At 44.1% G+C, this 534,242-nt stretch overlaps 2 protein-coding genes across 2 annotated transcripts; both read left to right on the top strand.

Moving 5' to 3' along the window:
- Positions 1-24,728: 24,728 nt before the first annotated feature.
- Ube2u (ubiquitin conjugating enzyme E2 U) lies at positions 24,729-87,317 on the top strand. Its single transcript, XM_042055303.1, has 10 exons — positions 24,729-24,794; positions 26,950-27,031; positions 28,014-28,106; positions 31,254-31,351; positions 37,541-37,661; positions 51,061-51,109; positions 60,119-60,207; positions 72,829-72,910; positions 85,759-85,859; positions 87,163-87,317. The coding sequence occupies exons 1-10, from the start codon at positions 24,729-24,731 to the stop codon at positions 87,315-87,317; spliced, it is 936 nt and encodes a 311-aa protein (XP_041911237.1).
- Positions 87,318-249,200: 161,883 nt separating this feature from the next.
- On the top strand, positions 249,201-477,830 carry Cachd1 (cache domain containing 1). The gene is made up of 27 exons (XM_038333472.2): positions 249,201-249,870; positions 337,249-337,311; positions 372,903-373,051; positions 391,661-391,767; positions 416,461-416,587; positions 419,285-419,429; positions 420,267-420,483; positions 426,501-426,650; positions 431,232-431,465; positions 437,297-437,446; positions 438,043-438,166; positions 439,192-439,309; positions 443,872-444,040; positions 450,081-450,223; positions 450,859-451,040; positions 452,182-452,292; positions 455,744-455,866; positions 457,228-457,327; positions 457,418-457,534; positions 461,748-461,908; positions 462,206-462,292; positions 463,669-463,785; positions 464,863-465,014; positions 466,590-466,751; positions 467,890-467,967; positions 468,613-468,714; positions 476,161-477,830. Exons 1-27 carry the CDS (start codon positions 249,631-249,633, stop codon positions 476,397-476,399), a joined length of 3,867 nt encoding a protein of 1,288 aa, XP_038189400.1. The 5' UTR covers positions 249,201-249,630; the 3' UTR covers positions 476,400-477,830.
- The last annotated feature ends 56,412 nt before the right edge of the window (positions 477,831-534,242 follow it).

Here is a 534,242-nt window from a genome sequence, read left to right as displayed (position 1 = left end):
CCATACAAACATGAACTTAAAGGTACTGTGAACTCAAAAGAGTTGGCTATATTCAGATTTACCAGGCAATAAATTAAGAACTGTTTTGTGGCGTGAATAAGCTGATTCTGTGTAACATTTCTTGAAGTTGAGTAGAGGAGGAGATTTGTATCCTTTTGTTGCTATGCAACTGTTTAACGATGACGCTTCAAACCACAATTTTGTATATGATATGACAATCAATCCTTTTCCAAGAATATTTATTGTGAGTAAACACAGTCCCAGTGAATCTGTGTTTTCAAGGAGTCCCTTAGAGGGGGGCTAGCATTCCATGAGCCAGTGAGATACCTTCTCTGGAAAGTTATTATTACGGTTAAAAAAATAAATTCAACTTAGTTTTTTATAAAGAACTATAACGTTTATTTTTAAGTCTTTTATAATAACTGAAGCCATGAAGGTGAGCAAGCTAAATTTCAAAACCACTTATTAGAATTATGAAAACAGCACGCAGCCTCTTTTGTATTAAATGGTACTTTTTTCACAAGCTGAAAAATCTTTCACTTTGTTGACCATATTTTGTAAGCTAACTTTATTTTCAGGTGTTTTTTTTTTTAAAAAAAATAATTTCTCTGCACAAAACTGTCTATGGTTTGTATCACAGAAGTGAAAATATATCTGCATTTTTATATCTGGTCTGTTTCCTTCTTTCCTTTGCTTGTGTTTAACTCAATGTAGATTTTCTTCAAATATACAATGGCAGTGTTCAGCTAGCTCTGAACAGTGCCGTATCTTCCCTTATCCTCACTGCATGCATTTAATCACTGTATCAATGTTTGATTTGTTCTTACGGGCATTCCAGATAGGGAAGCATGGACTTGTAATGACAAAAAGACTATTTTATATTGAGGATATATGCATATGTATTTCACCACCGGAGATGATATTAAACACTGATCATTTTATGCTGCTGTTTATTAAAATGTTTACTATGAAAGATGTCCTGAATATTGCTGTCATAGGAGACTCTGGAAGTCGTCACATTGTTTCTAATGACTGACGTTTCTTAGAAGAAGGGATCACAATTCTTGTTTTTGTCTTACTTCAATTAAATGACATTTAAGTATATTTTGAAAATAGACTTGCCGGGCTGGGAATATCACTCAGGTGATGCAGCACTTGCCTGGCATGTGTGACGCCCTTGGTTCAAGCCCCAGCACTACAGACGAGGCCAGGTGTGGGCACTGGTTTGTTAGTGACCATGGGTGGAAAGCAGAATCCTGATGAGTTCATAACCAAGTATAATCTGCCTATAAATGGCAAGCTTTGAACTTTTAAAATCAAAATGACATATTCATAATGGAATCTAAAAAACTTAGAAGTAGGATTGAAGTTGCGTTATTTTCTGCTTTCATGTTTCCATATAAGTTTAGCAGAACTCACACTTGAGGACTCTAAAGATTAGTCTGTGCATATCTTATCACATCCAACTTGGACTGCAACCCTTTGGTAACATAAAAGAGATACAGTCATTTAGTTGACACAATATCACTATCACTTGATTTTTCCAAAAGAAAACACTCCCATCCAACAATTAATACACACTGTCAAGGAAAATGAGTATCGTTATGAAAGTTCAAAGGACCTGCTCATCTCTGCTGTTTAACACAGAAGGAAACACAAGAAAACTTTCAGGGTCTTCTCCATCTGGTTAACGACAGCCTTTGTCACCAGCTCAACCACCAAACTTCATAAAACAACCACAGCCAGCACAGTGAGGTCTGGGCGGGTCTCACCTCACACTTGAATGCCTGGACCTTCCCTTTATTCCTGCTTCCTTTTCCTATCTCTCCAGGCTCCTGTCCCAATCCCCTCAACCCCAAACCCTTGATTCTCCTAGTTCCCTAACCACCAACACCTGCAGGCTCCTGACACCAGAATCCCACATCGCCTCTAATGAGGCACTAGATGTTCACTAAACAAGACTTCTGCTCTCGGCATGCCTTCAAAGATGGTTACCTATTTTAAAATTTCTTCCAGAGCCAGCTACCAAGAGTACCCAGGGACTTGTCAGCAATGTGAATTATCAAGTCCTTCCTTGACTCAAGTACTAAACCTACATTTCTATGGGTAGAACACAGGAATTTGTGTTTTAAGACTCTTCCGCGTGATTCTGACAGACACTGAAGATCAAGAGCTACAGAACTGAAAGGGGTAGGGTAGGGATGGGTAGCCTTTTCACCTTCAGTAATGTAATAGTACACAAGTACTAATGACAGTAGTGTAACGGTACACAATGACTAATAACATGTCAGTCATTTCATTCCTCCGAAGGAAAACCTAGCCACACAAAACCACAGCGCTAAAGTTAAGCCATTTGTTAATCAGTTGTATTTTGCTGGAGCTAGGGCTATAGTTCAGCTGGTGAAGTGAATCTTTAAAGTTAGGAGTAAGATCACCAACAACCCATCCCCAAAAGGATTCTTCACTTAGGTAGAAAATGAATAATGAGGGGGCGGGGCGAGGCGTGGGGGGAGGGGAGGAGAGCTGGCTCAGCAAGTCATGGCCCTTGTCATGCAAGCCTGGCAGTGACCCCTGGGACCAATGCAAAGGTGAATGAAGAGAACAGGCTCAACAGAGCTGCTTTCACCGTCATCACGTGTGCCATGGCATGTGCACCCCTTCACAGTAATAGAAATAAATGTATTTTTAAAAGAAAAAACACAGCACAGGCTGAGGTCGGTAGCTGAGGGCATCCTGACAACTCCAGGAGGCTTTGCATCCTCCCCTGCTCCCTCCCTCCTAAGGGAACCCTCTCCTTGTTGGATCCTGGCTAAATGCTTTTACCTTCATATGGGCAAGCTCAAAGAAGCTATTTTCTTAGTACATTTTTTTTTTTAATTTCTAAACTAATGGTTGAAAAAAGAATAACAAACATTCCCTTTGTGCTTCATCTTATAAAGAAAAAAAGGTCCCTAAACACCAGCAATCTTGTCTGTAGGGTAAGGCCAGCTCCTATAGTCTACATCATACTGGAAGCCACCCAGAGACCCCTCTCTCCTCTGTGCTTCCTGTGACCATTGGCAGAAATGGTCACCTGCAACTTGGTTCTCTAGTCAGCTGCAGTTCATCTGGGCCTGGCAGCCTAGGAACTGTCCTCTGTGTGAGCCTAGCTCTCCAGGGAGCTATGGGGCCTATAGACTAGGGGGAGGATAGCAAAGAGGCCCAGAATGGTAGCAGGGAGAAGTTCACACTCTTCTTAATTTATAGAGCATCCATTTCAGTCTTTAGCTCAAATGCTAAAGAGGAAATACCAAATGAGAGGAGGAAAAGGAGTGAGGAAGCGCACACAAGGGGTTTGCAGCCTGTCAGACTCATACCTGAAGTCCTTACCATAAACACCAAGATCCTGGGTCACTGAAATCTCAGGAGAGTGAGCCTTACAAACCATCAAAGTGTTCAAGTCAAGGAAATCCTCTGGGAAATTAGTATGGGGAGGTTTAAAACCATGGAGATGTAAAGGAAGGCAGACTGATGGCATATTTATCACAAGCCGAGTTCTAATCACCTAAGAGTTTGCTTGTTCACAAATAAGTACCTTAACACTGGCTGATGGGGGAGGGGGAGCTCCAGTCCCTTCCCTAAGTGACTATGGGAATGAGTGTCAGCTACGGAGGAAAACCCTGTCTGAGAGTTATATAGAACATTGCCTAGGACTTTGTAAAAGATAGTACCATTACTAGACATGATTTTCCACTTTTTGAGCAGGTCTTAAGTGTGAGGTTTCATAGAGACAGCAGTCAATCTGAGGATAGAGACAGAATCGCCCCTTCAGTCTGAGCATTGGTAGAAGTGAGAGTTCTCTAGTGGTTGACTACTCTGCTTCTCTGATCTTTTAATGTTAACCCCTAAATCTGACTCTGGGTTTTTATTATTAAGACTAATTAGAATTTGTGCTACACACAGCTTCACTGGTCCTGGGTATTTGCCTAGGTTTCCATTACTAGATGTGATTTTCCACTTGTTGAGCAGGTCTTAAGTTTAATTAGAGAGCTATTGGTTACTGCCATGGTGTGCATGCCACTACTGCACCCTCAGGGGTATGGTGCCATGATGATTGTTGTTCTGGTTCATGGACATCCTAGCAGGGCAGGACTGTTGGTTGGTTCCTCTGTGAAAATCTCTCATGGTGCCTTCTGGTACCAAGAAAGCTAGTCATCAGGGAAGAAACTTTTGGGTCCAGCTCAGTGCCTTCTGGGTCCTGTTTAGGAAGCACATAGTGTATTCAGAAATAGGGACTTCTACCTCAGGTAATGAGAACTATCAAGGAAAATAGCAATGGACTGTAATGTTTTTGGAATCTCTTGAACAACCCCGACCAACAATTCTAATGAGGGCTTCTTATGCTTGGTGTTGGAGTTTCTTAGATGATAATTTGAGGATCAGGAGTGTTAATTCTTCCATAAAAGTTGATAGAATTTACCTGTGAACCCCTCTGGTCCAGGACTTTTATTTATTGGGAGACCTTTTGTTACCACTTCAATCTCATTGCCTGTTAGAGGACTATTAAATTATATCCTCTTGATTTAATTTCGGTAAACCGCAGGTATCTAGGAGTTTTTCCATTTCTTCTAGATTTTTCATTTTTTGGAATATAAGCTTTCAAAGAACTTACTGATAAATCTCTATATTTCATCAGAATCTGTAGTAACAGCCCCCTTTCATTTAATTTTATTTAGTCCTCTTTCTTTTGAGTAATTTAGCAGAGGGCCATTCAATCGTGTCTATTTTTTCAAAGCACTACCTATTTCCTGGATTCTTTGTGTTGCTCTTTTAGTGTACATTCAGTAATTTCTATCCTTATCCATTTTCACCCTGCCTAATATCTTTAGACTTCACTTTTCTTATTTCCCTAAGACCGATAGGCACAAAATGATGATATATGAAATGTCTCTGGTTTCTTAATGTAAAAACTCATGTTATAAACATTCCCTAGACGTGCCTTCCTCACTGCATCCAAGAAGTTCTGATAAGTTGTGCTTTCATTTTCATTTGATTATGGGATTTTTAAAAATGTATTCACTAATTGAAATAGCACCCTGCATCCTACCTGACCACCATGGATTAAAGATGGATAGCAACGACAACAGAGACAGCAGAAGTATACAAACTCATGGAAACCAAAGAACTCACTGCTGAATGGAAAAAAAAAATAAGTCTCAAGATAGGAATTAAGAAGAAAATTATTTAATCCCAGCACTAGGAAGACAGAGGCAGGTGAATCTTTGTGAGTGCCTGTATAAAAAGAAAAGAGATCTCATATTAGCACTTTAAGGGCACATCTGGGAGCTCTAAAGCAGTGGTTCTCAACGTGTGGGTTGTGACTCCTGAGGGAGTTAAAAACCCTTCACAGGAGTCACCAAAGACCACCATAAAGCAGATATTTACAACATAATTCATAACAGTAGCAAAATTACAGTTATGAAGTAGTAACAAAGACAACTTTATGGTTGAGGCTCATCACAACCTGGGGAACTCCATTAATGGGCTGCAGCATTAGGAAGGCTGAGAGCTACTGCTCCAGAACAGAAGAAACAACACACAAAAAGAATAGATGGAAGAAATAAACTCAGGGTTGAAATCAATACATAGAAACAACAACAACAAAAATCAATGAAGCAAAGAGTTGGTTCTTTGAGAAATCAGTAAGATTGACAAAATGTTACCCAAGTTAACTAGAAGACACAGAAAGAAGATCCAAATTAATAAAATTAGAAATGCAAAGGGGGTATCAGAGACAATGAGAATTATAATCAGACAGTCCAGAGAATCATAAGGACATATTATAAAATTCTGTGTTCTATCAAACTGAAAAACCTAAAAGAAATGAATAAATTTCTTCATAACAACATACCAAAGTTAAATAAAAAAGATAAGCAATTTAAGCAGACTTATAACCCCTAGTGAAATAGAAGTAGTAATTAAAATCTCCCAACCAGATAAACCAGGGTAAAATGATTTTAGTGCAGAATTCTTCTAGATCTTCGAAAAAGAATCAACACCAATACTGCTCAAATTATTCTGCAAAATAAAAACTGAAGAAAAATGTCCTAATTCTTTTTATGAGGCCAGAATAGACCTGATACTAAAGTAACATAATGATCAAACAACGAAAAAGAATTACAAACCAATTTTCTTTATGGACATAGATGAAAAAATTCTCAATAAAATACTTGCAAAACTAATCTAAGAATAACACATCAATGAAAAAAATACCATGATCAAGTAGACTTCATCTCAGTGATGCACGATTGGTTCAGTGTACATAAACCAATTAATGTTATCTATCACCTGACCAAAATTCACATGATCTTCTCATTAGATTCAGAAATAGCCTTTGACAAAGTCCAACATCCCTTCATAATGAAACTCCTAGAGAGATTTGGAACACAAGGAACATACCTAAGCATAATAAAGGCAATTAATAACAAGCCTACAGCCAATATCAACTCAAGCATTTCTAATAAAACCAAGACCAAGACAAGGTTGTTCACTCCCTCCATACTTATTGAATTTTCTTAGCTAGAGCATTAAGACAACTGAAGGAGATCAAGGAGATAAAAAAAAAAAGGAAAACATCAAAGTATCTTATTTGCTAATGATAGGATTTTATATATAAAAGACCCTGAAAACTCCACCGGGAAACTTCTGAAGCTGCTAAACACCTTCAGCAAAGTAGCAGGATACAAAATTAACACAGAAAAATCAGCAGCCTTCTGTGATGGTTTGAAAGAAGATGGCCCCCAAAAGGAGTAGCACTATTTGGAGGTGTGGCTTTGTTGAGGTAGGTGTGGCCTGTTGGAGGAAGTGTGTCATTGTGGGGGGCAGGCTTTGAGGTGTCTTTTGTTCCATACAATGTCCAGTGTTTCAGGCCATTTCCTGTTGCTGGACTCTCCAGTACCAAATCTGCCTGCATGCTGCCATGTCCCACCATGATGATAATGGACTGAACCTCTGACCTGTAAGTGAGCCATCCCAATTAAATGTTTTCCATTAAAAGAATTGCTGTGGTCATGCTGTCTCTTCACAGCAATAGAAATGCTAACTAAGACACCTTCCTATATCCAAATGACCATCAGACTGAGAAATAAATCAGGGAAACAATAATTTTCAAAACAGCCTCCGAAAAACAAATATCATGGGATAACTCTAACCAAGCAAGTAAAAGACTTGTTTAACAAGAATTTTAAAACTCTGAAGAAAGAAATTGAAAAAGACATTCAGAAGATGGAAAGATCTTCCAAGACCATGCATTGGTAGGATTAAGACAGTGAGAATGGCCATCTTACCTAAAGCAATCTACAGATTTAATACAATCCCCATCAAAATTTTAACACAAGTCTCCTCCCCACTCTTGGAAGTGCAATTTTCAGTTTCATACAAAAGATCAAAACAAACAAACAAAGAGATAACTAGAGCAATCCTGAATGGTGAAAGAACTGCTAGAATTCTACCATCTCTGGTTTCAAGTTATACTATAGAGCTATAGTTATAAAAACAACATGGTATATAAAATAGACACACTGATGAGTGGAATCAAATTGAATACCCACACATAAGTCTACACATCTATGGACACCTGATTTTTTTTCACAAAGAAGCTAGCAATGTACATTGGTTGGAAAAAATAAAACAAAATGAAAAACAAACAAAAAAAACCAGCATCTTCAACAAACATGGGTCAAACTGAATGACTGAATGTAGAAGAATTCAAAATAGATCCATTAGATTCATGTTTATCATTCTGCACAAAATTCAACATAAAACAAGATATATTGAATTCAAAAGAAAGTTGGAAATAGTCTTGAACTCACTGACACAAGAAATGACCTTCTGAACAGGACACTGATAGCATATGCACTAAAAATGACAATTAATAAATTGGACCTTAGAGATCTGTGTCATGCTCTATCATCACCAGAGAAGTTTCTTCTTCTAGTAGGTAGGAACTAACAGAGAGATCTACAACTGGAGAGTGTACAGAGAATGAGAGATGTTGGAACACTCAATCCTAAATGAGATGTCTTCATCAAACCACTCTCCTCAGAGAGCTATAAAGAAGAGGAGACAGGACCAGAAAAATAGTATCTTTAAGATATAACAGGACAGATGTACATAGGAACTCACAGAGACAAAGGTAGCATACACAGAGCCTATAAAGGTTCAGGTCAGAGATACTTGTAGAATTGGAAGTGGGTGTAAGAGCCAAAGTTAACCTGTAAACTCCACATGCCCAAGGACCAGGTAACTTCCTAGAATGCTGGGAGTTGATCTTGGAGAATAACAAACCCACTGGGGAAATTTGGTGGCCACATGATTTTGTGTTTAAAAAGCCCCATGTATCTCATCACCACTCCCTGGGATTCCAGATAATGTACTCGTCAGTATTTAATTAAAGTTTGCTTCAAATTTGACTCAGAATTGTGGAACTGGTTTTTCCTCTTGAGACTCTCTGGATTAACATTTGGAAGCCCTAGTGAGATGAGAAAGACCATGCCACCACATATTCTTAAGTTAGGATCTTCACTCTGGCTTGGGGAATCCCAGACAATGAATGGTCTTGCTCAAAAAGGAGATATCAAGAACTTTTGGTAAGTCTTGAAGCCATTTTAGCTTCCTATGATACTCTTCTACCTGGTTTCTGGATTCTGGTTCTGGGGTACTATCTTAATTAGGGTTTCTACTATAGCAAAGAGACACCATGACCACAGCAAGAAGAAACATTAAATTGGGGTGACTTACATTTTCATTTCATTTTAGTCCATTATCATTATAGGACAACAAGGTGGTATGCAGGCAGATATGGTACTAAAGAAGTAGCTAAGAGTCCTACATCTTGACTTGCAAACAACAGGAAGTGGTCTGAGACACTGGATGGTATTATATATGAGATGTCAAAGGCCACCTCCCCAGTGATACACTTCCTTCAACAAGAGAATACCTACTCCAATGAGGCCACACCTCCTAAAAGTGCCATTTCCTATGAGCTTATAGAGGCCAATTACATTCAGACTACTACATTCCACTCCCTTATTATTATAAACTTATAATAATACTATAATCCAAAATGCATTTAATAAAATATCAGAAGTCCCCATAGTCTATCACAGTCTTACAAATGTTTAAAAGTCAAAAGTTCAAAGTCCCTTTTGAGATTCATACACTCTCTTAACTATAATCCCCTATAAAATTAAAATCAAAAAGTTATCACATATTTCCAACATATTGCACAAGTTATACATTACCATTCCAAACACAGGGGAGGGAACATAGTGAGGAAATAGTGGACCAAATCAAGACTGAAAACTAGCTGGGCAAACTCTAAACTCTGTATTTCATGTCTGACATCAAAACACTCTTCAGATCTCCAACTCCTTTCAGCTTTGTGGACTGCAACATGCTTTCTTCTCTTAGGCTGGTTCCACTTTCTGTTAGCAGCTCTCCTCAGCAGGCATCCTACAGCTCTGGCATCTCCAACATCTTGGGGTCTCCAAAGCAATATAGGCTTCTCCTTCACCATTTCACGTAATGGCCTCTCTAGGCCTCCATTCAGGGATAGCCCTGACATTTGACTGGCCTCCCCAACTTTTGTAGTTGCATAGGCAAATTCCATAATCCCTTTCTTCTATCCTTATTCCTAAAACCAGAACCACATGACCAAAGCTGTCAAGTTATGTTGTTTACTAGGGCTGGGACATGACCCCGTTATTCAATTATATCTTCACCCATTTTCTGTTTTTGATGCTTATCTTCACTGCCTACGTTAGGCTGTCCTTGAAATTTCTCTGAAGACCAGGCTGGCATCAAACTCAGAGATCTTTCAGTCTCTGCCTCCCAAGGGCTAGGATTAAAGACATGCACCACCACACCCAGCTCTAAGCTTTTCTTTAATTTCTTTTCACAAGTTGGAAATCTAACTGGGTGGGATCTTGTACTGAGGGCATCACTCCCTTTATTCTATTTCTTAATTTGTTTATCTCCTTGAACACAGAACTTAGCTCTTTTCCACTTCCTGGTGCTCCTTTTCTCCTCAAATTGTTCTACACCTTGTACTTTTCCTTGCTTAGCTTGCTCCTTTTCATTATAAATCATTAGGGTTATCACTAATAACCACATGACAGAGTCTATACTAGTCTGTTTTGAGATTTCCTCTGCCGATAGAATTAATCCAAAACTCTTCACTTTAGTTTTAGGCAGACTCTTCAGAAAAGGCCACATACTGAAATTCTTTTCCTCTGAAACCTCTTGAGTCAGGCCCCACGGTTCATCAAATCACGCTTAACACCATTGTCCATTGTCTTCTATGCTCCTACTAGTATGGCCCATTAAGCAGCACTTAAAGCATCCAACTGCTTTTCTAATCCACAGTCTAAAGGTCCCTATACCTTCAAACACAGACATTGTCAGACCTTTCATAGCAACCCCCCACTCCCGGTACCAACTTCTGTCTTAGTTAGGGTTTCTGTGGCCATGATGAGACAGAAGGACCACAGCAACTCTTACAAAGGAAAACATTAATTGGGTTGTTTAGTCCACTATCATCATGGTAGGAAGCAAGGCAGCATGCAGACAGACGAGGTGCTGGAGAAGTAACTGAGAGTTCTTACATCTTGACCCATGGGTAACAAAAAGTGGTCTGAAATACTAGGTGTGACTCAAAATTGTGGGAATGGTTTTTCTCAGGATTAATGATGGGGGAGTGGACATGCGCTCCCATCCCTAACCAAGAAGCTATCTCCAACTGACATCTACTTGCAAAGAAAAATTTAGTTTTCTCCCATGGAGTCTCACTGGGTATATTAATCACACTTTAGGGTAGGTCTCATTCCCAGCAGTAGACAGTCAACACAAAATGCACTTTTTGTCTCATTTAAGCATTTTTGGGGGGATCTTACTGGTCTTTTGTCTGTATAATATGGTTTTTGATTTTGTGTTTTTAAGGATTTTGTTGTTGTGTGTATCTTATTATTTTCTTAAATTCTGATTTGTTCGTTTGTTTTGTTTGCTGTTTGTTTTCTAAATAGAGAAAGAAAGAAAGGGCCTGGAATTTGGTGGGTGAGGAGTTGGGGAGGATCTGGGAGGAGTTGGGGGAGAAAAAAGAATGGTAAGAGTATATTGTATGTTTAAAAGAATTGGCAATACACAAATAATTTTAAAATAAGGAACTTTGCACTCTCGACTAGACAACTTACTTCTCCATCAGGAAGGCCTAATGGTCAGTGGCATGTATCAGGCGTCCTTGGGATGTAGCACCATTGTTCAGTTTGGTGGTTGTCACAATCCTCTAAAAACTGCAATCCATCAAGACCACTGCAGAATGTGTCCAAAAGGGTGCCTGAGGGTAAGTTCATAGACATGGCATGTCACACCATATCCAGGCTTCCTTTTTCTAAAGGAAAGACTAGAAGCCTCTGTTTTCAGCTACATCAGCATAGGAGCTCGCTGGACTTGAGTAAGTAAGGTTCCCTATTCCCTTATCCAGGAAGTGACTGATGCACAGCATCCTGGGTAACAGGATTCTGGGATGCTAGTACAGCTAAGTGGTAAGGTGTGCACTTAGTGAACTTGGGGACCTGGCTCAATCACCCACGCCACAATCAATCAATCAATCAATCAATAAATGGATGCATAAATAAATGGATACATAAATAAATAAATAAATAAATAAATAAATAAATAAATAAATAAGAAATCCAAGGACTTTGGCATAGCCCCATCACCTCTTCACAGACATACAGACATATTAACTTCAGTAACTGAGCCACTATTTTCTCACCTGAACCTTTATCTGCTTTATAGGGTTTTCTTTTAATGAACTAAATCATGGTAATTGTAGAGGAAAAAACTGGCAAAGTTCTCAACAAATTCAGCCTGTACAATTTTACAGCTTTTTTGTAATATCAGTCTTGCAGATGATTTAGTAAAAACACATCTACATATGTACATGTAGATATAGACATAATTATATAAATGAACAAATAAGAATGCACCATGTGGTAGATGCTAAAAAATAATACTATAATTCCTCATGTTTTATACAATTTTTATAAAAGAATATATTATTTTCAAGTGAAGTTAATGGAGTGCAAAATATTCTATTTACTTATTCATGCCTATTGTATAATGTAGAACACCCTGCACTGATGCCGAAAAGCGGGGGTGGGCTTTGCCCACCAACAGTTTCCAGCATCTCCCTTTTAACCAGCCCCCATACGTACACAATAAGTAAGAACAGCTTAAGACGCATCCCTAATGGCCATCCCTAAACCATATGCCACCCCCTACCCTTGCAAGCTGACTGCCACCTCCAAGCCTGTCCCATGTTGAATTTCTGGAACTAGCCCCGGAGGGCGACCGTGGAAAGGCACGTGAACATGACCAGCAGGGAGGCAGCCTGGGATCTTGTGCCGTTTAGACGCCCATCCACAACTGCACTCAGATATTATAAATGCCGTGTCTCCCGACAGATGGCATTTTCCGGTGGGGAAATGAAAGGAGACCCAGTTCTCCTAAAACACTTCAGCACATGTAGCGTTCCAGGCGGACCCCGCATTCCTTCATCACAGACACCTCCAGCATCTTCCCCTAACATGGTTCTGAGCATGACTTTCATAACTTTGATTATGAGGGCTTGAGTGCCAGCCTGTCACAGGAAACAAATTGGGTGCTTTTTAATGGCCACGTTCCAAAACAAGTAAATGGGTTTTATCAAGTTATTACACAATTCTCACTAAAAAAAAGAAGAAGAAGAAGAAGAAGAAGAAGAAGAAGAAGAAGAAGAAGAAGAAGAAGAAGAAGAAGAAGAAGAAGAAGAAGAAGAAGAAGAAAAAGAGAAAAAAAAAGTACCTTGGTACTGAAACTTCCATGACAAAGCAAGCCAGTTTGCAAGGGGCTCTTCTCAGTTATGTCCATTGTCCCAGGCACACTAGGGCTGCTGGTCACCCTAGCCAAAGCCTAGATGGTAAAATCTAGATGGTGTGTATTGGTTCTGAGCTCTGCTGTTGCTCCTGCTTAGCTCTAAACAGAGATTAGGAGGCTTACATCTCAGGTGCCTCGCAGGGAGAGATCATATTATTTTGCTAAATAATTCTGAAATCCGGGGCCTCTGACTTTGAAAAGAGGAGCCAAGCGTGCCTTCAGCTGAGGCTTTTATTAGTGAAAATAAATGTTTTAAATGAGAAATTTCAGGAATCCAAGCCACTGAGCTCGGCTGCCCACCTCTTTCTTCCTGTTTGATCTTTGAAGATTAGCATTCGGTACTTTTCGTGACATTTATATTGAGGAAGGAATATAAGATTATTAAAAGCAGAGAAACTCAATATTGGGAACGCACATCAAAAGGTCCTCATGACAAAGAAGAGATCGTCTGATTTGAAGCCCGTGACTAGAAGCATGTGTGCCGCACTTATTTTCTGGTTAACAGCGTAACGTACGTCAAAATATGATTTAAAACACTTCTTGCAGCTGAGCTGACATTTGGCGCTCCTCCACCTTCTTTTGCTCTTGAGGATGGGGCTTCAAATCCAAACGAGGTTAACACTTTGTACCGGGACATATTCCTGGTGGATGAGGAAAACAGTCTTTTTGTTGAAGTAAAATGAAAACATCTGTGCGGGTCCCTAGGGAAAGAATTATTTTTAAAAAAGAAGGGGTGGGGGAGGGGGAAGGCCTGGTTTCAAAGCTGGAGACAGCTTCAGGAACATTGCATACGTCAAACAATTACACTGTCTGTTGCCTGGCTCACCAAGGATGATGAAAATTTGTATGTGAGCAGCAGTTGATCTTGAATTTTAAAGATGGCTCCTCCATATTTAGCCCCTTGCTTTGTCCCAGAGTCATGTGGGAAGAGCTATTCACTGGTGTTTTAGTTCTTTTCGCAGTAAAACAACATGTCTTGATCAGCAGCTGTGTCCTCCCGATAGATGTTACATTTGTTTGACATGGATGCAATCTGAGATAAAGTCGAGCCTCCCTGTTCTAAAAATCCAAAACGTGAAGGACTTCAAAATCTGAAACTTTTGAGTTGCTGGCCCAAAATCCAGATTCAGATCTTGGTGCATTTTGGACTTCAGATCTGGGGGCTAGAAGTTCTTGTCCAGCAAAGTGTATATTAATGTTCCAAAGTCTGGAAAACATTTCCAGCCCTAAGAATTTCCAATGAAGCACACTCTAACTGCATGTAACAGCATCGCCACACCACAGCCGTTGATCACAATAGTTCCATCAACCTGATCCAGGCAGGGCTTGATATCGTTATCTTGTCAGAGTCTCACAGAGTGTCGGCTGCTGTGATCTGAAATTCGAGTCCCCTTCCAAGCTCATGGAATTGTGGCAGAGCCTCGTGTCTTGCAGTTAGTGGGCGGACACTCTGATTCCCGTGTTGCTCCTTGGCCATCCATGTTTGGATGCTGTCCACGCTAGCACATGGCCTCTTCTATTTTCAAGGCTAAACACAGACAATGAATCTGCCATGTGTGGATTCCCCTGATTTTCTGAATCACTGACTCCCAGAATATCCTAGTTCCTTAGGGCTCACCTGAGTCAATTAGGTCCACACCATGAAATTTCCTCCACTCAAACACGAATGTCCCACCCAACTTAACCATAGAACAAACCCCATTATGTTCACAACCCTGAAGATGACACATGAATTGTGTGTGTATGTGTACGTGTGTTTGTCTATGTCTGTGTGTCTGTGCCTATCATAAAAGTAATATGTGAATCTCACCTTTCAAACCTCTAGGCCCATTTTTAGGAGGAAAAGACAAACGTGGAACTCTGAGAAGGCCTTAAGACTTACTTGAATCTCCTTTCCACCCGATGCCATGAAAATTCTAAAATACAACATATAATTAACTATTTCCCAGTGACTAAGCATTTTGAGAAATATATTTTATATCATATGTATAATCTGTATGCGTTTATAAGTTACAGAAATCAAAGACAGTACAAATGGATAAGAATACTCCTTTAAGCCGGGTGGTGGTGATGCATGCCTTTAATCCCAGAACACGGGAGGCAGAGGCAGGCAGATCTCTGTGAGTTCAAGGCCAGCTGAGTCTACGGAGCACAAGAGCTAGTTCCAGGACAAGCACCAAAGCTACAGAGAAACCCTGTCTCAAAAAAAAAAAAAAAAAAAAAAAAAAACACTCCTTTAATACCAAATTGGAGGTGGGCATTATTTCACAAAGTGATGGTCTGCTGGTCTGCTTTTCCTGGATGGACAATTTAGTGGGAGAGATGCTCAGGAAACTGACAGGCTAGTCCCACCTGCTCTTCCTGCTCCACAGTCTCAGTCCCCTACCTATAACCACCCAAAGGCCACCACTCAACACCAAAATTTTTCACATTCTCAGGGTCTAGCCTGGGGTGGGGGGGTACTCCCCTACCACTCAATACTCGTTTTCCCACAAACCACCAGATTTGACCAGGATCCCACAACCAGTGCCAGTAACTTAATGTGGCCTTTCTACCTTCATTGCAGAGGAATGGGCTGGGCACAGGATGCTCCTTAACTATCTGTCAAACCACAGGACTCTCCCATGTTAGATTCAATCCAAACTTTCCCCTCAGATCTCTCTATCCTGACACTCCCAGCTTGGAGCATCCTATAAGCCAGGCCAGTCCCCTCTGTTCATCTGACTTCATTTCACCAACCTGTTTCCAAACTCTAGACCTCCCAAATATCTTTTCCCACAACATGCTTTATCCATAGCAAACTCAGAACTAACAAAGGAAGCCCACATGCCCAGATCTCATTGCACGAATACCAAAAACATGAAAGATCAAAGCAGTATCTTCTCTCCAAAGCCTGCCAGCCTCATAGAAATGCATCCCAAGGACATAGATGGACTTTAGGACACAGAATTGAAGAGAATCATGATCCTCATCAAAGAATTCAAGGACTTTAAAGAAAACACAAAGAAACTGGCTCAATGAAATCATGGAGAAATGGCTTAAGGAAAGCAAATGGCTGACTGATGCCCAAGAAAACACTGGAAAGGATGAGAACAAGCCAAGATGAGAGCGAATCCAATCAAAAGACTAAAAACACTGAAGAGGACCCAGGCTGAAATGAGATGGAATTGAAACTCCATCGTTCAACTAGATAACTCAAAGGAAAGCTTTATAAGCGAATGAATCACACAGAAGACCGAATGGCAAGTCTCAAGGAGAAAAGGGGGGGGGGGGCGAGTCTAGAGGTTCTCAACCTGTGGGTCACGACCGCTTGGGGCTGAATGGCCTTTTCATGGGGGGCCACTAAAGTCCATCAGAAAACACATATTTCCAATGGTCTTCAGGACTGAGACAGCGCTCCTCTATCCCTCTTCAGGCAGGGCTGCCCACATGCAGATACGTCCACCTGTGAGTACCCAAAGTGATGACATCATGTGTCGAACCCTTCACATCCACCCAGGCAAATGCAGGTGTATGTCACAGGGTTGGCGCCATAATGTTCTCATGCAGAACAGCCACACATGTGTAGAGCGCAGCTACTGTGTCGAAAGTGCCGTACTGGAGGTAAAATAACACTTCGTGGATTATAATTACAAGCTAAATGTAAAATCATGCACTGTGAATATATTCAAATATACAGAGATATAAAACATGCATTTCTGTACCATGGGAACTTAATCTGGATGCTGATCCATCTTTTTACAGTCAGCTGTGGTTGATGTGAATACCGCCCTCTTGTGATAGTAATGGGTATGTAAAAAAATTACAGAATGGTAAACCAGTAATGAACTGCATTGACTGAACTAAGTCAAGTATCATATTTTGTGTTATTAAAGTTATTGTTATATGTTATTTTCACTAGAAAACCATCCCATGACAATGGATCAGGTAGAGAAGAATGTTAAATAAAGAAAATACAGTGAGGGTTTTTGTTTTTTGAGACAAGGTTTCTTCGTGTAGCCTTCACTATATTGGAACTATGTCCGTAGGCCAGGCTGGCCTCGAACTCACAGAGATCCGCCTGCCTCTGCCTCCCAAGTGCTGAGATTAAAGGCATGCACCACCACACCTGGCTACAGTGAAGATTTTTTACGGTATGGTTTTACATTAATAATTACAACAGGATTTGAGAAAGACCAGGGTGTTATTTGTTGTAACGTTCTATCAGCTGAATCTATGAAATCAAACAAATAAAACACCATTTAATGGCAGGCAGTCAAGCTTTGCTGTCAAATATGCATATATATATATACATATATATATATATATATATATATATAACATAGAAACATATACAGAAACAAAGCTGACGGACTCAATGAAGGAATTCTAGCCAATCCAAGCATGGCAAATATGACTCTGGCAGGCTTTGCCCTTTTTCTCCATTCCCTCTGCCTTGCTAAGAACGATTCAATTATAGTCTTAAAGGTCTATTTCCTTATTTGGTCACTTCCTCCCCCTGAGAATGACTACCAAAGTCCACTTATCATCCAGAACTCAAAAGCCCCCTTTGAATCACCTAATTAACATGCCCACTCAAAACAAAATACCTCATCCTAAGGGGATGAGGGCTCCCCTTTTACCTTTATAAACTGACATTTGACTACGGGGTCACACCAGTCTCCTCTCTATCTAGAGGCAGTTCTTTGTCCCTAGGGACAAATACCCCGTCCCCTCTCTCTTGTTCTCTTTCTCTTCTCCCTCATCTTCTATCTCTTGTTTTTGTCTCTTATTCCCTGCCCTTTTTCCCCCTGGGGCAAATAAATCTCCTTTGTGCTAAGAACTTGGTCTTGGGGTGTTACCTACCAAAAACTGGTCCCTTTACTCAAGAAAGCCAGATTTGATACTAGTGACAAGTACCACAAACAGAACATAGCAGCTATTGAAGCTTCATATTTGATGACACTAAGAATCACCAGCGCTATGAAACTTACCATTGCTGGGGATCTGCTGTTGCCAGCAGTCAAAGATATTGTTCAAGTAATGATCAGAGATAAATTTGTGGTGTAGGATGACCTTCTGTATATGTGTTGCTTTTATTAGATAATGACTAAATTAATAAAAGATAAATGTTTAGGCCCAAGGCTTAGCAGAGTGAAAGTCAGATAGGAAATCAGAGAGAGAGAGAAAGAGAGAGAGAGAGAGAGAGAGAGAGAGAGAGAGAGAGAGAGAGAGAGAGAGAGAGTCGGCGGAGTTAAAGAAATGCTTTGTAACTGCCGAAGGAGAAAGATGCCCACCTGAATCTTACTGTGTAAGCCTCGTGGCATTACCTAGATTAACAGAAATGGGTTAATTTAAGATATAAGAGTTAGCCAGGAATATGCATAAGTTATTGACCAAACAGTGTTGTAATTAATATAGTTTCTGTGTGTTTATATGGGTCTCAGTGGCTGGGAAAACAAAAACAAAAAAAAAAAATGCACATTCTCCATTTACAAATATATTACCCAACTGAGTGCAATTTCCTTATTTAAGGGTCCTGTCTAGAGAAAATCAGGTAACATGTCCACTGGATACCGAGTCTGAGCTCCTGATCTAATGTCTAATTATCTGTCCACAGAAGAACAGATGACATTTGGATACCAAGTCTGAGCCCTGATCTGATGTCTTACTCTCTGTCGCCTAATTCTTTGTTCCTTATTAGTTGTTACTTTGCTTGCTACATTGTTTTGTTGTTGGTTTTTTTGGGTTTTGGTTTTTGAGACCGGGCTTCTCTGTGTAGCTCTGGCTGGCCTGGAACTAGACCAGGCTGGCCTGGAACTCAGAGATCCATCTGCCTCTGCCTCCTGAGTGTTGGGATTAAAGGTGTGTACTACCACTGCCCAGTATCTGCTGATATTCTTCATCAGGTAATCCAGGAAATTAAATATGCTCCACTTCCAATATTTAATGTCCAACTTGATGAACCCAGATGTTGCAAACTGTTCAGTTACTGATTTGCATGAGGCATGGTAATGATGGCAACTTTAAAGATGAATTTCTTTTCTACAAATCTCTTTTTTTTCTGAGAAAAATTTTATTGGCTTTTTGGATAAAATTTATTTGCCAGGAAGGATGTAAATCAAAACAACTTTGAGACATCATCTTTACCCCAGTCAGAACAGCAAAGATCAATGGAACAACACATAAGAAATGCTGGAGGGGAGGTGGGCAAAAAACTAACCCTAATCTACTGATGAAGGAATTGCAAACTGATTGCAGCCACTACGGAAATCTGAGTGGTGAATTCCCAAAAACGCTAAAAAGAAATCTACCATGTGACCCACCCATTCCACTCCTCAGCATATGCCCAAGGGACTCCGTATCATACTCTCCAGAACCTTGGTCGGCCATGTTCATTGTTACTCTCTTCACAACAGCTAGGAAATCCAAACATCCTAAATGCCCTGCAACCAACAAATGGACAGTGGGAAATGTGGCTTATACATGCTATAGAATATCATTCAGCTGTAAAGAAAAGTGAAATGATCAATTTTCCATGTCCATGGATGGAACTAGAAAAGATCATATTGACTGAGGTAACCCAAACCCAGAAAGAGAAATGTTCCATTTTATGGGAGGCCCCTAGCTCCAAATCTTCAAATGTGAGTACACAGCCTGAAGTAATCACAAAAAGCAGGAAAGAAAAATGGGATTGTTGCCAGGATATGGGGTTTAGGGAGCAATGCAGAGGGAGATAGCTGGGTACATGTGATCTGATGAGAGAAATGGGAAAGGGAGGGAACTCTCTAGGGAGGGGCAGGAAGGTAAATACAGAGGAAGGTATAAAGAAGGTAAAGGGAAATAGCAGGATATAATGATCTGATGGGGAAATGGCTAGAGGGGCGCCTCTTGGAATAGGGAGAGAGGAAAGTATAGAAGGAGGGAGGCGGGTAACCCAACAACCATGTGGATGTCTGAAAAAGCCACAAGGAATCAAACTATTAACTCTTTACCTCCAAGAAGCTACAATGCACATAGTTCAGTCTTATAAATATACAGATATAGCTTTAATAAATTTCTCTAATCTGGACATATGATGCTCCATCTAAGAGTTTAAGACCACCTAACAAAAACCCAGACATGGCAACCTCTCCTTTGAGTTCTTAGCCAGGGATGTCTAAGAGACTCCCCAAACATATAGTCTATTGCTGTTGCCCTTGGTTGCCCCAGAAGTGGAAGGTAAATCCCTGTCATTGAAGACACAACGCATTTTAGAAACAGAACCCAGAGATCCCCAGCTAGAACTGATCTGAATGCCCCTTACCTGGGCACTAGTTTTTTTTTTTTTGTTTTTTTTTTTTGGTACCAGAAGAAGGGTGGAAACCAATAGTCCTCCCCAGCTTCAATGCCGAAGAACCACATCAACAACCAGCAGAGTACCTTAATCCAAAGGGTGAAGCAGGGACATGAACAGCAGTAACCAATAGCTCTCTAATTGGACTTAAGACCAACTTAACAAGAGATATATCATTCCTGGCATTGGAAACTCAGCTAACTACTCAATGCTAATGATTATTGAAAGGTAATCTACAACTACTAATTTACTAAGCCAGCATAATACTTAACTATTTATAAATATTTGCCCTCATCCCCACAGAGAAGTATAGTCTTCACCTCTCATCAAGGAAACTTCTCTGCAACAGACGGAGACCACAACAGAAAACCACAACCAAAATGCAGAATTATGGAGCCTAGTCCTAGTAAAGACAGTTACAAAACCCTTTCACACCCAAAGCTCCAGGAATGTTGTGGGAGAGGAGGTGGAGAAGGTCAAAGAATTTGCTGTGAAATTGTGTCTCCTAGTAACATCAGAAGGTATACTGACAAGGTCTTGCCAACATAACCACCCAAACATGAGCTTAACAAGGAAGATACCAATGAGCATTCCAAGTTGGGTGGGGAAAAGCCCGAGACACCTCAACTTTTCACAAGAACTATAGGCAAATGTGAAGCTGGGAACGGGAGAGGTGGTCCTCCCTACGAACAAATTAGTTGTCCAGTGCCAAACATTATCCCTAAAAACATACAACCAAGTAACATTACATGGACTCAATAGGCTATATTTAGGAATATATATGTATATACAAATGTACATACATATGCAATAAAAATTAATGAAAAAAAAGACCATGAATTTGAAGAGGAGTGGGGAGAGGTGTGTGGAAAAATTTTGAAGGAGCAGAGGGAAGGGATATATGTTGTGATTAAATTATTACTTCAAAAAGAAAAAGAAAATTTAAGAATATTGACAGGTGAAAATGAAGCCAAAACAGTCAATAGAAACAAAACTGCAGATGCAAACAGATACTGTCACCAACTAATGAGAAGAGAAGGGATCTGTCAAAGCAACACAGAGTGCTTACTTGGTAGAACATGGGCCAGTGGGAGGTAGTGTGCCCAGCAGTTAAAAGCATGGGTGACAGAGCTTGCACCCTGGCTCTGCTGCATTCCAGATGTCAACTGCTTCGTGTCTCTGGGCCTCAGTGCCCCACATTTGTGAATTCAAATGAGTGCCTACTTACTGGACTTGTTTCGGATGGTGAGATTAATTCCCACAAGGCACTTAACACAATGTCCAGCTCATAGAACATGCTAGCTATTCTATGTCAAAGAGAGTTACTTCTCTTACTACCCACAATGTTCTTGTAAGGTGTGAGCATTAACTCATGGAACAGATGAGGAAAAGTAAGTGTCATGGAACTAACTTCTTCAAGGCTACAAACGCTAATAAGACACAGATTTACTTACTGTCCTTCTTGCAAGCACCCGCCTTTTTTTTAACCACCAAATATTAAGGTAAGATAGTAGATGAACTGGGAGTAGGAGCTAATTTTCCTGACTCAGTTAGTTTAGCCCCTGTCCTAGCTTAATTTCTAATGCTGTGATAAATACCATGGCTAAAAGCAACTTGGGATGGGAAGGGTTATTTCCTCTTCCAGCTTACAGTCTGTCACTGAGGGAATTTAGAGAAGGAACTCAAGACAGGAACCTAAGGCAGAAAAGGATGCAGAAGCCATGGAGAGGTGTGTCTTATTGGCTTGCTCTCCATGACTTGCTCAGCCTGCTTTCTTATACAGTTGAAGGCAACCTGCCCAGGGCTGGCATCACCCGTAACAGACTGGGCTTTCCCACATACAGCATTCATCAAGAAAATTCCCTAAAGTTTTATCTACAGGCAATATGATAGAGGCATGGTTTTTCAGATGAGGCTCTCTCTTCTCCACTCTTCTCCAATAGCCCTAACTTGTATCAGGTTGACAGAAACAAAACGAAAAGCAAACCGCCCAACCCAAAACAGCCCCCAAATATAAACACCACAATAAATCTGATGAAGACAGCAGAAAAGTATATAACCTAGGAGATGGGGTACAATCATGACATCAGTGACATGTGAAAAGTTTAAATGTTAAAATTAACATTTGGGAGCTGGAGAGATTGTTCAATGGTTAAAAGCATTGGCTGCTCTTCCAGAGGACCAGGGTTCAATTCGCAGCACCCACATGGCAGCTCCCATGCAACTCAAGCTCCAGTGGATCCAATGCCATCTTCTGACTGTGGGCACTGCACAAATACAGTGCACATACACACATGCAGGCATATACACCCATACACATAAAACAGTAAACATTTCGTGCAATGGCACGCAGACAAGACTGTTTCCAATTGGCCTCTGCTTGTGTGTTTCCAATGGCAAGTGACTCGGGTGTATGAAGAGCTGATGCTAATTATGGTAGCACACCTAGGCAGTGGCTGCATCTGTATCAGATGCTGCACACACAGGCACACATGCACACACGAACTCTTTCGATTGCTTGTTCTCCTCACCAAAGCTGCATTGCCCTTTCAGATCAGAAGCTTCCACAACCAAAACACATCTCCTAGAAGCCAACAATTAATTATAAAGCTTCAAGGTGCTGCTTGGCCAGTTTTAGACCACTGATCAGATTTAGCAGCCCCTCCAACTGCTTAGGGGCTGAACCCACACAGGGGGCCTGGCAGGAAGATCTGTCATCTCCGTTCTCAAAATGGTTCTAGGTCTCCCAAGCTGTGTGGCTCCTCAGCTTCATCAGCTGTGGGCACATTCTAACTGCCCTGGGGTTTCTGCTCATAACCCATGCCCTTTTTGTGTTCTTCTCCTCTGCTCTGTCTGCTCTGGTCCCAGCGGAGGGTCTTCCTGCTCCATGGCTGCCCTCCCATTATCCTCTTCTCGACTTTAACCCCCTATATGCTGGGGACCGACTAAGCTCCCCAGCAACCGCCTGCACATCTCTCCCAAACCCTTGCTTTGCTTGCGGTCTAGGCTCTCACTGTTCTTTCCCTTTACCCCAAACCTTTCATCTTCTTCAGGTCAATTCATTCAGCCATCTCTTGGCGCCTTTTCTGAGCCACGTGCTTCAGGGCTGGGAATGCAGTGAGGAATAAACACGTCAGCATTTATATTCGAGTGGGGAAGAAAACCAGCGGTGGGAACATGGTAATCATATACAACGATGAACCCAGGCTAAATTAGACACAACTCATCCTGGTGCCTCAAAACGGCTTTGATGAGGAATTTAGGCGCTTCCACTTCATACATTGATCATTAGAGACGAGGAATAAAATCCAGATAGAGATGGTGGTTGCTACGCACAGGAAAAGAGGATGCAGTTCGGTACCCAGCGCACCTCAAGTGTGGTTCAGGGTGAGAGAAGCAGAATAGGAGAAGTCAGTTGACCTTTAAAATGCTGAAGACGGAGGCAATATGATCTGGGGAGGTGGCAAGGTCCCATCAGAGCACTTTAATCAGCACACATAAGCTCACGTATTAGTTTCAGTCTACAGTGCTGGTCCTAGGAGAGATTGTTCTGTCTAAGAGAGACAAAGCCGTTAACTTGAATGAAGTTCGGTGAATGCGTGCAAGCTCTAAAGAGGAAGGTTGGGGTTGCTTTCAGTTATCCAGCCTGGAAAAAGAGATGAATAAATTGGGGTAGAAGCCTAGCTGGGAAGCAGGAATGGTTTGGGTTGTAGTTTGGAAGGTTGTCGCAAAGGGCAGCTGAGTGATGAGCTTTGGGTACCAGCCATGTAGTTGACTGTCCCTGACAGTCAAAGAGAAAGGCAAAGAGAAAGTCAAAGAGAAAGAGCAGGCATTCTCGAGAGGCTTCTGCAATTTACAGTTCAAGTCCTGGGACTCAGGGAAGGCCCTCTACACCCGCGGTGTCCCGGTTCACTGAGAGGCGGGGATTGTCGTCTTGAATGCTGACTTCATTGGCCTTCCCCACTGACACTGTTCATCGATTGGCTAAGAGGACTTACAATCCCGTAGCTAAAGCCGACAATTTCAACGCGGCACCTCCTTCAGAGGCCTGTTGCTTAGCAACTAGTTTCCTTAGTCGAGCTGAGCTGACACAGCTTTCTTTAACCTGCGAGGTAAAAGAGAATTTGCCATCGCTGCTTGAGGCTTTCCTTTCCGTCTTCACGTGCCAATACGCGGTCTTCTCTCAAGTGGTTCCCCAAGTTTGTCTTGGGGGTGACGGCTGGCAGTGAGACACCTCAGATAAGAAGGACTCCAGTCTTCCTTCTAGAAGTCCCCACTTGGAGGGGTCAGAGGAGGGAAAGAAAGTCATTGTTAAATTGTAATTTTAGCAGTCATCTAACTGGAGAGCTAGTAACCGTTAACCAGGGGTAAGAGGATGACCTGAGACCCCTGTCAAGAGCCCTGCCCAGAGTAAACCGGATAGTTCAGGGACAGGTGGCAGTCCCTCCGCGGCCTCACCATGTACTCCAGAGCTTACATCTTGCTGGAAAGAGAGTTCAAGGAGTTACAGAACAAGAGAAATGAGGTGAGTACAGGGCGTGGAGGGTTCTGCTTCATCCCGTGGAGACTGTTTAAGAAGCAGGAATAAGAACAGGTTAGTCCGTGCTTACTCTATAAACCATGATTTAGCTACACCAACTTTCCCACTACAGTATTCCGGAATTATAACTACTGTTTCAAAGTCATGATGGGTAAGAATTGTAAGTACATTGTGAGGGGCGATTTCTCTAAGCCGAAACCCTGGTCATCAGAGTGTGTCAAGGAGTGACTGACAGATTCAGTCATATTCATTAATATTGTAAACTAAGTAGCCTTTCTTTTTCCTACGGGCAAGCTAGCACTCAGAAAGATTCAGTGTAGATTTGTACCCCAGGATCCACTCCATCACTTTCTGAGCATTTGTTTTGAGATCTGTGTTCCACTGCAGACTCCCTAGGACTTTTTTCTTTCACCAACACAGGCATAGGTGTCTTTGCCTCCTAATATTAATGCAGCCGAAAAAAATAAATACCCTTTGCCCCAGTGCCCCCGGTAAAGTTATTGGCATTCATTTGTGCCATGGGTTTATATATGGAAAATGAAAACTGAATGAGAGGGAGAAATGGGAAAAGCCTTTTTAAAACAGAAAAAAAGCCATCCTTAGAGAAGTGTGTGTAGTGGTACCAAGAATAGCTCTGTTGGTGATGGTTCAGAATACATGTTCCATTTCACGCAGACTATAACACAATTTTTAAAAAACCCTCTGGAGATGCTTCAGATCAACTATATAAACATTACAGATGCATGGACCTCATGTCGAATAACACTTCTGTTCACTCCAAACGTTATTGTTCTCTGGCATAAAAGAATCAAGTGATCGGTTATATCAGCTCAGATAATGCAGAAAAACAAATTCAGTGTTTGCTTTGATAGTCACCTCATGTACTTATTCACTACACTGGCTCAGAAAGAATTTGCTGAACTTATTCAAGTAGACTCAGCATAGCTGTCACGGTTTTCTGTGAAGCACATTCTTGAATCTCCATAGAAATAATACTTAAATGTAGGAAAACTTTGTTTTGATATACAAGAGTAACCTGGGAATTTGTATTTTATTTTCTTAAATCAGTTTTATAAAATTTAATATAAAAAAATCACACACCAAAATTAACCAAACCGAAAGTACATACATTCCAATGAACTTCCACACAATTAAAATGGCCATTCAGAAAAGAAGCTGAAGAGGTTCACATTGGATTTTACACTTTCACTATTGAACGTAGCTTTATGCATTTATCCATTACCAAAAGCAAACCAAAAAACAAAAAAAGAAAAGAAAAAAACTAGAAAAAATTAGAAGAAAAGAACTCGAAAAACAATTAGCTTTTGTTGCATGTTGTTTTTGCTCTTTTTGCTTTTTGAGAGACCATCACCCAGCTCCCAAATAAATCACCCCGAGTTTTATTATTACTTATAAATGCCTGGCCTTAGCTTGACTTGTTCCTTGCCAGCTTTTCTTACCTTAAATTAACCTGTCTACCCTTTTCCTCTGGTCTTTTATCTTTCTTCCTTCTGTGTATCTTACTCTCCTTCTTACTCCGTGACTGGCTGGGTGATGGCCCCTGACATCCTCCTCCCCTTGTTCTCTCGTCCTTCCTCTCCTCTTTTCTGCTTCTCTTTAGTCTCTCTGCTTGCCAGTCCTGCCTGTCCTTGTTTCTGCCTTACTATTGGCCATTCAGCTCTTTATTAGGACCATCAGGTGTTTTAGACAGGCAAAGAATCACAGCTTCACAGAGTTAAACAAGTGCGGCAAAAACAAAAGTCACACACCTTAAGATAATATTTCCCAATAAGCTTTAAATTCTCTTTTACGCAAAGAAAAACTCCAACTCATAAATACAATGGACTTGAGTTTAGACTTCTTAGTGAAAATGACCCTACGTCTTACCTTCCATATGGCATCCGTCATCTTCAGGAAACACGTGCTTTCCAATCCCCAACCATTTCCTCCTTTTCCCATTGGGATCTTAAATGGCCACGCCCTCCACACATGCGGTCCTTATTTCCCGGTCCCACGAGTGATGCCTGCTCTTAGCATTTGGTTTTTAATTTACTATTTTTTCAAGTGTGTGTGTGTGTGTATATATATATATATATATATATATATATATATATTTTTTTTTTTTTTTTTTTAATGACAGGGCTTCACTGCTTTTCCTACAAGCGAAGACCTGATGCGCTGGGAAGCTCAGATCAAAGGGCTTCAAAATTCCATCTGGGAAGGTTCGTGTTTCCAAATTCAGTCTGTCTCCAGAGGTGGTGGGTGAGTGGGGAGGATCAAGGACAACTCCACAGCCTCACTCTTAGTCCCTCGTGTTACTGTATTGCTTTTCTTTTTTAGAAATTTTATTTATTTATTATTTTTATTTAATAGAATTTGTGATTTGTCTGCCTGTATGTCTGTGTGAATGTGTTGGATCCCCTGAAACTGGAGTTTGCAGGCTTCTATAGCTGCCATGAGAGTGCTAGGAATTGAACCTGGGTCCTCTGGAAGCGCAGCCAGTGCTCTTAACCACTGAGCCATCTCTCCAGTCCCATGTTACTGTATTTTTAAGAAGCAGACACAATAAAGGATATTTATCAAGAATATTTGCCAATAGTCTCCATGAGATCAGAGAATACCTATCAAAATTCCTGTTGGCTTCAGCATTCCACAGTTATTTCTTGGTTTTCCCTTTGTAATTTTCCCCTAAATTTTCAGAAGTCAAATTCTCAAGGAAACTGGCCCACTATAAACTTTAATAACTCTGAGTTATTTCAGTTATTTATTTAAAAGAGATTCTTTGGGCAAAGTGGGTGAGACAAACATATAAAGCAACAACGACAGTAAAATATACTATATACTATACACTCTGTGTGTGTATATGTGTGTGTGTATGTATGTATGTAGTATATAAATATCCTATCTGCTGCTAGGGATCTTGGAGAGAATGCAAAAGAGGGGAGGGGGATTTGCAATTCCACCCGCAGGAGTTGGGAAGGCTTTCTAAGGAAGCAACATTTGAGTTGACACATGAGTACTAGCCAAGCTCTAAAGGAGAAGAAGGACATTCATGTTGCAGGCAGGAAAGGTTGCTGCAGTTTCTGGGAAGGAGGAGATCAGCCAATGAGAGGAGGCAGTGTGCCGGGGATGGAGGGAGAGAGTGTCCAATCAGGCTAAAGCTAACCACAACACTTTAATGGCATCATTATTTCTATATTACAGGATTTGCTTTCCACTTGACAATACATTTTACACCAGAGTACAACCTTGTTCCTCCAGTTGTGAAATTTATAACAATTCCTTTCCATCCAAATGGTAAGAACTAAGTGAGACTCTTATTGTTGTATTATTGTGACTTTGTCTATGCAATTCTTTTTTGGGGGGGGAGGGTAGTGTTTAATAGCCATGGTCCCCTTTAGCAACTTAAAGTTAAAGTCAGAATACTCATTGAAGAAACTTTAAAAGGCAGAAAGAGCTGGGCGGTGGTGGCGCACGCCTTTAATCCCAGAACTTGGGAGGCAGAGGCAGGCGGATCTCTGTGAGTTCGAGGCCAGCCTGGTCTACAAGAGCTAGTTCCAGGACAGGCTCTAAAAAAGCTGCAGAGAAACCCTGTCTTGAAAAACCAAAAAAAAAAAAAAAAGAAAGAAAGAAAGAAAGAAAAGGCAGAAAGATTGGCAATGTCTTTGAATCCGAAGAGTTAGTAAAACATTTTTGATATTTTACCATATCTCCTGATTTTCCTGTGTACAGTTTTCTGCATAGTTGAGTTGTTACATATAGTTTTGAATTTGGCTTTAGTTTAGATAGTGTGTCATTTTCCTACATTTTAAAACTTCTTGTTTTAAATAATGTGTGTGTGTGTGTGTGTGTGTGTGTGTGTGTGTGGTGTGTGTGTGTGAGAGAGAGTGTGTGTGAAGAGGTGGTGGTTGTGCACATAAGTGTGGTGCCAGTGGAGGAGAGAAGAGGGTTTCAGGTCCCCTGGAGATGGCAGCTGAGCCATCCAGCGTGAGTGCTGAGAACCAAACTCAGCACGTCTCTTGAGCCATCTCCCCTGCCCCTTACCTGCATTTTCATACATCTGTCAAAGATCATTTTAAATGGCTGGATAGTCCACATGTTCATGCATCATTTATTATTTTAGTTGAATCTAATTTTTCATTTTATAAAAATAATAAACCAGACACCTTAATCTTTGGGAAAAGAAATATGTTAGATTGTTCTGCTGAGTTCTCCATAAAGGGATTGCCTAAAGCTTTAAATTTTCTTTAGTTGGGTTCTAAGATAGAAGACAGCGTAGAGTAACTGTTTGTGGGCTTGTACAGGGGTCTTTCCCTGAAACTAATGAAAACCATGACATCTAAACATGTAAATGTTTACAAACCTCTATAGCTATGCACATTATAAACAAGCTGAAAAATAACAAAACTGCATTCTGCAAACTCAGGGACCATTTATGGTACAGGACAGAATATCTATACCGCATAAAGAACCCTTGTGAACTAGCAGAAAGCAGTGTGAAATCCATGAACAGACACTGGATAAACAGAACACAACAAGGCTGGAGAGATGGCTCAACGGTTAAGAGCATTGCCTGCTCTTCCAAAGGTCCTGAGTTCAATTCCCAGCAACCACATGGTGGCTCACAACCATCTGTACTGAGGTCTGGTGCCTTCTTCTGGCCTGCAAGGAAAAAAAAAAAAAACCTTGAAAATAAATAAATAAATGAATAAATAAACAGAACACAACAAAATAATCTCATTGTGAAGAAAATAGATACAAGTTAAAATACAACATATCATGATTCGTCACTTCTGCTTACAGAACATTAAAAGACATTAAAATTCAATTCTAGTGGGCTTGGCAGACATTATTCCCTGCCATAAGGGTGACATTTTAGGGAAGTGACTTGACACTTTCTAATCACATATAAAATACACATCTCCTACAGGCCAAAATCCCAGGTTTATAGATTATTCTGTTAGATACAGTAGCACAAAAGTATGCTCTATTGAAGGATGATCATTCACAGTAGATTTAACCATGGCCTTGCGGCAGCCTCTCCCATACATTTCAAATCATCTCTGGATTACTTAACAATGAAAACGCTATGTGCATGGCTGTTCTACTATATTGTTCATAAATAATAACAAGAAAATGTCCACACAAGTTAAATATGAATGCTAATTTTTATGAATATTTCTGATACTCAGTTGAATCCATGGATTCAAAACCAATGCAAACAGGGAACCCATTATAATGACAATATCTGTTGACATAGGAATCTTTTTTATTTTAACCACAGGAAGTTTTTAAGTAAAACTCTAAGACTACATCTTTCCTCTATATAGAAAAGGAAGACTATGAAAGCTGGATTTTCTTGGTCACTGCAGTATCCCTAGACTCATCATTGCTTGGCACATAGTAGGTGCTTACATATCTTATTAATAAGCATATCTCAAGGGCCAGTAAAGCAATCCAGCAGGGAATGGCACTTGCTGAGCAACCTGACAAGCCCCAGACCCCACATGATGGAAGGAGAGAACCAACTCCCACAGGTTGTCCTCTGACCTCTAGAGATATACTGAAGTTCATGTGCATGTGCACACACACACACACGCACACACACACACATGCATGCATGCACACACACACATACATGCACATAACATACACACACAAATGAATGTAAGTAAATTTTAATAAATAAATACAGCTAGAAATACGTTGCAATTTATTTTAAATGAAAAAGAACATCTTGAAAATAAACTATCAAAGTAGCCTCTTGAGCACTTACAGGTATACAGATGGAAATCTGTAGATCAATGTGACATAAGAACAGAATTGATAGGCAGGAAACATTCAGGTTTTACCTTACATTTTCTTGTTTACCCTTTTTCTCCGTAGTCCACTATTATCTTTGTAATTAAAATCTAGTTTTGAAACTGGGCAAATGACTTGTGCAAGCATAAGGACCTGACTTCAAATCCTGAGCAGGCATATAGAAATCCAGCCATGACCACCTATACCTATGACGCCAGCCCTGTGGAGGGAGGGGCTGTGGGCAAGGGGATTGCTGGGCTTGCTGACCACAAACCTACACCAGTTTCAATGAGAGACCCTCTCTCAAAGAAGTAAGACGAAGACTGATAGAGCAGAGTACCTGACCTCCTCCTCTGACTTCTGGGTATTCACAGGCATGCACACCCACACACACATGTACATGTCAATCACACACAAACACACTCACACATGAGCCTCAAAAAATCCTGTATTTGAAATGTATAGTATCAAATTACTGCACCAGGAGCCTATAATCAGCTAAAGCTGGTGGACACCGGAGAGCCACACAGTGATTATCATTATATGAAACAGGAAGAACGGAAGAAGAGTAGATCAATTATTTATAAATTATGATGCTTTATAAGTTTTGAATACTAAAACTAATACACTGTTTTAATACAGTAAACCCACGTACCGGTCATCCCAGTATAGACTTTTTGGACAACCAGGAGAGCTGGAACACAAATTACACAATAACCAGCATCTTACATGCTATACAGGTAAGAATACAGTTACTGTAATGCACACATTCTCTCTCTCTTTTTCTCTGAGATGGGGCCTCACTATGTAGCCCCAGGTTAAACTCAAACTCATGATTCTCCTGCCTCTATCGCCTGGGGACTAGAATTACAAGCATGTACCACCATGCCTAACTTAATCCTTTAACATATTTAATTCTCCCACTTAATTATCACATAAGGGTTAACGTGTACACAGCATATTTAAATGCTTAAAGGATCTGAGCGAGCTGGCTAGTGTTAATCAAAATTTCTTCATTGGAACTGAGGAGTGGATCTTTAGCTGCAAACATATTTTGAAATTGATAGCTAAATTTGCATTTTATAAAAGAAGAAAGGAACCATTGAGATGTTGTGAATTATAGACATACATCCGGGCTTTGTTTCAGCTTCTAACAGTGAACATGTCTCTGGATGTTCCTAATTCCTGGGCCTCACCTGTCTCAGAGAAGTGAGTCACTGGCTAGAATATTCAGTTTTCTTCTGCATTCCAGACAATGTCAGCTGCTCAGCGACTTCTTGCTCTTCTCTTCTTCTTTCTTCTTCTTCTTCTTCTTCTTCTTCTTCTTCTTCTTCTTCTTCTTCTTCCTTCTTTCTTCTTCTTCTCTTCTTCTCTTCTTCTTCTTCTTCTCTTCGTCCTTCTCCTTCTCCTTCCCTTCTCCTTCTCCTTCTCCTTCCTTCTCCTTCTCCTTCTCCTGTCCCTTCTCCTATCTCCTTCTTCTTCCTCTTCTTCTCCTTCTTCTCCTCTTCTCCTTCTCCTTCTTCTCCTTCTCCTCCTCCTTCTCCTTCTCCTCCTCCTTTTCCTCCTCTCTCTCTCTCTCTCTCTCTCTCTCTCTCTCTCTCTTGTTCATATCAAACCTGTTGAATGTTCATATGAAACCTGTTAAATAATGAAACCAAAAAAGATACTCTCTCCTCAGGTCAATGTCTGGTTTTCAAATGCCACATTCACTGTTGGGCTCATGTCCTTAAATGCATAGATCTCCATCTTATGTCCTTTGTCGTTTTCTTTTTTTTTTTTATTTTTTAAACTACCATGGGTGTCGGATCCTGTTATGGTGGTTGGACGCTTAAAAGAAATCCCACACTAGCTCAGAATCAAGAAATAGTCAGTTATTAAGGGGTGAACTCACAAATTAGAATTCTCCACTTGACTGGTTGAATCACACGATCCAAAAGAGCAGCTGGCAGGAATGGAGCGGAGCGAGGGGAACGAGTGAAAAGGGGCACACGCATGCACGCACTTTCGGCTTCCCCATAAATAGTATAAGAGGCCACGCCCCAGTAGGTGGGTAAATACGAGCTATAATACTTTCTACAGTAGGATCCCCTGGAACTATAATTACAGACAGTTTTGGGCTGCCCTGTGGGTGCTGGGAATTGAACTCGGGTCCTCTGGAACAGTAGTCAGGACTCTTAACCACTGAGCCATCTCTCCAGCCCCATGTCCTCCTTTTTCATCTAATGCTAAAATTGAGTATTACAGTAGCATTGCTTTGACTGTTTAGAGAAGCTGAACAGTATCCCCCCAGGACTCTGTTTGTCATCAAGAATATTGGTGATAAATTATTACAGTTTGACCATCTGGAATACCTGGAGGATAATTTTTAAGATAATTTGTTTTTTATAAGATTTTTGTTTTATAAGATAATTATAATATAATTTCTATTTTCTATTCCTGAAAATAAAAGTTAATATTGTGGTGAATCATCTTAGCAGACTGAGTAGTGTTGACCTGTTACAAGATTAAGTTCATTCATTCTCTAAACATGTACTGAACATCTGCCAGTGTGAGTGTGTCTTCTGTTCATGCATTCACTCTATAAACATGTACTGAACATCTGCCAGTGTGAGTGTGTCTTCTGTTCATTCATTCATTCTCTAAACATGTACTGAACATCCGCCAGTGTGAGTGTGTCTTCTGTACATGCATTCATTTTATAAACATGTACTGAACATCCGCCAGTGTGAGTGTGTCTTCTATTCATTCATTCATTCTATAAACATGTACTGAACATCTGCCAGTGATGTGCGAGTCCCCTCTGTGTGTTGCTTGTATTGGTTAATGAATAAAGAAACTGCCTTGGCCTGATAGGGCAGAACTTAGGTAGGCGGAAAAGACAGAACTGAATTCTTAGAGGAAGAAAGCAGAGTTGGAGAGATGCCATGGACCTGCTGCCGGAGATAGTCGTGCTGGAACTTGGCTGGTAGTCCACGACCTCATGGTGGTATACAGATTAACAGAAATGGGTTAAACTAATATGTAAGAGTTAGCCAATAAGAAGTTAGAACTAATGGACCCAGCAGTGATTTAATAAATGCAGTTTCTATGTAGTTATTTCAGGAGTAAGCTAGCCTGGCGGCCGGGACAAACAGCGGTCTCTCCTTGCAACATGCCAGTGTCTTCTGATAGAGACATTTGAGATGCGGAGCTGGAGAGGTGGTGCAATGTTTAAGAGCACCTGCTGCTCTTGCAGAGGACCCAGGTTCAGTTTCTGCCACCCACATGGTGATTCATAGCTGTCTGAATCTCCAGTTCCAGGAGATCCAGCACCTTCTGGTCTCTGCAGACCCCTAGGTATATATGTGGCACACAGACATACACACAATATATAATGTATACAAGTTCAGATACATATCTAGGAAAACTGTAACTCCAACGCTATATATATTTCCTTCTGATCTTTGCTGCTAAGATTCTATTAGAATCATCCATTGCCTCCTACATTCTCCTCGGGGTTCAGTACAAACTCTGCCCCGGAGCAGAGGACCTGCTTTCTGCACTCAGTTCACACTCAGCTACGGGATCCCGCTTCTGTTTGTATCCCCACTCTTTTTTGCACTCACATTGCTTGATGTACTTCTGACCCAAAAGAACTTACAGAGATGTAAACTCTAACAGTACAGACACAAGCAAAGCTTGAACCTCGAGTAACGCTTGGCCAGCTCTCCAGCAGATGGCCACCCACCTCCCTCCCTGCTTTCCAGACTGTCCATCACCAAGGGGCTTGTCACATTCCAGCTAGGTCACGTACCTCTCGCTCTCATATGTCTTTTCTGATTCCTTTTCCTAGGGCAGAATTTAGGGCATTGGTCTGGAGGACACTGGCTTTGCCAGGTACCCGACAGTATTTAGATTTCTGTCCGACTCTATGGCACCTCAATGCACATACTATTTCCTAAACTGTTTTCCGTTGGACCAGCTTGAAGTCTGATTGAAATGTGCCAAGGAACTGAATTCTCACTTACTCTTTAGTAATTTCATTTAAACCACTACCTTTTTTTACCAATGTTTACTAGTAATGGACAGTACAAAAACAAATCACAATTATTGCTTACTTCCTTTTGAATTAAAAAACCATATTTCTAATTACCATGTTGTTGCTTTTCATAGAGATGGTACTTTAAATATTGTTTAAAATATTTTAAAAATAGTCGTCATCCCACCAAAATAAATGCAATCTTAAATAATTAGAAAATTTCACATAAAATAAAAAGATAAATATCAACACTCATCCATAAAATAAATTTCAAAACCATCAGCTGCAATCAAATGGATACTATAAAACCTATCTCTCTACTGTTACAGGCACTTGCTGAAGATCCAGAATTCTCTGTTTATCCCTGGAGTATTTGTTTTTGAAAATCTGTCACCATGAGTCTAATTTAAAGACTGAGCCTTGTTCTCTTTGGCTCCTTTAGCAGTGTGTCTGACTTACACATATGCTAATCTACTAATAACATATAGTAATAGTATATACAAATATGCCAATTTTAAAAAGTCATTAAATACTTGCAATGGCCATGTATATGCCATGTGAATAAGTCTCTCACACACAGCAGTTAAGGAGAAGATATGCAATACAATTTGCCAGATGTGCCTTGCTGAGTAAGATTCTCTCCAGCCAGAGACCAAAGCTGGCTCTCAACGATGAGTTTCTTCTGCTTCCCACCCACTTTGAAAGGCAATTATTATGATCTTGGAAACGTAGGCTGAATGTGTTTCCCAGAGAGAAAACTCCAGTAAATGCAGAGAATTCTTGCTGCTTTTGAAATATCAGATGTCAAAATGATTCCTTTCATTTGAGAAAGTCTGCTATAATTTCCGTATTTTTGTTTTGATTTTGCTTATGGTTTTCTGCATGCATTTATTATTCACTGTGTGCATCCCTGCGGCATGCACATGAGGGTCAAAGGACAACTTGCAGGAGAAGTTTCTCTCCTTCCATCATGTGGGTCCTAGGGCTCAAACTCAGGTAGAGAAATTTAGCCGCAAGAACTAAATTTCACCCATGAACCCACACTTGCCCTATTTTTCTGTTTGTTTTAAGGTAGGGTCTCACTATGAAGTCCTGGTTGACCTCAAATTCACCATCTCCTGCTTCCATCTCCCCAGGTGTGTGCCACCACATAGGACCTTTTCATGATTTTCGTTCATTTATTTATTATTTTACATGTGTTTCTTTATGTGGGGGTGACAGGCTTTGAAACACATGTGGAGGTCAGGATAGCTTATAGGAGTCCACAGAGAAGTGCTCGTTCCTCGTGGCTTGCTTAGCTTGATGCAACCCAGAACCACCTGCCTGGAGGTGGCATGGCCTACAGTAGGCTGGGTCCTCCTACATTAATCATTAATGCAGAAAATGCACCACAGGCTTGTTGACAGGTCACGCAAATGGAGACAATTCTTCAATTAAGGTTCACTCTTCCCAGATGGCCCCAGTTTGGGTCAAATTGGAAAACAAAAACAAACCAGCACAAATAGGAACGCATGCAGTAATTCTGCTAACCCTATTTTATTAGCCTGTGTATTATAACATGCAATGTTCAAAATATTGAATTCATAAACAAACATTTTTAGTTCAGGGTAAAACAATTTTTTGAAGTGACTAATAAGCAAATCATGGTTTAGCACAACAATTTTGGTAACCACTGGTCATCTGTTTGGCCCAAGTATGTGGATTCTGTGGCATGCAGAATTTTAAAAAGGTTCCCTCAAGACACTAACCTCCATACTACTGTGAATGGAATACATACAGAATTTTGGCTATCATTCAACTCACCTAAGACAAGAAGGTTAGTCTACACTTTGCGAGGTGCTAGTGATCTCTTAACATCAGAAGGCAGAAGAGCGAGGACAGCTGAAGAAGGGTGTAACCAAAGGAGAGGTCAGATTCCAAGCTTGGGGAGGTTCTCTTGTACCATGGCTGGCTCTGAGACACTAAACAACAAAGGCAAGGATGGAAGAGATGTCACAGGAGCAGAAGGGGTCCCCCAGCTAACAGTCTGAACAATAATGAGACCCTCAATCCTACAGCTGAAAGGAACTGAATTCAGCCAACCTCATGATTGTAAGAACATGGAAAGTGTTTCATCCAGATTCTTCTGACAAGAGCCCAGCCTGCTGACATTGGGCCTCTGGCCTTGTTAAAGCAGGAAACTAGTCCTACATTCTGGGTATTCTACCTAAAAATGCAGATTATAAGATTCTTCCTTTTAAGATGCTAATTTGTGGTAGTCAAAACAATCACAGAAAACTACTATAGGTACTAAATTAATCATTTCATGACCAAAAGGGATAGTAACATGTGTACAATCTTTGTACCTGTGTGTTTAGCCGTGATCTAACGTAGTCTCCTATTAGTATGTAATGGGAGCTTTTTCATTGTTTTCCCATGCTTATCTTACTTTACATAAGAATCCAATTTAAATTTATATGATAAAATGGATGCTATAGAGGATAAAAGCTTTTGCTTTGACCCCAGTGTTTGACGAATACACACAATAAAACCAAAATAAAGTGAGTTTCCAAGGCATGTTCTGTATCTTCTGTCAGCTCCACAAACCTGTCTCCTAGTATGTCTAGACACCAGCAGTCCCCGGGGAAGCAAGATGTGAGGTAACAAGCCACGAGCCTCATGGTAAAATCTAAAGTAATAGAAATGGATTAATTTAAGCTATAAGAGCCAGTTAATAATAAGCCTGAGCTAATAGGCCAAACAGTTTGTAATTAATATTAAGCCTCTGTGTGGTTATTCAGGAATTGGCAGGCAGGAGAGAAACATCCAGTTACACTCACTAAGTGCTTGTCGGGTTTACATGCATTGACTTGTCTTATTATTCCAAGAAAAGTTTATTTTGAACTTGTTTGTTGTACGTGCTTTCTTTTAGACGCTGCTTTCTAACCCTGTCCTAGAAAAGCCAGTGAATTTGGAAGCAGCCAAGCTGTTGGCTAAAGATGAGTCTATGTACAGAGTAGTAGTTCAGAAACTTTTCCAGCAAGCACCACCAGGTAAGAACTACTTGCCTGGTTTTCCTTGACAATTAGCACCTATACATGAACTATTTAACTGACATGTAAGGGATATTCTCATATTTTCTGTATCCATTTTCAGTAAGGAAACGGCATTACATTTTTCTCTCCTATAGCTATTTGCCAGACCAACCGGTGTGAATCTTTTACATTTTTAAATTTTTCGGTTTTTATTACCGTGTGGTTTGGATGGGTGGGTAGAGACAGTGCGTGTGTGGAGACGAGAGGACCACTTGAAGGCGTTAGTTCTCTCCTCCCACCACGGATCCCCATTACTAACCTCATGTCATCAGGCCTGTGTATCAAGGGATTTTATTTTTTATACCTGCTGAGCCATCTTGCCAGCACAGTATACTCCTCTTTAAAATATCATTAAAGATTTTAATCTCAATGTATTTACACGTTATGGTCATGTAAACGATAGAGATGGGCGCTATCCATTAAATATCCACCCATTATCATATGGCATCTGACTTTTATTCTCACATCTGTAATGAATGTTTCCCAGCCCCCAGATGTTGCTGACCTTTGCCTCCTTTCCTCTTGTTTAAGAAAATATTCAACATTTTCTTCCTGGGCATTTTCTTCCCAGATATTCTTTGCAATGGTCCTGTGGGAACGACACTGGAAACACTCCAGTCTCCTGCTTAGTTATTGATATCCTTGGGCTCCTGCCAGCATCCTCCACTCTGTGCTGGCTCCTTCCACCTCCATTGTTCCCGTTTTGTCTCTCCAGTCAGCGGAGCCCAGAGGGTTTTCCCACAGGCAAGCAATGAGAAGGAGTTCCTTCTTACCTGCCCTGGCCCTCCTAGAAGCGTTTAGCAACCTTGCACACTAGGATGATTGCCTCTCCAGCCTGCAGGCTTCCATCACCTTGCATCCTTTTCTCTCCTGTTTTTATCGACCCCACCCCCGCTTTCTTCTAAGACTCCACATTTCGCAGTCCATTCAGAAAGGCTTGTGGAAGCCTGTACCATGGTGATCAAGTTCAATTCTTCCTCCTCCACAGGCTTTAGGATCTGATACAAATTAAGCAGTATTAATCAGAAGTCCTCGCCAATACCTCCAGACATATTCTTGTTTTTTTCAGAGTTCTTCCAGCTTTTGCTGCCCCCTTTGAGGTTGATGGATGCATAGAGGAATAGCATTGCTTCACACTGGCATCTCTTCTGGACCTAGCAGTATTCCGTACCACCCACAGAAACATTATCTAGAATAGTACTGACTCTCAGTAAATATCTGGAAGATGAATGAAGAGTAATTCATTTAACCTTTCACGGAAACCTACTATATCCTCATTATAAAAAATATTCTGTGTGGTGAAGTTGTGTTCATATGCTGGTGAATAGCAATTTTTTAAAACAGGGTTTAAAAACTTTTCTACAATAAATTACTTTATGCCATGGATTCCTATTTTGCCCTGCTGTGGGACAAACATGAAATCAAAGCTAAATATGGTGGCACACATCTGCCATTTCAGTACTCGGGAAGCAGAGATGATGAGTTCAAGGCTAGACTTCGCTATGCAGCAAGACCTTGACTCAAATAAAAGCAAGCACTGTTTACTTTCCCTGTTTCTGTGACTTAAAAAAAATTTTTTTTTTTTTTTTGCAAATGCAACTTAAGGAAGAAAAGTCTTATTTTGGTTTATAGATAGCAGTCATAGTCCATTGTGGTGGCGAAATCACAGGGAAAGAAGCATAAAGCAGTTGGTGACATTGTACGTACAGTCAAGAGGCAGAGAACAATGCATGCTGGCATTCAGCCAGCTTTCTCCTATTGATGCAGTCTAGAACCCAACCCCAGAAAATGGTGCCACCCACAGTAGATGGCTTTACCCATCTCAATCAGTCTAGTCAAGAGACTCGCACACAGGTAGGCCCAGATGTTCATCTCCCCGGTGATCTCATCAAGACATAGAAATTAACCATTGCAGCTCCAGCCCTTGTCAATGTGACAGCCAATTACATCACTTTCAGCCAGTACCTTCCACCTCCTGTCCCTAAACTCTCATGTTCATCCCATGATGTAAAATAGAACCCAACTTCAAATGTCCCCATAGTCACTAACAGTCCCACCAATGAAAACATCCAAAGTTCTCGCCTCATTCGAGACTTGAGGTGAATCATTTAGTTAACTACCATAAAATAAAAACAAGTTTAATACTTCTAATATACAGTGGCACAGAATAAACATTAATTTTCCAAAAAAGGAAGAATAGGGGTAAAGCAAGGAATGATAAGATCAAAGCAAGACCCAAATCTGGCAGCTCCGTGCCTGGCATCTAGAGCTCATGGTTAGATCATCTGAGGTTCAAAAGCTTTATGTTCCCATACTTCTCCAGCACCGTTGCCTACAATATATATAGAATTTCTCATATCAGCTCTATTCTATGCCTCTAGCTTGCCTTGGTACACATTCCAAGGTTATAACATCCCCAACATCCTGACATCCCTTGTAACTTAAGCTTCACATTAAATGCCCTTAGGGCCTTCTTGCAGGGACTCCAACCCTGCCACACTGTCTTTCCTTTTACACTGCCTGGAACTACGGAGCCGGACTTCATGACTCTCTCATTCTTGTATCTCTCCTGCTTGTAAAACTAGTGCCACGCGCAGGTGATACTGGGAAGTTCCCACGACCCTGGGGAAACACTTCTTCTAATCAGTAGCTTTTGAGGAGCGGAGAACCCCTGCGGTTTAGGTTTTCTTCCTTCAGATAAATTCGGTTTTTCACAAGGTACAGTCTCAGGTGAGGTTTTACCCTGAGGACACCTTGCCCACAGTCCCAATGAAAGCCAAGCTCCTCTGATTTGTGCTCGACTCTGAAACAATTACAGCTGTTTTTCCTCAGGGCCAGCCTAAATGCTCTCCTGTCTTGAAGTTTTCCCCGCCAAACAAATTAGTCTAGCAACTGTAAATTCAGCTTCACTTAAGTTCTCAAAGCACAGGCTCTTGGCGAAAATATCACAGGAATGGCCCATCCCACTTCCTGATGGAGGTCTTGTTCCCTGACTGGGCCTGCACTGCCCATGTGTCTCTGGTCATTCTTGTCTATTAGGTTCCCACCAGAATAGCTCATGTAAGCTCTGTTTGCAGCATTTAAGACTTTCCTGGCCCAACCTCCAAAGTCTTCCACATCCTTCCCTCAAGCCAGTTCTAAAGGCCTAAGAACAATGTGCTCAGGTTTCTCACCACACAGGCCACACTTATCAGTACCAAACCGACGTATTATTTATTTCCCTATTGCTGTCATAGAACACTCTGACAAAGGCAACTTAAGTAAGGAAGGGTTTGTTTTGGCTCACAGTGTGAGGTTGCTAGGATACACACGTTGGAGCCCACAAGACTCTACAGTGACTGCACAGCTGACAGACCAATAGGCAGATCCACGGGAAGTGTATATGTACTCGTCCACATGTAATAATCCATTTTGAAGAGCTGCGGGAACACTTGTCTTTTGGAAAAGTCACTGTCATAACTGTGGAAACCTTGCGAAGCTATGATTCTTCCCTTCAAAACGAGATTCATTCCCAGAACACCTCAGCAGTGTAACCTCTGTATGGGCCGTGGAAAGACCTTGCTCCATTCCCCCACATTGTGAGGCTTTGGAGCAATGACATTCACTCTTTGTTCTAGCAGTCAAATTTACATCGAGTCAATCCCACAAAATGACCTGCTAACAAACCACATAGGAATTTCTATAGAGGACAGGCACTGAGGAGGAAGGCAGCATGCCCCACCTTTGCTATCAAACACATCTGAGCATCCCCAAAGCTGGTTATCACCAAAAAGATTAGATGGCAAGAATGGGTGAATCCAGGATTCAGGGATGTTTAGTAACTTTGTCTAACGGTTTGGAATGTCAGGTACTTCCCCTTGAATCCTGGTTCTTTCCTGGGTTGGGCCACCTGTTCCAGAGTACAGCTTTGTCACATTCTATCTGCCCCTTTTAGTGATTTTGATATGCATATTATCATTGCCCTTGCCTATGGAATTTTCCAACTATGTCTATAAAACCTAGAAACCTGGTAGAGATCAGCCCTTACTCTTCTTCTTCTTTTTACTACTTTTACTTCTTCCCCTTACTCTCATTTCTTCTTCTTCTTCTTCCCCTTACTCTTCTTCTTATTCCTCCTCTCCTCCATGCCCCCTTACACGAAAAATAAAGAAGATGCAGAGGTCATGTACTTGAGTTATTTTTTTACCCTCAGATCCTCACCTGCTGTAGAATCCAATTCTGAGCCCTGAGGGGGTACTGAGGCTGGCACTCAAGGCCCCCAATATACACAGTAAAGAAGCGGAGAGCCATGAATGCCAGTGCTCAGCCAGCTTTCTCAGGTTTATACTACAGGACACAAGTCTGTAGATGGAAGTTTCTGCCCCACTAGGTCCCACAGTCATTCATTCCCAAAGAAACACACAGAGATTTATATTAATTATAAACATTTTGGCCTATTAGCTCAGGCTTATTATTAACTAGCTCTTAAAACTTAAATTAACCCATAATTCTTAGCGATGTTTAGCCACGTGACTTGGTACCTTTTCTCAGTGCAGCTTTTTCATCTTGCTTCCTCTGTGTCTGGGTGGTGACTGCAGACTGAGCCTTTCCTCCTCCCAGAATTCTTCTAGTCTGGTCCCCCCCACCTATACTTCCTGCCTGGCTACTGGTCAATCAGCACTTCATTAAACCAATACAAATGACAAATCGTTACAGGGCACAAGAGCATTATCCCACAGCACAAAGCCGGGAAATAGTGCTAACCATAGTGACTGAATCTTTCCACTTTAGTTACTCCAGTCAAAACAAACCCTCACAGGTATGTGCAGAGGCCCATCTCCTGGGTGGTTCTAAATCTCATCAAGCTGACAACTGATATTGACTATCCCTGAAGTCAGTCTCCTTTTGTTCTCCCTGGTAGACTTCATCCTTATAGGTTTACCATCACAACTTTACCATCACACCAGTCAGAAACCAACAAACACCCAGAAAACCAGGAATGAACCAAATAGCAGTCCTTAGCAGTTGTCACTATTTTATGTGCACATGATAGTGAAATGTGCAGAAATCAGAGCCAGCTGATGTGCCTCAGCTGGCTTACCATCTTGACTGTTCTGGGAGTAAGCTGTAGGACCCCATGACAGGAATGACTTTCCGAGGTTGATGGGGGAAGAGCATACTGATTTGGAGACTGCGGCTGCTTCTGCACACCAGGAGGAGGAAGTGGCTGGAAGCTTCCTCAGCGCTGTATTAGACAGAAGTACGTCTACATGGACTTGCGTGAAAACTACACCCAGCAGGAAGCAACTGCTTGTAAACACTTGTGAAAGGATCTCTGCAAGATTAGAAAAATCCTCACTTTTATATTATACATTTAAAATATTACTACAAAATCCAGGAAATGTATAGGAAGAATTATTGTCACATTATATTAGACAATATGAATTTGAGTTAATATATGAGAACCATGAGGCAACTCATTTTATCATCTCTTTCTTTAGCTTTAGATGAGAGTTATGTCCGCAGTGCCCAGTATAGTAGCAGACAGAGGGATTGAATAAAAATTTGTAGAATGAGCGAATGAAAAAAATAACTTCCTACAAGTTTAGATTTAGATTTTACTTCCTAGTTTACTTAGTACTTGAAAGGGCTTTTAATCAACTTGTCTTCACCTCCTCATCCTTGGGGAGACATTCAAAAATGGATTAGTTGAAGGCCACAGAGCACCAAAGAATCCACACAAACCTTCCCAGTCTCTCCTGCTTCCAAGTTTAATGGGTGAATGCTTTTTTAGGGTCAAATCGTAAGAATTTGCATGTGTAAAATGGAAGCCCAATGTGATAGCCAAATTCAGTGCGATGAATAGGTTTCCCAGGGGAACTCTTTACTTAATGTAAACCAGCAGTAGGAAACGCGCATCTACCAAGCGTGTGTTACATGGCTTTACCCTCCTGTCTGGTGGGCCCTCATCTGAAATACCTGCTTGCTCCACTCGGAACATAACATTTCCTACGGCTGAAGAAACTGCTTTGCTTGTGCAAGATCAAAGGTGGCTCGAAGGTGTTTTGCAGACGTCTGAAGAGCTGTCCTACAAAGGGAAGATTTTGTCTGTGCGGCTCCAGAAAACTGTGGTCCTGACATTTACATGCCAGTCAACCTGTCCTAGGCCTTCCAGACAGTAGCCACTCAAGTCCAGTACTTGCAGGCTTGGCCCCACTTTCTACCAGAGTATATCTTGACTACATTGGAGATGTTTTCCTCAATAGTCCGTGTCATCAATTAGTTTATCCTAAGCCCCAGCCTTGCATGTGATATGTAGACATGCAAATGCCACTTATTCCTCAAGTTCTTCCCAAATAATGTCAGTATTTGCTCCACCTACATAGCGATCCCAGCTCTGAGTTCAAGCTTTTGTGTTCTAATAGGCTCCCATTCTTGTTACTTGGCTATTATCTAGAGTGCTAACACACCCTAGGCTGCCTAGTACCATCCTGATGGAACTGTTTCTAGTGACTCCTTAGCTTGCAGTGTGTTTAGTTCGGGCTATGGAATTGTGAGGTCGCTGACAGGACTCCTAACTACCGTCCTAGAGGCCAAGGAAGCTGTAGCTGCATCCTTTGTGACAGACAGCACCGCTCAAGCCCTAAAGCAGGTTCTCTAGCTCCAGGTGCTTAAAAGAACAAACGACGTCAGTTGGTCAGGTAGTAAGCTCTTCGTCAAAACGGTGTTATTGTATAACCACCAGTATTGATTTAGCAGAGTTAAATGGCCATTTTCAGTGTTATCTAAGAGGCCAGTTGCCTGGTTACGGAGGGAATTGAACAAGAAGCCACTCAGACACCATCCAATGTGCACTTGCTAGTTAGGAAAATTTGAAGAGAGAAAGGTCTGGAAGGAGCCAATGGTAGCTAGCAGCTGTTCGCCATCCAGACTGATTACTGTGACCTTCTAGCTTGTCATGGAAGGGATTTTGTATCGGCTCTGTGTCCTTTGTTGTTTCTCAAGCCATCCTTGTCCCTTTGCTTTCTGGGTGCTTAATACGGTCAAAATAATGTTTATCTTCTGAGGACCATGCTTGCTTTGACATTTGAAACATAAGCTTTATATAATTTTAACATTCTTTGGTTGAAGGAAAATCTTGAGTATATAAAGTCGAAACACTGAGTAAAGGTAAACTAATTCCGGTATAATGATTGTTTTTGTTAGCCAGGTGTCTTCATCTCTCATGTAGCTTTTGATGATGGAAGATTGTTTTAAATTTCAAGCTAGATGTTTTAATAAACTAATTATAATAAACTGGCAGATGAGTCAATAAATTACCATGCATAACTGGCAGATGAATTAATATCTGAATAAAGGGAATTACAGAAGTCGGGAGATGATAATACTTTTTTACATCATTACACCTTTTCAAAATTTGGTTTGAAATGAATTCCTATTAAATAAAGTTTTTTCACAGATGTCCACACAGAAGTACCCTGTCTAATATAGAGTGTGCAAGCTTCCTGCCACTTCCTCCTCAAGGCATATGTATTCAGCTACATTCTGTTCGGTTTATAGCTAGAAAAATGTAAGCATTTGATTCTCCACTTTAAGCTCCAGTTTAAGCTGAGTTTCTAATTTTTATAACATCGAGTAACTTTTAAGACCATTTTTCTCTACACAGAAAGCTGATGAAGTCTCGTAGAATTGCGAGTCTCCATTTTATTTTTGGACTCCATGCGTAGGGTGGCATGCGGGGTGGGGGTGGGAGTGGAAAGTCTCCTTCCTCTGGAAAACGGATTTTCTAGACACCAGGGGAAAGGAAATTTAGTCCGGTGGCACTGCTCACTTCTCACATAACAGAAACTTCAGAAGCATCTCTGAGACCCAGCAACTGCAGCATTCTCTCACACATCCTGTCCCTTAGGGCGGAGAGATGCAGGAGGGGAGTTGAAACTGACCTGGGTGCATTGCCTCTCTGAGATTGCCTCTTGTGTATGAGCGGCTCACAATAGGCCAGGGGACTTCTTAGCGAAGTGTCTAAGTTGTAGTTTTAACGGAACTGTTAGGTTTATATTTTTATCAAAGAAAACGTGTTCATAGCTTTGAAAGACAAAAAGTGAAACTTAGTTTTTGCGTATAGCATTTCAAGACCTTAGAAGCCTGAACCGGTCATCTTGGGTGCTTCCCCCTGGAGGCAGCAACGTTCAGAGCTCTTAGCTGTTTCTTCCTGCATAGACCACCACATTCCAGATCAGCTTCCCTGCTAGTTAGCTGAGATTTTCAGTTATTAATTGTTATTTATAGACTTTATCTTATGCAACAAAAAATATTGGCCTCTTACATTGCTATTCATATCTACTCTTCTTCCACCTCATAGTTTTCATTATATTAATATGTAATTTTTTAATTTGTTAATACTTTGTAATTACTTTGTAAATGCTCTTAACTTACTTTAAAAATGCTTTGTAAGTATTCCTCACAACTCAGACATGGTGGTTATCTTTCTTTTCTTGTCCAGAAAGGCCCGATTTTTTTTCTTTCCCTTGCTTCTATAAACTCCTATCTATTCTTTTGTGGAATTTCCTTGTCAAGCTATGAAATAGCTCCTAGGTATTTGATCAATAGTCTTCCCTTATTTTGTTCCTGTTGTTAATTTCTTAGGTTGGTGTACAAAATAATGTGTTTGGCTTCATCAAGGTGTCCTCATACATGAGCATCCTTAACTTTTTTCAACTGTTCTCTCCCACTACTCTCCCCTATCTCCTACCTTTCCTTTACTCGTATTACATCGCCCTATTTCCCACCTCCTTGTAGAGCATTTCCTCTGCGTATCATGAGCTGCCTGCTAAGTGTGGCCTGTTTCACCTGACGCAATGATTTTCAGTTGTACTCATTGTCCTTTATAATTGCATAAAAATCCATTGTATATGTAGACCACATTTTCTTCATTCATCTGTTGATGGACACATCTCAATGGGCCCATTTCTTGACTATTACAAATAATGCAGCTATATGTGTAACTATGCCAACAATTCCATGGTATGTTGACTGAGAGCTTTGAGAAATGTACTCGGTTTTTTGGTGAGTCGCCATACTAATTTCTATAATGGTCATTTAAGTTTATATTCCTATAGATGGAAGCTTCTGTCCCACCCAGTCCTGCAACCATTCCATCCCAAAGAAACACACAGATGCTTATCTTAATTATAAACTGTTCGGCCTATTAGCTCAGGCTTATCATTAACTAGCTCTTACAACTTAAATTAACCCATAATTCTTGTCTATGCTTAGCCACGTGGCTTGGTACCTTTTCTAAGTGATGTATTCTCATCTTGCCTTCTCTACATCTGGCTGGTGGCTGACTATCTTTCCTCTTCCCAGAACTCTCTTAGTCTAGTAGCTCCACCTATACTTCCTGCCTGGCTACTGGCCAATCAGCATTTTATTAAACTATTATGAGTGGCAAATCTTTACAGTATACAAGAACATTTATCCCATGCATATTCCTACTGGTGATGAATGAATAAGGATTCCTGTGTTTTGCACTGTTTTTATTTTAATTACTACCTAGTTCACTGATTGTTGTATATCTGTTTAAGTGGTTTAAATCTTTTTGACTTAACTTTGGTAGGTCATATGTATCAAGAATTTATATTTCTTCTAGATTTCCCAGATTTTTGGAAGTATAAGTTTCCAAAGCACTCCCTAATGAATCTCTGTTTTTTTCAGTGGAATTTGTCTTAACCTCCTTTTTTACATCTCTCATTCCATTAATTTGGATGTTCTCTTTATTTTGGTTATTTGACTAGGGATCTTTCAATCTTATAGTTATTTTTCAAAGAACCAACTCTTTGGTTGAATCTATACATTATTCCTTTTTTTCCACTAATTTCTTCCATGATCTTTATTATTTCTTGCCATCTGTTGCTTTTTGGTTAGAATTTGTTTTGTTTCTTCCATGACTCATTGGTCCTTTAGAGAATGTATTGTTCAATCTCCATTTATTTGTGTAGTTTCTGAAGTTTTCTTGCTATTGATTTCTGATTTTACTGTACTATAATTTAATAATATATGAGATTATGTTGACTGCTTTGTATTTGGTGAAGCTTGATTTTTCATCCTAGAATATGATCTACATACTTACAGAAAGTTCAATAGGCTGCTGACAAAAAAAAAAAAGATATTGTTTCCATTGGATGCAATATTCTGTAACTGTTAGTCTGTTTGACCTATAGTATAGATTAACTCTGGGCTTTCACTTGTTGATTTTAAGTTGGAATGAATCTAGAGAGAAGAGGTGGGGAAGAAGGGAAGCACCCTTAACTACTGAGCATCTTGTTGGCCTGGTTTTATCTCTGACTGGATCAGTGGATGTCATGGTCATTCCATCACATCCCATTTGATACTTTTCTTGTTGGTATAGTGTTTCATCAACCTGTCTTGACATTCTTTCTTCTGCTTGATGGAGTCTATTGATATTTTCCAGAGAAATGATGTTGATTCATTGATTTTTTTCTACCTTCAAACTCTCTCTTTTTAAAAATCTTAATCTCAAGAAAACATGAAGTTTTCTTCCACATTACTGCCTTTTTCTTCAATCATATGGCTTATTTCTTATCCATATTCCTGACACTCTCTTCTCTGTTGCTGACTTTCTTCTCTATGTCTGGATTGAACTCATTCACTTGTTTGCACCCTCTCTTAGGTCATTGATCATTTTTACGTAAAATCTTTGAAATTTCCCCCTGAAATCTTCCTTACTTCAGCAGGGACCGAGGAGTTAAGGACTTTTGAAGGAGTCAGTTACCATTTCCAGTTTCTCGCATGTCTGGCTCACAGTATATGTATTGGTTGGTTAGTTAAAGCATACTCTTGGGAACTGAATCCCCAATGATGCTCAACCAGGAGGAGATAAACTCCTGCGCCAGCAGCATCAATCAACAAGACATGGAAATACACTGTGGTGACGTATTTATGTGTGTGTGTGCCTATGTGTGCATAAATCTGCATGCGTACACACGTGTCTATGTGTATCTGTGAGGTGTGTGTGTGTGTGTGTGTGTGTGTGTTGTCACCTTGACAGGATCTACAATTACCTCAGAGACAAATCTCTAGGCTTATCTGTGAGAGATTTTGTAGTGTAGGTAAATTGAGGTGGGAAAAACTCCCCTGACTGCTGAACTAAATAAAATGGAGAAGATGAGCTAAGTACCAACGTTCATCACTCACTGCTTAGTGACTATGGATCCAGCGTGAGCTGCTCCTGCTTAGTGACTGTGGATCCAGCATGAGCTGCTCCTGCTTAGTGACTATAGATCCAGCGTGAGCTGCTCCTGCTTAGTGACTGTGGATGCAGCGTGAGCTGCTTCTGTTAGCTGACTGTGGATGTAACACGAGCTGCTTCTGCTAGGTGACTGTGGTTGCAATGTGAACTGCTACCTCCAGCTTCTTCTTTCTTGCCTTCCTTGCCACAGCGGACTGTGTTTTCAAACTGTGAGCCAAACCAAATCATTCCTTTCTCAAGTTGCTTTTGTCAAGTATTTGCCCAGCAAGGAGATAAGCAAATCTATGACACTTAAACTCAATGGCAATTCACTAATATGCACCAATGACGACAAAGTAACAAACTCCTGTAGCGTGTACTGCGACATTAGGGATGAGTTAAGTGTGGGAATAGTGGATGGCTGAGATGCAAGGAGGGGAAGGGGAAAGTGGCTGGGGGCGGGAAGTCAGCACATGAGAGGAGAGAGAATGTGGAGAATGGTAAAGAACATTATGGGGGGGAGAGAAAGAAAATTGTATGGGAGCGGTGGTTTGAATGAGAATGGCCCTCAGAGGCTCCTATGTCTGAATATTTGCTCCCTAGTTGGTAGAAGAACTGTTTGGGAACAATGAGCAGGTTTAGCAGGTGTGGCCTTGCCCTGTGTGACATTTTAGCCGAAGGGTATCTCCCACGGAGTGTAGGAAGTAACAACAGCACTAAGATGTGTAACAGGCCAAGGACCTGCCTTTGTACTTTCAGGGCTCCCTGAGTGTTGGTTTCTCTGCTGGGGAAAGCTGCTGTGGACTGGGACTTCAGAATTCTCAGGCTCCGCCCCATGAGTGACAACTGCATGACTCCAGAATTTGACCCCCTCCTGACCTCAGGCTCAAAGCCACCAAGCTCCAGGCTCAAAGCCTCCAAGCTCCTTCTTAGTTGATGACCTGTGTTCCTAGACTCCAGGGGTCAGGCTCTCGCCCTCCTCCTCTCCTTCTCCACTTCCTTCTCCTCCTCCTCCTCCTCTGCATCCCAGGCTGAGCTCGCCTCCTGCTGCCTGCCCCTGTCCATCCTCAGAGTCTGGCCCTGCTGTTCTCAGCTGCCCCTCTGTGTCTTCCCTCCCCCCACCACAGGGGCCGGGACAGGCCACTAAAAGTCTTTTCAACCTGTGGGCGTTCCCTAATCTCAGGCCCTTGGGTCACTCAGTTGTTAACAATAGAAAGGCCCACTGCTGCGTGACAAAATGGAATCTCCCCTCCACTGATGCTACTCTAAGGAATCACTGTCTCGCCAACACCTGCAACTAGATTTGATGCTTGTGGGAACCATGGGCTTGTTTTGAAGGTAGGCCTGCCTGTCTGTTCTAGGCCTTCAGGCCTTCAGAGTCCCCTCCTCCACCAGGGACCAAAGCCAAGGCAGCTGTAGTGTGTTCTGCTTGTCTCTCGGTGTCATGGTGTGTCTTTCTATCCCCCCTGATCTTTCCCAGTACCCTTCAGTTCCTTCAAGAATTTCTGAAGCTTTTATCTTTGTTTCTCTCACTGGGATAAAGTCTGTTTTGTTTTGGTTTTTTCCTGTGTCTGAACATCTTTTTCGCGGTCCCTCAGAGGAGGAGTCTTTACTTCTTCCCACTGTCTGTCCTCCACACTGCTGTTCAACCCTGAGTCTCCACGACTGTCTCTGCAGAAGGTGAGCATCCTGCCTCTATTCTGGGCGGGGGAATCCATGTGGTTCTCTGGGGTGAGGGGGGGAAGTGCAGGTCTGTGCTCGCCTCCCCCCCTCCGCCCCGCCCTGTGTCTCCTCTCAGAGTTACTTGGCACCTTGGGGCCCTGAGTTCTTTCTGAAGCACAGCTCCCCTTGCCAGCTCCGCTGCTGTCTGTTGGCCTTTCCTGGTCCCCCAGTTAGGTTTCGGCTTCCCAGGACCTGCCAACACGGTTGCCATTTGACATCTGCTTTCCATCTTGACATTCTTTCTTGTCACTTTTCTTCCACTTCCTTGATGTTGTATGTAATACTTTATTTTTTTTTTAAAAAAAAATCCCTATGCCGTGATTTTATAGAGGCTTTGGAAAGAATGCACATAGCACCACCTCTTCCAGTTCCAAGTCACCAGAACCTTTTTCTATTTTCTCTTTGCAGTAAAGGAGGGCAGCCTAGAGCTTTCTGAAAAGCCACAAAGGTCTATCAGGTAAGTGTTTCTCGATTGGCATCTCTGTTGGTTTTTTCAGCCCAAGCCAATATTAAATGATACTGACTTTACGGTTTGTCATGAAGATATTCCAAAAGATTTACGTTTATTTTATTTATGTGTGTGGGTGGGTGTCTTCGGAGGAGAAAAGCGAGCATTGGTTCCCTGAAGTTGTAGTGTGATTGTGAGCCTCCTGATGCGGCTGTTGGGACGTGAACCCAGATCCCCTGGAAGAGCAGCAAGTGCTCTTAAGTGCTGAGCCATCTCTCCGGCCCCACATTGTTACATCATTTAATTTAGAAAGGGAACCATATATTTCCCTCATAATAAATTTATTTTTAGGAAGAATGTGGGAAATTACTAAGTTCTTTCTATTGAATCTACCTTTGATGTATCTATAATGAACTGATCTGTTTCGTTTCTGTTTATATCTGTTGTATTTGCATTTTAAATGGAACAAAAGTGCTGTCGGTGAAATAAGCATAAACCATTGTAGACCACAAAACTCCAAGAATTTTAGAAGAAGATGTGATTAATCCTAACTCAGAAAACAGAGTCAGGGCCAAAGCCACTGTATCTTTCTTTCCTTCCTTCTTTCTTTCTTCCCTCCCTCCCTCCCTCCCTCCCTTCCTTCCTTCCTTCCTTCCTTCCTTCCTTCCTTCCTTCCTTCCTTTATTTCTTTCTTTTTTCTTTCTCTCTCTCTCTCTTTCTTGTTTTCTTTGTAACAAATTTTATATTTTGATTTTTTAATTGTGGGTGGGTGAGGTTCATATGAGCACAGTGCCCAGATTGGCCAGAAGAGAGTGTCAAATTCCTCCAATGGGGAATCCAAGGGACTGTGAACTTTGCAGTGATTACACGTTGGGGATCAAACTGGTCCCCTGTAAGAGCAGCAAATCCCCTTGAGTTTTGGGCCATCTCGCCAGCCCCCACTGTAAATTTTAAGAAAAAAGCCTGGCAATGTAGCATGACTTTGGCCTTGAGCGTCTGAGCAAGGTGCAGTCTGTAGAGTCTCCTAAATTGTAACTACTTGAAAGAAGTGCGCCAGCCTTTGCTTTCTTGAGCTCTAAACTTAAAGCCAATTAGGTAGTATTGAAGTCATGCTTGATTTAGCCCAGGTTTCCTTGACTATAAGGAAAGTAAACTTGGGCCACTTAAGTCCTGAAACTGTGCTGAAAGATCATGGGCCGTCTAGTGAGTGGTCCATTTGGCTGGGGCTCCCTGAAGGTGCTGCTGTCCACTCAGTCTGTGGGCAAGAGCACCTTCCCCATCCTGATCATACTCTGAGCAGCAGTACACGCATGCCTTCTTGTCATCCATGAAACATGGGTAGCCCTGGGACCGCAAACGTTCTTGCTCCCTGGGACTTAACCATTTGCAGCATCCTTCACACAGTGCCAACATTAACCGACAAGTCTAGAGAGCTTGACCAGGAGATTGTCTCTGGTTTGGTTTCAGCAGTTCCTCTGAACCCAGACAAGGATAAATGACCCCGAATCAGGTCTGGTTTATCAGCCTCACTTTGTGAAACCTTGACTTCTCTAGAGAAGTCTTCAGGTAGGACAGAGTAGGGGCTAGAGAGTCAGGACTTGAGTAGGCTTCGTGGTTCTATTTTATATCATGATGAGATTGGTTGTGTGGGTTTCCATGTTGCCCCCTTGATATGTTGTTCACTGCTCAACTGTGTCTTCTCTCTTTGGGTTACTCGTTCTTTGTTTACTGGTGTTTGTGTCTTCATGTTATATGTGTGTGAGAGAGAAACAGAGAGAGATGGAGAGAGAAAAGAGAGATGGAGAGAGGGAAGAGACATGAAAAGAGGAGAGAGAGAGAAAACAGGTATACATGTGCCATGCCTTGCATTTAGAGGCAAGAAGACAGCTTTGGGGAGTCACTTCTCTCCTCCCTTGGTGAGCAGGGTCTCTCTTGACTCCACTGTACTCCAGAAAGCTGACCTTCGGCTTCTAGGTGATTCTCCTGTCTGACTCTCACCTGTCTTTTAAGAGTGCTGGGGTTACAGATGCAACTATCATGGCAGCCTTTTTCAGCAGGGCTCCCAGGGATTGAACTTGCTGGCCCCTGCTTTTTAACTAATGCATTGCAATGAGTTCTTGCAGTGATTACTCAAGGAGAAATACTGCTCTTAGCAATGTGACATCTAGCCTATTGGTTTGGAGCTTTGCATTAACGTCATGAGCAGGAATGAAAGATCTACATCTGGAAATGTGTTCCAGAGGCATGGCCTCTGAATGCAGAAGACAAAACAAAACTCAAGCATACTCAGATCAATTGCATGGAACAGAGGCAGGGAAGCAGAGGGGTTCTGTTGATGTTGAACTAGGGCGTTCTGTTGATGTCAAACTAGAGGGTTCTGTTGATCCTGAGCTAGGGGGTTCTGTTGATGTTGAACTAGGGGGTTCTATTGATGTTGAACTGGGGGTTCTGTTGATGTTGAACTGGGGATTCTGTTGATGTTGAACTGGGGGTTCTATGAATGCAGAAGACAAAACAAAACTCAAGCATACTCAGATCAATTGCATGGAACAGAGGCAGGGAAGCAGAGGGGTTCTGTTGATGTTGAACTAGGGCGTTCTGTTGATGTCAAACTAGAGGGTTCTGTTGATCCTGAGCTAGGGGGTTCTGTTGATGTTGAACTAGGGGGTTCTATTGATGTTGAACTGGGGGTTCTGTTGATGTTGAACTGGGGATTCTGTTGATGTTGAACTGGGGGTTCTATTGATGTTGAACTAGGGGATCTGTTGATGTTGAGCTAGGGGTTCTGTTGATGTTGAGCTAGGGGGTTCTATTGATGTTGAACTTGTGGGTTCTGTTGATGTTGAGCATGGAGTTCTATTAATGTTCAACTGGTGTTCTGTTGATGTTGAACTGGGGGTTCTGTTGATGTTGAACTGGGGTTCTGTTGATGTTGAACTGGGGGTTCTATTGATGTTGAACTAGGGGATCTGTTGATGTTGAGCTAGGGGGTTCTGTTGATGTTGAACTGGGGGTTCTGTTGATGTTGAACTAGGGGGTTCTGTTGATGTTGAGTTTCTGCAGTCAACTGGGATTTCTGCATATACTCTAGAATGTCACATACGAACTGTGCCACAGTCCTTTTCATGGAAGGGCAGGTACTTTATTCCTGTCTTTAAAATTAATTCACAGATCCTGCCATCCTGTAGCAGACACTATACTCCATGTTGGGGACACACCCCTTTAAATTGTGACCCCCTAAATTCACGAGGCTTGTATTCTAAAACGCAGAGCTCTTCTGCAGGAGAGTAAGCAGGGACAAGGACAGTGTAGGAAACATCTTCTGCCAGATACCCAAGGCCACTGGGCAAATTCTGATAGGATAGCAAAGGAGGAACTTGAGGAATGCCAAGGTCAGAATGAGTTCTACTTAAATGAGTCATCTGAGCAGAACACATACACACAAACACACACGCATACATACAACCACACACACACACACACACACGCACACAGGGCCTTTTCTTTTCTTTATAAACTTCTTTTGGAAGTCTGTACTTTTTTTTAAAAGCAAGTCATGATCTTAGTATCCACACTTTGTAGGTGCAGTCTGGTGTTTAATTGAGCCGTGACCATTAGTTGTTGAGTTGCATAGACACAAAAGCAGATGCAAACCCAAGGAGCCTAGGCAATGTTGAGGAGAAACAGCTTCCTTGACAGCACATGGAATGGGGATGTAGAGGCCTGCTCTCAAGAGGAGCCCAGGCTGAGGGTCATTTCTAAAAGCAGGGCACATGTAACCATGTGCACTCACTGGTGGCCAAGGGGCGACACTAGGCCGGCTGAACATTGGATGGATTGCTCTATCCCTCTCTGTCTTACTAACTCAAGACAGGGTCCCTCACTGATCCTGGAACTTGCCACTGGCTGCCCAGCAAGCCTTAGCTACCTTGCTGTCCAAACTGCAACTGTGTTGGCACTGCAGGTGCAAGCAGCCAGTCCAGCTTTTAAGTGGGTTCTGGGGACTGAGCTCGGGTCCTCACGTGTGGCAAACGTCCTTACCCAGATAGCCATCTTTCCAGTCCTGGTTTAATTATCGTCATTTATAATTCCTGTTCCTATCCCTGAACTAAATGTTAATCCTGATCTCATTTCGAGCTGGGTCTCCGCATGATGTGGTAAGAGCACAAGAGACACCAGGGAGACAAACCCAGGCATCCCCTATGGCAGCCTTCACAGACAGTTATTTGACTGGACCCAGACTGTGATGAGGAAGAAGAATAAGGAACGCAAAGGAGAGAAAGTCTGTAACTAACAAATTTTGCACCAAAACAGAAGTATAATATTATAAGAAATTCAAGATTTATAGGAAGTCTTAAGAGATCATGGGGCTCCAGACAGAAGAATGAGAGACTGGAAAACGGAAGGGCATGGCCAGCTGATGAAGAGTCAAGTTTGAGAGTACTGAGACTTCATCCCCCAGAATTAGATGACAAATACCACTTCCCACAGAGGCATCACCCTTCCTGGCATAAAGAGTAGAAAGCAGGGAAACAGCAAGGAGGCTGCCTGGGGTGAGCAGTGGGAAATGGGGAGATACTTTGGGAAGGCAATTAAGGAGGCCGGTGACTCTGAGTGCTGAGAGGTGCTCAACTTGGCTCTTCTCATGCGTGCTTTCACTGAATACTTATGACCCCTTGAGAAAACTTCTTTCTCTTTCAGCAATGAGGAAACAAGTAGAGGAAGGTCACATAGCTCACCCCTTCACACGGTCAATAAGGAAGTGAGTCAGAGAGTTTGCCCTGCTAATTCCAGCCCCTATAGTCTTAACCATGATGCTAAGAACTAGTTGGTGCTGCAGGAGACATTTCCAACCAGTTAAAGTTTGAGGTGCATGCTGCTTCCATAAAACAGCATCACCATTATTCTCTTCTTCTAGGCAGTGAGCCTGCCTTTTCCCCTTGCTGGAAAATTCTAGAAAAAAAAAATTGTATGTTTTAAATTGCTCACAGATTAAACAGCAGGATGAATCTTGTGCCATTTCGCTCTGTCCCCTGGAAGGAGACTTAGATCTTTATCCAATGTATCCACGCTCAGCATACCCCATGCCCATCGGTCACCCAATAGCCATTTAGGCCATCACAGGCTGCTGCCATATTAAACCTATATCACTTCATCTTTTCACATAGGCATCTGTCAACTCACATTATGACAGAAAGAGTGAGTGCAAGGCAATAAAATAGTGTAAGACACAGAGAGACTATTCTCATTCACTGAACTTTATTATAGTATGTTGTCATAATTGTTCTGTTTCTGATTACTTAGTTTTTAGATCTATTTATTAAATTTTATGCATGTAAATGTTTTGCCTGCATTCATGTATGGGTACCATGTGTGTGTGTGGTGTCTCCAGGAGTCAGAAGGCATCGTACCCCCCCTGGAACTGGAGCTAGAGATGGCTGAGAGGCACCGTGTAGGGTTTGGAATGGTACCCAAGTCCTCTCTGAAAGAGCAACAAGTGCTCTAAACTGTTGAGTCATCTCTCTAGCTCCATGTCCCAGAGCATCTTTTAAAAGGAAAAGGAGAGCTAAGCTGCAACATGCAGCTTGACTGCAATGTGACCAACTGCCACCATGACTTCCCACCCGCCAACTGTGAATAAACCCTTGCCTAAGTTGTTTCTGTGAAATATTTGCTACAGCAACAAGACAAATGACTAATACAGATGTATAGGGACACACACACGTCCACACACAGAGTTTGGTACTACCTGTGATTTCAGCATCCACTGGGGGTCTTGGAATTCGCTCACTGCCTGTGATAAGCAGGGGCTGCTGGGTTTAGCAATCTGTAGAACACATGCTTTCCCGCGTCACCCTCTGCAAAGAAAGCCCTGCTCCCTGGTCCACAGGGGAGTTCCTGCCCTGCCTTTAGAAATGACCCCCAGCCTGGGCTCCTCTTGAGAGCAGGCCTCTACATCCCCATTCCATGTGCTGTTAAGGAAGCTGTTTCTCCTCAACATTGCCTAAGTTCCTTGGGTTTGCATCTGCTTTTGAGTCTATGCAACTCAACAACAAATGGTCACGGCTCAATTAAACACCAGACTGTACCCTTACTGGCTCCTTATAAGTTGGTGTCTACTCAGCCTCTTCTAAGCACTGGTTTAGAGATCGTTTTCCTTAATGGCTTCATCTATTAATCTGTCTCTGTCTCTCTCTTTCTTTTTTTCCATTTCCAGTTTCACCCTCAGACCCCTAAAGGTCATTTTGTTTCCTCTGTCACATCATCACCCGAGTCGGCCTCTGAAATTACACTCATATTTTACTTCAGTACCACATAATGCTGTCTGTTACTAAAAACCTAGTCTTCTGGGCTTCAGAAAAGATTTGACCCAACCAGCCTTCATCTCTCATGCATCAGGTGATTGGCTAATCTGATCTTTCTTCAGCATCATCTTGGTTTCCTCTGTACCTTCTCCCAACCTTTGCTCCCACCCCCGTTAAGTCTCAGTTAGCTCATTACCTCTGTCACTTCGTCTCCTAACTGAGCCTACATTTAGTCTTCTGGAATTTTCCCTGTGTGAGACCCCTGAGGAAACTGTCACTCAAGCCCCAGCTCCTTCTTTACTTTCCTGTTTAGGAACCACTGATGGCCCTCAGTCCTGGTGAACCAAGCTGGTCAGCCAGTTCTAAGCCTTCTCTGCCTACATGTGAAGATCCTGCACCACCAAGCTTCACCCATTGGAACGGCCTTTGGCTTCTCTCAATCTGAACTCTCCACTGAGCTCAACTGCCTCAGCCTTGTCTCTTCTTACTCCAAGATCCTCTGTGTGTACATGCAGGCACACCAGATCCAGGTCCCGAACATGGCTGAGTCTGTCCCCTGAGCCTAGGATGCCTCCTCCCTTTCCACAGACATGTGCCTCAAACGACTCCCTGATGACTGTCAAACAAAAGTTTTATCGTCTTCCTCCAAATTCTTTTGTTTATTGCCACTTCTAAAGAAGTACAGTCAATATATCATGCTATCTAAATGCAACACCTTATTATGGGACTAAAGAAAGCTGTTCTCTTCTCTCTGTCAGGATTATGTGTTATAGCAACAGAATAACACAACTTTACTGCCCAGTATAATTTTTAAAATTTATATTTCCTCCTTTTTCATCATCAGAGATGATATTCAGTATGTTGTTGGTATTGATGGGAACTACAAACATATTGTTTATACCATTTTATCTCCTTGCTAGTTTAGTGGTCTAACTAATTAATTTTAAATATAGTGACTATTATTTTAAAGGACTGTTTCCTCTATATAATTGGAAATGCAAACATTTAAGATACTCTGCTTTGTGTATCCAATCTAACCACTGTTATACCTTTTAGGGTAATATTATTAATTATTCTGAGAAAAAGAAAAGCAATCCCAAAAGGGCTAACAGTTTGAAACTGAACAGGACACCCCTACAAAGAGAGAGGGTCATAGGTTATCCTCAAACAGACAAAAGACAATGAGACGATTGTGCCTAAAGATGGTAATTTTTTTTTCATGAGACAGTGTGTTGACAGTTTCCTTCCTCTTGGGTCATTGTCGTCTGTCAAATGATCTGTGACGGCAAATTGATCTCAAGATTTTCATGCAAGAGACACAAGGCAGCCTTTCATTTTGTTACCCTCTCTGCAAAACGCTGAAACATTTCGGGGGGCAAATTCGTGTTACCTTAGCATATTGTTCGGCCGTGTGAAGCTTGGCAGGCTGTGCTGGAAGCAATATGAGCAATGGTTAATTTATCTTCACCCATTTCAGATATCTACTTATGTATGATTGGAAAAGTAATAACACATTTGAAAAATGTTAGTTTTAAAATTAGGTGTCATAAACTGCTAAATTCATGGATGCACTGATCCATTTAAATATTGCCTCATTAATTTCAGAATTGAGTCAAATACTTAACTTAAGGAACTTACAGTTGACCCCTAAAAATTAATACTAATATTTTTTGACTGAAAATGTTTCTCCTTCCAAAGAATTGAAAAATTAAATTGAAGATCAGATATAAGGGATATTATACCTGATGTTTAAGCTTCTACTTGCACTGGTTAGCTGGTGACTTCACATGGCTGGATGTTATCTCGAAGTAATGACTTATTTACAGAGCTATAAATTGCTGAGCTCAACAAGTTCGTAGTAAAAAAAAAATGCATGCAGATGCAGCGACTTAGGAAGTGGTCTTCAGTTGCCACTTACTGCGTTACTAGAATCTTCTCTCTCCTGTAAGGGCACAAAAACACTAATAGATGGGGATGAGGAAAGAGGGGGCTTCCATGTGGCTAAGATTCTGTGTAAAAGTCAATCTACATTCTGATGCCTTTATTCTCCCTATGAAGAAGAAATAAAAACCATCACACTAAATGGCATTGGTACAATGTTTAAGAAAACTTTACTGTAGAGTGAAGAAAATTACAAATATAATGCTTCCCTTAAAGATCCTTTAGATGCTGGCGTTAGTCTTTTTACAGTGCAGATAAATATGCACATAGGTGGGCATTTCTATTCATTACTGAAAAATTAGACAGTTTGTCTTTTCTGTGATTTTACTTGTCAGTGGTGAATGTGTTTTATTCATCTATTCAATGGGTAATTCTTAGAGAGGTATGTCCAAAGCCAGACCTGATGGCACACACCTGTAATCCCAGCACACAGGAGACTGAAGCAGGATGATTGTGAGTTCAGGCCAGTCTGGGGTACATAGAGGGCAAGACTTGCCAGGGACACACATACCTGGTCTCAAAAGAATGAAAAAAAGGAAGGAAGGAAGGAAGGAAGGAAGGAAGGAAGGAAGGAAGGAAGGGGAAGGGAAAGGAAAGGAAACGTAAGGGAAGGAAAGGAAGGGAAGGAAGGAAAGAGAAGAAAAGAGAAGGAAAGGAGAAGAGAGTATCATAATTTTCAAATCAGCCTCGTTTGATATGATTGTTAGCTGAATGGCATGCTCTGATAATTTTAAAAACAACCTTACAAATTATATTTTGTTTGTATTTTCAGATTAATTAAGAAAATCTCATTTAATGATTACTACAAGACATGGTCTACGATAGCCACATCACAAACAGCAGAACACTCCAGAAATCCATGTAAGCAGATCTAACCTTCTTCTGTGTCCTTCTAATATCGATTAACCTGTGGATCGTTCTGATTGTCTTACTTTTAAAGACTAGTTGACACGTCTCGGCTATGCAAGAGCAATAAGCTGTTTGCTGGCTCTCTGTGCTGTACTAGTCACTCAACAACTGTTAATTCAGTGCCTCATTTGTGTAGAGCCCTGGCCTGAGTCCCCTTAAAAGCCAGAAGAAGAGTAGGCAATTGATGGAGTTCTTAATCTTTTGAGGTTTACTTAACTGCCTTCACCCAAGAAAGGAGAGTTCACAGCAGGGTGGACCTTTCCATTTCAAAGATAGTTATCCCTGAAGTCAGAGCCAGCATGGAGAACAAATGCAGGCAGAAGTGAGAACCCAGGGAGGGCAGTTTGGTTACATCCCTGTAAGGAAGCATTGTCTGGGGATCACAAAGACAGAATGTGAGAGCCGGACAACTGGTTCCATTTTACTGGAGTTTTAGAGTATATGTCTTTATTTTCCTCCAAGTAGGCTATCCAGGCCCCACACGCTTCAGTGAAAATGTGGTTCTGCCCCGGCCATCCAAATGTCAAAGTGGCATGGGCCTCGTGAAGTTAGAAGGGGACTGTGGAGCCCAGAGTCTGCAATGATGTTCCGAAGTCCTTTTCTCCCCTAGCTGTTGCTGCCTGTGCTCTCATTCATGTGCATGCTGCCCTGCGTCCACTAGTCTTAGTCTTTTTCCCAAGGTATTCTGCCTCTTTTCCCGGTGATGACCTTGTTCCCACCCTTCTCCCCATCGCCCTGAAAGGCCTCTCTCGCTGCCTTCCCTTTCATTAGTCAGTGATGCCCAAACCACACCTCTAGCCAGACCCACTTCTGTACCCACAGGCACATGGTGAGGGGGCCAGGCCCTGAGACCCCTCACCTACACATGGTACAGGCATGCCATTCAGATATCCTGAGCCCGGTTCTCCCTGGAGCCCCCAAACCTGTCCCTCCGTCCTTCTCTGTCTTAGGTACTGGGAGCTCATTATTTTTTTTTTATTTTCTTCTGGCTAATAATCCTTAGAACAACCTTATGCCTTTTAATTTATTTTTGCCTTCTTGATTTATCTCTTGTAACATTATAATGCTTCTATTCACCTCTGCCCCCATGGTCACTGCTTTAATTTTGAGTCTCATTGGGCATCATCTCATTGCAGTTGTTTCCTAACTATAGCAAAAAAAAAAAGTTGTATTTATCTTTCAGACATAAGATAAGGCAAAGGTACTATTAAGCTTAACAAATATAAAACCAAGTAAGCTAGATAATGTTTATGAAATCACACGCTCTCTCAGGAAGTTGGTTATTGATTATTTTCTGATTATACATTACCATCCCCACTCACACATGAGTGATAGAAAAAAATTATTCGAAGGGTATTATGATACACAGATTTTTAGCAACACTGTTAGTTCAAAAAATTTTATTGCTGATATCAGAGTTTATGGGTGTTTAATTTCAAAGTTTGGTGGCCAGATGCACCTTAGGCAGCCTAGGTATGTTTCAAGTGCCATGAATGGAGTATAGAGGGACACAGATGAATTGGGAGACAATAAACATTTGTTGTGAAAACATGATGTTGAAAGATACTAACTCCAGGGACCAGGGTCTAAGAGGCAAATTCCTCCAAAACCCAAGCACCCAAAAAAAAAGGTTTCTGGATTTTTTTTTTTCAGGACGGTAATATGTAAATGCACAAGGGGGGGGGGGGCTCAGAAACGTAACTCATAGGCAAAAGATACAATAATGTGCCAAAATTTGAGAGAGTTTGAGAACAATTGCCTCTTAATAAAAGGCGATTTTAAAATGGAAGAAAATCATGGTGATTTCCTGATAGCGGTTCCTCTCTCAAAGGCGTTTGAGTACAGCTTGTTGGGTTTTGTTGTTTCTACAACGGTCTGTCACTAACCCAGTCTGTAACTCATCATCTGCAAAAGCAAGGGCCTGGGCCTAGTTCTCCGTAGCCCAGAAGTATTCCTAGGACTTTGAGTCTAACACTGGATGGCAGATTTCACAATTCTACTGCCCCTCCTTCCCCTGGAATCGCTCTCAAAATGTTCCAAGAGCCTGCCTTCAAAAATAGCCAGCACCTAATTTTCAAAAGCAAATGCAAACCTGACAGAATCTTGAAGCGGCGAAGATTGGAAATAACCAAAAATAGTCCTTTTATAATTAGTCAATTTTAATACAAAGGGAGATAAGGGAACTTACAGAACCAAGGGTCCAGCGGAGTGAGCGCGGGGCAAACGAACGGGCTGCCTTCCGGCTCCCCAATCCTATTTAAGGGGCATGGCTACCCCGCTGGAGCAGCCACGCCCCTGAACGCAGGGATTGGGCCAGCTGCCCCAACATCTCCCCTTTTTTGTCTAAATAAGACAGATTCAGAAACCAAATACAACTATATACAATGGGAACTGATCATATAAAATTACAAAAAGTAAACAATATCAGGCGAGAAGTATATAACGAAGAATTTTTCTAATCACTCTACTTTGAGAAGTCTAAATAATCTAGAAGGTAGCTACCATTATCTAATCTTCAACCCCATCAAAGATCTGAGAAGGAGAGTAAAATTACCAAAGCAACCAGGAAGCACAAACGAGAAACTTCCAAAATGTGCAACAGAAGACAGAGACAATTGACTACCTGGGCAACCACACGAAGTCTTGATAGCAATGTTGAGGCAACCAACTTTGGCTGAGGCCTGAAAAAACCTGACATACCATTATACAATGGCAAGGAACCTTTAGTAGAACTATCCTATCCTGTCTTGGCAAGATAAGACAATTCTGTTTTATCCACTTATGGATATTTTGTACTTTAGTCAGTAATGGAGGTATGGGCTTTTCTTTGCCCCAAGGCCAGTTCTGCCAAGTAGAAGACAAACTCCCAGTGGAGTGTCTTTGGTGCTCAACGTTCTCTCGGGAGTAGAGCATTGTTGCCAGGAGTGATTGTGTCTCAAAAATACAAAACTGTAGGTTAGATTAAAGGCCATGTTCTACAGTTCTTCAAAGAGGTTGAAGATTATGCTATCTATACTAAATACAACCTCTATGTGTCTAAAAAACCTGATTGTCCTAAATATAAATATGACCAACATATAATTCTCAACACTTATGTAACTGTATGACTAATAGAATAGACGACTGTGCAAAAAATGAAGACAATGATTTCCAAATGTAAACAGGGTCCTTACATAAATAATATCTGAGGTAGAAATGTACAGTGCAATATGGTAAACAATGTCATTACATAAATAATATCAGAGGTAGAGATGTACATTGCAATATAGTAAACAATGTCAATATAACAATTGTTTCAAACAGAGGTGGTATCATACTCTCATATAATGTTCAATATATCAATATACAAGAATCAACACTCATATAGTTTTTTGGTGCTCCAACGTGGTCACTAAATCCACTTAAAAACCTTGCCCGCTTGGTATCGGAAAGAAAGTACTCTGAGACCATGCCAATGGCTCACTGCTCCCTGCCTGCACCTGGGCAGATGGCGGAATCAGGCTTAGGCGAGCGGGACAGCGTTTGCGGATTCCTGCCGCCATAGAGAGAGAGGTGTTTTCAGTCTGCGCAGTGCTCTGCGCATCTGATTTGGCTGTAACTTGGATTAAAAGAGTTTCTGTGCTGCACGCTCAGTATCAAAATTAAACTGCCGAGTGCAGCTCCAATGTGGACTGCTGTGTACTGAGGCAGTAGCAGCTCTGGCTCTGCTCCGCCATGCTGAATTGTGCTGACCTCAGGCAGGAACTATCGTAATTACCATGATAACAGCGCAGTTAAGGTTTAGACTTGGCTGTAAACAGGCAGTACCGTATTATTTTAAGAAGTGGTTAACCTTTTAAGAAATGCTCCTGGATAGTAAAAAATTACAGATTCACAATAGAAAAGATTCAGACATAAAAGACTTTTAAATGAGTCACAGTGTTGGATGAATGTATGTAGGCTTGAGAGAGAGAGAAGAAAATATAAAAAATAAAGTTAATGCCTAAAAAAAGGCTAAAGTCTTTAAAGAGACAGAATAAAGTAAAGTGATAGAATGAAAATAAGCCGCATAAAAATGGAAAATTCACAGAGAGTCTGGATTATGTATTTTGTTGTGTTTTCTTTGATTTTTTTGACTGTAAAGGAGCTAAATACAGAGAGACATTTCATTATATGGGCTGCCAGGCTAGACCAGAATGGACATCTTAACGGTATGACTTCAGGATTTGGATCTAAGAACATGATGCTTTGGAAAAGAGTTTCTTCTTTTGTTTTCACAGAGGACGAGACTCTGTGGATTGCTTCTATCCCAATATGGTATGATAGACCACGCCCTCCTGAAAGGTTGCTGTGAACATCTTCAAAAAATTACTTCACTCAACTGCCAACTGAGAGGAACCTAGCACACAGGTTATACCATGAAAGACCTAAATAACAGCGCCCCCATTCAGCAGGAAGCAGTTTGGAGAGAAAAAACTGCGCCCACATTCCCAAATATTGTTTATAAATGTTCTTTTACATTTAAAGGGGGATATGATATAGATATGAATAATTTGCATTGGTATGGATTTTAAGGTCAATTTGTTATATGTATATGTATTTCTGATCTTGATTAAGCTATTGTGATTGTAGTTCATTTTAAAAACTGTAATGTATAATTAGGAAATATAGGTTGTTAATGGATAATCATTGATAATAGTTAAGCTTGTAGTCAAGTTATTAGATTTTCTAGATATGTAGAGATATATTTCAGTTAGATAGACATTCTTCATATCTTTCAAAGACTGCAGAATATGGCATTTAATGTTTTAATAACTTAGGGTTTTTCATGACAATGAGACACGTCTGCTCCTGGCAGCACCAATCTACTTCGAGAGGAAGATGGGCATCGAAGAGGCTACTTATGGAGTTTGTTAGCCATTTGGGCAAGAAACTGCTCTTGGCTGGACTGTTCCATAAACTGGACACAAAGAACCCGCAGAGAGAGGACTGCTGAACTTGCCTAAAGGTGAGATGGTCTTTCGGGGTTCCTGATTCATGAAAGAGTCTGCGAGACGTTCTGCAGGACACAGCAGAAAGTAACTGAACTGTCTTTGGAATTTCCTGCTTCATGAAAAAGTCTGCTGGACACTATGGGCCTGAAGGCTGAAGATGGATGCCTCAATGGTACAGAGGAACTTTGGGTGACTGTCCAGGCAGCGAGTTGTCTCTGTCATTTCTAGAGTTTTATAAGTTACTTATTTCTTATTTACTTAGGTAGCATTATATCCTTCTGGAGTCTTTGATGGAGTTGAAGAATAAATAGATAGTTATAGCTTTCCTTAGTTATGATAAAAGATAAAATAGATTTAAATATTGTAACTGTAATACTTGCTTGATGACTGTTTTGTTACATGTAATTTTGCTATGTTAAAGTTGAAGCCTTTCTTTTTTGTTTAAACAGAAAAAGGGGAAATGATGGAGGAGAGTTATCTGTCTATGTTTCTTTCATTGGTTAATTAATAAAGAAAACTGCCTTGGCCCTTTAAGAGACAGAGAGTTAGGTAGGTGGAGTAGACAGAACAGAATTGTGGGAACAAGGAAGTAGAGTTAGGGAGACGCTTCAGGCAGTGACCATAGTGAGTCTCCATGCTGCTCCTCTCCGAGATGGACGCAGGTTAAGATCTCTCCTGGTAAGCCACAACTCGTGGTGCTACCCAGATTACTAAATATGGGTTAAAGGAAGATGTGAGAATTAACTAATAAGAGGCTGAAACTATGGGCCAGGCAGTGTTTTAAAAGAATACAGTTTCCGTGTAATTATTTTGGATAAAGCTAGCCGGCAGCGGCGGGTGGCGGGACGCAGCCCCGCCGCTTCCCACTACAGAATCTGCCGGCCTTGTTGCCTTTTGATAGTTCAGCTGGATGGGAGCCAACGCCGGCTTTTTTTTAATGGCCTAATTTCCTTGCAGTAATGAAGATAAAGCTTTAGATTGTAGACTGCTCCTCTAATGACTCAGAAGCGCAAAGGAAACCTCCTAACTTCAGTTACACGTTTATATTCTTGTCACTGCTGAGGCTATGAATGGCCCGTGCATATTTTAAGAGATTTGTATTTTATGAGTAGGAAGTAGTTGTATTTTGATTTGGCTATTAACACTATTTCATATTTTTGAGCCACAAAGCTATGTCTAGATTTTAATGCCATAATCGTCATGAGTGTATTCTTTCACGATACAGTCTGTAGAGTGTGTCTGTATATGCTATGCTTCTAACCACGCTCATTCATCATCCCCTTATTTATTCAACCAATATTTATTTACGGAACACCTTAATATATGTAACAAATAGCCATATATCTATCTGGCCGAGGGACTAGACATGATTCTAACCCTTTGTTCTTCAGATGAGAAACGAGACTAGGAAACCAGGTAATTTAGCTGGGGTCATCCACATGCGAGAAAATGTCACATATTCGTCAGTCTGTTGCTGTCCTTGGCCCAGGTGCCTTGTTTGCAAAAATGAGAGCAGTCACAACACAATGATGTCATAGGGTGGAAGTGCTTAGAGAACAGCAGTCAGCACACAGGCCCGTCCTCAGTTAGTAGCACTGTAGTCCAAAGACTTGGATTAGACCTCTGGCTCTGTGTTTCCTTCCAATGATATATTCTGCCTTTATAGCATGACAATGTGTTATCCCAGCAGAGTGTGAGATTTACATTCAAATGCTGAAGGATAAACAGCGTTTCTGAAATGCAAGTCATTTCCATTCACAGTCATAGGAAATCATACAGAGAAATGTACCAGCGACCCCGCTGTTCTCTGCCCATCACTATAAAATGTCAAATCAGGGGTTTGGCAGAGAGAAAAGCCATGCATATGGTTGTAGGAACAGCTCTTTAACGACAGAATATGATCCCCATACGGAAATGCTTACGTTCCAGGAAAAGAATTCCTGAGAGCGCCATGCTGTGCGGCGCTGAGTGGAGGCTCCCCGGTGCTTGTTTGCTGTCAGCAGGCGAACCAAACAGCCTCCGGCATCAGGAGGGTGCTTGCTTTCACCCCAGGAGACTCTCAGCCTTTGAGGCTTCCCAAGGCCCTTCCTTCCTGGCGAGAAGCAGCGTGCCTGCTTCCAGAGCCCGGCCGCACAGCCTCAGCTGCTCATTAGAGCCACCTGCGGAGCCTGTAAAAATTCCAACCTAAAGAGCACACCCAGACCAGTTCCACGGGGGCTGGCAGGAGGACTGTGTAGTGGGAGTTTTGAAAGCTCCCTGGGCGACCATAACGCACAGCCACAGGTGGGGACAGCATGACGTCAGAAGTCAGCAACTCCTTAGCCCGATGCTAGTTTTGCAACATATGGGTAAGAAAATTCAAAGGAATGGCTTGCCTAGTTGAACGCCGTCTTTCATTCCTGTTAACGAGCAAAGAATATTCGCCCTGCTTTTAGGTGCTCTGGGGTTGTGTGAGATAATATGTCTGTAAAGGAAACACTAATGCAAGCCGGTGCCATGTTTTCTGGATGTGAGAGTTCCTCCAGAGAAGATGAGCAACTTCGAAGTCACCTTCTGCTTCCGCAGGAAAAGCGGCACATCATTGCCAGTGGCAGAAGAACAACCGGGCACACAACAACCTGGATTCTCCTAGGAATTTAGAGACCTCAACTCAGACCAAGCCAGGATTCCTGGCTTCAATGCCAAAGATGAGGCAAAGTTGGGAAAAAAAAAGGTTAAAAATATTTTGGTAGGGGCTGGAGAGATGGCTCAGTGGTTAAGAGCACTGACTGCTCTTCCAGAGGACCGGAGTTCAATTCCCAGCACCCACATGGCAGCTCACAACTGTCTGAAGATCCAGTTGCAGGGGATCTGACACCTTCACACCAATGCACATAAAATAAAAGTTAAATAAACCATAAAAAAATTGGTATAGATTTAAACATGAAAGTCAAGAGACAGGCACTCGGAAGGAAAGATACACCCAAGGGGATTATATGTTTCTCTAGAGAAAGTAGGGAAAGTAAGGCCTGGGCTTCTCACAGGAGACTGGCAATACATTGTCTCACTGTTATCCATAGGGACCTTTTTGGTGACTCTCAAGTTATCTTTCCAAGGGCTGCTCTGAGATTCCTTCCCTCTTTTGTTCTCATTTGGTAAACGAGATTATAGAGTGGTTCTGGAGGTGCCTTGGATGAAATTATAATCTGATGAGGGGAAACCAGAAGCCTCTAGGGTTGCACAAGGACTTGAGTACGCATGTGTCCTTTCATTGCAAATGGGGTTTCTGGTGAGATTCCTAGAAAATTACAGGCTTACATCTGGGGAGGGAGAAAGGCCGTAAGCGGCTGTTAATTGTGCATTCTTGCTTTCCTGCTTGCTAGGGGCTTCACTGGATTCCGAAGAAAGGAGTATTTCTCTCTTTTCATGCCCCCGCCCCTAAATTTTCCCTGCCTCTTTTTAAAATTATTTTTTTTAAATTTTATTTAAAAAACAAAACAAAAACAGACTATCTTTTTTTATTTTACATACCAATCCCAGGTCCCACTCTCTCCCCTCCTCCCATTCCCTCCACCTTCCCCCCAACTCCAACTGCCAGGCTAAGAAGCCAAAGGGAGCCTACCCTACCTCAGGCATAGCAAGACCAAGAGCTGATTTATGAGCATGGAGGCTTGCTAGAACCCGAAGAGAGCTAGAGAATATTCCTGCCTTTCCCTTGGAGACTTCAAAACAAAACACACACACACACGCATGCACACACACACACACACACACACACACACAACCAAATTACATAGAGAAAGTATTTGTATCAGCAAGATTTGTCCAGACCGTAAGCCAGCTTTTTAGGCCCACACGAACCCACATTGTCCCAACATTGACTATCTAGGTGTGTCTTTGTAAGCCATCCTGTGAGCTTTGGAAGACTTCGTTACACTGTTACTAAAAAATAAGATTGTAAGTTTTTTACATATACATTTCAGAAACCATATAGATGTGTTTTGTGGACAGGCTATATGACTGGCAATAAATTTCTGACTCTTGCTTAATAAAAGTAATGGCTTCGATTATTTTCAAAAGATAGATCCCTGCTTCTTTCTGTCCTGTCTCATTATGGAAAAAAAAAAAAAAAAAAAAAAAGAGTAGGGAGGCACAAGGTCCTGAGTTCTATCCCCACTGCTGCAGAAACAAACAAATTCCAGAGTGGAAGCAACACTGTAATTTTCAAGAGAAAGAATGACATTACGAAAGCTGTGGAAGGAACCCTCTTCTGCCATGGCTTATGAAACCATCCCACAGGCAGGAGATATGAGGGAGGGATTTCACCCTCTAGAACTGGGGCCCGCTCCTCCTCCTTTGTCCTTTTCCTCTAATCAGCACTGTTCCTTGAACATGTACATCCTAACAGTTGACTGTCTTGGAGACAAGAAGATGCATATTGTAGGTAAGCAATGTAAGGAGTTTACAAGCGGATGGTAGAAGACAGATGAGCCGAAAAGAAGTCATAGAGGTCAAATATGAGAAGCCTTCAAGGTCTGTAAGCAGAACTGTGGTGTCTTCACCTCTGAGACGGAAGCAGTGAAGCTGGAGTCGACAGAACATGAATGCACTGCTCGGAGAGGTGCCCTGGCCTCTCTGGGTTTGTAATCCATAAGGTGGGGTCCGCCTACCATACAGCTTCACACCCATAAGGCAGGAAAGGCCTTTCAGAAAAGTAAAGAAAAATATAAATCTTTTAGTAGAAACTCGGCAAAATCTTTAATTTTGTCCATGCAAATGGAAGATTGTTGCTAAGACAACACTGGAGCATTGCTAGTCTGTTGGGTAGAATGGTAAAACGGCTCCCCTCCACACCTGCTCTACATCCCCACCGCTTATAGTAAGAATTCCAGGGGCTGGTAAGATAGCTCAGAGGTTAAGAGCACTGGCCGCTCTTCCAGAGGTCCTAAGTTCAAGTCCCAGTAACTACATGGTTGCTCACAACCATCTATAATTAGATCTGGTACCCTCTTCTGGTCTGCAGGCATACATGCTGGTGAAACGCTGTATATATAATAAATAAATTAATTTTAAAAAAAAGAATTCCAGTTACATATGCTACTCACCTAAAGGAAAGACAGTTCTTCACTAAGAACTCGAGAGAGCTGAGATTTGCTTCTTCAGTGGAACGGACGCTCTACTGAAATGCCAGCATGAAGAGTCTAATAGGGCCTGGAAGGCAGCGTGGCTATGTGTGTTCGTGTGGATCTGAGGAAGAGAAAGGTTAGAGTCTTTCTAGGGATGTTGTTGGTGAAAAATCATCTCATTTAACAGAAGGAAAAAAAATTCTATCTAAAGCAAATGGCATTGCATTACAAAGAAAAAGTAAATCCTTGGCCAGGCATAGTGTTGCACACCTTTAGTGCCAGGCAGATCTACGTGAGTTTGAGGCTGGCCTGGTCTATAGAGCTAGTTCCAGGACAGTCAGGGCTACACAGAGAAACGCTGTCAAAAGAAAGAGTAAACCACTGATATGCTAGAGATTCCAAATAACAGTAAGACTAGTAGACAACATCTGGCCAGTTAGGTGGTTCAACTACAAACTCACAAGAGGGAAGGGGAAGGGAGGGGAGGGGAGAAGAGGTAGGGAGAGGGGAAGAGCCTGTGTGGATCTGTGATGTAGGTTAAGAGTACAGTTTTCAGTACATTTTATGCAAATTTGATTGGCAGCATAAAACTTGTGACTAACCACAAACTTGTGAGCCAGAAAGGTAACATGATTTCAAACTATTCTAATGAAGACATGAGCTAGGTTGACAGAAACGCAGCACACAGCGGGCCCGCAAGTCCACTTGCACCTGTACCAGTCAAACAAAATAAAAATCCTGCTGTTCAGGAATGCCAGGGATGGAAGCCCAGGGCTCTGCCACAGAACTGAATCCTCTATCATGGACAAAAAGGGGTTTTTGGTTTGTTTTAGTTGTGTATAATTGCATGTGTCTGCTAGTAGAAGCCAGAGGTGTTCGATTCCCTGGAGTTGGAACTATAGGTAATTGTGAGCTCCATGTGGTGAGAATTGAACCCGGATCCTCTGGAAGAACAGCAAGTGCTTTTTTTTAACCTCCTGGTTTTTTGAGACAGGGTTTCTTTATGTAGCTTTGGAGCCTGTTCTAGAACTTGTTCTGTAGACCAGGCTGGCCTAGAACCCACAGAGATCCACCTGCCTCTGCCTCCTGAGTGCTGGGATTAAAGGCGTGCGCCACCACTGCCTAGCCAGCAAGTGCTCTTAACCACAAATCCATTTCTCCAGCTTCTGGATATAAATTTTTAATAGGAACACCAACTAAGGTTCTCACAAGAACAGTGAAGATGATTGTCTCTAGAAAAACCAAGTTCTAAGAAAACGTTAAAGGAGCCAAGGCTTCCTTAAGATCTGCCTACCAGCGTTAGAGGCTCACTCCTTGGGAGAAGGATGAACTGGACTGGCACGGATCCAGAAAGATGAACTGGGCCAGAGGCAACTCCCAATGCTCAGATTAGGGGAGGCCACGGTGGACCTTGTCATCAAGCAGGGGAAGGGGCAGTATCGTGGTAACATGGCCCAAGGATTCCCTTGGGGCCAGGAGGACTATCTGTTTGAGACTCTCACTCTGCGAAAGATCCAGATCAGAAATGGCCCTGGAATGGAGGTGTCCAGCAGAATCTTTACTTGGAGTGTATAGCTCCGGAAGCAAAACAAAGTAACAGTTCTCAGAATGGAAATGAAAACATTGTTACTTCCAATCCCAAGATTCAGTTTTTCACTCCAGGCACTGAATTAGAAATTAATTAAGCTATTAAGGTCCATGATTTTCATGAACTATCTTAATACTTTTCTATTACTAAGATACAAAGTTTCTCCAAGTTTGAAGACGAAATTGGCTTTTATTAGTGAATCATGAATTGGGTAGCAATTTAACTACCGGATAGGAGATCTTGGGTCCTCCAGGAACCAGGAAACAACCAGTTCAGTTTTCTCAGGAGGGAACAGCAGAAGGGACTGCCAAGCCTGACTGAGGCCTTCCTGTTGGTTAGTGTAGTCTGCTTTGTTTAGGGACTCTGTTGCTTTCTTGACGCAGCACTGTGAACACACACAAAAAAGGAAACTCCATCTTTTTTTGTTTTTCTTTCCAAGACTGGATTTCTCTGTGTAGCCTTAGCTGTACTAGAACTCACTCTGTAAACCAGGCGGGCCTCAAACTCGGAGACCCATCTGCTTCTGCCTCTCTAGTGCTGGGATTAAAGGCATGTACCACCACCCATCTTGAGGAACTCCATCTTGCAGTGGTATTGGGCCTAGTGCAGGACTTCAGTCCAAAGCAAAGATTTACCATAAATTTTATTTAACTGCATAAATGATATATAAATGAATGTCATTATAATGAAAACAATTTTTAAGTCACAATCTACTTATTTCAAACAATATTGAGTATTACATAGAACCAATAAAAAGAAAACATTTGCAAAGTCTTCAAGCATTGTAACATGAACTACAGTGTGTGCAATTGCAACATATCAACTTAATGAAAAGTGAGGTACTTTCGACTCTGAACTATATTAAAGAGTATATATTAATATTTCTTTTTTAATCATTTTATTTCAGTTGTTGGAGATCCAAAATTCATGGGACAGTATTACAAATGGAAGCAACAAAATCGACAGAATTATATACAATGGAAGCTGAAGTAAGACATTCCAAGTGCTTTGAATGTGTGATGGCATTGACCTTGAGTATTGGCGATTCTGCTCTCTACTATCTACTGAGCCATTGGCAGAAACCCTGGGGATAGCAGCCAATGCCTTTTCTAAGCATGAGAATAATCATAAGAAAGTATAATTTTCTTTCACAGGAACACAGCTAGGAAAGCTAGTAAGTAGAGACTGAACCTTTGTTTCCCAGCCACCCAGACCCAAAATAATCACATAGAAACTATTCATTACAATACTGCTTGGCCAATCACTTAGGCATATTACCAGCTGGCTCCTATGTTTTAAACTCTCCCATTTTCACTATTTTGTATTTTACCATGAGGCTTGTGGTTTACGGGTAAGGTTCGGCCGGTGGGTATATTTCTCCTTTGGCAGCTACATGGCGTCTCCTTGACTCTACCTACTTTCTCCCAGCATTCTGTTTAGTTTTCCCATGTAGCTCCATTGTGCCCTGCCACAGGACCAAAGCAGCTTTATTCATTAACAAAACACATTCACAGCATACAGAGGGGAATGCACATCAAAAGCTGGCATCATGGAGAGAGGACATGAGCAAAGGACATGACCACAGAAGAGCAAGCTGGTCCTCTTCAGAGTTAGTTATCACCAGTTAGTCACCTTTTCATCTTTCTCATAGCTCTGACTTTGTTTTCCCAAAATTTCTCATTCAGGAGCCATGTATATACACACACATACATACCATACATACACACACACACACACACACACACACACACACACACATATATATATATACACACACATACACATATATATACATCAATACATGTATATATACAAATATATATATGAATAAAGATTATGTATACATATGAAATCTTTATTCTTGTATAATTTAAATCATTTTATTGGAGGAGGATCTGGAAATAATGTGCTTGCCATGCATGTATGAAGACCAGAGTCCAGATCCCCAGTACTCATGTAAATGCCAGATAGGCCTGCTGTCCCTCCTGTAATCCCTGTGCTCAGAAGTCAGAGACAGGGGGTCCTGTCAAGCTGGGATACTTTTTACTAACCAAATTAGAGAACTCTAGGTTCAGCAAGGAACCCTACCTTAGTGGAACAATCAAGAAAGACAACAGATGTCAACCACTAGCCTCCATCCACATGTGCACAGCCACACATGTCAACACATAGGTTTACACGCACATACACACACCCACATGTGCACACACCACATACAACAAATAAGGGCATACTCACTGTACAAAGCGATGGGTTTTTAATTTTTTTCCATTCAAATATAACATATACTCAGGACATATTAAACACTCCCTTTCTCTCCCTGCCCATCTCTCTGATAAGGCCCCTTTCTCTTCCCAAACAAGTCTCCCTTCTATTTTCTGTCTCTCTCTCTCTGTCTGTCTCTCTCTCTGTCTCTCTCTCTGTCTCTGTCTCTCTCTCTCTCTCTCTCTCTCTCTCTCTCTCTCTCTCTCTCTCTGTGTGTGTGTGTGTGTGTGTGTATGTCCTGAATCCCACATAGGAGGGAAAGCAGGTAAGCAGTCTGCTTTCTTCATACTGCGTAGCAAATGTGCTACCATGAGGCCTGGGAAGGGAAGACCCTGTAGCACCCAGCTTCTTCATCTCACATTTTAGCTCTTGTTGTCAGCGGCCAGTATTCTGGGTTTTTCAGAGGGGATCACACGACCATTAAACATGCTCTATGTTACGAATTTGAATAAAAGGCAAAGAGGCTTTTCTCTACTTTTTTTTTTCCTACAAACTTTAACAACAACTTTTCTTTGGGCCAAAGCAAAGAAACATTTTTATATCGAGTGCCTGCTTTCAGCATGAATAACAGGCAGGAAAATAATGTATCAAGCTGCATGTGAAGGGGTATGAACATGTTTTCTCTTGATGGCCTGCGTCGAGTTTATTTTGCAGTTGAAAAATTTACTCAGAATCTAAGACGGTCATTGCTTTGACCTGACTCCTTTTCCTGTCTCCTGCAATGGAGCTGTTCTGATTTACTTGTTTGTTCATTGGTTCATTATGTTGGCCAGAGTCTCCCAGAACCCCAAGATTTGGAAAAATGAGGCCCATGTCAATTTCAACTTAGTCACTCATGTCTACATGTGGCTAAAATAGCTGAGCTGTTTGAGTGATAGAACACTTCAAAATACATTATTTTGAGTTTATAGGTCAAGGTTGTGCACAGTGGCCCTGTCAGAGGAAAACGCTCACACCTTGTGCCATCTGGTGGCTGACGAGAATATGTGCAGATCAAAGGCCTTTACTTCTGATAAATTGTGGAATTGAGTAGTCAGGAAAGAAACCACTTCGAATAACGTTTTTAAAAGATGTTTCACTTATGTGCATTTTGTAGTGGCATAAATATTTGTGTATGCAAATGAATGCCAGCATAGAAGAAACCTAAGGAGCAGTGAAGTTCAGCTTCTTTCCAGATAACTACCAACAATTCTTAATGTTTATCAACATGTATGATATGCGATACAGTGCTCAACTGAGAGGCTCGAGTAGAAAATGTGAGGAATTGTGTAGGTACGCCATAATACTTTGATGTACCAGAGTTCGTTGTTTCTTTTTCTTTTTTTCTTTCTTTATTTTTTTTGTTTGTTTGTTTTGGTTTTTGGTTTTTGATTTTTCAAGACAGGGTTTCTCTGAAGCTTTGGAGCCTGTCCTGAAACTAGCTCTTGTAGACCAGGCTAACCTTGAACTCACAGAGATCCGCCTGCCTCTGCCTCCTGAGTGCTGGCATTAAAGGCGTGCGCCACCACCACCCAGCAGAGTTTGTTGTTTCTTTAAAAATATATTGCTTATTTTTACACGAGTGTGTATCTGTGTGTATGTGTGTGTGTGTGCGTGTGTGCATGTGTACATATGTGTAAGTCACATCCCCTGGAGATGGAATTACAGGGAATTGTAAGTTGCCCAATGTGCGTTCTGGTACCTGAACTCTATTTTTCTGAGAGAGCAGAAAGCTTTCTTGACTGCTGAGCCATCTCTCCAGCCTCCCCTGTGGTGTTTTGTTGGGTCTGTATTAGTTACTTTTCTCATTGTTGTGAACAAATGCCCAAGGAAAGAGTGTAAGAAAGGAAGGGTATGTTTTGGCTCACAGTGTGAGGGTATCGGCCACCATGGCAGGGAAGTCATGAAGCAGGAAGGCAAGGTGGTGGTCACATTGTGTCCATAGCTGGGAAGCAAGAGATACGAGCACTGGGGCGTTCTCCTTTTCTCATTTTGCTCAGTCCAGGATCCTCCCCCACGCACGGAGAAGCGCTACTCACAGTCAAGATGGCTCTTCCTTCCTCAGTCAAATATCTCTGGAAATAAGACATGTTCAGAAGTATGTCTCCTTCATGGTGCTAAATTGAGTTAACAATTTAAAGCAGCCATCATGACAGGGTGAGGGGGTTTCAGGACTACTGGAGACTGAATCCAGGGCAGGGCACTACACTGTTAGATAAGCCTTCAACCACTGAGCTAAATACCCATCCCCTGGTTTCTTGAGACAAGGCAGACTTTGAACTAACTTTGTAACCTGGGCTAAATTCAAACTTACTATCCTCCTGCCTCAACCTCTTGGGTGTGGGAATTACAAACATGAACCATCATGCCTATCTTCTCTCTGTTTCTTTTACAATTTTTTAAATATTTATTTATTTATTTATTTATTACATATACACTGTTCTCCCCGCAAAATATTTATTTATTTATTTATTTATTTATTTATTTATTACATATACACTGTTCTGCCCGCATGCCAGAAGAGAGCACCAGACCTCATTATGGATGATGAGTCACCATGTGGGTGCTGAGAATTGAACTCAGGACCTCTGGAAGAGCAGCCAGTGATCTTAACCTCTGAGCCATCTCTCCAGCCCTCATCTCTCTGTTTTAAATAAGTGTTTGAAAACGTCTTCCTTACACTGATATTTCCTGTTTAAAAAAAAAAAAAAAACAAAAAAACAAAACAAAACAGGGGTTGGAGATGTGACTCAGTGGTGGAGCCCCTAGTTTAGCACATCTAGGGACATTAGCGTCATCCTCATTATTCACTCGTTAGTTCATTAGTAAGAAAAATGCAAATTGAAACTTTTATCTGCATCGTGCTTCCCATCTCCGGTTGTTCCTCCTGCTCACTGCCCGCATCCGACAGTACTTGTTTCTTCCTCTTACATGGAGACCTAAGATTTCTTCCCCGTCTGTGCCTTCCACCCAGAGTATCTGTCCCAGCAGAGTCTTTACCGGGACCCTGACTTAAGTCTTGGCCTGAGTCAAAAGGTGGCCTTTGATGTCTGTGGTTAAGTGCAGGAGCCCTGGAACTGTTTGGTTATTGACTCTGGGACCTTGAGCATCATATCTGACTCCTTTGGCTTCATTCGTGTCCCTGCAATAGCACCTGCCTTCCAAAGAGGTCGCGAGGATTCACTAATTCAATATGTGTAAGTGTTTTTAATGCTGCCTAGCACACAGGCCGTAGGACTTGCCATTGTTCATCCTGCCTCTGCTCTGGCCCTTGTTCCCGTCACAGATGGAAAACCTTTCCTTGGAAGTAGCCGGGGAAGAGAAAGGCAGATCTTGGCGGGACTCTTGCCCTCTCAGAACGTGTCACCCTGGTCATAACACAACCGTCCTTGCAAAGCTGTTTTGCATTGAGTTTCTTGAACGATACCACATATTTAAAGTTTAGCACAGGAACATTCAAGAAACATTAGTTCCTGAGGAGTGGGGAATATGGAAGTGTATGCCCCCCAGCTTTCCACAGAATGAAAATAATCTCTGGCAGAAATATGTAAAAAATGTAAATTTATCTCAAGTTAGAAAATAGCATGTAGCTGACCACACGTATCTAGTGCCATTGTGCCTGCTACTTGCCTTCTCTACTCCACCTCTCTTCTGCCTGGCACAGCACTGCACAAGGGTGGCGTGGATCCAGCACATACTTCTCCGTGTGAAACTGTCCACTATGTGCTCTGAGGTTGCAAATCTCCCATCCTCTCTTCTGTAGTATGCAGTTCCTGCCTTTGGGGAAGCATCCAGGAGAGGGCATTGAAATAGTCTTGCATTCTCTATGCTTCATGAAGTGGACAGCACACAGTAGGTACTCAGCTCACTGTTGAAAATATGCATGTGCATCTTGTCTCACCATTTAATATTAGAATTAAAAGAAATCAGTTTTAGAAAAAAACTGAAATTGAAGACCCATGATGTAGAGACCATGGTTCTGTTTGGGGATTCTAGGGTATAGTCCATAAACCGGGATTGAAAACTGGAAATATGAAAGTCATAAATATTTTACGCAAATTCTAAACTCTTTCATGGATTTTGGTTTCTATTAATAGAAACTCATCATAATCAGTACAGAAATATTCACAATTAATCATGTGATTTGGTGTTCATTTCTAAGGCTTCTTTTTTTACACTGCTTTGACTGTCATTTGAATATTCATAAATGCCTTCTTCCTAAGACACGGGAAAGAAAATGGCTCTAACATCTGATGGGTGGTCTGAACTTATTTCCTCAGGAGAAATAGTGGACATATAAAATCAGAACAACATAACGACATAACGAAGGCCATTCTTTAGACACCCTTGCTCATGCCCAGTGGAAAGTGCCATATGCTACAACAAATGATTACTTATCTAGCAACAGAATCAATCTCTATCCCGGGCCTAAGCTCTGAGAGTCAGCAAGGTATCTAAGTTATTAATTCTAGTGGAATTTCATGTTCAGTAGGCAAAGAATCCTTTTTCTTTTTCTTTTCTTTTGGATTTTTGAGACAGGGTTTCTCTAGCTTTGGAGCCTGTCCTGGAACTACCTCTTGACCTCGAACTCACAGAGATCCACCTGGCTCTACCTCCCAAATGCTGGGGTTAAAGGTGTGTGCCCCTGCCACCTAGCTGACAAAGAATTCTTAAAAGAACATCGCTCCTGTGCTCACACAGCAGATCGTCACAGTCTGTGTCACAGTCTTGTGCTCCCCAAAGGTCATGTGTCCCACTTTTCCTGTCAATGTGGCACAAGCTAGACTTTTCTGGGAAGAGAAACATTAACTGGGGAAATGCCTCCATCAGATGGCCTGTAGGTAAGTCTGGAGCATTTTCTTGAGAGTTAACTGCTAGAGGAGAGCCCAGACTATGGTGATCAAGAAAACAGCTTAGCACCCCATGAGGCGCCTGCTGTAAGCAGTGTTTCTCCAAGGCTTCTGTTTCAGTTCCTGTTCCCAGGTTCCTGCCCAGAGTGAGCCAAATCAACCCTCTCCTCCACAGGTTGCTTTGGGCCATGGTGCTTTATCACAGCCATAGAAAAGCAAACCAGTAGAGTTTGCTAAAGGGTTGGTCTGTGGGACTAGCAGGGATTGGTGGGATCTTCAGGAGGTGGGGCCTCGCGGAAGGGAGTCAGACCACTGGAGCATGCTTTTGGGGGGACAATGAGACTAAAACGCCTTCTTCTTTTTGCTTTCTGACCACTATGGAATAAGTAGCTTTGATTCACTATGATGTCCCCCCCTTATCAAAGGATCAAAGTGATAGGACCAAGAAACCATGGACTGAAACCGTGATCTACAAGAAATCTTTGTGGGGGTTTTGTGTGTGTGTGTGTGTGTCTGTGTTTGGGGGGGTCTTTTTTAAGTTGGTGACCTCAGGTATTTTGTTGCAGTGACAGAAGCTAAGAAAGATGTATAAAGGGAACAGGAAGTAGCATGGCAGAATAGAATCTACTCACTAGGCATTTCCCCTCCATCCCTGATGCTCCGCTGGGGCTGACAGGAGGGCTGTAAGTGTAACACACAAAGATATATGTAAACATTCTGCAAAGCCACACCTACCCAACCCCACAGCCCATCACTCAGGCTGGCCCAGTGCACAACACCAAACCTAGGCTCCTCGCCTCCACTTCCAGCTGGGTCACTACCTCTGGCGCTTTTCTCTAACTTACTAGTTTAAAAAGAATGGGGGCCCAAAGACCAACCAGGCTGTGTTGATAAGCACAAATCTCACTGGAAAGTTGCGACAAGTATTTCCAACTTACCTAGTAGCACATACTCCCCGGAGATTTAAAGTCTCAGAAAGTGTCCACACCCTGTCTGCTCCCAGGCAGGAGCAGATCATGCCTGCCTTGAAGGGAGAGGGGTTTGCGTGATTGTGCACCTCGGTGTCAAGGTCGACTCTTACACGGTCTTGATTTGTTCTGTTGGAAAGGGAGATGGATATCCGCGCCATGTTAAATACCAATGTAAAACTTTCTTGTGTTTGTAGAGCACACTCTAGACTCAGTTTGCCCTGTATTTTGACTTAAGAAGTTAGTGTGTATTATGTTTCCATCTGATTTTAACCAGTTGTGGGCTTTTCTGTCTGGTTGTGTGTATTTAAACTCGTAAAACACAAATAATCTTTCTCTTAGAATAGTGACTACCTTTTCTCCCAGTTACATAAACTCATTTAATGCATTTCACATTCTTTGGTGCTGTCCTTTCAGAGTGATTGGATTTAAACACCATTCTTATAGGCTTACATAATTACATAGTGAATGTATTTTTAAGGAAATCCAGCTTTGTTATTCCCCAAAGATTAGACCTTTAGTGCCATCTTGTGTTTAAGGAGAGAATTGGCATCAACGTGGACAATTGTTCATATATTAAAATATAGACAAAAAATATATATAATCAAGAAAGAAAAAAATCCTTTTAAACAATGAGCTCTGCCAGGCATTCTGGCACACACACACAGAGTTCCAGCACTCTGGAAGTGGGAGAGAGGAGGGTCAAGGGTTCGAAGCCAACATCAGCTACGTCATGAATCGGAGTTATCTGCTGTAAGAGACCAAGAGGTCAAGCACTTGTCTAGCCTTCCTGAGGCTCTGGGTTTGACCTGCAGTCCCCCAAACAAAGAACAGCAAAGAGGGTAACAATCCATTCCTGCCAGGCCAGTACTTTCTCCTTAGATGCTGTCAGGAAGACACCCTATTTCACGATGCACCCACTCAGCTCGAATCGTCTTTCCTAGTTTACTTGGAACACCTGATGGCGTTCAACATTCCTAATGCCTTCCACTTGCCCATGAAATTAGAAAGTAGCTGCACGTTACAAAACTGCAAAAAAAGGTGAAAATTAAAGTAAATAAATAAAGTTTAAGCTCTCTAAGGTTACACATTTCCTAACAGCTGAAATTTAGATTCTGGCATGCATTGCCTCAGCCAGGCGCCTGGGCAGGCACTGAGGGCCTAGCCAGGCGCCTGGGCAGGCACTGAGGGCCTAGCCAGGCGCCTGGGCAGGCACTGAGGGCCTGGGGTGGAGCTGGAGCGGGGAGAAGGTGTGATTCCAAGAGGTCAGAGGAGAACCAGATCACAGCTCATTCTGGAACATCTTAGACCGGCTGTGTCTGGCACGTGAAACTGTTATCTCAGAAGAGGGCTGAGGCCCTTTCCTCCTCAGCCGCAAGCTCTCCTTTTGAAAATCCATGCGTCCAGTTCCTTGAACGTCTTTTAATGAATTCTTGGTTCTTTTCTCTTCCTTTTATGGAGGTAATCAAACTCACCAGTTTACTGTGGCTTTGGGACTGTGGCAGAGACTTGGTGGACCCTGACTTAAAGAGCAGGGTTGAGCCTGCTGCCCTCCACTTCTCTAGAGGCGTAGAGGAAATGCAATAAATGCACACGGGACTCTTCTGTTTCTCTTCGCTTCCGCTGGAAGTCTGAAGGGCTCAGGCCTGCTCTAGTCTCTCTCTGCCCCCCCCCCCCCCCCTCCTGGAGATGCAAGGAAAGAGGACTCTGTTCCCTTAAGCATATTAAATTATGTTTCAGTAGGAGAATGAGAAGACAAGAAATCTTATTAAAGCGTGTTCCCTAAAGTTGGCTTGTTTGTGGAAGAACAAACTAATTTCATGATTCCCACTATGTGCATGAATCTACTTTTCAGGAGCTTGCTGCAATTTATAGTACTCTTGACATTATGTAAGAATTTTTAAATTAACAAGCATTAAGGGGTTTTGTTTGACTTTTTCACTAGATAATTGTGGTATTTTACATCATCATAATTTAATTTGCATTTCTCTAGTAACAGCAAACATTTTGTTTTTATAATTTGGTGTGGAAGCACTACCTCATTAGCACAGGCTATCCTTGAGCCATCTGGAGCTAAACTTGCACTCTTGCTTCTCCTGTCTCTTCCCATGTGGCACCTGACCCATGGTAAAGCTAGGTAACTTCAGGTGATCAGAGCAAAGAGCAACGGGAACCCATGGAAAACGCGCAAGCTTGGCAATCCGGGTTCCACCCCAGAGCAGTGCACCTCTGCAATCCCAGGCCTCCTTTGGTGAGCCTGGAGGCAGAGACAGGAGAATGGCCCAGATGCTTCAGGACAGCTAATCTGGATGACACAGCACAGCCGTAAAAACAAGAGGAGGCCTTCCTCATCAAGGAGGAAAGTGAGCACCACCGTCCAGGAGTTGGCCTCTGACCTGTACACACTTACATTACTTACGCACATGCGTGGGTGATACATAGCTTTAAATTAGATGTTCTATGAGACAGAGGCTTTTCAGTGGGAAGTAAAAGGGGTAAATCAATTTTTAGAGTTTTCTGAAGTCATTATTTACCGTAAGGAAAATTAAATCCTAACGCTTTTTTATAACTCTTCTGGAGCTGACACAGACCTGGGAATTCTTTGTGCTTCTGTGGCCTTGAGCAGAGAGCCCTCATGATATTGGAAGACTGGACCTGTTCACACGGGCCTGTAATCCCAGAGCTTGAGAAGTGGAGGCAAGAAGATCAATGAGTTCAAAGTCATTCTCATCTACAGAAATTTTAAAACTAGTCTGGGCTCCACCAACCAGACCCTGTCAGAGAGAGAATGAACATCAGGTGGGCATGAGAGGCATCTAGCCCCCAGTAAAAGACTGTCCTAGAACTGAAAAAAAGAAAGAAAAAAAGAACTGACCAAGGAGGTTTCACGCTGATTCAAGGTACCAACTCACATCTGCACTTACTTAAAGAAAAGATAAGAAAATTCAGAGCCTAACTACTCAAAATTACAGTTTTTATTCTCCCATACAAAACAACTAGTTATGAATATAAGCAGGATTGTGACCTCAGGCCAGAAGTCATTAACATTGATGATAGTATTAGTAGACAAGGACCTTCAGGCAGCAATATCATATCTGATAAGTGATGGCCCACTCAAAACAAACTCAGTACTTTTAAAGATTTTGGTTTTGTCTCCTAATGCTTCGCCTGGGCAATTTTTTTAAACCTTACTGATCTTTTGCTTATATGTTATGGTTTCTGATTTTGTGAGCTTATGGATTTCTGTGCATGTGTATGTGTGTGTGTGTGTGTGTGTGTGTGTGTGTGTGTGTGCGCGCGCGCGCATGCGCGCGTGGATATGTGCTTCTCATGACTTTTCTTTGTTTCTGCTTTTTCCTCTCTTTATTTTGTTGTATTCGGGTTTGTTTTCTTAGTTGCCTGTCTGTTTTCTAAAGAAAGAGGGAAAGGGGCTGGAGAGATGACTCAGTGGTTAAGAGCATTGCCTGCTCTTCCAAAGGTCCTGAATTCAATTCCCAGCAACCACATGGTGGCTCACAACCATCTGCAATGAGGTCTGGTGCCCTCTTCTGGCCTTCAGGCATACACACAGACAAAATATTGTATACATAATAAATAAATAAATATTAAAAAAGAATCCATCCTATCTGCTTGGATTAAAAAAAAAAGAAAGAGGGAAAGAAAAAAAAGTCAGGTGGCGGTGGGGCACACCTTTAATCCCAGCACTCTGGAGGCAGAAGCAGGAGGATCTACATCTGTGAATTCAAGGCCAGCCTGGTCTACTACAAGAGCTAGTTCCAGGACAGGTTTCAAAACTACAGAGAAACCCTATCTCAAAAAACCAAACCAAAAAAGGGGGGGGGGTATGGAGTTGGATGGGTGGGAACGTGGGGAGGAGCCGGGAGGAGATGAGGGAGAGAAACCATGGCTAGAATACATTGTGTGGGAAAAAAAATATTTTCAGTGAAAATAAAACCTTTAAAATGAAGAAGAAATAAATAGAAGACATGCAAAAGAACAAAGATCATCTATAGATTAAAAATAAATCAGTATGGTAAAAATGTATACTGTATGGATACATATATACAATTTTTATATATGCTTATTTATTATATATTAAACTTTATCAATACACTAAGATAATATAAATGTGTATATACAACTTAAAATTCCATTAAAATTAATATTTCCAAACACACTCACACACCCTTTTCTATAGGAAGACCAGAGAATACTCTTCAGTGAACTTGAAAGTGTAGCAGTCAGGCTCACTTCAGCAGGGTGCACAGTAAGCCTGGAGCAATACAGAGACGATTAGCAACGCCTGCACGGGGGTGACATGAGAATCATGTCTCCCATAGTTTCAGCATGGCACCTCCAAAAAGCCATCCGTTCCTCACAACCAATCAAAGACACCGAAATGGGTAAAATACCTGATAAAGGAACCCAGCCATTTGCCAGCAAAATGAGCAGTGACCTGAAGCCAGCAATGTGGATGGAAAAGTCAGGAATGTGAAGGAAAAAATTAAAGTGTTAGGAGGTCCTGTTTCAAAAAGAAAGAAAGAAGGAAGGAAGGAAGGGAGGGAGGGAGGGAGGGAGGGAGGGAGGAAGGGAGGGAGGAAGGAAGGAAGGAAGGAAAAGATAAAGAAAAGAAAGGGAAACATTGAAAATTAAAAACCTCAGCAACCAAGTAAAACCACAGTGTAATACATTACCTGTACACTCAACCAAGAGAAGAAAGACTATCAGAGGTGGAAGACAAGCCCACAACACAACACTATACTCAAACATTCATAAAGGGGAATAAAAAAAGTCATGTCCACAGCACCCGGGAACTCCGGGATATGATCAGAAGACCTTACTAAGAATCCACAGAGCAGGAAAAACTGGAATTAAAAATATTATAATCTACGCTATGAAATTAGAACAGAAAAAATTCTAAATCCAGAAAAATAAGTGGACATTAAGACAGAGGACACCTGAGATCGTCCTCCGGCCTGTGCATACTTGCACGCATTAGAGAAAGGCTAATACATCAGACTCTGTCAGCGCTCTCTTCCGCCACCCGCAGAGCCAGGAAAGCATGGCCGGACGTCTCTCCAGCTCTGGAAATGACTGCTAACCCAAAGCACTATATCCAGCAAAGCGAGCTTCTAAAACTGACGAGGAAAATGACTGTATTATATTACTAAGTGATCTATAGACACAACACAAATGTCATCAAAATTCCAACAACATTCATGCTGAGGTTACTGGGGTTGCATCTTCCGTTTGTGAGACGAGAAAAAGAAATGAGTCTTAGCGTCATTGCCCCTCCCTGCAGGGTGACAAGTTAAGACATAAGAGGCATTAAATGTATGTATGGATGTAGAGAAGCTGTGTGTATGTAGGGCCTGGTTCTAGGCATCCACTGGGAATCCCGGCCACATGCAGGGCAGGGGCAGAGGGGACATTTTAAGGCACCAAGTTTGTGGTCATTTGTCATGGGGGCCCTTGCTATGCAGCAGGCTATTTTTACCTGTGCAATATGACAGCATTTACCATATCAACCCCTAGCACGTTTGTTTCTCTCACTACTGCTCCTTTGGAGAGCACAGACTAAAATAATGTCATTGTCGGTCACCGTGTCCAAGAAGGGCACCGTGTCCAAACCCATGGCTCCTGGCCTGTGTCCTACCTTTCTGTTTCATTCAACCTGTTTGAATGAAATCAAATCTTCCTCAAATTGATATAATATATTAATATACACTTCCCATCGCTTATAGATGCCTTGTTTTTTTTTCTTTTATTTTATAGGTTTGAGCCCACTAAGTATCGGTTTGCTAGAGAAAATAAATCGTCAGGGCGCAGTAGAGATCACTTCGATCAAAGAACGGTTGGCTCATCCTCATCTCCAAGTAAATCGGATTCAGCTTGTTTTTTTCTTTTATATCTAAGCTATTGTTTGTAATAATAAATTATTGCTCAGCTCAAATAAGTTTGAGTGCATGAGGCTTAAAAAGTATGCTTCAACTGTACCAACATCAGTCCAATAAACCAATTACATAGGAATTAAAGATTGTTAAATTGAACAGAGATCCGCCTGCCTCTGCCTCCCAAGTGCTGGGATAAAAAGACATATTTGCCATCACAACCCAGCTATCCTCTCTTCTTAATATTCTAGTACCTAGAAACCCTTTTTCATTCAATTCAAATATACAGTGAGCATCTCTAATGCAAAAATCTGATACCGGAAATGTTCCAAAACTTGAGTGTCAACATATTGTCATGTTGTTCCTTGTGTAAAATTATTTAGCACATCATAGGAAACTATCATCATGTCATGAGGTGTATAGCTCTTTTTAAATTTTTATTAGTTCTTTGTGAATTTCATCCAGTGTGTTCTATATTCACCCTCCCCCAACTACAGATAAATTTTGTAATGAGGCTTGGGCCATCCCAAGATATTTCATTATGTGCAGGCAGATTCCAGAAATCCAAAACACCTCTGGTTTTCTCTATTTCTCATAAGACTTGCTCAGCTCATATCGGCCTCTCTAGAAGCCTCCCAAGGGCTCTAACAGTGCATCTCTCTTGGCCATGCCATCCTCTGTATGAAATTCCTACAGTACACACTTACGAGCTCATAGTTTTTGTGTGTCTGAGCTGACCCTCTGCTCAGACTCTCACAAGGCTTGTGACAACCTTGAAGCTGGAACCGGGGAAGACTACCTTCCATCTCAGCAAGGTTGCTGGCAGAATGCCTTTTCCTACCCGCCAGTGCAGATATTAAACATATAGGTCGGCTAGACCAACCAATGAGTGAGGAAAAGGTTGAGGGGGAAAAGGACAGGATGAAGGCTGAAGAGGGAGGAGAACTGGAGAGATGTCTCAGCAATGAAGAGTTCTTGCTGCTCTTGCAGAGGACAGCAGTTCGGTCCCTGGCACCTGCGTAGGCCAGCTCTCAACCACCTGCAACTCCTGCTCCAGGGGATGCAACCTCCCTCTTCTCCAGCTTCTACGGGCACTGAACACACACACACACACACACATACACACACACACACACACACACACACTTTATATTAAAAGGATGTTATAAAAGGTTGTATGTTGTCAGATGATTGTGGCATTAGGATTTCTTTGTTTATCCCACTAAGTCCAATAAACTTCTGTCTTTCATGTTTCCCACCACAGCTGAGCTTTCTTATGATTATGCAGAAAGTGAATCAAGGTTTTATGAACTAGGACAGAAGTGGAAAAATGAAAATTGGTCAGAAGAAGTTGAGTCAAACGAATCATGGGAAGATGAAGTGGACAACCTGGTCGCCTGGACCAGTGCTCTTGATGTAGACTCTTTGAACTATGGTGATTAACATCCAAGGATTTTCTACACCACCCAGTCATCATGCACCTCACTGGAGCAACCGTGGAAGATGCTGAGAACCTGGGTCCCACTCTCTACCCGTCAGTGCTATCTTTCTGCCAGTATAAAATTCGAGTATAAATCAGTGAACTGCTTGCTCTGGATGTTTCCAAACTTCGTTCTTGCTGGGAACTCAGTCAAAATCAAGTGCTCACTGCAGCATTCTGTCAATGCTGTTTGTCCATTTCCCCCACAACCCACAGGGTACTGGGACTAAATTCATACCAGTAACAGGTGGATTAGGAAAAATGCTGCAGGAGGAAAGGAGGGAAAGGCATAACCCAAGTGGAGGTAACTGTGACTTTCCCTGCCCCTGCCTAGGCTCTCGTGTCTTCTGTAATCAAGGGAGGAGATGCCACCAGCCAGTCTTCAGTGTGCCTAGACCGCCACCAGTCGTCCCCTCCTATCTAGCCATCTCCTGTGTTCCCTGCCTCGGCTTGTACATGTGCCGGGACTCTTGTATGGCAAAATGCATCCCTGCCATGGCCTGCAGCCCTCCTTCCCTCCATACAACGTCTAAGTCAGATTTATCAATGGCAGGTATCACCGCACTCTCGATTCCTCTAGTTGATAACGTCTGATTGTCATCTAAATTTATTAAGATGATCAAAGAATGTAACACAGCATAAGCCCAACCATGCTTACTGGGCCTCTCAGCTACTCCCTTTCTTAAAGAATTGGGTTTTTTCACCTTTAATCATGCGCATATATGTTTGTGTGTGAGTATGTGCATGTATGTGCAATCCCTAAGGAGGCCAGAAGAGAGAGCTCTCCTGGAGCTAGAAGCTGCCCGGTGTGGGTAATAGGAATGATTTTCATGCCCGTTGGAAGGGCAGTATGTTCTCTTAACCTTGGGCTATGCCTTTTAAAACAATCCTTACTGCCATGCAGATCCACACAGGCATGTAAGTCCAACTCTGGGTCCAATTATCAGGCAGTCTTTATTTCTACGAATTATAAAGCCATTCTACAGCATGGCATCTGATCCTGTGGGTACTCCCCAGGTTAGCTAAATGTCCCAAGTCTGTCTGGGATAGTTCAGACAGGAAGGCCTCAACCGATCGCAATCCCTGACACCTGTGCTGCCTAGCTGTTCTCCCTGCCTAACCCCCAAGCAGAGTTACACACTTCTGACAGCTATGCCAGGTTTTTCCTCCTTCAAGAAATGCCATATACAGCCAAGAGCCAAGTCACGATCCACATCTGATTTGGTACAACTAAGAATCTCACACCTGATGAGAACTCTTACAAATGGCTTACTCTGAATTGAGAGGGCAATGCCTTAGGTGGTGGTCACAGCCACAGAGGGAGGTTTCTGAACCACATCTCCAGTGCCGTTAGGATGGCAAATACGTGGAAACAAAGCCCAAATGGACCACGATAGCCAATCAAAAGCATTTCTTTGTCTTCGGCTGCCTTGTATGGTATTTCTTTCCCATGTAATCCCTTCCCTTCAGGAGAAGGGGACACACTTGCTTTCATTTCCTGTAGCCCTGATATTTGATGGTGGAGTAAGGGAAGGGGTGAGGTGGGGATAGAGATACTAGCCAACAGGACAGGGTGGTGTGACTGTCCTTGTGTCCCAGCACTCGCGCTGTCTCCGGTGGAGGCATCCTTTCTACTGACAGCCCAGTTCCAGTCTCTACCCCTTCTCGTGTAGTCTATCAGAGTCTTACCTCCCACCCAGGTTCTGGCTTCTCTGATGTTTCCATGGCCATTAAACAGCATCTTCGCTTGAGAGGACCATGTGCATCTGAGACGCCCCAGTGGGAACTCATTCTCCCTCTTCTCCACCTCCACAGTCATCCTCCTGCCTCGGATTCCTTCTTGCAGTCAGAGGGACAATCTTAAGATAAAGGCTGGAGGTTCCCATCACTTTGGGTCAGTTAATCACCAGGCCTGGAACTGTTTTCCTCTAGAGATAGATGATAAACCCACATCCTTATTCCCACCCTTCTGCCACTTTCTATCATAAGCTCTCAAAAGCAGATAGTTTTAGCATTTTTAATTTTTTTATTTCAACTTAAAACATTTGATATATTATCCCCTTCCCACTCCTTCTAACTCTTCCCATGACCTCTATCTAACTCAAATTTGTGGGTTTTTTTTTCTTATTATTGTGTGTGAGTATGTAAAGCACAACCTGATGAGTCCATTTAGTGTTGCTCACATGTCTGTGTTTTAGGGCTGACCACTTGGGTATTGGGGGACCTATCGGGGTGCCATTTCTGGTAATGACTAGTTCTCCTTCAATCAACAGTGTTTAATTGCCTGTATCTCTTAGTCAAGGACCAGCCTGGAAGAGCTCTCCTTCTCACGCTCATATTTCTATTGGTGTTCTCATTGTTTTCGTCTTGCGTAAGCACCTGTTTTTATTTCCCTATCATTTCTAAGAGACACAGTCTCACAGAAAACTTCCTCATCCCCAGATTCTCAGAACCTTTCCACCCCCTCTTCTGTGATGTTCCCCGAGTCTTAGATGGGGGTTGTAATGTAGATGTAGCCGTTTGGGCTGAACACCCTACTACTATGAGCTATTGCTCACTTCATTTTGACCCCTTGTGGCTTTCTGGACTTGTCTCTGTCAACTTCAAAGAGAAGTTTCTTTGAGGAACGAGGAAAGCCGCAGTCCTCTCTGACAATCAAGAAAGGCGTTTAGTGCGCAGTTGGGAATTACAGTGTTTGGGAAAGTGGCAGTAGTTCCTTCTTCTCCAGGTCCCATGAGCTCACTAGTCAGAGGGAGCGGGCTGCATTTCCAGACCAGGCACGATTGCCTTCCCGTTAAGTGGGCTGGTGTCCCGTGACACAGCTCTTGGTTACTGCCAAGAAAGGAGACTCACTATTACACTTTAAGGACATCCTGCTGTGCTGGCCATTGATGTGGCTCAGAAGCATCAGGTCTGGGTAAGATTGGGTTCTGTCCCTCCCGTGGCAGCTTACGTAGCACCTATGAAAGATATTCCTCAGGGAAGAGGCTTTGAAAGTTATATCTAGCTGGTTAAACTTCCTTTTTTCACAGAACATTTTTAATTGTCTTTATTGTGCTATACATTTTTCTTTGCTCCCCTTTCTTTCTTCCCTCTTTCTTCAACCTTCTCCTGTGACCCCCATGTTCCAAATTTACTCAGGAGATCTTGTCTTTTCTCCTTCCTCTGTAGTTCTGTGTGTGTCTCTTTTAGGGTCCTCTTTGTTGTTGTGGACTGGAGGGCTGGTTTTTCTTTGCTTTATTTCTAAAAGTCACTTATGAGTGAGTACATATTATATTTTGTTTTTCTGGGTTACCTCACTTAATATGGTTTTTCTAGATTCACTCATTTGCCTGAAAATTTCAAGATGTCATTATCTTTTTTCCTCTGAGTAGTACTTCATTGTGTAAATGTACCACGTTTTCCTTATCCATTCTTCAGTCAAGGGGCATCTAGGTTGTTTCCAGGTTCTAGCTGTTATGAACAATGCTGCTATGAACATAGTTGAGCACATGTCCTTGTGGTATGATTGAGCATCCTTTGGGTATATGCCCAAAAGTGGTACTGCTGGGTCTTGAGGTAGATTGTTTCCTAATTTTCTGAGAAATCACCATACTGATTTTCATAGTGGCTGTACAAGTTTGCACTCCCACCAGCAATGGATGAGTGTTCCAGCATAGTTTGTCATCAGTATTTTTTATCTTGGCCATTCTGACAGGTGTAAGATGAAATAACAGAGTTGTTTTGATTTGCATTTCTCTGGTGGCTAAGAATGTTGAGCATTTCCTTAAGTGTCTTTCAACCATTTGAGATTTGTCTGTTGGGAGTTCTCTGTTTAGGTCTGTACCCCATTTTTATTGAATTATTTGTTCTTTTGATGTTAAATTTCTTGAGTTCTTTGTATATTTTGGAGATCAGACCTGTGTCTGATGTGGGGTTAGTGAAGATCTTTTCCCATTCTGTAGGCTGCCATTTTGTCTTGTTGATTGTGTCCTTTGCTTTACAGAAGCTGTTCAGTTTCATGAGGTCCCCTTTATTAATTGTTTCTCTTGGTGTCTGTGCTACTAGGGTTATACTTAAGAAGTGGTCTCCTGTGCCAATGCATTCAGGTGTACTTTCCACTTTGTCTTCTATGAGGTTCAGTGTGGTTGGTTTTTATGTTGAGGTCTTTGATCCATTTGGACTTGAGTTTTGATCTGTTTGCATTCTTCTACATGTTGATATCCAGTTATTCCAGCACCAATTGCTAAATATGCGTTCTTTTTTCAATTTTGTATTTTTAGCTTCTTTGTCATAAAAACCAGGTGTTCATAGGGTATTGGTGGTGCAGGTCTTTAATCCAGCATGGGAGGCAGAGACAATCAGATCTCTGTTTGTTTGAGGCCAGCCTGGTCTACAGAGCGAGTTTCAGGGAAGGCTCCAAAACTACAAAGAACAAAAAAGAACAGAAAAGATACAGAAACTTCCTTTATGCCACCTCTCACCTTCGCAAACCACAATACCTTTATGAATTAGAAGGAATCCCACTCCAGCACAGCTCCCCACTTTTGTGTCTTGGTCTTTTTGGACTGCTGTACTAAATGCCACAAACTTGGTAGCTTAGAAACCACAGAAACTCTTTCATCTCAGCTTCAGAGAGTGGTAACTGCTGAGTTGCTATGCAGCATTCCAGCGCTTACCGGAATGTAGCCACTCAGCCACAGACAGACTTGGTAGTCATTTCCAGCTTGACTGTATGCCTAGAAAAGCTACGGTGGCAAATCCATCCTACGAGCAGTAATTCATTCTCGTCTAATCCCTTCTGTGAGTATAGACTGAGCCTGGGCCTTGCTGATTGCTAGCTAATGCCATATGTATTGCAGATGATGGGATTGTCACGCCCGTCACTATGTTAGGTCGTGAAAGATTCCATCTCAGCCGCCTGAGAGGATCTCCTGAAGGCTTGGAAGACAAGAACTGTGAAAGGCCACAAGGCAAGGAACTACCAGCTGCTTTTAGGAGCTGATGGTAGGGCATAGCTGATCATCAACAAGGTGATGAAAGACCTCAGTCCAACCATCCCCAGAAGAGCTGAGGACAGCAACAAGTGTCGGCTGGAAAAGGCTTATGCCTAGAGGAATGCAACCCGACCAACACCCTGCCTCAGCTCTGTGCAACCCTGAGCCCCACACCAGGCCGCGTTCAGAGTTCTGATCCAGGAAACTAGAAGATAAAAGCAGCTTCTGGCCTGTGCTGCCACGTTTACAGGAGTTTGTCAAACAGAAAATGAATTCAGCCTTTGCAAACCTTTGAAGTTTTTGCATGGAACTATACTTCACTGTGTTGTCAATAAATACGGAGAGCGGAAGTGGTCAGACAGAAGATGGGCGTGTGTTGGCGCCAAACTATGTCTGAGTCATATTATAGTAGAACGGTTCTAGCGTCTCCACCCAGTTCTTGATGTCATTGGTTTTCTCAGTGTCAGCTGCTGTAGAATGTATGTGTCTTCAGTCTCCTTCTCCCTGAAGACCAGCATCCTGCCATCTCTTCATTTGCTTTTGTGCTTCAGGTGCTTTTGTCTTCCAGCACCTTCTGATACTTATTTTCCTACAATATTTTGAGAGTTCTAGATCCTGCCTAGCATCTCCTTATCAGACTGTGACCTGCAGATATGCAATTCTCACAATAGCGGCTGGGCTTTCTCTTTTCATCATCTTAGTAATTATTTTTCAAGAACATTTTTTTTAAAAAAATGATAATTTTTTCTCTTATAAGTTGTGTTTTTGGTGTTGTTTATGATAACTGTTTATTTAATCCTGTCAACAAGACTTCCCTTTGTTTCTTGTAGAAATGTTATAATTGTGGGTTTTATATTACATCTACCATGTATTAAAAGCTAACTTTAGTATATGCTCACAAAGGAAAGGAGCATCTACTTACTTACTTCCTTTCTTCCTCCCTCCTTCCCTCCCTACCTTCCTCCCTCCCTCCCTCCCTCCCTCCCTTCCTCTCTTCCTTCCTTCCTTTCTTCCTCCTTTCCTTCTTTCCTTCCTTTTTCCTTCCCTATCTACTTCCCTCTCTTCCTCCATCCCTTCCTTTCTACCTTTTAAAGGCTATTAGTATCTAGCTGTGCCAGCAATACTTCTTCTACCTTCTAAATGAATTTCTTTAGACCTGTGTTGACAGTCGAGTGTGGTCTATTCCCAGACTCCCTGAGCTGTTCCACCATCTGTCTATCTTGGTACCAATACCATGTTGCCTTGATTAACACTCTACTATGGGACTTAGGATAAGGTTAGCTCTCAGTTTTGTTCTTCTTTTTCAAACTTATTATGGCTATCCTGGGTCCTTTACATTTCCAAATAGGTTGATATCAGCCCATTGTTGTCTAAATACAAACCACAAGAGTTTTGGTTTGGAATATGTTGACTCCATAGGACAGTTGGTGAATGGATGACATCTGAACTTATGTATTGAGTTGTCCCACCTTGAACCTTTCATTTTCCCCCACTGTGACCAAATATCTCTTAACAATACTTTGTAATTTTCTATTGTTTGCTTGTATATTTTTGTCAGATATTTTTTCTGAATGTTTTTGGCTTTGTATTAAATAGTGGGTGTTTTGTTTTGTTTTTAGTTTGCAGTTTTCCTTTACTAGTATTTAGATGCAACTTTATAAAAAGTATATGCTTTAAAGCAATATTTTAAATGAAAATATAACTGTTTTCCTAATTTCCATAATAATTTGTGGTAAAGGCCTTGTTTTGGAATTATTCATCTTTGCTCTCTAGATTATTTTATATTACTATGTGATCCATAGTAAGAATCCAACCAACCTCTTCCGAACCATCATCACTTGTTTTGGTCACATCTTGCTCATATTGAAAAGTTTTGGGCTTGGAGCTCAAGGGAGACACTGAACTAGAATGTGCTTTGGGGTGAAGCATCTATTAGAAGAGTTATCAATGCTGGGGACAGACAGACAACAGCATGGCAGAAGCCGCAGGTGTCACTGCAAGCTGTACCGCTGGCCCAGGAACGATCCACCAGAGGCCAGAAGGAAATACGTTTCAGCGTGACTTAGTTATCTGGGCTGGTTCACACTTCCGGAGTCTGGCCCTAAGTGGTTTCTTTAAGCCCAGTACCACTTTGGGGGAAAGTTCCTTGTGATAATTATCGCAACGAAGCTCAGGGCATGGCCACATAGAAACCCCTTCGCAAAGCACATCTCTTTTGCAAAGCCCCTGTGAGCTCTTTCATAAGAATGGACTCTATTGACTGAGAAGCGGTGCTCAGGAGGAGAGTCTAGGGAGGACGAGTTTGTAGTCAGCATCGTGATAGTAAACTCCTTTGCAAAGTGTGTGGGACTTCTTTCATAAGCATGGATTCTATTGATGAGGAACAATGCTCAAAAGTCTTGGGGATTCTACAGAATAGCAAAGATCACCAGGCTATTGACAACATCCACTCAGAACAGGTGTAAATCCCTTCTGTTGAAGAGAAAAGCCTGTGTGTATCACGTTCCTGGTTTATCTAGTACTATCTGTGAGCACAAGAACCTAGTGCCCTCTACCCAGGGCTCTGAGGCTAGGTCAGGTCCCAATGCCATAGATAAAGAGACAGCATTGACAGGGCTCTGGAGAGACTTTGGGCCCAGGAGACTGTCCACTCTTGCAGAGCTCAGTGGAAGGATGCAGTTTTATGCCACATAGTTCATGAGTAGCCCACAGCATGGGCTGGCTTTCCAGGGAAGGAGTGTGTAGTGAGGCAGAGGGACACATTCTTTCGAATGGCTCCCCTCTATACTGCCTCTGACGTCCCTTAATCTGACAACATGAGCCTGTGAACTTCTCTAGGAGTTGAGAATGGTGCCTGTCTCTTGGACTCTGGATGCCTGCAAGTCTGTTAATGGGTTACAGAGTCACAAGCAGGCTTCCCATTTCCTTACAGCAACTGCAAGTGGGTGTGGCTTGATTAGCCCTGGTCCAAAGCCAGGTAGTATTATGCCAGCATTACATAATATTCTTTCACTTCATTACTTATTTTTTTTGTTTCCCAATTTTCAATTGATTTATTTTGTCCTTGAGCAATATCATGCATTTATATAATGTATCCAGATTGTTCTTACCCTCCCTCCCATCCCTATCAGTCCTATTCTGAAATTAATGACTTTTGGTTTTGCTTTTTAACCCATTTGTTTAACTGAGGCTACCTGTTTGAGTGTTAGGTAGGAAGGAGAGCTTTACAGTCTTGTAGTTTTAACTTTTATGTAACATTTAGATAAAACTTCTGTTTAAGATAAAGAAAGAAAGAAAACAGCTGGGCAGTGGTGGTGCATGCCTTTAATCCTAGCACTCGGGAGTCAGAGGCAAGCAAATCTCTGTGAGTTCAAGGCCAGTCTGGTCTGCAAGAGCTAGTTCCAGGACAGGCTCCACAGCTACAGAGAAACCCTGTCTTGAAAAAACAAAACAAGGGGGCTGGAGAGATGGCTCAGCGGTTAAGAGCATTGCCTGCTCTTCCAAAGGTCCTGAGTTCAATTCCCAGCAACCACATGGTGGCTCACAACCATCTGTAATGAGGTCTGGTGCCCTCTTCTGGCCTTCAGGCATACACACAAAGAATATTGTATACATAATAAATAAATAAATTTAAAAAAAAAAGAAAAAAAAGAAAAAACAAAACAAGTAAAACAAACAAACAAACAAACAAAAAAACCCAGCAAAGCAACAGCAACAACAAAAACTTTAAATAAATTCGGATTTCATTATGACTTAATTTCCCTATGTGGTTAAACACCAACAAAGCAAAATACAAATAATTATTGCGTTAGACATACATTCTTTACTTTTTTGAGTCATCTTATGAATGTTATCAAGCGTGGATCACCATAAATTTAAAAACTGTAGTAACCTTTGACCAGCAAATACACACGCCATTCATATATTCCATCCTCCACAATCCTTAATGACAGAAAACTTGGTGTTGTCTAAGTTTTCTGTCCTGCCCAGTTCCCACAGTCGTTAAGTCCCAAAGAATCACACAGAAGTCTACATTAGTTATAAACTGATTGGCCTAGTAGCTCAGACTTCTTATTAACTCTTATAACTTATATTAGCCCATTATTCTTCTCTATGTTAGCCACATGACTTGGTACCTTATTCAGCTAGGCAGTCACATCTTGCTTCTTCTGTGGCTGGGTCAGGACTGCAGAAGATTGGGCTTCCTTCTTCCCAGAATTCTCCTGTTCTCACTGACCTGCCTCTACTTCCTGTCTGGTTGTCCTGCCTATACTTCCTGCCTGGCTACTGGCCAATCAGCATTTATTAAAAATATAATTGACAGAATACAGACCATTGTCCCACACCACTATGGCGCATTGTAGCAGCTTTTATTTATATCTATCTCTATCTCTCTCTCTCTCTCTCTCTCTCTCTCTATATATATATATATATATATATATAATTATATATATATATATAATTATCAAACTGTTGTTGTTGTTGCAAGCCTTGGGAAAACCTAGGTTTATTATAGGACAAACCTGCAGAAACATATTTGATCATTTTCTGGTTTTCCTTTCCTTTGGGTTGGGAATTATTTTCTCAAAGCTGAAGCATTTTTCTGAATGGACCACCCAGGAGGAGTGTCAGAGGGAAAATCCTCATTTCTCCCTCTCTTGGGCTCTCTGGGCCTAGAATTTTCATGGGTCAACTTTGGCTAGTTCCTGTGTCTGACTTTCCCTCTGCACTCAACCTCCACACACTTTGGAGATTACCTGGGTCCTTGCAGTCCACACACATTGGAGGTTACCTGGATCCTTGTGGTTGCTTCAGCCATCCCCACATGCAGGAACATGAAACCACAGAGAGAAACTCTACACTCACTTCATTTCTAGGATACACAGTTCAGCCATATTTTCTCAACCTTTGAAAATATCCAACCCCCAAAGCAGTATTGTAGTCCAATTTACTTACCTTGGTCTATACAGGATGCTGCTTGGTCACCCCAGTTACAGGGTCCCCTTCTTCTGAAGCACTCCCGAAGTTCCCCCATATCAGTTTTGCAGCTCTCAAAAATTGTCTTGGCTCTTTTCTGAAGTGTTGGAGAGATTCAAAGTTCTGACACAGTGGGCCACCCAAAAGGGAGATGGGATGTGTCCCCCACATTCTTGAGATCCCCGCCCACAAACAGAAACCGTGAGTGACCCCTGTGTTGGCTAATTTTTATGTCAACTTGACACAGGATAGTCATTTTGGAAGAGAGAACCTCAATTAAGAAAATGCCTGTGGGCAAGGCTGTGGTGTGTTTTTGATTAATGATTAATCCTGATTAATGATTAATTATTAATAATTAATGATTAATGATTGACTAATCCTGGGCAGATGGTCCTGGAGGGCATAAGAAAGCAGGCTGAGCAAACCAGTGAACAGCACTGTTCCATGGCCTCTGCATTAGGCCCTGGCCCCGAGTTCTTGCCCTGTGTGAGTTCCTGCCCTGACTTTCCTCAGTGATGGGTGTGGAACTGTAAGATGAAATATACCCTTTTCATCTCAAGTTCAGCAATAAAGACCCCAACTAAGGCAACCCTCCAAAAATATGAGGAACAAAGATATTCCCTTTATAATACTGAACACTGGAGACTCAGAATGGCAAAAACAAGCAGTTTAATTTATAATCTTGCCAGGCCAGATCCAGGCCCAGACCAATAGCAGCACACTGATAGAATGTATAAAAAATAATTTTTATAACCATGGGTGTGGATCTTTCCTCCTGTTCCTCATTGTCTGAGTACTCAGGGGTCACAATCCTATGTCATCCACCACATAAACTTGTCTATTTCTCAACAAAGACCACCTGTGAATTTATCTCTATGTTTTGCATGCCTTTTGTTGTAAAGCTTTTTATATAAACTATTTCATGGCCACAGGTCATTAGGTGATCAAGCTTAGCTGCTAATAATTTTCTATTCTACACTTTCATTGTGTATATTTGAGGAAGTAAAGAAAATTATGCCGTCTTGGGGATTACAAATTGCTCCTGAAAAAATACAAAGAGATTTTATTAACCATTTAGGTTATAAAATAAGGTTATACAAGAGAGGCAGAATGACTTCCAAAGATTTCTAGGAGATATTTTTCATATATAGCCCACTGTTGGGATAGGTGCCGGTTTTATATTGACTCTTTAACAGCTTTTCTTAAGGTATAAATTTTATAAGATTAATACATATATATGCAGCAAGATCAGAAAAGCAAAGCATCTAAACCAGTAGAGAGCTCTTACCTATAAGAAATCCTCAGACTGAAAGAGATCAAGTTCTTGTCTCATCCTGTCTTATAATTCCTCTCTAATGCTCGAATTAAACATGTGAGTCACCACCACCTGGATCTATTTCTGCATTGATCTTGTGAAGCCTAGTGTGGCCTTGAACTCACAGAGACCCATCTGCCTCTGTCTCATAATCCTGAGATTAAAGGTGTGTGACACCTCTGCCTGACCTCTAGTGGTTTAGTTTTACTTTCTGGTCTTCAGGCAACCTTAAAACACAAAATATCACTATGTGTGTGTACATGTATATATACATACATATACACATATATATCCTAAACTTTATGTCATGATATCAATGGTCATATAGAGTATTTGCTAATGCAGAAAAAGTATTTCATCTACCTTCCTGTACATCATTTCAGGTTTGAGTCTCTATCAGTTTTCTGCAGTGAGCCATGAGCACGTCTAATAGTGACTTTTGAAGACTTAATAAGGAGAATGGGGCCCAACAAGGAGGATTCCTCCAAGACTATGATAACACTACTAAGCTGAAAAACACCAGCTAACGATCGGCTTTTGGATTACAAACAGCTCAGTATAATTTCGAGGTGACTAGCTGAGATGATTCAGCCTCACAGACTACTCTAGCCAGGACTTGATAAGCACTATGCTTTCCCATTATGCCTAGACTGAACAATAAATGATGCTGCTACCTCTCCCAGGACTTGACAGTTAATTCAAATTTTCCTTTTTAGCATCCCCTCAAGACAGTGTCAGTCCCAGACACCAGGAAGTAAATTTAAGAATACAATGCCCATATTCCCAAGAGGTGGGGTGGGTGATTTTTGTTTTTTAAATTAGCTATGAATAGAGACGCAATGAAGCTCCAGCCCAAGATGGACATACGCTAGAAACTTCCCGGTAAGGCACCATTTCGTGGTGCTACACAGATTATTAGATATGGGTTAGTCAAGATGTGAGTAAGAGGCTGAAATAATGGGCCAGGCAGTCTTTAAAAGAATACAGTTTCCGTGTAATTATTTTGGGGCATAGGGCGGCGGGAAGCCAGCCCACAGCCCATCACTACAGAATGGCGACCAACGTGGATAACTGAATCCACAGAAAGCTTGAGAAAGCTTGGGAAAGAATAGAGTAAAGCATGGCTTCTTGGTAGCAGCAGTTTCTCGGGTCTGAACATGTGTTTTTCGGTTTTCAGCCGTAGCAGGAAAAAAGCTGTGCTGTTTTAAAATGCCAGCTTTTTGGGCCATCCTGCCAGGGCAAACTCTGACTCTTTCAAGCAGGCGGTCCTGACTATGGAGCTCTTGAGTGTTGTTTAACACTGTTGCAGCTTGCTTGCTGGCAGGGACCTTGAACCGCCATAGAGTTGTGGTGATGAACATGGCTACAGCCAGTACCTCTGCCAGAGGCTGGAAAGCTAAAGAATGGGCTGGATCTAGCTGTCAAAGTCACGGCTTTAGTCCTACCTGTATTGTTTGGTAAATTAAAGACTCATGTAGTCAGAAAAAGAGAGATATACAGTAAAAGAAAAATTCAAAGTCGAAGAAAACGTCAAAATGGTTTACAATGTGTTAAAAATATATGCATGCTAAAGGTTAAAGTTCTTGGGTAAAAAAGGAAGAAAGAAAGTAGTTGGGTGTGATAGTACACACCTTTAATCCCAACACTTGAGAGGCAAAGGTAGATTGACCTCTGTGACTTCAAGGGGTAGAGGTAAATTGACTTCTGTGACTTCAAGGTGTGGCAGGACACACCTTTAATCCCACTGCCTGGGAGGCAGAGACAGACAGATTTCTGAGAGTTCAAGGACAGCCTGGTCTACAGAGTTATTCCAGGACAAAGAATATACAGAGAACCTGTCTCAAAAAGTAAAAGTAAAAATAAATGAAATAGAGGTTAAAGCAAAGCTGCACAAAGATGGAAAATATACGGAGAACCTTGATACTGTATGCTATTATGCTCTCTTTGGATTGTTTGAATGCTGAGGAAGGAGCAACAGATGCTAAAAGATATTTGTTTAAAAATGCTGCCAAACTATTCCAGAATAGATATTTTGAAAATACCTTGACTTTACAATTTGGATCTAAGGACATGATGCTTTGGAAAGGAGTCTTTAAAAGAAAAAAAATTAGTTATGATTATTTGTCACTGTTTATGGGGATTGGTTACAAGTTGTTTCTATTTTGGCCAGGAAGAAAGTTGAACAATGGAAATTAGATTAAAAGCTTTTGTTTTGAAAAGAAAAGGGGGGATATAGGTATGATAGGATAAAATGTAGATTATTGAACCCACTCTAAAAAGAAATAAGGGAGGATAAAGATATAATGTTGATTATATGTTTGTGTGGTGGCTTGAAAGAAAATGGCCCCCAAAGGGAGAGTCACTATTAGGAGGTGTGGCCTTGTTGGAAGAAGTGTGTCACTGTGGGGGTGGGCTTTGAGGTCTCATATATGCTTAAGCCACGCCCAGTGTCTCAGACCACTTCCTGTTCCTTGTGCAAGACGTAGCACTCTCAGCTCTTTCTTCAGCACCATGTCTGCCTGCATGCCCCCATGTCCCACTATGATGATAATGGACTGAACCTCTAAACTCTAAGACACCCCATTAAATGTTTTCCTTTATAAGAGTCGCTGTGGTCATGATGTCTCTTCACAGCAATAGAAACCCAAACTAAAGTTGTCGTACATAGACTTTATTATGTTAAAATATAATCTAGCTATTTCTGTTTTTTTCATGAAGGTATGTTGCACTTTGACAAATGCCTTTTCTGAGTTTGTGGGGAGGATCATGTGATTTCTGTCTTAAGTCATTAATATAGTACAATACATCTATAGATTCACATATCATGAGCCAGTGGTACATCCCTGGGGTGCAACCAACTTGCCATAATGTATGCTCTTCTTAGTATGATTTTGAATTCAGTTTGCAATGTTTAGTTGAGAATTTTGCTTTTATGATCATCAGGAAGATTGCTGTGCAGTCTTTCTTTTTGCTGTGTATTTATTGAGTCTTGGTATCAGACTACATTGGCTGCACAGAATGAATTTGGTAGTGTTCTTTCCTTCACTATATTGTGGAACAGCTTTCGAAATAATGGCATTAGATCTGTGATAGTTTGGTAGAATTTGGTAATAAATGCTTCCAGCCTTGGACTTCTCTTTGGGAGGAGACTTAAAATTACTGCTCCATTTTTCTTGCTTACTATGGGTCTGTTGATGTTTTATATCTCTGTAATTCATTTTGATAAGTCATATGTATTCAGAATTTATTTATGTCTTTGGAATATTCCTTTATATTGTGTGAATATATGTCACTGTAATTGGTTTAATAATAAGAATAATAAGAAGCTGACTGGCCAATAACTGAATGGGATAAAGTTAGGTAGGAGAGTCAGACAGAATTATGGAAAGAAAAAGGGTGGAGCCAGAGGGGTCACCAGCAGATGCAGAGAGAAGCAGGATAGGCATGCTGTCCTGAGAAAAAGCACCAAGCCATGTAGCAAAGCATAGAAAAAAATATTGGTTAATTTAAATGTAAGAGTTAGCTAGTAATAAGTCTGAGCTATTGGGAAAGCATTTATAACTAATATTAAGATTCTGTGTTGATTATTTGGGAATTGGTGGTCTGGAAAGGAAAACTCAGCCTGAAATTTGTTTTAGATTTCCCAATTTCTTAGTTTTAAGTTTTCATTATATTCCCTGATGTGGTGGTTTGAATAAAAATGACCCCATAGGTCCACAGGGAGTGGCATTATTGGACTCGTTGGAGTAGTTGTGGCCTTGTTGGAGGAATGTGTCTACGGGGAGTGGGCTTTGAGGTTTCAGAAGCTCCAGCCAGGTTTGAGTGGCTTGTGGTCTCTTCCTGCTGCCTACAGATCCAGATGTAGAACTCTCAGCTACCTCTTCAGCACCATGTCTGCCTGCATACTATCATTACTTCCCACTAAGACAACAATGGATTAAACCTCTTAACTGTAGGCCAGCCCCAGTTAAATGTTTCCCTATATAAGAGTTGGTATGGTCATGGTGTCTCTTCACAGCAGTAAAACCCAAACTAAGACACCTGCATATCTTCTGAATTTTGCTGAAGTCTGTTCTAACAACTCAGTTATTATTTCTAATTTATTAATTTGAGTCTTCTCTTTATTTTGGTTAGTTTAGCTGAGTCAATCTATCTTGTCAATCACTTAAAAAAATCAACTCCCTTTCTGATTCATTCTATGCAGTGTTTTTCCTTCAGTTTCATTAATTTTGAAGCGATTTTTATTATTTCTTTCCATCGGCTACTTTTGAGTTTGGGTTCTTCTTGATTGTCTAGACTTTTGAGGTATATTATGAGGTCATCTATTTGCAAGTTCACTGATTCTTTTTTAATGTGGACACATATAACTATAAACTTTCCTCTTAGAATTCTCTTGGCCATATCCTAAAATTTCTGGTAGATTTTGGTCTCACTTTTATTTGACTCTAAGAATTTCTTCAAAATAATCCCCGATTTCCTCAACAACTTCTTTTTTGAATGACACTTGTCTTAATTATGGTTTTCTATTGCTGTGAAGAGACACTATGACCACAGCAAATCTTATAATAAAGGAAAACATTTAATTATGGTGACTTGCCTACAGTTTCAGAAGTTCAGTCCATTATCATCATGGCAGGGATCATGGCAGCATGTAGACACACATGGTGCTGGAGCTGAATGATACGTCTTGCAGGCAACAGGAAGTCGAGTGTCACACTTGGCAGTATCTTCAGCATAGGAAACCTAGAAACCTGCCCCCACAGAGACATGCTTCCTTCAACAAGGTCAGGCCCACTCCAGCAAAGTCAGAGCTCCTACTAGTGTCACTCCCTATGAGATTATGGGGCCACTTACATTCAAACTACCACATTCCACTCCCTGACCCCCATAAGCTTGTAATACTATTGTTGTTCTTTAAAAAAAATGCTATAAAGTCCCAGGCAGCAGCTGTAGGCAGGCAGCGGACTCTGGGAGCAGCCAGTCCCAAGGCAGAGAGGACTGTGGGTCCATGCAAGATCCCGGGGGGGGGGGGGGCATGTGAGCAGGAAGCGAGCTCACAGAGCAGCAGGAGCCCAGCAGGTCCCAGTGGGTCGCCCAAGATCCCCGGGCTCATCCCCAGATAGCTGGTCCCACCATGTGGTAAGCAGGGAGAGACAGCTCTCTGTGGGTTTGGGAGAGCCACCCAAGCAGGCAGGTGTGGACATGCAGCAGGTAAAAGGCACATAGACACAGTAGGCAGACGTAGAAGTGGACATTTATTACTTAGAGGAGAGAGAGAGAGAGAGAGAGAGAGAGAGAGAGAGAGAGAGAGAGAGAGAGAGAGAGAGAGAGGAGAAAGGAGAGAGAGAGGAGAAAGGAGAGAGAGAGAGGGACAGAGAGAGAGAGAGACACACGTGCACACGCCAAGAAAGGACAGGAAGAGAGAGGGATCCAAGATGGCGGGGCAGGGGTGGGGGGGTCGCTGGGAGTGGGCATGGCTTGCCCCTTAAAGGGCCAAAAGAATAACAACTATCATAATGCAAAATTCACTTAGTTCAACATCAAACATTGTTATCGTTTGCCACAGTCTTAACAATGTTTCCAAGTTCAAAGTCTCTTCTGAGATTCATGCAATCAATCTCTTAACTGTAATAACCTGTAAAAATGAAAATCAAAAATCAGATCACATGCTTCCAACACATAACGGCACAGGATATACATTGTCATTCCAACATGCAGGAAATGGAGCGTAGTGAAGAAATATTAGACCAAAGCAAGATTAAAAAAACAACATGGGCAAACTCCAAACTCTGCATCTCTATGTCTGATGTCAAAACACTCTTTAGATTTCCAACTATGTTCAGCTTTGTTGACTGCAACACACTTCTTTCTCTTGGGCTGGTTCCACCCCCTGTTAGCAAACTCTCCTCAGCAGGTATCCCAGGATTCTGGCATCTCTAACATCTTGGGGTTTCCAAAGCAATCCGGGCTTTAGCTTCACAGTTTCATGCAATGACCTCTCTACTAGGCCTCCATTCAGGGACATCCCCAACGCATGTGTGGCCTTAGTTGCCTAGGTAAATTCTATAACCCATTTTTTTTTCTATTGTTAATGCTAAAGCCAGAATCATGTGGCCAGAGCTGCCAAGTTTTGCTGCTTGCTGGGGCTGGAACATGGTCCCCTTGTCGAATTACATCTTCACCAGCTTTCTGTTTTTCACTGCCTACCTTGGCTGTCCTGAAACTTGCTCTGTGGGCCAGACTGGCCTTTAACTCAGAGATCTGCCAGCCTCTGCCTTCCCAGTACTGAGATTCAAGGTGTGCCCCCACACCAGGCTCTAAATTTTTCTCTTGTTTCTTTTCACAAATTGGAAACTTAGCTGGGTGGAATCTTGCCCTGAGGTCACCTCTCCTTTTATTCCATTTCTAAACCTGTTTATCTCCTTGAACACAGGATTTAGCTCCAGTCCACTTCCTGGTGCTCTTTTTCTCTTCAAAACACATTTTTGCAATTTACTCTGCTCAGTTTGCTCCTTTTCATTATAAATCTTCATTAGCGTTACCACTAATATCCATATGACAGAATCTACACTAGGCTGTTTTGAGATTTCCTCTGCTAACAGAATTAATTCAAAACACTTCACTTTAGTTTCAGGCGGTCCAAATTAAAAAAAAAAAAAAAGTTGTCTTAGTTAGGGTTTTCTATTGCTGTGAAGAGACACCATGACCATGGCAACTCTTATAAAGTAAAATATTTAATTGGGGTGACTCACTTACTGTTTCAGAGATTCAGTCCATTATTATCATGGTAGGGAGCGTGGCAGCATGCAGGCAGACAAGGTCCTGGAACTGAGAGTACTCTTATAGGCAACAGGAAATTGACTACCATGCCCAACAGTGTCCTGAGCATAGGAAACCTCCAACAAAGACACACCTAATAGTGCCACTTCTTATGAGATTATGGGGGCCAATTATATTCAAACAACCCCAACACTGTTCATTCAACAGTATATTATTATCTGGGTCAACAAATGGCTCAGTGGGCAAACATGCTTGCTGCCTGAGATGATGCATCCCTGACAGCCTGAGTTCAATCCCCAGAACCCAAGAACGACTGGAAGGAGAGAACTGTCTCAACAAACATGTCCTCTGGCCTCCACATTCATGCCATGGTACGTGTACCCACACACACACATTAAAACACACAACAATAATAAATAAAATTTACTTTAAAAAATGTATTGCTGGACTGGGAACATAGCTTTTTGGGTAAAGTGTTTATCATGCATGTGTGAGGAGCAGAGTTCAGATCTCCAGAACCCACATAGAAGCTGGGCAGACGTGGTGGCCACCAGTTACCCCAACACATGGGAGACAAAGACCAGGGATGTCTGACGTAAGCTGACCAGCTAGACTAGCCATCATTGGTGAGCTCCAGATTAAGCAGGACCCCTGTTTCAGTAAATGAAGAGAAATCCAGAAGACACCCTTCATTAACTTCAGGCCTCCGCACACACCAACATCCTTGTGTACATGCCCCTCTACAATATACATGTATTCATAAACATGTAAGTATACATGCCGATACACCACGCATGATACACACATATAGTAAATTCTGTTCTTCGATTTTTCAAGTATCTGTGTATATTCTGAGGTTTGCTAAATTTTTTTTTAATTGGCTTGGGTTTTTTTATTTGCTCAATTTTTTTTCTTTCTTTATTTAAATTATTTCCAAGGGGTTGGTGAGGTGTCTTGAGAAGTCTAGGTGCTGCTGCCAAGCCTGAGTTCCATCCCGAAAGACCCACATGATGCAGGGAGAAAAGGTTCCTAAGAGTGTCTCTGACACCCACACATTCTCTGCGGCGTGTGGGTGTGCGCACACACATACAAATAAGAAAGTGCACATTCTCTGTGGCATGTGGGTGTGTGCACACACATACAAATAAGAAAGTGTAATTTAAATACTATGATAGTCTTTATTTACCTTTCTGCTTGCTTTCTGCCTACTCTTGTTTTAATTTTGTTTTGTGATGATGCTGTTTGGGAGGGGTCTTTGGAGGTAAATTCTCCATGTTTGATCTGCTTGCATAGACTTTACATCAACTTCTTGAGGTTGGGGTGTCAGCTGTGCGCCACTATGCTCAGCTTAGCTTCTCTCCCACCCTTGATTTCGTACATTTGAAGTTGATATCATAAGTTAGATACTTTTTTTTATAAGCCAAGAATTTAATAGAACAGACCGATTATCCTTAATCCAAAAATTTCCCCAAAAGGTATCTGGGAACTAGCGTGCAAAAAGTTCCAGAGTATATTTTGAATTGGGGTGTCCTAGTCAGACCTGTTGAAGTGGTAATGTCTAAGCACGCATTCTGAAACACCGCTGGTTCCCACATCTTTGGGAAAGGAGACCAACTCTGGATAGCGCTCTTCAACACTGCTTGCTTCCCCAGCAGACCAAGGAAGGGTTATGTTTTCTCATTTTCACTCATTGCCTAAAAAGTCCTAATTCTGTTTTTATTCTTTGATCCATGTATTATTTAGAAGTTGTTTTTAGTAAATATTTGGAGATTTCCCAGAGATCTTTCTGGTTTTGATTTCTTAAAAAAAAAAAAAAATTCCATGTGGAAAGAGAACATTTCCTAAAATATCATAGACTTTTTTTTCATTACCAAGCTAGGGTTATATTTGCTATTTTTAGGTGCAAACGGAGAAAATATGCCAAAAATACATGCAAGCTGAAATAGAAACATTTAGAAACAAAACACTTAAGTTCCAGTTTGAGAGCTCTTCTTATTCTTTATCTCACAAGCAGCAGGGGGTGTTGGTTGGGAATTCCAAATTTGGAGCCAGACACCAAAAGTCAGTCACATGCTTGCAAGCTGGGTGCACAGGGGACATGGTGTTCACCCACTTTCATGTGGTTTCTGGAGCCAGGAGAGGCAATAGTGACATCTCAGTTGCTAAGGCTGCTGAGAAGACCACACAAATGCACAAATGCATTATATAATACTAAAAGCTTCCAGAGACCTGAATCCAAACCAATCATTTCCACGGCTGGCTTTGAAGAGCAACCATGCATAGGACTTTGAGATGCAGTTTGATGGGAGATTTTTCTTAAATCTGTCCCTGATGTGCGACAAGTGGCGCAGCTGGGACACCTATTGCTGGAAGGGACAATTCGGCGTCTACTACACAAGGCGAATCCAAAACAGAATCTACGTGGACGTGAGCCAGATTCTTGTGACGCACAGACTTCCGAGAAGAGAGGAGGATAAAAGTTGGAAATTTTAATTTGAAAACATTCTTCAAAATGTTGCTATTGATATCATTACAGCCGGCCTAAGACAGTTTTATAAAATGCGCTTCCTATTCCTCTTTCCCTGCAGGTGGCGCCCGTTAGCCGCTGTGACCAGCGTGAGGCACTGTGGTCCCCTTGAAAGGCTTGCACGGTTCAGCAGCGTTTATGAGAGCGACCACTATACTTCCCTGGGGAAGATGTTTCCTCACAACGAGAGGACTTTCTAAGAGGAAATAACCCCAGCTTTACGATGGCGCTCCGTGGTAAAGTCAGAGTCAATCTGGAGAAGTCAATCCTACCTGTCAGAAGGCAGAGCCCCTGTGCGCCTGCCTGTGCTTGGTGACTTCCAGCGTTTAGTGCCTGCCCTGGGGGTCGGGGAGGGCAGGGTGTGCCCTAGGTAACAACTGACTAGAAAGCTCCAGGACCTGAACTCCACTAAGAGCAACTTTGGCTCCTTCTCATTACAGGTTAGCTTGTCCATACAGAGAAAAAAAAATCAGCGGTGTGTAGGGGCAGGAGGTCATGGGGGATCCTGTGAACACTGACAGCTGATTGAGACATAGAAGGCCCAGTATTTTCCCTTTCTCAACCCCACCCCAATCCTTCTTTTCTCCCTCCGTATCCTCTCTTTCTTTCTTTCTTTCTTTCTTTCACTTCCCCATCCCCTCCCCCTACCTACCTTCTCTTTCTCTCCTTCCCCTCCAGAGAGATAGAGAGAGAGAGAGAGAGAGAGAGAGAGCTCTCATAACTTGTACTAAATAATTCCATTGCTTAACCACCCTCCCAAGCACTGTGTTCTTCTTGGCTAATCTGATTGCCAGATGCAAAAGCTAAGTGCATGTGGCTTGAGGTTTTTATCAGGCACGCAGGCAGAGAAAGGCTGGCTGCACACTTCCCTGCAGGAGATCTGCAGGCCCCTTCTTGCATTACTTATGGCCTTGAAGTCCAGACCCTTCTCCCCTGTTCTTCATCTCATTCTTGAGTTCTGGAGACCACACTGGAATCCAAACGAAAAGCGATCAGCCTAACAACCAAGGATAATTAAATTTACTAGTTGAATTTTGTTTCAACAAATACAATTACAACATCCAGTCTCATCTCCTGGGGCTTTTTGCGTGTCTCTGCAAGGAGCCTTTGGTAACAATGCTCTACTGATAGAGAGAAAATGCTTTCTGCAGAGCAGAAAACCATGCACGCCAGGTGTGTCCACAAGTTGCTAGCCACCTCTAAGGGAAACTGTACACCACCTAAGATGCCATGATTAACTCTACATGTGACGGTTGCGTTACAGCAAGTCAGAAATAAATCCAGTGTCACCAGGGAAGGTTAATAATAAGATAACATTAACGTTCACAAAGTTTTTAATATCTCTAAATCCCCATAAGTGTGAATAGGAACACACACACAGCTGCAAGTAGCAGACAGTGTAATAGAGGCTTAAAGAGACAGGGCCTCTTTAAATTTCCTCTCGAAATAAGAAGCTCTGAGTTAGGAGTGGCTGGCACCGTGCCAGTTAGGTGTGATGGCACTACCAAAGACCAAGCCTCCTTCCTTTCCACACTTCCGGATATGGGGTGCTGGCTTTTGTTCCTGTGCCCTTAAGATCACAATGCTAATACGGCTGCAAGACCTCCAGACTTTACCTCTGTTCAAGCCTGAGAGTCTGGGGAAGGGGAAGGATGATTGACCACGCTGGCTCCTACGTCTGTTTCAAAGCAAAGGGCTACCTTAAGATGGTTTCATTTATTCAACGCCAGAAACCAAAATTTCCAGGAAATGTAAGGACTTCTCTCTTGCTAATATAGATTGTTCGTTCATTCGGTTATTCACTTATTGTGATTCAGTGGGTCGTTTATAGCCTTTGCTACAAAACAAGTTCAAGGCTAGCCTGAGAAAATTAGTGAGACCCTATCTCAAAACAGTAAAGAAGGGGGAAAAGGCTGGGGATATAGTTCAGTGGTAGAGTGCTTACCTAGTATAAGGCAATCCCCAGTATCACCTAAAATAAATAAAATGCCCTGTTGTGTGTGATATTTTCACTTTTTTTTTTAAACTTGCAAAACCTTTCAGACACTTTGAAGAGCAGGGACAATGAGTTCTGAACATTTACACCTCAGCTGGGTGATTGGATATCCTGGATGGCCTAGGTCAGGGGACTTTAACATCTCCCGAGAAACTGATAAGAGTCATCCTAAAGCAAAATCTACAGAGTCAAATCAGAAGAAACTTGGAGGGTGTTCTCAGACTCCCTATCGCTACTGGGGAAGGGAAGGGAACTACTTGGACCAAGAGGCAGAGGGTATGTGGATAAGGAGCAAGCTGCAGGGGTTTGGCAAGAACATTTGCATGGGATCCTTTCTCACTGAGGGGGCAGGGGGCATGATACCCATTAAAGTAAAAGTTCTGAGAACAAAGAGAGAGCGAATTAATTCAAGAACCCTTAGAAACTTAGATCTAAATAGAACAGCCTTCCAAATTCAATTTGCCTTTTGTTGTGAAAAGAGACTGGGTGATTGTGTGTGTGTGTGTGTGTGTGTGTGTGTGTGTGTGTGTATGTGTGTGTGTGTGTGTGTGTGTGTGTTTATATAAAATAAAACCAGTGTGTTGAAAAGACGTCTGCATCCATGTGTTTATTGCAGAACCACTTATAATATCCAATCCAAGGGGCTAGAGAAACGGCTCAGTGATTAAGAGCACTGACTGCTCTTCCAGAGGACCTGGGTTCAATTCCCAGCACCCACATGGCAGCTCGGTGCTGTCTATAGAGTTCAGTTTCCAGCGTCCACACAGCATCTCACTGCTGTCTATGCCTCCAGTTCCAGTTCCTCTCACACAGACAAACATGCAGGCAAAACACTAATGCACATAAAATAAAAATTAAAAAAAAATTATCCAACCCAAGACATGGAATCAACGTAACTGCCCAGGGATCAGTAAAGAAAGCGTGGCAGGTCCACCCTGTGGCCTCCCATCGAATATTACACGGACATAAGGAAGACTGAAATTCTTTCATTTGCAGCTACGTGGACTGAAGGATGGGGTGCGTGAAATAAGCCCGAAACGGACAAATGCTGCATGTTCTTATTGACGCGTGGCTGATAAAGAGTTAATCCCCGAGTAGACAGAACAGTGGTTACCAGGTACCAGGGTGGAGAAGGCGACGGCTGATGGGTGCCAGGTGTAGCTGGATGGGCACACACATCTGTGTTCGGCAATCGCTCAAATACTTAGGTGTTCTCACTACAAAGAATTGATATATCCGAGGTGGTAGACACACAATTACCCTAGCTGACACTCCACAATGTACCGTATTGAAATGCCACACTGTGCCCATGAATACTCACAATTACTGTGTGACTGAAAATGTATTTTAAATGAAGGAAAGGCTTACAAACTCTGAGAAAAATATTAATATCTGCACATTAAGATAGCTTATGATGTCCGCAAAGCTTTTTGTGAATTTGTCTTGAGGTCCAGTCACACTGTGGTCTCCCCGTGGACCAGCTGTGGTGACTAGCCCTAGCTGTCTACTGGACTGGATTGAGAAACACCTAGAAGCTTGGGAAACATGCTTCTGAGCCTGTCTGTGAGGGCATCCCCAGGGGGACTGGCACATGGGTCAATAAGCTGAGTGGGGAAAGACCCCACCCTCTCTGTGGTGCACACCATCCGGTAGGATGGGAGCCTGGATGGAACAAGAAGCAGAAGGGGGAAGCTTGCACCCACCATAGGCTCAGTCCTTCTCAGCTTAGGTGCTCAGACTGCTGCCATTGGCTTATGGACCTCAGAGCCCAGCTTCTTCAGCCTGCAAACCCAAGGTCATACCAGCTGCTCTCCAGGGGCTGGGGCTGCCTCACTGGGTCACGCTCACACTTCTTCTAGTGTCTTGGACCGAGCTGCTGCTGGTTACCCCAGTTCTCCAGCCTGCAGACGGCTCCTGTGGGACTAGCCGCCTCTTATTACATAACAAATTCCCTGATATGTGCACTCTCTTGTTTTTCTCCTTTATAAATTCCTTGATAATATAGCAGGGTTCTCTATTTGGGGGCACAGACCTCCATTGTATCCATCTGAACATCTACAGTGGTATGATGGTAAGCCGCTCTGTTGGTCAGAAAAGTATATCGGCTAACTTTGCTGTGTAACAAATTGACCACTTCAACTTTGTGGTCCAAGCAACAGTTCCTTATTTGTCTCCCAGTTCTTTTTTTAATATTTATTTATTTATTATGTATACAATATTCTGTCTGTGTGTATGTCTGCAGGCCAGAAGAGGGCACCAGACCTCATTACAGATGGTTGTGAGCCACCTTGTGGTTGCTGGGAATTGAACTCAGGACCTTTGGAAGAACAGGCAATGTTCTTAACCACTGAGCCATCTCTCCAGCCCTGTCTCCCAGTTCTTGCTGTGAAGCTGTGTCAGGCTCAGCTTTCCAGCTCCTCTGGGAATGGTAGGCTTGCCTATACTTCTACAGCCAGCACCCAGCTTAGCTGCTGTCTGGTCTGGTGGGCAGCAACTCCGGCAGCTCTTCTCTTTAGTCTTTTATCCTTGAATGGGCCTGCACAGACGTGGTCCTGGGACAACAGACTAGGTTCCCAGAGAAAGAAAATGGAGGGCCCTTGAGGCTCCAGTTCTGACCTGGCACTTCTACTAAAATTCTGTTATGCAAAACAGCTCACAAGCCCGGACCAGACTTGAAGAAGGCACACTGACTATCTCTCGTGGAAGGAGTTGCAAGGGCATATTACAAAGAGATGGGTGCCGGGAGGAGACTTTCGCAGTCTACTACCGACAACAGATCAGTCAATAGTGGCATCTTTCTCCTCTTCCAGGGCAGGCCTCGTCTGTTCTCTGTGCCAGGCACGGTACTAGGGGACAGGATAGTTCAGTGGTTTTGTGCGACATGTGTAAAACTAGGCCTGGGCTGGAGAGAGGGCTCGGTGGTTGAGATCACAGACTACTCCTACAAAGGACTAAAATCTGAGTCCCAGCGCCCACGTTTGTCAGCTCATAATTGCTTGTAAGTCCAGCTCTGGGGATTCAATACCCCCGGCCTCCCTGGGCACTTGTACTCCCGTGCACATACCCACACACAGACGTACACACCAGCCCACACTTTAAATTAATCAAATATTTAAAAATAGGCCTCTCCTAGACCCATGAGAGCAAGTTATTTCAAGTTTTTGGACCCAGAGCCGACTTTTTGTTGTTGTTTAATAAAAACAAAGCTGTTTCCATCTTACAGTGTGGATCCATTTAAAAATCAACCGGAATAATCTAATTTGAAGACCGACCTCCATTCCTCCCGCCCCTAGATGTTATGCTCCACGAGGACCAACGATTTTGCAGATTCTCCTCGCCGCTGTGTCTTTCGTGCCTGGCTGGCAGGTGCTGGGCTCGCAATCCATCCCTGGCTATGAGCCTCGCGGGCAGAAGGCAGATGAGAGTGGCGCTCTGGGCGCTCTCATGCACGCAGCGCAGCTCTGGTCTCCCCCGCCCTCCTGTTTATGTTTTCATTTCTGCTATTACTTAAGGAGAGGACGCATGCGAGAGTGAATGGAGGCCCCGATTTACTGTGCCCAGCCACAGTTGCCAGCAGGTGAGGCTGAGTAGGGAGAGGGATTGCCTCAGATGTCTTGGTGTTTGAAGAAATGAGTCTGTAAATGAGAGAAGCTGGCAGTCACAGCAGGGAACAGACCAAAGCAGCCGCTATGTTTTGTTCTTCCGGAGCTGAAAGCCTAACTTCCTCCTGCTGACCAATGGTAGTGACTCTGGAGTGGCAGAGACCATGAAGACATTGGCTTGTTCTTACATTCGTTCACTATGACCGTGTTGTAGAGTTTATGGGTAAGCGGTAAAGAAAATGAAGGCAGAGAACGAGCCAGGCACCCTGGCCATGAATGAGAGAAGCGCTCAGTCCAAGTGAACCGGGGAACCCGCTGGTGCAGGAGGGAGAAAACCCAGAGTGGATATCCCGGCTGAGGGCTGTGTAGGGATCTGAGTTGGCAAAGTTTGAGGAGGAACTAGACCCAGGACAGCAAGGTCACATCCTCTGCTTAGCGTGCACCACCAACAGGGCTCTTTGTTTAAACGGTGGTATGAGAGAGATCCAGGATGAGAGGCCAGAGGGACGGTTCAGTGGGCAGAGAGAGGGTTTTGCTACCAAGATTAATAATCTGAGTTCAATTCCCAGAACCCAGATAGTGGAAAGAAGGGTGGGGAGAGGAGAGAAATGAGGGGGAGAGGGGGAAAGGAAGAGTGGGAGTGTATGCTGTGTTGGGGGACAGTAGGAAGGATTATGTCAGAACTGGTTGGAAAAAAAGCAAGAAAGTGAAATCCAAAGTCACCCAGAAAACTCAAGAGGAGCAACACAGGAAGTGTGGGGGAAGTGGGGTTACCTCCCCTCTTCGCCCCAATCAGAAACCGATATTGTAGCTCCTCTGAACAGCAGTGTGAGCTGCCCCTCGCCCTCCTGTAATGTCTGCCCTTTGTGTTTCCTGAGTTCCCAGCATGACATTAATACTAGGGTTCGGGGCGAGTACACGGTCAAGCCACAAGGAAAAGTCCGACTCTGTGGTGCTGCACAACAGCCCCCCAACCAGAACTAAGTGCCTAGAATCACATCTGAGCCGGCCCACCATTGGCCTTGGTCTTATCCTGGACCTCTCTCCTCCCCCTGATAGCTGAAAATAGGACCAGTGACAGCTTCAGAGGGCTCTGTGAGAATTAACTAACTTCATCAACAATTCTCCTTTCCAGGGCCAGTGCAGAGTATAGTTCAAGTAGACCCTAGGAGGGGTCTGTGTCACCGTGCAGCTGGAGGAAGCTGTGGGCATTCAGGCCTCTCCTGCACCTGAGTCCTCCTTGAAGCTGCAGCTGGGCAGGGTATCCAGGCATATCCTGGGTGCCCCACGCTGGGTGGGAGGAGGCAGCAATGCCCACACTTGCCATTTGTCAGCTAGGCTTGGTGACTCTTGCCTGTAACTCCAGCATCTAATGGACTGAGTGAGGAGGATCACTATGGGCTACGGAACATCCTGGCCTACATAGTGAGTTCCAGACCAGGCTGGGTTACAGATTAAGACCCTATACTTCAAACAAACAGCCATGAAGAGTTCCGAGTCATCATTCTGGTTCACAACTGACGAGGAAGAGGTCTCTGCTGCAGAGACTGGCTAGTTAACAGGAGACATTAAGACGCTCTGATGAGGCTGGAGCCCACAGCACTGCATAGCTCTTGAAGCTGCCTGGAGATTCACCAACCTGGGAGCTGCCTCCACAGGATCCTATGGTGCCCCACCCCCAAGTCCCAGTCCTGGCTTGGGCTGTGGGACAAGCGCATCTGTTCACCTCCTCCTCTGCCAGCCTGGTGAGCTGGCAGACTGCCAGCCTATCAGCCAGGGCATTTGGGGAGGCCTGATTTTAATCAATTTCTATTTCCTGTAGAAACAGGTTTTTTCAGCGCTTTGTAACGCAAGCGCTTTTGATCACATTAGGGCTCACCGTGGCAGCCAACTTGGCAGCTTGTGTGCAGATTGCCTACAATGGCAGATTGTTTAGACTTTATTGCAATTCAAAGCAACCTAAGGAGGAGGGAGGAGAAGAAAAGGGGGAAAGTGAAAGGGGAGAAATAATGACCCCAGCCCCATGTTATCTAATTACATAATGCAGTGATAATTCTCTTTAAGGAAAATCGATTCACCTCTCTGTATCTCTCATCCTGCCTGTCTCTTTTTGTCTGTCTCTTGAAATGCCATGTCTTTCTCACAAGCACTAGTGTGAACACACACACGCAGACACACACACACACACACACACACACACACCATGGCTCAGTGAATATAGTGGGGAAACGTGCAAGCAATGCGCTCCGACATGCAATCTTTTTTCCTCCTCTTTCCCCCACTGCCATCACATCTTACGTTCAGAGCTGAAGTAGTGAGAAAGCAATAAGAGCCTGAGGGAACATGTAGGTTGAAAGATGGAGGAGACAGGAAGAGAGAGAAGTGACTGTGTTCGAGTAAATGAGAAGATGCAAAATCAAGAGAAGCAATAAGAACTAGTGTACTGGGCTGGCAGATGGCTCAGTGGGTAAAGGTACAGGCTGGGGAGCCTGAGGACCTGAGTTCAATCCCTGGCATCCGCATGTACAAGGAGAAAGCTGACTCCCACATGTTGTTCTCTGACATCTACTGCATAATATGTACACATGCACGCACACACACACACAAATAAACACGTAAGTACACAAATAAATAAGTGGCTTAAAAAAGAATCAGCATATTAAAATATTTGGGTTAAGGAATGGTATGAAATCTGAAATTAAATGAGTTTAATGATCAGACAATATCTAGTTCGGTCATACATTCTTAGAAACGTTTGGTTCTCCATTTCCCAACTTGATCAAACATTTCTGCCCCTGCCAACATTCTCATGCTGTGAACGCATTGATCTCACAGAGTCTTCAGAGAGGCCCTGCAGGCCATCCATTTGGTTCCCAGGATGCCTTCCTAGCTGGCCAAACTTGATTGACACATGTTCTACTCTCAGGGCTAGCTGAGCTAACTGGATAAGCTAGTGTGTGTTTATAGACTGGAATGCCCCTGTATTGTGCTCGCATTGTTCTGGAAGAAAGAAAACATAACCCACTCAAACTAGGAGCTCTGGGTGCCTATGCAAGCATGTTGGGGAGGAGTTCCCTGCAAGCATGGTCCTCCTGTGCTCAGTCACATGAGCTCCAGGACTCACTTGCTGTGGAACTGGTCTTGTCTCTGCATCACTACCAAGGATAAACACAGAAGTTTATGGCACCTTCAGCAAACCTCAGTGTTCTGAACAGCAAAGAACCAGGGGACTGGATTGCTCTGGGATCCCAGTGAGGATGTTATAAAGTCACAGACTGTGGATTCCAGCTGGGAGAGATAGCTGAGAAGGCAAGACACTGGGTCAAACCAGAAGTGTGCACTTGGCTGTGCTGCAGGACCAAAGCTTAGCTGAATGGAAATGGATAAAAGAACAGAACCTTTAACTCAGCCATACAATGACCTCCTGTGCTTCATCACAGTCTCAGCATTGCTTTGCATTTAAACTTATAAGATGGAGGGGGGTGCTGGAGAGATGGCTCAGTGGTTAAGAGCACTGACTGCTCTTCCAGAGGTCCTGAGTTTGATTCCCAGCAGCTGCATGGTAGGTGGCTCACAACCATGTATAGTGGAATCCGATGCCCCTTTCCATCATAAAGGTGCACATACAGTTAGAGCCCTCATATACATAAAACAAATAAATAAAATATTTAAAAATACTTACAAGATGGGCCTCTTGTCATCCACATTTCCATTTTGGGGAGGAGCAAGAGAGGACAGTCAGGGTCCTCAGGAACATTCACTGAGCTGTGAGAAATGGGTCTTCAGCTGAGGCCAAGGAAAGAAAGCAACACTCCTGATGCTTGGGTGTGGAAAAGCTGACTCTGATCTGAGTGAGAATCTAAGAGGTAGAGGAGAAAGCGGCCTTGCCTGGCTCGAAAGCGCCCCCAAGATTCAGGAGTACATGTCAGTCCTTCTCAGCATTGCCGATCACAAGCTTTTGAACCCATAGGATCCCAGCCCCGCCCACCTCCAGAGCTGCTGATTCAGCAGTTAGAAGGCACCAGAATGCATGTTTCATTCATTTCTTTTAATGGACAGAAAGGGTATGCTTGTGTTGTACAACATGATACCCTGCCACATTTCCATCTCCTGAACTATGTGGATCAAGCTCCTTAGCATGCTCACCCCCTCACACACTTGTCACGTTGTGGCGAAAGTGCTCAGACTGTGCTCCCAGGCATTTGAGCATGTGCAGGTCTCGACCAGTCTTAACTCGGGCTATCCAATCTCTCAAGCTTATTTCTACTTGATGGAAAGTTTATGTCCTTTGCCCAACTCCTCCAAAGTTTCCTGACCTCTAGACTGGGCCAATGTCTACTCTACTCTCTACATCTATGAACTGGACTTTTAGATTCTTCATGTGTGAGAGCACATGTTTCTGCCTGTATGATAGCTGACTTCACTCAGCACAATGGCCTCGAAGTTCATCCATGCTGTCACAAATGACAGGACTCGCTTTCACTGCAACAGCATCCCATTGTGTCTGACAACTATACTGTTCATTAGCTGATAGACTCCTGTGTCGCTCCTTGCTGGCTGTTGTGAGAAGCGCCCCAGGGAACATGGCATATAGACTCGCCTTGACACACAGCTTCCCCATACATCGGTTGCTAGATCACATGGCGGTTCTGTTTGGGGTTTTGAGGAAACTCTATACGCCATGCATTGTGGTCCCACTAACTTATGCTCCAATCAACACTGTGCAGAGGGTTCACTTTCTCCCCTTCCTTGCCAAGATTACTTTCCCTCCTGATAACTGCTGTTCTGGTGGGGTAAGGTGGCATCTAGGTGGGATTTTAACTTGTAAGATATGCACACTGCAAGTGATTGCTCCGTATAATGCTTAAATAAGTAAGCTTAAAGTATACTAAATTAGACAATACCCATTTATTCAAAAATATTATTGGGGAGCTGTTGAGAAGGCTCAGCAGTTAAGAACACTTGCTGCTCTTGCAGAGGACCAGGGTTCTATTCTCTGCACCATCATCAGGTGGATCACAACTGCCTGTCACTCCAGTTCTTGGGAACCTGATGCCCCTTTTTCTACCCTCCCCTGGTAGCTGAACACATGTGATACACATACGTGTACACACATATATACATATAAAATAAAATGAATAAATAAAATAATGTTTAAAAAAGAAATGTTACGCTCTTTCCATCAAGATAAACACCGAGGAAAGAGAACTCAGAAGATCCACCTGGCCTGTGGGGTCAGGGCAGAGGGGTGGTTCTCACACCTGGCAGGTGCAGTCGGGGGTAGGGTGGGAACTTAAATTAGATCAAGAACTGTGGTTGAGGGTTATATGTGGTGAGGGTTGGGAGCTGAACAAGGCTGCAAGGACTTAGCTCTGCAGAAAGACTAGAAATACAGGCTATCAGAGCAGGAAGTAATATGCATGGCACAGTCTAAAACACTGAGAGCAGGAAGCCGGGGTGGAAGCCTGAGTGGCTACCTTTTGGTTAGGTTGTGCCACTGTTGTGTCCCCCAGAAAGCTCAGACACTGGGCTCAGGTACCACCCTCCAGGGTTTGGTTCCACCCCAACCATTGTTAGTAAAATGCATAGGTTAAGTCAGCTGTGCCTCTTGTGAAATGAGAAAGGTAACAGGTTTCCTAGGTAACGGTCAGGTTTGCATCCACAGGAGAACTCCATGAATACTTTACGGTGCTGAGTGCTTAGCGAGTTTTCAGAGCACTGAATCATTTGAGTCTCTCAATGACCTTGAAAGGCAGCCATTATGACTAATCCCATTTTACAAAGGAGAAAATTGAAACTGAACGAGATTAAGAAATCCAAACAAAGTAATCACAGTTTAAACTTGAACCCAGGTCTCTTAATACCTAACATAATCTGTCCTTTCTCTTAGCACAAAACAAAGGAATCAGATTATAGAAACCTTGAACATGACATTCACAAGTCATCCTGAATCCTGTGTACCATTACAGGGACTATTGCAATGACATGCTGGAATAAATGTTGCCAAAGGATGAATCTCCTGAGTTAAATGGAAAATAGACACCCCGGATCTTGAGCAGGAGGAAATCAGTTGATAACGGCATTTGGGAGAGTGTCTTGATTAGCTTTCTGTCAACTCGACGCAAACTAGAGTCATTTGGGAAGAGGGACTTCCAGTTGAGAAAATGCCTACAGGCAAGTCTGAGGTGTATTTTCTTGATTAAAGATTGATGTGGATGGTCCCAGCACATGGGAGGTGGTGACACCCCTGAGCAGTCAGTCCTGAGTGGTATAAGAAAAGCAGGCTGAGTAAGTCATGAGGAGCAAGTCAGTAAGCAGCACTCCTCCATGGCTTCTGCTTCAGTTCCTGCCTCCAGGTTCCTGCCCTGAGTTCCAGCCGTCTTCCCTCAGCAATGGAGTGTGCCCTCTCTCCCCGAGCTGCTTTTGGCCATGGCCTTTTGTCACACCAATAGATACCCTAACAAAGATGGGTCAAACAGAGCTGTAGCACAGTGAGGTTGTTGAGTGCAAAGGAAACAGAGGAAGCACGGATGGAAAAGAATAGGGATGAGTCCTCACAACTGAAGAGAGTTGTTTTAGAAAAATCCTTGGAACGGAGTAATCCACACCTGCTGTTTCCACACTAGCTGCTGGGAGCACAGGCAGTAGAATTGCTTTCTGATACTTTCTTGATCCTCCATTGCCCGTTACTCTTTCTGCAACTTTGCATGGAACTTTCTGTTCCACAAGGGCTGTGGTCATTGTTCTTTTCTGTTTGGCGGATCGAGCTCCAAGGTCTTAGCACATAACTCTGAAAAGGGACATGAGAGATCCTGACTTCAGGGACTTGACTGTGGGGGAAAGCTTTCCAGAATGTGAAGCATTAATATGTCTTCAATAAAAGCATTGATTGGGGAGGCTGGGTGGATAAAATTAATTGTGGTGATCTCAGATTTGTCTGGTTTACATCCTGGGTATAAAGAGAAAGATTATTTATGGAATCTGTTAATGTCAATATAGAATGACACGAAACTGCATTCTGGGAGCTTCCTCCCCAGAAGCCCATCAATTCCTTTTAACTGCTACTCTTTGGCAGAAAGGAGGCTGCTAGTTTGTTCCCGGCCACTTAGCCCCAAAATAATCACACAGAAACTGTATTAATTAAATCACTGCTTGGCCCATTAGCTGTAGCTTCTTATTGGCTAACTCTTACATATTAATTTAACCCATTTCTATTAATCTGGGTATCACCAAGTGGCTGTGGCTTACCGGCTAAAGTTCCAGCGTCTGTCTCCAGTGGGGCTACATGACTTCTCTCTGACTCCATCTTCTCTCTCCCAGCATTCAGCTTAGTTTTACCCGCCTAGCTCTGTTCCCCTATAGCTCTACTATAGGCCCAAAGCAGATCCTTTATTTATCAATGGTAATCACAGCATGCAGAGGGAAATCCTACATCATTCTTTTGTGAGCATCAGTGTGAAGATAGGTTCCCATTGTACAGCCAACTGTTGGTTAGATCAGTGATGGATTTGATTTCTACAAAGAAAAAATGTTAAAAGTGTATAGCTAGTAACTCACAAAGCTGATATTCAAACCAAGTCTTTGTATTCATTGCTTCATTGCTTTTAGGCTTGCTGAGAAGAGCAGTCTGTAGGATAATCTTTAGATAATTTTTGACAGAAAGGTTCAAGCAGCACAGAGTAGTTGGGTCAGAAAACAAAGTCACATTCATACCCCATCAGATGTCTTCAGCAAATCAAGTAGCATCTAATAAGTGCAGACATGGGTCCTGTGAACCCTACATGATGCTCTTTTATAAGTCTGAAGGACCATCCCAGTCTCATATCCCTTAACAATCTTTTCCTTCCCCAACAACAGACTGGGCCAACAGAGATCTGCTCTACTGACTGTCAAGGTTCTTTTCCAAGGCATGGAAGTCAACTTAGTCATTTTCCTAATGATGGGTATTAATGTTGTTTTGATTTCTTTTACTCTTAAAAAAAAATACTTTCAGGCCAAAGATGTACCTCAGTTGGTAGAGTGCTTGCTCAGCATGCACAGATCCCTGGATTTTGTCCCAGCTATGCATAAACCATGTAGGGGAGCACACACCTGTAATCCTAGAACTTGGAAGGTGGAAGTAGAGTGATCAGGACTTCAAAACTATCCTTCGCACACAGCAAGCTTGAAGTCAGGCTGAGCTACATGAAATCTTGTCTCAAAAATAAAAATTCATTCATAAGTAGGCATGATTATATGTCCTTGTAGTGTTGCTATGGGAAACAAGAAAATGAGATGCTGAGACCAAAGAGACATTTATCTTTTACTTTAATGGACATTTAAAAGCCCCAGATAGCCCTTTAAAGTGTCATCTCAAGGCCTCCTCCAACAGATTTTGATGTATTTCTCAAATCCTTACCATCACTAAGTATTGCTAATTTTGAATTTTTTTCCACTGAATTCATCCATTCAATGTCAAAGGAAGTTTCTGTCCCACCCGGTCCCACATCCATTCATTCCCAAGGAAACACACAGACGATTATATTCATTGTAAACTGTTTGGCCTGTTTAGTTCAGGCTTATCCTTAACTAGCTTTTACAACTTAAATTAACCCATAATTTTTGTCTATGTTTAGCCACGTGGCTTGGCACCTTTTATCAGTGAGCCATTCTCATCTTGCTTCCTCTGCATTTGGCTGGCGACTGCAGACGGAGCCTTTTTTCTTCCCAGAATTCTCCTAGTCTGGTTACCATGTCTATACTTCCTGCCCAACTCCTGGCCAATTAGCATTTTATTAACCAATACGAGTGGCAAATCTTTACAGTTTGCAAAAGCATTATCCCACAGCAATTCCATACATAGTTGCTATGTGCCTCTCACACGCAGACGCCATTCCAGCTCCCGCAGACTCTTCAATTTAAAAATGCAAGTCTCTATCCATATAAGAAGTAACTTTGGTTTAATGGTGAAAGGTGTACTAATTATAATAATAAAAGCTGGGTAGTGGTGGTGCACACCTTTAATCCCAGCACTTGGCAGGCAGAGACAGGCAGATCTCTGTAAGTTCAAGGCTGTCCTGGTCTACAAAAGCTAGTTCCAAGACAGCCAGGGTTATTACAAAGAGAAACCCTGTCTCGAAAAACCAAAATAATAATAATAATAATAATAATAATAATAATAATAATAATAATAATAAACTACCATGTGTGTAAAAGGAAGACAGTAATATGTATTACTTCATATTATATTAATAATTATTATTACTTCATAATAATAAGTATTATGAAGAAAAAAGTACAACTAGGTAGTAATGTGTCATGTATCTTTCTCTTTCCTCTGTGGTGGGGTAGAACCCAGCTCTTCAAGCATGCTGAGCATGCACTTACCACTGAGCTATGCCCAGTCCTGTTATGTGGCTTTGCCCTGCAGATGAATGATGTTTTCCTATGGCAATCAGAACGTGATGTGTCCTACGCCTTTCCATGAGAATGTCGCATCACACCTTTCGGAGCTCACAGGCAAGGTGCTGATCTCAGCCACTGGACTCCAAACAGCTACAAGAAAAGGCAACAAGCTTGACAGACACCAAGGGTTCAGGCCCCGACAGGTTGAGGATCAGCTCAGCCTGCAACAGGGCCACACCTATTTAGAATTTTTTCTAATTTTTTAGAGTTTTTTAGAAAGTCTTGTCCACCAGCAATGCCTCTGCCCTCGGTCCAGAAAATGTCATGCCTTTGCAGATCTGGTGTCTGTCCCCTCTCCAGGGTAGTGCTCTCTATCTCAAGCTTTTCACAGACTTTTCTTTGCTTTTACCTAACTCTCAGCCAGACTTTAGTAACAGGACCTCAACAAGAGTCTATCTCACTCACCCTGGGTTTGGTGTATGGCATCTATGCGGTATGTTCTCTCTGAGATTTGCTCTAAGGATCCTCCCTGTCTCCCAAATGGGAGACAAAGTAAGGAAACCTCTTTGGGACAATACACCATGTAAATTGTGTAGCCATACTTTATCTCTTCTTTGTAAATATACAAAATGGGGTAGTGAGAGATGTGGGGAGAGACAGAGGTAGAACTGAGTAGTATGTGTATGCATAGAAAAACTTTTTAAAAAATATTTATTTATTTTTATTTTATGGGCATGATTCTCCTGCCTGCATGAAAGCATGTGCATCACATGCATCTCTGATGCCCACAGAGGCCAGAATAGCGCATTGGATCCTCGGGAACTGGAATTTACAAACTGCTGTGAACCACCATGCAGGTGCTGGGAATCAAACCCAGATCCTCTGCAAAAGCAGCCAGTGCCCTAAAGCACTGAGCCATCTCTCCAACCCTATAAGGAAACCTCACATCAACCACAAAGAAAAACCTGAATGCAGGGGACAGGACACATAAATGTTTAAGGGAAGTGCCTCCCTGGGTCAGAGAAAAGAAGGTGATTTCTAAACCTTGGGGAGGGAGTCTACCTCCTGGGTCCAGAACGAAGAGCATGGTGAGGGAAGGATGAACAAAATCGGGTGAGGGGCAATAGGCTTGAGCCAAGGCCTAGAAAAGCCATTTAGAAACTGGTTTTAGAATTAAAAGGATGGCTCAGTAGGTAAGAGCATTTGCCACCCAATAATGCAAGCCTGGAGATCTGAGTTCATAGAACCTAGAACCTGCATAAAGGTAAAAGGAAACAACCAACTCTACAAAGTGGTTCACCAGCCTCCACACGGGCACAGTGGTGTGTGTGCACGCGTGCACACCTAACACTTCTACTAATTTGGTGGGCTGGAGAGATGGCTCAGTGGTTAAGAGCACAGCCTGCTCTTCCGAAGATCCGAAGATCCAGAGTTCAATTCCCAGTAACCACATGGTGGCTCACAACCATCTGTAATGAGATGTGGTGCCCTCTTGAGGAAGAGACCTGGTCAGTCGTCCTCATCAGCTTAGACCATGAAACCCAATATGTGCTGCCCGTGCATGCTTCAGCATTGCCAGGACATAAATTTTATTCATTTCAACACAAGTATTGAGGCCACTCCTATGTTACTTAAGGAAAGCCCACTAATCCTCTGCCCTTTGGCATTATAGAGGAGAAGAAGAATCACTGTCAAGTCCTTTGATTTAGAGCCTGACTCCTGTTATTTGTGGGACAAACTTGTGTTGGTCTACAACACTGAATCACAATTTACTCATTCCTAAAATCGGGATAATAATATCTGCGCACTTCTTGAATTTTTTGTAGGATCCCAATAAACAAATGTACATAAATGTATTTTATAGACCATGAAACATCACTCACATAAAGGTTACGTTTCTTGAATACATCATCACTATAATAGCAATTTTCATGGGACCCCATCGGTGACTATATTTGCATATTTGTTTGTGTTTTCTGTGAGATTCTGGAAGTGGTCATCCAACACTATGCCCTTACAGCCTGGGGCACCTTGTTTTGCGTTGATGACACAGGTGCTTGAATTTATATTTATTGATTTGAACCAATGCTAATGTCCATCAGTCCTGCATATGAGAAAATCACCTCTTGTAGAAAATGCTAAGTCTTTAGTACTGGTGTAGGAAGGTACTCATATTCCCAGGGAAAGCCACGTACGTCAGTTGGTTTGTTTGGCTTTCTGTTTAGAATTTTCTCTCCTCTCAAGACATATGTGGGCATCTTGCATGATTAAACAAGATGTTAAAGGACAATTAACATCAAAACAAAATTAGTCCCATTAAAATGAACAAAGAGCCCACAGAGCAGTGGGGTAGCATTAAGCACCTGGAATGGGTTAGTTACTGCATTTAAGGCAATTAGTGCTGAAAGCATCTATATTCTTCTTTGTTTTATTTCTTCCTTAGTGAACAGTAGTTCTCGGAGAAAGGGGACCGTTGTTCCCGCTCAGATGCCAGCGTGTCAGATTTGTGTTTGTTCTAAGTATGCATCTGACTCCAGCAGCTGTGAAGCCAGTGTTGGGGGAGCATCCTCCGCTCTGAGCGTGCCATCGCTTTCAGTTGCACGCCACACTTATTCTTGAGGCGATCGTGCCTTAAACGCACGGTACATTAATTGTTACAGCATTGTGCAATTCCCTCGGAGAAGCATATTACAGCCTCATTAAAACCGCATTACTTTATCGTGACTCACAGGGAGAAGACTAGGAAATGAATTATTGAGTAACTTCTTATTAACACAAAAGAGGTCTGTCACACTAAATTATATACTATACTTTAAGACATCAATTACAGGCTTCAGAAGCCATGTATACAAAGATATTCTTCAATCCAAATGCCTCTACCCTCCCCCCCCGACTCCACTCATTGCCTTCTCGAACGTCAGTATCTGCAAAAAGATGTGCTGCCTAGGCAGGCTCACACAAATTATTTACAAAGAAATGAGTCTTAGCGGCATAGGTTGTCATAAGAGATAAATAATGTGTGGAGGGCCTGGGATGTTTCTATGGCAGGGAGGTTCCAGCCGGCTTCACATTTCCAAACAGAAAATCTCTTAAAAGAAAAAGAAGTGAGCAGCCGCAGAGCCCCCACTAGCCCAGCAGACTCCCGTAATTGACTCAGTGCTGTGGGCTCTGAGTTCACTTCTGCACTCTGGGAGACCGAGGCCCCAAAGGGTTACGGAATTTGCGTAGGTTGGGGGCTCAGTCAGGATCCAGTGCCCCCTCCCTCTGGTCTTGGTATATACATTGGAATACAGCTTTCCTGCCGCAAGGCTTTCTTTATCCACCAGACCTGAAAGGAGAACAAAAGAGGGCGCCTTCCCTTAGGCACAGAGCCTTAGAAATGACTGCATTGTTCAAATGCATTGCTTTTCTACCTCAGTAAACAAGATCACCTGAACGTAACTCAGCTCAGTGCTGGAACACTTGCCTCGCACACACAGGGCTCTGGGTTTGATCTCCCAGCACCACATACAAAGATTTTTAGTAAATACACCTTACCATAAAAAGGACATTGCGTAATGATAAAGTCAACCCTTCGTGATGATATGCCGAGTCTACATGTTCAGGAACAATTCCATCTGCTAGTATAGCTTAGAGACTGAAGAAACAAAGGGACAAATAAGCAAGGCCATAGTCCCCGGATGGGAGGGCAAGGCTCTGAAATAACACCCAGCAACTGAATACACAGGCAGGAAAAATAAAATAATAACAAGCGGCTGGAAAAATAGCTCTGCCCTTAAAGGCTAAGGCTCGCAGCCAAAACTTCAAGAGTTCAGTTCCCTGCACCCACGTTAAAGCCCATCTCTTCAGCATCTCCTTTCTCCTCTACAACAGCACATAGGAGCACACTCATCAGTTTAAGGAAAGAAAGAAACGCACATCAAAAGTGAGGAGGCTGGAGAGATGGCTCAGCTGTTAAAACACTTGTTGCTCTTGCAGCTCCCAGCACCCACATGGTGGCACACAACCATCTGTAGCTACAACGCCCGGCGACCCAAAGCCTTCTCTCTTCCACAGGCACAACGTGGTGCACAGACATACAGGCAAAACACTCAGCTGTGTAAAATAAAATCAAGAAATAAGTCTATGGATTTCAACGACTTTTAAATTATTCTCTCTTTTGGAGAATGGAGCTGTTGATGACAATTCTCTTAAAGATCATTGTGGAAGCAAAATGACATAATCTTCTGAGGATTTTGCTGGCTACTTCATTTGCCTTATGGATTTCCTCTCGCTGTCCCCCCCCCCCCCCCCGTGGTAGCTATATTATTTCCCCCATTGTAAAGATGGCAAAACTGAGGGGCGAATGTTCACATAACTGCTCAGGTCATGGTCAGGACTTGAACCTGATTTGTTTGGCTTTGCAGCACCGCTTTCTGAGCTCTTAACAGAGACTCTCTTCTGTCAAGGCCATACTCCTCACAGGGACGTTTGTCAACGTCTGGAAAGACTTTGAATTATTGCTGAGGTGAGGGGATACCATCAGCATCTAGTTGGTAGAACCCTGGGATGCCTCCAAAGTCCATACTATACAATTAGTGCTCTCGATAACTCCCTGAGTAACAGGAAAGGACCCAGCTCACATGTCAATCAATACCGCCAAGTGGAGAAGCTGTGCTCATGATTTCTATCCTCCAGTGAGAAAAAGGCCAGATTTGTAAATACAAACTGTTGTTTGAGCCGGGCGGTGGTGGCGCACGCCTTTAATCCCAGCACTCGGAAGGCAGAGGCAGGCGGATCTCTGAGTTAGAGGCAGGCGGATCTCTGAGTTCGAGGCCAGCCTGGCCTACAAGAGCTAGTTCCAGGACAGGCTCTAAAAAAGCTGCAGAGAAACCCTGTCTCCTAAAACCAAAAAAAAAAAAAAAAAACAAAAAAAAACAACCTGTTGTTTGAGTACTAAACATTGGTAAGGGTCCAGGCCCCTGCAGGAGGCACCTTCCAGTGACACAGGCTACCAGTAGCTACTGTCCCTTCTGCCTGAAAGGTCAAGTATCTCCTTTAGCCAGGGCCCTTGGGTCCAAAGCCACATTCACTGTGTTAGTTAGTTAGTTAGTTAGTTAGTTGTTAGTTAGCTTAATGGTGTCTTGTCATGAATACTCTAAACTCCCTTACCAATTGCTTGCCCTGTAGCTTCAGCCAGGTTCTAGGTGCTAGATAATAAGACAGCCCAGGAATCCAGCAAAGAAGAACCCAGATAGGCCAGCCAAGCAACCAAAAGAAATTCCTTCTGGCCCTTCTTCCCAGTGTTTTCCCCATCCCACCTCAGAGGTTCTTTGCAGCGTAGAAGAGAAAAGCTGCCTCTGGTCAGTGGTAGCCACCTTGGCTCAGGCCCTAAAGTGACCCTAGGGTCTTTACCTTCGTTAGTGATACCAGGATGCCAGCGAGGCTAGCCGGGCAAGGTTGCAGGAGAGAGGGTCCCTGAAGTCCTTCTGTGTTTATTGACACAGAAACATGTCCTACAGAAGTGATGAAGTGGAGAAGCAGGTTACGTTCCCCCAGAGATGAGGTCATGGAGTTACAATGTTGAGAGAGGGTCCCCAGGTGCGTCCCCAAAAGTAAACAATGCCTATTTCTGTTGAAAGGATTTTGAGTGGCTTCCATTTTCTTCAGGCTTTTCTGAACTTCATTACTGGTGAGTGACTAGAACCCTGTCCCGAAGCACAGACTCTGTTTGTGATGGGAGAGGGGGAAAGGGGTGGAGCAGGGCGAGGCTGGGCTGTGTAGGTAACAGAAGCTGGGCTCAGGCTTTCTGATAGCTCACTGATAGCCTGATAGCCTGGTGTTCTGGAGGGTCGCCGTGCCTTGTATCATAGAGAGGCCCATAAAGGTGACCAAGTAATGGGGGCATCATGTTCAGGGGAAGGAAAGAACATCATTTGTTTGATGGAGGAATATCTATGTGTTACTTTCATTATTAATAAAGATATTGCCTTGGCCCTTTAATAGGACAGAAAATTAGGTAGGCGGAGTAGACAGAACAGAATTGTGGGAAAGAGAGGGGAGACGCTTCAGGCAGTTGTCATAGTGAGTCTCCATGCTTCTCCTCTTCGAGATGGACGCAGGTTAAGATCTCTCCTGGTAAGCCACACCTCGTGGTGCTACACAGATTACTAAATATGGGTTAAAGAAAGATGTGAGAATTAGCCAATAAGAGGCTGAAACTATGGGCCAGGCAATGTATTAAAAGAATACAGTTTCTGTGTAATTATTTTGGGCAAAGCTAGCCGGGTGGCAGGACACAGCCCGCAGCTCCTTCAACATTTGTTCAGAGAAGGAAGACATATCAACTGCCTTGACACCAACAGCACAGGAAGCCAGCGGCATCTCCCTTCCAGCGGGTGGGACGACTCCATGTCCTATACATACGTTCCTCACCAGAAACAAAGGCCCTCCAAAATCTGCCCACGCACCAAGCCTCGGAGCTACCCTAGAAGATACTGCCTTGCTCCTCTGGAAGCTGGCACCCCTGTCTTGTGGTCATGTGTGTCAGTAAGTCCCCCAATTAGAGTTAAATTTGTTCCGTTCCAAGAGCATGCGTTTAGGAAATTCTTCATTCTTCTAACCTCAGGCTCACCTGAAGAGGTCCAATGCTTGTGTCTTCCATTGCCATGGAGACAAGCTAAGAGGGTGCTATTCTACCTCCAAGCAGAGTTTAAAGAAAACTTAGAGGAACTAGGACTCATTGCATTGAAAAGTAAAATGATTTCCTATTTCCAGTATCTCCAGAGGGCCGACAGGCTCAAGGTAAGATATGGCCGTAGGGGCGGCCAGCACAAAGCATAGGCAAGGTGATAAGATTTGTGTGTTTAAAACCCTGACATAGCAAACTGACGCCTATAAAACTCATGCAGTTAGAAGGATGGCTCAGATCCCTAAGGTGCAGGACCATAGAGACCAATGACAGCATTTCTGTATGTCTGTCAAGAAAAAAGAGGCCAGTGGAGGAAGGATGTCAGGTATGCCTCTTGTCTATTGAAGTAGGAAGTGGCACTAATTGAGAGGGAATAGGAGGTGTGACTTTTCTGGAGGAAATGTATCACCAGGAGTGAGTGGGCTTTAGGGTTCAAGAGACCAAGCCTTGCCTAGTGATTCTCTTCTTGCTGCCTACCGATCTATACATTGAACTCTCAGCTACCATGTCTGCCTGAGTGCTGCCATGCTCCCTGCCATGAGGGTGATGGACTAAACCTCTGAAACTGTAAGCCAACCCCAGTTAAATGCTTTCCTTTGTGAGAGTTGCCGTGGTCATGGTGTCTCTTCTCAGCATTAGAACACTGAGTAAGAGACACTAGGTCAGATTTCCTCTCGTTCATCTCTTCTATCATTTTACGTTTGCCACAAGCAGTTGCTCTGGCTTTAAAGCCCCGTGGCAGCTCATTAGGAAGCCATTTATTTGGTTTCCTATTGATTTTTTTTTCCCTTTTAACTCTGGCTTTACACGAATCTTGCCACATTTGCCTTTAAATGACCGAGACAGACTGAATCTATCCCCCACACACTGGTTGCTGGGATTTCGATATATTCCGTTTGTCTGTGTGGCCCTTCTCTGATCACCTCTTGTTTTATCACTTTATAAGCTCAATTCAAATGTCTTTCTAAATCATTCAGATCTGCCGGAGCCTCTCCTGTCCCACAAAGTTCACAGCCCACCACATGGCTCAACAAAGCCGCTTAAGAACCATGGCGGTCCTGAGGTCCCTGCGGATTTAATTTCTTCCTTAACTCTCCTATGAATAGTACAGTTCTTTCTGAACCAATATACTGGGCATTGAACACTGCCTCTCATATGCCCACTTCTTAATGCCTGTCTTTCTTAAGTTTTTGATATTCGCATAGTGAAAACAAAATGTTCCCAAGGGCTTATGTGAGCCAGTCCATGGGGGATTGATTTCCTTCACATCGCCTCAGTTTACGTGACCTTTGTCTTGAGGGATGGGGGGGCTACACTTCTCAGTTTCTCTGCCTCGCAACCAACACACTGATCCCATCCATCTCACAACCCCCAACCTCACTAGCTAGGCTTTGAGAGCTTCTTTCATGACTTGTTTAAAAGTCTTTCCCAATTCAAGTAGTCCAGATGTTGATTATTTCCTCATTAGCAGAAGTTTTGTGTGCTAGCATTTGTAAGGCTCGTGTCTGCAAGCTGAATCATGGATCCCCCCCCCCCTCTAGTAAAGGTCAGACTGAAAGGGTGTATCTTCTATCACTTCTAACTCACTTTCTCCTTCTTCATTGTCTAAATCTTCCTGCGGGTTCCAAGTTTTTGAACCCCAGGAAGGCTCTTCAGCACGTACCTAGTTTGTTCTCTTTCCCTTCCATGTAGTCAGCTGTGAGAAACTGCAATCCATGGGGCTGGAGAGATGGCTCAGAGGTTAACAGTACTGCCTGCTCTTCCAAAGGTCCTGAGTTCAATTCCCAGCAACAATATGGTGGCTCACAACCATCTGTAATGAGATCTGGTGCCCTCTTCTGGCCTGTAGGCATACATGCAGATAGAACATTGTATACTTAATAAATAAATAGAAAGAGAGAAAGAAAGAAAGAAAGAAAGAAAGAAAGAAAGAAAGAAAGAAAGAAAGAAAGAAAGAAAGAAGAAAGAAAGTGCAATCCATGGGCACCATGTCATCTTCCCCTTTCCCCAGGTTTCCTTCTAAATCAGAAACTGTTACACAGCTTAGTGTTCTCACATTTCTTCTCCCCTGTGATTCTTCCCTGACACAGGCAAATTCATTCTGAACAGATCGCTCTGCTTCGGTTATGTGTTCTGCCCCCAGATGATGCCACCGCTTGCTTATGATTTTGTCCTAATCATATTTGTTGCAGAGCAACTAACTGATGGCAGAGCAAGAGCTGGGAAGCAATTCTACCAAAGTCTGGTGTGGTGGAATAGTATCTTAACTATGTAAAGCTGTGTTACATTTGTGTATGCTGCAAAATGTTACTTTAACTGTGTAAAGGTGTGTTACGTTTGTTTATGCTGTAAAATATTTAACTGTGCAAAGGTGTGTTACATTTGTTTATGCTGTAAAATGTTACTTTAACTGTGCAAAGGTGTGTTACATTTGTTTATGCTGTAAAATGTTACTTTAACTGTGCAAAGGTGTGTTACGTTTCTTTATGCTGTAAAATATTTAACTGTGCAAAGGTGTGTTACATTTGTTTATGCTGTAAAATGTTACTTTAACTGTGCAAAGGTGTGTTACGTTTGTTTATGCTGTAAAATGTTACTTTAACTGTGCAAAGGTGTGTTACGTTTGTTTATGCTGTAAAATATTTAACTGTGCAAAGGTGTGTTACTTTTTTTATGCTGTAAAATGTTACTTTAACTGTGCAAAGGTGTGTTACGTTTGTTTATGCTGTAAAATGTTACTTTAACTGTGCAAAGGTGTGTTACGTTTGTTTATGCTGTAAAATGTTACTTTAACTGTGCAAAGGTGTGTTACGTTTGTTTATGCTGTAAAATATTTAACTGTGCAAAGGTGTGTTACATTTGTTTATGCTGTAAAATGTTACTTTAACTGTGCAAAGCTGTGTTACGTTTGTTTCCATTGCCTTTGTTAATGATGTAAAGCTGTGTTGCTGTTTTACCTTGCCTGGTTAAGGCATCTGATAAGTCTAATAAAAAGCTGAGCGGCCAATAGCTAGGCAGAGGAGGGATAGACAGAGCTGGTAAGCAGAGAGAATAATTAGAGGATTCTGAGAGAGAGAACAAGGAAAGGAGGAGGACGCTAGCGGGCAGCCACCCAGTCAGCCATAGAGTAAGAGCGACAGTAAGATAGACAGAAGTAAGAAAGGGAAAAGAGCCCAGAGGCAAACGGTAGATGGGATAATTTTTTTTTTTTTTTTTTTTTTTTTTGGTTTTTCGAGTCAGGGTTTCTCTGTGGCTTTGGAGCCTCTCCTGGAACTAGCTCTGTAGACCAGGCTGGTCTCGAACTCACAGAGATCCGCCTGCCTCTGCCTCCCGAGTGCTGGGATTAAAGGTGTGCACAACCATCACCCAGCTTTAGATGGGATAATTTAAAGTTAAAAAAAGCTGGCTAGAAACAAGCCACGCTAAGGCTGGGCATTTATAAGTAAGAATAAGCCTCCGTGTGATTTATTTGGGAGCTGGGTGGCGGGGGCCCCCAAAAGAGCAAAAAGTAAAAAGAGCAAAAACAACCAACAACATCTTTGTCTTGATGTGTCCTTACTTCTCTGTCCATTTTTAAAGACATCTATGTGGGACAGCAAGCTTGGTTGGCCCTTTTCACCTTCAGGACTTGGCTTTTAACTCTGTGGATGGGAGAGCAGTTATTTCAGTATGTTTGCTGTTGATGTCAGTTGGTGTTTTTGTCGTATAGCTTTTAATATTGTTTCTTTGCTTAGTGTTTTTGACATCTTGATTATAGCATGGAGAATTTCCTCTCTGGTTATTCATTTGGGGTTCTAAATGCCTCTCGTATTTAGATGTCCATCTCTTCCTCTAGAACATTTTCTGCTGGTTTTGTTGAGTAGATAATTTATGCCTTCAGTTTTGATCTCCGTTCCTTTTATGATTCCCATGGATTCTCAGGTTTTGTCTCTTGATCTTATTTCTGAGTCCTTTGGGCATCATGGTCACATTCACTGATTTTTCTTTTCTTTTCAAAACAGGGTTTTTCCATGTAGCCCTGGCTGTCCTAGAACTCACTCTGTAGACCAAGCTGGCCTCCAATTCAGAGTTCAGCCTGCCCCTGCCTTCTAAGTGCTGGGATTAAAGGCATGAGCTACCACCGCTTGGCTGTCTTTTCTTTACTGATGTTTGAATGTAATATTTTGCCAATTTTATTCTCCTTTTCTGTTTTTTTCCCCTCTGTTTTTTCCCCACTGAGTTGTTTAGCACTGGCATTTTTGTTTGTTGTGGGTTTTCTAAATAAATAAATCTGAATTTCCTTAACACACATCCCCTTTGCTGATTTATTTCACCCATACTGCTGCTTTCCCCTTTATTTTGTTGACTTTGTTCTCGACACTGCTGGCTTTCTTGTCTTGGTTCTGGATTGATTTCTTTACTTTTTTCATCTGCTTTGTTTTTTGGGGTTTTTTGTTATCTTCTTTGTGGTCATTGCTCATCTTCTGGCTTTTCATTCATTTAAGTCTTTGAATTGGACAGTTGAAGCTTTCCCACTACAGCTGTATAGGAGGGCTGGCGTGGGGAGGTGGGCTGGCTGGCTCTAGGGTAAATGCTGGGCATGGAGTTGGCAAGCACATGATCTTGTCAACAATCTCCCTTATGATGGCTCTGTTTAAGCCGGGGACAGGAACTATAAACAAGTGCTGAGAGTCTATGCTTGCTTTACCTTTTTATTTGTCTGTGTCCCTCTGTTATGTTTTATTTGTGGCTCTTCTCAGTGAACTCTCTAAGCTTTGGGGCTCAGTCACTCAGAGACGAGAATACACATATTGTAGCAGCAACAACACAAAACCAAAAAGTAGGGAGTTGGGGAGATGACTCATGGCTAAGAGCACTGGCTGCTCTTCCCGAGGACCTGAGTTCAGATCCTGGCACTCACATGGTGGCTCACAGCCATCCCTAACTCCAGTTCCAGGGGATCTGATGCCCTCTTCTGACCTCTGTGGGCACCAGGCACGCATGTGATGCACATGTACATATATGCCTACAAGGCACCCATACATATAAAGCAAAATAATCTTTAAAATTTTAAACTATATTAAAGTACTAGACTACAGAAATATAACTAAAATTATTGAATGCTCACTAATATATCATCAATTACCACAAAACAAAATGTCAAAATTAATGGAGAGTATCCTATGAAATTAAGAACTATTCAGAGCAGATATGGAAAGAGCTCATGGGGAAGGGAGCAGGAGAGGGGAACTAGGAACAAGGTTATATGAGGAGGCGTTATGAAGAGGAAATGACAAATAAAAATTAGAAAAAACATGAAGCACAAGAGACAATACAAGAAAAGTGACAGCCATGTGCTGGAGTGACCACTGTGTGGACTGAGAAAGCTGAGGCTGTCGCCTATGAGTGAGGTTGGGTCAGCTGAACTGCCTATCCTGTCCTATAGGCTGGGGTCCTGCCCGTGTGGAACAACTGTCTATCCTGCTGTTTGCCCCTTTAGCAACTTTTCCTATTTGCTTACCAGGGACCTCTTCTGACCATATTTAGCTTCGCGATTTATTGGCCAGTCGTAATGTCCCACCCTCCAGAGACTCCCAGTTTCAAACCCTCTGCAGTGACTAATGTTCTAACACAGGGGTCTCTCACTGGGCGCCTGGGCAGCGACTGCAGCATTGGCATTGGTACACAGGGACCCGCCTTCATATTTCCAAAGCCCACAGCCAGACTCGAGTTGCTCTGCGTTGATGAATGTCTCTCCCTGCCACTGAGGGAGGGCAGATATGCTTCAAGGCCTGAGGGGAGCTTCTGCCTACCTGCACTATTTGGGTTCTCAGTGTCTGGCACCCCCCACTCTGTACAACTGTCTCCCAGGGCAGTCTCGCGCGCCCTCAGACTGCGAGGAGTTGAGTTCTGACTTGTGTCCTCCATTCCCTGGCCTCAGGCTCCCAGGGAAGCTCACCGTAGAACAATGCCTGGCCACAGCCCTCTGGGAAGGAACCCCCCACTGCCAACCTGCCACTGTCTCACCAATACAGGCGGCTGGAGTTGAGAATAGTGCGTGCCAAGAGTCTGCCCTGTGGGCAGGACCACCAGTCTCTTTTCACTCAGGCTTCCTCTCTTACCTTTTTTGGTTTTTCGAGACAGGGTTTCTCTGTGTAGCTTTGGAGCCTGTCCTGGGACTTGCTCTGTAGACCAGGCTGGCCTCAAACTCACAGAGAGTCACCTGCCTGCCTCCCGAGGGCTGGGATTAAAGGTGCGCACCACCACCGCCTGGCATCTCTCTTACCTTTTAGATAAGACTTCTGCTTCCCCTCGGCTCAGGCAGCAGTGCTCAGCTTGGCTTTCTTCCTTTGGTCTCAGGCCTTTCTGTCCTCCTTGATTTCTCAGCAGTCCTATCTTTGCTTCTGTGTATTTCTCAGGCTCTTTCTCTCTTTGGGAAAGAGTCTAATTGCTTCTTCTCCTGACAAAATCCTTCTCTAGGTCGCAGAGAGGCAGCTAACTTACCTCCTTCCCTGGAAATGATTTGACTTTTTATTTGCTATGAGACAGGGTAGACATAATAATCACGACTATTTACTGAGCATTTGCTATATGCCAAATCCCACGCCCGTGTTATTTACTTAATATTCTCAACAACCCCGAGAAAGAGAGACAGTTCTGTGTTTACAGAAGCGCCCGTGGTTTCCAGAATTGTAGATAACTCAATTACACTGTTAACGGGAGGCAGGGTACCAATCCTGAGCCTTTTATCCAGGATAAGGAGTGCAGCTAACTGCAAAGGCTTGTATGGAACTTGGCATAAACCCAAGTTTGCAGAACAAACACATTCAGTTACATGTGCAGATTAAGACAACTTAAAAAAAAAAACCTACAAATGCTTTGGTTCTTGCATATGGAGATTGAGAAAAATAATCGTGCCTGTATTAAAAAAAAATAAGATCAAAATGGTGACAATGAAGTGTCACAGGTGTGGCTGTGAATTCCTGACCTCTGTGGGCAGCCAGGTGGCTCTGAGCCTGCCCAAGGTCTATGTGATAAAGCTTCTAGTCCCAGAGAAAATGACAAGAACCAAGACACAGATGATGGTTGAGCATGCCTCCTGAAGAATCGGGAAAAGGAAAAAGTCATAAAGGCAGTTGAAATATTTCATCTGTGATTAATTATCAAAGGATAAAATGCAAATTCCCAGAATGATTTAGACCAAGTTCATAGGCGCGCAAAAGCCACGGTCTCTACTCTTCATCTGTTAGTTATAAACGAAGCCACAGGAGTCTCTGGGGCTGGGGTGAGGGCCTGAGACAAGATGCGGTGTTTACTTGTTCTGTTTTAATATTTGGCAAAAAAAAAAAATACCTAAATCCATGGTCGTCGTGGATCTAGGCACTCAAAGGCTTTATAGACTCTCAGCACTTGTTTATAGTTCCTGTCCCCGGCTTAAACAGAGCCATCATAAGGGAGGCTGTTGACAAGATTGTGTGCTTGCCAACTCCACGTCCAGCATTTACCCTAGAGCCAGCCAGCCCACCTCCCCACGCCAGCCCTCCTATACAGTTTCCTGCATCTCATCCTTCCCCATGTCCCTCCAGGCCCTTTTCTGAATTCATGTCTCCCATTCTTCCTCCTCACGTTTCTCTTCCCAACTGGATTACCCTTATGCAGTCACACACTGAGGATTTCGTAACGTCTAATGTTCTGGGTATTAAATAAAAATAACCCTTATTTCTCAAGAGTTTCCGACCATACGTTCTATATTTTATACCCTTAATTGAATCCTCAAGCTTTTGTGATTCTGTCATCTCCATTCTACAGATGAGAAATTGAGAAGTAGGGAGGTTTAATACCATGACGTCATGTGCTATTCACGCGGAGGTTTTTAGAACTCTGAAATCCTTAACCATAATGATCCATAACTGCTAATAATGATACTGAGGATACACTGGGGAATCCTGTTGAAACCTCAGCTGTTACTTGAATCATTTGACCTCCAAAGGCTATCCTACCAGCCTGAGCAAATGCAAGCTCCGCTGGAGACTCACCTTGGTGTCTCGGTACCACCTGTGCCAGGTAACAACGCTTAAACTTCTGATACCAGTGTACTCTCTCCCTTCCCAAAGTCTCTTTTGTACAGAGAAGCTGTAACTAGAAGTCACATTTCTCAGAATCCCTTGTCAACAGAGCTCTGGTTAGACTCTGCCAAAGGTGTGCGTGCACTTGAGACTTGAGAGGTAAACAGGAGATCATGCTTTCTGGAAGCAGCTTGGGCTCCCCAGGTTGCCCTCCTGGGAATCGTCATCTGAATGTTGGATGCTAAGACTCTGGCAACTATAGTGGGATTCTTGGACTTAAAGATTCCTTATAGTGAGCAGGAACCTTGCCAATCTTTGATCTTGGCTCTTCCAATCATATATGATCCTCTACTGCCTTGTATTAAATTTACTTCTAACCTGAAGTACTTATACAACACATTGCCCACAATAACCCATTAACAAGAGGCATTCTAACATATACATTAGTTGTGTGTGTGTGTGTGTGTGTGTTCAAGACACAGCAGGATAGCACTCTATCCTTTGTATCCCTGGGAACAAATCACCTTTAACCTCCCAACCTGAAGTCAACTTTCTCATCTGCTTCCCCTCCCCCATCACCACAGCTGCCCCCATTTGATATGTCCCTGGTGTGTCTTGTCCTCCACAGCGAACAGTCATCAGGTATTTAACTTCTGCTTTCACCTGAAAATTTGTCTCTGCTATGTTTATGTTTTCTATCTTCACAAGCGAGGCAGAGCATGAAAAGACAAGACAACAGCGGGCGAAAGAAAAGAGACGGCTATAATCTCGTTGCACAACACGCTGGGTTGCTGTCAGAAGTAAACAGTCGGTCTTCATTCTTTCCAGGCCGCTCCGCATTGCTCCTTAACTCACGCAGAACCTCCTGGAGTTCCCCTCCGCCCTTCTCTGCTTTGCATTGTTTTCTGTTTCCTCCATAGAGTAGCACAAACCTTCGTCACTAGTTACTGAGGTCCTCCTCAGCCCACAAAATAAGTTCATATTTTAACTGTTCTAGAAAGCCTTCCCTGCCCTTTCCAGTCCATCAGAACTGTATATTTCTGTGTTTTCCTTCCTCTCTATGGTTAGCACACATTCATGACTGCAATAACTGCTGTCTCGAGTTAGCCTCGTGTCTGTAGCTTTGACTCCTAGCACAAAACTTGTCTCTGAAGACAAGGGGAAGGAAATGATAGAAATCCAGAGAACTGGAGAGAAAAGAAGAGGACGTTGACACTGATTGGTTGTTTCCCTGCGTCTGTGTTCTCCTCCTACCTGATTTCCTATGCTCAGCCCTTGGGGGGGGGGGGGGAATGTGACTGACACACTGTTCAAGCACAGACTCAGATGGACGCAAGAAACAGCAGTGTTCCAAGTCTCTTCCTGCAGAGCAGGTTGGTTCAGAGATGGGTGTCTAACCCTTTGGGGACAGTGTCTAGACTCAGAGAATGATCAACCTCTTTCTTTTCTGAGAGCCACCTGAGATACTTGGCTCTTCTCATTGGACAATAACTAGGAAGAGCATCATCCTGAGATACTTGGCTTTTCTCATTAGATGATAACAAGGAAGAGTGTCATCCTGAGATTGGCTGGCACTGCTTTGAACTTCAAAAGGAAACTTCTCTCAGAACGAAGAAGTATTTGGAAGGAAAACCCAGGAACAGAAGAGAAAAAAATTAAAAAAAAAAAAAAACCTACATTTTGATCACATTCTCTAAACCCATGCTCACTATATATTCAGACATGAACTCATGACTTTTACAGTTTAAAAATTCTCTTTATCAAAAGTTAGATTATTGCATGCTTTTTTCTTATATGTGGACACTAGCTTTGAAGCTTCCGGTGTGTGTGTTTTAGCCTGAAGAACCAGAGAGGTTAAGTATGTACTAAGGGACCAGGAGAGAGAAAGAGATCTTCCAAGGAAGTGGAAATCGAGTACAGTGTTATAAAGCAAAAAGGGGATACTTAGAACGGGAGGGTTAAATGGGGAAGGGGCAGGATAAAGGAAGGAAGGAGAATGTGGTGAGATAGCTAACACTCTGGAAAGCCCCATGGGGATCTGTACTATAGAAATGCCCTAAAATGTGCACATATACGAAAGGAACGTAAATGGAGCTATTGAATGACGGAGGAAACAATACCTCAACCAGATATCATATGCTACCAGAGAAACCTCCACTGCCAGGAATGGGTTACATATTGTTTAATTATTGATCCAAAGACCACATGCCCCACCCCAAACATCACAGGCTACTGCTAAAGCTACTGATTACTCTCCATAACCTGACAGTAAGGCTTCTATTGCAAAAGACACAACTTATGTTATCTAACATGGAGAAATAGAGATAGTGCCCAGCTTGGAGCTTCACCCCTACTGACTAGCATTCACAGTGCTGGAAGGTACTTTTTAGGCTCCTGGAGGAGAAAACTAATCACCAATATGACCCAGCTACAAACCCTGCAACCTACAACAGAAACCTGCTTGCAAGGTATACTGGTACAACCGTGGCACAAACGTTACCAAAGGAACCAATCAGTTTGATTAGATTTAATGCCAATGTCATGTGATGGAACTGACACATCACACTGCTCAAGTGACCAAAAACATGAGAGTAGATAGGTCATGAGCCTGGGGAAAATCTACCGCTATCCTGCTAAAGGAGGCTAGCCTAATAGCATATTGTTAAACCCATAGATCACAGCATCACTCAGCCCTCATCAGAGTAGCTGCTTCTTACAGCAAATGTTAATTAACAAAGAGACCCACAACCCAACATTGTGCAGAGAGTCTTTGGAGCACTCAGTCCTGCCTTTATCAAAAGCCCTCCTCTCAAGGCTTGGAAATCTTTGCAGAAGAGGGGGAAGGAGCCAGAAGTGATTAATGACTCCAAAGAAATAGTGTCTTCCAGACACAACAGGGCTGGCGCATACATGAACTCACAGGGACTGAGATGGCACACACAAGAAAGCGAAGTGGACACAAAATCACTCCTAACCAAGAAGCTATTTGTAATCGATACCTCCCGGGAAAGAAAAAAGTCAGTTTTCTGCAATGGGGTGTCACTGGGAATATCAACTACACTCCGGGGCAGGTCCTGTGTCCAGGAGTAGCTGGCCAACACAAAATGGACTCCATGTTCTCTTGTGTGCTTTTTGTTTTGTTTTGGTCTTATAGTTTTGTTGCTTTTCTTTTTCTTTTTTTATTTGAGTGTGAGAAAAAACCATGAAGTTGCCTGGGTAGGGAGGTGGGAGGATCCAGGGGAGTTGGGTGATGGGAAAGCATATAAACCAAATATACTGTATAAAATATTAATAAAAATTAAAATAGATAAAACTTTATTATTATTGTAAGTTTCAAATGGGCTTTATATCATGTGTAATGTGTTGAATATAGCACCTAAATTTTCTCATCAAGGTATTCAAGAAACACAATTTGGTACTTAAAAGAACAGGTTTCATTCATCCGGGTAATTCACATCCCTGTGACGTTAGATTAGGAAGCCCTTACTGTTGTACCTTTCTGCCTAAGCAGGGGAAGTCAAGAAATAAACACACTCAAGGCAGAAGTATTTCTTCATTCAGTCGTTAGCCTGCACCTTCCAGGGGGTGACTGGCTAACACAAGGAGATGGTGTCTTCGTCAAACGGAGGGGAGGGACAGCGTGTCAAGTCCGGTGTGCCAACGGAGCGGGTACTGAAGACCAATGAGCTCCTGCTGCCGAGAACAGCCTCGCAGCCCCCGAGCATGGCTTCCAGGGAAAGCAGGAGAGATGGAGACAATAGGAAATTGGCAACAGAAAGAATACCGTTGACCCAGGCTAAAGAACTTCTCAAATGGTTTATGAAAGAGAATGTCATTCAAGAGACCACATAAGTTATAAAAAATGAAATCAGGGACCACATGAAAGAAAAATATAGCCTTATGAGCTTGCAGAGACTGGGAAGGGCCTGGAAAGGATGTGCCGTTTCTAGGGTCATGCTAATGTGAATGTGAGCCAGCTATGTTTAGGGTGGGGAGGTCACCCGTGCAACTGTCACCCTCTGGTCATCCTGCAAATGAAGTCCAGTGGCATTAGAGACCTGCCTGCCTTCACTCTTTTCTCCCAGCTCTCCTTGAGTTCCTTTCCATTCACCAGAGCCCTGACATCCAAAATGCTTCTGTGCTCTCCCCCCACCCCCCACTTAGTGCACGGCCCAGGGCGCCTATAGGATCTCAATCTAGCACTTTTGCCCACACCAGTCTCCAGCTAATGACTGGATTTGCTTCTACATTTTACCAGGATGGAATATAACTTCACTACTGTCATATATATATATATATGTGTGTGTGTGTGTGTGTGTGTGTGTGTGTGTGTGTGTGATATATATATATTTGATATATATATGTGTGATATATATATATGTGATATATATATAACACACATCATATATATTATACACACACACACACACACACACACACAACCTCACCTCTCATGCTACCTCCTGGGCAGAGACTGCTTTGTATTCATCCCAGTGGCCCTTGCGTTTAGCTCTTCTCTTGCTTTAGTATGACTAGGCAGTGTAGTCATACTAAAGGGACCCTGGATTGACCATGGCTCCTGCCCTTCCTCACTTGGGATTTGGAACAAGCTATGTGTATACAGAATTCATCATTACTGTATCGGGATTCTCAGACTCATGTGCCCTGGTTGTTATGAGGCTACAGAGGATTATACAAGGAAAGCCAGTGCCTTGCTGTGTCACAAGACAAAAGTTGTTATTGACGGCATTGGAGAAACGCAAAGTTAATCTCAGGCAACTTTTATGTTCCAGTCCAAAGCTTCAAGTCAGGGTATGTTCAATCAGTCCGAATAACAGCTAACAGCGAGATACTTGTGCAGACTACTGTGTGATGGGCAAACTTGGCTTATCCTCGGCCTCTCTCATCCATCCCACAGTAGGTATCGGAGTCTGAAATGTATTACATGTCCTGGGATGCTAGCCCACAGGCCTCTTCTCCAGTGAGTGGAGAACAGGAGTTATTTCCTTAGGGCTAGAGTAAGAAATCCCCTCGAGCTGGGTGGCTCCAAGCAATAGCAACGATGCTCCCATAGCTCTGGAGGCCTGAAGTCCAGCATCAATCAAGCAGCCAGCTGGTATCTGGTTCCTGCAGAAACCAGGAGGAAAGTCATTCCTGGTCTCGTCCAGCTGCTTGAGGCTCCAGGTGTTTGCTGGCTAGTGACAAAATCACCCCAACTCCCCCCATCACCACCATTTTTGTCACATGGCCTTCTCCTCTGTGTGTCCTGGTCTTTTCTCCTTTGACTATTTTAAGGACTTGTTTGGGGGCTTCCTAGGATAGTTTCCCAGATGATTTTCTACCCAAGGTCCCCTAAGTCATTCTATTGGCAGGAACTTTTGTAAAAAAAATTTGTTTTACATTTTACATTCTCTCTCTCTCTCTCTCTCTCTCTCTCTCTCTCTTTCTCTCTCTCTCTCTCTCTGTGTGTGTGTGTGTGTGTGTGTGTATGCCTGAGTATATGTTTGTGCACCATGTGTGTGAAAAAAAAAACTAGAGGTCAAAAGAGGACATCAGATCCCTTGGAGCAAAAGTTACGGGTAACTGTGAGCCACGTTGGGTGCTGAGAACTGAATCCTTGTCTTTTGTCAGAGCAGCAAGTGCTCATAACTGCTCAGCCCTCTCTCCAGCTCCAGGTCCTCATTTTTTAAAAATAAGTTTATATTCAAGTGGGGTTCTTCTAGGTGACCCTCTATTCCACCAACCTCAGTATAGGTGTTCTTGCTCAAGGCAGTGCTGAGTCCTCAAGGTGGACAGAAGTTGGGGAATGGGCTTTCTTTGTCATGGGAAAGTGTGACAAGGTCACTCCTACAGGCAAGACTAGGAGTGTGTGGTCAATTCACTTAAACTGAGACATTCAATGATGCTGAGGAAGAAGCAAGAGCTTCCCATGCCAGACTTCAACTGGGCAAAAGCCTCCGTGGGCCTCCTTGCTACCAGGTCCTTAGCAGTCTCCAGTTCCAGGGGGTAACCAACAACAACATTTTTGAGGTTTGCTCAGCTTTTGAGTCTACCCACGTTCAAACACTTGCTAGGCCTTGGGCCAAGCCCCCGGAAATGCTTCTGGCAGCAGCAGCTGCATCCAGATAATCCAAACAGACACAATTCCTTGTGGCCTTTGAGGCCTTTTCCTTGTGGCCAGATGCCAGGAATGAGAAGAGATGCAGACCCCCAGAACGCTGACAAATCCAAGGCTCAAACATCAGAAAGGGATGCCAGCAGGGGGGCTTACACAGGGGCTGCTGGGTTAGGCAAACTCGACCTCAACTGGAACCACATACAGCAAAACAATAGCCACACACTCCTTAGTCCCTTCATTACCATGTATCCCCTGAGCGTGGAGTGGAATCCAGCCAGCTTCCTGGCCCTTCCTCGTCACCTGCTAAGTGTGCTGATCTGAAGAAAGACGCCTAAGAGTAGAGCAGATTCCCTTGTCATCACCGCTGGATGGCACGCCAGCTCCTATTCGCTCACTCCTCTTGCCCTGCTCACTCACTAGCTGTGTGGCTCTGGCAAGCATACTTGACCGTATGCACAGACTCTGTCCGTCTGTGCCTTGCTAGGGCTAGTAGCTGTACTTCACGGGATTGTAAGAAGATTATACATAAAAAGCTTTATATAATACCTCAGACATAACATACAGCATGTGTTGTTAGCGCCTGCTAATCGACAAAACAGCTCTTGCTGCTTGCCACGCCTATCACTGTAGACTTGGTTCTGCACCCACGGTTCTCAACCTTTGGGTCACAAACCCCTCTGGGGGTCTAATAACCCTTCCACAGGGGTTGCCTAAGACCATCAGAAAACACCTTATATTATGGTTCATAACAGTCGCAAAATCACAGTTAGGAAGTAACACTGAATAATTTTACGGTTGGGGGTCGCCACAGCGTGAGGAACTATATTAACACGTGAAGCATTAGGAAGGTTGACCACCACCGTCCGACACGGGAAGAATGCAAGCATGAGCATCACTTCTATAGCACTTGCAATTCCCATAGTGTAAATACCCGAGCATGGCACCTCCAGGCTAGTAACATCATGTCACTGAAAGAGGAGCTGCACACAGTCAGCTCTCACGAGGCAGAGCTGCACACAGTCAGCTCTCACGAGGCAGAGCTGCACACAGTCAGCTCTCACAAGGCAGTGCAAGCTGGTGTAACTACTCACAGTGGACATCCTGGCTGCATATCCTGAGCCTGGATCTGAGAAACGAAAATTCAAGCTGAGGCATTGCTTCTCCCTGGTGGGATCTAGGAGTCCCTCTCATCTGTACACCCTCTCTAAAGGGAAACTCCTCTTATGCCATGCTTAACTAAGACAGGGGCTAAAGAGGCATATCTCAAGAATCCCTGACGTTTCTTAGTTTAATTAAGTCCCTTGGTGCCTAATTTTGGGGATGTGATCACTCACCTGGTCTTCCAGAGTCAGGCACGTAAATCACTGCATCCTCTCACACTGCTTACACTCTCCATAACTTATGATACGGGCTTGTGACCTGCCTCCACGTGCAAACAGAAACCACTGAAGGGGCAGACACACTGTGTGCCTAGTCCCAGGACAGCGTCTTTTATTTGCTTAAATGGGATGTTGCTTTGGTTTGGTTTGGCTTTTTGTTTTGGGGGAGGTTTTTTTTGTTTGTTGCTTGTTTGTTTTTTGTTGTCAACTTGACATAAGCTAGAGTCATCTTGGAAAAAGAAACCTAAATGTAGAAATTGCCTCCCAGACTGGCCAGTAGACATGTGTGTGGGGTGTTTTCTTGACTAATGATCGATGTGGGAGGTGCAGCCCACCGTAACTGGTGCCACCCCTGGGACTGTGGTCCTGAGTTATATAAATAAGCATGCTATGCAAGCCGTGAGGAGCAAGCCAGTAAGCAGCCTTCCTTCATCACCTCTGCCTTGAGTTCCTGCCCTGATCTCCCTCAGTGATGGACTGTAACCTGTAAGGTGAAATGAACTCTTAATTCCTCAAGTTGCTTTGGTAGTAATGCTTTCTTACAGCTGTAAAGATCCAAGTAGGATATTATAAGTTGAACTGATACACAAGAAACTGACTGCTAAGGCCACTGAGCAGAGAGTAAGGTTGCCCAGTGTCAGTCAGCCCTCTTTCCTCAGTACAGACAAGTTAAAACCAACCAGCCAAACAAAAAAGCCCCTGGAGCTCACAGGGCATCAGCAATAACTTAGGGCAGGTATTCTATCTTCTTGGAAACAATAGGTATCACCAAAAGTTTCCTGAGGAATTTAGATGAACCTGGAATGTAGCCTATAATATTTGAGTGTAATATCTCTCTATTGAGAGCAGCCCTTTCCTGGTTTGAGGAACAAGCTTGAGTGTGATCAATGTAGCTCACTGTTGGTGGATTTACATTCAGGAGAAGACATGGTGGCCTTAGCTGCCTAACATTCCTCTCTTCTAGGAACAGAATTCTCTTCATCAGCATCCTCCCTCCCCAGCTCCATCCCTGCCTTCTGAGCAGTCACCCAGTTCTGGTAAACATTCTGGTAGTCCCCAGTAAGGTTCAGACATTTGAATATTTGGTCTCTGGTTGGTGGCCTTTCTTCTTATCATAGGCTTTGCTGGGGGAGGAGTGTCCTTGGGGTTGGGCTTTGAGATTCAAAAGCTCTGGGCTGTTTTCAAGGTGCTCTCTCAGTTTCCTGCTTGTGGATTAAGAGCCCTTAGCTACCAGGTCTAGTCACCATCCCTGCCCACTGCCATGATGCTGATGAGCTCTTAGCCCTCTGACTGCAAGCCCCAAGCAAACCCTTGCTTCTATGGGTCGCCTTTGTCACGGTGTTATCATAGCAACAGGAAACCAAATAACGCACCCCCTTACAGGTCACAGTTGGCTGGATCTGGGATTAAAAATCCTTTATACTGAGCAAAAATTTACCAAACTTCCTTCTTTTCTTCCTTTTGCTTATTTATTATTTATTTACACTACCAAGAAAAGGTGTCCCAGTCTTTTTCTGATGGAGGAAAACGTCACAGCTCTGAAACCTGGAGACTGACTACTGGGGTCTTGGATTCCCAACAAGCCGAGAAGACTGCTTTGTAGGGAAAAAAAAGTCAGGAGAGAATATAAAGGGTAGGGACCAGCAGCAGGTGTTTGGGACCCAAGCAAACCTATGTCTCATGTTCGTATCTTTTTTCTAAGGCGTCCATCACCGTCTTGGAAGCCCCAGGTTCCCCACTCGACACTTCCTCTCCTGGTCCAGGGGAGTCCCACGGGTGATTCTCTGCTCCTTTGGCTGGGTTTCTGTTGATTTGCATCTCCAGTCCTTCATCCTGCTTTGCTGACTAAGGCTGAACTCTCCTGAGAGCCAACAGAAAGACGGCTTTCTGGGACCTAAGGAGCAGCCTTGCCGCCAGGGTTTGAATAGAGAATGTTGGAGGAAGAGTGCGGTGCTGTCCACAGATCATTTCTTATGGTCTGTAACCCTCCCAGTGACCATTAGAGGAAGCATTATTATCCCCAAATTACAGAATATTAGCCAAGGTTTGGACCGAATAGTAATTTGCTCAAAGCCCACCCAGGGAGAAGATGGGTTGGAGGTGTTTTCCTTGTCCAACTTGTTCCAATTGCTTTCTCCAATCCATCTTCCCCCAGGAATTCAGTGGCGGGGAGGAAACAGTCTTGAAGCCAGAGATACTTCCTCCCCTCTGCCCCTCCTGGCCAGCAATTCCTTCCCAGGGCTGGTGTTTGCCTGAGGAGAGAGGAATGGCCTCTGCTTGTATTTGCTCACCCTCTGAGCCACAGGGCTTCTGTGCCCTGCTCTTGACACTTCCCATGGGTGCCAACCCAGATGTTTTGCCACAAAGTCTCCGAAGAAGGGCGTGGTGAGAACAGCGGGCCCCCACTTGTCCCCCCAGGCCTGCTTCGCCTTTAAGCTCTTTAAGCATGTAAGTGCCCAGCCTATTAATGTGAGATTATTAAAGGAAGTTGGTTATGTAACCAGCTTTGGTACCAGATCCCAGGAGTCTGTAACCTATCGAAATGTGAATAAATCCAAATTCCTCACTTTGCAACAGAAGGCAGAGAGTGAAGACCAAAGGGCTAGAGCCCTGGTGAGAGAGCAAGGCCAGGGCTTGCTGCTTCACGTGGGATCTCAGGCAAGTTCGTCACCTTTCCATGCCTGGATTGCTTCACTCAAAATCAAAACAGTGCAGGGCGTGGTGGTACAAGTCTTTAATCCCTGGGTCTCTGTGAGTTGGACGCAAACCTGGTGTATATAGTGAGTTCAGGCCAGCTAGGGATAGGTGGTGAGGCCCTGTCTCAAAAGAAAAAAAACTTAAAATGATAACACTTTCCTGTGAAGACTGTGTGTCACATGCGTGACACCTGCCAGTATACATCTGTCACAGTGGCTATTTATGTTCTCAACCTTTAATAACTACAGGGTGCTATCATGGAAGGGTCTGAAGACTTCGTTTCTCAAAACTAGATTTTCAAATGACATGAAGAATGCCCACCATCTCTCTGACATCATGTAACTCTCTGTGGTACAGCATAGTCTGGTTGAGCAATAAAAAAAAGTGCATTTTATAGATGGGAAGCCTCTGAAGTTTCCTGTTTATTTGATTTCCGAGTCAAAAGCCCAAGTGCTTTAGAGCCTGAGTGGAGACCCCCCCCCTGCCCAGTGAGCCTTAGAGCTCATCCTTCTCAGATGAGATATGTGTCTCCAGAACATTCTATAGCACTGAAAGAAATCTAATACAGCAAATATTATTATTAATCCTCCACTGTAATGGAGAAAATCAGAATTTACAGAGTGTAAGAAAATTTCCCCACTTCCCTTGCTAGTAAGGGACAAAACGAAAAGTTAAATGACCTGAATTTAACTCCAGAAGCAGGACTCCACCCACCAACACTGCCCAGGATTCCACCCACTAACAAACACTGCCCAGAATTCTGTTCCTGTCTTCCGGCTCAGAGCCATGTCAAAGTTGCGAGTGGGCACCACGGTTGCCTCCAACCCAAATACACTAGCGTAATCCCTCCTGCCAGTGACTGACTTGGGGTCGGGTAAGCCTACTTTGAGTTGGTGAGACAAGCTTATTGGCTACTTGCTGGAGAAAACCGTGTACTACTTGATGTCAGAGGGAAGTCACTGGAAAGCCTCACTTTTTCCTGCTGGACGTTGACAAGGGAACATATTGTGTTGTTGTTGTTGTTGTTTCGTTTTGTTTGTTTGTTTGTTTGTTGAGTCAGGGTTTCTCTGTGTAGCCGTAGCTGTCCTTGAACTCACTCTGTAGATCCAGTTGGCCTCGAACTCACAGAGATCTGCCTTTCCTCTCTCTCTGGGGTGCTGGGATTTAAAGGTGTGCACCACCACCACCTGACCGGGAACATGAATTCTTAACAGCCTTAGGGAAACAGCTTTGGGACGAAACCGACACTGTAGGGCTCACAATAAGAAAGACAAAGGGATGTACGGTACTAGGCAAAGTCTCCAGGTCTTAATCACCCAATCCTAAGGTCTCGCTGCTCAGACATCCTCCTCAACAAATGGATGCTGCGCAAATCCCTTTGATTTGGACTTTACTAGACCTGCGAGCCAAGCATCTGCCTTGAAGCAGATAATGGCAGCATCGCTTTGCACTGGCAACTGATCAGCACTTTTCATTTAAAAAGACTGCTATTCAATCTGGGTCAGGGTGCCCTCAAATATCAACATAATACATCATTAAAATCACTATCCCTAGCATCTGAATTTAAATTCCATCTCTTCGACTAAATAACCAGGAAATTTTGCGTGAGGAAGTTGCTTCGTTTCCATTTTCTTGTCAACAAAATCGACACAAAAACAGTGTTAGCCTCAAAGGAATGCTCTTCAGCTTAAAAGAGATAACGGGCCTGGAACAGTGAAGATAGGACCAACACGGTAAACATAGAAACGTCAGTGACAAATTAAAGTTGGTTCCATCTTCCAGGATGCTTTGCAGCATATAACAGCTCAAGCGACCATGTAATTTATCTCAGAAGCTAGACTGCTTTTTGTCTGAGATAAATGCTAAGCTGAAATACAGGAGCAATTCATCCCAGGGACTTCTGGAAGTTATGACCGCGTTAGAGATACCAAGATTGGATCCGGGAAAGCATCCCTTTCCAAAAATGTTCATGCAGCTAAGATACAGTTATTGAGCTCAGCTGCATCTTCTCCCAGCATCCTGGAACTTCCCATTGTGGTCCATGATGAATGGGAGTTCTTCCCAAGACCATTCCAGAAGAGCTGCGCTGCAACACGAAGCCCATGTCTAGCGGATTTCCTTCCCACACTTATAAAAACGGAAACTTCTTTTACAAGCTCTCTGCAGACAGCACTCAGCCTTCCCTAATCCCATATCTGTAATATATTTCAAGGAGATGTTAAGAAGACAGTGTGGAGGAATCATCTTAATGTAATTATATGAGACGGATTATTATCCCAACTTGAAAAGATGACTCTCTTTTTCTTTATTCCATGCCAAAGGAAATTTCAGAAAATGAGTTCAAGCTGTAATCCTTCCTGCTGTTACCTCAGTGCCAATGTGAGAGTCCAAGACCCGAGAGCACATGGCCCGTGCCAGGAATATTGAACTGAAGGTGAGTTCCATGAAACCTGCAAGAAATCCTTTAGATTTGAGGTGCTTTCATCAGCAAAGCTCCCTGGCTCCAGTGAGGTCCAGAATGGAGTCTGTCTTAGGAAACAGCAAGGCTGTATTCTATTCTTTCTCTTTCCCAACAGACACCTTCATTTCTACAAGTGACTTCAAAAGTTCGCCCTGGAGGTCTTTCCTCGGTCAGAAGGGACTTCGGGGAAAGTGATTCAGCCCCCACAAATACTGGGCAGTTGGTTGTCTCTGCCATGCCATTCCACACATGTGTACACACATGGCACGGCAGGACTGGTGTTTGGATGGACTTGGCATCTTTTAGTTCCTAGGGTCCAAGCGCCTGTGAACCAGCTTGGCCTAAGCAGAGAGAAGTTGGGGCTTTTAAATCCCTAGTTTATGTAAGTAAGTCCCCTTACTTACAATTAAATCCCCAGTTGACCATTGGTAAGTCTATCCCTCTCCACCAACTAAGAACAAGGATACATGTTGCTCCAGAAGATGCTGGCCACATCTCCACACATGAGGGACTCCTACTGAAGCAGCAGCTACCTTGCTGCCGAGACAGTAGTAGAGAGAACGGTGGGGAAAAGAGGAGAAGTCCATAAGCAAACCATACATAAAGCCACCCTGCTCCAGGACACCCTCCCCCCGCCGCCGTTTATGCTCTACAAACACTGTTGGAGCTGTTAAGAAAACTTAGTTGTTTTCTTAATGACTTCGTTCTTGAGGAAGCATAATTGCCACAAAAACTTAGAGAAAATATTAAGTTGAATCATATTCAATTGCCTACATTTGCTTATTTTTGCCATAGAAAACAATTGCATGTTATTCAACCAATTAGTAAGAAAAAAAAACTTGTTTTTCAATACTTTGTGACCAAGGAGCTTTGCCCTACTTACAAAACATCTTCTCAGCCTTCTCTCCAGCCCTGATCCAAAGCAACGCCACCTCTTGCCTGGAAGGCTGCTATAAACCCCAAGGAGCCCCCACTGTCTCTCTGGCCCCCTCCAATCCCATCCACTCTCTATTGCACCAGAGCCACCCTTCATCATCGAAATCTGAGCCTCTCCTTCTTAAATCCTCGAATGATTTTGTGTTCTAAAGTCTGCAAGTAGCTCTGGAGGTTGTCTGCAGTTGGAGCTCCCGGCTCATCCGGTGACTTTCTGAGCTCTCCTCTCACTTGCTCTCTCTCTCTCTCCTTCCCAGCTGGGCTCAAGCTGCTCTGTCTCTAACATTCTGTCATCTGTTCATCAGGCTTGTCTGTCATCAACTTGGTCCAGACCTGCCTGTCTAAGAATAGAGACTGCGTGCAACCAGGCTCCTCCTACGGACAGCAGGGGGATCTATCAGATCGGGAAAGCAGAAAGGAAAATCCTTTATTCATCTAAGGCCATGGTGGCTATTTGACCACCGTTAGAGAGCTGGGTCAGATCTGACAGCATTCCAAACCTTGGCACATTGCACGGGACATGGCGTGGGGTAAGAGGTGGGGAATTGTTAATTTTACTTTCTCGTTCACCTGTCCTATTTTATCTTGTGGGCACATAGTAAACACCTACCACAAAGACTTGTACTAAAATCTGCAGAGGAAAATTCAGCAGCTATTTCTAGCCTTCAAAAAGGTCTCAGTCGGTGTTCTACGCTGTAAAGAAACACTGAGACTTTGACAACCCTTATAGAAGAACGCATTTAAAGGGGACTTACAGTTTCAGAGGTTTTTGTTCATTATGCTCATGGTGGGGAGCATGGTGGCACACAGGCAGACGTGTTAGCTGAGAGTTCTATATCCAAATCTGAAGGGAGACTCTGGGCCTGACTTGGGCTTCTGAAACCTCAAAGTCCACTCCCAGTGACATTCTTCTTCCAGCAAGGCCACATTTACCAATACTTTCAAACAGGGCTACTTTCTAAGCATTCAAATAGAAGAGACTATGGGGGCATTCTTAGTCAAACCACCACACTGGGAAAGGCAAACATGGAGATCAGCTTAAGACAATATGTTGAAATGCCTCTGAGAGCCCACCAGACAGTGGCTTAGGAAACAAAGAAGTATGCTCCTATGTTATGCACTAAATTCTAAGAAGAGAGGTGGGCCCTTTCGCTCCACACATTCAGGGACTTGGCTGGGCTCCTTTCATTCTGCTATCCTTAGACCCTGGTGGCACTGTCTTCATCTTTGTACGTGAAGTTGAGCAACATACCTATGCTTCTACTAGCAGGAAGGGAAAAAGTATGGAAGAGCCAGGAATGAAAGTACAGTGCATGGTATTGCTATTCATTTAGTCCCCTAAACATAGCCACGTGTGGTATAATCAGATCTGGCCATGAGCTCCTAGCTGCCGGTCAGGGAACACATCCGGTACCACTGTTGTCCTAAACGAAGGAGAAAAGACGTTAGGGACAGCCAAACCCAGTTGTCCAGCTGGGGGAGGATGTAACAGTTGAGATGGCAGGGAATTTTCTCATGTGACAGAAACAAGGACGTCGTCATGAAAGAAACAGCTCCTGAGCTATGAATCTTGAAGGGACGCAGGCATTCTAACAAGATTGCAAATTACTCTCAGGGTGCAAAGAACTCGAGAGGCCATAGTCAAATGGATGGATGAAATTGAAGTCGTATTTCGTAGCTTTCTGGTCTTTCTGAGATGATATGAAGTTCAGCCCAGTGTGGGCCAATAGATAATCAAAATGCATCCACACAAACCTCACCCTCCTGCCTCCACCCTCTCATGAACACCTCCGACAGGAGAGGATGGTACAGTTGCTTCTCTCTTTCCCTGCTCTATTTCTCCCTTTAGTTGGCTGCCACTTTGTTGCTTGCACAAACCACCAAGAGAGAAGGGACATAAAAGCCAGGGACAATATTACTTGGTCTTGTCATACACTAGCTTTGTGTTTTCCTAATATGGAAGAGGTATAACTGTTGGCTCTTCCTTGTATTACATTGAGTGTGTGCACACACACGCATGTGTCTGTGTGTGTGTCTCTCCGTGTGTGTGTGTCTGTGTCTCTGCGTGCACTTCTGTGTGTGTCTGTGTTTCTGTGTGTGTCTGTTTCTCTGGATCTCTGTGTGTGTGTGTCTGTGTGTATGCATGTCTGTGTGTCTCTGTGTGTGTGTATTTGTATGTGTATGTCTGGATCTCTGTGTGTTTCTGTGTCTCTCTCTGTTTCTGTATGTGTCTGTATCTCTGTCTCTATGTGTGTGTCTGGGTCTCTGGGTCTCCGTGTGTGTGTGTGTCTGTGTGTCTCTGTGTGTGTATCTGTATGTGTGTGTCGGGTCTCTGTGTGTTTCTGTGTCTCTCTGTGTGTCTGGGTTTTTGTATGGGTTTGAGTCTCTGTGTGCCTGTGCTCTAGGTCTCTATGAAAAAAGCACACGGTGACACTCTCGGGTGTCCATTTCACAGTATATACATGGAGGTTAGGCGACAACTTATAGACAGTTCTCTCCTTCTGGATGTGAGTCCCAGGGAATGAGCTAATATTGTCAAGCTTGGCAAAAAGCACCTTTACCTACACTGACATCTAGCCAGCCCTGGCTCACCCTTTTCTGAGGAACTTTGATGACTCCCTCAGAGATTTCCTGATAAAAGAACCTTTCTGAAGTTTTGGTGGGGCAAGACTGTGGCCTGCAATGAGCCATAGGGTGATCCAACTCTCGGGTGAATCCTGTTTTTCTCCTTAGCTTCTGGGTGTAGCGGAAGAAAACACAGAAAGGGCATTGTAGTTATGAAAAGCCAAGGATAGCACTTCTTAAAGAAAAGATATATGGCCACAGAAAAAGGAGCCTGTTCTAGGAGGACCCCAGGGAGAAAAATGGGTCCTGTGAATTCCTGGGAGCTCACACCAAGTTCTCTGGATGAAGACCAAGATGACCATCGCAGGAGTCGGGAAAGGTGGAAGTCAGCACAGTTAGGAGTCTCCAGTCTCTCCTCTCTTCTACCTGATCTTCTCCAGGCTGGTGGCCGGGGGTGGGGGTGGGGGTGGGGGGTGGGGGTCTGTTGCCTGGAGTTCTTCTTGGCAAGTCAGGCACAGGGGACCTAGCCCTCCTAAGGATGTGGGGATGTTCTTGACCTTTTGATCCACAAGGGACACCCCAAGGGGTGGGGAAATAGGAACACTTTCTTTTAGCATATTATTAGTATACTGGATGCAATTATTTTTTGAAGGATCCTGGATGAAGCTCGGTGGTAGAGTACTTTCCTAGTATGTGTGATGCTAATAAAAGCGGAAATTTTGTTTCGCAATATCACTTGACCATGCATTGGCTCAACAAAATAGTGGGTCATTAAACAAGATGTGGTGGTGTGTGTCTGTAATCCTAGCTCTTGGGGCCAGAAGCAGGATGATTGCAAATTCACAGGCCACATAGCTTAGAACCTTATTCCTCAAGAAAGCCACACCATATCAATGATAAAACCCTGACAGTAGTAGCAGCATATAGGTATCATCCCAGTACTCAGTAAGCTGAAGCAGTTGGATCAGGAGTTCAAGGTCAGCCTGGGCTGTGCACCAAGGTCCTGTCTCAAGGCCAGTGTTTACTGTCTTCTGCCACCGTCACTTAGGAAGCCACCCTTTCCCTGCCATTTTGTTCCTCCCCTACCCAGTCCCGTCTCAGGGACGAGCCTTGATCCTAACACCTGCTCTTCACGGGGCACTGTCCTGGGTGCTGAGATCAAATCTTACCCCTTAAAGAGCTTGCGTTTTAGGGGAAGGGGATAAAAATGGAAGTGACTGTGTGCTATTGCTGTGTGATAAATACTGCTCCAGATGGGAAAATTCCTAATGTCAGACCCAGTGGTCCTGGGAGCCAGTATTGGAGAAAGGAATCGGTATGTAAACACAATTAGAATACAATGCTGCCTCGGGAGGCAGATAGGCAGATATCTGCGCGCGCGTGTGTGCGTGTGTGTGTGTGTGTGTGTGTGTGTGTGTGTGTGTGTACAGAATACTAAGTGACTCACGCTGCTTCAGGGCATAGGGAAGATTTCACTGGCTTTTTGTTTAGAGAGCACACTATTGTATTATAGAGAAGTAGACGATAACTATCTTCAAATGCAGTCTTCTGCCAGCTCTCCTCCCCAAAGCCCCAGGCCGTTCCCACCCAGATGATCGCTCTGGTTCAGAACTGGAGCCAAAAACCTGACTCCACAAGGTACCTTCTCCCACAAAGGCAGCAGTGTGGGACAAAAGACCTAGGGAGAAACTGAAGGAAGGACTTAATGATAAGTCCATGAGACCCAGAGAGAAAGCCAGTTGGCCACACACTCTCTGCGAAGTTGGAGCCTGGCTGGGCCTGGGATCATGGTCTTACTCATCAGCGATGTTTTGTAGACAGGAGCTCTCAGCAAGCTCTAGGTTATGATCTCATCCTATTTTGCGTGAGTTCTAGGTCCATGGTCTCCCACAGCACCTCAATAGGTAAGGCTAATTTGCCAAAAGAGCTGGAGGTATATATAGGTGGCAGTGTTTGCCTTAAAAGTGCAAGGATCTGGGTTCAAATCGGAGCACTAGTGAAGGGCTCCGCTGGACTTTGTGCTGGGACATGTTGCTGATAACCGGAATGATTTCTAAGCCACACCAGAATTCTAATTCAGGTCCCTTTAGTGTCACTTTGAGTAAATTACTCCTCCTCTCTGGGTCCCTTCTTTGCGTATATCAGGAATATTTGCTGGTGAGATAAATGTGTCATGAGGATGAATCAGAGTCCTAGCCCAGGGACAGGCATATCACACTTGCTTAAGGCAGAGCCACTGTCTCGGATGCAAGATGAACTCCGTGGTAGAGGGTAGACTGAGCACAGTAAAGGAGGGATGGGCTATTTCATCTTTACCATGCAGCCATAGTCTAAATGCTTTCTTTAGGAGGTAGTGAGTCCTCCCTCACTAGAGGGATCCAAGTAGGAAGGCTGGAAGACAGCTTCTCCATCAGAAGCTCCTGCGCTCAGTGAGAGGTGGAGCTACGGTGTGCCTCATGTGCCTTGGACAGGCCTAGCCTACCACGATTGGTTCTGCAGGACAAACTGGCCATTAAAAGCCTGGGCTTTGGAGGTAGCCAGACTGCATTCAAATCCCAAATCCCAAATCTCTAATGCTAGGAAAGTCATTGATCTCTTTACGCCTCGGTTTCCTTATTTGTAAACTAGTGATAAGAGCGGAATGGATCATGCAGGACGGGGATTTCCAGAGATGATAGTGTCTTCCATCATCAGCACAGCCAACTGCCCCAGGATCCAGTGAATTGTGACTTGCTTGACATGCCTCGCCTGAACAACGCAAACTTCGACAGAATTGCATTATTAAAGAGGAAGTTAATGCAATAGTTTCTGAGGAAGTAACCAAAATCTGTACTAAAAGTCTTGAACCCTGAAATAGGCTGGAAGTGGGAGCTGCCCAATCTTTTCAAGTTTCCTGGGGATAGAAATGGGTGGATGCAGCTTCTCGGAGCCCTCTTCTGCACACACATGCTCAGCTTGGGAAACTATACTACAAGAGTTAGCACCCTTCAGCCTCTGAGCACCCTTCAGCCTCTGAGCACCTTCAGCCTCTGAGCACCCTTCAGCCTCTGAGCACCTTCAGCCTCTGAGCACCTTCAGCCTCTGAGCACCCTCAGCCTCTGAGTACCTTCAGCCTCTGAGCACCTTCAGCCTGCCCCATCCACTAAAAGAAAACAGACGGCAGCGGCCGAGTCGTTCAAATCTTGACACATGACCTACGCACTCTTGGCATCGTCCTCTGCCCTCCTGACTCCCTGACTCCCTGAACCTTCACACACTTCCTCCATTGTCTTGTACTCTGCAGCCTCTTCTATAAGTGACGAGAGAAAAATGTTCCATTCGACAGCACACTCTGGATCTCCAGCATAGCAGTGTGCTTCTCCGGCAGATCCTGAGCCTACATAAAGGGTTTAACACTCCCGTGTCCTGTGCCCAGTTTTCCATGAGCAGGCTCCCCCTCTTTCAGTAGAGACACTTCTCTCTTCAACCCAGGCCTTGTGTGGAGATGGGGCTATCATCCACACATGACGAGGTGGTTTGAATGAGAATGACCCCCATAGGCTCATAGATTTGGATACTTGGTTTACCAGAGAGTGGCACTATTTGAAAGGATTAAGAGGTGTGGCCTCATTGAAGGAAGTGTGCCACTGGGGATGAAATTTGAGGTTTTTGTTCTAAGCCCTGAGTCTCTCTCTACCTGCTGCCTTCAGATCCAGATGTAGAACTCTCAGCTACGTCTCCAGCACCATGTCTGCCTGTATGCTGCCATGCTTCCCACAATAATCATAATGGGATAAATCTCTGAAGCTGTAAGCAAGCGCCAGTTAAATGCTTTCCTATCCAAGACTTGCTGTGATCATGGTGTCTCTTCACAGCAAGAGAACACTGATGACCAAGACACATGATTAATGAGTTATACGCGCCGCTGCTACAATGACAAGTCAAAGACTGGCCATTGACAACAAACATCAGCCTTGGGATTCTTGCTAAGGATGTCGTTGTGGAACTCCGGGGATAAAAGGGAGGCTCCTCTCAGGTGGAGGTGATGGAGGAGAGTTATCTGTCTATGTTTCTTTCATTGGTTAATTAATAAAGAAAACTGCCTTGGCCCTTTAAGAACAGAAAATTAGGTAGGTGGAGTAGACAGAACAGAATTGTGGGAACAAGGAAGTAGAGTGGGGGAGACGCTTCAGCAATTCGCCATGGTGAGTCTCCATGCTGCTCCTCTCCGAGATGGACACAGGTTAAGATCTCTCCTGGTAAGGCACACCTCGTGGTGCTACCCAGATTACTAAATATGGGTTAAAGGAAGATGTGAGAATTAGCCTATAAGAGGCTACAGATAATGGGCCAGGCAGTGTTTTAAAAGAATACAGTTTCCGTGTAATTATTTCGGGTGTAAAGCTAGCCAGCGGCGGGTGGCGGGACGCAGCCCCGCCGTTTCACACTACATGGAGGGGGTGCTCAACGGAGAATAAAGCCAGCTTAGGAACTAGATATAAGACACATTGTTATCATTTGTAAAGATAAGGTGGTGGGGGACTGGTTCTACAAGGGATCACCTGTGGCCTCGGCAGGAGACAGATAGACAGATACGTCATGCAGAGAGAGTTTGGGCATAGAGTTTATTTAGTGGGTTATGAAGGGGAAAGGGGAGAAGGGGAGGGGAGAAAAGAGAAAGGAGAAGCTGCCTCTCCTGAAGAAGGGCAGACAAAGAAAAAGGGAGGGAAGGAGTGGGGGAGAGAAGAAGAGGGAAAGGAGGAAGGAGAGAAAGAGGAAGAAATAGAGGGAGCTGTAGAGGAGGTGCAAGATCGGCTTGCCTAGGCAGAAGGAGGGGGAGGTTGGAAGTGGGCAGAACGTGTCTCTTAAAAGGACAGGGTACCCAGGTGACAGACCAGGCCAACAGATTACAACACACACAGCAACACAAAGCTGTCCTGGCATGGCTTATGCTCCTGGATTTAAAAACACCTCAAGTGTATTTCCCTTCCATTTTTCATTGCAAGAGTCAATAAATTTCCTTGTTGTAACTGATAGGACAACACACATAGAATAAATAAAAACTTTTCAGGGGTAAAGGGTTTGCTCTCTTTGTCAAACAACTATTAAACTTAGGATTACTGTGGAAGTAATGTTTAAAATGAAAACGCATACTGAGAAGGAAGCCTGTTGATTTCACACTGTCAGAGAAAAAAAACCTATCTCAGTGATGTAGCATGCAAGCAAGACTCAGGGCTGCATAGGAACTATACATGGGCAATGGATGTCCCAGTGGGAAGAGTTCTAGCCTGATAAGAGTCACAGCAAAGGGGCTGGAGAGATGGCTCAGAGGTTAAGAGCATTGCCTGCTCTTCCAAAGGTCCTGAGTTCAATTCCCAGCAACCATATGGTGGCTCACAACCATTTGTAATGGGGTCTGGTGCCCTCTTCTGGCCTGCAGGCATACACACACAGACAGAATATTGTATACGTAATAAATACGTAAATTTTTTTTTTAAAAAAAAGAGTCACAGCGAAACTAGAAAAAGCAAAGGATTGTCTAGGCCCATGGCAGAATCTGGTCAGCCAGAATAACCATTTCACTCTTTATAGACAAGTGCTGAGAAAACATCGGGCACACAGGATCAATGTAGTAGTTCTTATTACCATTGTCACCATGAGTGTCACCGTGTATGGTAATGCCAGGGGAGCGGCCACCCGAAGCAGCCCAGTGTTACTACTCAGGACTCATTTGAGTTCCTTGGTATTCAGGACTAATGGCTCCACTTGTCTCTGCCTCTCTTGGTATGTGTCTTAGTTGGCTTTGTCAACTTGACACAGCAGAGAACAGCCTCAGAAGGGAGTCTCAGTTGAGAAATTGCTTAGACAAGATCGGCCTATGGGCATGACTACCAGGGACTGCCTTGGTTGTTAATTGATATAGGAGGGCCCGGTGGAACTCCCATCACTGGCATAGAAGAAATGACCATTGTCCTGCCTCTTAGTTTCCTAAATTCCAAATGCCATAGAAAGTGTGTTATTGGCCCATTCTGAGGATGTCAAGGAAGGGGTAGATCTTAGCAGCCCAGGATGAACACTGTTAGTGTCTAGTTAGATCCCTCAAACCCTTCAATTTAACCTGCCAGCATCTGGAGGATACGTTATTTCAGGGTCATGGAGGCCTGTTCTGTCCTGGGTGGGTGATAAACAGAGATGATAGGAACTCTGAACCCCTGGGAATAGCTCTCAAGAAAACTGTGTGGGACTGGTGTATCAACACCCCAACTGTATTTCCCCTGGGAGGGGTAACCCTAAGGACCCTGGCCGCACCATTTCCCAGAACAGACACACTCTAGTGGTAAATGGCTTTGGAAGGCTCACAGATATCTATCTTCCTGTTTCTTGGTCTTATGCTCAGGTCTCTAAAATAACTTTGCTCAGTCTCTGCTTCTGGGGAAGCCCAAGTCCAAACACCAACCAGGGAAGGACCAAATGCAGGGCTGGGAAGAGAGCTCAGTTGTAAAGCACTTGCCCTGTGAGCATAAGGATCTGATTCTGATTCCCTGGCCCACGTAAAGAGTTTGGACCCGAGACATGCAACTGTGATCCCAGAGATGGGAGAACGGGGACCAGAGGATCTCTGGGGTTTGCTAACAAAGCCAGCCTAGACAATTGGCAGGCTCCAAGTCTCAGTGAGAAACTGTCTCATACAGCAAGGTGGATGGCTCCTGAGGAGCGATACCCAAGGTTAACCTCTGATTTCCACACCTACATGTGCACACGTGTACATGCGCACATATACACAGAGAGGGCAGGATGGGGAAAGTGTGTGTGTGTGTGTGTGTGTGTGTGTGTGCGCGCGCGCGCGCGCACGCACGCGCAAATGTAAAACTCTAGAAGAATAAGGAAGACAAATGTAATAAGTCAAGAAGTTGGCCTGAGGTGGAATGCCTGAGGCAGGGGGATTTCTCTGTTGGGCTCTGCAGCTCTTTGCAGCAAGGTCTTGGGAAGGAGCAGGACAACTATAAGAACAGCTCTAGAAGCCAGATGAACAGTACAGTGCATGTTGATTTGGGAACTGGGCATTCCCTTTGCCCTAGAGGTGAGGTGGGGGGCAGTCTGAGGAAGGTGCAGGCTGTGGGTTATGCATTTTCTCTCTGCACGCATGGCAGTGACTTTCCATGCCACTCAGTCATTTCATGTGGAAGGGAGAGAGATGAGGCCCCAGAGAGGGAATAGGAGCTTTGAAGGCTGTGGCACTTCATCTACCTGTCAGAAAAAAAACCTTTAATAAATAAAAAGGAAAGGGGGAAGGGAGGGCTGACAGTGACAGGGAGCAAAAGATGAAGTGTGAAAACTTCTGTCCCTGGCTCTGAACCAAAGCATTTCGGCCCTGAGATAAAAGACAGGGAAGACTGACTGAGGCTAGGCCTGCCCTCAGAGGGGCAGTGCTCCAGGCCGGGCCATGAACAACTGGAACACTCCCTTTCGTGCTCAGAGGAGCGGCCGTGACCTATTTCCAGAGAAGGTCTCTTCCCTGGCTGGGGCTGGTGATGTTCAAAACTCCCCCAAGGAGGGAGCCCCCAGGGAAACAGTCCGACCCAGGGTGCACAACATGGCTGGGGGTGGGGGTCCACATGGCTAGGAATGGGGAGACACGCAGCGGTTACGGGCTATATAGCACTGGCTTTAACTTCTTCCCAAAAGTATGGTGCTGTATAGGATTTCCAAAGGCCCAGAATAGTTACCCATCATGAAAAAGCAAGTCGACACATCCTATCTTTGGGATTCTCAAAGAACATTCTGGAGAAGTTCTTTCTTACCACCTCACCTCAGACAATAAAGCAGAATTCCAAACCAGGTGGTGATATGGTCTAAAAAAAACACCCCAGGGGCTCAATGTGACTGGGGGTGGGGGTGGGGAGGAGCGTGGCCTGCAGGAGGTGGCAAGATCCATGCCACCTTCTCATCAGTGCAAGTGTGATCTGATCTGCTTTGCCTGGAGAGCTTTGTGCTCAGCTTTGTTGAAAAGGGGCATTTGCTAACAAAAAAAAAAAAAAAAAAAAAAAAAGAAAGAAAAAGAAACCAAGAAATAGTTATGAATTCACTGGACTCAGTTACTAGCAGTTACCAGTCATTGTCCCAAAGGCTTTCTGTTCACTAATCTTTAATCTGCTTAACTCCCTGAGAGTGACAATCCCCCACCCTACTCTTGTTGAGAAAAAGAAGCTAAGTCACAAGGGAGTGACTCGTCCCTGGGTGAATAGCAAGCAAGGCAATGGGGCCATAAGGGATTATCTAACCAGAGATTCTCCCTTGAGACCTGTGGCTAAAGGTTCCCTGTGAGCCAAAGGCCTACTCTTAGGACTCTCTGAATGTTTCTTTTTCTTTTAGATATTTCACTAGGGTATAGTAATTATGCAAAGTCAAAGGCTGGGTGTCATTTCCTTTTGGTTTGGTCTGGGCTGTTGCCACGCTGAGGATTAAACCCAGAGCTTCCAGCATGCCAGGCAAGCACTGTGCCACTGGGCTGTAACCCTAACCCTTTTCACTTTTGATTCTGACAGTGGATCTCACAAGTTGCCAAGACTGGCCCTGAATTTGTGGTTCTCGTGTCTCAGTCTTCCGGGAAGCCAGGATTTCAGGTGTGCACAGTGAGCCCTAACTAATAAAAGAATGTGTTTGGTTGTGGCATTTTTATGGAAGTGCATGATATTCTTTCAGCGACCTCACATCACCCTCTCCCACCGGTTCCCTACTTCCCAAATAACCTCCCTTTACATTCACGCTCTTGTTTCTTAAACCAGAATCTACATTGAAGAGGAAGAAGGCAGTTGTGTGTGGTGGTGCACACCTCTGATCCCAGCACTCCAGGGGCAGAGGCAGAAGCAGGTAGATCACTGAGTTGGAGGCCAGTGTGGTCTACAGAGTGAGTTTCAGGACCTCCAGGGCTACACAGAGAAAAACCTGTCTCCAAAACCAAAAGCAAACAAAAAGAAAAAGAGGAAGAATGCAAAGTCTGTCTTTCTGAGTCTGGCTTCCTTCACTTCACAAAACCATCCCAGCTCCACCATTTTCCACAAATGGCAAAATTTCATTCTTCTTTATGACTGAGTAAAACTCCATTGTGCACATATACCAGTGCCTGCTCTTATCGGCCAAAAGGACTTGGCAGATGTGATTCAATTACGGGTCTTGAGATGGGTTATCTCAGGCTGCCCAGGCTGGCCCTAAATGTGGGTGAGACACAGAGAGGTTTGACAACATAAGAGAGAATGCAAGGCAATATGAAGCCGAGATTAAAGTGATGTTGGAAACCTCAAAGGCCAAAGCCAATGAGGATATAAGGGCTACAAGAACAGCCGATATTTTTGTCCCTGCCCTGACATCAATCAGACCCCAGGAGATAATGGGACACTTCTCAGAGGGTTCTGAAACTCAAGAAAGTCACCTGTCCTCCTGATCAGAAAAGTCATAGGGACCACAAAGATTGAGTTCTGTGATAAATCTTTCAGTCTCTTTCTTTCTATTAAAAATCTTTTTTGTTGTTGTTGGGTTTTTTTTTTGTTTGTTTGGTTAGTTAGTTTTTGGTTTTATAAGACAGAGTTTCTCTGTATTTAACAGTCTTGGCTATACTGGAACTCACTTTGTAGACCAGGCTGGCCTCAAACTCACAGAGATCTGCTTTCCTCTGCCTCCAGAGTTCTTGGATTAAAGGTGTGTGCCACCACGCCCAACTAAAAAAAATTTAAAAACTCATCCTCCATTGCTCATGAAATACATTCTTTGAGTTTATAAGATGGCCCTCAGCGTCACTGGCTCAATGCAGGCTTTGGTGAACGGTGACTTCTAGCACCTTCCATCCTAGGTTAAGCCTACCTGAGACGAGAACATCTCCTTATTTCTCAAAGACCCCCATTCTCTCTCCTCTCTTTATGAGGCCACAAAACCCCGGATTATTAAGAACCACCAGAAGAGAAAGAGATCGGAATGATTCCCTAACACAGTCTCCAGAGGCCTGGTGAGTCTTCAGACACACTGGTTCTGACCTAGCGAGACCGACTACAGCTGCCGAGCCTCCAGGATGCACGTTGCTTTGAGGTGCGGGAAGTGAAGGTGACCACCAAATGGCACTGCTTCACAGAGTGACAGGGCTGGGTACAGGCCAGAATCTGGTAGGGAGAGAACTCTAGGCTAGGAGGCTGTGGAGCTTTGCTGCTCAGGAGGAGAGCAGGAACCCCCTCCCCCACCACACAGTCAGAAGCATCTATCTGTGCTCAGAGGTTTGTGAGAATTTGAAAGCCGAGTATTTCCCTTCATTCAAGCTCATTTTTCTTGTTTTAAGATTGCTGTGTGACAATGGAGATGGCATCGTGGGGAAGGACACTTGCTATGCAAGCATGGCAACCTGAATGCCAAGAATCTGTGTCCAAAAAAGGCAGGCTTTACCATGCTGACGAGTAATTAGAGACGGGAAAATCACTATTTACTACCCTGGTTGAGGACCACATTCAACAAGAGACCTGTCACCACAAGAGAAAAAGGTGGAGAAAGAGAAAGAGGAAGAGAGCTGATGTCATACTTTGTCTTCTGCATGTGTGCACACACACATATGTCACACACTTAAAATCGTTCTAAGAGTGTCTTTTTGAACTATGAAATCACTCAGCCCTCTCTCTATATGTAGACTTCATTTGAAAACATCCCACCTGCTAGACCGTTATTAAAAAGTAATTTCTTACCAGGTAGTGGTGCACACACCTTTAATCCCAGCACTTGGGAGGCAGAGGCAGACAGGTCTCCAGTGAGCTTGAGGCCAGCCTGGTCTACAGAGAGAGTTTCCAGGACAGCCAAGAACTACACAGAGAAACTCTGTTTCAAAAATCCAAAAGCAAATAAACAAAAACCAGTTTCATTTCCTACTGCTGCCATACGAACACTAAGGACAGTTTTGACCTGACACTGACAGTCACAAGTAACATGAGTATCTATCTAGTGAAGTAAATAAGTAGGGGCTTCTCTCAGGGCAAGATTGAAATCCAAGAGAAGCGCCCGGGAGGAGAGCAAACGGCTGCACAAAGCTGAGCTCTGAAGACACAAAACAAGACCCAGGTTATCCTAAGGAAGACTTGAAGAAAGGGGACACGTGTTGGAAGGATCAATGCCTTGCTCAGCTTTGTTAGAGTGGGGGACCATGGGCAAGGGCTTAAACAAGGGCTTCATGTGCAGACAGGTTCTCTCCCACTGAACTATACGCCCCCAGGGTGGGAGTTGTCCAGCTTTTTAACATTTGTTCATTTCAAGTGTGTCAAAAGGAGTCAGGGCGTTTGAAGCAGGAGAACAATGATGTGATTTTAGGTTTGGAAGACACTGAACAAAATGAAATCACTTCAGGGGTGTTTATAACAACTGCACCCAGCATCCCTGGTCTACAGACCTTGTTAGTCCCCTTTAGTGACATAAAGGATTTGGTGACTTGAAATGATGTCCCAAATTGAGCATCAGGCATGAGACTCACAGGCACAACTGTCACAGACTCCACCGCTGTCCTAGTCACAAGACTCTGATTCTTCACAGACACCTGCTGTAGCCACTTCATTATCCTCGGGCTGCTCATTTCCACTGCCCCCTGCAGCACTCGCCTGCACAATCTTGTCCCTTAAAGCTCAGCTCTCAAAAGATGCCTCTAGGCTAACACCTCCCAGCGCTCCCCTCTCAGGGGCACTCTCTTTCTTCCTCCATACAAAGGGCAGTAGAGCCATAAGTTCATTGGGGCTACTAACCCCACCCCTTCGAGCCCCAAACAAATATTTTTAAAATAATAAGCAGATAAATAAGTAGAACCTCACAGAATCTACTCAACCTTCCCTTCCTTTCCACATGCCTCTCCAGGGATCTTTGAAAGCCAGGCCTCAGTAGGTCATAAATCTGCTTGGTGGCTACAGTTTCACAAGCAGGAGACTTCACGGCTCCTTGCAAGCCAGAGATGTAAGTAGATTCATTGCACCCTGTGTCAGGTCTCCTGAGGGCATCTCAGCTGGCAGGAAAGACAGACCCCATTCTCTGCCAGGACCCCAGGGCCAGACTGTTGGCTAGCTGGACTTGACCACAAGCCCTGACTCCCTAGCCTCAGTTTCCCCAGCAGGACCTTAGCAGGATCTCAGGGCCTCCCACATTGCCCCGCAGAGAAAATGCTTTATAAATATTTATAAAATTAATGACTTTGCTGCCCATGAAAAAGACAATCACAGATAGCCTTCCAGCTGAGCTGATGGGGAGATAGCCCACTGGAGATCCCTAATTCGGGGATCCCTCTCCTTCCCTCACTCTCCCTACCCTCCCTTCCTCTTCTTCTCCATGCATCCTTCTCTGTCCATTGGAGTACCATCTCCTTCAGTCCCTTTTTCTTGTGCTTTGGAATGTCTTCCTTCTGGTTCTATTGTTAGCAAAAGAGGTCTTCTACTTTGAAAGTTACAGGAAAATCAAGAGCCAGAGTTTTCAAAGGCAGTCTCTACCTGGAGCCAGGGATGGCTGAGCAGCCACCCACCCCCACCCCACCACATGTGGGAAGATCTGAGCACTCCGGACAGGCCTGTCCTATGTATCTAGTCTGCCAGGGCTTCTGCTTCCCTGGCCTTTCTTCCTGGAATTATTTCTGGGAGAATGCAAGCACAGTGGGGTTTCTAACTTGGTTTGTCTCTGGGAAAACACAAATCAGAACTTTGCCTGCTCCGTCCAAACAGGACGGCTCATAAACTAAGCCCTATGTGTCCCTGAACTCAGAAGAAGCAGCTGTCTATTGTAGCATTTATGACTAAAATGCACTTTTACTACAGGTTTATAAAAGCTGCTTGTCAGAACCAGGCATGGTGGTGCACACCTTTAAACCAAGCCCTTGAAGACAGAGGCAGACAGATCTCTATGCGTTAGAGGCCAGCTTAGTCCCGTACCAGGAAAATCAGAATTATATAGTGAAATCCCTTTCTCAAAACAACTCAGTGTGCGGGCTAATTTTAGGTCAATTTACACAGACCAGAGTCATCTGAGAGGAGAGAATCCCAACTGAGAAAAATGAGACTGGGCTGCAGACAAACCTGTAGAGCACTTTTTAAGTTAGTGATTGATTGGGGAGGGCCCAGTCCATTTTGAGTGGTTCTATCCCTGGCTGCTGGTCCTGGGTTCTATATGCAAGTTGACTGAGCAAGCCAAGAAGAAGCACCCCTCTATGGCCTCTGCCTCAGCCCCTGCCTCCAGGTTCCCGCACTCTCTGAAGGAGTCCTGACGCCTTCCTTGATAGACTATGGATATAGAAGGGTAAGCCAAACAAACCCTTTCCTCCCTAGCTTGCTTTTGGTCATGGTGTTTCATCATAGCAATCGTAACCCAAACTAAGACACTCAGAGCTTCTCCAAGACAAATATTTGTCTTTTTCATCTCTGTGCTAGTATCTAGTATAGAGGAGGCCTTTAAAGAACATATTGAATAAATAAAGGTGTTTATTTAGTATTTATTATTTGCAAGGCCCTGAAGTACAAAAATGAAGAAAGCGTGGCTCTACATTTAGAAATTCACAACTTTCCAGGAAGACAAGTAGCTATCATCTTGTAGCGGTTTATACTATGCTGTGGAGTCCACAGTATTAATCCATCCACCCCTTAGTACTCACTCTTTAATACATAGCCTGGAGTCATAGCGATGACTGAGTAGCTAAAGGGACTTGTGGCCAATCCTGATGTCTGAGTTAGATCCTCAGGACCCACGTAATGGAAGAAGAGAATCAACTCCCATTAAGTTATTCTCTGACTTACACATATGCCACGGTACAAGTGTATAGAAAAACACAGAACATAAATAAATGGGGAAAAAAGGATTTAACTATTGTCCGTTCTGTACTGAAATCAATTCTGTCAACAGGGATAGAAAGGGTACCACACACGCTGGTCAGTTTGAGGTTTTCATTACCAAACTGAACATCTCGGCACTCCGCAGCTGATTAGCATCTCCTGGGTACCATTTATACCGTGAGTAACAATGTTGTAAGCATGGGAGTTGGCTTTCCATCTACCTGTCTGTTGTATCAGCCTCACAGTCTTCTTAGAATCTGGGTGTGATCATTGCTGTCCCCTCCTCCTCCATCCCACCACCACCATCCTCATGATAATAACTCAGCAGCCCCAGGGTTCTGTCAGAAGCCTGCTGGGGAGCTGTCTGCCTGTCACTTACTTCTTTTCCTCTGAGGCTTCCATGTTCCTCTTTAGTCGTTGTCAGCTCTTCAAGGCAAAAATTTTGACAGCGCATTATGTTAAATTCCACAAGGGACATTTTTCGCTTGCCTCCTTGGAGATCCGGCCTGTGGGTTGGGAATGGACCGTGACACAGTTACACTCTCTGCTTTTCAGCGGGGCCTCATAACTCACGTTGTGATCTGTGATGTGTGCCAGGGGAGCTGTGTTCCAGGGGGCCATGTTAAATGCAAGACATGGAAAGGTGGAGCCCTCTGCAAAACTAATCAGGCATCCCTGAAAGGCTTGGCCGTTCTAACAGTAAAATATCAGGGGAGTTGGGGGCGGGGGGTGGTGGCGGTATGTGAGTATCCAGACATGGAAAGCTTTCCCAGTCTCACTTCCCTCTAGCAGAAGGAAAAGCTGCCTTCCAGAAGAGGACCCACATATAGACAGACACCAATTGCAGTGAATGAGAAGAAAAACGTATGGTTAGAGGACCACCTAAAAGCCCAGCCAGCATCACCAACCCACGTTGCTCCCATCAGCTGCTCACGCTCAGTGTGTGTTCAAGAGGGCTGTCATCTCAAGACGGTGGCTTTTCCTGGACTGTGTAGCTCACATCTGATGCAAGAACCCCGTCCTCCATGTTGGCTGCCCGCTTTTCTTCTCCTGTTTTCCTGGTTTGATCTCCGCAGCTGTCTTCCTCTGCTCTGATTCCAGAACTGACAACACCCTCGGCCTGGTCCAGTCAGACAATTTGAGTTTCTAGGACTCTTTACAGCACTTCCACCCACCCTGAAACTTCAGCTTTCTCATTTGTAATGTGAGGAAGGCAGGGCGCATTTAGTGTGGTCATGGTGAAAATTGCCAGATACTTGCCGCGTGGCAGTGACTCAGTAAAGGATGGTGCTTTCGCAAGGCACTATGGGTAAACAGAGCAGGATTGATTGCTTGTTTCTGCTTCTGAGGAACCCTGATTGTAACGTAATTGTTCAACTATATAAAAAACAGGTCCCCCAAAAGTAAATGTAAGTAGCCACATGATTGATAGTTCCACTTCTGGAATGAACTCAAATGAATGGAAAAGCAGGGATTAAATTTTTATTTGTAAGTGGATGTTTATAGCAGCATTAGTCAGACTATCCATCTGCATAGGAATAGGAGCACACAATTTGGCCTTATAAAGACAGGAAAGTCTGATACCAATGATGACACAGATGAACCTTAAAGACATTTTGAAAGGAGATCATGCAGTCATTACTATACAAATGCTACGTGATTATACATATGAGATACGTAGAGTAGCCAAAATCATGGAGATAGAAAACAGAATTGTGGTTATCAGTAGCTTGAGGGCAATCGGGGATTAATAAAGAATTGTTAATTACCAAATCCAGAATTTCACTGGGAGAAGCTAAGGAGTGGGGAAGCAGATGATGGGGGAGGCTTGAGTCCATGCACAAGTATTTCATGACACCAAACAGCAGACCTAAAAACTGACTAAACTAGACAGCTTACGTTATATATGTCTCCCACACCTTAAAAAGATAACTTGAATACTATCCAGAAAGTAAGAGAAACCTACTGTTGGATAAGGACAGATTCCAAAAGTAATGGGAAACTTGAATTTTCTTTGGGACACACTTTCTCCATGTATGTAAGTTCTACCGCTGCAAAGGACAGCTATATCTCCTGGGTTCTAGCTTGACAGAGGAGTGGGTAGCCCGGTTGAGAACGAGAGAGCATAGCTGCTATTTTAAGTCAATATTTACTACAGAGCACTTGGGAATGAATGACAAGGAAGTCCAGGGTAAGTCAGCCACACTCTTTATAGGAGTGAGGAAAAAAATTTAAAATGATCAAACCAATCACGTATCATCCCAGCGGAACATTCTAGATGACATGTTCTAGATCTCTGTTTATTGGTTTGTTTGTTCTTTTGTGTTCATTTGAGGCAGAATCTCAAGTCCTCCAGGATAGCTTCTAACTCTGTGTAGTCAAGAATGACCTTCACCTCTGGCTCTCTTGCCTTCCCCTCCCAAGTTCTGGGATTACAGGTGTGTTTCACACACCCAGCTCTCTTTATTTATGAAAATAAGACGTCATACAAGGGGCTAGGCAAGCGGCTCCATGTTCAGAGCAGCTGTTGCTCTATCAGAGGACCCGGGTTTGTGTCCCAGTACCAACATGGTGGCTCCCAACCAACCGTAACCACAGCTCCAGGAGATCCAATGCCTTCTTCCAACGTCTTTGGACCCCAGGCATGCATATGGTACACAAACACACATGCAAACAAAGTACTTATAAAATAAACATGTCTAAAGGTTTTTTTTTTTAGAAAAAAAAAAAAACCTTACATAAAGCAACAAAGATAAATCCTGCCATAAGGCTGGGGAAAAAAAAGTAGACCTGCCAGCTCTGTCCGCTCACTCACTCTCTGGAGAATGGGAAGCAATGCATTTCGCATGCATGAACTCGGTGAGACTACCGCTGACCAGACCCTGACTCCAAGCACGCCAGGGAAGGCACCTGAAGTGTCCCCACTTTGGGAGAGGATATGGTTTAGTTATTTGGGACAGGTTTCATTATAGAGCACAGGTCAGCCTTGAACTCACTATCCTCTGGCCCAGTCTTCCAAGTTCTAGGACTGTAAGCACGTGCACCACACAGTGCTTCACAGTGTTATGCTGCTACCACGCTATACGCCAACTTCCTAGGGTTCCTATTGTTTTTATTCCTGTGTGTGTATGTGGCGTGTGTGTTGTGTGTATATACATGTTTGTTTATGTGTTAGTTTAAGTGTGTGTGTGTGCATACATGTGGGCATCAGAGGTCAGCATTGGGTATTTTTCCTCAAGTGCTATCTATTCTTTTTATTTTTTTAAAATACGGTCTCCACATGTCCTGGAACTCACTAAGTGGGCTAAACAGCCTGGCCAGTAAGCCACAAGGATCCCTTTGTCTCCGTTCCCCCAGCACTAGGGTTACAAATAGACACGGTGATACCTGTCCTTTGTTTCTGTGCTTGTTTTGGTTTGTTTTTAATTGTGGGTTCTAAGCATTAGGGCTCAAGTTTTCATGCTCTCGGGGCATACATGACTGAGCTGTCTCCCCAGCCCTTATTCTCTCTTTTCTAAAGGTTAAAAATACGTTTTATTACTCTTTTTTAGTTCTTGCACTGTCTTAAGCTCAGAACACAAAGTCTTACAATTGTCTTTTCATATAAACTCTCCACACATGGTACTTGCAGGTCTCTGCATCAGTGTGACTGTTGTCGGTAACGGCCTGGAGAAGGACATAGACTCGTACTTCTCCATTTTAGGACAAGAAAAACAAGCGCTGTGTTTTCACGAAAGAATCCAACTTCTTCAGTTTCTGCAGCTAATTAAAATGTTTTGGTTCAAAGAGAAGGAACAGACCAGATTTCGGGATCTACATTATCCAAAGGGCGGTGTCAACTTAGAAGATCAATCATTTCTGCTCATTCTCCCCATTCCCATTGGCACAAAAGCAAGTATCTAAAACTGTGAGTGTAAATTAAGATGGATCTCAACAGTCGCTATATGAGGTTATAGGTTCAAACATATAGAAATGGGAACAGCTAGCCAAGCTTTCCTCTTGGAGGTGCAGACCAGAAGTGGCAATGTGGCTCTCATCCTCAGTTATGGCACGCATCACTCATCACTGAGCCCAAATGTGGCCTAAGGTACATTTCCTACACAATCACCCTATCAGCTACGACCATGTAATTAGAGTTTCAAATGAAAGCCTGTTGTAATCTAATCATTTTACATTAGGAGAATATTGAGACCCATAAAGATTAACTGACCTGCCCGAGACCACTAGTGACTGACTGAGCTTGGACTCGAATCCTTATTTTGTATGGTATAAAACTCCATCCTATTAGCAATTCTGGGTCTTGATTGATAATAGCCCACAATCTAGAAGGGCACAGAAGAGTCTGCACAAGAAGTATCCTGCCTGGTTTCTATGGCTCAGTGGAGCCCAAGGAAACAGGCGGGGACAAATAGCAGAGCCGTACACTCCTTCACGTATGGGCATATGGGGGAGAGACAAGAAAATGAAAATATTTTCACAGACCTTGTGGGATTTTCCTAGCTGAGCACCGAGGTCAAAAAGACTTCCCTACTAGCAACAGCTCCCAGCAGGACCACCCAACTGTCTTGGGACTTACTCAGGTTCCCACAGTCCGGGCTTAGAAGTCACTCACAGAGGTCATGTCCTCAAACCTTTTCTCTCTGGGTGCTGGTACTGGGGTGGTGACACGGTTGCCCATAGGGAAACTTTGATGGAACCTGAGAAACAAAAAGCCACCAAATGAGGGCCATCCCTGCTTGTGGTTTCTAAGGAAACAGAAACTATAGCTGTCACCACTGTGGTTCCAAGTCCCAGGGTGGATGTGAGACTCTGAGGGGAGGCCATGAAGGAGGCTGGACGGCCAGTGAATTCCTGCTGTGGGACTTTGTCTAGGTCCTGTGTATGGTTCAGAGTGAAAATTGGTGGGCAGCCTTAAGCTGCTTCAGAGCCTACAGAGACTTAAAGCCAAGGCCTTAGAGCCTTTCGAAAGGGGAAAAAAAAAGCCAAAAGTAGGGTTTGAACATCATTAATTTGTAATATGAGAATACTCCACACTTCATAAAGTGCCACTAAACCATTTTCTTGAACAGAAATGGACTTCAAGATGCAAACAGCAGCCATGTGAGGCTCAGAGGGAACTGAAGCATGTAGGGAGAAAAATTTCAAAACCGGAGACGCTAAGACCAAATTATCCTTTCTCTAAGAGGGACCGATGTGGGGAGCTATTGTTTCCAGAGGGCTGGTTTAAGTCAATTACACTCTCTTCCTCTCTGGAATTCGGTTGGGAAATGCAACGGCTGAAGGCACAGACAGAGTGTCCTCATGCTGGCTTTCAAAGGAAGCCTGCTTGCAGGCCAAAGGGCATCCTGTGTCAGCTTGTACACAGCCCTTTGCTTTGCCAGTGTATTTGAGTCTCAGGAAGTGATCAGTGAGCTCTCAGGCTCCGTGAGTGCTCTTGGCCAGCAGTCCTTCTGGAGATGTCTGTCACTCCAGTCAGAAGGACCAGACATTACTTTAGCCGGCAGCTGGGACGATGGGATGAGAGCACCATTTGTATGCTCCTCGTGCCATCATTCCACACACCTTCCTCTTGGCATTTTCACACCCTTTGTCTCATTCATCCTCACAGTACATCCTTACTGTGACATGTAACATTTCTACTTGCCAATAGAAAGCTGAGACTCAGAGAATTTGGAACCCTGACTCAAGATCCTGAGCTGGCGAAAGTCTAAGGCACGATCAGAAACCAGGCCTGCATGATTCCACACTCAGGCTCTGATCAGGGCTGCTTACCCCGCAGTCATGAGTACCCAGTATGAGGGATCAAGATAGCCAGAGGTATCAGCACTTTCTGTTTGGTTACATTTCTTTTTATGATACAGAGTTACCTAAGGTCATTTTTGTACTATGAATAATAAAAACACAGAGACAGATATTGGGGTTCAGCCTGAAGATCAGAAAAGCAAAGCAGCCAGCCATTGGCTCTTACCTCTACCTTAGCCCAAAATGGCTATCCTGCCTCCAGGAATCCTCAGAATAAATACTAAGCTCCTTCTGTCTTATATTCCCCTCTAGTGCTGGGATTAAAGGCATGCACCACTACCTCCTGGCTTCTATGGAGAACTAGTGGTATTAAAGGTGTGTGCCACTACTGCCTGGTCTGTACGGTTGACCACTACTGCCTGGTCTGTGTGGTTGACCAGTGTGGCTGTTTTACTCTCTGATCTTTAGGCAAGCTTCATTTATTAAAATACAAATGAAATATCACTGCACATTTTCAAACATATAAGAGACCTGGAGCACCTATAACCCCTCCCCAAGATCCCTGCTCCCAAATACCCTGTTATCTTCTCCCTTCTATAACCCACCCTGCTCTCTAGACAGTTTCTCATTTCATGTCTATAATATTGTGTATCTATAACATCTGAGGACCATAAATAATAGAAAACATGATCTCTCTCAGAGATAGTTTGAATAGGGAGGGGCACTATCAGGAGGTGTGACTTTGTTGGAGGAAGTATGCCATTGTAGGGGGTGGGCTTTGAGGTCTCCTATGTTCAAGCTACACTCAGTGTAGACTCAGTTCCTTTCCTGTTGCCTGCGGATCAAGATATAGAACTCTCTCAGTTCCTTCTCCAGCACCGTGTCTGCCTGCACACCGTGGCTCACCATGATGATAATGGACTAAACCTTCAAAACTATAAGCCACCCCAATTAAATGTTTTCCTTCATAAGAGTTGCTGTGGTCATGGTGACTCTTCACAGCAACAGAAACTCAAAGACACTCTCTGAGACTGCCTTAATTTGCTATGTGGATTTTTTTTCCAGGCTCATCCATTATCCTTCAAGTGACACAATTTCATTTTCCTTTACAATTCTATCATGTAAATGAGTCACATTCTTTCTATCCAATCCTCTGTTGTTGGACACCCAGGTCTATGGCGAACAGTGTGATAGAAAACACCGAGGTGCAAATATCTCTGTGATGATTTGACTTGGAGCCCTGTGGGATGATACTCAAAAGTGGTGTAGCTGGGCCATACAATGACTCTATAGCCAGTGTTTGAGGACCTTCCATAGAGTCTGGACTGGTTTATATTCTCACAGCAGTGGATACGTGTTCAATTTTATCCATATCCTTGTCAGCTTTTGTTGCTGTTTGCTTCAGAAGGGTGGCCATTCTGATTGGGGCAATTTAGAATTTCTTCTTCTATTTTTAATGTGCACTGGTGTTTTTGCAATGGGTGTCAAGTCTCCCGGAACTGGAGTTACAGATAATTGTGAGCTGCCTAGCGGGTGCTGGGAATTGAACACAGGTTCTTCGGAAGAGCCGCCAATGCTCTTAACTGCTGAGTCATCTCTCCAGCCCTAAGATAGAATTTTAATGTAGTTTTATTGTGTCCTTTGGAGGCACATGGTTGCTACTTTGCATTTCTCTGATGACTGGTGGGGCTGAACTTTGTGTGTGTGTGCATTTATTGGTCATTTGTATTTAATCTTTTTTAGAATGGTTATCCCATTTATTGACTGGGTTGTTAGAATTCTTGTTATTTACTTTTCTTAGTTCTTTGTATTTTCTAGCTTATTAATCCACTATCATATATATAACTAGCAAGAGATACAAGATAATTTTTTTGCTTACTTTTTTTTGAGACAAAACAACACACTAGGGTTTTCTTTCCTCTACTGTGGAGTCTTGGAAAACAGAAAGTGTTCAAGATGCCATGGTCTTGGCCTATAACTATTGATATCCCCAGAATCTGAGGGAAGCCCCAGTTTCAAAGGATCTTCCCAAAACTAAATGCTCCAATTTCTGCTCCTAAAGACATCATTTTGACACTATTAGACATGACTTTACCCTAAGGTTTTGTAACTTAAAAACTCATAAATATTGAGATGAAAAAGGCAAGAGTGTACACTTCTGTGAGAGTCAAAGTTTGATACCAAGTGAAAAAGAAAGAGGGATGGGAGATGGAGAAAGGGAAGAGAGAGAGAGAGAGCATTTTATCATTTCTGCGGGCCAACAGTCTTCGAATGGCTCAGCCAAGTGTCTCTACCTACATGTTCTCACAAAGGTACAGTCAAGCTACCAGCTGGGTGCAGCCTTGTGTGTCAGGACAGAGAGAGCCCAGCTGCTGCCAATTCCATTCTTCCAGTTCCTTCCCTGACAGCCTCTCCACAGGGCAGCTCACAACATGGCAGCTGCCTCCCAGCAGGGCAAACAAGTAAAGGAACAGAGGAAGGCCCACAGGAGGGAAACCAGAGCCCTATATAACAACCTGATTGATCTGAGAAGTAGCCCTCACTTGTTTTTTTTCCATGTGATATCTGCTAGAAATAAGTCGTCTTTAGTCCGGATCAGAGATTACAAGAGACTGAATTCCAGGAGCCTGTATGCAGGAAGGCCAATCAGGAGAGCATGCTGGTTTGGTAGAAGGTGGTGAAGAAGTCCACCTCCTGCTTTCACGCTGAGGAGCAAACTGCTACTCTTGAAGGCTTTGCTACCTGAGCTTAATCAGTAAATGTTCTGTTGGTGTGGGCAACATGAAAAGATTCTGAGAACAAGCCCTCCTCTGAACTCCTCCAGTTGACAGAGAAGACAACACGCACAACAGTTGGCTCGCTAATGCTGAGACTGTAATTGCCTGCCATCAGTAGATGGCAGATTCAGAACAAAGGAACATTGAGGTTACTGTTCCCTTGAAGCTTGATCACAGTTTGGGAAAGGAAGAAAACATTAGAAATTCCAGAGCTGGACCCTCAGAAACATTATAAAACAACTGCAAGAAAATTGATACCCTCAGAAGAAACCCATGTTTCATCTTTACATAGCCTGGGGCATAAAACGACCAAGGGATATGGATCAGTGACTTTTACCCCACGCAGATGAACAGAACCAAATCCAACCCCACAACAGACAAGAGTCTAGTCCTTAGGGAACAGGATGGTATTACAGTTTCGTGGAGAGCCCACTCAGTTCTCTCCATGTTCCCACACACTGAGCCCAGGATGCTTTAACAAGGCGTTGTCCTTTAAAAACAAGGATTTAGGATTAGTTTTTCCCATCTAACCTCCCCTCACCCCCCGGAAATCCACCTGAGTATATGGGTTGGAGCCAAGAAAGCTTCCTTAAACATTCACCTAAAACAGGTTGCGACTTGGCCACAGCTGTCCCATTAAGTAGAGGAAAACACAAAGAACCAAACACTCTTTTAGTACAAAATTATAACTTGGCACTGTTGGGGCTGCCGAAGGGGGTTCAAAGTGGCATTTTGGACTGTCCTCACCTACCAAATGTGTACCTCTGCTAATTCCTTTCTTCATCCCAACTACCGCATATCACAGACACTATCATCTCGGGCTCTCGGAGGCAAGAACTGAGCTCGGCTTGTAAGAGCCCAGCAAGGATTGTTTACAACACCAAGCCCTTCCCTCCTCAGTCCTGCCCATTTCTCTGTGCTTTGTCTCAGCGATTGTTCTGCTCTCTATCCTTGACACTCACTGAGCCCTGAATTACACATTAGTCATACCCAGTCCACGCGCAGTTTGTCTTCACTCCGAGAATGAATGTCAGTGGTGCGTTGGGAAACAAGAGCACCAGATTAAATCAGACATTATGTCAGGCATAGAACTGCAAAACAGGCTGCGGCTCTGTGAGGAAGGATTCGGAGACTTTGAGTGGCCCGTGCCTTCCAACAGCTCTAATGCCAGGTATCAACTTTGCCTTTCGGTAGCTGGGTGACTTCGGGACAGCTATCTAACTTCTGTAAGCCCCAGCTTCTTTGTAAAACAAGAGCAATAATTATGTCGGTCTCACTAAGTCCTGTGGATGGTAAATATGAAAATTCGTAGCCAGGCAGTGACCTATGCCTGTAATCACAGCATCCTGGAGGATAACACAGGAGATTCTCCAGCTGGTAACCAGCTTGAGTTCCAAACCGACCTGGGATACTGTCTTAAAAGAGGGAAGATGGGGAGAAGGTGGGGGAGGAAGGGAACAAGGAGAAGTGGGATGGGAGGGATGGAAAAGAAAGAAAGGAAAATGACAAATATCTTATATTTCTGAGAATAAGTATCCATAGAGTGCTGGGCTATAAATCACACACACACACACACACACACACACACACACACACACACCCCAAAAAAGGTTCAAGGAGCATTGAGGAAGAAGAGGTGAAAAGATCCTAAGAGCCAGGGAGGGGTAAAACCATGTCTTCTAGATGTCACAGAACCCCTGCATTTATAAATTCACAGAAGTTGTGTTTACCTACATAAGACCTGCCAAGATCAAGTCAATGAACACTCCAGCGTGGAGCGGGAGAAGCTCCCTTAAGTGTGGAGCTATTACAATTCATGGCTGCTAGAGGAAGGGGAGTCAGTTTTCTTCAGGGATGTGTTTCTGGTAGGTCAGCCATGCTTCAATAGATGCCCTGTGCTTACATATACATACAAATGGCATAAACTGGACTCAGTGGGATATATACATATATGACATATATAACACATAAAATTATATATTTATATATGTGTGGCCATATATGACATGGCATTGGAAGGGGTTAGGAAATGGGATAAGTCTTGGAGGAGTCAGGAAGGAGCGGAATGAATATGACCCAATGCATTTTATGTAGGTATGAAATTCACAAAGAATTAATATCTGAAGTATATTTTAAAATCTTATGCTTCTAGAGTGCTTGAGAAATAGGTCAGAGGTTAAGAGCACTAACTGCTCTTGCAGAGGACCTGGGTTCAATTCTCAGCATCTATACGGTGGCTCTTTGCAAATGACATGGAACCAGAGAACCTCTCCGGTTAGTGGTCCTCAGAGTAAGAGATCCCACATTTCTCTAGGGTCGTGGTTCTCAACCTTTGGGTCACGTATCAGTTATCCCATGTGTCATATATTTCCATTATGGTTCATAACAGTAGTAAAATTGCATTAAAATAGCATTGAAAATAATTTTATGGTTAGGGGGTCACACAGCAGGAGGGACTGTATTAAATGGCCACAGCATTAGGAAGGTTGAGAAGCACTGCTCTGGAGAGTCAGAGAACCCCAGTCTGGTTCATAGTGCTTTCTTGGTCAATGCTGATAAAGAAAAACAGTTTTGTTTTTGTTTTTTTTTTTAAATAAAGGATGTATGTATCTATTTGTGTAAGTCTCACAAAGGTCAATTGCCCATATCAAAGAACTCATTTTTTTTAAAAAAAAAAAAAAAGAATTCTTTATTGTGATTAGTGGAGTATGTTTGGTGGGGACCTTCAGAAAGGGTCCTACCCCATGTTTCTGTTACCACTGTCACCTGGGTGGTCACCCAGGATCCCAAGCTCAATGTGGCTTTCTTGCTTCTACCAGGCTTTTTCTTTTAGGTCACCAATCAGCTCCCAAATCATGACACGGAGACTTCTTATTAGTTTTGAATGCTCGGCCTAGCTTAGCTCTTTTCTGGCTAATTCTTTTAACTTAATTTAACCTGTTTCTCTTTATCTATCTTTTGCCTCCGGGTTTATTACTTTTCTTACTTCTGTATCTCTTACTTTCATTCTTCCTGTTTGTCTGTCTGTCTGGCAGCTGCCTGGCTTCTGGCCCTGGGATTCTCCCTCCTTCTCTCCTCCTCCTTCTCTTGTTTCTCTTCTGAGACTAGATTTCTCCTCCTATTTATTCTCTCTGCCTGGCAGTCCTGCCTATTCTTTTCCTGCCTACCTATTGGCCGTTCAGTTTTTTGTGAGACCAACCAGGTGCCTTAGGAAGAAAAGGGGAAACAAATGCAACACACCTTTGTATAGTTAAACAATGCAGCATAAACAAAAGTAGCACACCTTTACGTAGTTAAACATTCTGCAAGGTAAACTAATGTAGTACCTCTTTGCCTAGTTAAACTATTCCACAACAGTTGCCTTCCTCGCTTTGTCAAGTGTCAAAACCATTGATTTTAAAAAGTGCCCCGTGTGAGGACAGCCCACTTGGTAGTGCTGGTGACAGCATCAATGAAAGAGTAGCCAAGCCCAAGAAAGAGAAAGCATTTGTGTTCTGAGGATTAGCAATTGTTTCAATATACGCCTATAAGCTTGGGGACTCTGCAATTATATGTATGGACTGTATAATTATATGTATTTCCTGTTTCTGTGTGCTTTATTTTCACTTGGCATATCTACAAGTTCTCATCTTGATGAGACACTCACAAAACATAAATTGTTGTTGTTGTTGTTGTTGTTGTTGTTAGTGTGTGATAGGACTTGGGGAGGCGTATCAAGCTGTCCTGGTTAGGGATTTTTTTTTTGTTTGGTTGGTTTGTTTTGTATTTTACTTCACAGAAGCGGGAGACATATCTTGGAAGAGGGAATATTAATTGGAAAAAATGCTTCCATAAGATTGACCTGTTGGTGGGAAATTCCCAGGAATCCACAAGGATGACCCAGCTAAGACCCTAAGCAATAGTGGAGAGGGTGCCTGAACTGGCCTTCCCCTATAATCAGATTGATGACTACCTTATTAGAGCCTTCATCCAGCAACTGATGGAAGCAGATGCAGCGATCTACAGCTAAGGTCTGGGTCAAGCTTCCAGAGACCAGTCAAAGAGAGGGAGGAGCAATAATATGAGCAAAGGGGTCAAGACCATGACGGGGATACCTACAGAGACAGCTAGTGGGAGCTAGTGGGAGCTCACTGACTCCAGACTAATAGTAGGGGAACCTGCATAGGACCAAACTAGACCCTCTGAATGTGAGTGACAGTTGTGTGGCTTAGGCAGTCTGTAGGGCCACTGGCAGTGGGACCAGGATTTATCCCTAGTTCTTGAACTGGCTTTTTGGATCCCGTTCTCTTTGGAGGGATAACTTGCTCAGTCTAAATATAAGGGAGAGGGCCTTAGTCCTCCCTCAAAGTGGTGTATCAGACTTTGCTGAGTCCCCATGGGAAGCCTCACCCTCTCTGAGGAATAGAAAGGGAGTGGGGTGAGGGGAAGTTGGGGGAATCAGGAGGAAGGGAGGGAGTGGGAGCTGGGATAGGTATGTAAAATGAGAAAAGATCGTTTAAAAAATAATTAATTTAAAAAAGATTGGCCTGTTGGCAATCCTGTGGTGCATTTTCTTGATCAATGATTGATACAGGAGGTCCCAGCCCACTGTGGTCCTAGAGTGTACAGAAAGGAAACTGAGCAATCCATGAGTAGCAAGCCAGCAAGCAACATTCTTTCATGGCCTTGCTTCAGTTCCTGCCTTCAGGTTCCTGCCCGAGTTTGTGTCCTGGCTTCTCTCCACAGTGGACTATAAACTGTAAACTGAAATAAACCCTTTCTTCCCCAAGTTACTTTTGGTCATGGTGTTTTATTATAACAATAGAAATTCCAACTAAGACATTGGCCATGCCGCGTTTCTGGAGGTCTGAAGACAACTCTGTGGAGAGCCACTTATCTGCTTTCATCATTACGTAGGTCCTGGGGATGGAAATCAGGTCATCAGGCTTGGATGGCAGACAAGCACTTTATCTGATGAACTACCTCACCAACCCCCAACATATAAGTTTTAATAGATGCATTTTATTTCATTACATTAAAGTAACAGGACTGTCTTAATCATTCTTTTAGTGAGTCCCTATCATTCTAAATTTAATTGCATACAAATAGCATTTTAATGACCACTCTATAAATTTTAACTGAAATTTATATTCTTAGGGATACACTGTATATATGTTATATAATAGTGTGTATACATGTTATGTTTTATATACATTTACATATATGTATGTAAAACTGCTGACTCAGAAAACTATCGTTTAATCCACATGATACAGAATTCCCCAAGAAAGTTAGTCTAATTTGTACCTCTGCTAACCATGTAAGAGATGAGGTTCCTTGTTCTATAACCTTGTTGACATTGAGAGTCTACAGTTCAACAGTTTGGTCTGAAGACTAGGGCTGCAGCCCAGTAGTTAAGTATGTTTAGCATGAACAAGGCCCTGAACTGAATCTCTCACACCACAGAAAAACAACCCCATCATAGGACTGGAGAGATGGCTTATCAGTAAAGAGCACTAACTGCTCTTGCAGAGGACTTTGGTTTCATACCCCAGCACCCACATAGAAGCCTACAGCCATCTGAAACTCCATTTCCAGAGTTTTCAACATCCTTTTCTAGCCTCTTCTGGTCCTGCACATGCGTGCTGCTCTTACATACATTCAGTAATACACTCATACACATAAAATAAATATAAATAAATATTTGAAAGTGAAGCAAACTCAGCCTGATCCTGATGATAATATACAAAAAGAGCCTAATTCATCTGGGTCCTGTTCTCCGAATTGTGTTTAGAGATCTTTGTTGAATAAACTGTTGTCCCCCTGCACACACTGTTGTCCCTCTGCACACACTGTTGTCCCCCTGCACACACTGTTGTCCCCCTGCACACACTGTTGTCCCCATGCACACATTGTTGTCCCCGTGCACACACTGGTGTCCTCTGCACACACTGTTGTCCCCCTGCACACACTGTTGTCCCCCTGCACACACTGTTGTCCCCATGCACACATTGTTGTCCCCGTGCACACACTGGTGTCCCCCTGCACACACTGTTGTCCCTCTGCACACACTGTTGTCCCTGTGCACACACTGTTGTCCCCCTGCACACACTGGTGTCCCTCTGCACACATTGTTGTCCCCGTGCACACACTGTTGTCCCTGTGCACACACTGGTGTCTCTCTGCACACACTGGTGTCCTCTGCACACACTGGTGTCTCTCTGCACACACTGTTGTCTCCGTGCACACACTGTTGTCCCTGTGCACACACTGGTGTCTCTCTGCACACACTGGTGTCCCTCTGCACACACTGTTGTCCCCCTGCACACACTGGTGTCTCTCTGCACACACTGGTGTCCTCTGCACACACTGGTGTCTCTCTGCACACATGATTGTCCCTCTACACACATTACCTTCTCTCATTGTTGTTTGCTACAAGTCTTCCTATATGCTTTTTATTTCTCACCCATATGATGTTTGTACCTGAGTTACACACAATTATTTGTATAACTTCATAATATATTTTAGTGTTTGGTGACGCTGGTCTATTAGTAGCCTTTTTGTATAATCCTAAGCTAACTCCACCTTTGTAGACCACTGGTAGTTGTGTTTTTCCTGACACCATGGATATATAACTTGTGTCCCTGAAGAAACAGAAAACTCCTTACAATGAAGATTTCCCAATCTTTTTAAGTCCTCTTTTCTGTATCTTTTTTTTTCTCCAAAATATAGAGAAAGCTTTCCAACTGGAGACAATTGGATTCCATCAGAACCAACTTTGATGCCTGGAGAGATGGCTCAATGGCTAAATGTCCTTTCTGTGCAAGCATGTGAACCTGAGTTCAAATCTCAGGAGTCCATGTAAAAAGGTGGGTGTGACTGTACACATGACTGTCAGCCCAACACTGTGGAAGGGCAGAGACAGCACATTCATTGTGACTTGCTAGCTGCCAGGCTGGCTCTAGGTTCAATGTGAGGCCTTCTCTCAAAGGAGTAAGATGCAGAGTGATAGAGGATGCCCAGTGCCCTCTCCTGCCATCAGCATATGCAGGGCGTGTGCAGGGGAACACACACCCAAACACATATTCACAAAAGTACACCACACACACACACACACACACACACACACACACACACACACCATAAACAGAGAGAGGCATACAAAAACACAGAGAACCAACTTCAAAATGGACCCATCTCTTCTTTTCTGAATTCCAAGGAATTCTGAAGATGCCTGAGCCACCGTTAGTCACCTTCAGCAATTTTCTAAGCAGAGCCATAAAGAATTAAGTGAGGAAGATGGATTTACGCACTGCCCCACGCATGTTCTTCCACATGCTAAGAGAGCAACCAGATCATTGGCCTAATACAGGATGTGAGGAGGTAGGGGCAAATATTAGTTAATTGTTCTCAGTAATTGCCCTCCCATGAGGCCTAAATGTTATTTAAAATAACTGAAGTTGCTAACTGAATGCATCTCTTCTTGAGATGGAAGGTTCTAGTAAGCGAGGTTATTGCATGCTCCATGGATCAGCTGTGCCTTTCGGCATCTCTGAAAATATGGAAGCTGACTGGAGATACTGAAAATCCAAGTAATTAGTTCTGTACTTGTATAAGGAATTCATTTGCTCTCAGCCTATTCCCTAAGCCAAGCTCCGCCTTTGCAGAGCTCTGGAGGATGAAAAGCGCAGGCGGGGCTGAGAGTATGGCTCCACCCCAGGCTCATTCCTTGGTCCTGATGCTGTAGGATGCTGATGGAGAGGGCCACGGTAAGATTAACACATGAAACAAGCCACTGCTTGGCGGAGAAAACCTGGAAGTCTTTCTCAACCTGGGCTACATGCAACGAGCATGCTCAAGGAAAGTCTGTGCGATGCAAATCCAGGGGAGGTGGATACTGTCTATGTAAATAATCCGCAAAAGGCATGAGCCCCGGGGCCTGTGCCAGAATTCAGTTTTCTCTCAGCTCCCCAGCCATTCCCATTCTCAGGACTTTCCCTTTCTTAATATACTGTGTTTCAAACTCTGACCATGTGTCCTTAGTCTGGTTCTTTTTCCTGATAAACAAGAGCCTGGAAACTCAAATGCGTGCCCTTGGAACTCAGCTCCATGCCTGTAACAGCCCAGGGAGGGAAACAGGGATTCCTGATGTCGCAGAGAATTTGACTCGGAAAGGCCAAGGTTGAAGCTAAAAGTCTGTCTTCTTCTATTTCATTTTCTTCCCTCTCTTTGTTCATTTCTTCCTTCCTTTCTCTTTCTTTTCTTTCCCTGGGTTATTTTAATACAGTTATCTGGAAACTGCCAGGTTAGAAACACCTTCTGAGCCTGAGTTCACTGCAGTAAATTAACTCACATTTTAATGTATAAATAGTTGGCAGGATTGCACTGGATGACACGGGGGACACTGAAAACGAGATTCAATGTATCTTGGGAAAGAAACTATCTTTTTTAAGTGTCACATTTTAACAGGTCACCAGGGTAGTGGTGTGACCAGAAGGCAGAGCTAACACAGCCTCACCGGGGAACACCGGGAAGGAAGGTCTGCCGCAGCCTGCCCAGAATCACCCAGGATCCTTCTCAGCTATTTTCTGGATTTCTGGCTCCAGAAGTGATGCTCAAACCTGGGCTCTGGTGGAATCTACTGTGTAGGAACGTGACAAGAGCATCACCCTGGTGGAACATAAGGCCAGAACGGCTATCCCAGTGCAGGCTAGACTTCTCTTGGGCATCCTCATCTGCACAGACTTTCTGAGCTGCCTTTTATCTGACCCAGATGGTCTATAGTAATTTCCTACGGTTACTCCTCGGTTCCTTTTATCTTTCATTTCCATCCAAACATATTTTTGTTCCCTTGCCAATGTATTTATTATGTGACATTCTTTCTCCCTTCAGACACAATATCCGCCCTGACCCATACTGGCACCATTCCCCCTAGCCTGTTGTGTCTGCCCTTGTATAAACTTTCCATATCCAAATTATTCAGTCTGTTTCTGCTTTGAGCCCCTCCTTAGCAATCCTGGTTGCATAATGTGCCTATTATATCTCTCAGTATTTGTTTTCTTTCGGTCACTTCTTTGCATGCATCTGAAAGCCATTTGTAAGGAAAGCTGTTTAGAATTTGCTTTTAGGGGTCCCCCACTTTGGTTTCCTTTAGGGTTCTGCCTCCATTCGTGGAGTTCTTTAGACCCGACTCTCCTCCCTCACCCCAGGCTCCCTCCATTGTCCCCACTACATGGTGCCTTCTTCTCCAGTGTATGCATTTTTACCACAGTGTCTTTGTGCATTGCTGTGTGATTTTGCAGAAGAAACTGGCATCTTTCATCTGCTTCACAGCATCCATCAGTCATTTGTTTAGTGAGAACTTATTCAAAATTGCTTTTATTTGCATATGGCCTGGAGTCTGAGGAAGTACAAAAAGAACACCTCATTTTATACCTTTTTGAGATTTTAGCTCTCTGTAATTGATAATTATTTTAAGCAACTGGCTGTTTGGCCTACAGGGGTCACATAACTTGAATTATTCTTTTTCCTAGTGGAACTGTGTGCGCGTGAGTGGTTTGTAGCTTTCCTTTTCTAATCTTTATTTTGTTTGAATTTTTAAAAGGAGACTATTATCACAGCAGTGAACTAAACTTAGGCAGAGATTCATTGTAGAGTTTCTCCTCAGGAAGTAGAGGCGTCCAACTCCAATCATTGAGTCTGAGGTGAACTTGTGATTAACATTCATAAACAACAGAAGCAATGTGTTGAGACACCCCCCCATGCTCACCTTCAGGACCCTAAAATAGCTGTGTTATAACGCCTCAGGTGTGGAAAATAAAAACAAACAAACAACTCTTGAAGAAATAGTCACCGTGTCTCAACCACTCTAGACGAGTTCCTAGCCATCAAGTGAGACTCTTTCTCAGCTGAATTGTCCATGGGCTGCACAAGAAAACCCAGGCAAAGCCTGCAGATTAACTGCAGATTCCAGTTAATCACAAATTTGAGTTTTAATGAACTGTGTTACTAGGTTTTGGAGTTATTTCTTAAATAGTGTCTTAGTTCCTTTTCTATCTCTGTGGTAAAGTGCCATTACCAAATCAACTTATTTGAGACTTACAGTTTTAAGAGAATGAGGCCATGATCATCATGGTGGGGAGTGTGGTGGCATGCAGGCGGGCAGGCCAGTGGAGCAGTAGCTGAGAGCTTACATTCTGAGACGGAAGTATCATGCAGAGAGAGTTAACTGAGAATTCTATGGGCTTTTGAAACCACAAATCGCACCCCCACTGGCACGGCTCCTTCAACAAAGCCATACTTCCTAATCCTTCCCAGATAGTTCCATAAATTGGGGACCAAGTATTCAAACATATAAGCTTATGAGAGACACTGGCATTCAAACCACCACATACAGCAATAAATAAGGTTTGAAAATTCAAAGCAATACTTTCAAAGCTCTAACTAAGATGTTGAAGGCCCCCATTATACATAGAAGGAAAATTATTCTCCTATGCATCTGCCTGCTATCCTTTATTACTACTCCTGAGAGTCTCTGTCACTCCCTGTCACCCTCTCTCACCAGCTGCTTCACTGTACACTGAGAAGTAGATTGTCCTCACTTTGCCCCAACACAATCCTTGTATATGTCTCAATACTCACTGAAGGTAAACAAAGAGCCAGAACAAAGGTTTTGTGTTACTGATCTATTACTATGTGATACATCTCTGCAAAATAAAAAAAAAAATCTTTGCAGCTTAAGACAGACAAAAGATGCTTACCACTTCACAGTTTGTATGAGTCAGGTATTTGGGGAGCAGTTTAAATTGGTGACTCTTTCCTTGGTTTTCCATTGAGTTTTATGGGAGAAGCTGGCCAGGGCTGCAGGCAGTAGAAGACTTTACTGGAGCTGGTGAATCTGCTGGGCTTTTGCTGGATTCATGAAACTGCTGAAGTTTTAGTAATGTGAAGCTCATCCCCTCCAAAGCAGCCATCAAGAAAGCAAGCACAAGATTACAATGTTTCTCACCTCCCCGCCTCAGAAGTTCTTTATTCTTGCAGTGTTGGGTTGGTTACAAGTTAGACCTTCCCAATGGAAAAGGCTGACAGGGCACGAGTACCAGGAACTGGAAATTCTGGCACAGCCCTTTAGGGAAAAGATCACCCCTACCATTAGGCATCCCTGTCTGGTGTCTTCGTTTCCCTAGAACACCTGGAATGAACGGCCTGCAAGGAAGCCCAGTAGGGATGCAGGAGCCTTCCACCAAAAGGCAGGCTGCACCTTCCCAAAGGAAGGGACGACTTCTGAACTTCACATAAACTCACTTGAGAGACTGGATGTACTTCTGCTTCAAAGGAAAAAAAAAACAGATATTGATTAAATAATAATGATTAAATAATTTCAGCACAGAACTAGGTTCGTTCTGTGACTTCTAAAGATGCTGAGACTTGAGAAGTCGCTGGAGAGCTGTTAGCGTGGGTTGAATTTCTAGCTCTCAAGGCAAACCAGAGGCTCCCTAACCCTGTTTTTCAGTGTGACCCTTTTCAAACTTGGCTCACACCATGCCCGAGTTGTTCTTCCCCTGCTAGCTCTTAGCTTGCATCCATGGAGTTTTCCAAAATCTGAGGAGAGATTTGCCATTGCATGCCATGGTGCAGTTTAAGATTTCTGTGATATCCTATTTTGAGATTCAGTAGGAGAGAAATGCAAGGGGAAAGGTCTTCATGTTTGTTTTTGTTTTTGTTTTTATCAGATATCCAACTGGAAAACAAGACAAATACTTAATGCCCATGGTAGGATGATGTAAGAAACTTCCAGACACAGAAAGAAATGAGGAGCCAATATAATATAACAATCTGCATTGTGTTGCTCTTGCAGAGCCCGGAAACTCCTCGGCTCCCTAGAGGAAGGGCGCGGCTCATGGTGCAATGCACACTTAGCATATGTGAAGCCCTGGGTTCTACCCCCAGCTCCAAAATCAAATAAAGTCCTGTGAGCACACAAAGTTCCTTTATATCTTGACATGTGGCAATTTGTTGGAAGAGAATCTAAAAGCATCCATAGAGACATATGCAGCTTTGCAAAACTGCAGCTAGGCACACACCGCACCATGCATATGCCCACACCAGCTGGGCATTGATGGGCTCCCCCAGCTGTCCCTCCCTCTCCATTGTCGATCATTTCTTCACCACCATTCTGCCCTTCGTGTATTTGAAACTTCTTGCTCCGATAGATCATGGTCATAACCAACGGTGTACGGAATACAACTTAGTGAGGATTATGGACCTCTCTCAGAAAACAAAGATACCACGGTCCCATAGAGCTACAGTACCTGCCTGTACTGCAGGTCCTTGCCCCGAGTCCTTTGCTATCGTAGTTCCCAGTTTCCTTTGTGGCACACTATGGTCCAGGGTCACAGCACCTGGATGACCATGAGCAGATAATGTGCTTTCTCTTAGTATCCTTCCCATATTTCCCTTTCCTAGACCATCTATAATATTCTGCCTTTTTAAACCCTGGTCCTGTCTACCCAAACCTTGCCTTGTTTGAAGTCCCACCTCCACATCATCTTTTCCTATGGATGCTGCAGATGAGTGGAGAAGGAGGAACATCAGGGCCTAGGGGAATCAGAAACTGGAGGCAAGAATCCCTCACAAGAAGCTGGTGTTTATTTGAAATACCTTTTAAATTTTTAAAAGGCTTCTGTCTGGGGCTGACTTCTTGCTAGCGAATCTTCTCCTCTTTCATGCTTGCTCAGTGTCTGTCTCCTTTGAGGTCTTCTGTGGCATCTCAGAAAACCCACTTCCATCTAAATATAATTGGAAACCAGATCCTGAAAGGGGGCTGGAAGGAACCAAACATTGACTGTTCTGTCCCAGTGAAAAGCTTAATCCTCAGCCGTGTGTAAAGCAGCTCATTAGCTGGCTTGCCCTCAACAGTCCTCTGGGCCGTCCATCTTCAGTTCCTCAGCTCTCTATACAAAGATCCTGATGAAGGCTACAACAAGCAAAGGGCCATTTTGTCCAGCAACTAGAGTTCTTCTCTATGGGGCAAGAGACAAAGGGACATGTGGCTCGCAGTAACAACTGAGTTAACTGCCCCAGCGGTGCACACGGCTACTGGAAAGTTGGTGGAGGAATGGGCCACTTGCCAAGCCACCCAGAGCCCAGTGTCTGGGGTCACTTGTTGACTTCCACTGTTTACGTTAAAACTGCGTGTTGAGGTGGTTCCCCAATGCACAAAAGGCGTACAGAGTCCCCGGTTCCGTGTGTAAGCGCTGTCACGACACTATGTTGCAGTCACTCACAACACAATCATGTGCTCCACTGTTGGATCTCAAGTGTGACGAAACTCTGATTGAACATAAATCTGTCTCTTTGGTGTAAGCGGCCGCACGTGGCAACACTACACAGCATTTAGTGACTGTACTTAAAGAACAATGTAGGTCATCCCCAAAGTTCTGGGCCCCATTTCTTGGTTTCTCACGACTACCCCAAGTCATTTTCAATGACATTAGTTCGCATCGTTGCACTTCAGCCTTCGATGGTAAGACACGACAAGCCCACCCGTCACTTCAAATCATTTCTTTCCTTCTGTATGTCCTACTCTGCCTAGCTGTCTGGTGGCTGCCTGGCTGGCTGGCCCCCAGGCATCTCCCTCTCCTTCTCCCCAACCCTCTCCTTTCATTCTTCTTTCTGTTCGCTTTTCTCCTCCTATTTATTCTCTCTACACACCAGCCCTGCCTGTCCCTCTCCTGCCTAGCTATTGGCTCTTCAGCTTCTTATCAGCCCAAACAAGTCCTTTAGGCAAGCAAGGTGAAACAGATGCAATACATCTTTACATAGTTAAACACACATCCTTACATCATTAAACAAATGCAGCAGAAACCGGTGTAACACATCTTTACGCCGTTAAAGTAACATTCCACAACATAAGCAAATGTAACACATCATTACATAGTTAATTTCCACAACACACCTACACACACACACACACACACACAGGCACACCCGTACAGTAATTAATTCATTGAACTTTGGACCTCTGAGTTCGAGGCCAGCCTGGTCTACAAGAGCTAGTTCCAGGACAGGCTCTAGAAACTACAGGGAAACCCAGTCTCGGAAAAAAAAAAAAAAAAGTCAAAATAATACATATTTTTAAAATGTAAAAGAAAGTCCACATGTGAGGGGAAAAAGTTCGATGGGCCCCCTGGCTGCAAGACTTCTCAGACGCTTAGGTGAGCTAGTGTTTCAAATAGCAAAGAAGGTATACGTGTGGCCCTTCCCATGTATATTTGACTCGGAACATCCACTAGTGAGAATCTTAAAAAGAGATGCTCTTTTGAAAGGTAAAGGTTGCCTACTATCTCAACTTTCTTTTTCCTGAGACAGAAAAACAAGCAAACAAAACAGAACGACATGAGAAGTAACACTGCTTTTGTGAGCAGAGACCATCTCTGTGGCTGACGCCTGAAAGCGCTGCCCCCTGTCGTAAAATATTGGGACCCTCACCATGTACAGACCTTCCCACCATCGCCATCCCAGAGGACTCCTGTCTGGCTCTGCCCCGCCCTCTAGGCCTGCTCGTCCCATTTGGCTTCCTGCTGTCTCCACTGGTTTCTCTCCCTGGCCTTGTGGTGATTGTTCTTTCTCGGTACCATCCTGTTCCTGGTTACAAGACCTCTCCTTCACCAAGTTTTGAGAGAGCTCCGCTTGCCTGAACCTCTCGCCATCCACCGCCTTCGGCTGCCTACCCTCTCGCGCCCACCTCCATCCGGGCTCTCCAGCTGCCCTGTCTCTGACCTTCACCTGCGGCCTGGCCCGCAACTACAAAGCAATAACGTCGACTATTGAAGCTTGCCAGACAACAAAATATTGGCAGGGTTTCCCTGGCCACATAAAAGATCCACCCAGCTACAGAAAGAGCGTGCCTGAATATGAAGACTCGAAGCCTCCCTGCCAATGTTTTGGCTTCTGCTGAGGTCCCCATGGTTCAGTGATCTCACGCTGGTCCTGTATTCCGATAGACGGGGATGTTGGGAAGATGTGTTCTGCCTACATTGTTAATGTAGAACCAGAGCCTTCCTTATTCGCATTTTATTAAGAGCCATGACAATTCCCTGCTTATAAACCAGATTATGATCAGCCTGCCATTTTATTTGATATTCTTTTGGTTTTGTTATTTTTTTTCTGTTAAAGTGCCCAAAACCCTGCAGGCAGGAATGCCTTGAAATTAAAATGTATTGTTAATATTCCAGGCCACACACACTGGCGCTTCATGTGGCTTTGAGGTTTGCTGCTGAGGGAAGTGTGCCTGATATTCTGAGGCTAAGAGAATGTGCCCAGTCCAGCCTGTGTTGCGGAACGCCTTTGTTCCTGGAGGCAAATTTGGCAAGGTTCTGTTGAAGGCGCATCTGGGATTCACTCTCATCTTCCCTCAAGGTCACTTGTCAATAAGTTAAAGAGAAGCAAATAAGTAAATGACATCAACAGAGCCCAACAGATTCTCTTTTCAGATGTGTGTATGTGCCTGTATGTGCCTGTGTGTCTGTGTGTGCCTCTGTGTGTTTGCCTGGGTGTGTGTGCACATGCCTGGGTGTGTGTGTGTTCGTGAGTGTATGTGCGCATGTGTATGCATGAGTGTGTATGTCTGTATATGCCTCTGTGTGCCTCTGTGTGTGTGTGTGTGTGTGTGTGTGAGAGAGAGAGAGAGAGAGAGAGAGAGAGAGAGAGAGAGTGCTTGCATCTCTACAAAAGTGTATATCCATGTGAGTGGCTAAGGAAAGAAAACAAAACCTTCACTGAGTGACATCATAAGGCCAGAATACTTAGACAATTGTCAAAATTACTTCTCAATTGAGTGTGAAGGGGAGAAGTACCGTTGCAAACAGATATCTGAAAAATGCCTGTTTCCATTAACCCAGACACTTACAAAGGACTAAGAGTGTGCTGTTCATTGTCATTTAAGGACTATGACCTCTTCAGGCTAAAGGAAACCAAGTCCCAGGCTGATTCAGATAGCTGTCCTTACCCACATTCTTGGTCCTTTGAGTCCATACCATAAGCTGGGTACATTATAAAGAAAAGAGATTTATCCTGGCACATGGGTTAGGGCCCAAGGTTGAAGGCCCAGATATGACTGTGGTCTTCTTGCTGACAGAACCAGGAGGTGGTTCAGAATATCGTGACTAGAGATAGGAACACGGGAGAGATCTAAACAAACTACCTTTCATAGCAAGCCCACTTTCAAGATAACTGCCCGCACAGTCCCATGGACTGAGTCTTTGATTAGTTTCCTTGAATAGCAAAGGAATGAGTGCATTTCAGATAAGGACTAAGGAGTCAGGAACACTTAGGGTATGGAACTTTTTTTTTAAAGTTAGGCTGAACCCTGCCCAAAGTAGCTGATCCTGCAAGAGCAGCTTTGGTTAGCCACCTGTTCGGTCTCTTGACGCTGACTGAGCCTGCATCCTTCTAGGCTGTGGACAGGGAAAAAGTGAACCCTCCACACCTTGATCGTCTCATAGAGGGAATCAGATATGCACAATCTGATATGCAAGGTCTAATGGGACTGAAAGGCCAACAGAAAAAAGCCAGGAGAAATGAGGACAGGGATTAATTATGTAAGATGTTTACAGCGGGACTTTGCTGTGTCACTTGAGAACAACCAAAGAGCCAAGCACCCCATTGTGACACGGTTACCACAGAGCAAGGCGTCAGGGTGGGCCCAGGGATCATATCCAGAGAGCAGAGGAAAGGATTTACAGGAAGCGAGGGGAAGCATCTCTGGAAAGAAATATGTGCAGGGTGTGCCCTTTTGGTACCCTGGCAGTGGGAGGGCATGCCCTCCTGGTACACCAGCAGTTGGAGGGTGTGCCCTCTTGGTATCTGGACAGTAGGAAGGTGTGCCCTCCTGGTACCTGGGCAATGGGAAAGCGTGCATGCCCTCCTGGTACCCAGGCAGTGGGAGGGTGTGCTCTCCTGGTATTTAAGCAGTGGGAGTTGCTGTCTTCGCCTCCAGATGAGTATCAATCAGTTAGCGAATGAACAAAGATAAACTAAGAGATGAGCTGATGGCAGAACTGACTGGGAACTGACGAGACCCTCAATTGTCTCTGACCCTGGAGCCAGGGCCAAGCACAGGTACAGGCGCAGCGCAGACTTTTACATGCAATGAGTTTGAGGTTTGATTATTACATTGGACCACACTCATGTGATTCTGAGGGTGAAGTGGGCTCTTGAAATGCCAGAATAGCAAGACTGTCTTGAGTCAAAGCACAACAGGAAAAGCTGTGGGACTGGCTCCAGATATTGCAGGGTTGATTTAAACTAAAGACGAGACAGAGAAGAAGAGGAAAAAAAATGATGCTTTCTGGGGACAATCATCCAGTGACAAGTCATTCAATAAAATTAGTTGTCAGATGTTCTAGACAAATCCCTCTAAAGAAAGGCTGGAACAAGAAACAGAAAGCTACTGTTCACAAACGTCACCGTAGCATAGACCATGTCTCCAAATACCAACAAAAGAGGGGAAATAAAAGTTGAATGTCATTGATAATAATTTAAGACACATAAAAAATAAATACAAAGACCTAATCTTTAGAATTTAATAAATGCATGCAGCCATGTAACAAACACCCAAATCTTGAGAGTGGCGTTTCCCTCCCTTCAGAATGTTTCCTAATGGTGTTTCCTAAAATGGCCTGCAGAGGGAGCCACTATTCCAACTTCTTCCAACGGAGATTAGCTTTGTCTTACTAGTCAGCAAAATGTTCTCTTGTGTCTGACTTCTTCTATTTGGCATACTGTTTTAGAGACTCATCAATAGCGATGTACTTGTACATAGCTCATCCTTAATACTTCTCAGTAAAGTTCAAGTAGTACAAACACCCTACCGGCTCTCCTTTCTCCAACTTCCCGGGCAGGTTGTGACTGTTACAACTGAACTCAAGATGAATCATTTTGTGCAAACATCTTTGTGGGAACCTCATTCCCCTTAGATGACTACCTAAGAGCAGGATTGCTGAGTTAAGTCTGAGTGTTTGTTGACCCCAAGGAGAAATGGTTGTTTAAACTCATCACTAGTGGTAGAAGAGACCTCCAGCTGCTTCCCAGCTGTGTTTGTTTACTAGCACTGCCATAGTAACAGTGTGGCAGGGTGGCAAGGCAATAAATTTCTATGGTGGTGTAGAATCTGCAAATCCAACAAGAAGAGGTTGGCAAAGTCCGGCACCCCTTGAAGCTTCTCCGTTTCATTGTTTTGGTTTTTTTTTTTTTTTTTTTTTTTTGTGACCTGGCAGTCCAAAGACCCATCTACAGGTTACAGGGCTCCCTTATTCAGAATATCCTCATCAGCTGCATCCTGCAACCACCTTCTTTACAAACTGGAGGGATGCATCCTTTTCGGTAGCATAGCAACACCCATAGCAACATTTTTCCTATCTTTGATATGGTTGCTGCATCTTTATAATCTACCAGGTGTCATTTAATTGTGGTTTAAAACAGTGTTGACTGGCAGGTGGTGGTGGCGCACACCTTTAATCCCATCACTCGGGAGGCAGAGGCAGGTGGATCTCTGTGAGTTTGAGGTCAGCCTGATCTACAAGAGCTAGTCCCAGAACAGGCATCAAAGCTACACAGAGAAACCCTGTCTTGAAAATCCAAAAATGTAAATACATATGTACATACATATGTATGTACGTACGTACGTACATACATACATACATATATACATACATACATATACTGTTGATCTTCGGGAGACAGAGGCAGGTGGGTCTCTGGGATTTTGAGGTCAGCCTGCTCTACAGAGTGAGTTCCAGGACAGCCAGAGCTACATAACAGAAAGACTCTGTCTCAAAAACAAACAAACAAACAAATAACAGTGCTTGACCCAATGGCTCTATACAGCTCCTCATATCTGTATGGAGCAGTTGTTCATGGTTGCTGCTCAAAACTCCCTTTTTATTTCTTCAAGAATGATTCACAGATAATGAATTGTGTGTATTTATGCCTATAGTGTGGTATGTTTTTACTTAGGTATTTTTCTTCTTTTCTATTTTTTTCTTTTTCTTTTATGGATCTGGGTATCCAAGTCAAGACCTTGCGCATGCTAAGTAGGTCCTCTACCACTGAGCTACACCCCCAGGTTCTAATTTCTCTTAATGTTATATATAAAATATTTCCACTATCAAATTTTGTGTAGGTACTCTCCTAAAGTTTCTTCTACAAGTTTTTGACATAGAAAGCTTGCCGGGGAACCTCCTTCAGCCAATGGCCTTCAAGAGGCTGGACCAGGTTGGGGTGCGACTTTGGGGTACCCAAAAAGCCAAGGTTCCACCCAGCTCACTCTCTTCTTCCCGTGCTCCACACCTTGACGCTGGAACCCCATTCCTGTTCCATGAGTTTTCTCTTTTAATAAAGATAAAATCTTAGAATACTCTATTCAGAGTTAGCCTGGGATTATCTGACTTGTGTTCAGCATCAAAAGCTATTTGTAAATAATCTTTCTACATCTATTGAGATAATTATATTGTTTTTCCTTGTCACTGAGGTAACAGTGGATCCCATTAGTAAGTTTTAAAGTGTTAAGCCAGCCTTGGATTGCTGGGATCAAGCTCCTTGTTTATTAAAGTGTGTTGCCCTCTGTGCTGGTCTGTTTTTGTCAACTTGACACAACCAGAGTCACCTGTGAAGAAGGAACCTCAATTTAGGAATTGCCTCAGCCAGATTACTTTGTGGGCATGTCTGTGGGGGCATTTTCTAGGCTAATAATTAATGTGAAAGGACTAAGCTCACCCACGGATGATGCCACACAGGGCAGATGAGCTAAGCAAGGCAGTAAGCAGGTTTCTCCGTAGTTCCTGCCTCTGCTCCTGAGGACCTAGGTTCAATGCCCAGCACCACAACCAAAAGGTAGATGTTATGCCCAGTACATTGTTTGGCTACAATGGAATTAAACTGGAAAACACTAACAAAGTATCCAGACTATAACTAATATTAATAAATTGTGCAAAACATCTTTACTCAAGTGACAGGGCAAGAAAAGTTCACAAAGCAAATCATGTTTTGACAAATATTTTTTTTTCTATTCCTGGTTTCCTGGCCTTTATTATAAAGGTACATTGAACTTAATTGAAGTACTTTTTGCATAAATTGAGATGATCTATGGTTTCCACCCATATATCTATTTATGTACTGAATTAGACTTATTGATCTGTGACTGCTAAACCAACTTTACATCTTTGGGATGAGTCAACTTGGTCATGATTTATGATATTTTTAGTAAGTTCTTGAGTTTCATTTGTAAGAGTGTTATTGAGCATTTTTGCATCTGTGTTCTTTGGAGAAACTAAGATTTATTAGTGTTCTTCATGCTGTGTCTTTCTGTGGTTGTGGTGTCAGGCTCTTGCTATCGTTGTAGAAACACGGTGGTGATCTTCCCTTTCCACTCACGGGGAGCATTGGAGGTAACTGCATTAGCTTTTCTTTAAATGCCTGGCTGACAGCAGTGATTCCTGTAGTCCAGGGCATTTCTTTGTTGGGAGAATTTTTACTCCTGCTTCAATCTTGATTGCTGCATGTATGTTGAAATTGTTTATATTTTTGTTGTTTTAATTCTGGTTGGCAACACGTGCCTAGGAATTTATTATTTTCCTCTAAAAATTTCATTTTGGCGAAATATAAGTTTTCAAAGTACTTTTTAATGATTATGAATTTTATTGGAATATTACATAGCCTCTCCATTTTCACCTCAAGTTTTACTAATTTTCATATCCTCTTTTTCTTTTGGTTAGTTGTGCAAGAGGTTCATCAATCTTGGGTTTTTTTTTTTTGTTTGTTTGTTTGTTTAAGACCAACCCTGTGTTCAATCAATTCTGTCTATTCTTCAGTTTCAATTTCTGTCCTTTGGTCTTTATGATTTATTGTCATGTATTGATTTGGTTTTTGCAATCTCATTTTTCTAAGACCCTGGGATTCATGATAAGGTTATTTAATGTAAGTAATTCTTATTATTTTAAGATTTATTATTATTATTGATATCTGTGCAGCCATACATGTGTGTGCATGTGTATGTGTGTGTGTGTGTGTGTGTGTGTGTGTGTGTGTGTGTGTAGGCATGGTGAAGCCAGACAAGAAAGTCAGATCCCCTGGATTTGGAGTAATAGGCAGTTGTGAGTCACTTGACATGGGTGCTGGGTGTAGAATTCAATTCTCTAGAGGAGCAGTGAGGGCTCTGGATTGCTGAAACAGCCCCCGTTCTTATTTTTTAGTGGAAGAATTCATAGATATAAGCATTCTACTTAGAACTTCCTGACTATGTCTCAAACACTCTGGTACGCTGTTCTTTAATTTTTACGGCACCCTAGAAATCGCTTTCATTTCCTCCCTGACTTCTTCAGTGTCCTGCTGGTCATTTCAAGAGTACTTTGTTCAGTTCCAATTTATCTGCATGGTTTCTATAGTTTTTCTTGCTTTAACTTCTAGTTGTATTGCACATTTATCTATTAAGATACAATATATTATTTTGATTCTCTAGTACTTGATTAGACTTGATTTGTGGTCTAGAATGTGGTTTATTTCACAGAAGGCTCCAGGTGATACAAGATGGATGTATGTTCTGCTTCTGTTGGGCGAAATATTGTACAGATCTCTACTAAGTTCATTTGTTCCTGAGTGGAGCTTAACTCTGAAGTTTCTTGTAAATTTTATTTTGGATTATCGACGTAGAGATGACAGTGGTTAATGAAATTAACCTCTACATCGTATCTGACCTTTTAGCCCGTTAGTGTTTGTTGCGTGAGTTTGGAAACCACAACATCTGGGGTGTGTGTGTGTGTGTGTGTGTGTGTGTGTGTGTGTGTGTGTGTTTCTAACTGCAATATGTGCATTGTTATCTTTCGTAATATGCAAGGTAACTTTCCAGTCTCTGCTGTTTTCGCTTGAACCCTGCTCTGTCAGATAGCAGAACAGCTACCCAACCTTTTCCAGGTGTTTTGATTATAGATTTCTCTCCTCTGCTCTCATTTCTGGTCTTTGGGTGTATTTACCAGGAAGATGGGATTTTTCATGACTGAAGTTTGGATCTACTTTTTTTTTTCTTTTTTTTTACTTTTTTACTGGAATCATCCGGCCACTTTGGCGGTGAGTCAAGGTATTTCACATTTAAAGAGATTGTTGAAAGAAGTTTTCTGGTTCTTGTGCCATTGTTTTTCCTGGCTTTGTAGGTTGTTGTCTGTTCCGTGTGTTCGCTTCTATTCCTAGCAGTGGTTTCTGACTTTGTCATAATGGGTTCCTTCGTAACTTTCTCTTGTTATCAACTCCTTCATGAAATTTATTCTTTTTTAAACTCAGAAATAATCTAGTCTTTTTATATTTATTTATTTATTATGTATACAATGTTCTGTTTGTGTGTCTGCCTGCAGGCCAGAAGAGGGCACCAGACCCCGTCACAGATGATTGTGAGCCACCATGTGGTTGCTGGGAATTGAACTCAGGACCTTTGGAAGAACAAGCAATGCTCTTAACCTCTGAGCCATCTCTCCAGCCTCCATAATCTAGTCTTAAGACCAACAATATCAGGGAAAAGAATGTACAGTTTCTCATACCAGAAATTATGCAGTTGGGAAAATTGCCAGGATCTAGAATGCAATGAATATGCCTCACCCTAGTGTGTTGATCCTTTGTTTATGGTCTAACAAATAAAGCTTGACTGAAGATCAGAGGGCAGAGCTAAGCCACCAGAGACCGACCAGGCAGTGGTGGCACACACTTTAATCCCAGGACTCAGGAGACAGAGGCAGAGGGATCTCTGTTAGTTCAAGGCCACCCTGGGCTACACAAGAGAAAAGAGAGAAAAAAAAAAAAGAAAAACAGAAACAGAGATAACACAAAGGTGATCCCAGTACTTGGGATCCCACTCCTTTAATCCCAGCACTAGAGAGGGGAAGACAGGAGTGATATATCTTGGTGTATAGAGGGCAGTCTGAGATTTGGTGGAGAGGAGGCAGTCTGAGGTGCAATCTGAGAACAGGATCACCCCCTTTGGTCTGAGCATTGGCTGAGGTAAAAGGTCTCTCTAGTGACTGGTTGTGCTGCTTCTCTGATTCTTCTGCTTTTACCCCCTAATATCTGACTCTGAGTTTTTATGATTAAGAACAATTAGAATTTGTGCTACACCCTAAGAAAACCACCTTCATGATCATATTATCTCCCCTGCCAGGTAAGTATCATGTAACTTAGTCTTGCCCTGGCTCTCAACACATAAATTGGGGGGAGGGGTCAGGGAGGGAGATGTGAGACTAGGTTTCTCTGTGTTGTCCTGCCTGACCCAGCCAAGGCAGGCTTTGAACTCACAGAGGTCCGCTCACCTCTCCTCACCGAGTGCTGGAATTAAAGGCATGTGCTACCACCACCCAGCATGATCGAGACTCCTCACTCTTCTGCATATAGCTTTCGTCTGAGTAACTTCTTAAGCAGTGGTCATGAATTGCCTTAGTTTTCTTGTCTTCAATTGTTCTTATTTCTCTTTCAGTTTTCAAAGTCATCTTTGCCAGATATCACACTCTAGGATGGCAGTTGTTTACTTTCAGGGCTTGAAATATTTATTTTGTGCATTTCTGGTTCTAGGGTTGGTGACAAGAGACCTGACATTATTCTGATGTTTCTGCCTTGTGGGTGAGTTGGCATTTTTCTCTACAGCTTTTCATCATATTTCTTTGCTCCGCATTTTTGACATCTTGACTGTATGCCGTGGAGAGCCTCTTCTCTGGTCATGTCTATTTGAGCTTCTAAATGCCGCTTGTGTTTGAATATCTATTCCTTTCTCTAGAGTTGGGGCATCTGTTGCTATGATTTTATTGAAGAGATCTCCACACCGTGAGTGTTTGTCTCGGCCTCTTGTTCTGTCCCATGCAGTCTTAGGTTTGGTCTTTGTCATTGTTTTCCAAAGTTCTTGAACACTGTACTCATGCTTGTATATTTTCTTGTCTGTATTGACATTTAAATACAGTGTTCTGTCAACCTTGTCCCCCATTCCTTGACCAAGTCTCTGCTTGGTCAAGCATTTTGGTGGTATTTTCCATTGTGGTTTTTATTTGATTCTTTGGGTTTTTCTTATGAGACAGTCTCTCCTGTCACTACACCTATGCCCTGGGATTATAGACTTTCGTCACAACACTCGGTGCACGAGTACTGGGTACTGGGGACCCAATTCTGGGCTTCGTGGATGCTACACAAGCTCTCTGTGAAGTGGGCTTCACCCTCATCCCTCTGCGCTTTTCATTTCCAACATTTCCATTTGGTGGTTTTCTTCTGAATCTCAGTTACTTTGCTCAACTTTTCCTCATTATTGATTTTTTTTTTCATCCACATTGCTCATTCTGTCACCTGTCCTGCCTATTATGGCTTTCGTGTTGCTGACTTTCCTCTCCAGGTGCTGGACTGAACTTGGCTATTTGGTTGCTTCCTCTTTCAGGTCTTCGACTGATTTTACCAGAAACCACATGAAGCCTTCATCTGGCGTAGCTTTTAGTGCAGACTGAAGGAATTAGGTTCTCTAGGAGGAGTCACGGTGGGGCCTTTTCATGCTTCTTGCATTTTTTTTTTACTGCAGTTTGAACATGTGTGGGTCTGGATACTTCTTCTGGTCTGAGAAGATATGCATCTTCTTAATTTGGGGGAGGGGCTACTCCTGAGGAGGAAGCAAATTTCTGCAGCAGCAACATCAAACCCAGAAAAGATGTAGAAGCACATTTAAAATCAATTACAGCCCCCCAAAACAACACCAGGGGCCATAAAACCAAGACCAGAAAACCCACTATGCATTGGGCAAGAGCATTGAGAGTCGAGTCAGCGTGGAGACAGCAAACAAGAGAGATGAGGCGGGAGTCGGTGAGAGGGAAGAAAAAGAGGCCATGTAAGCAAAGGGGGAAAGAAGGAAAGAGATGCAGAAGATTGCTGGGGGGAGAACAGTCCATTGTGGGTGGGGCCATTGCTGGGCTGGCCATCCTGGGTTCAATAAGAAAGCAGGCCCAGCAAGCCATAAGGAGCAAGCCAGTACGCAGCTTCCCTCCATGGCCTCTGCATCAGCTCCTGTCTCCAGGTACTTGTCTTGTTTGAGTTTCTGCCCTGACTTCCCTCAGTGATGGCTTAGATATGAATTCATAAGTCAAATAAACCCTTGCCTCCCCAGCTTGCTTTTGGTCATGGTGTTTCCTCACGGCAACAGTAACCCAACCTAAGGCACCGACTGAGCCATCTTCTAAGGCCAAGAGTTGTCTTATAATTAGTTCATCCATTAATTATTATAAGAAAGTGTTTGATTTGTATGCCTATTCTATACACTTAAACACTTGAAGGTTGCATAAAATTTCTAAAATGAAAAGGGTTCACAGGTGAAAAGTTTTAAGCCTAGAGAGACAGCTCAGTGATTCGGAGAGCCTGATGCTCTTTGCAGGCCATCAGAACTCAGTTCCCACCACCCACGCCAGGTAGCTTACAAGTGCCTATAAATCCATCTCCACGGAGTGGGATGCCCTCTTCTGGTTTTCGTAGGTGCCCCTAAGTCCAATATTAGGTTAAGAAAAAGTTTATTTGCCTTAGCCCTGAACAACGACACATGACTAATTAAAGAAAAATAGGACCTTCTCATTCCCAGAGGAGCTACCCCAAAACTCTTAGAGAATGTCAAAAGCGTGGACAGCATTGGATCCAGTATTTACTATATTTCTCTTAAATAAACACATCTATGATAAAGTTTAACTTATAAATTATACATAGTTAGAGATTAACATTAGAACAATTAATATACTGTAATAAATGTTACGTAGATCTCTCTGTCACGCTCTCATCTCTGTCTCTCTGTCTCTTTCTCTGTCTCTCTGTCTCTGTCTCTGTCTCTGTCCCTGTCTCTCTCTCTCTGTCTCTGTCTCTCTCTCTGTCTCTCTCTCTCTCTCTCTCTCTCTCTCTCTCTCTCTCTCAACTGTGTCACTGTTCCTTAGTCTCTCTTCTCTGGGCCCGCCTGCTAAGATGGAGGGAGGTGTGCCAAGCAGCCACAGCGTCCTAACATCAGTCTACAGGAGCAGGGTCGCTCAGACAAAAGCGCCACCATCAAACAGACAGCTGGCATGGCTACCAGCCGAGCAGCACGCTCAGCACGGACAAAGGGAGGATTCATGTCACAGGTATGCTGGCCCCGTAGCCAAGACTGCACAAGCAGGGCACAAAATCGAAAACCCACAGATGGCTCATTGCTGGAGCGTCTCACTTAATATTTTCAGGCTGTGGTTGACCATAGGTAACTGAGACTGTACAGAGTAATGCCACAGAGTTGAAGTTTTTGCCTAGTAGACCTGACTCTAGTTCGATGATATACTAAGGACAAGGGCTCTTATAAAAAGCCCGAGTGTGTTCACAGAACACTGAAGAATAATCACGGGTGTTATTATGTAAACTATTGAAACATGACACATTAACTGATACTGCTATTGACTGTTGTGTGACTTTAGACAAGCTGTGACCTTGGATCTGCCCCCGGCTTCTGTACTTTGGATTTCTTAGGGTTTGCTGTAAAGTTCACAGGATAAGCCCTGTCTTAATAGGTTTCAAGACTTGCCAGTGGTAAGCAAAGGGAGCGGGGTTTTTTTTTTTTTTTTCAACGAGCTAATATAATTATGGCCTGGACATGTGTATTTTGTTCTTTTCCAACCCCGTTTTCTGCTGAGGTTTTTTTTTTTTTTTTTGATGAAAGATGGCAGACATCCACATGCCGCTCTTGTTGAGATGCAAGCCCATGACAACCTGAGTCCAAAAACAAATGCCGGAGTCAGCGTTAATGAATCGGGACATTCATAATTGGAAAATAAGCCCTTTCTCCCTCCCTCTGACTCGCTGATACCTCTCATTAGCTGGTGGCTCTGAGAACGCCTGGGATAAGGATCTCAAGACAAAGTTGGACGGAGAAAACTTCTAATCCTATTGACAGAAGAAGAAAGGGGGCGGAGCTAGGCTGGCGGTTTTTCACCCACTGTATGGTACTTTAATTAAGCCAAGGCTTTGTTGTATGGTTTACAAGCATGAGGAATACACAGGCAGCTGCATTTTATGTAGAGTGGCGATAAATAGGAGAATTAATATAGAAAAGATTAAAAAGCTGTGTGGATAATGGGTGTCTGTTACCTCCTGGAACACGATTATACTTTCTACCAAAGAAAGCCTGTCTGTGTACCTGCTTTTTGGAAAATGAAATCTCTAAGCAACAAAGATCAGATGGATATGAACCCTGGGGGCTGATGGGAGGATCTCTTTTTGAATTCTCACGTGTAATTCTCTAAGCATGACTTATAATTATGCATCATTGGTCAGCTCTATTTAAGGCCTTTTTTCTCAAGCAATTGGTAAAACTGGAAGCCATGTCTGTGCTGGTCCCTGCTGTCAGTTTCTGGAATATAGCAGTATTGGCCTTCCACGCATATTTGTGAAATAAATAAAGATTTTTTAAAATTTTTGGTTTCCAAGACAGGGTTTCTCTTTACAGCCTTGGCTGTTCTGGAACTCACTCTGCAGACCAGACTGACCTCAAACTCATGAGATCCCCCTGCCCCTGTCCCCTCCAAGTGCTGAGATTAAAGAAAGGTGTGCACCACCACTGCACAGCTGATTTATTTTTAATGCTAGTTCTGTCATGCTTGGTGGTACACACCTTTAACCTAGGTACTCAGGAATCAGAAGCAGGAGGATCTCTGTGAGTTTGAGGCCAGCCTGGTCTACAAGGTAATCTCCAGGGCAGCCTGCACTACATAGTGAGATACTGTTTCGAAGAGAAAAAAAAACAGCTGGTTTGTGGTTTTATGAGCTCATTCTCAATTGCAGAGACAGTTGAGAGAATTAATATACACATTAAGATGGGATTTATTAGGAAGTGGGCAGTGGTGGCACATGCCTTCCATCCCAGCATTTGGGAGGCCACAGGATAGATAAATTTGTCAGCAAGGGCGACAGCAAGCAAGTAAAGTTCCCCTTCTGTGTCCTTTTATCTGGGTTGTCACTGCAAGGTGCTGGCCACATTTAGGGTGGGTCCCTTTACTTCAAATAGTCTAATCAAGAAAACCCCTCTCAAATGGCCAAGTTTGTGTTTTAGTTGATTCCAAGTACAGTCACCTTGACAACCCAGGTTAGCCATCATACAAACACTCGTAACTACTGAGTTACTTTTTTCATAAGTAAAGTAATTCATGTACACGGGTTAAAATGTCACCTTAAGTGAGATAGCTCAGCAGTTATGAACAGAAATGCTAGTTTCTTGCAGAAAACTAGAGTTCAGTTTGGAGCACCTATATCAGGCTCATGACTGTCTGTAATGCCAGTTCCAGAGTAACTGGAGCGCTCTTCTGGCCTCTGTGGGCACCAGGCACATACATGGGGCTTAGATATACATGTAGGCAAAAGACCAGTCTTAATTAAGGTTTCTGTTGCTATGATAAAACACCAGGGGCCTAGAGGAGTTTGGGGAGGAAAGTGTTTATTTTATTTACACTTCCACGTCACAGTTCATCCCCTAAGGTTGTCAGGACAGGAACTCAAACCAGGCAGAAACCTGGAGGTGGGAGCTGATGCAGAGGCCATAGAGGAGAGCTGCTTCCTAGCTTGTTCTCAGTACTTGCTCTACCAGCTTTCTTATAGAACTCAGGACCAGCATCCCAAGAATGGCATCATCTACGCTGGGCCGGGCCCTCCCATATCACGTTTTTTAAGAAAATGTCTTACAGCCTTGCCCACAGTCCAATCTTATGGAGGTATTTTCTCAATAGAGGTCCCCTCCTCTCAAGTGACTCTAGTCTGTGTCAAGTTGACATGAAACTAGCCAGCACAACAGCCATACACATCAAATAATACAATGCAAGTAACAATCATACTGGGTTTTAATAACAGCTATCTTTCCTGCCGGGCTCTCTCTTCCAGTGTCCACCCCCATCCCATTAAGACTTTGAAATAACAACCATCTCCACCTCTGCTAGCCATTTCTTTAGGGTAGACCCCTATATTATTACTAAATTATGTCTTATGTGCTATGTAACTGCCCACTCCTGGAGGCTGTCAGATCTATAGTCTTCATATTCCACTCTCCTTCATCTTTCCAAAAGAGTTCGGCGGTCACATATCATAACACTATTCACAGCAGATGAGATATGGAATCAGCCAGCGTGGCCGTCAACAGACGGATGATTAAAGAAAACAATGGAGTATTACTCACTCATAATGGAAACTGAAATCCTGTCATTTTCACCAAAGTAGAGGGAACTGGGGACATTCAGCGAGGTAGGTCCAGATACGGAAAGCCGAGCACTGCATAATTCCTTCTTACACACAAGCTTTAAAGAGCTGTCCAGAAAGTGTGCAGAATCGTGATTGCTCGGGGTTTAGAAGGGCGGAGGAGGCCATCCAGTACACCCTCTCTGTGTTTACGGAAATGCAGCACTAAATACCATCAACACATAGTTAATGCATATCTGTTGAAAATTAGGGCCAATGAGATGACCTAGTGGTTAAGGCATTTGTCACACAAACATGACCACCTAAGTTCAGTCCCTGAAACTAACTACAGGAAGAAAGAACCAGGTCGAGAAAGTCTTCCTCTGACCTCCACACAGGTTCTGTGGCATACATACCCCCCACGGTGACACATCACACACAACATATGTATAATAATCATAAATCATAAAGTTGCTTTAAAATCTAAAAAGGAAAATTTACATCACTGTCTGTAGTTAAAACAATATTCAATGTTTCATTAAGACTTTGAAATGAACTGGGCAGTGGTGTCACATGCCTTTGATCCCAGCACTTAGGAGGCAGAGGCAGGCAAATCTCTGTGAGTTCAAGGCCAGTCTGGTCTACAAGAGTGAATTCCAGGACAGGCTCCAAAGCTACAGAGAAACCCTGTCTCAAAAACAAACAAACAAAAAGACTCTGAAATGATATTCTCAGCTAAGCCATAAGACTTTTTTAAAAATAAAAAATAAAAACACTCAAATATCTCTTAATTGTTCTCATGCTCTTGGAGAAAATTGAGAAGTCTTCTATTTAAAAGCATCAAGGACTCTGTCAGACCTTGTCAACCTGGTGGGGCTGCACAGGCCCCGCTGTGCTCCCCTCCTGTCTGGACTGGGCATGCTCCCTATCTTTCCTCGGAAGTGTGAACCTGCAGAACTCTGAGCACTGAAAAGGGCAGTAGGCTGTCAATGGCATCTGTTAATTGTCAATGAGGACAAATTTCTCACCTATCTCAGGTCCATTTTATGAGTCTGAAAGTTAAATTAAGAAGAGACATTTTTAATTGAGGGAGACATTTTGGGTTTGGCAAGAATCTTGGCTCTGGAGGGTTTCCCAGGAGTCCACGGGGATGACCCCAGCTAGGACCCTGGGCAGTGGAGGAGAGGGTGCCTGAACTGGCCTTGTCCCATAGTCAGACTGATGACTATCTTGAATATCACCATAGAACCTTCGTTCGGATGGAGACAGAGTCCCACATCGGAGCACTAGACTGAGCTCCAAAGGTCCAGTTGAAGAGCAGAAGGAGGGAGAATATGAGCAAGGAAATCAGGACCACAAGGGGTTGGTTCACCCACTGAGATTGTGCCTGAGCTAATGGGTGCTCACCAACTCCAGCTGGACTGAGAATGCGGTTGACAACTGGGGAAGACTAAGGGGCCAATGATAATGGCACTAGGATTTGTCTCTACTGCATGTACTGGCTTTTTGGGATCCTATTCTCTTTGGATGCATACCTTCCTAAACCTGGATGTAGGGGGGAGGGCCTTGAACTCCCCACAGGGCAGGGTTCCTTGCCCTCTCTTAGACTGGAGAGGGGTGAGGGAGAGAGTATGGGGGGGAGTGCAAAGGAAGTGGGAGGAGAGGAGGAAGTGGGAATTTTGATTGGTATTATTTATAAAGCAATAAAAAAAAACTCTTACAAAATGAAGAGACATATTGAAGGGTGGGAGACACACAGTCTTGTTGCTATTCATGTGCATAGAAGTCCACATAAAGATATGATTCGGAAAGCAGTTGAGTGCAGATGATGGTTTTCCCTTTTAACAAAAGTCTTAGTCTCAATTAGCCAAAGCCTAGCACACTTCCTCGAAAGCTGACACTTATATTGGACACTGAATGATAAAGCATTTCTCCACAATGATTTGTGGCCTTGTATAGATTATAGACTAGCACATCCGGCTGAAAATATAGCCTAAGGCCACAAAGCACAACCCATGATTATTATTATCGATGATTATAATAATGATGGCTGCCCCTTGTTGGCTGTTAAGCAATTCTAGATGACATGGAAGAATATTATGGCATGAATGAGTGCCATTATTGCATGGCTATGTAGCCACACTCTTGACATTCTCTCAGAATTCTCCTCCCCATTCTCTCTCTTTCTCTTTCCCTCTTCTTCTCCCTCTCCCTCTCCCTCTTCCCCCCCCTCTTCCTCTCCCTCTCCCTCTTCCTCTCCCTTCTCCCTCTCTCTCTCTCTCTCTCTCTTTCTTCCTCTCTCACCATCCCCTCCCCCACCCCTCTCACATACACATGCATGTGAAAGTTTGGAAATTCTTTCCTTCCCTTTCTACTTTCCACACTTTCCTCAGACTCTAAACTCTGTTATGTTTGCTGAGCCTGTGTGCTCACCTCTGCCCTGCAGAAAGGTGGTACTGAGCCTGTGTCCTCACCTATGTCCTAAAGAGAGGCTGTGGATTTTGATATTCTGCACTGGGAGTCTACGAGACTACAAACCCTCTCCTGCCAATGCTGACGCTTCCTTGTTACGGCTCTTAGAAATGTTTTTATGAGATCCTCTTTCCACAGCCTCCTCTCCCTTCTGGGGATGCAAGTAAGAGAGTCTTGCAGTTTTTGTAACTCCATTTTCAGGGGATGCTCCAACATACTCTTTCGACCTCTAAGAGCACCAAGCACACAAGTGGTACACAAACATACATACAGGCAAAATCGTGATACACATAAAATAAAATAAAACCAATAGCAACAATAAAACAAAAGCACTGGAGAGCCCCCCCCCCCAAAAAGGGGGGGTATTAGCAGAATCTATTTTACATACTAATCAAAACAATTAATTTATATCAGCCCATCTCAATAGACATATTCAGGAGGCAGGTTGGGATTCAAGCTGGGATCAGAGTTGAAGAGAAAGACTGAAAATCACTGCACGGAATCTGCAATGCAGCAAGGGGACAAACTGTCTGGATGAGGTCGGAAGGCCTTCTCAACGCAGTCATCATCAAAACAGCTCTCGCCGATGAAGACAAAGGCTTCTTTGCTTTATCGAGGTAGATTTGCAGCCAAATATGTAATCCATTGACTTCAGAAAAAGAATTTAAACTATGTAAGTAAGCACGGGATAAGTACTGCCTTAAACAAGGAGGAGGCATCTTGATGTGTGAAAATAAATATTTGAAATCATATGAAACAGTAAAAATAGGACACAGAATCAGATGCAATGTTATAAAAATGTAAAAGCCTTTTTATGAGGTGCAGAAAAATACAGATATTAATGGTTGGATGTTAGAAACATTTCTGCCTTTTTTTTTGCTGAGAAGTTTCTCTAAACACTTGTAGAAATGGTATTTTGAACTTGAGATAATCATTAACTTGTTACTATGATAAGGTTAGTCATAATTTTTCTTTGACTCATGATAAAAAGAATGTTAAATCCACTTTTTTTAAGACACGGAAATGTCAACAATTGGTTTTGCAAATGGAAACCACCCTATGCAGCATATTTTCTGAATTAACAAGATAAACTTTATTTAAAATATGATGCATTTAAGATAAAAGCATTATCTAAGTCTCTGCTATCAGCCAGTACATCTAGAATTAAATTACCAAACTCCGTGGTAGCTTAGATCACATAATAAAAACATTATATAATGGAATTCTTTTATTTATTTATTATCTTTTTATTTATTTTTGAGACAGAATCATCCTTTGCACCCAGACTGGCCTTAAATACATAATTCTCCTGCCTCAGTCCCTGAGGATAGTGCTGAAGTTATAAACCCACACCTGCTTTTGGAATTTTTAAAAATATTTCAATCTAGAGGCTTTGGTTGGCAAAGCACTAGTTTCGCAAGTATGAGGACCAGAGTTTGAATTCCCAGAACCCACATAGATGCTGATAGGGTGTGGTGGTCCACATATTAGAATTCCAGTGCTCATAAGTCAGAGACAGGGGTCCCCCAAAGCAAACTGGCTAGCTAGGCTAGTCATCTTGGCTAGCTCTGAGTTCAGCTGAGAAACCATACTTCAGTATATAGAGTAGAGAGTGACTAGGGAAGACTCCCAGTGTCAACCTCAGGGGTCCACATGCAGATGCATGCACACCAGTACACACACACACACACACACACACACACACACACACTAGCAAAATAAAATAAATACTGAAATCTAGCAAAAACTTCAAGTGGCCACTCGAGAACTTCCTGGAGATCAAAGCCTTGTGATGGGAAGTAACAAGGGTTCTGAAGCTCTCTCCAAGACTAGAAAGTAACGGCAGACATTTAGTTTCTTTTAAAGGGTTTCTCTGTGTAACAGTCCTAGCTGTCCTGGAACTAGCTCTTATAGACCAGGCTAACCTCGAACTCACAGAGATCCACCTGCCTCTGCCTCCTGAGTGCTGGAATTAAAGGCATGCATGACCACTGCCTGGCTCTTTCAATTATCCAAGAGTTACAAACCACTCGACAATAGCAAGTCCCTAAGTCTTCCATGAACTTCATTTGGAATGGCCTAGGGAAGAGATCCTCCCACTGAGCCTTCACAGCATTAGCAATGTGTGTTTAGGTCTCTTTTCAGGTTGCAAGGGACAGGAAAGAATCTTTCTGATGTTAAAGCACGGTTTCTCCTGCTGTCATGTACTGCTTAGCCCCAGACTTCATGTACGTAGATTAATTTGTGCTATTCATTCGTGCACACATACTTTTGATTCATACCACATGTGTAATTATTTATAATGACTACTGTCAGATCTTTTTGGAAAACAGAAATTTGTGTCAGCCTTGTGATTGAACACCAACCTGATTGCTTAGCCATCAGCCATACTACGTACTACATTCTCGGTTCTCAATATATAGTTCACCTGCAACTTTTCATTTGAGGAGCTATACATCTTTAACCAAACTGCTCTCCTTTTGGATTCTCTTCCTAGAAGAGCTCTCTTAAGGAAAATTTATAAATTGAATTTGAATTTCAGGATTGATTACTTCTTTCCTGGCTGTTCTGTAATGATCTTACGTGTGCTGTCTTGAAAACAGGCATTATTTACACATGGGTAGATTTCCGTCTAGTGATTTTTCATATGAACATATAGATTCATTCCCCACCTAACTTTCCCCTTGGTTTTAAAATTATACTAAAAAATAACTCAAACATCTTCAAGTTATAGACTCATGGCATCATTCCCCACCTAACTTTCCCCTTGGTTTTAAAATTATACTAAAAAATAACTCAAACATCTTCAAGTTATAGACTCATGGCAGTTTACAGCAACGGAATCATTAACACTCACTATCCCACTCAGCCCCAGAGAGAGACCCGCGGGACTGGCGCTGCCTCAGCCCTATCTGCTGCAGAACCCGGCAATCACCCACATCCATTTGCTCATAAATGCCTGTAACTCAAGCTGCAGGAGATCTGGCGCCCTCTTCTGGTCCTGCAAGAACCCACACTAAAGTCCACACACACACACATATACACACACACTTAAAAATTAGAAATAACTATTTTTTAAAAAACATTTATTTATTTTATTATGTAAAGAATATTCTGTATGTGTCTTCTGCAGGCCAGAAGAGGGCACCAGACCCCTTTACAGATGGTTGTGAGCCACCATGTGGTTGCTGGGAATTGAACTCAGGACCTTTGGAAGAGCAGGCAATGCTCTTAACCTCTGAGCCATCTCTCCAGCCCCCAGAAATAACTATTTTAAAAAGACTTTGTATAGACGTTGGGTCTTGTTGGCTTCCATGTTTTTATTTGCATCTTTTAAATAATTTTTAAAAACGAAAATTTATTTAAGTGACTTTTCTTTTTCTCTTTACATTGATGGGGCTCATCTGTATTCACTGTAGAAAATGCAAATAAGCAACAAGAAAGGAAAGGAGCCTTCAGTTAGACTCCTTAGAAGTGATTGTTTTTAATCCTGATTCACAACTACCAGACAGGTAAAAGTTGAAACGGGAAAATCAAGAAGGCTTTGTAGTGCATGTCGATAGTATGTAGAACTCCTGTTAGGTTTCAGCCATTCTGAGTACAGTCTCTCTGCAGCTGGCTCGGGAAGGTGCAGGTATTTCTGCATCAGAAGATGCACAAGAAACTATTGTGTCATCATTTGCCTACAATAGTTCACCTTCTTCCACCTGTGCTCTACCTGCACCCACAAAGGGGACTTTGTTCATCAAAGTCAGATATAATGGACACTGGTTCAGAGGGATTCTGGACCCCAGAATTTCAAAGTCTGTACTGAGATCTAATCTGTAAGGATTACAAAATGCTCCTCCTGAAAATACTCATCTCAAGTGGAAAGCTACTAAAAATGGCAAAATTACATTGATTGAAATCCCCTCTCTTGCTACTTAAATTTTATAGCTAGAGAAAAAGAAGTCATGATTTTAATTTTCTGGAAATAGCTTTGGAAGAGAAGTAAACCATCCAAGATTTTGAAATACCTTCAAATGCCAAAATGTCAAGAAAACTAAAAGCAAAAAAATAATAATAAAATCTCAATTCATGCTTCTTTTAAAAGCATTTGAAGTAAGGCCAGAGAGGTGGCTCAGCTCTTAAGAGCACTTGCTGCTCTTGCAGAGGACCCAGGTTCGGTTCACATTCCATCACTGAGGGAAGTCAGCTCAGGAACTCAAGGCAGAAACCTGAAAATGGGAGCTCATTCAGAAGCCATGGAGGAATGCTGCTTCTACTGGCTCTCACTCCCTTTGGCTTGATCGGCGGCAGTCTTTCTTATACAGCCCAGGACTGTGTGCCTAGGGGTAACACCACCCACAGTGGGCTGGCCCTCCCACACGGAATGGATCATTAATCAAGAAAACACCCTCAGAGACTTGTGTATAGGCCGATCTCACGAAAGAATTTTCTCAATTGAGAGTGCCCCTTCCCAAGTGACTCTAACTTATAGCAAGTTGACATAAAACTAACTAGCACACCGCCGGCCCTGTTACATTTTGTGTTAAGGTAATATTTGCTGTTTTACAGCTGTAACTGATGCATATTGTGTGAAGGCTGAGCTCAGATGTTACAAACATTTATGCAATGTACATATGTCTATACGTACAGGTTTCATATTTATACCTTCATACTCTCAAAAAGTGGGGGTTATATCTCTTCCTCTACATGTTCATTTTCTGCCCCACTGACCACCTAAAACAATACATCTTAATAAAGAGTCATGGAGCTCTTGCTTTCTTCTGCTGTCTTTTTGGTTTGTTTCCTATTTGGAAATTATTTTAATGAACAGCTTTTGGTTTCCCTGGATTTTCTAGTTACCCTTGTTTTTACCCCCATCCCACAAATGCTTTATCAGATCCTCAACCATGGCCTTGCCCTTTGCATACAGACAACTTTCTCTCAAAGACTTGCACAACTTTGAACCTGGCCCAACTCTTCAGCAACTGCTGACTTGGCGGTCCTGGTGTTCATCTCTGGGTTCTGTAAAGTCAGTGCTATGTTGGAAGATCTGCTGTTTCTTACCATCATCGTTACTTCCCTGAGAGAGGAAAGCTCACATTGTAGCTGAGCATACGTCAATAAAACCTATGTCCGGCGAGACTGGAGAGATGATGGCTCAGTGGTTAAGAGCATTTACCGCTCTTGCAGAGGACCTGAGTTTGATTCCCAGCACCAACAAGATGGCTCACAACCACCTATAACTCCAGTTATAGGTTCCAGGGGTTCCAATACCCTCTTATGACTTCCGTATGTCAGATACACACAAGATGTATATGAATACATCCAGAAAAAAAAAAACACTCACATATACAAAATAACTATAGTGTGTGTGTATTTCAGAATTCCTTATGTTTAGGTACAAGATGTACCAAAAATACATAAGTATTGCATAAGACCCTTTTTAATCTTTTTGTTGTTTTTTGGGTTTTTTGTTTGTTTTTTTGTTTTGTTTTTGGTTTTGGGTTTGTTTTTGTTGTTTTTTTTTTTTTTTTTTTTTTTTTTTTTTTTTTTTGGTGGTGGTGGTGGACAGGGTCTTGCTATGTAGCACTGGCTGACCTGAAACTTAAGATCTTGTTATCCTTAAAGTCAAATTCTAATTGGTCTTATTAAATAAAAACTCAGAGCAAGATATTAGGGGGTGAAAGCTGAAAGATCAGAGATGTAAAGTAGACAGTCACTAGAGTTCTTATCTTTCCAAATGCTCAGACCGAACAGGCAAGATCCTGTCTCTGTGAATCCTCAGACTGAATGCCTTGCGCTCCTGTCTCCTCCCACCTTACATTCCTCTCTCTGCCCAGCCAGATCCCTTCTTGTCTCTACCTCCCTAGTGCTGGGATTAAAGGTGTGTGACTCCCAAATACTGGGATTAAAGGTGTGAGCCATCACTGCCTGGCTCTCTTTCTCTTTTAGACTGGATCAATCTCGTGTAGCCCAAGGTAGCCTTGAACTCACAGAGAATCCCTGCCTCTGCCTTTCGAGTGCTGGGATTAAAGGTGTGTGTCACCACTGTCTGGTCTCTATGGCTAACTAGTGGCTTAACTCTGCACTCTGATCTTCAGGCAAGCTTTATTTGTTAGACCACAAACAAAATATCACCACATTGATCCTCCTACCTTTGCCTTCTGGGTTCTACGATAACTAGAGTGTGCCACTATGCCCGATTATAAAGTGCTTCCCTCTGGGTTTTGTTTCCTTCAGACAATGATTATGACAACTGATATTCCACTATCTGCCCTGACTCATGATATAGACTTGCTAAGAAAATGTAAATGCCTAAGTCAAAAGCGATATTGAACAAAATATCACCCCTGAACTGCCTACTTTTGGGTTCCTTTTATGAAGAAATGCAGTAAATTAGGATCTTGTTTAAATTACTCTTACTTCCTTTTTTAAAATCACATGTAGCAGACCTAATTCTAACTGATGGGAGCTCACAGTTATAGTGTCTCAAGTCTTTCTCCTCCCGGCCCTCCCTCCCCTCCCGCTCAGTGCTGGTGGTTGACCATAGGAACTCACATGTTGTACACAGCCCAGCCCCTGAGACGCAGTCCTTTGAAGCAAAGAGACCGCCTGACTCTAATTGCTGAAGACTGTAGCGAAATCATACTGCACATTGGGACATTAGCCCGCATGGCCTTAAGAGGGTAGACCATGCCCAGAATTGTGGCCCAGTCTTTAATCCCAGCTCTCGGGAGGTAGAGGCAGGAAGATCTCATGAATTTGAGACCAGCCTTATGTAGAGAGTAAGTTCCAGGAAGGCCAGAGCTACAAGGCGATGCCCTGTCTTAAAACAAACAAAATTTACTATAAGGAACACAGGGATTGGTGGCATAGTTAAGTATGACCAGCATGTGTGAGGCCCTGGGTCTCAGCACTACCAAAAAAGAAGAAAGAAAAGGTGGAGGATCATGAGACTCAGTGGATTTTTTTTGGTACTTTAAAGCATTTGTTCTCTCTCTCTCTCTCTCTCTCTCTCTCTCTCTCTCTCTCTCTCTCTCTCTCTCCTCTCCTGTCTCTCTGTCTCTGTCTCTCTGTCTCTGTCTCTGTCTCTGTCTCTGTCTCTGTCTCTGTCTCTGTCTCTGTCTCTCTCTCTCTCTCTCTCTCTCTCTCTCTCTGTGTGTGTGTGTGTGTGTGTGTGTGTGTTTCAACCTCCAGCCCCTTGCCTGACTTGCAAACTCTCCTGTAGTGCAGGTAGTACGCTACAGCCATAGGACCATAGTACACACAGTAATACACACGTTACAGAGGAGGATTGATCTCTATGAATTTTATTAGCCAAGCTCTTTTTTCAGCAGTGTTTCTAACAAGCACTTGAGTTAGCTGAGCCCCCGCCCTAATGACCATGCTTTAATGACTTTGCCGTGTGGAGCTGGTCAATCTGGGCTCCAGTCTCTCTCACAGTCAGATCACTCTTGGCTGCTAATGACAGAAACACAGGATGAGAAAGCACAAGAAAAACAGTCCACCGCCTTGGCGTAGCTCCCTCTTTATCTTTCTTTTAGTTTCCTGAGGTTTCAGTCATAGTCAACTCATGTCCAGGAATAATAAATAGAAAACTCCAGGTTTAAAAAAAAAAAAAGTCATAAAATTAAAATTACAAGCCACTCTGGAAAACATGGTGAAACCTCAGGCCGTCCCTCTCAATCCTAAACCATTCACACTGCGCATGCGTCCCACTTCTTATCTCTGAGTAGTCGCCTCAGTCAGCAGGGCAGTTGTCAAGGTACAGCGGTGCCTGGGGTCAGGCAACCTGTAGTTTACTTAATAATGTCCCTGAAGCCCAAGAGCGGCAGTGCTGGTAACTTGAATATGTCCAGGAGAAGCCGTGAGCTGCTTCTTTTAAGAGGAAAAGATGAAAGAAAAATGAAAGTCCCCCGAGGTTGCTAAGGTCCACAGCACGAACCACTGCGCAGTCCCTGAACTGCGGAGGCGGAAAGGCAATGTGAGCTGGCTTTGCATCTCACACTGCACGAGTGCCAGCCGCCGCCACCGTGTGTGATAATACACAGTGTGCTGTTAAGACGGAAAAGGCATTAAATGATAGGATTTGGTACCGTCCTTGGTGTTGAATCCTGTCTTCTACAGACAAGGAGGGACGATACTATTATACTTCCTGTGTTCTTGAGAATGAGAAAGGCTGATGCTGTGGAAGCCATGTTTGAAGCTTGTAGGAATCTGTCAAGGGGTCCTGTCCTGCTCCAGGGGCCCGTATTTTCCTCTCTGCAGACACACACTGGAAGGCAGAGCTGTAGATAACCATGGCTTCACACGCCATCCCCTGAGAACGTGACAGCACTCTGGCCCCGGCACGAGTTAGAAATGACTCCTTTGGATTACAGAGCACAGAAGTCAGGTTCCAAACTGCTGTCTCGGACTTCTACTAGTTACTCTTGCTGTGAATAAAAATATCCTGAGTAAATAAATTCAAGGAAAAAATGGTGGGTTTTTTTTTTTTTTGAACTTACAGTTCCAGAAGGATAGAGTCCATCACGGCAGGGAAACCATGGAGACAGACCCATTTCATGGCCAACTGCCTCCAGGAATCTTCTTATGGCTGCAATTTAAATGAAGCATCCTTTCCTTCTAATAATTGTTACAGATATTCATTCAATAAATAAATGTGTCTTGGTTGGACATGGTGGTTCTTGCCTATAATCTCAAAACATGGAAAGCTGTGACAGGAGGATTAGCAGGAGTTTGAGGCTAGCCTAGACTACAGGGTGAGGCCCTGTCTAGGTAACATCCACACTTGGGAAGAGAGGGAGAGGGACAGAGAGAGAGACACACAGAGAGAGACAGACAGACAGACAGACACACACACACAGAGAGGGAGAGAGAGAGAGAGAGGAGAGAGAGAGAGAGAGAGAGAGAGAGAGAGAGAGGAGAGAGAGAGAGAGAGAGAAAGTCTGAATCTGTTATGAACTCTAGAATACTATTTTAATTTACTTGGAAACTTTTATGATAGTAAAGTATGAATGATCATAAATTAATTCTCAATACCATACTATAGCTGATTATCTCAGCAAAATGTACTCAAGTATCCATCCCTGGTTATTATATTGATTCAAGCTGAAAATAAATTTCATTTATTTTCATTCAATATTGAAATCCTCTCCATTTCCAAAAATAATTTGAAAATGACTTCATGAGACATGAAACCTTCTGAGGATGAAAATAGTTAACATCAACTGTTTATGACGTGTAAACTGCTTTCTAGGTTCTCTTTCATTGCATTGATATTTCTTCTGCTCTTAAACTAAGGCCATGTGGACTGGTTGGATTGCTCAGTGGTTAGGGGAACTTACTGCTCTTGCAGAGGACCAGAGTTCGGGTCTCAGCACCTGTGTCACCGATGCTTGTGACTGGAGCACGTGTAATAAAGACCCAGAGATGGATATCGGGGTGCAAGCTGAAGGTCAGAAAAGCAAAGCAGCCAGCCACAGGCTCTTACCTCTTCTCCCTCAAATGGAAATGGGGTTCCTGCCTCCTTGAATCCTCAGACTGAGCCTGAGAGACCTGTTTCTCCAGTCTTGCATTCTGCTTTAGTGCTGGGTTTAAAGGCTTGCACCACCACTGCCCAGCCTCTCTGGCAAACTAGTGTGGCTGCTGGGATTAAAAGTGTGTGCCACCACGGCCTGACCTGTATGGCTGACTTGTGGCTGCTTTGCACTGACCTTCAGTCAAGGGCAAGCTTTATTTATTAAAACACAAATATTATACCACTATATTATTTTCTCATCCTCAGTCTCAGTCTGAGGTTTTGTGGAGGCAAGATCGCCATTTTAGGTCTGAGGTAGAAGAGCTAGGGGCTGGCTGCTTTGCTTTTCTGATCTTCAGCTTGAACCCCGATATCTGTCTCTGGGTCTTAGTTACTTGTGTTACAGTTACACTGGCTCCCAGGGATCCAATGCTCTCTTTTGGCTCTATTAAGACCCATTTATGCTCACACATGCACGTGTACGCACGCACACACACTTTAAATAAATACATCTTTAAGCAAAACCATGTGTTTTGATTCCTTGTCATTTTATAACAGAAGGCTGAGAGTGAGGGTGGGGACATGTGGCTCTGGCCTTTAGGTTTGATGTGAGCCCTGGCCCACTTTAGCAGCCCTGGAGGGGCAGCTCTGAGTCGTGGCACACTCCCCTTACCAGTCTTAAAGGGGGCACTTCTGAGCATAAGCTTTCAAAGATGCTGAATGAAGAATCTCAAACCTTGTTTTTGGAAACAAGTCTCAAATATGTATTCATATGGAAACATGATCAGAAGCTCAATGACAGAGACTTTTCTAGGTAAAATAGTTCTCTCTTTCTTGGCACATAACCAGTTACACCTTTCCCAGCCCATGCTTATGAACAGAGCTCTTTGAGTCTGCAGTCAAACGGATACACTAAAGAAGGCAGGATCTCTTTGCCTATTTGCCTGGTGGGTGGGTACTGATGTCTCTGACCCTAAGGCAATAGCCCCTGCATGGCTAAGTAGAGCAGAACTCTATCTAATATCCACCCCAATTACACACACACACACACACACACACACACCCAGAGAGAGAGAGAGAGAGAGAGAGAGAGAGAGAGAGAGAGTCAAATGCAATGTGAACAAGAAATAAATATTTATTAAACCATTGTGTTTGAGAGCTGTTTGCCATAGCAACTGGTATTCTTTCTAATAAACTTTCCAATCATGTTTAAATGCACACAGCAAGCTCTTTCTGACTCACAGCCTTCATTTAGCTGGCTTTTCTTGGCTTGTCTCCTTTGATGCTCTTTAAATCGTCACCATGGGTTCCAGTAGAGAGTACTCCAACAAACTGTTGCCTCCTACTAATATTTTGGCAGAGAGGTTTTACCTCTGCATTATCTGTGTTTTGGAGGAGGTAGTATAACTGGGAAAGCATAGAGTTAGTCACACTAAACTCCATTTCTGTCAATGACATGGTTGAGTTTCACAGGAACTGCTCAGAATCTCAATTTTCAAATTTGGAGTAGTATTTCCTATCTTGGAGGATGTTGTATGACGTTTCCTGGGGAGAAATCCCTATTTACCACAGAGAGAGCACCAACAACAGATGAAAGGAACATTTTTTTAAAAGATTATTTATTTATTATGTATACAACATTCTGCCTCCATGTATGCCCGCACGCCAGAAGAGGGTGCCAGATCTCAGTACAGATGGTTGTGAGCCACCATGTGGTTGCTGGGAATTGAACTCAGGACCTCCGGAAGAGCAGCCAGTGCTCTTAACCTCTGAGCCATCTCTCCAACCCCAAAGGAACAATTTTTTAAAGATTTATTTATCTTTCTATGCATGAGTATTTATCCTGTGCATTTATCTGTGTACCTCATATGTGTAGTGCCTGTGCAGGCTGGGAAAGAGTGTTGGACCCCTGGAACTGGAGTTACAGGTGGTTATGAGATGACATGTGGGCACTGGGAACCAAATCAAGGTGAGGGGTTACATACAGGAGTGTGTGATCCAAAAGCTGCCCTACAGAAAGCCTGGCCCTAGTATGAATAGTGACTTCTGCTCTACAGATGGGATCCTTGCTCATCAGTCAATTGTCCACCTCCTATATACTCTTGTACCTCCTGACACTACATGCACCTGGAACATCTGCTTGCATACACCAGGAAGGGGAATGCAGGCCCAAGGAAGGTGCTAGAATCTCCAGAGAGGGTCTAATGACACTGCTCCCTCCCTCCCTTCCTGGGAAGAAAAGTTAACAAGCCCAACTTCATTGAGGGCACTAGTAGGCAATCACAGCTATTCTGGTTAAGAGGGTAATGGCTGTTATCTTCAAAGGTCAGGATTCCACAGAAGAGATTCCTAATGAGGATTCATCAAACTAACACATAAAACACCCTGCACAGGGCTGGAGAGATGGCTCAGAGGTTAGGAGCATTGCTTGCTCTTCCAAAGGTCCTGAGTTCAATTCCCAGCAACCAAATGGTGGCTCACAACCATCTGTAATGGGGTCTGGTGCCCTCTTCTGGCCTGCAGGCATACACACAGAAAGAATATTGTATACCTAATAAATAAATAAATAAATAAATAAATATTTTTTAAAAACACCCTGCACACAGTTTAACCTTAATCAATTATGATTGGCATCATTATTACTCTTACATTTATCTGTAATTCTGTCTCTTCTCTGTCTGTCTTTCTCATTCCTTCTCTTCCTCACTTGTGCCCTTTCGGAGCCCAGAATATATATATGAGGACACCATATCCATTAGGCACTAAATTAATCTACGGTGTTGCCACTGAATAAACTGTCCATATTCTACCTGCTCTTGGGAGAATAAGACTATTTCTCTCAGGTGTTGAAACCTGAAATTTACTTCTTCCTTGTAATGCACTGACATCGTAAACCTCCTGAACTCTATTTGTCTTCACAAACCTTTGGGTATTGTATGTGACCTATTTTATGAAATGTATTTCTCTGGGCGATTTGTTTCTACACGAAACTATCAACAACAGTTAGTTTTTCTGAATTACATTAAGAAACCATCACCTTGATAGTCATACTGTACTTGACTTCACCCACTACATAGATTTCAGCCCAGCTTCCACATTAACACAGGCCTGGGTTCAAATCCAGCTTTGCCCCTTTCTAACTACACAGCCTTAGAAAAACTGCCTTGTCCAAATCTATATAACCAGAGTATTAGTGGTATTCATCAAATAGTTACAGGTAAGTTCATCAGATCTATAAAGCTCTTGTCCAGAGAACGTCGGACTATAGCTCCAGGCATGACAGTTTATACCTATAATCCAAGAACCTTCATGGACTGAGGCAAGAGAATTGTTCCAAGTTTGAGACTAGCCTGAATTGCACAGTTACTTCTAGGGTAGCATCTGGTGCTTTGAGACCTAGTCTCAAAAACAAACAAAACTATGGACTCTTCCCCCAACTCCTTAAATTTAAATTGGTCTTGTGACCTGCCTTGGTCAGTAAATCTGTGGCTACAGGCTTGAACAGTTTGCCAATTCCATGCTGTGGATGAACTTGAAGTAACCTTTTGGAACACCTGTGTGGGAGAGCTTGGTAGCTCTCCACTTGGTCTTCCACTAGGCACATGACAGAGGCTGAGATTATCTCGAGACAGGTGCTTCTGCTGCCTGGTGATATTCCTACCCACCAGGAAGCCTCCTGGCTAACCCACAGGACTCTGAGCACATTAAACCACTGGGTTTGCCCGGAGAGCTATTCGCCATCATTTGACTGAATATGCAAATTTGGTGACCATTTAAAAAGTCACAGTAAAAGTGAATTGGCATACCACCTCGTAGGGTGCCATAAATGTTAAAGGAAGATGTCCACATGGCACAGGACAGTCATCAATACTGTATTACCCTCATTCTGTACACTCTGGTAGCCCATGACTTGACTATTTACCCAAATGGACTCTGTTCTTTCTTACACACCTTGCTTATGAATTTTAAGCAGACAATGTATTTCCCTCTCTCTGCCTAATTGCTCGCATCCTGCCCATGATTCAAGCCTCCCCTCAGATGCCTGCTTTCTGATGAAACCTCTAACTTATCTATAACTAAATAAGAGGGGGGTTCAAAAGAATGAGACTTTGAACCCAAACAAACCTATTTCTGAATGCCGGCTCTTCACTACCACTTGATTAGATATGCAATTTTGCCTAATATTTTAAAAGCGTTTCCAAACTTCATCTTCCACTGCTGTAGGATGGGTTATTGCAAACATTAAAAGACAATATCTGTCTTGCAATATGTATTCAATTAGCATTGGATCCTTTCGCCCCCCCACCCCAAGCCCACAGCTCCATCTACCATTCTGCTCTTGGTTACAATCTTGAGGACTTGTTTTATACTCTACTCAAGAAGGAGTACCTTTTTTATCTTGGAGTCCCATACAGTACCTTATACGGTTATTTTCACATGATAAACACTCAATAAATATTTATTGCATTGGAATTTTAAAATTGCCAAGTCTCATAAGCAACAGTGGAAGAAAAGCTCATTTTGGCTGGGTAGTCAGGGTAGAGTTTAGAGAAATCTTGGATGCAAACTAGTTGGTGTGTGTGTGTGTGTGTGTGTGTGTGTGTGTGTTTGTGTGTGTCTGTTTTAATGGGAGGGGTGGAGGAAACTGAGAGAGAATCTGAGACAGATGTGAGTAAAACCACATATGGACATGCAGGACCATGCAGGAGGCCATTAGAATGTAGGTTAACCAGAGCAAAGGGTTGAAGGAAAGACTAAAAAAGGTGGCTAGAGAAAAAACATCTTGTTTGGTGGTCAAAGTCATTGGCTTTGTTTTCAGATAATAGAGTCGTGAAGAGGTTGTAGCTACTGTCTCTTTCCTTTATAAAAAAAAGTAACGTCTGTATATTATAGATAGCATGGAAAATACAAATAAAAAACAACAGAAATGAGAAATTACCTGTCATTTGACTCAGGGACCAAAGCTGTCAAAACTGTGCTATCTCCTTCTACACACACTTTTGGAATACAGGGATGATGGGAATGTAAGCATTTCACATATACCGAAATGTTTCAACAGCTGTCATTTCCCAATGTTTTTATTATTCTCGTCCCCTTTCTGAACCCCTTGGAAACAGGTGGTGTGTGATGACCCATTAAATACTTCATTATCGTTTGCTGCTGTTGTTGCTGTTTGGCAGGGTCTTCTGCCTCACAGGCTAGCCTCCTGTTGACTATGCACCTTGAATTAAACTTGAACTTCTTCCTGCCTCCATCTACTGAATGCTATGATTTGGTGTATGCTAATACAGCCCATTTCTGTGCCAGGTATTGAACCCAGGGCTTCATGAATGCTAGGCAGACACTCTGTCAACTGGGCTACATGCCCCAGCCCTTCAGTATGTGTTTCTTGCAAATGTGTACCCATCACAATCAGAAAGTGGGCATTGATGTAACACTAACAATTACCCGATCAGGAAGTAGGCATTGATGTAACACTAACAATTACCCATGAAAACCTGTAGTGTGGAGCTGTGGGCCGGCTTCCTGCCGCCCTGTGCCCCAAAATAATTACACAGAAACTGTATTCTTTTAAATACTGCTTGGCCCATTATTTTCAGCCTCTTACTCACATCTTCTCTAACTCATATCTAATAATCTGTGTAGCACCACAAAGTGGTGTCTTACTGGGAAAGATTCAGCATACGTCCATCTTGGGCTGGAGCTTCGTTGCATCTCTCTCTCTGAGCAGAGGCTTGGCAGTCTGTCTAACTTAGGAGAGGCGTAGCATCTGACTGAGCCATCTACCTCACTTCCTTCTTCCTGTTCTGTCTACTCCACCCACCTATGTTCTAACCTATTAGGCCAAGCAGTTTTCTTTATTAATTAGCCAATGAAATCAACAGATTGATAGAAGACCCACCTCCATCAAAAACCTTTAAAATCTGCCAAATGCCCAATAGCTTCTGTGAACCAATTCAAGATCACACATTACATGTAGGCATCTGTCTTTTTAGACTCTCCTACATCCTGAAAGAGTTCTCAGTGGTTGATTATCTTTCAAGACCTTGCCATCTTTTAAAAGGGACTAGCCCAGTTCTTTTCATCTGTCATTGAATAGATTCATTTTTGTCAAGAATCCCCGCATGATGTCCACCAATCACACAATGCCAGTGTCTCACTGATGACGACTAATTTGGGTCACCGGCTCAAGGCGGTATCTGCCAGTTTCCCTCGCTTTTCTCTGTTGAATTTTCATTTACCAGTTTCAGCACCCAGTCCTGGTTCTTGCCTGAGTCAACACTCGGGAAGATGATTTTTCAAAGCCTGGTTTTCTAAGCTTTTCAACCCTGCTGTATCTTGGTTGTAAGACAAGGTCTCTATATGTCACGGTCACATACTACTCTTTAATGATGTCAGTGTGGGCACCTGATTCTTGCTTTGCTTGGTGGCCCAAGGGCTGTTACCATCCCTATGTGTGCTTCAGTTGTCCCAGGCTTCACTCAAGAAGCTCCTTTAAGCTGGTTCCTATGTTCCCTAGATATGTCGCACTGCTCTCTGCCACAACAGAAATACTCCAGGCACACACAGCATTTTCCCTGCTCTATTCGGTGAGTGTCACCACATATAAGCCTTGCCAGCAGGCAACACTGGAAAACAGAAATATGAGTACACACACACACACACACACACACACACACTAATGCATGCATGCATGCATGTATGTGTATGTATATGAATATATATGTATATATGTATACACGTGTTTCTCCATGTGTGAGTGTGTATGACACATGCATATAATACATATATACGTGTGTGTGTGTCATACACATCTGTATCTATACCTGTAATAACTTCTGAATTCTTGGCCACATTCCGGTTCTAATCAGCTGCTACCAGGATTACTCTAACCCATCCCCCCTGTGTGGTTTCTTCACTTCACTCATAATGAGAACAAAGCTCCCATTATCTTCCATGTACTTATGGGTTAACCTCCCCTCCCCCATTCACAACCAATCTTTCTGAGACATTAGCCGGCTCCTTGACTGTCTCTTCAGCCCTAATCACAGCAGTTACTTCCCAAGACACATCTTTACACCTAGCTATAGTTTTTAGCCCTCTAGTAATTTAGCCCTAGACATGATGCAGACCTTCAAAGGCTACTCCCAGTGAATTGGAAGGAAGGAAGGAAGGAAGGAAGGAAGGAAGGAAGGAAGGAAGGAAGGAAGGGAGGGAGGGAGGGAGGGAGGAAGGAAGGAAGGAAGGAAGGAAGGAAGGAAGGAAGGAAGGAAGGAAGGAAGGAAGGGTGATAAGAGAAAAATCAAAGGCCTCAAGCATGCTAGGATAACACTATCACTAAGCTCCAACCTTAGCCCAAAGATAATGGAATTTAATGCACAGAGTTAAGTACTCACAGAACTCACTGGAAGGTTCAGAGCAGCAAAGGCTTCCAAAAGTGTTGAGCATCATGATCAAAATATCTAGATCAGCTTAGGAAGGACATTAGGAGTACTCTCCTAGATTCAGTCAGGTAAAACTATACACTCTAGAGTACAGACTCAACAACACAGAGTCGATAAAGTTGCTGTTGCCCATAACATAATGCCACTGCCTCCTCCCACCACCCAAACTGGAGACTGGACTGTGGGGGGTTGACTGTGAAAGTCTCAGTGTCTTCACAAACTCTGTGCGGCACGAGAGGCTCTGTCTCCTCCACTTTCCACATTTCTGGAGCATGCATCTCACAAAGAAGATTCTCGTGCAGAATCCCAGCAGATGCTCATCTGCTGAGTGCAGTTGGTGATTTCTTGCCTTCCGGGAATTGTAAGGTTTGCCGGAAGGAGGAAGCTGATGTTTCCATTGATGTGTGTCATTGTGCACCTCCATTACACCACCCCATAGAGAGGGATGAGGAGTAAACAGACTTGGCTGACTCCAACCCATGATAAACACCAGGAATGGCTATTAGTGTTTGCATACTAAACTGAATTAACTTTTCAAACACAGTCTACTGTTGATGGAACAGAGGATGGAATAATGAAATCTAGACAGAGCCAGGAAATTCGCTAAGAAACTATTACACATGAGTTGGAAAAAGAAAGTGGGGGGGGGAGAGACAGTGAGAAGGGGTGAGGCTTGATCAAGTATAGGAGGACTAGATAGATAAATGGGTAGCTTAACAAAGGCACTAAATGTCTAATGTGGTAATAAGAGGTGACAGGCTCAAAAATGACAACAAAATCTGTCTGTAATGATTTCCTACCATCTGGTGAAAGCATTTAACCAGAATTCCTCCCAAGCTCTTCCAGCTCCTCAAGATCTGGCTAAGCATGTCCACAGCTCATTCAGCCAAGGAAGTCCACCGGGCTCTCCTTGTGGGTCTCTGGTCCCAGGGATTCTGTGTTCTCTCAGCTACCTTGGCTAGGGCACCTACTTCTCCTCTAGATCCTGTTTATCCACAGTGTGGCAGCCAGGCTCAGACCTCAGGAAGAAGGCTTTGGACATAGGGTACATTTATAACATCTTGGGGAGACATATAGAATTACAATTGCTCTTAGATAGAGTACTATGTTTCCCTACTTAAAAGAACCTCAAAGCCACCCCCAGGCATTTAGATTCTCCACATACCAAGTTCTGCACTCTCTTATCTTGGTAGATTCTCTCTCTACTGCCTTCATTTCTCTTTCCTTGTGTTCAGGAGAACACGCACACACACAGTCTCTCTCTCTCTCTCTCTCTCTCTCTCTCTCTCTCTCTCTCTCTCTCTCCCTTCCTCCCTCCCTCTCTCTCTCCATATCTCTCATGTTACACAGAGCACTTCAGGTTCTACTTTGGCTTGTTGAGATATTTTATTTTTTTTTATCTTTTTGTTTGTTTTTTGAGACATGGTTTCTCTGTAACTTTGGAGTCTGTCCTGGAACTAGCTCTTGTAGACCAGGCTGGCCTCAAATTCACAGAGATCCACCTGCCTCTGCCTCCCGAGTGGCATACACCGCCACCTCCCAGCTCATTTTTATCTTTTTTTTAAGTGTTTGAGACAGAGTCTATGTAGCCCTTACTGTTTTGTAATTCTCTATATAGACCAGGTGGGCTTTGAACTCACAGAGAACATCCTGCCTATGCTTCCAGAGTGCTGGGATTAAAGGTGAGCAGCACCATGACTACATTTATTGTTGTTTTTGAATGATGTCCCCCTTCCTAAAAGGAATTATGGTGCCAGCTACTACAGTAAGAAGTAACATCCTAGTCTAAGTCATAAGAAGCTGGAAAGGCTGCCCATGGAATACCGTGGGAAGCAGGGAAGCTGGGGTGGCGTGACCTGAAGGCAATCAATGTATTGGCCACAGCTGGGCAGGCTCTTACACCCCCCCTCATGATATATGCCATCACCTATTTCAGCTGTCTTCCAAACATTCTTTTCTTTTGGACTGCTTTTTTTTCCTAACTAGCAGCCAAATTTTCAGTCTGTCTTCCTGCCCACATTTTGAGAGCAAAAGCGGGCTCTTCCAAGATGTCCCACGAACGTACACCCCACCTAGAAAGTTGTGGCTTGGAACAAGAACTGGTAATCCATACCCATCCATCAGATATACATAGCAATCCTTCTAAGAGTCTGGCTTATGGGAAGGGAAGCCAGGAAAAACACAAGAATGATAAAGAAAACTGGTAAAGAGAGTCAATAAACAAATCTGTGAGAGAAAGGGCTTAAGCTGTAAGGCGGCCGGGGGATGAAGGGTAGTAGCAAGACAGCAGGAAGGAGAGCTGGTGTGTGTGGAGGTGTCCCCCAGGCTGCCATAACTACCGGTGACCTTCCCCCATACAAATAGCAGATATCTACAGTACAGAGAGGACAGTCCCCCAACCTCAGCCTAATTGTAGAGGACACAGTTTAATACATTATTATATATGAGCCACAAAAGTTGTATGACAGAAATCCATGTTCACACCACATTTGTTGACAATTAGGTCTGTACATCAAGAAGAAACAACTGTGGGAGGAAATGTGGAGAGGAGAAAGGCTAAGAGGACAGAGAAACAGAGAAGGCAGAGTTATTGCTGCAATACCTACGCTCTCGTGGCTGGATGTGACGAGAACGTTCACACTATCACTGGGTGTCAGAGGAGAACCAGTCCATCTGTGGCAAACAGACAAAGAAAAGATACACTCGCTTAAAATTTTGGCTGAAAATGAAGCCTAAAAATCTGCAAATAAAAATAAGTGGCAAAATGCTGTTTTCCGGAAACCAGAAGAAACCAGACTCACTGCAAGCGATAGAGGAAAACTGTTCACCGTGGACTGCTAAGGAGACCCGGATCTTAGCTGCTAAGTAGACCCGGATCTCACAGCACACCAGTGCGCATGTCTCTAGGGCCCAAGGAGGTGTGAGGTCCGAGCTCTGGTACCGGGAAAGGAGGACAGTCACGGGAGGCCAGGAGGTCAGAGAGATTTTGAGAAGCCTTGGGCAGGCAAGACATGTTTTATTCATTGGCTCACAGGCCACTAGGCAGGCAGCCTCCAGCAAGCACCTGGGAACACGCTGGCACACACAGGCCACACACAAGCAGGTATAGGCGTACGTGTAGACTGGGCTACACTAAGTTTATAGGCCCGCAGACAGACACACACAGGTAGGCTGGTGAAGTCAAAGACTCTGGGTCCAATTAATGTTAATGTCTCTGACTTTAAGGTTATATGCATACAAAACTCGCACAAAAGAGGCATCTGGCCAAAAATAGTTATAGAAACGATTACCTCACTATTTACTTTGGGGTTCCCTGGAGATCTGGAGTTAGCCATTTTGTGCTGACTCACAGCCCCCAGGGTATCTAACATCAGCCATGTTTTAGCTAACTCATACCAGATATCCAAACCAGTACCATCTTTTCTAAACATAAACTGGTCCCTATGACCCTTTGTTTCCAATAGACCACCTCCGTACAAACCAGCGGCATGGCCAACACATGAAGCAAGGGCTCCCCAACATTGATATGGTGCCCATATGGTGTCCATGGCCAACTGGTAACAGAATTCTTTTCTTCTGAGTTTAAGGACTCAAAATCTTGCCAAAAACATACTGCAAACAGGTAAGGCCAATCAAGTGTTGAATAAACTCTCAGCCAACACTGGATGACAGACCAGGGCAATAGTTTGACATGTTTTCTCTGATGATGGGGACTCCACAAGCCATGAAACTAACAGACTGCTTCACAGGAGCATTAAATTATGGACAGTCAGTAAAGGACAGGAACCATAATTTAATGACTTGAGGCTTTCATTAGAATGAAGGCAGCAGGCTAGGGAGATGGACTAGTGGTTAAGGCACTTGTCAGCAAGCCTAATGGCCTGAGTTCAATTCTTGGGACCCAAATGGTAGAGCAAAGAAGAGACTTCCAAGATTTGTCCTCACAAATGTAACCAAGTACATGCGCGTGCACACACACACACACACACACTCACCCACACAAAATAAATAAATGTAAGAAGAATGAAAAAGTAAATCTAAACCATCAAGTAGACGGTGACATGGGATAACGAGCAAACGAAGCCTTTGCAAAGGATCTGTTATGTTTTACAATAGCTGGAGCTAAATAGAGCTCACAATGCAAAACCAGCAAACATAGGGCGGAACCTGAACACTAGGCAAAGCAAGACCACAGATCTCTGGTGGCTGAAAGCAAGATGAGGACCAGTGAGTCAAGGTCAACTTAAGGCTATAGCTAGAGGAGGTAACCAAGCTAGAACGAAGGCATGAAAAGGTCCAAGTAAGGGGCTGTTGTGCTGGCGTCAACACAGCTGAAGTCATCTGGGACGAGGGATCCTCAATTCAGAAAATAGCTCCATCAGACTGGTCTGTAGGAAAGTAAGTGAGGCATTTTTTGATTAATGGTCAATGTGGGAGGGTCCACCCCTGGGCAAGTGGTACCCTGGTTGTATAAAAAAGCAAGCTGAGCAAGCTATGGAAAACAATGCAATAAGCAACATTTCCTCTGGGGTTCCTGTCTCTACCTGAGTTCCTGCCTCGGCTTCCCTTGATGACGGACTATCATTGGAACACATAAATCAAATGAACTCTTTCCTTCTCGAGTTGTGTTTAGTCATACATAGTCTCTGCCACAGCAACAGAAGCCAAACTAGGAGAGTTGTCGTCAGGCCCCAAGCTGGGAGGACGCGCAGGCACCAGGAAGACGGATTAAAAAGTGTGTGTTTAGTTGGAGATCCCTGTTGACTATCGAAGGAGACTTGGATAATCTAAACTACAGAAACTGGAAATGGGAGAAATGAATTTAGGACTTACAGCCCAGTAGTTAAAGGCTTGGCCCTGAATAAGAATTCTTGGTAAAGCCGGGCGGTGGTGGCGCACGCCTTTAATCCCAGCACTCAGGAGGCAGAGGCAGGCGGATCTCTGTGAGTTTGAGACCAGCCTGGTCTACAAGAGCTAGCTCCAGGACAGGCTCTAAAGCTGCAGAGAAACCCTGTCTCGAAAAACCAAAAAAAAAAAAAAAAAAAAAAAAAAAAAAAAAAAAAAAAAAAAAAAAAAAAAAAAAGAATTCTTGGTAAGTGAGATAGAAGGCACTTCAATATGTCAGGGTGAAACGAGAAGGAAAAGCCGAGAATTTGGGATATAAGCGAGGAGGCTTTCAATTAGAAAATCGTCAACAGTTGGTAATGTGAAACAAAGTAAAGAAAAACAGGAAATGTTTGGGGTGATATTGAAAGGTCAATTAAAGGCTGAACATTTACCCTTGATGTTTACAAAGTGGAGGTCATTGACTGTTTTGGCAAGGATAAATACAGAGCAAATATACAACTTTTATTTTTTTTATCCTACTTAGCGCCAACTTGTGTTATCTGAAAAGAAGTGGCTGTAAAGACTTGACTGGCATCAGTTATAAAGAGATCTGGAGCTGCTAGCCTGAGAAGAGATGAAATATCAAAAGGTTTCTAGGAACTATACCACAGCATACAGACAATGAGAAACTGGGTTCAACTGCTCTCTGTGGTAAGAATTATTTATCCTTAATCATTAAGACTTGTCAGTATTGCTAAGTGTGTGATTCATAGATCAAAAGCTGATAACAGGCAGATCATAGCAGAGGAAAATCCTAAGAACACAAGAAGGACACAAACATAAAGTTTCTTCCTGTAGTTGACAAGCAGATCTTTGAAGTGGAATTGAGGCCCATGTAGATGAAAGGATTGAGCATTTGTAGGTCAAAGTATAGACTACCAATAATTTGTTATCTTCAAGCTTTCATTAAGATTTGGCTAATCAGAAAACTACTGAATCTCCTGGTAGACTAGTAATGTGATCACCAGTTTAGGTCAACATAAATTATAGATCATTGATCCATCTAAATAATTTCTTGAGAGTATTATTGAGACAAAGGCACAGTGGCATTTAGATTCCCAGTTACTCAAGAAATTGAGATAGGAGGATTACTTGGACCTGCAAGTTTGAGACCAGCATGCTAAAGGGAGACCTCATGCCAAAGGCAAAAAAAAAAGTTGTATGTCTACTCTGTATATGGTGATCTGAGCCAACCCCTACAAGGTAAGGCATACACTTGAAAACATCGAGCAACAACGCTTTTAATGAGCCTGTTTGGCTTCAACCTGTCCTCTTTGGGATACTCCCCTGTCAGGCCTAGCCTCCTTTCCTCTTCCTCCAATGTTAATGTTGGCTGGAAGATAACAGGCTATCCTAGGATTTGGAAGGTAACAAGTCCCCATCAGGACCTCTTGTCCCTTGCTAGCCTGGGATGCTATATGGCTGTTTTTTTTAAAAAATATTTATTTATTTATTATGTATACAGTATTCCGTCTGTGTGTGTGCCTGCTGGCCAGAAGAGGGCACCAGACCCCATTACAGATGGTTGTGAGCCACTATGTGGTTGCTGGGAATTGAACTCAGGACCTTTGGAAGAGCAGGCAATGCTCTTAACCTCTGAGCCATCTCTCCAGCCCATGTCTCTGGCTAACAACCATGGCTATGGTTTCCAGCTTTTTTTAAAAAAAAAAAAAAAAATCTCTTTTAACTTGTGATGGCTTCAACTGCTGGTAGCCTGATATGTGCATGTCTCTGTAACTGAAATACCCTGCTGCCAGTTCCTTCCAGTTGCTGGTTCAGTACAAGGGCCTCTGGTAACCTCTCTTCTCAACTGCTAGGCATTAGGAATTCTACAGAGGCAGAGCCAGGGAACCTCTGACTCCTCCCAGTAGGTCTGACTCACCAAGTCTTAGGGAAGTTAGTTAACGTATCTCCTATCCGTCTCTCGCCTACTGCCTTTTCTAGGAACACAGAAAGCCAGGCATTCTTTCCCTGTCAATCAAGACTAATCCCAGCACCTTGCCTGGCATGCTGCCCCCTCTACCTTGCTCTCGCTGGTATTCTGGTCATCGCAGAGAAACAAAAACAGCCTCTTTGTCTCCTCCAACTCACCTGCTGTGGTCCAGCAACTCTCTTCCTCTACCCCCTGGAACTCCAGGCTACAGACGCAAGGTGCACTTGTTTCTCTTTCTCGAGAACTCACCTTCTTCCAGGTCCAACGTCTTGATTCCAATAGGCTCTTTCTCCTCCACCTGGACTTCCCACACCATAAACTCCTCCTTGCCAGGATGACTTCTGTGTCCCTTTTCATGAGGCCACAGTGGTCACAGAAAATTAGGAAAACAAGAAGAAAAAGGCCAGGGGATATTTTTAGAAAGAAAATATTGTTGTTTTGTTTTTTCAAGACAGGGTTTCTCTGTGGAGCCCTGGCTGTTTCTGGAACTTGCTGTGTAGACCACACTGGTCTTGAACTCAGAGAGATCCACCTCTGCCTCCTGAGTGCTGGGGTTAAAGGCATGCGCCACCACTGCCTACTGGAAGATAATATTGTACTTACTTCCCAGGGACTGAGTATGTAGGGATGGCGTGTCTTCAGTGACCTTACAAGTGATGCTATGGTCTGTCCCAAGGTCACCTTAGTTTATCAGAGAGCTAGTTGGGTGACTCGAGCTGGACATGGAGGCAGCACAAGAGTCCCGTTGAGCACCTATGTTGTGGGAACTTTTTTTGAGAAGCTATGAACAGGGTCTACTCACCCTGGATAGAGTACCGCTGGCAGACACCAAAAAATAATTCTACCTAAGTGTAGCTTAGTGAACCAATGAGTTCAGTTGGGATTATCTAGAGAAGTACGATGAAGATGGAGGCTAAAAAGAAATCCCACACTAGCTCTGAATTGAGTATAATAAAGGGTTATTTATTTAAGGGTAGACTCACAGATCACAATCCTCTGCACCAACGGGGAACAGGAACCAAATCCAGCTGCAGGAAGAGAGGGACCGCATGCTTTACATGGGCATTGATAGTATAAGAGGCCACGCCCAAGTGGGCGGGTAACTTAAAGGCTACTGGCAGTAGAATTTCCTAGGGCAGTATGACTGGGTTGGTGGTGGGGATTACCTATAAGAACATGCACAGCTCATGAGTGACTGTACCACTGAAGAAAAGAATTTCTCCCAGCATCCATTAACTGCTCACAAATCTTGAGGGGTTCCTTGTATGCTGTTCACACCTAGCAACCATTAACTGTTTAAACACTGGGCTAGGGTAGATGCCTTGTGAGCCCTCCCTTCCTCATGATGGAAAGTTAACGGGCCCAATCTTGTGCAGGTCTCCTGCAGGCAATACCAGCTGCTGACACTGACAATTCAAGAGGGTAACAAACTCTTCCCATCCAGAGGATGGAGTCCTACAATCCTCTGAGACGGAGCAACAGCCTTACAGAAAGGGAGGGATGTAGCAATGCGCTTGCGTGAGCTTGGACTTCCTGGAGAACCCTGAACAGCATTCCAGGAAACTGATTCCTTTTTCCTCACTGAGATTCACCGCCTGGAATGAAAGGGGTTCTGCGCCAGTGGTCATTCTGCAAACTGATAGATGCGAAAATCACCTTTATTACCCACATTTTTTTGGATGTTAGCCTAGCCTTTAATGGTTGAGCCATCTCTCCAGCCCTATTACCCACAGCTTACTTTCAGTCGAAACGCTAACTAGTATGAGAAATGTTCTTTAATGGCTTTCCAGAAAGGAACTTGAGCCTTCAAGGTCCATTTAGGCTTTTCTTGGTGAAGGAATGTCCATGTACAGAGAGCTATGTGCCTGTGGCTCATTTTCCAATCATTTTCCCCTAGGTGTATGCTATTACACAGTTTCAAGTTCCAAATGTGATCTGGGAAATTTGATTTCCTTGTTTTCTGCTCATCTTTCTTCTTTTGTTTAGTGGGCTAGTTTAATATAGTATCAAAAATAGAAAAAAAATGAAGAAGACATGCATGTTCTCATGTTCACGCATAGAGCACATATGACATTATATACATATATAGGTCTGTGTATATTTATACACAAACATACAGCAGATACAGTGTCTTTATAAGGTATAGGTATGGCCAGGCATGGTGGCACACACCTGAAATCCTAGCACTTGTGGAGCCATAGTAGAAGTATCATGAACTCGAGACTAGCCCACGCTACATAGTGAGACAAGGTCTCAAAAAGTGAAAATCAACAAAACACAGGCATGTAATTAAGTATGCTCATGAACAGATAAGCCCAAGGCTTTGTGTCGTTGATCTACTGTGTGAACTGCTTCCTTCAGTCTGAAGTCTTCTGCCAGCCCCTTTCACCTGCCAAACTCCTAGTTACTCTTCAAGACTCAGCTCCCAAACCTGCCTCTTCATTGTGCTTCAAAGCTCCTGGATCTCTTGAAAGCGTTTCTTGCATGTGTGCTTTCATTATTTTATATACCTGTCTCCCCTCCCAGACAATGAGCTCTTTGAGTTCAAGAACTGGTTCTCATTCATGTTGTCTGTGCGCCAGACCCTGCCCCCGGGCACATACTACACACTCAGTAAACATTTTATGAATGAGTAAATGTGGTCCTTGAATAATAATTAAGATTTAGCTGTGAAGGATGTTGAAGGAGTCTCCTAGACCAGAGTGGGAAGGGACCTTGAGGAAGGTCCCCTTTCCCAAAGCAGAAGGAATCTAAAGAACATCAGCTTGCTTTGGGGAGGTGTCTTAAAGACGGAAGACATCTAAGTAGGTAGCATGGAGTCACCTCATGTGAGGCATTTTTGTGTCTAAACCTTTAGAAGTGAACACGATAAAATCATTACTCTTTGACAGGAAAATACAAAAGAGGTCATTGTCCTTTAAAGTTCGTTATGTGGGTAAAGGTTCGGAAGTTGGTTGCTTCACTTGCCACATGATCTTGGCAGGCCATACCACTTTTCTGGGCCTCAGCTTTATCATGTCTAAGGAGATAGGGGAAGGAGACTCCTGGCCCCCTTATGCTGTGAGGAAGCCATGAGAATATTTACCTGATATGAGCCAGGGCCTGACCATAAAAATTCCATCTATTTCCAAGTATTTCATATTGGAGTAATTCAATGAACACAATCTAGAGGAATGGAAAGCCATAAAGGTATAGAGAGGAAATCCAGATTTCAACAGCAGTGACTACTAACCCCAGGAGAGAGGAGGGTGTGACAGAGATGAGCTGGACTCATTCAGCTACACCTGGAAACACTTCAGTGCTGAGTAGGTGCCAACTAGAGTAGAGAAGAAGGGAAGTCCCCAGAGCACACTTTGTCTCCTCTCTCCCAGTGCCCCAAGCTGTGCATGGCTGTGATGCCTGTAACCCTCAAGTTGTGTTTGGGGATGGAGATGGATATGGGTAGATCCCAGACACAGACTGCCTAGCTGGCATAGCAGAAACAGTGAGATGCAAGCTCAGTGGGTCACCCTATCCATACCATGTCTTCCCCCAACAACAACAACAAAAACAACAGAAAATGTATAGAAAGAAATAGGAAAACATGTGATTTCCTCCTCTGGCCTCTCAATGCATAGACACAGACACCTGTACTACACACACACACACACACACACACACACACACACACACACACACCACGTGTGCACATACACAAAAGAAAAGCAAAGCAACAGAATATAGAAATAAACCTCAGAACCACACAACTCACCATCACCATCAGCAAGGATTCATTTTGGCCATGAGTCACAGGAAATTCAAAATAATAATGGCTGTCTTAGCGACTTGTCTATTTCTGTGATCAAATGCCATGACCAAGGCAATTCATAGACGGGAGAGTTTATATGGGGCTTACAGTTTTAGGCTAGAGACCATGATCATCATGAAAGGGAGCTTGGCAGCACATAGGCAAGCATGGTGCTGGCAGTAGTAGCTGAGAGCTCATATCTTGAGTTACAAGCATGGGGACAGAGAGCTAACTGGGCATGGCATGGGCTTTTGAAACCTTAAAGTTGACTCCCAGTGACACACATTCTCCAATAAGGCCACACCTCCTAATCCTTCCCAAACAGTTTCACCAGCTAGGAACCAAAGGAGACCATTCTTGTTCAAACCACCACAGTGTCTTAAATAAGATACAGATTTGTGTCTCTGCCACTTAAGGATCCCAGACAGAAGACCCCAGCCTTGGGCCTGTCAGAGCCCCTGGTGTCATCCCCTCTACTCCTCGTTTGTGCTCTTGAGCCCATTGACCAGAATGGGTGCCCCTTCTGGTCAGGATGGGGGAGTGAACAAAGAAGAAAAGCACTAAACGCAGTTTGAACAAGCAGTACATTTTGAACAGTGGCTTATAACTCACTATGGTATTATAAAACATAATTGGAGATAATTTCCATAAAATGGAATTAAGTAGAAAATACCTGAGCAAGCCATGTACCAAAAGCATTTCTCCATAAAAAAGTGATTTGAGTGTATAGTGTGTGTGTGTGTGTGTGTGTGTTTTCTTGGGAGAAGGATGCTGTCTGAAATTCAAATCCACTGTCATAAAGAAAGTTTCTAGTAACTGGCTACTTCTGTTTCATCCTTCAGATAGATTTTAGTCACATGGCTATCCAAACTGTGCAAATGACCAGGCAATGTCTTCTCTCTGTTAGAGGCAGTCATTTCACCTGGGGAAAAAAATTTCTTATTACTTGAAAAGTTGAGAACAGACAGAGGCATCTGGGGGCCCAGCTAAGAAGCACAGTGCCAGACTGTAGGTTCAATCCTCAGCATCAAAACTTGAGGGTGAACCTTTGGTATTTAAGGACAGACAGAGTTCCATGACCAAGGGACCATTGCTGCTGTTGTCTGCTGCTGTCACCACCAATGGTTATTACTGACTGTGAGCCCTCTCACTCAGTAGGGAAGTCTTCGTCTTCTGTAGTCTTGCACAGTGATGACAAGTTGGTGCCTGGCCCCACAAGTTCTGTGTGAATCCCGCTTTGTCTTTCGATTGTCTTATCTGTAAGATGAGGCTAATAACAGTGTCTTCTTCACCATGTTTCTGTAAGGGCTGATGAGGCTGAGAGTTCGAAGGTGTCACAGACCCATCTGTGCTCCACAGGAAGAGCTCATTGATGCCGATGGCTGTGGCCATCAGCTGAGACCTGAGGAAACGTGTAAAAGAGAGAGGCAGTGTGGAAGGATGCTGCTCTTAGCTATGTCTGTTCTGATGCCGGAGTAGGCACTAAATCTGCAGCTTCTTCATAGTAACAGAGAGACTAGAGCCAGGGATGGAGAGAGGCCTTGGTGCTTAAGAGCACTTGCTGCAGTTTGAGGGAACCAAGTTCGATTCCCAGCACCCACATCAGGTGGCTGACAACTGCCTGTAATTCCAGCGCCATGCTCTCCTCTAGCCTCCAGGGGACCTTCACACACGTGACATATATACGCAAATGCACATATGTGTAAATAAGAATAAATCTTAGGGAAAAAAGACCGGAGTGAGAAGCACAATGCTAGCCATCAGTGAGGAACAATGAAGAATGACCTAGAAGTTTGGAGGAAGCCAACTGTGAGACACTGTGAAAGGGTTGGAATAAACGTAGAGTTGTGCCCAGGGCTTGGTGGGCCCCCACGTTCACTCACTGGCTCTTAGATCAATGAATGATCAAAAGAACGAGGATGGTGAACTTAAATAACTTCTTCACTATGACATAAACTTATTTTTATCCTGTTGTTAATACTTCATAGGGAGAACTTTTTTATGGGTAAGAAATTACATTTAAGCTGAATGCATTGTCTCATTAAAATTGCACGGCTTTTTCTTCCACCTCCAGCATACAATGATTACTCTCTCTTTTTTTCACACTAATTAAACACCCACCATGTGCTAAGTGCTAAGCAGAGCATGTGGCTAGACGGGGTTGGCTCTCGCAGCGCTGGGCGGAAAACTCAAGGACAATCTCAAGGGGAAAGGTGAAGAACATGAGGTTTTAGTATTAATCTCACTGACGTACTACTTTCGGGGAGAGCTGGAAAAGTTCCTTAGTTGGAAATATCAAAGCAGAATTACAACTGCATCTACTGAAGGAGAAAGCGGACGGCTTATCTAGGGTCCTTCCTTATCTCCAAGGACCGCTGCACATGTAAACAAGAGGTCTTTGGACCCAGGACATGGCTACAAAATGCCTATAGATCATGTGTTGCTCCCTGTAAGTACTGACTGCGGATCTCTGAAAACACTTGCTGCTCTCTAGAATATGTTCATTTACTCCCTGATAAATTCCTTGATTCAACAAATGTATATGAATTTCCCCCTTGCCGCTGAGAAGTAAAGTATTGAAGGCTGAAGTTTAGGAAGATAGCTGTGGCTAAGACAAGCAGCAGAGAATAAAAAGGTGATGTCCATCCAAGCCTAAGTCACATCAGCCGTACCCGTTCCCAAAGAGAAGCTATTCTAGCTGAAGCTTCCAAACTCAGAGGGGCAAAGCGGTCAGGTGAAGCAACTGGGCTGAGACAGGGGCAGGGGAGGACCTGGGGGAGACCCAGACCTTGGAGGAGCTTGCTTGGGTTGGGCACAGGATGGAGCTTCACACTGGTGGGAGGGCAGGGAAGAAAATCAGGAAATATGCCTGCATCTGGGCTCAAAAGCACTTGTATGGTTAAGATTTTCTATTTTATCCTAAGAAACAAAACAAAACACAAGGCATCCCGTTCAACATCAGAGGGATGACATTCAGAGTCAACGAGATAATTCAAAAATGACTCCAATCGCATCCTTGAGATCCTCAGGTTGCCTTTGTGTATCTTCTTCCTTGAGAGTGGCCAGGGAGGAACAGGTCTGCCTAGTAGGTGCTGTGGGCTAAGGGTAAGGATGCCAACATTAAGATACCCATATGTGCAGGAGGTGGTTTACTGAAGAAGTGAGTCTAACTAGGCTCACCAAATCCAGGAGTATGGAAATTGGGAATCTGGGGTCACAGGTAACTTGAAAGAGGCCAGGGAAAACTAGAGTGATAAACAGCAGCATAAGGAAGGTCCTCTGCGCTTGTTCTAGAGGCTTCCGTCTCATGAGATTAATGTAGTTAGCAAGAGGTTACACAAGCGCTTAAAAAGTCTTGACCCCTGGTCAAAGTACAATGCTCTGTATTTACAGCCCCTACAGTAGAGAATCTAGCATTCTCCAGTGTTGTGGGACAACAGCACAAAAGGAACATTGTTCTGGAAGCATCCTGTGAGGTGTCGTCTTTATGGAAAACTCCTCACCTGGAGTTATGCGTAACTCAGTGTCCGGCCTGGGCACTAAGCAGTAGGCTGCACCAGACAGGGCGTGAGCCTGTGATGCATGTTTGCTAGTGTGAAGCAATGTCATTGGTGTGCGTGCAGAGCGAAGAACTTTAAAACTGTCATCTGGTCTTCTCACTTGCTACTAAATCATTCGTTAATAATTCAAGTTCAAGAGTCAGGTGGTGGTGGTGCACGCCTTTAATCCCAGCACTGCACTCAGGAGGCAAAGGCAGGCAGAACCTCTGACTTCAAGGCCAACCTGGTCTACAGAGCGAGTTCCAGGACAGCCAGGGCTACACAGAGAAAACCGGTATCAAAAAACAAATAATAATAATAGTAACTTTATAAAAATTATTATTATTCAAGTTTAAGTCACCCAGCTGACATTGATAAAACATAAAACTTACACCATTAGTGTTTCTTGTTGCAGGATATTTGCAAACTCTGTGAAGATGTATTGCTGTGACTGGGGTAATAAAGAGCTGAACGGCCAATGGCCAAGCAGGAGAGTATAGGCAGGGCTTCCAGGCAGAGAGAGAACTCTGGGAAGAAAGGCCGGTTTTGACAGAAAAATTCAAGGGAGGCAAGACGTGCTGTATGGAGATGAGGTAATGAGCCACATGGCAGAACATACATTAAAAAATATGAGTTAATTCAAGTTATAAGAGCTAGTTGGCAACAAGCTAAGCTAAGGCCAAGCTCTTTATTAGTAACAAATATCCATGGCATATTTGCATGGCAGTTCAGACGAGAAGGTCCTACTACAGTTTCTAATCCTCGAGGCTGTTTGTGGTTAAGTCCCTGAGTCTGACTCTACACGGGGGTAGCCTCATGGCTTCACTTTTATAACTGTTTCTTCTTTTGGAAAATGGATTTCATCACAATAGTTTGTGCTCTCCCAAGGCAGGATGACACTGTCATTTAGAGAGATGGCTTGGCTTTAACTAATGACAATTTCATATTTTCATATTCTGGGAAGAGGAAAGGCAGAGATGCAGTCACCAGCCAGATGCAAAGAAAGTAAGATGAGAAAAGGTATGCCTTACTAAGAAAAGGTACCAAGTCACATGGCAAAACATAGACAAGAATTATGGGTTAATTTAAATTGTAAGGGCTAGTTACAATAGGCCAACCAGTTTTTTTTTTTTTTTTTAATATTTATTTATTATGTGTACAGCATTCCTTCCATGTGTGCCCGCAAGCCAGAAGGGGGCGCCAGGTCTCATTACAGATGGTTGTGAGCCACCATGTGGTTGCTGGAATTGAACTCAGGACCTCTGGAAGAGCAGTCAGTGCTCTTAACCACTGAGCCATCTCTCCAGCCCTAGGCCAACCAGTTTATAATTAACATAAGCCTCTGTGTGTTCCTTTGGGACTGAACATCTGTGGGACCCAGCAGGACAGAAACTTCCGTCTACATTCTATCACTCTGATACCCGTTTTTAGAAAACTTTGAGGCATTGATGAAGTGAAAATAATTAACGTCCTTTCATCATCTAGTCAGGAGGTCACCAAGACCATGGAAAGATGGTTTTTGATTTTAGAATAAAGGAAAAGATTATTTATAATTTGAATGAGAAATGCCCCCCCCCAATACTATATATTTGAACACTTTGGTCTCTTGTGCGGTACTGCTGTAAGAGGTTATGGACCCTTTTATAAGTACAGCCTTGCTGAAGGAGTGTACCTTGGGGGTGGGCTTTCAGGGCTTATAACTCGCCCTGCTTCCTGCTTGCTGTGAGAAGTGATCTCTCAGCTTCCTGCATCTGCTACCTGTTGTCACGCTTTCCCCACCATCTAGGACCATAGTCAGTCAGGCACGGTCATGTCTGCCTTCAGTTCCAGCTCTTGGGAGGCCAAAGCATGTGGATCTCTGTGAGTCTGAGGCCAGCATGACCAACATAGTGAGTTCCAAGACAGCCAGGGCTACATGAATATCCTGTCTCAATAAAATAAAATAAATAAATAAAAAATACTGCAGCTGTCTAGAACTGTCAGACAACATGAAGTTTCTTCCTTAAGTTGCTTTTGATCAGAGTTTTATCATAGCCACAGAAAAGTAACTAATACAGAACCCATCTGCCACTTCATTTTTTTAAGTATCTTCAAATCATTAGGTTATTAGTATTAATATTTATTACATGATCATGAGGATTCTGGCTATAACTCTGGATATGGCTTATTTGTCTCTATATCTATCTATCTATCTATCTATCTATCTATCTATCTATCTATCTATCTATCTATCTATTTTGAGAAGGGTCTCACTATGAAGCCCTGGTTGTTCTGCGACTCACTATGTAGACCAGAATGGCCTTAAACTCACAGAGATCAGCCAGTCTCTGCTACCAAGTGCTGGGCTGGGATTAAAGGCATGCACTACCATGCCCGTGTTTGTAAATTTCGCAGGGGAGGTGGGGGAGTGATTGGACATGTTTTATTTTAAGCAAAAACCTACTTTATATTTTGATGTAGAAATTTTGGTTTTGTGTTAATTGCTTTCTGTTGCTGTGATAAGACACCATGATCAAGGCAACTTATGAAAGAAAGTATTTAATTGGATTTATGGTTGCAGAGGGTTAGAGTCTGTGATCATAGAATGAAGAGACACGGAGTGAAGGCATGGCAGGAGGAAGCCAAGCAGTAGCTGAGACCTCAAGTCTCACCCACCAGCAGGAGGCAGAGGGCCCATGGGGAGGAGGGGGAAAGGGGCAGGGGATGGTGGGCTTCTGAAAATTCAAAGCTGGCCCTCAACAACACACCTCCTCCAACAAGGCCATACCTTCTAAATCCTTCCCAAAGAGTTCCACCACCTGGGGACCAAGATATTAGCCTTTTAAAAATATTTAGATACATTTGAGCTGCTAATTTGTTCATTCAATGAATCTGTCAGGAAAAAGAGTCCTTGTCTTAAATCCATCCTGTGGGGAACTACAGGGCAACTGTGAAAAGGTCACTTCCCACTTAAAGTCCTTCAGCAGCTCCTGAGGAAGCAGTGGGCCTTTGTCTCCAGCATCATCTGGAAAACCCTCAACTTCTAGCTGTGTCCTTCACACTGTATGCCGTTAGTCATTTTTAGAATGCCTTTCTCTCTTACTGGATGGTTAGCTTTTTTCTCATCCACCCCTTCCCCCCCCCCCCCATGACAACCCTTTATCCTTGGTTCCTCTGTTGCCAAGTCTTCTCGAAAGCCTTCTGTGGCCTTCCTTCTAAGGTAGAGTAAACCCCCTTCCCACTGTACCAGGTTCCTAGTAGCTTCTCTAGGCCTTTCCACACCTCTTCATTAACTTGACAATTATTTCCTGAAGATTTACCATGTTCCAGGTACTGTGATGGATACTGAGAATGAGTTGACAAACTCCGCTAAATTCCTTGCCTTTTCAGAGCATTTGCAAACGAAGGAGCCAAATTCTCACTGGGCTAACTAGTATAGGAACAACAGAAATCTGGCGGGACAGAGTGTCTAGAGAAGGGGAAATAAGAAGCAGGACCCCAAATCAGATGGTTAGGGAAGACCTCTTTGTCTGCCTGTGCACAGACCAGAAGAGGTGATGGGAGGAGGACCGTTTTCCATGAGTTTCCTAGATCTGCATGCCTGGGGGTAAGACACGAACTTCCTTTTTGCTCTAGATTGTACTTTTGAATCTGTTCAGCCAACAGCCTTGCAAGGGACAGATAGTTTCCCTTTGAAGAAAAAGAAAACCTGGCTTTCGGTCCAGTATTTTACAGATCTCTCCTCAGGCAAAGAGTATTTTTGTTTGCACCTCATTAACAAAGATTTGGGGTCCTTATCTAAGGTTGGGTTTCTCTCATTCAGTGTGACATGAAGGTGGCACCTGGCCCTCTTCACACTGTGGTGTGGGAAGCAGGCCTTGTAGGCTACAGGCTCACCCTCTGCTTCCTGCAGTTGCTGTGAGCAATAAACTCCTTCCTCATTAAGCCAGGAGTCTCCTGTATTTGGCCAGTATTCATGAAGGTGTGGGAAGCTGGCTTTGTCAGCTTGTAAACAGGGTAAAGTCCTAGATCTTTTCTGGTTATGACAACAGGCGTTCAAAAACGGAACATTGGAGGCAGTAAATAGCAGAGAAAGGCTCCAAAGGTACTTTCTGTGATTCTCTGTCTCTCTCTGTCTCTGTCTGTCTCTGTCTCTGTCTCTCTCTCTGTCTCTGTGTCTCTGTCTCTGTCTCTCTCTCTCTCTCTCTCTCTCTCTCTCTCTCTCTCTCTCTCTCTCTCTCTCTCTCTCTCTCTCCACCCTCTCTCTTCCTATTTCTGAGAAATACATAGTAAGAGTAGCAGGAGAAGGGAGAACCCAGAGACTTGGGTTTCCATCTCAGCTCGGCGGCCTACTAGCTAGAAACTGGGTCAACGTCAGTAAACCTTTGGAGCTTCAGTTTCCTCTGTTTAAAGCCCCGATAGTCTTGTTTTCTCTGTTTTGATGTCAAATGATAGGGCAGAGGATGCATATTAAGTGTTCACAAATGATATGCTGTTTGCCATGGTGGGACCTCAGACGCTCCTGCCTGCCACCACTGGTCCATCTTTACTGGTCCCCAAACAGATGATTTCGCCAACCAATAGAAAGTGAGGAATGTCTGTGCTCCAGGATTAAGTATTTCTACTTCACAGTGAGCCACACTTGCTGAGATCTGCTGCCATGCAGATGTTAAGAAGCAAGCACTCACTTCTATGCTAGGAGACTCAGTTCTGTTTCATGAGTTTGCAGCTCAGTCTCGTTGTGGCCAGGTATTGTTTTGAATGTGAGGCCTCATTGTAACCTCAGCATGTGCAAAGGGGACTCGTGGTGACTTGGAGATGCCGCATCTCATTTGTGGAAATCTGATCAAGTGATTCCCATGGGAGTTCAGCAGAGGTCTTTTAGAGGGAGCCTCTTAATAATGAGATCCAAGAAATGGCCTGTCATTGAAGTGGCTTTGCACCTCCCCAATACAGATGGATGAGAACTTCTGGTTCTATCTGTTTCAGTCTAAGGACAGAACTGGAGGTGAAGCTTCTTGCACCTCCCTCTTCTCATTCCCTTGTTCTTTCACTCCTTCCTTTTACTTAATTTGAGGCAGGGTTTCTTTCAGCCTCGGCTAGGCTAGAAATTACATGTTTTAGGGTGAACCTCTAATCATTCTGCTCTACCTCACTGGGGTCACAGGCATGTGCCCCCCCCCCCCCCATGACCAGTTTATGTGATGCTGGGCTTGAGCCCAGAGCTTCAGCTATGTTAGGCAAGCACTAAACCAACCGAGCCACATTCCTGCCTTCCCACCTCCCATAACCTTTTCTAATATTTTCTTCCTTTTTTTGGGGGGGGGTAACATTTTGGGGGTAAGATTTTCTGGGGTTTGACTCTGTGTGTGAAACTCTACTGGACTCTGTCACAGTAAACAAAGCAGCCACAGTTCCTAGCAGGTGGCTAATCATCCATACTTGAAGAAACAACGAGAGAAAGTGTTTGCTGGCAGACACGCATGAAGCAGCATGTTGTGTGTTATTGCTCTGGAGAGGTGGTGAACCAGTTCCAACCTGGTGACAAGTAAACACTACTGGGACCCTCTGGAGAGGAGGTAAGGCCACCAGACAAAGCCCATGGGGATCTGCATTCTTCTCCAAACAGGTATGGCACTCATATTTTTTTCTTTCTTTTTCATTATTTAAAATAGCTACACAGCTAATGGTATCTTCTTTGTAGAGATGGAACGATAGGACTTTGATCCTTAGGACTAAAGGGAAGAACATCTCCCCTGAATCTGAAACAACAACATCCTGAAGTTAGTTGGGATTGGGGTGGTGTTCTGTCAGGACATGGATTCTGTGCATTTTTCTCGTGCTTCCTTCTGGTTGCTTTTCTGAGCTTACCTGTGATATTTCCTCCCTCACATCTCGTATGGGTTATGCTGAGGACCACATGTGCCTGACCACAGAAACCCTAGGTTGTACAGTTACACTGTGTAGAAACACAGGCTCAGAGAAACTATGCTTTGCACAGGTGACTTGTGTAGCAAAAAAATAGCCCTTGGGATTCAAATCCATGTTTTGATTCATACACTTGATATATAGAAGTGCATTCACACATATCACACACACACACAATACATGCATATATTGTATGACTAAATATACATATATAAAAATGTACAGAGATGCATATGTAATCTATAGTGTCACAAATACCTGCGTATATATAAGCATATGTACAGACATACATATGACTATATATTTCCTGATATGATGGTTATAATGGTTACATGCCCCGCCCCCATCATTGCTGTGGTTGTAGTAGTTTTGATGCAAGGTCTTGCTATGCAGATCACAGCTATGTGCAGTAACCCTCTAGCCTCTGCCTCTGGAGTAGTAGAATTAAAGGCACATGATGTGCCAGCACACCTGGCTCCCCTCCTGGCATATCATAACATAATGTTTGAGAATAAAGATTTGTTCCAACAAACATTTTGCTGCAGATGTTATTGACTGACTACCTTGATGTCACCTGCCCATCTTGTTCTAATCTGTTGCCTTATCAGAAAATGATTCTTAATGCCACGTGGGGTCAATACATAAACGACTTCACTAATATAGAGTGAAAACATAGAGAAGCAGTTGCTTATTAAGTGATACACTTTGATCGATATGTATGTGTACTGGTTTGTTTTTGTTTTGTCTATTGTCAATGTGTCACAAACCTAAATGTACCTGGGAAGAGGAAATTTTAATTGGAAAAGAATCTTCAAAGGAAAATACCTTCATCAGACTGGTCTGCAGACAAGTCTATGGAGGGATTTCTTTGATTAATGATTGATTGATAAGGAAGGAGCGGGGCTACCTCTCGGAAGGTGGCCCTATGGTATATTAAAAACAAACTAAGGGCTGGAGAGATGGCTTAGTGGTTAAGAGCACCGGCTGCTCTTCCAGAAGATCCAGGTTCAATTCCCAACACTCATGTGGCAGCTCACAACTGTCTGTAACTCCAGTTCCAGGGCTCCAGACACACACGGCAAAATACCAATGCACATAATAAACAAAAACAAACAAATAAATACATTAAAGAAAAGCAAACTAAGCTGAGCAGTGGTGGCACACACCTTTAATCCCTGCATTTGGGAGGCAGAGGCAGGTGATCTCGGCGAGTTTGAGGCCAGCCTGGTCTACAGTGAGTTATAGGACAGCCAAGGCTACACAGAGAAACCCTGTCTCAAAATCCCCCCCCCCCCCAAAAAAAAACAAACAAAAAAAAAAAACTGAGGATACCATGGGGAACAAACAAGTAAGCAGCTCGCCTTTATGGCTTCTGCTTTGGTTCCTGCCTCCCAGTTCTTGCCTTGGCTTACCACAATGGACTGTGATTTTGGATATGGAAGCCACATAAATCCTTTCCTCTTCGAATTGCTTCGGGTTGTGGAGTTCATTTCAGCACTAGACATGTAATGAAGACAATGTATATGCATACATGTTCTCTCTGCCATCAAATTACGAGTTTAGAGACAGATTTGATGTTTGAAGACCTGAGACCTAGGGTGCACCTGACACTTCCATCTAAAACTTTTTTTTTAAAGTTGAGCAAATAACTATTGGGTTCTTCCCCCCCCCCCCCGCCCCTGCTGGTTAGATAAGAACAGTCTCATATTCTTTCCTGCATCTTGAGAACCTACTGAGCTGAGCTAAATGTTAGAACTCCAGAGAACAAAAGTCATCCTCTCTGTAGCTTCCTTGTAGCTAGCACTGGTGCCTAAGACTTGCAGGGATGAGAGTGTAATATGCATATCCCAGGATTCAACAGCAGCTTAAAAACACACAGCCCTTGACCCCAGGTCCCAGAACATACTATGTGCCTATGTAGATGGTATAGAGGTGACAGGATCCTGCACGCAAGAAGCCCACCCTTGTAAAACAAACATCATACATATCGCAGTAAGTGATGGTCCTGCCAAGACAAGGAGGGGACTATCATGATGACCACATAATGAAAGCATATGCTAAAATGATAGAAACCATACAAATTGGGGAATTTGCAATTAGGGAATTGATCCTAGTGAGGTAAGATGGGGCCAAGGGTGCTTCTAAGAGAAGTCGCCCACATATGTATTCTTGTGCTTGAGGGAGGGGGTAGAGGGGGTAGAGGACACTAGAGGCTGCCCTTGGGTGTTGTCCTCAATCACTCTATGTTGTAGGAGGCTGCTTGTTTTGTTTCCCGAAACAATCACACAGAAACCATATTATTTGCAATATTGTTTGGTCAATAGCTTAGGCATATTTCTGGCTAACTCATATCTTAATTTAACCCATTTCCATTAATCTGTGCATCACCACTTGGCAGTGGCTTACCGGCAAAGTTTTAGCATGTCTGTCTCTGGCGGCTCCATGGCTTCTCCTTGACTCTGCTTCCTTTTCCCAGCATTCAGTTTAGTTTTCCCTACCTAGCTCTACTCTACCCCATCACAGGCCTAAGACAGTTTCTATTAACCAATGGTATTCACACCATACAGAGGGGGATCCCACATCAACTCACCACTTAATTTTTTGTGACAGAGTCTCTCAGTGAGCCCAGAGTTGATTGGCTATGCTGGGTCCACCTGTCTCTACCATCCCCTCACCCTACACCTTGTTACAGAGAAACACCACAATGTTTGGTTTTTGCTTGGGTTCTGGACATCTAAATTGGGGCCCTCATGCTTGCATGTAGGAGGCATCTTACTGGCTGAGTTCTCTCTTTAGCCCAGAAGGTCAGTTCTTAAAACCAAAGAGAAGCTGGAAGATGTTACCATCAAGTAAAACAAACACTAAATATGATCTCTTTTTCCTGCATTGCCTCTGGTAGTTAGTCCTAAGCAAATCCTATAACCTGATGCCTGTTACTTTTCCATTGCTGAGATAAGACACCATGACCAAGACAACTTAGAAAAGAAAACATTTAATTGGGGGCTCATGGTTCCAGAAAGTTAGGAGTCATGGTGGGAGCATGACAACAGGCAGGAGTGGCTGGCGCTGGAGCAGTAGGCGAGAGCTCACATCTTGAGACACAAGCATGAGGCAGAGAGAGAAAGAGAGAGAGAGAGAGAGAGAGAGAGAGAGAGAGAGAGAGAGAGAGAGAGAGAGAGACAGAGAGAGAGAGAGAGACAGAGAGAGAGAGAGAGAGAGAGAGAGAGAGAGAGAGAGAGAGAGAGAGAGAGAGAGAGAGAGAGAGAGAGAGAGCGCTAACTGGGAATGGATTCACCTCCTCCAACAAGGCTACACCTTCTAATCGTTTCAAATAGTTGATAGAATTGGGGACCAAGTAGTCAAACATAGGAGCATGGGGGGGGGTGCATTCTCGTTTAAACCATCATATCTGCCTACCCACGGCTCTAATTTCTAAAACTCTAGGAGCAAATTTCAGTTTGTGAAAAAGACAATGGATGCTTTGCACACAGACACTTGGATCAGCTCTCCAGCACACACAATGCAGCCCACTTGTTTCCACACGGTGGTTCTCAGAGAGCCGGATTTAGGAGGCAGGAACAACAGGAAAGTTAGCCGTGCCTAGCCATATTTAGGAAGGCAGGTGAGCGCTATGAACTCTGCTTCGGCTTTCTTTTACGCTTTTATTTTTTTTATTTACGCTTGTAATGGAGTTAGAGGGATTTCCATAGAGAGACAGACAGAACCCAGTGGGAGGTCAGAGCAAAGGCCTGAAAGTAATACTTGGAGTTAAACTCTGGGTCGTCGCTCATCTCTGAGTGACCTTCGGCTATTTGTTGCAATTCCCTAAGCCTCAGTGTTTGTTACCTAAAATTCGGTATTAAGATACTACCTCCTACGGATGTCCTGAGATTAAAGGATGATGAGTCACACAGACTGAAGGTAGACTCCAGAGTACGGTGCTGGGCACACAATAGCTGGTTACAAACCAAGTCCGCTGCGCCCACGAGGTCGAGCTATTGTTACTAATAACATCGAGGAGAGAGTTAGGTTCAAACGCCAGTTGCCTCCTTCCTAGATCTCTGTCAGGCGAAAAGTCAGAGTTCTCGAACTTAAAAGGGACTTTGGGTGGTGGGTGGGTGGAACCTGTAACGCGTGAGACCCGAGATCGCCTGAGTGGGCCGAGGTGGGGAGAATGGCAAGAGAACGCCTGACCAGGCATGAGAAGGTCCCAGTAATCTCCTTCCCAGGTCCCAGGTCAGGCGGGTCCTGTGGAAGCCGGGTCCCCAGCGCCCCGGGCCCCCAGCGTCCCAGGGCGTCGCCCCGTGCAAGCAAGGGAGAGGAGGGGCGGGCGCGGGACTTTCCCCGCCTCCCTCCTCTTTCCATAAATCACCGCAGCCGCGGCAGCAGCGGAGCCGGGAAGTGTACGGTGTCGGAGCGCAGCGTGGTGGCACCAGACACCTCCCTTTCCCCCGCCGCTTTCTTTCCTTTCTCTTCTCTCAGTTGGATCTTTTAAACCTCCCTCTCCTTCCTCGCCCTGAGTCCGCCCCAGCCGCGCCTTCGCGCAAGCACTGGTGGCGCCGCCGCGGTCTCCCGGCTGCGCCGAGACTCAGGGAAGCGAAGGCGGCGCTGCTCAGCCTGTGCTCCCAGCCGGCCCGGCCTGTGGGCGTCGCGGTCTCGGAGCCGCCGCCGCCAGGCGATGGTGGCCGCCCGCGCGCCCGCGCTGCAGCCGGGCGCCCCCTAAGTTTGCCAGCCACCGCCGCCGCACCGCGGAGCCGGGAGCGCAGGAGACCCGAAAGTTTGGCGGGCTGCGCCTCCCACGGCCAGCGCCCGGAGCCGGTCGGCGGGGAGTGGCCGGAGGCGGCATGGCCCGCGAGTCCAAGGAAGAGGAGACCGTGAGGCCGACCGCTCTGGTCCGCCGCTGTCCCCGCTGCCCTGACTGGCCTGGGGCCCCGCGGCCACCCGTCTGGCTGCTCTGCGTAGTGGCATGTTGGATCCTGGGAGCCGTGGCCGACGCCGATTTCTCCATCCTGGACGAGGCGCAAGTGTTGGCGAGTCAGATGCGGAGGCTGGCGGCCGAGGAGCTGGGGGTGGTCACCATGCAGGTAAGTGACCTTCTTCGCGCCGCCCCACTTGCTGCGCTCTCTGGCTGCACAGAGACTCCGGGCTGCACAGAGCCCCAGGGCATTGCAATGAGCCTCTTACAGGCTGCGGGACCCCTCGTCTCCTGCACTCCTTCACATCGAATCCTCTCTGTCCTGTGTACTCCTCTCCTCTGCAGAGCTCACCCACTTTGCCTAGCACAGCCCCCATCCCTAGCCCCATTATGTAGGCTAGGGATTCTCCGCTCTACCCGCAGCTCCTTCCCCAGTTTTCACTCTCTTTCTTAGCAGATTTGTCACCCGGCACTCCTGCAAACTCCCTTTCCCTCTTTGTGTCCCCATCCCAGGGCAGAGAGTCCCGCCCGACTCCGGGCATTCTCCAAGGCCCCACCACTCCGCCCCCCTTGAAACCTTCCAGAGTCCTGGAGATCCCTGGCGCACGAGTTGGCTAGGGAGGGAAGGCAGAGCGTCCACCGAGCCGCAGGACGGCCAGGGTCCGGGCTGCCTAGCAGCCGGGGTTTGCTCTCCCTACCCCGCCGCTTTGGGGGAGGGGACGGGCTGGCCTGGAAGATCCCCAGCTCCAGTCCCTGTGGAGACTCTTTTTGTTGCTTTCCGTTCTTGCGGCCCTCTGTCGCGTGCTGTCTGCTGTGTAATTTTTGGTTTGTGTGTGCCTTTGCTGGTAGGAGGAAGGACAAGGTGAAGGGCTTCCATTTTTCCTAGCGTGTTTACCGGTTCGGCTTTTCCAGGGTTGTAGATTAATTGCCTTCGGCTGATAAGAATTTCTGACAGTGCTACTAATAACCCACAGTTGTAAAAATTGCTAGACAGCAACCACCTGGAGATCCTATCGCGCCGTTATTCTCATCTTGGCGGTAAAGGCCCACTCATTTAAGAACTGATGAGATGGCAATTCCGAGTACGAAACCAGCGAAACAGACTAGTTCTCTAGATCCTGCATTTCTGCAATAATGGTGTCGGGATTGGTCTTCGAAAGCCCGAAGTTTTCAGGAATGTGGTCTATTCAATAGGTTTCTGATTTGTAACCTAGACTGACCATTCCACCTCCCACAGGCGAGGTGTTTTTGCGTCTCTTTGGGATTCAGGTTTCTGACGGCTTTCTTTTTAAAACCTCCTCCCTCCCTGGCCTCCTAAAAGGTTGCAGTTTGCTTAAAGCAAGTTCCACAGATCTTCTCCACGCTGGCTTTTCTAAGGTGGTGTGATAATTGCTGGGAGGGTAAATTTTCACTTACTTGCAGAAACCCAGGCCTGACATTCAACGGAGCGGGATTTTCTTTATTTCCACCATAACAGCTACTCTTTGAAAGTGCATCTTTGGTTACTTCCGGTCACCTTTTTTACATTTAGGTTCAGTTTTAATTTCTTCCATGTGCATTTTCTGGTTCCTGACCAGAAGGGCTTTTGGAGGCAATGAAAGACTTCCAGATTTGCTTTGCATTGGTGAATGCGTTAATTTAGACACAGAATTGTGTTTTCCCACAGAGGATCCTCTTTTAGCAAAAGGGATTTCATGTGTGGCAATTTGAGATTTTGCTTTCAGGATTAGGCGGCCTTTGCCACCTTCACCCCATCTCTAGGGCAGGATGAGGGATGGCATTCCCCTCCCCTTCCTGTAAGCTGAAGGCTTGCTGTTTCTAAGATTCTGGCAGCAGTTTTACTGTTTCTCACCCTGGTCCTTGACAAAAGGTGAAATCTGATCCTGAGACATTGTCATTCAGGTAGGGAGACTGTTAGGAAAAAACCTCGTGTCTATGTAGGGGGTGTGTGTGTGCCCAAATGGCCCTTTATCTCCCCCCAACTGGGGTCCCTCTAACACCTCTGCAACCTCACTGTGGAAAGGGACCTCCTGTGGACAGGGTTTTGTTTGGCAAAATGTAAAGTGGCTTCTCTCCTCTTTTGAAAGGATGGTGCTTACTGTATTTAAAGTCCTCTCCTTGAGCTGCGGTGGATCTGCCACTTGCTCCTGTCTGGGAAATGGCAGGGAGAGTCTCCTTTGAAAGGAGCTAGATCTGCCAGCTTTGGGAGAAGTGCTTGTGCATAACAGATCCAGTGCCTGCTAGACTTCTGGCTTTTAGCACAGAGCATGTGAACTTTGGGGTTTGTTCAGGGAGTCTGAAATGAATGTGGGCCCTTTGCCCAAAATGAAGATGACGTGCCCTCTGTTCTGGAATGTGGATTTGGTGCTTCAGAGACAAATAGCCCATGTGGCTATTAAGTGGAGCTAGATGACTTTCACACACACACACACACACACACACACACACACACACACACACACACGGTTGAGACAGACATCAAGACTTTGTCCCTTTGCAGGAAGAGAGTATCTGCCCCCCCCCCGCCCCCAGTGAAGGGATTGACTTGTTTTATTTAACCTTGGCATTTTATGAGAAACTATCAGTAGACCTGTTAATTTTTAAAGCCAGTTTCCAGGCCTTTTAAGTCGTTTTGCTGCGGAAATTTTCCAAAAGCAACTCTTCCTTTGGAGAAACGGTAGAGTAGCTTCCCAGTGAGGCCGGTTGCTGTGCTGGAGCTCCCAGTAGCTGCAAACACTGCTCACCGAGAGACTGAGCCAGGAAACACGCAAAGGCAAAGCCAGCCTTTCAATACTAGGGCTTCCCATGACACCGTTCTTGTGCTTGCTCCTCGAGAAGACCGAAAAGCAATCTGTCTTACAAATTGTCTTGGAAAAGTTTTCCAACTGAGGTTGCCTGCTCATGGTTTTTTTTTTTTTTTTTTTTTTTTTTTGATGTTTACTGTTGTTCTTTTTAAAAAATAACGCCCCCCATTTTTAAGCAATGCGATTTGCACTAATCAGTTTTCCCAGGAAAGCGGCCACTGAAGACTGCCTCCCTGGCTGCAGACATCATAGATGATGAGTGAAAGCCAGAACCTAATCACTGTTTCCTCAGGAGTCTGGTGACATGAAGCCATGGATGGTGGGGTCTGTGGAGCAGAAAGGGACGGTGTCGGGGGAGACTGTTTCCGCTTATTCATTGATGCATCAAGCTTTGGGTGGATGGTACCGTGCAGTGGAAAGAGCCCCAGGGGTGTCCCTGAGATCTGGATTCCAGAGAAGTCACTTGCTAGCTGGGTGATTTCATTTGTCCAGTGGTTGGTGGCGATTCTTCTAAGATGTGCTGTGTGACTTCCCAACACAGGAAGGCCATCACTGTGTATATATAACACATGCCACTAGGAAGCTGTGGCTAAGAAATGTTCGTGGATGTGGTAGTTTGTGCTAGGTGTTTGGGGAATTACAAGAAGATGGTCTTACATTGCCTTTTAAGGGGTTTGCCTTAAACACTGGTTCTCAAAGAGTCCTGTGGGTCGCGACTCTTTGGTGGGGTTTCCAAATGATCCCTTCACAGGGGGTTTGCTAAACACCATCCAGAAACACATATATTTACATTATGATTCATAAGCAGCAAAATTATAGTTATGAAGTAGCAATGAGAATAGTTTTATGGTTGGGGTCACTACAACATGAGGAACTGTATTAAAGGGGTTCAGCATTAGGAAAGTTGAAAACCACTGGCCTTGAAGAAGAGGTAGGATTGCACAGGTAAAATGCTCAATTCCCCAATGCCTGCTTGTTAGAAGGCTTATCTACCCTGGGAGCTATTTCACCAGGCATTTTATAAGCCCACTTAACATTATATGACAATTGAGGCTTCCTAACAGCAAGGGTCTGGCTTGGTGCCAGTGTGCCCGCCTTGGTGTGAGCTCTGCTGTGCTGGGCACGCTTGCTGTGAACTTGGCAGACACAGCAGCAGGTTGGTCAGACAGCTGCTGTATGGGGCCTAGGGAGAGAAAAGAGGAGGGGATTCCTTTCAGAAAGAGTATCAGAAGTGCGAGGTGGAGCTTCATCTCAGTTAGAGCAGCCACCAGGATGAGGTGACTTCAGGCATAGAAGGCCCTGGGTGGGCAGAGGTGTCCGTTGAAAACAGCAGTGCTCTAAATAGCCTTCCTGTGCAACAAGACAGAGTGTCGGAGCCACACAAACCATTGCTCGTTTTGGTACATCTCTAACACATTTGGAATAGAGGGCTTCTTCTCCGAGAGGGCTTGAGTTAGACCCTGTTGGTGCTAAAAGGTGGCCAAGGCCTGGTCCCCACTCCTACTCCTACCTCTTTGTCTCTTAGTGGGGGAAATAGACCCGAAAGGAAGCAGGATGGTACACGGGATGAGTGATCAGGCCTAGAGGTGTCAGAAGGTACTGGTGAGCACTGTGGCAGAGAGACAGGGACAGGGGAACAGGGTATCACAGGGCCACAGAATAGCCTTGCTCTATTCTGCAGCGATCTAGGAAGTTACCTGCTTAGGCCTCTTTAGTGGAATGTTCATATACAGAGTCTGGCCCTGAAAGCGGAAGCAGCACCTCAGCTGTGATCAGATCAGCCATCCTCAGACACTGCTCATCTCTTTGCTGGCATCGGATGAGGAGGCGGGTGTAGCTCGAGCTTTAGCGAGAAGGCTGGCTCCGATCTGACTCCACCTCTCCGTATAGATCCTGTGTGGTATCTCATCTCTTTGGATACCCTCACATATCTGTGGTGACTGGTCATAGATGTTTCAGGGGCTGGACTGCAACCATCAGCTGATTCAGTCAGACTTAGGTAAGGCTTATATTTTTCTCTAATTTGTGTGCCATCCAAGGCATAACCTGATTTTAAATATATATTGATGCTCTACGGACTATTTTAGAGGGAAAAATGTTTGCAAATAATGTGGATTAGTTTGTATGTTTGTATAAAATCTTAGTGGAAAAATTGTTATTTCTTCCTTTTGGACTTTTGAATACTTGGAGCAGAAGAAAGCAGAACCATTATAGGTGACTCTGAGTTGAACTTAAGAATGGACCCAAGGAAAAACATATTGAATGACTTTTGCTGACTGCTGTTGTCTTAGTGCTGGCTGGACTTCCTCCTCACTAAAGCCTGCCTTGGCTGGCTTCGTGCCTTGTGCTCATTAGTTTCCCTGCCAGCCCTGTTTGAGTTGTACTTGGGCTTGGGAAGGGGAAGGCCATGGTTTCACACTTCATAACATGCCGGTGCTATTTCTGGTTGCTGCTTGCCAAGTTGATTCCTTTAGCCTAAGTGGGTAGGTTAGGTGAGAGCCTTCTGAAACTCGCCTTTCGCTGGGAGGTGGAGTGAAACTCACTGTGGATCTTTTTGGACTCTATAAGAATCTGCTGAACCTCAGAGTATCATGGGGGCACCGGTGACAGCAGTTTTAACTCGGCCAGTTATTAGTTGTGTAACTTCTTCCCAAATGTTATTAAACCCGTCTGAACTTCCGTGACTTCTCATTTCATGTGGTTCACAGGAGGAGGTATATTTTCAAGAAGAAAGAAAAAACACAAAATCTCCAACAAAACCAAAACCAGACTAGCCCAAGGCCCTGCAGAAGAGCATTCAATAAACAGAAATATAAATATGTAAAAATGGGCTCGGTCTGCTCAATGTGAGGTTATAAAACAGAATGCAGAAGCATGCAGCTCCTGCCAGAGCCAAGTGCCCATCTCACCCTCAGATACTGGGTTTTCAAAGCGGCCATGCTTCTGTCCAGGAGTTTCTTGGGTATCATGTACAGACCTCAAGCTTGTGCTGGCAAACTGCCCTCTGGGGGTTCTGAAGAAAGTACTAGGTGTGCAATTTGTAGTTATTTACTCTTAAACTTGTTGAAAAGTTATTTTTTTCATGTACAAAACCAAAGAAAATAGTGTAAGAGTACACACATCTCTCTCCTCTAGCTGAAACAGCTGCTAATCACTAGTGGGCGACCAGGCTGGGTCTGCTGCTGCCTCCACCTGCTCTTTCTTTCGGCCAGGTGATAGGAAACCAACTCCACATGCTGCAGTTTTGTTTGTAACATTTCAAATCGCATTACAATTTAATTTATTATCATCGTGAGTGTTTGGAAATGCTTTCTTTCTTTTGACTTCCTGTTGCGTAGGATTTTAAATAGTCCTTTTGCCCAGCGACCAGCTCTGAGGATAGAAAACCTCTAGGTCTCCCCCTAGTAACATTTTCTATCCCTTGTTTTCCTGCATCTTTTCCCATGAGGTTCTTGTTTTCTTGTGGTTGGGATTTACTGTAGGCACATGTGCGAACCACATCTGCCCAGTTCTGTTCCCAGAGTGATTGGGGGATAAAACAAACTGTTAAGTGGGAGATCTTTGAGGACCAAAGAGGAAAAGCTTCTCCACTCACCTTTGTGCTCTGAGTAGTCTGTGACTGCATGCCTCCTTGCACAATTGGGGGCTGCAAGATGCAGGAGTAAGGGGCGTGTCTAACATCTTCCATCATGAGTTCCCCTCTCCTTAGGAAGGCTACACCATCTTAGGCTGTCAAGACAGAATGGAAAGAATTGCCAAGATTGTGATTTACGGCCCTTTCAGGGTTGCCACATCTCATGTTTCCCAAGGTCAGCTGGGCAGAAGGAAGGAAGTGGGCTGGGTATAGGTCAGTAGGCGGGAGTGGGATACTGCACTTGGGAGGAATTGCCAGGGCTGCAGGAGGGTGGAGCTACTCTGTGCCCATTCTGGTTGCCCAGAGGCAATCTTGGGACACTGTCCAGGCTGGTGCCATTATCTTGCTTTGTTTTTCAGGAGATGTGGAAAAGCCTTGCTTCTTAAAATGATGGCAATTGGTTCCGATGAAAATCGTAATAGTAAAACAGGGCCAAGACAAACACATTGCAGGCAAAATTGAGCCAGAGGCCACTCACTGGTTAGTGTCTGGGATAGAATTATCAGCAGGTTCTGGATGATAAAAGCAGTTCTGTGTGCAGGGTATGGGGAAGATGCTTTTATTCCTTCTTCTTTTTTTTAATATTCATTTATGTTTGTCTGTGTCACATTTGCATGTGGGTACCATTGGAAGCTGGAAGAGGCCATTGGAGCCCTGGAAGCTAGAGTTAGAGTTATGGCCTGGGTTCTGGGAACTGAACTTGAGGTATCTGTAAGAGCAGCACGTGTTCTTACCCCTGCTGGAAGAGAACTTCTGTGCAGTCCCAGAGCACGACTTTTTGATGACGTGTGCTAAAGTACATTGCCTTGAGAGATGACTTCAGGTTATTCAGTGTCTCTTTTGTGCCAGCCGCTCTGTTAGGCTTGAGATATCAGTTAATTTACAAAGTGACCCAGTTCTAAGACGCCTTCTGGATGCTTGAAGAAAGGGTGTCAGGGGTGTTTATGTGTCTGATGGGGAAAGGGTCTAGCCTGGGATTAATGGAAGTTGGGAAGTCCAAGAGTGGCCTTCCCAGAAAGCTCCTGTTGAAGAAGAATGGAAAGACGGCATTGGGATTTGAAGTTTAGTGAGAAGGGAAGAAAGGGCATGGGATAGGTTGGGCAAGGAGGGAGAGGTAAGGTTGTGGGACCCTAGATCTTTTTAGCAGTCAAGACTTTGTTTTCGACAGGTGCCAGCATCCCTCACTCATACTAGCCTGAGTGAGAAGGGAACCTATTGCCTTTGCAGTTGAGTCGCCTAGGGTAGGATCTTCGTGCCGGGATAGATGACGACCTAAAAGATGTGGCTAGAACCGTATATCTCCTAATGCTCGTCTTTCCAAGTAGAGCCTCCTGCTCTTTCAACATAGCTGGCAGCATCTTACCGTCTGGTTCAGAACCAGTTGCTTCATGTGCCTGAACGCCTTGGGTTGGAGAAGGTGTGCTCTGGGGAAAGGAATCCAGAATCTGGAGCAAGCCTAGAACATAGGAAACTCAACGAAGAGGTTTAAGACGCAAAGTGTAATGGCCAACAATACCTGCCAGGGCCTGCTCCAATTCTGTTTCCCATATCCCCAGGCCCAGTCCAAGGAGAGCCAGTCTGCTTCTTTCCAGAATGATAGAGAGCTAAATGCAATAGCCTTACCCTCTATAATATTCTGTTGCACACACTGTCTGATCGTTGGGTACCAAGGCCGAGACAGTCAAATAAATTGCTCTTATTTGTAAGTGACTTGTTACCTGGAAGCTACAGACCAATGAGAGGCTAGCTCCCTGGAGATTCTGCTGGGGATACATTGTAGCTTCTGATTATTCTCATGGCCTGATACTGTGGGAGTCCCATTTCCCTGTTATCTTGAATGGGGAAAGGAAGTTTGACTAAACCCCAAACATTCCTCCTTTAGAAACTGTTGCGCTCCTTTATGGTTGAGATCATGAAGGTGATGGTTTAGCTTGGTGCTGATTGGATGATTTTAAGTTATCACTTAGTACCTAAAAGTCAGTGAGCCGCTAAAAGAAGTTCAGAGGTGCTGAGATTTACAGAATGCTAGGTACTGTTTTCAAGGAACAAATGTAATTGATTACTTGCTGATTACCGTTACTACTAAATTAACTTTTTATTTAAAGGAGAAAGTAGGACTGGAAATAGGGCTCAGCTGTAGGGCCATTGTCTGGCATTCACGAGGTCCTTAGTTCAATTCCCAGCACCGCAAAAGTAAAGAAATATATAAGTAAACCAACAAAACATAAATACAACAACAAAAGGCAAAGCATTAGAAAAGGGTTAGGGGAAGAACAACTTTGGTCCTTTAGTGTTTATGTAAGAGCCACAGAAGGAGGGCTGGAGAGATGGCTCAGTGGTTAACAGCATTGCCTGTTCTTCCAAAGGTCCTGAGTTCAATCCCCGGCAACCACATGGTGGCTCACAACCATCTGTAATGAGGTCTGGTGCCCTCTTCTGGCCTGCAGACATACAGACAGAATATTGTATATATAATAAATAAATATTTAAAAAAAAAAAAAAAAAAGCCACAGAAGGAAATGTCACCTGGTATTTCAAGCAAAGTTCAGTGTTGAAATTGAACTAAAGGACTTGCTTAGATCGTTCCCCTAGTTATTGGGAATATGAAGTCCTTCCGTTTGTCTTTAGTGGACCCTGCGGTATTTCTGTGGAGGAGTTTGACTCGGGGGTGACACAGCCTAAGTGACATTTATTATTGGAACATCTTTTTTAACCCTGCTTTCTTTTTCTGAGTTCGAAGATGAATTCCTCCTTAAACTAAACTTTCTGCAGCCAACTGAGTTAATTACGGTCTGAAAGCTCCTGCCTCCAAATACCTAGTGACTCCAACTGCAGAGGGGCTGTGGTCCCCATTTCCCTGGGTTCCGTGCTTTGTGGAATCACACAGTAGAAGCCCATGCCCTGCATTCTTATCTGCAGTGGTGGTTTGATTCTCTTCCATCCAGAACCATTTTTAGAAGACACAGAGCCCAAGACTATGGCCCCTATTTTCTTGACTTCCTTTGGTTTTTTAGAAATATAAGTTATATTATTTTGCATGGAATATTTAAAAGATACTTCGAGGCTCTGGTGGAAGGACAGTTTTTTTTTTTTTTTAAAAAAAGCAAGCCGGTGAGAACGAATCTGAATTTTTAATTAGGCTTTGAGTTGTTCCTTCAAAGTGTGGAGGCATCATTAGGGATGTAAGTCTTGTTGCATTAGCAGAGACTGACGTGCTACTTCAAACGCGCAGAGTGCAGCTGTCCTGTGCAGATAAAAGTTGCCAAGTGCGGCAAAGCAAGGTGGATTGGTAGGTAATTAGCTGTCCCGCGTTGCTGCGGTGTGGAAGAGGCCTGCCAGTCAAGACAGGAAGGGAGGAATTACTAAGAGGAGAAAATCCATGTGTGTCACGAAGCAATTTGGAATCTCTTCAGCTGTGGTAGAACTGATAAGGCCCATCCTAGGGAGCAATGCAGGCCAACTCTACTGTACGCTGGCCAACATTTTCTTTATTTTTCCCTCCCCTTCCCTCTCTTCCTCCTTCCCTCCCTCCAAAGAATGGCCAGAAGTGATGATCCACAAATACACTGATTCATCAATCTACTCCGACTCCATTCCTGATATAATTAGTTTAAATAGTCTTTATAGTTCCACGTCACTATGGTGAGTCAAAAACATCACCGAGAAATCATAACACCTCAGCAGTTACTGACCGAATGACTGAGAAATAAGCATCTGACTGGCTATATTGTCTCTTTGTTATAAATGTGCGCTGTTTATAAAGTGTCTCAGGATACTTGTGTGCCTGCTAGATGTAGGATTGTAAGTTTTAAATATTTCACTCCACCCACCCCTGCCACACTCCCTGATCTCTGAATATCAAAAGCATAGAAAGGCCTATGGAATCTTGTTTCTCCTTAGTCCTCACTAACTCATCAGAGCACCTTGGTCTGGTGGCCCACTTGGTGCCTCTGCAGGACACTGCTGGCCTCCTGTGCTGTTTGCTTTTGCTGTCTTCTGTCTAAGGTGCAGCTTGACAGAGGAGATGCTGGATTGGGTCAAATGCCCTCATCAGCTTCTCTGGGTGAGAGGTCCGTGGCTGCTGCTGCTGCAGGAAGTGGCTGTGTGCAGTCTTTGGACTGTTCTCTTCCCTTCCCAGAAAGAGAGAGAGAGAGAGAGAGAGAGAGAGAGAGAGAGAGAGAGAGAGAGAGAGAGAGAGAGAGAGAGAGAGAGAAACCTGGGAAACTGAGGAATTTTTGGAGGGAGACAGTAGTCTTGGCTATTCAGAGTTGATCTCATTGTTCCTCCCTTGATAGGAAGAAACGGTGGCCTTTCGGGAGTCTTAGGCAAGATGAACCTGTCTGCTGATTGTAAACCCATAACACCTGTTATAGGCCTTTGACCTTTCTGGAGTTAAGTGTAAAGGGAGATCATGAAAGCAATGTGTGGTAGCCCAGGTTAGAAATCCCAGCACTCAGGAAGAGGAGAGATGGATCAAGAGTTCTAGGCCATCCTTGGCTACACAGTGAATTGTAGGCCAGCATAGACCCTATCTCCAAAATATTGATTAATAATAATAATAATACGTCAGTAAATAAACTAAAAACAGAGGTGGCATTTTTATTTGCATACCTGTCTTTCGTATTGAAGTTAGATAAGCCTGGTAAACAGTTACAGAATGACTAGGGGGATTGATGGAGAGCCATCACCCACAGGAAAGAACCCAGACTCACTGATCTGGGGAGTCTTAGGGTGGTAAGCACTGTCTGCGGCCTACCTTGAGGATCCCAGAAATGAGGTCTGGACTGCAAGAACTGCCCAGGGGCTTTGAATGATAGACGTTGTATCTCTCTAATAAGTTACTATTCCGAATTAGCTTTCCCCATTGTGTTTATGTCGGTTTCATTAACCCTTCTAGACTTACTGGGAAACGGTTGAGATCTTTCTACAAACAGATTGAAAATACCTCAACTATCTCCATGATCCAGAACAGTGCCCAGGATACGAATTTCCTAGTATTAGTGGGATTTGATGTTTGGCTTCTTCGTGGTGGCGTAGTGGGAGAAATTTCTGTACGTTTGGACTTTTTTCTCACAAGGTGAGAATTCATTAGGTAATTGATCTGTGGAGTACGTACTGAACACAGACTGTGCGCCAGGAACTCTTCTGTTTCCCTTTTGACTTCTCACAGGCAAGCGTTGTGTTAGTGTTTAGTTCTAGGCCTTGTTTACCCATGCTGCCTGTGAGAACTGGGAAGGTGTGTGGGAAGGTGACCAGCTCTTAAGATTGGAGCAAATCCAGGGCAGGCCACTTGTTTCTCTCTTCCAATGTAAACAATCCCTGCGGCTTCCAGGAAACATAATACAAATGTGGCCACGTGGTTCTTAGGCTGGAATTAAAAAGACAAACCCTCATTCCCTGTGTAATTCTTTTTCTTATTAAAATGAAAACCTTCCAGGACAGACCCTGACTGTGAATAGAATTCTGCCATAGTGACTCAGGCCTACTTCCACTCCCTGCCCCACCTACCTGTAGTTTTAGGCTTACATATATTGAAATGTGTTCTTTTGTGAAGGAGGTTCTCACTATGTAGCTCAGGCTGGCCTAGGCTGGGGAATCCTCCTGCCTCAGCCTCCCAGTGCATATGTTCTTTATAGAGGAGGACAGTTTTCACTTTTTACTGAAGCTTTAACAGTTTGCCATAGAATCTCTGTGTGAACATCAAGCATTCAATCTAATTTAATTTTTATAAATACAAATATATATAATCACAGATACAAATATAGATACAAATACGTGTATAATTTTTATTTTATTTTTACAATTAAAAGTAAACCTGATTTCATTTTATAATTAAAAATAAAATTTTTGATTTTTATTATTATAATATAAACGTTTCTGTTACCATTTACACTCTTGTTTGCATTTAGTTAGTGTAAAGGCGGGCATTTCTGTGCCATGGCGTGAGTGTAGAGGTCAGACGCGTCTCTCCTTTCACCATGTGGGTCCCAGGTATCGAGTCCAGGTTGTCAGGCTTGCTGGCAAGTGCCTTTCCCCACGGAGCCATCTCGCCAGCTCCGAGAGCCTGTTGCTTTTTTCTTTAGAGTGTTTGTATGTTCTCTCAGACGTGCTTTTTATTCTTCCCATACATGCCCATTCTACTGATACAGGTGGATGTTTCCGAGTGATGTTGTCCTCCCCAGGAAACTTCCTTTCATTATTTAAAAAACATCACGACATCCAGGATTAAAAAGAACGAGTGGTAATTGGGATACATACACAGTCTTCATCAGAGAGTTGTAAAGTTTGCAGCCCTTATCTGATCAAGACAGCATTGTGTAGAATTAGAGGTTACCAGAGCCTGTGTAGGTCTTTAGGTTGTGTGAGTCAGCCAGTCTGTTACGGTCTGCGGTTCAGCCCTGGGCATGTAGCAGCACACTTCTAAGGATTCTAGGAAGCAGCCAGAGCAGAGGCCCTGCCTTGGAGGGGCCTGTAGACCTTAGAGGGGAAAAGTCAACATTTAAACATGCAGAGCTAAAGAAAGATGAGAAACCGGGACTTACCACTTCGTGTGCAGATAGAGCCGGTTAAGATAGCCTTCACAAACAGCCCCCTTGCTGGAGAATCTGGGCAGTTGTGTGAAGGGAGTGAGGGCCTAGGGATCTCTAGAGGGAGGACTGAGGGAAGGCTGCAAACCAGGATGGGAATGAGAGCCAATGGAAGACAGCTGCATCTCTCTGGAGATCCTTGTCTGAACTTTATCCTGGCCGAGATGGGGAACCATGAACGTTTGAGGCACAAGATTGTTGAACTGACTTCTGCTTTAGAGTCATTTTGCCTGACTGGTTCATCTTGCCTTTCTATTTTGACTTCCCCAACCTCTGGTTGTTAATGTAAGCTCAGGCTGTAATAAAATGAATCCAGTAATTACAGGCCTTCAGAGGTTACACCCTTCTGCAGAAGGTCCGTCTTCCCTGCTCACTGAAAGATGCCCCAGCGAAATCCTGCTAAACACACTCTCTTTGGACATTAGGAGTTCTGTTTCCATAAACATATCCCAGTTATGCTGGTCATGGTGGTAAATGCTTTTAACCCCAGCACTCAGGAAGGCAGAAGCAGGAGGATCTCTGAGTTCAAGTCTAGCCTGGTCTACAAAATAAGTTCCAAGAAAGCCAGGGCTACATAGTGAAACTGTCTCAAAAACCAAAAAATAGCTAGGTGGTGGTGGCACACGCCTTTGCTCTCAGCACTTGGGAGGCAAAGGCAGGCGGATCTCTGAATTTGGGGCCAGCCTGGTCTACAAAGCAGATGCCAAGACAGCTATGACTATTACGCAGAGAAACCCTGTCTAGAAAACACACACACACACACTAAACAAACAAACAAACAAAAAGATGTACCAACCAGATCCTATGTTGAAGTTGATCTCTTAGAACTGGGTGGATTCAATCCACATTTTAAGATTGCCGTATAATCCGTTCATTTGGGCAAAAGGAGGGGATGCAGGTGGCCACTGTAATAGCCATTGTCAGCCTTTGGTGGGAGGACAATAAAATAAAGTTTTTAATCCTTTTTTTGTTTTTTTTTTTTTTTTTTTTTTTTGTTTTTTGTTTTTTTGTTTTTCAAGACAGGGTTTCTCTGTGTAATAGTCCTGGCTGTCCTGGAACTCATTCTGTAGACCAGGCTGGCCACACACTCACAGAGAACTGCCAGCCTCTGCCTCCCAAGTGCTGGGATTAAAGGCATGCGCCACCACCGCCTCACTAGTTTGGATCATTTTTGACTGGCATCTTAGTGGATTCCCCACCCCTTGGATTTTATTCTTTATATCTATGAATGCTAGCTCTGGTAGTGCCACATGCCTGTAACCCATCCTAGCAGGGGAGAGGATGAGTCAGGAGGATTGTAAGTTCCAGGTCGGCTTGGATGAGTTAACATCAGGGTGGTGCAAAGTGGCATGCATTCAGTGGGAGACCTACACTTTTAGCATTGTAGCTCCCTGCATGCCGTGCTGGGCAGCAGCTGTGAGCCTCACGATAAGGGATAAGGGAAGCCAGTATGGACCCACACTGTTCTGGGTGGCTCAAAAACTTCATCGTAGTGGTTTCTGTGTCACTTCCCCAGCTATGTGTGCACAGGTGTGGACCTGTGCGTCCATACTGTCAGACACTATCGCTTTGTGTCGGTAGTTTCGCCCAGTTGTATGCTAAAAAAAAAAAAAATATTCTGAGCACTTTTAGAAAATAAAATACCAAGACTACTTTTGATATTGTATTTCCCTCTCATGATGGATTGATTGGGATATAACTCATGTGTAAGTTGACGAACATCTCTATTTCTCAAGCACCTGTTGAGAAATCTCAGGGATCATATACTAAGGATGGTGCTGAGTCAACGTGTGTATCTGGGAACTTTGAATCCATGTAGCTGTTGGAAAAGCCCCAGGCCAGTAGGTAACAACGCTCCATTTCATATATTAAAGCATAAGTTTAACTTTTTTGTGACGTGTTTGAGCTTCGGAATTGCCAAGGCATTTATGTTTTAAAAATATTATCACAGATATAGTAACACTGTACAGACATTTTGTAGATGCATATGTTTTTGAAACATCAAGTGGCAAATGTTTTTATAATTTGTGAGTTCCAGTTTCTACTTTTTAACCAGTCAGTCTCTCTCTTCCCATCTCTAGTTTCTTCCTCGGCTGTATGTCATAATTATATCAGAGGAGTTATAAATAGAATTAATTATGACTTTAAGGTGTGGGTTTCGAACAGTCTGTAGTAATTCATTGAGCTATCAGAACTAAATCGTAATGAGTATGTATTCAAATGAACACAAACACGAATGTAATCAGCTATTTTTGAGACGTTTACAAGGCAGTTGGTGTCTACTTCAAACGCTCGAGATTCTTTGTATGAGGTATCTCATCCTGACATAATAAATTGTTATTAAGGAGATAACATGTGAGAATTATCTTTTTAAAGTTTATCTTTAGTTCTACCCGCCTCCAAATTTGCCTTCTATCTGATATGAGTTAAGACTCATTATTTTAGGATCATGGTGAATTTCTTATTTAATTTTGATTTGGTGTCTTGGTCATCAGTTGTTGAAGTAAAGGTATTATATTGCTGCTTCCCAAAATCCACAACACTGAATGGACGTGTGGGCAGCCTGCTGCAAAGACTGTTGTCATACCATGGTTTTTTCTTCAGTACACCAACATGTTTATAAACCCATGCACCTCATTCAGTGAGTTGAGACATACCCATCTTGGGTTATGTGCAGGAGATGGCAGAACATACAACCCAAACCTGGGCATTTGTAGGTGATCCCTGCACATCTCTTGTAGACTTTAAAGACTTAAGAGATATCTAGGTTATCAACAATCCACAGTACAACATTGCTTAGGGAATAACCATGAGAAAAAAATTCCACACATGTTCAATACAGATGCAAGTTTTCCCAAAAAGTTCTATTCTCATTTGTTGACTGCTGTAGACTGAAGTTTCTGTCCTGCCTGGTCCTGCAGTCATTCAGTCCTAAAGAAACACACAGAAGCTTATATTAATTATAAACTGTTGGGCCTATTAGCTCAGGCTTATTATTAACTAGCTCTTACAACTTAAATTAACCCATAATTCTTGTCTATGTTTAGCCACATGGCTTGGTACCTTTTCTCAGTGAGACATTTTTATCTTGCTTCCTCTGCATCTGGCTGGTGACTGCATCTCTCTGCCTTTCATCTTCCCAGAATTCTCTTAGTCTGGTCACCCTGCCTATACTTCCTGCCTGACTACTGGCCAATCAGTGCTTTATGAAACTAATATGAGTGGCAAATCTTTACAGTGTATAAGAGCATTCTCCCACAGCAGACCCCTGATGGAGGAGTGTCTATGTGTTACTTTCATTATTAATAAAAAACTGCCTTGGCTCTTTAAGAGAACAGAAAATTAGGTAGGCAGAGTAGACAGAACAGAATGCTGGGTAGCAGGCAGTGGGGAGACGCTTCAGGCAGTCGCCATATGCAGTCGCCATGCTTCTCTCCGAGTGGATGCAGGTTAAGATCTCTCCTGGTAAGCCACACCTCGTGGTGCTACACAGATTACTAAATATGGGTTAAAGGAAGATGTGAGAATTAACCAATAAGAGGCTGAAACTAATGGGCCAGCATTGTTTAAAAGAATACAGTTTCCGTGTAATTATTTTGGGTAAAGCTAGCCGTGTGGCGGGACACAGCCCCGCCACTCCTTCTACCGACCCCAAAAGTGTGGACCCTGCAGATAGAGCTGACCGTACCTACTATTTCATTAGAATTTGATCTTTTGAGGTTGGCTCTCTCAGTTATAAGGGTTAAAATTATATAGCTATTAGTACAATAGCTATTATTATCACATGAGAATTCTAAATGTTTTTCTCCACACAGCGTTCACACATTACTACATATTTCCTTGCAAACTCTTAAATTTTTGTATTGAATCAAATTAGCTAGGAAAAAAATGAGTGAATAATGAAGTAAGTAATGTTTCATTTAGTATGTATTTAATGCCTACTTCTAGCCAAGTAGTAGACCTCTTTGTAGAGTAGTTGATCAAATATAGCCTGGTTCCCGCTTGGGCGGTGGCACACATTCTGCTGAGGTTAGCTGGTAAGCAGGCTGTGAACAGCAGGGATCAAGGGTCAGTTCAGGGAGGTTGTTTATATGCAAAGACTCTGACTTCATGGATGTTAATGGGTCATGTGCCTTGGAGGACCAATTCTGAGGACTTAACTGGTTCATACTAGTCTCCTCAAACTGTATCTCTTAGTTCAGGCATCTTCAGATGACTCACAAGTAGCCTGTAAGCAATTACTGTGCTCTACTCTAATCTTCCTCTGTGCTTCTTAGAAACCCATAACTTGGTTTCTTATTTTTTTTTATAGTCATGCTGTCTGCCATTTTCTTGAGACTCTCTCTCTTATACACCCCCAACCCTGCCAGGAAGGCTGACCTGGTAGCTCTGTGGATGTACTTTTGAAGGCATAAGTCCTGCAAGCTGAAAGCCATAGTTTAATAATTCAGAGGGCTTCCCTGCTAAAGCAAGCCCAGTTTGTAGCACGCTGACTTCCAACACGCATTCTGAAGTCAGCTTTTAGGGACATTCAGAAGTTATGAAAACAGATCTTGTTCTCAGATCAGCTCACAAAAACTAGGATAGAGAACGTTGGACTTTAGTCCAAGCCTTCTCACTCTCCCTAGGAACCTCAGGCTCCTTGTTCTAAAAATCGGGCAAGCCCAGGCATGGTGGCACATAAATCTACAATCCTGGCACTCTGGAGGCTGAGGCAGGAGAATCAGAAGTTGCGATGGGGGGCTGGAGAGATGGCTCAGAGGTTAAGAGCATTGCCTGTTCTTCCAGAGGTCCTGAGTTCAACTCCCAGCAACCACATGGTGGCTCACAACCATCTGCAATGGGGTCTGGTGCCCTCTTCTGGCCTGCAGACATACACACAGAATATTGTATACATAATAAATAAATAAATAAATATTAAAAAAAAAAGTTGCGATGGGGGTGGGAGGTGGGACTGATAAGATGGCTCAGCAGTTAAGAGCAAAGACTGTTGTTCTGAAGGACCCAGAATTCACACTGGGCAGCTCATGACTGCCTGTGACTCTCCTGCCTCCGGGAGGCCTCTGGCGTCCTAGGGTACCTACATACTCCTTCACACACCCACATGGAAACACACAATTAGACATGTAGCAAATATGTTTTTAAAAGTTGCAATAGTTAATTTTTTTGATTGTTAATTTGACAGGTGCTGGAATCATCTAGGATAGAAACATCTGGGCGTATCTGTGAGGGAATTTCTAAATTGGGTTAGTTAAGGTGGGAAGATGCACATGAGATATGTGTGGCATCCATGGGGTTGGAAACAAGGAGACAATGGGCTGAGCGTCAGAACCCACCACTGTCAGCTTTCTAAAAGTGAATGCTGTAACCAGCCAACTCATCCTCCTGCTGCCTTTCTTGCCTTGACGGGCTGCACCCTTAAATGATGAGTCTCCATAAACCCTTCCTTCAGTTGCTTTTGTCTTGCGTTTTGCTATAGCAATGAGGAAAGACGCTAACACAGAAAAAATGGGTCCCAGGATTAGGGTTGCTGCTACGATAAACCTGACTACGTGGTTCTTAGGACTCGGAACTGATTTCCGGAGGGATTGTGGAAGAATTTGGAACTTTGGGCCAGAGAGGCCCTAGACCACTGTAAAAAGGGGTTACTGAACCATTCTGGTGGGAATTTGGAAGAATGGAGAAACGTAGTGGGAAAGGCCTAGCTCATGAGGCTTCAGGAGATTCTTCCAAGAACTGGGATGGAAGACTGTTCATGTCACATTCTGGCAAAGAATCCAGTCACCTTTTGCTTATATCCTGTGAGCTTGAATAAGGCTGATTTAGTAGTAAGAGACTAATTTGTTTGGAGAAATCTCAAGACAGAATTGGACCCAGGCTGTGTCGTGGTGACTGCTCCCAGCTCTGATCCAGGCCTACAGTGAGAGAAGGCAGCAAGCAGAGAGAGCCAAGGGATATGAAAAGCATACACTTTGGAGAGGCAAGTAGCTTGAGCAGATTTAAAGGTACAGATAAGGCAGATGGGAACAGCAGCTGCAATTGTTGAAGGGGATTAGCCTTATTCAAGAGAAATCTAGTGTTCGTCACTGGGACCATAGGAAAGGTCTCCGTAGGGCAAGACCCCACCCACCTAAGGCTCCAGCTTATAAAAAATGCAAATTCACTTGAAAAGATTCTGAGCTGGATCCCCTGCTCGAATACAACCGCCAGAGAAACTTGTGTAGCTTCAACTACCAAGACCTAGAGAAGCCAATATGGCTGCGTGGTCCAAGGGCACTATGCTACATCTGGAGCTGACAGCAGAACTTCGCATGGTTTGTGTGGCACCTGTTTTAGGGGCGTGAAAAATGGAAGGATAAAAAAGGCGGTCATGGAAACTTGCACGAAGATTCCAGAGAGCTATTAAGGCCAGGAGATAACGTGGCAGGGTCAGTGTCCCTGCAAGGAGGGTCCGACTGGCCGTTGTGTGAATCTGTGAAGCTGAAAGCCCAAGTTACAATCAGGGCCCCAAATGTTGGACATGCCAGGATCGTGAGACATAACACTGGGGACAATTGCAGGCATGAAATGAAGCCTGATCAAGCAAAAAGTTAAGTGTGCTGCAGTTTGTAGATCTGGAAGGATGCTGATATCCAAACTCTTAGGAGTCCAGATGAGTCTATCATGACCCCAAGATGCTACAGGGTTTTGGTCCCATTTTATCTGCTGTGCCTTTATTCTTCTCATTAAAATGAGACTGTTGACTTTGTGCCAATGTTTTCTCTGATGTAGCTTCTTTCTTTTTTCTTTCTTTCTTTTTCTTCTTTTCTTTCTACTCCTCCTCCTCCTCTTCTTCCTTCTCCTCTTCCTCCTCCTCCTCTTCTTCTTCTTCATGGACATTTACTTAAAAGCTTGCTTTGTGTCTGAGAAGTAAATTTGGGCTTTGGAATTTTAAGCAGTGTTAGGGCTGTTGAAGATTCTGGGGGGGTTTTAGACACGGACCATGCATTTTGTATTTGAGATGAAAATGAAACCTTAAGAGGGAAGGGTAGAATATTTTATTAAAGAATTTTTTTTAGCATTTATTTTGTGTGTATGTGTCTGTGTTCTCTTGTGCATTCATATGCTATAGCACGTGTACGGAGGTAGGAAGGCAGCTGTTTTCTCTCCTACCGTGTGGGCTCCTGGGTTTCAACTCAAGTCAGCAGCTTTGGCAGCAAGGGCCTTCACCTGCAGATCCCTCTTGCTAACCCTCCATATCTTAATTTGAAAATGATGCACATGAGTATCATCTTAACGAGTGGGTGGACTTGTCTTGCTTGTCCACTCAACAGATTTAAAAGTACTGGAAGGGTTCCTTTGTGTGTGTCTGTGAGAAGGGCTCCAGAACGGTGTAGCTGAGGAAGAGAGACTCACCCCGCCTGTGGACAGAGGTCCTGGACTGCTAGGCAGTGAGCCAAGCATCGGCAATTCTCTCTCTCAACCCTGACTGGAGATGCAGTATAGCCAGCTCTCTCACCGTTCCTACCGCCTTGCCTGCGTGCTGTGATGGGCTTTATCCTCAATCCGTGAGCCACAATAAACTCTTCCCTGCCTTAAGTGGCGTCTGCCAGGTATTGTGTTGCGGCGCCGGTAAGAGCAGCACTACTCAAGTTCAGGGCCTGTCTGAAAAATAAGAGAGTGGAGGGAAAGGAATATGTAAGCCCAGGGTTCGTGTAGGGCCGAATGAGAGGTTTATGATAACACTGAACACAGTGCCCCATGCTAGACATCTCAGGAAGTGCAGGCCTCATTTTCCTGGGCAGGCAGATGTGCTAGGTTTTCAGAAACTCCGGTGTTCTGCACCTTGCTTGCAGGTCTTGACGGATGGAAGCATCCTGGGTGTGTTGCTAAGAAGCGAGCAGAAAGTGAGCGCCCTGGTGTTAGAGGGCTGGGGAGGGCAGCTCGCTTACTGTGTCTTCCCCTTCACACTAAGCAATAGCTAGTTGTTACATGACTCGACGTGGCCCAGTGGACCATGCTGGCTGCCAGATGTCACTTCCCAGTGGCCTTGTCCTTAGACATAGACCACCGAACCTCAGCTTCTGCTCGCTGGTTTTCTGTACTTTCAGCTTAGCCTCAGCCCATCAATGATGAGTAACTATTAGGAGACTTTTTTGTTTGGCACTCAGTAGTTTTCTGTTGGTGGTGGTGGTGGTGGGGAAGAAGGTATGTTTAAAACACTTGAAGGACAAAAAACAACCCTCTCCCTGGTCCCACAGGTCTGACTGGACCTGGCTTCCTCTCGAAATGTCTCCCTGTGATGTTATGACTTAAAGTATGGAGGGCCCTTTGATCCAAGCCCAGAATTTGTTGGCCACAGGGTTTTTGTTAATAGAAAACACTCATGCACCTCTAGGGGGAAGAAATTAAAGCACATACTTCCTCCTGTCTGACCTCTGAACTCTTGCCATTTACTTCAAACGCTGCCTGGGAGAGAGACGGCTAAATTAGTGAGCTGTGATAGCACCCTTTCCAGCCAGCCTGATTTTCAACTTATTTTCTCCTCCAGCTGACAAGCTTCTCCTTCAGAAGGTGTGCGTTTCCTCGGAAGTCTGAGGGGAGCCGGCATTCTTGAGGGGAGGTACAGTGTTCCAGGCAGTGAGACTCAGCCTTCTTTGTCGGTTAGGAACTGTCACAGAATAGCCAAGCCTTGCCGACGTCTTAGCTTTTTCTTGACTCAATTTCTTTATCTGTGAAATGGGGACCTACTCCACCTCAATGGCTAGAAGTGAAAACCGTAGGAAAGAATGCACATCAGAGTTCATTATGGGACCCTAGAGGTAGCTGGCTGGGTTACATTGCCACACATGCTTGGTGACAAAGAGCTATATCCAACTGCATACATCTGCAAGCCCCGCCATCCAAAGGCAAGAAGGGAATGGAGGCAGGACAATTGGCTGGAAATTCGGGTCTTAAGTGGACAGAGCTCTCGGTGGTCCAGTGAGATGCTCAACATGTGAATGCCATGGTCCTTCTATCTAGTGTACTAGTGAAGTGGCTCCTCTGTTTTTTAAGGACCTGTCAAGGACCGCCATTTCATAAACCAAAATTAATAAAGGCCTGGAGAGGTGGCTCAGCCATCACTGTCTGCTCTCTCATAGGTCCTGGGTTCTAGTCTTAGCCCCCACGTGATGGCTCACAGCTGTTTATAACCCCAGCCCCAGGAGATCATACACCTTCTTCTGGCCTCCGAGGGTACCAGGCACACATATGGTGCATAAACACGCATGTAGGCCAAACACCCATGCATGTAAATAACTTCTATTGTTTTTGTTTTTAATTTTTATTTAACAGTGTGGCATCTTTTGTTGCGTTAGGATCATAGCCCGTGTGGTACACTTGATTTCCTTGAAAAACTTTCATTTGAAGCTCTGCTAACTCGCCTGTAAGTTAAAGTGTGTGTGTGTGTGTGTGTGTGTGTGTGTGTGTGTGTGTGTGAGAGAGAGAGAGAAAGGGATGCAGCCATTTGAAACAAAAGATGAAGAAAATGATTTTTATTATTTTTCCATCTAGGTAGCATCATGCATTTGGTGGGTGTTGAAGATATTTTACCAATACTTTGGGAATTTTTTTATTAAAACCCCACTAGCACTCTTTGTTGCTTAAAGAACAAGAATTTGTTTTACTAACATCAGCACAGTATAAGGAAGGAAAGCCAGCCTGTATTCAGCTACTATGAGCCTGGATACTGCCATGGCCATTGCAGAACAAGTCTTTGGTCTTAGGTGTCCCCTTCCTCCTTCCAGCCTTGGCCTGTGTATATGGTCCATACACAGGGGTAGGTTCAGTTTGATCTCATTCATCACACTCTCCCAGAGGTACCCAGGATGCTCTGTAGCACTTCATCCTGCTGCTAAGCCGTAGTGGGATGCCTTTTATTGAGAACTAGTGCCAAGGGGCTGGTCTCCACGTTGCCAGAGTAGCTGTAGCTGTAAAGATGACACCTGCTGCTGGCTTCTTGAGCACACTGTCCACTTCTTTATCTCTAGTAGAAATGCTTCATCTATCCCATTTTCCTTTAGCCTAGCTTAAGGCTGGGAAGTCACAGAAGGCAGCATTAGGAGAGGGAAGTTGTGGGTTTGTTCTTGAGTTCATCGTGGCATTGCCTTCTCTAGACAGTCCCCAGACAGCTGCCTCGGACTTTGCTCCCAAGTTCAGCTTGGGTGCTGTTAATTTGTGACCATTTGGAACTCTAGACTTGCCCTTATAATTATGATCCTTTGTGATTGAGATAGTCCACTTTCCACGAATACTCCAAACTGCAATAGTGCAAGAGTAAGTTCTCAGAATGTGCCTCAGGAATGAAGGGGGGAGGGAATTTGGAAGCAAAGCGCTGAGCCTCCACCCGATTCCTTACCAATAACATGGGGATCTAGAATGCTGTCTTCACAGAGTTGTTAAGTGAAAGGTGTCTGAAATCCTTTTGTGAATTACACAATAATCCCTTCGTGAACATGGAGCAATTTACCCATCTTACGAGAGCTTGAAATATATCTTCTTGAATGACAATGACTTGGTGTTCTACTTCCTGTCTGTGGTACACAAGAGGCTCCATGACTGTGAGTGTGCTTGTGCTTCTATAACTTCAGGAGGAAACAAACCTGAAGAAAGAATGAGCCGAAGAGTTTAATCATTCATTAACCAGTAGCAACCTGTGAGTGGCTTAATAATTTAAGTAGATAGTGTATTACCGCACATATTTCTGAATCCGTGGAGGGTGTAGCGTGCATTTTATTAGAACCTGACTATCCATAGCTGTGAGACGGTGTGTACAGGAAATGGTTATGCCTCTCTTCCTGACATATAGAAGAACGAAGTGTAGAGATGCAGTACTGAAGACACCTACCTGAACCCCAGCTGCTGGAAGCCCGTTCCCAGAGCATTTTCTCCACATCTTTTCCCCTGGGAATTTCCAAAGAATGGAAGGTCACCTGTTGTTAATTTTAAATCCGCACCCCCAGCCACACACCCCTTTTCTCCTTTCTGCAGTAGGCATCAACACTTTTGTGGGGCTGCTCTGTGAGCCTGTGGTCCTCATAATTGCCTTAGAAAAGTGGATGCTTATTAGTCCACAAGGCTCCTCTGTGAAAGTATCCTTTGTGGAAAGACTCTTTGTGAATCTCCCCGCATCCCAGCAGTCCCTGAGCACTTCCCAGGTCTCCCTAACACTGAATGGCAGAGCTGGGAAGGACCCTACTCCAGAATAATGGGAGGAAGCTGCTGGGGTGGGTGTTGGGGGTCAGGGAGGAGGCTAGCATTGGAACTATGATATTGGCTCTCCAAAGTTGAGCATCTTATAGTTTCCTCTGCTTCTTACCCCAGCCAGGGACTTTGCATTTTCAATAAGGGCCCCACTAACCCGGGCTCTAGCGAAAGTGGAATCTCTTTAAGCCTGTAACAATAGTGGGTTCTGATCCTCTTAGTTAACTCTTTGGATGGATTTCTTTTAGACCAGGTAGGGAGGCTTGTAACGTGAGACTGTGGCTCTGGCCTTGCTGTATAAGACACGATATCTTCTCATCCCTTCTAGCCATCCCCTTCCCCCACTCGCCACCCTCCCCACCCCATTTGAAAGAAATCTTTTTATTCAAATAATACATGGAAAGATAGGCTACCTTAGGGGCATATCGCAGACCATTGTCAAACAGGAGATTTCTGTATAGTGGGGAGCGATTCTCACATCCCCAGTGGTACCCCAAAGCTCTGATAGACAAAACATGGTCACTTTCCCTTTCTTGACTTTTCATTTCTAAGCTCCAATCTAAAATTTGCCCAACTAGAACATGGCTTTTTACTTCCGTACCAGTGAAACCACAAGGATTATGTTTGATAAGGCTCTTAGTATGTTACTGGCAGACAGCAGCACCGCTTGTATTTTTAGACACCTGTTATGTACTAGATATCAGGCTATGGATTTGAGTTCTATATTAAAAGCAGGCAGCTGATGACTTCCGAAAGATTACAGGCCTCATCTGAGACCCGAAAGTCACAAAGTGGTTGAGGTGGAATTCACACCAATGTCAACTTCTGCTAGAGCTAACTGGGTTGATAATATTAAGAGCTTCAGCCTGCAGTGGGTCCTGTGATGTTTACTATCTCCTCAAAGCGTGTTAATTTATGCAGGACGCGCCAGGGAATATAGGTATGGCTTATGAGAGGAACTGATCTGAGAGGCTCGATCAACAGGAAATAGTTTACAACATCAGACAGAAGGGCTGGTCTCCAAAATATACAAAGAACTCAAGAAACTGCTCATCAAAAGAACAAATAATCCAATTAAAAAAATAGAGTACAGACCTAAACAGAGAACTCTCAACAGAGGAGTCAAAAACTGCTGAAAGACACTTAAGGAAATGCTCAACATCCTTAGTCATCAGAGAAATGCAAATCAACAACACTGAGATTCCATCTTATACCTGTAAGAATGGCCAAAATCAAAAACATCGATGACAACTTATGCTGGAGAGGTTGTGGGGCAAAGGGAACATTCCTCCATTGCTGGTGGGAGGGTAAACAGCTGCTTTTGATATCAGTATGGCAATTTCTCAGAAAATTAGGAAACAACCTACCTCAAAACCCAGCAATATCACTTTTGGGTATATACCCAAAGGATGCTCAATCGTACTACAAGGACATGTGCTCAACTATGTTCATAGCAGCATTGTTTGTCACAGCAAGAACCTGGAAACAACCTAAATGCCCCTCGATTGAAGACTGGATAAGGAAAATATGATACATTTACATAATGGAGTACCACACAGCAGAAAAAAAAAAACAATGACATCTTGAAGTTTGCAGGCAAATGGATGGATCTAGAAAACATCATATTGAGTGAGGTAACCCAGACCCAGAAAGACAAGTATCATATGTACTCACCCATAAGTGGCTTTTAGACATAAAGAAAAACAAAAGCCTATAATTCACAATCCCATAGAACCTAGACAACAAAGAGGACCCTAAGAGATATACATGGATCTAATCTACATGGGAAGTAGAAAAAGACAAGATCTCCTGAGTAAATTGGGAGCAAGGGGACCATGGGAGAGGGTAGAAATGGAGGGGAGAGGAAGGGGGGGGGGGAGGGAGGAAACATATAGCTCAATTAAAAACAATTAAACAAAACAGGAAATAGTTTACAGATCTAGTGATTGAAGTCACCTGTTTTTTTATCTACCATCTATCTCTATCTATCTATCTATCTATCTCTCTATCTCTCTCTATCTATCTATATCTATCTATCTATCTTTTATTATTTATTTTAGCTCATTTCTCTGTTCCAAGTAGGCATGTTTGGTAGCCTCCTTCTCCATCATCCCCACCACACATACACATCCCCTCAAAGAATGTAGCCAAAGTAATTTGGAAACTGGAAATAAATGCATATGAAAAGGGCCGCCCACATTAGGAAAGGGGAGAAATGGCAGACGAGGAAAAGAAACCCCATGGGCAGACTGCTGTGTTCTAGTCTCAGGTTAGGTTTATAGTAAACAGCGCCACCCTACCTTAGGGAAATCTTCCCTGGTGTGAGAAAGGCTTTCCTATCCAGGCACAGTTCATTTTCTTGACCTTCTCTGTTGAGGCATATGAAGTGGCCACTTCAGATTCGTGAAAGACATCACTTGTCCCTTATCTTCCAGCCAGTGCAATGCAAAAGGGTGCATCTCCACTCCATTTGATCTCTTTACCTGAACTGAGCTTGGTGAATGAACTTTGGCCTCTGATTAGGAGAGAGCTAGAGAGACAGGCGTGAACAGAAAAAGAAGCCAGAAACTGGGCTATCTGACAAGAGATAAGGAAATTACTTTTTAAAAGCCTCTTTGAACCTGAATTAAGAAGAGTTTCAAAGGGCACCTTGAACTGAAGGCCAGAGATTTCTTCATAGAGGCCTACTTGCTTTCTCTTTTAATAAAAACTTAATTTATTTAAAACACAAATTTAAATGAAAAAATTAAATTAAGTGTGTTTGTGGGTGTGTGTAGGTGGGCATGTACACATGAGCACAAGTTACTGCAGAAGCTGGAGGAGAGGGCCCTGGATCCCCTGGAGCTGGAGTTACAGGCAGTTGTGAGCCACCTGCTGTGGTTTCCGGAAGCCGAGCTCCTCCCTGCAAGAGCTGTATGCACTCTGAACCACCGAGCCATCTCCCAGCCCCATTTTGTGTGTGTTTGTGTGTTAACGTGTGGCATATGCGTGTACACGCAGGTGCCTGAAGAGGCCAGGAGCATGGGTTACAACGGGGGTGCTAGGTGCGAACTGTGGATACTCCACAAGAGCGATACCGTTAATCCCACTGGTTGAGCATAAGACCACCACCACAATTTGAAGCCAACATTGAAGCAAGCTTTAATTAAATACTGGCCAGGTGGATGGGCTCGGGCCAAGTCCTCTGGTTTTCCCAGAACAATGGCCCTGAGTAACAGTTTGCAGCATCTTAAGTAGTTCCCATCAGGTCCAATCGGGGCAAGCTACACCTGACGCTTTCCAGCCTGTGAACCTCCCACCCACACGTGATCAAGCACATCCGGTGTAGAAGGGTCAAACAAACTTGCTTAAGGGAGTGAAAACACGCGGCTTATTATCTCCCACAAACAACAGCCTCCAGCACTTCAGGAGCTATCTTGCAGATCAGAGGCATTTTTGTTTCATGGATCTCTGAGGCATAGTAGTTAAAACTTAAAATGTAACTTTGGCTCTCACAATACAGCTCTTAACCAGTGATCTTCCTCCAGCCACCTTCCTTTTCTCTGTTCCTCCCACCCCCTACAGTTTTACAATTCTAGTTCCCTCTTTGTTTGCGCCTCTCCACCCCTAGTTCACAGGGAAATCAAACAAAAGTTAGAAGAGCCAATTCAGGCAGGGCTTAAATGAAAAAAAAAAAAAAAAAATGGACTTCTCACCCTCTCTGTCTGTCGGGACTTGGTAGCTGCGTTTCAGTTTTGCTATAACGAATGTGAATAGCTTTGAGTGTGCTGCCAAAGGCAAGAGGGTACTTAAAACCTTCGTTTTGTAATTTGTTTGCCAACCTGGCTCACGTCCCAGGCAGTGCCTCCTAGAAGCCGGTTGGTGGTGAAAGCAACTTGATATTTTGTATTTGTTTGAACCACCTTGAGGCTGTTATAGCATGTGGGATAGCACACTTGCTCCTCAGTTCAAGACCCTACACAGTCCAGGACTGGGCAAAGTTGTCCCACATCTGCCTCATTGAAATGTACCCGGATTGCTTTTTAAAGAGCTACTGGATTATCCCCAAAATGATTGCACCCCCCCCCTTGAACCGGTGGACACAATCTTGCTACACCTGTCATTATGCCATTCACAGGTTCACAGAGGGTAAGACTGTTGATGGCTTTTGCCCTCAGCAGCCTACATATAGTATCTTCCATTCCTATGAGAGACAGCTAGCAGAGAAGAACTTTTTAGGTCAGCACCAATGTGATTTCTCTAGGTTCTGGAATTAAACATACAATATCTTTATTACTGTTTTATCATCAATTTCTTGTGGGCAACCAAGAGCCGTGGCAATAACCTGTACTGTTTTGGAGGTTTCTGGGATGCACACTCGGTGTTTTACTTGGCAACCTATGGCATCTGGGAGGAGTTATCATACCTTGGATGGAGTAACACCACTTACACTCTAATATATATTAATATATATACATATATATTACACATACAATATGTATGTATGTATGCACACATATACACATGCCATGTCAGTGTGGTTTATAATATGGATTATAAAATAGTGGGTTTCCACATGTTTTTTCCTAAAATTCTTAGTGTTACCCCTCCCCCAAAGTCCCCTCCTACCCTACTGTCTTATCCCTCTTCTCACCTAAACCTCCCTCCTCATTGTTCCCCCTTTGCCTTTCACGGCCCGGCCCGTGTTCTGCCGTCACCCCTCCCTTGAGACCTTCCCCACCAATAGCCCTTCTTTACATTCCCGGATTCTACAGGTAGTCTAGGTCAAACACACCAATCTAAAGATCCAACACTGCGATGCATTTGAGTAAGAACATGAAATATTTGTTTTCCTGCTTCTGGGTTACTTCATTTTCCAGCTCCACTCGTTTCCCTGCCAAATTCAGTTTTCTTTATAACTGAATAAAATTGAACCCTGTTTTCATGATGCCCATCAGTTGACGCACTATTTCCATGTCCTAGCTATTGAGACTAGATCAGCAATGAACTGGGATGAGTGTGTGTCTCTTTGGTAGGAAAAAGAATCATGAAGTGTCTGCCAGGGAGTGACATAGCTAGGTCATAGAGGAGAATATATATATAGAAAAACTATTTCTAGTTTTCTGAGGAATCACCACACTGATGTCCGTGGTTGCTGCGTTAATTTGCATTCTGCAAACAGTGCGTAAGGCCTGCCTTTTTACCCCACACCCTCAACGGCATTTGTTGTCTCTTGTTTTCTCAATCTTAGCCATTCTAAGATGAAGTCTGAAAGTAGTGCTTGGTGCTATAAATCTGGCCAAGAACCCATGGTTGAGGAACTCCACAGGCCCTGGCCTGTAACCCAATACTCTTTTGCTAAATGAGCATCATATCAAACTGCTCTCTAAATCCTTGTCTCTGGGGAAGAAAAGATAGCTCAGTAGTTCAGAGGACTTTTACTCTTGCAGACCCGAGTTTGGTTCCTGGAGCTCATATGGCAGCTCACAATTATCTATAACAGGCACCAGGAATACAAACAGTGCCCAGGCATCTATGTAGCCCAAACACCTGTACCCGGATGCCTAGAGATCAGTGCAGGGCTCTGTCCTCATCAGAGACGTTTCCCTGTGTGGTGGCTGGTGATTAACTCAGAAGCTCAGAGCTGGTAACGCTGCAGAGACGGTCCATGGAGAGCTCAATCACAGGAGAAGTTCTGTGCCATACCCTCCTACCATAAGCTCAGGGACCATTATGGAGGAGTGCGTGGAAAGATTGTTAAGCTCCAGAGGTCAGGGAGGACTGGAGCCAGTGTCTTTTGGATGTGACAGGACCCCCTCATACATGAGCTCAATGCAGCTGGAGTTACCTGCATGGGATCAAGCCAGCCAACATTCTACATGGTGGAGAATTGGCGGGGGGTGGTGATCAGGAGCCCTAGCTTGATGAGTTTTTCACAACTGATGGCTTCTGAGGGAAGGAGAGTCAGTTTTTTAAGGGTGTGTTTCCTGACAGGCCCATCACGCTCCAGTTGACGGCTATAGACCTATGAGTATATGTGAGGTCCTAAAAGGACTCAGTGGGCCGTTGAGAGACAGGGGAGGGAGAGTGGGGGGAGATGGCTCAGCCATTAAGAGTGCTTTGTGCTATTGCAGAGGACCCAGGTTCAGTTCTCAGGAGATGAGACCCAGATGGTGACTTCTAACCATCTGTAACCCCAGTTCCCGGGACACAGTGGCTTCTTCTGGTTTCCATGGGTACTACATGCCCATGATAGACAAACATGCAGAATGAACTTTCATACACACACAAAAAAATAAGTCTTTAAATCTTTCTTCCATTAAAAAGACTGTGCAGCGCACAACACTTGTCTGTGCTCTATGCGCTACCTTAGTTTGTGAGCTTCGGGCAAGGGGCTGGAGATTGAAACACACAAACACACACGGACCTCTAGTCACTGGTAAGAAGCCCTTTATTCAATAGCACTGTGGAGGCTTATAGACCCAACAGTCAGGTGGGCCAACAGGTGAAAACCTTATCCTCTGATCCTCAAGGCCAAGGCAACAGGTGCTCATGAAGCAGAGCTGGTAAACAACTTTGACACAGCCTTTAGTAACTCAAATCAGAAGGAAAGTAAAGATCACTAGCAGGGAAGAGCAGCTGGAGGCCAGGACTCCAAATGGTCCCAACAGACTGAACGTGGAAGGAGCAAGGAGGTGGGGTGGTGGGTGGCTTTGAGGTGAGTGAAGGGGGAAGTGGGGAAAGGATGCGATCAAAATGCACTGCAGAAAGTTCTCAAAGGAGCTGTAAAAACCGCGCATGTGGAAAAAGCTGCTGCATAGTCCCCTTAAGCTTAGTCAGGCCGCTTCCCTTCCTGGAAGTGGACTACATAGGACACACGGCTGCCCCACACAGCTCTCTCAGCAGCCTCTCAGTGTTCCACACTTCAGTCTTCTAGAAACACTCTCTAGGGTCATATGCTGCTGTCTTAACCTTAAGGCAGCAGCCACGTTAGGATGCTTATTGCGCAGAAAACATTGCAGTGCCCAAAGCTGAATGACTTTGGGTGGAAATAAAGTGGCCCGCCGAGGAGGAGAGGTCTAGTCTCCACCCTGTGCGAATCTCAGTGACAGAGGTGGTGGGTGTGCTGGGACCTGGACAGGAGCCTGCTGGGGTACGAGAGCCAGACCCAGCTCAGCATGACTGGGGAAACTCTATTTAGGGTTAATTTCTGGGTCAGTGAAAGAAGCCACAGAATGCTGTCCTTCAGGGCCGCCATGTGTGGAAGCCCGACTTCCCCAAACATAGATTTTCCTTAGAAGCTGCCTTTAAAAAAAATGCTTAGTGGTTTCCCATCCTTAAGGTTTCCATGGAGAGCATTTCTGAGATTAAAGGACGTAGCCATCATTTTTAACCTGAAGGCTATCTTAAGATTTATTTTTCAAAGTGGGGATTTAGTTCATTTATTTATTTTAAATCATACATGTTTGGGCAAAATCATATTTTTCTTCTAAAAAATGCTGCGATTTGAAGTAGTCAGCCCGTTGGCTACTGCATTTATTAGCTTTGTAGTAAAGGTGGGCAGTGAGAAAAACGGCCAGGCGGCTTTATCTTGCCTCCGTGTCTCTCTGACACCGAAGACTTCAGTAGTGATGGGCCAGCACGTTTCCCTGGCACCTACTATGTGCTCCACAGCGCCTCAGAGAGACCTTGGGTAGATCAAAAGACAAGCAGCCAACCAAGTCACAGGTCCTGTATCTGCTCATTGTCCAAACGGCTTTCGGAGGGGAATATTTTACGACTTATTCCTACTTTTGAAATTTCCAATTAATTATAGTCAGATATTGTTAGCAAGGAAGAAACAGCAGTAAAGTTGACCCTCAGCAAAGAATGAAGAGGCTTCAAAGCCAGGTCCTCACCATAGTGTGTGCTCAGCTATGTGGAATCGTGTTGTTGAGGAAAGAGCTGGAACCAGCAGACGCTAAGCCTGTCCTGTTCTTTGCTGATTTGTACAGCCTCTGCTCCTCCTCGTGAGTTATGGTTTGAATGTGACCCTCCCTCCTGCCTGGCTTATGTGTGTGCACACTTAGTTTCCTGCTGAGGGCCCTGTTTTGGGAGGTTATGGAGCTTGAGGTCATAGAACCTAGCTGTAGGAAGTGGTTTGCTGGAGAGCGGACTGTGAGAACCCCATTCCGAGCTAAGCTCTCTGCTTCCTGATCCTGGAGATGTGAGAAAACAGCCATATACATATATGCCTCTGCCGCCGTGGCAAGCGTCTCTGCCGCCGTGGCAGGCGCTGCTCCCGTTTCTGCCTTCGCTGCCAAAATGGACTCAAATCTGAGTCAAAGTAAGTTCTTCCTCCTTCATTTCTATCAGGTGTTCTGTCACAGTGCCAAAAAATAATATATAGGAAAAAATCAGTACGGTACAAAAGTTAGTGCATAGGCCAGGAGATAAGTGTAATAGAGCCAAAGGGAAATGTCCCTCTGCTCTGTCCGAACTAGCAGGATTTGAGGTGCAAGGCAAGGTTTAGTTCCAGGCCCCAGCTTCTTGGATCTCAAGTTTGTCCTACGGCTTCTCACTTCATTTTAGTTATTCTCTCGCTTTCTCTCTGTTTCTCTGTGTAGCCTTGGCTATCCTAGAACTCACTCTTGTAGATCAGGCTGGCCTTGAACTCACAGAGAACTGCCTGCCTCTGCCTCTGGAGTCCTGGGACTAAAGGTGTGCGCTACCACCACCTGGCCAGTTATTCTCTAGATCCCCCTGATTTCTTGTCTGCTTGCTCAGACTGAGCATTAGTCACTGGTCTCTGCATCTCGGATCCTTGAGGCAGATGTTGACCATCGTGCTGGATTGATTGGACTCTTTCACCTGCTGAGAGAGCAGAAAGAAAGGGACGTAATGGTTTGCACTGTTTTCCCTCCTTCTGCGACTTGTACAGGGGAGGACTAGAGAGAAGGTATGGATTGCATCAGTCCCTTTTTTCTTTGCTTTTATTTTTGTTTGATCTAGCTACCATCTACCTTCCATCCATCCATCTATCTCTATCTGTCTGTCTGTCTGTCTGTCTGTCCGTCCATCCATCCATCCATCCATTCATCCATCCACCTATCATCTACGTGACAGGGTCTTGCTGTGTATTCCCGGTTGGCCTGAAAACTCACTCTGTAGCCCACGCTAATGGAGACTTTGAGTCTCCTGACTCATCCTCGTGAGTCCTGGGTACCACCGCATCCAATGCTTCAGCCCTGTTTCGTCCAACCTTTACGAACTTAGGAAATTGGTCTGAGCTCTCCTCAGTTTGGGGCACACACTCCTGTTAGTGGTGCTGATCAGCTGAGGGCTGGACAAGCTCCTTGGTGAACATCTCCAGGAGCCTTCACATGTGAAAAGATCTTGCTTTTGGGTGAATGTTTGTGTCTGTAGAGTATATGTCACATGTGTGTAATCCTGAAGAAGCCAGAAGAGAAGGCAGGATCCCCTGGAGGTGGCGTTATAGGCAGTTGTGAATGCTGGGAGTGGAACAGGGGTCCTGGAAGAGCAACAAGTGCTCTTAACTACTGTAGCATCTCTGCAGTCTCCCAGCTTTCTGTTTCTAAGTCGTGAGAAGACTATCGACTGAGTTTTGCCAGCTGTGTCTTTATAGACTGTTGTGAAGTCAAAGGACGTGCCTAATCTGCTGTTATATGCTATTCTTGTAAATTTTATAACCATTGCCTTGAAAGTATCCAAGGTTTCATAAAATTACAGCTAACAACCCGAGTGATACTCTTTGCTGGTCAGTTGTCAATGTTCAAAGCCACTAGTGAGTGCATAAGATTCAAGGCAGAGTCAATGCCAGAGGGGAGCATCCCACACTGGGTAGCCTCTACTTTCTGATTCCCGGAGACTCTGTGCCTGAGAATTTCTAAATATTTGTATGAATCAGAGGAGTCTTAAAAACTTGGGAGTGTTTGTTTGTTATACAGACTTCACAAGAAATCTGGGGAATAAACTTGCTGAGGAAACATAACACACACAGGCTGGAGAGGTGGCACCGTAGTTACGAACATGGCTGCTCGTCCAGGGGACTTAGCTCGACTCCCAGCACCCACATGGCGGGTCACAACTGTCTGCACCTCCAGTTCTAGGAAATCTAACACCCTTCTGCCCCAGGCACCAGACACGCATGCAGTGCCCAGACATGCGTGCCGGGACAAAAACACTGAACATACATAAAATAAATTTTAAAAATTATACTGAAATACTCTGGGAAACTTCCCAGCTCTTTTTCATTATGATGGGGATACCATAGTATTGGCAGAATCTGGGATTTCAGCACTGAAACAAATATTTCATATTTCATTATGTATCTCAAATAACTAGGATAGCAATCCATGCCTCTGAAATTACAGTAGTTGTTAGACCCGTTGCTAAATCTTGCTTTTTAGAGATTTATTCTTTATGTATTGTAATGGAGGATATATGCCAGTGTACATATGTGGGTCCCCACGGAGACCAGGAGAGGGCGCCAGATTCCCTGGAACTGGAGTTGTGAGCCATTGTGATATGGGTGCTGGGAACTGAACTCTGGTCCTCTGGAAAAGCAGCAAGTGTTTTTAACCACTGAGTTTCTCCAGCCTCTGCTGTGTTATTGATGAATACGTTAATAAAAAAAGCACAGTTATAATATCATAATTTAAAAATATTTTGTACTTGGTACCCCTTGGTTTTCTTTTTGAGGCAGGGTCTCATACCCAGGCTGGCCTGAGACTGACTGCCTGTGGTCGATCACCTTGAAGTCTAGATCCTGCCTCTGTACCTGGTTTGTGCTTTGTACAATGCTGGGAACCCGGGGTCTCCTCATAGGCAAGCACTCACTAACTGAGCCACATTCCCCAGCCCTCTGTTCTTCATATGCCTTTTTTCCCCCTGCATTTACCTGCAAAGGGATTTTTGTATTTCCCTTCATTGTCTGCAAGTCCTGTGGCACACAAAACTCAGTAACTCCTCCTTTCCAGAGTAGACTGCAGGCAGAGCACAGCCTATGGTGCAGGGCTCCTGCACCCATTTCCTGGTTAGTTAATGCTAACTTTTAGGGGTCTGTGACTTCCCTATGTCTTGAGACGGTATTAGCATCTCATCTTGTGACTTCTGCATTTGGCTCCAGAGGGCAAGAGAGACTGGAGGAACCGACCCGTTTCCTTGTAGGCTTTGGTTGGATGATGACCCCTGGGACTTTGATCACGTGTCCCCAATCACCTGGAGCAAGCTGAAGTGTGTGGGAGAGCTCTGGGAAAGCCAATGGCAGCATCTGGACGTGTTCAAGGTGGTGTGGTGCTCGTTGGTCAACAATGTTCAGTATTTGCCTTCAACATTGACAGCACCTGATAAATATCTGTGTTCTAATTCATGTCTTCGATTAGACATGTAAGGAAAGCAACTTCTAGGGAAATTTCATAAAATAAGAATTTTGGAGAGATGGCAAGAGCACCGATTGCTCTTCTAGAGGACCCACGTTCAGTTTCCAGCACCCATGTGACAACTAACAGCCATCTGTGACTCCAGTTCCAGGGCAATCCACACCCTCTTCTAGCTTCCGTGGGTACTACACGTATGGTATACATGTGTGTATACACAGGCAAGCAATCGTACACAGAAATCTTTAAAAAAAAATTCCAACATTAAGTAAGGTTCATGCCCTGATAGTAAGACTAGTCTGTTGCTATGCCAATAGTAAGAGTTTTACAAGAGCTGTTTGCCTGTAATGAAACTGTGCTTGCAAATTTTGGCTCTCCGCCCCTTTCCCCCTCGTTTGACTAGTGAGGAGGATAGCCCGCGGAGCGCACTGCTGTTGCATTTTCTGGGCTAAGCATGAGAAGTAGTGGTTTACGGCCAGAGTATTGCATTGTCCTGCAGCTCTGCTCTGCTCCTGGCCTCGCTTCCATTTGCAGGCCTTTCTTCCCGCAGCTCCATCACTGTCTTGTATTGACTCTCTCGGGAAGAACCCAGCTTCAGTACTCATAGCCAGAGGCCTCAGGTCTGGAGGTAGCTGTCCTCTTGGATTTTCCTTATTGAGTTCGCTGTCTCTTTGAGCAGATTTATATTTTTCTGTGTTGATGCCTTTGGCCGTTAATGCCACACTTTAACTACTTTTTCTATAAGAAAGTAGCGTCTGAATAGTTCTTATACACCGCTTCAGCATCTCATGTTCTGAGCATAAAGTGAGCTGATCACTACCTACCTGCACCTTTCTTTCTTTCTTTCTTTCTTTCTTTCTTTCTTTCTTTCTTTCTTTCTTTCTTTCCTTCCTTCCTTCCTTCCTTCCTTCTTTCTTTCTTTAATTTTTTTTTGGTAAATCAGGGACATTGCTCTGGAAGATGTCGAAGGATGAATGTTCTTCCTTTGATAGATGATGGAAAAGCACCCTTGGTGGTTTCAGTTTCCAGTGAGAGAACACCAGTCCCACCTTATTTTTCTGGTAACAATAGAGCCCTCTTGACGTGGTACACGTGTAGGTTTTAAGGGGAGGATGCCATGCAGAGGAGAAGTTGTGAGCAGGATTGCTCCCAGTGCCAATTGATTAACTAAAGCCAGAGACTTTGGCCTGGGGACGGAGCTCAGCTGGTCCAGGGACCGCCTAGCACGCAGGAGGCCCTGGGTTCAGTTCACTTCAAGGCTGCCTAACGCAGGAAGCAAATCCTCCTGTGCCCTGAAATTGACTTGTTGTTCGGCGTTCTCGTTTTGTTGCCAGCGGCTATGCAGTCAGAGCCGAACTACATCTTAACTTTGATTAAGTTCTCCATTGTCCTGCCTGACATTGTTTCTGCCTTCCACCCATGCACACACCTGCTGGTGTGCGCTAGCTCACTAAGGATTTTGTTTTAAACACTTACGCCTGCCTCATACTGCCTGTAAGCTTGAAGCTCCGCCTTCCCTTCTGCATGCGTGTGTTTTGCTTGCCTCTCTTCCAATTGTATGGGTTTTTTTTTTTTTTTTTTTTTTTTTTTTTTTTTTTTTTTTTTTTTTTTTTTTGAAGGCAGTTCAGGTTGAAGAGGAAAATCCCAGCTCTGCCTAGCTGATGTCCAAATTGGAAGCAGAATCGTCTGAGGGGAGCTGGAGAATTTGCTGCAAGTGGGAGAGCATGAATATAGAGAGCCACGATTAAAACCACTTACCCTGTAGCCCTGTTTCCCAAACACAAGTGACAGCTTTCAGACCGATCACTGGGTTACAGAAACTGAGTCGAATACAGCCTCGTTCATTGCGTCAGTCAGTGTTTTCCCGTTTGGGGTGCACTGCTCCCCCTGCACTGTCTAGTGTTGGTGGGAAAAGAGATCTCTCATTTAGTTGCCTTCTCTTCAGAAGGCAGCAGCAAGTAGTCATTCATTTCCATCTGAGAGGGCAGAACTTTTTTTTTTTTTTTTTTGGTGGCTAAACAATTGAAACAGGAAATGACCCGAGATACAGTTTCCATGACACCCTGTCACTTGGGTCCAGTTTTCCCTAAAGATGAAAGACCAAAGCCGCCTTTTGATAGTGAGGAACTAATTGGACTGGCTGATAGTGGGAGGTTTTTTTTTTTTTTTTTTTTTTTTTTTTAAATGTGAAAAATAAAGGTGAAAAAACTAGAACAGCTGTGTTTTGGTACAGCTGTCTAATCCCCAGATAAAACACTCCAAGGACGTTGGAGCTGAGTAGTGCCTTTCGGGGGAGGGGGTTGGTTCCGTATCTAAAATCTGCCAAAGCACTGAACGTATTCGTGTTAAAAAGCGAAAAGAATAAAGGGGGGGGAGGGAATCAGAGCTAAGATACCAGGGGATACCTTTTTAAGAGTGGCCTTTGTTTATGCGTGGTCTGAGTTCCCATCTTGCAGGTGGTAAGAGCCTGGCTGACTAGTGCCTGTGTTTATGTTGTTTCTGCCAGGGCGACTGGGAGAGCTGTGGGAACTGAGCCCCCCTGCCCCTGTGTGTTTCCCTTTCTCTTGTAAATGAAGAATTGGTGGCGGTCCTCACAGCACAACCCTGCTGCTCTCCCCCTTCAGAAATGCCCACCATGCTGGCTCCACTGACCACAAAGACACCAATATAGAAAACTTTAAAAAATTTTGAACAGAGGAAAAACATCTATTTTGCTTGAAAGGAGAGACGGTGTCTTCTCCAGGTTCACCGATGGCATACATAAGAATCATGTTTTCTTACATTTGAATCCTGAAGAACACAGTCTTTGACCTAACGAATTTTCTGTATGTTGGGGCTCGTGGCAGAGAACGTGTCTAGCGGGCACATCATCCACAGCACTGTAAAATAAGGAAATCGTCTTGAATTTTCTTGTAACTCCACCCCTCTCGTGGATGGACCAGAATCCCGTCTCTGTCTGTTTTCCATCAGTTAAATGTATTAGTTGGGTTTAAGTCTTTCATTTTGTATAGGAAGGGGACTGCCTAGTTTCTTTTTGCTTTCCTAAACAAAGGAGTAGAAACAGGTGTCCACACTGAGATCACCGTGCTTAGGTGACAGGTGGCACAGTAGAGATACAGACTGACCAGGGCATGCCTGTGGACAGATCACTGTTGCTGACTTCCTCCTTACCAATTGATTTCCACTTTTGGAAAGACTGCAAGTTGCTTGAGCCTTGCGGCCTCCTAATGCTGTGCCTGCCCCCTGGCCAATGTGGATGTTTGAAGGGATGGATGGCGAAGACAGTGGGGTGATAAACACCAGGTTTTTTCTTCAACAGGCAGCGCCTACCTAAAGCTCCAGTCTCACGCATTGGTGTTTTATTCTTGAAATCACAACTTAAAAGTTTTCTCTGACTTCCCTCCCACCCCCAGTCTACAAGAACATTTCTTTCTGGTTGAAAACAAGTAAAAAGGTCTCATCACAAAGGACTTTCTGGTCTGAAACTCGTATCTAGACCAAGCTGACTTCCAATTCCCAGAGATCCACCTGCCTCTGCCTCCTGAGTGCTCCATCCTGTCTCCATGCCCAGCCCAAAGATTTCCTTCCTGATCTGCATCCTTTGGAAATTCTTTTTTCTTTTAGCAAAACCCAGTTTTATGTTATCATCCTCAGTGGAGAAAGAGAGTCAAGTACTGTTGGCCAAGCCACGGACATTTCTGTCTGGGCGTTTGACTTACCCTATGGCCTGGGGATTGAGGGAAACCCATTGTGGACAGGTGTAGATTCTCCCTCCTGCAGTTATCCTAGCTACAGTGGCTCCTAGAGGCCTTTGGGTTGGCTGAGTAGCCTGGCCAGGTGCCCAAGATTCATGTCTGTGAGCTATACCTGAATTGTCATACCCTGCAACAGGTCCCTAGTGCCTCTGCTTCCCTTAGCTGAGTCTCCTTTCAGATGCCCTCTCTGAACCCCCTTTTCCAGGATCCCCCACCTGCAGCTGTGCCCTGGTAAACAGAGCTGTACCTATCCACTGGTCCAGCTCTTTGTTCTCCCCCATACCTCATGTGGGTCCTCCCTTAGCTGCTCTGTGCCTGGGCTGCTAGCTATGTCCCCTTGGTGCTCAGTCCTTTGTCTTCCTTGTATGTTGGTACCTTACCTGCCCAATAAACTCTGAGAGGCTGATGGGGGTAGTGGTGAGCCGGCTGCATCTCTTACAGCCCTGTCCACTTTGATTCACCTAAATGCTATCAGAAAATAAACATTTAGTTATTTTAAAAGATTGATTTATTTGTGTGTGTGTGGGGGGGGTGTCTATGGAGGCCAGAAATGGACTTTGGATCCCCTGGAGTTGGAGTTACAAGTGGTTGTGAGTCACCTGATATAGGAGTTAGAAGGGGAACGTGGGTCCTCAGGAAGAACAGTGCTGTTAATCACTGGGTCATCTCTCTAGTCCCAATTAGTCCCCCCCCCTTTTTTAAATTAAATGGGGAAGGAATCCTGTGCAAAATGTAAGCGAGGTCCTGTCTGGTTCTCGTAGTCCTTCCAGTGTGTTTCCTGCACTCCTATAAAGTGAAGGTGTGGCAGACGTCCCTGTGATCAGTGGCTAACCTGTGGCCTTGCTACCACCCAGTCATAGAACAAGTAGTCAGAGCTGGGCCCACTCAGCGTTACATGGATTACAGAGATGTAGGGAAACCTATCAACCAAACCAAAGTGTTCTTGTTTCAGAGTTGCAGACCCGTCACACCCGGTTGCTCTTCACTGAGTGCTGGCTAACTACTGCATGTGCTTGTCTGAATTATCTTTCCAAGTCCTTAACAGCATTTCTTGGAGGGAGACAGTTAATGATTAGAAGGGCCAGCATTTAAACTCCTGGACCTGAAACACTGCACCCAACAAGAGCAGACAAGTGTCACAACAGAGCGAGCCTTACCACGCACTGGACTGCTTTAGACAGTCTGTGTGGCCCGGTTGACATAAGCTTCTCAGTCATCAGTAGCATAAGTCCTGCTAGGGTTGTTTGACATAGGAGGCCATGTAGAGTCAGAGATGGGGTGGCTGGGCCTGGGGAGGTAGTTTGGTTTGTAAAGTTCTTGCTCATAGACTTAGGGGTCTGAGGTTAATCCCAGCCCTGGGGAGGCAGAGACTAGTAGATCCCTGGGGCTCACTGACCAGCCAGCCAGTCTAGCTTGAGTGGCAAGTTTCAGGTCAGTGAGAAACTCTGACTCAAAACAAACAAACAAAAACAAAACAAAAACAAAGTCAGAGGTTGTGCTACATTTCCACACACAAATACATCTACATCCCTCACACAGGCTTACACACAGGCTTGGTTGTGATCCTAGTTGAGAATTCAGTAGCTGTCAGTAGAATTGAACTAATGGGCTAGCTGCCTGATAGAGTGGGACAGGAGGAAAGTGTTGTGGTCAGCTTTCTGTCGCTGTGACAGCGTTTACAGGGGTGAAAAGTGTGTGATTCAGGGCTTAGAGGTTCCCATTCCCAGTCATTTGGCAGGGCTGCTTTTGCTTCTCCTGTGATGCAGAAGGTCATGGAGCAAACTGAGGGAACCGCTTACTTCGTGCTGGCCAGGAAGCAAACAAAGGAGGAAGAGGCCCCAGGTCCTAATATTGCTTTGTAAGGGGTGCCCTCAAAAGCTCACCTCCTTCAACCCCCACTGCTACCCCGTGTGCTAACATTTCCACTCTTTCCCAACAGTACTGTTAGCTAGGGAGCAGACCCCCAGCACTAGAGCCTGTGAGGGCCATTTAAGGCCTAAACCATGGCAATTGATGATTTACCCCTATAAAAATATTTGTTTATCTACGTCTGTGTATTGTGTATGCTGAGCACCTGTAGAGGTCAGAAGAGGGTATCAGATCTCCTGGAACTGGAGTTACAGATGGCTGTGAATCTTCATGTGGGTGCTGGGAACTGAACCCAGGTTTTCTGGAAGAGTCGTCCCTCTAGCTCCTCATGGCTTGTTCTTACTCTCTGGGCCAGAAGGGAGCACTTGCCTAGGCAGAGCTGGAGCATAGCCTTTAAGGCTCCAGGCGGAAAGTGGGGCAGGATGGTTGGAATCTGGAGGAAGAGGCAGCTGAGCCCCCAGGCCAGGGAAATACAGAAATGGGCAGAATTAGGAAGAGGAGCCAGAGGTGGGAAGAAGGAAGTTTTCAAAAGAGGAGGAGGGAGAATGGAATTTGAACTCCAGAGAGAAAGGAGTTTATTTCTCACATGTTATACTTATGGTACTTGGAGGAAAGAGCATGCCTTTCAGAGTCAAGAGGCTGGTCCTGTGTAGATCTGGGCAGGTCATTTATGGTCTAGACCTCTATGACTCTTAAGGTGGAAAAATAATAGAATGTACTCCCTCCTTCCTGGCTCGTTTTTAAAGGGCCTATGTAAGCAGGCACACAGAATCATTCCTGTTATTAGGTATAAATCATAGTAAACCATAATGATGTGGATGAGTGAGAACTCCATCCAGAGAGTGAGGAGGTGGTCCCAGACTTGAGAGGACTTGAAGTATTATAACCCTCTTGTGGCCTCAGACCAGCAAATGAACCTCTGCAAACCTGTTTCCTCATGTGTAAGACGGGCACAGTAACCCTTTATATTCAATGGATTGCCAGGCACACACACAGCATATGACTCGGGCTGCCCTCACTTCAGTGATTGGCAGTGAACACCTGAGATTCCTACTCGGGCATGCTCCTGCCTAATATCTGGACTGTGTTGTGGAGAGTGGCCAGACTTGGTATGTTAGATCATCTTGTTCAGAGAACCCCTTTATTATACCCAATTCTGAGCTAGTATGGGGTTGTTTTATCCGTGTTTGCCTTTACTGTCCCAACCTTGCCTTCTAAAGGTTGTGTGTGTGCGTACGTGTATGTACACATGTTTGTGCGTGTGCACACATGTTTTGTGTTACATGTGCATGAAGGTGCATGTACCCAAGCGCATGCACAGAGAGGACAGGGAAGGAAGTCTGGCATTTTCCTCTGTCATATTCTACCCTATTTCACTGAGACAGAATCTACTGGAATTCTGCTGGACTTACTGTTTTGTTAAGTTCTGGGACTTTGTGCAGACACACTCTGTTTTACCTGCCCACTGAAGATTCGAACTTAGGGCCTGAGGCTTGTATGGCAAGTGCTTTTACCCACACAGCCTCCTCTCTTCTCCTGCCCTTTCTCCCTTTCATGTTCTCTTTGCCTCCTACTTATTTCCTCTCCATGGTTACCGGTGACTGCTCCCTCAACTGTGATGGCTCAGAAAGCGGGCACAGAAGAAACACCCCCTCCCCCTTTAGGGCTTTTATGTCTGATTATAAGAAGAAAAAGCAATAGGACCCTGCAGAAAGATGATACTGAGACACATCGAGCTCAAATTTTAATGATTGAGTTCATGTTCCTAACTGTAACGGTGGAGGGGAGGTGCTCCCTGCTTTCATTTGTTTCTAAGGGTTGGGTCTCAGCATCTCTTTGAACTGTCATTGCAAAGACCCTGCCACTTCCCCCATTTTCCATGCCTGTGGTACCCACCCCTCATAGTAGGTGTGGAGTTTTCAGAAATCTCCAGACCGGCTAATAACAAGTTCTCTGGGCCTCAGTTCTGCCCAGGAGGGAATAATTGCAAAGTAAATCCCAGGCTGTAATAAGGGATTGTTGAAAGGACACCATCTTTAATCCTCTCTTTGGCTTCAGCAACTTGACATTAAAAAGGCAGCCTTAAGTCAACTAAAAATGGAAAGTTTTAGTTTATCCTTTCTGGGGGGGGGGAGACTTAAAAAGTGGATAGGATGGGAAGGGTTCTGAGGGTGAAATACTGGAGTTACACTTTTTTTTTTTATTATTGTTGTTGTTGTTTTAAGTCATTTATTTATTTATTTATTTTTACCACAAAATTTGCCCTAGGGGATGGGGCCTTTTGTTAAATTCCCAAGGATAGATAGGAAAGCAGTATAATAATATTACGTATAAATTCAAGTTGAAGCCATAAGGTGAATTTTCTGAATTTTTAAAAAGTCTAATTCTACACCTATCTTAATGTAAGTGACATTCATATTCCTGTCTTGATTTATTAATAATGAGGTGCATGTGTAGCCGAGACTGATCCTCATGCACGCTCAGATGTATTTTGTCTCCCACAGCTACTTTTCTGATTCTCAGTTCAGGACTATGAAGAAATGACAGGTTTCGGGGTGAGGGGAACAATTAATACATTATTTTGAAACATTAATGACTTGACATCTCAGGCAGCCCCACCGCCACCGTGATACACATGCCACTCACTCTGTCACAACAACAGTGCAGGGAGGTAGCAACTTTGACATAAAACCTGCACTTTGGGTGACTAAGGCTGCCAGTTAAAACTGCCTTTGAATGGAATTCTTCCTGGGAGGTTGAGCTGGGTGTTCTGGGTTGGGTTCTTACCTGCATAAGTCTGAGCAAGCCTATAGTTCTCTTGTTTAGAAAAGGGATGGGTGATCCAAGCCAGGGCGGTGAGAGGCGCCCTGTTTCCTTTGGGAGCCGATGGAAGCTAGGTCCCCAGAACTCTAGATCGGTATGTGTGTTACCTACAATAAGCAATCAATGACTGAGCTTAGGACTTTAGATTTAGGCAGCAATAGAGAAGGGACAAGCAGTGGCCTTAAATTTAAGAAAAGGAGATGCCAATCACAGCCAGGGGTCCACAGTGCCCTTCTCCGTCTAACCCCGGGTTGGCCTCTGGTTACCTCTAGTGTCTAATAAATCACTTCCCTCATTTAGCTGTATCTGATATATTGTTTTTCTGATAATCATCATCCAGCCCTACAGTTTTTAAATGGCTAAAAACAGAAATTGGTAGAGCAGCGGGTCCAATATAAAGACGATGAGCTCAGATAATGGTGGGTGCCCTTGTCAACTTCACGCTTGATTATTCTGTGATTTAAGTGAGGTGTTCTGTGCCGGAGTGCCGTGATCTCATTTATCACTTGTAATTCCCAGAAGTCTGAAGGAGCCAGAAGGCTGTGGGCTTAACTGTGTGACTTGGCACGGCCGGGGTCTTGAGTGTGGAAGCAAGGCTGCAGGATGCGGTTTCCAGTAGAGAGTCTCAGTTCCTTTTGCTCATATCTGTGTGGCTGGTATAGGGCCTGAGAGATAACGAGTATATGGGGACCTATTTTTAGCGGACCTAAGATCTTTGCAAGCACTACAGGACCCGAGGCAGAGAGCGAGAATCAGACAGCACAGCCACGGAACAGAGCGCGTCCTATGAAGGTGACCACAGTGCTTCTGTTGTGCGGCTTTAATCTGTCCCCTCCTTTGATCTAACCACCCTTATTTTATAGATGAGGAAATCCTCACTGAGGGGAAGTCATAGTGTCTTGCCCAGTATTGATTGGCTATTACACATGAGAGATCAAATATTCACGCCCAGCGACTCTGAATTTCAAAGCCCAGGCTCTTTCCTTTATACATGCCTGTACTGTAGAGCACAGCAAAGGAGAAAACAGGGAAAAGGAGTTGAGACTGCCTGGGAAAACAAGGGTTGAGAGGGATGAATTGAAAGGCACGGAGTACACCACTCTCTCCAGCCGATCCTGGCTCTCCTGCATCTCTGACAGGTGGCCACTCAGCCCACAATGCCTTCTTCAGAGGGTAGTCTCTCCCATCTCTGGACAGCACTGCCACAGGGTCCATGTTGACAGAGCAGTCACTGCCACTTTGAACGGGAAAACCAAGTGACCATCAGGATACGGCAAAAACTATCTTGCCTTGCTTGTCTTTTGCAGCCTTGGCCAAATCCCAGACCCCTTTCCAGCCCAGGTCTCCTCAGTTGTAAATGGTGAGTGACCATGTGTGGTGGCTTGAATAAAAATGCCCCCCCTCCCCGAAGCTCACAGGAGTGACACCCTCAGGAGGTGTGGCCTCGTTGGCGTAGGTGTGACCTTACTGGAAAAAGTGTGTCACTAGGAGATAGCCTTTGAGGTCTCGACTGCCAAGACAGGCCCAGGGTCTCATTCTCTTCCTGCCTGCGGATCCAGATGTGGAACTCTTGGCTCCTTCTCTATCCCCATGTCAGTCTCTGAACTGTAAGCCAGCCCCAGTTAAATGTTTGTCTTTATAAGAGTTGCCTTGGTCATGGTGTCTCTTCACAGCAATAAAACCCTAACTAAAACACCATATCAGTGTTGCTTTAATAATTAAATGCAATAAAGCATTTGGCATTCTCACTGGGCACATATTTAATGTTCTCATACGGTTTTTAAAAATAAACTTACTGATTGTTATTGTTTCCTATAATTTTATGAAGTAGAAGTGATTATTACCATTCCCCAGATATGCCGAGAAACTAAGGAAGCTGTCTTATGGTCACAGATAAAGCCAACGTGCCCTGGAGATCAAGGGTGCATGACCGAACACCCGCGCTTTCCTAATTATAGCATTCTTGCTCCCTGCTCTGAGTAACAGCAAGCCAACTGGAGTCTGCAGGGGTGTGCTAGGCTAAATTAAACATTTCCAGCCTTAAGACAGCTCCACCGTCCTCTTGTCTTTATCCTAATAAGGACTTTTCCTCTTGAAAGTATTATTTTGGTCATTTGTACGTTTCTTCTCAGCTAATGGATGAGATGTCATTTCATATATTTGCCTTATAAATAACCTAAGCAGTCCTTAGAGGAGATGGGGAGAGAGATAATCTTTTCCAATGAGCATATGGTAAACTTGGCGTGAGACATAGTGTCCTCTCCCCACCCCCCACCGCCACCCCCCACCAGCGCCATCACCATTAAGCAACTTCCAGACTCTTTCCTAATTGGGCCAATCCAAAAATACGATTTTTTTTTAAGATGTCAAATTAATTTGCTGGTTTGCAGTATCAGTTCCAGGTTGTGCTTTTAGGGGAGCCCTCTCTCTTATCCCTTCTCCTCATGAGCGTCCAGAGCCCAAGTTCAGTCGCTGTGTCCTGTCTTTGTGTGCATCCCCCCTTTCCACTCCTGTTTGACTTTCTTCATGGGAACCTTGGGTATCAAGATCAAGTGTAGATCGAGTGTTGGCCGAGCAAATATAAAATGGCACTTTTGGAGAACGTGAGCATCTCTCGCTTACGATTTCTCCAGGGTCCTCCGGCAGAAAGTGAAAGCTGGGATGGCCGCCAGTAAATGCCTTTTGTAGCCTTGGACATTCAAAGTGATTTATCACTTGGTGGTAATAACTTCTATACACAAGAAGTGAGTTCAAGGTAGAAAGGCCAAAAATAACAGCCATAACCATATGGTATTTTTCAAGACGTGTCCGTGTGACTATCTAGCTGGAAGGGCTCTTACTTGCTGGACTGTGAGTTTTCTGTAGCTCTGCTTAAGAGCCTTTTAGCTCGCATTTCTGCTTCTTTTACTCTTGGGGTTTAAGAAATGCAACAGGATAATGGGGAGGTAGCTGAGCTGATTCAGGGGTAGCCACAGGACTGTTGATATTTGCTTTAGCAGTGAAGCTCTGGGATAGCCCCCGTCTATCTATAGTCTTTGTAGCCTCCAGCGACTGGTTAGCAGTTCTGTAGTGGTATTAGAGTTGGGAGGAAGGTGATGGGCATACACCGTCTTCTCAAGGATTGAGCAGAAAATGCATGGCCCATGGCCCAATGAAATTGATATATGTATTGATTGCACAGTTTTTTGTATGAAAGGAAAGCAGTTTGGCTTGATTTGTTCTTATAGACTCCCTATTTGTCTTAGAAATTACACTTGAGGAATCTGTAATTATTTAAGAGAAAGAACATGAAATCAAACAGTTCCTGCTTTCTTTCTTGGTCAAAAGACCGTTCCCCACACCCAAACTCTCTAGAACTCATTACTATATTGATAATCTGTGACTTTTGGCATGTTATAGTATTGGATCATTTGAAAGGAAAATGAAATACTCACAAATGAGCATATATGTCTAATTTCTAATTTTATATATAACACACATACGTACTCAATTCCATAGAAAAGCATAATTTAGGTTTCTATAGTGTTGAAATGGCATTTTCTTAGATTTTTGCTTCCCAGTGAATCCTGAATTCCCACTAATGCAACCACTAAATAACCATTTCTCCTCATCTTAACCAAACTAGATGCATCTTTAGGATGTATTGGGAAATAGACTTGGGAATCTGGGAAGCGTTAGGCTTTCAGATTAAACTGAAAACAGGAAATACCGAAACCCCTATCACTTTGTGTGAAAGATTAAATTTAATAATCTCCTTAACCAAGGCATGTTTCCAGTCTGACTGGACTGACATTTATTTAGGACCTCTGGAACATAATAAGCTCATGCAAGTAAAAAGGAAAATAGGTTTCTAGCCTTGCAAGCCCGAATTATCTTGAGCATTCTCCCTGCTTAAATCATCTTGACTGTGTCTGAGCGATCTGGACTCCTCATGTGAAAAACCGCTATTAGCGCCAGCCGTAGCCACACTGCCCGCGATGCGTGCATTCTCCACTCAGAGTGAGCCACAGGGACTGCTGTTAGCTCCATAGCTGCCCAGGAGAAAAGCCTGTGACCTGACACTGTCTGAGCATGCAGGTGATCCCATGTGGGGTACTGAAAACTAACATGTCAGTACATCTGTGAAGTGAAAAGTGTATGTGATTCAGGCCCCTGCTCTTCCTGTTATTAAAATGGGGAAGGGCACCCCCCCCCCATGGTGGTGCATGCCTTTAATCCCAGGAGGTAGAGGCAGGTGGGTCTCTTGAATTCGAGGTCAGCCTGGTCTACATAATGAGTTCTAGGACAGCCAGGACTACATAGAGAGACCCTGTCTCAAAAGGGGAGGGGTGAGGAAGAGATTTTGTTCTTTCTCTTGCCTACTCTACTTCCTCAACTCGAATTAATATGATTTGAGGTTTTGACATGTTTAAGATTTTAGAATGAAAGTTGGAGAAGAGGTGATGGGAGAGATTATTCATAGACTCCTCAGGTGTAGGCACCAAGCGTCTAAGGAAGGATGTGTTTATTTAGGTGGTTTGTTTCTTGGCAGGTAACCTGTAACTGCAAACAACATATAAAATGACCCCTTCTCCAGCAATGTAGTCCTAATTGCTAATTTGCCAATGCTTTTTGATACCTCTTCCCTCCCGTGCTCATGTTAGAACAGTTACTATTATGTATTATATGGGGTCTGCTACATAACCGCACAATGCAATGTCATTTCCTCCTTTTAAAGATCTGAAAAGATCCACCCCAGGTTTTTTTTAAATTATTTTTGTGTGTGTGTGTGTGTGTGTGTGTATACACCATGTGTATCCCTGGGTATCCAGGGAGGCCAGAAGAAGGTGTTAGAACCCTGCAACTGGATTTATAGGGGATTGTGAGCGTCCACGTGAGTGTTAGGAATTGAACCTGGGTCTTCTGCAAAAGCAGCAAGCTCTCTTAACTGCTGAGCTAGCTCTTCAGCTCGATTATCATTTCTTAATGTGGTCCTGGAGTACCCTGCTGGCTGATCTGCCTTGCTGTAGACTAGGAACCTGTGTAACCTACTGTGTAGCAGACCGTCTTACTGTGTCTATAACTGTAGTGCCAGGCATGGTGCCTGGTTAGTGCTTAACACGTTGGCTCATTCATCCACAGAGGTCGTCACATAAGACCAAATATAGAGGCAGACACTATGTTGTGCATTTGCACAAGCATTATTTCACGTGATCCTTAAAGTACTCCTTCGTGGTGAACATTATTATCCCTATAGGTTTTTTGTTATTGTTGTTGTTTTTTGGTTTTTTTTGAGACAGAGTTTCTCTGTAGCTTTGATGCCTGTCCTGGAACTAGCTCTTGTAGACCAGGCTGGCCTTGACTCACAGAGATCTTCCTGCCTCTGTCTCCAGAGTGCTGGGATTAAAGGCGTGCACCACCACCGCCCAGCCCCTATAGTTTTTAGGAGCACTGCCCTCTTGTCCATGGCAGAGCCTAGGAGGAGGAGTATGGGTTTGAACCCAGTTTTCTGATTGCTGTCCTTTCCACTTTCCCATAAGAAGCTATTCTACTATGTGGAACTATTTAGAGGGAATATTTTTTTATGGAGAGCTTTTTCTCTGGTTGGATTTATGGAGCAATTTTTTTCATATCTAAGACCCTTCCTATTCAGTAAACAAAGCCACACAGCTGACCGACAGAAGGTGTAATAGGAACTAGAGCATCAGCAGTAGCTACAGGATGGAGCCACATGAACCCATTTCCATTCTGACTTCTGTGATATGATTGGAACCAAGTAACTTAAGGCCTAATTTGTCATGTAAATTTGGGATACTATTACAGGTTGGAAAACCCCAAATGTCCCAAGGCCCAAAACATTTTGAACCTGATACATGATAGTACATGCAGAAAATTCCACACCTGAACTCCTGTGTTGGATTACTGTAACAATACAAATATGCTAAAAATATTTTATGAAACTACCTCGGGCTTTGTGTGTGAGACATGAATGAATTTTGTGTTTAGACTTGGGTTCCAGCCCAATATATATATATATATACATACACATACACACAGATATATATAATATGTATATATAAATACTTCCATCTCCAAAACTACAGAACACTTCTGATCCCAAGAACTTAGCATAAGCAATGCCAGCCTGTAGTAGCTAGGCTTTTGAGTATCACAGACCAGAGTGCAGTAAAGATCTTGCTGGGCCTGAGACTCAGGGGTGCTCAGGAAGCATTCTCTGTTGTCATTGTGAGTAAAAAGAGGACATCTCATCTATCCAGTCATTCAGTATTTATTGTACTTTATCTTAAAAAGCTGATTAATGATTTTTTTTTTTCCTTTTTTGAAGGTGGGTGGCAGCAGCTAGGGATCACAGCCAGGGTCTCATACATGCTGTAAGCCTCAACTTATGGTACCGGCCCCAACGATTATTTTTCTGAGTATGCACTATATGATACGCACTTTTCAGTCTTGTTAATTCATCGCAGCAAGCCATGTAGAAATCCCTCTCTCCTCAGGGACCTACATTCCAGCTACATTCCATCCGGCAATATGCAACCCAAACACTGGGAAGTAAATTATATGTTGGAGGGTGGGTTGTGCTGTTATACAAAAAGAAGCGGAGGAAGGGGATGGGAAAGAGGACGTCGGCTTACTGTGGGGGAGTGACTAAGGGAGGCTGTGGGGTTGTAGTTAATAGGATATTCATTATAGGCCTCACTGAGAAACTGATATTTGAGTAAATAAAAAAGAGAGGAGAGAGTTTCACACACGTGCCAGTTTATCCCTGGGTCCAGCCTGGCAAGATGAGGGGGGATAGCCCCATTGCAGGAGGAAGGCAAGAAGGATCGCTAGGGTTTTCAAGGCCATTGTGAAAGTAACTGGGAGCCCTGGGGGATCTTGAGCAGAGGACAATCAACTTTAGATTTAAATTGGCAGCACTGTGACCATTTGCATCAACAGGAGAGATCTAGATAGAATCGTTCCTTTACCTGGCTGATCTTGTTTCTCCTGTTAGTTTATTAACTTTTTGCACTTTGAAAGTGTGGGGGTGGGGAGGGAAGGAGATAGGACGGCATATCCCACCACCCTGGGGTAGCTGTCCTGCCTTCAGAGTGCCATTGATTGAACGTGGAAGTCCTGTGGCCATCCAGGTTGTATTGCTTGGGAAACAAAGAACACGATTAGATCTGAAGAGAGAAGGGTGGGGGACCCCTGTGTTGGCACAGCTTGCCATCCTTTTTGAACAGGACTTGATCTCTTGCAGGCTTCCCTGACGGAGGCGGGGCGCCTTTGTAGATCCTGGGAGGTGTTGGTTTGGTTCCGTGTTTTAAAATGTTTGTATCTCCTTACAGGAAGGAGGATTCATTATGCGGCGGCAGGGAAGCGCTTTAAGTGTAGTCATTTGTCAGCCCCTGACTCTGGCTTGGCTTCTTCTGCCAAGATAACAGAGCGTTGCACACCCCCCTGGGCAGGAAGTACTTGTGTGCTGTGTCTCCCGTGAAAGATAGTGGCCCTGAACCTGATGTCTCCATCCAGGATGGATTGCCCCTGTTCCCTTTGTGTCCTGTCTTTTCAACTAAGTTAATATGGCACCTGCTTTTTAAATAACGCGTTATCGGGTGAAGTTAGGCATGAAGTAGGAGGCATGGAAAAGATCTCGCAGGTCTCACAGGAGGCGGCATTGCTACGGGGTGAGTGCAGAGCAGGTAGCCCCGGTTCATCTTGGCCAGTGGAGCCTGGGGACTGTGTCACATCTGCATCCCGTCCCCCCATCCCCCCCCCCCTTCCAAGTTTTCTCATTTCCAGAATGGGTTGCACCCCATGGGCCATTTCCTACTCGTAGGAGCGGGAAGAAATTGTGTTAACAACTTGCTAGTTTTCTGATTACTGGGAACTAAATTTCTGGAGACAAACATTTTAAAGATTGGACAAAGAATGGGATGGTTCTCGTTTAGCCTTTTGTCGAGGACGAGGCCAAACCCACCTCCTGGCTGGCCTAGGAGTTGGAGCTCTTAAGTTTCCTATTGTCTCTAAGACCCTAGAGAGAGGTAAGAGTCATAGTTAAGGGCCTCAGAGACATTGAGGGGCCTTTACTAACTGCCTACCCTTGCCCTGCTTTCTCCAGCCTGTGCCTTCTAATATACAGTCCAATCAGCCTGTCTGGTAGCTCTGTGAGCGTCTTTCTGTTCGCCACAGTGTCTTTCCCACATTTAAGACAAGGACCCCTTAACTGTGTTAAAAGTCGCATAGTGGACAGGCTACTCCTTAGTGGGAATTGTGGGTCTTTTTGTTTTTAAATCTCATTAGCCCCTCGTTACCCATTTGATAACAAAGACTTAAAGGAATTTTGCTAAGAAACCGCTGGCAGACATAGCTTCTTGGGCCCGGATGATAAACTTTCTGCCTTCAGCAATGGAAATGTAGGTGAGTTCCAGACACTAAATAAATAATCTGGCTTGGGGCCAGCAGGTTAAGGCATGCTGGAACCATTTGATGGAGGCTCAGCCAGGGTCTGCAGCAGGAGAGTCACATTAAATACCCGAAGGAAGTCTGAGTGCAGAAATGGAAACACATGGAACACCTTGCAAACATTATCCACCCGCTCCAGGCCTCGGTTCCCTTATCTCCAAAGTAAAGGGCTCAGCAGAGTCGGCCATAGGATCTCATTATTTTATTCCAGTGCTTTAAAAAACATACCTCCCTAGCTATCTGGTGAGTCTGAATTAACTGTTCCTTCCAGCAGCCTGGTTAACACATCTGTCAGATCTTCCAAGTGGCTCGGGGTAACCAGAATTACAATAGTAAATTAGCAGAATTCCAAGCTCAAACCCAAATCTTGATGTTTTAGGTTAATCTTATAAAGACTCATAATAATCTTATATAATATATGCATTATAATGAAACAAGATAATGTAGTCTATAGTAAAATAATACGATAATCTCAATCATTTCTTTTTTTCTTTCTTGTCACGAAAATCTCGCCATCATTACCACCTGTTGTCACCCTCGGTCCCTTCACTCTGTATAAATCCCAGAGGATTTGGGCGCCAGTTTGGATAGCAGCCAAATGATTCTGAGGTTGAGTGAGGTTCAGCTCCTGTCCCACAGCCTTGGCACCTGGGCATAACTAAAACAAGCCAGAGACCTGTTTCTACTCTCCACTCAGATTTTGATTCCATATCACAGCAAGTGAGCACAGCACGGTTCCTGGGAGTCACCTCTGTGCTTGGTCGAGCCCCAGCTGTCTTTTCTAGTCGCCCCGGTCACCGCTTTATCGGAACAGCTTTACTCGCAGACACGGCGGCAGCCCAGAGGACACTTGTGCTATCTAATAGCACTTAACAATTGGAACGCTTCCAACCAAACTGGACTGGGGTCTCCTCGGGGACAAGCCTATCAGGGTTGCACCTGACCACACCAAGGGTAGCATAGTGTGCCGGTAAAGCCCCCTGACCAATTGTCATGTCTCCAGTGTGTCTTCTGTTTCACCAGAACATTTACAGTGCTGGCCGATATAAACTGCGTGTCACACAGGCAGAAATCCACTTCTGACGTTCGGCTCGCGCACTGGCAGAGGCTCTCGTGTTGATGAGCATGGGTAGGGGAAACCTCTGCAGTGCCTCTTTCTGGAGTGTGGGCTTCCTGCTTGGACCGTGAACTGCCTCCCCTCCCAGAGCATCTGCCTGAACACAGTGCCAACCACATTTGTGTTGTTTAGCCCTATAAACTCAACACATGATAAGACGTGACCTTCAGAGAATCAGCTAGGTTAATTAGGCACCCCACCACTGCCTTTGGGACCCCGTTGCAGCAACCACGCCTACTAATGGCACTCTACGGGGACAGATTTAGAAGTGATTTGGCGCAGTTCGGGTGCGAAGGCTTCGGTGGATAAAAGTGCATGCTGTGCAAGCCTGGGATGTGGAGAGAGAGAAAGTGGTCCTCTGGCATCTGTGTGCGTGCTGTGGTACACGTGTTCCGCCCTACGCATGCATCGTGCACAGAGACACACATGATAACAATAAATAAGAAGGTGGCCGTCACTTCACTTTTCTATATTCTGATCTACCTCTGGTCACTAACTGTGAAGTTATGTGGCCCTTTACTGAGTACGTTTTTTTGTCTACTAGTACTGGTTCTTCTTCCCTTCTTATCTATCCTGGAAAATGGAGACTTGGTTCCATTTCACAGATGAGGAAAGTGAGGCCGAGAGGCAATGTGATGGAGCCCGTATCTAAGCATAGGCCCATCTCTGCCGGTGAGACTCTCCTTTGGTGCTGCGCTGGTTTCCAATTGCTCCGTGACAAATTACCCTCACCTAGAGGGCCTAAAACAACCTGAACTTAAGCTGGTCTTCAGAGTTTCTTCACAGCAGAAATCTGGGAACAGTGTGGCTGGATTTTCTGTACAGGGGTCTCACTGGAAGTGAAATCTAGGTGGAGGTTGGCACTTCAGTATTCAGGCAGGCTTGGAGTAGTCCTCTTTGAAGCTCACTGGCTGTAGGTAGGATGTTTACCCAGGCAGTTCTAGAATGGCTTCCCCATTTCTCTTCTAGCTATAGGAGGGCACTGTTCTCAGTCCCAGAGGCTGGTTATTCATGCTGTATGACCTCCGAGGATCCATCATAAACTGTTACCCTCCTAGAGGCTAGCTGGCGTGTGTTTGCGTGTGGTCCTACTCTGTCACTAGACACAGAGTCTAGACTGTTTTCCAAAGGCTCTGTGATTAGATTTGGCCCTTAGGAAGCCAGCTGGGCCATATGTCATACCATAAAGATTGGAGTGAAGAGCCAGGTGTGACCACACATGCCTCCAGTCCCTCCGTTCCCAGTACTCGGGGGTCAAGATTCACAAGCTTGTGAGTTTTGAGGCCTGTCTGGGATACTTAGGAAATTCAAGGCTAGCCTAGGCTAACTACTAAGACTCTGTACTCCACTCCCACCTCCTCCTGGGCCCCCCTCAAAAATTACAACCCTCCGTCCTAGAGTTTGTGCGCCTGCATGAAAGGTGCTGGTAACCCAGAGTTCTTATAATTTCGTCTGCCAACCCTCCTCAGAAGTTTTGACTCTGGAGTCAAGAGGAAAGGAATGTGTGGAGGACTACCCAAGACTGGTGTCACTGAGAAGGCGTCTTATGACAAAGGACAGAGGGAGCAATCAATATGAAACTCCAAACCAGAAAACTTTGCTTCCCCCTTTTGCCGCAAGCTGACCTCCCGGACCACCATGTAGCAGCCTCCTTTAGAACATTGTTTAGGTAAGAACCAAATGAGTCTTCTTGGGAAGGAAGGGCTTAATAATGTCTCCCTTCCAGAATATGACTTTTGTTTCCCCCAGAGGTCAGTAAGAGCTTGAAGGCTTCACAGCATAGGAATGGCTAGTGTTTGCGAGCACCAGCCTTGTGTCAGGAAGTCACAGCACCGCCTTTGCCTGGTGAGTGTGATTGCCAGCGTGTGGCTTATTCGTCTCTGTGGTTTGTATTTGGCCCTAGAGACCTGCTTTTTTTAAAAAAATAAAGAAAAAAAGATTATTAGTATTTTATTTATGTGTGTATGTGTAGGCGCATGAGTGTGTGTGTGTGTGTGTGTGTGCGTGTGTGTGCGTGTGTGTTTGTATGTGTACCATGTAAATGCAGGTCCGTGTGGACACCGGAAGATGGCATCAGATCCCCTGGACTTGGGGTTGTAGCCAGCTCTGAGTTTCTGACATGGGTGTTGCACTAGCCTGCCTTTGATTTTAAAATAACCTCCTAAAAAAAAAAAAAAAAAACAAAACCTCAGTCTCTGTCAGTTGTATAGACCTGATAATTTAGAAAGTACTTTCATGAAGCCGTCTTCCTTACTTCCGTTGAGTTATGAGGCAGTGGAGCACACAAATCTTCCCTGTGCAGTTTGATGCATTATGAATGCATATAGCTACACTGTCTAGTGTCTGTTTTAACACCAGTGGGATTTCTAGCCCATTTGAAGGCTCCGGGTCATATCGCAGATAATCCCCCCTCCTTGAGGCACCACCTTCACAGAAAGAAAAGGGAAACAGAGGAGGGGGCCTGTGGTTTGTTATCTGCACTGCCAAGAGAGCCCTGATGCTTCTTTCTTAGAGATGGCATGCCTTGGACCGAAAGTCTCGAGATAGTTCATTCCAGATGGCACTAGGCCCAAAGGTGACGTCTTGTGCAGAAATCTGAAGCACCTGGTGGTGACTGCTATCCAGGGTTTTGCAGAATGTGTAGTCACAGATCACGTGGAGGCCATGTGATATTGAGCACAGTTATATAAGCGACTCCCAGAGGAGAGCTGAGTGCAGGTAAGGAACACAGGGTCTCCTCTCTGCAGCCTTTGTTAAGATCTGATGGTCAGGTTCACAAAGGCTGAAGTGCTCTTGGACACGTCTCTCCTTCAGCGGTGACGAGGAGAACCTTCTGGTGCTGTCCTTTTCACTGGCTTTAGAACTAGGGAAAACTACTGCCATCTTCAAGCTACTGATCCCTTGTCCCCCATTGTACAGGGGGCTGTATGCTCCATCACCACCTCGTCCCCCATTGTATAGGGGGCTGTATGCTCGATCACCACTCAGAAAGTCTGGTCAAGCCAGCAGCATTTTACCTGAAAGCGACAGGTAGTTTTTAAAAACCCGTGTGTGGATTTTTCTAGACGTTGGACAGCTTTATCGAGGTATATTCACATACCATACAGTTTGTCCGCCCACACTAAGTATTTCAGTGGTTTTTAGTATGGTAAAGACACAGGAGCTAACATGTCAGTCAGTTTTAGACCTTTCGCCTTAGGTTCAAAAGAAAACACTACAATTTATCCATCACTCCCCCCCTTCTGTCATAACCAACCAGGAATCTAGTCTCTGCTCTAGAGATTTCCCTGTTCTGAACACTCCCTTTGGATAGTCCTATCTGTGGGGTCTTTTGTATCTAACGTCTTTAACTTAACCTAATACTTTCAAGGTTTTTCTCATGGTGCAGCATAGATCAATGCTTAATTCCCCCTTTTAACTGACCCCATTACCTACACTTACCACATTTAATTTATCCATTGTTCTAAGAATAAATATTTCAGTTCTTTCCACCTTGGACTCGTAGGAATAAAGTTACTTAGCATTTGTAGACTTCTTATTTTTCGCAGACACATGTTTTCATTTCTCACGAGCATGTGCTTGTGAGTGGCTGGGTCATATGGTAACCATTTCCCTCTGAGGCCCAGTCAGGCTTTCTCACAGTAGGCACACCACTTCTGTCCTAGTTTGGGTTTTGTTGCTGTGATAAACACCGTGACCAAATGCAAACTTGCGGGAGGGAAAAGTTGATTTCAGCTACGGTCCATCCTCGAGGGCAGCCAGCGCAGGAAGGCAGAGGGCAGGAACTATAGCACAGACCGTGGAGAACATTGTTGGGAGGCCTGCTTCCAGGCTCACCTTCCATCTTCCTTTCTTAGGACAGCACAGACCTACCTGCTTAGGGATGACCCCGGCCTACTCCGGGCTGCTCCCTTCAACATCAATTAGCAATCAAGGAAAATGCTCCAGAGATATTCCCAAGGCCTATCTGCTGGAAGCAGCTCCTCAAGTGAGGGTCCTTCCCTTTTCCCATGTGAGCCTAGTTTGTGTCAGGTTGCCAGATGATACTAACCATGACAATTTTGCATTCCCACAAACAGTGTATAAGGGTTCGAACTTCTCACCATCCATACCAGTACTTGTTACCTACTGTTTTATTCTAACCATTCTTGTGGTGGTGATATCTCATTATGGATTTGATTTGCATTTCTTTTAATGACTGGTGGTGGTTGGAGGAGGCCGTTTGTTGATTCCTGGCCGCTCAGCCCCGAAATAATCACACAGAAACCATATTATTTAAATCACTGCTTGGCTCGTCAGCTTTAGCGTCTTATTGGCTAACTCTTACATCTTAATTTAACCCATCTCCATTAATCTGTGCATCACTACCAGGTTGTGGCCTACCAACAAAGTTCTTTCTGGCCCCTGTCTCCGGTAGGGACTCCATGGCTTCTCTCTGACTCTTCCTCTTTTCTCCCAGCATTCGGTTTAGTTTTCCCTGCACAGGCCCAAGACAGTTTCTTTATTAATCAATGGTATTCACAGCATACAGAGGGGAATCCCACATCAGGTGGTGGTGAACAGACATCTTCTTGTGTCTGTTGGCTGTTTATATGCCTTCCCTGAAGAAAGAGATATATGCTTGTTGTTTTTTTTTTAATAGAATTTATTTTTATTGTTTTTAATTGTGTTCTGAGAGGTGTATGTGTATATGTGAGTGTAGGTGCTCAGAGGCCAAAGGTGGGGATCCTGCTGGAGCTGGATTCAAAGGCCGTTGTAGCCTGTCCTGCAAAATCACAATTCACTCCTAACACTGAGCCTTCTTTCCACCCCCATCTTTCATTTATTTTAAATTATTTATCTTTTATTATTTATTTGTAAGATTATATGTTAGTATAAGGCCTTTGTCTAAATGTATAAGTGCTTCTCTATTTTTTGTTTGTTTGATTGTTTGTTTTTTTCGAGACAGGGTTTCTCTGCTTAGCCCTGGCACCTGCTCTGTAGACCAGGCTGGCCTCAAACTCAGAGATCCGCCCAGCTGCTTTCTCGAATTCTATAGGTTACTCCTTCACTTTCTTGATGGTTATTCTGAAGCACAAAAGCTTTAAAAATTTGGACAAAGTATGCTGTGTTTGTTTTTGTTGCTGCTCATGCTGTTTATGTCACATCTCTGTGTCAGAAACAGGAGTGTGTGTGTGTGTGTGTGTGTGTGTGTGTGTGTGTGAGTGAGTGAATTTGAAAACATCAGAAATCATCTCTAGACCGGTCCATGGAAGTTGAACTGTATTTTTTTTTTCAGTCATGATTGTGCAGTTTGTAGAAGACTTTCACATGCCCCGTGTTTCCGTGCTCCTCTTTCTAATGGCCAAGAGCCTCGGTGAATAGAGTAAATGACTCTTTCCCCAGGTACACATCTGCTGCAGAACTCTGTATTCAGGTGGCTAAAGCTTTCAGAATGATGGGGAACTAAAAATATTTGCAGAAAAAAGGACACCGTGTAGAAATGGTTTTTCATTGATTCTGGGTTTTGATAGGATAATATGACGTGAGCACCCTTGTAGCACGGATAATAAAAAACCTAGAGACAGATATAGGGGTTCAAGCTGAAGATCAGAAAAGCAAAGGTGGCCAGCCACTGGCTCTTACCTGTACCTCAGACAGAAATGGTGATTCTGCCTCCAGAAATCTCAGCCTGAGACCGAGAGTGAGAGATGTCTCCTCCAGTTTTATATTCTTCTCTAGTGCTGGGATTAAAGGCCTGCGCCACCCCTCCTCTCCCCCTCCCCCATCAGCCTGGGCTAACTAGTGTGGCTGCTGGGATTACCTTGTGTGGCACCACTGCCTGGCCTGTATGGTTGACCAGCGTGGCTGCTTTGCCCTCTGATCTTCAGGCAAGCTTTATTTATTAAAACACAATACCACTATACACCCCGAAAGCGGTGCCAGGCTCACCTGTGTTTTGTTTTGCCTTTCTCAGTGACTAGGTCTGCACTGCTCTCCCTGAGAGGAGGCTGGAAGCCGCGTTTCACTGTGGGTGAAAATGTGAATACATTTTATCGGTGAATAAATATTGATTTCTGTGCAGATAACTATTACGTGGAAGGATTCTCAGTTTTTTTTTTTCCAGAAGTGAGCTAATCTATTTTTTTTGTCGGTTCCACATCTGTTTTTATGCAATTTGGCTTAAGATCATGGCTTGAGTCATGATCTGTGTGACATTACCCAAATTACTGGTTTGTTCTGTGCCTCAGTTTTTTTTTTTTTTTTTTTTTTTTTTTTTTCTCCTGGGATGTGGGTAGGAAAATATCTATAAAGTAGCTATCACTGGATTTTGTAAATGGTCCTTTCAAATAATGTAATTGCCCGTGTGCCTCATTGAGTTCATGGTGGTAGCTGGCAGGATGTCAGTATGAGCGAAGGAGGAGTTCCGGAACAGAACTGATCAGGTGAGGAATGCAAAGTGGGGGGAGGGAGACTTTATCCTTGGGATATTTTTTCTTTGCGTTGTAGATGCTGCCCGTCCCCCCACCTCATTATGTTGCTACTGTAGCCCCTGGCTGAGGTCAAGCAGTCCTCTTGCCTGGCCTTCAAGTAATTGGGATTACAGCCATGATGCACGCGGTTCCTTGCAATGATTCTGATAATCCCTGTAAGTTCCAAAGTAACTCTGAACGCAAAGATGGAGCTGGTGATGGTGGTGGGGAAGGATACTTGCTCTGTTTCTGGTGCCTGCTGTGTTCCTGGCCGCCTGTTTTGTGTGTTTTCTTAATTTAGGAACCCCACAGGCAACAGAGACTTTGTCCTTTTTCTTATGCGAAGAAACTTCACCAAGTACCCAGGCTGGGAGATACTGCTAGAAAATGAAAGTAAAGATGGAGACTTTGACAGGGCTGAAGAGCAGGCTCAGCAGTTAAGAGCACTTGCTGCTCCTCCATGGGACCCTAGTCCAGTTGCTAGCACGCATCAGGTTACATCAGGTGCCTGTAACTCCAGCTCTAGAACTCCGATCTCCTCTTCTGGCCTCTGTGGACCCCTGCGCACACAAGTCACACACACTAATAAAAAATAAAATGAAAATCTTAAAGCTTTTGAGAGGTAAGAGTCTTCACTACAGCTTAGTAAATTCACAGCCCTGAGTCTACCAACTGTGCGTCTCACCGACTCATCCTCTTATGTCAGAATGTCAATAATGTAACTTTGTGAGCCATTTTCTACTTCTCCTGGAGCTCCTGTATCCCAGACAAGAAAATGTATGGCATTAGTCCTGCCAGGAATGGCATTGAGAAACTAAGTATTCAAGGTCAGGAACAGAGGGTAATCGTGTGTGTGTGTGTGTGTGTGTGTGTGTGTGTGTGTGTGTGTGTGTGTGTTCGTTCCTTCCAGGGTTTAAAATGACGGCAATGGTGAAGAATTTCCCAGTGATTAACATATAGTCCAAGAAAGTCGACTTGAAATTACTGAAGATTTTAAGCAAACCCCTGAGACATTCTCTTTGTTGCCCATATGGCAGCTGGCACATTGGATACTCCAAAGCTCTCCACCAGTCGGTCCTGAACAGGTGCTGGTTGGTGTGTCAGTACCTCCCCAAATATAAAGTCACCCCAGCCCACTGGTCCCAGCGTACAGTGTGCCCTGATGAACCAATTTTGCTCTCCGTGCTTGCAGTTCCAGTAGGTAGTGTCAACATTACATTCCCTGACTCCCTGTGAGGCTGTGGGTAAGGCTGGCCAGCCAGAGAAGGAAGCCCTGCAAGGGAGAGCCTGGCCACTGCTAATTCTATTACCATCTCAGAAATGGCAAATGAAGGATGAAATCTCAGGAAGGTGTGCAACAATGTTGGGGGTCTTGTTTGGGGTATGCGTTTATTCTTAAAATTAGCTTTGTCTTGAAGTGGCCTGATGATCCAAGAGCTGGAAAACACCGCGTCTGCGTCTCTTCATTACATGCTACGAGGGCCAAATGAAAGCCTGTCTCAGCATCGTGTGGTTAGATGTATGCACTGTGGGTTAACTTCCTGATGCTGAGATTCTGATTCTGAAGACGGGAACTGGAATCTCAGCTCAACTCACTCAGAACAAGCCACAGAGCCCCAAGTGTAAGAGCTGGTGGGTGCCCGCCCCATGGACTGGCCATGTGCCACCTGTGAGCCACCTCAGTTTAAGACTTTCTGTGTGGTGGGGGTGACGGAGTCCTACTGCGTGCTGTTTGTCCTCCTCTGCTTCCTTTTCTTCTCAGGCACCTTTGTTTATTGGCAGACTGTTTAATCAGTGGACTCCTAGCTACACAAACCCATCTCAGCGTGAAGACTACAAGCGCCTCAAAAGAAAAAGCTGGAGAAAGAGATAAATAGTAGTTAATAAGAAAACATAATTCCCTAGAAGAAAAGAAAGTTCTTAGCCTGCCATAACTTGCTTTGGAATCTGCGAAGCCGTAAGAGGCTGGCTCTCCTGTAACAAGGTTTCTTTTAGGTTCAAGTTTAAAGAGGCTGTGGGTGAGTGGCATTGGAGAAAGAAGCAATTAAGTTAAAGTTTTAAATTGATGAAGTGAAGCACGTTCAGGGCCTGCTAATGTACAGAAAGCTCTCCACATTTTTTTTTTCCTCAAAGTAAGTCAGACTTTCTTTTTCTTGTAAGCGTCTGGAGCCCACTATATGGGGTCCTTGGCTCTGGCTGAGAGTGTTGCTCCCATGTTTCTCCCATCTTCTGGTCCCTCTTTCCCCTTGTGTTTAGCCAGAGGGCCACGAGCGAGTGCATTAACCCATGGAACCTTTCCAGACGTCTTGTAAACCTTTGGTCTGTAGCACACTGTCTCAAGTCAGTAAATCTGCGTGACTTCTCTGTGTGTATGGTGTGTGTGTATGATGTGGGAGCGTGTATGATATGTGTGTATGACGTGTGGTGGGTGGGCTGGGAGAGTTGGAGACAGCTTCGTCTTATGAGGACAGCCTTGAAAAAAACGAGCAAGCAAAATAGCTTGACTTTTATCAAATGGCTAAGGAAGGTGACTGAAGAAAACTGGAGTGGGGCAGGGCAGGTGCAGACACCTTTTCTGCAGAGATGGGTGTTGCTTCCTTACACACCTTTTCGGCCCCTGTGAGCATAAGGGTACACTCTCTGAGTGTAACCCAGATGACAACTGCCCCCCTTTGGGCATTTTCAAACAGCATTATTTACACTTTGTTACAAAGACATGTGAAGTCACTGCATTGTTTTTTGATTTAAACAATCACCACCAAATTGTCCTGGCCTGAGGAGAGGTGAGAAGCCTTTTGTCCTTGGAGAGGCCTTGTGATGTGAGGACACGTCTTGTGTGTATCCTGAACACCCATAGTCCTCCTGGGAAACCTTTTTGTGTGTTAACCATTTCCCAGGGCTTTAGGATCTAGGTATGTGAATTGAACTTTGCCCTCAGGTGGGCCAGTGCCCCATCGATGTTCTAGATCTTGGATTTTCTTCTCTCTGTCTGTTCTAATTATCAGGGCTTAGAAACAGTTTTCCTCTGTTTAAAAGTAGATTTTTCCTTCCATATATAGTATCGAAATGACTGCCGACTCTATAAAATGTTGTTGCTTCTGCTGCTGATGGTGGCACATGCCAGGCAGAGGCAGGGGGAGCTCTGTGAGTGTGAGGCCAGCCTAGTCTACAGAGCGAGTTCTAGGTCAACCAGGGCCACACAGAGAAACCCGGTCTTCGGGGGAGGGGGGGGAGGGCAAATTGTTGTGCTTCACTTTGAATGACAGTGGTTAGCAAGTCCTGATGAGCACTTTCCACCCTTTGGTTGGTGATGCTGCGATGTTAACACTGGCATGCAAAAAAGCAAAAAGGACTTTCTATGGCCCCCTCTTACCTGGGGTCTAACCAGGAGGCTGTGTTCTAGCTGTCATTTCGTATTGCTAATTTGCCCAGCCATTGCTTGTGGACACTCACTGTCTTACATCACTCATCCTCTATGCTAATGTATGCCACACAATGCAGGATGAATTCTGGAAAGGAGAAGGGGGACGTGTTTTGGAAGGCTTTATCTCCATTCATAATGCGAGCAGCACTACTTTAGAATTCTGCAATACTTAATAAGCCTGGTATTTAAAATGAAATCTCTTACATGGTCTAATTATGTAGATCGATATTATCTCAATGTCCTAATGTGAGTTCAGTTTAAAGACTCCCACCCTTCCTCTGTTTCAGAAGGGAGGTCCAGTTAATTTACTGCAAATGAAGAAGTATTTTTGGAAGGCTAGGTTGACATTTAGCATTCTGGTTTGAAAACCCTCTGACTATTAAATATTTAATGCGCTGCAAAGCATTCTTAAAAATTAAATATGAATGAGTTTTAGAAAAAGCTTGCAGCGATATAAAATTGAGATTTTTCCTCCCTCCTGTTCCCCATTTCAAGTATGTCTGCCTAGGGAATCTTAATTATTTTTAATGAAGATGGCATGTATTTGATCAACAGGGGACATCCTAAAAAAACGCAAAGTCAAGTCAAGAGGGTCCTTCCGAATACTATCACAGTGGAGATTCACTTGGAATAGACGATTAGGTTTGTGGCTGGAGGTTAGTTGTTCTTTTGTTTTATTTAAAGTCGAGAGTAAAATGAATAAGCAGAAAGTGCAAGCTCCTGTGTTTGGAGACAATTGTCCATCTGTTGTTTACCTTAAAGTGTTGTTTACATTTACAGGCTCATGAGATTTAGACCATTAAAGCTATTTTTAATGGATTTTCTCCAAAAAACCATTAGTATTATCTAAGAATAGCTTTGTTGACCTTGTGTTTTGTGGACACTTTTTTTTTCTTTTAAAAATATTCTAATAACTGTGACATTCCTCTAGTGGCATTGGAATTAAATCGAAAATTCTTGACTTTGTATTACAAAACTGACATCTGGAAAATCATACCTATATTATCATACTTTCCTAATTTTCATTGGCTATAGTCCATTGATGTTGCATAATGTGTTAAATATGTGTTTTGAGCTGGGAAAATGGGATTGGAACTCATGAGATATTTGCTTTTATAAAAGGGTGTAAGTTAATGTGTTTCAAAAATGTCTCATGTTAATTCATGTATCTACGAATTTTTCTTGAGAAACTCCCTTTCTGAAAGAAATGGCTTTAATGCCTTGTACCTTGCTAACCAGGAAAAGGTAGAGCGACTTCCATGGCTGTGCTCTTAAGTGGTTTTTCTGCCTTTGCATATTGAAGAGAACATTGCTTTGCTCTCTCATTGCTTGCGTTTTGGCGAGGTAAATCTAACTTGTTCAAAACAGAACCTACCATTGCTGGCCCAGTAGTTACCCAGCTCTGAGATGTTTCTGGCATTTTCCATTCTTTTCTCAGTACTCAGGGAGCTAGCTGCAAGGTGGCATCCCTTATATCTTTTCCTCTAGCTCTGGACCCATCTCCTTACTCTAGAGCACTAACATACACCCTCCCACCCACAACACTCTCTCTCTCTCTCTCTCTCTCTCTCTCTCTCTCTGCTTCATTACAGTAGAAATATTAAGTCATCATTCAGTGGATACATAACGTGCTAGTCACTGTGATAGATAATTTATCTTATTGATGGGGATGAACTTTATAGGAGATTGGGGACAGTAATTCAGGAAGCAAGGGTTTGAGCCCCAATAGCCTTTGGCCCTAGTATCCACAGTGACAACTCAGTATTGCAATTGTCCTTCTGTGTGTTGTTGGCAGTTACTCAGCTGCAGCCCAGGTCAGAGCAATTCATTCAGCGTCTCTGTGACGTTTGCTTTCAGCCTTCCAAGTTTTTGATTCTAGATATTCCATCACTTTACCCGAGTCCACATTTTCATCCCTTCCATTGTTTATAAGTGTAAAAGTTAGCTACAACATTGCATTCAAAAGATGCTTTCAAGACTGACAGGTGATTTCTGCTGCTGGGAATCATTGGTGCCCCTGGACCTACACAGTGCCTGGCAGCAAAGTCAGATGCCCTCCATTGGTGTGGGAAGTCCTTCTGTCCATGTGTTGCTTTTATTGGTTAATAAATAAATCTGTTTGGGCCAATGGCTTAGGAGAATAGGGCAAGGTGGGAGCTCCAAGCAGATAGAGGAGGAGAGAGCAGGCAGAGTCAGGAGATGCCATGGAGCCGCCAGAGGGGAAAGACTCAAGCTGTCAGTTGGAACATTGCCAATAGGCCACGAGCCTTGTGATAAAATAATATAATATAATAGAGATGGGTTAGTTTAGGAAGAGCTAGCTAGAAATGTGCTTAAGCTATTGGCCAAACAGTATTGCAATTAATATAGATTTCTGTGTGATCAGAATTTGACAGGATGCAACTAATTAACTCTCCCATCTCTCTCTCTCTCTCTCTCTCTCTCTCTCTCTCTCTCTCTCTCTCTCTCTCTCTCTCTCTCTCTCTCTCTCTCTCTCTCACACACACACACACACACACACACCACACCACACCAATTGAAAATTACATTCAGCTTCTACTCTGTGGTTGGTTGGCTTGCTTATTTGTTTGTTTGCTTATTTATTGGTTTTCAAGACAAGGTTTCTCCGTGTATCCCTGAGTGTCCTGAAATTCACTCTGTAGACCAGGCTGGCCTCTAATTCAGAGATCTACCTACCTCTACCTTCTGAATCCTGGGATTAAAGGTGTATGCCACTATACCCAGTTTACCCCATCCCCCATTTTAATGGTAAGAATACCAGTACCTTGTTTTTGGTGCTGATTGCCTGGGCCTGAAGCAATTTAGCATCACCTGGAGCCATTTGCCTTTCTCTGTCTTATCCCTTGATGAAGGTTGAAGAATAGCAACCTAAGGGGCTGGAGAGATGGCTCAGTGGTTAAGAGCACTGACTGCTTTCCAGAGTTCTGAGTTTAATTCCCAGCAACCCACATGGTGGCTCACAACCATCTGTAATGAGACCCTGACATGGAAGGAATGCTGTACACTTAATAAATAAGTTGTTTTTAAAAAGAAACTAATAGACTCTTAAAAAGAATAGCAACCTAAGTGTTTACCTGTAAACAGTTTGTTTGAAAATCAAAACCTTTGTCAAGATCTTAGAGATCCTGTGTATTCAAGGTGTTGGTGGTGAGGTGAGGTGAAGAGAAAGACAGCCCTTAAAAATAGTAGACTGAAAAGTGAGGTGAACCTTTATTTACCTGCTCAGGGAGAATGTGCTGCACAAGTTATTTTCATGGCTTGCTCTGGTTTTTGCCATTATTAATGGGTTTGTTCTGGAGTGTTTAATTGAAAACAATTACATTCTTTCTCTCGCTCTCTCTCTCAGCTCCTCTCCTCCTCTCCGCTCTCTCTCTCTCCTCTCTCTCTCTCTTTCTCTCCCCCCCCCCCCGTGTGTGTGTGTGGGTGGGGGAATGAATTAAAATGGAAAAAAATTTAAACCTTATCTTACCAGCAAGATTTTTTTTTGTTTTTTTGTTTAAAAAAAAAAAGTCAGAGAAAACTTGACTGCTCTATATTAAATTTAGCCAGTCCTGTAATGCAGACACTTCCATTTGTTGCATGAAATCTGTGCTGGCTCTCCATTCCTTAAGTTTGAGGTTGAAACCTCTGAGATTGTCATGAAAACATCCTTGCTTTCTGCCTGCCAAAGCAATCTGTGGAAGCACACTTTAGAGGTCAGTAGATCAGCCAGCTACAGGGAACCAGCTCCCCAGTGGTCGAATGCAGTCTGTTTCTCCTCTACTGACCTTAAAACCCACACCAGTTGCCTTCAGAGTATAGGTTCTTCCAGGACCCTCGGTTATTGCTTCAACTTGAAGATATTAAGAAGTGTAGAGTCTGACAAACAAGGAAAAAATATAAAATGGAAAAAAGAAAGCATATTCAACAAATGGTGCTAGCATAACTGGATATCAACATGTAGAAGAATGAAAATAGATCCATATCTATTGCCATGTAAAAAACGCAAGGCCAAATTGATCAACATAAAACCAACCACACTGAACCTCATAGAAGAGAAAGTGGGAAGTACACTTGAACGTATTGGCACAGGAGACCACTTCCTAAATATAACCCCAGTAGCACAGACATTGAGAGAAACAATTAACAAATGGGACCTCCTGAAACAGAGAAACTTCTATAAAGCAAAGGACTCAGTGAACAAGACGAGATGGCAACCTACAAATGGAAAAAGATCTTCACTAACCCCACATAATACAGAGGGCTTATCTTCAAAATATACAAAGAACTCAAGAAATTGGTCATCAAAAGAACAAATAATTCAATATAAAAAAATGAAGTACAGACCTAAACAGAGAACTCTCAACAGAGGAATCTAAAATGGCTGAAAGACACTTAAGGAAATGTTCACATCCTTAGTCCATCAGAGAAATGCAAATCCAAAACAACTCTGACATTCCATCTTACACCTGTAAGAATGGCCAAGATCAAAACACTGATGACAACTTAGGCTGGAGAGGATGTGGTGGTAAAGGGAACACTTCTGCATTGCTGTGTGAGATTGCAAACTGGTATAGGTGCTTTGGGATATCCAGTATGTGGCGATTTCTCAGAAAATTAGGAAACAACCTACATCAAGACCCAGCAATACCACCTTTTGGGTATTTATGTATATAACACATAGACATGTGCTCAACTATGTTCACAGCAGCATTGTCATAGCCAGTGACAATGGAAACAAACCTAAATACCCCTCAAACAAAGAATGGATAAGGAAAATGTGGTACATTTAAACAATGGAGTACTACACAGCAGAAAAAAATGACATCTTGAAATTTGTGGACAAATAGATGGATCTAGAAAAACATCATACTGAGTGAGGTAACCCAGACCTAGAAAGACAAATATCATATGTACTCATTCATAAGTGACTAATTCACAATCCCAGAGAACCCAGACAAAAAGAGGACTCTAAGAGAGACATACAAGAACCTAATCTACATGGGAAGTAGAAAAAGATAAGATCTCCTGAGTAAATTGGGAGCATGGGGACCATGGGAAGAGGGTATAAGGAGAGGGGGCAGGGAAGGGAGGGGAGCAGAGAAAAAATATATAGCTCAATAAAATAATTGAAAAGAAAAGAAGGGTGGAGTCAAAGCAAAAACTGAACATGAGTGAAATCTCTAAATTCTTGACAATGGCAGGTGACCCTGCAGTGTTCCTTTGATTTCCATTAGGTTAGTGACTCAGGATGACTGTGTCAAGTTGGGGTAATGGCATGTGTGTGTGTGTGTGTGTGTGAGAGAGAGAGAGAGAGAGAGAGAGAGAGAGAGAGAGAGAGAGAGAGAGAGAGAGAGAGAGAGAGAGAGAGCTCACTTTGAAGAACCTTCCTAGAAAAGGTCAACAAGAAATTGATTGAACTCTGGCAAAACTGTCTCTACTGGAGATGTGTGTTGAGCATCCCCAGCTCCTTAACATACTCATTACTCCCTCTTGTCTCTTTGCTGCCCAAACCCAGACAATTGCTTGCTCTACCTGCAGGGACTGGGGAGCCTCTCCAGGGGCTGCTCTGGTGAGTGTTGCTGGCCTTGCTCTCTGGCTAGAACACCTCACACCTGGTGATTATCATCAGGTTGATGCTACCTAGTGTCAGAGACTTTTCTCCGTATCTTTTAGAAATTTTGAGATTGCAGAGAAAAGGGGGTTGATTTGTAAACAAATAATTATAGCATGCTTTAAGTATGCGTTAGAGTAAAAGTTGAGGAGAATTTTACAAAAAGATGAAAATTTCCCCAGCCTCTTTCTCCTTCTCCCCCTCATTGCTTCTTTTTGAGACAGGGTCTTGTAACCCAGGCTGGCACTCAAACTCATTATATACCTGATGATGACTTTGAAGTCCTGATCCTCTTCCCTTTACCTCCCAAGCACTGGGACTGCAGGCAGGTACTATCACACTTAGCAAGGAGCCTCAAAGATGAATTTATCGGAAAATTGGAGGTCAGATGCTTTCTCAGCAGGAAGCTACTTGCTGGTCTCGAACTCACAGAGATCTGCCTGCCTCTTGCCTTCCAAGTGCTGGAATTAAAGAGCGTTGCGCCACCATGGCCCAGCTAGAAAACTACTCTTGGGTTTCTTGTAGTCAGGCAGTGGTGGTGCACGCCTTTAATCTCAGCACTTGGAAGCCAGAGGGAGGTGGATGGACCTCTGTGAGTTCAAGGCCAGCCTGGTCTATAGTGAGCTCCTTCCTGGCCATTCTGAGAGCAAACCCACCCAAAGGTGATGGTTTCAAAGGAGGAGCCATACCAGGGACCTGGAGCTGATGGGCTCTGGGCGGATGCTGTAGTAGCCTGGAGACCAATGTGGCTGGAGCAGATTTAGGTAGGAAGAAGGCTGGGAGAAGCTTAGAGGGCTGATGTCACAGAAGCAGGCTCCTGAGGTGGGTAAGGATTAGGGTTTTGTCTTTCAGGAAGTTATTGAAGAGTTTGAGTTCTTGAAGTATCTAGAGCACTGGAGTCTGGACCATACTTAATACTAGGTTCTGAGTCCTCCCAGGCGGCATCAGGCTTTAGGTTCTTTCTTGGAAGGTAGCGTCTTCTGGGGAAAGGATGGCCATGAGTGACGAATTGTGTAAATCGTCAGTGTCTTGATTACATGAAGGTCAAGTTCCCAACAGAGCCCCAGAGAGAAGCCTACCAGACTCAGCTGTGGTGGCTACAGGTTGAAATACTGTGAACGCTTGGGTCCCCAGGATTCATTCATTCATGTACCGTAAGAGTAGACTTCTCAGAGGCTGAGCGCTATAGCCTTGGGCTTCTGGAGTATTAAGGAATGAAGACATGCTAGACAGCGCTACCACATTCCCAGTGTTTCCACCTGACCATGAGAGTCTTCCAACAGTCATGTCATGTAGGGTTGCATTCAAAGACTACACATATCTTGGTGTTCCTTCATTTGTATCTGTTTTTAAATTTCTTATGTGTAAGAGACGTGTGTGCGCTGAGGGCAGAGGACAATCTTGTGGAGTTAATTCTTTCCTTTCCCCTTGGTTTCCAGGGATGGAATGGTCAGGTTTGAACCATCACATGGGAAGCGTCTTCATCCCCTGATCTATCTGCTAGAGTCAGTGTGTTCTTTCAGTGGACTAGAAGTTGAAAGTTTTACAGCAGATATCATTTTCTCCCGTTTGTGGCAACTCCATCACTATGTCTATATAAAATCTCTTTGAGAGAGACAATGAAAAGGCATAGGTTTGGGTTCTTAAGGACTGACGTGTCCCAGGCAGAGGAACAGAGTGTCTGCCTGCTGTTGCCGCTTACTTCCGCGGTCCCTCTGTTGAATGCTGAGACAGGGGCTTCCCCGGTTCTTTTGGGTTGTTTGGGTGACGTGTCCCTTCTTGGGCTTGCTGTAGGGCATCTGCTGTGGTGTTTGCTTGTGCCTCCCCCCACCTCTGCCTCCTTGTGTTCTTTAAGGATGAGATCGTCCTGTTCTTCCTTCACACGGTCTCCCTCGCAGCTGGACTTCAATCTGTGTCAGTAACAGGAAGCAGAGCTGGGCCATAAATGTCAGGGAAATATTTCTGGAACATTGAGATGGTGAGCGCTAACGTCGGGACACAAGGAGGTTCTCAAGGTCTTCTCCAACTGCTGGAGATACCCAAGGACCTTGATCCCAGAGTCTGTGACACTGACTTTGGGAAGCCTCTTGTTGCATATTCTCCCTGCTGGTATTAGATGTGAGACAATGGAAGTTTGTCACACATATGCCCGCTTAGTCTTCTCGTTTGTAAATCAAGGATGAACCCAAACCTCTCCCGGTTTACAACCGAGAGTGGCTTTTCCCCTTCCTCCCCCCTTCTCCTTTATCTTTAAACTTGAGCTGGGAAATGCCCGGGAGAGTTGTCTCTGTGGTGACTGAAGGTTTCCCAAGTAGACTAGTGAAAGAACATAGTCCCACCTTCTTCTCTTCCCTCAAACACTGTTTTACCTAGAACTGAAAGGGTCCTGGGAGATTTGGACTGAAACAAAACTCAATACAAGGCTACCATGACTGACACTTCTGGGGATTCCCAATACACACGTCGATTTGAAAAGTTCCCTGGTACAGGATGTCCCATACTGGTTAACAGGCCCAGGTGCCTGTGGCCCAATTTGAACTAATTGTAGACGGAGGAGGGCAAGGAGTCAGTGAAGCAAACCTAAGATTCCTTGCCTGTAGAGTATGAACAGTGAGTGACAGAAAACCAGCACAGATGTGGTGTGCAGTGCTTGGGGGGGTCCTGTGTGTTCGTACCACATTCCCCAGTGATAACTAAGCCGTCACCCACAACAGCAAAAAGGTAGATATTGAAATAGTCTTCACCCACTTAAAGTGGACTTGGCAGGTTTAGTACATTTCCAGGTTTGTGCCCATGATCTAATTGTATAGTCCTTCGACAACATAAAAGAAACTTTGGTCCCTTTAGCGGTCACTTCCCAAAGAAAGTGTCTGGGAATTAGTTCAGTAACAGCTATATAGACTGGTTTTCTTTCGCCAGGTAGTTATCAGACTCCGGTAAAAAGCAAACCTTGGGTTTGGTTGTATAAAATGCTGCTCTAGGGCTCCCATCTCTGTCGACGTCAGTCCACAAGTCTGGAGGAGACCTGTTTATATGAGAACTTCCAGCAAGGTGGTCCTAAGCAATGTGTCTGCGAAACCCTCAAGAGTCCTATACTGGGAAGTCTTTCCAATAGAAAGGGAAACGGAGCTGCTGGGCATTTAAGCATTGGTCTTAAACGGCACAATAAGTGCATACCAGGAGCCAGAGCCTAGCCTCCTGGCTTCCAGAATCCATGCTTACTCTGCCATACCATCCTCCTTTCCAAGAACTCATGCCAAATTCAATATTTACTTGGTGGGGAGAATAATTTGATGTTCTGGTTTCTCCTTGTTCAGGAGTTTTAGATAATTTCCCTTCCTGTTCCAACTGGCATTGTGGAGTAAATAAATATGGTTTCGTTTTGAATCTGGTACACAGTACAACCAGGTTTTTTAAATTACATGAGAAATAAATTCGCTTGGTATAAAATTGAGAAGTGGCAGACTGAAAGGGAAATATTGGGTTCTGTCTGATTGGTGACTTCATATACCTTCACATATCTTCCTTCTATGTCAAATGAAAACCACACCACATCTTATTCATTAAACATTTGTTCAATATATCTATCAGTGACTGTGCCAGATGCTGACTAGTCAGAGACACTGACAACAATCTTCATATTGCCACGATTAGCTGGACCCTCTCTGATCTAGGCAGTGGATCCCGTAATGCCGGTAGCACACCTAGGAGACTACTCTGACTATCCTGCCCCACTTCTTTGGGTTGGGAGGCCTGCTCCTTGAAACCTGCACAGAGTTTACATAATTTACTCTGAGATAGTTGCAGTCTGGATTACTCCAAAGCCCAGATCTCATTTCCTGTGTTAGACAGCCTGTGTGGGTGAGCAGGAATTAGTTTCGCCCCTTTCTCTGGGTCACTGCTAATGCTCATGAAGAAATATCTGTGCAATAAAACGTGAAAGTGAGGCTCTAGTGGCAGTTGTGCCATGTGGAGATCTGCTTTGCTCTACTGGGGTGGACCTGGGAAGTCATCTCGGGCAGCTCAGATGCCTCCTGCCAAGGATCCTGCTTATGGAGGTGGTTGGGGTGGAGACGGGTGGAATAGGAAGAATCTCTTCTCCCACCACCAGTACTCTGCCTAGCTGGACTTTGGGGGAACTGTGGGAGGACCGTTTGCTCAGGACCAGGACAGGAGCCTTGTGTATTGAGAGCGCTAGCTTGGGAGGGACCAACCCCTTCGGAGCATATGACCCAAAGGCAGTGTACTTTCCTGACCTCTTAGTGTCCAAAGCTTTGGGTCAGGTGAAACCAGAGGCTGAGTTGTTTTCTAGTCAACCTCTCTCTTCCAGGTACTTAACTGTCAAGGTGTGGAAATCACCGAGAGGGTCCCAACCACAAGCAGGTTTCTGAACAAAGGAAAGAAGGTGGTTTGCTGAGACTAGAGCCAACCTTCTAAAGACCTTTAGAGTTGATCATGTCACCTTTGGAATTGATGGTGTCAAAGCCCTGTACCGAAAATGTGTTTTTGTTAAGTGCTTTGTCTCTTTGGAAAGCTTCAGCTATGTTAATTTGGGAAAGTTTCCAATGCTGCCATTGGGTCCCAAGTAGTCTCAAATGACTTTGGGGTGGGGGCTGCCTCGAACTCACAGAGATCTGCCTGCCTCTGCTTCCCCAGTGCTGGGATTAAAGGTTGTGCCCTCACCAGTGGCAAAGATTCCTTTTAAAGGACTTTTTTGGTTTTTTGAAGCAGGGTTTCTCTGTAGACCAGGCTGGCCTTGAACTCACAGAGATCCACCTGCCTCTGCCTCCTGAGTGCTGAGATTAAAGGGGTGTGCCACCACCGTCTAGCTTTAAAGGACTTTTAAAAGTTACTATTTATTCAGCTCTTACCATATGCAAGAGATAAATCCATCAATCCCTGTAGGTAGGAGCCATCCTCACATCTACTTAATGTGGAACCAGGCAGATCTGAATGGTCTGTGACCATTGATTTCTAGGGGGCCACCATGGAATCCCACCACTCCCTTTCCACCTCTGTTTTGAAACCCTACAATCTGGAAGAAATGTTCTACCCATAATTTATTTATTCATTAAAATTATATTATAAATTCAAGCCCAGGGAGCCATCGTTCAGCAATGATGTTAGTTAATTATTACTGCTGACAATTGTAGCATAGAGCTGGGACAGGCAAGAGCAGTTACTATGACTTTTGTTGTGCATGACACATATCCTGGCTATGGGAGCCTGAAGAACAAAACACGGGGTGGGGATGGGGTGGGGGAAGGAGCATAGGAGGCATGTATATAATCATTGGCATCACATTAATTCTGTAATGGCTAACTGCTTTGGAATCTTGTCTTAAAGTTTCACATTTAAACTCAACATTTGTGAGAATTATTCTCCAGTCAGATCTTCATCTTAAAAACTTAATTGCATCCATACCTGACCACTCCCCTTGCAGTGGAGTGCAGAGATGTATTTATAATTTTTTAAAATCAATTAAATCCAGGTGTATTGGGACATGCCTGTAGCTCCAGCACTTGGAGGCAGAGGGTGCAGGCTTTGGAGTTCAAGGCTAGTCTTGAGTTTGATGGTGAGATCCATCTCAAACAGTGAAGGTCTATCCACTGAGTACTCACTGGCTGCTCTTTCAGAGAATCTGCCACCCTTTTCTCAACTCCTTGGGTACCAAAAACATATGTGACACCCATACTTATATGCAGGCAAACACAAATACACAGAAAATAAAAATAAATCTTTTTAAAAATTAAAAAATGAAGGGTAGGAGATGCCCTCAGTGGTTAGAGCACTTGCCTGGTGTGCTTATGTTCCTGGCTTACTCCCCAGTACAGGGAGTGGGGTCGTAGTGGTGCAGAATTCATAAGCAAGTGGCATTTCCTGAAGGATTTTCATGACAGGAAGACTGGGCTCACACATCTCAGCTGGAATTTCAATAAAATTCCAGTGTAGCTGTAGAGTGGACATTTTAGACTCCTAGTGTTTTGTAGAATCTAACTCAGCTTCTCGACATAACTAGTTTCTTGAGATGGTCTCACTGTGTAGGCCAGGTGGCCTTGAACTCTGCCTGCTTCAGCCTTGCAGGCACTGGGATTGCAGATTTGCACCACCAGTCCCTGGAGCTCAGCCAAGTGGGGGCGAAGTGCCTGTTCTGACCATAGGACTAGTGTGGATAGAGCCACACGCTGTCACTGTTCTTTAGGATTTGTGTGAGTTTTGCAGGATGATTTGTATTGGAAGAGCACCTATTTATACTTCTTTTGAGACAGGGTCTCAAAAACCTAAGTAAGTAACCTAGACTTACCCGGAACTCATTATCCTGCTGCATTGTTCTGAGTGTTGAGTTTGCTTCCTGGACCACCATAGTCAGCCTAAAACATCTATTTACAGAACATATGTACCAGAATCACATATGTAAGAATTTTCTTTTTGGATACTAAATTAATGGACATTTGAAAAATACATAAATAATACATTTATAATGTATAAAAATACATAAATAATACAGTATTCAGGGCTGGCAAGATGGCTCAGTGGCTAAAGGACTTGAGTTTAATTACCAGAACCCACATAGTGGGAGGTGAGAACCAACCCCAACAAGTTGGCCAACTCTGACTTCCACATATGTGCATGCACACAGATAGATGGATGGATGGATGGATAGATAGATAGATAGATAGATAGATAGATAGATAGATAGGTGGCTTTTTAAATAAAAAGAAATCTCATTCATGTCAGAATACAATACTGCAACTTTGTTTAAATTCCAACAGTTTTCTGTTATTTGAAAAAAAATTTTAAAAACACTGTTTCTCAGTCTCTTTCTACACTGCAACCTCTTTGCAAAAGCCCTGTTGGGACAGCAAAACTAATAAGGCAGATTCCATAGAGGGCCGTATAACCTTACAGAGGAGACGAGGCACTTGGGAAGCTGCAGATCCAGGTCTTGAAGCTCACTAACCGATGATTCAGATCACTTGAGTCCTGGAATTGCCGAAGGCCCCGGGGATGCTAACCCTTGGGTTTCTAAATGGACCACATATATTTTATGTTTATGAGAAGACTCAATATCAGCTTCATGAAGTGGGTCTCTGGCTCTAAGTATGTGGACTGTAAAGATTCTTAAAACACCCATTTCACCATTTCCCTCCCCAGTTAAAATCCTTTTTACAGCTCTTTTTTTCTTGGCAAATACACATTGGTTCGATTCTCCACTCAAAAACCTCACTAAGTGCCCTTCTTTTGCATAATTTCTAGCTCTTCTACCTGACTTTCAACCTTCCAGTCTAAATGTCTTTTCTGTTCCATTTAGTTTGGTTTCATGTCAAGTCTGCCCAGTGAAACGAGGCTTTTGTTACCATATGTGTCTTTGGTCATTGTTGGTTCTTGGCCTCTTTCTAGAATATAAGCCTTCCCAGGGCAGAAGTACCGCCCTGTTCTTGGAATACAGGCCCACGATGATCAGGTCCTTTAGAAGAGTTTTCCTGAAGCCCAGGAGCCTGAAAAATGTAGACTCCACACAGTAGGGATGCTCCCCTAGGGTCAGAGACAGCTCCCAGCCTGAAAGCAGGGCTTAGTAGATACTTTCTTTAGTGGTTCCTACTGTGTGACAGCCCTTCTCAGCAAATGCTCGGAAATTACTTTTTTCTTAAGCTCTTTTCCTCTTTTCCTATTGAAATCCCATACCAAAGTCAAGCCCCCATGTGGTTCTCTTCAGTGATCTTCCCCTCTGTGAACTCAAACAGCACACAGCCAAGCAGTCTGTGTGGCGTTGCTCCTCTCTCCTCCCTCCCCCACCTCCTTTAAATTAAATTCCCCTCACAGTGAGGGTTTGAGTTCCTTGACAGCACAGGACACCCCCATCCTCCATCCCCCATCCAATGACTTCTGACTCTTCAAAAAGGACTTGGTTGGCTCGGATTTGGTTAAACACCAGCATCTCAATCTGGAAGGTTAAGTAAGCACGTCAGTTTGCCATCCCCACTATCCTTTATGGAAATCTATGCATTTATGGTTTGGTTTGGTTTTTTACATACAGAAAGTGGAAGGTTTATGAACTATTAAAATGCTACGCTCAAGAATAAACGTGTAGTTATTAAATTCCCTCTGCCTTTCAAGGTGAAGCAAAATGGAGCTGTAGGGGTCTGGCTGGGTGAGGGGAGTGGATGCTGGCACCTTTGCGGAGCCTTTGGGCACCTCTTCTTCCCATCTCCAAGCGGCTGGGCTGCCATGCACATTGTCATGAATATTACTTACAGCAAGTTATGCTGATCGCAGGCTGAATCTGTCCAACACGTGGACTTGATTTGCTCTCCTTTATTCCCTGTGAAAGCCCAAATAACAACAACAAAAACAAGCCCAGGGACCCCTGGGAACCTTTTTTGCACTTAAGGAAGTGTTTCCAGCTTGTTCTGTCCCCTTTGTTCTCAGGGCTGTTCACCCGCCAGCCCCTCTTGGTTTTGAATACTCCAACAGGAAATCAAGGGATCACAACTAGAAATTTTGCTGGCTGAGATTGCTTTCTAGTTTCCCTGCTAAGTCAGAGTGCCTGATGTTTTCTCTTTCCCTGTAATTCCCTTTGAGTGGCCCTAAACAGGCAGCCCTTTGTGAAGGTGACACTTACCACCAACTTGTGACTCACCCACATATTTTACTATTCAGAGTTCTTGTTGGTTTGAAGAGTATGAACGTGAAAGGCATCAGACCAAGGAATTGATCATTTGTGTGGTCTACCATGATGGTGGTGTTGTTGTTTTCTGTGTGTGTGTGTGTGTGTGTGTGTGTGTGTGTGTGTGTGTGTGTGTGTTGGAACTGAGCTTAAAGGTACCAGAAGAAAAAGAAATTGAAGTTCAAAGGTACCAGAAGAAAAAGAAATGTTGTTAGATTGCTCAGAGAATTTACAGATTTTTAAGACAATAAGGGATTAATGTTTTTTAATCTTAAGGATAAAATGATTTCTTTTTTGCTAGCTGGTTGAGCAAACAACCAAAATACAATAACCATCTGTGTGGTTTGATAAGTTAGATTACCAGGGACACGAATCATTTATGCTTACCATGTAGATGTACTATACTGTGGCCAAGAGTTATGGCCTAAACTAATTTTTAGAGAATTAGCTTTGGAGCTAGACACTCAAGAAGCCTGGAAGGAAATGAAGTAAATTATAAACAACATTGGGTTTCCCCGGGCAGCCCAACAGATCTCTTTCTTCCTTCTTTAAGTAGATTCAAGTTTTCTACAGGAAGAATATTTCTTTAACTGTTAACTCAGCTACAGGAATAATACAGAAGGGAACACTCCCCGTCACCTCCCCATTCTACCGAGGGTATGTGGGCTTAAGTGGGTAGATAGCTCCAAAGAGGGCTTTTTGCTTTACAACTAGCATGGAATAGCTGCCAGCAAGACAATATTTCTCATGTTTTGAGAAGATTAAGCACAGTAGGATAGGCGGATGGTGGTAGAGAGGTCGGCATGGTGGTGAGCGCAGCATAGTCATGATATTCTGAGTGCACCCCAGTTCGTTGCATCCTGAGCTAGAAGTGTTCATTTATGCAAGGTGCTAGCCCCTGACTCCTGTGAGCCTCATTCAGGCATTAGCCATTCTCATTGCTTATAGCAACTTTGCAAGAAAGCAAGTCAGTCTGCCGGGCTGTACCTGGGGTGTAATTGATTTGCGCAAGGCCATCTGCTGGGGCCCCCCGTTACTTGTGTTTTAAATTTTCCAGCGCGAGTTTCTTTCTCCAACAGTTTTTAGTCACTAGGCCTTCCCCTTTGTTAGGAAACGACAGCAGCTTTGTCTGGCTCCTGCCAGGCACCGTGGTGTTAGGACCGAGTTTTTATGGCAAGGGGTCAAGTGTGAGCCCCCGTGTTTTATTTTCTCCCATGCATGCTCTTAACTGCGACGATCTAGTGAAGATGAACTTTTCTTTGTGGGTTCTGGTTGAATCTCTGAATGCATACCCTACTCTGAGTTTGGCTTGTCTTTGAAAAACAAAGTGTGTAATTTTCTTTGTTACAAAGGAAATATGAGAGGAGAAGGGGGAGGGAAGAAAATGTATGTAAATTCGCCGGTCACAGGCGAGCCCTACTCTAATTTGATTGTGCCTCAGTCACACACAAGCCGTCTCTTTTTATATGCACTTTGGAATAAGTCTTGCTTTGCAGCTGGATTTGACCGCACGTTTCCTAATGGTCAATTTGAGGTGAATTAAACCTCAGGACCTTACTTTCTTCATCTATAAAACGAGGGAACAATACAGGAAAAGCTGGGACCGCTTGAATGGCAGAGGATTTCTCTCTCAGCCGTAGTGAGCATCATTCAGAGGGCTAGAATAGTGGACAAAGCAGCTAGCAGAGCCACCCAAAGACAATGGCTTCCCAGTCCTTTGTCTCCCAAGGTCCTAGAATGACTTTCCCAGACAATAAGAGGGAGCATTTAGAATGGGATTTTATTGTGAGATTATGGGTGACCACTAAAGAGATGAGAAGCAGAGGTCCTGCATAGACTGAGTCCCAAGAGATGGGCTGCCAGCAAGTGGCTAGTCTAGGGGTTTTTGATGAGACGTTTGGCAGAAGCTGGGATGAGACAGAGAGGTGGATTGGTCAGTCCGGTCACCCCACCCATAGGATGTCCAAGTGCCTCTCAGACTTGATCATGTCCTTGCGTATAGCTTCCAGGCAATGGTTTTCATCTAGGGAGCGTCAAGGGAGAAGAAACGTAACAAGAAGTCAGAGCGGAACCCTTCTGGCATTCTTCGCTTCCAGCCAGGAAAGAACTAAGGCATTTTTGGCTCCTGGCAAGGGACAAGAGTCAGAATTGGAGGTCCCAACCAGTTTCTGTTCCTGTTGTCGTCACTCTGAAGAGCTGTGGTAAACATTGTGAACACTTTGAAATTATGTGCCATAAAAGAGCTGAAGGTTCTCCAGTCCCTTGTCATCTAGAATCATAACATTGTCCGTAGCACACCCCCCCACACACGGAATGATACTGTTTATTTAAATGCTATTTTAAAGGTACAGTAACACAAGTTATTATAAACATGCTTTTGACAGCCGCAGGCCTTGTTTCGGGTTTGTCCCTTGTTGGATATTTTGTTGACTTTAAAGTTTTATTTTAGGGGGTAGCCTTCCCAATATGCTCAGCAAACTTTTTCGAGTCACGTGTCCAAAATGAGCAAAGTTCAGGGATTAAAGAAGCGACTGTTTTTGCTGCAGCAGGCTAGTGACCTTAGGGCTCAGAATGATCAGCCTCCTCGAAGAACAGCCTTTCTCCTGGCCCTTCCAGTTGGGTAACTGTGATGTCAAACAGTCTGGCCAAAATCAGACACTGTCTGATCCCGGGCTGAAGGGATCCGAATCTGGGAAAAGATGGTTCCTGGAATACACCTACACTCCATTCCCCCAAAGCACTCAGTTGAATCACCCCTGATTCATTTCTCGGTGATTTTGGAATTTTTTTAACTGGGGTACTGGTTCTTGGTGGTCTGCTTGCGGAGGTAACAATGTTAGTCTTTGTATTCCTCCTCTTTGTCCACCATCTCCAGAATCACAGCAACAGATCCAGAGCCGGATGAAGCTGTTAGTGAGCTGTCGGCCATATGGACTGGCCACAGAGACCCATAAAACAGCATGGGACTAAGGTTTGGAGTGCAAACATGGTCCTTAGCAAAGACCAGGGAAGGAGAGCCACAGCATCTCATTAGGCTTGGTGGGGTATTTATTTCTTCCCTGTGGCATGGTGCTGTAGCTTTCATTTAAATGACTTGTTAAAATTTGGCAAGGCAGGTAGTGGAGCGAAGGTGGGGCCCGCTGTCTGGACTGACCGTCTTATTAAACACCCTTGTAAACGTGCCTCTTCCAACAAACGAACTCTCTTGCCATCTGTTAAGCTTAATTAAATAGAAGAGTTGGTTTTGGGGGCAGGGGCGGCTGTGAGTTAAGACTAGGGAGTTAGAACCATGGAAGGTCAAGGCTGTAGCTAGGCTTTGGAGGGAGGAAGGATAGAGAGAATATGAGAAGGGATATGTTTGATTTTCCCCCTTCTATCAGAAAATCCATAGGAGGAACTGCATTCAACTGTTACTCTGTCTGTCTGTCTGTCTATCTATCTATCTATCTATCTATCTATCTATCTATCTATCTATCTATCTATCTATCTATCTGCCTCCCAGGCATGTGCCCACCCAGCTGTATCTTTTTCATTCTTAACCTTGCACAGATCATCGTTTAATGGGGAAGGAAGGAGACGGGCGTAGAATGTGTAAAATGTTGTATTAAATTGTATTATGTTTAGAATATGCGGGTCCAATGAAACTCGGGTGAAGATACCTTTTTAATTGCAGAAAATTCAGGTTTATATAGCACTATTGGGTGAGAATCAGAAGAATTAAGAGTCATTTTAAAAAGAGTTTAAAATTATTACATGCCTAAAATGCCTTGGTGTGATTCATATAGAGCATCAGGGTGGGCTCAGGAGACTGGCTCAGCGGATTGTGAGGTGTTTCTCATTGGGGCAGCCCAGGATCATCCACATAAGGGACTGAATTTATGTTTGTCTTGTTAGGTATTTATGGTAGTCCAGTAAACACTCCTCCTTTTATAAATACAGTTTTGAATACATGGGAGAACATTTGGGGTGTATGTGTATCAAAGAGACTGCCTGGAATGCATGCTGAGCGCAATTTTAATGAAGTACAATATATTGGAAACAAGTGCATAGCTTTAAGGACTGAACCGATCCCCTGGTCAGTAAAGTGCTTGACTCACAAGCGTGAGAACCTGAGTTACATCCTCAGCACTCATGTGAAAAGCCAGGAATGCTGGTACTAGCTTGGAACTTACATTATGGGGCCAGAAGAGGTTGAAGACAAGAGATTCTTGAGACTTGCTAGGCAGCCTGCCTAGTCTAATCCGTGAGCTCCGGTCCCATGAGACCCTGTCTCAGAAGGAGAGAGATGATGCTCCTGGGGCTGGCACCTGAGGTTGTCCTCTGGATGCCACTCACGTGCATGCACGTGAAACCTTGCATGCACACAAACACTAGTGCACAAACCAATGTGTTTAAAAGAGCACGGCTTGATAAAACCTCATAAAATCTAATAATCAGCACCCAGATTGAAAGCCAGAATGTAGAACAATTAAGACTGGCTCACAAGGTGTTTGCCTGATGATCACGGACCCATATGGTAGAAGGAGAGAATAAACAGAAGTTATCCTCTGACCTTCATATGTGCTCCATGGCATGTGGCGCTCTCTCTCTCTCTCTCTCTCTCTCTCTCTCTCTCTCTCTCTCTCTCTCTCTCTCTCCAACTAACTAAATAAATGTAGCATTAGGATGACAACCAGAACATTTCCACATCCATAGTCCCTGCCATCTCCTATTCTGATGTGCCATGGTGATATGCCGTGGTGGTGATGTGCCATGGTACCATGCTGTGGTGATGTGCCATGGTACCATGCTGTGGTGATGTGCCATGGTGCTATGGTGATGTGCCGTGGTGCTATGGTGATGTGCCGTGGTGCTATGGTAATGTGCCGTGGTGATGTCCCACGGTAATAAGCTTTGCTGCTGCCGTGTGCCCATTCTCGGTAAGTTTCTCGGGGTGCAGACATTCTGAGGGTGTTTTGTCAGTTTAGTTCCTGTGGATCCACATGTAGGCTGCTTCTAGGTTTGAGCCGTTAGGAGCAGTGTAGCTATGCGCATCCTTGTACTTGTCTCAGTGAGCATGAGCATATCCCCATGCTTTTTTTAAAAATATTTATTTATTTATTTATTATTTACTTATTTATTATACAATATTTTGTCTGTGTGTATGTCTGCAGGTCAGAAGAGGGCACCAGACCTCATTACAGATGGTTGTGAGCCACCATGTGGTTGCTGGGATTGAACTCAGGACCTTTGGAAGAGCAGGCAATGCTCTTAACCACTGAGCCATCTCTCCAGCCCATGCTTTTATCAAAGGTGGGAGCTGCTGAGTCATAGGATAAGCATGTGGTTGGCTTTAGAACATGGAGCTAGCTTTCCAAATTGTACATGAATGCAGATCCCATGAGCAAAAGAACAAGACATTTTATTGTTTATTTTTTAATTATGGAAATAAACTTAATAAAAGGATTTAGTAAAAATATTTTTGCTTAGAAATAACTTTACATCTCCATACCTATTAAAGAATACTTTTAGTATCTGAGGACTTTCTAGAACAGGAAAGAGTAATGAGAGATCATCAGGCAGTGTCTTTGGTCTTCACTTTGGGGGCTTTGCAAACTGAGGAGAAGTTTTGCTCTTGGATGGTATTCATATTAAACGTTCATGAGCCAGGCATGGCAATGGATGGTTTAATCTCAGCACGTGGGAGGCAGAGGCCAGTGAATCTCTGAATTCAAGGCCCAGCTTGGTCTACAGAGTGAGTTCCAGGACACGGAGAAACCCTGTCTTGAAAAACAAAAAACAATTCAAATTTCGGAATTCCTTTGGTTCTTCAGGAAGTTAGGTTAAGGGAAAGTGGCAATTTAGAGCACAGAGCAGAACGATGGCCTTAACTCCTAGTCCCCCAGCCCCAATTTGTTACTCTGAGTAATTCATCCAAAGGACAGAATGAAGGTTTTGTCAAGAATACTCATCGATTTCGTGTTTTCAGGAGACACTTCCATTTTTCATGTCCTCTAATAACCAGGAAACATTTATCCTAAGGTCACCAAAATGTCAGCTAGGTTCCATAATTTTGAGTCACTGTCACGTGACCTACAGATTACCACTCTTCACTTCCCATCCCCCCAAAAAGCAAAGTTGTATTTTGTTTCTTCTGCAAATTTCACATGCAGTACAAAGTACAAAAAAAAAATTGAAACTGTCTGGGACTCTGATTGTTCCCCAAATTTTATATCTTGCTTAAAATAAAGCAAGAAAAGCTCAGATCTCAATCACTGTGTGTTGAGCTGCCAGCCCTGCCTCCTGCTCCCTCCACCCCGTGTCCCATACCCAAATTCTATACAGGATTTCTAGACCATCCTCAACTGCAAGGTGATAAGTACCAGTTTGTTTGTTAGTTCAGCTAAAAGCTCTGCCTCTACTTAATTCAAGACCTAGGTTCAGGCCTCAGCACTGAAGTTTTGCACGTGGACATAGCTCCTAAATTTTAGGCTGTAAAATGTTGTTTCAGCTATCTGCTTTTGCTTACACAGGCAATTGTGAAGATGAAGTGCACTAATTGATGTGAAATTGTAAGCTATAAAAATCGTAAACTTTGGGGAGGTGACCAGCTCTTTTAGAGCCTGGTAGGAATTACTCGGTATCATGTGACTTGATGTGCACACATAAGCCAACTTTTAGACCTGCTGCCAGTCACAATGTGTGTAAGTTCTGCTGGCCTCTGTCTCCAACATCAGGGGAAGGGTGCCGGGCAAAGATGGTTTCCTTTGGTGATAGCACTGTCACCCCCGTGCTAGGGTGCTTAGAGGGGTGTACTCAATAAAGAGTTCACTGATCACTACTGCATATATCTAGGGCTTGTTAATTTAAAATGTTTGTCTTACCAACCTAAATAGATTAGGTATAGACAGTATCGGAATGGACTACATAAAAATATTAGCCTTATTACTGTTATTATCTTGTGCATGACACATATTGAAGTAACTTCATGGGCTGGCCCTGGCACACACACACCCTTGAACTATTGAGTAATGCTCCTTCCTCTTAAAACATGGGCTCATCACATTTGGTCCCTGGTGGGTGTTGGCTTGGGCACAGTGGGGCTGGTTGGCTTCCTGGGAGTCTCCTGCTGGAGAACCCTACCATGAGAATGCAGTGAGTACACTCACCCAAGACCTGGCTTCGCTGAGTCAGTTAGGTTAATTCTTAATGAAAATGAACTGAGCATCTTTTTGAAAAGGAAATTATAGAAAAGTCTGGAATATAATCTGGGATTATGGTCAGTGATGATGTCATCTTAGGCTCTGCAGAACTAGAAATTTAGGGCTGTAATTTCCTTCCACCTGAACCCCACACACACACCCATACACACACCCCACACACACCCATACACACACCCCACACACACCCATACATACACACACACACGCACGCCCCATCCTGTTATCTCTCCACTCAACTGGGATGGAATCTAGGGCTCATGCCAGGCAGGTACGCTGTCATTATACCACATTCCCAGCCCCATAATTCTTTCAAAACTGAGATGTGTTTTGGGATTCAGAACCCCGATGCCCCTTGATTATGAAGTAACCACGAGCGAATCTGGAGCAGAATTGATATGCACAAGAAATGACTGATTAATGGATTAATAAGTTCTAGTTAAGGCTTGCCGCCAATTAAGTTCCAGACATGATATATCTTGGTAATAAATTTGTTATGCAAAACTTAAACAGCCAGGGAATCCTAATGAGAGGAAAGGCTAGGAGTGTGAGCCCTGGAGCCACATGGCCTGGCTTCAAGTCCCAGCCTTGCTGTGAGTGATTTTTGATCAACATTTTAACCCTCCAAAGCTCTTGGGTTTTCATCTTTATACATATAGTCATTTTTTAAAAAAAAAATTGGCACGCAAGATTCCATGTGTGCATTGCACTAGGTTTCTGTATCTATGTGTTGGCATAACAATGGTATTGGTCAGGACTGGAGAGGAGGCTCAGCAGTTAGAGTACTCGGATGGAAGACCTGGGTTCCTTCCAGAGTCAGTGGATCCGACACCTGGACCCCATGAATACCTATACTCAGGCCCACCAGCCTTCACACAGGCACACAAACGTGCACTGAAATCAAAAGACGAAAATTCAAATTATAGTGTCTGTCATGAAGGAGTTTTTATAAAACCCACCAAAGCTGGATGAGAAGGGTGTTAGAGAGGCCAAGGTAAGAAGTCAAGGCAGAGGTGGTGGTCAAGGCCAGCCTGGGCTACATGCTAAGTTCTGGTGCATACAGTGAAACCCTGTCTTAAGACACAAATGACTGCCAAACAGAAACACATCAAAAAGAAATATTAGCACGTGAAATATGCTCAGATCTTTATCCCATCGTAAGCGTTCTGTAAATCTTAACCAGTGTTGTTATGATGAGCCCTACAAGAAGCCATGGAAACATTCCTTGACTGATGAGACGGTTCAGTGTGTAAAGCCGCCTCCCGACAAGCCCAGGGAACCAAGTTTTATCCCTGGGACCTACTTGGTAGAAGGAGAGAACTAACTCCCAAAAGTTCTACACAAACACACACACGCACGCACACGCATGCTCCCACACAGGGGATAAATAAAACAAACATAATTTAAAAGTTTGAAAAGACAACATTCCTCTTGCAGCATTATTTTGATGAGGATAGGCAGGCGTGGCAGCATCTACTGAATGCATGAGCATGGCACGTGGGGTAGGATGGGTGGTATTGTGATCATTTATAATTCTAATTTTCCAAGCTGAAATTCCACGGCTGTCCTTCCGGGTGCTTGCGCTCCCCACCCTCTGCTCCCGCCTACCCCCTGCCAAGCCCCAGGCCCTGGGTCTTTCCTTCATTTGCATTCTGTTTAGGTTGCACTGGGGCTTGATGAACTTGGCACCTGCCTTCCCACCGCAGCCACACAGGTGTGTTGGGCTGTCTGGGATGCTTTCCCAGATGCTGACAAATGCTTGCTTGGCAGCCGGAGAGGAGAAACAAAAAGTTGGCTGGCATCTTCAGATCTGACCCCTGATTCATCTAGAGAGCTCCGTGGCACCTTTGAAACTTTAAGGCAAATGATGAGGGGCTCCCCTTCATCCCTACTACTCGCCCCACCCCCATGTACACAGCTTGGCTTTCCATCTTCTAGTTCGTTAGGGATTCCAGTCAAGTCTTAAATCTACAGAGATATTTTAACTTCAGGTGCTGTGTGGAGGAGTGGGTGTGAGGTAGGTGAGGCGGGACCCTGCAGAATGTGCCAGTGTGCCACACATACTTGGCAAGTGTCTTTGTTACTCTCCTGAGGGGGTTGTTCGGGGAATGAAGGTGATAGATAATATGGGGTAGGTTACTGGCTCGATCGGCGCATGAGAGGACATGGAAAGAATTCTTTTCAAAGAGTTTTATTACATTCGATGTCGGAGCCTGTAAACAATTACAGCATTCAGGGAGTGCAGGATTTAAATGAGAAACACAACTTTGCCAGATTACAGCAGCCGGATAAAATGGCATGGGCTCCGGAAATCTGTAATTAAATGTATTTTTGAAAATGAAAAATATAGTGTAACATCTGGTTTATTTCACTATAGTGCTTGGGTAGTGCTTAAATAAATAAGTGTGACTGACTTTGGCTGATATTTAGGTTACTCTCTGTAAAAATCACTGTATTTTAATTAAACTTGTTTCTGTTTGAATCTGTCTGTGTTGTAGGCAACAGATCGCTCACACACACATATAGAAAGTGAGTGGTAGAAAATCTGACGTTCATTTTCTGTCTTGTTGCAGCGGATCTTCAACTCCTTGGTTTACACGGAGAAAATCTCAAATGGGGAGAGCGAAGTCCAGCAGGTAAGAAGCTGTGGGTCAGGACACCTTGGCTTTGTCTTGATTTTTCGTGTGGCTCCTTCCTGCTAGTCTCCACTGGAGGCTTACCTCTTACACTCTCCTACCTACATGGAGTCTTCCTGGATAATGGTGACCCTGGCATTTCAGGGGCTTACACACTGTGGCTGATTCGCAGCCATTCCTGGAGTACCTTGGAAGCATTTCCTTTTGCAATGAATATCTGTGAACTTGCCAGATCTGAAACTAATGAAATATGTTTCATCTGATGTAGAAAATAGGCATTGAGGCTTTGAAAATAGACTCCCCAATCTGACATCTGAACCCACTCACTCTTCAGCCATGGCAAACAGTGTGTCGTGGCCCCATCCTCCGTCCCCCAACACACACACACACACACACACACACACACACACACACACACAGAGAGAGGGGGGGGGGTTAGACTGTCAGTTTTATGTGAGAGAATCCTAATGGCTTCCCATGAAGTTCTGATGATGAAGTAAGTGGTCAGGCCAATGACAACAGAGCTAGCTCATCTTGGTGGAAGAAGGCTCTGGCACCACCGAAGCTCCTGCAAGTGGGCTTCATGGGCTTTGTCTTTCCTCTTTCTAGAATTCTCCTCCGCCCTTTCCCTTCTTTATCTTCTTTCACTGCTCTGTGCAGTCAAGGTACTTAAAGAGCAGATTCTGTTTGTTTATAGCTAGCCGGCATTGATGGCAATGCCTCCTGCATGAAGACACGGTATTGGTGAGCTTGAGCATAAATAATTAGCGCGGGCTGAGAAGATTGGTACAAGAGCAGGAGGCTTTAATTTCAGGTGATCCACCGACTTCGTTCCAGCCTGATGTCGACAAGTAACTTGAAGCTAGGTCTGAAACTCCAGTGAGAAACAGAACCAGGCTCCAAACCGGGGTGCAGCAGAGGGCTTGCCCAGGATAAAAAGACAAATATAATAAAAATGGATCATGATGTAAATTCAGAGTTCCTTCTGTTCTTTTATTCATAGAGACAGTTTGACCCAATCTGAGCTTTTAAAAGCCCGCTCTCAGAAGAAAGGCTTTGTGTCAGAACGAAGTTCTTAGGGCTAGTTATTTATTTACAATTGAGTGCGGTAAGCTAACCTCAGCATTTCCTGTTTATAGACGGGGGCCAGTGGTAGTCACTTTTAAGTGGCAATGCGGGGCTCATTTTTCTTAGTTTGGATACTGTTCAGGATGAATAGCCGGAAATTGCTGTTGGTGTGCCATACTGAGTCTTGTCTTCCTAAGTTCCGTCTTCCCGAGAACTAGAAGGCACTTCAGAATCATTCAGTCTAGAAGAGTTGTTTTGGACTACGATTTCTACACAAAGCCTGCTCGCTAGAGGAGCTGTTTCTGGTAGACACTGCTATTTGATAACCCTTTAAAGAATGTGACCTGGGGTATCAGGTTAAGCCTCTTTTCTTGAAGTAACAGATACAGGTTCTTACATGGGCTGTTTCCGAACGTGCAGCTGTTTTGTGTTTTGGGGGCTGACATCATTGCTAAACCGGCTATGAGCAAGCTTGGAAGCCTTCGATATAATTGTTGGAAATTATAGTAACTGGTGGAGTGCTTACAGAACACAGGTGGGAGGCCAGTTCAATAGATTGTGGCCAGGTAACCTTCAGGAGTAGTCTGTCCTACCAAAGGGGAGGGAACTGAGGCCTCGAGAGGTGAGAGAAGTCACCTGTACTCATGACTGTTAAGTAGGAGAAAAGGTTTTCAAAACTCAGTAGGACACAAACACACGCTGACTGTTCTTTTTGACCATTTACTTTATTGTCTGTTTTGAGTGAAAGTATACATCTCTGCTAAAACTGCCTTCCCCTGAAAAGTCCACCCGACAGAGAGCCCCCATCTGTCCCACATGCCTTCTCTCCGACTATCACGTTGCTCTTTCCTAGACTGAACCGAGATGTACTTATCTTTAACAGCTCCAATGCAGCACACACACACACACACACACACACACACACACACACCACTGTCTGCCAGAACACCCCAAGCAAAGATGGCCTTAGGGTTTTATGTCTTCTCTCTAGACAGAAGAAAATTGTACCATTATTGCTCCACCTAAAATTTAATATACACAAATCCTGGTATTTTTCTTCTGTATCATGAGTTCTAGATCATTTCAGCACCGTGAGCCCTTTAACAATAATGAAAGTGTAAGGTTTGCGTGTTTGCTGAACCATCTGTCACTTCCCTGAGATGATTTACCTATAGCGTCCCCCATTTTATAGCAAAAGAGACTCCTGATTAAGAACGATACATAGTGGCTGATAAGACAGCACAGCGGGCAAAGGCACTTGCCCTGTTAGCCTGACCCTTAGAGTTTGATCTCCAGAACCCACATAAAGGTAGAAGGAGGAAACCAATAGCATGCAATTGTCCTCTCACCTTTACAGGTGGGCCATGACACAAACCAACACCAGAAGCCTCCCCTCTGCCCATTTGCAGTATTAATAATTAAAATAATTTAAGCAATTAAAAGCTCTAGACCCTGTGATACTAGACAATGCGCAGAAAAATATCTGTAGGAATGTGTTCATCTATCATGATTCCGCGTCTGTAAAACCTTCCTACCACAGTCATTCACACTTGTATCTCCTGTCTGTGAGCTTCAGAACACTAGGAACTAATTTTTATTTTTATTTTTGTTTTGTTGACTTTTTGAGACAGGGTCCTGGAACTCACTTTGTAGACCAGGCTGAGCTCGAACTCACTGAGATCCATCTGTCTCTGCCTCCCAAGTGCTGGGATTAAAGGAATGCACCACCATCACCTGGCCACTAGTAACTAATCAATCTTTTTCCAAAAACTTGTAAAAATGTATCTAATATGTAAAGAAGTTGTAAAGCCTAAAGATACATTCTAAGGAAATATATTAAAATACATCAACCTGGACTTTGGAGGCCCTTGAATGACCTGCCAAAGGGGAGGCCCTACCGTTTCTCTCAGAGATTATTATTCACTACACAACCGTGGCTAGCCTGGAACTCACTGTGTAGACCAGGCTGGCCTCAGACTCACAGAGATCTGCCTGCCTTTGCCTCCCATCATTGGGATTAAAGAGGTGCATCACTATACCCTACTATTCCCATTTTTTATCAATCATTCCCTTGCCTTGTTTGATGTTTTGGTTTGTCATATACATATTACCTCCTGTCTTAGATTTTCTACTGATGAAGCAAACACCATGAACAAAAAATAAGTTGGGGACAGAAGGGTTTATTTGGTTTACACTTTCAGATAGCTGCTCATCATTGAAACAAATCAGGACAGGAACTCAAATGTGGAGGCAGGGGCAGTTGCAGAAGTCATGGAGGGATGCTGCTTATTGGCTTGTTCCTCATGGCTTTCTCAACCTGCCTTCTCGTAGAACTCAAGACCACCAACCCAGGGAGGAACCACCCACAATGGGTCGGGCCCTTCCCCATAGATCGCTCATTAAGAAAATTTCTTTCAACAGGATCTACTTTTCTGTTTTTCGTTTCTTTTTGTGGTGGTGGGGTGGTTGGTTTGTTTTTTTTCTGAGACAGGGTTACTCTATGTAGCCCTGGCTGTCCAGGAACTTGTCCTGTAGACCAGGCTGGCCCCAGACTCACAGAGATCTGCTTGCCTCTGCCTCCCAAGTGCTGCTAGTGAAGGCGTGTGCCAGCATGCCTGGCTTCATCCAGATCTTATGGAGGCATTTTCTCACTTGAGGCTCCCTCCACGCTGACTCTAGTTTATGTCACGTTTTCATAAAACTGTCGTGCATGCCCTCAAATTAATTTTTAGTTTTGCTGCATTTGTTCTTGACACGAATTCTAAGTGTATGGTTTCTGTTCATGTGTCTTGCTGCCTTTGCTCCCTTGGTTTTTTAGGAGTACTGATGACATACGTCTACAGTTGGGTTCGTTATAATTTCTAATTCTATGGTATTGCAGAGCTTGTCCTTTACAGATCTACTTTATAATGTTGTTTCTTTTTTTATTGTTATACTGTTCATTTTTGTTGGCAGTTCCATACAGTTTGGATAGGCTATATTCCTTTAATCCCAGGGACCTATTCCTGCTACCATTTCATTGCTAAAAGTTAGGACCACGTGTTTTGTCTGTGTCTCCATGTAATTCCCAGCCCTGAATGGAGGCAGGAAGGAGGGACCGTTGGGCTTCACTGTTGTTGTTGGGCAAGCCCAGTGTTGAGATTGCCTGGAGAATGACAAGGTAACCTCACAGTGGTGGCTTTTAGGACAGAGTTGCAGATTTACTGAGGTACGTCCTGTTCAATACTTGGTAAGTTCTGTCTTTTTACCTTTTGCCAAGTTGAGGTATCTAGAAAGGGTATCTGAGAAGCTAGTTGAGGTGAACTTTTGCTTGTTTACAGTGCATGCTTATGATTGTTTTCATTTTGAGTTCATGGTCTCATGTGTGCTAGGCAAGTGCTGTGTCCCCTTTTGGTAATGGTTGTTGGCGTTGCTAGTCCACTTATACCTTTTGGGCATGATTCGTTGAGTTGTAAACTCTGTCCTATGTATTCTAAACCAGCCACATCCCAAGAGAAGACTCTGAGAAGATAACGATACTACATATCCATGCTCTCTGGTCAACCATCCACTAGCCACATGTGACTCTAAATCACCTGAAATGTGTCCAGAGATTCTAACTGATCAGATTTAAATTTTTACTTCATTTTTAATATAGCTATGCTGGCTGTACCTTGTGTATTTAGAGTTTGTATCTCTCATGCTTCCACTTGTCCTTTCACTTTAATATATCTTTTAAAGAAGAAAACACTTAAGTCGGCTTTTTTGTTTTTGTTTTTTGTTGATTTTTTTCTGGTTTTTTTGGGGGGCGGTTATCAAGACAGGGTTTCTCTGTGTAATAGTTCTGACTGTTCTGAAACTCGCTTTGTATACCAGGCTAGCCTTGACCTCACTGAGATCCCTCTGCCTCTACCTCCCAACTGCTGGGATTTTGAGTCACTTTTTAAAGCTCAGAAGGTGAAAGTGCTGACTGCCAGGTCTTACAGCCAGAGTTCCATCCCCAAGACCAATCAGGGTGAGACATCTTCACAGTGTACAAAAAGATTATTCCACAACATTTCCCCTTTTTGTCTAAATAAAAAGGAAAGGTTTTAACTTTAACATTGTAAACTATATATAATAAGAACAATTATCATGTATCATCTAAATAGAAATGAAAGATATTTATAAATGAAGCTATCTATCTATAATAAGAGAAATTATCAAATAAGAATTATATTCACAATGCCCAGTCCATTTATATTTGGCGTATTTGGAGAAAATTCTCTATTATCTATCTTACTTTGATGAATTTAAAGTTTTATACCTAAACCATTTTCTATTATGACTTGTATTACCATATTAAAACTATATTTTTAGACCTGAAAGCATTTTTTAAGATAATTTAGCTTTTATGCCTCTCAACGTTATAAACTTTATGTCTCTTATGTAAGTTTCTTTTTTGAATTTTGTAACAAGGGAGACTATAAAAGTATAACTAGCTAATCTTTAATCTCCCTCCAAAACTCAAAAAATGATAGAATATTACTTGAGTAAACAGGAAGTGCAGAGTAAGCAACTTCCAAAACTATAGATATTACACAAACAACTTGCTGCCTGGACAGTCAACCAAGGTTCCTCTGCAATGTGGAGGCTTCAGTATTTGGCCTACGGGCCTGGAATATTTGACAGACTTTTCTGTGAAGCAGGAATTTTTGAAGGACTGTCCCAGCTTGTCTTGGCAAAGTTCAACGATTGCCTTCTTTTGTGTCCTACTTTTCCAGTTTGAACAACATACTGTCAGCAGTCGAGGCAAGAGCAGTTTCTTGCCCAGTAGCAAGCTCTTGCCACAAAGAAAGTAAATTCTATATAGAAGTTCTTCAATGCCCAGTGTCTTTTCTGAAGTAGATTTGTGTTGCCAGAAGCAGATGTGTCTCATTGTTATGAAGAGTCTTATGTTATTAAAACATTTAGATGCCATATTCCGTAGCCTTTGACGTGTTTAAGGATCACCTATCTAAAATATATATATTTGTATGACCTTGAAAACATACCTAGCATGCCTACAAGTTTAATTGTTATAGATAACTTTTATCCTGTATTTCTTTATTATCCTAAGTGACTTTCAAGGACTAAAACTTTACATTACATTTTTGAATGAACTGTATAAGTACAATATCTTAAACAAGAGATAGAAGCATATATACAGTATAACAAAATAACCTTAAATTAATACTCATATAAAAATCCATATCAATGTAAAATATTTGAGACTCATGGTTGTTCAAAAGTAGATTCAAAATCCACCCTTTTATCCCAGCATGTCTATACTATACCCCCCTTTTTCCCTTCAGAAAGAGATCCCTGAATCTAATCTCCTTTGTCCAGCTTTTTTCCTGACTATGACCAATAACAACTTGTAACCAACATCCTTACATGATGATAAACATCCAAAACCATCTGCCCCACCTCTTGGGAATGTGAGCATCATGTTTTCCAGACTGCTTCTTGTTGTCTGGGGGCAATAACATCTTTAGGGGATCCTGAGAAATTAAGATAATGGTCAAGTCCTGGGAGAGCTAGCTTTTGTCTTGTCTTGGTATGACGGGAAAATGTGGGGCTTATTGGAAGTCTGGCTGGAGTATTGTGTGAGGCTGGACTATCTCAGCCAGCAGCCTTGACGCTGTTCTGAATGTAAAACTCTGAGGAAACTGCAGGAGAGCATTCTGAGTTGCTGGATCACCTGGGCCACCCATTTTCATTGCTGTCTGGTCCCCTATCTCTGAAAACACACAAACTTTCAAAGGTAACATACATATCTGCATTATCACAAGTATGGAATGTGTGGTGTGCACAAGTCAGTCAAAGATGATTTTTTTTTTTGTTTTATGTTTGAGCAGGTGTAAAAGGCATCTGTCAACGTTATCAGTTTATTTGGACTGTATAATCAAGCTGTAATATACATCTCTATCCATGCCATATGAAAGGATGGCCTGTAATAAGTCATGAGGACTCTGTAGCCAACAAGACTTATCATGTCTCATCTCATCTCAGAGCTGTTCCCATGCAGAGGGATCCGCTTACATGTCACCTGTCCTGTAGTCTTTCTTCGCTTCCTCTCCCCATGTCTGCAGCCAAGATCCTCAGGAGATCTCCACCAGTCAAATCTGATCTCTAGTAACCTTGAAGGAAACCACAGCCTTTCATTTCCCATGGAAACAAAAGCATAACCTCTTCCCCATGTAATGCATCTTCCCTTTCATTGTATTATAATATTTCCCATCCTTGTATGGCTTATTCTTTTAAAAAAAATACTTCTCTTCGAAGAGTCTACTTTATTGTCTTTAAACTATTGGATTTTTTTTATGACTGTCTATATTCTTTTTCTTAAGCCTAAGCACATTGCTAAACAAACTGTAACATGTTTAGACTTTTTTTCCCCCATCTGAACCTGCTTTGTTGCCTATCTGCAATCTCTTCTGTCTGCATGAGCAAAACTTTAAACGACTGTGCATCGGTGACTCAAGCCTGCAGGCAGTGACCAGGAGATGTGTTTCTGTACCTCTGACCACATGAGAGACTGCGGGGGTAGGAAGCTTCATTTGACTCTGTTTTCTCAGGTCTTATGTGGAAATGTGTGTCCCCATGTGGGCACCATTTGTAGCTGGACTTCTCATTGGGACCATCAACTCTTCAATAATTACATGGACACTTACTGTTAATTATGAAAGCTTGGCTGGTAGCTCAGGCTTCTTTCTAACTAGCTCTTATAGCTTAAACCATTTCTATTTATTTATATTCTGCTTTGTGGCTCTTTAAAAAATATTTATTTATTTATTTATTATGTATACAATATTCTTTCTGCATGTATGCCTGAAGGCCAGAAGAGGGCACCAGACCTCATTACAGATGGTTGTGAGCCACCATGTGGTTGCTGGGAATTGAACTCAGGACCTTTGGAGGAGCAGGCAGTGCTCTTAACCGCTGAGCCCCTGGGGTTTGTGGCTTTATTACCTCATCTCTGTATTATCCATACTGCTGACTCTGTGTCTCTCCTGGCATCCCCGCCTTCCTCTTCCCAGCATCCTCTGTGCCCTGAAATCCTGCCTAGCTTTTAGTAAATTAATCAGGGTGACACATCTTCATAGTTTGCAAAAAGATTATTCCACAACAGTTGTTATTAAATTTAATTTATTCCTTGCGTGTGTGTATGAGGGAGAAGGGAGAGCGAGCAAGCAGACAAGCATGTAGCGTCTGTGGAAGCCAGGGGCGTCACGTTCCATTCAGCTAGAGTTATAGGTGGTTTGGAGCTACCTGACATGAGTGCTAGGAGCCAAGCTTAGGTCTGATGTGGAAGCAGTACTCGTTCTTACCTACTGAGTCATTCCCCCGGCCCCCGAGTATATTTAAAAGAACTTTTAAACAAGTATTTTATGTGCGTGAGTGTTTTTCTGTGTACCACGTGTGTGCTTTGAGGCCAGAAGAGGGTACCAGAGCCCCTGGGAATTGAGTTACAAATGTGCTATGTAAGCGAGGATGACTTTGAACTAATGATTCCTTTGCCTTTGCCGCCTGAGTGCTGGGATCACAGGAGTATGTCTATGTCCCTACACTCAGTGTCAGGCAGTACTAGGAGTGGAACCCAGGGCTCCATGCACGCTGCCCAAGCACTTCACCAACTGAGCTATATCCCCAGCTCCTTTGCTCTCAGTTTTAACTCACAATCTTTAGAAGAGCTACATTATATTTAGGGCACAATGATGTTTGCACACACATATGCAGACATGTGCAACTGCAAACACACACACACACACACACACACACACACACACATTCCTGTCTAAAATCCTGCCATACGTTCTCTATCACTTTTCCTTTAAGAAAACTGGAGCCCATAGGTTCTTGCCATCTGTTTTTGCTAATAAGATCTTCTTGAGAGTCATATCTTATTTGTGCACATCATGGAACTTGGCAGGAAATCTAATGCATTGTTAATATCTTTGGTTAAGGGAGCAAAGTAATTAACACTAATAAAAAAGCATTTCATGATTCTTGACTCTGACCACAAAATTCTCGATGGTGCACTGTTTTTCCTGCTTTTACCCATTATGACTTTCCATTAACCCTCAGAGCCTGGGTCTAAATTGCTTAACAGTGTATGTTTTAAGTCTTTGGTTAGTTTGTTGTGTGCAGTGTTCTAGCCAAGAGACAGTGGCAGCAGCCTCAGGAGAAAATTCCACCCCACACATTCTTGTGAGGGACCCGTCCCGTAGATGTGCACTTTGAGTAATTCAAGGCATTAAGTTGTATGCACACACAAGGGCATTATGTGAAGTTGAATCTGAGTCAAGAAAAACATTTTTGAGCAAGTGACCCCAAAAGTAGCAAAACAGCCTCCCTTGGGGCAAAGTAGGGAAGAAGAAACCAAAGGAGGCAGAACTTCTGAGCACTGGCTCCATCCCCTACTGGAGCCAGAGCCACCTTACTTCCTTCAAGGCATCTGTCTTTTTTTCAATTGCTTCTGAAATTATTTATACTAATAATAGACTTAACAAAATGGCAAATAATCTCTTCGTTATTAATGATTCAGGCGCTGTTCAGTTCCCGGCAGCCGTGGCTTTAGAGAGTTTCGGAGATCATTTAAATGGGCAACTGTGGGGAGTGAGCCAAGGGTTCTGGAAGCAAACCTGATGTTGGTCAAGGCTGTCTGCATGCTGCTCTCCCCTCCCCTTCTGCAGTTCCCTGTGCCATCAGGATCTTCCCCATCAGATGAAAACAGCCCGCTCTTCTGCATTAAAACAAAAACCCACACGCGCACACTCATACATATACACAAACACACACACACACACACACAGAGAGAGAGAAAGAGAGAGAGAGAGAGACACTTTCCACCTGCACTCCCATTTCTTTCTTGAAAGCGCAGCCCATCCAAACAATTTCCTAGTCCTAAAATTGGCCCTATTCAAGGCCACCTATGGCATCCATGTTGCTAATTTTGTGATCTTATGTTATATAACTAACAGGAATATGAAACAGTGATTTTCATCTTTTAAAAAAATATATTACTTGTTCTTATTTTACATGTGTGAGTGTTTGCTTGCTTTGTATATGTTGCATGCTTGTAGAATTCAGAAGAGTCACAGGTTCCCTAGCGCTGGAGTTATGGGTATTTGTGAACTCCCATATGGGAGCTGGGAACCAAACCTGGGTCCTCTCCCAAAGCAGCAGGTGCTCTTGACTGCCTGAACCATCTCTAGCCCCTTCCCCCGCACCTGGGCACCAGAAAGACATCCACAGTGGGTGGGGGACAACAAACCAAAACTCTGGTTTGACTTTTTTTTTCCTTTTAAAAAATGTTTTATTTTATGTGTCTGTACCTGTGTATATGTGTATGTACCACATGTGTGCAGGTGCCCAAACAGGCCAGAAGAGGGCCTCAGAGCCCCTGGAGCCAGAGGTAAAGGCTTTTGTGAGCCTGGGCCTTAGAAACGGAATCCTGACCCTCCGCGAGAACAGCAAGTGCTCTTTACAGTTGAGCCATCTCTTTGACTCTCTCCTCGTTTTTCTTTTAATGTTTTTGGAAGCTTTTTGCTCTTTGCCAGATGCCTTAGCTTCTAATCATGAATCAGTGAAAATTGTTATTTACATATGTTTTTTGTTTTATTTTTTTCTCTGGTTGGTCTTCAGGTTTTCTTTCCTCCCTCCCTCCCTCCCTCCCTCTCTCTCCCTCTCCCTCTCCCTCTCCCTCTCCCTCTCCCTCTCCCTCTCTCTCTCTCTCTCTCTCTCTCTCTCTCTCTCTCTCTCTCTCTCCTTTTAGAAACTTGATTATGACTGGCTAGGCACAACAGTTTTTACATTTATTCTGCTTGGGGTTTTGTGTGGTGGGGTTTTTTGTTTTTGTTTACTTGTGCTGAGCTTTCTGGACCTGTGAATGTATGTCATTCATCAAATGCAGGCATCTGGGGCCATCATTTCTTCAGCTGTCTTTTCACCATGTGTTTCTGCTTCCCTGGATCCCTGATTACATGGATACGTGCTGTTCTGCTCTTTACAAGAACCACATGACCCCGTCTCCCTCTCCGCCTGTTTCCTTTTTCCCTTTCTAATCTTCAGATTACATCACTTTTATTCATCTATATTTAAGTTTGCCCTTAGCTCAATTAATTCTGTATTAAATCTCCAGTACATATATTTCTAAATTTTAGATTTTGTACTTTTTAGTTCCAAGATTTCCATTTCTTTTATTTTTTTCTGCTATTTCTTTTTTCATAATTCATAAGCCTATTTATTTTTACAAACTTGAGCACAATTATAATAGCTGCCTTTAGAGTCTTTAAATGAGTCTGACATCTAAAACATTATTTGACTGAGCATGGTGCTCACACCTTTCATCACAGTGCTCTGGAGACAGAAGTGGATTTCTGAGTTCAAGGCCAACATGGTTTGTATAGTGAGTTCCAGGCCAGCCTGCACAGTAAGATACTGTCTCAAAATTAAACTCATTTCTTAGTGTTGTGTGGAGTGGTGGCGGTGGCACATGTAGAGGTCAGAAGACACCCTTGTGGAGTCGCTTTTTCCTTCTTGCCTTCACAAGGCTTTCTGGGATCAAACTCTAGTCAAAAGACTTTCGTGGTGCCTTTTTCTGCTGTGCCACCTTGCCTACCCCTAAACTTGTGAAATTCATTATGCGTAGCAGCTTTTCCTGAAAAGTTAGTCACACTTACAGTTTTCTTGATATGTCAAAAAATATACAAGTTTCATCTTGATTATTATGAAAAAAACTTTTGGATTCTGTTCCTCTGAGGATTGTGTGTGTGTGTGTGTGTGTGTGTGTGTGTGTGTTTTAATAGGCAATTGGCTTGCTAGGACTCAAATTCAGTATGTTTCACGGACAGCAGTTTCTGTGTCAGCTCAGTTTATCCACTTCTAAAGATAGGGATCTAAATAGATTTCTGGCGCCAAAAGTGTCTCAACACATTTTTAAAATAAATGACTTATCTCTATTCTCGTAACTTTTCTTAGTTTTCTAAATTATTAGGAAATTTTACCTGAAAGATGTCATTCACAGGAACATACTAAAAAAGCATAGTGGCTTCATAAAAAATACATGTTTAGCTGATATTACCGCTCCAAATTCTTCTCTGAGTGCAGTCATGGCTGAATCATCGAGTCAGTGAACTGATCCCACCTGCAAGCAGGATGCAGCCCACGATGTTTGCACTTCACCTTTCACAGGGGCGATGTTTCGGGGGGGAGGGGGTTCCCATGCTGCCTCCCACTCCAGGAATGTCTTCCCTTAGAGAGGTAGTTAACTAAGAGGCAACCTGCCCTAGTTAGCAGTCTCTGTGCTAAACTGTCAGCAGTCAGCCCTGACAAGTGTGATGCCTCACAATTCTAGAGCAGGAAGGAACTTCGGAGAGACCATGGAGACAAGACCAGGAAAGCTATGAGCCTTTGGACATCCCCAGTCGGAGGTGAAAGCCAAAAGGTCCTCACCGTTTGAGATAGAGAACTTGAGAACTCTCTGTCACTTCCTGTCTGTTTTTTGACGGAATGTTTAACATTTCAGTACCTGTTTGCACTTTGTCTGTAACAGAGAGATAAAGGTCTGTTGTGCCAGTGTGCTGAAGACTGCGGTTGGCACAGAGTGGGCATTCAGTATTCTGCTTCCAGAGAGCAAAAGGTGATGAAGGTTGGTATAAGAGGGAAGGAATGAGAAGATCCCCTATTTTTATTCCGGAAGATGAATTCTCTTGGGTGAAGCCTACGAGGAAAGATCTGCATACATCGAAAGGAGAATTTTCAAAAGAAGTTGATCACAGAAAGGCCCTGGAAGGGGCTTGGGGAAGTCTTAAATAGAAGCCCTACTAACTGAGATTTTATTATTGGGGAAGTCTTAAATAGAAGCCCTACTAACTGAGATTATAAAACCGGACCCAGGATATATTAGTTTTTTCATTTCCGTTTCTTATATATTTCAATTCCAAGAGATACTCCAGCATCAGAAAGTTTGGTTATGTTTGGTTATGTTGTTAAAGCATGTTAGGTAGCACTAGGGTGGAAGTAGGTTGTAAGTTTGCTTATGTTGCCAAACTATGTATTGTAACTCAGGAAGAGACAAGGCAAGAGGCTATCCAAGGCTCGGAGGGTAGCTTAGTTTCAGGAATGCTTGCCTGCTAGGCATGAAGCCCTGGACTCTTATCACCAGTTTCATATAATGGGGGTTTGGTGGTAGGTACCTATAATCTCAGCACTCAGGTAGTAGAAGCAGGAAGAGGAAGATTAGGTATTCATGGTTGTCCTTGGTTACATAGTAAATCCACGGTCAGTCTGGGCTACATAATACCCATGTCTAAAACTAAAATTAGGAGGGCCTGCAGAAGAATGACATTGTTGTTTTTGAATCCTGCTGTCAGCTAATAAATAGGCATTGAAAATGACTAGAAACCCACAGAAACAGCTGACCCGAGCTAGTGGGAACTCACTGGCTCTGGACTGACTGCTGAGGAACCCGCATAGGACAGAACTAGACCCTCTGAATGTAGGTGACAGTTGTATGACTTGGGCAGTTTGTGGGGTCCCTAGCCATGGAACCAGTATTTATCCCTAATGCATGAAGGAGCATTTTTGGAGCCCATTCTCTATGGAGGGATACCTTGTTTAGCCTAGCTATAGGAAGGAGAGCCTTAGTCCTGCCTCAAAGGATATAACAGACTTTGACTCCCCATGGGAGGCCTCACACTATCTGAGGAATAGAGGGTAGAGGGAGTGGGAGAAGGGGAGGGATGGGATAGGTAACTAGTATTGGTATGTAAAATAAAAAAGATTGTTTTACAAAATAGAAGTAAAAAAAGGAAAAGAAAATGACTCAAGATAGTCTTGCATCTTTGCTGTGGAAAGCCCTGTCTGTTTTGCTTTTATGGTTAATGAATAAAGCCGTTTCAGCCACTGGTTTAGCAGAATAGAGCCACTGGGGAAACTAAACTGAATGCTGGGAGAAAGAAGGCAGAGTCAGGAGAAGCCGTGTAGCCCCACCACCTAATGGAACCTTGCCAGTAAGCCACACCCACGTGGCAATACACAGATTAATAGAAATGGGTTAAATTAAGATATAAAAGCTAGCCAATAAGGAGCTAGAGCTAATAGGCCAAATAGTGATTTAATTAATACAGTTTCTGTAAGGTTATTTCGGGAGTCTGGGCAGCTGGGAAACAGCTCTGGGCGGTTGAGAAACGAATGAGCAGCTTCCATCAACAAATCTTGATATTCATGTTTCCAAAATCTGGTAGCTTGCAGGCTCTGGTTTTGTGTGTGATATCTTAGTAATGTATTCTCAAGATTCAGACTTGTCTAGACTGGAGGAAACCCAGAGGTGGGGGTGGGTGGATTCCACTTTTTTTCTAGGCCCCTACCACACCATTCTCCCATTTGTCCCCAGGGGATTGTGTCATTTACTCTCTTATCCAGATTCAACCCACTGTGTGGTGAAGGTAAGCAGTCACTAAAAGTTGGTTGAATATGTATATGAAAAATACCAAATCTGTAGAAAGTCTGTAAAAGCTGAGAGGTACCAAAGCCATTCAGATGGAAATTAACAGTGAATCAATGGAAAACAAGAGCAAATAGATGGTTTCCTGCCAGCCTGAGCCCTGCACCTGTGTTTCTGGGTCTGTTTAACCTCCTCTCTTCTTGGTCTGACTCTTCAGAGAACAAGGTAGAGGACAGAAGCTATGGTTCATCAGTTACGAGCACTGCTCTTTTAGAGGACCTAGGTTCAATTCCCAGCACCATAACTAACTAACTGTCTGTAACTCCAGATCTAGGGCATCTGGTATCGTCCTCTCATGGGCTCTATGGGCACCGGTCTCCCAAATGATACACAGACAAACATGCAGGCAAAACACTCACACATAAATTAAAAGCTTTAAAAAAGAAAATGTGTTACCTATACACAGTGGAATTTTATTTGGGCATAATGAGAAACTGAATTATTCTCTTTGCAGGTGAGTTGATTGTAACAGCCTACACGTGACTTTCAAACAGGTTCCGACAGTGGTTGGAACTAGAAAATGTATGAGTGAGATAACCCAGACCCAGAAAGACAAACATTGTGTGTTTTCACTCGTGTGGATCTTAGTCTTGAATCTTTAGATTTGTGTATTTAACTTGAAGTAACTGTCAAATCCAGGAAACCAGGGGCAGGGGCAGAAGGAGGAAAAAATCTTAAGGGATAGGGAGCAGGAGATATGTAGGGAAAAGGAAAGAAGAGGAGGGATGTTAGAAGGGATAACTAACAGGATGTCTGAAGAAGTGTTATGGAAACCTGTGTTATGGTCCACACACACAGGTATGTGCACATGCTTAATTAGGGTTCTCCTACAGAGGATTATGCTAATCCCCAAATCAATAGATTGTCAAATTAGAAGCTCCGTGCCAGATAGAGGATACTGTGCTTCCAATATTTGGTTAGAGGTGTCCAAGAGAACCCCCCAATACAGACTCTTTGGTGCACAACAGTTTGATGTAAGACCCTATTGCTGAAGTCATCGCATACTTTGGTCCCACAGAATGGACAATTCATGGTGACCAGGAAGTGTCCTCTCTGCTGACTAGCTCTCGTAGTCCTAGAATATCACCGTGTAGGTCAATGAGGTAGGTCAATGAGATGCTAGCAGTCTTACCGGTTGTAAATTCTGTGACGTATCATGACCAGCAAGGCCCGATATGCCTGTGTTTGCAGTGGCACAAATGTTAGTGACTCAACCGCTTGCTTTCTGGTTGGCTGGAAGACGTGCTTCACAGCAGAAGACACGAGCCTGTTACTGGAAATCTGGCCAAGAACCCATGGCCCTGGAAGTGAACCTATTACTATTTCACTAGAGCAGTGGTTCTCTGCCTTCCGAATGCTACGACACTTTGATACAGTTCCTCGGGTTGTGTTGACCTCAACCACAGAATTATTTTTGTTATTCATTCATAACTGTAATTTTGCTACTCTTATGAATTATAATGTAAATATCAGATATGCAAGATATCTGATAGGCAACTCCTGTGAAAAGGTCATTCGACCCCAAAGGGGTCACGACCCATAGGTTGAGAACCAATGGGTGCTAAATGGGTATCGTGTCAAACTACTGTGTTCATTTCTTGCCCTCCACCTGTAGATCAGTGCACATTTCATACCTCATCAGAGGAAGCTTCTTTGTGCAGTGGACAGTGGCTAATGCAGAAACTCAGATCTGGTCCACATGCAGAGAATCAGTGTCTTTGGAGTGCTCAACCGCAAATGGGACGTCCGTAACATACACTTCCTAAGCTTAGAAACTGGAGTAAAGAGGTGCAGCAGGATTTCAAGAGCCAGAGGCTATGGGGGACTGGCAGTAAACAGTGTCATCTGGACATGACAGGGCCAATGCCCTCTGCTGTCACAGCTCCCATTGTCTGCCGCAGAGAGGGCAGTTCATGAGCTCGTATCCCTAACTGAGGAGCGATGGACAATTGATCGCATCATTGTTCTGTAAACATGTGATCCCTAGCAAGCGAACCACACTCCAGTGGGCGGCCCCGCATCCAGGAGTAGACAGTCAGCACAGATTTGATTTGCTGGGTTGTTGGAAAAACACAAGCACTAGAAGTTGGGAGTTGGGATGAATGTGACCAAATGCTTTGAATGAAATTCTCAAAGAATTAATTTAGAAATATTTTCAAAAGGAATTTCCCATCTAAGAGATTAGGGAACCCTAATCATGTTGTTTAGATGTCCTCTCATGTCTTCAAATTTATCCAGGGTTTAGGGGAAGTCCTATAGATACTGATATAGAATAGAGCACAGTGACCTAGCTTGTATCCTCCCCCATCCTTTCTCCAACAATTCATTTAACTTGTTCCCTATGTTAGAGTTTAGTATGAGGTTTAATTTTTTTTTGAGGTTTAATTTTTTTAATCATATACCATTTTTAAAACAGAAAAGGTTTATGGACAATTACACTATGCCAAAAATCATGCAAGATTAATTTTTTCTATTCACCTCTCAATCCATCTACCTAGGTATTTACATAGAGAGATATTGTGAACATAGTCTCTAGTGTGCCACATCAGAACTCTCTACCAACTGAGCTATAGTCCTAGCTCAAGTTCCCCTTAAAAGTATCTTTTCCTTACATTTATTTATCTTTCTATGTATTGCATAGATGTCAGAGGCTAATGTACAGAAGTCAGGTCTCCCTGTAGGTCCTAGGGATTGAACTCTGTTGGCAGGGTTGGTGGCAGGCACCTTTACCCATTGAATCACCCCTGCAGGGGCCCCAGCTTCCTGCAGAAGGCCGGACCCTCTGCAGGTCAGAGAGGCTGGGAATGAGATGCAGAATCAGCTAGGGGGGAAAAGCTTCTCCTTTATTATTGGTTCTGTCCTTATTCTTCTCTATTCTCTTTTGTTCTGTTCTTCTACCCCAATGTTTTCCTTCTTCTGCTTCCCCATGTCTTCCCTCCCCACAATCCCTGACGACTTCCTTCTGCACCTTTCCAGGTGCTTTCCTTCTAACTTCTTCCCTCCCCTCCCCCACATCTTAAATACCCCAGCAGAATCTTTCAAGCAATGTAAATATTAAAATCTGGTTACATTCTACTTTTTAAGTGAATGATTACAATGAATACAAATAAACAGTATGTTTCGCACATCCCTTTAATGATTAAGCATTTTCTATGTTACGGGTGAAAAACAAATTATCCCAAGAACCCACATACAGTTAAACATTTTTATCTGTGAGACTCCTCATAGATCAGGACCCTTTCCACCATAACAATTTATGTAGGCAGTAGTTTTTATAATTGCTAGAAAGCCAAGTTGCTAGTTTCATTTTTAATATTTTAAAGTCCTATCCATTTATCTTAACTAACCATCCAGTCCTTTGATTTTTTTTGTTTGTTTTTTGTTTTTTTTTTGTTGTTGTTTTTTGAGGCAGAGTTTCTCTGTAGGTTTGGAGCCTATCCTGTAGCTAGTTCTTGTAGACCAGGTTGGCCTCAAATTCACAAAGATCTGCCTGCCTCTGCCTCCCGAGTACTGGGATTAAAAGTGTGCACCACCACTGCCCAGCACAGTTCTTTGTTTTTTAGTTACATGAAGTCATCATTTCAAACTTTGTTTTAGCTATGATGCACACTGAAACCCATGAACACATTTCCCGGCATCAAAAAGAACTGGAGCTAACTACTGTGATTCTATTTTTTCCTTTATCATTAACCTAACCACAGTCTACATGGCTTCTCAAGAGAAACTCCTAAATCCTAGTTGTGTGATGTTTTCTTTTTCTTATTTTCTGTCCTTTGCAGCCTCTGCTTTGTCAGGGATGCCGACACCATATTCTGCTTTTACCTATATTAATTTCCCCACGAAACTAACCTCTATCATAATGCCTTATTATATTTGTTAAAAACCCTTAATCATTAAAGTTCTATTTAAACTAACACTATGATTGTATAAAACAATTATTTCAGTTAGACAGTACAGTGTAAGAGAAAATCATCTTTCTAATAATCCACAGGTAAAAATGCCCAGGAAAGGGCTAAAGAGATGGCCCAGGGGTTAAGAGCACCGGCTACTCTTCAGAGGTCCTAAGTGCTCAGGTTCTTAGCAGCCACATGGCTTACAACCGTCTGTAATGAGATCTGGTGCCCTCTTCAATAAACAAATAAATCTTTGAAAAAATACCCAGTAGAAAAGGACATTTTCATGAGATAGTGCACTACATTAAAAGCAGTGGGGATTTCACCACTCCCATTCACACCAAGCCAGATACCAGAGAAAAATGGCAGCGGCAAATATGTAAAGGCCTAGGGGTAACAGGACACATTCTGGACCCAAAGCCCTCAGAGCCTTGCCTAGCTGAGGTTCTCCCATCCGTGCCTTGCATTCTAATGGTTAAACTCCTGACGTCAGTTGCCACCTGATGCTCCTCTGACATGACCACCTTTTTTCCCCCGAGACAGGGTTTCTCTGTAGTTTTGGAGGTTCTGTCTTGGAATTAGCTCTTGTAGACCAGGCTGGCCTCGAACTTACAGAGATTCACCTTTCTCTGCCTCCTGAGTGCTGGGATTAAAGGCGTGCACCACCACTGCCCAGCTCTTTTTACCTTTTTATTTTGAGACAAGGTCTCCCTAAGTTACCCAGGAAGGTCTTGAACCTGCCGCCTTCCTTCCTCAGCTTTTTATAACACTAGTGTTATAACCAAAATGGGCTTCGTTTGGTTTGTAAGTAATACAAATTGTGATCAGAGGACTCTCATGAAAGTTTGGATGGGTTATATATTTGTATACTTGTTTATTTTATGTAGGCGAGTGGATTCACATAAGCCACAGGAAGCAAACAGCTGGAGGTAGTCAATTTTTTCCTTCCACCATGTGAGCTCTGAGGATTGAATTCCAGTCGCCAGGCTTGGCAGTAATGCCTTTTACCCACCAGTCTATCTTGTCAGCCCTGGATGATGTTTTATTGGAGGAAAAAAAAATAAGTTTCCTCTAGAAGTTAAGCCCTTGAGTCTAGGGCCCCTGTCAAAATAATGTCTCAATGTATGACTTTAAGGAAGGCAACGGATGGATAGAGAAGAGTATGACGTGTGGCGAGGCAGATTCTAGGCATACCGCTGCTAGGTCACAGGTAGGTGACAAATTCAGCAAACATTTGTTGGGGACTCAGACACTTGATATTGTAGGAAGAGACACAAAAATTGAATCCCAGATATTCAGTCATGCCTGCGATAGCTCTTGCTAACCTCAAAAGTGGCATCCCAGAAGATAGATTCTCTTTCGGAAAATGGTTTTCCTAGACTCCCAATAAAGGGCGAATGGATACAGTAATCAACTACTAAGGTTAATTGTGTGACGTGTTGGAAAAGATTGCTTATTTAGCGTGATAATTTGTTCACAACATCCTACCTACTTCATTTGAGTTATTAAAGTCTTACACAATCTTATGATAGAAATGCTTCTTCTCCTCCTTTAGAGCTGACAAGGGTTAAGACAAAAAGCTCTAAGCAGTTTCCCAAAGCCACACCTGAATTAGGCAGTAGGCACCAGGTTTTAGCCAGAGCAGCATGCTGCTGAAGCCCACATTACCAAGAAGGCTTGCTGACTTGCTTCGCATGTAAATTTCTTGATATGCTTTCCAATTTTCTTTTGAAGAGCAAGAGTTCACTCTCTCCTGAGGGTCTCGCCCATCAAGCAATGTAAGATAAATACCACGTCTAAACATTGTAAGTGCTGTGATGAAACTTAGCTGCTAAACGAGGGAAAGACTGGGTTTAAATGCTCAGTTGACAAGGGTAACGCCATGGTGGCCAGTGCCGTCCATACTGCTAGCCACAGGCTTTCGCTCTCATAAATCACGAGGATGGACTGGGCCCTTAGGAAGAAGCCGATATTACTAATGGGTTGTTCTGCAGGAACGTAAACAAGATATAAAACCGAAGGAAGTTCTTGATGGCTCTTTTGCCTTTCTTAACAATCCATCATTATTCCATTATTAACATAACCTTAGGACAGTTGGTTATAATTTCTGTCATTGTGGAATTTCTATTGGGCTGTTGGGGTTTCGTTTTGTTTTAAAATAAATATCTTCTAAATAAGAACTTTTAACTAATCGGGTGAGTGAAAGCCTACAGCTGTTGGCCCCAGAGGCAGGATTAAAGGACAATGGAAGTAGGCTTCTTTCTGTCTCATGCTAAGAGGTGGAGACCGCTTTGGATTCTGGGTGCTTAGCTACGGTTAGCAAGGCTTTTGTTAGGAGTTTCCTTTGAGGATGAGGCAGTCTGAAAATATTGCTCAGCACTCCCAGAGGGCTTCCCTATCTTCAGCTTTGGCAATAATCAAGATCACTTGGGGCTGTATCTCTTCTAGCCTCTCAGGAGAGGAAGGAAGAGTCGGCTGCCCATGTCACGTGTAAGAGCTGACAATTGTGAAGTAAGAGTGGTCAGCAATCTGTTGCTGTTTAAAGGAAAGTGTATGTGAAGCCCGCTTCCTGTAACCTTGTATATATTTGGAAGTTAAAATATGTTCAGATGCATGTGGGAAAGGTTAAATTCCTGTCCTAAATTTAGACCAGTTGACTTCGAGGGTACACATTGTACACTAGCCAGTGTGTGTGTCTGCTGTTGAGCTAAGCTCTGATAAGCCTGTTTATACTGACTCACGCATGTGGGCATTCCTTTTATGTTTCTCCTGGGACATAAAAAAAGCACCCTGTAAAATATATATATATATATATATAAATGTGTATGTATTTAATTTATGTACATTTATATACATGTATGTATATTATATCTACAATACATTCGTGTTGTTTACACATTTGAATATAGTAGATCATATTTATTCTCTTTATATACATAGTATTTATTCTTACAATGATGAATATTCTCTTGGACGACTGTTCCTGGCGATGGGACCCAGGAATTCAGGCAAGCTAAGCATGAGTTTCATAACTGAGTCATACTTCCAATTCCCATATGTTGTCAGACTTTCTCTTTGGGAGCACGAGCTCCCAAATAATGACATGGAGATATTTTACTAATTACAAAAGTTTGCCTTTAGCGTAGACTTATTAAAAACTAGCTCTTATAACTTAAATCAGTCCATTCATATTAATCTATATTCCAACATGTGGTTTTTTACCTCTCCTCTACCATGTATCTCTGCCTCCCTCCATCTCTTTGGTGAAATCCACCTCTCTTCTTTCTAGGGTTCCTATCTCTGCCCAGAAGTCCCCTCTAACCTGTCCTGCCTAGCTATTGGCCATTCAGCTCTTTGGTAAACCAAGCAGGTGCCTTAGGCAGGCAAGGTAAAGCATTGACACATCTTTATACTGTTAGTTTAAATTTCCCGCAACACCCATATGTACCACCTATACCAACTCTAAGAAATACTTTCTTTATAAACACTACCACTACACCCATATATACCACCTATACCAACTCCAGGAAATACATTCTTTATAAACACTACCACTACTACCACGGGTATAATTTAAAATCTTAAAAATTCTTGTTTTAGATTTTGCGTGATATGATGTTTTGGCAGAAACACAAATGAGTGCACTTCCCAATCGCCTTGTGTCCTCACTGCAAGGAAGTAGAAGAAGGGGCTGTACTATTGCCCCCGCCGTACTAGGAGCTCGTGGTTCCAGGCAGGCACAGACAGAGGAAACAGGCTGCAGCCAGGACAGAGGAGAGCGAAGCCTTTGGGTTAGGATAAGAAAAGATGCCTAAGCCTCAGCTCTGCTCCGGTGTGTGCCTCCGGGCTCTGGCCGGGACTTCAGCTTTTCACCGAGCCCTGTCCCTGTGTACACATGTGTGGGTGCCTTCTCCCAGAGCAAGGGCCCTGGCTTCACACTCATTCAGAGCTCCACCTTCTGACTGCTGTGCCTCTTGAATACAGCTCTCCGTGTTGTGGTGACCCCCCACCATACAACTATTTCATTTCTGCTCCATAACCATAATTTTGCTACTGTTATGAATCATAATATAAATATGTGATGTGTGCACCCTGTGGGGTTGTGACCCAGATGTTGAGAACCACTGGACTGAAAGTGATAGATCAAGCCATCGTCTTCCTTCCGAAGTCCAAGAATTTTTAAGCCATGAGGAAAACAGAAAACAAGCTCATTTTGTGCACAATTCTAACGTCCCAGGGTTGAAATACTGTTAGGAAATGTTGAGAGGTCTCCAGTTCCCATCCTCCACCGCAAATTGTCTCCCCTTCTAGAAAATCACCTCACCATTATTCACCTATCTGTTACCCAAGTGCTGCTTCCCCAGGCAAGAGTGACCTCAAATCATTTATGCAGAAGAATATATAAACAAATTCAGGTCCGGACGTACTCTGAAACTTGGGGAATGACTTAAAAACAAGGGCCATTTCTGTCCCTAACGTTTCTTGGTGCAATAGGAAACAACTTTGGTAATAATGCAAGGGGGTTAATTGCTGCAAGTACCAGGGACCACTAAGCCGGCTTAATGTTTTTCAACTTTGGACCCCTGAAATAAGATGTGGTATAGTAAAATTGGCCATAACCAGAATCTACAGCTTTATTTGACTATTAGAAGATGGGACAGCCAGGGATCATATAGAAATACCTCTTCTGGGCATTGCCTTCAGTGTCCCGTTTGTGACCTTTAGTCCTTTGCTGTGTTGCAAAGCCCAGGAGATACTTCTGCAAAGGGACACTGTCTTATCTACTAACATCACGCCAGCCCACCCCACCTAGGCCTCTAAGGTGTGAGCAGTGTATCCTTTCAAGATATGCCAACGGAGAGCAGATACACTCAGTTCTTCTGTTTCCCACCCACTCTCTGTCATTAGCCAGGGCCTGAGAAGACCTTCCTAAGTCTGTGGATCAGAGGGCGATATTAAATGCAGTTGCCAAGGAAACCCGCAGAATAGTTGAGAGGCTGTAATAAAGTGTCTGAGGTTCAGGCAATGGTCCTAATTCTTCTGGTTCGGGACCCACACGGGGAAGGTTTCTTTCTGTTGTTGATTCTAACATGTCTTTATTGGAGCAATCAATGTCTGTACTTCATTTAAGTGGTAGTGTGGGTGTGGGTGTGTAGGGGGTGTTGTTGACTTATTATTATAATAAATCAACTTGAAGCTCTGAATCAGCTCTTGTAGATACCTGCCTACACTGTAAGGGCCCCTGTTGCTCAGGAGCTGTTTGCTACCGCTGAGGTATCTTACAGCTAACCGCCTGGGGCTGAGAAGGCTTAGCAGTTAAGCATCTTCCTGCTCTTACAGAGGACATGGGTTAGATTCCTCCCTCCCACTTTGTGGCTCACAGCCATCTGTAACCTATGCCTTCTTCTGACCTCCATGGACACACGACATGCATGTGGTGGATATACATATATCCAGGCAAAATGTTCATATGCTCAGAATATATTTTTAAAAGCTAAAGGCCTGGAAGTGATCTTTTCTCTCTTGAATGACATAAGCACATTACCAAATGATTTCATTATTTAAAGGTACAACCAGGTGGGAGAGAGTTCCTAACTTTTAAGGTGGACACAGCACACTAAGGACTTGGGTAATAAGAATAGAATAGTCAAGGCTGGTCTTCTGCAACTGAAGAAATCAGATGTTTATAAGAGGCTCCCTTTACAGCCATTTTTCCTTGTTTAGTTTAAAAGGGAATATCCACTATGACAGTGCTCCTTTAAATGCAGATACAGCCTGGGCTGGCCTGGGACTGGCGTTCACTCATCTTTTATGTCAGGGGAACTAGAATAGGCCAGATCCTTACTTAATGGAGCTCAGCTACTCACAGAGGCCAAGCATCACTCGAGCCCTAAAGAACCACAGCATCAATTCCGTGGGGAAGCAGGTCAGCCTGTAAACTGACAACACGACTTTGTGTCATGGTGAAGGAGAAGGTTTTTATTGTAGATAAAAGTGAGAGAACAGCCAGAGGCATCTGGAAGTGTCCAGAGGAAGAATGTGGTGGGCTGAACATGACCGGACTGGGGTGGGGGAAGGGGATGCAGAGAGAGAGAGAGAGAGATGAAGAAGAGGGAGAGAGAGAGAGAGAGAAGAGAGGAGAGAGAGAGAGATGAGGAGAGAGAGAGAGGGAGGGAGGGAGGGAGGGGGGAGGGAGGGAGGGAGAGGGAGGGACAGAGAGAGAAAGAGGGAGAGAGAGGGGGAGGAGGAGGAAAAGGGAAAGACAAAGAGAGTGGGCAAAAGAGGAAGGAAGGAAGGCATAAGAGATAAGGAAAAGGCTCCTTTGGTAGAGAGGAACTGACTTTACAAGTTACCCCAAAATGCGGCTTTTGTCCTGACCATCAGATTTTGGGAAATGGGATTCCATTTGTACCTGACAGTCAGGGGAGGTGAACTGGGAACATGTAGATTCTTAAGATTTCAGAGACCTTAAGACCATCTACCTAAGATTTGGATTTTTTTAGATTGTTAGCCAATGTGAGGATGAGGAAATATTCCTTTATCCACGCTAACTGACATTTGCTGACCAGTGTTTGATCGGGGTGCTCTCAGAGGAGTCCAGGAGGAAACTTAAAATACTCCCATTATCGCCCTTCGTTTTTTAGGCAGTAAACATTTTCTGTACGGTCCCCGCAGCATGCCGGGCTTTGACCAAGGTTGCAAGACTGGCAAAATTGAAATTGTTGCATTGGTTGGAGAAAGGCTGGGCTGGTGTGAAATTTCAGGTTCTCACAGTACTGTCAACCTCTTCCCCACCCCCAGCTCCCTTAGTGGCCCTCCTGTACTTAGAATTCGCCCGTGTTGCACTTGGTGTTTGTAATTATGCACATATATTTGTTCGCAAAACCCCAGTTTCTTAACCTGCAGGTCATGCAACTGAATGTGGGGGCTGTGAAAAGTTTGGCAACACTACGCTGTTTCTGAATGCACAATGACCAAACATTAATTCAAAACCAAACCCTGAATGATTCCAGGGTGTTTTCTTGGCAGCGCTTGCCCACAGTGTTTCAGTTCTGTGTAGCCTTGGTTCTGAACACGTGACAGGCATTCTCTGCACGGCACATGTTGCTGTGCCGTGCGGTGCCAATGGATGCCCGGATTCAAGACTATTGTATGTCCAGTCTGCTCTTTTAGAAACATTATGGTTTTGTTATGGAAAACAGAGACGTAGTATCTTGCTACTGACCTTCATTCTTCAGTATGCAAGTATTAAAATAGTTATCTTTGCAGTGCGTTGTGGAATATTTGATTTTAAAAATTGCTGCCTGCAGACTGGAAGATAACTCAGTGGGTAAGAAGAGCACTGTCTATGTAAGCATGAGGATTTGAATTTAGGTCTCCAGTACCCACTTAAAAAAGTCTGGGCGTGGCTATGTGTGGGAAGGAGACGCATGTTCCTGGGAGCCTGCTGGCTTCCAGCCTAGCTGGGATGAGACGTTAAGGGAGAGATTCTGTCTCAATGAAATAAGACAGAGAGTGCTAAAGCAGGAATACTCGATGTCTCACACACACGTACACACACACACACACACACACACACACACACACACGTATGCATGCGCGCGCACACACACAAATTGTGACTTGAATTTTCTCAAAATTAGGATAAGATTTCCAGCAATTTCTAAGTATTTCTAAACACACTTCTACAATTATGTACATGTATTTAAATGAAGTATCATTCTCAGCTAATGATTATAAAATAAATAGAGCAGTTGGCTGAAAAACATTGACGGTGTTCTACATTCAGCATATTAAGAATTTAGCCGGCCAGGCGGTGGTGGTGCACGCCTTTAATCCCAGCAGTCAGGAGGCAGAGGCAAGCGATCTTAGTGAGTTTGAGGCCAGCCTGGTCTACAAGAGCGAGTTCCAGGACAGGCACCAAAGCTACATAGAGAAACCCTGTCTCCGGGTGGGGGTGGGAAATTTTAGCCAAGACATAATTTTATATACATTTTATTCTGTAAAAATAAGCATCTTCCTAGTATACAAGTTTGCTTTCATCTTTAATAAATGGTAAAATTGTAGCTGTACCAAAATTGCATTTCTATAAAAAAATAGTTTTAAAATAAATTTCTTTATCCTTGTCAGTCACTATTTGGTTTGCATACCTGTGTTCTATGGCTTCGTAGCTGTGGTGGTAGCATGGTGGAATTTTTGGGTGGAAAGGAGTCTTGAGGGGAAAGGGTTTAACAGCGCCTGCTCGAAACAAGTGTGCTTCTAGTGAGGATGAGAAAGCTGGATAAACATGCCTTCTTCTGCCACCAGTGTTTTCCTCCTTCTTCTGTGTTTAATGTCCTTTACAGACTTATTCTAGAAGTTGTGCCATCCCTGTGTGTGTGGTGGTTTCTTCCTCCCCATTTCTCAGCCTCTCCATCCTTTGTAAAATCACCTTTTTTCTTGGGAAGAAGCAGGCTGTAAACCTCCACAGCATAGCGGCTTGCTTCCTTCAGGTTTAAAGGAGCTGGGGGCTCCTGTTACAGAGAGAAGTGGGCTGAAGCCTGTGCTTCTCCCTGCTTCCTCCGTTGTGACGTGGTCGTTAAGAGTAGAGTGGGGTGAACAGCGGGGCAAGAGCCCAGAGAGCCCTTGGGTTGATAACCTTGGCTTTCAGGAGGCGCCGGTGTGCGCTGCAGTGGCTCTCCTAGGAAACCTAGCACAGGCTGCTGCCCACATCAAACCCTCATGACCTCTCAAGTAACCCTGTGCTGTGCTTAAAGAGAAAAGCCATTACTCTCAGCTCTTCTCGGGGCACCGACACCTCTGGCTCTCCGGCATGTCGGTGCTTGCCTTCTGGTTTTTCCATTGTACTCCACCCAGCTCAGTGCAGGGGCCTGCCTCTCCCAAGATCTGCGTATGTGACCCTGGAACCCAGACAGCCTCACACATAAATCTTCCAGGTCCACCTGCAGATCGTCTGTCAGCAGTTCCCCTGCTTCTCCCCCGGTTAGGCTATTCTCACACGTCCGACAGGCACAGGCCTTTGGAAATGGCTCTGCTCAATCGGGTAATTTCATGAGCCCCAAAGTAGTAACGAGCAGCCATATCATTGCTATCACTGTCCTAGTCCATATTCCGCTGCTCTAGGAGGAGGCCACAGGCTGAATGCATTTACAAACAGCAGGGCCGTGGTTCCAGAGCAATGGTTTTCAGCCTGTGGGTCACGACCCATTTGGTTGACCTTCCATTTGGGTCACTTAAGATGACTGGAAAACACAGATATTTATATCATGATTCACAACACTAGCAAAGTTCAAGTAATGAAATGGCAAGGAAATAATTTTATGGTTCGGGGTCACCATGACATGAGGTATTAAAGGGTCACAGTATGAGGAAGGTTGAGGACCACTGCTCTAAAGGCTGGGGTCTGGATAGGTGTCACCAGCATCTGGGGAGCCCCTTAGTGTGGTTTCATTACTTGGAAGAGCAAGAAATCGTGTGCTGCAAAGAGAGAAAGCACCGAATTTATTACTCTCACCGGGCAGCCGCTCTACCAGCAGCACTTGGTGCATGCTACATGGATCCTGACTCTTCACACTGTTACGATGGAGTGGTGGCTAATCGTGGTGATATACCTGGGAAGAAGGAGCCTCACTGACTCCATCAGATCGGATTGCGGGCACGTCTGTGGGACCCTTTCTTCCTTGTGCATTGTCACAGGATGTCCCAGTCCACTATGGGTAATGCCATCTCTGGGCCTGGGCTGTAGAAAAGAGATAGCTGACCGTGAGCCCGAGGACTAGCCAGTCAGTAGCATTGCTGCCTTGAGTTGATTTTGGTCCCAGTTTTTAGCACCACAGCAGGAAAGCAGAGTAGGACAAATGGTGAACTAATTTTAACATTAAGAGTTTTAGAAAGGAGGTGGGGAGGGGGGCAGAGCACGCCTTTAATGCCAGCACTCAGGCAGCAGAGGCAGGCTGATCTCTGTGTGCTCGAGGCCAGCCTGGTCTACAGAGTGAGTTCCAGGACAGCCAGGGTTGTTACACAGAAAAATCCTATCTCAAAATTAAAAAAAAAAAAAAAGTTTTTAGAAGGGATGTTCAAACAGCGTAATGAGCAACTGGCTATCTTTCTAGATAGGCATCCACTTTTGGGTGTCATGGACTGAACGTTTATGCCCCCATTCATATAAATCCTGAAGACCTGACCCCCGTTCTAATAACAATAAACGGTATGTTATTTGGAGAGTGAGTAGGTTTAGATGACCTTGTGGGTATAAAGAAATGGTGAGGTTAATGCCTTTGCCAAAAGAACCAGAGCCGGTTCTCCTCCATGTGAGTTTGTAAGAGGGTGGTCGTTGGCAAGCTGGGAAGGGGCCTCAGTAGACCCCGCCAGCATCTTCGTCTCGGATTTCTCAGCCTACAGAAATAAATGGCCCATGATTGACACTGTATGCAGCATTTGCTTCAGCAGCCAAAGCTAAGATAACAAGGCTCTGTCTGCGGTAGCTTCCTGGAAGATAGTCAGATTGGAAAATAGGCAAGGCCCAAGCGCTTTCTGTTCAGCTTGATGCGTAGGTAGTTTTGTGAAGGTAAACAATTTAACCCTGGTAAGCCATTTCTAAGAGCTTGAATAGAATTCACAGAGCAGCTATACAAAAGAATAGACTTGATAGAATTATTTTTGTTTGTTAGTTGGATGACCCCGGGCAAGTCAGTCCAGTGCAACAATAGCATAGAATAGATGTGAAGACATAATGCTGCTATGAGGGATGAACGGCCCCAGGTAAAAGCGTGGTTTGCACACTGTATAACTGATAGCAGGCAGTCTGTTTGTGCTAATTATTGTTGCATTACCATTTTGCTGGGGAAATGGGATCCTCGGATGATGAGAGCTCAACAGTGTGAAGTGGGGCATTGAGTGAAGCGGCTGGTGAGTCCGGCAATTGTGGAAGGAGGGAACCCAATAAGGCTTCAAGGAGGACAGAGTTGAGCTAGGGCGAGTGGAGACAGAAATTCCATGATGTGGCCTATGTAGTCTTATCATTTTCTTTTCTTCTTAAGAAAGGGGAATTGAGAGCCAGGCAGTGGTGGCACTTGCCTTTAATCCCAGCATGCGGGAGGTAGAGGCAGGCAGATCTCTGTGAGTTCGAGGCCAGCCTGGTCCACGAGAGCTAGTGCCAGGACAGGCTCCAAAACTATTGAGAAACCCTGTCTCGAAAAACAAAAACAAAAAAGAAAAGAATGGGGGAAATGAACAGAGATTAGGTATGTTTCCTGCCACCTACTCAGCCTGAGCTCGGGCAAGCCCTGAGTCTTGATTTCCTTGACTATAATAACGACACAGAAAATACCTATGTTCTTTGTTACAAAAGGGACAACCCACATAAAATGCATTAAACATGGAAATGTACAAGCAAGAGTAAAATTATGATTAGATAAAAAATGCAGGATCTCTGAAAAATTCTTAGCTGTCCAAGACTGTGATGCTCTACCCTCTGTACACAGTGTTTTAGAATCCCCGACAGCTGGCAGAGGCTGGAGCCCAGTGCCAACACGTCCATCCTAGCTGAGCTTTCCTCTTTCCTTTCCCCAGGTGTAGAGAGTGTTCTTTAGGTTCCAGTACCCGAGACAATTCATTAAGCCCCCCTAACAATAACGATTGCAATAATAACAAACAGCAGCAGCAATAGTAAAACACCTGCTGCTACCATGTATTTAGTAGTTTTGATATGTTTGACACTGTTAAGTGCTTTACAGACCTTATCCAATTTAAATCTTGACACCAGAATGCAAATATTATTATTCTCAATTTAGAGGTAATTAAACCCCAAAGTGGTGGTGCATGTCTTTAATTCCCGTAGAGAGGCAGGAAGATTGCAGCAATTTCAAGACCAGCCTAGGCTACACAGAAAGCAATAGGACATCAAGAACTCCATAGCAAAACCGTACTTCAAACAGGTAAGATAAAGGGCTGGGGAGATGGCTCAGTGGTAAAGTGCTTGTCTCACAAGCGTGAGGACCCAAGTTCAATGCCCAGAATCCACACAAAAATGCTGGGTGTGGTGACAGGAGGACCCAGGGCTTCCTTGTTGACCAACTAATCTAACCTAGTGGAGAAGCTCCAGGCCAGGTGCCAGGAAAGTGGATAATATTCCTAAGAATAAACTTATCCCTCTGGTCTATACACACACACACACACACACACACACACACACACACACACACACAATTATAGAGATAATTAAGATGAGGCTTAGAAAAAGTTTCCCATGTGTCTTTTAGCTAGCAAATGATAGTTATATTTAATCCTTACGTCTTTCTCCCCAAAGCCCTTTGTGCCATTTTACTGATAAAGGTAAGAACAACATGCTTCCCACTTGTCACTTCAGCCAGGTTTCTCATGCAGAATTATCCACGAGGATGTAGTAAATGATTAAAAACTTAGTATTCCAGTCTGTCTTCTCCCTTTCTAGCTCTTGTTGCTGAACAGTTTACACCCCCACAGGCTTATCTAATCACCTCCGCGTGCTCTTTCTAGCCCAGAGCCTGGGCCGACAGGAGGAACAATCGCCATACTTGTCTTCGGTTTTGTATATTTGCTGCTGTATTCAAACACAAGGGAAGCCTCTTAAGGGGTATGCCATTCTGCTTAGCTTCGTGAGGAAGCCAATCATGGGACTTAGCAAAATACCCTGCTAATAAGTAACAGAACTCTCTGTCCATCTGGACTGTTCTGAACCTTATGAAGAAAGGGACCTGAAGACTCAGCTTTGCTTGTATCCTGTGCATAGGGGCTGACCACAGGGAGCCATGGAGAACCTTGGACTGTGGTGATGGGAAGTGACCCAGAGATGCTAAATATACCTGCTTGGTTTACACTTAACATCATTTCTGGGTCACCTGTTTATACAACTAAATCCCGAAACTTGGTAGAAAAGAAAATGAAAGGTTTTCTCTTGGGTGATAAGACTGGCATTGGAGGAGAGAGGTGTGTGCTGTTCAATTCTTACCACGGCACAAAGGTTTTTGAATGTCAAATGTTAAACTCTTCTACATTCTATATGAATTTTCCTGCGAATCTTCAGACCCCCGGGGGAGGCTTCCTGCCCCGTGCCTGTCAGCCTCATTGTTGGATGTTTTAAATAAAGCTTTCCCTAACAGAAAAACTCCTTCCAGCCCTTCCTTTTAGGAAGCAGTCATACATAAAGTGTGTACTGGGCCTTTGCAGTTCGGTTTCCTTTTACGCTTTTTAACTGTGTGCCCATCCCCCCTGCTCTTCATCCTCAGAAGTGTAAAGCTAAGGTAAAAAAAAAAGGAAAAAAGTCCCTTTGAGAGGAGCTCTGGGGAAGCGTTGCAAATGACACAAGTGTCTATGCGAAAATTAAGGGAGGGGAGATTCAGCACGAAGGCAATCCATTGATGTCGTGATGAAACGTCGTCACTGGAGATGATGACAAATTAGAGTCGGTTCCCATGGGGACCACACACTACCTTCCTGATCATTTGACCCATGGCTGGATGTCGGCGGGCCTAAGAATTGACCCAAAAGATGACAAGACGGTTTTAGTCACGTTGTCTCATCAGCATGCAGGAGCCCCTTGGGGGGGGGGGGGGGAAAGGGCAGAGGATAAAGAAGGATAAAAGATGAAAGCTGAGCCGTGGAAAGAAAAATGTTTTTAATTATGCTGAGGAGGATTGTGGGTCCACCTGTAGCTTTTTGTTGAGAATGTCCTTTGTTTTCGCCCGTCCGCCGAGATCGGGGCAGGATACGGCCCCGGTTTCTGTGTGGCCTCCTGGAAGGGTCTGCAGCAGAGCGTCCCCCTTTAGTTTAACAGACACATTCAGGCTTTAATCTCTCTGTGGGCTATCTTTGCTCGGAGAGATTCTGTTACGCTTGCCCAGCAACCTGGGCTTGGTGAGCGTGCTAAGAGAGATTGCTTTTCGAAAGGGGAAAAAAATGGATTATTAGTTGAGGTTTCCATAGTGAGCCACCAGCACATTCCTTGGCGGGAGAAATGGAGAGCCCGTGTCATGCTCCTCAGCTGTCCTCTGCCTCCATTTCTCCAGCTAGAAAGGGATAACCGCTATTTTCTCATACACCATAAAGTGTTATAATGAAGTTTGTTAAGGTTTAAAAAAAATAACTTGAACGAAATACTAAATTCTGGAACGCACTCCCTAAGGGAAAGGAGCTATTTCTCCCCTGTATTCTCTGTTCAGGCTATAAAACAGTGAACATTTAAAGATGCCTGAGTTATCAGAACAATTATAATTTAGTCTGACACCATTTAATGCCGCAGTTAACATAGTCCGGTAATGTTAGCAAGGGATTGTGGGGTTTTGTTTTTGCAGGGACTATATTATGATATATCTAACCCTAATCTCTTTAATGTGGATATTTTCATTGGAATTGTGAAGAATTCTGAATGAAACTGTATTTTTAAAAATCCCAATTTCTGTTGTGAAGTAAGAGGTTGCATGGCGTATGCTGTCCTGCCAAGAATCTCATGTTAAAGTGGATTTAAAAGGCAGCTGGGGATGCTGGCCATTTTGCTCACTCGGTAGATGGCTTGCCTAGCGTATAGGAAGTCCTGGCTTCATTCCCCAACACTATGTAAACCAGATGTGGTAGTGCATGCCTGTACCATCGCCCAGCTTTCTAGAGGTGGAGATAGAAGGATCAGAAGTTCAAAGGCATCCTTGGCTACACAGTGTTTTCCAGACCAGTCTGCGTTACGTAAGACCCTCTCACCTAGAAAAAGAAAAGATAGAAAATGTAAAGCGGAAAGGTTGCATTGTCAATGGTCAAGAGAAAGCGCTGCCTAGAAGTTAGAAGCGTGGACTCTGAAGGTTACTGCGTTCCTACCACCTTGTGACCTTGGAAAGGTGACTTGTTCTTCAGTGTCTGCCTCTAGGAAATAAAAGCTTTGGTACTCTCTAGGGTTTTTTGTTTTGTGTTTGTGTTTGTTTGTTGCTTAAAACAGGTTCAAACAGTCCTCGATCCCTAACCCCAGCCTTGAGAACCTGGAATTACAGTCACGAGTCTCCTCACCCAACTAAAGGGGGCTTTGGAGGAGTAAATTTAAAATATACATGTGAAATGCTTAGTGCAGAAACTTGACAAAGCATTCAGCAAAGGTTGGCATTTTTTTTTATAATGAAACAAGATAGGGTGTCACATGAAAAACTGGGGAAGCTGATATAGAGGAAGGAAAAGCATGTGGTTGAGTTTTTCCAACTCTCTTGGATAGCTGAACCCTGTGTGTAGGAGCTGTGTCCACTGTTGAGGAATGCAGCTTGGGGGCGGGGTGTACCTCCTGTTGACTGGTAACATGTACCAGGCTCTAAATTGAAGCCAGTGCTCACCGGGCAGCCAAAGACAGATATTCCCCAAAGCTCTTATCAGCCAGAAACTCCAACTGCCCCACCCTAACAATGAGTTCAGCAGCCAGTCCAGGCCAACAACGCTCTACCATTCTGCAGCTGAGCCTTGGCTACTTATGCTCAGAAGATGCTTAACCCTTTCAGGTTACATTTGAAGCGCCTTTAGGTTAGCTTTGTCTCAACGGGGGACATGGGCCTTATGGACAAGATAGCTTTGAATTAGAATAAGTGGATCTTCCTGTTGCTCTGTGGCTTCATACGAACCACTTAACCTCATTGACATAAGACAAGAATGTCTACGCTGTAGAGTCCTGCATCTGGCACATAGCAAATTCCTTCACAACCAAGATTGTCTCTAAACATTGCCACATGGGATAACATAGTTAGTGATCTAACTAGATGTGTAAAATTTAAATGGACTGTACATATTGCCTCAATGACCTTCAGAGAGAAAACCCACATCTTGGTACAGTTAGAATTCAAGCTCAGGGGGCTGGAGAGATGGCTCAGTGGTTAAGAGCACTGACTGCTCTTCCAGAGGACCAGGGTTCAATTCCCAGCAACCACATGGCAGTTCACAACTGTCTGAAAATCCAGTTGCAGGGGATCTAACATCTTCACACCAATGCACATAAAATAAAGTTAAATAAACCATAAAAAATATTAAAAAAAATTCAAGTTCAGGGAGTAGAATTGTAGGTGGATGTGAGAATTTCCAGCCATCTAGAATTCAAATTGATTTCTTATTTTCTGTGTCTAGAAATTTTCCAAGCTTTATTAGTATAATTTTTAGGAAACTTTATAAACTTCGCTGACTTCACAAACAAATGGCAATCTTCTGATGGCTTCCATGGTCCTGCCTGTAGGCACACTTGATCATATGAGCTGCGTGACCCAAAGGGCATGATTAGTTCTCCTCCGGCATGCTGTTAATGAATAGCTCTGCAAAACCAATTAGCCATAATTCTATCAGTCATCTCATTTGGGTGACATTTTGTTGAAGGGAAAGACAAACAACACTGTTTTCCTTAGAGATGTATAATTAAACTATGGTATTTGATAGGAACCACGGAGGGAAAGGCAGTGTGCGGACCAATTTGCTTTCCTTATTCCCACATGAAAGCAAATCATGATAACGTGCTCTCTTCACATTAGTTAAGCATGTGTCCATCTTAACGGTGTAATGGGTCACAGCCAAGCATCCTTCTAATTATACGTTTTGTTTTATGTATCTACATTGTACCTCCCCAGAGAATTGCTATTCTCATGGAAGACAGTGAATGGTATCCCCAAGGGCTGCATAGAAGGCACTGAGTGTCACTTCCCTTCCTTCCTGCACACCTGATCCCATCTCTGTGACTCCAGAATCAGAAAAGCTCTCTTGCTCTTTTTCTCCTATCCATCCTTGTTTGCTCTCTTGGCCACAGTGTATTCTGTCCTACTGGCAGTAATAATACCTGAAGTCCTCATTTCCGCTCTTTCCAGCAGGCCGCTTGTGGCTATGCATCATTCCATTGAATCTGGACACACAAAAGGTTGGAAATACAGCTTCCTTTCATAGATAGACAGCTAAATTCCCTACTGTGATTGATGTCCAGGTGTTTCGCAACATTTGTCCAGCCTACCAAGTAAAGTTGACTTGGGAGTAGTTTTTGTGTCATCTAAAACTTAGTGGATGCATCTCGTGATGCAGATTATTAGTTTATCAGGAAAGGTGGAATAAACAGGTGATTTATTTTTGCTCACTGTCATCCACAGCTAGCCAAAAAAATCCGTGAGAAGTTCAACCGTTACCTGGACGTGGTCAATCGGAACAAGCAAGTTGTAGAGGCATCGTATACAGCTCACCTGACATCCCCACTGACTGCCATCCAGGACTGCTGCACGATCCCGCCTTCCATGATGGAGTAAGACTTAAGCATTCTCTGTTGCTGTTGTTGATAGAGCAAGAGCTGGATTGCTTAAACTGCAGTATTCAAAGTGCCCATGTTTGATTATTGCCAAGTACATAGTAGCTTTCCGGTTATTTAATGCAAGCCCTTTAACATCTGTATATTTAAATTTGTTGGCTTCTGTCCATAAATCTCCCATAACACTTGCTTGCCTAGAGAACTTCAGTTAGTGTTCTTTTAAGCTTCGTTATCTCCCCCAAAAAGTCATTATTCCCTCGGGTCTGTTTCCATAGTTACTTTGTGTCTCTTCCTATCCTTAAGGTCCCACACCTTGCTGGTGAGCCTGCCTTGCCTCTTCTGCTGCTCAATGCAGGCATTACACCTCCAGCACTTGGCCCTTGGTTTTAACTGTGCACTAATGTCTGAGATGATTTGAAGCTAGGGGAGAGTAAAGGGCTTTCAACCCTCAAGAATTGTAGAAAACATTGTGGAATTATGTGGCAGATGCTGACCATCAGACAGGGCAAAAATACGTGACCCAGAACCATGTTGGAATTCCCCACAGCAAAGAGCCTCAAAGGGCATGTAATATTAGACATGTTCATGAAGGCATATGAGGAGAGTTAGTAGAGTACCACTTAGAACAGAAACATACAAATATTGCATAAATCTCCCAGTAGGGGTTTAGTTTGGAAAAGCGAATGTGAGATGGTGAGATGCAGCCACGCTGTAGAAGCTAGTTTGTGAAGTGTCTATGCACACGTACACACACATGTGCATTCATGAAAGGCTTGGGAAGGTGCCCGGCGGTGGTGGTGCACGCCTTTAATCCTAGCACTTGGGAGGCAGAGGCAGGCAGATCTCTGAGTTCGAGGCCAGCCTGGTTAACAGCGAGTTCCAGGACAGCCAGGGCTGCACAGAGAAACCCTGTCTGGAAAAAAAACAAAGGATCTGGGAAGACGGCTACCTATGTGTTCTCACATAAGAACAGTGACGCCCATTTTCAACGTGATGGCGAGGCTTCAGGGCTGAGATGCTGACAAAGCCAATATTCTTTTCAGTTAATGTAATGAACCAGAGAATACAGTTACTTATCCAGGAGCTTCTTGTGTAAAGCTTCAAGAAACCGTCACTGCCCTAGGAAGACTCACATAGAGTCAATCAATGGCTTAGTATAAATGGATGCTCTCTCAGAGTTGGGAAATTTCTGACGGTACGTGATACCCTAATTCAGGGTAGATGACTGAGCCAAGACATGCTGTTGTTTCCAACCAGGCAGTTCTGGGGATAAAACTGAGTAGTCAAAAGATATACAGAGTTTAAAGCAGGGACGTCTGGTGAAGCATTGAACTGATATCTGACGGTTGCTGTAGCAGCAGGCAGGACCAAGCTCAGTCTACCTGGCTTAGATTTCCATTTCCTTCCAGAAGAGCGTGTGTAGAGATTCTTGGATTGATGATGCCCTAGCCTTCGGCAAGACACAAGTACTTCTTTAAAATTGCAAGGGTTCCTGTTTTTAAACAGAGGTGGAAATGGTAGCGAGTTGTTAGGGGAAGCAGGGTCGGAACCCTTAGCTCTTGTTCCGCTCCCTTACAATAGGCTTTCGTGGACCGGCTGTCTGTGGCAGCATCCTATCCTGCACACTAAGTTCGCTCTTGCCCGGTGTCCCGTTTCACAGATGTCTACATCTTGAATCTCAGGGCATTCCCAATGGAACTCAGGACAGAAGGGAGGAACACCCAGTCCCACCAGGCAGCTGAAGGCATGGCTAAAGTGTTTGGGTTTTAAGTCAACTCTGTAAGTCCCAGGTTGATCTTGGAAAGTCCTTTAAATCCTGAGCCTCTGCTTCTCTCCCTGTGAGCTGAGGATAGCGAGAGTACTTACCTCCCAGGGTTGCAGTGGGGAGATGCTTTCAGCTTGAACAATGTTTCAATGTTCAGAATGTTTCAGAAGTGGGGAGGCAAGGCAGGGCCTCTCCTGTATCTCCCTCTGGCCTTGAACCTGCAATGCAGCCCAGTCTGGCTTTGAAGTCCTGCTCCTCCTGCTTCCACATTCCATGTGCTGAGATCACAGACCAGTGGCACCACGCCTACATGGGCGTTTGTATAGATCCGTGTGTGTTTATTTCAACGTCACCTTCTGTGAAGGGCACTAGGTTTCTTTTCCTTGCCATGACAGTATCGCAGTTTAAGGAAATACAACAAAAAGAGCTTAAACTAATTTAAGTGAAGATATTAAGTGAATATGACCAAAATTTTGAAGAGGGCAGGCTTGGTAATAATTGAAATTTTGGGAATGTGGACTTAAGGAAAAGGGGGTGTAGCTCAGCAATAGGAGCCTAGCATGGGCAATATTCTGAACTCAGTACCCAGCACAGAGACAAAAGGACAGACGCAGATATTGCCCAAAATTATTGCAATCGATTGATTTTTCTAGAGCAGTGATTCTAAACCTCTGGTTGGAACCCTTGGGCAGAGGGTGGCTTAAGACCATCAGAAAATAGATATTTATATTAACGGTTATTGATTATTAATACATTAGTATATATTCATATTAATATATTTATATGTATTGATATTAATAGTATGTATTAACAGTACAAAGTACAATATGTATTACAGTTACAAAGCAGCAATAAATTTTATGGTTCGGGGTCACCACAGCATAAGGAGCTGTATTAAAGGGTCACAGCATTAGGAAAGTTGAGAACTACTTTTCTAAACTATGAGTTAAATAATACTAGAAGCAAACTCTTCAAGTTTCTTGTGCCCATGGCCTCTAACTAGCCATATACAAGTTTGTTGATGTTGTTCTATGATAAATATAATCAATGAGACTCTAGATAAAGATTCTGTACTTTGTTCTCAATCGTGCCCATTCCTAAAGCATCAGGACCCTGAAAACATCTTGTTTTTCTTCTGTTTTGTTTTTAGTGAAACTCAGACTCAAAACTACAATAACTGTTGGTTATGCCAGTGTCAGTGTCTCTGGCCAACTGATCTTTGCTCGCATATTTTAAAAGAGCATCTAGAATTAGGACAGTGTTTCATAAGTAATTCTAACCAATGGCATACCTTCACTTTTTGTTTCAGGCCAGACTTTTCAGTTCTACTGACTTACAATCTATGTTTGAGGTCCCCCCACCTCCCCAAGACTTACTAGCGTATGTTTTTTTTAAAAATGTAAACTGCTCAGTTCTGGAAAGGAGCTCTAAGGAGTATAGTGATAGGCTGGTGAGATCACTCAGCTAGCACAAATGTTTGTCATGGAGCCTGATAACCCGAGCTTATCCCTGGACCCACGTAAAGGTAGAAGGAGAAAACCAACTCCACAAAGTTGTCCACTTACCGCCATATATGCTGTAAACATATGTGTGTAAATACACACACACACCCCCACCACCACACACACTAGTAACGGATGGTTAATAAGCTTTAAAAACAAAGCATAAAGTACATGCTTACCAACTCAGCTGTAGGACCGCTGAAGCAGGAGGATTGTGACTTCACAGGCAATCTGAGCCCTGGAGAGATGAATGAGACCCTAGAGAAGGAAGGTGGGAGAGAGAAAATCTATTATGTAGAGTCCCCTGCACGGTACACCTGAAGGTGACATTGTGACCACATGGGAAAAAAAGCTGCAAAGTGAGTGGCAGAAAATTGATTCTGCCAATGAGTTTGTTGTTTCCGTTCTCGGATTAGCCAGTTCCCACTCAGGAGCCTTGGGAGTTAATGGTTTTGCACGGGGCCTTGCATAGCGATTAGGCCCTCTGTCTGTGTTTATCGAAGGGATGATCCGACGTCTTAACATTCAATACTTTGGAAAAACAAACAGGTTGAGGCTTTAATCTAAAACAAGCTTCTTGTCAGCGGGCTACCTTGCGGTAACAGGTAGAGGGATTCCTTTATTTCTGGTTTTGTTGATGTTGGTTTAGCAGGGCTGGGGATCTAACCTGTGCCCTTATACATGCTAAAAACAACAGTCTTGAGAAGCAGGGGCCTCTGCTCATGACCTTCAGCTCCTCTGCGTGCATCACATTGGCCCAGTGCTAAGGTATGAAGAGCTACAGACATGGTGTCATACCCGTCATCATGTCTGACCTTTAGGTGCCCTTTTTGACCCCCACGGATATTTAAAATGATTCCCCCCTCCCCCGTATCTTTCTCAATTCATTATCAACATGAAGTTTTCTAAGATGCACACTTTGAAGATTCCAAGGTTGGTTGGTTTTGTGGGGGGTCTCGTTGTCTCTTCTTCCTGAAGAATCTGAGGACCTGGCCATAGGAAGTCCCCGATATCCACGTGGCAGCCCCTGCTTTCATGAAAAACCATTCTCCCTGTAGAGATTCTCCGTGCATGAGTCTTGCCACCTGTTCTCTTGGTTCCTGGTTGGCCCACACTGTCGTTTAAGTTTTCAACTCTGCCCTTTTAAAGATCACTGTGCTACATCATAGGCTTGACCTAGGAACGTGTCTTGTCCACATGCCTTCCACACCAACTTCAGCGTCCCTTCTTGTTCTCTCAGGCTTTCGGGAATCCAGCCATCAAGTGCCCTTCATTAAGACATAGCTTGAGCTTAGATGCTTTTATTTTGTGTGTCAAGAACTACCTATCTGTTGACAAGCCCTGCTGCTCCTGTGCTTTTGATATAGCCGAATCAATAATTTTACCTTCCACATTTCAGAGTGGATTTCTTCTGTTCCCAATTCCTTTTATAGAGATCATTGTCCATTGTCATTCCCTTTTTTCCCCCTTTGGTGTCTTTATTTTATAAGAAGGAAAAAAATATAAACTAGAGAGTAACCCTAAGCTAAGCCTAGCCTGTCTGTGTCTTTATATCTCCATGAGGGGAGTCTGTGCTGTTGGGACTCGCTCATCTTACGTCGGCTAATTGGCTAATCATTGTAGGAGTTGGCGTCATCAGCCAAACGGTGCTTATTGTGAGTCAATAAGCAGTTTCTTTCCAGGGCGCGTCACCTTGCCCCCTACAGCTGAGTGGCTTCAGCTGAATAGATAATTCCCTCGAGCTCTTCCAGGGGGACAATCTCAAAAATGAAGAAACTCTTAGAAGCACTTTTAAATTGGATCCCCGCTATTTTTCAGGAGCCCTTTAAGTTGGGGCAGCTTGTGAGGGGGCAGTCAATGAGTCACCAGAGAAGACGATGGAACCCATCCCTTTTCTAACCCTAATGTAATGTACTTTCAGGAAGCAAACTGTACCATTCAGCTTCTTGAGACTTTGTGTTGTAGATCAAGCAATTAGCTCGGATTCTCATGCAAGAACCATGGCTCTTGGTTACAGTTCTCAGCATCATCCACTGTTACAGCCCTCTGTATTGCCAGGGTCCTGCAGAGCAGCGGAATCCACAGGGTGGGTAGAGTGTGGGGCTGGGGGGTGGGAGGGATTATGGTCTTACCTTTAGGAATTGACAGATGTGATGATGTCGGTACAAGTCCAAAGCCTGCTGGGTGGGCTGGCAGGTTGGATAGCCAAAGAAGAGTCACAGCTGAAGTCTGTAGGCAGTGTGGTAGAAAGAGGCCAGTGTTCTAAGAAGATCTTCATCTTGGAGCCCATGAGGCTTTGTGTTATGGGAAGCAACCCGCCTTTCTCTGAATCCATGCTTTTAGCTGTTTGTCCCGCATAGGAAGATCCATAGCTTTTTATCCCTCATAGAAGAGCCAGAGTGGTGTTTGACATTATATTTGAATACCATGCCCTGGCCACATTGATATATCCAACCAACCATGGTTCCCTGAGAGAAGGGATACATAGCCAACCATTGATGTTAATTTGGGTTAAACTGCAGATTTTGACAGTGAGTACCCATTCTTACTTATTTACCTTGCCACTGTTGTCCTCACAGACATTTTCTTTTTCGAAAGTTTAGAGCCACCTGGAATGGCGTCTCCGCATGAAGGAAGTTAGTTTTGTACACCAAGTGGCATGACTTAGACGCTGTGTCACTTGCTCTATCAGTGGGTTTGAATCTAAATGTCACTGCTGTCCTGTGAGCTAGAGACTTGTCTTTTAACAATTAGCATTCTGACTCATAATAGTTGACTTCCCTAGAGTAGGTTCTTTTTTTATGTATTTACTCTTTTTTAAAAAAAATTATTTTATTGGTGTTTTAGCCTGTATGTATATCTGTGTGAGGGTGCTGGATCCTGAAGTTACAGACAGTTGTAAGCTGCCATATGGGTGCTGGGAATTGAACTCGGGTCCTCTAGAAGAGCAGTCAATGCTCTTAACCACTGAGCCATCTCTCCAGGCCCCTAGAGTAGGTTCTTTAGACATTTCTAGTAGATATAGAAGACGTGATATCTGTTCTTCTTAGACTCAGTTTCAAGTCCGGGGGTTGCTTTTACTCAACTCTTTCATTTTAGAGAAAATTCTTTTCGCTTGGTTGTTTATTGTAATACCAGGCTTGAACCCAGATCCTCACATACTCTAGGTATATGAAGTTCGACTACTGGACTGTGTCCCTGCCCTTACTCAATCTGCTCCCCTTCACCACAGAAGAAGTAGCTTAAGCAGCATTGACGGTTCTTTCCTATTAAGCTTAGCTTTGCCAGATTTGCCACAGTAGTGAGACCGGCTGTCCCCTGCTCTACCTTTCTATGTGAAGTGGAAGGGTCCTCACTCTGCTCCTCTGGAAAATGAGAGGTTTCATCGATACTCCAGAAACACACCTGATCCTCCAAGTCACTTTAGTTTCCCTTTAGCTTCTTAAAAGATATTTTTGTAGTCTCTGATAGATTTACCTGTGCATGTGTTGCTGTATCTGTCAGCACACACACACATGTGGAGGCCAGAGGAGGACACCTTCCTCTGTCACCCTCTTCCTTGTTTTTTGACACAGAGCCTCTCAGTGAACCAGAAGCTTGCTGTTTCTCTAGGCCGATAGGCTGGTATCATCCTCTTCTCTCTGCTACCCTCCCTCTTGCAACGTAGGGGTTATAGACAAGGGTTGCTCTTTAATTAGAGCCATTTTACATAATAGGAGGCTTTTCATATTGTTCAAATTAGTGCTGCATTCTATATTCATTTTTTTGAAACATTACCTAGGTAAAGAATAATTACAGAGCGAAAAGCACCCATTCATTCATTTGGAAGGCAAATCAGATAAAAATAATGAAATCCTTCGCATGGGTATTGAAGTGGGAAAGGGATTTAAATATATACTGAGATACGGAGGAGCTTTCCAGGCAAGGAAGGAAATGAAGAACACTCATGGCCACACGTGACCAGTGTTGACGAAGACTGGTATTTGGTGCCAATGGTGGCAGAAGCAACTAAGGGAAATCATCACTCTATTACCCAGGGGCACAACTGCCAGCTAACCAGAGCGGTGGGCTGTAGGCTCCACATATGAAGGCAAGACCAGTACTAATGCTTCTCTGCCGCATACCACTGTGCATGACCCAGAGCAGACACTCAAATGCTCTTACTTCAATGGGGAGATTAAGAGTTTTGAGAAAGGGAATGAAAGAATGAGACAAACTTAAGAGGATTTTGCTCGTTAACTGTGTGAAGAACTGGAGGACCTAGGCTGATTTCATCTATGTAAGCAAGGAACTAGAAAGACCTGCCCATGGCTGCTGGTGCCCGTTGTCTGGGCTTCTGGGAGAGGGAGGAGTTAGAGCTGGCTGGGTGTGACTCTAGGGAGGTGTGAGTGTGCTCATGCCTGGTGCCCAGGTGTGTTTGCACTTTGTGTACCCTCTCATCTTTTTAAGCTACAGCCTCAAGGACTGTCAAATTCAACCTTGTGTTCCGGGAGGGCCTTCGGTAAACATTGGCCTAAGATACGATAGGTCCGGCGGTAATGCGGATGTCGTAATTCCCAATCCACTATTCCTAGGTGGTCACTGACCGCTGTTAGGAAGTTGTTTCATATCATTTCCTATTACATTGCTTTTATCTGGACATCAATCATTCCATGTTATAAACTCTCATGTGAAGCATGGGTTGATGCTTAGTTATCCCAGCTACCGCCTTTATTTAATAAGTTTATTATGTCCATCATAGACCTAAGAATAGACAGAATCGCCAAACCACTTTTAGCTAAACTTGCCTATGTCGTATCAAAAGTAGTCAATACACAAGGCATCATCATGGTTACTTCCTGATAGACCAAGGTGGCGGGGGAAAGCCTCACTCCATGAGAACAGGCCAGCAAAGGCTGTTTTAAGAGAGAGGTCATGGACAGAGTCCTCTGATTGTAGACTTAGTGCAAAATAGTAGGCGCAGCCTTGAAGGGCACCTTTGCAGGTTGGTCTAGGACAGTGCCTCGCACTCAACCTTTCTAATGTTGCCACCCTTAATACAGTTTCATCATTGGGGTGACCCCAATGATACAATTATTTTCCTTGCTACTTCATAACTGTCATTTTCCTACTGTTAGGAATTGTAATGTAAAATTTTTGGAGATGGAAAGTTGTCCAGGGGTCACGGCCCACAAGGTGAAAACCATTGGTCTAGGAGATGACTGTTTCAGACCAGAAAAACCAGTAAGTGTCCATAGAATAATCCTCTGCAGTGAGTGGAAGTTTGAGCCTGAACCGTGACCTAGGGAGATGCTCTGGGGCCTGGAGATTCCAGGATGTCTAGAGAGATTGCTTTCTGTAAGCACTAAGTTCTCAGACAAGAAAGGCTTCAATGTGGCCCACAATTGGCCTAAGAGAACTAGTTGACAAATGAAGAATAACTCTGGTAAAGAAATGAGCTGTCTTTCATTTGGGCCAATTTGTTAATCACAAAGAGATGAATGGTATCAGGCCAACAAACCTGACCACCCAAATTTAAGTTTCAGAACCCATGAAAGATGGGAGGAGAGACCTTACTCCACAGAGTTGGCCTTGAACCTCTGTGTGTGCACTGTGGCATGCCCCTGCCTCCAACAATAGTTAAAACACCGGATAATACCTGAGACACAATAATGGGTACATAAAAGAAGTGTAAGGAACAGAATAAAATGTCGACTATGGAACCATGGTATAGAGATGATGCCAATAAGGCTTCCTAGAGGGTTTGGTGAGGAGCAAGATTTTCAAATAGCCTTTGTAAGATTTATTTTCAGCTGATGTGTATGTGTGTTTTGCCTGCAAGTATGTATGTGAACTACATATCACATATGCGCCTGGTGCCTGCGGAGACCAGAAGCAAGACCCTGGACCTGGAGTTCCAGTTAGTTGTGAGTTTCCATGCCAGGTGCTGGGAACCAAAACATTGTCCTTGCCAAGATCACCCAGTGCTCTTGACCACTGAACCATCTCTCCAGCCCCAAGGAAGATTTTAAAAGATACTTCTAATTTTTAAATTGAGTATCTTAGAGAATGGAAATCTGTGAAGGGGGAAAATAAAGGCAAAAGATTTGCAGGGAAGATGGGTTGACTGCGAATTGCTAATTTGGATGATAGTTTGCATGTTTATCAGCCACTGGGGATGTTGGAAAAGCCTTTAGGGTCAACCCCTTGTATTCTTTTCTGGGTCCACAAACCTTTTCGTATCATTATAGTATGTGCATTGTGGTTCAGGAACTGCATCCATTTATTCTCAAGATACTTTTTAAATATTTATTTATTTATTATTTATTTATTTGTATGTATGCAGTATTCTGTCTGTGTGTCTGCCTGCAGGCCAGAAGAGGGCATCAGATCTCATTTCAGATGGTTGTGAGCCACCATGTGGTTGCTGGGAATTGAACTCAGGGACCTTTGGAAGAGCAGGCAATGCTCTTAACCGCTGAACCATCTCTCCAGCCCCTCAAGATATTTTTTATCTAGCACATGTAATTGTTAATATTTATAGGAGACACTGATGTGTTTAATGTGCGTCTATACTGTGTAGTGGCCCGATCACTTCAGGAATGTTTCGCTTTAGTGTTAATTTTTCCATAAAATGGTATTTCTGGACTTAACAGCTAACCTACATTTTCTTCCAAGCCTCATCATAAAGTAGTATCCATAGAAATGATGACATAAGATTTTTCACCCTCTCTCTGTTCAAGTTTTTGTTACTATGCTTTTTTCTGCTGAATGAAACATTGTGACTGAGGTGTTTTTTGTGACAATGACTTCTTTTGTTTTCTCTGTGTCTGTCACAAGGCCAAAAAACAAGAGACAAGCTTGGTCCTTTGACAACTGTGTTTAATTTTCTTTCCAGCCTTGTTCCTTCCCCCAGGAAGATGCATTTTGCTCACAGAGCCCTGGATGGAAATCCTTCCCTTTCATGTCACTCTCTGTGTGCCTTATCGGGCCCTCCCATCTCCGCTTCCCTGAGCAGTTATTACCTGCAGGCCTGCTCACCACCCGTCCAGGCTCTGTAGATATTGGTACCAGCAGGCCTCGAGCTGCGCTAAGAATCCAGCAAGGATTTTACAGAACATTTGCATTGCTGAGAGGTGACTCGGTTATGTTGTGAAACTTACAGAAAAGGGGTTGCATGCTTTTGTAATTCAGTAACAACACCCCTCGAGTCCTGTGAACGGATTAGTGGGTCAGGAACCGTTTCTGCCTAATTTTTAGCCACGTCTCCCTCCATTTTCCAGAGAAGACAGTGTAGAGAGATGTAACAGGGCCCGGGGAGGTGGGTTTAGGATCTGGGTTCCTGATCCCAATGAGTTAGGGATTTTACTGCTGTGTATTTTGTTCTTTTGTATGCCCTCTTGCCCTCCTGCCCTCCTGCCTCTGTCTCCCAAGTGCTAATTATAGACATGCACCTTCATGCCTGGCTCAAGTGAATTTTTCTTATAATGACAAAATAATTTGACCAAACATGAAATTAGAAGAAAGGATGGATCCCCTGTCCATTGAGGTGCTAAATTATGTTCCGTCTTAGACTGTTGTTTAAGACTACCGAGAGACACATTAAATGATAAATTAGCAGAATATAAAGTCCTAACCGTCTAGATTTTGTTACTTAGACTAAAACCTAAGTCATGTTCCTGCAACAGTATGTGCAATTTCGGGGGTAGGGGAGGGGGCTGGCTGGCTAGGTAGCTGCATCTGTGTGACTATTATTGACAAGAAGCTTCTTCACATCAGAAGCACCTGCTTGTGGGGAGCTGAGTGAGCCCCCCCCCCACGGTTTCTCGATTTTCCTATGTCACCTGTACTGACCAAAGGGTGAGAGCCACCTCGATGCTTCCAGGATTAGATTTCACCGCCTGCATTTTATGAATTTGGGGTAGCATTTGTCCTGTGGTTTTCCTTTTCAAGTCTGGTTGGGAGAAGTGGAATGCAGTAAAGGGCTATCCTAGCTCCTAAGAATAGACCTTGTCGCCGCTGAAAAGCCATCCTTAAGCTTGTCATATGCTTTATGACTGAACTTGTAGAACGGTTCTAAAGGTTGCAGTCTGAGAGCCATTCTGGCTGTGATGTCTTAGCTAGTTTGATGCTGTGAGCATCTGTCTTCACCCGCACCTCTAGTAACCTTTAGGCACATCAGGTATGCGCTCTGGGCCTCGTATGGCCTGCATGGGCAGGTCTCTCTCCTTAGTGCAGCCTGAGCTGCAAGCTGGACCAGCTCATCTCCGTGGTCACCTGTAGCTGTTTTGGATGTCTCTATGGTGCAGCTCACCGCTGTCTGCTATTGACTCAAAGAGGAAATTCACAATTTGTAGTCTCTGGCCTAGCCTGGGACGTCAGCCTCTAGGCTTCCTGCATTTCTTCATTTGGCAATAATGACCAGTCCTTTACAAGTTTGAGTCTGGCCAAGAGCCCAAGGATAAAGAAATAGAGGGAAGGGTCACCCCCTCTTTGTGTCTTCTAAACAAAAGGAGTGTTCGGTAAATAACGGTGAAGTGTGGCCATCCTTAGGGTGGTCTATAAAGGGTACTACCAGGCCACAGTTCCCTTTTGTGTTATGTTTTTGCCTTCTTAATCCCCAGCCTTCTCACACTTAGCCTACTGATGAGTGAGATAAGAATAAATAAGTGTTTGATGTGGTTATATGTTCTTTCCCAATTCCCCAGATGTCACCTCTCCAGTCCCATAGTGTGGTGACTGACGTGCTATGAGGAAATGGCTGGAGGGAATGTGTTGTTCTCCAGGCCTTGTGCTCTGAGTGCCTCACCTTCCAAGGACACTGGAAACCAGCTCTCGTTTCCAGCCTGGCATTGGTGAACCCTGGAGATTTAATCCTTATTGCTGATAAGAACAAAAGGAATGTGACTTATCTCTCCGATCTCTGTGGGGATGGAAGGAAAACCTATTTCTTGCAATGTGATTACATGCTATTTGACAGCTTTTCCGTTTGCCCACTAATTCAGGTGTTTGAATAAGTATGCTGGGTTGTGGGGGTTTGAGGATCCTTGACTTTATGAATGTGATGGCTCCTTTTTGAAGTGATTTGCTTCTTACCCCTTTCCTCCGTCATTCGGAGTTTAAATATTTGCCAATGCAGATGTTCGATTTTTATCTTAGCTCTTCCTCTGTTTAACTTTATTCTTGTGGGTCGTTAAGTGGAAGATAAGGAGTTCTTGTTTAATTCTTTTCAATGGGTGTTGCTCAAATATTTGGAAAGCAGCCCCATCCAAGTAGGAATGAGCAATCAGGAACCTGGCTGTACGGAGAAGGGCTAAAGCAAGCCAGGCACTATATGGGCTGTCACTGGGGCCAGGGGGTGTGTGAGGCACACTGTTCCCTTCTGTAGAGGCTCCTGAAGCTATTGGTGAGAGCTGTGGTTTCTTTTGTGTGTGCGTCTCTTAAAGCAGCAGTGCTGCTTCCTGCCAGGGCCGGCTTGACCTGGACGCTCCTCTGTCAGCGTTTGCTCCCCACTCCATTCAGAACTGATAGCAGCTTTGCTTGAGAAGAAAGGAAGGAGGGAGAGAGAGAGAGAGAGAGAGAGAGAGAGAGAGAGAGAGAGAGAGAGGCAGACAGAGGGGGGAGAGAAGGAGGGAGGGAGGGAGAGAGAGAAAGAGAGAGGTGGGGGGAAGGAAGAGGAAGAGAGGCAGGGAGGGGAGAGAAGGAGGGAGGGAGGGAGAGAGAGAGAGAGAGAGAGAGAGAGAGAGAGAGGGAGAGAGAGAGAGGGAGAGAGACAGAGACAGACAGGGAGAGGGAGAGAGACTGACTGAGAGACTTTTACACTTGCCTCTGCAGTTTAGCAGAGTGATTAAAAAGAAGCTAACAAATGAAAACCATATCCCCAACCGCCTCGGCTGCCTTCACGCGGGCTTTGTGTATGGACTCGTGAACACTCTAAGTAAGCCTTGCTCTTCTGAGAAATCCCCCAGGATTTGCTTCTTAAATCATTGCCTTAAAAATGTATCCATGAACAATACCACATTTCACCACCGCTCTGGGAACCCACACCAGGGGTTTGGTTTTGGTGTGTGCGCTATGATAAATTGGGCCGGCTTTCCTGGAAATGTTCAGAAAAACCCAGGATTCTGGATGATTTGCCTGGCAAATCACCTTCCCTAGAGAATTTAAACAAAGACCAAGGAACAGATTCAGGAAGTAAACCCCAAACGGGGCGTGTGCATCTGTCTTCCCTTTTATATCTTTTTCTTTCTAAATTGGGACGCCCCTGGAAAGCTGACTTCCACTGCGGATCGAGGCTGAACGGAGTCCAATTGGAAGTCACTTGAACATGGTTTTGATGTAAGATTCAAAGCTTCTGCAAATTTATTTTATCTTCTACATTTGCTGATCTCCTGCTTGTAAATCCTGTTGAAGGAGAATAAAAATGACTGCAGCCTGATGGGAATTAAATGTCTGAAGTTCAAAGCAGTTTGCACATCAGAGCAAGCGTCAATCAAATGAACATCTTGCAAGGCAAGCAGGGAGTGAATTTCTCCATGGGGAAGAGATCAAAGTGGGAGTCACAGCCCTGTTTTCTCCCTCGGGACGCTGTTTCGATCAGTTGTTCATGAAAGTAAATCCAAAAGGAAGGTTTTCTCTTTCTTTCTTTCTTTCTTTCTTTCTTTCTTTCTTTCTTTCTTTCTTTCGGGGGTAGGAGAGATGGAGTTATTCCTCTAGAAACTGAACTTGAGGCAATGGTTTTATCATATGAAAATAAGCAGAGAAGTCGGATTTAATCCATTATCTTCTTTTTAAGACTCAAGGTCTAAAGGAGATTTAGGAGGATTTTTCTATTGCTAACTTTCTAAAAGCTTAATATAAAGAATGAGATAAATCAAGCCTTTTAAACTGATCGCTTACTCATCTTATATGAAAAATGTGTCGTTTTTCTAGTTCTTGAACTCTCTGTAAACCTGGACTTAAGTATATGATTGGCAGCTAATGCACCCCTCAATGTAAAATGGTTTAGATAGTAACTGACATGTTTTTATAAAGAATCTCAACCATAAACTTTGTTTCCATGGGCCCCAGATCTGAGTGAGTAGCATGCTGTTTTTTAGAAATTGCTTTTCTTGGTGGGCGCACGCGCATTAAATGAGCTCCTGCCGTTGGGCGGTTGACCATTCTCCCTAGCCTAGTTACCTGGAGGTAACTAACGTACCAGGATGACTAAGCCGGTTCCCTTCTCATGTTTGGAGTTCAGCAGGTCAGGAGTCCAGACAACAGCAGGCGTTCGTACACGTGCGTGCGTGCATGCGTGCGTGCCATGCATACAATGGGAGGGCTGGGAGATAATCCCCCTTTCTTTTTGCTTCTAGCAGTTACTGATGCTTACCTAGTTGCCCCACTAGCCCCAGACACTCTCCTCCCCTTCTTTTGCTTTATACCCTCCACTGACATTTCCTCCTCACCTGACTGACACTTCCGGGCCATAGGTAGTGAGGAAAGCATCAGGGCGGGTGTGTTTCCAGGCTTTACGTGAATTTGCAAGTAAACGGGTGCATGCCCCTGATGCTGAGGCGCAGAACAAATGAGAAGACCCACGGGAGCTTGAGAGAGGAGCTCAAGGGTTCCTGGGGACTGGTTGCCTACCAGGGCTTCCCTAACTGCTGACTGCCGCCCCACCCCACTAGCAAAGCTTTAGTTGGTAGAAAGGAAAGATAAATTGCTGATCTTATGTTTGGATTTTTATTGATGATATTGTTTCGGTGTTAATGTTCCCTTTCCCCTGAAACTTATGGTCTTGAAACACAACCACCACCGTGACCCTATTAGAAAGTGAGGCCTTTGGGGAAGGACTGCAGAGACGGCCCTAGAGGACCTTGGGCCTTGGGCCCATTAATCCAGTATTTCTGACAATGGCAGTATTTTAAATCTGATTATTTGAGGGGGGGGGCAACAGCCGGAAAAAGACACAGGCTCATAACTAAGAAGCAGAACAGCTCCAGACAGACTGGACAAAGAAGTCACCCTGAGCTGGGCTGTTTGAGGAGGAATATGGGGTGATGATCCAGCCTTGAAGAGAGGGTGTGGTGGATACTGGTGATCAGCTGCCAAGCCCGTACAGAGAGTCTGGTGTGGTTAGTGAAGGTGGCGAGGGCTGAGAGTCGACTGGGGAGATAGTCATCATAGTGATAGGACACACACAATATTGTCAGGCTGTCTTGTGACCAACACGGGTATGTGGAGCAGAGCTTTTCTTAGCAGCCCCTTCCACTTGTATTACTACGAAGAAGTTCTCTTTAATGATCTTTGAGATTATCTGTTCCAAAGAGGAAGGAAACCCTAATAATAGTTCCTTGGACTCTCTGGTTCCAGCAAGTCAGGTTTCATTTCACAAAGAACCCAGAAGTCTACATACCCTCACTATATGACAGCAGCTCTTCAGGGGTGGGGCTCAGAGCAGAGGTCCTGGCTGTGGACAGATCCCTTGTCTGGGCACACATGGACTGTCTCTGAGCAGAAACTTCCCTGGTGGGGTGTGTCGGGCACCTTCCTGGACTGCCCTTTGCAGTGAGAAATTCCTTCTTTGTCATCTAGAAGCAGAATATGTGGGTCTCTTCTCAGCAAGAGTTGGGTTCAGATTTCAAGTCTTCCTCACTGCCTTCACTTGCCGTGTATCCTAGGTTTTTCTCCACTGTGAAATGGGTAGGTCTAAAGGGGCTTTGTAATTTGCATAGCGGAGTCGAGCTATGAGCTGCAAGCATCCCTTTACACTATTCCATTCTTTGACCCAAACCAAACCCAGACTCTAACTTTAGTGAACTAAATCCAAAGACCCTTTGTCCTTAGAGTCTTTGAGACATAATAAGGATTACCTGTGCTCATACAGAAAGCCATTCTCTTAATTTATTTTCAAAAGTTTGTGTGACAACATTGAAGGGCTTTCTTGGTCCTCAGAAACAGTCAAACTCAGATTCTGTGTCCCCAAATCCATAAATGGATCCCTCCAGAGGTAAAGCCCAGCATCCACCCTGGGTGATTCTGGTGTAGCTAGATGGTGAATATTTTGCAACCATTCAAATGAGTCAGTTTTCATCAAAACATCAGGAACCTTCTGGGCAGCTCAAAATGTGACTGGGCACATGAATATTCATAACAAGTCTGTTCAAATGAGTGCCTATTTGACAAAAGCAATGCTAAATATTATGACTACACCAGAGAATAAAACTAGCTATATGTTTTCTCCTTTCTTATCTATCAATGAAGTTTAGTTCACAAAATCCATTAAAAAAAATACACAAAGGGGGCTGAGGTAGCCCAGGGAGTGAAGACCTTGCTGCACCAGCACAGCGACCTGAGTTCAGATTCCCAGACTCATGTGAAAGCCAAGCACAGCAACCTGGTCCTCTAAACCCCATACTGGGAAGGGCAGAGATCCTGGGGACTTTCTGGTGGACCCGTGTAGCCAAAAGGGCTTTCTTGGTCCTCAGAAACAGTCAAACTCAGATTCAGGCTTGGGGAAAGATTCTGTCTCTTAACAATAAAGTAGAATGTGATAAAGGAAAACACCGAATGTCAATCTCTGGCCTCCTCGCAGAACCACAAACCACATAGCTAACACCTCTCTGTCTGTCTCTCTCTCTCTCTCTCTCTCTCTCTCTCTCTCTCTCTCTCTCTCTCTCTCTCTCTCTCTCTCTCTCCTGTCTCTCCTGTCTCTCCATAAATAGAACCATAAATTTAACATATGAGACAAACTTTTGGGAGAATGTAGAGGCCCTTGGCATGCTTAAGAAGTCATTCCACATCAGGATAGACCTTTCTTTGGAAGTGACATGTAAATAGGGACCTGAAAGATGGCCAGGCAGATAGGAGAGCCTTCTAGACTTCTTCTTCAGTTGACCGATATGACCACCACAGTTCAGTGACTGTTCATTGTTGATAGAATTCTCAGCTGGGCTGCTGGCTAGAATAAAGGGCTCTTAAAACCCAGTGACCTCATTCATCTTTGAGATGATACTTAAAAAAAAATTCCTCTCTTTTTAGGAGTTGAAACTGATGTGAAAACATAGCTCCCTTTGATAAATCTAGTTCAGCAGCTCTTAGGTTTTATGAGATGACCCGCAGATAATGCAAGGCCATGAATGATTAGATGGATCTTGAGTTTAGGGCTGTCCCTCCTGGTATATAGTAATGGAATCTCATCTATTCACAGGTTAATTGATGAGATATATACACTATGTACCACAAGATTTAAAGAGCTGGTGTTGGGTTGAGTTTTGTGACGCCTTCTGGAGTCTCCAGAGGCTCCCTCTGCCTCAGAAATCTGAAATAGAATATATGGAAACTAAAGCTTTTTGTCCTTTCTTACTGACTGTATAAATATGTGTCCTGGTAGATTTTTTTCGAATTGTTGTTTCCTTGAGCAGATGGTCCACTGGCTCCACCTGCGATCTGCTTGGGTACTAGCATTATCTTGCCTTCAGTGCTAACATTGGACGACTACAAGAAAACCAGAAACTTGAGCTTTCTATGCATGGCAACAGGGTGCTCCACAGTTGGCACTTTCCTTTTGCTACAGTTCTGAGACTTGGCCTCTGCTGCTCAGCTACAGTATAGTGAGAAACTCCATCTCAGAGCTACAGCGTTGCTCAAGCCTGAATCTTGTCAGCGACTTCACATGTGCTTTTATCAACAGTTATAACTCAAGTTCCTTGAGGAAAAATTGTTCTGTAAAGTTCAGTTTTCTTTTCATCTCCTAGCATTTGAACATGATTTCCAAACCTTCTAGATGCAGGTACTTATAACATGAAGACCTGCTCGTTGGGGTTTCTGTCCCACCCGGTCCCCCCAGCCGTTTAGTCCCAGAGAAAATCACACAGAGGTCTCCATAAGATTATAAACTGATTAGCCCATTAGCTCAGGCTTTGTAGTAGCTCTTATAAATTATGTTAGCCCATTATTCTAGTCTATTTTAGCCACATGGCTCAGTACCTTTTTCAGTGGAGCAGATCACATCCTGCTTCTTCAGTGATCTGGGCAGGATTCAGGAAAGAGCTTCCTTCCTCCCAGAATACTCCTGTTCTCATTGCCCCGCCTCCACTTCCTGTCTGGTTGACCCACTTATACTTCCTGACTGGCCAATCAGTGTTATTTAAAACATGATTGACAGAATACAGACAATCCTCCTGCACCAGGTACTCCTTTTCCTCACACATTATTTAGAAATCATTTTTACTGTCTTTCTGTTATTAATTCAGCATCTGACTCTTTATGGGCTAGCCTATTTATACATGAATGTATGATTATTTTTTTTTGGTTGTTTTTTCTAGGTGGGGAACCCACCAGATATGCACTGCTAATCCTTTCCTGTTGTTTCAGGTTTGATGGAAACTTTAACACCAATGTATCGAGAACAGTGAGTTGTGATCGACTTTCTACTACCGTGAACAGCCGAGCCTTCAACCCAGGACGAGACCTAAATTCAGGTCAGCATTTGGTTTTTCATTTCCTAAAGGTGAAGTGTGTCCCACATATTCACAATGAACAAATGCAATGCCTCAAATGTTTTTGTTTCCATTTTGAAAAAGACAATATTATGTACTTAAGATTGTATGTGTTTCTTAGGAAAGTAAACTCTATAGGAAAGAAGGGAAGACTATCAAGTTGGTGTGTATTAAGCATGTATTATATAACTGTATTTATGGCCCATGCCAAGTACTACACCACGCTTCTCAATACAGCCTTTTCTTAGGACTTTTATATTCTTTATTTTAAAGGCTATGTCAGAGACCCAGCTCTACTGCTATAATAGAAGGTGTTCATTTGCATTTTATTTTTTTATCAATAATCTTTAAATTCGTTTTAGGGTTTTCTAGACAAATATTGGGAGGGTTTTCTACTAGTGCAGTCAGCACCATTACACTATAGGCTGAGATTGTGTTTGCTTCTTTATCTCATTGGAACGCCATTGTATGCAGTGGTAATAACTCGCCAGGACCTTTGTTTACACAGAAGCTTCCAATTTCAAAGTCCTACGCCCTCTCTCCTTTCTTGCCCTGGAGGTTCTGTTCCAAGTTCCTCTCCTGCACTGTCTTGTGTACACTTGTACTTGCTGGTTGAGATCTCAAGACCTGGAGGCTTCCCCATTTAAGAACTGGGAGGACTCTCAGAAATAACACCAGCCTCAAGTTTCAGATTTTACCAAGACCCGGAAAGACCTTAAGCCTTCACATGCTGGGAAGTTGAAAGATCTAATCCTTAAGCATGAAGGTCTGTATTTTCCAAACCCCAGAACTCTTATAGACACATAAAACTCAAGAGAGAAGCCAGAGGAGCGGAATATTTACTTCCAGGACCCCATCCAGGCTCGCCTCGGGGAGGGATTGAAGTCTTTGGGAATTGTATACACAAACCAGGGAGCCTGTTGGGTCCAGAAAGAAAGAGTTGTAAGTCTGAGGCTTCTTGGGGGATAATGAAACTGTAACTGCTCGATAAATGGTCCAGCCTTCAGCCGCCAGCACATGCTCTGAGCCAAGGTGCACCACATACACACGACGTACATACTCAATCATTTTTATTCGGTCAGAGAGGCTGTGAGTTCTCTAGAGCAGGTGAGGTTTACTGCTACACAAGACGTGACATTAGAACAGTTTTCATCAAAAGAGAGTATATGCATGGAATAGGAAAAGCAGGCTAATTGTGGAAGATTCTACAGTTGGCACAGGCCTCAGAGTTGACACTTGGTTCTCAGGTTTAGTGCTTTTCCTCAGAAACGCTCGGGAACACAAGACATGTTGCTGCAATAACAACCTGTAAATAGAATCGGGTGTGAGCGTTTCCCACACGCACAGGGCAACTCAGCGCTGTCTGTGGTTCAGCCTTAAAAGTCACGCTGACTTCAGAGGGTTCCGCTTGAATTGCTAAAGGAAAAAAATAGTGCAGTATTCATTTACATAAGATCTAGAGACCCAGTTCATAATTTTGATTGTTATCTTTTAAGGATGCTGAAGTATTATTCATTGCAAACTGAGCAGAAGTTGCTTTTAGAATCAGGAAAAGATAAAGAAAACAAGGGGATTGCAGACTATAGTAGCTCCTCGATTTGGTCCTGGGCTATCCTCTGTGGACACAAAATCTTGCAGACGCTCAAGTCCTTACATGAAATAGTGTGATATTTGCATGCAGCGTTTGTGCTCCCTTTCATACTTTAAAATCATCTCCAGATTATAATGCCAAACATCGTGCAAATGTCATGTCAATGGCTGCCACACTGCATGCTTTAGGGAATGACAGGAAAAGGTCTATACCGTCTGTTGCCCTCGCGTGTTTCCGCACATTTTCAAGCTGATGTTGGTTGAGTGCACAGATGTGGAAGACATCTTTCTGGGTAGACAGTGCCTTTGTTCACGTGTCTCTGCTGATGTCGAGTTTCAGGGGAAGGTTCATTAACTCGTGCTTCTGCGACTGGGACCATAAGAAAGGACAGGCTGATGCTGGAATTACCTCCTGCATCACTAGGTGGCTCATTCGGGAAAATGCTTGCCACAAAGCAGGACCCGAGTTCAAATCCCCAGAGCCCACATACAGCTGAGTGTGGTAGTGTATATCTGTAATCCTGAGCTAGATGGTTACTGGGAACAGGAGTATCTCTTGAAGTTCACAGGTCAGCTAGCCTGGCATACACAGCAGCAAACAACAAAAAGGTACCCCCTCCTAAAGAACGTAGAAGGTAAGTACTAACACCTAAGGTTGTCCTTGTGACTTCTGTACATGTGCTGTGACTCATACGTACCTGTCTACACTTACATGCATACACACATACCTACACATACTATCTATGTCCATATCCAAGGGCAGACTGAGGCAGAATGAGGGTGGTGTATGCACACATGGAGTCTAGAATGACACTCTCTTGCCTCTAGGACCTCCTACCTCAGGGAAGGACCAGGCCTTAGCAGGTCTGGGCGCAGCTGCAGCCAGGGCCTCATTCCTATTTCTTTACCATCTTTTGTCTATTCCAAGTTTTTGACAGCAAGCTCATTGTTGGGATCTAGCACCATCATTAATAATGAGAGCACCATACCTTTTTGTGATTGAATACAGAAGCCATTTTCCCAAGTCATCACCACCTAGTCACTAACTAGAATAAATACACATAACTAGAACTTATTCAATAAGTATTTATTAAACACCCTGCCACATGATAAATACTTGGCCAGAAGCTATAAACAGAACAAAGAGCTTATTTAGAAATGGAGAGTTACTGGTGGTAAACAGATAGACAAGAAACATACATCAAGTGATGGTAAATGCTGCTTCAATCTGGCTGTGTCCTCCCCATCCCCACAGACCTTAGGTCATGAGACTCTACCCTCATAAATGGATCAATGCCAGTTCTCCAAGAGTTTGAGTTCAATCTCGGGCCGTCTCCCACATGTGACATGGTCTGCCATGCTGCAGTACAGCAAGAAATCCTGTAGCAGATGCAGCCTTTCATTCCTGGCGTCCTGTTGCTTCTGAGTTACTCAGTGTGTGACGGGGCACAGAACAGGCGAGAGCACGTGTGACCAGGCAAAAGTGACTTGGAGATGAGGCATAGGAATCTCCAATGTTTGGGGTTCCAGGACTTCACCCATTTACACAGGGGCTCATTGGTGAGATCTGAGTAAGTGGGACTTGCAGATCGTGGGTTTAACTGAAGGAAAGGTATCCAAGGCAAAGGGTTTGGACCTTGTTGATACTCAAAAACTGCAAAACAAAAGAAAAAAGTCACTGTGGCTGTGGTAGGGTAACAGGGACCTAGGGAATAGACTTGGATATTAGGTCAGATAGTTCTGAGTCAAATCCCTGGTATCCTGGCTTCACCAGCCATTATAAGGACTTCATCTATTGCTCTGAATGCAGCAGAGGGCCCATAGAGAGGGGAGTGGATAAGATATGGGAGTGTCACACAGGAATGGAATGGGATCTCCGGTAAGAGTAAAGTCTTAGGTGCTTAGCAGACACCCAAGTAGGAAAACCTCCTTGATAGCTGGATATGCAAGTTTTGAATCTAGGGACAGGACAGACTAGAGATTTAAATTTGGAATTCATTGTATCTTTGTGGCACCTGTGTCCTGGGCATGGGACTATAATCTTGTAGCAAGCTGTTAGGGTAGAAAAGAGCTCCAGAGATGGGGAGCTTGTCTTGGAGTCTCTTGTCACTTAGAGGACTCTGAGCAAGAAGCAATCAGGAGGAGGGACAGTCGGTCCAGGAGTAGGCAGGGTTGGCAGTCAAGAGGGTATCTTCCTGAAGTAAGTGACAGTGTGTTTCAATACAGAAGAGAGAGCAGCTGTGATGAGCTCCTCCAGCAGGTCAAGGGTTAAAGAGTTTGTGGGGAAGACTGGCAGAGCAAGCTGGAAGGCTGGGTCTGGAGGCCTCAGGCTTTCAGGATTGAGGCAGAGGGACTGGAGACAGTTGAGTGTACAAACTCCCAAGGACTGCTTAGGAAAAATGGTGGAGGATTTTAAGCATCACGGGGATATTTTAAGTTGAGGGAAATTTTAGCATTTGGGGGTCTGGTGTGGCAAAGAAGAGGTGGCAGTCAGTCTCCTCTGTGTGAGGCAAGATATGGGGGAAGTAAAGAGTTTGCAGTAGAAAGGAGGGTGAAGAAAGAAAAGAAAATTGATAGAATGACAGATTATCAGAGGCTCTGGAACTTCAGGGTGTTCCCTTCCAAGTGATTCTTTTTACTATGAAGCTGGACCACTGAGTGGGAATCAGAGAGTGGTGAGCTTGCCTGCTGTTCTGTGATTACCTCCTTTTACTGGGGTTAGAGTAAAACTCAGCTATATAAATCATCCAGCCATCCCTGCAAGGGCTGGGGGCATAACTCAGTAGCCCAGTGCTTGCCATGTTCAAGACACTGGGTGGAGCCTCAGCATTATAAACATTTTTTAAGGAAAAAGGATTCTACAAAATGCTGTTTCATGTCACCGTTTGTTGTTAAGGGATAGGGGAAAGGGCCTGAAAAATCAAGGTGTAGAGATGGATGAAGTACATTGAAGATAACCAAAGACCAGATCTTGAACTCTGGTCATTCTTAGAGTGTTTCTCAAGTAGAACCTGCCTGGCAAGAGTGGCTCTCAGCATGGTTGGCACAGCTCAATTTACAAGCAGCTTTTGGCAATATTTAAGTATATAAGCGCTGGCTTGCCTGCATTTGCAGTTGTGTGACATTCTACCAGGCGGTGGCTGAGTCCCAAAGTCCACATCCTTGAGCACTTATTTGTAACGTGAGAGGTGTGGTAGAGGGTGAAGGGCGACCTCCAAGTTCCCCCTTTCCTCCCTCCTGCAGCCCATGCCCCTTTTCAGAGCAGAATTAATGGGCTCTGTAGGCTATCACATGTCTGATATTTACATCTGTAAGATGTCCAGCCCCAGGCCCTTTCAGACTGTATATAATCCATCAATGGGCTCCTAATTGATAACACAGTTTCAGATTGCCTTTCGGACTAGCTGGAAGTAGACGCACATAAATTATAAACCATTCTTAGATTTATTTATCCAAAACTAGGTCATATATCCCTCCATCCAACACACATGTGCATTCTTTTCCTTCAAACAACCCTTGCCAGATCTCTACTTTCTAAATTGACTGCTTGTCCCCGATTCCATCCAAATAACTGAAGTTTGACAGCACATGTGTTAGATTATGGTGCTTTCCTGCTTTTATCTTTAGCTTCTCACTCTTTTTTTTTCTTTTAAATTCCTGCTGAGCTGTTTTCTTGTGCATGGCCTGATCCCTGTACAGAGTTGACTTGAGGAGTCCAAGCAAAGCTGCCTCTTGCTATCTTGAATTATGCAACTGAGCCGATAGCAGAAGTAGGTGTTGGCCTTTCTTACTGAATGGAAATGTGTCTAGGCTTCATTGTGTGTGATTTAAAGAGCATTTAAAATTGCAAACTCCCGTCTTGGTAACTTTGCGGTCTTCGTTGAGATACAGGATTCCTAGGGTGGGAGGGGCATTGAGAAGTCAGTAGAGGTAAATGCTGCAGGAGACTTCAGGGGCTATAGATTGTTCTCACTTTGCTGACTTCTATACTTCTTTTAATGCCCAATAGCCATGACTCCCTATGTCCTGTAGTCTTTTCTCTGGTCTTTCCAATACAATGGCCCCTGGCTCCCAATGACTTGACTTACATTCGTTTTTTAACTTGATGATACTACAGAGTCTAAATGCATTCAGTAGAAACCGCCCTTTGAATCAGGGTCTTTTCTCCAGTAGCAGTGTGTAGTGCAATGGTCTCTCCTCATGCTGGACAGTGCCAAAGAAGTGCCACTACCAGCTTGCTCTCAGGAGCAAACAGCATGAATTCTGCCTTTACAAGGTTCCTAAGCTAGGGTGTTTAGTAGGGTAGGTATATTAATTGCATGTTTGGTACGCAGTCAGCTTATAGTGGGTTCATTGAGACATTCCGCCCATCATAAATCAAGAAGCATCTGCACTGTTAGATAACTTTTAGCCAGACTGGTAGCTTGTTTAGCATTCACAAGGTCCTGAGTTCAGTGTCCACCACAATCAATCAATCATCAATCATCAATCAATCATTAGTAAATTTCTCCTGGTAACAGCAGAAAGAACACACCGCATTCTCCATGAAAGGAACGAGCAAAAGCTAAGGATGTTGGTTCCTTTTTTACGTCTTTGTGATTGAATTTCAGTCAAAAGATGGAATGCTTATACAATAAAACTTCTAAAATCTTTTGAATCTCTGTAAAAATTTTCTGAGATTCTATGGTTTGGTTTTGATGCATCTGTTAATATGAATACGCACACACAAAATTAGGTGCCAAACACAGGGTCCCTTTTCTTAACCAGAATTTTCCCTTCAAGCCTACATTTTCTGGTAGTAAAACCCCTGTTGATACTTGCATGCCGTTGTAACTAAGTAACTGGCTGAGACCATTTTAGGGAAGGTTTATTTTGGCTCAAGGCTCCATCATAATGTAAGACATGGGAGCGCATCCCTGAACCTTGTGACCGGAGCATGCAGTGCCATTTCATTTGCATTTTAACAAACTGAGCTTGCTTGAAGATCAGAAAAGTAAAACAGTCATACTAGCAAGCCTTACAGATCAGGTAGCAATGACACACACCTTCATTCCCAACAGTCACACTAGTTTGCCATAGCAACCAGGAAGTAGTGGTGCACATCCTTAATCCTAGAACTAGAGAGGAATATAAAAAGGGAGGAGACAGCTCTCAGTCTCAGTCTCATCCTGAGATTCCTGGAGGCAGGATCACCATTTCAGATCGCGGTAGAGATAAAAGCCAGTGGCTGGCTGTTTTGCTTTTCTGACTTTCAGATTGAACCCCAATTTCTGTCTCTGAGTTTTTGTTAATCGTGCGTCAGGAGCATATGGTACATTGATGTGGTGGTGTACAGGAAGCCAAAGTACATGGGGGCTGGAAAGGAGTGAGTATGGAACCTTCGAAAGGGCACTCCTTGTCACCTACTTTGCCAACCTGTCCCCACCTCCGAAAGGTCCCCTAACCTCTAAAGCAGCATCCCAAGTTGGGAACTAATAGTTCAAAATGCAGATCTTGGGGGATATTTCAAATCCAAGCCATAATATCTATTATACTCACTTTGGAATGTTCATTTCCTATTGGTTTGTTTGAGACAGGGTCTCACTTGTAGCCCTGACTGTCCTCAAACTCACAGATTCACCTGCCTCTGCCTCTCCAGTGCTGAGATTAAAGGTGTATGCCACCATGCCCAGCTAGGATGTTTTGTGAGCCATTAGCTGACTTTTAAAAACACAACTGAAGAGCAGAGCCTGCTGGGGCATAATATATGTTTATGTGTGGATTTGATTTCAATAGACAAAACTTACACTTTTAACTTAGCAAATATAACTGAAAACTCTTATGCACTTGTATATACACTTTTATAATACCGTAGTAATGGTTATTTAACATTGTTGAACTAGCCAATCCACTCCACTTAGATTGTTCTTCTACTTTATCACTATGTCTAAAGTGCTGGGTGGCACTGAAGTCTTTGGCTTGACCACCCTGTAGCAGTTGGCATGTAAACCTTATCTAAGTTATCCTTTGGTTTCTCTAAAATCATACTGCACAGTTTACCATCACTGCATTGTTTACCATCGCTGCATTGCTTACCCTCGCTGCACTGTTTACCATCGCTGCATTGTTTACCATCACTGCATTGCTTACTCTCGCTGTACTGTTTACCATCACTGCACGGTTTAATCACTGCACTGTTTACCATCACTGCACTGTTTACCATCACTGCATGGTTTAATCACTGCACGGTTTACTATCACTGCACTGTTTACCATCGCTGCATTGTTTACCTTCGCTGTACTGTTTACCCTCACTGCACTGTTTACCATCACAGCGCTGTTTACCATCACTGCACGGTTTACTATCACTGCACGGTTTACTATCACTGCGCTGTTTACCATCACTGCACGGTTTACTATCACTGCGCTGTTTACCATCACAGCGCTGTTTACCATCACTGCACTGTATACCATCACTGCACTGTTTACCCACACTGCACGGTTTGCCATCACTGCACTGTTTACCATCACTGCACTGTTTACCATCACTGCACTGTTTACCCACACTGCACGGTTTACCCACACTGCACGGTTTGCCATCACTGCACTGTTTACCATCACTGCTGCAGTCTTGTCACTTCTCTCCCAAGATTCCTTCTCTTTGACTCTTCAGCATCCATAGCTCCTTGCTGCACATCCTTGGTTCCTCCAGCCCCAGCCCACTGCTCAGGTTACTTACTGAACAGTCTTCGCTTCATCTCTGGGAGATTGTCTCTTCATGGTCCCCTTGTGACTGTCATGCTACACACACACACACACACACACACAGGCATACACAGAGAGAGAGAGACAGAGACAGAGAGAGAGACAGAGAGAGAGAGAGAGACAGAGAGAGAGAGAGAGAGAGATGTTTCAGGGGAGGTAGCTTATTTCACTTCATATAATGATCTCCAGTTACCTTTGACTTCCTGAACATACGATTTCATTCCTTACGGCTTAATAAAGTTCTGCTGTGTATGTGTGTGTCTGTGTGTGTATACACATTTCCCCCACTCATCATCTGCTAGATGCCCATGCTGTCCCATTCCCTAGGTGTTGTAATAGCACAGCAGTCACTGTGGATGAGCAAGTGTCCCTGTGGAAGGCTGATCTGCAATACTTTAGGTGTATATTGAGGAGTGGTTATAATTGGGTCATATGACTTCCATGAAGAAACACGAATGCTGATTCCCACAGTGAGTGCAGCAGAGTGTATCTCTGGAATCAGTGTATAAGAGTGGGGCCTGAGAGATGATGCAATGGTAAGAGCACCGGCTACTCTTCCAGAGGACCTAGGTTCAATTCCCAGCGCCCACATGGCACCTTACAACCATTTGTAACTCCAGTTCCAGGGACTCTGACTCCCTCTTCTGAACTTTGAGGGCAGCAGGACCACATGTAGTGAACAGACATGTGTGCAAACAAAACATTCGTATACATAAAATAAATCTAAAAAGAAAATATTATGAGATCTTTTCAATTAAAAAAATAGTTCTTTCCCAACATCCTAACCAGCATTTGTTTTGTTGTCTTGATGACAGCTCTTCCAAGTGGGGTAAGACATAATTTAAAAGCAGTTTTAATTCGCAATTCCCTGCTGGGTAAGGATGCTAAGCACTCCTTCCATGTTTAGTCCTCTTAATTGCCACACTGACTGTGACACACCTCCTATTGTCCTCTTTTCATTGAGGGAAAGTGGCTCTGAATCCGAGCATCTTCAGTCTCCTTCCCCTCTCTCTCCTCTGGGTGTCTGTAATCTCCTTCTCTCTTTTCCAGTCTCCGCTCTCCTTTCTCTGTAGTGAGAAGCTGCGGGCTGTGTTCCTGCCACCTGGCTCCTGGCCACCGGCTAGCTTATGCCCCGAAATAATTACACGGAAACTGTATTCATTTAAACGCTGCCTAGCCCATTAGTTTCAGCCTCTTATTAGCTAATTCTGATATCTTGCTTTAACCCATATTTAGTAATGTGTATAGCACCACAAAGTGGTGGCTTACCAGGAAAGATTCAGCATGTCTGACCTGGTGGTTGGCTTCATGGCAACTGTCTCAGAGAGGAGAGGCATGGTGTCTTACTAACTTCCCTTCTTCCCAGCATTCTCTACTCCACCTATCTAAATCCTGCCCTATCAAAAAGCCAAGGCACTTTCTTTATTAACCAATGAGAGTCCTCCATCATTTCTCTTTTCTATAGCTTTTGTCATAAATGAAGGTCTCTACCTCATCTCAAGATGAATAACTACCAGTAATAATTAAAACCTCCAAAATGTTTTGGGTTCTGTTTCCTCTTTCAAGACATCTTGCACACATTCTGAACACTTTGAAAACACTGATTCAAGTTCCCCTTCTTAGACTTCTTAGATGCTCTGCCTTCCTCTGAGCTGGGTGGGAGCTTTTCACCATCATCTTTAGCCCCTTCTTCCAGGGACCTGTGAACTCCAGCCTTAGTGAATTCCTAAGTCTTTAAACCTTTCAGCCCCTTCAGTCTGTGTCACTCCTCGGTGCTTTTGTTCGTGATACTAGTTCTGCCCACAAGACAAGGTGTGTCCTCTGTCATATGTAAAACAGCCCTTGGTTCTGAAGGACCCGCTTCTTTGCCACCTCATGTGACTCTCCTGGATGTGTGAGGTTTGTGTAGCTGTAGTATGTTTGGTTTCCCGGGAAGCCAACTGGAGGTAGGGAGGAGCAGCTGATGAGGAAAGAAGGGACGCAGAATTGTGCTGTGTGGGAAGGTAGGCTTCTTCATAGTCACAGCAGCGCCTTTTGCCAACCCCAGGGCACCTTGGAAGTCAAGGAGACCCTTCAAAATCCCGTGGCTTCAGTTGCCACTTTTTCTTGTGGCTTCACTCTAATGCTTGTTCTTACTGTAGAATATTAAGTTGATATGATGGACATCTCCCTGACTCTGTTCTTTGTGTATTCTAGGACCCAGTGCAATACCTTCTTTCCTATAACAGATACACAAATTAATCCTTGTTCAATGGAAGGAGCCAGATTTATCTGTGTCCTTGTTTTCTTATGTAAGAATCATAGTTACTTTTCTATTGCTATAAAGGGACACCATGACCAAGACAGTCTATAGAAGTATTAATTGGGGGAGGGCTTGCTTCCAGTTTCAGGGGATGAGTCCGTGGCCATTATGGCAGGCAGGCATGACACTGGAGCAATAGCTAAGAGCTTACATCTTGGCATCAGGCAGAGAGAGGGAGAGAGAAGGAGATTGGATCTGGCTTGGCTTTTTGAACCTCAAAACCCACCCTCAACTCCTCCTCCAACGAGGCCTCACCTCCTTCCTATACCTTCCTAAACAGTACACCAACTGGTAACCAAACATTCAAATCTATAAGCCTATGGGAGGTCATTCTTATTCAACCACCATGGTGGGATAACCAAGACTTTTGAAGAACCTCCGTGGGAAAAGACTACAATTTCCTGTCAGATAGCACTGCTTTCCAGGACTTACCAGAGAATCTGCACAGAGAAGTGCCCCCACTATCTATATAAAAGTGACCCAAATTACACAGACAAGTAATCACCTTCACAAAATGTACTCAAGACAATCCATTGTTTCTTCGTCTTACTCTTATTACAGATCCCATTCTGTAGATAACAGTCCAGAGAGGTCGGCTGCTATAACTGAAATAGAAAGTGACGAACCATTGTATCCCAGCTAATGGCCTTCCTGCCCTAGAATGCCAACGTTGAGATGTTTCTCCCTCTCTCCCCATGGCCTGACTTTTGAAATTCCTTGCGTGTAAAACCAAGCCTGTGATCTCCCTATTTGTCCTAGTTTCTATGGTCCGTTTTTAAAAACTCAGCTAAGAGCAGCTTCCTTGCCTAAGCCTGAGATCCAGAAATAGCCTCAGCCCCCACCCGTCCCTGCTCCTTTGTACGGACTTCTCCTGGGTGACAGTTTTATGTTAGGTACAGTACTAGAATCCAAGTTTGTGGCCTCAGAACTCACATTCTCGTGTCTGTGTTAATATTGTTGTTGGGAAAGGGGACAGGAGAAAAACCAGCAGTCGAGAATAAAGCCTGGGGCATGTGATCAAGGACCCAGCTCTGAACAGTGTCTTAAAAGGTAACAGGAATTATCCAGGTGATGGTGAAGAGCACTTGGCACCTTCTGGAAGCTAAAACATGTGCAGCCAAGATGGCCCATTGTTTCTAGGGTTGGCTGAGCCATATTTTAATAGATTATATAAGAGTTTGGGTTAAGTTGTTTATTATTATTATTATTATTATTATTATTATTATTATTATTATTATTTATCAATTTAACTTTGAAGCCAAGCAACTCACAGACTTAAGTAGCGGAAGATGGGAGCTTTGTGAAAAATAAATAAGAAAAAGCTAGGTCTAGGCAATTAAACTGACCTTGGAAGGAACTGGGCAGTGCTGGAAGATTAACAGACTCAGCAGAGGGTTGCTTGACTGAGGAAAGTAGACTCCAGGACAACCAGAGGACACAGGAAGGTCCCACTAATTCTAACTAGTGAGTGTGTTTCGTTGTTGTTGTTGTTTGCTTGGTATTTTTGGGGGGGGGTTGGTTTCTTTTTTTAAGTTAATTAGTCTAGGAAATCTAAAGAACCAGATGAGATAACAGAGTATAATGTCAAATTATTTCCCCAAGAATAGCTAGCCCCTAGAGTCGCCAAGAGGTAGTTTGTTTGAAACAAACACAAACTGTTGTGAGCTCCCCAACCCTACGGATTCAGAACATTGGCATGGTAAAGGTTGGGACCCTGGAGGCTTCAGAAATTGACTGTGGCAGTCAACCAGACTTGAGAGCTATGTTTCTGTTGCTCCCCTGTTATTTTTCCTATGAATGCATGGAGAACACCCCGACTTTGGGTACTCCTTTGGGAGTCCATATGGAAGAGAAAGGAAGAAGAATAGACATTCCTGATTTTGGACTGACCCCTCCCCTACACACACACACACACCTTATTATAATTCTCCAAGTCTCAGATGTGTTGAGGACAGACTGTTCTGTTGTTGTTGTTTCTTTCATCATATGGTTAACTAGAAACAATCCCAAACTTGAAACAGAATCAGGTTTGCATGTTGAGCTAAAATATCTGGGAGGAGAGAGGGAAGGATCATGCTTGCCAGCCGCCATTAATTGACCTTTAGTTAGAATGATCTGTGGAGTGGCAAGATTGTTGGGCTCCATGGTCAGAGTTCAAGACTGAAGTCACCCTTCACTTCCTGAACCATTCCGCTATAAATAAATGTAAAGAAATCTGTTTCGTCAACCTCAATATTCTGTCTCTTCCTAGAATTATATACTTGGAACTTTAACTTCCCCATGTTTTGGCTTATAGAATGATAAATAAAACCTACCTCATAGGTTGTTGGATGAACGAACTTAGGTATCATATGCAAAAGAATTACTAAGTACCCATACAGAGCCAGGCACTTAATATTCTTACCCCTCGGTCCCTGACATAGACCATCCAGAGTACATGGTCAAACAGTGCTCAGGCATCAGGAGTGGGAGCTGGAGAGGTGTGATTGGGGTTAATGACAAGGCCAGAAGCTTTGTTTGGAGTCTGTTTTTGATTTGGCAGGCTATGGGAAGTAAGTGCTTGGTGTATTTGACTGGGTGATGTTTGACTAGGTGATGTTGAGTAAGTATCAGAAAACCTGTTGTTCTTTAGGTGGGAGACAAGCTTGCCACTAAGTGTACTTTCTTTTTGTACTTCTCGCTGTTGGGTAGTATCATTGAACAGACGAAAGTTACAGCCTAACGCATGTGTTTTGTAATCCATGTCCTTCCTAATCCAGTGAACACTGATAGGAAGGAATGATGGCAGGGTTGGTTTTGCTTTAGCTGCAGAGACTGATGGTGGAAGACCCAGTCAAATATGAAAGATGTAGTTGAGGACCAGAGATTCTGGGCCCCACATGTTACAGTGATTTCTAGAACATTACTACTGTCCTTGCTGGTGACCCTTGAGACTAAGTAAATGGGAAATAAGGAACACATAAAAAGGGAAAGGTGCAATTTTCCACTGCTCATCTGACAATAGTTTATATGCTGTGGTTTAAACCAAATAAACAAAAAACAGCCGGATGTGGAGGTGCACACCTCTAATCCCAACACTCAGGAGACACAGGCAGGCTGATCTCTGTGAGTTGGAGGCTAGCCTGGTCTACAGAGTGATTTCAAGGACAAGCAGAGCTGCATAATAGAGACCCTGTCTCAAAAAGACCAAAACAGAAGAAGAAACAGCTATTTCAAAATGGGTTTGTCTTTGCTTAGAATTGCATAGACCTATAAAAGCAAGGCACCAACTCTGTAGGAGTCCTTGCACAGCCAGTGACAGAGTCAATAGTTTCCCAGAAGACATGTTTCTATTTTATGATCTTTTTTGTTTGCATTTTGTCGTGCAGAAAAAAATCAAGTTGTTCCTGCATTCAGGGTCTATACCAGGTAGGATGTCTTGGGCAAGGATGTGCTAGCAAAGGGAGGGCTGGAGACCCCACCCAGGGTGCATCTCACCACTGAGCCCTCTCACTTTTGTTCATACTGCAACAAGCAGAAAAGCTGCCCTTCGTGTGACTCACATGAGCAAGATTCAGTGAATATTTGAAAGGCAGAAGGGAGGGAAGAAAGAAGGGAGACTGACTCAGTAAATCCACTGATCAGAACTTCTTAACTCCTGGATTTCGGAACTGTGTGGCCAGTAAAGCCATCTCACCTGCCACTGATTCCATGTTCTCCTTATCAAAGGACATTGCTTGAATTTTTAAAAGGCTTTGTTCTGACTAAAAATGTCCAGAAAGATGTCTAGCCCAGTATTATAATTTTTAGCTTAACTCCCATCTCTCTTGTCACTGATTGTCACCTGGAGCTAGACTAGCATTTTCAGATCTTATCGGTCTTCTATTATGAGCTTTCAACTGGTTAATTTTTAGAAGCATCTTTTTTTGATCTTCTGGGAGATACCGTAATCTCCTGTCAACCTAAATTAAGACCAATACTAATTTAGGAAGCAATGCCAACCCTGATGTGTTCCTGCCCATATGTATCACTATTCAGAATGTGTTTTGTTGTTTTGTTTGTTTGTTTTTATCCGCTTGATGCTAGCTAGAGGTTAGAACCATTCTGGGAAGAGGGAACCATTGGAGGAGGAACTACTTCTCTAAGAGTAACCTGTAAGCAAGCCTGAGGCACTTTCTTGATTAGTGATCGACATAGGAGGGCCCAGCCCACTGTGGGTGGTGCCACCCTTGGACAGATGGTCCTAAATGCTACAGGAAAGCAGGCTGAGCAAGCCAGGGAGAACAAGCCAGGAAGCCGCACTCCTTCATGATTTCTGCTTCGGGTCCTGCCTGCAAGTTCCTGCTTTGGCTTGACTCAGGAATGTGCTGTGATCCCTGTATGTAACACAAAGAAACCCTTTCCTGCGCTTTTGCTCACTGACTTTACCCCCACAGCTATAGGACAAAACGAACTAGTGTAGAAGAGCACCTTCATAATACTAGTCCCTGAAGGAATCTGATGGAGAACCTTTGTAAGCAAATTTCTAAAGAGCATATTTTGTCTTGGAGTCAGGACTTCTGATTTGTTGTTCCCACACACCCTATCCCTATCTCAAGACGCTCTTGGGTAGACATATGGCATTCATGAGTCTGGAGGTCAAGTCAATTTTATTTTTATCGGCTTCTAATTTAATATTACATTGAGGTTCAGCTTTGTTTGTCATGCTGGTGAATTAACATTCACCAAAGAAATCCTGGGTTGATGAAGATGGATTATGGAAGGCATTGGGCTGTGGTAATCTACTTTGTTACTACAGCTAAATACTCAAGACAGGCCCACTAGGAAAGAAAATATTTTGTTTTGGTTCACAGTGGTGGTCCATATGTGGGGTTGTTGCAGGTAATGGCCTTCCCTCAGCAAAGTCCTCAAGCAGCACAGGATGACACACGACAAGGGACAGGAGCACTTGTCTGTGTCTGTGTCTGCTAGTGTCTCTCCCCTGTCCTATTTACACAGCCACCAATATTCATTCAATCACAGTGCTCTACCCTAAGGATCTGAACTAATCCTAATTACCTCCAAAGGGCTCCACTCTTGAACCCTATAGTCAGATTGAATTTCCATCTTCACAGGGCACAGTGGGGATTGAATTTCAACACATGAACTCTAGGGGGCGTTGCTCACACTGCAATGCAGGACGGAGACTATTGCAAGGAGGTACTCCTGCCCCCCCCTTTGACTCTAAGACTGTTGAAGCAGTAGGCCCCAAGAAATTGAATTTTCCCCGGTAATCTCATGCTGGGATCCTGGTGTCAGCCAGAATGAGAGTTTGTCTCCTAGAAAGAGATATCACACAGCACTAACAACTGATCTGACAGCTTGCTGAAGAGCTGAGTCAAGATGAAGATGATGCAGGCCCACACCTGGACAAGGGCTGCTTAACTGTGTACATCCCTTGGCTTCCATTTAAACCTAAATGTCCTGTTAGGATCTGGACAGTCACTGGCTTTTCTGTTCCTCTTCCCATAGGACCACACTGAGACTCCTATCCTGTCCTTTACTAATTCTATGTTATCTAATTGGTCTATTTGTGGTAGAGTGACTAAATCTAGTTTGTTACAGCCATCAGGGCCTAGACTTTGACCTTAACTATGCTAACAAAACTGCCTCCAAGTAGTAACAAAGACCTACTACTAAACCCTTCTTAATCATGAGTGAAGAAGAGTCTCTAATGCTCTGAGCCTGTTTTGAAAACCGTCTCATTGGCATAGACATGTGATTTTTTTCTGTCTGCCTTCAAGTTGATTGTATAATCCTGAACTTATAATTTTATAATTTTTATTTTAAAAAAGTAATATTTTTATTATTTTTTTATACATGAGTGTTTGCCTGCATGTTTGTCTCTGTTGCACATTTGTGCAGGGCTCTCAGAGGCCAGAAGAAGGTGCCGAGCCCTCGAGACTGGAGTTAGAGTTGTAGGCAGCCCCGTGAGTACTGGGAATTGAACCCGGGTCCTCTGAAAGAGTAACAGAAATATCTCTCCAGCTCCTTCCGAAAGTTCCCAACACACAGTCCAAGGCAACATTGAAAGACAAAAAAATGTTAGGAGTAAGTATAACTGGTACCGGCCTCCTGCTGTTCTACAGGGCTTCATCCAAATGCTTCTAGCTGCTAGGTCCCTGCTTTTCCAGGCTTGGGGTATTACTTCCGTAATTACTTTACTTCTTGATGAGATGAGAACACACTTCCTCACATGAGACCACAGCCTGCAATTGCTCCTACAGTCTAACAGCTGGTTTGTCTCGATCTTGTTCATCTAAATATTTTAATTAGCTATTTTCATCTCGCTGGTGTAGTGTCCACTGATCCTGATGGAAAGTAAAAATCATTTTTTTCATTTCTCCCCATTTTCTACATACTTCTTGAAAACTAGCTGGAAATTCATTTTTATTTATTTATTCATTGATTTTATTTTTTGGTGACAGGCTCTCACCCTGTAGCCCTGGCTGTCCTGGACCATGTAGACATCTGCTTACTTCTGCCTCCCTAGGGCTAGTATTATAGTTATGGGCCATCACACCCAGCTATAAATGTGTTCTTTTGTAAGTTCACAGTCTCCAGCTTACCGTGGTCCTACTTGCTGGTTGTTAACTGTATGGTAGTACAGAAGGGCTCTCTATTCTGGAGAAATCATACCTTGAACTTTAAATTGGTGTCTTTCCCTAGGCTGTGGATATGTAGCATAAAGCGTGATACTGGGCAGCAGGGGTGGGCAGATGCTCCGTCAGCTGACGTGCCCAAGAGCACGGAGTCCACATGCTATAGAGTGTACTGTATTTCCAGGGTCTTAACATTCCATCTCGTTTCCATGTAGCGCATATCTGTGACATTTTCAACATTTTATTATAAGATGGGCTTTAGCTTGATTTTGCCCAACAATAATTTAAGACAAGTGTTCGAAGTACATTCAAGCTAGGCTGATCTTTATTGTGGGTCACGAATGAATTTTTAGTTTAGGATGTTTTCAGTTCGTGGCGCGTTTGTGAGCTAACCCGATTGTAAGTCGAGCATCGGGATTTCCCTCCTGTTGACCATCATGATTTGCCTCCTTCCCCTTTGGGTTTATCAAGGGAATTTGTGAACACCTTTTCCAAATCCATCACTTTGCAGTTGAAAAAGCTGGAATCTCACAAGGGACAGAAGTGAGGCACTTAACCAAGCCACCGATTACATGTTCTAGCAATGTTTACTTAAAAAAAAAAGAAAGAAAGAATACTGGCCTGTGGTAGATTCTGGGAATATGAGAGACAGACTGACTTTGGTTCCTGTCCTGGTGTCACTCACAGCTCTTCCGGGTGGGCAAGGTTAAAGGACCAGCTGTGAAAATGGCACGCAGAATAGTATATCGGGTTTTGCTGAGAAACACAATATTGGCTGTGAGGATATTGATTGAAGGCCATCCGGGAATGACCTCTGAGAAGTTGAAATTTAAAGCAAAATTTGGAGGGTGAGGAAAAGCTGCCTGGCTAGATGGAGGCCTGTTATCCAGGCCTAAGGATGACCTTGGAAGAGGGCACGGCACGTCTGTGGGAGTGACAGCATTGGCTCTTGCTGTCCAGTGCAGCTCCTGGAAGGCAGGAGGAGGCTGCAGAGAAGGGAGGGCCAGGCTAGCTGAGGTCTTGCAGAGTTTGGATTTAATAGTTGATGCAAGACAGCCGGGTGTGTTGTACATCTCAGAAAGATGCTTTTGGAGACTCCCTGGAGAAGAATTTTAAGGTCAGATGACTTGCCAGACTTAAAAGATGCTGAAGTTCCTCATTCTGGGTCCATTTGTGATAGCTAAGTCTTAGAGGAAGTAAATGCCACCACAAACAAAATAGAAGTGCAGTTGAGGGCTGGGCCCATGTCCAAACAGCTTTCTTAGTCTTCCCCAAGCTAGTGATGTAGGAAGGAGTTAAGGCTCACATCACTAACCTGTGGTAAACCCAGAAGGATTAAGATCTGTCTACTGAATAGCTTCTCAGCCACGTAAAGACTCCCTGTCTTAACTACTCTCAGTATTGTCTAACGTTGCCGAGAGCTGTTTGTGCTGCGGCTGTTTATCAAGCTCTCCGGGCCACAGCTCAAGTCTGTGCCATCTTCCAGCTAAGCCAGCCTGTGGGTCAGTGATAAACATGGTGGCATGGGCTTCCAGCTAGTACATGTCAGCTGTAACAGTTCGATAGTTGTTTCTTCTGTCTTCTTACATCAATTATAAAATCATTTTTGTCATGCCCCATCAATTTATTTGGTAAATTCTACATTTACCAACAAATGCAGCTTATTATTTTAGAGAAATACCTCACATGCATGTATTTATTCTGCCTCTAGAGAAAAATCCAGCATGACTGCTAATTCATACATGCTTCCTTTGGCTTCACCTATCTTTGCTTCTCTTAATTTGTTTTACTTTTAAGATTTAAAGTGTGTGTGTGTGTGTGTGTGTGTGTGTGTGTGTGTTAGGTTTGTGGAGTGATATAGACAGATACAAACATGCCTGTTAATGGTTTGGAGCCAAATACCATGCATCCTGGGCCAATAGTTTGGATCCAGCCCTTTCCTGGACATTTTCCAACACCCTTGAGGAATGAAAGAGGCCATATATATATATATATGGCCCTGTGTTGAGTTAGGCACCACCTCAAGTGGCCAGAGCATGTAACTGATGCCAGAATAGTGGGAAGCCCCACTGGGTTGCCTCCACAGTTAGTAAGGCTCTCTTCACCTCTGCATCTAGTCCAGAGAGGGGCCTGCTTGGCCCTAGATGCTCCGTGTTGATGGATGACTCCTAGGGTCCTGGGGGTCTCATTACCTTCATATTCATCTTCCGCTGCTAGTGCCAGATAATGGATGAAATTTAATCTTATGCCAGAGGACTCCCAAGAAGGGGAATTTGAGACCCCTTGCCTGCTGCACTCTGTGCAAGAATGACTATGAGGATCCAGAATGATCTTTTGTGGTGAGACTAAATGGATCATGCACTGTATGACTTCTGATTTATTTTTAAAACATTCCCGGTCCTTTTGGCTCCCTTTTAATAGTTTCCTAGAGCCTGTTTATTGTCACAGATGTTACTTTTAAATGAGGTCATCGAGCTTTCCTTTACTTCCAAAGGCAGTGTTTGTCTTTTTATTGCAAGCGTTGGCAGGGCTTGCCTGGTAAACAGTGCAAATATGAGATCAAGATTAAGGCTTCAGACCCCAGGAGACGAGGAGAGAAGAGGCCTTTCTGTGTCTGCACACACTCCACATCAGCCTGACACCACCAGAGAGCATGCTCACTCCATCCCAGGGATGACCTTAACAAGGGCAAATTGCCTGGCAGGAGGCGGGAGACAGACATCATGATCTCAGATTGGCTTGAGTCATGTGCCCTTCTCGTTCAGAGTAAAACCTCAGGCATGTCGCAAAAGCTCTCTGAGCCCATTTCCGAATCATGTGCCTGGTAATAACTTTCACTGCTTGGATTCGGGGGCCTGCCCTATGGCTCTTCAGCAAGTATGTAGAGGTGATGGAGGAATGAAAAGGTAATTGCTAAAACTATACATGACTGGAAGTGCATCACATCCTGCATTGGTATATTTTGCATGGCTTTGGGGAAGAATCACCAACACCGATTTCTGTAAATATTCTTTCCTTGGCTCACATCCACACTTGATCAGTTGCATGCCAGTGGCTGCCTTTCTGCTGCTATGTTAGCAGAAGTTAAGTAGTTTTATCCGATGGGATGATCTGAAAGGCCAGAATTTCTCCTATGTGTCCTTCAGCAGAAGTTTGACGTCTCTATTCCAAACTGGAAAAGCTGTGCTGGTACTGGGAGGTGGTCCTTCATAGCATGGGGGAGTAGAATAGGCTTGTGCAGGAATTTTAACCCTTCTCCTGCGTGTCTGTGGGTTTCTGCCATTCTGGTTTAATTCTAATACCTGAAATTTTGTGCATGTTAAGGTTGACTTGGCTGAAGTTGGAATTAAAGGGCAAAAATTCATCAGCACAGAGCTCATGTTGGGCAACCCCTGCTTCATGTTGCTAGACTGGAATCTTATTTTCCTTTACATAAAAATGGTCCTAGTATCCCTGGGCATATATTCCTGGAAGGAGGCTAGCTGGCCAGCAGCACTGTGTGGCTTTTTAAAAGGCGCAATCACATGTTGTCCCAGCATGGTCATCAAAAGTGGATTTCAGGGTCAAATGAGAAGTTGACCGGCCGATGCCATGATCCTCCCTTTGTGTTTTGAGTGCTTCCAGTGACAATTGGGAACAGCTCTGATGCCAGACTGCATGCCTGGAAGAAAGATGCAATTGACATTTTAACACTGATTGTGTATTTTAATTGCTGTCTTGTTTGTTAACTCAGTCTTCGGAGAACATATTGCCAGTGGCAGGAGGTTATATGCAAAAGTAGATAAAACCTCACTCAGAAAGAGACTACAGTCAAATAGATTTTACCCTGGGTTCTACTTTGCTCGTTGCAACCACAGACGGTATGTGCTTACATACTCTACCCTATGCACAGGTAATGTGTGCTTATGTAATTACCCTATGCACAGATGATATGCCCTTATATACTCTACCCTGTACACAGATGATACACACTTATATAATTACCATATGTATAGATGATATGTGCTTATATACTCTACCTTATGCATAGAGGATACGTGCTTATATAATTACCCTGTGCACAGATATATGTTTATGTACCGATTCCTATGATACATTGGAGAGCTAACCTTGGCCTTTGGCTTCCTGTCTTTCTAAGTCAACATTTGCAAGGTGATGCAAACTACTCTGCTCTCATGTCCCCATCCTTCCACACAGGTTGCATCTTGGGATACCATTGTAAGCAAGCCCAAGTGCAAAGATCTCCTGTGGTGTGTACAGGACACCTTGCGTTACACGTGGTAGGTAGGAGGTACTCCCATCCAAGCACATGAGTTGATGCTTTTTTCCAGCTCCTTCTCATAACCTGGTAGATCTTCCCTGTCTTTGGATAGCACTCCAAAACCTCACCTAAGCTGCTCGTCAGATATTGTGCTAATTAATTAGTAAAGGGTTCAGTGTATATTTCTGATCCCACAACTACTTTGTCCAAGGCAAAGCACAGATTGGTTCCTTTGATCTCTTGTCTTCCATTCTGCCAAGCAATTCCATTCTCCTGACAGGAGAACAAACGGAGAAGAGCTGATCAAAGTCTAGTGGCCATCAGAAGCACAGATACAACAGTGGCTTAGAGGCACTTGAGAGCTGAAGCAAGAGCTTCCTGTGTCACATAGGAATTCAGTCCAGCCAGCATATTGAAGCGTCCTGGCAAGTCAGCCACAGGGCTGAGTGCTAAAGAGACAGAGCAGATCAGCAACTTGCCTTCTTCATGAAGCTCTGGAAGATGGCAAGCCTACATGTAGTTGCCTTGTTATACATTTGGACTGCCCAGGTGCTATGACCCCCCACTGTTTCCTGCCAGTCTTCACAGATCCATTTGAGAACGTTCATAGCCCTTGATGGTAAGCATGGCATCCAAGCATAATATTGTCATTCCCTCGCCCTTCTGTGTTTGATACTGAATTGTTGATAGGCCAGTATGAGAGTTGGAAGAGCTGTGTGTGAGACACCTTTCTACCTGCCAGATGTGGCTTTACATTGGTTCAGGAAATACTCACTAGATGCTGTGTATTCATGACTCCAGGCTCAGGAGGGGCGAAGCCACTTTACTGATGGTAGGCACTGGAAATGTAAGTAGAGGGAAAAGCCTGAGTTGTGCTTACACAGATAGGTACAGTGCGGTAGTAAAAACAAAATGTGCTGGGCTTACGAAAGCGCTGTGAACCATCCGTAAGCTCACTTCCTCATTTGCAACATGGAAATTAGTCCACAGATTCTGTTTGGTCATGCCCTTGTTAAAGGCAATACCCTGGGAACTCAGCTCCTGAAGCGGTGACGCCTCCCATTGTTGTCTTGGTCACATCTCAACTACAGAAACAAATCCTTCTCTGGGCCACGTGGGCATTCAGAGCAGCGTGGACTCGGAGCTGTGTCTGCGCCGGGTAGATCACACCTCAGGTTTCCTGCTCTCTCCCTTTTCCCACGCTTCTCCCTTCACTGCCCTGCTTCAAGCTCTGTTTCCCTCTCGTTCTGCTGGCATATAGATACCTATAGCAAGATGGGGTTTTGCTCATCTTGAGGGCTGCTCCAGCGCATGAAGCCGTGATCTATAGTCAAATGTGTAGTGAAGTTCTGAGTCGTTGTGGAAGAGACTGAAAAGGCCCAATGGCTCAAAGAAGGTAGGGGCTTCTGGTTGTGAGAAAAGCAGAACACTTTTGGAAGGTACACGTGGTGATGCACTCTGGTAACCCCAGCCTTCAGGAACTGAGGCCGGGAGGGTTGTGAGTTTGAGGACAGCCTGAACTACATGGTGAATTTGATGACAGCCTAGATTTCATAGCAGGATCTTGCCCAAAATAAGAGCTAGAAGATCTAGACGATAGATCAGTGAAAAATGTACTTGGCTGTATAATAAATAATAATAATAATAATGATAATAATAATAAAAACATGAGGACTGGAGGCAGAACCCCCAGAGCCCACATAAACCCGAACACATGCATCTGTAATCCTGGTGTGAAGAGAGGTGAATTGGAACCCCTGGGAGCTCTCAGACCAGCTAGCCTGGTGTACACAGTGGCAGACAGACAGGGAACCTTGTTTCAAAAGAAGGCAGAAGGCAAGGACCAGCACCCAAGGTTGTTTTCTGACATCTACACAGGTGCCCTGGCATGTGTGCACAATATATCATATACATGTACATGCACGCATACTCACAAACCCACCGATTTTTTTTTTTTTTTGAGTCAGTTTCTCTGAAGTCCTGGCTGCCCAGGAACTCTTTCTATAGTCCAAACTAGCCTTGAACTCAAGAGATTCACCTTCCTCTGCTTCCTGAGTGGTGGTAATAAAGGTGTGCACCACCACGGCCTGGCATTCACAGATGGATTTTAAAAAGTAGAACAAAGTTTGAAAATTCAAGAGGTTGTGAGGCAGGGTGTACACAGGTGGGTAGCCCTGGGGCTGAGGGAATGCCAAGTCTAATCCATGGTAGGGACACGGCTGTGCAGGAAGTCAGCGACTACAGCATGATGTAAGCTCAGCAGCCAAGACACTAAGGTCTCCGTCCCAACTGGGTTTTTTTTTCCTTTTCTTTCTTTTTCTTTTTAAAGAAGACTTATTTATTATGTATACAGTGCTCTGTCTGCACATATGCCTGCACGCCATAAGAGGGCACCAGATCTCACTATAGACGGTTGTGAGCCACCATGTGATTGCTGGGAATTGAACTCAGGACCTCCAGAAGAGCAGTCAGTGCTCTTAACCATCTCTCCAGCCCCCGACAGGGGTTTTTGGTCCCATGGCCTAAGTATATTTCTCAGCTCCAAAGCAAGAACAGTAATATCACCCACACGCTAGAGTAGCCTTGTGAATGAGACGTCATAAAGTAAAAGCAAGCCTCTGCATCAACTCTGGAGATGTGGGATCTGTTTCCCGTTCACTAAGTAACAGAGTTCCTCAAGGATATGGTTCTGGCCCTTCGAATCCCATCTGTGCTGTTTCCATTACTGGGAAGTGAGGCTCATGAAGGCAAAGTCAACATCAGAGACCTAGTCCCTAGAGACAAGGTATGTTACCAGCGTCCATGGTTAGAGAATGAACCCCATGCCAGCGAGTGTACACTAGTCCAACACGGACCAGCCCCATGTGCAGAAAAATTAGTGCAAATGAATCCTTTGTGCTGGAGAAATAACCCAGGACATAGAATGTCACCCTACCGTATGAAGAATAATGGCTTCCCGTGACCGAAATGTCACGTTACCTATTCGCAGGATATTTTCTTAAGGGGCAGAAGGAATATGTTTTGCAGAAAATTTACAACCTTCTATCTGGTGGGATTTCTTCATGCTCCATGCAGTTTATGCAAAACAGATGCCCGAAGAGCCGTGCGTGCACACACCTGTGGGCTCTGTAGTGATATTTCCTTTTCTTCCTCTTCCAGTGCTTGCCGACAACCTGAAATCCAACCCTGGAATCAAGTGGCAGTATTTCAGCTCAGAAGAAGGAATTTTCACTGTCTTCCCAGCCCACAAGTTCCGGTGTAAGGGCAGCTATGAGCATCGCAGTCGGTACGCTGACTTCCTTCCAAGGACATCTTGTTGCTGGTGGCGATCGGCATGTAGGGTGGGCCGGGACTTGGGGTAGAGGACTTGCCCAATCTGGGCACGACCCCGGATTTCAACCTCAGCAGTGAATTCCACACTCAGGTCTGCCCCAAGCAGTTCAGAAACTTTTCCTTGCTTGGAAGTAATGTCTGCATTTGATACCTATAGATGTGCTTGCACTAAGGGAGGGCAGTGGGAAAGCCCAGAGCTTTCCAATGTTCCCTATCACAGCAGGCAAAGCTGTGGGAAGGGAATGCGATTGCTTGCTGCGTTGGCTGTTCTGTGCTATGAACATCTTTGTTGAAATAGACATGAGACCACCTCCTCCACAGCTCTACCCTAGAGCATAACAATGTAATTGCCATTTGTGGCTGACTTCCCTCCCTGGGATAATGGGTTTGGTTTTACACTTTTGAAGTTTCCATGCACACTTCAGCTACTGCAAGCTATAAGGCTGTTCGCAAAGCTTTGGATTTTAAAGGCCACCATTATCCTGCCTTTCTCACACCGAAAGGACTTGGTTGTACCATATAGCCAGCAGAAAAGGAGCGGTGAGATCATTTGTAAAACAAGGCTCATCATTTACAGAAGCCCCTAGGCAAAGATGTACTCTTAGCCCCAGCAGATTCCCTTCTGCAGGGTCTGGTGCTCAGAGCCTGGAGGAAGTGGGAGATGCCCATTCTCCATGGCATTCTCGGAACAATCCCATAGTATCCCTTCATCCTTCCTTCAAATTGTATGCAGTACTTTTCCCAAGGGGGGAGAGGAAGGAGAGAAAATTGTTACTATTTGTATGGTTTTGGTTTTGGTTTTTCCACATCCTCTTCCTAGGTACTCTGCTGCAGTTACAATGCCATGGAGACTGGACCAGAAATCTTGACTTTGATATCTAGTTCATTGGTTCCCAACCTTTCTAATAATGCTGGGACCCTTTAATATAGTTCCTTATGTTGTGGTGACCCCCCACCAGCTATAAAACTCTTTTTGTTGCTACTTCAGAACTGAGACATCTTGGCTTCCAATGGGCTTAGGCCACCCCTGTGAAAGGAGTCAGTCAACCCTCCCTCCTCAAAAGGGTCATGATCCACAGGTAGAGAACCACTGGGCTCATTGGGGAAGCAAAGGCTGGCAGGCTGGCATTTGCCCCTAAGGAAACCCAGCTCGTGGGAGGGAGGGTGGGGCCCCATCACTATTCAGCCTTCACCCACAAGTTCCAGCTCGAGCCTACCTATCATGAAGCTGCCGCTTTGGCTGCCTGACCATGTTTCCCTCCTCAGAGGTTTCCAGCTCTGCCTCTTAACTTGTCTTAACTGGTTGCCTTTGCAAGCTCTCTACAACCCGCTGAAGACTCCAGTAGGTTTCAGAGCACAGCACCGTGAGAAAGGACCCGCCAGGCTCTCAGGTTGCTTCCCCGTCAACCTATGTAATACACAGGGCTGTTTAAGATAAAGCTGCAGAGCTTTTTAAATGGGTGAATTCAGTTAGGCTGAAACTGGTACATCATTTTAAGGAAATCCTCTCCCCTAGTTAGAACACACACACACACACACACACACACACACACACACACGAGGAACATTTGACCTGGTGTTGGTGGAGGGCTGGGCAGGAGTCCCTACTGTTCTATTCCTGGTTCATCCTGAGGCCACCTCTCCTGGGTTTTTTTCATCTCATTTCTCTGCTTGCTTGGTGATTCTGACTGGTGACCTGGTAAAGTAGTCTCCGTACAAGAGTTTTGACTTGCCAACAACTAGTGTTCTTAATTTGTGCCCAGGCTTTTGTGACTTACTGGTAGCTCACAGTTCACAGAAAATTCTTTCTGTGTTGGAGGTGTCAATAAAGGACGGGATTCTCTGGAGGCCGATTTGCTTTAAATCACCCCTAATTTGTTCCAGGTTGAAAATGAATAGAGAGCTCATTAAACCCCTTTCTACCAGCCCCTCCTGATGCACGCAGGGGCGGAGGCTGCTTTGATCAGAGGTGTTTCTTTCCTCCATGAACTCTGCAGCTCCCCTTTCTTCACGTTGGCAAACAAGCACCTGGCGGGAAGAGTGGCTGTTGCAGGTTTAGACAAATTTTGATGGCATGGTTTGAAATGCTCAGCTGCTGAGCCTTTCGTGATTGGCCGGTATGAGTTGCTGAGACACAGAGAGAGGAAAGAGGGTCTCTTAACCAGGGGTGTATATATGGAAAGAGAAAGGCCAGGGACCACCCAGAACTGCCTAGCACATGCCCAGGTCACAAGCTTTCTTACTGTTACTAAAACACTCTGTGTGTGTGTGTGTGTGTGTGTGTGTGTGTGTGTGTGTGTGTGTGTGTGTCTGTCTGTCTGTCTGTCTGTCTGTAAAACAGAAGCCAGCACTGGCAAGTGGGCCTTGTTCTCCCTTTGGACCAAGTCTCTATAGCTTGAATGAGTAAGTGCAGAGTTTGGCCCTGCATAAGTGATTTGGGACTTTGTAGTGTGTAGAAGAAGTCGGCCTCTCAGGAGGTGCGCTCTCTATCTCTAAAGTCGGAATTTCACGGTCCTGCTCTTTTCAATGACCCCCCCTCCCCATTCTGAACTCTCACTCCAACCTGCCCCGCCCCCAGAAGAACCCACATGCCAGTGAGCCCGCATCTGTAGCGCTCACAGCTGTGTTAAGACCCTTTTCCTTTCTCTAGGCCCATCTACGTCTCCACTGTCCGACCACAGTCCAAGCACATAGTCGTGATCCTGGACCATGGAGCCTCAGTCACTGACACCCAGCTCCAGATTGCCAAGGATGCTGCTCAGGTCATCCTCCGTGCCATTGATGAACATGATAAGGTGACTATTATCCCAGAGTCCCTGGGGGGCATGAAACCTTTCTTGAGTGTTTCCAACACTTATTTTTTCTTTTACTATGTTCAGTATGATTCGTCATAGTGACATCTCAGTCACCAGCAGACCAGATAGCGCCAGTGTTCCCAGACGGTTATCATGTAGCCTGAATGTTTTGACTTTTCCATCACCAGAGACTTTTTCGTATTGACCTCATTGCTGAAAATACACAGAGACCACACCCACCCTCTACGCTGCTCTGCAGTTTGAAAACCAAGATGGGTAGCATTTGCCAACATATTTTTCTGCGTGAATTTAGGGATGCTTTCCTTGTTGTTTGAATTATGCCGACACTGTTTGACTACTTCAATTTGGTTCAAAAGTCAAATTCTTGGGTTCTTTCCTTTACAAATTCCTTTCATATTTGACAGGCTGATGACTTCAGACGTTTGTTTTTAAACACAGAACCTGTTCTACAGGCCTTCTTCCTAGTTAAGCTCTCCTGTTACCTAAACATCCAAGCCTGGTCCCTGTGGCTGAGGCAGGAAGACTATTTGAGCCCAGAAGTTTGGGGTCAACCTTAATTACATGAGGAAGACTTTGCCTAAGAAAGAAAGAGAAAGAGAGGGAGGGAGGGAGGGAGGGAGGGAGGGAGGGAGGGAGGGAGGGAGGGAGGGAGGGAAAGGAAGGAAGGAAGGAAAAGAAAGGGAAGGAAGGAAGGAAAAGAAAGGGAAGGAAGGAAAAGAAAGGGAAGGAAGGAAGGAAGGAAGGAATCTTTAAGTGGTAAAGGAAAAAAGTCATTGAGGGTTTTTGTTTTTGTTTTTGTTTTTTCCTGTCTTCCAGATTTCTGTGTTGACTGTGGCAGACACTGTTAGGACCTGCTCACTGGACCAGTGCTATAAGACTTACCTGTCCCCAGCCACCAGTGAGACAAAGAGGAAAATGTCCACATTTGTTAGCAGTGTCAAGCCCTCTGACAGCCCGACCCAGCATGCAGTGGGGTTCCGCAGGGCGTTCCAGCTGATTCGAAGCACCAGCAATAACACTCGGTTCCAAGCAAGTAAGTGCATTTCTAAGAGACGGCCACAGTGATGTGCTGCACACCAAGTCCAGAACTAGAGGGGAAACTTTCCACTTGATTCCAGATAACATTATCATCTGCTGCCTTCACTGCATCTCCATAATGAGATGTTCTCATCTTTTCCATTTTACCATGGTCAGTCTGTGGGAATTCTAGACTCCCGGGGCCTCCTCCTCCTACCCCTTTATTAAGAACACATTCTCACTTATTTCTCCAGGGAATACCCACATCCTCTTTAATGTTAATTGTTGGCTTTGCCTCTCTGAGGGCTTGGGGCAGTTCTGTCCTGGTGCGCATGGGCCCTGGAGGAGGCACAGGGATTCTTGCCTTGATCCTCTCTTTTCTAACCAGCTGTCACTTAGATGAGCATACCCTTCCCATGTACAAAGGTACTCTAATTTAATTTCTGTGTATTAGAGGAAAATCTGGAATGCGGATACATGCTAAAGGAAGGGAAGGGGTAGTTGAAATAGGACTCTGTTTTGAAACGTCTCAGAGGAGTCTTCTATTTCTCCTTTTATAATTGAAAATCTGTAGCCACTTTTCTTCATTTAAAAAAATTAGTGCATCCTGTTTTGGGTTGGGTTTTGAGTTCTTTCTTCTTCTTTTCTTTTCTTTTTCTTCTTCTTGAGATAAAGTTTCACGATGTAGCCCAGCCTGGCCTCCAGCTCTCTATCCTCTTGCCTCTGCTTCCAGAGTGCTGGTATAACCCAGTTTAATATACACTATTAAAATCAATTTAAGGAATATATTTTAAGCTGTTCTGTGTGTCTAATCTAAAGATTTAAAGTCAGACTGTGCTAGAAAGTCTTGTACCTGCACACTGGCTGATGAAGTGACTATAGCAGGCATTGTTGGTGTTGGGAGATAGCATATTGGTTTTACCTTTATTTGCTTAAAACTTATAAGGTTAGTAGTTAAAATAGCTTACCTCTGTTGTTTTTATCTTATTGGAGATAGGGTCTCACGCAGCCTCAAGATATAGCCGAGGGCCACCACATGCACTTCAGAAACAATGTACATTTATGATCTTACCAGCTCCCTAGGTCACTATAGCTTAGCTGGGTCTTCTGTTCAGAGTCTCATGAGGTGGAAACTCCATGTAACCAGGACTGTAGGCTCAGCTGAGGTTCCCAGTTCTCTTGTGAGCACGTGACTTTAGTGGGAGATTCCATTTCCTTCCAAGTCTAAAACTAGGATCACTTTGCTTCTTGAAGGCCTATGAGGAAATGTCTCTTCGACTTCAGGTCCCTGGTATTGGGACCCTAAATACTGTCTTCTCACAGATTCAGAGCCACACCCCATTTTCATTTAGTCAAGTTGCTCTCGACTTAACCAGTTTTATCTTTAAGATTCACCCTCTCTCTGCCAGACAGCAGTCGGGTCACAGGAGCGACCTACTGCCATCTTCCATTGTTAGACCTATGCTACAGCTCAGGCCCAAGCACAGACGGGGAAATGAAGGACAATGAATACTCCGAAGGTGTCTTCTCATAATCTTGCCTACCAGCAAGAGCGAACACCAGCCACACACAGGCCAATATTATGGACTTAGTGTTCAGCCGTCCGCACATAGTTCCATGAGGCTAGTGGTCAGTGCTTACCTCATGAGGCAGGGAGTTCCAGTTAGTTCTTGTCAACTTTGCATAAACTAGTATTATCTAGGAAGAGGGAGCCTCATTAGAGGAATTACTTACCACCATCGGATTGACCTGTTCATGTCAGTAGGGCATTTTCTTGATTAATAATTGATGAAGCCGGCTCTCTGGAGTGGGGAGTCCCCACCCTTGGGGTAGGATCAAAGCAAGTAGAACAAGCCAGCCAGTAAGCCATGTTCCGCCATGACTTTAGTTCCTGCCTCCAGGTTCTTGCTATAAGATCCACCCTTTCCTCCGAAGTCGATCATGTTTCCCACATGAAACAACAGAAAGCAAACTAGAGATCTGACCAGGTTGTCACAGGCTCTCCCCAGAAGTGTTCTCTTTGCTCCACTCTTGAGTTATCCACCTGTCCTGAGAGTTTCTGCCCAGTATTAGTTGCTGTCTTGCTCAGATAAAGGAGGGAAGTGTTAAACTAGCAGTGGCAAACCCAGATGCCTGCAGCACTTAGGCAGCTAGAGAGGTGGTGGTGGGCATCCCCTGGAGATGCGGGGATGGTAGGGGAGCTTGCTTCAGCAGGGCAGGCGGCACCAGCATGGTTGTATCCTCTGATCTGAGAGAAGGCAGAGATCTGGATTTTTCTCTGTGAGTTGTCAAATGTTATTTTTCCTCCTACTTGAGAACTTTATTAACCCTCTTCTCACGAACCTCTTTGTACTACTCATTGGCAGCAAGCCTGGACTCATAGTAGGCTTTCTTCTTGCTTTTGTTTGTTTTGTATTTGTTTTCTTATCCTGGTAAACAAAAACATGACAAGAAGACTGGCCATCAGAAAGTTGGACAGCTATTAATAGCATAGGTCCCAGAGTGCGCAGAGATTTTTTTTTTTTTTTTTTTTTAGTTCAAATGAGATATTTTTAAAGATTGGCTTTAGTCTCCATCTTTGCTGTCTCTATTGGCAATTCAGAGGCAAAAGAACCTAACTGGGTTTAAGGATCTGCTTTAGGGATGCCTGTTGTCCCTATCATGGTGACAGGTTTTGTAGTATCGCAGACAACATGACCTAGTGGTTCAGTATATAGATTTTGAGTTTCAACTCTGCTGAACCTTTTCTGACCTTGTAAGCATGGGAGTATTGATTGAATGATGCATAATTGGTCTAACCTGTGATGTGGGTATAACAAGACCCAGGACTATTTCATAATTGTTCAGCAATGTCGGCTGTTATTACTCTGCTCCATTCCCTATGAGCCTTCTGGTCGCAGCTCATTTACAGCATGGGACCTACCCTGTAGGATTACTGTCAGGGTGACCCAAAGACAAAAGGGAAGCATCTCCCCACATCAGGACCATAAACCGAAGCCAGGCTTTGCCAGGCTTTCTAGTTTATCATTTATCTTGTACCAATCAGAACCTCAAACGTTGATCCAAAGTAGGGTTCTCTTTTTAGTCCCTTGGGAGATCCATAAGAAACACCATTACCCTTTTAGGGTGTTTCTTTAGTGTTTGGGTGTGGTTGTTTGGGAGATCATCTCATAGAAGAAGGAAAATTATTTCACATATAGATCTGATTGCATGGGCAGGACTCAATCTGAATTGCTTTTCCCCTGATATTGATTCTAATACATGCTGGTTACTTAGAGAGTTCCTGAGTCCCCAGAATTCAGTCCCCTAAAATTAGCCACCTCTAACCTTACCAGTGTTATAAATTCCCACCAGTGGGTGACTCAGGAGGGAATCCAGTGAGCAAGGAGCCAAATCAGACCAAACTCAGCAATAACTGCTGAGTGAGCACCCCAGACCGGGACGCAGATCAGTGCCGTGCTCTGCCATTTTCAGAGAAGCTTCCTCGTGCAGAAGATGGGAACAAACACAGGGACCCACAACTAGACAATGTGCAAAGGGTGAGAGACCTCGGAACATTCAGTCCTAAATGGGATGTCTTCATCATCCCTATCCAAGACACTATCTCCAATTGACATCTGCTTGTAAAAGAAAAAATAATTTTCTCTACCAGGTAGATTAAGCACTTAAGGGTAGGCCCCATGCCCAGCAGTAGATGGCTAACACAAAATTAATGGTATTTTTGTTGACTTTTTGTTTCATGGTCCTTTTGTTTGGACATTTTTTTGTCTTAATGATCTTTCTTTCTTTCTTTCTTTCTTTCTTTCTTTCTTTCTTTCTTTCTTTCTTTCTTTCTTTCTTTCTTTTTGTGGCCCTGTGACACAGCTGTGCCCTCTCTGGTGGGAAGTGGAACTGTTTTATTCTGTGGTTTGTTTGATACTTATTTTCAGTGTGAAGCTTAAATGAGATATCTCAGAGTCTAGTAAAGTGACATACAGGAATATAGTTACAACTGAGAAAATACTGACATCTGGGACTAATGTGGGAGTCTTCCTAAGACTTCAGGATTTCTATTCTTTCATCAGCCTTTTCTTCCTGATCTCCAATGAATGAATAAAGACACATTTGCAGGCAGTACATCCCAAGCATCTCAAATGGCTTGGCTAGCAGTAAAGGGTGGATATATTTGTTGTTAGCCCAACTTTACTGAATTCAGTCTGTCTTATAGCATTGATACTACATAAACTATTAATCTATGCAAAGATAGCAATGAACACTTCAGAATCTAAAATGCACATTTACAAACTGCAAGAATTGTGGATCTCTTAGGATAATGTTAATGGCAATTGTATTCGTTACATATTGCTTTGTACCACATAACCATAACACCATCACCTTTGATGCGTTCTACACAGGACTGGTCATTCCATCCCACCCACCCTCAGGATATGGCTTCCCAGGGGGGCATATGTCATGAGATGGATCATAAAGCAGCTAGACTGCCTGCCATGGTTACTCATAGCCCCAGTGAAATGCCAGCAGCGGGACCTGTAGAAATGAGGGTGTATACAAGCATGTCACTACACGGGGCCATGATTCCCTACAGCGTGTCCAAAAGCTATCTATTGACTCAAAGGCCTTTGCGTTAGAAATACAGAAGCCTAGCTCCTTTCCGTCCGTCCCTTGTTATCTTTAGTAGTTGGCAGTTCGTTTTCCCCATTCCCCATGCCATTTTCTTCCTCCCCTCTCCCCTTCTCGGCTCTCTCTGTCTGTGTGTGGACAGCACACAGACAGACTGCAGCATTCTGGACAACACAGCGATGTGCGGCCAAGCTGCAGCAGAACTGCACTCCGTGTAACCCATGCACCAGCTCTGCATGAACACTGCGCGGTGCAGCAACACCGCAGGAACTCGGGGGCACCCATGCCAGGGTCTGATGCCAGGATGCCTCCTCAGTCATTTCTTTACCTTAGTTTGGTGACACAGTCTCTCAGTGAACTTAGAGCTTGTCCCCCTGACCAGAATGGCTAAGCAGTATCCACCCGTGCTTCCCTGCCAGCCCTGGGATTCTAGTGATCTATTACCTCATCCAGCTGTTAAGTGTTGCCTTTGAAACACATTTTAACCCTTGAGCAGGCTTCCCCAGACCCCGCCACTCTTACTCTGAGTCAGTCTACGTTTGGGGAAGGTCTTCTGAGTTACAGTTAGCTCTCACTTACTCCTTGGCCTGCTTTAGAGGGTGGTTTGAATTCAAATCACAAGTCGTCTTCAGGCCAATTGAAGTAATGCACACGTGTGTATTGGGGCTTCCTCTTAACGTTCCTTCTTGTGCCATCATTGTTTGTCTACCCACTAATCCAGCTGACCAACCTTTCCTCCCAGCAGCCTTTGTGAACTTGGTACTGGTATCTGTACCGTTTTCTAGCTGTTTCTCCAAGTATACACATGAAGAGGTTACCACCTTAGCCTACATGACCCGAACACACAAAGCATACGGTAGCAGTCTGGAGCACACGGTGCTTCTACGTCCATAGTTTTACTTTGATACACTGATAAGCTTTCCAAATCCAAATGTATTGGACAGTAGTTAGGATCTGGCAAGTCATTTTCCATGTTTGCAGAACTCTAAAAGAAGCCAAGTCCCCCCCCACCCACCCCAAAGTGTGGCTCCTGTCACTAGCCCTGTGTGACTGAGGGAGGGATAAGCTGTGTTCTGAATCCTCGCTGCAGAAGCTGGGGGGATTTCCTTTTAGGCTGTCTTAAATGAACACAGCGTGGGTGCCTGGAGGAAATCTCCGCCTTTCATCTGGGAAATGTGTCAGGAGCGTCTCGCGCTGGATAAGTGAGGCCTTGCCGTCCAGAGAGCGCAGGATGGAAGGGAAAAGGAATTAGCAAGATGAAAGCCAGCACATCCATCACATGGGAAAGACGCAGGACACCAGGGGCCAGCCGGGTCCTCTGGGTGGGCAAGTCCTGGAAAACGGGAAGGAAAACGGCACAGCTCGCTCTCACCGGAATTCAAATGTAACCTCGGTTTGTGTGTTTTTGTTTAGATACAGACATGGCCATTATTTACCTGTCGGCGGGCATCACATCAAAGGACTCCTCAGAAGAAGATAAAAAGGCAACCCTCCGCGTCATCAATGAAGAAAATGGCTTTCTGAACAACTCCGTAATGATTCTTACCTATGCCCTCATGAACGGTAGGCAGTGTTTCGAGATTTCCCTTTCAGATGAAAGTTCCCTCTAGGCAGGAGCTGCTTTAAAAAGAGGGAAAAAGACTTGTGCCTGAGCTTTGATAGAGCTGTCAGGTGAGGGAGGCACTGCTCTTTCATACCCGGTGCTGGGATGCAGGACTCTGCCTAGCCAACCACAGGTTCCTGACTCTCCTCTGCTTCTGTGGTCTGGCTGAGTTTTACATCTCTCTCCTGTTTTTCAGTTCTCCTCCATATCCTAGGTCATCAGAGGTTTCGATACTATAGGGAGGTTGATGCTCATGGCTCCCGTGAATTGCAGGAAGCCATAGTGCTGGCCTAGGTTCTTTCCATTCTGCAGCATCCTGATATCCATCCAAAGACCCACACCCGAGCTTCCACCGGCTTCCTCAGCTGCCACCTGCAGATAGCAAGGACCTGCTTTGCAGGCCTGTGGAGAGGGTTAGCCTTTCTAGACCTCAAACCCTTGGAGCTGCCCTGGGGGATTGCCAGCTTTCATTAAAATGCTAGTTTCACCATTAAATGTTGGTAGATGGGTTTTAGAAAATTGGAATATTTGAAGAAACACTCCACATTCATCCTTCTGCTACCCGCCTGCCCTCCAGCTTGTGCACAGCCCTGCTGTATGCCTCTGTCGTCTGGTGCCACCATACCTATTAGTAAGTGGCCTTTCCTTCAGTGGCTCTTCCCCCTCAGGGCCTCAACCCTGAGCACTTGGGTGATGTCTTCCCTTGTGGCTGAGAGACAAAGTTTTCATCCTGTAGCCAGTCCCATGTATGAGCTCTATGAAACCCACGCCCTCCTGGGACTGGTTTAGGGACAATGATTATCAGTTTGATGTGCTAAGAATTATGCAGAGAGTGTCCCCAACATGCAAATTCTAGATATTGTCACCAGGAGTCTGTGATTCTGAATCTAGCACCTTATGGACCACCCTGAGGGAGTGCAGGCGCACCAGCCAGCTGCCACTGTCGCCGTCTCCAATCCACCGGCATAGACTCATGGCCAGACTCTTCATCTCTTTAGGCCTCAACTTTTTGTTTTTCCAGGCAACATCTCATGATGTAGCCCAGGCCAGTCTCAAACCTGAGACCCTGCTTCAGCCTCCTGAGTGCGGAGCTGGCCTGTGTGTGCCAGCTCCAGACCTCTCTTTTATCTGTGAGGTGAGAATAACAAGCTCTACTGCCCAGGGAGAGTATAAAAGCAACGGCGTGGCGTCGGTTGAAAATTAACAGAGAAGAGCTGAAGGGAAGGCTCTGAGGTCAAGAGTGATTGCTGCTCTTGCAAAGGACCTGAGTTCTGATCCCAGCACCCACAGTAGGTGGCTCCCAACACCTGTAACTCTAGTGCCAAAGGATCTAGTGCCCTCTCCTGGCTTCTGTGGCCACCTACACACATGAACCTACAGACGCACACATACATAAATAAATGAAGAATTTTAAGTTAGCGTAGAGCCTGGTGCCTAACAGATCCTGGGGAGGGGTGGCCAGTGATGATGTTTCCTGTCACACACAGCATAGCTGACAACTGAGAGCATCTCCACCATCTGGGGTCAGTCTCATTCAACAGTGTCACAGCAGGGCATCCTGATACTCATGACTCCCACTGTGTAGACGTGGGTACCCGCTCTCCCCCTCGTGTTCCCTCCTCTGTGGGCAGAGGATGTCCTCTCTCCCCTGTCCTGTCACTTTTCCAAGAGTGTGACCCTCACAAGCGTTCTGAGCAAAGGAGCCTTCCACTTAAGATGGGTGAAGACGGCTGCTTTTTGCTTGAGCGCTTACCCATCGGGGTCATTTCAGGTTGCCTGACGCTCTTCCTGCCATGACTTAACTTCTCTTTCTCATGAGTGAGAAGGGAGGAAAATGAATTTCCCTGAGCCTCTGTGGCACCCACCACCTGCATGAGCTTCCTAGTCTTCAGAGAGCTCTCTTACTAACGAGGACAGCTGAGTTAAAGGCAGGAGAGGATGGGGGAGACAGACCCACAGCCAGAAATCGCTGCTGGTGTGTGGCAGACACTGAGTCAAAGCCCCAGTTATCACCTGTCCAGAAACCAATCCTTGAGAGTCTTAACTACACTTCCATCCCCATGACAACTCCACACCTTAAACCCTCTGGCTAACTCCGTTCGCCCACCAGCTCTTCAGTTTCTCTCGCCTGTCTTACCAGATACATCTGGTCACTGCTAGTTCTTCAACTCCTGTTCCTGGGGCAGACACTGGCCCTCACTAGACCCGCCTCTAAGAGCTTACATAGTGAAGCAGGGCCATCATGAGACTTTGAAAGACATTCCCCCACTCCCTGGAACCATTTTCCTCCCTGTGGTCCTCCCATGGCTTTTGATTGCAGGTGTATGAAAGTTAGAATGAGCTAGATTATCTGAGGGATTTGGATGAGGCAGATCACCATGGTTGGAGTGACTAGAAAAATACAAAGAAGAAAGCTTAGCAACTCAGAGTTCAGTCATCAGGTTTGCAGGGAAAGCTGAAAGCTGGGAACAATAGAGACAATTCATAAATTTGTGATATAGAAATCTCTGGAAGGTTGTTGACTTTTCGTGGCCATTGCTCTCAGTGAAATAGTTGGACAGCTTACCCGGGGTTGATATTGGTGAGCAAGCCAGAAGTTTGGGAAGGAAGCTTACTGAAGGCTGGAGAACGTGACTCAAACTGGAGCATTCTGATGTCTCTGTGTCTGTCTCTCGCCATCTCTCAGTTCACTCCAGAAAACTTGATATTTTTTTTGGCATCTTTAATTTATGAGCACCCAGCAGAGAGGACTCTGGGAAATGTGGTTTCTAGCATGCCCATCTTGGTGGATTTACTATCCTGTGTGTTTACTAATCTGACATGGGTTGGTCAAAAATTGCCGATAGTGTCGCCAGCCTAACCCTCCATCCCACGCTGTCTTGCCGGACCTAGCAAATATTCAGGTTGGTCACTTGTTAACACTTTGGGAGTGGAGCAGTACTGGACAAAGAAGAAATACATCTAGTGCCCAAGTTGTCTGCTTTCATCATTTTACCTCTGCCGGCTTCTCTTGAGATGAGGGCAGAGATCAGCCATGTCTTTTAATCTAAAAGAGACCCCCTCACCCCTTAACCAGTCTATGCCAAGCAAAGGGAACCGTGATCTGGTTCTCAAATGATTTGCCCCAGGAACTTATGTCTTTCTTATCACCTTGAAGGTGTAGAGTGAAATTCAAGTTTGTCTAGATATAATGTCTTTAAAAGAAATCAACCAGTCATGGTGGCACATGCCTTTAAGCCCAGCTCTCAGCAGGCAGAGGCAGAGACATCTCTGAGTTGAAGGCCAGCCTTGGTCTACACAGTCAGAGTTACATAGTAAGGCCCTTTCTCCGGGGGAAAAAAAGAATAATTATAGATGGTATGTTAGATTTTGCTGCTAGTTAGTAACTAAAAATAAACTTTGAATGTTAGAAATACACTCACTCCATAGATGAAAACAGCGTGGCATATTTATAGTAGGTGATCCGTGAACCCTTTGGGTTCTTTTAACAATGAAATAAATAGTTCATAGTTTGCTGTCTAAATCTTCAAGAGCAGGAGACAGAATCTCCTGGAAGGGCAGTGGTAGAGTCTCACCAACAACTGAAAGCTCTTGAACTTGTTTACAGTGGTGCCCATGTGAGATCAGTTACTAATCCTTTTGACTGCATGCCAACAATAACAAACTAAAAAAAACTGGTTTATTAAATTTATTTTTGTACTATGGAACACAGATGTTGTAGAACAATACATCCCACTATGCCTAAATCTTTTCACAAAGTTTTCAATACCCCATAAATATAAAAGATACACATTAAATAAATCAAATTTAGTATTATCCTAACAATATCAAGCATAAAGACATCTGTAATTAAATGAGCTTGAAGAAGAGGGTTTAGAAGCATTGCTAAATGCAGGCCATAATTCTTTCATTTAGTTTCTTGAGTTTTTGGCAAGTGGTTTTACAGGCAAAGCAGGGATGAAATGGTAAAGGCCTTAAAGCTCTCTCCAAAGGTCATCCACTGCTGTAAATTAAATGCAGACTTGTTAGCTATTACTTTTGCTTTCAGATATTGAGTGCAGCAAAGCATTTAAATCTTATTATAATTAAATGTTTAGGACGAGCACATCCTTCGTTTCCCATGTGGTTTTCATCACTGCCTTTTGAAGAATCCCTTTGTGCTTTTGACTGAAGAAATTCCCTGTTTTGGCTTTTGGGTTGCAGTGGGAACTGGTATCTTCCTGGGTCCGTAGACAGTATCCCCACAAAGACCCCTTGGACATTCAATACGTCATCTGTTTGGTTTTGGGTTTTGTTTTTTCAAGACAGGGTCTCCCTATGTAGCTCTGGCTGTCCTGGAAGTCACTATGTAGATGAAGCTTGTCTTGATAATCCCAGCACACCCCGCCCTTACCCTCCCGCCCTCACCCCCACCTCCAAGTGCTGGGATTCAAGGCCTGCACCACCACGCCCTGTGCAAGACTTCATTTGTATCCATAGTGTATCTAAATGGCAAACTGCTGCCTAACAATAACCAAGTTTTCCCTTGTTTTTGATTACAGATGGGGTGACTGGTTTGAAGGAGTTGGCGTTCCTTAGGGATCTGGCTGAACAGAACTCTGGGAAGTATGGCATCCCAGACCGGACAGCCTTGCCCGTGATTAAGGGCAGCATGATGGTGCTGAACCAGCTCAGCAACTTGGAGACCACAGTTGGCAGGTTCTACACCAACCTCCCCAACCGGATGATTGACGAGGCCGTCTTCAGCCTCCCCTTCTCTGACGAGATGGGGGATGGTAAGTGTCATGAGAATGTCCTACTATGGAAGAGGAAAGGAAGGAGCAGGCAGAAAGGCGCACCCCTCCTGCTCCAACCCCACAAGGACAGATGCCTGCCACCTAACCTACAACGTGCCGTAACGCGTAAACCCAGTGCTGCTTCCTCCCTGCTCCAGCCTCAAAGGATGTAACAGGATAGTTTTGGATGCAGCTTCCTGAGGAAGGTCCCTTAGTGAGTGGCACTAAAGCATTGCTGTGCATCACAGTGCGCAGGGAAACACAAAGAACTGGGTGGGTTCTTAGATCCCACACTCCTTAAGTCCTTGTCCTTAGTAGTGCATGTCACCTCATTAATTCTCCATCTTGGCCATCTTCCAGAAGGGATAATAAATCAGTGAGTTTCTTAGGATGGATTCATACACATACATGAATATATACAGATTAAGATGGACACCTGCACGTATAATATACACGCATACATATCTCCAGTGGCTGGCATACCACCCAATTATGAGTGCTGTTCATTTCCCTTTTTTAATAACACCATTTTCCTTTGCTCTTATCTACACCATCTTCCTGATGCCACAAGTACCCAGAACACAATGTTGAGCAAAGTGGTTTAATGGTCACGTGATTCAGTCACCTGACCTAGGAAATGGGAATCCCTTTTGTCCAGGTGATCATGAATAGTAATAGCAGTAATGTATATCTATACAATATGCCTGGCCAATAGTAGGTTGCTTCTCAGGAAAAATAATTTTTTTAATCTTCACTTTTTTAATTTTTTTTTAAATTTCAAAGATTTTATTTCTATGAGTGTTTTGCTTGCATACATGTCTACAGCCTGAACATTCTGGAACTAGAGTGATAAACTTTATTGTGAGTTGCCATGTGAGTGTTGAGAATTGATCGTGGGTCCTCTGCAAGAACAAGTACTTTTAACCACTAAGCCATCTTTCCAGGCCCTGTTTCTCTCTCTCCCATTTCTCTCTCTCCTATTTCTCTCTCCCATTTCTCTCTCTCCTATTTCTCTCTCTCTCTCTCTCTCTCTCTCTCTCTCTCTCTCTCTCCCTCCCTCCCTCCCTCCTTCCCTCTCTCCCTCTCATTCCTTCTTTCTTTCTTTTTTCCAAGTCAGGGTTTCTCTATATAGCCCTGCCTGTCTTAAAACTTGCTCTGTAGACCAGGCTAGCCTCAGACTCAGAGATTCTCCTGCCTCTGCCTCCTGAGTGCTGGGATTAAAGGCATGTGCCACCACACTTGGCTTAATCTTCATTTTCCTACCCCGCCTTTCTTCCACATTTTTGATGAAGATGGTTGGAAGAGGCAGAGAATCACTAAGCAGACAGATGGCATTCCAAACCCGGGTCTGCTGTTCCTGTTGTCACAGGTGCAGCTGCAAATAGTCACAGAAAACTCACTTGCAAGACAGGAAGGCTACAGAGAGATTTCCTAGAGGCAGGGAGCATGCTCTCTTGATTTATTGTATTCTGTGCATATATGTTTGTGTGTGTGTGTGTGTGCATGTGTGTAGGGTGTACTCCTTTGTGAGTGCCGTGTGTGCACAGAAACCAGAGGTGCATATCGGGTGTCTTCCTCAGTTCTCTCCATGCCCCACCCCAACCCCTAGTTTCTCACTGAACCTAGAGTTGACCAATATGTCTAGACTGGCTGGCCAGCATCCCCAGGATCTGCAGCTCCAGCACTAAGATTTCAGCTGCTTGTCATGACACTGTCCTTCCAGGGCGCTGAGGAGTCAGATTCGGGTCCTCATGCTCATGCGTCAAGCACTTTACTGGAGGAGGCATCTCTCCAGCCCAGCGTATTCTTTTTCTAAAACAGAAGCATAGGAGCTGCTATTTCTATCCTTTGCTTTTGCTCTGAAGGGGTCCACATGTGTGTAATCTAGGGCAGGGCTTCAAACCTTCCTGATACTGCGAATACAGCTCCCCATGTTGTGGTGTCCCCAACCATAAAATTATTTTTGTTGATACTTCATAACTGTAATTTTGCTACTGTTAAGAATCACATTGTGACTATCTATGTCTTCCGCTGGTCTTAGGTGACCCCTGTCAAAGGGTCATTCAACCCCCAAGGGGATCACAACCCATAGGTTGAAAACCAATTGTCTAGGAACTCCTACCTTTGGATTAGGCTAGTCCTCTTGATAGTGACAGAAACTTAAATATATATATATATATATATATATATATATATATATATATATATAATATACACCAAGTGATGTTCCACACAATGGAGGGGCAAGGTACACAAACCCCCTCAGTAAAATTTTGCTGATAAGAGACTGAGCAAGAAATCCTGTCCATACTGTGCAAAAAGAATAAAGACAGATGTGGAAATGCAATCCTTAAGGAACCCAGTGAAATAAGTCAATTAGCTTACTAATACCAAGAAGGTAGAGTGCCTGCCCCCCCCCCCAAAAAAAATCTGCACCTTCCATGAAAATCTTGAGCCACCTGCTTGTTGATGTCATCCAGATGTGAATCTGCAGGTCTTATTTCATGAAGCCTGTACAGTGGATGTCAGTCATTGGTTTGCACATCTGGTGAATTTCCGTAGCGGTGTGTCACTTCTGTCGTGCTTTCAGTTCCTACTCCTGAAAAACCACTCTAGATCGACTATCGTTTGATGAATATCATAGGGTGTGTGTGTGTGTGTGTGTGTGTGTGTGTGTGTGTGTGTGTGTGATATGTGTATGTATTTGCTGAACATGCATTTCTTTAAAAGAAAACAAAAAACAAAAACCTTGCCTGTATGTTTGAGGTTCAAGTAGAGAGGGTAGTGTTTGGAGATTCTGTCATTGTAAACATAGCTTAACATACTTCATTTGCCACTTTGGGATCCAGAGTCTTCTATCCAGAGGCTGGGAAATGACCCAGCAAAGTGCTTACCTGAGTTCAGGTCCCCTAGAACTCATGTACAATGCCAGGAATGTGAAGTCGAATCTATAACCTTTGTACTGGTGTAAGCAGAGTCAAGCAGCTCCCTGGCTGGCTAATCTAGCCGAATCAGTGAGCTCCCGGTTCTGTGAAAGACCTTGTCTCAGTTGTGCAACTGAGAAAGATACCTGACATTAACCTTGACTTCTGAGTGAGTACATGTGTACACATGTGTACAATCACCCAAACAGGTACACGCACGCGCACATGCACACACAGACCAATTAATTGGTAACTGATTTAATACAAAGAGTGTCCTGTAGAAACTAATAATGGAAAAGTAAATGTTAGGCTCATTTCTTTTCTTTAATTTGTTTTTGTAAAAAAAAAAAAAAAAAAAAAAACTGTTTTTATTCGTTATATATACCAATCCAAGTTCCTATTCCCTCCCCTCCTCTCATTCCTTCCACCTAACCCCCCATCACCCATTCACTCCTCAGAGAGGGTAAGGCACAATGCTTTGGAGAATGTTCAAGACCCTCCCTACTATATCTAGGCTGAGCAAGGTATCCATCCAAAGAGAACAGGTTTCCAAAAAGCCAGTACAAGCAGTAGCGATAAATCCTGGTGCCACTGCCAGTGGCCCCTCAGTCTGCCCCAGCCACACAACTGTCACCACATTCAGAGGGACTAGTTTGGTCCTTTGCTGGTTCCTTCCTTGTCCGGCTGCAGTTGGTGATAAGGCTCCTTTTTTTTTTTTTTTTTTTTTTTTTTTTTTTTTTTTTTTTTTTTTTGGTTTTTCGAGACAGGGTTTCTCTGTGGCTTTGGAGCCTGTCCTGGAACTAGCTCTTTGTAGACCAGGCTGGTCTCGAACTCACAGAGATCCGCCTGCCTCTGCCTCCCGAGTGCTGGGATTAAAGGCGTGCGCCACCACCGCCCGGCGATAAGGCTCCTTTTTAAGACAGTTTTTTTTTCATCATAGCCGGAGAGGTTAGAATGCTTTTGCATCTCGGTCACGGAGCATTGCTGTTGTTCTTTACTGGTGTGTGAAAATGACTGTGTCTTAGACAAAAGCCCAGGGAATATGGCCTATGTTGGGACCTTTGTCTCTATACTAGCCCTCACGATGCTGCTTCTACCATACATAACCCTTTTGTCCAAGGAGGCCTGAACCCAAACCTCCTGTGAAGTGCAATGTCAAGACTGTTTTCAGTATCTGTTGTTGCTGAGAAGCATTTTTAATGTGAGCTGAATAGAGGGCACTGGGAAGATCAGAAGAGACCTCCTACCCCTATAGAATGACCTTTTACAAACTCTTCCAGGGTCGTGTCTCCTTCTTCCTGCTAACTGATACAGTTAGTTGGTCTCGGCAACCGCAGCAATTCAACATACCTGGAGTATCGTCATCACCCACAATTCTCTGTTTAGCAGTCCATTCTTCTTCGTAGACACCTTTAAGACACCTTCCAAATCCTTTTCCAAAATGTTCTAGAAGGGATTTGTGATAGGCCCCTGGAGAGTGAACATGTTTCCAGGTACAGGAAAGTACAAGAGAGAGAAAAGCACATCGTTCTTATGTTTTGAGATTTCTGTGGAGCCCCGAGATTGCAGCATGGCTAGAGATCAGAGCCATCGCCTTGTCTCAGCTTTGTGAAGCCATCAATTGAAGCAGCGTGACTTCCTCTGCCTCGCGGTGGAGGCAGGACAGTTTGGTGCCCGCCTGCTCCACTGCACACCCTGACTCTCCTGGACACGTTCCTCCTGCGTGTTCTTCCCTTTCCCTAAATATCCTGTTGTTTCATGCATCCTGTGGGCTAAGTATGATTTGTATATTTGAACATTTGTTTCTGGAAAGGAAGTAGGAAAGAATGGGTATCTGAAAGGATATGGCTGACAAAGTCTACAGCGTGGGGACTGGCCTCCATGGCTAGAAAGGCATTCCTATGGGAATTTCATTTATTTCAACTACTCAAGAGTTCCACGTGATCAGTTTCTGTGCCTTTCTAACTCTTCCCCTCCCCCCGCCCCCCCCCCCCCCCCCCCCCCCCCCCCCCCCCCCCCCCCCCCCCCCGGTCTTCAGGGTTTTCGATACATTAATGAGTTGTAGTGTCTGTGTTTTTTAAAAATCCCTTCCCCCAAATGTCTTGGTCCAGCATCCCCTAGAAATCAGTAAAACAGGTCCTCTCCTCTGTGTCCTGTCATCATGGGCGGGTGACGGAGATTATGTCCAGTGTCACACGTATGTACAAAAGGAGTACAGCTGGAATGGAACTCAATTTTTCAGACTCCTTATCCAGTGGGTTTTTTGTTTGTCGTTTGTTTTCGCGTTTGTTTGTTTGTTTGTTTGTTTTGACATGCTGCTGAGCCTTCCCACTTCACACGGATTTGGCACTGTACTGTTTTCTGTTGATCCCAAGTGTGTTAGTCAGGGTTCCTATTCTTGTGAGGAGACGCCAGGGCTACTCTTCCAAAGGGAAACATTTCCAAAGGTTTTATCCATTATCATCATAACAGCGGGCATGGCGGCAACAGGAAGTGAACTGAGACACTGAGCATAGGAAAGTCTCAAAGCCCACCCCCGCACTTCCTCCAGCAAGGCCACACCCACTCCAGCAAAGCCACACCTCCTAACAGTGCCACTCCCTATGAAATTATGAGGGCCAGTTACATTCAAACTACCACACCACATATTGTGGCTTAGATAGGAAGGTTGGAGGTGCTGTGGGGGGGGGGGGCAGGGAGATCACCCCTGTTTAAATTAACTGCGGCATCCCAAAGGACCCTCTTCCCTTCCTTTGTCTCACTTTCCATACAGGCTGCAAGGGCAGTGGTCAGGACCTGGATCACAGGACCTGAGACCACTATCAGCCCTCATGCTTCCCCTGAGCACGGCCCCTGCCTTGGTCCAACGTTTCTGTGCAATCCTTTGGTTCTGTTTTTAACCCGCAGGTTTGATCATGACTGTGAGTAAACCCTGTTACTTTGGAAACCTCCTCCTGGGGATCGTAGGTGTGGACGTGAATCTGGCTTACATTCTTGAAGACGTGACGTATTACCAAGACTCTTTGGCTTCCTATACTTTTCTCATAGATGACAAAGGTAAGAAAGAACACTTTCTTTTGCAACTTAAAAAAAATAGTCTGTGGATATTTTTGTACTAATAAAGTAAAATAAAGACGGTTTTCAGGGAAGTTTTGCCACTGGGATCGCGGGGCAGTGGAGATGGATCATGGAGACGGTAGAGAGAATTCACAATCCATGAGCTCACGCCCTGCTGGCTTGTGAGATCGTAGGTTTTTAATAACATCGAGAAGTTAGATTTGGGGTGAATAATGCCTAGAATGGGGTTTAAATCACTTTTTGTTAGTATCCTTATCTTTAGACTCCCTGGCAGGAAGGTTTCTATATAACATTTAATAACATTTAATAAAACGAAAACCAGAAAAACAAATGCCACCTAAATAGCCTCAATTAGACATATGTTCCGTAATTTAAGAGTTCTTTCAACACTTAAGGAGTTTTATGAGAGCTCACATAAAACGGTTGAGGTTTTATTGGACTGCTAAGGTACAGATGAGGTTTTGAGCACTGGGCAGCCATCCCAGACGGTCCACAGTTCAGACCAGTAATGGGCACGTTGCTTAGAACCAGCAGCCGGCATTTCCCTCCTGACATGTCTTGTTCTGTGATTTCAGGGTATACACTTATGCATCCGTCTCTTACCAGGCCATACTTACTCTCAGAACCCCCCCTCCATACCGACATCATACACTACGAAAATATCCCCAAGTTTGAATTGGTTCGGCAAAATATCCTAAGGTAAGAAAGAGGTTGAGGGTTACAGGATTTTCTGTGTTTTGAGAGGAGGACCTTTTGCAATCAAATATGAGTGTTTGCCATAGAATATAAGACTAGCATACAAATTATTTTCTTGTTACCAAAAGTTTTCTGAGTAAGTTTTGAATAATGATAGGAACCAAGGGCTGGGAGGTGGCTCCGTAGGCAAAAGTGCTTACCATGCAGATTTGGCAATCCAAGTTTGATCCCCAAAACCACGTAAAAGTAGGAGAGAATTGACTCCATAGTTGTCCTCTAATCTACATACTTGCACCATGGTAACCACACACACACACATGCACACACACGCGCGCGCGCACACACATATTGTGGATACATATACAATAACAATAAATAAAATTAAATTACAAAACAGTTTTTAAAGAAGGGTAGGCAGGATTTTCCTTGCTTGTTGTAACAGGGAAAGTCTCTCAAAATTATTTGGAGGCAATGTCTGGTCAATCAAGTTCTACCTTACCATTGAGTTTAATTGTAAAATAAGGCGTGTGTTAACTCACGTCCAGAAAATACTCTGCGTAGACCAAACTGAGATGTGTTGGCAAAATAAAAGGTTGAGGTGAGGACCGGTAAATGGGTTGTCAGTGTCGTGTCCAGCAGCAAGGTTTGTGCCGCGCTCTCTTAAGATAAAGATAGGTTGGATGTTTTCCAACTGTGATATGTTATTTTGCCAGATGGTAACCTATGGAGAAATGAATCTTTGTGCTCATTGGTTGAAAATTAATAAGTGAGTGATTTGAGACAAGTCAGTCTCTGGAAAGAATTAGCTTTGGGGGCAGGGTAGAGGCGAAGGATGGCGTTTAATGCAGAGTTGACATAGCGCGTTCCCACAACTGAAAACTCTCACATCACGGCTTTCAAAGGGGATGAGTTTCAGTGCTGTTCAGGAGCAGGGGGTGGCCACTAACGCACAGCTTCTCACTTGCCTTTAATTAAGTGCTTAATTTTTCTTTCTCGCCTGAGGCATTTAATTCTGGTTTTCCACACAGCCTCCCTCTAGGCAGCCGGATTATCACGGTCCCTGTGAACTCGTCTCTGTCTTGGCACATAAACAAGCTGAGGGAGACTGGAAAGGAGGCCTACAACGTGAGCTATGCCTGGAAGATGGTGAGTGGAAGGGAGTCGTTTGGATTTGGCGGCCCGTGAAGTCCAGTTCAATGCTCTTCTCCCAGCAACCCTGGAGAACCTGGGTCAGACTATGTGACTAGTCCGATTTGAAGGGACTGGGAAAGAAGACATTCCACAGATGGTTCATATTTTTCCCCCTTTCTTGTTTATAAAACCAGTAATTGTTCATGACAAAGAGATCAAATCATATAAAAGGATATAAAGGGGAGAAAACAGATCCGCTCCTTCCTGCCCTTGACCCATTTCCCATCAGTAACCACTTCAACCCGTTTCCAGAATTTTTTCTGCACAAACAAGTCTCTCTGTGTACACATGCATGAGGTGCATTAGTGACTGTGTGGGTTCACATAGATAGACTGAAGCTCTTTAAATGATTTTTTTTAAAGCTTCATTTATCTATTTGTACATGAGTGGGCACATGATGGCCCAAGGACAGTTTGGGCAAGCTAGTTCTCTCTTTCCACCAGGATAGCCCATGGGGCATCACAGGACCTGCTGAGCTAGCTACTGAGCTCATTATTTTAAAATATAGATCATCCCAGCAGTTTATTTGGTCTTATTTTTTATTGATGTTGTTTTATAATTTGAACACAGATTGTGGAAATTAGGAGTTTAAAAGGAAGATATAAAAACATAAATGCCCTCTGAGATGCTCCAAAGAAATGAGGCCTTAGGTTAGAGTTTGGGGTGTCTATCCTCAGCATAAGTGGATTGGCAGTATAGCCATGACTAGGGCACTCACGGCTGCTTTGTGCTATGAGCCCTGCTCAGACACTGGGCCTCAGGATCATAGAGAAACAGAGAACACATACTGTTTCTCTCCTTTCCTTTCTCAAATGGCAAAACAGTATTGTTATAAGACCCAAGGTTCTATAACCAAAAGGATGGATGTTCATTTTTGTCCCCAAAGTTTAATTACTGAACTTAAAAATACAGTCATGCTTGCTAGAAGGAGGTGTCTGATGCTCAGTCTGTTGTTCCTTTGTTCCTTTAAGAACTTCTCATTGGTCATTTAGTGCACGTAAGAGGGATAAATAAGAGTGGTACAGGGAGCTGGAGAGATGGCTCAGAGGCTAAGAGCACTAGCTGTTCTTCCAGGGGTCTTGAGTTCAATCCCCAGGAACCACACTGTGGCTCACAACTTTTATAATGAGATCTAGTGCCCTCTTCTGGTGTGCAGACATACATGCAGACAGAACATAGTATACATAATAAATCTTTTTTTCAAAAAGGAAGTGATAAACAGGTAGAGAGATGGCTCAGCAGGTGAGAGCAGGAACAACTCTTGAAAATGTCCTAAGTATAATTCCCAGCATCCACTCTGGACAGCTTGCAATTGCTTGTAACTCACCTGCGAATAACCCCCCCCCACACACACACACACACACACATACACACACTTAAATATTCAACATAAAACCAGGCTTTGGTGTTTGAATTCAGAGATTCCTTTCTTCTAGCATATTTTCTAGTACATTCTGATAAAAAGCTTTTCAGTTACATCCTGAATGCTATCTGCATTAATAATTGTTGATATTTTCAAAAGAAATGCCAGTATCTGTGTGGCCTTTGGGCGGTGAACAGAACTTGGTGTCTGTTCTGTTTTTGGAAAGAATTTCTCTTTCCATGTTGGTAAATCCTGAGCTGTATCCTGAGTTCTATAATTCAGGCAATCACATCAGGGAGATGCATTGCCGCTCTCAGAGAGCTAAATTTGTCACAACAGGTGAAAAACTAAGAAGGTAAAATGTTATTCAAAGCAAAGGAAGCTTTTGACCCAGCAGTGAGGAAAAATATCCCTAAGCTTCTTTATTTGGGTTGGGGTTTAGCTATTCACCTTGTCCCAAGGGGTAAAATGGATCATTCTACTAATCTAAGAAGAGTCAGCGGTTACTGAGAAAAATTTAGCCAAATAGCTTAGCATCCACAGACATGGCAGACTGATGAATTCTTTTACCGAATTTGTCTGAATATAACTTGAGATTAAGTTAGCACTTTGAAGAGATGGCTCTTCATAGTTAACCCAGATACTTTTGGAACTTGGGTATTTTTCTCTTACTGAATAAGCTACAGTCTATAAAGTCAGGTTCCAGTTATTCCAATAGGGTTCCCTTTTTGGGGTCAGTGGAAACTTGCAGCATAAGAAAAACTCAACTTCAAGGACGCCTATGTCAGACTGAGCAGTGAGGGAAGAGTGGATGCCATTTAGAGAACGCCATCAACTTTCTAATTCAGGGCATGAGGGAAGAGGATTAAATTTGCTAATCTAATTGAGGATGTTTGCCAGCCGTACTTGAAAGCAATTCCAGGAAGATGTAAATTGCTTCTGTTTAAAGATTCTGAAACCGTTCTCACAGACCCTGAGTTTAATTTAACTCTAACCTGCCTGATTTAAAATTTCTCCATCACTACATCATCGGAGCCCTTTTATATGAGGCATCATTGATTTTTAGTTCTAATATAGTTGTCTCCCTCTCTGATTAATTTACAAGCCATCTTTTAAATGGACTCTTTGGGGTTGAGCCATCTGTCAACCAGGTGTGGTGGCACACCAGTCTACCTGGGTCAATGTTTCTGTTCAGGAGAGGCGGGAAAGCGCTTGTTGTGTAACAAGGATGTCTTGAGTTGGAATTACAGCATCCTATGAATCCAGGTGTGCATCTCTAACCCCAGCACTGTGGGAGACAGGAGAACACCCAAAACTAGGCAAGCTAGTTTCAAATCAGCAAATTTCAAGGTCACTGAGAGATCCTGTCTCAAGAATTAGAGAAGTGACCGAGGAAGGCATTCCAACGTCAGCAACCTCTGATCTCTACATATGCCTTTGAGCACAGTCTCACTCTCTTAAAGGCATGCATACACCACACATGTGTATGTGAGCACACACACACACATACCCATAATAATAAACAGGCTCTTTACATCTTGCAATATATCAGACTTACACGCTTATGCACTGTTTAATGACAGCCCAAGAAAAACATCACGACATCATTGTGTGTGGATATTGTTGACTTACACAAACCTCCATGCTATGGGTCAGTCAACTATACCCGAATGCTTGATGCAGTCAATAACACAGCACACTGTTTTTGCAGTAGGTATTTGTATAGGTAGAAATACATAGCCTAAAATAATGATTATGGTAAAGTGAAGACATAAAGTGGAATGCAGTTCTTCCTTGCAGTGCTGCAGCTGATAGGCTGTGCTGCACATTTATGTGGCCGACAGACAGCACGCTAGGTTACCTCACCCAGGCGGCACCATGAATCATGAGTTGCATTGTGATCTTACAGTGGCATCCGGAGATAACAGGCATTTTGTTGCTCCATTCTAGTATGATGGGGCCACCACTGTTGGTGGCAAGTCAGTCACTGGCTTGTAAAGCTTGGGAAGACATTTTCCTTACTAAATTTTGTTCAAACGCCCATTCCTAAGAGACAGCAGTTCTGAAAATACATAGAGTTTATTGTAGACAACAACAGCACCCGCCTATCCTGGAACAAAAACGTTGACCCAGCTAGACTGGGCAAGAGTATCATAGAACTGGTGCTTCCTGTGAGTTTAAACAGTGATGGTGCTCATTTCAAATCTGTGGGGGAGACAGTCTTTCTTTGTTGGGGATGAAGTAAATATGCTGAATTCTATTGTAGCAGGAATAACAAAAGCCCAGAGACAGGTGTTGGGGTTCAGGCTGAAGATCAGAAAAGCAAAACAGCCAACCTCTAGAGAAAGTGACTGCAGACTGAACCCCGAGCCTCTGTTTCCTCCCATCTTATGCTGGGATCAAAGGCATGTGACTCCCTAGTACTGGGATTAAAGGTGTGAACCACCACCACCTGGATCTGTTTCTGTATTGATTTAGTGTAGCCTAGGGTGGCCTTGAATTCACAAGAGATCCATCTGCCTCTATCTCCCAAATCCACTGCCTGGCTGCTAGTGGTTTAGTTTTACCTGCTTATCTTCAGGCAAGCTTTATTTATTAAAACATAAAAAAGAATCACTATATTTTGTAATGACTTCTCCTGAGTCCTTCTCTTAGTGAGGACCTCACAATTGATTTAGAACAGTCAACTCCCAGAATGCTTCTAAAAAAACCAATAATGCTTTTTTTTTTCTCCTAAGGCTAGGGCAAACAAGTCAGTGAGCCACACCCCAGGCCCCACTTGTGCATTTGAAATGCACTTCAAGCAGAGTAGAAATAAACATTGTACACACACATAGACATACACACAGAGACACACACGCTTGCGCCTGTCCATTAGCCTATCTAAACCTGACAAACCAGGGTCACAGTTCCCAGGGGCCTCTTATTTGGTCTACTTTTGAGCTGTAGGATGCTGTGTTACACACAAGCTCCTTTCCACAAGAAAGGAAAACAAAAAAATCTCTGGTAAACATATCGTTCATGCAAGTTCATCCGATATTGCATTAACACCCTCCCAGAGAGAAGCCAGACATCAGAAAATAATGTATGCAATGGAGCCTTCATTTTCTGTGTTAGGAATTCCCTGCTGATTTTTTTTTTGTCCCCTTTACAGGTACAGGACACTTCCTTCATTCTGTGTATTGTGGTGATACAACCAGAAATACCTGTCAAACAATTGAAAAACCTTAACACTGTGCCCAGCAGCAAGCTGCTATACCACCGACTAGATCTCCTGGGCCAACCAAGCGCTTGCCTCCACTTCAAGCAGCTGGCAACCCTAGGTAAAGCCCACGGGCTTTCTGCATAGTCTTAATCAAAGTGTTCATCAGAAGCATCTGTTTGATTCCTGATCTCTGTTCAGCCCCCGAATGCTTCATATTTGCTGTTCTAGAAAATGTGAAGCAGCCAGGTACAGTCATTCACACCCACAGTCCCGGTAGTCATTAGGCTGGGGCAGGCTGATCACTGTGGGTTGAAGGCCAGCATGAACTACATAGTGAGTTTCCAGACAGCCTGGGCTATTGAGTGAGAACCTGCCTCAAGAAAATAATAATAACAATAACAACAAAATATACTTTGTGAAGCAGTTGTTTTTCTTGCCTTGGTCGAGTTGCCTAGAAGAGGCTGAGGTGAGAATTTCTATGCCCATGACTTATACATAAGAGACCAGGGAAGAGGGGAAGACAGTCAGCGGGGAGAAAAGACAGAACAAAGTTGACTCCAGATGATGCTCCAGCCTCCACCATCTCAGGCTCAAAGTGTCCATGGACCAATGTCTTCCTGGACCACAGACAAAGGAAGAGTTCAGTTTTTGTCGTCCTCAGCCGCTCTCAGCCTGCAGCCAGTGCTAGGCATGTTTTGTTTGTCCAGAGGCCACAGAGATGTGTCCTACCAATAAAGGACAGCCACAGATGAGAGGATGTGCAGGTGTGGGGAGGGAGGGTGTTTAAACCAGTAAGAGGGATATAAAGGAATCTGCTGAAGGCACTGATGACATCTTCCACAGGACCCTGTCTCCCAAGGGTTTAGCCGTAGGCAGCATCTCCAAAGGATGTTAGTGGGGTTTACTATTGCAACGAACCAGGTGTTTTGTGTTCAGTGCTTTGGTTGGTCTGTGGTAGAGGAAGACATTTGGATTTACCAAAAGAAAAATAATTCCCTCAAACTAAGGTAGAGAAAGTAACACAGCTTAGATGCTTTGAAGTCAGTTTCTTCTGAAATTAATGTTGCAACTCCACTGTCTACCAGCTTATTTCTAATTTCTATATAGCTTTATAGATTAAGCGAGTTCCTTATAGACAACCTTGGTTGGATGTAGTGCAGGTTTTGTGTCCATCTTTGGCAATCTTTTTGTTTTATGCTGATTGTTTGTTTTACATAAGTAACACTGTATACTCCGGGGTGATCTCAAACTCACTTTCTTCATGCCTCAGCCTCCCAGGTGCTGGAATTATGGGTGTATGCCACCATGCTTAGTCAGTCTGTATTTTTTGATGGATTTATATAAACTATTGATCTTTAAAGTGATTGCGTCTATAGTTGGATTAGCGCTTCCTGTATTTGTTACTATTTCCTGCTAATTTCTTGTTCTTTGTTACTGTTGTGTCTTTATTTTCTGCTTTTAGAGTGTTCCTAGATTTTATTTCTGACACATTAAAAACATTTAAAAATTTTTTATATGTTAATGAGCGCCATTTAGAATTTCATGCATACCTGTACATCGTATAATGTCTGAACCGGATTAAACATAATTGTCTCCTTAGCCACCCATAAAAAACTCATGGAAATTGTCTTCAAAACCTTTCCTTCCATCTATTTTAAATGCACAGTGCACCACTCCACCATGTACGTAGCTCACCAGTGCCTCTTGCTCTATCTGACATTGTCAACCATTGCTTCCCAGCCTCCCCACACTCACGAGGCTATGATTACCGTTCTGCTTTCAGCTTCAGCTTCTCAGATGCCACCTGAGGGAGATCATGCCATAAATTTTTCCTTCTCTGCCTGGCTTATTTCATTTAACCTAATGACCTCCAATTCTATACAAGACTTCAGTAGTTTATGGGTGCAGACTATTACGTTATAGTTCTGTACCATGTTCTCTTAATTCTTAGTTGACATTTGGGTTGTCTATGTTTGGGACTGTTTTGAATCGTGCCATACTGAGCATGGGGTACCAAATGTCTCTTCTATGGCGTGACATCATTCCTTTGGATATGGGAGTAGAATTGCTAAACAGCATGGTAATCCTAGTTTTACTTTCTTAAGGAATCTCAATAGTGTTTTCCACACTGGCTTACTGTACTAACTTACATTTCCGCCACTGGTATACAAGGTTTCCCCTTTTTCCACACCTTCATCAAAAAGCGTTATATTTCGTCTTTGCCTAAGAGTCATTCTGGTGGGGGGGGGGGGGTCAAGTGATGCTGCATTGTGGTTTTGATCTGCATTTCCCTGATGATTAGAGCTAGTGAATGGTCCATATGTACCTGTTGGCCAAGCTGATATTTAAGTCATACCCACTTAGTTGGCCATGCTGATGTGTGCCAGATACACAGGAGGCCTTTATAGCCTATGTAGTCAGTACCCTACAGGATGCGCACGGTTTAGATCAACAGCTACCTTCTTTTTCCCTCTTGAAAACACTTAGGATTCAAAAAAGTGAATGATCACTGCAGTTAACAACCGAGCAGAGGGACACAGGCTGGAAGGAGACCAAGTCAGAGTCCCCATCTCTGGGTTCCAAATGTGAACACTGGAATTGAGTTCCTTCTTTACATTCTTTTCTCAAAAGTCCTTCCTGGATCTGAGATCAAAAGACCAGGCGAGGCTAAGTGATCTTTTCTGTGGCACATTTCAAAAATGTCAACAATTTAGAGAAAGCCTGTGATGTTAATCAGAAAAGGCTGGATCTTGCATTTGTTTATTTGCTTTGATTTGGGCTTTGGGGTTTATAGTCTCTGTTTTCTATGAAAGAGAGCATAAGTCTTCACATTTTCATGAAATGCTGTACTAAAGTGCAAGACTTCTAAGTTCTGGGCCAACAAGCAGTGCATGACTGCAGGCAAAGATGAAGCGCTGTCCTGAGACTGGGGGGCCGGGGGCGAGGTCAAGTTAGTTGGTGAGAAAGAAGCTCCCAGCCCACATATTAAATTTCATTTGCAAACTTCCCCATATCCACACTGTCCAGTGTTAGCTACTGGCTACTCTTGGCTGTTGGGCACTTGAAAGGGGGTTAGGACAGCATCACGATGTATGGGAAATGTCATGTGCATGCTAGATTTTTTTTATATTGGCTAGCTCCTGAGACTGTCATATTTTTAATAGCCTATAGGTGTACTATCAGAATTTCTTTTCCTTTTCTGGCTATCGGAAAAAAATTTAATTACATTTGCAGATGGCATTGTATTAATATTACAGTTGGACAGCATCACTCATGAGCGTACTCAGAGAGGGTGGCACTTGCTAACTCAAACCCAGTCTGAGTGGCTGATCGCAGATCGCATAGGCAGACCTTGGGCCCGTGCGCATTTTCTCAGGGAGCCCAGGGTGGAAACCTTGGCATCCCTGCTCCCATGGGTGGTGGGACCCTGGGGCAATGCGGAAGGTTCAGCAGGAACAGTCTTGTTCAGCTGCAGTGAAAGGAACACAAGACCCTTAAAACGCACTAAGAAAGGAACAGGAAACGAGAATTTTAAGTGGCTTCTCTCCGACTTCACGGTGAGGGTTCTGACGCAAGGCATGAAATATGTGTCAACTGTCTTCCAAAGAGGCATGGAGGTCTCAGGAGTAGACATTACACACTTGCCTCATACCCAGAGGCTCTGGCTTCTATCTCTAGAACTAAGAGGGAGGGAGTGGGATGGAAAGATACCATCTCTTGGTATGCAAAAAGAGGAAGAATATGATTTTTTAAAAGGACATTCCTAAGGCAGCTTTGTGTGTATGTATAAATGTATAAGCGTGCACGTCTACCTCCTAGACGCAAAGGTTTACTTCTCATATGGTGCTGGTTTCTCTCCTTTACCCACAAGCTGCCTTACTGCATCAACCTTTTCTGAAATGCCAGCCAGTCTCTATCTCTGTAAGAAAGGCCCACTCCCAGAACCATCGCTACTTATCTTACCCCGGCCCTCCTGAGACATTCTCAACTCTGAAATGTATTTGTCTTACTTACATCGTTTTCTTCTCAATTCCTTCTGCCTGCTCTCTCTGATGATAGATCCAAATCTCTCTAAGCATGGGTCACATAACCCGAGTTTCTCTGGTGCACACACACACAGGCACACTCTTTCAGGAATGGACCGCTGAGTCTATGAACACACATCAACAGAAAGTTGTGGGGTCAGCCTTCACAAGTCTCTACTTTGTATCTCTCTCTCTCTCCTTGATTACTTGAGATTAATGCAATCACAATCTCCCAGGCCAGCCTATGAAGATATTCTGAGAAATAAGTCACATCATGGGAAGCAACAGTTTCTGAGAATGTTTCTAACTGATAATTCTAGATGCAAACATCATCCTGGAGTTATGTCTTTGAGCAGACATTGGAAACTTACATGATGGTGAGGGATGGAAAATTAAAGACTCATAGAAAGCATCCTGCTTTCGGTGCAAGTATTTACCAAACTAGAGGATGAGGAGGCTATGCACTTAAACCGCTTTAAGTAGCTTCCTAGGGCTCAAGGGGAAGAAGTGAAATCCAATGTCCCCAACAGGTGGCGTTCCAAATAAATGAAATGACCTCCACTATCCCCCCCAAGACAAACCCGTTGTATCCTTGAGGTGGAAGTGAAGTCACCATGTGATAAGGCTGTCCTGGCTCCTTACTGGAAATTGCTTTTGCCTCCCTACAGTCTCTCCATGTGGTCTGCATGACAAAACCACGCAGCAGTCTGTGCTCTCTAGAAGAGACTCTCTTTCTCTAGGCAGAAAACTATTCCTACAGTTTAGTTTGCTTCTTGTTATTATGTGCCCTTTTTTTTTTGGTTTTTTGATGTTTTGTTTTTTTTTTTTAAGACAGGGTTTCTCTGTAGCTTTGGAGCCTGTCCTGGAACTAGCTCTTGTAGACCAGGCTGGCCTCAAACTCACAGAGATCCGCCTGCCTCTGCCTCCCGAGTGCTGGGGTTAAAAGCATGCGCCACCACCGCCCGGCTTATGTGCCCTTTCTGTCTGTTGACTCAGGACCTGGCACATACAGGGCAAAGAGTCTTTCTATATCCTCAGCTCAAAATTGGTTTGGTGTTGTTTTACCCACTACATGAAGGCTCACCAGGTTGCAAGAAACTGAGACATCATGTATAAGGGCTATCAAAAGAAGTTAAACACACACACACACACACACACACACACAGAGAGAGAGATTTTAATGAGATATGATGATGTCATCAAGCATCATCGTGTGCTTTATGTCACATGATAGTATCTTATGACACATTTTAAACTGTGGCGAGGCTTGGTGTGGTGGCCCATGCTTTTCAGGACTCAGGAAGCAAAGGCAGGTGAGCTCTGTGACTTTGAGGCTAGCCTGGTCTACAAAGAGAGTTCCAGGCCAGCCAGGGCTTCACCGTGAGACCCGTTTCAGAGGAAATAAAATAAAAACGGGGTAAGGATGAATGGCAGACGTTTTAAATAGAAAATCTTGTTTGACACTGTGATTCACCACAGGGATTTTGCCTCAAATAGGAAACGGGTTTTCACGTTAGAAATCGTCTTTCAGAAACGATAAGCTCTGTCTGTGGCACGTTTGCCTGACACCTGTGATGATAATTTTTTAATTTGGTTTTTGCCTTGATGTCAACACTTCATCTGCCTTCTGCCTGAAGAACAGCACTGGTGTGGATGCTAATGGGTATTGCGCGCGCCCGTGGAGCGCCCTTCAGCATCACGCTAGAGATACTGTTGTCAATAATAGTGTTATGTTCCCCCCACATGCAAATGCTTGCCCAACAGCCAGAAAATAGTGGATCCCAGAGTCTGTCCAGTCTGGCTCCATGTTTGCGCTCTGCCCTCTGTCCTAAGAAATCCACAGCATGCAGAGCTAAGAGTCTTCGGATTTCTGCTTCAGCATCTTTGCCTCTCCGGGCACATCCCCCTCCTGCTTCACTCGGAGGACCATAAGCTCCCTGAAAGGAGAGAATGTGTGTGGGGGGTGTTTTTCCTCCCTTTTTTCTTTGCTCTCTTTGTCAGGCTCTTTGTGTCCTTGTGGAAGACATTAAACCACCGTAGCAGACATGTTGGCAGAGCCTGGGTGATGCTTTTGTGTGGGCCCCAGATGAAGCCTCTGTGTTCTGAGACCTGCTTTGTCGGGGTCTCTTTCAGAAAGTCCAACCGTCATGCTGTCTGCCGGCAGCTTTTCCTCCCCCTACGAGCACCTCAGCCAGCCGGAGACCAAGCGCATGGTGGAGCATTACACGGCCTACCTCAGTGACAACACTCGCCTCATTGCTAACCCGGGACTCAAAGTAAGTATTGGCACAGGCCACAGCTCTGGGGCCCCTTTCCACAGACCCGGGGGACGGGGGAGGAGTTGCTGGCTAGGAATCTTTGAAGTATCAAACCCTGCTTGCATCTGGGCCTCTGCATCCAGGAGCCAAAAAGGCAGAGTGTGTGCCCCGGGGGGAGACTAGTCAGCTGCGACCCTTTTGATGGATTAAGGAGCCCAGTGAGCCACGTGAAGAATCTGCTTCAGGTCTCCTATGCAACTTGGGGGTTTCCAAGTAGGGGGTGTGATGAAGAGACCAGAGAAAACCTCACACTCCAATTTTCCCTTGGAAAAGAAGTGTTCTACTGTCTGTCGAGATAAATATGAGATTCAAGCCCCAAAAAGGCCGAGTGCGTCCAAATGCTTCACCAAAGGAATTTTGTTAAACTAAGGCAGGCTAGCTAGGTGAACGACCGAGTCCCCACACCTCCCCTGATTCTATTCTGTGAACTTTTGTTTTCAGCAAGTTTGCTTGCACCCATCTGCTGTTTAAAGGTTTTCATTGGGCTTGGCTTCTCTGCAAGGGAACCTTGGGGAGCCCTGGCAGCAGCCCACGCTCTTTTCATGGGAGTTTTTATTAAAGGGGGCCCTGCAATGTCTTCCTTTGTCTCTTAGTTCTCTGTCAGAAATGAAGTAATGGCGACCAGCCACGTCACAGATGAATGGATGACACAAATGGAAATGAGCAGCCTGAACACATACATTGTCCGCCGTTACATAGCAACACCCAATGGCGTCCTCAGAATCTATCCTGGCTCCCTCATGGACAAAGCATTTGATCCCACTAGGAGACAGTGGTGAGTTTGTAGGGGCCTTCAGGTTCCAGTTCCTCCTAGGCCTGGGGAGACATGGTAAGGACAACAGTAAAGCCATTTGGGGCAATTATTGGAGAAGACACTTTCAGGGGGTTAAAATTGATTTCATTATGTTTTCTTAAGAAGGGCTTATGCGTTATTTTTCTAACTGCAGTGCCTTTATCTCTCTATTGGAATTTTGAGAGTAGAATGATGTGCATTTATCCATTTTGGCTCCTAAGGACTTGCTTGATTCTATCTCATAACTGAAGGGTCATCTTGAATGAAATACATTGTTTCACTCCATATAATTATGGCATCATGTATGACCTATGGAAAATGTCTACATATAAATCAGGAATATTCTTTTATTTCTGAGCCTTATTTTCACACCAGTGCTAGTCAGGCACTATAGCAGGAGACAGCACAAGCCAAGAGCAGAATCTCTTATTCTGTGTTGAGTAGCAACGAACTCACTCAGGAGTCAGCTCTTTGAGCTCTCTCCCCACCTATAATAATCCTGGATGGTTTCTTTATGTTTGCTTATTTCTCTTCCTTCATTGGTCCTTTTCTATATTCCCCTCTGAACTGTCTGCACTACAGGTCTTAGTAAAAGCTCAGAGTCGAGCACACATTAGACCAGGGTATCTCAGTTTCTCAACTCTTGGTGTTGGTACTACAATCAGACAGAAAGGTGAGACTCTGGGCTAGGTCTGCAGCTCAGTGGCAGAGCACTTGCCTAGCATGGGTAAGTCATGAGTTCAAAACCCCAGCTCTGCAAAAAGAAGTAAGGATATAGGGAGATAGCTCTGCGGTTAAGAGCACTGTTGTTCTCACAGAAGACCTAGGTTCAGATCCCAGTCCCATCCGGTGGCTCACAAGCATCTGTAACTCCAGTTCCAGGGGGCTCAGCACCCTCTTCTGGCCTCTGCAGGCACCAAGCATGTACATGGTGCACACACATAATAAGCAGGAAAAACACACATAAAATCTTTTTTAAAAATTTAAGCAAGATTCACTTTGGGTTTTAACATAATTCCAGCACAGTTTATAAAAAGTATTTTAGAGCTACAAACTCACTGCTCCTTAAAACTTACAGTGGTTTATGCATAAAGTCACATGGTTTCTCTTGGGTCTCTGTTAGGTATCTCCATGCGGTAGCTAATCCAGGGCTGATTTCTTTGACCGGTCCTTACCTCGATGTTGGCGGAGCTGGCTATGTTGTGACAATCAGTCATACAATTCACTCATCCAGGTAACTATTTTAATTCATTTTTAGTCATGTAAAATCTTTTCGATTACATTTTTTACTAACCTAGCTAACGTGTGTTTATGGGCACGCATGCATGCACAGGACACATGTGGAAGACAGAGGACAATTTGTAAGAGAGGATTGATTCTCTAACCATGCAGGTCCCAGGGATGTGGTCGTCAGGTTTGGTGGCAATCGCTTTTGCCCACCGAGCCAGCCCACCAACCTTAGCAGTCATGTAAAAAGAAGAAGTACCAGCTGGAACGTGACAGCTTTCATCACTAGAATGGCTTCGTTTGCAAGCAAAGGAGCATTTTTTTTTTTTTTTAATGAGGAAAGATGTACCAGGGCATCTGGAGTCCTCTTTGCGTCTGACTCTTTAGAATTACATGAGTTGTTTGCTTTGGTTTTCTGTTTGGTAGTTTTGAAAACCGATGTTGCCGGAGAGCTGATTAATGTCAGTACCACGGGACATATATTAGGATGTGTTGTTTCTTACAATGTAAAGCCTCAGCTCCGTCTCTCCAAACATTAGCCAAAGTTTGGATGGGAAGGCGCACTGCTTTAATCCCTTCGTTATACAAACAGCTATTTTCTCAAAGCAGCCAAGAAAGACCGTATTTTTGACTGATACCTGGCATGAATACTGAATACAGATCTGCCAGAGGAAGCATATGCCTTGGCCCTGCTCAGTGTAGCCCATGGACCCCATTGTGTGACTGTTTTGCTTAGCTGAGTGCAGTTTAATTATTTAGAGCTGTGACTGTTTCCTTCATCCCAGCAGAGAGCCATGCCAACAGCCTCTACTGTTGCTCAGCAGAACACCAACACACAGACACACACACACACACACACACACACACACCTGCGTGATTTGCACTGCTAGACAGGCTTGGCGAAGGTGCCAGCTTTGGAACCTACCCCCCCCCATATATGTAAAAGTAGATTTGCTGTTTATGAGTTATGTGACTGTAAACAAATCCTTTCTTGCTTTTGTTTCCTCATTAGAGCCCATCTTAAATAATTATTTTAATGATTATGTTAAATAGTACGTAAAGCTCATAGGATAGTGCCCGGAACAAGGGCAAGGGGCAAGGTATTCGAGGTGGCGCCTGGGAAAATGCTTAGCACTGAACTTGACAGGGCGAAGTGATTCAGACAATAGCAGTTATTTTATTGTCGTGCTCTTTAGGCTTTGAACGTGTGGCATTCAAACTGGTCAGAAGAAAGAGCCCATGTGGATATTCCGCTTGTGTAAAACCATTTTACCCCCGGTTTCAGACGTGCTTTGGTGGAGAGCTGGGGAGGGCTTTCTAACTCAGTGCTCGCCGGTCACTCTGGGAGCTCTCTGTCTGCTTCTTCCATGAGCATTCCCAGTGGCCTGCCAATCTAGCTGGACATCCTTCCCATAGGATAACACTGCTGGAGAGAAAGGACCTAGTCACATGACTCAACAGTGATAGTCACATACGTGTATTACCATCGACTTGGTCCATTATGTTTAGAAATGCAGATTTGGCTGGATAGTTCTATAAAATTCTGTGAGTTGCTATGGTAACAGTGTGCCTAGTTGCAATTCAGATAAAATACAAAGCTAGGCTTCCATGGGCAAGATGCACACTATTGCTTCGGCGTGATTCATACCGAGCAGATAACTGCCACCCAGAGGAGGTTTAGAAGTAAAGTGAGCACATCCCAAGACACCTGAACAGTACTTTCCATGTTAGCAGACACATGGTACTGTAGAGAAGAGCCATCTCGGTGCTGCTCCATATATGGGGGAAAGGTCATAGTTAGGTCTTTTAACCATACCCGGGCTAACTTTTTTCATTTGTAAAATACAATCTACAAGTCTTTCTTAGCTTCTTCCACAGAAATTAAATAATTTAAAATTGTTTCTAGTCCTCCAGATCTGACTTATGACTAAGACAATATGCTTTTCGAATCGGGCAGTGAGTTTCTGTCCATATATATACACTAATGACTCCATGATGCTGGCCACAATGCCCCACTCTTGCAAGTTTTGGTGTTCCTAAACTGATAAAGCCTCCAAAGAATCCCACCAAAGGAGACTAGAGAGATGGCTCAGCAGTTAAGAGCACTGGCTGGTCTTGCAGAAGACCCAATTTGGTTGCTAGCACCAGCTCAAGGGGGTGCAATGTCCTTTTCTGACCTCAAGGACACCAGCCACACATACGGTGCACATATATACCGCATGTAGACACACATACACATGAAAACAAAGATCACCATGAGAAAGGGCTGGGATAGCCCCTCAGTTCATAGAAAACCTGCCTAACATGCAGTTGGCCCCGAGATTTAAAGCCCAGTGCTATGGAGAGGGACGGAAGAGACCGTCCTGAAATAGTTAAGAATGATGTCATTTTTTTTCTTCTGGTATTCTTTTGGTAATCAGGCAGGTATATGATACCAGTCCACTCTGCTTTTTGGGTGTTTACCATCTGTTGGTGAGGCAGTTTACCAAACATTATCAACATTCTCACATTTAATTACAATAGCAGGCTTACTTTTTTTTAAGGTATTACTATCATCTCCATTTTCATGAAAAACTAAAGCGTTAAAAAAGAGCCAAATAGCATCCAGGAACAACATAAATAAAACCAGCTATGCCAGGACTTGACCCCATATCTACCACAGAGTGAGCCGGTGGCACCAGACTTTACCCCCTAGCTGTACCGGCAGCGTGTCCTCCGTTGAGAGTAGTGGTATTATGGGATAGAGGGGTGTACCGGCCTGCAGCGCGGAGGACTCATTCTTAAATAGAAGCTGTGCTTTGAGTGAGTCCGTCATGGCGTTGTGGAAAGAAAGCTGTTCAGGGCTCCTGGTAAGTTTTATGTGGCCTTACTGTGATTGCTCAGTCTCTGTGAGACCTGCTTCAAAATAAAGGAAGTCATTCAGGTTCCTTTTCCAGAAGTTTGCTGAAAGAAACTGTAGGGTTTACGAGATGGTCCAGTGGGTAAAGGCACCTGCTGCCGAGCCTGACTGACAGACTTTGATCGCCGGGACTGCATGGTCTAAGGAGAGAACTGACTCTCACAAGTTGTCCTCTTCTGCACACACGCTGTGGCAGGCATGCCCCCACATACATCTACAAACACATACGTGCATACCCATGTATATTCAAATGTACACAATCTTGTTAAATTTTGTGTTAGGGAGCCAGACGTGCAACCTCTCACTCTTAGGCCTCTGAAGCCACTCTGAGCATGTGTGGGTGTTGGGAGGGCTGGACATATTCCACAGCAGTTCGTGTTTGGTGCCGGTCTTATTCAGAAAGTCATAACCAAAGGGCTAATGTTTTCTCTCGAGTCATCTTCATGTTACGGTTAGTCATTCGGCAGATACAGGCATGGGAAATGGGGAGGGCTTGCCTTTCTGACCCTAGACCATGTCTGCTCTGTCTCTTTCTCCCATCGGCCTCTTTCCCATGAAGTACACAGCTGTCTTCCGGGCACACTGTGGCCGTGATGGGCATTGACTTCACCTTGAGGTACTTCTACAAAGTTCTGCTGGACCTCTTACCAGTTTGTAACCAGGACGGTGGCAACAAAATAAGGTAAGCCCTATAGGGACACTGTTTCCTGTCTACTGCCAAAGTAAGAACAAATGGGCACCAGATGTTGACCACATACTTATAGTCAGTACCAAAACTTTAGTTCATGGCCTGGGTGTCCTATTAAAACAGGTTTTTATTGTTGTCTTCTCCCTTTTGTTTCCAAATCAGGGGGGAGGGCACACGCATTTGCATGTGTGTACGTGTATGCTGAGGTCAGAAGACAACTTTGGGTGTCCTCACCTTCTTCCTTCTTTGAGACAAAGACTTTGTCATTCATGACCGTAAACCCCAGGCTCCCTGAGCAGTGAGCCTTTAAGGATTCTCATTACAGATGTGCACTACTGCGTTAAGCTTTGCATGGGTGTGGGTGATAGCAAGGTGAACATTTTTCCCACCAAGGCTTCTCCCCAGCCCGGCCCTTCTTTCTATTTTCAAAGGTGCAAGCTGTTTATTATTTAGACAAGCAGACATAGTGCCTAGCAAGAGGAATAGCATCGTGTCCCAAAGTCTTGTTTCTCTAGAAGTCAGTGATTAGAAGCATCCCTCAACTTTGGTATTGGGAAGACCAGAGGGCACTTTTCTCTTGGGCGGCACTTTTGATGTTAACTTAGTCATTAAGCCAATCTCTGTGAAATTTCAGCTGCTTAGACTGCCCGTCTTACATTTTTCCCAGAAAGAGGCTCACAGAACCATGAGACTTTGCCTCCCGAATTTCAAAAGAAAATGTCTGATCAAAGCAAGGGCAGTTCCTTGATTCAGTGCAGACTGCTTTTAAAAATAGCTTCTCGGTTCAGTCTTGTGCTCCACGCTTCTTGTCACCGTTGAATTTCACAATGGCATTTAATGGGCATGTGCCAGGCCCCTGGCTACTGCTATGACCAATGCTTGGGGGAAGAACATAGTCTTGGTTAAAGTAGCTCTAGCCGTTTTTAGTGTTCCTGCAAGTATCTTTGTATATGCACCAAGCGTTGTGTTTTGTTTATGTTTGTGTCTGTGTATGCTCCTCTGCTTCCTTCCTCTTAAAATTAAAAGAGAGAGAGACAGAGAGCGCACGCAAAGGAGCAAACCACCTCCTTCTAATATCCTTCCAATGAATTTCACATCCCTCACACTTGGATTGGGTGGGCACATCCTCTATGAACTGTGTAGGTTACCACAGAGCAATGTGTGGCTCTGACCATAACCTGGAGGCCAGGTAGTCCATCACCTCAAGAAAAAGGTGTCTACTTGGCTAGCAAGATTCCTTCCTTTTTTGTCCCCCAGACGTCTAGATAAGTTTGTTTTAAGGCTAGTGTGGTCAAGTGTTCTTTGAAAGCATAGCAGCCACACATGAATGAAGGGCATCACTTGTTTTGGTACAGGTGCTTCATAATGGAGGACAGGGGTTATCTGGTGGCTCATCCAACGCTCGTTGACCCCAAAGGCCATGCGCCTCTGGAGCAGCAACACATCACCCACAAGGTATTCTTTGGCCAAAGCTGGTCGGCTCCACTCTGCGGCAGCCTGAAGCGTGTTAAGTGACACTTGTCTTCTGTCTTGTGGCCTTGTCAGGAGCCCCTGGTGGCAAACGATATCCTGAACCACCCAAACTTTGTGAAGAAGAACCTGTGCAACAGCTTCAGCGACCGGACAGTGCAGAGATCTTACAAATTCAATACCAGCCTGGTGGTAAGCCCATGTTCCTACTTCTTCACGAACGGTGAACGGAATAATGCCCGTGCCTGATTCATGGCCCTGGAGTCACGGGATCCCTGGAGTGGGGAAAGACCTTAGCACAGCTCCTACCGTGATAACTGTAGGACAGAAAGCTGGGATGGGACAGGGACTATCTGAAAGTCACAGGGTTGGTACTCTGCTTTGATTAATATACCAACTGTATTAGTTATGGTTTCCCAGAGCAGCGGTTCTCAACCTGTGGGTTGTGACCCCTTTGGGAGCCAAACGACCCTTTCACAAGAGTCGCCTATCAGATATGTACCTTACAATTTATAACAGTAGCAAAATTACAGTTATGAAGTAGTAACGAAAATAATTTTATGGTTGGGGGTCACTACAACATGAGGAATTGTTAAAGGGTCACAGCGTTAGGAAGGTTGAAGACCACTACTGTAGAGGAACAGAACTTATAGAATGAATATGAATATATATATATATAGAGAGAGAGAGAGGGGGGAGGAAGAAGAAGAAGAGGAGGAGGAGGAGGAGGAGGAGGAGGAAGGAGAGAGAGAGAGAGAGAGAGAGAGAGAGAGAGAGAGAGAGAGAGAGAGAGAGAGAGAGAGAGAGAGAGAGAGAGAGAGAGGGAGGATTTATTAGAATATCCAGCTAGTCCAACAATGACTTATCTACTAACAGAAGGTCCAAGAATCCAGTAGTTCTTTAATTCACAAAGCTGGATGTCTTGGCTGGTCTTCAGTATACGCTGGACCCCACAGAAGTAGGTTCTAATACAATCGAAGGCATAGACTTACTAGAAGAACAAGCAGAGCGAGCCAGCTTTCTTCTTCCATGTCCTTTATCAAGGTGTGGCCCAGATTCAACAGGAGTTTCTCACCTCAAAAGATCTGGATTAAATGTATATCTTCCTACCTCATAAATCCAGCTTGGAAGTGGGTCTTCCTACTTCAAATGTTTTAATTAAGAAAAAAAATCCCTCACAGGTGGGCCCAGTCATTTGGGTTCTAGTTAATTTAGTTAATTCCAGATGTAGTCAAGTTGACGACTAAAAATAGCCATCCCTTATCCCTTTGAAGTTTCTGCTTAGGGCTGTTCCCATACTCTGTACAACTGTCTGTGATTCCCTGTGCTCCTATCTCCTAGAGATGGCTTAGCTGCCAGCCTCAGTCAGTCCTTGGTCACCCACCATGACAGGTGGAGAGTTTGTGGATGTCATCCTGAAAGCATTTGTTTGTTTTGTAGCTGAGAGCATTCTACATAATTTGAATTACTGCAAAATTTATGTGACTAAATAACTATTCTTACACATTTTGGAATGATTCTAGGAAGGAACAAAATTGGGACATGGTGACAGAGCTAACATTTGAAAACTTATTCACAAGAAGCAAGTTTTTAATTTACCTTGGCAGTTATGTATGTTAGTCATTAAATGTGCAGTTGAAAACTAATTTGGGGGCTGGAGAGATATGGCACAGCGGTTGAGCACTGACTGCTCTTCCAGATGACCTGGGTTCAATACCCGGCATCTACATGGCAGCTTACAACTGTCTGTAACTGTCTGTTCAAGGGGATCTAGCACCCCTACATAGACAAGCAGGTGTTGGAGAAGGGAGGCCGCTTGTTGGTTCCTGGCCACGCAGCTAGCTTAGATTCGAAATAATCACACAGAAACCATGTTAATTAAAACACTGCTTGGACCATTAGCTCTAGCTTCTTATTGGCTAACTTTTACATATTAATTTAACCCATTTCTATTAATCTGTGTATTGCCATATGGTCGTGGTTTACCGGGTAATGTTCCCAGCATCTGTCTCAGGCAGAGGATCCGTGGCTTCTCTCTCACTCCACCCTTTCTCCCAGCATCTAGCCTAGCTTTCCTTGCCTACCTAAGTTCTGCCTTGCTATAGGTCCAAAGCAGTTTCTTTATTCATTAATGGTAATCACAGCACACAGAGGGGACTCCCACATCAGGCAGGGCACCAATAAACATACTATAACCATAAGTAAATATTTAACAAATAAAATAGTTATTTTAATGTGCTGGATTAAATTTAAAATCTTAAATATCATGAAGTTCATTGTGAAAACAGTTGCCCAATGGAAAGAGAGAAGCTTTTGAAATATGGTGTCCACAACATCACCTTGCTGACCCACTCAACCCCACTCCACCCCGCTCCACCCCTCTCCATTGTGAGCAACACTCTTGCAGGAGAGCTGGGAGAGTTATTATATGAAAGTCTGCCTCTTTTTATGTATCTGGTTCATTTCTTTAGTGGTTTCCAGAGTCCTCTGCAGGCAAAGCCACAAGGCTGGAGTAGAAACATTTCTGAAAAGCACATTCTAGCTGAATGGGAATTAGAATAATCTTATTAATTTAAATTTTAATTTAAAATTGCATCCTGCATTTGTATGGATATACAGACACATATAGCACATGTGTGGTAGATAGAGGAAAACTCTAGCTGGCATTTTCTTTGGATCGCCAACCAACTCCCAAATAAAGACACGAAGACATTATTAATTATAAATGCTCAGCTTTAGCTTAGGCTTGTCCCACTAGCTCTTTTTACTTAACCTATTTCTACTCATCAACATTTTGCCTTGGGGTGTTCTACCTTTTTTTCTGTATGCCCTACTTCCCTGCTTCCTCTGTAGCTAGCTGACTCCCCTGGTGTCTCCCTGACATCGCCTCTTCTTCCTTCTTCCTTGATCCTGAATTCCTCCTCCTACTTACTCTCTTTGCCCCAAAGTTCCACCTATACCCCTCCTCACCTCACTATTGGCAGTTCCGTTTTTTATTAAACCAATCCGGTGCCTTAGGCAGGCAAGGCAAAAACATCAACACATCTTTGCGTAGTTAAACAAATAACAAACAACTTGCAGGGGCCAGGTCTTCCCTTCCACCATGTCGGTCCCCCAGATGGAACTCAGGCTGTGAGTCTTAGTGGCAGGTATCTTCTCCCACTGAACTATCTCACCAGGTCAGGGAAACAGAAATTTTTTTTTTTTTTTTTTTTTTTTTTTTTTTTTTTTTTGTTTTTCGAGACAGGGTTTCTCTGCAGCTTTAGAGCCTGTCCTGGAACTAGCTCTTGTAGACCAGGCTGGTCTCGAACTCACAGAGATCCGCCTGCCTCTGCCTCCCGAGTGCTGGGATTAAAGGCATGCGCCACCACCGCCCGGCACAGAATTTCTTAATAGCTGAAATTTTCACCCTAAATGAAATTGGGACACTCTGATAATGGAGCTTTTTGCATAATAAGCCATGTCACTGCATGTCCAAGCTGTGCATGTCTTTCACACAAAACAAAACTTGTCCAGAATCTAAGAACCTACTCTGCCACAACCCTGGTCATTTAAGTTGACATATTAAGAGAGGAGTGGCATGGACATGAGTGTGATTTGGAATAATTTGCCCCGGGGAATTTGATAGAAATGCAGAGAGACAGTTATTGCGCGACCTCATGGTACAGCTTTTGAGTTTTTTATGGCACTTCTAGAAGCTACCCATCACATCTGCCCGTTATGGAATGAAGAGAGAGAGAATACTTAGTTCAGTTTCAATGTTGTAGAAGCAGGAAATCAACTGGTCTCTAAAGAACCTTTGGGTTTTTTTTTTAATGTATGTTATTTTAGGATGCAGAAAGGTATGTTAAAAGGAAAGAAGCATGTGGTTTGTAGCTAATTATGTTTGCCTTTGAAAGAAATTTTCCCAGAAGCTGACTTCCATAACATATACCAACTACTAAATGAAAATCGTATCTGACTGATAGACTTATCTGTAGGTTTGTCTTCTCACCAAACCGAGAAAAACAAATTTTTTTTAACAAGCAATGTTCTCTGGGTCACCTTTTAAACAGTGTCTGTAGGGGCTGGAAAGATGTCCCAGTGTCATGAGCTCACGATGCTCTTCCAGAAGTCCCAAGTTTGGTTCTCAGCAGCCATGTCAGGCAGCTCACAGCCACCTGTAACTCTAGCACCAGGGCCTCCAGCACCCTATTCTGTCTTCCACAAACACTTGCAAAGCACACAGACATGCACACATACACATATATAAAAACGAATCTTTAGAAAATACTAGAAGTCTTGAACAGTGGCTGTGTGCTGCCTTTTGTAATCACAATCCAAGCTATCCTGTCTTTTCTGCATGAGAGGGCCGAGTCTTCACACTGCTATCTGTGGGTCCTGACTCTCCACCTCTCTTCTGCAGGGGGACTTGACAAACCTTGTGCACGGCAGCCACTGTTCCAAGTACCGCTTGGCAAGGATCCCGGGAACCAACGCGTTTGTCGGCATTGTCAACGAGACCTGCGACTCCCTTGCCTTCTGCGCTTGCAGCATGGTGGACCGTCTGTGTCTCAACTGCCACCGGTGGGCTGGGTTCCATTCATGGACTCTTTAACATTTTAACCGATGCCAGGCACTGGCAGAAGAGGTGGGGAGGAGGGAAGTCCAGGTTTACAGAAGCCTTTAGTATCTGTTCCCACGACACCATCACAGGGCTACGGATTCAGGCCAAATGCAATTTAAATTTTTGGCCCCAGCTTCATTATCACTGTCAATTATAAGTGGCAACGGATTTTTTTTTTTTAAATCTCAATTCCCTGGTGTGTGTATGATATTCTGCTGACACCTACCTCTTAACTAGTGATTCTGTTTGCCTTTCAGAATGGAACAAAATGAATGTGAATGTCCTTGTGAGTGCCCCCTGGAGGTCAATGAGTGCACTGGCAACCTCACAAATGCAGAGAACAGGTAAAAAATATATATCCATGTGTGTGTGTGTGTGTGTTTATATATGTTCGTGTATACATGTGTACACATATGTATAATCTCCATACTATGGCGTTTTCAATAAGTTTGTTGTGAGTTAAGAGTGTACAAAAGTGCTTTGTTCTAATAAGGATCATAATCAGTAAGCCAAATTTCAAATAATGTCTGATTTGCTGTTTAAATATACATGTTGTGAAATACCAAAAGTGTATATGCTGTATTAAAACCATATGAGGACCGCTGAGATGGGTCAGTGGGTAAAGTTCACGCAAACATGAGGGCTTGAATACAGTTCCCCACACCCTATAAAATCCAGGCAGTGGTGTGTGCCTATAGCCCCAGCAATCCAGGGAACAGACATCGGCAGATCCCAAGGGCTTACTGGCTGAGCAGTCTGGCCAAATCATTGAGCTCTAGATTCAGTGAGAGACCCCGCCTCAAAAAATAAGAGAGTAATAGAGAAAGACTCCCTTTTTTTTTTTTTTTTACAGAATAAAAGTAAATAAGTCACAGGAGATTCATGCAAGTATTTTCTACATGTCTGCCACGTGTCAAGTACTTTATACATATTTAGTCAGGTTTTTTTGTTTTGTTTTTTTGTTGTTGTTGTTGTTGTTGTTGGGTTGTTTTTTTTTTTTTCCCCCCGAGACAGGGTTTCTCTGTAGCTTTTGGAGCCTTCCCTGGAACTAGCTCTTGTAGACCAGGCTGGCCTCGAACTCACAGAGATCCACCTACCTCTGCCTCCCAAGTTCTGGGCTTAAAGGCATGTGCCACTACTGCCAGGCTTGAGTCAGTTTTTTTAATTAACTGTGTAAGTATACAGATGCTTTTCATATGTGCGCATACCTATGCTCATGCATGAAACGTTGTTATTTATATTATTGATAAGCTCTTAATGACTGTACTAGACTCCTCTCCTAGAACTGAAAGGAAACACATGGTATTGGTGTGCACGTCTATTAATATAATACACCTTTGTTAAACATAAAAAAGGTGTCTGAAAGGGGTCCTCATTAAATCCTATTCACAATGTTACCCCAGAAAAGTAAGGTTGAGGACTGTAAACACAGAAGGTTGAGCACATTTTGGCTTTATACATTCCTGTTATGTTGAGAGATTATGATTTCAGTGTGTATGGGCGTGCACATAGAAGCACATATATATGATTTCTATTGTATACAAATATAAACAAATTAAACAACCGAGTAGTTAAATGGATTATTGGCCCAAGGTTTCGCTGAGTGGCAAAGCCAGCCATCCAAATAATAAACCCTCAGATTTTGCTAACCTCATCTAAGACTAGGGGTTTGGAATATGGATGTCATTGCTTCTAACCTCCACGCTTGCTTCCTTCATAGAAACCCAAGCTGTGAGGTGCACCAGGAACCAGTGACGTACACAGCTATCGACCCCAGCCTGCAGGATGCCCTGCACCAGTGTGTCAACAGCAGATGCAACCAGAGACTGGAAAGCGGGTAAGATGCCTCCCTGAGAGCAGTGCCCAGCCCCAAGGAGCTCCTGCTGCCCAGCCATTGGGTTCTTGTTCTTCATGCCTTTGGAAGAGGGAGGATGAGTCTTACGCCATAAGGCCATAAGCCTTTTGTCTCCCGGATTAAATGTTCCATTCCCATTGGTTACAGGGATTTGGCATTTGTGCTATAGGCTTTTTTTTTTTTAAAGGTTTCTGCTGTGGGGTGGGAAGTGTTTTGTTTGTTTGTTTTAATAAGCAAAATGCAGATGTTACAAGGGAGTAGTATCTCCTGGGATTCCCAACTGGAGCCAGCAGCCAACAAGGTTTCAGAACTTCCCTTCTTAGAGAGCAAATCTGCTCCAGGGCAGTTTTGAGACTAACCACCCTGTGTCCCCTGCTGTGGGCTGCTCCCCTCTAGAGGGTTTGAACTAAGCGTGGAGCTGTGGCTATGGCAGATAGGGGGAGGAGAAGCTAGCTGCTGGTTGCCATGTGATCTGGTGACGTGAGGGCACAGTTGGCTTGAGCGGAGGAAAGGGCTACCCTTGAACTGATTAACGTGGGCTGTTGTGCTGCATTCAGGTGCAGGCAGACTGTCACCGAAGTCATTTTTCTCGAAGCATCACCATGCATACAGCCTAAGAGACCAGCAGTGAGCAAATCTCTTTAAATATACTATTTCCTAAATGTATTTGACTGTTATTTTCTTCTTTTTAAAAAATAAATTAATAATAATAATAATAATAATAAAAATAATGACATGGATGTGTTAGACCAAAAGCAAACCCAGGCTCTACCTGCCTTTGATGCTTTGAGATGATTTTGAACAAGACCACACTAATCCACGCGTGGAGGTTGTAAGGTCACTTAGGGAATACTTGGCCTTCTCTCATTTCCAAGTGGCCAAGAGGCATCGAGTAGCCATCCCCAGGTAAATGACCACTGTCCCCACTTGACAAGGAAAGAGACTTAGTAGGCAGCTGCTCAGAGCAGGAGTAAGCAGGTGAGCCCTGAGGTCCAGCTGAAGGCCAGCTGGCCTGCTCTCCTGCCCACGCCGCTTTCTGAAAGACCGTCCGTTCGGCAGGGACTGTTTCGGGGTGCTGGACTGCGAGTGGTGTGTGGTGGACAGCGACGGGAAGACTCACCTGGACAAATCGTACTGCGCGCCTCAGAAAGAATGCTTCGGGGGGATCGTGGGAGCCAAAAGTCCCTACGTGGATGACATGGGGGCCATCGGTATGTCGATCAGGAGCCCAGGCTGGTTTGACTCGTGAATGCCAACTTCCGCCTGTCTACTGGGACAGAATCCTAATAATCCTCTGCCCAGCTCCCCTGCTTCGTTTGCCAGTCATCCTTCGTTACAAAACCAGGGCAGATAATTACCTTCAGAGCTGGCTACACGCACTGTGCAGGGAGCTGCCAATCACGCTGCCAAAGTTTGCAAGCCTGGAATGCATTCCCATAAAGCTTGTTCTGAGAAACTCGGGCCTGATTTCCGCATGACTGAACTCCGGAGTCCGCTTGAATGTGCATCCCAGCTGTCGGAAGCGTGGGGCCTGCAGCGGGTTGTTCCTTCCCACAGCGGTCCCTTTCCCCTTCCTTTCCTTACCACCTATACAGGATAGGTGTCTTCCTCCACGCATCACTGTTGAGGACAGCGGGCTCAGCAGACGCCAGAGCTACTCAGGGCTGCGACAGCAGCTTAGGGAGGGGCAGGGATACCCCAAAGAGAAGAGACCTTGGGATCAGGACACAGGTCTTGAAAATACTACCAAAGAGTCTGTATTTCTCATTAAGACTCTCCTTTTCTGTTTCTTCCCAGAATCGGTACCACGTCTTCACTCACTCTTAGCTGGCAAACTGAGTCACCATGTTTAAGCCACTAGCTAATGTAGATGTTTTTCAACTTGGGATACAGTTATGGCCCCATAAACCTATCATGGGTTAAAAAAAAAAAAGCCAGATTGTGTTTATTGCCTCAGTCTGCTGTGAATGTTCTATAACTTAACAGCACAGTTCAATAACACAATGCTGGTTATTTAACCTTTGGGAGCCCATGGCTGGCCGGGAACTGCCATAGGCTGTATCAAGAGATTATACTGCATTTCACAAGCCCTAGGAAAGATCAAGATTCCAAAGTCTGTGTCGCTTCCACTGATTTCTTTATTACTCTTATAGTGTCCCAGAGTTGACTGATGATTCCAATCATCACAAATTAGGGACCATCTATATCTTGCTTTTTAATATCTTCACACCTAACCTGATTGAAGGGAGAGAATCCCTTCTGTGGGGAGGAGGGGTTAAGCTGTTGTGTTACCACCAAACCAGGCAGGGGCATAGTTGACACATAGTTGATACTCCAAAGGTTACTTTCTGTGCTTAAAAGGAGGCTGCACCCCTGCAACCTGGTCTGTGAGACACAGACGGACTTCCTGTCTCTCATTTGAGTGGGTGGTTCATCTGTCTCCCAAAGAGGCCCGCCTCGTCTTCCTCTGCTAGGTGAGGTTTCCAGGATTCTGTCAGCACCAGGCAGTGCCTGTGTGGAAGCAGTTTTCTCTGCTTCCTCTTTGCAGCAACGCTCAGTATTTGTGCTGCGGCTCTGTGTAGCTGCCAGGGTTTGGGAACCGGGAATCCCATGAAGCCTCCACTCCCACGTTCTCATGTGTCACTGAGGGAAGCTAGAGTGTAGCAGAGCTAGCCACCCCAACCCATCCTACTTTGGTCCTTCCCTCCTCAGCCCTCCCCAATCCCTACCTCCTACCGTACTTGGGGGATCTTGACACAGGGCATCTGTTCCTGTATCCTCTGAAGGTGACGAGGTGATCACGCTAAACATGATCAAGAGTGCCCCCGTGGGCCCTGTGGCCGGAGGGATCATGGGCTGTATCATGGTGCTGGTCCTTGCCGTGTATGCTTACCGACACCAGATCCATCGCCGCAGCCACCAGCACATGTCTCCTCTTGCTGCTCAAGGTGAGTGCAGAGAACTGTAAGGGCAACGTGACATCTGCAGTCCCCCAAAGCCTGCTGCCTTCTTCAGTGCCTAAACTCTGCATGCCCTGTTTTGATTACCCAGAAAGTCCTAGGTCCTCTCCAGATGCTACCAACATCCCTGTCCCTCCCCCACTCCGTGGCCTACTTCTACCGTAAGCTGAGCTTGGGGAACTGGGGTGCTGACAGAGACTGTGTCAACATGCTGCCCTTTGCAGGTCTGAATCCAAGCAAATCAGGGACCCCCGGATCTGTATGGTCAAGAATATGAATTAGTTCTATTGCGTCCCTCCCTGTACAGAGTAAGAATGGTCACATTTGAATAATCTGATCTTTTAAAACAAGATACATCATCAAAGCCCACTATGAAAGTGTTCGTCTGAAACCATGAATTAGTTGCCAGCATTTTAAGTCTGCCATCTCTACTCAGAACCCTCCCCAGAGATGTGTTAACCTGGCCCTTATGAAAGTAAACCCAGCTCACAGTCATTGTGGCCACTTAACTTGCAGCGCTAGTGACAAATTGGTGTTAGAGGTTGCTATGACAACAACCCTGATAGGGCATGGTAACAGGGGTACGGCCCACACACCTGCCTTAGGTGAGGGCGGCTGGCGTCCAGTGTTGCCTAGCACCTGACCGTCTGCAGCGTTTTCACACACAAGCCAGTGATGGTTTGGACCCCACTTCTGCTTTAAGTCCTTCGGTAGAGGATTAAAGATGAGTTGGCCTCCATCAGTTATGTTTCCTTCTTCAGAACTCAATTCTAGGTGTTGCTCATTTTTATTCTCTTCTTGTTCCTCCATCTGCCTCTTACTAGAAAGATGGAACAGACAGAGGCATCCATTCATTGTCTCCTAAGCTCACTATATTTTTTTTCTTTGAGAGAGAGAAACAGAGACAGAGAGCCTGGGGATAGACCCCAGCACATTTGAGGCGAGCATCCTACCCACGCCTCTCTATCCATCCCACCCCCCCACTCCCCACCCCCGCCTCCACCCTGAACTCACTCTTGATGGAATGCTGTCACCCAGCCCATCAAACCGGTGCTCCGCAGGATATTAAAGCCGGTGATTTTGTTTGATTAAATAGTCATGTTTCTCTCTTTCTAATGATGGACAGAAATGTCAGTGCGTATGTCCAACCTGGAGAATGACAGAGATGAAAGAGACGAAGACAGCCACGAAGGCAGAGGCATCAGTGAGTATCCGCCGCCTCCTGCGGCTTGTGTCAGCGGGAGGCTGATCCAAAATAAATATCCTTTCTTATGTCCTTTTGGCTTGTATTAAAATTTAAGAAGCTTTGACATGGTGGGGTTCTTTTTTCCCCCTCCCTTCTTCCTTAGGAATAAGTGTGGCTCTCTGCTTTGTTTCAAAATACCTCAGAAACCTTTTTTGATGTGATCTTTTGCATTTTCTCTGGCCTAAAGCCCCTCCTTCTCATTACTTCTCCAACGTGGTGTTTTAAAAAGGGAAGTTTCTTTGAATAGGTTTTTTTTTTCTATAGTCCCTTAATTAGTGTACACAACTCAGGGTAAGGGAAACGTGCTTCCTTTATAAAGAGAGACTTCTGTGGTCGAAGCCCCCTTGGCCTTTAGCTGCCTAGCCCTCAGCCTGCTGATGCAGGCTGGAGATGGGTAGCTAAGTGCCTTCCCCCCCACACACACATCCGGAGAGCTCCAAGCCAGCTCCCCTCAGCCTTAAAATTCTTATAAAAATTCTCTATTCTAACTCTTCAAAGAATAACTCCTCCAGCATGGGAGCAAGTGCGCTCAGAGAAAAGGGGTGGAAACCATGAAGGTGTACTGACCCAAGAATGACGCTAACTGTCCTTGGCTTCCCGTAGTCAGCAACACTCGGTTCATCGCTGCCGTCATGGAGCGACACGCACACAGTCCAGAAAGGAGACGACGCTACTGGGGCCGCTCAGGGACTGAAAGTGATCACGGTAAGGCCTGGTCCTCTATGCTAGAAGCCCCCCCCCCCGGGAGCTTGGGCTACTCCTGTGGGGGCTGGAACGCACTCTTTCTCTCCCTTTTCTCCAGTTCCGTACTTAATTATTTTGACATAGTCTCCCTAAAGGATGCACCCAAGCATGACATTGTTTGAGGAAAATGCATAGGCAGTTTTCTTGCGTCCCAATCCTTCCAGGCTCAAGCTAGATGGCCCTGGCCACACAAATTATTTTCAGGTTTTCCTTCATAAAGCAGGTGGGGGCTGGTGAGATAGCCCAATGGGTAGAGATTCTTGCATCCAAGACTGATGACTTAAGTTTCATTCATGGGACCCATGTGGTGGGAGAGGAAGAAGCTTATTCCCACAAGTTACCCTCTGGTCTCCACATCACAGTGCACACGCACACACACACACACACGTGTAATTTTTTTAAAGTGTGTTTTTGACCCTTTTGCATAGCTGTGACCAAATACCTGGCAAAGCAGCTTCAGGGAGGAATTATTCCTTTTGGCTCCTAGTTTAAGAGGGTTCAGTTTGCCAGGTGGCAGCGGCGGCACACACCTTTAATCCCAGCCCTTGGGAGGCAAAGCAGGCAGATCTCGGAGTTCAAGGCCAGCCTGATCTACAGAGCAGTTTCCAGGACGACCAGGGTTACGTGGAGAAACCTTGTCTCAACAACAACAACAAACCAAAGGTTCAGTTTGGTTGCTGGTTAGAACAGATCACTTGGGCTGGTATCTTGGGAGTAAAACATCGTAGTGGCAGGGACATGCGGCAGAAGACAGCTGTGACCATCATGGCCAGGGCCAGGTGAGGTGAAGGGGGAACATATAAATGAAGAACCAGTCACCACTGGCCCACTTCCTTCAGCCAAGGCCCAACTCCCAGACTTTCCAGAACTTTCCAAAATAGTGTTATTAAGGGACCAAGTACTCAAAACATGAGGGTGTGGGGAACATTTCAAAATCACTCCATCACTAAAGGGTCATACTTGGGGCATGGAACCCCCATGTGTCTTAGGCCCTAATGTTGCTAGTGGGCCAGTGTCAGCATCGTCAACATATTTTCTTGGATCATAGACAAACTGTCCTCTGTCGTTAGCTTTGTTCTTCCCCCATCTCTGGCCGTGACTGCCAGGCTCAAAAGCTTTCATGAAGAAACCTTTGCAACCGAGCCTTGAAAGGACGACTAAGAAAAGAATGAGTGTGTACAAAGTTGTCGGTTTGCATTAATTGAAGGAAAAGTCAAGACTGAGGAGGTACCAACTGCCAAGCAAATCCATGTCCTAGGAAGTCCCATGTCCTGTCCCAAAGGTGTGTCCAGCCACACCATAGAGCCTCTCACGTTCTTGATGTCTCATTGCTTGTCATAAGGAACAGCAGATAAGTCCCGGTCTGCGATTATCACCAGCAGTGTTACTCACAAACAGAACGGGAGTGAAAGAATGTTTCATTTTGGAAGCTTGCTGTCTAGTTTCCACAGAGCTGAGTCTTTGTATATGCCTAGATAATTATTTAAACTTTTTTTCCATCTCGGTTTTTCCCACACCTATCCTGAAAGAAAGAAAAAAAAAATGCCTTCAAACAGTGTTTCTGTTTGTATGCAAAAAGCACAGGAACTGACATCCCTCCAAGCAACCAGCATCCCTCTGACACCACCACAGGGATGCAGTCTCCCACTGGAAAACGTGAGATGCTGCAGCCCAGCCTGGTCTACCAGGGACTGTGGATTGGGCTCTGAATGACCTTGTTTCCACCAACTAAATAGAAGCTCCCGGTTTCTATGGAGAACCGAAGCAGAACTTAAATTTTTCAGTTTCTTGGCTTCCTGCCTCCTCTACACCTCCCCCACCCCCACCCCCAAATAATCCTTTGAACCTGCGTAAGTTCTTCTGCTTGGCAAGTCTGCGCCTTCTCTTTAGAATACTAACACAGGTTTGAGGCTACTAAAGTTCAGCAGAAATAATTTCTTATTCAGCGGAAACGCTGAATCTCAGCCCTCCCTCTCTTGTGGCATCCATACCAAATTAGAATCTGGAGTGACAAAATGTTCCCCAGCCTCTTCCCCTGTCTCACTGTGTGAAGCAACAGCTTAGATAAAGCGGATAGGTGAAGTCCCTGAAGCCAGGAACGCGGCAAGGCTCACTGTCTCTCTTTTCTCTCACTAATTGGATCCCTATTATCCCCGAGGAATTAAAAAAAAAAAAAAAAAAGTTTCTCATGCAGACAGAATAAACCACTAGAGGAAGTAGAAGGTGTCAAGAGTCCCCATAGCCCAAATGCATCATTAAATCAACGGTGCCTAGCTGTAGGCTGCTGCATTCCTGAACCAATACAGCAGGTCACTAACTAAAAGTGACCCATCAGTTGAATGACCCTGTGATGCCAGCAGGATAAAATCTACATGCGCATCAAGGAGGAAATAGAATAGATTGTTTTGTCAACATGGTTCTGAGTGACATTCTCCTGCATCATGCTTGTGCCGTCGCGTGTGGGGCACTGGAGATGGGGGTGGGGTGAGCAAGAGGAACCCCCTCAAGACAGCAACACGTTCACTTTAGAGTCCACCACCTCTTTTGTTTTGACAACAAGCTGCTTAGAGTTCAGTGAGATGCTTTAGTCCTTAAAGTAGAATAGCCAGATGTGGGAGCACACACCTCTAATCCCGGCACTTGGCATGCAGAAGCAGGTGGATCTCTGTAAAGTATAGGCTAACCTGATCTACACAGTATGTTCCAGACCAACCAGTGCTACATAACGACACTCTGTCCCAAAAACAAATACGTACCTGAATACTAGGATCCGGTTTTTCTACCTGGTAAAGTTCTCATGAAGGTTAAAGGGGAGGGCATGGTAGGCGCTCGGGCTCAGGCTGACCCAATGGGTGTTGTCCTCCCTGGTTATATTCCAGGGGAACCCAGAAATGCAGGCACGTGTTCATGAGACCCAGGCGGAATGAGACAGATGTCTGGAATGAAGAAAGGGAGCAGAGAAAGTAGTTCGTGTTCCAAGGAAGGCCTTGAGCTGGTGAGGCAGTAGTACCGGGGTTCTGGGTTGTGCTGTGCATACATGTGCAAGTGCGTGTGCAGATGCACACGTGTGTGCGTGTGCATGTGAGTAACTAGTAAAAGCCTAGGCCCCTGGGAAGCTGCTTAGTGATGTTCCTGAAGATAAAAACTGCTGTTACTAAACTTGGAAGCTCAAGGCTGCTTATTGATTTAGGAATAGCTTGCAAGGTCGTGTTTTAAAATATATGAAAGTGGTTTTTCTTTGCTGCTGGGAATCAAAAACAAGATCTGATGCATACTAGGCAAGAACTCTGTCTTGCAAATACCCCAGCCACACTTTTCATAATAGTCTAAGACAATTTAAAGTGGTTTTTTTTTTTTTTTTTCAGCAAAAGGTAAGCCTCACAGGTTGGGACTAAACACCTTTGTAGCCATGTATCTGCTTCATCTCATGTTTCTTTAGAAAATAGCATGTCCTGTCTAACTAATATCTGCTGGCTTATTTTTAAGTTTAAAATGCCAGCATATGTTTATTTGCTCCTTGTGGGTTTATATTGCAGTTACTTACTTCCTCATTAGAAACTTTACAGCCACGTTTAGACTGATATGTTTGCATATATGTATATAGCAAGCAACACTTTCTTTTTGAAAACGGGGTTTCTTCCTCCTCCTTGGCAATTTCAGGGAACTTTTTCTAAGACAAATGAACGAAAACCTAATCAAAAGCATACCACAGTCTGGAGACACTCTCCTACAGTTACTCTTTGTGACCACAAGATGGCGCATGAGCCCCTGAAGGAGCCTAGCGGTCTCACAAATAGTTTCTCAGGAACGATAACTGTAAACACACAAACAGAATGCCAAAGTACAGAAGCCTAATTTGGGCTTCTGTTCCTCATGGGTGCCTGGCAAAATTCCTAAAACAAGTGTCTTACTTGAGGTTATCTTCGTAAATGCTTTTCAACATATGCTGTTGCAAGTGCTGCCAGCGGTCCTTTGTATTTAAATAGCACTTCTTCCGTGCTCCGTGGCCAGGGATCCTGTCCGTCCTCATGATTCCTCTCAGCTCTCGGTGCCGAGCACAACTGCCTGGCGCCAAACACATGGCTTGTTTGTTAAATGAGAAAATGTCTGTGGCCTGGGGAGAGGGATTCGTGGTTTGCAAAGCCAGGAGCACCCGAGTTTCCGTCCCCAAAACCCCCACAAAGCCAGGCACATTAGCCCCATCTGTGAGACCAGAGTCCCTGGGATGAGGTGGGAGATGAAGACGGCAGGTTCCCCGGGAGCTTGTGGGAGGGCTAGCCTGACGTCCGCAGCAGCAAACAAGAGACCCTGCCTCTAGCAAAGTGGGCGGCGAGGATGGACACTGGAGATTGTCCTCTGACCTCTACACAAGCATGCCCACACTCACACTCCTAACACACACATCCACCAGAAGACTTGCAAAGAAAGAAAAGAGAACGCGTTTGTTCCACCTGCTTCTCTACAACTCGCTGGCCCCTTGGGATTTCCACTCCCGCGCTAGAAAATAGGAAGTATAGCGTGAAGGGCTCAGTCCGTGTCTGGCTGGCCGTGTTGTTTCTGGACCGTGGCAAGGCAGACCGTGGTGGTTGAGGACATGGTGGTGTGAGGTTGCCTCCTCGTGGTGCCCAGCGAGGCGCAGCTTTCCAGGACAAGCCTCCAGTCACATGCTTCCTCTAGTAGACCCCATTGCCTCCATTCCACCCCCTCCCGCTGATGCTGCAAGGTTTGAATCTAGCAAGGGATTGATCCACTAATGAGGGTGAAGCCATCTTGAAGCCCCCTTCCCGAAGCACAGCAGACGATCCCCAAGCCCCCAACAACAGGAGCCTTTTCGGATCCAGACACAATGGTATCACAATGAGGCAAATAATGACAGAGTATCACTAGACCCTGGAAACCACTGGGTCGGGAAAATTGGATTTCCAAGTCTTCCTAATTATATGAGACGTGACTTGCAAAGCCACAGGTAACAGAAAACTCAGTGATGGCAGTCCTCGGGGGAATTATAGCGTGAATAGTGTTTGGGAGCTCCCTTGCTTGTTTTAATAGTTTGGGGGGTTGACCCCAAGGCGTCTTACATGCTGAGCAAGTGGTCTCGCCCTGAGGGAGCCCTTTTTAAGTTTTTATTTTGAAACGGGATCTAAGCTGCTTGTGTCGGCCTTGACTTCGCTCTATAGTTCAGCCGGCTTGGACCTGCAATCTTCCTGCCTCATTTACGGGCCAGTACCTACAGACCTGGCTGGTTTTGCTATGAAGAGCCCCCTCTATGTGAGACATTGTGCTCAGTGTTAGGAGTGCAAAGGCAGCAAGTAAGGAAGAGTTAGCTAGTCAGACAAGGTGGTGAACCTCTCTTAACCCCGGCAAGCAAAGCAGAGCAGGACGATCTCAAGTTTGAAGCAAACCTGGGCTATTTAGTGAGCTCCAGGCTAGCCTGGGCTATGTAGTAAGCCCCTTTCATCCATCCCCCAAACTGCCAGTGGGTCTGTGACCGGAGTGATCATCTGACCAGAGCCAGCCGTTTATAGGGAGCCAGTGCACCTGTCGTCTCCTCTAGCATGTGTATCGTGCTCTGGCTTTTCCTCTCCGCTTCCCGCTTCTCTGCTCTCAGCTCCCTGCTAACACACGTCCAAGCCACATCACAGAGGCATCGCTTTCCGGCACCGTACCTCCGGGGCTGCTCTCCTCTTTGCGTATATCGCCTTTATCAAACTCTGCTGCTTTGCTTTCCGAGACAGGGTTTCTCTGTGGAGCCTCGGCTGCCCTGGAGCTCACTCCGTAGACCAGGCTGGCCTCCAACTCAGACCCACCTGTCTCTGCCCACAGAGTACTGGGATTAAAAGTGTGTGCCACCATCACCTGGCTACACTTGACCAAACTTGTGTTCACCCGCCTACACCCGAGTGGACGTGTGATGACCTCCTTATTCCTTTAGCCAGACTGAGTTAGTCCTCCTCCTGGGCTCCAGCTGAACCTCAGCTCTAGTTCTCACTGCTGTCTACCCTCAGTGTTAGTCATTAATGAAGGGAAACAAGGCGATTTGATTTGTCACCCCGCCCCACCCCACCCCCATACAGTCCAGAGTAAAAGAGTGATCCAGCGCCCTGTGTTCTTGCTTGTCTCAAAACACTGGCTTCTTAGCTCCTCTGGGACCAGGTTTTTGTACCTCTGGCACCTAGCAGAGCGGCTTGTACCTAGGAGGCGCCTACTAAATATTCTTTGCTTTGAACGAGCTGTTAAATAATCCTTCGGTTGGGTTGTTTTACTGAGGACATAGATTGCCTTTCTCACTTCTGCACGGAGCATAACTTTTTAACCATACACTGTTCCTGCTTGGCTGAATGCAAGCATATCAATTTTTCAGTCCCAAATGTGACTAGTGCTTGCCCATGGGTGAGGGCTGATTGACAGTGAGGAGCAAGGAAACTATTAATGAGCTGTCACTTCTCAAAACGTTTAGAAGACATGGGGGTTTTTTGGTGGGGTTTTTTTTTTTTTTTTGCAATATTTAAAAATATGCCAAGGTTCTTGGAGAGGCATCCTTTGATCAACTAGGGCATTTTCTTTTGAAACGTGTATTCCTTAGGATGCTGAAAGGAATGAATCTTTAAACATCGCGGGCCGGCTTCCACAGAGAGGAGTGAATCCCTTTCTAGTTGCTCTGGGTTAGATGGGACTTGGATGTTTCGTCGAGCCCTAGAACCTTAGACGAGTTTCTTGCCTTCTCTCGCTGCCTCCCTTCTACAGTGGGGATTAAGAGCCTGTTAGGCAGGAATCACTGACCTGTGTTTTGCTGTCGACGTCTGTGCTGGTGATAGTAAGTTGGATTCTCACTGATATTCTGTGGTGATAACGGATTGGATCCTTACTGACATCCCATAATAATAACGGGTTAGACCCTTCCTGATGTCCCACAAGCATTTCGCCCTTCAGCTAGCGCCCACTAGCCCAACCAGTGTGCATCTTATTCACACCCCCTGAAGATGCCCATCACCTGCTTTCGTGGTTTGTATGTTGCAGGGGAAATTGTCATTGTAGTCTTTAGGAGCATAGGAAAATGAACCCCAGGATGCCAAGATGGGTACCCGCATATAATGGGGTCTGTGGGGTGATTTCACCGTGGGGCAGTCACTGGCCAGGGGGTTTGGAGTAGAGCGTTGACTCTCGTTCATTCATTCCCCCCCCCCCCCGCTTTCTCGGTTATTTAACATGGTTGTTTATTTGTGATCAACTGTTTTTAGGAAAATACAAACCAACCCTGGTTTCCTCTAGATCTCCTTCAAATTAAAATACTGGTCAACATCTGGTCACGTGCAGATGTTGGCACCTGAGTGTCACTAGCACAGGAGTGCACCCCAGCCTCCTAGACAGTCTGCTCTGTGTCCTGAGGCTATGCTGTTCCTTTCCTAGGTTACAGCACCATGAGCCCGCAGGAAGACAGCGAGAACCCTCCCTGCAACAGCGACCCCTTGTCAGCGGGGGTGGACGTAGGAAACCATGACGAGGACTTGGACCTGGACACCCCGCCTCAGACTGCAGCCCTCCTGAGTCACAAGTTCTACCACTACCGCTCCCAACACCCGACCCTCCACCACAGCCACCACCTTCAGGCCGCCGTGACAGTGCACACTGTGGATGCCGAGTGCTAACCGGTCCCCTTACCTCCCCGAGCAGAGGGGCACCGGGTGGTGCGGAGTGCTCCGAGAAGAAATGAGCCGGTGTAAAACCCTGCCACACAAGGCACCCTGAGTGTCAGTGCTTTGTCCCGGGCGGTTTGCTGCCTGGGGGGGCGTGTTTAAACTGAAATGGCAAAGTCCCTGAGAAGCTGAGGCCGGTTCTGAAACGGAGGGGGCGGGGTTTGCTGATGAACCGACCCAATGGAGCTCCAACAGAGACACTTGTAAAGGAAACTGAGTCAGGGGAATGTTCCCAGCACCAGAAGCACTCGACCCCTGACCTGGAAGAGAGCTGGAGCAGATGGCAGGAACGCAGCACACCAGAGCCTCCAACTGCTGGCGGACACTCCTGTTTCCCAGCGGTGCCTGGACGCCACCGTTATTGTACTGAACTCACCTTGAGCTCTAAATGATGCATCTCAAAATTTCTAAGTAAAGGATTATTTTTCTACTATTTATTGAACTTTCAAACTTTGGGGGGAAAGGAAGCGAGAGGTTCTCGGTCGTACCCCTGGCTGTAGTGTGTGATGATGTGGTTCTTTGATTAAGGAGTTGTGTTTCTTATTTAACTGTTTATCTTCCCACCACCCTGATCCACAAAAAAAGGAAAGGAAGGAAGGAAGGAAGGGAGAAAGAAAGAAAGAAAGAAAGAAAGAAAGAAAGAAAGAAAGAAAGAAAGAAAGAAAGAAAGGAAAATGAAGCAATCTTTCTTTGGCTTGTTTACATCACTTTGCTGAAATATGTCATCTGTGATAGTATTCCCTTTCTGGAGGGGCAATGATCCAAGATGGTCTCAAAGAAATGTCATTCCTTTAGAATTATTTCCACCTCCCATATAAGGTTTTCCTTAGGTTTCTACGAAATCTAGTATTATAGCCCTTGCCTTTCAGTTTAGGGAGGCTTGGGTTTATTCGCTTTGTTTAAAGACTATAAATTTTAAAATGTCTCGTTTTTTACTCTGAGAATATTAAAACAGATAACGGAAGACATTTTGAAATTGTGATTTCCTTTGAAATCATAGCTCAAAGCCTCTGCCACTGAGTCCACCAAACTGCTTTTGACTTCTCCAGGGATTCAGCACATGGCTGCTTTGGCGTGGGGCATTGTGATTTGAAAGTAGAGTTCTAATTACAGTGGTGTATTTTAGATTCACACTTTGTGATTCCAATATGTTATGAAAACATTCTTTGCACCGTGTGTGTGGTAAATCTCCATTTATATGTAGTTGGAAAAAATTCGCCGAACAATGTTTTAATGATAGGGTATCACGATATACTGTAAAGAATAAAAAATAAAAATTGGGTCCTCAGCACTACAGGAAGTAAACTCTATATGTGCTACCCAGAAACCCCTTCATACTGTGTATAAAATTGCAGTCTAGTGAAATAAAGTGTATGCAATGAACGGGTGAGTGGCTCGTTACTTGATGGGCTGTCTCTCACCACGTGACCTAGACATCCTTTCCGTGCTTCGAGCAACTACAGGCCTCTTGATCATCTCAAACACACAAAGAAAAGTGAGTATTAGTAGGCTAAATGAAATAAAGAACAAAGAGTTAAAAATAAGTAAGACTACCATGCCTGATGTTTTAGGCTTTTCAAGCTAAACTCAGCAGGAGGGTTAATAGTTTTAGGGCAGCCTGGGCTACATAGTGAGACTATGTCTCAAAAAGCCAATGAATGAATAAAAGTGTATATATCTCCCCCTTCCTACACAGTCAGATCCATTTCCTTAGTGTAAGATGGTCAACTCTGTCTTGTTTGTAGATGGACCGGCGGGCTGTGTCCCGCCACCGGCTAGCTTTACCCAAAATAATTACACGGAAACTGTATTCTTTTAAACACTGCCTGACTCATTAGTTTCAGCCTCTTGGTTAATTCTCACATCTTCCTTTAACCCATATTTAGTAATCTGTGTAGCACCACGAGGTGGTGGCTTACCAGGAGAAATCTTAACCTGCATCCATCTCAGAGAGGAGAAGCATGGCGACTGCATATGGCGACTGCCTAAAGTGTCTCCCCAACTTTGCTTCCTTTCTCCCACAATTCTGTTCTGTCTACTCCTACCTAATTTTCTGTCCTCTTAAAGGGCCAAGGCAGTTTCTTTATTAATTAACCAATGAAAGTCCTCCATCACTTGTTGATTGCATGGGTTTCTTGTCTTCCCTGAAAAGACCCCTTCTCCGTGGGGGTCTAGTTTTCCTGCAATAGTGAGACTCTGTTAAGAAACCGGCTTCTCCGAGCTGGAGAGGTGGCTCAGTGGTTAAAAGTACCCACTCCTCTTCCAGAGGACCCAAATTCAGTTCCTACCATACATGCTAGGTGGCTCACACCACTTGTAAGTCCAGCTCAAGAGGTTCTAACATCCCAGTGCCTGCACATTCTTAGCCTATAGTCACACAGACACACCAAACATAATCAAAATTCCAAATCAATCTTTTTTTAAAAATCAGCTTCTCAACTGAGGAGGGAAAAGTCCAGAACAGAAAGATGGTGTCTCCAAGGAAGATGCTGTCATAAGATTGTCATTTGGTGGGGATGGGGGCCATTGAGGGGAGCGTCGCGGCTTCCTCATAAGGTCTCAAAGTTCCAATCCACTGGAGTTCACCAACTATTATATTAGGGTTACTTACAGTTTCATGGGTAACAGGTCACAGGCAGCATGGGAAGGTCTCCACCCAGCATGAATAATGTCCTCCTGGTGGCTGTGTAGATGGATGGAAGCCTCTTCCTGAATTCAGTCTTCCCCAACCTATATACTCTAACTGCTCCCAAGACCCCCAGACCACATCCAGTTAGACAGAGTCGCATGTAGTCACTGAGGGAGTGGGTGGACACTCGGTATTTTCCTGAGGGAAGGGCAACACAGTTGACAAGCTCAGCTGTGATGATTTTTTGCAAGCAGAGCTGGGCGAATTCCTGAGGATGCTACGTGCCCAGCTCAGAGGATAGAGCTATACAATGGGTGCACAAAGCTAAGAACTGAAACCAATTAGTACAGTCCACTCAAACACAACAGCAAGTCAGACATCATGGTGGCATATACTTGGACTTCCAGCCCTGGGGAAAGACAGGAGGATTGTAAATTCAAGGTCAGTGTATGCCATGTAAGACTTTTTTTAAAAAGGCGTTAATGGAAATTATTTTGTATCTTTTGCAATAAGACTACCCTGAAGTCAGGGCTGAAGTAATTGAATGTTTATAACCCGAGCAAGAGACCATCACAGGGGTTAGATTTGAGTTTTTAGTTGGTTGGGTTTTTTTGCTACTGTTATTTGTTGTTTTGCTTGCTGGTTTAGGTTTATTTTATATGTGTGAGTATTTTAACTGCATATATGCCAAGGGCCAAAAGAGGTCAGAAGAGGGCGTCAGGTCCCCTGGACCTGGAGTGGCGTGAGATTGTGAGCAGCATTTGGGTGCTGGGAACCAGACCCAGGTCTTCAGCAAGAGTCCTTAATCTCTGCACCTTCTCTCCAGCCCCTGTGACTAAGTTTTACAGGTCCCGTACAGACTGATGATCCCCAAGCAGTATGTGTGACATTGTTCATCCATGTGGTGGCGGTGAGTGATGTTCACATTGTTTAGAGAGAAAAACGTGGTGTTGGAAATATCGTCATGGCCAATGTCAGTTCCTTAGGCTCCTCAGACACCACTGTGGCTTTCACAGAAGAAAGCCCAAGCGTTCTTACCAGTCCACTCACCAGGACTCCTGTGTCTGTACCCAGCCCTTTCCAGTAAGCAGCATCAGTAGCTCAGAATATTCCAGGTCACTTGATGCAGGAGGAAACCTCCAGGCTGAGACGGACATCCAACAGGGCCCAGACTCAGTGGTCCTCTGAGAATATGCCCATAGGTCTGCCAGATAATCTTGAATGAATATTTTTTGATAAGTTTTAGAAATGTTTGAGCCTGACCATTTGCCTTCCGTTGCTTCATTTGTCTTAAATAATCAGCTAAACCTCACTAATATATTTACTAGATAATCATCCAGTTCCCCTCGCACCAACTTATATTGCCACCCAGTGACCGTGACACATGGCAAGCCTGGAGGACTGGCTTCCTCCCATAGCAATGACTGCTCCAGCGGTTTTGTGAAAATGTACATCTGGGGGAATCATCATATTCTTAACCATGCCGGCCAAGTCTCTCTGTGCCTTTTTGGTCTGAACAAAGGTATGCAGATTTTCCAGGCCAGGGTAGAATGCTTTTAAAAAGATTGTTTTCTAAGTTCCATCTAAAAGAGCATTCAGTTGAAAGCTCTTCCTAACTGTATCTGATGGTCTGTTTAGTAACTAAAGCATAGGAGCGCCCATGAGTCTATGCGCACATGGATTGAGATCTTGCAGCATTTTCGGGTTTTCTTGTTTGTTTGTTTTTTTCCAATCTCTATCAATTCAGAATTGCTCATTTGGGGTCCCATACCTCTCTGATCCTTTACTTCAGTGGTTCTCAGTTTTTATTTATGAGTGCTCCCTCCCACAAAGGAGACTTAATTTTGCTTCAATTCTCCTTAAGAAATGAGAGGAGATGTGCTTTGTTGGCTAGAGTCACACTTTGGGGGTAACAGAAACCACTGTAACATCTGATCTCTATTTGATCCCTGCGGAAGCCTTTGTGGGCAGTCTCTTCTCTTCCCCACTGAGGATGTGAGCCCTAAATAAAGGCATCCCCTACCCTGACCCCAGTGCCTTTGTCAGTAATGCTACCTAACCTCCTCTGAGCTGCCGGGCCTCCTCTCCTAGCTTGCCTGACAGCACTGAATGGGAAGCAGGGAGGCCTGAAAGTTAATCCCAGCGTCTCTGATCCCAGGCTTTAATCTGCCACCGAGTGCAGAGTCTCTGATTAAAGCATGCCGCTCTCACATCCTTTCTCTCCTTTGTGAGATGGGGTCACCAGGCTCGGTATACCACCGCCGGGTCCATGGCTTCGAAAACTGCTTCCTTAATTCTCTTCCAATAGAATTAAAATAATCCTATTTTAATAAAATAAAATAAAATAAAATAAAATAAAGGGGAGTGGGAATACGAGGAAGGAATCTGCTTTGGGGTTGATGCTCACAGAAAATGACTAGATGTTACATCTTGGAAGTGGCTACCTGCCAACCGAGAGCCAGGTGGGGTGCAGGAATGGTGGGGAAAGCAAGCTTTTCAGGTAGGAGGATACAGAGCAGGAAGGGACCCGAGTGAGGGCTAAAGCTTACTCAGCAAAGGGTAATAGGGTATGATGAGAAAGAAATGAGGTCCTGGGAGCTATAGCAAGAAAATGTGTCAGATAGGGAGCCTATAGGATAGTTTAAAGGAAGGGGGTGGGGAGAGGTTACAGTTGGAATGTGTGTGTATGTGTATGCTTGTATTGTATGTTTGTATGTGTGTGTGTGCGTGTATGTATATGCTTGCATGTGTGCATGCGTATGCACACGCACATGTGTGTGTATGTATGTATATGCTTGTGTGTGTGTGCACATGTGTGTGTGCGTGTGTTTATAGGCCAGTCTGAGTTGTATATGCTTGTGTGTGTGTACACATGTGTGTGTGCGTGTATTTATAGGCCAGTCTGAGTTGAAAGATCATAGGCTAGCAAGGCTAGGAAACTGTTGCAGAGGTCTACATGAACACAGGGCGATGGCAGCGAAGATGGAGGAACGCAGGCAGGGGACCGTGACAACGCTCAGCCTTGGTCAGGAGAATCACAGGGTCAAAGACTTTCAGATTTTTTTTTTCCCAAAGAGCACATTGGAGAATATGTCACGGAAGCAGAAACCCCAGGTGCTGTTTATCAAGCGTTCCTGCCTTGAACAACTGCGTGAGACACGCTGTTTGCTTTCTGCTCTGGGGAGGCAAGAACAGAACCAGTGTGAAGAGGAGGGGGGAGAGTGAGAAATGAGTCGGTGTTGGACAGTATGGTCAGTAAGGTGACTAGCGCTGACCTGGGCCCCGGATGGCTCTCCCAGTAGCTGTAACTGAACAAAACATTGATTGGCACACAGAACACTTGCTTTGTGGTGAGCACCGTGGGCGCGGTCTTTCCATCGAGTTTATTCCAGCTCAGTCAACGTGATGCATGTACTTTCAGCGCTGGCTGCTGCTGCCCTGATTCCCCTGGTGCCCTGCTCCGCAGTCATTCGGACCACCCACCCTCTCCGCTCTCCTCCAGTCATCCATGAGGCCCTCACATGCTTCAGATGCCCTGACTCTCACCGTGCAAAGTATGTCTTTCCTTCTGTTTTGACATATTTGTATGTTCTCTTCTACTCGTAAAGATGGTAATCACTTCCCTACTGCCAGCATGGGCCAGGTTTCTTAGGAACTCTACTTGCCCAGCCCAAGCCTGAAAGGGCACTCTGATCCCATCCCGGCTTGGTCTTCTGAAGACCTTACTTGAACCCCAGTTGTGAGTGTTCACCTCATCCTGATGGATGCTGTCACATGGGAACTATCCTTTAATCCAGCTGGATTCTAGCATTTCTTTTCTTTTTATTTTGTTCTTTCTCCTTTTTGTTTTTTTTGGTATGTGTGTGTGGTGTGCATGTGTGCTCATACATGTGGAAGCCAGAGGTTGTCATTAGATGTCTTTCTTGGTCCCGCTCCACCTTGTGTATGAGTCAGGGTCTCTCTCTGAGTCTAAAGCACACCAGCGTGTGCTAGTCTATCCCAGCTTGCCCAGGGATCTTCCATCTCTGACTCCCATGCTGGTGGGTGCTGGGGATCCAAACTTAGTTCCCCGTGTTTAGGTGGCAAATGCTTTCCCCACTGAGCACCTGTCCAGCCCCGGACTTCAGCCTTCTAAACCAGGCTCTTTCTTCCTTGTTTATTACCATATTTTATTTATTTGTGTGGGAAACGGGCGTGTGCATATGATGGTGAGTGTGGAAGTCAGAGGATAACCTGTGGGAACTGGTCCTCTCCTTTCCCATATGGGTCCCAGGAATCAAACTCAGATTTTGGGCTTGGTAGCAAGCATCTTTAACCACTGAGCCATTTCGCTGGCCTCGACAGGCTCGCTCTTATTCTTCCCAGTATGCATTATGCAATTTGCTACCTGTGAAGAGCTTTCGTGTTTTTGAAGACCCCTGGAGTGTCCACGGCAGCCATAATTATTTACAAACTGTAATAGCACACAGGGCCTGTGGTAATGAATCGGCCAGCTGACTTCTCCAAAATATATACCTAGTCAGTTAGTGTGACTGCCTCTGGGTTTTGTTCCTACTGTATTGCTCTAGCCATTAGCCTGGCCTCACTACACAAATGTGTTCCTGTCTCTCAGTGTTCCCTGGTAAGACTCTATCCAGACCCAGCTTCTAGCGCATCAGCCAGCTTCTATCACTATAACAAAATACCTGAGGTAACTGACTTATAAGAAAAAAGATTTCTGTAGCACAGTTAAGGAGTCCCAATACCTAGTAAGACGTCCCTGTAGCTTTGAGCCTCTGACGCAGTGGTGGGGAGGGTATATGGAGCGTTGTTGCTCAGCCAAGAAACAGGAAAGAGAATGAGGATTGGGTAGAACCCCATAGCAGCCTTCAAAGCCACACCCCTGGCCACACTGGGGCCCAGGTCTCCATGGACATTTGCGTGTATAGCACAGGCCCAGCTGTGGTTTGATTGACTCCCCTAGCTGCTCCACAGCTGCATCACATCTGTATAGAAGCCCCACAGACTCACCATGATGCTCTGAAGGAACAGAGCCAACCCGGCCGCTCTCTGTGCCCTCCCATTCACTTTCCAGCGGCACTTTATACTGCTACCAGATTTATTTATTTATTATGTATACAGTGTTCAGTCTCTTCACCCTTCTGAAGGGTGCCATTCTTTTTTCTTTTCTTAGGTTTATCTATTATGTATAGTGTTCTGCCTGCATGTATCCCTGCACTCCAAAAGAGGGCACCAGATCTCATTACAGATGGTTGCAAGTCACAATGTGACTGCTGCGAATTGAACTTAGGACTCTGGAAAAGCAGCCAGTGCTCTTAACCTCTGAGTGTCTTTCCAGCCCCTCTGGGGCCATTCTTTAAAGCCTCAGGATAGTTAGGCCCTTACCACACTTCATTCATCAGGGCCCCATGCTGCATTTCTGGTACCTGCAGGGCCTACAACTCATCCTCTGCCTGCAGACCTCAGCTGGAAGCTAGCTACACCATCCCTCTGGTCTCCCACATCCCCCTTTCCCTGAGGCCCTAAGCTTCTTCTCAGCTCCTTTCCCCGACCTGTGTGATGCTCGACAGCCAGGTGTCCCCAAGCTTTTGTCATGACACATTGTCATCCACAAAGATCACATGGTAGAAACTCTCAACAGATTTTTTTGTTTGTTTTAATTCATGATATTCAGGAAGTTTACAATGTTGTGTTGGGGGGGGGGGTGCCATTCATAACTACTCCCAGCAGTGTGGGTGCTGCCTGAGGGCCACAAGTTGACCTAAATGGCAGGGACATTTCCCAGACTGCTTGAGTACCAGACATTCCATTGTCTCTGCCTTACTCCAAGTCAGTCATTGCCCCCCCAATGCCACAGCAGCCTCTGCATTGTCCTCTTCATCTGTCCCTCTCCTAATTCATTTTCACATACAAATGCAAGGTTTTTTTGTTTAAATTAGAGGCACCACTCTGATACTTTGTAACTATGGTGATGAAGGATGCTAAAAAGAAATCCCACACTAGCTCAGAATTGAGTATAATAAAGGGTTATTTATTTAGGAGTAGACTCACAGATCATAGTCCTCTGCATAAATGGGGAGAACAGGAACCAAATCCATCCAGTAGCCTGAAGAGAGAGGGAGCACACGCTTTACATGGGCATTTATAGTATAAGAGGCCACGCCCAAGTGGGCTGGTAACTTAAAGGCTACTGGCACTATGGTGTGTCACATCTAAAATTAGTGATGACTAAAATCTATTGTATGTCTTCAGAATGCTGCACATCCATCCCCTCTACCCACTTTGAAACATTTTTGCCACCCTAAGGAAAGCTCCATACCTAGCAAGCAGTAGTGTCCAACTGCCCCTCTCCCAATGTCCACGCACTGCCAATCTACTTACTGTCTTCATGGACCTAATTGATACGTTTCTTGTAAACAGATACTTGACTGTTCCTGTTTGGCTTCTTTCCGTTGGTATAAAGTTTACAAGTTCGATCCCCGTTCTAGGCTGACTCCGTGCTTTGTATTCTGCTAATCCAGCCATCTGTTCGTCGGCCTTGGCTGTCTCTACCTCACTAAGCAATGCGCCATGGGTATTTGTGCGCCATGTGTCTGAATACTGGTTTGTAATTCTTTTTCACCTGCTCAGCCATGGAGTGAATTCCCATGCAGTATTGGGAGGGCCCTACAGAGCACTCTCCAGGCTGGCTAACCCACTCCACTTTCCCGGCAGCTGCGCTGAAGAATCCGTTCTCTCCCTTTGCTAGCCAACACTCCTTTCTTTTGTTTAAATTACAGACAGATCTCCTTAGATGTGGTGGTACAGGCCCTTAGTCCCAGCGCTCAGTTGAAGTCAGGTAGGGCTATATTCTTGAATTCTTGGCCAGCCAGGGCTATATAGTGACATCTTGTCCCCCAAAAAACAAATAAACAACCCCCCCAAAATTTCTACTTACCTATTGTGTTAAAAATGTCTTTCTGTTTTCTGAGTTACTGGTGCTGTGAGCTCAACCCAGGGCCTCATGTGTGCTTAAGGTACATTCTTCTATCTCAGCCTACAGTAATCCTCTGAAAAATGTGAAAGTAAAACCTAATTTGCTTAACACACTTTAATGTTTGGACGTTTTTCTTGAAATGAAATCTCTTCCCAATCCCCACACACCATTCTGTCAATCAGCCTCTCCTTTCGTGCTGTGCTCTGATTGATTGAATGAGCTGACTCTGATATACCTCAGGGCCTTTACATGTGCTATTCACAGTACCTGGAATGATTCCTCTCCAAATCCTGCCCTCTTCTGGATACAATCCCTTTTCCTTCAGAGTTCAGTGCTGAGCTGCCTCTGTGCCTGCCCACACCTCATTTAGCTTCCACCGTTTCCCCTCTGAGAGGGGAAGAAAATGCTAAAATTCAAAACTGAATATGGCTGTCAGAGCGAGGGTAACCTCATCCCTACTAAAGAAAGGCTCTCCTGTGCATGTGCCCCACCCATTTACAGAAGAAAACAGAAATCCACAGTGCCACTGTCCCCGTGCTGTGAAGGACCAAGGAAGTGTAACAAACCGGGAATTCCCAGAGGACTGGGGATGCAAGAGACATTTGGAGTCTGGAGACAAAAAGAGGACCCCAGGCACAAAGACCCAGGAACGCGCAGAGAAAGGTGAGCAGGAAATACAGACAGGTACTGGTGGCAGTGACTCCAGAATTGCTCTAGATGCCCATGTCTGCCTGACGTGTAAATGCCCTATCTGCCCAAAGCTTCCCTGAAATCTCATAAACAAGACCCTAGAGTGAGTGACCAAAGGGGACAGCTGCAGGACAAGAGTACGAGGCAGTGCCTAAAGAGGGCCAAACTGGACCAAAGATGGCAAAATATGAGGATGCAAATCTCGGAAAAGTTACTTCCAAGCCACAAGGGCAAGCAGCTTGTCTCCAGCAACATCTGGACACAGGGCAGCACCAGTGAACTCATGTGTCCTTCCCCATCAGCAGCTGATGTTTGCTGCTGCCTGCCTTGCCTGTCTGCTCGCCAGGTAGCTGTGTTTATCCAGGCAGGCACCCAATGAGAATTGACTACATTTTCTTCCAACTGACATTTACAGTTGGATTTCAATACAAAATGCATATATACATATAAACATACATACATGTGTGCATGCATGTCTATATGTGTGTGCATACATATATACATATATACATGTATATACATACACACAAATACAAAATACCAAATGAGACCATCTCAATGCTTATTTAGCCTACTACACACACACTGGGTGAAAGACATAGCAGAAATTTCAAGATGCCTAGAGCATTAAGGAGACGTTTTCTTATTAAAAGGCTGGAAGAGGTGAGAATTGCTTACTTATCAGAGTGTTCCAGAAGCATATCAGCATGAACCTACACGAACATCAGAAGGAAATAAATCCTTGGGCTAAAGAAGAATTACTTTAATAGGCATAACTTAGAGACTGGCATAAGTTAAAATTCCGATACTACAAAAATAGTTAGGGTTTACTTGCAAAAAGAAAGAAAGAAAGAAAGAAAGAAAGAAAGAAAGAAAGAAAGAAAGAAAGAAAGAAAGAAAAACGGTGACAGTCACATGGAGGTCACACAATGCCTATAGCCCATCAAGGGAAAATAATCCAGCAAGAAAACTGGGCTGAGAGGTCTCCGCAGTGCGAGGGAGACACAAACTGCTCCTGTGCTTCTGTGCTCACACAGAAGGTCAACCTTTTACATTACTAACAAGCACATAAAAATGAGGCAGGATTATTCTTTTGCGCCATGGATAGGGGCTCATACTTGCACTCATGAGGCTGATGCAAGGTCAGGAGTTCGAGATCAGCCTGAGGTACATAGTGAGACACTGCCTCAGGAAAAAACTATTATATATATATATATACACACATATACATACATATACACACACACACACACACACACACACACACACACATATATATAAAGTATTGAGTGAGCACAGTTTCAGAAGTGCTGGGACATTCGAAATATCGATGGGAGTCTATAAATTTATGTGGGTATTTTGGCAACTCAGTGGCGACTTAGATGTACACTTTGACTCAGAAATTCCACGTATCCACACCTCCTGCAACACGTCCACAAGAATACTTGGTCTAAGGTACGGTCGCTGCATGTCCTGCCTAAACAACAGAATGCTTAACTCAGGATACAGTGGCTCGATGTTTCAAGTACTGACGAGGTAATTGCTCTGTTTGTCCTGTGTGTCACGTTAAAGCAGTCTTTTGCCTCCCCCCCCCTTTGGATTGGGGTATATGAGTTATGGAAAATAATGCATATTCCGTATTCACAGGATTGCCCTCCTGGTTCTATCCTATGTCTCTGTATTTCTGTCTATCTCTGTTACTCCTACTTAATTTTTTTCTAATCCACACACCCCTACCCTGGAACATGCAAACCCCATCGAGGCTGGACCCCGACATAGTAGTACATTTTATAATTTATCATTTCAGCTTTGTTTGGGTTCAGCCACAGCAAAGAAAGCAAGGACTGAATTAAGAATTCCTGGCTGTCAGTGGTGGTATATACCTTTAATCCCATCACTCAGGAGGCAAAGGCAGGCAGATCTCTGTGAGTTCAAGGCCTGCCTGGTCTACAGAGCAAGTTCCAGAATAACCAGGACTACACTGAGAAACCCTGCCTCAAAAAAAAAAAAAAAAACTTTCAAAAATTCCTCAAATGAAGACTACTGTTCTATGTAGACCCGTGAAAATTTATACATATATAAGTTTAATCCTGTGCTACTTATGAATAGTCAGTAGGCTATAGTATTTCCCATGAATGCTAATGCTTTATGATCTTAGCATATGTATATATGCTTATAAAACGGAATTATGCATTTTTTTCTCTGGCTTGCTGTATATATCTCATGTAGCAATAGGATGTGCTCCAAAACATCCACAGATCTCCAAGCCTAATGACTATATTTATTTTTTGTACATTCGTGTACTTGTATGGATGTAGCTTTTTATCCAGTTTGACATCTTTATCCAAGACATTAAAAAAGAGAACATTCTATATAAAGGGGAGAAAAAAATGCTTAACATTACAGAATTCTGTTGTAGAATATCATTTTAGCAATGCAAAGATGCATTACATTTATTTATGCTATGGAATATTACTTTAACTGTTAAGGTGTGTTACATTTGTTTATGCTATGGAATATTACTTTAACTGTGTTAAGGTGTGTTACATTTGTTTATGCTGCATTTGTTCAATTATGTAAAGATGTGTTACATTTGTTTCACCTTGCTTGCTTAAGGCACCTGATTGGTTTTATAAAAATCTGAGTGGCCAATAGCTAGGTAGGAAAAGGATAGGAGGGCCTGACAGGCAGAGAGAATACATAGGAGGATGAGAGAATCTAAGAATAAAAGAGAAGGAGAAAGAAAGGGAAACACGTGGGGCCAAGAAGCTAGGCAGCCACCAGCCAACCAGACATAGAAAGAGCACGAAAGTAAGACATACAAACAGAAAGACGGCAAATAAGGCAAACAAACAACAACAATAAAAAAAATCCAAGGCAAAATGTAGAAACAGATATATAAGAGCTAAGATAAGGTCAAGCACTCATAACTAAGAATGAGTCTCCGTGTCCGTGATTTGGAATCTGATTTGTGGCTGAAAAGGAAAAGCCTGCTACAGAACACTGTTGCAGGATACTTGATTAGCAAAAGGCACCTTCTGACTATTTTAATAAAGATCTGAGCCGGGCGGTGGTGGCGCACGCCTTTAATCCCAGCACTCGGGAGGCAGAGGCAGGCGGATCTCTGTGAGTTCGAGACCAGCCTGGTCTACAAGAGCTAGTTCCAGGACAGGCTCTAAAAAGCTGCAGAGAAACCCTGTCTCCAAAAAAAAAAAAAAAAGTAAAAAAGATCTGAATGACCAATTGCTAGGCAAGAGAAAATAGGTGGGATTTCTGGGCAAGGAGAAGAACTTAGAGTTATGGTCTAGGCGCAGGAGAGACGCCAGCAAGATAAAGAGCAATGGAAGAGAGGTAAAGAACCACATGGCAGAATGTAGGTTAATAGAGACAGGTTAATTTAAGTTATAAGAACTGGGATCAAAGCTAAACTCAAGGCCAAACTTTCGTAATTAATAATAAGTCTCCATGTCATTATTTCGGGCCTGACAGTCCCAAAGAAAGTCTGACAAAAATGTCCAGATACAGCATAGAAGTAGTTTGTGATTTCACTAGCATGAGGAATCTGAACCAGGGGGTCTTATAGAAGCTGGAGGAGATTGGTGCTTCCCAGAGGCAGGAGGTAGTCGTGTAAATAAAGGTGGGGAGACAAGGAAATGGGTACTGACTTATAATTCACCAGGAATGAGAAGTTCAGGGGCCAGCAAGATGGATAAAGGTGGTTACTACATAAACTACATACACCATCGCCTACACCTACACACACAGTGGGGGGAGATTAAATGGTTTAAAATCTAGAACAAAGTCAGGCATAGTGGTACGTGCCTTTAGTTCCAGCACATGGGAGGCAGAGGCAGGCAAATCTCTAAATTTGAAGCCAGCCTGGTCTACAAAGTGATTTCCTGGACAGCCAGAACTACACAGGGAAACCCTGTCTGTCTCAAAAAAGTGAGATGGAGAGCTCGAAAGAATTTGGGATGTTTTAATCAGAAAGGAGCGATAAACTTTGGAGGAGACAGATAGGCTTAACCTGACTTTGGCATTACACAACGCATGCTTGTAAGAAACTCCACACAAACCCCTATTAACGTGCATATTCATATAATTAATGCAATTAAACAATACATTAGTGCTCTTACCATTAAGGGTGTTGATGTAATTTTATTTGCAATTAATATATTTAATGAATTTAAATTTAAAAATTTAAAAATGAATTTAAATTGAAAATATTAAATGCCTCTTATTAAATATAATAAGCAGTCATGAACAACAGATACATACAAAAGTCTTGATGAATCCCCTAGAGGCTGAATAACAGAAACCAACACCAAAAGCAGGAGGGGCCAGGCGGGCCTCAGAATAAATCCATGTAGTTAAACTTCTAGAAGATGCAAGGTGAATCTGTAGAACAAACGATGCAAGCTGGTTTCTTTGCATACTTTTTCTCTTTCTTGAGCCATGTTCAGGCGCATGGCTAGGGCCACCTGACTACCCGCCCACGGAAATGTGGGTGATGAGACCCAGAGATGGGAATTACAGGGTGAGCTGTGTCGTGGGGAATGGTTAGGTTAATTTGGGACAGAATTTATTCTTAAAGCACTTATTCATGGCACAACACTAAACATTTAAGTTCATCTTTCTATGGTGTGGGTAAGAGAAGGATGGACCAACTATTGAGAGGCACTGGGTGAGAACGATGTGGGTCATAGGCGTGAAGCCATTTATTATCTAGTTCTGGAGCCTGGACATTCATCCAGGGGTTAAATAGCTTACCCAGCATGCAAGAGACTTCAGGCTCATTTCCCAGTATGACAAAATCAAAATGTCCAGTTGTGATCTTTACATGCCAATGTCACTCACTCCAAACCCATGGCTGCCGCAGAGTACTCTACATGCACAAAATAAAAAACGAACTGAGCTCAGTCTGGTGACACGTGCCTTTTAGCACTTGGGAGGCATAAGCAGGTGGACCTCTGTGAGTTCAAGGCCAGCCTGGCTTACAGAGAGAGAGTTCTAGGCCAGGGAAGACTACATAGTAAGACTCTGTCTTCAAAAAATAATCAAGGCCGGGCGGTGGTGGCGCACGCCTTTAATCCCAGCACTCGGGAGGCAGAGGCAGGCGGATCTCTGTGAGTTCGAGACCAGCCTGGTCTACAAGAGCTAGTTCCAGGACAGGCTCCAAAGCTACAGAGAAACCCTGTCTCGAAAAAAACAAAAAAAAAAAAAAAAATAATCAAGTTAAGTGACTAGTGGTGTTTCATGATTAAATGTTTTAGAAATCAATTTTGCCCTAAATTAACCTAACTGTTCTTAATGAAACATCTCATCCTGTACTTCCCATCTCTGCATCTCCTCTTTCTTCACTCAAGTCTCCACGAGAAGGCAGCCAGGCAGCCTTACCCGTACACCTGACCACAGTACTAGGAAAAGAAAAAATATGCAAAATATGTTCAGTGTGGGCACTGGCTGGAGTTTTCTTTGCAAGAGAATGAGTTGGGATGCCCAAAGGTCGACCCCACCCACGGGACAGAGCTGCCTAACGTGCATTGCCCGCTTGCTAACCAATGGGCATATGGTCAGCCATCAGGAGTCAGTTTACAGAGCTGGGAAGCAGAGCAGATGAACAGGAAAAGGACACCAGCTCAGCCCTTTAATTATGGAAAAGATGGAAAGGGCATAGAAACACAGCAAACCGGCACGCAGGTTGGGAAGGCATGGCACAGCCTCCGCACCGTGGTCTCCATGGCCTCCGAAAGGCGATGGCTTTTCCAGATCAAGTCTCTCCTTCTACTCATGTAAGAAACTGTGATGCAAATACAAGATGTTTGGCAAGGACAGAAGCCAGGCAGGAGGTGGGGAGAGGAGCAGGGTAGCAGCCCTCATCCCAGGCTGACGACTGGAATTCCAAACAAGGGATAGGAACTTTCAGCCAAGTGAAGTGTAAGGTTGGAATTGTAAACACTTGGCAGAGTTACAAGGAGCTCATGAATTCATGCATTAACATTGCCTGGCATTAAACAGCCTGCAGTGAGCCACGCCCCAGAAGCAGCAGCGGCAGAGGATGAGATGGGAACAGGACCAAGCTGAGTTTCAGAGCAAAAGCTTTGCAAACATTTCTAAGTCAGTTTTACATTTTCAAGAGACCATTCTTTTTCAGCAGGCAAAGAGAGAAAAATATGTTTATATAATGCTGTCATGTTGGTGTTTCCTCCTTTGAGTGAGAGGTGGTTGGTAGAGACAGGCTGGGGACCCAGCCTATCCCTGCTGTGACAGCAGCTGGGGCAGTCAGTAAGTCAGCATCCAGGTAAGAGGGTATGGGGAGTATCCTGTGTCCTGCACCTGTAGCCCAGCCATTCCCAGCTTACAGTTACTCTAACTTGGACGGTTCTCTTCAATCCTCCCTATTCCGTAAGCCTCATTTATTTGTTGATGACTCTAATGTCAGATAGTGTCCAAACCTATGTGAGCACTTAAATTAAAAAGAGAGAGAGAAATGTGTAAATAGTCTTATGCCACACAATGATGACCACACAGATGACCATGATCCCATCAAATTATACACCCTAGTGATGTCATAGCCATCTTGGTTTATGTGACTATGTCCCTTGACATCCACACAATTGACAAAACCATCAAAGGGCGTCTTCCTCAGAACGTATTCCCATTGCTCAGGAACACATGGCAATAACGCAAAATTTGCCACTTAAACCTTTCTAAGCATGCAGTCAGTTCCGTTGAGCTGGGAAGATCTGCAGTGTTGTGCAACCGGCCCCCCTACTTATTTCCGAAACTTTCTCTTCGTTCCACTTTACAGATACTTTTCGCCTCCCCAACTTGCAAAATAATTCCATAATTAAGTGTGAGAGCTAGGAAGAATTTGGAGATCTCATCGAAACTTGGATAAAAATAAGGAAACTGATGACACTCAGGAAAGGTTTTGCTCAAAGTCACCTAGCTAGATGCCGGCATGGCTGGAACTCAAACCCAGGCCCCTTGACCGTTAATGGAGAGTTTAGACAGCGGGAGAATTGGTTCTGCTGTGCTCCCGTCTCATCCTCCCCCGACCTTTTCCAGATATCCGGTTGGATTAGTAAAATATAGATGTCATATGTCTACCAAGGCCTAAGGTACAGGGCAGACATGCTATCAGTGTTTCGCGGATGAATGGGTCAATATCCAAGCCTGGTATAAACAAGGACAGCCGAGTTTCACTTATTACTGTCTTATAGTCACAAGTTAAAAAAAAAAATTGGAACTGTAAGTGAAATGTTATCTATTAGATATGGGGGGGGTGGGACAGGTTTGGGGGCAATGCTGCTTAGATTTTATGTGTCAGTTTAACTGGGCTTTAGGGTACCCATATGTTGATCAAATGTTATACTGGGAGTGACTGTGAGGACATTTTTGGTTAAAAGCCTGGATAGATCAACTCTTGAAGGCAGAATTCTACCTTCATGACCACATTCAAACTGGATTGTATTTGATTTGTTTTGTTTCTGGCTTTAGACTGGAACCAGAATATTGGTTTTTCTGGGTCTTGAGCCTCTTGGCTGTCCCAGCACACTCCAGGCATGTACTAGAACTAAACCTTTGGCTCTTTGGAGTTCATTTTGCTGACTGACCTGTAGATTTACTGGCATGGGCCAATCCTTCTGATAACATGAACATATGTATGTGAGAATCATTGAAGACTATGTCTTTGGCACCTATCATCATGCCTGGCATGTTGCAGATAATGCATAGAGGTTTTATCACATAAGCAATAGAATACATTGCTGTGGGATAATGCCCTTGTACACTGTAAAGATTTGTCACTCATATTGGCTTAATAAAATGCTAATTGGCTAATAGCCAGGCAGGAAGTCTAGGCATGGCAACCAGACGAAGAGAATTCTGGGAAGAGGAAAGGCAGAGACGCAATCACCAGCCAGACGCAGAGAAAGCAAGATGAGAATGCCTTACTGAGAAAAGATACCAAGCCACATGGCTAATCATAGACAAGAATTATGGGTTAATTTAAGTTATAAGAGCTAGTTAATAATAAGCCTGAGCTAATAGACCAAACAGTTTATAATTAATATAAGCCTCTGTATGTTTCTTTGGGACTGAATGGTTGTAGGAACAGGCGGGAAACAAACTTCCAGCTACAATACATCATGAATTTCCTTCATTATATTTCCTCCACAGCCTAGAATATTGACACTATTGAAGAAAATCCTACAGAAAAAACACATGGTGTGTGGTGGGAAATTGGGCAATGGCCCATGAAATCATTTATCTGCTTACCCATTCAAGAATCTATCAATGCAGCAGTATGTTAATTGTATACTGTCTACCAAGCTGCTATTGGGCTTTAAACACATGAATTAAAGAACATGAATACAGAGAACATGTTACAACAGTATTGTAACTGTTCCCAGAAAGACGGTGCCTCATGCAGGTAAGCTAGAACTGCACAGTGGGAACATGTCTTCCCCAATGGAAAGGCAGAAGAGCTAGGGGAAACGAGCTGCATCTTAACAGTCATGGGATGCAGGTGTAGGATGAAGATGAGGTGGCTGGGCAGATGTTGAGTACCATCCCAGCAGTTTACATTCCTTTGGAATATCTTGGGAATGTGGCTCCTGAGTGATGGCAAGCCTGACTGGCCAATCCTGTTCTCTCTACACTGCCCTACCATACTTCTTTCTAAAACTTTACTTCTTTTCCCTCACTTAATTACTAAAGAAATGACTAACTTCAGAGATCATCAATGTTTCTTTATAAGATGTTATTATCTTATTATGTCATCATTTTCAGAAGTAAAAATTTAGAAACAAGAAATTATAGAGAAGATTCAGGAACTATTATGTCCCAATGCCACAAAAGAGAATGAAATATAAAAAGAAGGAAGAAATTATCTTGTGGTGAAAGATATTTCACTTTTTTCCAAAGAATATATACTTATGTGGGGGAATGAGCAAGTGTGAAAAATATTATATGTTCGATGTCAGAGCTAATATATATATACATATATATAATAATATCTATATATAGAGAAAGCAGGTAGTGTAGACAAATGCATGAAATGCCTGTGTGTATTAATGGTGGCTTTTAAAATTGTGTCATGAATGTTACAGATATTTAATGTTCTCTCGACTGTCCTGGTTTTGTTTTTGTTGCGGTGATAAAACACCTTCATGAGAGCACTTCCAAGGCAGAGAAGGTTTACCAGCTCATTGTTCCAGGTCACAGTCTGTCACTGTAGGGCTGTCATAGGGCAAAGAGCTTAAGACAGCTGGTCGCATCATCACCGCAGTCAAGAGCAGAAAGAGGGTGAATATGTACGTGCTTCCTCCCACTCAGCACCCTCTCTACAGCTGCTGTCCAGGATCTTCCTCCCAAGTGATGATGCTCCTCCCAATGGGCGTGTCTTCACACATCACTTGAAGCAAGGGAGACAGTCCTCAGCAGACATGCCCATAGGCCAAACAGATCTAGACCATCCCTCACTGAGACTAGTTGATTCAGGTTGATAATTAAAAGTAACTATCACTGGGCTAGAGAGATGACTCAGCAGTTAAGAGCATTGGCTCCTCTTCCAGGGGACCCAAGTTCAATTCCCAGCACCCACAAGGCAGCTTATAACCATCTGTTATTCCAGTCCTAGCAAGCTCTTCTAGCTTCTACATGCCCTGCATGACTGTGGTGTATAGACATGCAAGCAGGCAGAACACCTACATACATAAATAATAAGTTAAAATTTTTAAAGAAACCATCATATCTACATGTCTTTATTTTCCATGCTGGTTTTTACTTTCTTAGTTTAATAAACAAAGAAAGATATTTTGCCATGTTATTTGAAATGCATATTGCTTATCTTACCATCTAGACAACTTGCCTAAAAGTGTCCCTAAACTTTATTCCTAAACCCACAGCATCATGGAACAGACTGCTGGTACCCATGGTACCATGGCAGTTTTCAAGGGCAGCAGAATGAGCTGCAGGAGGCCAGAAGGCAGTTGGGCACAAGGGGACTCAGTAGCGAGTGTTGATTCAAACTTCAGAAGCCTGACTCTGAGTTGTTTATTTTAGGTGTGTTTAAAGACAGCACAATCTGGTGGAAACTATTCTTGTGATAATTAACTCAGTCCCACGTGCATAACAAAGCATAACTGAACCTCTTTGAGAAACACAGTGAGTGAAATACCAATGAGACCTGGCAACATCAACTCTCTTTGTAAAGTCCATGTGACACTTCCCATCAAGATAGCTTCTACAGATTGGCTGAGACAAACAAGTCCACCACAATGAGTCTAGAAGAATAGCCAGTGCTGGGAGATCTTCGACCCCGCAGATGGCGCAAACGTCACCAGGCTAGTTAACATGTCTGCTCCAGCCCTTTGGGTGGAAAACAGGTATTACATTTCCTCCCTTGAAGGGATAACCCTGTGTGACTAACTTCCCAGGCTCCCCTAGTGCATGTCTGTGAGAAGAAAGACATCTGTGCCCCCTACAGGTACCCATGAGAGTTCAAAACAAGCCCATCCCCTTGGCTGTAGTCCATTGGCCCATGCCAGGCATTTGACCCAACCTAGGCCAATCAATTACATTCCCTGACAACTTGGAGAGTGAAGTGGTTTCCCAGTGAAAAGTCCCTTTGAACAGAAAAAGTAAACAGGAGGGCTGCAGAACAGTCATTTTCCCTGCCTTGTAGACTAAGAAGTACAGTAGATTCAGAGGAGAGAGGGAAGGTGCTGATGTGAAAAGTGAAGAGATGGCTCAGAGGTTAAGAGCACACTGACTGTTCTTCTAAAGGATCCAGGTTCAATTCCCAGCACCCCACATGGCAGCTCACAACTATCTGTAACTCCAAGAATGGACACCTTCACAAAGACATACATGCAGGCAAAACACCAATGCACATAAAATAAAAAAATAAAATAAAATAAAATAAAATGAGAGAAGGGACCAAGACACAGCTGAGTTTCCATGACAACTATATGAGCTCCCTCTGTCCTTGATGAAGTCGCGAAGCCCTACACTTAAATCTGAATATTTATGTCATATAGTTTGGGGCTGGAACTTGCTTAGCTGGTACAGTGCTTGCTGCACAGGTCCCAGTACCCGTGTAAGAGCTGGGTGTGGCGGCAAAGCCCCCGGTAGCTCCAGCACTGGGGACAAGGAGGCTCTGTGAGACTTGCTGTCCAACCAGGCTAGGCAAATCAGTAAGATCCAGGGTTCAGTGAGAAATGCTGTCTGTCTCAAAAGATGCTGTCTCAAAATAGAGGGTAGAAGGGAATTGAGGGAAGATACACACTGTACCTCTGACACTCTGTGTTTATATACACATATATAAAAAAGGAACAAAATGTTGTGTTTAATCTGAATCAATTAGCTTTTGTTTATCTCCTTTTTTTATTGTTTTTGGGTTTTTTTTGGTATTTTAGCTGTTTACTTTTATTTGTTTTTGTTTTTGAGATAGGGTTCTGAAGCATGAATAATAAAAACCCAGAGACAGACATCGGGATTCAGCCTGAAGATCAGGAAAGCAAAGCAGCCAAGCCACTAGAGAGCTCTCACCTCTAAGAAATCCTCAGACTGAAAGAGCGATCCTACCTCCACAAATCCTCAGAATAAGGCTGAACTGAGAGCTGTCTCCTCCTGTTTTATATGTCTCTCTAGTGCTAGAATAAAAGGCAGGCACAACCCCCACCTGGCATCTGGGGCGAACTAGTATGGCTACTAGGATTAAAGGTGTGTGCCGCCACTGCCTGGCCTGTAAGGCTGACCAGTGTGGCTCTTTTACTCTCTGATCTTCAGGCATGCTTTATTTATTAAAATACAAATAAAATATCACTTCAGGATTTCTCTATGTAACAACCCTAGCTGTCTTGGAACTCGGTCTGTAGACCAGGCTGGCCTCGAACTCAGAGAAATCTACCTGCCTCTGCCTCCCAAGTGCTGGGATCAAAGGTGTGTTCCACCATCACCCAGCTGTTTATTTCCTTTAAAAAAAATTTCTTTTTATCTTATGAAACCTGTTCTAATTCTGTAGCCCAGACTGGCCTGTAACTTACCATGTAGCCTAGGCAACTCTGAAACGCAGGCAATCCCTCCTGCCTTTAGCTTACCTACCGCTGTGATTATAGGCATGAGCCAACTCACCCAACCTGAGCTTCTGTTCATTGAAACCAAGAATACTACGCATGCAAACATCTTTGGGTAGATAAAAGTAGGCACCTGGTTCACTACAAGGCTTACAGAACGGTGCTGATCTCTGAGAACAAGGATGGTATATCCGAACTTAGCGCCAATCACCTGGCCAACCTTGGAGCCAACGGCTGGTGCTAACTATGGAGCCTGCTGTTGGATGGGCAAGAAGAAGGAGTGAGGGTCTACCCTACCTTTGCTTTTAAGCTTGCCCTCGCATCCGGGTTGATGAGAAGGACATTTCTAATCCTCCCTCCATTTCCTTTTATAAGAAAAGGACTCAAGCCGGGCGGTGGTGGCGCACGCCTTTAATCCCAGCACTCGGGAGGCAGAGGCAGGCGGATCTCTGTGAGTTCGAGACCAGCCTGGTCTACAAGAGCTAGTTCCAGGACAGGCTCCAAAGCCACAGAGAAACCCTGTCTCGAAAAACCAAAAAAAAAAAAAAAAAGAAAAGGACTCAATACAGGTGGCTGGAAATTCCACATAATCTCATTGGTCCTCAGATGCCCTTGTAATTAAGGACAGGTTAAATGTGGCTAGAAACCTCTTCACTGCTTAAAGGCTTCATTGGAACACACAGAAAGTTTCTCCCTGAGAGAAAAGAATTGGGGGCCTTGAGAGACAGTTAAGTATGTTTGTTGCTCTTGTAGAGAGCAGCAAAGCTAGGCTCGGTTTCCATCATCCATACTGTCTTGGGGTTTCTATTACAATCATAAAACACCATGACTAAAAGCAGCTTGGAAGGAGAGAGTTTATTTTGGCTTACAACTCTCGGGTGGTGTCTCTGTTACCAAGAGAAGCCAAGTCAGGAATTTATGGCAGGAGGCAGGAACTAAAGCAGAGAAGGGGGAAGATGCTGCTTACGTGCTTGCTCCCCATGGCTTATACAGTCTGCTTTCTTACACAACTGAGGACCACCTGCCCAAGGATGGTACCACTCACAGTGGTCTAGGCCCTCCCACATCAACCATTAATCAAGAAAATTCCGTATAGGTTTGCCTGCGGGCTGATCATATACAGACATTTTCACAATTGAGATTCCCTCTTCTCAGATAGATCTAGATTTGTGTTAAATTTACAAAAAACAAACCACTATACACATGGAGGCTCAAAATGTCTGTAACTCCAGTTCCAGGAGATCCACACCCCACTTCTGGCCTCTATGGGCACCACACACACACACATATACATGCAGACAAAACATTCACACACATAAAAGAAATATAAATATTTTTTTGTATCTTCGATTCCTTTCTACCCTATATTTTGAGACAGGGTCTCTCTTACCCAACCTGGAGCTCACTGATTTGCCTAGCTCTGGTTTAGTTTGTGGACCTTAATTGCAGATGATATCTGAGTGTCATCAAGGCTACTACCTACCATGATTATTCCTTGGTTTGGGTACCCAAAGCAGCCATACCATACCAGGTGCTGCCAGGCCATTTCTCTACCTTAACTGTCATCTAGAGTTAGAGGAAAGTGCAGAGTCACTTCCCCCAAGGCCACGACACCAAGTGTGTATGGTGTATAAATAGGGTCACTTAGAAAAGCTCCGGCTGTTTTTACAGCAATGAAATCAGGTCAGTCGCTAGAGTTTTCAACAACACCACGGGCTGACTGTGGAAACTGGAACATATGTTTTGAAGTTGTGAAGCCACTTGTCTCAACAGCATCCCTCAGTGCTGTATCGGCGTGAAATCTTCACAAGGAGTTGTCTGACCTACAAAATCTAATCAAAGATTGCAAGGCCTCTCGGGAAATTGTGCCACCGACTGCCTTCAGAGTACAATGTCAGGCTCTTAACTAATGGATTAGACTACCAATTTGAAGCACCTCTACCGTGACCCTGTCTTGAGCCCTCAGTGAAGCCTCTATGGCAAGAAAGCAGAGACCTTGCAAATGTAGCCACCGTGTGTTTAGGACACACACGTTTAACACTCAGGGCACAGACTTCTAATTTTTGCCCAAATTGAGCTTTATAAGGTGTAAGCTAGTCCTCATGTCCTATTTCTAGAACCACGCAAGTATTCACAGAGCCTTTGCTACATGCCAGGTGGTAAGAGGCCAGAGTCTGTGCCCACACAGACTTCCGTGATGGGTGACCTTCGAATTGGGGTCGGAAGGGTAAGTCACAGTCACACAGAACAGATAAAGGAAGGGAGACAGGTGTTCCAGGTAAGAGAAAGTCTATTAAGATGTCCAGAGGAGGCAGCTGCTTGAGCTACAGCTTAAACACATGCCTGTCCCTTTGGGCTGTTATTTTCTATGGGGGATGACGTTTTGACACCTCTTGGCGCTAAACAAATCTCTAAAAGTTGCAAACCACATGCCTGCCTGTGAGCAGACCTTTGTAAGATGGTCCAACAGATCTGGAATCATATCCCTAACCAACTCTTGGCTCCAGGCAATCCAGGTCCCCATCCCCCTACTCTAAGTCACGCCAGGATCAGGTACAGGACAAAGAGGAGCCAGTCCTATATTGAAGAGTTTGTCAAAATATTAAAAAATAATAACCAGACAGCCCTGAGTTTGCTTATCCCACCTTGCCTTTCATTTCCCACTGTATCCTCAATAAAGCCCCTGCCCATGCTTTGCCTTGACCCCTGACACCAGGCCCATCTGTGCCGTCTCACCAGGTGAGACTTAGCCTCTCTTTTAGGAGCTGGGAAGAGCAAGCTTTCTTTATAGGAGCCTGCATTTTCTCAGCAGTTGGCCTTGCCATAAAGAAGATCTCCAACACCTCTCTCTCTCTCTCTCTTAAATCTGTCAGCTTTATTTCCAAACAGAAACCTCTAGTCGGTCTGCATTCAACTGTGTGATGGCGCAAAGTTTCCAAAGCATCTTTAACAAACGGAGAAGCAATGTAAAATGCTGTGGTTTGGTTTGTGGCTCTTAACTGCAGAATTTCTTCCTTTTTTTCAACATGAGACACATCTTAGAGCAGACCTAGCTCAACCTGTTACCAAAAATGAAGAAATATTATCAGGATAAATATTGCTGAGAAGTATTTGCAAGCATACCACTAAAATATTTTTCGTGTAAACTTTCAAAAGGCTCCGATATTAATTCTACACTTTACAGGGAGTGTGGGGCTTAGTCACTTGTTGGGCTTTCTGTGTCTTGGTGCTTGGACACAATGCTGGTCTCGAGTGTGTGAAGCTCCTTCCTGGTGGAGGAGAGAGGGAGCTAGGAAATCCATAGGATGAAGACATGGTGGGCGCTGCAGGGAAACTGTAGGAACAGGGTGTCCAAGTAGCCTCACTGAGCAGGAGAGCTCTGAAAAAACTCCATTTAAGAACCTCAGAGACAGGCCTTCCAGTCTAAGGATATAGCTAAGAGCAGGCCCTGAGATCGATTGTGTGCAGCTGTTGAAGAAACAGAACAGTGATAGAAATGACTTATGTGGCTTCTTTTACATCTGTTGTCATATTTATCAGAGGAATAGAAGGCATTCTTCTTTCTCCAGAAGGACAATGTATGGACATGGACCCTGTCTAAACAACATTCCTATAATGAGCTCCTCAATTATACATACTATACAACACCATTAAGAAAACATTTAATCCTATTATTCCACATAGCTAGTATTTTTCATTCATCACTAATGTTTAAGGTGCTATATAAAGGAAGTAAAACACTGGATGCAGCCACCTAGTTAGTAGCTCAGCATTAGTATCACCTACGGAGCTTTTTTAAGAATGTAGTCCATGGGGCTGGAGGGATAGCTCAGTGGTTAAGAGCCCCTGCTGTTCTTCCAGAGGGACCTGGGTTCAATTCCCAACACCTACGTAATGGCTCACACCCATCTCTAACTCCATTTTCAGGGGATTTCAGTTCTCTTCTAGCCCCTGTGGGCATTGCATACATTTAGTACGCAGATATACAAACAAGCGGAACACCCATCCATACATATAAAATAAAAATAAATAAATCTTTTTTTAAAATGCAGCCCTGGGGTACATCCTTCAATATTCTTCTCCCAAAGCCTCAGGTGGAGTCTAGGGGATCTTAATCTCTAGAAATTTCCCTGATTGATTGTGTTACGGAGCATGTGTAGGAGCCAGTGGTCACAGACACTCATCCTGTCCCCTAGAGTCTCCTCGTCCCTAGCCGATGCAGACAACTAACAATGGCAAGCAATCTGAGGAGGGTGGTTTCATATAGCTCATCTCCTTTTCATTGCCTGGCACAGGAAAGATGTTGAGTTTATCCCCAATGAATCACCCGACCCTGGGGAAGTGGGAAAATTTCGTTCCCTCTGTAAATGTACTGACCTCTGGCCCAAAGTGCTCGGCTAGATAAACAGCGTGGTTATCCTGAGCCGGATCACTGCTGTGGGGGAGAATTTAAACTGGAGAGCCAGACAGACCCAGGTCTAGACACTGCCTCTGCCCTCCACAGACAGACACCCCACCTCTTTCATGCTGCTTCCCCACTGGTTATGTGGAGAAGTTGTCACCCATTTAAGATAACTGTAAAGATTAAGTGGGAAAACGTGTGCAAGGCTCTTGCCACATGGAAGGGGCTGAACATGAAAATTATCTGCATGCCGTCTCCATTTTCTCCATGCGGAGTTGGAGAGCATGGCTGTGTGGTGAAAACATGAGAAGCCAGATTCTGAACCACAGATATCCTGCCCCAAACCCGGCCAGCCTCTGGATTACCACAAGAACGACAGCTGAAATGAAGCACCAACCAGTGCATTGTGGTGGTGACTCCGTGCTGGTCCTTGGCTTTAGGAATCAGTGCAAGCAAGCAAGCGGCAGAGAACAAACTGCTGGAACACATTATCACACATTTGGTGGCTGGAAACCCTGAGAACACTCTCTCAGAGCTCAAGAAAGAAAGTGGCAGCTGGGTATTCTCTCTGAAGGCTCTAGAAAGCAACCTCTCCTGGCCTTTTCCAGAGGCTGGTGGCATAGCTGCTGTGTTTGTTTCTGTCTTCGTATGGCCTCCTCTCTGATCTCAGTGGCCTCTGCTCTAGGGTACCAGTCACTGGATAGAAGTTCCATTCTAAATCCAGAAGGACCTCATCTCAGGAGTCTTGACTAAGTACACATGCAGACACTGTCTCCAGATTACGTTAGGTTCTGAAGTTTAGGGGAGACACAAATGGGGGGGCACACTATTCAACCCATTACACTAACTGTGATTCAGATTGCTAAATATCCCTGGGTCTGTTCTGTATTCATCCCTGAGTAATACCAGCTTTGATTTAAGTAGATCAAGGCAACTAAGAGTATGCTCACATGACCAAGTCCTAGCCAACAAACTACAGTCAGAAACGTAGTGTGACTCCTTAAATAGCAGACATATTCTCTCTCTCTCTCTCTCTCTCTCTCTCTCTCTCTCTCTCTCTCTCTCTCTCTCTCTCTCTCTCTTTCCATGAAATGAAATAGATGGAATGGCTTAACCTAAACAGCTACTCTGGGCCACAGTGTGAAGGCACAGACTAGAGAGTCAACAAGACCTGAGCTATTGGCTGCTCCTGAGAGCTGCATTCTCCTGGCTCACTCTTACTAAGCCTGTGTAGCAGAAGTGAACACTGATTTCATACACCGTTGTTATTTAGGATTCTTTCTAACACAGAAAGTTGGTCCTTGTAGTGAGTCTTTCTCTTTCCCACCAGCCACAGAGACTTCTTATTAATTAGGAAAGCTCGGCCTAACTTAGGCTTGTCCCACTAGCTCTTATAACTTAAATTAACCCATTGATATTAATCTATGTCTTTCCTCATGTCTTTTTATCTCTCTTCCATCTTGCACCTCCTGTTTCTCCTCTTTATCCTCTGGTGTCTCTTCCTTCTCCTACTTCTTCTCTCTGGCCAGAAGTCCCACCTATCTCTCCTGCCTAACTTCTGGCCGTTCAGCTTTTTATTACACCATTCACAGCAACATGTCTACACAGTGTGCAAATATCCCACAACAGGACCTGAGCCTAACAAACGTTCCATCTATCTCCTGTCCCCTGATGGATGTGAGGATCTCAGAATTTAAAATATATATATATTTTATATATATTATATATATTTATATATAATATATCAATTATATAAATAATATTATAATATATAATATATTTATATATACTATATATAATATATATTATATTGAGCATTTTAATAAAAATCATTGTGGTTCCAAAAAGCAAGTCTTCCATATCAAAATCTTACTGTTATAACTGAAGTAACAGTATTAATAGTGTATTAAGAGTTTATATTATGGTTCACTATTATATGTCCTTGTAACTTCTTTATGAGACAAACTGAATAAGATAATTTTCCGGCGAGGTTCCTCCGTCTCTGGTTGGCTGAGCCATGACATTGCCAATCCAGGATATATTATTCACAGTGTAGCCTCTAAGGTGATGCCCCTGCAAGCCCATGCCCACATGTATTACAAAGAAAACAAAAGAGACAGACGAGGATCACTCGTTTAAGGGGTAGAATGGTCTTGAGACATCCGTAGTGGCCAGGTTTTAAACTGTATGTCAGAGTCACATTCCTGGACTCCACTGCAGATGACAGAGTCTCTCAAGGGTCTTAAGCAAGGGGCGTGTGGCCCAAGTAAAGCCACAGGTGGCCGGACTGTATGCAGTAGTCAGCAGCCCCCAAGCCCCACCTTTATAAACCGTGAAGGTTGACTTCTTACATAGGCCCTGTGAGCACGTGGACTGCTTGGGATTCCATTCCATGGCATTTTTATCCACATGAAGGGAACAGCCACTTTCAGGAACATTGCTTTTAGCCAGGGTGTTGAGACATGATGGGTTTTGTGTTGGCTGCCTGTCTGATTTGGTTGCTCAGTATGACATGACTTGGGGATCAGAATGGAACCAAAAAAAAAAGGACAGCTTTTCTATCACACACACACCGTCTTCCAGCCACCATTTCTTCTGTTCTTCCACCTGACAGTGAGAAGCTCTCGCCATGTCTAGCGCCTTTATGACTGTGAAGAAGGCTGGCAGAGAGCAGGATCTCCATGACACAGGGCAACACCAGGATAGCCGAGAGGAGTCCCCATGAGGATCCATTGAGGGTGGAGCAGAAGCCAGAAGCCTCGAACCAGACCATAACTCATTGCAATGAAGATTTGTAAGTAAAGCTGCTTCAGAGAAAGGGTAGACTGAGTGCAAGGGTGTCATGACACAGATATGGAGGGACAGGAAAATCAATGGGACTGGGGTGCATGATGTGAAATACACAAAGAATCAATAAGCAGAAGCTGGGTGATGGTGGCACACACCTTCAATTCCAGCACTTGGGAGGCAAAGGCAGGTGGCTCTCTGAGATTGAGGCCAGCCTGGTCTACAGAGTTCCAGGACAGCCAGGGTAACACAGAGAAATCCTGTCACAAAACAAAAACCCAAAAGCAAACAAAAGAAGAAGGCTGGCAGGAACACGTATGGAAATGGCGACCTGCTTTAAATGATGATAGACTCCCATGTTTCTGGATCAGACTTAGTAGGTCACATGTCTAAATTTGGCAGCACCATGGAGGTGTGGAGACACATCTTTTTCACACATACCACAGGAAGCAGGTTTTCATAAAATAATCCAAATATAAAATAATTTAAAATGTGTAGAACTCAGAAGGTCTGCATCTGCAGGAGGGAGAGAGCAGCAGATCCTTGAGTGGCATCTGGAGGATGCATGGCACCTAGCAGTTGGCTCCTGATACCTAAGTGCCAACCAGCACCATCACAGATGTTGCTGTGATGAACAAGGAAGTCAGCCACATTTACCTTAATCAGCTGTGTGACTGGCACCGGAGGACAAACTACAAGCCTCTTGTTCCCCACTAAGAACTCAGAGGTATTCACTTGAGGGCACAAAGATGTTTATAAAGATGTCCAATGAACATAGCCATTCAGTTGAATGAAAACCCACAGCTGTCTAAGTGCCCATAGGATCTACAATGGCAATGTCCGATTCCTCCCTTCTTTCTCCTCCTCCTCCCCCTTTCTCACCCCCATCCCAGCACTGGCTCCTGTTGCCAGCCAGCATCTCCACTGAGAATTTTAACATCAGTTATGTAGGTGTGTTTTCCTTCTGAGATGAAGGCAAAAAAAAAAAAAAAAGATGAAAACCCTCTTCCAATTATCTCCCATTCTCTCCTTAAAAAAAAAAAAAGACTATGTTAGCAGTTCAGCATAATTAATTCTTTCATTTAAAAAAAATAGCCTTCCTCTTTGCCTTACATCCCCTGACATCGCCTGGACCCTCTTTTTCCCTCGTTGCCACGCTGCTCCATGTGTGATGCTGTGGCCGCTGACCTGGCATTTTTGTCTTCCCTTCTCTCCTTAGCAACTATCGATAGCTTCCAGATCTTTCCTCATACTGAAGCCTTCATGGCAAGGCCATCACTTTTCCCCAAAACTCAATGGACTTTCTGTCCTTATTTTTATTGCCTTCAGCAGATTGTGAAAACATTCCCTTTGGTGCTTAGACCACGCATTCAGGCCAAGCATTTTCTTCTACCTCTTTGGTAATTGGTCCGGGCTATTTAAAGATGGAATAAAATGTTAATGGAACTTTTCCTGATGTCTCAAATTTAAGTTGGAACCTAAAACTAGAAGGAAAGGTAAGTAGCCCCTGTTCAGGAAAACCTGTGACTTGCTAGGGAAGGACCAATCTCTTGTACCCTTTGGTCATCTGAGGCGTCACCAGAGCCACTGTGATAGGCTGCTGCTGGCCAATCAGGAAGGGCTGTGGCTTTTCACTGAGTAGAGGAAGTCAGCGCTTTGTCCTGTTTCCCAGGAGATAAAATTAAGACAGTACTCAGGGTCACAAAGGGCTGATGATACTGACCTCTGACCCCAACTAAAAGCTTGAGCAATGTCTTTGGCCAGAGACAAACACAAGCCTTTAGAGCACCTAAAATGTTCCAGGAGCTGAAAAGTCCGTGATCTGAAGATAGAAGCTGGCTGGAGGGGAGAAATAGTGGAACAGCCTAGTCCCACAAGTCTAGAATGTTCCCTTGGGTCACCTGGAGTCTGTCTATAGGACTGTTCAAAAGATTCTAGTCCTTTTCACCCGATGTGTGGATTGTACACTCTCACCTTTTATACTAAATCAAGTATGCAGCCAGTTCTTCGTCCATGGGGTCTGGACACAAAGGGAGGCACCCCTTCAGGTCAAGAGATCGAAGCGGTATAGGGCTCCTCATTTCCCACACGCAGTAGACATCACAGGATCTGGGCAAGAGCCTCATTCTCGGTCAGCCCCGAGCTCTGATAGACGATGCTAAGCGGAGCCTTGTTGCTCACTCCATGGGCCTGGAACACAAGTGAGGGGAAACTATGGACGTTCAGGAACCGTTGTGGCAGGGAGGCAACGCGGTCTTGCAAGGACCTTATCCAAGAAGTAGGATTGTTGGGGCTAATTTCCCCAGCTAGGGAAAAAGATGGGAGTTGAGGGTAATTCTGAGAGGTTGGTTAGATAACTTCTTCTGAGTCATGATCACATTTTGTACAGGTGTCTCTGGAGAGCTACCCAGGTCTCCTGCAGAAGGCAGACCATTTTGTTGTCTGTCATGCAGGGCACATTTGAAAGCCAGTTCCCAAATACACACTTTGTCTGTACTTTCTATACTCCTACATTCATACCTTAACCCGAGCGATCCAAGAACCAGAGAAGAAATGGATAGAAATAAGGAGTGTAAAAAAAAAAAATTTGACAAACCCCTCTACTTGATGATCGAAAGTAGAAGAAATAGACTCCATATGACCTGAAATTTTAATTTACATTGGTCTGGATATTTTCTATATATGACAATAGAAAATCTGAGTAGCTGTGCTGTCCCAGGAGGAGTGGTTTGAATGAGATGGTGGAAGAATGAAACTGGTTTGTTTATTAAATGTCCAATCAATGTAATAAGCAAGCTCTGATTTCCTAAGGAGAAAAGAAAAAAGGAAAACAGAAATGGAGGAAGGGAGGGAGGGAGGGAGGGAGGGAGGGAAGGAGGGAGGGAGGGAGGGAGGGAGCCAACCAGCAAGCAAGCGAGCTAGGGACGTACCTTCATGTAACTGGTAAGCCTTCTCCAAGACTTCCAGTGCACGGGCTGCTTGCTTTCATCTTCTTGCATGCTGGCTTCAGGTTTCTGTGTGGTGTTCATTCCCAAACCTGTTTGTCAGGCACGGCCATTGTCTCCTGCTCTGAGTTGAGCAAGAAAGAACTAGGCACTGATACTTGAGGAGCTCATGAAACATGGGACTCCATACCAGCTCCTAAACCTATCCCACTTCAAGGTTGCCTGTTTATTTCACATTCAAGGAGGAAAATTTGGCTTTTGTCACTTGGCTCAAAACATTGAAGCACCAAGTTCTGTCTACCTTGCTTTCTAATTATTTTTGTTTTGTTTTTGTTGTTGCTGTTTTGTTTCATTTGGGTTGTTTGTTTGGTTTTGTTTTTTTGAGACAAATGTCACTGTGTAGTTCTGTCTGTCCTGAAACTCACTATGCAGCCCAGGCTGGTCTCAAACTCACAGAGATCTGCCTGCCTCTGCCTCCTGAGTGCTAGGATTAAAGATGTGCGCCACCACCCCCAGTCCTCTAATTATATTTTAAAAGTACATTTGTTTACTTTGTGTGTGTCTGCATGTGAAGAAATCAGGGGACAATTTTTTAAAAACAAAACAAAACAGCATTTTCCTTCCATGATATGGAGCCTGGGAATTGAACTCAGGTCATGAGGCTTTGGCAGCGAGTACCTTCTACTGGCTGAGGCACCTCAGTGGCCTGACTTGATTGCTGAGTTCATCTCCCGTCAGTTCCTTTCCTCCATTCTCACTGCACTGGCTCACTGGCCCAAGTTTATCTCCCTCTCATTCGAAGGACTACAGTGGTCTCCACCTGGATTCTTTGCCTCTGGGATAACTTGTTGATTCTTCTTGTTGGTGAGACAATTTATGGATTCTTTTTCCTCAGTATCCTTATTTTAAAAAGTTAAAAAAACAAACATGTAGTGTGTATATTCTGGGTGCCAGAACTTAACACTAAACTCTGGGGACAGTATCCAATTACAAAACAAAATCCTAGGGCTAGGGATGTAGCTCAAGGGTAGAGCACTTACCTACCATGCTAAGGCTCAGTTCAATATCCACCCCCACTAAAAAAACAAAAACCTAGACCAACAAAACCAGAGTCTTCCTTATGAAATTCACCTTCGGTGGGCAGAAAGCAGACATCAAGCCAAGAGCAGGTTCCACACTAGGAGTTAAAGGACTCAAAAGCTGTAGGTATTCAGTAAAACACGCATAGAACTTTTGTGTGTGTGCATTCAGCATCTGTCTGTGCTGCATTAGTAGAGAAACAGTATAGCCATTCAGTAGGATTAGGGGAATGTGCTTTGTTCAGTAATGAGAAGACAGATGGGCTGGAGTAATAGCTTAATGGTGGAATGCCTGCCCAGAAGGCTTGAGGCTCCGGGCTTGATCCCCAACACAGAACATTGCAAAGATAAGTAGACTATAATCTGTTTGTGTTCTTGCAACACTCTGCCTAGGCTGGGTTGTACAGGAGACACTCCCATCTCCGTGCTACCAGCCTCCCACTCTCCTTCCATATTAGTGATGCCCTTAGGAGAAAGATCATGTGCAAACAAAATTCACTGTACTAAGGAAGAGAATAACCTCCAGAGCTTTCTGGGGGCTAAAAAACATGTATGTCTCGATATATCAGCCACAGACTTGCACCCAGTGCCAATACCAACTTTGTGGTGGTGCTGGAATTCAGACTCACAGCCTAATGCATGCTAAGCAAGTGCTCTATCCCTGGGCTACATCCCCAGCACAGGTAGTTTTTAATTCACTGTTTTTTTTTTTCTTAGCAGATCGCATCCTTGATCAGATCACATGAGAGGTTTCTTTTCCGGTGGCTTTTTGAGTTTGCTTGGGTAGGAATCTTGATGACTGACTGCTCTTCCACCCTTAGCAAATGATGATAAGGGAAAAATGAGGCTGCCTTCATTGTAAAAATGCTGGGTTTACTCCTGCAATCAGCAGTGTCCTCATCTGGCAGTGGGAAACAACAAACTATGGCTTCTTATTTTTTAAAGGTTTATTTATTCATGTATTTTAATATGTATGGGTGCTCTGTCTTTATGCACATCAGAAGAAGGAATCTTATGTCATTACAGATGGTTGAGAGCCCTCATGTGGTTGCTGGGAATTGAACTCAGGACCACTGGAAGAACAGTCAAGCGCTTTTAACCACTGGGCTATCTCTCCAAGCATTATGACTTGTTATTATACCCAGTGGTTGCGGGTAAGCAGAGAGGTACTGTGCCTTTGAGAGTCAGCCAGAGAGCCACATGTCAGAGCTGGCATCACTTGAACTGTCGACGCACACTTCATCAGAGGAAGAGGAAGGAAATGGACAATTAGAGTCTTTCACATGTCACTTCTGCTCCATTTACCAGCTAGCTACATGGCCTAGATTAGTCAGGAGATGGCAATGGACAGAAAGGAATGCTAAATACCTAAACCATTAGGCACTTTGTTCAGGAAGCCTGCCACGCCAATACCCCTTGTTCCCCAGTCTAGGTAAGTGTTACCATGACATGCTTCCTTGGTCAATGTCTACCTCTTCTGTATCATATTGCACACATTATTATGCCTAATTAATCATTGCCTAACCTTCCTGGGTCTTCTCCATGCCTAAAACTCCCTTGGCCCTCTTTCTACATCACCTAGCTAACTTCTATTTCCCTTAGAGAGTTCTATTTACTTTCAGTACTCATGATCAGTAATCACTGCTACGAACTCCAGATCCCCTGACTTTCTCTACTCACCGTTCTTCTGTAAGAGCACCAGAGCTCCATAGGAGCTATGAAGTCAGACATGTTAAGAAAGGCAATTGTGGTTCGAATGAGAAGACCTACCATATGCCCTTATATTTGAATACCTGATGTCCAGTTGGTCGAACTGTTTGGTAAGGATAAGGAGGTGTGGCTTTGTTGGAGGAGATGTTTCACAAAGCCCAAAGAGATCAGTTTTGAGGGCAACATCCCATGCCATAGCCAGTTAGCTCTCCCCCTGCCTCGTGTTTGTGGATCAGATGTAAGGTCTCAACTACTGTTTCAGGCTGTGCTGACCCAGCTGCTGCCATATTCCCTCTCGTGATGGTCATAGACTCTAACCCCCTGAAACTGGATGCCTCCAAGTCAAATGCTTCCTTTTATAAGTTGCCTTGATCATGGTGTTTTGTCACAGCGATAGAAAAGTGACTAAGAGAAGCTGTCACCAGGACATGGCAACTGTTGTGATAGGCCTGACATGACCGTGCCGAGATTTTTTTGAGCAGTGTGAAAGATTTTTGGAACTTTGGGCTGGGAAAACTGTTGAATGCTGTAAGCGGAGCTTAACAGGCAGTCCTAGTAGGAGCTTGGAAGGCCATAGTACCGAGAGCAGTGCAAACTGTGGAGGACCAGCTCAAGAGGTTTCAGAGGGCCCAATATTAGCACCTAGACTAGAGACCATCCTCATAATATTTTGGAAAAGAATGTAGCCGGTTTTTACCCTTGTCCTAAGAATCTGCGTGATGCTCAATAAAAGAGTTTGGAATTTCTTTCGTTAGTAGAAAAGATTTAAGACAACCTAATATCACTTGGTTACTAGTTACTAGTTATTCTTAGGCAGATCTACAATGAAAAAGAGCAAGTGGGGGCAAAAAGAAATACAAAATGTACAGTTTGAGGAGAAAACATATCCCAGGAAATTTTGTGTGGGAGCCTTGGTTTGTGCGGCAAAGGATGAGAAGAAATGGAAATATACAGAGTGAGACCCTGAGCGCAAGGTTCCACCTAGCTAATGGTGTAGCTGGTGGAAGGAAGAGGCCTAAGAGGGTTTCCCGTCCTAAAAGGCATCAACAATCAAAGCACATGCAAGCGTAATTCAAGGATGGGACCAGGTTCCCTCCAAGCAGGCAACTTCAGCTATGTGGTTCTTGCTTCAGAACCATGAAGGAGATAGGAGTAAAGGGGTTTGGAATCTTCCTCTGCAGTGGAGGAAAGCTGCTGAGGCCTGGCATGTAGCCGGGGAGTCCCTTCCTGGACACCCAGCAAGGCCACTGTGGAAAGCACTGAAAGTGAAGCTGGATTCGTTGGAGACGCCAAGATCCTGGAGCCGCCTGGGCAATGGGTACCTGCCGAGAAGAGTTGCAGACAGCTGCTGTCTAAGCTACAGGATTTGGAGACTGGCCTGCTGGGTTTCGTTCTTGCTTTTGTCCAGTATTTTCTCTGCCTCTAGTCCTCACTTTTGGAATGTATGTTCTGTGGCACTTTATACTGGGAGTATATGATCTGCTTTTGGACTTATAGGTTACAGTTAAGAGATTGCCCAATGCCCTAGAAGAGACTTTAGACTTTTGAACTGTTGAAACTGCCTGTGGGGACTTCTGAAGCCGTACTAAATGCTTTTCCCATTATGATGTGGCCATAAACCTATGTGGGCCAGGGTTTAAATGAGAATGGGAACCCATGGGCTCATATTTTTGAATGCTTGGTCCCCAGTTGATAGAACTACTTGAGGAGGGTTAGGAGGTGTGGCCTTGTTGGAGGAAATATGCCACTGGGGGTGGGCTTTGAGGTTCTGTCTGTCTGTCTGTCTGTCTGTCTGTCTGTCTCTCCCTCCCTCTCTCTTTCTGCCCCATGCTTGCGGATCAGAGGTGAGCTCTCAGCTCCTGCTCCAGCGCCATGTCTGCCTACCTGCTGCCATGCTCCCTGCCATGATTGTCATGCCTTCTAGAACCATGAGCCACCAAATTAAAGCTTTCTTTTATAAGTTGCCTTAGTCAAGGTATCTTGTCCCAGTAATTGAAAGTAACTAAACTAGCAATGCAAGAAGACCTCAACACATCTTATTGTAAAAACAAACAAAAACAAACAAACAAAAAAGTAAAGGTTTTTAGAAAAATAAGTGTTAACAATAAGAATTCAGTCGGGCAGTGGTGGTACCCACCTTTAATCCCAGCACTCAGGAAGCAGAGGCAGGTGGATCGAAGCCAGTCTGGTTTGGTTTACATAGGAAGTTCCAGGAAAGGTGGGACTGTTATACAGAGAAACCCTGTATCAAAAAAACAAAACAAATCAAAAAATTAAAAAAGAAAGAATCCAGCACACAGAGAGTAAAAATTCAAAGTAGGGGCTGGAGAGATGACCCAGAGGTTAGAAGTGCTTAGAATTTCTGTAGCTCTGGAGTTCAGTTCCCATCGTCCATGGAAGCTACAGCCCCTGTAACTCCAGTTCAAGATCCCTAGAGATCTTCCAGCCTCGGCAGCTCCTGAACATAAACGCACATAGGTGTACACACATACACATAAATAAAAATAAATTCAGTTAAAAAGTGAGCAAAATAATCAGAGGATGTGAGTCCTGTCAAAGGAGCTGTGTGGGTTAGTAAGTGACTTTTAAACCGGAGATGCTAAAAAATTGCGAAGTGTTTCTTTGAGACCGAAAGTGTTGAATAAATGAGCTCTATTTCAATAAAAATTTTAAAATGGTCATTTCCATGAAATTTCACAAGAAATAAATAGTTGGAATGTTGGAAATATCTTCACTTGCTGTGGAAAATACACATAATTAGGATTTTAACTTCTTTATCAGACTTACTGTAAAATGCATTTGAGCTACGACATTAAGATTACTATATTTAAAGAAGAAATTCCTGCCTGACCATGTTTAAAGTCTAGGTGAGTTTGTTAATTTTATTTGTCCACTTTATATTGTCTACGACCATTCTGTCTGGAGGCAGGAGGACACGGCAGAGCTCTGTTCAGGCATCTGATGCTTTAGGGTATCATTAGGAAGGGGCTATTAATGCTTGAGATGATTTAGCCTCTTAAGACTCAATCCAGCAGAAACTTGGTTGGGCCTTGTGAATGAGTACAAAGGAAATATTTACAGAAGTACCACGTGTGCATCTGCCTGAGCCATACAGGGTCCTACGGTTATGGCACCTGGGAAACTTTCAGCAGTATATATGGAATTCCCATTAACCCGACTCACTGAAGCCCTTTGTCATACCCAGCCTTGGAATCCTTTTCTGTTTTTGAAGTAAGTTCAGCAGCTTGAAAGTATATCAAAAGAAGGACTTGTTGCTCATATGAAAACTATTCTCGAATCATCGACTTTCAAAGCTCGGGTTCCTGTTACCGGCTGAATAAAAGCAAAGTGTTGCCCGTAAATGGTCAATTGAGCACCAAAGTAGAAGTAATGGAATATTACAGCCATAAAAGAAGCTGGAAAAGCTGGTGCGGACACACATACGGCAGAATGAAGAAATGCAAAATTAGCTAAAGTCAGAGGCGGTTGTAGGAACACACCTTTTGATGGAGCAGCTCAAAGGGCAATGATCCTACACGATTTAACTAGAGAATTCTAGGATGACAGATACATTTTCTGGATATGGGACAGATATATCCAACAATATATTTGGGAAAAACGGAAAGAATTAAGTTGAAAACTTATCTCCAAGTTGGTTCAGAGGGTACATACTAACGTAGGGTCTGTCAAAGAGGTATGTGGGCAAATTTTGAAGGTTTAGTGTCTTTATGTGTCTTTGTGTAGGTATGGGCACTTGTATGTAGGTGCCCATAGAAATGAGATGAAAGTATCTGGCCCTATGGAGCTAGACCTGCGGGCAGTTGTGAGCTGCCCAGTATGGAGGCTGGGAACCAAACGTGTCCTCTGCAAGAGTAAGTACTCTAAGCCTCTGAACCATCTCTCCAGCCCCACGTGTTAGTGTTATACAGGACTCTAAGCCAAACTGCTGCCATCTTTAGAAGTTCACCTGTGCCTGCTTGCCAAAGATCATCTCAGCTGGGATTGTAGACCTTACCTCGTGGAAGAAGGGCATGGAAAAGGTCATAGGACCCTCACCTGGGTATCCAGCCACCCTTCACAACCAGCTGTATGAGATTCTACCCTAATTGCACACGGCCTAGGCATCTCTGGGAAGGGCTAGAAGATACTAAGTAGGGAAAGTTAAGAGAACAGGACTCCATCTACACTGCTAGGTGGGGGTTCCTCACATAGACTGGGTGCCAACCTTCCAGTGTGGTCGCTTTAATGTTACCCATAATTCCTCACTCATTGCCCTGTAAGTGAGCTTGATAAACTCATTGGTTTCCCAGAGTGAAGTTTGGTGGACTCCACTATGGCTTGCCATTGAGACTGCAGGAGGAGGGAGTAGATGCATTTACAACTCCCTAAGGGAAGGAACCTAGCAACCTTTGGTTAATTTGATTATTTATCATATTGGATTGAGAAGAACCTAGGAAAACTAGTATGCCTTCCCTCCCCTCCCCGTGTGTGTGTGTGTGTGTGTGTGTGTGTGTGTGTGTGTGTGTGTGTGTATGTATGTATGTACATGCGGAGGTTAGAGAACAACTTACCAGAGTTGGGTCTTGCCTTCTATCACGTGAGTCCCAAGAATGGAACTCAAGTCACCAGACTTGGTAGCAAGCACCCTTCCCTAGTGAGCCATTAGGACTCTAGGTATATCTCGGCTAGCAGAATGCTTGTTTAGTATTTGTGAGACCCTGGGTTCCATCCCCAGCACTTTGTACACTGGATATGGTGGGCCACACCAGCACTCAGCAGGTGAGGGCAGAAGGATCAGAAGTTCAGGGTCATTCTTAGCTGCCTAAGGAGTTCTGGACAACCTGGGCCACGTGAGACTTTTTGTCTTAAATTTTTTTTTTTAGTTTGATCAGAAAATAACTCATTTAAAGTTATAGCATAGGGGGTGTGATGTGTTAAAGAGATGAAGGCATTAAAAAAAAGGGAGCCAAGGAATCTTCATCAGAAGAACAAGAAAGATGCCTTGGGACATCTCAAGAACTGACTAGACCTTACCTATCGGAGGTTCAAATACATGAAAAAGCAAACTCATGTGAAAGACTTTCCCTAAAGAGGAAAACAGCACTGAGTGCTCAGCCTCCACAGATCCGCCTAGGAAGAAATTGGTTTGCCAGGACTTCCTTTGCCGTCCTCAGCTGCCCTGGCATGCAGAGGTCAGACGCCAGTGTAACTGTGACTCCGAGCTCTGAGGGGGCCGCTGCCACTGAAGCCGGTGAGCCTCACCCAAATTTCAAAGGGGAGGTCCAGCAGTGTAAGATGGGCTCTGAGTCCTTCTCGGCTGTCCCTGAGGTTGGTGCATGAGCTGTGAGGCCTTCGCTTCAATATGGAGCCAAGGAGGGTGGAGATGCTGAGAACATCTCTTTAACACTCCTACCCCCTATGCTATAACTTTAAATGAGTTATTTTCTGATCAAACTAAAAAAAAACAATTTTAAGACAAAAAGTCTCATGTGGCCCAGTTTGATCCAGAATTCCTTATGCAGCTAATACATCTTAGGAATAAAGCCGTAGGTGACAATCAGAACCAGCCCAACAGAAAAGTCTTGTGGGATGCAATCAGCAAGGTTGCCTAAGTGGTCCGGTAGTGGCATCACACCATGTGCCCTCAATGCTGGACATAGGATTTAAGGTTTGCTTTGATGAATCTGAGGGTCACTTTTGTCTAAACCTTCCTCTCTGCCACCCCGCCCCTACTGATTCCTCCCTTTTCAAATAAGAACGTTTACTCTGTGCTGCTGCATTGGGGAGTACTTAGCTTTCTACCTTACAGGATCTCATGGCTAAGAGTTTGTCTCAGAGACTTTGAGCCAGAACTTTTGAGCAATGTTGAAACCATTAAGGCCCTGGGGGCTCTCGGACTGAATGCATCTGCCATCGTAAAATGAACATGAGCCTTGGGGGGGGGGGGCGGCGAGGTAAAAATGTGCTGGTTTGAGTGTGAAGGGTTCTCAAAGGCTCACTGGGGCTACTGTGTGCAATTCTGAAAACTTTAAAAGGAGAAGCCTACCTGGAGGAAATAAGTCACTGGGAACACGTCCTTGGTGGCCAATATCTTGTCCAGGCCCATCTCAGTCACTTTCTTTCTGTTTCCCATGCTCCATGAATTAAGTAGCCTCTGCCACATGCTCTTGCTATCAGGATGCTGTGCCCCACTTGTGGGCTTAAAACCAGTGGAGAGAAGCACTAGGAGCTGAAACTTTGCGTCACGCAGTAACTCTTCCTTTTAAGTTGTTTCTCTTAGGTGTTTGGTCATGGCAATGAGAAAGTCTAACACGAGAAATCTAATATTTTTTTAATTGCCGATGAGTCTAGATAATTTGTGCATTGATGATAGGCGTCACTTGCTAGCTTGGCTTCAAATGCGACAATTGCCTATAATAGTCAATATAATTGACCATAATTCACTACCAATCAATACTGAGACTCCCATCGAGACTCAGGTAATTGATCTAAATGTGTGCTCAACTGCCGTACTTCAGTATAGATTCACATAGCCAGGAAATATGCCAGCGTCTGAGTGCTAACTAAAGAGGTAAACTGATGGGCATTGTCTAAGATGGCAGAAGAAACAGAAGAATGAGCGTGTCTCAACATTTGCCGAAACCTCAGTACTATTGATTCTTTCAGTTCAGTTCAGAAAGATACCCCCACTAAAAATGTAAAGGCAAGAAATTCATGGAATGAAATGCCTGCAAAGGCAGGAGTAGAAACGGACACACAGTACCGGCCCCAGGGAAGAAGAGAAAACCTTCTAAACCACAGCACAGCAAGGCCAATGCACATGCCCTATTCTTCAGTGTGGAAGATCGGCCTTATGTTGAGAGTAGCTCTAGTACACTTGCTGCCCAGTCATTGGCTGGGAGCAACATAGCTATGCATAGACCCTGTGGTAAATCAGAATATGAAGTAGTTGGGCATGTTCAGTCAGCAGGGTCTTGGCGTGGGAGATCTCGGTGGCACGTCCAATGACCTATGTGATCTTCTCTTGTGTCCCACGGATATGTTTACCTGGGAACCGTTAGAGGACAGTTCCTCTACGGGCTCCTGTGGTTCTCTGTTCCTGAAAGGATACTTTAAAGAGGGAGGTCAGTAGGCTAAACAGTACCCCGGCTGCGATAGCTGATCTCAGAACTGTAGTTGTAAACGACCATCTCCTCCCTCCACTGTTCATTCTCCATCCCTCTCGCTCTCCACCATCACCACAGCTGACACTGGTACCCCCACACACACTGGTGCCCCCCACACACAGCATGACCCAACCCTTCGTTTCTGAGGGAATCTGATTACTTAGCAACCATACCTTCTCAAGACCGCACATCTTCTCATGGGTATAATGGGACCATCATGAACTGGGGTTTCCAGGTAGATCATATTGCATAAATACAACCCTGCCTTTACCTGCTCTCCTGGATGTATTGCCCTGGCTTTGAGAGCAGCTTCTCCACACATCAATGAAAACAAAGAACCCAAAATACTCAACTGGAGCCATAATTCATAGTTAAGTGCAACATTTGCCACCGGACCCAATCAGGTTACTTTGAGAATTAGGAGCTCACCGTCCCTGGGCTCAGAGTTCTGGGAACAAGAAGCAAAAATGACCCCTTATAGGTTCTGGGGAGATATCATGAGTGAAACATAGGTACTCCATTCTTGGTTTCAGTAGCCATCTTTTCTTTCACTTGAAAAATTAGAGTCACGTAGGGGGTCTCTGGTCTCATGTGTTTGCAATAGCCTAACTGATGTCACCCTTCAGAGCATTGCCTTTGAGCTGGCATTTCGGTTGTCCTTCAGTAAGCCATCACAATCCTTTCTTAGGCTGGTTTCTCTAGGATAGCGAGGGATCAGTGAAACCCACAGTCACGGGCCTTCTCTCAAATCCCCTTCCCTTCAAATGGGAACTGGGCCCAGCGCCATGATGTATGAATGCCACATCCATGAGCTGAGCTTGCTTTAAACCCTGGAGGAAGGGCATGCGCAAAGGAAAAATGCACTCTTAGAATAAATATCTACCCCTGAAGGATGAATTACCAACCCTTCCAGGACAGAACTTAGTAACAAACGTGACTTTGAGTCCCTTTGGGGAATGTCTCCTCTCAGGTCTCCATGTCAGTTCCTAGCATTGACAAGTTGGCAGAGATGGACCTACTTATTATATAGGTACTCATGAATATAGGACCCACAGGAAGACACCGTCTTTGTCATCAGGCCATGCCGTTTATGTATTCATTGCGTCCATTTTGGCATGGGAAATGGTGACAGCTGGGAACTATCAAGGTTTTATCATTTTGACTATTTGGATTTTTTTGCGCCTCCCCAAAGTAGATATTGACTGGCGATATTAGTATGTAAGACAAAAATGAAAATAGTCACACTTCATGCCTACTCCTTTGTGTCCAGCCATGCTTCTACTACCAACCTCCTCATTACCAGGGTTATAGCATTCGGGCTGCAACCTGGCTCCTCTGAGTTCTTGTTCTGTGGTTTCTACTTAGTGCTGGGGGCCAACATGCAAAGGCTGCATCTGCAGTGGCTTTGAGTGTGAGGGGGTCGTTTCCTGAACAAAGATGTCCCCCAGGTCTCCTGCTCCTCTGCTCCTCCTATCAGGTACAGGATGGAACAATTTTTCTTTTGCTCTGAAGGCATCTTGGCCTGGCCCTGGTCACTGAACTTCTAAAAACTTGACTGACGTGGCCAGTCCTGGATCTATGCGGGTTTTACCCCTGCCCACAAGTATGTGGCTTCCCGCAGCCTCCAGCATTAAGATTCCCCTTCCTAGAACTCTCAGAGCACCAGTGGAATGACAGGGATCTTCAAGCGATATTCTGACTAAGTAAAGATTTACCATAGGGCTGGGTGAGATGGCTGAGCAGGTATGTGCACTTCCTGCCAAGACTGACAACCAAGTTCAATCCCCAGACCCCACAAGGTGGAAGAAGAGAACCAACTCCTGGAAGTTGTCCTCTGACCTCCAGATATGCACACAAAAAGAAAAAAAGCAAAAACTGAAGAAGAAGAAAAAAAAAGGCACTTTTAAAGAGTTAGTGTGGCCCAGAGTTCAAAGCTGTGTAGCTTTTGCTGTCCATTCCACATGATTGCATGTGATTTCCTGTTTCTCATTCTCTTTCTCACCTCTCCCCACCCCTGGAGTAAAAAATAAGGTAATTACCAAGCCAGTCACTGTGTAATAGTGCAGGGTGAAAACCATACAGATACATTTTTTCCATGACTCGCATTCCCAGCACAATTATGACTGGAGTTACTTTTCTTGGTTGAGTTTGCAGGAATCTGCCGTCTGTCTCTGGAATCTATTTGACAAACTGGTGACTTCAACAGAGACAGGATGGGATCGTCATCCAGTCATCCTTAAGGTCTTTAATGGCTGTCATTTAGTTAGAGTTTTTCAGAAAAACAAACCATGGGATATGTACGTGGCAGTGGGGAGAACACAGAGAGACAGACATGAAGACAACTTTTAAGGCTTTGCCTTTAACTCACATGACTATGGAAATTCAGTAAGCCCAACATGGATGAGGAGAGAGGTGGGGTAGAGGCTAGTTCAAGTGCAGAGGCAGTTTGCTGGTGATCCAGGACAGCAGAAATTGCTGGGAAGTTGGGAGTCTACTGGTAGCATCCCTCTGGCTGGGGGATATGTGCTTTCTGTTCTGCTCAAGCTTTCAACTGATTGGTTGAGGCACCCACATTATGCTGGGCAGTCTGCCTTAATAAAAGGTCCCTGCTTAAAATATAAGTCATAAGAAGGTGGCTTCACGGAAACACCAGAATAATATTTAACTGAGTATCTGGGCACTGCAGGCCAACAAAGCTGACGCATGAGCTAACCTTCACAGTAGCTGACATCATTTCTGGGATGGGATTTTATTTTTGAGTCACTGTCCTCGCTCAGGAAGTCATGGTTGTGGATGCAACTTCTTGGCCTCCACAGAGAGATTCCTTTTACCGAACTAGCTAAGGGTCTAAACTGGTCAAGCCATGGGAGTCAATCCTTTTCTCACTAAGGATGGATTGGCCTCATGGACAGCGAATTCTCTATGAATCGGACTTTAGACAAACCATAGGTCCAAATCCCAACCCTACCAGGGGACCACAAAGGCATCGTAGGACATCTGGTAACAATATTAGCTCAGGAAGTCGTCAAAATGCTCTCACTCAGAATGGTTACTCCCGAACACCCTTTTGGTACAAGCCTGGGACTGCAGGCGCCTTCTCTTTTGGATATGGTCATTGCTCAGTCACTGCCTCCTGGGTCTGTTTCGTCAGATGCAGAAACTGAACCACGAGACAGGCACTTTTATTTGAGGAATCACTTCGTTCCCCTGTTCTCTCATTCTGTTTGTTCCTGGATCCAGGAGTTTAATGATGTACTCACTCAGTACCTGGCCTTCTATTTCTCCCCTAGGGACACCAAATTCTATTAACTATCTCTGTATCTTTCGGTCATTACAGTAATGGGCCCAGCTTTTGGGTGTTAAGCGTAGTTGCCTGGCCTCTGTCATTCTGGCGGTTTGTCATCCCTCTGGCTCTGTGACAACATCATCGCAGTGCCATAAGGAGAGCCACCAGTGGGATGCGGGTGCCCCTCTCAGTGCTTACTAAATGGCCGTGCAGAATGGCCTCTTCCTTGCAGTGGATGTAAGCCTCCGGTGGGCTCTCTGACATTATGTGAGGAATCTGTTCTAGATTTTTTTTGCTACCTGCCACGAGAGCTCCAGAGTTGTCCTTCCTCCACCACAGTGCATCACTTTCCCTGGGCACATGGGAGACACGATACAGTTGGTTTAACCCAGTCCCAAGGGAGAAGGCGGCAGCGTCCTTCCAACCAGGGTAAATCCTGTAGCCCCCAAAGATGCTTCAAGACAAATAGTTTCTCTCTGTCTCTCACACTTTGCTTCTTATTGCTTCACCTGATTCCTCTTTCCCATTCTTCTGTAAAACCTTGTAGAATGCTGACGTGAAATTGGAGACATGACTCAGAGGCAGGGTACTTTTCTAATGTGAGTTTGGTTCCCAGCACTGAAAAACAGAAAAATAAAAATAGGAGCTGGAGAGATGGGTCAGCAGCTAAGAACACTTGCTGCTCTTGCAGAGGACCTGGGGTTGGTACCCAGCATCCACATGGCAGCTCACACCTGCATCACATTCAATTCCAAGAGATCCAGTGCCCATTTATAGCCTTCTCAACGACCAGTTGTGTGGTAGACTTACTCATAATAAACAAACAAACAAATCCTTAAAAAATAAAAATAGGGGCTTAGGAGATGGTTCCGTAGGTTAAGCATTGGCCCTGCAAGCATGAGGACCGGAGCTTTGACCACCACAGCCTTGTGAAAAGTGAGCCGTGGCAGCGTGTCTTCCTAACCCCAGCTTTGGAGAGGTGGAGATGGGATTTCCTAAAGCTTCCTGGCCAGTCGGTCTTGTCAAATCAGTGAGTTCCATTATCAGCGAGAGACCCTGTCTCAAAACACAAGCTACAAAGTATTTTAAAAAGGCACCTAACATCAACATCTGGGCTCCACATGCATGTGTACAAGCATGCCCACACACATGTACACAGGTGTATAACACATGCGTATATACACAAATGATCTTAAAAAGGCAAGAACTTTGAAATAAGCCAATTTAGTTAGTCCTTTTTAAAAAAAATTTTACTTACTTTTTAACTTATGTGTATATGTCCAGAGAGTGTATGTCGTGTGTGTGTGTGTGTGTGTGTGTGTTCCCACAGAGAACAAACAAGGGCATTGCATCCAGCATACACATGGCAGCTTACAGGTGCTGAAGTTACAGGTAGTTGCAAGCTGCCGGATGTGGGTGCTAGGTACCAGACTTGGGCCCTCTGGTAGACCAGCAAAAACACTTGACCACTCAGCCACCTCTATAACCTCTAAAGGAACATGTCTGCTTTTTTTATGTGTATGTGTACATGCATGTGTGCATTTATGTGTACTCTATGTGTGCAGGAGCATACAGAGGTCAGAAGAAGGCATCTGAGAGTTGTGAGTCACCATGTAGGTGCTGGGATCCGAACCCTGATCCTCTGCAATAGCAGTCACTTTCTCCAAATACCTCAGTATAACAAAACTCTTCTACATCTTCTTTCTCTTCTCTTCTCTTCTCTTTTCTTCTCTTCTCTCCTCTCCTCTCCTCTCCTCTCCTCTCCTCTCCTCTCCCCTCCCCTCCCCTCCCCTCCCCTCCCCTCTCCTCCCCTCCCCTTCCCTCCAGTCTCCTCTTCTTATGTTCAGTTCCCAGCAGTTAAATCGTCAGCAACAGTGCGTCAAACCTCATGCCAGGGACCTCTTCTCTGCTGTGGAATCTGATGAACAGGTTTCACATCTAGTTTTCCTGCCTCTTTTCATTTTTCCCGTGTGTTTTGTTTTATTTTATCTTGCTTTTGTTGTTTCTGTTTCCTTAACTGTGTCAGTTTTTTAGCCCCCGAGTAGTCGACAGGAAACCCAAATCAAATGTGTAAAAAAGCTAAGGAACAATTATGAGTGAAGGCAAAGATGAAAACAGGAGGAGGGAGGGACACCATGAACCAGAGCAGAACAGGAGAGGGGGGAGAGCAGAAGGAACGGGGTAGGGGAGCGAGGAGAGAGGGAAGGGGAGGGGAGGGGATAAGAGAGAGAATGGGGAAGGGAAGGAGGGGAGAGGAGAAGAGAGAAGGATGTAGGAAGAGCTCAGGCTGCAGCGGCACTCTGGGAATGTCTTGGCTGGGCGATTGGCAAAGGCTGCCCATTAGAGGAACATTGTGCCTGGCAGAAATCTCCTCTGCACTGCATTCAGGCTTTGCTGAGAACAGAGTGGGTGGGGTGGGGAGGGAAGAGCCTGAGTGTGAATGTGCAGATCTGGAGGATAGCTGCCGGTCAGAGGTTGCTAGCCAGCAACACTTCATAGAGCATGTTCTCTTGGACAGAGATCTGAGTAACACTTCCACAAGCAGATATAAGTACAGAAGCGGAAAGAAAAGAAGCCAAGGTTCCAGGGCCGAATGCACAATGGAAGGGGAGCCGGCCAAGAAGCGTCGTGGGTAGTAAGCAAGGACACTCAATTAGATAGGATGTGTAGACTTCAGTATTCTGATGCACTGTGGAAGGACTACCTAACAATAATGCATTGCATACTTCAAAATAGTGTCTTCACCACAGAATATCGGTATGATTTAATTCTTGTGTAATGTTTACAGGTACCAATTCATCATATTTTGTTGTGTGTGTGTGTGTGTGTGTGTGTGTGTGTGTGTGTAGTTATTGTGCATCAATAACAAATATAAGGCAAAGGCATGTGTACATTTCGCCTCTATTTTTGAGTGTATGGGTGTAGGTAACTGGTTTAAAGACACGATTGGCATGCACAAATCTGAAGGAAGAGATATGCTATTTAAGTGGTCAGGGCCGCCAGTCACAGTGACACACACCTGTAGTCCCAGCCTGGGTAAAGAATTCAAAAGTCAAGGCCAGCCCACAGGAGTCTCTCTCCCTCTCCCACCCCTCCCTCCCTCCCCCCACCTCTCTCTCTCTCTCACACACACACACCCTACACTCTGGGGTGTGTCTCAAGGAAGACAATGGCCAACATGTAGACAGACTTTGCTTCATTGATTTTCTCTGAAGCCCCTTTTTCCTAGCTCGTGTCCAATCTTTTATCTTTCCCTGAATATTTACATTTATTTCCCTATTCATTGTCATAGCTGATCTGACGTGGGATGTGAGAGCAGCAAGCGCTGATGCTGCAGCTAGGTTTCCTGGGGGAGGTGATTTCTATTCACCTCAGATAGGCTGAGGCCTGTGATACCGAATCCAGTTCGGAGAATGGAGCAGTTTAATGGGTGTTATTTACAGAAGCATGCGTGAGGGGTTACCTACAGGAAAACTGCCAACCTTTAAGTGTGACACCTCTTTAGGACCCCACCACCACCAGCAACTGTTAACCAATTATGTATCTAGCCTGTGAGACGTCTCCCCTTCCACAAAGGAATATCACGGAGCCCAGCCTTGTGAGGGTCTCCTGCAGCCAATCATGGGCTCTCTGACTGTGAGACACAGGACAAAGCTCCACCACCCAGAGGCTGGTTCAGCTGGTGATCCAAGATGGTTGTCAAGAACGGCCAAGGCCAAATCTATGAAGACTTAGGCTCACAGTGTGGAAATCACTGCTTCCCTACCCCAGCTCGTGGGAAGGCAGGCAGGACACTGGCTCAATGCATTATGCCATTCAAATACTTTTGCCCTTCTTTATTTTCACCTGCTCTGTCCCAGGAGCTAGGCTCACAAACACAGAGGTCCAAGCACAGAGCCAAACACCGTGCGTTCCCTCCCTCTCCGGGACCTTGACTTATTTGGTGAGGTTCTTGAACTTCTCTTTCAATGCACACATGCAGCCTCCATGACCTTTAGATATGATTTTTGAGCCCACACTTTCTAGACTGTCTTCTGTAAGGTACTTATCCCGTGTGCCCCGCGTGGTGTGAAAGTCAGCTGCTGGAGCTGAGTCGCTAGTCTTTCCTACCTGAACGGATGCCTCTTTCGCTTGTAGCAGCCTCCCCCATCTCACATTAGATCAGGAATACCATTCTCTCTGCTGGCAACTGAACATAGTACCAGGAGTGAACAATAAGCAGCATTCCTTAGCACTATTAACATTGATACAGCCCCTGGGCCGAGCCCTCGGGTAAGTGGATTTGTGTATGTGACCTCAGCAAATCCTCCCAATAGCCTTAAATAACATACCTCTGTGTGTCTAGAGATACATTGAAATATCATCTCACAGTCCATGATTGCTCAGTAGGTAGAGGCACTTGGTGCCAAGCTTGACCACCCAAGTTCTGTGCCCGAGGCCCACATGGTAGGAGAGAATTGACTCCCACAAGCTGTTCTCTGACCTCCACATGCGTTCTGTAGCAGTCAAACACATACACACGCAATGAAATAGATACGTTTAATTTTTCTTTAAAAAAATCTCTCATGCTTTTTATTTTAAGACAGGGTCTCGGGGTTGGAGAGTTGGCTCAGCGGTTAGGAGCACAGGCTGCTCTTCTGGTGGTCCTGAGTTCAATTTCCAGCAACCACAAGATGGCTCACAACCATCTATAATGAAATATGGTGCCCTCTGATGGCCTGTATGCAGATATGCAGGCAGAACATTGTATGCATAATAAATAATAAACTCTTAAAAAAAAAAAGACAGGGTCTCTGTGTAGCTTAGGCCAGACTAATATTTCTGATTTGTCCTGCCTCAGCCTCCCAAGTGCTGGGTTGACAGGCATGGACTACCACATCTGGTTGTTTCTCATGTTTTGAGCAGTTCTTCTCAGTTACACAAAATTGCCCTGAGGTCAGCGGACTCTGGATCCTGCGCCCTTGCTTCTATAGAACTTAGCTCTATTCCATCCATTTCAGGAAACTCTCACAAATCCAGCCCTTCCTGTGGCTACCGCTTTACACTATTATTATATCGGAGTATAAAAGTAGAGTATAAATTTTACACAGGGGCCTGATGGCTCCCCCCTGCGTCCCTGACAATGTACCTAGCCTTCCCTGTCCGGTGTTCTCACTGGCAAAAGGTACCATTTCAGCTCTATGGCAGGCAGGTCAGTTATAGGGTTCAAACAGCATCACATTAAAGAGAGAGAGAATAAAGGCTCGGCTAACCTACATAAAGGGTATGGATCCGTGGCTCTCTTGTCCTTATTCCTCCCGGTAGGAACTCCAGTGAGACGTTTTCACTGTACCTTACAAGGTTCCTAACACAGGATGCACTAACTTCCTCTATTGCTTTCAGAGTTGTTTTCCAACGAGCTAAATTTACGGGGCCATTTCTCTGCTGAAAAGTCTCTTGCCTTCCTGTTCCCTTTGGACTTGACACTAATGCCACCCTGAAAACAGAATCATGAATGCTACACCTTGATGCTCCTGATGCCACCGATGCCTGTGTGCTCCATCTCGGGACTCACCTCACGCACAAGACCGCTTGTCTGTCAAGCCCCGACTTCTCGGGGTGTTCTCAAGTCAGAATCAAAGCCATAGCTCAAGTTATGGAGCACTTTATTAACAGCATTAACCAAGCAGAGCTCAACATTCCTGAGATGTAATTATTCTAGGGAAAGATCCACTTCTGAATAACACTCAAACCCAGGGCCCTGTGCTGTGTCTGGTACATTGAGGACACCTGTTATATACTGTGGGATAGTCAAATGTAATACTCTTAAAATTAACACACTTTAACTTTCCCCCCTTTCTCTTTTCTGCTCTCTTTCCTTTTTTCCTGGCAGTCACATGTGTCCCACAATGGCCTCAAATGAACGATGTAGCCAAGAAAAATCTCAGCCTTCGATTCTCCTCCTGAGCTATGTGGTTAAAGGTGTGCACCTCCATACCTGGTTTACGCAGAATGGAGGATTGAAACACAGGGCTTCCGCATGCTAAACAAGTCCTCCACCAACTAAGTACTTCCCCAGCCCTACTTAACTTATTTTAATCCTATTATCATAATGTATAATTACAATGTTTGACTACAAGAGGCTGTTTTTATTAGGAGTAGTAAGGCTTATTATACCTCTGCAAGAATTGCAACTCAACCATCCATGTATTTTTTTTAAAAGGCTAACGTGAACGCATGGTTCATATTTTAAGAACAAGGTAATTACGCAGATCATGATAATGGCCCGTGGATATTGGTAAGTCCGCTGCAGCTTGATAATTACACTCCACGGCGCGTTGAGATTAGAGTGTTCCTTGTTTTTTTCTATAGAAGCTACAATTTAGAGTCGGCTTAAAAGCCTACAATGAAAGGCCCTCTTCGGAATCATAAAGACTAGAATTCGCAAATCCTTGTAGCTTTCATCTCTCTTTCTCTCTCTCTCTCTCTTTTAATATGGCTAGGACAATCAATTCAATTTTTAAAAGTTTAATCAGTACACTGTTATTTTGTTTCCAAATTCTCTGAAAGAAGTTGAAGAACGGTAACAAGAAAGGATTGATGATCTGAAACCTGGACAACTGTCATCACAGTTGTGTGTATCAGAGAGACAGAGAGACCTGATTCATTCACCAGACTTGACTTCAAACATTTCACTAAGAATAATTTGCTGTAGGGTTTGAACCTGCCTTTGGGAAAAGGCTTCAAGCATATATGGTGTCGTTGAAGTTGGGTCAGCTCCCTGCTTCCTAGGGCTGCCCCTGAAGGTCTGTTTGCATACTTATTAATTACATTTAATTATAATCATTACATAATTTTCTCCTAGTGAGACCTGGCCCTTATCTATCAGGACATTTATTGTATTTTTTTCTGTATTCCCAATGTATTTATATATCTATTGTCTGGAACATAACCGGCCTTTAACGGATGTTTGTCAAGGAGACGGTATTCATTTGGATAAATATATGTTCTGAACCTTAATGAAGGAGTCTGGATACAGCGCTCGCTGTGGCTATTCTTGGTTCTTGCCCACTTTGAAGAACATCCCTTTCAAAGTCCCTCAGTTCTATGAAACCAGCCTCCATTTAAGTTTAAGATGCATGAAATTTAAATCAAAGGAATCAAGTTTAAAATAAAAGTGAGATAGTTTTGACATCAGAACACTGTGGGTGTGAGCTGAGAGAGAAGCACTTTCTTGCAGGGCTCATGATGGGAGAAATGGAAGAAAACTCTTCTGAGTTACAATTCCGTATCTTTAAACTGTGCTCGCTGCTAGGCCATTCTATCCTTTGGTCTCTGGAAAGGCAAAGGTCTCCAAATATAGACACAAGGATATTAAACCAGTGCAGACTGCAGTAGATTAACAAGTATACTATATCAAAATTAGTGAAGTACATATAGTCATTTTCATCATAGAGCAATATACAGGCCCCAAACGAAAATAATTTTTAAAAATTTTGGGAAAGAAAAGATTTCATAGGATAGACTGTGGTTGGTGTTGCCAACTTGGCAGGATCTGGGATACCTAGAAGACAAGCCTCCAAGCATACTTATGAGAGATTATCTAAATTAGGTTAGCCTATAGGCATATGTGTTGGACACTGTTCTATTGCTGTGAAGAGACACCATGACCATGGCAACTCTTATAAAGGAAAAACATGTAATTGGGCTGGCTGACAGTTCAGAGTTTTAGTGCATTATCTTCATGGTGGGAAGCATGGTGGCATGACATGGTACTGGAGTTGTAGCTAAGAGTTCTATATCTGGATCTACAGGCAGCAGGAAGAGAGAAAGACACCGGCCTTGCTTGAGAACCTAATCCTCGAAGACCACCCCCAGTGACACTTCCTCTAACAAGGCCACACCTTCTCTAACAAGGTCACACCTCATAAGTGTGTCATTCCCTATGAGCCTAAGGGGGCCATTTTCATTCAAACTACCACAACATACCTTTGGGGTTTATCCTGATTCTGTAAATGAAGGTGGGAAAACTATGTCTTAATTTGCTTTCTGTTGTTGTGATAAACATCTAGTCCAAAGAGTCTTTGGAGGAAAAAAGGGCTTATTTCATCTTGTAGCTTACAGTCTATCCTGACAGGAAGTCAGGGCAGGAGCCTGGAGGAAGGAACTAAGCAGAACCACAGAGGAACACTACTTACTGACTTGCACCCCATGACTTGCTCAGCTCACCTGCCCAAGGCTGGTACTACCAACAATGTGTTGTGCCTTCCTATGTCAATCATCCATCAAAAAGAGTTCTCACTGACTTGCCTACAGGCCAGTCTGATGGAGGCAATTCCTCAATTGAGGTTCCCTCTTTCCAGATGACTCTAGCTTCTGTCAAGTTGCCAAAAATACTAAAAACTAACCAGGCGGTGGTGGCGCACGCCTTTAATCCCAGCACTCGGGAGGCAGAGGCAGACGGATCTCTGTGAGTTCGAGGCCAGCCTGGTCTACAAGAGCTAGTTCCAGGACAGGCTCCAAAGCCACAGAGAAACTGTCTCGAAAAACCAAAAAAAAAAAAAAAAAAAAAGATTCAAAAATACTAAAAACTAGTAACCAGCACACCCTTCTGATGTGGGGTGTCCTTCTGTATATGTGTTGCTTTTATTGGTTAATGAATAAAGCTATTTTGGCCAGTGGCTTAGAAGAGTAAAGCCAGGCACAAATCTGAACAGAAATAAAAAAAAGAGAGTAGGTGGAGTCAGGGAGATGCCATGTAGCTGTCGAAGGAGAAAGATGCCAGAACACGACCAGTAAGCCACAGACTCATGGTGACACATAGATGGATAGAAATGGGTTAGTTTAAGATGTAAGAGTTAGCTAGGAATCGTCTAAGCCACTGACTAAACAGTGTTGTGATTAATATAGTTTCTGCATGATTATTTGGGTCTGGGCGGCCAGGATTAAATCAACCTATACATTTTAAAAATACCTTGACTTCAAAATATAAGTCAAAAGATATGTCATTTTGGGAAAGAGGTTCTGCTTTTGTTTCCACGGGAAATGAGATGCTGTGGATTCATTCTGGGTCAAGAAAAATAAGGTTTGATCAGGAAGACCCCCATGAAAAATCTCTGGTAGGAGTGGATGATCCAGATTATACAACATTTTAGAGCAGCTCTGTTGCAGTTTCCTCTGAGTTCTACATCCAGAACAGCTTCAAGACTGCTGGCTGAGATGACCCAGAATCACAGAATACTCCAGTGAGGACTTGACTATAATCCTAAATTTTCTTTGGGTCCCCATAAGATTATCAGTGCCCCCAGTCAGCAGGAAGTAGCCTAGAAAACTATGCCCACATTCCCAAAGAGAGATTATGGATGTTTGTCTTTGTTTAGCATGTTGGTGGCAAGTTGTTATGGCTAATGCTCAGAAAAAAAGCTAAACAAAGGAGATTAATCTCAAGGTTTTTGTTTTGGAAAGAAAAAAAGGGGAAATGCTGTGGGATCATGTTCTTGTACACTGTAAAGATTTGTCACTCATATTGGTTTAACAAAATGCTGATTGGCCAGTAGCCAGGCAGGAAGTATAGGCCTGGCAACCAGACTAAGAGAATTCTGGGAAGAGGAAAGACAGAGATGCAGTCACCAGCCAGATGCAGAAGAAGCAAGATGAGAATACCTTACTGAGAAAAGGTACCAAGCCACATGGTTAACCAAAGATAAGAATTATGGGTTAATTTAAGTTGTAAGAGTAGTTAGTAATAAACCTGAGCTAATAGGCCAAACAGTTTATTATTAATATAAACCTCTGTGTGTTACTTTGGGACTGAACAGCTGTGGGATGAGGCAGAACAGAGACTTCTGTCTACACCCTTCTCTTGTGGGCATAGCTACTCCCTGATGGCATCCTGGAGTGTGTAAGTGAGAAAGAGCTAAGCAGCATGCAAATCACTGCTTTCTGCTCCTGATTGTGGATGCAGTGTGATCAGCTGCTTCAAGCTTCTACCACACTGACTGCTCTGCTAGGGTGGACCCTGTCCTCGAACCGTGGACTGAAACAAGCCTCTTCTCCCTTAAATTGCTTTTGTCGGAGTATTTTATAGCCACAGCAACAGGAAAAGAAGCAAAGTGAAGTGTTTATAAGGTGAGCTTCACATTATTAACCAGTTAAAAGCGAACTGAGGCAATACTGAGCACATCCACAGCACTGGCCTCCTCTCTCTAGCCCCAAAGCATTGCTTCAAAGGGATATGTGAGCCTGTGGTGTTGTGGGAATTCATTCTGCGGTTAGTTCTGGGGTACTGGTCTTAGGGCATGACTTCTATGTGCAGATGTGATCTCTCCTGAGGAAGAGGAGGGGTCTCTCTCACCCCTATTTGGCATGTCGGAGCAGAAGCAACCCTTGTGGTTGTTCACATCTCCCCTGAGCCGAATGGCGGAACCTGGCAGCTGGACGCACAGCCGCTGCCACCTTGTCTTGTATTCATGTATTTCCCGTTGAATACCCGTAATAAAGACATTTGAGAATTATCACATTGCTGTGGGGCAGTACTGTTCAGTGATGTGCTCTTCTCAGTGCCTGTCTACCCTACTCTGGGTTTCGCTCTGTGGATTTCCCTGTTGCTTCTATGAATGGAATCATGCAGTACGTAGCCATTGTCTCTAGTTTTTCTCATTTAGTGACTTGGAGGTTCACCTATCTTTAGGCAGTAGTTGTCTTCCTTTGATGGTGGGAAAATATTCCTCTGTATGTGCACTAGGCTATTGGTTCTTCACTCTGGGTCTGTCTATGGGAATAGGGCTGTGTAAATACTGGGGTACTGCCCTGAATAATTTTAATGATAATAAGTATTTGAGAACAGTTTGAGGACTAGTAACCATAATTAGGGAGTAGAGTGATTACAGATGACTTATATTATTTAGAACATTGAGCCTACTCAGACTAGATTCCATTTCTTCATGTGTTATGTGGGGAAAAAAACGTAAACCTTGCCTAATTGGATCTGTTTGTTTGCCTTTTGAGACAGAGTTTCTCTGTGTAACAGTCCTAGCTGTCCTGGAACTAGCTCTGGTAAACCAGACTGGCCTCGATCTCACAGCGATCCACCTGCCTCCGCCTCCTGAGTGCTGGGATTAAAGGTGTGTGCACCACCACCTCCCAGCCGCCTATTTGTATTTTTAAGTGAAATACTGTAACATACTTAGAAATATGTGGATGGCCCATGGTAAGTACTGAATTCATGATCTTGTGTGTGTGTGTGTGTGTGTGTGTGTGTGTGTGTTTGTAAGCCAGAAAAGCACATCAGATCCAGGAGCTGGAGTGACAGGTGGTTGTGAGTCACCTGACTTGAGTACTGGGAGCGATACTGTAGTCCTCTGTAAGAGCTGTAAGTTCCTATAAAGCCTGAGTCACCTCTCCAGGCCCTTAATGAGGGTTAAAACCCCTTATTCATATACGTTGGTTATGTTTAAAGCATTTCCCTTTAATGCATCGCTTGCTGGTGTTATGCAGGCTATTTTTTTTCCTTTTTTTTTTTTTTTTGGTTTTTCGAGACAGGGTTTCTCTGCAGCTTTTTTAGAGCCTGTCCTGGAACTAGCTCTTGTAGACCAGGCTGGCCTCGAACTCACAGAGATCCGCCTGCCTCTGCCTCCCGAGTGCTGGGATTAAAGGTGTGCGCCACCACCGCCCGGCTTATGCAAGCTATTTTTGAGTGCATTTTCATGGGGCACCCTTCAGGTCCATGCTCCCATTTACTAATGGTCATTGCAGCTGGAGCCAGTCAAAGGCTATTAGATTGGTAGATCTCCCTGACTAGGCATAGCTCTACACAGCACTTCTCCTTCCAAGTTTCAGTTCAAATAACCAAGGAACTTGCTCTCCTGCTCTCTGCCATAACTCTCCCAGTCTTTGCTTCTGCTTCAATATGTGTTACAGACACAGCCTGCCAGGTTGTCCATCGTGGGGGGCATAGGGACCAATGAAAGACAATGATTTCTTATACACAATTAGGAAATTTATGCTCAGATCTTACCAAATATTTCACACCTTTCCCCAGAGTCTTTTCTTCTTAGATAA

The sequence above is a fragment of the Arvicola amphibius genome, chromosome 6 (assembly GCF_903992535.2).
Source record: "Arvicola amphibius chromosome 6, mArvAmp1.2, whole genome shotgun sequence".
NCBI classification, from domain to species: domain Eukaryota; kingdom Metazoa; phylum Chordata; class Mammalia; order Rodentia; family Cricetidae; genus Arvicola; species Arvicola amphibius.
Note: the sequence above shows the minus strand (reverse complement) of the source record. Positions and strands in the feature narration are given on the sequence as shown.

Bases quoted from the DNA above. Each gene is read 5' to 3' on its own strand.
- Ube2u (XM_042055303.1), top strand. From the start codon at position 24,729: ATGTACTCCAGAGCTTACATCTTGCTGGAAAGAGAGTTCAAGGAGTTA. The intron at 31,352-37,540 runs GTAAGAATACAG...GCTTTCTTTTAG, and splicing joins GCATCTTACATGCTATACAG to ACGCTGCTTTCTAACCCTGT. The intron at 85,860-87,162 runs GTAAATCGGATT...ATGATTATGCAG, and splicing joins TGGCTCATCCTCATCTCCAA to AAAGTGAATCAAGGTTTTAT.
- Cachd1 (XM_038333472.2), top strand. From the start codon at position 249,631: ATGGCCCGCGAGTCCAAGGAAGAGGAGACCGTGAGGCCGACCGCTCTG. The intron at 465,015-466,589 runs GTATGTCGATCA...TATCCTCTGAAG, and splicing joins GGATGACATGGGGGCCATCG to GTGACGAGGTGATCACGCTA. The intron at 468,715-476,160 runs GTAAGGCCTGGT...TTCCTTTCCTAG, and splicing joins AGGGACTGAAAGTGATCACG to GTTACAGCACCATGAGCCCG.